General features: G+C 42.4%; 6 protein-coding genes across 6 annotated transcripts; 5 read left to right on the top strand and 1 right to left on the bottom strand.

Annotated features, from left to right (window-relative positions):
* The first annotated feature begins 17,262 nt into the window (after positions 1-17,262).
* On the top strand, positions 17,263-18,972 carry TTLL2 (tubulin tyrosine ligase like 2). Its single transcript, XM_075266597.1, has one exon. It carries the CDS (start codon positions 17,263-17,265, stop codon positions 18,970-18,972), a length of 1,710 nt encoding a protein of 569 aa, XP_075122698.1.
* A 20,951-nt stretch (positions 18,973-39,923) lies between these two features.
* Positions 39,924-66,952, top strand: DESI2 (desumoylating isopeptidase 2). The gene is made up of 5 exons (XM_075267725.1): positions 39,924-40,441; positions 55,635-55,707; positions 57,879-57,972; positions 64,651-64,792; positions 66,694-66,952. The coding sequence occupies exons 1-5, from the start codon at positions 40,403-40,405 to the stop codon at positions 66,928-66,930; spliced, it is 585 nt and encodes a 194-aa protein (XP_075123826.1). The 5' UTR covers positions 39,924-40,402; the 3' UTR covers positions 66,931-66,952.
* Positions 66,953-104,165: 37,213 nt separating this feature from the next.
* COX20 (cytochrome c oxidase assembly factor COX20) lies at positions 104,166-115,560 on the top strand. Its single transcript, XM_075267730.1, has 4 exons — positions 104,166-104,251; positions 111,597-111,711; positions 113,328-113,391; positions 115,061-115,560. The coding sequence occupies exons 1-4, from the start codon at positions 104,216-104,218 to the stop codon at positions 115,191-115,193; spliced, it is 348 nt and encodes a 115-aa protein (XP_075123831.1). The 5' UTR covers positions 104,166-104,215; the 3' UTR covers positions 115,194-115,560.
* Positions 115,561-125,005: 9,445 nt separating this feature from the next.
* Positions 125,006-140,134, bottom strand: HNRNPU (heterogeneous nuclear ribonucleoprotein U). The gene is made up of 14 exons (XM_075267689.1): positions 139,424-140,134; positions 133,422-133,521; positions 133,268-133,341; positions 132,129-132,268; positions 131,770-131,869; positions 130,239-130,351; positions 129,855-130,118; positions 129,642-129,761; positions 128,712-128,834; positions 128,336-128,504; positions 127,845-128,111; positions 127,506-127,702; positions 126,972-127,046; positions 125,006-126,687 (listed from the first exon to the last, which is right to left on the bottom strand). The coding sequence occupies exons 1-14, from the start codon at positions 139,974-139,976 to the stop codon at positions 126,634-126,636; spliced, it is 2,349 nt and encodes a 782-aa protein (XP_075123790.1). The 5' UTR covers positions 139,977-140,134; the 3' UTR covers positions 125,006-126,633.
* Positions 140,135-160,964: 20,830 nt separating this feature from the next.
* On the top strand, positions 160,965-181,602 carry DRC8 (dynein regulatory complex subunit 8). The gene is made up of 7 exons (XM_075267729.1): positions 160,965-161,034; positions 165,846-165,930; positions 167,695-167,767; positions 176,471-176,550; positions 178,950-178,992; positions 179,140-179,206; positions 181,267-181,602. The coding sequence occupies exons 1-7, from the start codon at positions 161,010-161,012 to the stop codon at positions 181,380-181,382; spliced, it is 489 nt and encodes a 162-aa protein (XP_075123830.1). The 5' UTR covers positions 160,965-161,009; the 3' UTR covers positions 181,383-181,602.
* Positions 181,603-225,176: 43,574 nt separating this feature from the next.
* On the top strand, positions 225,177-486,138 carry KIF26B (kinesin family member 26B). Its single transcript, XM_075267677.1, has 15 exons — positions 225,177-225,615; positions 236,054-236,455; positions 344,459-344,995; positions 373,138-373,304; positions 403,544-403,727; positions 438,873-439,079; positions 447,898-447,991; positions 448,920-449,182; positions 450,461-450,644; positions 454,559-454,718; positions 468,585-468,747; positions 469,416-472,788; positions 481,658-481,860; positions 483,164-483,314; positions 485,205-486,138. The coding sequence occupies exons 1-15, from the start codon at positions 225,553-225,555 to the stop codon at positions 485,351-485,353; spliced, it is 6,300 nt and encodes a 2,099-aa protein (XP_075123778.1). The 5' UTR covers positions 225,177-225,552; the 3' UTR covers positions 485,354-486,138.
* The last annotated feature ends 1,464 nt before the right edge of the window (positions 486,139-487,602 follow it).

Raw genomic sequence — 487,602 nt, 5'->3', positions numbered from 1 at the left:
CGGGAATCTTGTTAAAGTTGAGGGTCGCATGGATTCCACTCAGTATCAGCAGATTCTTGAGAATAATGTTCAAGAATCAGTGACGAAGTTGAAGTTACGTCGGGGATGGATATTTCAGCAAGACAATGATCCAAAACACTGCTCCAAATCAACTCAGGCATTCATGCAGAGGAACAATTACAATGTTCTGGAATGGCCATCCCAGTCCCCAGACCTGAATATCATTGAACATCTGTGGGATGATTTGAAGCGGGCTGTCCATGCTCGGCGACCATCTAACTTAACTGAACTTGAATTGTTTGTCCAAAATACCTTTATCCAGGATCCAGGAACTGATTAAAAGCTACAGGAAGCGACTAGAGGCTGTTATCTTTGCTAAAGGAGGATCTACTAAATATTAATGACACTTTTCTGTTGAGGTGCCCATACTTTTGCACCGGTCAAATTTTGGTTTAATGCATATTGCACATTTTCTGTTAGTACAATAAACCTCATTTCAATCCTGAAATACTACTGTGTCCATCAGTTATTAGATATATCAAACTGAAATGGCTGTTGCAAATACCAAAATATTTAGAACTAAAAATGATTAAGATTAATAGGGGTGCCCAAACTTTTTCATAGGACTGTATGTATGTGGCAAATTTTATGCAAATCCATTCAGCCTGATTGAGGAACAAACATCCAAACCCACAAACATCGAAACCCACAAACTTTCACATTTATAATATTAGTAGGATAGGATATGTTTTTTTCTCCTCCAGGACGGGTTCACATCTGCGCCCGATCTCCGCTTTGTAGGTTTCCGTCTACTGCTGACAGGAGACGGAAACCCAGCAGTCAGTGCCCGCCTATGAGCGCACGTAAGCATCTACTGGTCTCCGCGGTGAAACCGTTTTTTTTTTGTTTTGTTTTTTTTAACCGGATAAAAAGTCTTACATGTCCGACTGTGTGTCTGGTTAAAAAAAAACGGTTTCACCGCGGAGAGGCAGAAGACGCTCACAGGCGGATACTTTGCATACCCATTCAAATAAATGGGTTTGAAAACTGACCGCCGGTTTCCGTCTCCTGTCCAGTTTCTCGGGCAGTAGACGGAAACCTGTATGTGGAGATCGGGCGCAGGTGTGAACCCGCCCTCAATCTGTTTCTTTTCCTCTTGCCTAATTCCTCGTAATCTAAGATTACAGCGTAGAGTGCACAAGTCCATAGAAATATATGAAAAGGGGATGGAGGAGTGGGCAGAAGCTGAAGACACAGGAGAGACACAGATTAATGTTGCAGTTAAATAGCAAGTTTCTATCTCAACCCAAATTCTTCCCTGTATGATCCTTCTGATAGAGTGAGAAAAAGTTGGGGAGCAGATTCTCTTCTATTTATGAGGGGGAGGGGGGAGTTATCATTAGTCCTATGCTACTTTCCTGGCATAAGAAAGGCACATTTTTTGGAACATGTTGAGTGAAGTGAGGCCTTCATAACCTAACTCATTTAAAGGGGTTTTCCGGGCAGAAAATCTTTTTTTTTTTTTTTTTTTTTTTTTTTTTTTTAGAAAGGACTGTTAGTGCTAGTGATGGGTTAATAAATACACCCATATACCTTTAGCAGTTATTGGAGTGATTTCTCAGTTTCTCTGGTTGCTGCTGCGTCCTCTGTATTTGTTTACATGGAGTAGCTTCCTGCTGTGCAGCTTCCTCACTCCATTACAAAACCCTCCATGTCATTAATCTGACCTGTCCCACCTTCACTGACTAGCGATCCCACCCATTATCAGCCCCTCCCACCCTGCCCTGTCTCTCTTTAAAAACAAAAACAGACTCAAAGAGTCCAACAGATCACGACATTCAACATATAAGAAAATATATTTTTATTAAGGAAAAACTCTAAAAAGTACACATAACTATGGAAAATACACACATAGAGACCAATGGCATACTGTAAAAAACAGGGCAACCCAACAGACGCGACCTATAGCACAATCACCATATGAGACTGATGAGGAAATATAGTCAATATCCTTCATATATTGTAACCACACACGTATATATAAAGAAGGAATAGGGATCACAAGACCCCCACAATAAAGATAGCTAAATAAAAGTGTTGTAGGGAGGAAAATCCACCTAAATGTATATTCATCACAATAGAGCAGCTGTTGCTATACATAAGCACTATCCATGTGGAGGCAGCTCAGTGAAAATGAAAAAAGATCCATATAAACATATGTCCATAATCCCAAAACAACTTTAGCTATCCGTCAGTCTCTAACACATATACATAATGAATGTGTTATCAGCATAACTTACCCATGGCTAGGTGATAGAAAAGGTGCTAGTGTAGGGCCCCAATGAATGTATGTCGTGATCTGTTGGACTCTTTGAGTCTGTTTTTGTTTGCATTGGATATTTCTTGGTCAGGACATGTCTGACATTACGGGGTTATTGACTTAGAGTCATATGCACTTTGCTAGATATATTTTTTGCCTGACTCTCATGTGCTATGTTTTTTCTATATTTATGTTTTACCCTGTCTCTCTTTAGCCTAGCAATCCTGCCCATTACTAGCCCCTCCCACTCTCCCCATCTCCCTAGCTAAGCTATTCCACCCACTGCTAGAAGACAGGAAGAGGGGGAGGAAGGCCTCAGGAAGTATTGAATTGGATAGGGGAGGGGGAAGAGTGATGGTGACGTTCCACTTTGGAAGTGGTGAAACGGAACATCACCGGATTATCAAAAAGTGTCCCTGGAGCGGCCACATAACTGCTCCAGGGATATAGGTAATTATACATTTTTTAAACTGAAGTAAATTAGAAGTTAGGTGGGGGGAGGGAATTTAGTTTAGGGAATAATTATCAGTTTATCCTGGACAACCCCTTTAATATTACTTACACCAGATGACTGGCATAAGCAATGTTATAAATCTATGCCAGGTCATATCCTGCAAAAATTTCAGTTTACGGCTCACAGATTGCCAGAAATGCACCAAAATTATACACGGTCTTCACACCGATCACCTGTTCTTCGTACATTGTATGGATCCAGAAGCTAGCAGTTATGCAGACTGTGAAGTGTGGGTTGAGCTGCAAGGACTTAATCTCCTGAGGTCCTTAATTTGTGGCTTTGGATAACCCCTTAAATATCTTCGTCCTATTGTCTACAGTGTATGGAAGCTAGACTGCACTCTGTTACTGACTATTAACTACAAAATAGAGACTGCAGAGGGGAAAACAACTGGTCATATACACTGTCTATCAATTTGGACACCCATGCAAATAAAGATATCTACGGTCATGATGTACGTCACGCCTTCCGCCGTTAAATAGGAAACAGCATTGGCATTAGTCACATGCAAGATGCCACGAAGTGCAGAATTGTCCGATTTCGAAAGGGGTAATTGTGGGGTACCGTACCATAGAAATGGTCGATCCTTAAAGGGATTCTACCATTAAACTACCTTTTTTTCTAATGAACACGTCGGAATAGCCTTAAGAAGGGCTATTCGTCTCCTACCTTTAGACGTGGTCTCCGCCGCGCCATTCCGTAGAAATACCGGTTAAAACCGGTATGCAAATGAGTTCTCCGCAGCAATGAGGGTGGGCCCCAGCGCTGAAAGGCCGATGAGCGCATCCCCATTGCTGCCCGAGAGCTCTTTCCTGCGCCGCCTCCTTGTTCTGCAGCAACTCCGCCTCTTCTGGCTTCTCTTCCTCTTGTAGTTGTTTACAGGAGCATAGAGAGGCCACCCTAAAATGGCCGCCAGCCGGCTCCTGTATTGAACTGCAAGAGCGGCTACCCCAAAATGGCCGCAAGCCAGCTCCTGTATTGAACTGCAAGAGCGACTACCCCAAAATGGCCACCAGCCAGCTCCTGTATTGAACTGCAAGAGCGGCTACCCAAAAATGGCCGCCGGCTGGTTAAAACCGGTATTTCTACAGAACGGCGCGGCGGAGACCACGTCTAAAGGTAGGAGACGAATAGACTTTCTTAAAGGGGCTCTATCACTAGGAAAAGTCATTTTTAACTAATCACACCTTTGCATAGCCTTTAGATAGTCTATTTCACACCTACCTTTAGTATGTAGATTGCCTCAGTGGTTTCTGAATAAGTCCGTTTATATTCATATGCTAATTAGACTTGTGCACCATAGATGGTGCACACCTCTCCCTGCTGTTTTCTATGGGAGGCTGCTGCTGATGATGACTCGCTTCCTGTTTGCTTCACACACATAGGAGATAATAGAAGAGAGGAGGCTGCTGGGAACTTCCTGAGCTGGCTGGAAGCTCATTAGCATATGAATAAAAACGGACTTATTCAGAGACCACTGAAGCAATCTACATACTATAGGTAAGTGTGGAATAGACTTTCTAAAGCCTATGCAAGCATGTGTTTAGATAAAAATGACTTTTCCCAGTGATAGAGCCCCTTTAAGGCTATTCCGATGTGGTAATTAGAAAAAAAAAAGTAGTTTAATGGTAGAATCCCTTTAAAGAGGTTGGCCACTTTTAGACCAATATTGAGAAACAAATGTTATGGTTTGTATAATAAAAAATTGTACAATTTTCCAATATACTTTCTGAATCAATTCCTCACGGTTTTCTAGATCTCGGCTTGCTGTCATTCATTCTGTTACTTCTAGAACAGGGGTAGGGAACCTTCGGCTCTCCAGCTGCTGTGAAACTACAATTCCCAGCATGATCCATTCACTTCTATGGGAGTTCCAAGAACAGAAGAGCAAGTATGCATGCTGGGAGTTGTAGTTTTGCAACAGCTGGAGAGCCGTACGTTCCCTACCCCTGTTCTAGAGGATAAAACTCTGACCATGGTCATGTGATGTACGGGCCATGGTCATGTGATGAGCACATGGGAGCACACCTGTGTACACATCACATGACCATGGACCGTAAATCACATGACCATGGTCAGACTTTTATCTCCCAGAAGTAACAGAATGAATGACAGAAGGCAGAGATCTAGAGAACTGTGAGGAATTGATACAGAAAGTATATTGGAAAGTTGTACAACTTTTTATTATACAAACCATAACATTTGTCTCTCAATATTGGTCTGAAAGTGGACAACCCCTTTAAGGGACATAGCAAGTAAACTGAATTACCCAAAATTGACAGTGGCCTATGTGATTACAAAGTGGAAGGTGAAGAATGATTGTCGGAATGTGCCCCAAGTCGGCAGACCCCCAAAACTGGGAAATAGAGACCGACGAGTGCTGGCCAGAGAAACCGCACCCAACCTAAGGCTCACATACACCAGGAGTGCAACAGGCATCCAGGAGTATTGTGTCAATCAATACCATCTGTAAGGAAGCGTCTGCTGGGTTCTACCAACTATTGAATATGAATAAATGTTGTTTTTCTATTCTACCACAGGTGTCCATATACTTATTGGTAGACAGTGTAATGGCCATAAATATAGCTATTCCTCACGTACACAAACATGGCTGCACAAAGTCACTTGCAAATACAAGTACACTTTAATACCTAATAAGTAAAGCCTTATTTTAAAGTAGGGGCTCTGAATTTGCAGTACGTGCTCTTGAAGCACCCTTGCAGAGTACTGAGTTATTTTCTGAGTTATAGTGGGGTTAAAAAGCTGGGTTAGCTGGTTACTAAACCTGCTTAGTTTAGTAACCAGCAAAAAACCTGCTTGGTTCTGCTTGGCCCACATGTGCCTCCTATCTCTTACAATATTTGGTTGGGCAATTGTTGTCTTGGCTAGAGTCCTCCTCTATGAAATGGTTTCCACTGTGTAAACTTCCGCACAGCTGGCTGTGACGGGATGCCGATGCAGTGCATCGGCATTTTGTCGCGGCATCCCTCTCCTGATTAGGCCTGAATGAATGGGCCTAAACAGGATCGTGTCTCGAGCCACAGACGCCGTGGCTGACTCAGCAGCGGAATCCATGGCAAGATAAGTCATGTGGCTTTTTTTTTCTACAGAAAGGATCTCGTGATACCCTTTTTAGACAAAGATTGCCGAAGGTTTCTGTCCAATGCACATGGCTTCTCTCCTTGTGTTCGGATACAAGAAAATGTGTTTAAAATACTTACCGTATTTTTCGGACTATAAGACGCACCCAGGTTTTAGAGGAGAAAAATAGGGAAAAAAAATTTTCAGGCAAAAAATGGTAAAATATTTAATATATGGGAGTTGTAGTTTTGGAACAGCTGCAAGGCCACATTGACAGGTGACCCTGCAGCTGTACGGGGATGTATAGGGCGTTTTTTTTGTGGGGCCAGGTGTAGACCGGGCATTTTCAGACACAGGGATACCTAATGTATATGTTTCACAGTAATGTTATACTTTTATATGTATTCTAGGGAAAGGAGGTGAACTTTTATTTATTTTATTTTTTATTATATTTTTTTTAAGTGTTTTTTTTTTTTTTTTTTTTTTTTTTACTATTTTAATATCCCCCGCCTAGGGGGCTTGAACCTGCAATCATTTGATTGCAAGTCCCATAGACGGCAATACAAGTGTATTGCCGTCTATGGGAGATTCTATACATTACTATCGCGGAGGGTCATAGACCAGCCGCGATAGTAATATATATCTATGACAGGCCTCGGAGCCTTCATTAGGCTCCCGGCTGTCATCGGAACAGGCCGGCTCCTGCGGCCTCGCCGTGCAGGAGCCGGCCTGCATCACTAAAGGTATGAGGCCGGGGGGGGGGGGCTAACTAACTGTCGGGACCTGCGGAGGAGCAGTGGGTTTGCAGCATGGCTGTGCTACTGCCACCGCTGGTTTTCTTCAGCGGCAGTAGCGCGGCAATCCGCAGGCCCCGGCAGCTAAGACAGTCCCCGGCATCTGCTGTAATAGACCGGCGGATGCCGGGGAGTGTCTTAGCTGCCGGGGCCTGCAGTATTGTCACACTCCTGCCGCTGAAGAAAACCAGCGGTGGCAGTAGCGCGGCAATCTGCAGGCCCCGGCAGCTAAGACACTCCCCGGCATCCGCCGGTCTATTACAGCAGATGCCGGGGACTGTCTTAGCTGCCGGGGCCTGCGGATTGCCGCGCTACTGCCGCTGAAGAAAACCAGCGGTGGCAGTAGCGCGGCCATGCTGCAAACCCACATTCAGACTATAAGACGCACCCTCATTTTCCTCCGAAATTTGGGGGGAAAAAAGTGCGTCTTATAGTCCGAAAAATACGGTATACATTGGTACAAAATTCTGGAGTGGCTGTACACTATTAACCTCTCTATTCCAGACACTTGCTGGCGGTGCCAAAGAGAGGGTTAGCCTTCTACACATATGGTGGCACTGCCAATTGATTCTCCCATTTTTGGACAATGATGATAAATACTATCAACATGATCTGCCCCATACGTATCCCGATTGCACATGAACATATCTTATTATGGCTACCCCACAATAGAATTCAAAGTATGCAGTATAAAAGGAAGTACAGATATTCTGGTACGAATCTGCTGTGACTGAAATCTATTATCTATTATATGTATAAAAATGAGTTTCTGTCTTTCTGTCCTCTATGCATGACCAAACAACTAGACCAATCTTCACCAAAATTGGCACACAGATACATCAGGTGTCCTGGAAGGTTTTAGACCGGGCCTCAACTCTCTCAATGTACCGTTCCTGACATACAGTATTCCCGAAACAATGACCTGTATTAGCCAATACAAACCTACAAGTCTTTCACTCATATTCCAACTGCCATACACTTAGTCACTCCACATGTACACAGCATTACTCCAGGTGTATCCAACACTGATATTTAAACTGAGATACATGCATCAGAGGATTAGATACACAGCTCAGCACACAGTATGACAAATTAGAGGATTAGATGCACTGCTCAGCACACATCAGATGATTAGATACACAGCTCAGCACACAGAATCATACAGAGGATTACATACACAGCTCGGCACACACCATCACACATCAGAGGATTAGATACACAGCTCAGCACAGTATCACACATCAGAGAATTGGATACACAGCTCAGCAGAAACCTTCACACAGAGCTTTACTTCAGGTTTTCATAACAACCCAGCAATTTTTCTTCACTTCGGTAGGTCAGCTTTAAAGGTCCAGGGTGCTGTTGATGATACTGTTACACAAGGTCACATACACACAGCTTTACTCCAGGTATCCATAACAACCAATCACAGATTTTTCACTGATATCCAAACTGAGATACACATGATCACATGACGCTTATGGACACACACATAAACAACATACGAAATACACCAGTATAAAACTGGGCAATTCTTACACAAACAAAAAATGAAATATACCCGTGCAAAGCCGGGTCCTCCTGCTACTGATATATAAAAGAGGCTTAGAAATGAACACTCCATTATTTGAATTATTTGTAAATGTATTGTAGTCCTATAGCGGAGATCTCAGGGACTTTTACGTGTTGTACGTGCATGCAACATCCATACATCAGCCTCTATGGACACACTGCATAACAGACTTCAATGCTCACTATACTTCCATAGAAGCCACCATATAGACATGTATGTATCAACAAACACAGCACCTATATACTGTCATGGTTCCCAACTTCTAAGCAAGGGACAAATTTCTTTTAAGCCTTAGTTAAAAGAGTTGATAGAAGTTGTGGAACAAAAATTCTAAGGAAATGTCAGCAGAGCCCAGTAGTATGCATAAGCGACCAAGCAGGCATTTGTCATATAATCAGAATGACTTTGCTCCTAAGCATTTTCTTTCACTTGAAAAGACCTTTGTCACTTGTGGTGACGGAGCCAGTGTTTCATAGCAACCTTAGTGCAGGAGGCGGCACTCTACAGGCTGTCAGGGAGAATTTAAAGACCTATTACTTTCAAGAAGCTGATATCTTACAAGGAGGAACAAGCACCAAGACGGGACGCCAAATATTAAGAATAGTAATTAAGGTGATTTCCACTCTTCTTATCTAACACTTCAGTGATTATTGTATGCACTCATAGAGCTTGATAATTGAAATAATTGAATGTGCAAACTTGTATATTTTATAAGAATTTTTTTTTTACATTTTTATTTTATATTTTTGGTTTTTTGCTTATTATGATTTTTAATGTCCATCCTTTCTTAAGGTGGATATATTGATACAGACACATGATATATAAAACATGTCAGCGCGGAAAGCTTGATAGCATAGTATAGCGATACAAATATTTCACAGCAAGGCAGGTCTTAGCTTGGATGGCACCCTCTGCACAATTTACTGTATTTTTATGGATCAGTTTAGACTCCCAAAATTCAGATATAATAGTTTTTTTTGTTGGAATATCAGTTTAAGACTAAAGCCCCACATTGCGGAAATGCAGCTTTTTTGTTGCAGATTTTCTTGTGTTTTTTTTGAGCCAAAGCCAGGAGTGGATTGAGCAGAAGGGAGTTGTATAAAAACTTCCTATATAGTTCCCATTCCTTTTATAACTATTCTTGGCTTTGGTGCAAAAGAAAAAGCAACAAAATCTGCAACAAAAAAGGTGAGTTTCCGCAACATGAGGCCTTAGCCTAAAGGAGAACTCTAGTAAGGCTGCTGTTAGACTGCATTTTACAGCTCCATCTTTCATCCATTGGTTTTAACTGCAAAACAATGCAATATCTCATTATATATGTATTTTATTGGTTTCTTCTAGAACTGGTGCATGATTCTATACAGCTATAAAGGTATACCAAGGTATATTGGCCTGTGGGCGAAATGGGGGCCTATGAATGTGTTTTATGTATGGGAGTTTACCTGGCATATACACCAAACGTACAATGCAAATGCAATGTAGAAGTAGCCTAAGACCTTCATGGCATAGAATAATATCACTTCAATATACAGCACAAACATTTTAGGCAGGCGTGAAAAAATGCAGCAAAGTAAGAATTGTTATAAAAACAGAAGATATAATAGTTTATTTATTTGTTAGTTAACACAATGCAAAGTGAATGAACATCAGAAATGAAATCAATCACCAAATCAGTATTTGGTGGGACCATCTTTTGCCTTCAAAATGGCATCAATTTTTCTAAGTATGAAAACAAAATGAAAGTATATAAATTTGTGAATGAGACAAAGCATAATCTTTATTTACTTACTAGAATAAAGTATAAATACATCCATAGCACCGTATGTGCTATCATGGAAAGGTGGAATGTCCCCTTAATTTTTTTCCCACCTGCCCATAATAATATATATGGTATAGTGTGTAATGTCACTTGGGGATCATACACATATGAAACAGAATGTCTCTGCACTTAACCTTATACAGAGTGCCAGTGCCACTGGTCCAGTGCACACATGTGGCTTCAGTCCCGGCTGCCTCCATTGCTTTAATTCTCCTGGACCACCTACAGGCTGGTATCAGCTGGACCAGCCCTGACTTAAACACAGTTTTGTGCAATACCAAGGTGTATGTCATCCACAACCTGTCCCCTCCATATATCTCGGAACTAATCTCCCGCTACCTGCCCACACGTAACCTCAGATCCTCCATTGACCTCCTACTTCGCTCTGCTCTCATCCGCTCCTCACACAACCACCTCCAAGATTTCTCCCGTGCATCCTCCATACTCTGGAACTCCTTACCAAGACACATAAGACTGATCCCCACAATCACAGGCTTCAAGAAGGCCCTGAAGACTCACCTATTCAGGAAGGCCTACAACCTCCAATAACACTATCACCGCACCCCCATCTGTACAGTCTCCCGCCTCTCCTTCTGTCTCTATCCCCCTTCCCTCATAGATTGTAAGCCCTCGCGGGCAGGGCCCTCTACCCCACTGTGTCAGTTGGTCATTGTTAGTATTATATCTACCTATATATTCTGTGTACTGTATGTAACCCCCAAGTGTAAAGCACCATGGAATTAATGGTGCTATATAAATTAACAATAATAATAACATGTCAGACAGACCGAATAGACAGTGTGTTGTCATCAACTACTAAACCCATTGAGCTCTGAACCCACATGCGTCTGCTCCAAGCTACACAACCATGCACAGAAACATTGGAATTGGAGTGCACTAAAATAGCAGCCGATGTTCTGGCCAGAGGAGTCAGAATTTGGTGGCAGTTTGTTTGCCTAGGGCTGGAAAGCGGTACAATAATAGTTGTCTGCAGGCAACATTGAAGCATGCAAGTGTGGGGCTGTGTTTCGGCAAATGGAGTTAGAGATTTGGTCAGGATTAATGGTGACCTCAATGGTGACTAATACTGGTAGATAACTATCCATCATGCAATGCTATCAGGGAGATGTCTATTCTACAGCAGGACAATGACCCTAAACATACAGCCAATGTCATTAAGAGCTAAGTTCAGCACAAAGGCATTGCTGAGGGGTCAGCACAGGGAGGAAAGCTTTTCAGCAGACTTCCTAGCCAGGGATACCAATATTACCACCATACTGTGACCATATAGTGGTATATGCAAATCTGTCTCCCAAGATGTAATAGCCCACATTATGCAGTAAAGGCTTCTGGCAAAGTCGGGCATGATGTTCAGGGGCTTTCCTATAGAGGGCAGCATAACAGAGGCGCTGTTTCCCTATTTACATCTTGGGAGACAGATTTGCATATTCCTCCCATAATCCCTTGCAGTGGAGCAACTATGGCTGTATAAGTCTCCACACACCTAATAGGTGGTCTCTCCATAAGGATGGACATTATCCCCATCATATAGTGGTAGATACTGGTTCTGCAAACCATTTAAACGAGTACAAGAAAGGAAAAATGTAGTGACTTACGTCTCTGAATGTACTTATTCTCATTTTCTGTCTCTTCCATCTGGATCGGACCACCACTTCTTCTACCTGTGACCTGTCTCTGTACAGATTGCAAGACAGATATCTTTGGCTCTTCAATTTTCCAGTTACCTGACTCACATTTTCCTCACTTATATTATGTCTTCATCCTGTTGCTACCCCCAATTATGAACTATAGATTATAATAATAATAATATAATCATATCAATAAATACACCCTATTTGTATCTTTGAATTAATGATGTCCCTGTATACCCCCTTAAATGAATAGTGACTGCAATTAATAATACGCCCTGAATAATAATGCATCTAAGTGCCACATGAACTCAATACTGGCTAATTCCCCAATATATTAAAGGGGTTGTCTGCATTTTTTTTTTTAGGCTATGCATGAATATGCTATAAATATATGACTGGTGGGGGCCGACAGTGGACCCATGCATGGATCAGCCATTCCGGGGTGTATCCAGTCCCTCTCTAACAGTCTGCTCTCTGCTAATGTGTACTGCAATAGCTGGTCAGCTTGCGGTGCTGGAATGGCAGTATGGTCCTCCTTTCATAGGGGAAGAGAATACAACCTAAAGCTAGGTGTGTTTCCAAGACTTGAAGGATCTCAAATTCCAGTTCCCCGCTAATGCAGAGTCACATGTCACTATACATAAAGGTTCACATTCCAATTAGGAACATGGGTGTACCCATAATATTGCTCTTCATGCTCTTTGAATTAGATGGAGCACCTATAGCACTCTATGTGGCCTTACTCCACCTCTTTATAACATATGGAAGATTTTACATTTGGTATCGGATTGTCAGAAAGCAATTTGCCATATTTTCCATCACATTGTGTTTTAGGTAGTATTCTTTCCTAGAATCAACCGTAAGGTTTTGCAGCATACTGTGGCACATGGTGTGCTTATGATTCCTTGCTGTGCATTGGGCATTAATGTCAGTAAAATCACAGGTTAAAAATATTGAAAAATGAACAACACATTTACTTATCAAGGTCTTATTGTATTGACTTGATTTAGGATATTTTCTCTTATATGTTTCTTATATGTTTAATCTTTTGCTGGGGTTCCTTCAAAGTTTCTGTAACTTTTGAGGGCAAGAGTAGCCAAATATCCAGCAACAACTGCACATTTTTCCCATTATAATCCGACCTTGTAATTACCTTTAGCTCTCACTGATACAGCTCATTACACTGTCAGGGCACAGGCGTCTTTTGGAGGTGCTGGGTGAACCTTGTGAGATTCATCTCACGAATAATTGCAAGGTTTGCCCAGCAGTTTTGATCGGAACAAATATGTCCAGTCTGGAACTGCCATTATTATACTCTGGGATTTCAGACTATAAAAAAGGATAATATATCCCCATTGAAGCTAGTGACAGTAGATTATCTATACAGTCATAACCCTAAAGACCCAGGCTTACAAAAACTTGGTGACCTTTCCTATGTAGGAAACAACCAAGGTCAATCTTCTCTGACGTAGATACACATGACTAGGCAAGAAACTGCAGTGACAATTGTAAAGGTGATAGTCACCACACTTGAATATATCAAAGGAAGTTCCTTATTAAGGTTTATGCATATTCTAGCTATGTGTCCAAACTGTTGACACAACATAATTTATACTGGAAAGTCAACACACAGGCCCTATTATAGAGAAATGCACATTCATTGCTAGGAGTAGACTATTTGTTTATAGAAATCAAACACAAATTGTCATACGTAAACTGCCAGGTACATTGCCATGGCTTTAGGTTTGCTTTACTCAAAGACTATACATGTATGCAGATTCATCCCTAGTTCAAAGTGTCAGACTAGGATGTCTAGTGCCCACCAGTGGCATTTTCTTGTTTTATGGGCCCGCTGCCAGTACCCCTGCAGATCAGATATACTGCCACAGCACAGCTATAGGTAACAACAATGCTATGCTACTCACCCGCCATACGATGTGCAATACTGTGGCAAGCGAGAAGTGTGGCTCCTGGAATTGCTAACATTTACATGGCCCATACAATTATAGTACCTACAACTGCAGTTATCAAGAATATGGTGAGTGAGAAGCTCAGCGCCCAGCATGGAAACAATACTGGGAGCTGTGTGTTCTGGCAAACTGATCTGATCTGTGGGGGCCTAACTGTTTGAAGAGACCATGGTGCTTTTGCAAGCCCCTTACCCCTTTGGGAGATCTGTTTTATAGCCATGCAATATAATTATAGCCTGTGAAAATATCACATGTCTGCTATAAAATAGATGGGGTATGATGTGAATAATAAATGGGGCCGAAGTGTGTCATATTCTGCACAGTGGCACCCACACAGTATAATATGCTCCACAGTGGCCTTGCACATTATAATATGATGCACAGTGGCCCAACACAGTATAATATGCTCCACTATGGCCTCACACATTATAATATCCACCACAGTGGACCTACACAGTATAATATGCTCCACAGTTGCTCCCACACACTATAATATGCCACACAGTGGCCCCCACACAGTACAACATGCTCCACAGTGGCCCTCACACAGTATAATATGCTGCACAGTTGCTCCCACACAGTACAATATGCTGAACAGTGGTCTACACACAGTAAAATATACCACAAAGTGACCCCACACTGTATAATATGATCCACAGTGGCCCACACACAGTATAATGTTCTTGACAATGGCCCACACACAGTATAATATGTTCCACAATGTCCCACACACAGTATAATATGCTTCACGGTTGTCTACACACAGTAAAATATACTCCAAAGTGACCCCACATAGTATAATATGCCCCACAGTGGCCCCCATACAGTATAATATGCTCCACAGTGGCCCCACACAGTATAATGTTCTCTACAATGGCCTCCACACAGTATTATATGCTGCACAGTGGCCCCCACACTGTATAATATGCTTTGACGTGGCCCCCCACACAGTATAATATGCTCAACAGTTGCCCCCACACAACATAATGTGCTCCACAGTAGCCATCACACTGTATAATATGCTCCAGAGTGGCCCCATACAGTTTAATGTGCTCCATAGTGGCCCTCACACAGAATATAATTACCAGGCAGATGTCTGATTACTGTGCTGTGACTATAACGAGCAGCACCTGTGTGCTCATCACATGACCATGGACTGTAAATCACATGACCATGGTCAGAGTTTTATCCACTAGAAGTAACAGAATGAATGACAGCAAGCAGAGATCTAGAAAACTGTGAGGAATTGATATAGAAAGTATATTGAAAAATTGTATATGTTTTTATTGTACATTTGTTTGTCAATATTGGTCTGAAAGTGACCAACCCCTTTAAGCATTACACAGTGTCCATTGAAATCAATAACCATGGTTCTCTAGCGCAGGAATGTCCTTTGGCTGGATGGTACCCATTTATTGTAAGAAAAACTGGATAATTTTTTTATCTTTGTAAAACAGAGTTGTAGCTTTTGCCATTTTGAGGTACACAGTTTATTGATCATTTGTATTTTTGGGGGGAGGAAAATGTAAAAAAGGGGAACTCTGCTTTTGTGTTTCATGGGTTTTAAGGCATGGACCGTTCAATATAGCTAGTTCACACGTAAAAACCGCCTGGCTTATTTTGGTCCTGAAAAAAACTCTTCCTAATTAGGAAGCGTTTTTTTGACCTTGAGGCGTTTTTTTTTTGAGCGTTTTCTGGAGCAGTTTTTGGTAACAACTGCTTCAGAAAACTCCAGGCGGTTTTCCCCTCCCCTAAAGTCAATAGACTGTAAAAAAAACAAAACGCAAGGTGTTTTCAGTCGCAGTTTTTCGCCTTCCATTCACTTCTATTGCTTTCCTCAGGCGGAATCCGCCTGAAGAAAGATCATGTCGCTTCTTTTTTCTGTTAGCAGAAAAAAACTGCTAGCAGAAAAAAAAAATCTAGCAGTCTCCATAGACCACCATTGTATGGAGGCAGATTTTGAGGAGAAATCTGCTGTTAAAATCTGCCTCATTGCCCCCGTGTGAACTAGCCCTTAGGATACAGCACAGTCACCCAAACATACTGTACCCCTAAAAAGAACAATATTCCCCTAATGATGCTCCAGCACAAACATCCATCCACTTGTGGCGTCCCGTAGGGAACAGCACAACATAATGACATTATAGTGTTACTCGCAGCACAAAGAAGGTGCTGAATGGTGGTACAAGTAACCTAGTCATGTTCCATTGCACCTTGTAGCACAGACACTGCAGCTATTCTATGCAAGGCACAGATTCGTGGAAGAGGTGTGAGCTTGGAGGTTCCCTGCTTAATGTCTGACGTCCTGTGCAACTGCATTTCTTGCTTATAGCTAAGAGCGACCATGTTCCAGAGTAAGAGATGCTTCCCACTCTGGTCAAGAGATGACAACAAAGAGTGCATTTTTTTTTTCTAAACTAGGCAACCCCTTTAACATTGGTTATCAAATGAAGATAAATATCGGTAATGATGCAGAATGTATTTTACTTATATATAATAAATATTTTACTTAACTATAATATATTTACTTTGATTTTCCATTAAATGTTGGCTTTAGCATTTATAAATACCATTATTTTTTACAATTTCATTATTTTATTATTTTTTTTAAATGTAGATTGTGAGCCCCATATAGGGATCACAAGGTACATTCTGTTTTTTTCATTTAAGTATGTCTTGTATGTCTTCTCTGGGGAGAACATACAAACTCCTTGCAGATGTTGTTCCTGGCAGGATTCGAACCCAGGACTCTAGTACTGCAAGGCTGCAATGCTAACCACTGAGCCATCGTGTTGCCCCTACAATTTCATTATTGTACAAGGAGGAGGTACAAAAGTATTTACACTGTACATTGCCCATGCATTCCCATTCTAATGTGCAATCGAAACATGGAAGTAGGGAAATGATTGGTTAGGGGGCATTCACACTTGCGCCCGGTGTCTGCCCTGTGTCACTCTGCCGGGTTTTCACCCTCAGCCCTGAGAAACTGGACGGCTTCCAGGCGGTCAACTTGAATGGGTTTTTAAAGGTAACCGTCAGTGTCCGCCTGTGGCCTCTCCATGGGGAAACCATTTTTTTTGGCTGGACACAAAGTCGGACATGCAGGACATTGTATCCAACCAAAAAAAATGGTTTCCCCATGGAGAAGCCACAGGTGGACACTGACGGTTACCTTTAAAAACCCATTCAAATGAATGGGGTATAAAGCTGACCGCCGGGAAGCCATCCTCTGTCTAGTTTCTCAAGGCTGAGGACGGAACCTGGCAGAGTGATACAGAGCGGACACCAGGCACAAGTGTGAATGCCCTCTTACTCAGGGCAACCGATCCAGCATAGGTGTAGCTCATAGGCCTCTATACATAATCTCTAACAGTGATCTCCCACTTATTATGTGTATTGTGGCAAAGCAGCCTTTGGGTCCAGATGTGACTACCTCTGCACCCCTATAGCTACATCCCGTGTTCCAGGTTGATTTTCATGGTATTTTCTCTATGACTTTTTTGTAGATAAGAGTTAATGGTTTACGTTTACATATCACCATGGCAGAAGGGGATGATGACGACAACTCATCGCAAGCTTTAGTGTTTCGTCTTCATGTCAGTGCACCAAGAGTTGTACGGGAGGTCTTACTGGAACGTGGATGGGAGGAATTTGATGAAGAGAAACAAAGTGAAACAGAGTGGAACCTTTACTGGAGAACATCAGCATTCCGAACATCTGATCATGATAATATAAAGCCATGGCAACGGCTTAATCATCATCCAAGGACGGCGCAGATGACAAAGAAAGATTGTTTGGCCAGACATTTAAAACGAATGAAAGGAATATACGGATCGGCCTATTTTGAGTTCAGCCCTGTTGTATTTATTTTACCAAATGACTACACAAAATTCTTAGCTGAATATACCAAAGAAAAACATGAAAAAAAAACAAGTTATTGGATTTGCAAGCCGACCGACATGTCAAGAGGCAGGGGAATATTTATCTTCCAAGACATCAAGAACTTGGCTTATGACTCCACTGTCATTGTCCAGAAATATATCACAAACCCGTTACTAATATCTGGCTATAAATTTGACCTGCGTATTTATGTGTGCGTTACATGTTTCTGTCCACTGACTATATACATCTACCAAGAAGGACTAGTCAGATTTGCAACAGAAAAGTTCAGCCTTAGTTCACTTGATAATATATTTGCTCATCTAACTAACACCAGTATTAACAAATATAGCACTTCATATTCGGCAGACAAGGAGAGGGTTGGGAGTGGATGCAAGTGGACGCTTGGACAGTTTCGATCTTATCTCCACAGTTTAGAGGTTGATGATGTTTTACTGTGGCAGAGAATATATAATATAGTAACAATGACCATACTATCTATTGCTCCATCCATACCTCAGTCTCCCAATTGTTTTGAGCTTTTTGGTTTTGACATTCTCATTGATGATACATTGAAGCCATGGCTTCTAGAGGTGAACTATAGCCCTGCTTTGTCTGTAGACTGCCCTAATGATGTAACTGTAAAAAAAAGTCTAGTCAATGACATTATTGATCTTCTCAACTACAAATCTTCAGATCTGCAAGGAAACAATAGCAAAAAACTCGGAACCACATCAAATTTCTTGCAGCCTTCTATCAAAACAATACCACATGGCTGTAATGGCCAGAATTCTCTTAAATTAAAAAGAAGCGATTTGATGAAAAATAACAACTCGAAAGAAAACTTTGAGAATCCTAGAACTCCGTCTTACGAAAATTATGTATTGCACAATGATAGAGAAGAAACAGTCCAAAAAGACCTCAACGGGGTTTGTTGTAATTGCAGTTCAATGGAAAGCTCTTTGATAGGATCAAGTGAAGATCTTGTGAACAGAGAGGTTGTGTCAAGTGGGAAGACAACAATGGGCCCTCGAAATACATTGACTTCAAGACTACGAGAAAAAATGAATATGCCTAAAAGGTTAACTTCTTCAAAATTGCCATTAGTTCTGAGCACGCCGAGGACCAAGGCAGGTGGAAACAATATGGTGAAGACACGGCGGAGGCCCATTGACTGTCCTCTTTTTCCTTTATATTACATTTCAGATGCAACCCAAATGCCACCTGCTCATGTAGGGAATTTTCTCCTTATCTTCCCTTTTAACCAATCTTCATTTCTTGCATCCAAAAATGGAACAGATGTCAAAATCATAATTCAAGAAATGTATAAAATCATGCAAAAATTGTCAACAAATATTAAATTGGCCTAGTTTTTTAATACATCTTGTTTACCAACACGTTTTTGTAAGCAGAAGTATAGCGCAGGCCCGTAGGCCCAAATTTAAAATCTCCACTCTAACATTTTAAAATACAGATAAGCCCGGCTCTTTGTTATTGTGCAGTTTTTTAATACACTTTTGCCCTTTGTAACATCCAGTAGAGAAGTCACATATGAAGATCACCAGGGGGGATACTTTAAAGGGAACCTGTGACCAGGATTTTCACCATTAAATTCTCAGCACAGTCTTTAACCTTTTTAGATTTCCCTCTGTTATGTTACAAATCACCCATTTACCTATAAAAATCACCCAAGAAATATGTATGCAAATTTGCTGAAAAGAGTCAACTTGACAGGGTAAAGGGGGTGATGTCAGATGCCAATATGTCAAGCTCTGCTGCACCTAGGTCTGTGGTCCTTGTGTTGGGTTAAAGCAAAGAATCTCAGCTTCAAATCCTGGGAATATGGTTCTATGTGCTACAGAAGCAGAGCTAGCAGCAGGAAAAAAAAACACAACTGATGGGAGCTGCAGATACAACTCTCATTCCTAACGGTGTGTTTAAGGGGACCTGTCATGTCCTTGGGCACAAGCGGTTTATATACCACTAGAAAGGCAACAGTGCGCTGAATTCAGCGCACTGTCGGCTTTCCCGTTATGTGCCCCAGGGTAAGAGATAATGGTGCAGTTACCAGTTTCTCTTCACTGTCAGAGGTGTTCCTGACAGTCTAGTCGGGCTGTGAGGAACGCCCTTCTTGACAGTACTCGTCCATAATGCTGTACATTTAGAGGGGGCATTCCTTATCGCCCAGTCAACCCTTCTGACAGAACAGCACTATGGATGAATACTGTCAGGAGGGGAGTTCCTCACAATTTGGCTAGACTGTCAGGAATGCCCTTCTGACAGTGAAGAGATACTGGTAACTGCACCAATATCTCTTGCCCCGGGGCACATAACAAGAAAGCGCACTGTCGGCTTTAAAGCGGTATATAAAACCACATGTTTCCGAGAACATGAAAGGTCCTCTTTCATTTTTTGTATGTCCCCTTCTGTAGCACGTAGAAGTCCTGGACCCTGATGCTGAGATTTTCCACTTTAAATCTTACACCAGAGCCATGTTTCTAGGTGCCACAGAGTCCAACATGTTGGCATTTGAATCATTCCCATCCCCAGCCTCTCAGCCTTGACTCATCTCAGAAAACAGGCTAGTGTTACTCTTTTCAGTTACTTTGCAACTTTGACTTGTGAAGTGATTTCTATAAGTAAATTGGTGATTTTTAACATAACAGATGGAAAGCTATAAAGGATATTTTACAACCTACCTGGCAATACTGTGGGTTTAGTGGTGGAAATTCTCGTGACAGGTTCCCTCTAAAAATAATATGCTAATGAGTTGTCTAAAATGGTTTCGCCAGTCACAGCAGGACAAATTTCCTTGCCATGGCCATTAAAGAGAAGATGTAGTTTTACATGGCAGCCATTCATATGACAGGCTGCCTTTATTATATATTCATGGTTCAAGTCTGCCAGATTGGTAGCCAGTAGGGTTGAGCCGATATTGACTTTTCAGGATCGATTTTAAAATCCGATTTCCGATCATTTTTCATTCGAACCCGATCTCGATCCCAATTCCGATCCAAATGCAAGCCAATGGGATTTTTTTTTTTTTAATCGGAGATCAGATTTTAAAAGCAATCCTACCCCCTGGTTCTCACTTACCTCCAGAGATGGCTGGTCCTGTGCCTCGTGCCTTCATTCTTCGCCTCGCTGCTGCTCCACGCTGCTTTTCTTCCTTCGCTGCCCCCTCCCTGCCAGGTTAGGAGAGTGTGGGCGGGTTAGGAGAATGTGGGCGGGTACTGGGAGGGGAGATGTCACGTCTCCCCACCCTGTACCCGCCCACACTCTAAGCCACAAGCCCCGCCTACCTAGCGCTTTAAACACTAACCTGGGAGGCGGGGCAGCGAGGCAAGAAGAAGGAGGGCACTGGAGCAGCCATCTCTAGAAGTAAGTAGCTGCTAGAGATTTAGTTTAGCCTTCGAATGAATGGAGGCAACCTCCGCGCAGGGGGTTAAGGCTGTGTGTCGGCTGCTTCCATTCATTCCTATGGAACTGCAGCGGAGCCTTCGCACTGAATATACATCGTATACTCAGTGTGAAGGCTAAGCAATGCATTGTGGGAAAAATCACGATCTCGATCCCACATAAAAAGATTGTGTTCGGAATTCCGATGGCGATCATGAAATTTTCTCGATCGCCGATCGGAATCCGATCTTTTCCAAACACGATCGCTCAACCCTAGTAGCCAGTCTTACAGAACAGGTCACCTTTCTGGTTTTCAGAAGGAAGATCCTGAGGAGGGGACACTCTATGCCCATGATGTCCATATACACTAACAGGTCTTATGTATAGAGGTTGTCCTCTTTACAAAATCCTTTTTAATGTTTCTTACTTTATGTAATGCCTCAGTAAATTGAGCTTGAGTTGTGTTAAGATGAAGAATTTGCTGAATAAATCTTTCCATTAAGGTATGACTGTAGCATACCCCCTGCAAATCCATGACATCATAACCAGTGGAGCGAATTATTATTATGTCTCAGTGATCAAAAACCTGTCTAACCATCATTATCTCAGGATGGATACAAATTGTATTTTACAGAGGATTTAAATGTACTTTAGTTTTTCTATTGCTATTTTAATGAGTGAACACATTTCATTAAACAGATTATTTGGTTTGGCCTTAATTCTCCAATGATTTTATTTTTTTCCCTTTGTTAAATCAGTTCATTGCTGAAACATTCTGGAGAGCGGGTCCCTGTTTTAAACACAGTAAATAAATGGATAAACATACAAAAAAATCTAATCTTTATTTTACTTATACCAAAACTTCACTTTCTTTATACTGATAGTTTATAAATAGAAAGATACAGATGCAGTTTTTACGCCAAAGCTAAGATTCGATTGAGGAGAGGGGAGAAGTACAAATGTTTCCCAGATATTTTCCAAAATGTGGAGCCTTAACCATAAAGGAATTTGCCCATAAAGACAACTTATCACCTATCCACATTGTAATCACAAGGACTGGGCTCTGAATGGAACAGTGGTTGTGTAGGAATGTTGCCACTTCTGGTTGACTAGTTGCTACTTATAAGGGCATTGTCTAAGTGTCTTCCTAGTATTTACCCTTCACCTTCTGTAAGGGGATGTGAACATTGCTGAAGGAGGCAAGGACCACCATAACACTATATCACTGCTCCTTGAAGTGGTCTCTGTGTTGGTGAAAGCTGGATAGATAGGTTAAGGGCCATGGAGCAGCACGCCACAGAATCAGACAAATGTAGAGCAGACAGTAAACGTGCACAGAATAAAACCAAACATGAGTTCAGGACTGGTAATAGAGATACTGAATGAGGAACGGAACAGAGCAACCAGATAGCAGAATCTGGGTATAGAACAAAAATCTAAGGCAGGATATCAGGACAGTCAGCAGAGATACATACATGGTAAAAGATCTGGAGGCCACAGTTAGCATAGTTACATATGCAGCAAAAGACTGAAGAAAGACAGAAGGCCCAGAGGTTCAGACAGGTAACAGAGATGTATATGTGGTGAAAGCCCAAAAGTCAAATATTCATAGGAGAAGGCCGAAAGGCCCGGACAGGTTGCAGAAACACATAACTGATGGAAGAACATCCACACAGAAATACCGTACTTAGCTGAAAGAGCCACATATCCACAAAATAGCAAAGATGCATATATGAGAGAATGATATACAGTATGTGTACACATAGGAACACGTGGCAGAAGGACATACACAACCACATAGGAATACGTAGCATAAGCACATATACAGTACATCCACACTGGAATACATGGCAGAAGGACATACACAACCACATAGGAATACGTAGCATAAGCACATATATAGTACATCCACACTGGAATACATGGCAGAAGGACATATACATCCACAAACAAAGTAGAGACTGGAGAATTACATAAACATATAGATAACATAACTTCGGTCAACCAGGTAGAAGGACTCGAGTCCACAGATAAGGTCATGCATAGTGAGACAAACAGAAGGACAGCATGTATCCAAACAAACAGCTATACAGGCGGAAACTAGAGCATTGAACAAGAGGGCATGGCTAGAGAAGCAGACTTTGGTACACACAGGCAACAAGTGATTGGCAGAAGGAAGCTAGCAGGTGAGCACATTAATCCTTTAAGGCACAGGCGTATGCGCAGAGGTAACCAGGAAGTTAGGTAGTACTCTAACAAGTGCAGAGTTATATTCATTGATATGGAATTACTAGAGACACCTGAGAACAGAATATTTTGAGCAGTTAATTCACTCATGAATGAAGCAGCAGAGCCGAAGTACGACTACAAGGAACCCCTGTTCTATTGATCGGAGGAGTTTGCAGAATTTGGATCCCCACTGACTGAACACTTATCTACTATCTTGGAGATAGTTGATAGACTATCTTCATGAGTAAACCACCTGAAAGGGAACCAATTACAGCAGCATGGTACAAACCAGGGACAACTGAGCAGGATGATATAAAGTTTTAGGTGAAAGAATAAAATTCAGTAGAACTTGTAAATTAATGATTGAAATTCCTACTCCTTCTGTGCCAGGAGTAACTTCTTACGCTAGGTTCACACCTGCGTTTAGGGTCTCTGTTCTGTGGTTTCCGTCTTCTGCATGCCAGAAGACGGAAACCACAGACCACAGACCGGGTCCGGCCGTGAGCGGTGGTGAGCGTTTTGTGCTCTCCGCCGCAAAACCGTTTTTTTTAATCCGGACACAGAGTACTGCATGTCCGACTCTGTGTCCGGATTATAAAACCCGGTTTCGCGGCGGAGAGCATAAAACGCTCACCGCCGCTCACGGCCGGACAGCTTTCTCACCCATTCAAATGAATGGGTGAGAAAGACTCCTGCAGGTTTCCGTCTCCTGCTCTGTTTTATGCAGGAAACGGAAACCTGCAGTACGGAGAGGAGAACACAGATGTGAACGAGCCCTAAGTTACATGCTAAATCTTTAATCACAGTACTACATCCTACTCCATTTCTCCTGCTCTATAACATGATGGTGGTAAATTGGACTGCAATTTAATTGTGTTTCCTCTAAGAATTAAAGGGGTATTCCCAACTCGCCTGTTCAACCACTTGCAGGCTCTGATCACTTCCTGGTTTTCTCGGTACATTGGTGGGCGGGGTTTCACTTGCTCTGCTATCTCTCTTCATAGCAGTACATGTTTGCAGTCAGTAGTGAGGGATGGTTGTAAATAAAATAGCACAGTATCACTGGAATATGCAAAATATGAAGCTGATGTAGCAGAGTTGGATTTGATAGGTGATGAGAATTTACATGCTACAGGACCCTGAGTCAGCTTGCAAGTCAGCTTGCAATAAACTCAGTTTTAGGCCTGCGTTACATACAGAGGTAACGACTCCCTGTCTCAGGCCTTATCAGCAAAATTCAATTAGCCGATCTGACAACTGCAAGAGCGGAGGATAAACAGCTCAGAAATACAAGCTCACTTCAAGCACTCAGCTCCCCCTCCCTTCCTGAGAGCAGGGAGCTAAGTCACTTGTCCTGGGCAGAGAGATAAGATCATCCCCAGGTCCGTGATTATGGAAACGCAGTGTAAACAATGAAGTGAATAATCTCAGATAGTGGCCAAACAAAGCAGTTTTGATGAAGCAATGTATTTAGGAAAAGTCTTAAATCCACATAAGATAGCAGTATAGATAGGATCCTTGAGCTGGGAAAACCCCTTTAATTCACAAGTGATCCAAATTTATGTGAACGTGTGCAAGTAGCATAATACATTATCACAACTAGCCCTAATTCTCCCCTTTTCCACTTTACAAATGGCATACATGCATCTTTGGGCTCATTTGCTGGAACATTTTCTAAATCATAAAACATATAATCCATTACAGATTACATGGTCATTTTATCTACCGCATCCATAAATGTGCCATTAAAAGGCTAATTATACATACCCATCTATAAACATTTGCATATTATATGTAAGGAATTTTATCCACAATGCATGAGTAGACTTCTTTGTAATTGTCTTAAACTTTGCTTAGATTGTTTTCAATGCAGATAAATAAAAAAGTAATTTCTAATGGAAATGAGAGTTCTGGCTTTTTTTCTATGTATTTTGGCCTTTCAGTGTGTTCCCCAGCATTTGAACATCTTTTAATAAGAAAAAGATAAACATAATGAAATTTGACCCAATAAATTAACCTGTCAGGGCTCATTCACATCTGCGCCCGGTCTCCGTTCTGCAGGTTTCCGTTTCCTGCACAGAAACCTGCAGGACTCTTTCAAACCCATTCATTTGAATGGGCTTGAAAGCTGTCAGGCCGTGTGCGGCGGTGAGCGTTTTATGTTTCCTCCGCGAAACCGGTTTTTTTAAACCGAACACAGAGTCGGACATGCAGTACTCTGTGTCTGATTTAAAAAAACGCTCACCACCACTCATGGCCGGACCAATCTGACAGCTTTCCGTCTTCTGCATGAAGAAGACGGAAACCACAGAACGGAGACCCAAACACTAGTGTGAACCTAGCATCACAATAAAAATGTTGTCCAGTGTGCGCAGAAGATGCGCAATTTGATCTATAATTCTCCATGTTTTTGGGTTTGCATTTGCTGATGTGTGCAGATGAAAATATTGTTCCATCAGCTAAAGTTTAGCTAACTGTATTTAAATTAAATTGAATATTATTTGACATATTTTCACTTGGACAAAGAAACGGAGGAAAGGAGGTATACAGCTTCCAACCCCTATAAGTGCAACAAGGTAGTCAGCAGGAGGGTTTCAATTAAAATTCAATTCACTTCACAAATTTTCACTTGGACAAAGTAAGGCCTGGTTCACATCTGTGTTCGGTATTTGAGGAGTCTGCTTAGGGACCCCCCGAACAGAATACTGAACTAAAAAAAAAGCGGTTGGCAAAGAAAGCACATGGACCCTATAGACTATAATGAGAGACGTGTATTTTCCATGTGGTGTCTGCATGAATCATTTGGAGAGAAAAGTACTGCAAGACAGTCACTGGTGTTCTGTATTACTGCAGGGGTGATGTTACAGGATGATTGGGTGCCATCAGCAGAAAGATGTATTGGAAGCCAAATCTGGTGATGGTTTGTCCAATGGGGGCTGTGTAGAGGGAGAAGAGTAGGGGGGGCCTAAGACCGAACCCTGAGAAACACCAACAGCAAGGTAAGGTCTGCCTTTAGAAACCGAGAGACTAAAAAGTAAATAGAAATAGTGCCGGGGACAGATTTCTCGTCACAGCCTGTGACACTCCATGCCTCAGAGAGAAATGCAAAATGTGCTGTAGCCACAATGAGGCTATTAGCAGAAGGAAATTGATAGGACTGAAGGCTTATATAGCTGGAGAACCAATTCACCAGCAAGAACCTGAAGATATTTCACGTACCCTTTAACAGTGATGTAAAAATGTATTGTTTACAGGAAATATGATCATGGGGTAATGATGAAAGAGGGAGGCACCAACCCAGAGAGCAGGGGTGGCATTTTGGCACACAGAAACTAAGTAGTTTCAAATAAGCCCAAGAGGTATCTTAAGGCGTGGGGGCCCTCTTGGTGAGTTGTTTGCCATAGTTACACATGAGCCTGTGAGGTATCTCAGTTGGGGACACAGCACTGGGAAGTGGGGGTGTTAGCACAGGGAGTGGGGGTCCACCTTTCCAGGCAGAAGGACACGTATTGCTGTGTTTCCACATCAAGCAGTTCTGCAAGTGGAGTTAAGAAATAATGAATACATTGATGAAGAGGGAAGACAGTTTAATGGGAAAGTTAATACATTTGTGTTTTGAGGAAAATAACTGATATGTCTTTTGCGTTATAAGGCAATGTCAGTTGTAAAGGACTACATCGGCATTTTGACAATAAACATGGCCCTTTGGGGGGCCACACGGTGGCTCAGTGGTTAGCACTGCAGCCTTGCAGCACTGGAGTCCTGGTGATCAAATCCCGCCAAGGGCAAAAAACCACCTGCAAGGAGTTTGTATGTTCTCCCCGTGTTTGCATGGATTTCCATCCCATATTCCAAAAAAAGACATACTGATAGGGAAAAATGTACATTGTGAGCTCTATGTGGGGCTCACAATCTACATTTAAAAAAAAAAAAAAAAAAAAAACATGGCCCTTTGGACAACCATAATCCTGATGTGCTCCTCAGTGAAAATGAGTTTGACACCTCTCTTCTAGATTCTGTGTTTTTTCTGTTTCTCCATGTCTGAGATCTGATAAGCTGTTTTTGCAATCCCTGTCCCCACAAAATGGTAGCATTCATCGGTTGGAGTTTCTATAATGGCTATGACCACATTACAGTACAAACACAGACTGCTCTCATTGGATTTACCAAAACATGGAACACAATCTTGAGGAATATCTCCTTTAGCATTTGGAGTGCTGTCTCTTCTTAGACAAAATGTGCCTCAAAAGTGGTCATTGAAGACAGAGATGATGGAATACAAATGGAGTGTGGGGAAGGTAGATCAGTAGCAGCAATAGTGCAGACCCGACCAGTCAGAGACAGAGACACAAAACTGTAGCAAACAGGTTTATCTTTAAAAAAAAAAAAAAAAAAAAAAAAAAAACCCGCTAAAGAAATAAGCCTTCATGTTAGGCACAAAATTGACCAAAATAAAATACAACCTTTAGTTGAAAATGATAAACTTTAGGAAAAAACAGAGAAAACCCTGCTTGTCTGAGTGCCAACTAACAGTAGCTACTAACTGTATGTAGGGTTTGCTACCAGGCACAGGAATCAATCTAAATTAGCACAATACAGTCACAGTGTTAGGACAGACCCAGGCACTTCCTCTCGCTCCCAGGATCTGCCCTGAAGTGCAGGCTCTGCAACCTTTTATGGCCCTGTAACTGACACCTGGGGCTGAGGCCTATTCAAGACCCGAACTGGACCACACATAAGTTAGAAATCTGGGGGAGATATACCAGGACTCCAGCACTTTGTCTGTCACCTTCTCACAGGAGATAATCAAGTCTTAGGGGGGGGGGGGGGAGGCGATGGGGTGGCTGAGAAGGAGGAATGCACTGAATTTGCTGAACACTGGCCAAACTTTCTAATTTTAATGGGTTTGGCTGCCCATGGGGGCTTTCTGACTCAACTCCAACAGTAGATCTTAGAGAAGATATGGATCCAGTCATAACACCAGCAAGGCCCTTTAAATTGTTTTACTGTACTACTTTTGTCTTTTGTATGCAATAGCTCATATTGTGCATGTATATAAGAATCTGAACTTGAACATAACAACTGTAAGCTATTGATATACAAAATTAATTAGAACTAGTAGCATAACAAAAGCCAGACGATGAGGGCTTTAATTTCTCCCAGGCTATGCACTCTTTCCTTTGTACGTTCATCTCTTTATATTTAGACCCTCATGAATTATAGATAATGGTGCACTACAGTTCAGAAATTACTTGTAATACATAATTTAAATATGTGGCTTCGGTAGTGTTAAAACAATCATATATATGTTATTGTAAAAAGCATCACAGTTGTCAGTTATATATACATGAAATCCTATATATCTGTTGTAAGCTCAGTAAGGAGCTACCTTGTTTCCTCATGCCGAACAATGAAAGATTTGGTATATACAGTAAGAATAAAGAAATGAAGACAATGGAGTTCCCTCTTCGTTCCTGCTTTTTGAAGCTAGTAAAGGACCTGTGAAGTCTGAGAATATACAGTATATTCTTTAGAATTGGTCTTGAGTCAAGGGTGGAGGGTTAATTTATGAATAGCTAAGAGTACTGGCAGGAACATCAACTTAAAGAGGATCTTTCATGACTTTGAGTACAGGCAGTTTTATATGTGCCCCGCGTAAAGAGCTATCGGTGCTGGTAATTTAGCTCTTTACAGTCCTTCTCCACAGCAGCACCTATCACGCTGCACAGTGTGAGCGGGGAGGAACGCCTCCTCCTTCTGATCACAGTGCTCGTCCATAGACGAGTATTATCAGGAGGGGAAGGGGGCGTTCCTTCCCGCTCACACTGTACAGCTTAATAGGCGCTGCTGTGGAGAAGGACGTTCCTGACAGACTGTCAGGAACGCCCTTCTGACTGTAAAGAGCTACGGTACCGACACCGATAGCTCTTTACCCGGGGCACAGATCAGGAAAGCCGACAGTGCGCTGAATTCAGCACACTGTCGGCTTTCCTGCAATATATAAAACTGCCTGTGCTCAAAGTCATGAAAGGTCCTCTTTAAGGGTTGTAAGGAGTTGAAAAAAATTATACAATGACAGGGCACAGAAGGACAAGAGGACAAGGCTCTGCCGAGATGAGTCAGATATTAGACTTGAGCAGTATGCTGCAGTTTTATACTGGGTACTCTAAGTACAAAATATTGAATCTTATTGAATATGGGGCTAATGGTGAATTATGTCTTTAAATTTCTATATGTGGTCTCCAATGAGGGCAGTATGTGGAGATAGAGATGAGACATGGGCAAAGCCATTTTCGACAGGTGCCAATAACATACCTCCCAACCATCCCAGATTCTGCAGGACAGTCCTGGATTCGGGGTCCTGTCCTGCCCTCCTGGTCATCAGGATGTATGTCCCATATTTAACTCATCTGTATTCGGAGAGGACGTAGATGAGTTGAATACAATGGTGAAACAGGAACCATCTGAAGACAGCGCTTGCATCACTACTGTTCCTCTCACTATGCTACAGCTCGGGATCTGTAGGCACGCTGAAGGGGAACTTTAAACTGTTGGTAGATGAAGGGGGACATGAAACTGGTGGCAGATGTAGGGGGGGCAATTAAACTGGGGGCAGATAAAGGGGGATATTAAGCTGGTGGAAGATGAAGGAGGACATTAAACTGGTGTCAGATGTAGGGAGAAATTAAACTGGGGCAGGTGGAGGGGAATATTAGCAGATGAAGGGAGGCATTAAGCCGGTGAGAGATGAAGATGGGGCATTAAATTAGTGGCAGATGAAGGGGGAGACTCAATTGGTGACAGATGGAGGGGACATTAAGCTGGTGGCAGATAAAGGGAGACATTAAACTGGGGACAGAAGTTGGAGTATACATAAAACTGGGGGGGGGGCAGAAGGAGGGTGACATTAAACTGGGGGCAACTGGAGGAGGATATTAAACCATGGGGGTAACTGGAGGGGAACATGTCTCCCTCTATTTGCCCCCAGTTTTAACTGCGGCACAACTTTATACTGTGGTGCAATTGGAGGGGAACATTATAATGTAGGGTCATATAATGTTATGGTGACTGTAGGAGCATTATACTGTGTGGAGGCACAAAGAAAAATGGGTGAGTGGATGGAGTTAGTGTAGAAGGGCAGAGATAAATTTGCCATGGTGCGCATTGTACACCAAACATTTTGTCCCTCTTTCTGTTGGGACGTACAGTACAGACCAAAAGTTTGGACACACCTTCTCATTCAAAAAGTTTTCTGTATTTTCATGACTATGAAAATTGTAGATTCACACTGAAGGCATCAAAACTATGAATTAACACATGTAGAATTATATACTTAACAAAAAAAGTGTGAAACAACTGAAAATCTGTCTTATATTCTCGGTTCTTCAAAGTAGCCACCTTTTGCTTTGATTCCTGCTTTGCACACTCTTGGCATTCTCTTGATGAGCTTCAAGAGGTAGTCACCTGAAATGGTTTTCACTTCACAGGTGTGTCCTCTCATGTTTAATAAGTAGGATTTCTGCCTTATAAATGACAACCATCAGTTGTGTTGTGCAGAAGTCAGGTGGATACATAGCTGATAGTCCTACTGAATAGACTGTTAGAATTTGTATTATGGCAAGAAAAAAGCAGCTAAGTAACGAAAAACGAGTGGCCATCATTGCTTTAAGAAATGAAGGTCAGTAAGTCCGAACAATTGGGAAAACTTTGAAAGTGTCCCCAAGAGCAGTTGCAAAAACCATCAAGCGCTATAAAGAAACTGGCTCACATGAGGACTGCCCCAGGAAAGGAAGACCAAGAGTCACCTCTGCTGCGGAGGATAAGTTCATCTGAGTCACCAGCCTCAGAAATCGCAGGTTAACAGCAGCTCAGATTAGAGACCAGGTCAATACCACACAGAGTTCTAGCAGCAGACACATCTCTACAACAACTGTTAAGAGGAGACTTTGTGCAGCAGGCCTTCATGGTAAAATAGCTGCTAGAAAACCACTGCTAAGGACAAGCAACAAGCAGAAGAGACTTGTTTGGGCTAAAGAACACAAGGAATGGACATTAGACCAGTGGAAATCTGTGCTTTGGTCTGATGAGTCCAAATTTGAGAGCTTTGGTTCCAACCACCATGTTTTTGTGCGATGCAGAATAGGTGAACGGATGGACTCTACATGCCTGGTTCCCACCGTGAAGCATGGAGAAGGAGGTGTGATGGTGTGGGGGTGCTTTGCTGGTGACACTGTTGGGGATTTATTCAAAATTGAAGGCATACTGAACCAGCATGGCTACCAGAGCATCTTGTAGCGGCATGTGATTCCATACGGTTTGCGTTTAGTTGGACCATCATGTATTTTTCAATAGGACAATGACCCCAAACACACCTCCAGGCTGTGTAATGGCTATTTGACCAAGAAGTAGAGTGATGGGGTGCTACGCCAGATGACCTGGCCCCCACAGTCACCAGACCTGAGCCCAATCGAGATGGTTTGGGGTGAGCGGGACCGCAGAGTGAAGGCAAAAGGGCCAACAAGTGCTAAGCACGTTAATTCATAATTTTTTTTTTTTTTTTAATCAAAATTTTTATTTTCAAAATATAGGGGAACAAGGGGTATAGAAAGGAAAACTGGGAACAGCAAGTCAAACATAGCATACATCCAACATATCGACCCATAACAATGCAGAAACAGGGTCGGCTAATGCAAGAGATAACAGTCACAAAATATGTATGGTATCTAGGGTAGGACAGGAGACAAGAAGGAGGGACAGGTGGGTTAATTTATAATTTTGATGCCTTCAGTTTAAATCTACAATTTTCATAGTCATGGAATTACAGAAAACTCTTTGAATGAGAAGGTGTGTCCAAACTTTTGGTCTGTACTGTATGTAATAATCTGAATTTCTCATAACATCATTAGTTGTCAGCTCTCATCTCTCAGGCAGCTGAGCAGTATGCCAAATACCAAAAAGCCCGAGATCCTTTGGTCTGCAAAATATACATTCTTTATTTAATCACTGTTGGTTTTCTCACTCATATAAATTTGTGTCCTCACAGGAAGCCATAGGTGGCTTAATAGTCTTTCACCAGATAGTGGAATGCATTCATTCTGAGGATGGGGCTTCAGCCAAAACAACACATTCACAAAACTTTTAAAGTGACATGATTGTGCTGTGTGCGCGGCACTGGCGTGAGCCTTGGCGGGGTCACTGGGATTGTGGATTATATCTGAGACAATTTATTACCATTTTCATGAAACAGGCTACTTTGTTTCTACTCCTGTGGGTGTTTATGCTATGAATCCAACAAATGGATTCAGAAAGTAGTATGATTATTATTATGTTCCAAAACATGAAAGCGGTAGTGAAATTTGATCAAGTTTCAAGTCTATTAAAGAGTTATAGGTGAGAGAGAAGTTTTATTTTGTGTCTGGAGCAATACCACAGAAATTCTTAACCCTTTCCCACCACAGGCATTTTTCAATTTACGTTCTTGCCCTCCCTGCCTTTCAAATCCCATAACTTTGTGCAGCCCAAATTAGTACAGCCAATAAAAGTAACCTGTATTCTATTGGTCAGTACAATAAAAAAATATGAAACATTTTTGGAGTCGCCATATAGCGGACACCCTCAATGTGAGTTTCATAGGAATGTATGAAGAGATTGACTTTCTGTTCAAACATAAGAGTTTGCCTTAGTGGGAGAATCAGTGTGCGTGTCCCATAAACTCTATTTTAGAAAGGACCCCAAAGTATTTAAAATATCATAAAAAGACTTTGTTAACCTACTTTAAAACATTTTAAAAACGTGCATTTTATTTTATATTTTCCATTAACTGGTAAGGATGCAGGGTAGTATGTGCGTTTTTCATATTTTTCTTTCCTGCCTTCCAAAATTCATAACTTTTTTATTTTTCTTTTGACATAGCTATGTGAAGGCTTATTGTTTAGATGACAAGTTGTACTTTCATTTGGCACCACTTTGGAATACATATAATGTTTTGATCATATTTCATTAATGTTTTTTTTTACATTATGGTTTTATGGCATTTACTGTGTATTAAAAATGAAATGGCAAATTTGTCCAGCGGGTTATTACAATTACAATAACACCCTATTTATATTGCTTTTGTCATATTTTACCGCTTTTACAAATAAAATGTCACTTTTTGAAAATGATTTTCCCTGGGTCACCATATTCTGACACCTATAACTTTTTAAGTAAGGTCTCTTTATTTGTGGGGCCACCTGTACTTTTTATTGGTACCAATGTTTGATATGTATGACCTTTTAGAAAAGCGAGGTTACCAAATATGCTACTTTGCGCATGGCGGTATACATATACATTTTTTTATGGCACTGATCATATGGAATAAATAATGCTATTTTTGGGTACTGTGGACTTATGCGCACTATTTAAATTAAAATGTGTTTGTTTTTTTTTTACTTTTTATTATTTATTTATACTTTATTTTAAACTTTTTTTTTTTTTTTTTTACTTTTCACCTATCCTATAAGTGGACTAACCTGAGATCTCTGACCTTCAATGCAATGTACTGCAATACATTGTATTGTGGCACACCAAACATTGGCTCCCTATGTGTTATATGGAAAGGCAATTTCGAGGCCGCTGCGCGATATCCTGACTGCCATGGCAACCCCTTGGACATTGTGGGGGGGATCCAAATAGTTGTGATCTTGCCCCCAGACGCCTCGGATGCCATGATTGCTATTGACGGCATCCGAGGTGTTGATCCACCGGAGTCTGAGTATTTTCTGACTCCTATGGCTAATCTCATGCTGGATGTAAGTGCCATTAGGCTTTTGGGGTGCAGATTTAATTGGAATTATTATCAGGTGACACATTTGCAAAACCACTGAGGTGCCAGAATAGTGGCAACCACCAACAAAGGGCCCCAATGTGAGAACAACTCTTAAGCAAGTTATCCAGGGGTACAGTGAACAGTACAGTCTTGTTCCTTTCCTTTCTGGAAGTTTTGGAAACTTCTACTGGATAGTATTGTCCTGGTACTATTCATGTTGCCTAACTTCCAGAAGTACTAGCTCCCTATCTGCTTGGTCAGCAAATATGAAAGACTTACATGGTCAGTAACATTTCAGGTGTTAGGATAACAGATGCAGATCTGGGCTAATAGCGAGAAACAGTACTAGATACTAAGATTTAAATGGGAAATATGGAGACATGAGTCCAACACCCCCGGGCCGCACCAACTCCAACCCCACTGGAAGAAGAAAGAAGAGGAAGGCGATACCGAAGATGACGTCGGATCGTGCACGACCGCCCCCTGTGCATGCAAAGGTATGATTTACATATATGTTTTTATAGTTTTATTTTAAAATGGGAGCAGGGTTTAAAACAAGATTAGCGGTGCCTGAATAGCCTTTTTAAAGGCTATTCACGCATATGTGGGGCTCATACAGCAAAATTTTACTGATAGAGCCACTACTTTTCATGACAGCTCAGGTAACTTTTAATAATCACCTCCTGGCAATCCAGGAAAGTTATCTGTATGATCTGCACGGCCAGTTTCTTATACCACACCCGTGATTTCCACAAAACACTGCAGGAGTAGTAGGACTTGATCTGACATGTCAACCCCTCCCATCTATTATAGTCTGGGATAAAATCTGGTTTGGGTGTTGCTGTATCAGTACTTCATCGTAGTACAGAGATGCTGGTGTGACCATGTATTGTTCTGATAGAAGTGGTAACCCTGGTCTAGCAGTGAGTAAATCACATCCCATAAGGGGCCACATGGTGGCTCAGTGGTTAGCAGGAGTTTGTATGTTCTCCCCGTGTTTGCATGGATTTCCATCCCATATTCCAAAAAGACATACTGATAGGGGGGAAAAATGTACATTGTGAGCCCTATGTGACACTTGGCCCTCAAAAACGGACACATAATGCAAAATGGATGCACAACATCCATTAAAAATAGATTTCCTTGTCTTTTTAAACCTCTGTTCAGACGACTGATATTAATGGCCGTGTGAAGGGTTTTTAACTGCCATGACACAGCTGCATTAAAACCAGTTCATTTGAATTGAGCTATTCACGTGTGATTTTTCTGGCATGTCCTATTTTATCCCCTTTTTCACAAATCATTCAACAGACTCAAATCTATGAGGTGCCGTCAAAATATAGGTCATGCTCTAATTTTGTCAGTTATCTCAGATCACCCATAGGATTTTGAAAACCAGCAGAGGAAGAAGATGCGGAGAGAGGCGTTCCAGAAGAAGATGAGGCGGCGCTGCAGATTTTTTAAACAGCATTGGGGATGACCCCAGTGGTGTAACTACCGGAGTAGCGGCTGCCACAGGGCCTGGGACATTAGGGGCCCGGCGACAGCCGCTACCGCTGCGTTTTTTTTTTTTTTTTAATAGGCCGTTACCGGCTGGAGTAACAGCAGGGGCCGGGATCGGTAAGTGACGCCATGGGCTTCACAAACACTCTTATTATACCCCCGAGTATAATGATCGGAAGCCCAGGAGAGGTAAGGAAACATAAAAAACAGTGTTACTTACCTCTCCGCGGTCCAGACAGGCTTTGGCCTAGTTGTGTGACGAATCTGACATCACATGACCGGGAACTGCGTCCCCCCGACGTCATTGAAGATGGCTGACACCACCGAGGACTGCAGCGGAGCAGTGGATACGTAAGTGGCAGTGTTTTTTATGTCTCAGTCTCCGGTTATTATACTCTGGGAAAATTTCCAAAAACTAACCGCTACATCTGACTATGTATGTCCAACAATTGCAACGGACGACCCCAGACTGTGGGGGTAAACAGCAATAATTCAAAAAGGATTTCGTCCGGCAATCAGATTATTTAAAATGTAACTTTTACTTCATTAAATATAAAAAAAAGAAACATATACATGCTACATGCACAGCTTACACGTTTCAGGAAATGATGTTGAGTCCCTTAGTCATAGCATGTATGACTTAGTCCCATAGTCAATGCTATGACTAAGGGACTCAACATCATGTCCTGAAACGTGTAAGCTGTGCTTCCTTTTTTCTTGTTCCTGGAGCATGTATATGTTTCTTTTTTTATATTTAATGAAGTAAAAGTTACATTTTAAATAATCTGATTGCCGGACGAAATCCTTTTTGAATTATACTCTGGGGTCTGAAAAGAGTATGTCACGGGATGGTTAGAGTCTATACTATAGGCAATGTGTAATATATATTTCATGTGGAATGTATTCTCTAACCTGTTGTATACATCAATGTGTAGTTGGCTGATTGGGGTCTAGTGTGTTAGCACATTGTATACAAATACCTCTAACTAGTGAGGACAATGGGTGGAGATAATCTGATCGGTGTCTCCAAGAAGATGTTGGACGGTGCATTGTCCACAGGAGACAGGGAGTCTGCTCTCCTTGGTATAGGTGAGGGGGGAAGGATCTGTGACTCAGCCCTTCCCACCCACAGATATTGGTGTAACAGTCTTAGTATATAGTTGTAGCTAGCAGTTGGTATGTGTTAGCCGGCCTGTGCACAGCTCTGCAGAGAGCCAGGATTTAGTTACAAGACCAAGGAGCCAAAGCTATCATTGGATTGTGACTTCTGTGGACTTATTGTTATTACGGTTGATGTGACCGCCGCCGGCTACTAACTTTGTGGATTACAATAAATTGCTGTTGTCTCCCGACCTCTTGCGTCCGTGTTGATTCAAAAGACCATCCGGAGGAAGACGTATACCTTTGTACCGTGACAACTGGTTGGCAGCGGTGGGATCAACAGCGGACAGCGAGATGGACTACAACAGCCCAGCGATTAATGGAGCTACAACCTCAGAATACAGGAACTGGACTATGGCAAGTCTACAAGTAAGGGCCCGGGAACTAAACCTGAGTTACCAGGGAAGAACGAAAGATCAACTGCCCCCAGGAGACTGGAGAGATACGGGAGTGGCAGGTACAGACCCAAAAGAGCAGATGGGTTGTTTTGTATGAGGAGGAATTGGCAGTGCTGGGGCTAGAAGCAACTGCAGAGCAAAGGAGTAGAGCATTACAGAGGGCTCAGGAAACGGAGAAGGAGGAACAGAGAATGGCGCATGAAAAGGAAAGAATGGCGCATGAAATGCGAATGGCTGAGATAACTACACGGAATTATAATCAAACGTCGACCCCCAGCCCAACAGTAAGAGAACCACCATATGTCTCCCATAAACACTTCAAGACCTTTGATGAAGCGGCTGGGGATGTTGATGGATATTTTCAGGACTTCGAACAACAGTGCCACCTGATGGAAGTCCCAGAGAAGGATTAGGTCCGGTATCTGGTGGGGCACCTACGAGATGGGGCTGCGGAAGCTCTCAGAGCCATGGACCCTAGTGGTCAGCGGGACTATGAGGCCATTAAAAGAGCGGTGCAGAAGTATTATGCAGTCACTCCAGAGACCTACCGAGTTCAGTTCCGCTCTTTGTCTTACAATGGGGGAAGCTCCTTCCACATGTTCGCCCACAAGTTGAAGCAAGCATGCAAGCGCTGGCTAGAAGGAGAGGAGGCTGTCACAGTCGATAAGATCCTCCAAGTCATACTTAAGGAACAGTTCTTTTCCCAGTGCCCCGCTGAGATCCGTGAGTGGGTGCTGGAACGGAACCCAGCCACAGTTGAGCAAGCTGCTTCTCTTGCAGATGAGGGCCTGACCATCAAGCCGCAGTGGAAGAGGTTGTTTGCAGAGGAACGGAAAACTACCACAGTCCGCCAGACACCCTTCAGCCAGCCACCCACCTTTCGTGCCCGGCCTCAGGATTACAATTCCCCCTCTACCCTTGCCCCAGCCCATCGGCCTCCAGCTATGAACAACCCTGTCCCTAGACAACGACCTACTGGAAGAATGCTAGAGCGCAGATGTTTTGGGTGCGGGCGGCCTGGACATTTGCAAGCTAGTTGCCCTGTTAACATGGGGGCACGGGCCACCGTGGCATCCCGGCCTATTCACTACCTGGGAACCACCCCTAGGACAGAAAGTTTGGCCCCATTTCCAGATGACTCCATGAATGACCCATCTGTTCCACCTCCAGGGGTCTATGGGATTCAGCCCTCCGCCACACATCCCGCAAACCTTCAGCGGAAGCACTTGCAGGAGGTCCTACTGGATGGCCGAACAGTTGTTGGATTCCGGGACTCGGGAGCTTTCCTAACGGTAGCGGACCCCCGAGTTGTGCGACCCGAGGCCCTAGAGGAGGGCCCTGGCATTTCTATCAAGTTGGCAGGGGATACTCAGAGACGTATTCCTAAAGCTACCGTGGAACTCGACTATGGTTATGGACCAAAACGATGCACAATTGGTGTGATGAGCGGGCTGCCGGCTGATGTTCTGTTAGGCAACGATGTTGGAAATCTACAGTGCCACTTTGTGGGAGCAGTGACCCGAAGCCAAGCTCAGGGAGAAGCCAACATGGATCCACCGGATTTTCTGCCAGATGCCAGCCCTTCAACTTTACCATTCAGTACCGCCGAGGGAACCAACACTAGAACGCAGATGGGTTATCCCGGCAGGAAGACATATGAGCTATAGAGACTGATGTGCATTCCCCCAATTTACCTGTGTAGGCCAATTGTGTCATGCACATGTTTTGAGAGGGGGAGGGGTTGTCACGGGATGGTTAGAGTCTATACTATAGGCAATGTGTAATATATATTTCATGTGGAATGTATTCTCTAACCTGTTGTATACATCAATGTGTAGTTGGCTGATTGGGGTCTAGTGTGTTAGCACATTGTATGCAAATACCTCTAACTAGTGAGGACAATGGGTGGAGATAATCTGATCGGTGTCTCCAAGAAGATGTTGGACGGTGCATTGTCCACAGGAGACAGGGAGTCTGCTCTCCTTGGTATAGGTGAGGGGGGAAGGATCTGTGACTCAGCCCTTCCCACCCACAGATATTGGTGTAACAGTCTTAGTATATAGTTGTAGCTAGCAGTTGGTATGTGTTAGCCGGCCTGTGCACAGCTCTGCAGAGAGCCAGGATTTAGTTACAGGACCAAGGAGCCAAAGCTATCATTGGATTGTGACTTCTGTGGACTTATTGTTATTACGGTTGATGTGACCGCCGCCGGCTACTAACTTTGTGGATTACAATAAATTGCTGTTGTCTCCCGACCTCTTGCGTCCGTGTTGATTCAAAAGACCATCCGGAGGAAGACGTATACCTTTGCTCCGTGACAGAGTATAATAATTGTTCATGGGTGTCCACAGTGGGGCATAATGCTGTGTGTAGGGGCCACTATGGGGCATAACAGAGCGCGCAGAAATGCGCAGGTGGTGGTGGTGGTGGGTGCCATGTCAAATATTCACCACGGGGCCCTACCATTCCTAGTTACGCCACTGGACGACCCAGTATTGTTTGAGCGCTGGCGAACTCCCTTGGTGCTGCGAGAAAAATCATTTGCATACCGCAAAAAAATGGGAATATCACTGCAACGGCGGCGAAGACTTCTAAACGTAGGAGAAGAATAGCCTTTCTTAATGGCCTTTCTTAAGGCTTATGTATTAATAATAAAAATTTGATTCTAATGATAGAATCCCTTTAGGTAATGCCCTGGCGCTGTAATAACAAGGCCCCATATCCCCTCTATACTGATAGCTATAACACAACCGGCTTCTTTCTATACGGCTCTGCCTACTAGTGCGGCTGTGGCTAGCCTCGTGCTGTCTTGTAGACCCCTCCCCTTTATGACGTCCCTCTCCAGTCCCCGGGTCATCCTGTCAGTCGCATCTGCGCTCGCTTCCACAGAAATGTGCCTCCGCGGCTTCCGTAAGTGGTCACCCCTGGGGTAGCAGTGTTGTCACTACGGCCGGTGAAGCGGCGGAAGGAGAGGCAGCAGCTGCGCCGGAACTACTTTGACGTATCATTGTTTAATCCCAGTCATGTTTCTATAACGGGAGCAGGAGAGAGGGCTCGGGAGAGGATGCGGCTACTAGTGGGCGCTGCACGGCTGCCTCCTCCGCTCCCGCCTGCTGTGTCCGGGCTCCTGCCCTGCTCTGTGACTTGCGCCGTTTAACCCTCCGCTGTCCGGTCATGACCCGTGTAGCCTTCTCAGCCCCGCAGTAGAAGGAAGAGCCGGCTCCGGAGGAGAGAAACTTCGGCGGCCGTGGGTGTTGTGTCCTGCTGCAGGAAGAGGCTGAGCCGCGGGTTACATGAGGAGAGATGGCCAACCAGCCGGTGATCCTCAATGTGTATGATATGGTGAGTATAGGGGGCGCACATCCCCCACCCTGATATACACTGTATACTATATGCTGCTGCCTGTGTATACCGCAGTGCATATCCTTATATACTTGGTACTGTATAAACTGACACTATGGGCTGGATTATGGTCACTAGCAGCCTCCGCTGTCTCATTGCTCACTATGTGCCCGGCTTTTCACTACATGTCACTGTATTTACAAAGATGCCTGACCCCTAAAGAGTTAATGTCTTGTCGCCCTAGCAGTAGCGTTGTACACTCCTTCGCCATTGTAGATGGCATGTCTTGTGTGTGGTCCTATGGGATGGAGACATGTATGTGACTGTAGATGGCATGTCTTGTGTGTGGTCCTATGGGATGGAGACATGTATGTGACTGGAGGCTTCCCCTTTGTTTCTGGCTTTGTAGTGAGTCATGTTGGGTCAGGGTGTAGTCAGCAGGCAAAGTGCTGACTGGCTTCTATCAGTATGGCTGTGTCTTCCCAATTATTGGGGGGTTTACACACTCAAGTGGCTGCTTCTTTGTTTCCAAGAGCCACCGGTGCACAAGAAGAACAGAGAAGAGGATGTGAGAAATGTGCGGAGAAGGAACTAGCTGGCTCTGTTCACACTTTACATCAGGTTTATGATGTCACTGTAGTGATTCTAGACTGTGATCAGTCTGTTATAAGGGTATGTTCACATGGAGCAAATATCATGAAGATTTGTCATCCCAGACTTGTGAGCAGCAACTAGTAGTACTAGCAGTGGATGGGTTTTATCAAATCTCATCCACATACTCCAAGAAAATCCAAAAGAAAACAGGCGACACGTGCTAGGAATGTTCACCCTGCACCATTTCATGCATTGTTTTTGACGCTCCCTAATTTTCTACAGAAAATCTGCAACCTATTTGTCTCATGTGAACACACCCTTGCTTGATAGGTGTAATAATAATGGATCAGGATAAATAACAGACCTGTTGTATGCCCTGAAAATGGAAAGCTTGATGTCAGTGTAAACAGAGGCTTATGCTATTGTGCATGACTTTACAATGACGAGGTCACATCTGCGCTACAGCTTCTGATTCATTTGGGTGCACATTTATTACTAAAGCGATGATTGACAGGTTCCCGTTTACCATAGGGCCTGTCTGTCCTCATACATGTGTTACAATAACTGGAATTATAGCTAATAGAAATCATTGGTGCTGTGTTATTTGCATGCTACTAGTATGGGCAGACACTGTGTCCTGTGATCGGTTTCTCTTGTAGTATACAGAGATTCTTGTACATTCGCGCTTACCTTTACAGCGTTTCACTTTCTACCTCTCATTTAGAATTTCATGATCCATAATCCTGCGTGAGACCTATGAGCAGATGTCCAGTAATTTCAGAGTGTTGCCCACAGTCTGTGCATTGTCTAACACTATCAATACTCTCCGTTGCATTAGTCTAGGACCGGGATGTAAGCTGCCATTGACAGTTTATTTGGTCGGGTAAACACTAGGAAATTTCCATTCATATAATGTGTTGGGTCCTAATGCTTGTGCAGCGTTGTGCTCCTGACTAACTTGCCTTATACTACATTGCTCTCACTGGCTTCTTATGCAACGTTTAACTGGGAACAAATAAAAGCAAAAAATCCAGCTTTGTGTATTTTTATGGGAACTTCGATCAATAGGATGTGTGGGTTTTACAAGAATTGTTTGGATGTCTGCAACAAAGAACTGGCCATAGACCAAAATGTCATTTGTATAAAATCAGAGGTACACGGTGGAGCCCCATAGACAAAGCTTGTATGGAGCCATAATACAGCAGCTGGCATAAGCCTATATAAATGTGAACAACGGACAGGAGGGACCGTTCATTGGTGGATACATAAGGAGGTCCAACTGACCCCATTGACGATAATGAGATCCTTTGGGTGTCCATTGTTTTTAAAGTTATAGTGGCAGATAAAGAAGCCGTGCGTGCCGGTCTTTCCCATCCACCAATTTCAGGTGGACACTGAGACAGAATCTCTGATACAGGTGTGAACTTAGCCTGAAGTTAAAAGCTACGTTACTTCATTATACAGCACACTTAAAGGGATATTGCCATCATACACATTTGTAGCCTATCCACAGGATATATCCTAAATAAGTTATAGATATGAATCCCACTTCTGACACCAAAGTCGAGGCCCGCCTCAGGTCATACCTAGCCACTGCATCCATGTGGAGATAGAGCAGAGAGGTGGCCTTGTGTGCGTGTATGGCACAACCTGTGATATTCTTAAATATCTAAGTTGTCTATATTTTGTTCAGGGAAGGTATGATCTGTGGATCTCCCTATAAAATCTAAGTTCGGGAATACAGGATTTTATAATGGATGAACAGTGGTGTGGGTGATGGGGTATAATAAAATTACCATGAGCTGTGGGTGGATAGCAGGTAATAAAGGAACAGCGAGCCTTGAGGGGGTTGTGATGGAGGAACGGTGAGCCATGGGGGGTGCAATGGAGAACCTGTGATGTTAGTTTTACACTAGCCTTTGGGTCCGCATGGGGACTTGAAAGACGGAAACCCTATGTGCTTAAAAAGCTGTTACACGTGGTCACCCATGGACCCCATAGACTCTAATTGGGGCTTCCAGGTTTCCATTGACTTTTTTTTGCTGAAACCAACGGAGAGAAGTCCTGGTTGCAGTACTATTCCCTCTGACGATTTTAGGCGGATTCAGTAGTGGAGTCTCCTCTGGAGATTAAAGGGCTAGTGTGAATCCAGCCTGAGCTGTAGGAGTGGGGGACATAATGGAGTATGGCGAGTCTCATGATATGCCATTGTTAGGTTGTAATGGTGGAATGTGATTACTGGTGAACCTGAATCTGAGCAACAAGGGTGCACACTCACTCAACAGTAGCTGTATGTGTCCGCACATGGCTGTCAGTGGTTGTACAATTATACCGTATACTTGTGTATTCAATGGCAGCAGCTTGTGGACAGGGTTTTGGCCACATTTGGCTACCACTACCTGAGCCTTTTAGGGTACATGCATATGATCGGGATTATGGAGCATCTGCATCATAATCTATTAGTAAGAGAGAATGAGAAATTCTATTTCTCTCATGTTGTTTATTTTTGTCTGCATAAATATTGACCTGTCTCATATTTTAGATTTGGCCCCTAGAAGAAGCTAGTCAGAATACTGGTGAAACGTGCGTAGCGTCAGAATGCTGCAGGGGTGGATTTAGTAGTCCTTCATATCCTAGCATATCAGCCTTTCGTTATGTGTCTATCCTGTGTAATTGTATACTTATGCAGGGTTTCTTACTTGGTAGCCGGTGTGGTGCATATTAGTGGGAACATGGTGTTTGATAAAGCTCACATATCTGTTGTGTCCACAGCATGTGTAGTGCACGTAAGGGGCTTTCACACAATGTAACGTGGCGTTGATTCTGACACATAAACTCGTGTCAGAATCAGCGCTGCAAAACAGAATCCCATTGACTTCAATGGGTTCCGTCTTACGCACGCTACACATTGAAATCAATGGGAGTCTTTTTTACCCATTGATTTCAATGTGGTACACACGCTAAACGGAAGTCAATGGGATTCTGTTTTGCAGCGCTGATTCTGACACAAGTTTACGTGTCAGAATCAACGCCGCGTTACATCGTGTGAATGCCCCCTAATAGTAAATTAGGACTGTCTCATTGTTAGCATATAGTATAGCAGTAATTTGACATACTTGCCCTGACCACTGCTACACTGTCAATAGATACGCAGTCGTTGTCTATCCTTATAGGGGATTGCGTTTCAGCCAAACCAATAGTCCCTGTCTGACAGACAACCCTGACAGACTTTGGTGGTTCCCCACACACCACTACAGGTACACTTGATGACCCTCCAGGTTATAATGGCCTACTATAGCTCATAATGGTCTCTAATTTAGAATTACAGTTATGCCTGATATTGAAACATACTTACTCTTTATAAGGTTATCCATTTTGGGCACATACATTAGATCAAGGGTGCTCACACTTTTTCAGCATGCGAGCTACTTATAAAATGACAAAAGTCAGATATACTACTCACTTCTTGTGGACGGGGCCTGGGCCGCAGCATTGTCAGATTGACATCGGATCCCGGAGAGGTAAGTAACATTGTTTATTATGTTCTCTCACCTCCCCTAGGGCTCTGATTATTATACTCGGAGGTCTGAAAAGACCTCCGACTATAATAATAGCGGTAGTGGGATCGCAGCCTGGCCCGGGCCTATTCACTACTACTCGCCGCGGCCTATAGTACAAGGGGAAGCGGGGGCGGCAGTGAACAGGTCCGGGGAGGTTGGTAAATAGGCCGCTACCTGCTGGGAATACTCCAGCAGGTAGGGGCCAATTATAAAACAAACAAACATAAAATTCTGTATTGCAAAGAACAAAGTAGTCAGCGGCACTACTGCAACAACGCTCATATTCACAACCTTGTATCAATATTGGCAAATCTTCCGGCTGGCTAGCAGCCAAAAACCATGGAATAGATTAAATCCCAGGGTGGTGCTCACTGTGAAAAATCCTAGACAGGCAGTGACATATAAAAATGTAGAAAACAGGGCACTCACCCACCACGGGATACATAAAACATTCGTTTTTATTTCATCCTCTTTAAAAAGGTCAAACCTTGACCATCGGGGTACAGAAAACGGAATGATGTAAAGAACCAAACAGTGACGATCGTTTCGTGCTTAGGCAGCCTGACGAAGTGCGCTAAGCACGAAACGATCGTCGCTGTTTGGTTCTTTACATCATTCCGTTTTCTGTACCCCGATAGTCAAGGTTTGACCTTTTTAAAGAGGATGAAATAAAAACGAATGTTTTATGTATCCCGTGGTGGGTGAGTGCCCTGTTTTCTACATTTTTATATGCAAACATAAAATCCTCATACTTACCGACCTCGATGCTACTGCTGCCGCCGCATCCTTTTCTCCTGTCAGACATTTGCGTATCGGTGTAGGCAGCGTGATGACGCCGCCTACATTGAAACGTACAAGTCTGAACCAGCGTAAGGAGAGCTGCAGCTTTCCTGCGCTGATTCAAATGGCAAAAAGTAAAAAAAAATTAATAAAAAAATGTCACGCGATCGACCAGTAGATCACGATCGACGTTTTGGGCACCCCTGATTAGATATTCAATCCATCGATATGCATGATTAACCTTATTCAGAAACGGAAATATTATTACAGCTCAATGTTGTCACACTGTTGACTGCCAGTTGTAAGAAGAGATGAGGGCAACTGCACACGGTAAGGTTGTAGTCACTCACCCATGACATGGCCTGGCCATTCTCAGGCTCACTGCACCATAGTTGAGTATGAAGCAGTGAGTTTAGTTCACACAGCCATGTTCAGTCAAGGAAGTACAATCCATACACAAGCCATATTTCCTAGACTCAACACAGATGTTTGGATACAGTTTTTATTAATTAAAATTAATTACATTGTATTGAAATTTGGCTCCTAAATGTTTGTTGTCAGCCTTCCCCTAAGAAGCATACACAGTATAGCCCCCATGTAACAGAAGAGGCCCTGCTGACAAGCAGAATCCTTCTTATACATAGGCATGCTCCTGTCTGTCAGTAACACCAAGGAGTCCTGTTTCCACCCTGCAGTCGCAGCACTAATTTACTAAGAGCCCAATATTCAGGGCGACTGTGGGCAATGTCAGAAGAATACTTTTGCCAATAATAGGCCTGACTAATAGAGCTGCAGATCAGCATCAGGCTGTGTAACTAGACTTTGTGGATCAATGTGTGTGTTTGGCTCTTTGACCAGCTTACGGATGTGTGCACAGTGATCTTTATCTGTGGGTTTGTCATTGCTCCCCATCAGAGATAGCGCATAGGCTGTCAGAGTACTAATAATAATGCGGTTGTGTTACCTGCACACAGTCTGCTCGGCTGCTCCCTACTTGCTATTGCTTTTAATCTGAAACTACAATGGCAACTGGCTGTAAACCGTGTGCAGCTCAGCTGTATACGTGCACCAGCACCATTAGGTGCATGTGCTGTGTGGGCGGTGATGATCCATGTACTGTCACACATAGGCCTGTCTCCCAAATTAGTTTTGTAAAGCGTGAAATGTAAATTTGCATTGAAAGTTAGATTTTTGACAATGCTCCTGTCAAATGCTGTTGTTATGGCAACGATGGTATGAAGCGCTGCACGCAACAGGGCATATTGTATATAGACTATTGTGTTTCTCTGAGTTGTATGCCAGTATATAACTTTAGTATGTCCGAATGTGATGCAATCGCTAAGGTCCAGCAAGTGTGAAGTGGTCCGTAGCTAGAAATTCTCCAAATCTTTACCCCATTGGGTCCATTGTCAAGAAGCAGGTAGCAAAGAAAAACTTAACAAAAAAAAAACTGTGGTACACACCAAGAACTGGTTAGACAAGAATGGATTGCCATCAGTCAGGAATTGCCCCAGAAGCTGATATCCAGCATGCCAGGGCAAACTGCAGACATAATGAAAAATAAGGGTAAACACTGTAAATATTAAGAGGAATTTATTAAAGGGTTGCCCAGGTCCGTTCCTGCCGTCCCACTTTTTTCTTCCTGCGGAAGTCCCTGACGTGCACACATGATATCGCTTGTTCTGACGTCACATGTGACTATTGAGGCCAGTCAACGGCCTAAGGAAAGGGACAAGCAACATCACAGCCGACGAGGACTTCTACCAAGAGAAAAGAGCCGAGCAGCAGGACTGGACCGTGCTGAGAGGTACCAGGGACAGGTGAGCATGTGCAGATGGGGTCAGTCGGGGCCTTCATAAATAGCGAGCCTCCAGCCTCTTAATAACTCAAACGTACACATGTGCCCCAGAATGGAAATATAAGCTAAGCACTAACTGATGGAGATTTCCTATATAACTCGCATCAGTTTTTTAGCGTGAATTATATGATGTCCGGCTCTACTTTGACAACTTTTGCAGACCCTCTGGTACAAGAAAGGGGAATGTGGTTACATTTATCCCCCATCTACACCAGAATACATGAAGCGAAAATGGCTTTGTAAGTCTCCATATGCCTACAAAGCTGCTGTCTCCTTAAGGAGTGATATTATCCCCAGAATCTGATCTAGAAGTCTCTCATCTCTGCCAAACCAGTTTTCCCTACGCTGTGCTGATGAGATCCAACAGATCGAAACAGCGCTGTCCACAGCCGGGATTCTGTTCCTTGTGGAATAGATATACTAGTTTGTCGAAACCTCGAATCATAGCATTAGGCTTGTTAAAAAGTCATGCATGATGTTTACGGGGGCTGTCCCCAGAGGGCAGCAGGCAGAGGCACTGTTTTCCTAATCACATCCTGGAAAACAGATTTGCATATTTCCCAGAAAACTGGTGTCAATGCTTTGATAAATTCCCCCATATTGAGTATTTGCATACATTTGATGTATTTGTCAATAACCATTTAGAAACATGTAAAATGCTTATGGTATATTAGAAACTTCTGACTAAAACATCTAAAACCAATATTTGTGTCTGTCTCTAAACTTCTGGCCATTACTTATAAAAGCGGACAGGTCTGGGGGCAATCATAGGCAATTTTGGGGCTAAAAAACTGACCGTTCCTTAGTATAGGTCATCAGGCGTAGGTCAGTGGGGGTCTGGCACTCTCTGATCATCTGTTCACAGCAGACTCTGCAATGTATACAGAGAATGGAGCTGGAAGCAGACAACTCCTTTCCTTGTGTAGAGGCTGGGGCAAGTCTCAGTAGTTTAGCTCCCATTCAAGTGCGATAATCCTGCCTGGCCACTACACAAAGAACAAAGCTGTCTGCTTCCAGCTCTTCCAGACCCCCAATGAAATATTAATGACCTCTCCTAAAGCTGGCCATACATATAAAATCTATTTCTCTTCAGAGCTTTGGCAAGTTTAGCTAAATTTCTTGAAATCTTCCAAAAATCTTTGTGATGGACACATCTATACATCTAACAGCAGATACCGCTAAAGTGAGCTGAATCTGCAGATAAATACCTTACCTGAATTCAGCGTATTGTCGGCTTTCCAGCGCTATGTAGAACTGCCTTTGCCAAAACCCATGAAAAGTCCTCTTTAATCCTAGCAGGCTTCGGGCCTATATGGTAATATACTAGACCACATGATGTCTGGGCATTACCATATAGACCCGAAGCCTGCTAGGATTAACATCGGATCCCGGAGAGGTGAGTAACCCTGTTTTATTATGTTCCCTCACCTCCCCTGGGGCTCCGATTATTATACTCTGAGGTCTGAAAAGACCCCGAATATAATAATAGCGGTAGTGGGATTGCGGCCTGGCCCGGGCCTATTCACTGCCGGCCTCTGCGGCCTATAGTACAAGTGGAAGCGAGGGCGGCAGTGATCAGGTCCAGGGAGGTTGGTAAATAGGCTGCTACCTGCTGGAGACGTCTGAACCAGCGCATGGAGAGCGGCAGGTCTCCTGCGCTGGTTCAAAGAAAAAAAAAAAAAAAGCCCGGGCTGCCGCCCCCATTAGAGGGGCCCCGCTCCCGGGCCGTTTCCCGGCTCGCCTGGCCCTGGATCTGCCCCTGCTGGAAAAGCTGGGTGATTTGCACAACATAGATGAAAACTACACACATGTAATCCTCCCATCTTCACTGTGTAATTCATGTTCTTTATATGGAATACTAGCCTCTGCCCACAACTGCTTCTGCGGGTTGTTGGAGTGGATGATCCGCCTATATTCAGTAAATTGCTGCTGTTGATGGTTTTGCCTGCTCCGGCATTTTGGCAGCTCTTAAGCTGTCCTGCTGCTGAACTTGTTCTTCGCACCATGCCTGTGATTGTACCAGCATGTCAGCAGCTCGCTGGGACGCCATATAATGAGCGTGTTGTTGGCGTTGATGATCCGCCTGCTCCGGCGTTTTGGCAGCTCTGAAGTTGGCCTGGCACTGAAGTTGTTCTTCGCACAGTGTCTGTAATTGTTATGGCAGCTCACTGGGACGCCATATGAGTGTGTTGTTGGCGTCGATGATCCCCCTCAGCTCCACTTGAGGAGAACACTGTTGACTTCTGGCTACCTTCAAAGCTCTCATTGTTTGCGACAAATTAGATTTTCTTTTTCCAGGCATGTTTAAAATTGACAAACTGCCAATTTGGAGTAAAAGTGTTTGCCCATGTCAGTTTGTCTGCACTGTCTGGAGCAGATCAAATATACAAATACATATGTAAATATGTGTACACAATCCACTGAGGGTTAGCCTGTGTTTACACAGAGAGATAACAGCCCTGGGACCTGAGATAAGCTGCTGCATCAGCAGTATAATATAGTATGTGAACATAAATTCATAAGTCATGAAGCCATGTCATTTACCGGGATAAAAAGTAGCCTATGTGTTAATCAAGGTTACAATCTATCTGTGTGCCGAATTTCATTCAAATCCGTTCAGCCATTTTTTCGTGATTGACTAAGAAACAACCAAACACACCTAGGATTGATTTGGATGCAATGATTCTGAAGTACAATTTGTCCCACAAAAAAAGCATTCCTACAGCTCTTTGAACAGAAAAATAAATATTTAGGGACTTTTGGAGCATGGGAAGTCAAATATGAAAATTGAATATTTCCTTCAGTAGGAAGGGGTTAACGTCACTTTGTGGATGGACGTTCCTATAAATGCTTGGGTCTCTATTAGTTGGCCGTGTGTTGTGTGTCTGGGGTGTTATTTACAAGCTGTGGAGTCGATGGGCCAAACCACCGACTGACTCCTCTATTTTTCAACAGACTGACGTACTCTCTGACGTAAATTAATCATTTAAGGCATCGGTGTAGTGTTAAAGCCTGTTGCACACAAATGAATAGGGGCTCGTGGAAACATGGCTGCAAAACCAGACATGAATAGGACCTGTCCTGAGTAGAGATGAGCGAACACTATTTGAAACAGCCGTTTCGAATACCACGCTCCCATAGAAGTGAATGGAAGCGGCTGGCACGCAGACTTTGCCGGCGGCCAGTTGCTTAACCTCCTGCGTGCCGGCTACGTCCATTAATTTCTATGGGAGCGTGCTATTCGAAACGGCTGTTTTGAATAGTGTTCGCTCATCTCTAGTCCTGAGTTTTGCGGCCCGGATTCTCGGTCCACGCACTGATCCGTGTAATACACAGTCATGTGCACTGGCCCATAGGAATTAATAGGCAAGTGTGCTATCTGGGAAAAACCCTGATAGTATGCATGGGGCCTTAGACTGATAGATGAGCCTGGCTGCTGCATTCAGAGTAGATTGTAGAGGGGAGAGTTTAGTAATGGAGGACCGATTAGTAAGGAGTTACAGTAGTCAAGTCGAGAGGGAATCAGAGCGACAAGAAAAATCTTTAAATTTCCATGGTAAGGGATGGATTTATTTATTTTTTTTGAGGTACAGATGACATGAGTGATTGGAAATGTCTGAGTCAGACATAACCACAAGGTAGCTGAGATGCTGCCTCAGTGTTATGGTAAGACTGCAGACTGGAATGGAAATGGCAGGGTTAGGGTGCTTAGTAAATGGTGGAAATGGCAGTAATTCACACTTTGAAAGATTCCGTTTCAGATAAAGGGAAGACTTGATATTGCAGAGACAGTCACTGGTGTTCTGTGATGTCACGAGAGGAGGTATATAGTTGGCTCATCAGCATAAAGATGGTCCTGAAAGCCAAATCTTATATTACGGTTGTGGTTTAGCACTGGGTCATGGATGCATTAGTAAACTAGACTCGATTGGAGTCACTAAGTAGCACTTTGAGTCTCTTGGGGTTTCTGTAGGATTGGGACTGTATGATGTAATCCTTTACTGTAAGTGTTAATAAGAGATTCCAGGGAACATGATCATAACAGCAGAGATGAGTTGAATGCTGAGTCTCCTATATATAGAAGTCATAGCTCATGAGTGGTGGCGGCCTCCTACTCCTGTGGTCTTCATTCTTAATCTCCCTGCCGCTGTTTATGGCGCCTCCATTCTGTTAATGGTGAGAGTCGATGGTCTGTTATGATAGCAGGAACATACAGGAACCTTACATGGCTGAGAGGGGAGGCATTGAGAACTCGCTGTCTATTTTTGAATTTCTACTATCATTAAAATAATTTAAAGAGGTGTTATCAGGAACATAATAATCATATCTATATTTGTAGATCATTCATTGTTAAACATTTTTGTATATAGAATTTTGTAATTGATATACCTATCTAGTATCAAGGCTAGTAAGATAATGAATAATGTCCACAAAATATAAGCTGTACAGAAATATATTTATTCGCTACTTGAGCAGAAAAAGAATTTGTTTAAAATCAATTAAAAACATAGAAAATCCATAGATAAGTGGGAGTCCACAGTGAGAAGAGCACAGAGTAATCCAGATTCCCACATATGCCATAGAGGGGTCAGAGGAGCTGACGAGTGTACTGTTATAATTCACCAAATATATAGAAGTATGCACAATCATTTACAGATTGTAGGTCCAAAATGTAAGCTGCAAAAAATATAAATACATAGGTCAGAATACATTATCCACAAAGTGTAGCATTTTACTTGATGTATGTAGCTTCATAAATGAGTCAATAGATATAGTGCCAGATTAGCATGTGCAAATGGCAAATAAAACACTAGCCACAATTATATATGCCTGCATACATAAAAATATACTCAAACTCCCCAAATACAAGTACCATATATACTCGAGTATAAGCCGACCCGAATATAAGCCGAGCCCCCTAATTTTACCACAAAAAAATGGGAAAACTTATTGACTCGAGTATAAGTGACTCATGCGTGCACAGATATCTTACCCTCTACTGCAGATGAAAAACAAGAGTCGGACTTAGTAGGTGCTGTGACCTGAATATGGACTTTAGTCTACTGGTCATTTATGGCCCCTCCTATGTATATATCCATAAATGCCCTGATGGGAACATCTTTTAGCATCTGACTAGTTTCAGATTGGCCAAATGAATTACCAGCCTTGTGTAAGCCTGTATAGTATACGTTGTCTTGTCAGGATAGCCAGTGTAAGCCCAGGGTACGCTAATGTGAGCAGGCAGTAATGTGGCAGCTAATGTAAGGTTATGTAGTAGGGGCCGGATGCCGGACTTCTCAAAACTTATACATTGAACGGAGGCCGTGGTGAAAGCATTTCTCACTGACCTACCGATGGTCTTGATAGGTGATTCCTCAGGCAAGCCCGACAGGAGTGGAGGGGTAGGGAGTAAGCGCGCACACCAAAGTATGATCTTGAACAGTTTATTAAACACGACGCGTTTCGGTCACCTGCCCTTTCTCAAGTGTGATACAAACTGTGTAGTGGTGAATACCAGTATTCTGCTTCGCTTCTGCGTCTGCTGGTCTTGGAAGGTTTTATTGCTGAAATCGATCATCTGACACTGGAGGATCATTACTAAGATGCAGAGGCCATAAAACTAACTTGTTGTATCAGTTAGCAGACACTCGGCCTGTTCACCTGTATATACTATTACATCATATAATATACAGTCATGTAACTGTGCTTATGTCATACGTATGCATTTGTCACCAGTCTTTAAGGCTGCTTATTTAGGCATTGTTCACATTCGTGTACCTAGTAGACAGAAAGGGGAAATGTAAATTGATGCTTCTGCTATGTGGCGTAAGCCTGTAATAGCCGCTTTTGACACTTTCACTTTTGCTATGTTGGTTTCTCTGGTATTTAGAATTCTATTTTAAGCAGGGTGTCTGCAGCCAAGTGACTTGTAAGACTGCACTTCTAATGGCCATTAATGTTTTACTGTTCTTAATAGTCTTACTTCCATTTAGTGGTATCATAAACCTACACGGTACAGAGATTGGTGCAAACTGATAAAATAACGCACATATACCAAGCAGTACAGAAGTACAACATACAGCAAATCCTTAGCTCACCATAAAAACTAGCCGTCTATTATCAGAAATAGTGGTGAAGTGTATGTTTCTTGCATATGTGCGCTTGGCTTGCCAGGAAATGCCTGGTTAAGAATTGGTTGAGGATGCCCATTTAGGGCTACGTTCACATTTGCGCTATAGTCTCCAATGGCACAAGGCAGCTGACTTAAGCTGGACACAACATATCGGGCACTAAATCGCATATCTATGGGGAAAACTGCAATGTGCGCATTCATTTCTGGAAACTAAATTAATGCAACGCTATAATCTGCTTGATAAATCCCTTTAGGGGTGTAGTTTCCAAAATGGGCTCAAATATCTACAGATTCTACTTTACCGGAAACTCAGGGGCTCTGCAAAAGGGACATTATGTCCAAAAACCAAATGGCGCTTCCCAGTAGTTTATACCCACATATGACATTAAGTACACTATCCTGGGTACAGCTGTGCCATACTTGTGACTTAAGCTGCAGTTCGGGCACATGGAAGCGCAGCAAAGGAAGAAGCAACACTGGATGTCTGAAAAGCAGATTTTACTAGAATAGTCATGTATGAAAATTACACCCCTCAACAAATTTATCAAGGGGTATTGTGAGCATTTTCACCCCACATCTGTTTCACAGATTTTATTATTCATGTTGTGTTTTCTGTTCTCAGGAGAAATTGCATAACAAATCAAATGGAGAGATGCATTTTCTCCTTTTAACCCCTTGTGAATTTGAAAAGTTTAGAGCAAAATGAATGTATTATTAAAAACTCTAAGCATTTCACAGGAATTAACACATGAGGTGAAATTTAAGGGGTTAAACAAATGTTCTCATGATTCAAACTGTTATGAGTGATTTGTGAGGTGCCATTTAAAAAGAACCGGAGCGATGAGGGGGGGGGGTTTGATTATATAGGCTTTTAAAATTCCTTTCAGAACTGAAGTGGTCCCTAACAAATGGGTTGGAAATTTTTCGTATAAATTTGGACAGTTGCTGTTAGACTTGAATGCTTTCTAACATTCCCAAATAAATTCAAGGGCAATTTGAAAAAAAAGTTATGCCTATACAAATGAGAGATATGGTAGATAAAATCTTTACTAAGGGCTCGTTGACATCTGCGCCCAGTCTCCGTTCTGCAGGTTTCCATTTCCTGCACAAAACAGAGGCAGGAGATGGAAACCTGCAGGACTCTTTCTCACTCATTCATTTGAATGGGTTTGAAAGCTGTCCGGCCGTGAGCGGCGGTTAGCGTTTTATGCTCTCCGCCGCAAAACTTTTTTTTTTTTTTTTTTTTTTTTTTTTAATCCGGACACAGTCGGACATGCAGTACTGTGTCCGGATTAAAAAGAAACGGTCTCACGGCCGGACCCGGTCTGTGGTTTCCATCTTCTTGCATGCAGAAGACGGAAACCACAGAACGGAGTGCCGAACGCAGGTGTGAACCTAGCGTAAGGTATCTGGGTGGCATGACAATCGATCGGAAAAGCAGAGCATTTCACCTTTTGAAAATAGGAAATTTGGTAGAAATCTTTATTAAAAAAAAAAAAAAAAAAAAAAAAAAAATTGATCAAGGTTTGCGACTAACATGAAATAACATGTCACGAAGAAACTGATTTCGAAATCACTTGGTTGAATTAAAGCGTCTCAAAAGTTTTCCACATAGTGACACGTTGGTGTTGAAAAATGGAGCCGTGTCCTTAAGGCTAAAGCCCTATGTAGCGACATCACGGTTTTTCCTGCAGCCCTCTTCACACAAAGTCCGCAGGCTTCTGCTACTATTATACCTATGGGGAATTGGCGATTTCCAAAAATGCAATGGTTTCTAATTGCATTGTGGGGATGGAATTCAACCCAAAGCTGACTGATACAAATGGAAGGTGGCTCATTTGTATCAGGCTTTCACATATAATATTATTATAGTGTTTACCAGTGGAGGCAGATTTTAAAGCATTTTATTTAATTATTTTTAATCTCCACAAGAAAAGAGAAATAAATTGATATGCAAGCAGGACTTGACTTCACATTTTTCGGATGGAAACCCAGTGAACCCTATTATAGTGTATGAAGTCCTTTTGAAGTGTACAAACTGCTTTTTAAGAGTATTGGGTTTCCGTTTTTCAACCCCAATGCAGGTTTGAGCCTAGCCTTAGACATATCAGATTAGACAGAGAGGAAAGAAAGGAGGGTGGGTTGAGGTGAATGGGAGAGTTAATCGGTTAGTTCCAGCATATGGGGGGATGCCAGTGAATTTTTGAGACCTTTTGATATGGAATTGTTGTGTTTGGCAACATGAACCTCATTTGTTTTTCTTTTTAGTATTGGATCAATGAGTACACATCATCCCTGGGAATTGGTGTCTTCCACTCTGGCATTCAGGTGTATGGTAGAGGTAAGTCATTATTAAAGACTAGTTAGGATTTGGTCTAAGTGTCTTTGTTGCTCATGGCCACTGATCATGGAGCAGGCTACTACTTATATGAAATTAAAGCTGCGTCATAATTAGTTGCTATGGGAAACCAAAGCTTTTATGATTTTATTTTAAATAAATCTACTTCATATTTCTAAATTTGCAGTAACAAAAATTAGTTCCTGACACTCCTGCAGGGATGATATAAAGTAGATTGTTGACATGACTGCAGCCAACTCCTGGCATCAGCGATGACTCTGGCATGTACAGGAGAGAATAGTGTTTGGCTGCAGAGTTTACATGATGTACTTGCTGGAGTGCTCACATCATTACAAGACTGATAAAGGGGTCAAACCTCTTCAGTACAATAGCTTCTAATATAAAGATTTCGTCCACAGATTACGCTTATAATTTCACTGACATAAGAACGGGGAAACAATCGGTTCTTGAGATGCTTTGATGTCCATGTGTCGAGCTTTCTTCTGTTTGTTTACACTAAATTCACAATAGCATTCATTGATGTAGACAAAGAAAGGAGAGGGGAGCACTCGCCCAAGGTGTACTAAAACGTCTTAATTTACTTAATCTTCAAGTATTTCATCTTCTTACTTGAAGATGAAATAAATTAAGTTTTTAGTATTCCTTGGGTGAGTGCTCCTCTCTCCTTTCTTCATTTGTATCCACGAACTGTATTTCAGGGAATCGGAGCACCACCCGAAAATGGGCGCATGATTACATACCGACCATTATTTTCAAGTCTTTTCCTCTATACCACTACTATGCAAACTATAGAAGTGCCACCTCTCTTGGTTCTTTGTCGCTCTCTAGCGTTCAGCTTTCCGTTCTTAGTCTCCCGCCTGCAGGACTTTTCTCTCCATATTTTTTTAAGCTGTTTCGGGGATGGAAACCCTGAACATAGAGTAGGCACAGGTGTGAACCTAGCCCGAATTAGCTGGAAGATTCCTGAACAGGACTTGTTTATGTGTTTTATAATAGATGATAAAAATCCTTCTCGGGAATCTTCCAATTTAAAGGGATTCTACCATTAAAACCTCTTTTTTGTGTGGATAAGACATCTGAATATTCTTTAGAAAGGCTATTTGTCTCTTACCTTTTAGATGGAATCTCCGCTGTACCATTCCTTAGAAATACCGGTTTTTACCAGTATGCAAATTAGTTCTCTCACAACGATGGGGGCAGCCCCAGTGCTGAAAATGCGATGGGGGCGTTCCCACTGCAGCTCAAGAACACGATCCTGCGACGCCTCTCTTTGGCTGGATCCTCCCCTTCTCTGTCGTCTTCCTCCTGCGTCACCTCCGACACCTGCGTAGTTGGCTCTGCCAGTGAGACACCAGCAGAGCCGAGTGCGAATGCCGGCCGGTGGCCATTTTTGGGAGGCCGCTCCTGCATTAAACTACAAGAGCAAGAGCGGCCCCCCCAAAAATGGCCGCTGGCCGGCATGCACAGTCGGCTCTACTAGTGTCTCACTGGCAGAGCCAACTGCGCAGGCGTCAGAGGTGACGCAGGAGGAAGACGACAGCGAAGGGGAGGATCCAGCCGAAGATAGAGGCATCGCAGGATCGTGTTCTCGAGCAGCAGTGGGGATGCCCCCATCGCATTTTCAGCACTGGGGCCCGCCCCCATCGCTGCCAGAGAACTAATTTGCTTACCGGTAAAAAAAACGGTATTTCTAAGGAACGGCGCGGCAGAGATTACATCTAAAAGTATGAGACGAAGAGCCTTTCTAAAGGGTATTCCGGCGTCTTATCCACAAAAAAGAGGTTTAAAAAAAAAAAAAATTCTAGAAGTCTGTGAATTTACCCCCAGTCCACTATTTTAGTTATCCTTGTGTTAAAGTCAGTCTATAAAGTCCAGAAAACCTTTCAAACCATTCATTCTTGTGTGACCACAAACCGATCGGGCAATGCAGAGGTTCACTTGTTGCCTCCAGGACGGGACTAGTTTGCCTTTTGTAGTCAGATCATGCCCGCCTTCACTTGCATATCAATAAAAGATGATGATTTCTGTTGATTTGTGGCCAAAGCTATGGATTTGTTTCTGTGAAATACTGCCCCTACGTGACACTAAGTTTGGTTTGGTAGGCTTTTTTTTCCTGGCTGAATCTTTTAACATCTCTATTGTTCCCCATGCAGAGTTTGCTTACGGTGGTCACCCATATCCTTTCTCTGGGGTGTTTGAAATCTCACCTGGGGATTCTTCAGAACTTGGAGACACATTTAAGTTTAAGTAAGTAGTGTTTTTTTATTTATTTTTTTGTGTATGCAGAATAGATCCTAGAAAAATCCTATACTGCAGTAAAAATCCATAAATAAAATTTTCACGCACTGTGTCATCGTTTTGAGGCCCATAAAAATGGTTATGAAGGATTTACATATGCAAAATCACCAAATTCATTCTTAACTGTTAAATGTATGAAAAAAAGCAGTCGATTAGCTCACCATTACCGCTCGTGTATTCCGTGTTCCTTGAGTAATAGGAACATTCACGAAAAGTATAGAAAAAATGTTCCAGCATGCCACAATTAAATAAAACGTAACCTTTACTTCATATCAAAGAAGGTAAAAAGGGATATTACATCACCCATTCAGGATACACGATCATGATGGAGCTTACGCGTTTCAGGACACGTACACGTCCCTTAGTCATAGCCATGACATAGCTATGACTAAGGGACGTGTATGTGTCCTGAATTGCGTAAGCTCCATCATGATCGTGTATCCTGAATGGGTGATGTAATATCCCTTTTTACCTTCTTTGATATGAAGTAAAGGTTACGTTTTATTTAATTGTGGCATGCTGGAAGATTTTTTCTATACTTTTCGTGTTTGTTGGCTCCTTTGCAGTCTGGAGCAGTTCCCCTAGTAGCCACAGCCCGTCTCTGTCACTAACTGCCATACCAGGTGCAGCGGTTTTCTTTGTTTTTCTAATAGGAACAGTACTCAAAGAAAACAGAGGTGTGTTTTTTATAAAAAAAAAAAAAAAAAAAGTATAAATCTTCTGCCACATACAATATCCAGCACTCATCCAAAACGATTCCAAATAAAAGCACTTTTATTGAATCTTATTAAAATCACCTAGACAAATAGAAAAAAAATGCTTTGCAGACCATCAGACTGAATCGTAGGTGTAAACATGAATTGTGGGGTGTTTTGGGGTTTGTTTTTTGTTGTGCTATTGAAGAGGCCATAAATTAAAAATAAAAAGAAATCTTTACTCCTTTCTTCCCGAGGTTCTTGTTCCAAGGGTGGAAGGTGCCGCAAAGCTGCCAGGGCTGTTTGTTCTAGGTGAACACTGCAGCCACTCTAAGGCTAACCTTGTCACAAATGGAACTTTTACATGTCATTTGTGAAGAAGTCTCTGCTGAGGCGTGAGATTGTGCTGTTTGGAGGTCACTAGTGACTCGGCCACAAGATCTGTGTACAGAAGACTGGAGTGGCTTCTGCTGGAAGTGAAGGCCCAGGGAGAGATGAGGTGGTTTTGTTTTTGTTTTGTTTTTTACTTTTTTTTTCTTATTAATGGTTATGGCCTCTTTAGCAGCAAAGTTAAACAATTAAGAGTCAGAAAATCCTTTCTTCAGATGACACACCTTATATTCAGTATAAAATACAACCTGTAATTCAAGCCAGTTTGTGTCCTGGTGTCCAGGACCAATATATATCTCCATCTGATCACAGCGGTAGGGAACTGACCTGCCATGGAGAGGGGATAACTTGATTTTGTGCTCCTTTAAAGGGGCTCTATCAGCAAAATTATGCTGTATGACCCCACATATACTCTTCCCCGGCTTCATCTTCTTTTCTTCCAGAATGAAGACGTTCGCAAGCGTACTGTGCATGCGCAGTACGCTCGAGTAGTTGTAAGGGTTACTTAGAACTACAACAAAAATGGCGCCGGCGCGTGCGTAGTAGCGCTCCCGGAGCGCTACTGCGCACGCGTGGGATTTGAACACAACTCACCGGAAAAACAGAAGATCAAGGCAGGGAAGAGCGAGGACAGGAGGACGTCGCTGGAGGAAGAAAGAAGAGGAAGGCGTGACCGCAAGATGACGTCAGACAATGCACAACTGCCCAGCATGCACGGGTAAGTATCATTTGAACAATCGTTTGTAGGGTATTATTTTAAAACCGGGGGGGGGGGGGGGGGGTGTGATTGAATAGCCTTTGTAAAGGCTATTCACGCATACAGCATCTTTTTGCTGATAGAGCCCCTTTAACTATGGCTTCTGCCCACTCTTCCCCACTTCCCTCTTTATAGACTGATCTGTAATGTAATGTTACCTTTTGTAACCTGCAGTCCCTATTGTTCTAGCAAGACAAACGCAGACTACCCTGTAAAGTGAAAAAAGCCAGATATGTAGAGAAATAAGCATTTTTCTTTGCTATGTGTAGGTTACAGTCTCTTCTACTTGCCTGTATTGTTGACCATTTCATCTTTTACTGTCTTTGGCAGGGATATGTTCCAAATATGAAGTTCATTCATTTACCTAATAAGTATATAAAACTCTTGCAAAGTGCTCGTACAAGTGTGGTTTTTGATTTAGGAATCTATTGGTGCAATATGGTTGTGCAAAAAATTTTTTTCTTTGATTAGACTAAAGAAATAAGGAAAAGTACCAATTTTCATAAAACGCAATCTAATCATATACTGCCATGATTATTGAAAATTTTTCGTGATCTGGGCTGAAAGCTGGTGCTTTCATCACTACATGAGCCAATTTGGGATGTAATTATGTGTTGGCCACATGGTGGGAGGCCTTTTGTGTAGCTGCTTTTTACAGTGCTTTGTTCTGCTTGGTATAAAAGCCTGATATAGTCTGAGTATGTATGTGGGAGGAGAGCTGCTGCACACCTTACCAATTTCATCTTGCGCAGATCACCAGGCATCCGATTTTTCAAAGGAAATGTCTAGATTTAGTTGGACGGCTTCTAAACACTGCCGAGATGTCAAATAGAACAGTGATTCCTATTTGCTTAAAAGGCTAGGGGACATAGAGGACACCCTGGATACAATTAGGCGGCATTCAAGTGACTTGTGTCACCAGACCTGACTTTGCTCTCAGCTAGAGCTAATGTTTTATGCTTTGACTCGGTGAGAAGCAAGTATTAACCGATCTGTATGAGAACAACATGACAAAAATTTAGGAAGTCTTTTTCATTCTAATGTACTGTATTGTATAAGAGTATAATGCATTTGTGATGGTCTCCAGTAGAGAAGATCATGAAGAACATGTAGCTCTTGACACAACTGTGATACCCTGGTCTCATTGAAACCTCCTTGGAAAAGGACACTTTGTACAATAGGACAGGCCCCCCTTATTATTTTTCCTGGTCATATAGGTATTTGGATACAGATCTACTTATTAGATGCTACAGACACCAAATCTTTATTTCACATTGGATTAAAAGGGTTTTCCACTCAAAATGTAAAACTGGCCATATATTGGTGTATCCAAGTCGGAGCTTTCTCATGTATTAATTTTAAAGGGATTCTACCACTAAAGCAACATTTTTTTTCTAATTACCACGTCGGAATAGCCTTAAAGGCTATTCGTCTCTTACCTTTAGACGTGGTCTCCACGGCGCCGTTCCTTAGAAATACCGGTTTTAACCGGTATGCAAATGAGTTCTCCGCAGCAATGAGGGCGGGCCCCAGCGCTCAAATGGCGATGGGGGCGTCCCCACTGCTGCCCGAGAGCTCACTCCAGCGCCGCCTCCATCTTCAGCTGCTACTCTGCCTCTTCGGTCTTCCGTCCAACTTCCGACGCCTGCGCAGTACGCTCTTGTATTGAACTGCAAGAGCGGCCTCCCAAAAATGGCGGTCTAAAGGTAAGAGACGAGTAGCCTTTTTAAGGCTATTCTGATGTGGTAATTAGAAAAAATGTTGCTTTAATGATAGAATCCCTTTAATGGTACTGTTTTAGCTGGCTAAGAGTATATATGTGTTTGAGTAACAATGTATTGACGTTCTACACCATACCATGAGAGCTACAGGACTAACAGAGTACTAAGGTTTGCCATTGGACTAGTCTGGGGAAAGAGAAGGCTGGACTCAGTTGGTTTTGTAAATGTACACACAAAATTGCTGTGACGTCCATTCGTTGTAACACACAACCTTCCTGTTAAATATATGGTATGGTATAAGCAATGGTTTCAGTTTCCAGCATCTGCCCTACATGTGTGGCAGATGCCAGCTATCCATTTAAACTTGCTGAGAGCCATGGACTTGGCAGAAGTACCTGCGATGAAAGACCTCTCAGATGCAAATATGGTGTTTGAGGGATTGGGAACTCTCACTAACCATTTGGCTCCTGCGCATCAAGATGATGGTAGCTGTTCAGTTCCTGTGGCAGCCTGGAGCCTTTTGAAGGTGGGTCATTCCGTGTCAAGTGAACCAATGATTTTTCCCTCTATATTTTTAATTCTTTTGAGATTTTGTTATTTGGTAATAGTGTGTCAGAGAATGCAAAATGTGAAGAAAAAAAATTCTAGAAATTTTTTTGGATTTTTAATTGATTTTCAAAGTTCAGAGAGTGCGAATTTCTGTGTTGCCTGCCTTTACATTTCTCCTCATAACTTAGGCTAGAAAAAAGATAGAGAAACAAAATAAACGCCATTCTACTCAGAACTATACAGGCTTTCACCAAATATGTCACAAGAGTATCTTTGTTAATATTTTACCGATGTGAACGCAAACGCAAAAATTTTAAACGCATTTCCGAAAAAAAAAACGTTTTATTTAAAAATTTCAAAAAATGCACATGGGCCTGCTATGCCCTTAGCCACATCTGTACCAAAATTCAAGTTGGGATCGCGATGGGATAATATTTTAAAATATAACTATTACAGTGTCATTCCGAAAATCTTGAATTCAGATCTGTTCAGCCTGTGGTCTAAAATGACAGTGAAGTCCATGAAGTGGTAGAAGGCAGCACAAGATTGGCAATGGATGACATAACTGGTTATGTGACCTGTGAATATGATCGGCGCTGGTGGCTGGCTACTGTACTCTCCAAAGATTGTGAAAATGAAGACATAAAATTGACTTTTTTGCATCCTTCTGGTCCAGCACCATCCTTTGTGTATCCAAGAAAACCAGACATTTTACAAGTCAACAAAAATCAGATATTAACTCAGGTGGAGCCGAACACCATGATAGGCCATACATACTCTTTGACGCAAAAGGAAATGGCCATTGCTAGTAAGCGCTTATGGACAAGATTACATTTCACTCACTAGAAAGGACAAATTGATGATAAAAGGCCAGTAGTTTAAAAATGTCCTATTAATTGTTTGATTAGTTCATATTTTATAGAATGAGGATTTATCTACTGGACTATTTTTCTTAATAAATTACATGTTTAGTGATATAATAAAAAACAATTGTTACATGTAGAAATAGGTGTTATAAATATTGGTTCTTGTACTCTTGTTAACATATAATTAGGATGAGACTATTTAGAAAATCGCACTTGAGGATATGAGCAGCTTTTTTCTTTCGGTTTGTTCAATGCATTCAGGTTGAAAATGCTGAACAAGCTGCGTTCTGATGATAAGATGCATTTGTTCTGGCACTTACAGTATTTGTTTTTTATGTTTTTTTATTGTTGCATATAAATGTTGAATTCAGCAAGTTGTAATTTGAAAAGAAAAAAGGAAGAAGCTCACACAAACATAAAATCAGATGATTCAAGGCTTAAAAAAAAATCGATCCCAATTTGGTCCCAAGTTGAAAACCTGTACAAATACAACCAAGAACACAAGTAACACAAATGCATTTTTTCACAATTTTAAAACATGTTTTTTCACAATTGCTCATCAAAATTTTGAATTTGATTTCTCCAAAACAAGATATAAAGAAACATTGTCTTGTGACATATCAAATGAATGCCGGTACCGCTCTGAGAAAAATGATGCCTCTCCCACCTATTTATCTTAATTCTAGCCCAAGATATGTTAAAAAATGTAAAGCCATACCAGGCCAAAATTCACACTTTTTCAAAACTTTAGAATTCTATAAAAAATTAACTGATGAAGAAAAAAATTCAAAACTTTTTATTTGTAATTAACTTAAGTTGTACTTCCTAAAAAATAAAAAAAATCTAAAGACGTCAGGTAAAAAAATATTCCTATTTGGATCACTTGATATGGAATGACCCATGTTTCGTGGTCTGTCGTAGCAATATTACTATTGAGGCCTGTCAATGGCAGAACTCAATAGAATACAAGAATTTTCCTATGCTAGAGACTGAAATACTACTCTATTGCATTCTATAAACCCTAGGGAAACCAGAAGAGGGGAGCCAAAAAACTTTTAGAAAAAATGTAAATGTTTGTTGTTTTCATAATACAATTGCTAGCCTCTACCCAGGACACACCTAAAGATAAACTAACACATTTGGCATATCTGCGTCACTAAATAGCAATAAACATCCTATTCCCATACACTGACAAAAATGGAAGAATCCAAATTAATCGGATTTTTTTCCCCCTACGGTTTCACTTCTCCAAAAATGTTGAATAAAAGGTGATCTAAAAGCCATTTATTCCCCAAAATTGTATCAATGAAACCTACATATTTTACACTGATGACTTTTTCAGATTTGTAATAATGGTCTCCCTGCATAAATAACTTGTATGTATGTCTGCATTGCTGCAAATTCTCAACTCCTCATTGCCTAAAAATACTGCTAAAATATGAGTTTTTTTTGTTTGTTTTTAAATCTCTAACCAATTTTGTGTTTTGTACTTGATAACTTGTCCTCTTTAATACAATGCACAAAGTCAAGAGTAATAAGGAATTAAAGTTTTTAGATTTGACTCGCTTATTTGACTCGCAAATCTAAGAATGTTAAAGAAATCTGCGTAGAAGTAAATAATCTCTAACGTGTTGGGCTTTTTCCTACAGGGAAGCTATAGCTCTAGGAAGCACAGATTTTACCGAGAATGACATTGAAAAAATAGTTGAAGAACTTGGAAAGGAATTCAAAGGGAATGCCTATCACCTCATGCACAAAAACTGCAACCATTTTTCATCAGCTTTATCTGAGGTAAATGAGGGTTTCTTTCTTGTACAGCAATTGCAGGGGACAACTAATCCTTCAGAAATGGGTACTTCTGGGTATATCTTCAGGACCTCCTCTCACTGTCAGGACATTGGGAGTGGTGCAGGTCCTAATGGTTAAAGGGATTCTATCATTCAGAAAACTGACTTTGAGCTGAGCATATGCCTGAATAGCCTTTAAAAAGCCTCCAGTTCTTCCAACGACCCCCTCGTTTTTAGTAAAAATTGATAAATACTATATGCTAACGAGGCTGACCGAGCACCCTGGGCGTTTCCCAGGGACAGCGCGCACCCTCCCACATCATACCTCTCTAATGCCCCTCCGTTGCTTGTACTCCAAAAGACCTCCTCCTCCACACGTCCTGTACCGCCTATATCTTCTGTTGTCTCGCTCCTGGCAGTTGAAATCCTGTGCTTGCACAGTAATGCTACTGTGCATGTCCGAGCGCCATTTTGTTGTAGACCGTGCAGTTATCTACAACAAAATGGTGCTCAGAATGGAGCTTTACTGTGCATGCATGGGATTTCAACCGCCAGGAGCGAGACAACAGAAGATATAGGTGGTACAGCAAGTGTGGAGGAGGTGGTCTTTTGGAGCGTAAGCAATGGAGGGGCGCTACAAAGGTATGACCGGGGGGGAGGGGGTGCTCACTGGCCCTCGAGAACGCCCAGGGTGCTCGGTCAGCCTCATTAGCATATAGTATTTACCCATTTTTACTAAAAACAGTGGAGGTCTTTGGAAGAACTGGAGGCAGCATCTGAATAGCCTTTTTAAAGGCTATTCAGGCATGTGCTTAGCTCCAAATCACTTCTCTAAATGATAGAATCCCTTTAAACTTCCACTAGTCACTTCACAACTCTTCCTAGTGACATGTAATAAAACAAATCGCTATGTCCGGCCGAAGGCTTGTGCAATGGTAAATTCTATACATTTGAATTGGGTTCTTTTATAAAGAATGTGCATGTTATATTAGTGAATTCAATACAAAAAAGAATCTTCAGTCCAAAAAAAGGTTATACTATGTGCAGTCAGTCTACACCACCATCAGCTTCCTGATGAAGCTGCGGTTGGTGGCGAAATGCGCGTCAGGCAGTTGAGTTTTATCCCAGGGACGGTAGTTGGAGCGGTTCCCCTTATTGGAGCTATTATATTTCAAACATGTCTGTAGGTATGTACTATTGAATTTATTTTCTGACCTTTATTACATGCTATATACATTGAAGGGATACATTTGTGCACTTGTTGCTATTCCATGAGAGTGTGTATATATTTGGTCAGTTATTATTTATTTTGATTATTTTTTGCACTCCTACAACTTGTGATCTGCTTGATCTCCTTAGGGGCCCTTCTGGCTACTGTTTCTCTTGGGGGGGTTGTGGTATTTGTCCACTTAATTGTAGTGGACCTTCCCCTGTGTGTCTCCATGTGTCTGTCTTTTCATGTATACTAATTATAGTTGATTAATAAAATATTTATGTATTTTATTGGATTGGTTCTATTCTTTTGGCGTTACACCACCATCATTCCCTGATACTTGATGGATACGAGGTTTTTAAATGGAGCCTCAAATATTTTTGGGTTCAGATTAAGGCTGTTTCCTGACCAGACCAACCTGGTGTTATATTGGTTGCACAAAGCTGCGCACGCACTTTACTACCATGGACTCAATTGTATTGTATCCAACAGAGGCTGCTTCTCCGGGGCTTACATTTGTATATTATGTCGTTGTGCAAGTCCAAAGGGCTAGTAAAACCTGTCTGGAAAAATTGAAGATATATTTTTGGCATTGTGGCCAAACTTTAGAAACTTTGTTATACGTCAATAGCTCGTAATAGTCAGTGTCTTAGAAACCTAACTCTTGTTAACTAGATTTTATTTTTTTTCAGATTCTGTGTGGTAAAGAGATTCCTCGGTGGGTGAACCGGTTGGCATACTTTAGTTCCTGTGTACCTTTTCTTCAAAGCTGTCTACCTAAGGAATGGTTGACGCCTGCTGCCCTCCAATCCAGTGTCAGCCAGGAGCTGCAGGAAGAACTGGAAGAAGCAGAAGATGCAGCTGCCTCAGCCACGGCCTCCACCTCCGCGTCCCTCATGCCCAGGCCTGGACGACACACCAAGCTATAAGAGGATGTTCATGGACAACTGACAAGAATTTTTTATTTTTATTTTTTTCTTGTTTGCAAATAAAAGTGTTTAGATTGATCTCCAGCAACTGACACTTCTTTTCTTCAGTGGACATTTTTTTTTTTCCACATTGGGACAATAAGAGGCCACATTCTTCTGACATATTTTCTGCTCAGGATCATGTTTGTATTCAGAAGAGTCCACACGCCAGGACTTAGGACACAGTACCCATGTTCCTATAAATGTATCCAACCATACCAACTTTTTTCTTTTTTTATATAGTTCTGTTTTCTCCTGTTTTTTCAGTATTTATGGGATCTTTCCACTCACCCACTTTTTAATGTTTTTTTGCCTGCCAATGATGGTGAAGGACTATTACTCCCTACATGTAAGCGACAGAATGGAAAGCTGATTTACCTCGGCTGTGCAATCCAGTAGCATCTACATGCAGCACATACTCCTCAGGAGTGTCCTTGTATTTTTCATACCATGTTCTACCCGAATATTTTAAAGTGGAATTGGTCATGTGACTGGGTAAATCACGTTGCACTTTTAGTGATGGGCTGGGGTTGTTTTTTTTTTTATTTATTTTTTTTTTCAAAGTCCCTGTAGCCACTGACCATGTATGTCTTGATAAATACTGATCTTATGCCACCCGATCTTTTACCTGACCTATGGAAACTGTTTTTGTCGAAACCAAATATAATTGTGAGAGGTTGATAGAAGATTCACCAGCTCCATGCAATTCTAGGGACTTGTAGCCTATTTGTTTGATTCTGGTTGGAGCTGCTGTAGTGCTGGTTATCTTGAGGTTTGACGCCTGTATGAGGTTGTACGCCTCCTTGTTAGCTGCTGAGGTTCAAAAGTATTAACGTTTAAGAAGACGTCTTGTATGTTGTAAAGAGATGTCAAAAGCTTTCATAAGTGGGTGCCTGCACCCTGGGACTCTCTGTATGGCAGACAATTGCCAGGCTTTACCAGCTTTACTCGGAGAGCTGAACAAGGTCCGTCGACTTGAATACTGTACAAATCTACCTGTCAGCTTCAGCTCTCCCGAGCAAAGCCAACCGCAGCTGAAGTCTCAGACCTGGTCCCGGTTTCTGACATCTCTCAAATATCCAGTTTTTGGTAACTGGCAAAACCACTTTTAAAGGGCTCGTGCAGTGTGGAAGAATGTGAAAGGGCTTGGAATGGGTTTAAAGTTAAATAAATAAATATATATATATATATATATATATATATATATATATATATATATATAATTATTCACCTCACCTTGTACTGCCACTTCTGCTCCAGGCCCCCACTGATCCCTGTGTCCTGGTCTCTGGACATATAGTAAGTGGCTGTTCAACCTGAGGTAACCACCATGGCCAGTGACTGGCTCATGGGCTCTTCCTTAAGACATTGCTGGAACAGGGGAGCACTACAGTATCGGTAAGGTGCGTATTGCTGCCTTTGTTTGTAATCCATTCTTTGCCCTTTATAAAAATGTTCCCTGCTAGACAACCCGCTTTTATTTACTAGCAAGTGTTTGAGGAGGTTTTTTTTTTTATTTTTTATTGCTCATTTACTAAAATGAAGCTCCCGTACACTTCACTGTGGAGTGAAAACTAACAAGTACTGTGCTTTTTCTACTAGATCAGGGATTTTGCATGACATTTTACACCAAGGTCTTGTTAAGTGATTTTTGTTTTTTAATAATTTTTCCTAATAAGATGGAGTGCAGTCTCAAACATTACCAGTCTTTTAATCCAAATCCATGATTTACTAGTAAAATACGTACACTAAATAATGTCTGGGGAAAGCAGGGCAATCCAGATATTAATAAAATAGTTTTTTTATAGTTACAGTCCTGTACAAACACAAAATTTTAATCCTCTTTATTCTGTTTGTGCTATTGTGCAATGTGCAGGGATTACATTGTTCTGCTAGGAGCGTATACTTAAATATGGATGAGCATTTGCAAAAATGTAACGAGAACTTGTCAAATATAAAACTAGATTTCCTTTTCTTGAATATCTTTGAGTACTGTGCACACAGCAGGATTGTAACAGGCAAACAGGAGCGTGCCCTACCTGGCTGTAGTGCTGCGGTATGGTAAGGCCTTGCATGGGTGTTACAAGGTTCATGGCATTCTGGATGTGACCTACAATAACACGGCCCTAAGAAGTGTAGCCTACAGAAGAGGAACTCTATAGTGTAAAGCATTTTGCTGGTAGTGCTTTTATACCCCATTCACTTGCTCAGGAAAACATTCATATAATATAATACAATATGGATTTTATAAGACACAGCATGCTTATTATTGCCATGGATCAGCTCAATCGATTTACAATGTGGTTTATCCATGGCAGAAATCTGCGTTTCAGCCCTGAATTTGCCTATGACCATTCTCTGCTGTGTGAACATATATTTGAGTCTCTGTAAGCGTAAAAGCTCATTTTATATAGAGCCATGTAATTGATTGGTATCATGGACTTGTAACTGAAGGGGCTGCCACGACCTCTGGGAGTTTATACTGTTCATCCCATAGAAAGACAGGAGCTTGGACATATTCCCAGAACGCTGTAGTTCTCCTTAGTGATGTAAATGTATAAGGTTGGACAATGGCACAACCTATAACTCTATCAAGTGGAAAGCAAAAACTAAAAACTCCCATGAGGCAGAGGCTAATCGTCCCATTAGAGGGCAGAAAAAAAAAAAATCCCTTCCCAATTCCAAACCTGGCAATTGGATGAAATCCTTGGATCAATGTGAGCTTTTACTTACATGGAAGTTACCCATTCCACTCTTGTACTTGTATTTCGGCTATTGCCACAACCTGTTTGATGAGATATATATATATATATATATATATATATATATATATATATATATAAACCTCCAGGCATATTGGACTTCAGTGTGTCCAATCCTTTGCTATCCTGCACGCTCAGTGTCTGGCGGTGACTTGTTCGCCTCTCCCTAAGACTGTACAATGACTTCGGTCTCTGCAATGTACAGTAAAATGACATATACTAATGTGTTTTAGTATATTGCTACAAGTGTTGAAAAAAGGCTGTGTCTGAAATCATCCTCTGTATGATGTACATCTGTAGTGCGGCAAAAATGAGCATAAACTCCTTATAACTTCCCTGCAGCAAAGGCTGATGGGTTTCCTAACAGTCAAGCTGACCATACACATCAGATTTTAGGCTCCCATTGCTCATCTGAAATAACTGTGTTTGGATGGCTATATGGCTAGCTACATGAATAACCACAAGACACATGTAAAATGAACAAATGAGTCATTCAGTGCTAATGAAGTGATGAAAAGTGGAAACCATGGACACTTTGTGGGTGTTTTAGTAGTGCAAACACATGGCCACAATATAACAACTGCCCACAGGTCTTAGTGCAGCCCATACAGAACAGAATCCAGCACAAATGTAGTTGATGACTGTATAGGATAAAGTATCGTAGGCTTATGTATGACCAACCAGCAGCAGACATTATCTGCCACAGTCTACAATCTAATGTGTATGGCCAACCTTACACTATGGAAGCTTAGAGGACAGTGTTCTGAGAAGGTTTGGACACCTCTACGTGTCTATTTCACAATAATCAGATCAGTAAAGGTTCTTTAGCTGGGACCCTCAAGCAGGGGGATCAGGGGAACCCTGACAATAGGCGCTTAGGGGTTTTATCAGTGATTGAGCTACAGGGAAATCCAAGTGTATCACTGTCCCCTTACAAATAAGTGCTTGTCTGTGTAATATCTCTATACTGGTCTCCAACTATGACCGAAAAGATGGACACCCCCCTCCCACCCCACCCCATTAAGAGTGTATATAAAATGACAATTTAGATTAGTGGTTTTCCTACAAATGGCATGTCCATAGGCTGTATCTTAAATGTCGGCTAGATGTGTGACCTACCCCTATCTCTAAATTGAACCTCTTAACGTATAAAGATGAATGCTTCTGCAGTACGTAGGTTTTGCATAAGAGAGCCAAGATTGTTACAGGAGGCACCTTTTTGTGTCTTATATTTTTTTTTTATTTTTTTTTTCTATCCTTGTCACTGCATGTAAACCTACTAACTTGCAGAGACCAAGAAAGTGAACCAACACGTTGAGCTCTACCAAATCTGTAATGCTTTGTCCATACTATTGTCATGGCTTCTGTTTCTAACTGAACCAAGGCAGCTACAGCAGAGATCAAATAAATCCTAAAGGGTCCATGTGACTTATAAAGGGGTTCATGGTGGTCCCAATATTGGAGACAATACTATTCTTTCCATTGAATTGCTGTACAGCTCAGTCCATGTTGTGTCTGGTGTCTTGGTATAATGGAAAGGTACTCAAATTTAATTGTTCAAAATGATTACATCTTTGTCTTGGGATCATAACTAGAGGTGTTGGATCTCAATGTCCTGTTACCCGGTTACATACATGGAGAAAGGAAAGACGCTTAAATGTGAAAAAAAAAAAAAGCTAAATGTGCTCCAAATAGGTTAACAATTGTGTCTGGGGATCAGTAAACTAATTTTAAGTCCATCTGAATTTATTTTCCCATTTTAGACTAAGGCCCCATGGGAACTTCCCGCAGTGCTTTAAACAGAAAGTTCAGAGAGTTTTCCTCCATGGACTTATCTACAGGGAAGCCGCCAGCGTTTCTGTAGATATAATTGACATGCTGCGATTTCCGAAACCGTAGCGTGTCCGCACTGTGGTTTTTACCACAAAGTGGGCATAGGATTCGCATGAATCCCATCCACTTTGCAATTACTGTAAAACGTCACAATTTTCCCTGTGGCGTTTTCGCCCTGGGGGGCCCCGGTCTTTTGAAATGTTGTTGGTGAAGCTTGCTAGATTATGGCCGTTAGTGAAATATATTGCTTCATAGCATTTTAGTATTGGATGAAGATGGCCGTTATTGGAATATCATTATTACATCAGCCACCCTTAGGCTTTCTTCTGCAGGACCTTTTGGTTACGGCTATACTATCAAATTATAGGACAAAGCTGTGATCACTGCATTCTAGGTCTACAGGTAGAAAGCTGATCACAGAGACCATCAATAGCACGTTGGTTGGGGTCTGAGTTGCAGCTCAGTGCATTGAGTAGTGACTCCCTGATATTGGAGTTCAGTCCAATTTGCAGTCTCCGTTGCCTATAATACCAGGCACTACTAAGAGTGGCAGAGTCCCTGTTAAACAATGACCGTGCTTACCAAGGGTTGTATCCACACTGTTGTGATACAAATGGTCTATCCTGAATGCTGACAATCGGCTATTAGGGTTACAGCTGTGGCCACCTTTATGGGTAAGACCACACATGGCGGTCGTAAACCATATAGCTATGATTATCGGACAGTCCATACACAATCAGCTTCTAGTGATACATTAAAAGTCCATAGCAGCTTGTATTGTCAGGCAGATTTGTATTATAACTTTTTTTTTTTTTTTTTTTTCTTTTAATAAATCTTTTGACTTTACTACATTTTCACTTTACCCTGAAGGTTTTTTAGGCCCCATGTGGCTTATATCTTTTCTTAGTGATATCCAATGTGTAGCAGTGGTGCCAGGGTATTGCAGCTCTGTGCCTATGAGGGTGCATTCACACTGAGTAAACGCTAGCTTATTTTGTAGAGTAAAATTACACTTGTAAAAAAATATCATTGAAGTCAATGGGATAGCAAAATTTACAAGTGTAAAAATACGCCTGTAAAAAATACGCCTGTAAAAATACGCCTGTAAAATGTCATTGAAGTCAATGGGATAGCAAAATTTACAAGTGTAATTTTACTCTACAAAATAAGCTAGCGTTTACTCAGTGTGAATGCACCCTTACTTGTATAAGAGCAGAGCTGCTTCTGGCCCTTTGCGTACAGGACTGTGTAAGATATAGAGGAAATTGAGGGGGGGGGGGGGGGGGGGTCACTTCCCGGGTCTCTATAAAATGTACAAACTTGCTTTTGGTGTGAAAGATGAGACTAAGGCTGGTCTTACATGGCTATAATGTAAGTCCGCAATTGAGGGTTTTCAATTGCAGACTATTTGCGGACACATTATATTCAATGTGGCCTCTTACACCACCAGATATTTTATCCGTGGTTTGGCCGGGCCGCAAACGTGGTCCGCAATTTATACAACATGTCCGTAATGGTTGTGAATTGTGGCACTGCACGGACTCTCCCATAGAACTCTATGGGTGAGTGCGGCAGTTTACAGGCATCTGCGGAGTCTGTGTTGCTGATCAGCAACTTGCGGACCGTAAAATCATTACGGCCGTGTAAGACCAGCCTAAGGCCGCAGGGCTATCGGTAGTTCCTGAGATATTATTAGTTGAAAACACAATTGGGATTAAGATATCTATATGCAGCTGCTTAATATATATAATATATATACATCTTAATCCTGTCTGTATTCAACCAGTGACCTCTCTGGAAATAATATAGATTCAGATTGGATTTATGTTTTATACAGTCGTCCTCATTTTCTCTACATTTTACACAGCCCCTCACTCCTTACACTGCCCCCCACTCCTTACACTGCCCCCCACTCCTTACACAGCCCCCTCACTCCTTACACAGCCCCCTCACTCCTTACACTGCTCCCTCACTCCTTACACAGCCCCCTCACTCCTTACACAGCCCCCTCACTCCTTACACAGCCCCCTCACTCCTTACACAGCCCCCTCACTCCTTACACAGCCCCCTCACTCCTTACACAGCCCCCTCACTCCTTACACAGCCCCCTCACTCCTTACACAGCCCCCTCACTCCTTACACAGCCCCCTCACTCCTTACACAGCCCCCTCACTCCTTACACAGCCCCCTCACTCCTTACACAGCCCCCTCACTCCTTACACAGCCCCCTCACTCCTTACACAGCCCCCTCACTCCTTACACAGCCCCCTCACTCCTTACACAGCCCCCTCACTCCTTACACAGCCCCCTCACTCCTTACACAGCCCCCTCACTCCTTACACAGCCCCCTCACTCCTTACACAGCCCCCTCACTCCTTACACAGCCCCCTCACTCCTTACACAGCCCCCTCACTCCTTACACAGCCCCCTCACTCCTTACACAGCCCCCTCACTCCTTACACAGCCCCCTCACTCCTTACACAGCCCCCTCACTCCTTACACAGCCCCCTCACTCCTTACACAGCCCCCTCACTCCTTACACAGCCCCCTCACTCCTTACACAGCCCCCTCACTCCTTACACAGCCCCCTCACTCCTTACACAGCCCCCTCACTCCTTACACAGCCCCCTCACTCCTTACACAGCCCCCTCACTCCTTACACAGCTCCCTCACTCCTTACACTGCCCCCTCACTCCTTACACTGCCCCCTCACTCCTTACACTGCCCCCTCACTCCTTACACTGCCCCCTCACTCCTTACACTGCCCCCTCACTCCTTACACTGCCCCCTCACTCCTTACACTGCCCCCTCACTCCTTACACTGCCCCCTCACTCCTTACACTGCTCCCTCACTCCTTACACTGCTCCCTCACTCCTTACACTGCTCCCTCACTCCTTACACTGCTCCCTCACTCCTTACACTGCTCCCTCACTCCTTACACTGCTCCCTCACTCCTTACACTGCTCCCTCACTCCTTACACTGCTCCCTCACTCCTTACACTGCTCCCTCACTCCTTACACTGCTCCCTCACTCCTTACACTGCTCCCTCACTCCTTACACTGCTCCCTCACTCCTTACACTGCTCCCTCACTCCTTACACAGCCCCCTCACTCCTTACACAGCCCCCTCACTCCTTACACAGCCCCCTCACTCCTTACACAGCCCCCTCACTCCTTACACAGCCCCCTCACTCCTTACACAGCCCCCTCACTCCTTACACAGCCCCCTCACTCCTTACACAGCCCCCTCACTCCTTACACAGCCCCCTCACTCCTTACACAGCCCCCTCACTCCTTACACAGCCCCCTCACTCCTTACACAGCCCCCTCACTCCTTACACAGCTCCCTCACTCCTTACACTGCTCCCTCACTCCTTACACTGCTCCCTCACTCCTTACACTGCTCCCTCACTCCTTACACTGCTCCCTCACTCCTTACACTGCTCCCTCACTCCTTACACTGCTCCCTCACTCCTTACACAGCCCCCTCACTCCTTACACAGCCCCCTCACTCCTTACACAGCCCCCTCACTCCTTACACAGCCCCCTCACTCCTTACACAGCCCCCTCACTCCTTACACAGCCCCCTCACTCCTTACACAGCCCCCTCACTCCTTACACAGCCCCCTCACTCCTTACACAGCCCCCTCACTCCTTACACTGCTCCCTCACTCCTTACACAGCCCCCTCACTCCTTACACTGCTCCCTCACTCCTTACACTGCTCCCTCACTCCTTACACTGCTCCCTCACTCCTTACACTGCTCCCTCACTCCTTACACTGCTCCCTCACTCCTTACACTGCTCCCTCACTCCTTACACTGCTCCCTCACTCCTTACACTGCTCCCTCACTCCTTACACTGCTCCCTCACTCCTTACACTGCTCCCTCACTCCTTACACTGCTCCCTCACTCCTTACACTGCTCCCTCACTCCTTACACTGCTCCCTCACTCCTTACACTGCTCCCTCACTCCTTACACAGCCCCCTCACTCCTTACACAGCCCCCTCACTCCTTACACTGCTCCCTCACTCCTTACACTGCTCCCTCACTCCTTACACAGCCCCCTCACTCCTTACACAGCCCCCTCACTCCTTACACTGCTCCCTCACTCCTTACACAGCCCCCTCACTCCTTACACTGCTCCCTCACTCCTTACACTGCTCCCTCACTCCTTACACTGCTCCCTCACTCCTTACACAGCCCCCTCACTCCTTACACAGCCCCCTCACTCCTTACACTGCTCCCTCACTCCTTACACAGCCCCCTCACTCCTTACACTGCTCCCTCACTCCTTACACTGCTCCCTCACTCCTTACACAGCCCCCTCACTCCTTACACAGCCCCCTCACTCCTTACACTGCTCCCTCACTCCTTACACAGCCCCCCACTCCTTACACAGTTACTCTTATTACAGAAGCAAGGAGAGAATAAAGAGAGGTATAATATGAATTCTGACTTCAGTCTTTTCCTCCATGGCTCGGTGTCTGCCACCTGTCCAGCCTTTCACCATCCTTATAATAAGGGTGTGTGATATCTTCTTGGTTTCTTCAGATTTTCCTCTTCTTCCCTAACCCTGTGTCCATGTTGTTCATTAGTGAATGCCATGGACACTTTCTTAGGTTCTGTTTCATAGTGTAATGTGTTTCCGGCTGCCCCTGCTCATCCATGGCCTTTCTACCATCTTTCTGGGCAGATCATTTATTGCACTCCTTTTATCCCTGTCTATGGTTCTTATATCTATATCTCATTATTTATGTGAAACCTGTGTTATTCTTTTTCCACGTTACCTAGCACACTAATCTGTGTATATTAATGTAACACAGCTTTAGTTTTCATTTAAGTATTTTCTGTTTTTGGGTTTGATGTTTTTTCGGTTATTTGCACGCCCTATTTATTTATTGGATTAGCTATCTATGTTTTTCCCGGGCTCGAGACATTTCTTTAGTTTATTAGACTGTTATCTTTCAGTATAACTGTGCAGGGTATTCATCAGAAAAATAGCTTTCTTGACAAATGCATGAAATATCTACCTTATGTATCAACTGAATGCATATAAAACACGTTTACATTTTAGTCTGAGGGACATTTGACACATTTAGGTCTTTTTTTTTCTTTTTTTTTTTTTTTATCTATCTTTGGGGTGTTTTCTTCATTACTCGGTCCTATTATTATGCATGTTTGCTCTGGCTTTTGGAGGGTATCACGTTGTGACTGTGTATTGAGCGGGCCCAGTACAGGAATCTGTCGTTTGCCAGGACTGGTATTTTTAAGTACATTTTTTATTTTTTTACATTTAATAAAATCACAGAATATCGCACATTTAGTATTTAATCCTGCCACCTATTCATTTATTTGTGTGCCTATCTTTACATTATGAGGGTTAGCACCTTATCACATTGTATAGCATTCTTGCTTTGTGACAGTGTTTTATTTGTGTGGCCGTCCAATTGGCATTATATTATGATTTTGTGTTAGATTTTTGTTTTTCAATGTCCCATTACACTCAGGATACCAAGTTATATCATTTACTTAAATTTTGTGAAGACTACAAGGTTGGTAAAGTAAGCAAGAAATGAAGCGTAAGGTTTTCTGTAAATTTTTTGCAAGTAAAAAGTGTCTATTTTTGTTGTGTAGAGAGGGTTGTATTTCTAGTAGGTCCGTAATATGAATGTCTGGGAAGTGGCTATTAGATAAAGGTAAGTCTGGTGCAATAGGAGCTCGAAGGATATGGCTCGCAACATAGACAATCTGACGTATCCAGATTTTGTGTTTTATTTAACTATAAAGATGAATTGCAGTATTACGATGTGATAAGTCATGTCTCATTCCATCTAGATGCAAACAGACTGCGGAAATGTTGGTTTTTGGGGGGCAGAGCTGCCATTTTCCACATCTAGTCTAGAGGATAAATCACACTGCCATGGGTATCGTTTACAGAGGTGACATTTTTATAATGAGAACTCCTGGTTTTTACGAAATGTATTCAACAAATTTCATAATCGATGATTTCTTCTGTTTGTGTATATGTGAAGTTTTCTTTGGTTTTCCAGAGCTTTTTCCTAGATGCTAATCTGTTCTTGCATTTAGTGTCACACCTCGTGGATATCTGCATTACTACTATGGGTATCACGTCAAATTGTATTCACTATATAATAGAAAAGTACATTTTGTGTTTCAATTCTTTTTTTTAACATGCTTGCTTTCATTAAATGGAAATATTTCTTTCATTCCGGGACTGCAACGTTATCCTGAAGATGTCCAGTTTAGGGTGCGTCCAATCCATCATGGGGGCCAGAAGAACGATTTAGGCTGAGGCTCTACGTTGTGGAAATGCAGCTTTTTTTTTTTTTTTTTTTTTTTTTTTTTTTTTTTTTTTGCAGATTTTGCTGCATTTTTTGAGCCAATGCCAAGATTGGCTACAAAGGGAATGTAAACTATATAGGAAGTTCTTCTACTTCTACCTTCTCAGTCCACTGCTGGATTTGGCTGGAAAAAAAATGCAACAAAATCTGCAACAAAAAGAGCTGCGTTTCCATAACATGGCGCCTCACTAAGAATGGACAACAGATATCGAGGGACCCTATTAACTGTAAGGGCATCCATCAGGTAGCCATTGTTCTCTTCCTGATGAATTATCCTGTGTGCATCCACCATGCAGATGTCAATATAGCCATACAAAGCTGAACAGCCAGCCTCAGATGGACATTGAGGATAGAATTGTATCCTTTGAATGTTATATAATGTCTCCATTACTGACAGCAGACTTCTCGAAAAGAATTGATAACACAAAGTGCATGAAAAAAATCATTATACAATGATTGAGCTTGATTTCATTTAAAAAAAAAAAAAAAAAAAAGATCCCTTTAAACTTAAAGGGAATGTTTTGGCCGGACCAGCTCAGCTGACCATACAATGTGTATTAAATGTTTGGCTGATGTTTGTTGGGATATGTTGGGGTTGAATTTTAATATATATGGTCCCTTGTTGTCATCTGGTCTGGCTGGCAGAAGGTTACTCCCCCTCCCCTCACATGCACAATCAGGGAAACCAAGTTTGCATTTTAATGGAGGAAGGGGTCAGGAGGACTAGTGGTCTGCAACATGAGCGTTCACGCCCAAGTGTATGGCCACCTTTATACAGTACCAACACTGCATTATGGGAACTAGTCCTACAGGCAAGCGCTCTACTTCTACTGTCATGTGTTTCCAATGTCTTGCCTTCCTCCTTTATTTTGTTTCATTCGCATTGAGAGATCTTTCATGTTTTCAGTCATGGCTCTGTTACCTGTTAACCCCTTCTGTTTCCTTTCAATTTAACTAATACTTTTTGATAAAATGGTGCAGATATTGCCTTTTATGGGCTCTTTTTCCACCTTAAGAGAAAATAAAACTGTATTTTTTTAAACAATAAAGAATTGTGTTGGATAAATAAAGAAATTTAAATGCAGTTTAAGGCTTGTTCAGTGTGTTTATTGTGGGAAATATAATCCACCTCAACCCCTTCTCACTCAGCCCTATTACATCACACAAAGTCTATAGTCAAAGGGGTTGTCCGGGCAAAAATTAAATTTATAATTTTTTTTTTTAATAGGCCTGGGTAGGTGAAAAAATATTTTAAAAAAATAAACCCCATATTCACCTGTCCTTAGCGCTCTCACCATGGTCCAACCCTATTGGTCCCTTCTATCTGTGACATCTCGAGTCCCTTCCTGAGACTGCTTATTGACCCTAGACTTCACAGCCAGTGAGGAATGTCACTTCAAGAAAACAACTGGGCAGCAGGCCCGGGCCACACTGGGAGGATACCACAGCACCGTTCACAGGTAAGTATATAATTTTTTTCACCTTGCCTGGCCTAATTAAAACATTTTTGTCCAGACAACCTCTTTAAGCTAAAGGCAGTAATAGTACAGTGCTGCATTGTTCGAATAGCATTACAGCCAGGACTCCACAATCACTTTCAGAGTCTGGAAGTACTCCGATTCCAGCATATTAACCCTCCCCTAGGGTATGTTCACACATCAGTATGCCATCAGTCCGTTTGAATTCAATTTGAGACTTTAAAACGGACTGATACACATACTGACGCTGGGTTCACACCTGCGTTCAGGGTCTCCGTTCTATGGTTTCCGTCTTCTGCATGCCAGAAGACGGAAACCATAGACCGGGTCCGGCCGTGAGCGTTTTAGGCTTTCCGCCGCGAAACCGGATTTTTTTTATCCAGACACAGAGTACTGCATGTCCGACTCTGTGTCCGGATTATAAAACCCGGTTTCGTGACGGAGAGCCTAAAATGCTCACCGCCGCTCACGGCCGGACAGCTTTCTCATACATTCAGTATGTGCATCAGTCCGTTTTAATGTCTCAAACTGAATTCAAACAGACTGATGGCATACTGATGTGTGAACATACCTTACTTGTTGTATTCACAGCGTCTTATGCCTGTTTCGCATCTGCGTTTGGTAATCTGTTCAGGGAGTCCACATGGGACCCCCCCCCAAACGGACTACCAAACACACTGGCACCAAAACCCTGTATCGTTGTCATTTCACTTCACAATTATCTGCTACCTTGTCTTGGTCTATGTAGTTGTAAGGTGATAAAATGTGAAAAAGTTCAAGGGGTAGGAAGACTTTTGGAAGGCACTGTATATAAAGTACAAAGTCTTGGTTTAGATGCACTCTAAAATCTTGTAGAAATCCCTCCCAGAAAAGTGCAAGATGTATTAACAGCAGGGGGAAAAATATATTTTATATGGGGTGGAATTAGAGAAAAACTGCATTTGTACAACTTTCTTATGGGCTTTGTATGCAGCCAAAATGACAGTTTACCTGTATTCTGTGGGTTGGTATTATAACAATGATACCATATTATGTTTAGTTTTTGTTAGGTTTTAAGACCATAAAAAATTCTTTGAATTGCTATATTTTGACAACAGCAACTTTGTCACCATATGCAGGATCAACCATGCTTATTACATGGCAAATTGAAGAAATTGGGAGATTATAGGGACATTGACTCTTCAATATAGTTGCCCAGTTCAGTAAATGGGCTCTTTTATTAGCGAATCAAGCACAGCAGTCACCCGTACCCCAAATTTTTTGAAGTATGTTTTTTCATGTAGCAAGTATAATTTGGACAAAAAGCTCACAGGACTAGTATGATACATGCAAACAGCCATAGACTAAAGGCTCCAATTGCAAATATCTTTGAGAGAGACATGAAATAATAAAGAATGTTTAGAGATCTAACAGACTCCCAATGGGTCTTGGTATGTGTCTGAATCCTCCATACATAAGGTCATTCACACGGAGAAAAATGGTGAGAAATTTGGTGTGACATTTCAACGCTGAAAAAAAAAAGCCTCCCATTGCCTTCAATGGGTTCCTTTATCTGCCCCTAGATGAATGCCCCCCTCCATCTGTCCCTAGTTTAATGCTGCCCCTTCATTTGCCACCAGTTTAATGCCCCCCCCCCACTCCATTTGCCCCCAAAATTTAATATAACAAAAACACTGATACTCCCCTGCTGCTCTGTCTGCAGTCTCTTCTCCCAGAGTGTTCAGGGAGCTGCAGTCAGGATCTGAGTGATGTCATCACATCGCGCCTACAGCTCCCAGGGCTGCAGCATGCAGAGGCACAGTGGTGAGGCAGGAGCAGTCCGCAGACAGCTCTTGTTTCATCATTTTATTCAGCTCATCTGCCTTCTCTGGATGACACTTAAATACCATTAACCCCTTAAGGACCCGGCCATTTTTTGGTTTCGCATTTTCGTTTTTCCCTCCTCACATTTCAAGAGCCATAACTTTTTCATTTTTCAGTTCACAGAGTCACATGATGGCTTATTGTTTGCGGGACAAATTGTACTTTGTAATGGCATCATTCAATATGCTGTGCAATGTACTGGGAAGCTGGAAAAAAATTCAGAATGAGGTGCAATTGGAGAAAAAATGCATTTGCGCCATTTTCTTATGGGTTTAATTTTTACAGCGTTCACTGTTTGGTACAAATGACATGTTACCTGTGTTCTACGTGTCAGTACGAATGCGGTGATACCAAATTTATATAGTATTTGAAATGTTTTGATACTTTTAAAAAAATGATAAACTTTGCAAAATAGAAAAAAAAATTTGTATCATCATGTTCTAACACCTGTAACTTTTTCATATTTCCATGTATGGAGCTGGTTGTGGTGTCTTTTTATGCGGGACAAGATGACGTTTCTATTGATACCATTTGGGGAAAGATCTGATGGTTTGATCACTTTTTATTCAATTTTTTATAGGAGGCAAAGTGTTGAAAAAAACGCTTTTTGGCTGTTTTTATTTTTTTTGCCACTACACCGTTCGCAGTATGGGATAAATGTTTTAATATTCTAATAGTTCGGGCATTTTGGAGCGCAGGGATACCTAATATGTTTATGTTTAATGTTCTTTAATTACTTTTATAGCTAATCTAGGGAAAGGGGGGTGATTTGAACTTTTATATTTTTTTTATTTTTTTAATACTTTTAAAAACTTTTTTTTTTCTTCTGTTACATTTATGATCAGACCCCTTAGGTACCTTGAAACCTAGGGAGTCTGATCGCTCATACTATTCACTGCAATACTACAGTATTGCAGTGAATAGCAGAATCCCAGCACTTCTATTAGACGATGCCTCTGGCATCGTCTAATAGATCTCGTGCAGAGACAAGCCTGGAAGCCTTCAATAGGCTTCCGGCTGTCATAGCAACCGATCACCGCCCTCATGTGACGTTCAGGAGGGCGGCGATCGGCGAAACATGGCGGCGCCCATGCCGCCGGCGCCGTTTACACACTGCGGTCACGTTTGACCGCAGTGTGTAAAGGGTTAACAGCAGCGATCGGCTCGGGCACCGACCGCTGCTGTTATTGGCAGGTCCTGGCTGTATGATACAGCCGGCATTTACCCTGTATGGAGCAAGCTCAGCGTGTGAGCTCGCTCCATACATCCCCATGCGACCCATGACGTACAGTTACGTCAAGGGTCGCTAAGGGGTTAAGGTAAAAGATACATATTATAAAAATCCTTGACACCATAGAAACCATGTGACATCATAGAGCACATGACATCAGACACACCAAGTAACTTCACAATTGGTGTAGAATGTGTAAATTTTGTAACCTCAGCCAGCTTGTGACACTTGAGCAGGTAGGTAGCTCTTCACTCAGGGCTGAGGCCTTGTTCATGCACCTTGCAGTTGGGGGGAGGAGTAAAGTTCAGGATTACACCAGCAGTACTCTCAGAATCTCAGCAAGAACCCCTGTATAATTTATTTTTGCTGACATTGTCAGGAAGGTTCTTTATAGGAAAGATATTTCTACCTGACTCCATGACCATGTTCACACCTGGGGAATGGGTGTTTACCCCTTCAAAATGGAAAAAAAAAAATATCCACGTGGCCTAAGAGGGCATTTGGACAGGGAGGTGGCCAGTTAGGGTAATCCCTTCAGATTAGATTCTCTTTTTGATAGTGTTCCACATAACATGGAGAACAACACATTGTGTAACACAAACCTGTTCACATAATGCTATAGTTCTCTGTTATCAGCTCCTTTTGTTCATGCCAAGTCTGGGATCTTGTGAGCTTTCCTTAGTCATGACTCAGACATGTATCACGATATATCATGGCTCTTACATGTTGTGCTGTGATGCAGGTTTAGGTTCTGTTCACATCACGTTTTTTACATCTGTTTAATGGATGGCCATCAATTTAGAAAGATATCAATGGTAAAATGTTGGGGTTTCTTTGATACACCAAAGCCTGCAGTATAATACCACATGACATCACAGACATGATGTCACAATTGGTATAGAATGTGCACAGTTCATAACCTGAGTCATCTTATGTCACTTGAGCTTGAAGAGGACACATGTGCCGGTAGGTGGCTCTTCACCTTTGTTCACATGCTTAGGCAGGTTTATTAAGACTAACATATCACATGCCAGTCTTAATAAAGGCCCGATTGCCGCAGGGAATGAGAGAATTTATATAGAGGCTGCGGCACATCCTAGTGCCAGAATGGAGAACTACGCCTGTCAGGTTAAGATCTACAATATTTTATAATGAATATATTGGGCAAAAACATCCCTGCTCCAATCCTCCCCGCTCTGCCCATGTGGCAAGAAAGGCACAGAATGGGGGTTGTTGTACATATTTGGCGCACAGAAGGGCCTTGTGGCAGTGTGCACTACAATATTATCCCTCTATGCCAGAAAACTGGTGTAGACAAATTGATAAATCTCCCACATTGTGTTGATTGGTTAAGTATGCATGTGTATGAGAGATTTGGGAGGAATAGCTGGCAAATGTGTTTAGCAACAGCTATCCTCCCACGTCCAAAAGCAGCACAACACATGAGGTATTCCTACCCCTGTGTGCTATTTTAGGACAGGGGGAACGTTCAATAAAATTAAATCATGAATTAACCCTCCTATAAGAGACAAGAGAAACCTCCCCCTGTGTTTTTTTCTGTCCTGTGTGTAGGACAGGTGGAGGGAGGTTCCTCTTACTTCCTTTCTCCCTTTGTTTGGAGAGGGAGGAGGTTCTTTTTCAGTCCTACCTTTCTTTCTTCGTGCCCCCGCTGCTGCCGAAGTTTCCTATTTGCTTGGTGCTGCTGGCTGCAGTGCTTGTCCGAAGTGTAGGCAGGCGCGCACTCGCTTGTGGGGGCGTGCGCATGTTACTCCTCTGCCGCTCTATGTGGCAGCTCAGCATAACCTAGCGCCTTGTCATAATCAGGCGCGGGAACCCTGTACGGGGCGGTTTTCGTGCTCCCCTTTGCATTTTCGAGAGGAAAAGGGGCAAGGTCTTTAGCTTTAGAGTGTAAGCTCTTGCGAGCAGGGCCCTCAGTCCCATTGTGTGAAATGACTTTCTTTGTAATGTAGCTTTCTGTCTGTATTTGAACCCTACAAATTGTACAGCGCTGCGGAATATGTTGGCGCTATATAAATAAAATTTATTATTATTATTTAGCCCTTGGGGAATTTTAAAAAATTATGTTATTCAGTATTTTTGCAGCCTCCCCTTTTATTGAATTAGGGAGGCATGTATGCTCATATTTTTCTTATTCCTATGGATTTTTAGGTTGGGGGCGTGTGGGGTCAGCCCCGCCCCTTCCTATTGTGGCCTTATTTAAATCTGTTTGGGACAGAGCTCTGATGCTTGCTCTGTCTCCAGAACCAAGCTCCACTGCTGCTGTAGCATTTATTTCTTGGGTTTTTTCTTCACCTTTGTCTTCATTTTGTGACTTAACTACGATATCTCTTTATTTCCTAGTTGGCTATGGGAATTTTTTTCTCTGATACTTAGTATCTTTCTCTTTTTTCTCTAGATGTCTTCCTCTACTTCTAAAGGAGACGAGGTTCCCAGGAGAAAGAGCGCTTCTAAGCGCAGGCATCTTACCTGCAGAAAATGCAACATACCTCTTTTCCAGACGGGTATGAGTGTAACCGGTGCCACCAGTGTCGTGGTCCCCCTTCTGTAGAACATTCCTTGCGTGATGTCGTATCTTGGGTTAAAGAGTATGTGGAGGATTCCATGCGTGAAATTGAGGACTCTCTTTCTCACAGAGCCAAGAGACGTATTCGCCTGAAGAGGGGTCTCAAACTATAGAAAATACTTCCTCTGATGAGGATTCTATGGCGCCTAGATCTATCTTCCCACTACTTAAGTCCATCCGTCCAGGCGGGCGTGATGTTGACAATGGGGAAGCCTCAAGTTCCACCTATAGAATGTCAAGGGCCTTCCAATTGGACCCAGCCCTGGCCAAGGCCATGGAGGCCGATTGGAAGAGACCAGACAGAGCCTTTTTCAAGTCTAAAAGGTTCAAGACATTGTTTCCCTTAGTGGAAAACCAGCAAACCTGTTGGATTCCTCCTCCTAAGGCGGATTTAGCCGTGGCAAAACTTTCCCGGTGTACGGTAGTCCCTGCTGAGGATGGATCTAATCTGCATGAGCCCATGGACAGGCACGCTGAATTTGTTCTAAGGCGGATTTACTCAGCTGCGGCCTCTCAGGCCACTATTAGTATAGCCTCCAGTGAAGTAACAAATATGCTACAGTCAGACCTAGCAAAGCTACAAAGGGACATCGATTCTGGGGTCCCTCGTGATGACATTCTAACATCTATATCATATCTATCGCTTGCAGCAGATTTCCTCACGGAGGCCTCTATGTACCAGGTCAAGGCAGCCGCCAAGGGTATGGCCTTATCTACAGCCGCTAGGAGACCTTTGTGGCTTAAGCTTTGGAGGGCTGATAATGCCTCCAAATATAACATCTGTGCGCTCCCTTTTGAACCAGGCAGACTCTTTGGGAAGCAATTGGATGACATCATGGAGGAACTGGCGGATAAGAAAGGGAAGTCTCTCCCCCAGTCCTACAGAAATAGAACTGGACCATCCTCTCATGGCAGAGGGTTTCAGCGCCAGCCTCCATCTAGGCCTCAATTCCAAAGAAGATCTGGATTCCAAGCCAGAGGTTCTGGTCGCCGTTTCTCTAAGGAGGAGCCTAAGAAGCCCTCATTCTGATGGTGTCTGTACTCCCCTTCTGAAGGGCTCTCCAGCAGTTGGAGGTCGTCTCAATCTCTTCTTTCCCACCTGGCTTCAATCCATCCAGAACCCTTGGGTCCTCCAACTAATTCAACATGTATACTGAATCGATTTCGAGTCTCTTACCCTCGACAGATTTATCGCAACCCGCTCTTTCTCCACTCTAAAGCAGATTTGTTTGGAGAGGTCGGTCCGAGAGTATCTGGACAAGGCGGCCCTAGAACCAGTTCCTGTGGGCGAAAGAGGCACGGGTGTTTATTCTCAGGTCTTCCTGGTGCCAAAGGCATCAGGAGACTGGAGAATGATAATAGACCTCAGGTACCTAAACCGCTTCGACCGCAGGGTACGATTCCGTATGGAAACTATAAAGTTGGTGGTTGCCTTTCTTCAGCCCGGCGATGTTCTTGCCACCTTAGATTTGAAAGACACCTATCTTCACATCCCGATATTTCCTTCCCATGGGAAATACCTCAGAATAGCCTTGTTATTAACAGGCAGCTGTGTCATCTTCAGTTCACAGCTTTGCCGTTCAGGATCTCGTCAGCTCTTTATATCTTTACAAAGGTGATAGCACTTGTGGCTGTGGCCCTCAGGCTCCAGGGTCTATTTTATAGTCCTTCACCTGGACGATTGGTTGCTGAAGGCTCACTCAGAGGAGGTTCTGCGTTGCCATCTTCATGTGATACCTTCAGTATCTCGGATGGATAATCAATTGTTCCCTCTACAAAAAAAGGTGTTTCTAGGATGCATCCTAGACTCTGTCTAGATGACAGTCTCTCTTCCTCCTCAGAGAAAGGAGAAGATCAAGTTGGTGACCAAGTATCTATATCTAACTTGAAAGTCCTCGGCCTCATGTCAGCGTTTGAGGATGCAGTCCCTTGGGCCCTATGGCACATGTACCCTCTCCAGAGTGAGGTCCTCAAAATATGGAACCGCAACCCTCTGGGTCTGGATATGCCAATTCACTTATCCCTCAGTACCCGTCTATCACTCAGGTGGTGGTTCCATCTCAAAGACAGAAGGGCCACGGTCCAGCCAGTCTGAGCCCTGTTGACAACAGATGCATCTGTTATCGGTTAGAGAGCCCATCTAGACAAGATACATGTGAGGGGGACATGGAACTGGTTGGAGAGAACCAGGTCATCCAATTGGTGTGAGATCAGAGCCATTTACCTGGCACTTCTACATTTCGCCCCTCTACTACGAGGCAAGGCAGTAAAGATCTGCTCGGACAACCTGACTGCAGTCCTTTACCTGAACAAGCAGGGAGGCACCCAGTCTACTGCCCTTCTGAAAGAAACAAGTCTCATCTTCTCCTGGGCAGAAAAGAACTTAATACATCTCATGGAGTTCCATATCAAAGGGTTCTTGAATGTGCTGGCGGACCAGCTGAGTCGAGGTCTGACTGTGTCAGTCGAATGGTCCCTCAATAAGGAGATATTCCATCAAATTACTGAGATGTGGGGACTACCAGAGGTGGACCTGATGGCCACCAAGCACAACACCAAGGTGGAGAGATTTTGTTCCCCCTATCAGGAGGACAATCTCTTGGCAGCGGATGCCCTGTCGATTCAATGGAGGTTCCGGCTGGCATATATATTCCCTCCGCTTTCCATGATACGATAGTAATAGCAATAATACTGTTTTGGCCAAGGAGGGCATGTTTACCCAACTCATTCAGATGAGTCAAGGAACGTATTGGAGGCTTCCCCGGTGCACAACTTGGTAACTCAGGGTGCCAAACTCTGCTAAGATCTCAAGAGGTTCAACTTGACAGCTTGGAAGTTGACCAGTCCTTATCTGGACTAGAAAGTTTATCTTTGGCTGTCCGAAATACCATAGCCTGTTCCAGGGCTCCTTCTACAACCAGGGCCTATTAGGGCTAGTTCACTCGTAAATTTTGTGTGGCTTATTTTGGTCCTGAAAAAAAACGCTTCCTAATTAGACCTATCCACACTTTTTGTGGAGCGTTTTTTTGTAAAAAAAAAATAAAAAAAAAACGCTTCCAAAAAACGCCAGGCGGTTTTCCCCTCCTGTAAAGTGAATGGGCCACAAAAATCGCGATGCGTTTTTATGCAAAAAAAAACGGCGCGAAAAAAAATATGCGTTTTTCGCTTCCCATTCACTTCTATTGCTTCAGGCGGAAAACGCCTGAAGAAAGGTCATGCTGCTTCTTTTTTCGCCTAGCGGAAAAAAAACGCTAGAGTAAAGAAAAAACGCTAGCCCACCATTGTATGAAGGTGGATTGTGAGGCGAAATCCGCTGTCAAAATCCGCCTCCTTGTCCCCGTGTGAACTAGCCCTTACAGGATTTTCAAGATCTTTAAATCCTGGTGTGCAGACAATCAGGCGTCCTATGATAATCCCTCCATTCAATCGATACTGGAGTTTTTGCAAGGCGGCCTGGATAAGGGGCTTACCCCTGCCACTCTCAAGGTAGACATGGCCGCCCTATCTGCCTGCTTGGACAGGTGTCTATCTCAGGACATCCTCATCAGGACAAGACCTGCCGTATGCTTTCCGGTTCCGCAGTGGGACTTTTCCACAGTCTTAGTGGGTCTCTGCAGCCCCCCTTTTGAGCCACTGGATATGGTGGATCTAAAATATTTATCTCTAAAAATGACTTTTCTCTTGGCTATTACCTCAGCCAAACAAGTGGGAGAACTACAGGCTCTCTCTGCTGCTGAGCCTTATGTATCTTTTTTTCCAGATAGAGTTCAACTGAGATTTTTGCCTGGATTTCTACCTAAAGTTCCCTCCTATTCTAACATTAATCAAGTTCTTTCCTTGTCAGTTTTCTTCCCTTCTCCTTCTTCCCCAGAGAAGGAGAAATGGCATTCTCTAGATGTGGTTAGATGCTTGCGTATTTACTTTGAATGCACTAGAGATTTTAAAAAGGAGGAGAACTTATTAGTTTCTTTTTGGGTAGATCCAAGGGCTTTAGGGCCTTGAAGCCCACGCTGACCAGATGGATTAAGGAGGCAATAAAGCTCCCTTTTCTTTCTCAGGGTCTTTCCCCTCCAGAATTCGTGAAAGCCCATTCTACCAGGGCAATGTCCGCCTCCTGTGCGGAGTGACGCTCAGTATCTCTAGAGCAAATTTGTTCTGCTGCCATTTAGCAATCCCAATCTACCTTTGTTAAGCACTACAGGCTAGATTTACAAGGTTCAGAGGCAACAGCCTTTGGACGATCTATCTTGTCTACTGTATGTCGAGGGGGCCCTCCCTAGGGGTGTTCTCTCGCTACATCCCCATGTGTTGTGCTGCTCTTGGACTTGGCTGAATCGTTGATTATATACATAATTTGTTTTCCCTTATTCCAAACAACCACAAGTCTTCCCTCCCTATTACATATTGTACTTTATAATTAACACGCGGGGGGGGTTCCTCTTGTCTCTTATAGGAGGGTTAATTCATGATTTTATTTTATTAAAAGTTCCACCTGTCCTAGAATAGCACGTAGGGACTGGAATATCCCATGTGTTGTGCTGCTGTTTGGACTAATGTGTGTAGTGTAGTGTATGGGTAGCTGTAGTCTCACATGGAACTTTATTATTTTTTCATTTTTTTTACAGGTCATTTGGATTCAGTGGATGATGACGGCTCTGTCCTTATACATATTTTTTGTATGTTTATTTCTTTTCTTCGGCCTGGTTCATATCTGTGTTCGGTATTCTGTTCAGGGAGTCCGCTTGGGTACTCCCCAAACAGAATACTGAATGCATTAAAAAGTGGTTAGCTAAGAAACCACACGGATCCCCATGACTATAATGGGGTCCGTGTGTTTTCCTGGTGGTGTCCGCACATATCATGCGGAGAGAAAAGTGCTGCACATTCATGCGGAAAACACATGGACCCCATTGTAGTCCATGGGGTCCATGTGGTTTCTTAGCTAACTGCTTTTTAATGTGTTCGGTATTCCGTTCGCGGGGTCTCCAAGCGGACTCCCCAAACGGAATACCAAACGCAGATGAAAACCAGGCCTTACAGATTCAGCTCTCATGAGCTTAAAATACATACATATACAACTGTATACAACATACATACATACTCACCTGTATACAACACAGATACATACCTATTTAACCATGTATGTACAGTAGGCGAGATATGATCCAGGGAGATATCCGATCGCCATATCTGGGGTCAGGAAGGAATTTTTTTGCTCCCTTGAGGTATAACTCTCCGGGGGGTTGATTTTCACATTCCTCTGGACCATTGGTTTGGGGCTCTCATCTCAGGACAGCAGTAGACGGGTCACAACGAGGTCTGTGCTCTCCAACAGGCCTGACCTCTGAGTCACTGCGACCTGCGACAGTTGCCCCCAATTTAATGTCACCCTCCATCTGCCCCCCAGTTTAACGCATAGGCTGACATCCTGGCAGGCTCAACCAGGTAATGGGGGCTCCAGAAAGCCTTGGGTCACTGGCTAGAAAATAATTAACGGCACCTCCCGATCTCGATCTGTGGCTTGGATGTCACAGTCATGTTTGACCAGGGCCGCCGATAGGCCAGTACTACTGCTACTGGCGTCAGGGGCCCGGCCAAATTTAAAAATGGGAGGGGCCCGATTTTGGCCCGCCACCGTGTGCCGGCCCCCTGGCGCCGGCAGCAGTCATTGTATGTCCTGTTTCAACTCAGATCTGCGTCCAGAGGACGCAGATCTGAGTTGAACACATATGCGGCTGAAGCAAGGAGCTGACACAGGTCAGCTCCTCGCTTCGCCGCTGCACGCCTCTCTCACTGACACATATGCGGCTGAAGCGAGGAGCTCGGCAGCGGCGAAGCGAGGAGCTGACCCAGGTGTGTCAGCTCCTCGCTTCGCTGCTGCCGCCGGCTACCCGGTAGTGTAGACACGATGTGATGACGTCACATCGCGTCTACAACTGTGTTCCAGTAAGAGAGAGAGGCACGCAGAGAGCAGCGGGGGAACGAAGGAGAAGGTAAGTGTAATGTGGAACGTGAAACTGGGGGCAGATGAAGGAGAGGACGGCATGACACTGGGGGCAGAGATGGAGGGACATGAATCTGGGGGCAGAGATGGAAAGGAAGGCATGACACTGGGGGCAGAGATGGAGAGACATGAATCTGGGGGCAGAGATGGAGAGGAAGGCATGACACTGGGGGCAGAGATGGAGGGACATGAATCTAGGGGCAGAGATGGAGGGGACATGAATCTGTGGGCAGAGATGGGGGGCATGAATCTGGGGGCAGAGATGTGGAGACATGAATCTGGGGGCAGAGATGGAGGGACATGAATCTGGGGGCAGAGATGTGGGGACATGAATCTGTGGGCAGAAATGGAGAGGACATAGATCTGGGGGCAGAGATGGAGGGGACATGAATCTGGGGGCAGAGATGGAGGGGAAATTAATCTGGGGGCAGAGATGGGGGGACATGAATATGGGGGCAGAGATGGAGGGACATGAATCTGGGGGCAGAGATGTGGGGACATGAATCTGTGGGCAGAAATGGAGGGGAAATGAATCTGGGGGCAGATGAAGGGTGTATATGAAGCTGGGGGAGAGACGGAGGGGGGACATATAATTTACGGGTGACTGTAGGTGGATTATACAGTGTGTGCCGCACATTTTGTCATGGAGACAGACATGATGGAGGGGACATGAATCTGGGGGCAGAGATGGAGGGGATATGAATCTGGGGGCAGAGATGGAGGGGCATGAATCTGGGGGCAGAGATGGAGGGGACATGAATCTGGGGGCAGAGATGGAGGGCATGAATCTGGGGGCAGAGATGTGGAGACATGAATCTGGGGGCAGAGATGTGGGGGCATGAATCTGGGGGCAGAGATGTAGAGACATGAATCTGGGGGCAGAGATGGAGGGACATGAATCTGGGGGCAGAGATGGAGGGACATGAATCTGGGGGCAGAGATGTGGGGACATTAAACTGGGGGCAGAGATGTGGGGACATGAAACTGGGGGCAGAGATGGAGAGGACATGAATCTGTGGGCAGAAATGGAGGGGACATGGATCTGGGGCCAGAGATGGGGGGACATGAATCTGGGGGCAGAGATGGGGGGACATGAATCTGTGGGCAGAAATGGAGGGGACATAGATCTGGGGGCAGAGATGGAGGGGACATGAATCTGGGGGCAGAGATGGAGGGGACATTAATCTGGGGGCAGAGATGGGGGGACATGAATCTGGGGGCAGAGATGGAGGGGACATTAATCTGGGGGCAGAGATGGAGGGACATGAATCTGGGGGCAGAGATGGAGGGACATGAATCTGGGGGCAGAGATGTGGGGACATTAAACTGGGGGCAGAGATGTGGGGACATGAAACTGGGGGCAGAGATGGAGAGGACATGAATCTGTGGGCAGAAATGGAGGGGACATGGATCTGGGGGCAGAGATGGAGGGGACATGGATCTGGGGGCAGAGATGGAGGGGACATGAATCTGGGGGCAGAGATGGGGGGACATGAATCTGGGGGCAGAGATGGAGGGGACATTAATCTGGGGGCAGAGATGGGGGGACATGAATCTGGGGGCAGAGATGGAGGGACATGAATCTGGGGGCAGAGATGTGGGGACATGAATCTGTGGGCAGAAATGGAGGGGAAATAAATCTGGGGGCAGAGATGGAGGGGAAATGAATCTGGGGGCAGATGAAGGGTGTATATGAAGCTGGGGGAGAGACGGAGGGGGGACATATAATTTACGGGTGACTAGGTGGATTATACAGTGTGTGCCGCACATTTTGTCCCTCTTTTGGTTCTTCAAAAGTTGGGAGGGGTACAGGGGGCAATGGAAAGATGTTAGAGGGTGGACGGGGGGGGGGGGGGGGGATTGTTGGGACATCGGGTGTGCCGCACTGCCGAGAGGGAACTGGGGCAATAATATATAAGTTTTTAGCTGGAGAATAATAATGATGTAGGCTATGCTACTAGCATAGCAGCCTGTTTGGGGGTGGGACTTTCACTTTAACCCCTTCCCGCCGATGGCATTTTTTGATTTTCGTTTTTCGTTTTTGACTCCCCTCCTTCTAAACCCCATAACTTTTTTATTTCTCTGCTCCCAGAGCCATATGAGGTCTTAATTTTTGCGGGACAAATTTTTCTTCATGATGCTACCATTAATTATTCTATATAATGTACTGGGAAGCAGGAAAAAAATTCAGAATGGGGTGGATTTGAAGAAAAAATGCATTTCTGCAACTTTCTTACGGGCTTTGGTTTTACGGCGTTCACTGTGCAGCAAAAATGACATGTCCCCTGTATTCTGTGTTTCGGTACAGTTCCAGGGATACCAAATTTATATGGTTTTATTTACATTTTGACCCCTAAAAAAAATTCCAAATTTTTTTTCTAAAAGTCGCCATATTCCGACGGCCGTAACTTTTTTATACGTAAGTGTACGGGGATGCATAGGGTGCCTTTTTTGCGGGGTCGGGTGTACTTTTTAGTTCTACCATTTTCGGGAAATGTTATTGCTTTGATCACTTTTTATTCAAATTTTTATCAGAATCAAAACAGTGAAAAAACGGCGGTTTGGCACTTTCGACTATTTTTCCCGCTACGGCGTTTACCGAACAGGAAAAATATTTTTATAGATTTGTAGAGCGGGCGATTTCGGACGCGGGGATACCTAACATGTATATGTTTCACAGTTTTTAACTACTTTTATATGTGTTCTAGGGAAAGGGGGGTGATTTGAACTTTTAATTCTTTTTATATTTTTTAATATTTTTTTTAACTTTTTTTTTTTTTTTTTGCATTTATTAGACCCCCTAGGGGTGTTGAACCCCAGGGGGTCTGATCACTAATGCAATGCATTACAATGCTAATGCATTGCAATGCATTGCAAAATAGCATCCTTTCTTTTGCAGGCTGCATAGACCAGCCTGCAAAAGAAAGGATTTGCAGACAAGCCTGGGAGCCTTGTACAAGGCTCCTGGCTGTCATGGCAACAGGACGTCAGCCCTGGAGCATGCTCCAGGAGCTGGCGATCCCGGCCAAAATGGTGCCTCCGGAGGGGACCGATCGGAGGCATTAGAGCCGGTTGTCTATTGCTTAAAGCTCCCGGGCGGTCGCCATAGTTACAGACCTGACATGCGCCGTACTATTACGGCGCATGTCGGGAAGGGGTTAAAGGAGTGTTCACATTGCGTTTTTGGCCTCCCTTTCCGGGATACGTTGGTAACCAGTCACAATCAGCTCCCCACTTATCCCTGCACGGAGAACTGCAGGCCCCCCTTTTTTTTAATGGCCAATTCTTCGTGCAGGGATAAGTTGATAGCTGATTCTGACTGGTTACCAACATATCCCGGCAAGGCAGGCCAAAAACGCAATGTGAAAAAGCCCTGAGGATTTATTAGGGCTCTTATAGATGGTGTTGGCTCTCTATAGGCGCTTTCACACGTAGCAGATTTTACCTGCAAATAGAATCTGATTAAGCCTTGTAATGCTGCTAAATAAAGGGAAATGTAATACATAATTGGTATGACGCAAAATAAGGTAGTCTTAAAATGGCGGGGAGGGGGGGGGGGGACCCAGACACTCAGGCTGTATGGGGCCCCAAAATTCCTGATGGCGGCCCTGTGTTTGACTGCGGCATCCAAAGGGTTAAAACCCCCCATTGGAGCTGAGATCTGACTGGGGGTGATAAAGCAGGGTGTTAGCTGTTAGTAACAGCTAACACCCGCTCCCCATGCTGCTCAGATAGTAAGTGGACGGCATACATGGTGATCGCCTGGAATGGCCTCTCCCTACGTCTCCTTCCAGCGCTGGTTTCAAACTTCTAGGCATGCACAGTCGGCCCTGCTCTCAGGCCTCGAACAGAGCTGAGCCATTTTCTTGTGGCCGCTTACCCCAGCTTACTGTGTAAACGGCTACAGGAAAATTGCTGCGGGAATGCACAGTTGGCTCTGCCTGACGTCAGAGCCAACTGCACAAGCCTAGAAGTTTGAAGCCAGCGCCGGAAGAAGACGCAGGGAGAGGCCATCCCAGGCGAAGATAGAGGCAGCACTGGAGATTTCTCTCGCAGATTGGGGACTGCCCCCAGTGCTGAGAGAGAACTCATTTACATACAGAAGAAAACCGATATTTCTACTGAATGGCGGCGCAGAAAACACATTTAAAGGTAGAAGAAGAATAGCCTTTCTTAAGGTTATTTCTACGTGTTAGGGAGAAAAAAAAATTCATTTTAATGATTGAATCCTTTTAAGGGTTAATTAGGATAAGAGCAAACTGCATGTTCTCTCTGTGCACCACAGCAGCTTCCAGCACCTGGAGGCTGCCGAACTGCTGATCTGTGAAGGATCCAGGCGTCAGACTCCTCCAGATGACCTATCCTGTAGAAAAGTCTTTTTGGGTGCGTTGAACCCACATTAAATAGGTCCCATCCGAAGTCTACTTTCACATACCTCCCAACTTTTGAAGAACTGAAAGAGGGGCAAAATGTGCCCGTAAATTATATGTTCCCCTTCCCCAGTTTCATGTCCCCCCATCTCTGCCCCCATATTCATGTCCCCACATCTCTGCCCCCAGATTCATGTCCCCACATCTCTGCCCCCAGATTCATGTCCCCCCATCTCTGCCCCCAGATTCATGTCCCCCCATCTCTGCCCCCAGATTCATGTCCCCCATCTCTGCCCCCAGATTCATGTCCCCCATCTCTGCCCCCAGATTCATGTCCCCCATCTCTGCCCCCAGATTCATGTCCCCCCATCTCTGCCCCCAGATTCATGTCCCCCCATCTCTGCCCCCAGATTCATGTCCCCCATCTCTGCCCCCAGATTCATGTCCCTCCATCTCTGCCTCCAGATTCATGTCCCCCATCTCTGCCCCCAGATTCATGTCCCCCCATCTCTGTCCCCAGATTCATGTCCCCCCATCTCTGCCCCCAGATTCATGTCCCCCCATCTCTGCCCCCAGATTCATGTCCCTCCATCTCTGCCCCCAGATTCATGTCCCCCCATCTCTGCCCCCAGATTCATGTCCCCCCATCTCTGCCCCCAGATTCATGTCCCCCCATCTCTGCCCCCACATTCATGTCCCATCATCTCTGCCCCCAGATTCATGTCCCCACATCTCTGCCCCCAGATTCATGTCCTCCATCTCTGCCCCCAGATTCATGTTCCCCCATCTCTGCCCCCAGATTAATGTCCCCCCATCTCTGCCCCCAGATTCATGTCCCCACATCTCTGCCCACAGATTCATGTCCCTCCATCTCTGCCCCCAGATTCATGTTCCCCCATCTCTGCCCCCAGATTCATGTCCCCACATCTCTGCCCCCAGATTCATGTACCCCCATCTCTGCCCCAGATTCATGTTCCCCATCTCTGCCCCCAGATTCATGTCCCCCAACTCTGCCCCCAGATTCATGTCCCCCCATCTCTGCCCCCAGATTCATGTCCCCCCATCTCTGCCCCCAGATTCATGTTCCCCCATCTCTGCCCTCAGATTCATGTCCCCACATCTCTGCCCCCAGATTCATGTCCCCCCATCTCTGCCCCCAGATTCATGTCCCCCATCTCTGCCCCCAGATTCATGTTCCCCATCTCTGCCCCCAGATTCATGTTCCCCCATCTCTGCCCCCAGATTCATGTCCCCACATCTCTGCCCCCAGATTCATGTCCCCCCATCTCTGCCCCCAGATTCATGTCCCCACATCTCTGCCCCCAGATTCATGTCCCCCCATCTCTGCCCCCAGATTCATGTCCCCCCATCTCTGCCCCCAGATTCATGTCCCCCCATCTCTGCCCCCAGATTCATGTCCCTCCATCTCTGCCCCAGATTCATGTTCCCCCCATCTCTGCCCCCAGATTCATGTCCCCCCATCTCTGCCCCCAGATTCATGTCCCCGCATCTCTGCCCCCAGATTCATGTCCCCACATCTCTGCCCCCAGATTCATGTCCCCCCATCTCTGCCCCCAGATTCATGTCCCCCATCTCTTCCCCCAGATTCATGTTCCCCCATCTCTGCCCCCAGATTCATGTCCCTCCATCTCTGCCCCCAGATTCATGTCCCCCCATCTCTGCCCCCAGATTCATGTCCCCCCATCTCTGCCCCAGATTCATGTCCCCCCATCTCTGCCCCCAGATTCATGTCCCCCCATCTCTGCCCTCAGATTCATGTCCCCCCCAACTCTGCCCCCAGATTCATGTCCCTCCATCTCTGCCCCAGATTCATGTCCCCACATCTCTGCCCCCAGATTCATGTCCCCACATCTCTGCCCCCAGATTCATGTCCCCCCATCTCTGCCCCCAGATTCATGTCCCCCATCTCTTCCCCCAGATTCATGTTCCCCCATCTCTGCCCCCAGATTCATGTCCCTCCATCTCTGCCCCCAGATTCATGTCCCCCATCTCTGCCCCCAGATTCATGTCCCCCCATCTCTGCCCCCAGATTCATGTCCCCCCATCTCTGCCCCGATTCATGTCCCCCCATCTCTGCCCCCAGATTCATGTCCCCCCATCTCCGCCCTCAGATTCATGTCCCCCCCAACTCCGCCCCCAGATTCATGTCCCTCCAACTCTGCCCCCAGATTCATGTCCCCACATCTCTGCCCCCAGATTCATGTCCCCACATCTCTGCCCCCAGATTCATGTCCCCCCATCTCTGCCCCCAGATTCATGTCCCCCATCTCTTCCCCCAGATTCATGTTCCCCCATCTCTGCCCCCAGATTCATGTCCCCCCATCTCTGCCCCCAGATTCATGTCCCCCCATCTCTGCCCCCAGATTCATGTCCCTCCATCTCTGCCCCAGATTCATGTTCCCCCATCTCTGCCCCCAGATTCATGTCCCCCCATCTCTGCCCCCAGATTCATGTCCCCGCATCTCTGCCCCCAGATTCATGTCCCCACATCTCTGCCCCCAGATTCATGTCCCCCCATCTCTGCCCCCAGATTCATGTCCCCCATCTCTTCCCCCAGATTCATGTTCCCCCATCTCTGCCCCCAGATTCATGTCCCTCCATCTCTCCCCCCAGATTCATGTCCCCCATCTCTGCCCCCAGATTCATGTCCCCCCATCTCTGCCCCCAGATTCATGTCCCCCATCTCTGCCCCCAGATTCATGTCCCCCCATCTCTGCCCCCAGATTCATGTCCCCCCATCTCTGCCCTCAGATTCATGTCCCCCCCAACTCTGCCCCCAGATTCATGTCCCTCCATCTCTGCCCCCAGATTCATGTCCCCCATCTCTTCCCCCAGATTCATGTCCCCCCATCTCTGCCCCCAGATTCATGTCCCCCCATCTCTGCCCCGATTCATGTCCCCCCATCTCTGCCCCCAGATTCATGTCCCCCCATCTCTGCCCCCAGATTCATGTCCCCCCCAACTCTGCCCCCAGATTCATGTCCCTCCATCTCTGCCCCCAGATTCATGTCCCCCATCTCTGCCCCCAGATTCATGTCCCCCCATCTCTGCCCCCAGATTCATATCCCCCAATCTCTGCCCCCAGATTCATGTCCCTCCATCTCTGCCCCCAGATTCATGTCCCTCCATCTCTGCCCCCAGATTCATGTCCCCCCATCTCTGCCCCCAGATTCATGTCCCATCATCTCTGCCCCAGATTCATGTCCCCCCATCTCTGCCCCCAGATTCATGTCCTCCATCTCTGCCCCCAGATTCATGTTCCCCCATCTCTTCCCCCAGATTAATGTCCCCCCATCTCTGCCCCCAGATTCATGTCCCCACATCTCTGCCCCCAGATTCATGTCCCCCCATCTCTGCCCCCAGATTCATGTCCCCCATCTCTTCCCCCAGATTCATGTTCCCCCATCTCTGCCCCCAGATTCATGTCCCTCCATCTCTCCCCCCAGATTCATGTCCCCCATCTCTGCCCCCAGATTCATGTCCCCCATCTCTGCCCCCAGATTCATGTCCCCCCATCTCTGCCCCCAGATTCATGTCCCCCCATCTCTGCCCCCAGATTCATGTCCCCCCATCTCTGCCCTCAGATTCATGTCCCCCCCAACTCTGCCCCCAGATTCATGTCCCTCCATCTCTGCCCCCAGATTCATGTCCCCACATCTCTGCCCCCAGATTCATGTCCCCCCATCTCTGCCCCCAGATTCATGTCCCCCCATCTCTGCCCCCAGATTCATGTCCCCCCATCTCTGCCCCCAGATTCATGTCCCTCCATCTCTGCTCCCAGATTCATGTCCTCCCATCTCTGCCCCCAGATTCATGTCCCTCCATCTCTGCTCCCAGATTCATGTCCCCCCATTTCTGCCCCCAGATTCATGTCCCCCCCATCTCTGCCCCCAGATTCATGTCCCTCCATCTCTGCCCCCAGATTCATGTCCCCCCATCTCTGCCCCCAGATTCATGTCCCCCATCTCTGCCCCCAGATTCATGTCCCTCCATCTCTGCCCCCAGATTCATGTCCCCCCATCTCTGCCCCCAGATTCATGTCCCCCATCTCTGCCCCAGATTCATGTCCCATCTCTGCCCCCAGATTCATGTCCCCCCATCTCTGCCCCCAGATTCATGTCCCCCATCTCTTCCCCCAGATTCATGTTCCCCCATCTCTGCCCCCAGATTCATGTCCCTCCATCTCTGCCCCCAGATTCATGTCCCTCCATCTCTGCCCCCAGATTCATGTCCCCCATCTCTGCCCCCAGATTCATGTCCCCCCATCTCTGCCCCCAGATTCATGTCCCCCCATCTCTGCCCCCAGATTCATGTCCCCCCATCTCTGCCCCCAGATTCATGTCCCCCCATCTCTGCCCTCAGATTCATGTCCCCCCCAACTCTGCCCCCAGATTCATGTCCCTCCATCTCTGCCCCCAGATTCATGTCCCCACATCTCTGCCCCCAGATTCATGTCCCCACATCTCTGCCCCCAGATTCATGTCCCCCCATCTCTGCCCCCAGATTCATGTCCCCCATCTCTTCCCCCAGATTCATGTTCCCCCATCTCTGCCCCCAGATTCATGTCCCTCCATCTCTGCCCCCAGATTCATGTCCCCCATCTCTGCCCCCAGATTCATGTCCCCCCATCTCTGCCCCCAGATTCATGTCCCCCCATCTCTGCCCCGATTCATGTCCCCCCATCTCTGCCCCCAGATTCATGTCCCCCCATCTCTGCCCTCAGATTCATGTCCCCCCCAACTCTGCCCCCAGATTCATGTCCCTCCATCTCTGCCCCCAGATTCATGTCCCCACATCTCTGCCCCCAGATTCATGTCCCCACATCTCTGCCCCCAGATTCATGTCCCCCCATCTCTGCCCCCAGATTCATGTCCCCCATCTCTTCCCCCAGATTCATGTTCCCCCATCTCTGCCCCCAGATTCATGTCCCCCCATCTCTGCCCCCAGATTCATGTCCCCCCATCTCTGCCCCAGATTCATGTCCCTCCATCTCTGCCCCAGATTCATGTTCCCCCATCTCTGCCCCCAGATTCATGTCCCCCCATCTCTGCCCCCAGATTCATGTCCCCGCATCTCTGCCCCCAGATTCATGTCCCCACATCTCTGCCCCCAGATTCATGTCCCCCCATCTCTGCCCCCAGATTCATGTCCCCCATCTCTTCCCCCAGATTCATGTTCCCCCATCTCTGCCCCCAGATTCATGTCCCTCCATCTCTCCCCCCAGATTCATGTCCCCCATCTCTGCCCCCAGATTCATGTCCCCCCATCTCTGCCCCCAGATTCATGTCCCCCATCTCTGCCCCCAGATTCATGTCCCCCCATCTCTGCCCCCAGATTCATGTCCCCCCATCTCTGCCCTCAGATTCATGTCCCCCCCAACTCTGCCCCCAGATTCATGTCCCTCCATCTCTGCCCCCAGATTCATGTCCCCACATCTCTGCCCCCAGATTCATGTCCCCCCATCTCTGCCCCCAGATTCATGTCCCCCCATCTCTGCCCCCAGATTCATGTCCCCCATCTCTTCCCCCAGATTCATGTTCCCCCATCTCTGCCCCCAGATTCATGTCCCTCCATCTCTGCCCCCAGATTCATGTCCCCCATCTCTTCCCCCAGATTCATGTCCCCCCATCTCTGCCCCCAGATTCATGTCCCCCCATCTCTGCCCCGATTCATGTCCCCCCATCTCTGCCCCCAGATTCATGTCCCCCCATCTCTGCCCCCAGATTCATGTCCCCCCCAACTCTGCCCCCAGATTCATGTCCCTCCATCTCTGCCCCCAGATTCATGTCCCCCATCTCTGCCCCCAGATTCATGTCCCCCCATCTCTGCCCCCAGATTCATATCCCCCAATCTCTGCCCCCAGATTCATGTCCCTCCATCTCTGCCCCCAGATTCATGTCCCTCCATCTCTGCCCCCAGATTCATGTCCCCCCATCTCTGCCCCCAGATTCATGTCCCATCATCTCTGCCCCCAGATTCATGTCCCCCCATCTCTGCCCCCAGATTCATGTCCTCCATCTCTGCCCCCAGATTCATGTTCCCCCATCTCTGCCCCCAGATTAATGTCCCCCCATCTCTGCCCCCAGATTCATGTCCCCACATCTCTGCCCCCAGATTCATGTCCCCCCATCTCTTCCCCCAGATTCATGTTCCCCCATCTCTGCCCCCAGATTCCTGTCCCTCCATCTCTCCCCCCAGATTCATGTCCCCCATCTCTGCCCCCAGATTCATGTCCCCCATCTCTTCCCCCAGATTCATGTCCCCCCATCTCTGCCCCCAGATTCATGTCCCCCCATCTCTGCCCCCAGATTCATGTCCCCCCATCTCTGCCCTCAGATTCATGTCCCCCCCAACTCTGCCCCAGATTCATGTCCCTCCATCTCTGCCCCCAGATTCATGTCCCCACATCTCTGCCCCCAGATTCATGTCCCCCCATCTCTGCCCCCAGATTCATGTCCCCCCATCTCTGCCCCCAGATTCATGTCCCCCCATCTCTGCCCCCAGATTCATGTCCCTCCATCTCTGCTCCCAGATTCATGTCCTCCCATCTCTGCCCCCAGATTCATGTCCCTCCATCTCTGCTCCCAGATTCATGTCCCCCCATCTCTGCCCCCAGATTCATGTCCCCCCCATCTCTGCCCCCAGATTCATGTCCCTCCATCTCTGCCCCCAGATTCATGTCCCCCCATCTCTGCCCCCAGATTCATGTCCCCCATCTCTGCCCCCAGATTCATGTCCCTCCATCTCTGCCCCCAGATTCATGTCCCCCCATCTCTGCCCCCAGATTCATGTCCCCCATCTCTGCCCCAGATTCATGTCCCATCTCTGCCCCCAGATTCATGTCCCCCCATCTCTGCCCCCAGATTCATGTCCCCCCATCTCTGCCCCCAGATTCATGTTCCTCCATCTCTGCCCCAGATTCATGTCCCCCATCTCTGCCCCCAGATTCATGTCCCCCATCTCTGCCCCCAGATTCATGTCCCCCCATCTCTGCCCCCAGATTCATGTCCCCCCCATCTCTGCCCCCAGATTCATGTCCCCCCATCTCTTCCCCCAGATTCATGTCCCCCCATCTCTGCCCCCAGATTCATGTCCCTCCATCTCTGCCCCCAGATTCATGTCCCCCCATCTCTGCCCCCAGATTCATGTCCCCCCATCTCTGCCCCCAGATTCGTGTCCCCCCATCTCTGCCCCCAGATTCGTGTCCCCCCCATCTCTGCCCCCAGATTCGTGTCCCCACATCTCTGCCCCCAGATTCGTGTCCCCACATCTCTTCCCCCAGATTCGTGTCCCCCCATCACTGCCCCAAGATTCATGTCCCCTCCATCTCTGCCCCCGGATTCATGTCCCCACATCTCTGCTCCCGGATTCATGTCCCCCCATCTCTGCCCCCAGATTCATGTCCCCCCATCTCTGCCCCCAGATTCATGTCCCTCCATCTCTGCCCCCAGTGTCATGCCGTCCCCTCCTTCATCTGCCCCCAGTTTCATGTTCCACCTCAATGTCTACACAGAAAAACCACTTAAACTCACCTTTTCCTTGCTCCCCCGCTGCTCTCTCCGCAGTCTCGCTAACACAGTTGTAGGTGCGATGTGACGTCATCACATCGCGTCTACACAGCCACTAGCCGGAGTGCAGCGGCAAAGCAAGGAGCTGAGCTGTGACAGCTCATTTCTTTAGTCGCGTATGTATCCTCCAGACGCAGATCTGAGTTGAAATCGGTACATACCTCCCTCCAACCGGGACCGCGGGACACGTCACCGGAATCGTGAATGTCCCGCGAAAATCGGGACAGTTGGGAGGTATGTACTTTCAGCAGTGCCCCTCCTCATACAGTAATTGTAATTTCCTGTAAACCAAGACATAACTAGGGACCAGAGACAAGTGGGGTAGGGAAAGGTGTCAGAATGTAACTACAGAGGATCAGTGAGGCAAATGCATTTCTTTTATACGTGTTAGCCCATTCTGAGCCTGGTTTCCTACCCATCTTCCAACAGCTTTTTCCTATCACAGGGCCTGGCTTGTTTTTTGCAAGACAAATAGTCCTACTGACCCCATTTAACCCCTTTCTGCTACAGTCATTTTATGATTTTAGTTTTGACTGCACCTTCCAAAAGCCATACATTTTGGATTTTTCCGTTCACAGAGCCATATGTGCACCTAATTTTTGTGGCTCACATTGTACTTTGTAATGGTACCATTTAATATTCTATACAATATACTGGGAAGCTGGAACAAAACTTAGAATGGGGAGGTACTGGAGAAGTCTGTTTGTACAGCTTTATCATGGACTTCATTTACAGCATGCGCCCCTGCTGGACAACCCCTTTAATAGCATGACGTATTAGAATAGTATGACGTATTAGAATAATAGAATGACGTATCACAATGTCTACTGTTTGTCATTTTAATAGTATGACGTATTTAAACAATAGTATGACGTATCACAATGTCTGCTGGATGACATTCACCAGGCCTGGCATTATCATGTATGTGCCTAGACTGACGACACGTCCCGCTATGACCGGCTCCTCCTCACCGCACAGCCCGACCACGTTTCACTTTCTGCCATTTAGTAACCCGGCAAATCTCACACCTAATATGGCCGAACTCCGCCTCCATAACCACCGAGAGCTGGAGCGGAAGGCGCGCGAGACGCTCTATACTAAGCCGTGCTCTCCATGGTGACTGGCGGGCTGGGAAGTTGAAGGTCGGATTCCGCTTGCCAACCAACATGGCTGACGAGGAAGGTGAAGCAGCCAAAGAAAAGGTGAAATCAGTGACTTGCAGCGGTCTGTGCCGCAGTACTATGCCGTCTTCCATCCTGTGTTCTGGGAGAGCTGTGGATAGCTGATGGCGTCTGCTACATCTGATTGGCAGTCAGGTCACATGTACACTATCTACGCTAGAGATGCACTGGGCACGCATCTGCACGTGTGAATTGCTGCTAACTCTTCAGGTCTCCAGAACAAACTGCAAATATGTCAGTAGCCACACTGTATGCCCCTAAGTGTGCACTAGCCTCAGGGTGAGCCCACACTGGCCTGTGCCAGCTGAATGCTATGCCTAGAAGTGTGTATTATCTGCAGGCTATACCCATAATGGATGCCAGTGTGCCAGCTGCAGGCTATGCCCATAAGTCTGTATTATCTGTAGGCTATACCCATAATGTGTGCCAGCTGCAGGGTATGCCCATAAGTCTGTATTATCTTCAGGCTATGCCCATAATGGATGCCAGTGTGCCAGCTGCAGGCTATGTATAGAAGTCTGTATTATTTGCAGGCTATGCCCATAGTGGATGCCAGTGTGCCAGCTGCAGGCTATGCCCATAGTGGATGCCAGTGTGCCAGCTGCAGGCTATGCCCATAGTGGATGCCAGTGTGCCAGCTGCAGGCTATGCCCATAAGTCTGTATTATCTGTAGGCTATACCCATAATGCATGCCAGTGTGCCAGCTGCAGGCTATGCCCATAGTAGATGCCAGTGTGCCAGCTGCAGGCTATGCCCATAGTAGATGCCAGTGTGCCAGCTGCAGGCTATGCCCATAAGTCTGTATTATCTGCAGGCTATGCCCATAATGGATGCCAGTGTGCCAGCTGCAGGCTATGCCCATAAGTCTGTATTATCTGCAGGCAATACCCATAATGGATGCCAGTGTGCCAGCTGCAGGCTATGTCTAGAAGTCTGTATTATTTGCAGGCTATGCCCATAGTGGATGCCAGTGTGCCAGCTGCAGGCTATGCCCATAAGTCTGTATTATCTGCAGGCTATACCCATAATGGATGCCAGTGTGCCAGCTGCAGGCTATGCCCATAAGTCTGTATTATCTGTAGGCTATACCCATAATGCATGCCAGTGTGCCAACTGCAGGCTATGCCCATAGTAGATGCCAGTGTGCCAGCTGCAGGCTATGCCTATAAGTCTGTATTATCTGCAGGCTATGCCCATAATGGATGCCAGTGTGCCAGCTGCAGGCTATGCCCATAAGTCTGTATTATCTGTAGACTATACCCATAATGGATGCCAGTGTGCCAGCTGCAGGCTATGCCTAGCAGTCTGTATTATTTGCAGGCTATGCCCATAATGGATGCCTGTGTGCCAGCTGCAGGCTATGCCTAGAAGTCTGTATTATCTGCAGGCAATACCCATAATGGATGGCAGTGTGCCAGCCGCAGGCTCTGCCTATGATGGTGTTTGCCAGCTGAAGAACATGCCTCTGGTGTCTACCCTGTACATGAATTATCCACAGTGTGGTCCAGCTGCAGGCTGTGCCTATTATGTTGTACCTAGGCAGCAGGCTATTTCTGTAATGCTGTGTGCCATCCATATTGGCATGTGACAGATCCGTAAACTTCTAGGCCCCCGGTAACCAGAAGCAGAGACTTTTCAGAGTTCCGCTACATACGTTTTATATGTTTGGTGGGTCTCTGTGTTAGCGCTGTGTGTTGAGTGAAGCTTGGGTTGTATAAAGCAATGTCGGCCAATTTCTGTGTGATCGTAGCCTTAGGGGGCATTCACACTACGTGTAAAACACGTTCAGAATAAGCGGCGTATAATGCAGTTCCATTCATTTCTATGGGAGCCGGCATACGAGCGCTCCCCATAGAAATGAATGGGCTGCTTCTTTCACTGCGAGCAGTCCCATTGAAGTGAATGGGAAGTGCTGGCGTGTACGGCTCGGCATGAGCAGAGCTAGCCGTATACGCCGGCACTTCCCATTCACTTCAATGGGACTGCTAGTGGTGAAAGAAGCAGCCCATTCATTTCTATGGGGAGCGCTCGTATGCCGGCTCCCATAGAAATGAATGGGAAGTGTTCGGCAGCCCTGCTGTAACGCCGGCGTGTACGGCTGTGATACACGCTGGTGTTACGTAGTGTGAATGCACCCTTAGGCTGAGGCCCCACGTTGCGGAAACGCAGCTTTTTTTGTTGCATTTTTTTGAGTCAAAGCCTGGAGTGGATTGAACAGAAGGCAGAAGTGTAAGTACTTCCTATACAGTTCCCATTTATATTGTAGCCATTCTTGGCTTTGGCTCAAAAAACCGCAGCAAAATCTGCAACAAAAAAAGCTGCGTTTCTGCTGTGTGGGGCCTCAGCCTTAAACGGGTTTTACCATCTCTCTGTTTCGGCACCTTTGCCTGCTGTCTCTTCTTCTCAATTTCTGTATTCCTTAACCAAAGTCAAAGCCAGTTTGCTGAACAGTACATTATGAAGTATCACAATACATATTTTGATTACTAGAAATCTAATATAAATGCTGATCAATTAATATACACGTGTTTGTAGAGAACGGACTCGGTGTTATCTGTGTGGTTACATAGAGAGAACTGCAAGTAGCTGAAGAGAGCAGTAGATAACATTGAGAGCTGTGAGTGATGTCATCTGTCCTGTCTTATCACACAGGTCCGACTCTATGGAAATGATGTGTAAACAATATAATTTCACAGAGCAGGAAAATAAAGCAGCATTGCTATAGCAATATATTTAGGAAAACTCTTCAATTTACATAAGCTACCAGTATAGATAGGATCCTTGAGATGGGAATACCCCTTTAAGCGAAATTCATATCTAGGTGAAGATTTTGAATCATTGTGAGTGCAATAGCATAATGATGTGACCACTGATAAAATACTTCTTGGTAAAATCTACACACACCCTAACATAACTTAGAAGGTCAGTGATATAAGTAAATTAAGTGGGCAGTGATTTTGATGGGAGATTTTAAAGGGGTATTCCCACCTCACATACTCAGCAGTCTTCACTCTTGTAAAATCTTCTTTCTTCCTGGTTTCTTGCATCATTTGGTGGGCGGGGTTTCACAGGCAACCTGCCGTTTAGCTCCGCCCCCAAATTCACGTGTAGCTCCGCCCATCCACATTGAACTATGAAGTACAGGCAGCAGCAACTCCATTCTGTGTTACATACAGAGACTGCCTGTCTCTGCCATAATGAACACAACTGAATTAGCTAGCCTGATAACTGGGAGAACAGAAGAAATGAAAGCAGCTCCTCTATCTGAGTGCAGGACCTAGGTCACATGGTGTAGACACAGGATTAGCTAGATACACAGGCTGGCTCCCTGCACTTAGCCCCTCCTCCCTCCCCCCTGAGAGCAGCAGATACATCATTTGACTCAGGAGCAGCTAAGTCAGGGCTGTGGCCACAAAAAATTGAATAAAGTAAGATAGTGGACAGACAAAGCAGTTTTGCTGAAGCAGTGTATTTAGGAAAAGTCTTACATCCACATTAACAAGCAATATAGATAGGATCCTTGTGATGGGACAACCCCTTTAAGGCTGGGGCCCCACGGGACGAAAACGCTGCGATTTGCCCGCAGCGGAGACGCTGCGGGAAAAATCGCGGCGTTTTACAGTGCAAGCAAAGGGGATGGGATTCATGCAAATCCCATGCCCAATTTGCAGAAGAAATCGCAGCGCGGACACACTGCGATTTGCAAAGCCGCAACAGTATGTCAATTATATCTACGGAAACGCCAGCGGCTTTCCCGTAGATATAATGTTAAGAGAAAGTCCGCAGAGGAAAAGTCTGTGAACTTTCTCTTAAAAGCGCTGCAGAAAGAACCTGTGGGGCCTCAGCCTAAAGGGGTTTTTTGGGCAAAAAATAATAAAATAGTAAAAGGTCTGTTAGTGCGATTAATCCTTTCACTGCCAAGCGCGGATTGCATCAACATATCTTGATGCTTCAAAATGCATTTTAAAGAGGGGAATCTCATCTTTAAAATGATACCAATAACTTGATGATAGAAATTACAGTTTTGTAGTGATTCACTGTTGAAAACACTATTTGGCATTGAGATCCAACTGCAGATCTCAATTCCCGACAGCGTTTCAATAGTGAATCACTCCAAAACTATAAGTTGTATCATCAAGTTCTTGTATCATTTTAAAGATGAGATTCTCCTCTCCTCTCCTAGCAGATCTCAATTCCCGACAGCGTTTCAATAGTGAATCACTCCAAAACTATAAGTTGTATCATCAAGTTCTTGTATCATTTTAAAGATGAGATTCTCCTCTCCTCTCCGAGCAGAGAGAGAAACAATCTGACTCTCTGCATAATTTCTATGTGACACCAGGAGGGGGGTGGCAGGGACTCTTCTGTTCCTATTAACCCTTCTGACAATCAGAGAACATACTATACATTTGCTCTCTGATTGTCACATACAAGTATAATGTAATTTCCCTCTGAGCCTTACTAGAGGGGTATTCTTATGTTATACCCTCTAAACATAACCAGGAAGTTTATTGGCGCTGTGACCCAGACGTTTACCATTGTCCAGGTCGCAGCGCCAAAAAAAAATTTGCACCAAACACTTACACAACATATACACAAAGTCATAAATAAAGTTTACATTTCACCCAATCCCTGTCCTGTCTATACCTGGGCTTTCTACAGTAAAATACGTCTCTAGTGCAGGTGCAGTATAGATTTTTAACATATTTGTGAATAACAGCAAAATCCTGCTTGTCTTCTGTATTAGGGTTTTTGGGAGTCTGAGCTCTTGTTGATGTTTGCGGTACATATACAGTCATGGCCAAAAGTTTTGAGAATGATATATTAATTTTTACAAAGTCTACTGCTTCAGTTTTTCTAATGGCAATTTGCATACACTCCAGAATATTATAAAGAGTGATCAGCTTAACAGCAATTACTTGAAAACTCAATATTTGCCTAGAAAATGAACTTTATCCCCCAAAACACATTTCAACATCATTGCAGCCCTGCCTTAAAAGGACCATCTAACGTCGTTTCAGTGATTGCTCCATTAACACAGGTGTGGGTGTTGATGAGCACAGGGCTGGAGATCAATCTGTCATGATTAAGTAAGAATGACACCACTGGACACTTTAAAAGGAGGCTGGTGCTTGGCATCATTGTTTCTCTTTTGTTAACCATGGCTATCTCTAAAGAAACACGTGCAGTCATCATTGCACTGCACAAAAATGGCCTAACAGAGAAGAGTATCGCAGCTAGAAAGATTGCACCTCAGTCAACAATCTATCGCATCATCAAGAACTTCAAGGAGAGAGGTTCCATTGTTGGCAAAAAGGCTCCAGGGCGCCCAAGAAAGACCAGCAAGCGCCAGGACCGTCTCTTAAAAGTGTTTCAGCTGCGGGATCGGGCTACCAGCAGTGCAGAGCTTGCTCAGGAATGGCCGCAGGCAGGTGTGAGTGCATCTGCACGCACTGTGAGGAGGAGACTCTTGGAACAAGGCCTGGTCTCAAGGAGGGCAGCGAAGAAGCCACTTCTCTCCAGAAAAAAACATCAGGGACAGACTGATATTCTGCAAAAGGTACAGGGAGTGGACTGCTGAGGACTGGGGTAAAGTCATTTTCTCTGATGAATCCCCTTTTCGATTGTTTGGGACATCTGGAAAACAGCTTATTCGGAGAAGACGAGATGAGCGCTACCACCAGTCTTGTCTCATGCCAACTGTAAAGCATCCTGAAACCATTCATGTGTGGGGTTGCTTCTCAGCCAAGGGAATCGGCTCTCTCACAGTCTTGCCTAAAAACACAGCCATGAATAAAGAATGGTACCAGAATGTCCTCCAAGATCAACTTCTCCCAACTGTCCAAGAGCAGTTTGGTGATCAACAATGCCTTTTCCAGCATGATGGAGCACCTTGCCATAAAGCAAAGGTGATAACTAAATGGCTCAGGGAACAAAACATAGAGATTTTGGGTCCATGGCCTGGAAACTCCCCAGATCTTAATCCCATTGAGAACTTGTGGTCAATCACCAAGAGACGGGTGGACAAACAAAAACCTACTAATTGACAAAATGCAAGCATTGATTGTGCAAGAATGGACTGCTACCAGTCAGGATTTGGTCCAGAAGTTGATTGAGAGCATGCCAGGGAGAATTGCAGAGGTCCTGAAGAAGAAGGGTCAACACTGCAAATATTGACTTGCTGCATTAACTCATTCTAACTGTCAATATAAGCTTTTGTTACTCATAATATGATTGCAATTATATTTCTGTATGTGATAAAAACATCTGACAAACACACATAAAAACCAGAGGGCAGCAGATCATGTGACAATATAAGATTTGTGTCATTCTCAAAACTTTTGGCCATGACTGTAGTATACTGTATATACACATTGTTTACACCATAAGCTATTATTTTAAATGTATTTTGTATATGAATGTGAGATTGAACATGAGTTTTAGGTGCAAATATATGTTTTAGCGCATTTTTTCAAAAAATTATTTGTGTTTGTCACAAAGTTGCATGAAGGTGAATGTGGCTATTGATGACCCATTAAGACATTTGTAATCTTCAGGTTGTCTACTTTCAAAAAAATATATGGGGTTTTGGGGTTCACTTACTTTTCATGGTGTGTAATCCCTACATTTTATAGGATGATACTTTTTTAACATTTCTAGCTTCAAAGCAGATTTTTGTTCCTTCCAGTTCTGGTGATTTTCTGAAGACACGTGCATGCAGGTTCAGGCCATAGTGATATGAATTAACTCTGCACATGTTGAACTATTATTTTTAGGAGGTTTGGTGCATTTAAATTTTTTTGTTTCGTTTCTGCTTTTAGCAAGTAATATACATTTATTTGCATTTTTTCATAAAATATTCACTTTAAATCAAAATTGCATGAAGGTGCCTGTTCGTATACAGTACCAAGTGGCATTCTGACAATGCTGCAGGTGTCTACTTTAAGAAAATGTATAGGTATGGTGGGTTGGATGTTTTTTTAATGTTGCAATTTAGGTTTTATTTGTCCATCTCAAAACTGTGAAAATTGCTCTGGCTACTGGAGGTGCAAAATTTCCAGAGACCCTTGGCAGTGAAAGGGTTAATAGGTTAATAAGTGCAACTAAGTACCTTAAGCAGTATTTTGAGTAATTTTCTGGCTTTCTCTTGGAGCTCCTGGCATCTTCTGCATTTGTTTACTTGGTTAGCTTCTTGTTCTGTTTTCTACAACTACCATGATGCCTTGCGCTTCACTCAGAATTCACTCCCACCCCTCTCTGTTCCCCTGGCTAGCCTGCCCACTTCTAGCCCTTCATTCCTAAAGTCTACCATTGCTTTAACTGGAATACTCCTTTTAATCTTTGTGTTTTTTATTTTCCTGTTAGTCCTTCAAGTTGCTTTGGATCCTGGATGTGCAAAAGACGCCTTGTGCGCGTGAATCTGTGCTCTTTGGATCTGTTGGTTCCTTGGTGATTGGTGTTGGGAGTTTTCTTGCAACAAGTAAGTGACATTGAAGATCATTAATCCCTTCCTGCCCTGCGCCATACTATTATGTCGCGTTGAGTGTATACTTCAAGGGATTCTACCATTAAAATGCTTTTTTTTTTTCTCGATAATACGTAGGAATAGCCTTAAGAAAGCTAATCTTCTCCCACCTTTAGATGTCTTCTGCTCACCGCTGTTTGGTTGAAATCCCTGATTCTTTGGTATGCAAATGAGTTCTCTCGTAGCACTGTGGGTGTCCCCAGCGCACAAACAGAACTCTCCAGCGCCTCCATCTTCTTCAGGAACGGCCTCTCTGCGCATCTTGTTTTGGAGCTGGGTTCAATCTTCTAGGCCTTGGGCCTCGGGCAGAGCAGACTGCGCAAACAGCATTGGGGACGGCCCTAGTGCTGCGAGAGAACTAATTTGCATACCACCGAAAACTGGGATTTCTGCCGAACGGCGGCGCGGAGAAGACATCTAAAGGTAGGAGTAGTATAACCTTTCTTATCAAGGGGGAAAAAAGAATTTTAATGGTAAAATCCCTTTAACACTCAGCACCTTTATATTACAGCACTGTAATGTTACAGAAGTTCTGCCTATGATATTATTTCTGGGTCTTGGCAGCTTAAAGGGTATTCACAACTGGCTTGTTCAGCAACCTGCATGCTATGTGCTCTTTTCACTTCTTGGTTTTCTCGGTACATTGGTGGGCGGGGTTTCACTTGCTGTCTCACAGGCAAAGCTCTTCTATCTCTCTTCATAGTAGTACATGCTTGCAGTCAGTAATGAGGGTGATCCACAGAATCACTGGAAGATGCTCAATATGAAGTTGATGTAGCAGAGCTGGATTTGAGTCAGTTTGCAATAAACTCTAGGTGTGTGTTTTCATACAGAGGTACTGGACCCCCAATCTCAGCCCTTATCAACCAAATTCAATTAACCGACTGATAACTGGAAGAGGGAGATAAACGGCTCAGAAATACAAGCACGGAGCACTCACCTCCCTAATCTGAGAGCAGGGAGCTACATCACTTGTCTGGTGCAGAGAGATAAACCGTAGAGTTGATTTGAATACCTCGATCCATAGGAATGCATGTTAGCGGCCAGTGCTTAACCCCTTGTTGTTCGGCCGCTTACATGCATTCCTATGGGAGCGAGGTATATAAAACTATTCATTGAATACTATTCGCTCATCTCTAATAAACAGCTCAGACATACAAGCTCGTTCCTGTGCACTCAGCCAGGATCGCCGCTCCTCACAGCAGCGCCTATAGCGCTGTACTGTGAAAGTGGTGAGGAATGCCCCCCTCCCCTCCTGACAGTATTCGTCTATAGACTAGTACTGGGGTGGCGTTCCTCCCCGCTCTCACAGTACAGCGCTATAGATGCTGCTGTGAGGAAGGGCATTACTGACTGTCAGAAACACCCTTCTGACGGTGAAGAGCTACTGTACCAGCATCAATAGCTCTTCACCGGGGGCACAGAACGGGAAAGCAGCGCACTGTCGGCTTTCTAGTAGTATATAAAACCGAATGTGCCCCAAGTGATGAAAGGTCCTCTTTAAAGGAAAACTACACAGTCAAAAATAGCACATGCACATGTACCCAAACCTGTTCCCTTCCTCCTTGTAGGCAGGGTTAAACGGTCTTGTGACTTGGCTGCTGGTGGATTCGTCCTTAGTACCTTGGGCTCTTGGTAAGTTTTTCTCTTTTTATCACAATTTATATTTGCTAAAATATAACAGTGTTTATTATGTGCAAAGTACATGCAGGGACAGAACAAGATCAGGAAGTCTTTACTAGTTGCTTTAAAGGGAATTTATCATTGGAAAAAGTCATTTTTAAATGAAGGCACGTTGGAATAGCCTTTAACCCCTTAAGGGCCAGACTATTTTTTTGGTTTCGCATTTTCGTTTTTCCCTCCTCACATTTCAAGAGCCATAACTTTTTCATTTTTCAGTTCACAGAGACACATGATGGCTTATTGTTTGCAGCACAAATTGTACTTTGTAATGGCACCATTTGATATGCTGTGCAATGTACTGGGAAACTGGAAAAAAAATTCAGAATGAGGTGCAATTGGAGAAAAAATGCATTTGTGCCATTTTCATATGGGTTTAATTTTTACAGCGTTCACTGTTTGGTACAAATGACATTGTCCCTGTGTTCTACGTGTCAGTACGAACACGTTGATACCAAATTTATATAGTATTTGTAATGTTTTGATACTTTTAAAAAAAAACAAAAAAAAACTGCAAAATAGAAAAAAAAAAAGTTTGTGTCGTCATGTTCTGACACCTGTAACTTTTTCATATTTACATGTATGGAGCTGGGTGCGGTGTCTTTTTTATGCGGGACAAGATGACGTTTTTACTGATACCATTTGGGGAAAGATCTGCTGGTTTGATCACTTTTTATTCAATGTTTTATAGGAGGCAAAGTGTTGAAAAAAAACGCTATTTGGCTTTTTTTTTTTTTTTTGCCACTACGCCGTTCACCATATGGGATAAATGTTTTAATATTTTAATAGTTCGGGCATTTTAGAGTGCGGGGATACCTAATATGTTTAATGTTCTTTATTTACTTTTCTATCTGATCTAAGAAAAAGGGGGTGATTTGAACTTTTATGGGGGGGTTTTTAATACTTTTAAAAACTTTTTTTTTTCTTTTATATTTATGATCAGACCCCTTAGGTACCTTGAAACCTAGGGGGTCTGATCGCTCATACTATTCACTGCAATACTATAGTATTGCAGTGAATAGCAAAATGACAGCAGCTCTATTAGACGATACCTCTGGCATCGTGCAATAGAACCAATGCTATGACAAGCCTTGAAGCCTTCAATAGGCGAACATGACATCAAGGGAAAATAAAATACATATCACATACCAAATTCCCTCTGTACGGATCACATAATAACCATGTATTCCAAACCAGAAAAGACTAGAGAAAACGGAAAAAACTGGAGGAAATACTCAACATATATTAAAAAATAAACTTTATTGATAACATGTTAAAATGGGGAAGGAAAGTTACCAACAGAAAAATAGGGGAAACCCCAAATACTGGAAACCAATGACTGGGCAGGTGTCATAGGATGTAAGATACCATGTCGTAGGTAAACGTTTTAGCAATACACGCTTAACAAAATCAGTAGTCACTGAAGCCACATAGTGAATAAAGTCACATATGGTGATTATACTGTAAGGTAAAATGATAAGGCTACAGTGCCGTCAATAATAAATGCAGTAAACAACTAGTACAATGAGTGGCCAATCACATACAAACCTATCTCAAATACATAATAAAATAGTAGTTTTAAATTTTCTCTGCCCTGATTTGTTTTGTTTTTTTTCTTTTTTAGGTTATATTGTAGATACAACTATGCCAAACTGAGGATTCAACAAAGAATAGTACAAGAAGGTATTAAAAACAAGGTGATCTATGAAGGCAGCAATATTGGTCCAACAGTTAACAGCAGCAAAAGTGACTCCTAATCCAATAATGGAAACCATGAACTTCCAATTGTCAAGGCTTCAATCTACTTGTATGGAGGCCGCAATCCTGGGCTCAGAATGACCACAAGCAGCCTTGGGTTAGATACACATGCAGCAGATTTGTTGCAAATTTTCTGCAATTGAAATTCTGTTCCATTCATCTGAATGGGGTTGTGGTGGTGTATAGCAGGTGAATGGGACAGGCGTAGAAATTTCTTTAACAAACCTTTAACTTATTAATATATCCCAACAATGCCTTTTATTTCATCAAATTTATATCAATTTGTTTGATTTTTCATTGAGGTCGTTTCTATTCTAGTTAACACTTTCCTTTGAAATTCTTTTCTGGCATCTTATTAATTTGTCATCTGGAAATAAATGTTATTGTTGTCTTTGTATTATATTACCTTATACTATATTCTTTCTTTATAGTATATTTATTTCCTTGCATATTTTATGACACGGTTAGGTTCGGTAAGTTGTTTCTTGCTGTTTATTCTCAGAGCACGGTTATTTTTGTACAAAGTGTCTGGGAAACTGAAATAGGCTCTTTAGTTTCAGCAAACTCTGCATATCTGAATAATATCAGGGTTGGAAGAAACTAACATCAGGTAGAGATGAGCGAGTACTGTTCGGATCAGCCGAACCGAACAGCACGCTCCATAGAAATGAATAGATGCACCTGGTACTTGCGCTTTGACAGCGGCCGGCCGCTTAACCCCCCCGCGTGCCGGCTACGTCCATTCATTTCTATGCGAGCGTGCTGTTCTGATCGGCTGATCCGAACAGTACTCGCTCATCTCTAATAGAGATGCCTTGTTCTCCTCTTATCAGTCTATTTCCCAGCCCCCTCTTCCTCTGCTAGGTTAAGGCCCAATGTTGCAGAAATGCAGCTTTTTTTGTTGTTGCAGATTTTGCTGCAGTTTTTTGAGCAAAAACCAAGAATGGCTACAAAAAGAATGGGGAATATGTAGAAAGTTCTTATACTTCTTCCTTCTGCACAATCCACTTCTGGCTTTTAAAAAAAAATCTAACAAAAAAAGCTGCATTTCTGTAACGTGGGCTTTAGCCCTAAAGTGACTTATAGTTGGGATTTTAACAGAAAATTAGTCTCCACACTGACTACAGGCCACATGAGTTGGATAACTCATCCCTATACAAGTCTATGGAGGGGGAGGTGTGAGCAGGAAGAGACACAACACAAAGCTTTTAGTCCTAGATCGTTCTAGCACAGTCAGAAGTTTATTACCATTGATACAGGTCTGTAATATCTTTCTCTGTCTCATATCTATGTTCTGAGGATTTCATTGAGTGGGAGACAAGACAGGGTATGTTTAGTCTGAAGCGGAATTTGAGGCAGATTCCAAATTCCATCTGAAATCTACTTCTCGGAGAGGCAGATGAATTTTTCAGCTTGTGCAAATTCCGCTATGTAAACATCCCCTTATAGAACCAACTGCTCCTTTGATTAGTGTGCAGTATATAGCATATAGGCTCCACCCACCAGTTCAGGAAAGACTGCTGTTTGTAAATGCAACATGGGCAGGGGAAATGTGCTAAAAGTTGCAGAATATAAGTTACATTAAGACCTGAAATAGTGTTACTTATGTCCACACACAGCGCCTTATCCTGAAAAGCCAAATGATACAATAGTTATACTTAGGCCCGTTCACACGGGAAGCGGAAAGGTGGATTTTGGTACCGAGAGTGACGCGGGGAGTTGTCATGGGCCGACTCTGGAGATTGCTGCCGCAAGGCGGGATCTGCCTGAAGAAAGGGCAGCTTGCTTTTTTCCGCTAGCGGCGTCTCCATGGACCACCATTGTGAGGGGGCAGATTATGACGTAGATTCAATGCCATAATCCACCCCCTCTGTGCCATGTGAACTAGCCCTAAAGGGATTTTCTGACAAAGCAAGTTATTGTAAATGTTTTGTGAGAATAGCGTTATGCTTTCACAGGGAACTTAAAGTTCAGAATTAGTACCAAATGTATTAAAAGACGCTCCCTCCAGCTGGATCAAGAAAAAAAGGATACTCAACTAAGACAAGAAAGGCTTCTTCACTGTAAGGACTATTAATCTGTGGAATAGCCTACCCCAGGAGCTGGTTACAGCGGACGGCTTAAATGAGGCTTTTAATGCTTATATACATAAAAAAAAGAGCCTCATGTAAATGTATAAAACTCTTATTTCATTCACTCTTCAGTCATATTTTCTATTCAAAGTTGAACTTGATGGATGTCTGTCTTTATTGAACTATGTAGCTCTCAACTCTGTCAGTCATAGGCGTTAACCTTGTTAAACCTGAACAAGCTTTACTAAACGCATGGATCCTGAATTTGTACAAGAAAACTTATTGGATTCATGCTCTTGGCAGCTAAACTTGCGATAGATGGAAGAGGATATTGATCCCTTTACATTTGGCTAAACATAAATTACAGTGGTTCATGATCAAGGACAAGCTTAGAAGCCATAATAGTAATAGACTCCCAAAAGAAATTTAATATAAAAAAAAAACTTTGCAAGTCTTCAGTAGGTGATACCTTTTTTTAATGGCTAACTCATAATGATGACAGAATATGACGTTTCGAAGCTTCCTCTGAGCTCCTTCAGATATATCTAAAAACACCTTCTAGAGCAGGGGTAGGGAACGTACGGCTCTCCAGCTGTTGCAAAACTACAACTCCCAGCATGCATATTGGCTCTGCTGTTCTGGGAACTCCCATGGAAGTGAATGGAGCATGCTGGGAGTTGTAGTTTCACAGCAGCTGGAGAGCCAAAGGTTCCATACCCCTGTTCTAGAGGCTGCATTTTTATAACTGGACACAGGGGTAGGATTACAAGGGGGTGGGGGGGGGAGAGGCTTATTACTATATACTTATAAAAACAAACAATTGCCAGATCCCAGGTTATCTTAATGGCTGTCTTAATGATTTGTATAAAAAGACAAACTCACGTGAGACGTTTATTCCATTGTTTCAACGTCTGGAATAGGGTCATGGCCTTGTATTCATAAATCAGTCGCTGTTTCCTTGATTTAAAGTTCCCTTTTAAGATCAAGATTTTCATGTCATTGACGATGTGATGCTCTTCCTGGCAGAAATGATTTGGCACGGGAAGATCAGTTCTCTGTTGTCTGATTGTATGGCGATGTGAATTAATTCTCATTCTGAGTTTCTGTCCGGTCTCTCCAACATACAGACCTCAGGAATATGATTATTAGCAGCTCACTGTCAACTCCAACTAACATTTCCATGTGGACAGAAGAGGTGCAAGACCTGACCGCACATACTGACCACTGACAGGATAGAGATCCCAAACTCTAACAGGGAATATAAAATCCCAGGTGTGTTCACCTGTAACACACCTAATGTAGTGTATTTGATCATTTGCACCAAATGTTCCACTGAAAATCTGTATGTTGGAGAGATCAGACAGAAACTCAGAATGAGAATTAATTCACATCGCCATACAATCAAACAACAGAGAACTGATCTTCCCGTGCCAAATCATTTCTGCCAGGAAGAGCATCACATCGTCAATGACATGAAAATCTTGATCTTAAAAGGGAACTTTAAATCAAGGACACAGCGACTGATTTGAGTACAAGGCCATGACCCTATTCCAGACGTTGGACAATGGAATGAACGTCTCACATGGGTTTATGTCTTTTTATACAAATCATTAAGACAACCATTAAGATAAGAACCTGGGATCTGGCAATTGATTGTTATATAGTAATAAGCCTCTTCCCCCCCCTCCTGTAATCCTACCCCTGTGTCCAGTTATAAAAAAATGCAGCCTCTAGAAGGTGTTTTTAGATATATCTGAAGAAGGAGCTCAGAGGAAGCTTCGAACTGTCATATTATGTCATCATTATGAGTTAGCCATTAAAAAAGGTATCACCTACTTAAGACTTGCAAAGTTTTTTTGTTTTTTTATATTTCATAACCACTGGCTAACACGGTACCAAAACAAACATTTTCCTTTTACCAAAAGAAATTTAAGGCAGACTGGTTCTCCTACTTATGTACTCCTACATAAATTTGTCTAACGCATGGCTGCTATCCTGTGTAGGAAGCGATCGGACACCCTTTGATGTGTGCCACTTCTACACTTTGTATGGTAAAAGCAAGCAAAGTAGCCCCCACTTGCCTGACCTCCTGTCAGATCCATTATTTATGGCATCATTACTGGAAAATGCAAATAATCCCTTTAAGATGTTCTAGTCTTTTTATCGTGGCATGATTAATAATATATGCCAGTTTAAGGCATCGCAACTAGAATCCAGGCCTGCCCTGCCTATAGCTTCTCAAGGTTTTATGTCATAACAGCGTTTCCAAACACACTCCCAGATGAAGACCTTTGGCAGATCTCACTGGACTTGGTGAAATCTGCTGACAATCTGATGTCTGTGCTTGTCAAACATTAAGGCTGAGGCCCCACGTTGCGGAAACTCCGCTTTTTTTTGTTGCAGATTTTGCTGAGTTTTTTGGAGCCAAAATCAAGAACGGCTACACATAGAATCAGAAATAGATAGGAAGCTCATATACTTCTACCTTCTGCTCAATCCACTCCTGGCTTTGGCTTAAAAAAAAACTGCAGCAAAATCTGCAACAAAAAAAAGTTGTGTTTCCACAACATGGGGCTTTAGCCTAAAGCGGCTCTATCATTAGGAAAGTCATTTTTTTTTTTTTTAACTAAGCACATCCTTGCATAGCTTTTAGAAAGGCTATTCCACACCTACCTTTTGTATGTAAGTCACCTCAGTGGTTTTTGAATGAGCCCGTTTTTATTCATATGCTAGTCTCTTGGTGACACCAGAAGTCTCATCGTGCACCCTCTGCTCAGACAGATCGAGTAGGGTCCATGTTGATTTTGGGTTGAGTGATATTTAACAGTGTCACTCCTCTATAGTTCAGTCACTGTACTTGGAAATAGTCCTATTTCACTGTATACTATGAAGGATAACACTAGAACATTGAAAGCAGAGAATGTGTGACTGTTTCCAAAACTAATGTACTAGGAACTTAATCCATCCATCTTTTAAGACACTTTCAATCAATAAGACAACAAGCAGTTTTTGTGCAAAATATTTTATTCTTATTCAATACAACAGAAGAGGAGGGGGGGGGGGGGGGGGGTAAAACTAAAATAAATATAAGACATTCTGCCAGGTCTTTGGCTCTAGGAATTAGCTCTGATCTCTTCATGGATGGTCCTCGAGCTCTTGGCACTACAAGAATAATATAGTAGCACTTTCCAGGGTACATGCCATAAAGGGGAGGGGAGGTGGAAGATACTACCAAAGATGAAGAGGCATTAGAAAGAATATTGGGATAAGTTATTAAATCTACTATTTATTTTTTTTCTCAGTTTGCCCAAGCTTGAGTCCACCTTCATAAATCAGTTGTTCCAGCTAGGTTGCTTTATATCCACAGCAGTGGGCTTTCAATGCGCCTCAGTATTTTAAATGATGACTTTTTGTAAAACTGGGGCTCAGATGGCTTCCACGTACTGGACTGTATAGTTTGCATTTCTTCCAGTTTGAGACTGCACTATAATAAAAGCTTAGAGGCCATACGTTTGATACACTATCCACATATTGCAAAATCATTCTAAAATGTGTTCCCAATATTTACCTGCTTGTTGAGAATGTAACACCCAAACACCTCAACTTATGCATTGTTTAAAGCGTTAAAGCTATAAGAAAATATGTCCATGTGGAAATGGCAATTAGGCACAAGCCCCATAACCTGTAAGCAAGAAGTTCCAGGTCCTAACATGGGGGACACATATCCTGGTATCATTCAAGCATTAGAGTCCAGTGTAATATTTCAGAAGTGTATATAATAATACACCTGCATGTAGCCATAGGCTGGAGGTACTGAAGAAAAACAGAACTGGTCTGGCCCTGCTGCCCTGGGTCCCTTTCCTTAGGCCTCAGCCAGAATAGCACATTGGAGCAGTAGGACTGGACCATGCTCCCATGGCCAAATTTTTTCCCTTCATCCTTTAAGCCTGGCAAAGTATAGATTGTGTGTATCAGCTACCTATGTTTGTTCATATAGTGTTCTGATGTGCACCCATAGAGTATCAACACCAGCTTGCTGAACAGCGTTCTGACACATGTAAGATACAGCAGTGGTTTGAGTCAGACACCCACTTAAATCTCATTTCACTTTCCTATTTGTATAAATGCACACAAGCTAGTGCCGACACCTGAAAACTCATGCTGTAGCAAATGGAAACAGTCAGTTGATACCTATATCCATTTTAACATTTACTTTGAGCCCTGAAGTTCAGGCAATATGAGCACATTCTTTTGGGCAAAACCCCCTTGAGGAGATTGATGACCAAGAGGTGAACCCCCTTGTGGGAGGAGCTTACCTAGCTTCAGTACAGAGTGACCTAGAAAGATGGGTGAATGCAGCATTTGCAGTGACACCAGAGTTGAGGATCAGATAGCATGCTTATTAGTATGCAACCACCATTACTCTACCATATGTTCTGACCACACCCAGTTGTACAATGGAAGACATGCCAGCTGTGCTGTTCAGAGTAGACACAAGGTGACATGTTAAGTGCATTTCTATACATGACCAAGACTAACAGATTTTCATACAATGCCTGTGTTTCTATACACACTAAGAATAGCAGTCAGTTTCAGCTGTTCAGTAAAACCCCACACATACCTTTCCAGAAGTGAACCAGACTAAACAGATCAGATTGAGGAAAACATGGTAATAGTCATTCACAACTTATCAAGAATGAACCTCTGTTGGTGCATATTAATGACGTTTCTAAGTCTACAACAGATTTATCCAACATAAGCCAATGTGACATGTTCAGACTGCACAGGTTTATGTAGTTTAAAAAATTACAGCGATCAGTAAATGTGCCCCTTTAGGTTCGGCAGAGAAGCCAAGGCAGCACTCCAGCATATTTATACATATGCAATAGTCATATTTGTAAATTAAAAATAAAGTATTGCATAGACCCAAATATCCAGACCCTTTGCTATAAGTCTCACAGCTGACAATGCAGAAAGAACTGCCTATAGAGTTCAGACAAGACTGTGGGGTGGCAGTGAAGGGTCTGCTGCACTGAGTTACACAATGGCTATTCCAAACTAATCAAGGGAGATGGACCTGGATAAGAAGAGGTGACCAAAGGTCTAAAGATCCTGTATGCAGATGGAAGAAACTTCCAGAAGATCTAGCACCAGCACTGCAGAGTGACCACAAATAAGCCTTTCCTCAGATAGACATGAATGCTTACCTGGAAATTGCAAAAACAAAACACCTCTAACATTCTAATGAAACAAAAAAAAAAAAAAAAAAACAACACACACCTTTCTGGCTTTGAAGCTCATTATACATGGGGAGTGAAGAGAGGGAAATAAAGAAATAGGATACAAAACACACAGAACAATAAAAAAAGAAATAAATAGTGACCCAGTATGCACTGGACCCCAGAATTGGACAAAAAGGTTCACCTTCCAAAACAACCCCAAGTACACAACAAAGACAACACTTGGCAGTTCAGGGACTACTCGAGAGAAACCTGTAATTTGCAGAATGGCAGAAAATCCCAAAGTCCAGTTGTGCAAATACCTAATAAGAGTGCGAGCTCTAGTTCCTGTAGGTGGTGCGACTACTCGTCAGTGCAATATTTTAGTTTTATCCTAACATTTTTACTTTGTCAATATGGGATACTGAATGCAGAGGGATTGGAAGGAGCTTTTTATTTAATCACAAGACTGCAACATTACACAAGAAATTAAAGGGCCTGAAGCCTTTCTGAATGCACTATAATCTCTATATACATACTTATTAACCCATTCTGAAGGCTCATTTGAGAGGACCTTTCATGCTTCCACCAACTTCAACTCTGACATTCAATAAGTACCAATATAAAGGAAAAACTCAGATTGCAAGATGCAGATAGTTGTGAGGTAAAAGCCCTCTAAACAGAGGTATGCCATAGGTAACTAAATGGCGTTTATGTACCAAAGTGATCCCTCAGCTTCTATTTGTCTGCTTTGAAGGTTGAGCTTTGTCCTGCACCTTTAGGGCTAGTTCACACGGGCACAGGGACGGATTATGGCACAGAATCCACATCATAATCCGCCCCCTCACAATGGTGGTCTATGGAGACCGCTAGCGATCTTTTTTCCCCGTGAGCCCCACGTTGTCACTCACAGAAAAAAGATGCGAGCTGCCCTTTCTTCAGGCAGATTCTGCGGCTCATTGAACCACAGCACCTGCCTCGCAGCAGCACCCTCCAGACTAGGCCCATTCATTTTAGGCCTACTCCGGAGCAACGGCAAGCGTATTTTGGTCCCGATTTTGACGTGGGAATCAGGACAAAATCAGGACCAAAATCCGCTATTCCATCCCCGTGTGAACTAGGCCTTATACTACTGTCCATTGTTGCAGAACTTTAAAGTTCTCATAGCTTACATGTGTAACAAAAGGACATTAAACATATTACATTGTACCCTACAACATTCGGTAGTTTGTAGGGAAGAACAAAAGTATACTTACCAATATAACTAGTACTTACCAAATGTTGTTAAAAAGGTACAAGCCAAGCTACTGAAAGAAACAGAATGACAGTGTTACACAGGACAAGGATTGCATGATGCAATATAAAGAAAGAATGTACACCAGAGATTTACCATGCAGTACAGGAGACACTTTAGTGCTCAATATCTAATTTGCTCGGTCACAACGCTTTAAAAAGGTTGCACAAGTGATTAAACTTCAATGGTGGAAAGTGGAGTCGGTTCTAACCAGACATAATGGTCTCAAAAAGACCACACAGAACTGGCCAAAGACACAGCCCCTAAATATTAGAATGAAAAGCTACCCCATGTTGGGAACAAAGCAAGCAAGGCTCGTTCATGGACCTGAACATGGTGAATAAAGAGACATTTTTGTTGCTGATCACCACCTTCCCCGGTCAGTATCTGACTATGGGGGCATGGATCTTGAAATTCAGAATAAGTGATATGGTTAAAGAAAAAGCAGTGAGAAGTTACTCACATTTGACAGTGAACTGATGCAAAAGGAATTCTGAAAAAACAAAAACAAAATATTCACACATACATTAAAGAAATATGAAGCTGCAAGTGTAAAATCATGCAGATGTACTAGCTGCCCATGCTAAGTCTTCAGATGCTCCCACCACATCGGTTATGGCAAGGTATCGAGAACACTAGAGGTAGCCATATGTTCTAACATTTACAAAAAGGAGGGGGGGGGGGACCTGCACCTGTTCCACAAACAAAAAAAAAAAAAAAAAAAAAAGAAGTATATATATAGGTGTATACAAGTTTGAGCCTTCCTAAGTACAAGTCTAGTACTTCCAGTAGGGTTGTAAACAATACTTCAAACGAAAACCTTCTAATCCACCGGAGCTCAATATTAAAACAATGTAGCCCCTAAATAAATACAGCCCTCAATTTCCTTACGGCAAGAGTGTACCATCTGATACTTCAGTAGACCACCTTCTAAAGGCATGTTAAGCATCACTCCCATCACTTCTTCAGGCATAGCCCACCCTTACGGAAAAGGCTGCCACAGATTGCATTTTCTGTATTTTTACTACCTACTGTGGTCTTTCATGGTTTTTATTTTCCAGTTTTAATCCGGCCCAAGGCCAAGTTCACACCTAGTCATTTATGCCAACACTTCTAAGTCTTTCAACCAGTCCCTGGAATAGTTATACAAGTAGTTTACATATAAAAGCGCAATCTTGTATTTGTGCAAGTTGCCATAAGCGATCACACATTAATAAGGCACCAGAGAAATTATAGAGTACTTTATTTCAGACTAGAAGAGGGGAAAATCCCTTTGTATAAAAGGGATTAAACGGAGGTATACAACTTACCAGAAACGTGTTAGTTAAAATAGTAAATCAAGCATATACTTTATTTACAAAGTCAGTTCATTGGAGACGCTCCCATCCATAGTTAAAAGACGGGAGGCAGGCTTGACAAACTTTACCTTACAGGCATTAAGCCACAGAACGTCTGTTGCTCCTTAGTATTTTGTACCATTCAGCTGGGACATGGGTGAAAATCCCTCCATGTAACGGTTTACTTTATACCATGCTTCTCATCGCAGGGTTGGGACACCGCTGAACTGCTTTGCACAGGTCTTGGGTAGCAAAATAAAGCAGCTGGTGTATATTTGAGGCGACTGCCATGCCATGGCCTTTGAGATGTGCATAGGAACCAAGGCCAAACTGCTGTAAAATGGACGGCATCCCAATCCACTAGTTTATAGTGGAGAGAGTGTGGACATCAGCACATTCCTTTCATCTCTTTAATTGCAGTCAAGTCTAAGCATATCACAGACATGGCAGTTGTATGGGGCAAGGGATTAGGTCTCTTAAAAGTTGGTGACAATCCCAAACACAGAGTGTAATTCACTTTTATTTATTGCAAATGTTCTATGGATGTATTCCAGCTCGCCCTCGATAGAGGTTAGCAGGCAGAATGGAAAGAACTGACATTTTTCCAAAGAAATGCTATAGTAATGTAACTCACAATATCATTAGTTTACAATGATGGTGCAACTACAAGCATACTAGGCAAATGAAGAACTGCAAGGGAAGGGGGAGGTGGAGATACAAACACGGCTAACTTCATACAGATCCCAGACAACTAGATTTACAACAAGTTTAGTTTAATAAGAAAGGCAGGTTTTGCCTTTACTTTGCAGAATCAAAATTTAACAAATGGCAAACACAGTTTTAAACCTTCACAAGTTAAAGTCTCTGCGGTTTCCAAAGGTAAAGCAGAATATGTAAGAGCTATAGACATACACTCCAGCCTCACTAATTCGCCATTTTGTTTTTTTTCAGTTTGCTCTCCTCCTCTTATGTGGCAAACAGCCGTCATGCCCCTTACAGACCAGGATGTTCACTGCCAAAACTAAACAGGATGTATAGTAATTGCAAGGTCCATTAGAAAATGGACCGCTCTACAGGCCTTGGACCTTTATGCCACCATATTGACAGCAAATCCTGACTCCTTCCTAGGGCTTGGAGTCCTTTAACTTAATAAAAAAAACACCAGATACAAAGCAACATCTTTACTTTATGGTAAAAAAGAAAAATAAATTTACAGATAAAAAGGTAGAACCCTGAAATACTGACACATTCTCTTATCGTGCACAATGCTGAGGTTCTTATGAATCACTTTAAAACTGCAATAAAAATTTACAAAAGCAAAAAAGTCAACCCAGAAAGCAACTAAGAAAAAAGTAATTTTTTTTTTTTAAACAAAACCAATAAAGAACCCGCAGGCACTTCCTCTTGTGGAATGTTTTTTTTGTTTGTTTTGTTATAAAGTTAGCCTAAAGAAAACAGTCGACTTCTTGTGAAGGTTTTGAAGAGAAATATGTATCAGTTCATTTTTATTTGGGTATTCAATAATATCCTTGGTGGTACTGCTGGCTCCATGGCTTTTGACCCCAGTATTGCTGCAATTAGAAAAAGGGGTAAATATTAACATGTTAACAAGCTTGTAAGCTTAGATGCCAACAATTGCTTGGTTATGTGTAACATTTGATTTGTTTTAGCTCTTTAGTCATTAACTGGGAGCCTAGTGGTGACTAGATACCTTTAAGTGCTTTATGTATCCTACAGGATGTGGAATATATGAAACTGGCTAAAGCTAGAGTGAGATGCTTCCATGTTAGAGGCTGAGGTAAAAAGTAGGCCACTCCTAGGCAGCCATTCCTAGAATGGCACAGACAATACTTACGCCCTGCTGCTGCCACTGGTTGTAACCCTGAGAATGGTTTTTGAAGCCGCGGTTGTTTCCCCTTCCTCTAAAGTTCTGCAGATGTAATAAAGAAGTTAGGCTTTAAATATTAAAATATTCAGTAACTCATCAAGTATTACTAGTTCCATGTAAACAGAGTTATAGCAGACGTTTCATCTGGTCAGTCAGTATATAAACTTATCACATGGAGAATGCCACCAAATCTGCACATAGTATCTTACAGAGCAGGAGAAGCTGTGCACACTTATTTTGCTTATTCTGGACTTTTTTTTTTGAGTGTGCATACACCGAGGGAGACTACCAACATAACTAAGCAAAGAATAAGAACGCTGAATGTGATTTGCCAGTAATCACAATTTATGTACTTAGCTGTAAATAGGTACATGCAGGAAATCAGGGCAGACAATGAAGGCTCAGAGTGATCTGTACTAACAGTTTATCTTACGCTAAATTATATGTGGGGAAATAGGATTCAATGACAAAGTTACTTTAACTGAGTATATGTCATTTTACCTGATTGTAGTTTCCACGACTGGGCATTGAGGCACCTCCACCACCGCGACTAAAGTTTCCACGGTTATTGTAACCACCCCTGTTATGATAGACTGGCGTACGGGGATACGGATAACCAACGGATCCACCACCTGCACCACCACCTCCACGCTGTGGCATGTTACCCCTCCTATTAAATCCTCCACGATTTACTGGAGCTGAAATAGAAAAATTAATAGAAGATTGATACCTAACCATTATTAGTGCCTCCTCTGAGGTGGAGAAGCTTGTGATGCAATTCACCAAGTCCTGCATCTGTACACTGTTTCATCAGGCGATGTGCACCTTGTTTTTACATACCTCCACCACGGAAGTTTCCTCCACGCATATTAAAACCACTGCCTCCACGGCCTCTATGCCCACCATGTCCATGTCCTGCTCCACCTCTGGACTTGTTTTTGTTCTTGTTGGGTTTTTTGGCTCCCACATTTTGTTTCTTTTCAGGAGGAAGAGATTTTTTGCTCTCCTCTTTATACTGCTCTATAAGTTTCTCAGCTTCTTCCTTTTGCAATTCCACATAAACAATTTCATCAAAGCACTCACTGGCTTCTGGTAGTGTAAAGTTCCCTACAGACAAAAAACACAATTCTCGTAACCCTAACTCGCTATTAAACACTTACAAGTATGACAAAACTAAAAGCAATATGCCGACACCAAATACAGGCTCATTGAAAATACTGCTAACACAAGTTCACAACTAGAAAAGGGGAATTTTTCCATACTGCTGGCCTACCCACAGGATGTCAGTATAAAAGATAACCTGGGCCAGTAAACCCCTTTAAAAGACTTACCTTTCATTTTAAGTACAGCATGTTCGGGAAGGTCCTTGCCTTCAACCTCTGCTTTCTTCTGAGTTCTCTCTTTGTAAACCTCATCAGTTGGACACACAACAACAGCCTTACGCTGAAACCCAGCAAAGAGGCACATTTTTCTTCTCTGAGCAGCAGCAGAAACATTTGTCTGCAGGAACAATGAAATTTATAGGTCCTTCACAATTCTAGGTCTTAAAGACTCTGCTAACAACTACACACACCCAGATAGGGGTGGGTTGAGGGTACTTTAGTAACAGGATGTGAAAGGGAGGAGGGGGGGGGGGGGGGTTAAGGCAATCATGTACAAGAATGGGTTCATCAGAGCAAGAAAATACTAATTCTGAGAAGCTCTTACTTGATCTAAAATAAAGTGTCTCTTCTTCCGAGCAGCAATTTCGATGAACTTGCTAAGGCATTGTGGGGCTCTCTGCAGCAATGCATTCAGTTTTCCCGTGTCAGTAGTTTTTTTGTTACCAACCTGAAAAAAAAAAAAAAAAAAAGTTGTATTTCCATATATCTGCAAAACGTGAAAGTTGTGCTCCACTCTAGATCAGGCCCTCACAAAACTGATTCATTGATGGAAACCAATATACCGTATATACTCGAGTATAAGCCGACCCGAATATAAGCCGACCCCCCTAATTTTACCACAGAAAACTGGGAAATTTTATTGACTCGAGTATAAGCCTAGGGGGGAAATGCAGCAGCTGCTGGAAAATTTCAAAAATTAAAATGGTCGGAGTTTTTGGGTGCAGTAGATGCTGGGGAAGGGGAGGGGGTGTTTTGGTTGTCTGTCTGTTTGCCCCTTCCCTGAGCTTGAGGACTGTTTTTTCTTCCCCTACTTGGAATTCAGTCTGGCTGAGTATAGGGGATCTGCAGTGCTCCTATTAACCCCTTCCCGACGGAGCAGGAGCACTGCAGATCCCCTATATTCAGTAGACCGAGCACTTTCAGACACAGGGATACCTAATGTGCATGTGTTTCACAGTCATTTTCTACTTTTGTATGTATTCTAAGGAAAGTGAGAGTGATTTAGAACTCTTATTTTTTTTTAATCTTTTTTTTGCACTGTTTTATGGGAGATTCTATACATTGATATTGTGGCTGGTCATAGACCCCCCGTCCTAAAAAAAAAAAAAAAATTTTTTTTTTTTTTTTTTGCTGACTCGAGTATAAGCCGAGGGGGGCTTTTTCAGCACAAAAACTAGGCTGAAAAATTCGGCTTATACTCGAGTATATACGGTAAGCATGAATGAAACCTTTTACTTATGAGGTGTAAACTCACCATCATTCTTTCCATAATATTGTTTGTTCCAAGGACATTATATTTCCCAGGATTTTCAGCAGTCTGCGTATTGACCCAAGTAGTTTTTCCAGATCCTGGCAAGCCAATCATCATGATAACCTAGGAATGCAAGAAACAAATGTAAAGATTACATCAAACCACAGGTTTAGAGAAAAACCCCACTCAGAAAACACACACACGATATGCTCGAACCTCACAATCCTTCTTCTGTTCAGGTCCTTCAGGTCCTCTCACACGATCTTCAAGTGAGACATTCTGAATAAATGTATATCCTTCAGGAACTGGAAAGAATGGTTCCGCTTGCTGGCCGAAGTTAAACTCAACAGCACAGTTGTGACAAAGCACATGTGGGAAGAGTGGTTTCTCAGACAGCACATCTTTGTCAACTTTAAATGCTACACCAAGCTCCTGGCCATTCTTTGCAAATGCAAGCTCTACTTCATCACCTTCAAAATTCTGAAAAATAAGATATATAAATATACACTTCAGATTGCAGCTTGTGTGTGCATGCTTCTGTTTATTACTGTATACAAGAAAAACATAAACAAGTGTTCTTCAATGAACAAGGAGACCTACCGCCATACAGGTGATCACATCATTTTCATCATATTTCTCGCCATACTCTTCAGCCACCCCATTGCATGACTTTGATCCCTTTAGTGAATAGCCATAAGAATTTTCATCTTCACCTAATGAATGTTTATACAGATAAATAACAGCCATGAAGAGAAAACATACACCCACAACATAAGCAATAAGCAAAGTGTGTCCAGCCCACCAAAAAGCCCTTCTAGTCTTTGACATTAGTATTTTCCTGTCTAAGACAGAACGTGAATACAGAAAAGAAATAAAAGCAGTTCCCAGTTTTAGGCTTAAACTTGCAGCTTTAGGGCTAGTTCACACGTGAACTGCCCGCGCGGGTTTTGACACAGAGAGAGACGTGGCTTAGCTTCCAAGCAGCTTTTTACTTATCAGATCATAGAAGGGACCTCTCTGACATCTGCCTCATTATTTGAAGATGGTGGGTGGTCTGAACAGCACTAACCCCACCAGGAGCCTTAGGGCTAGTTCACACGTGAACTGCCCGCGCGGGTTTTGACACAGAGAGAGACGCGGCTCGCCGCGTCTCTCTCTTGTCAAAACCCACCCGCCGCGACCATCACTGTCGCGGCTTAACCCTCTGCCGTCGGCTCAAATGAATGAGCCGACATAGGAGGGAGCTGCCGGGGGCGGAAGCCGCGCGGCTGAGCCTGCGCGGCTTCCGCCTGAAGAAAGGACATGTCCTTTCTTTTCTCCGCTAGCAGCAGCTCGCCGCTAGCGGAGAACAGAAGCCCGGCGGTCTCCATAGACCACCATTATAAGGGGAGGTTTTGGACGCGAAATCCGCTGTCAAAAACCTCCCCTTATACTCACGTGTGAACTAGCCCTAAGTCTACAATTGTGACAACATCATGGCTCAGAAAGATCTCAAGGGTTTTCAACCTGAACAAGTATTAAAGGGGTTTTCCAAGCAGATTTTTTTTCTCTCTCTTTTTTAAAGAAAGGTCTGTTGGTGCTAGTAATGGGTTAATAAGTACATCCATTTGGAGTGATCTCTGGTTTCTTATGGTATTCTATCCCTTTGTTTACATGGTGTTTAGCTTCCTCTGTTGCTCAGCCCCCCAACACACACTGTTGCCAGTTGCCTCACTAATCCTAGCCCCTCCCACTGAGACTAGTGATCCCACCTATTACTAGCCTCTCCCACACCACCTAAGCAATTCCGCTCACTGTTAGAAGATGGGAAGAGGGGGCGGAGCCGTTCCCTGGACACAGGAGGGCTTAGTAATTATCGATGGGGAGAGAGAAAGGTGATGGTGACATTCATTTTCGGAAGCGGTGAAACAGAACGTCACTAGATTAACAAAGTGTCCCTGGGATATGGGTAATTATAGATTTTATTTTATTTTTTCAAATTGAAGTAAATTAGAAGTTAGGTGGAGGGAGGTAGTTTATTTTTGGGGTTAATTATCAGTTTATCCTGGTCAACCTATTTAACAGTGATAAGGGCAAAGATATACTAGAAAGTTGTATAAACCCAGATAACCTAATATGTTACTATACATACCTAGCATGAAGCCACAGGAGCTCAGAGACCAACCAACACGTACTTCATGCACATCAATGTCTTTAGAGTATAAATGTTTCACGGGTACCTTCTCTGTGACCTAAAAAATAAAGATCAGTATAGTAGCTAAACCAAAAAGAAGAACAAATTTAGAAAACTTTCACACAATGCAGTTAAACTGTAAATGGTTTTGCTCTGGTTTTTAGTGAGACTGCAGTTCAGTAAGCAACGCATTTATTTTACAGGATTCACTTGTAACAAACAGCAACCACCACCATGAAGAACCACAAAACAGCATGTGGCCTTACAAGACATGTTCGTAAAAAAAAAAAAAAAAAAAAAAAAAAAAAAAAACTTACCTTCATCTCAAAGCAAACTTTGCCATTCAAGACACCATATGAGGCTCTCCCACCAGCCCACAAGAAGGCAAAACTCTCCATGGTGAGAGAAGTGGCACTCAGACGATCCCGTGAAATTTTGAAGTGAAGATCACAGTTATCTGTAGATAAAAATACAGAAAAAAAATTACTAGTAAAATTCTTCTGTAATATCCTGAAGTTAATTGATAGAAACTAAAGAAGTGTGGGCAGCTGCAAGAATACACACTTAGAAAGTATCTTTCACCACCTCCACCAAGTTTTAGCATTGTTAATAGGTGCTACTTGCCAGATTCCAGCGCTATCAGAATTTTCCTTCTAGCCTCCACCGTTCATGAGCAAAAAAAGGTTTGGTTTGAAGGGGGGGGGGGGATCTGTGATGCAGAGCAACGAACAGAGTTCTGAATCACAAGCCCTGGTCTGATCCTTCCTGACAGTACAGAGCCTACATAGCGTATTAGGCGCTAAAAATAACAGCAGTGACTGCGCAGGAACCATGGGGAATAGAGAATTCCAGGGCCAGAATCAGTGGAGCAGCAGCTATTAGATGAGGTAAAGAACTGGACTAGTTGGAGGTGGTATAAATAAAACAATATAAACTCAGGATAATTGCCCATAGCCTTCATGTCAAGTCTTAAAGGCATTCATATGAAAAGCTGTTAAAATAAGTGATTTTATGAGTGTATATAATCAGTAGAGCCTCCACTGTGTGAGTGCGTGGTAGGAGGAAAATGTAACTTCTCTAAGCTCAGTGTCTTCCCATCTAATCGTTTGCTGCCCTTGGACAGCGTAGTATAGTAGACCTTTAAAAGGGGTTTCATCTCTGGATGTTAGCTGCCACAGACCTGACATGAGTCACAACTGTATCTGGCAAAAAGAGCACGAAAGATCAGAGTTGTGCAGTAGTGGGTAAAAAACTGCTGATAGTTAAGCTACAAGTCTGAGAAGGGAATATCCCTTTAAGCTGTACCAAAACCCAGAGTGGATTTCTAAACATTTTATTTACTTCTTGGAATCATGCTCAGTTTGGGCATAAAACAATGAGCAATTCCATGTGTGAAAAGAGCTAAAGCCCTATTCTACAACCCAACAATTCAATTAAGATTGACAGTGCTACTCACAAGTATCAAGAAGAACATTAGTTTCATCCAGTTTTTCATCTTCCTCTTCCACCGGTGGCTGAGGGGACTTAGACCTGCAGAGTATTGTATTCGTTAAAAGACAGAACGCAAGGAGACCGACCGTACATGTCAGATAAGAGATTTTAACACTGACCTGCTGTATTTGTTTTCTTCAATATACTCAAAGTAGCCACGGCCATGATCTTCACGTGGTCTTTTCACACCACGTTTCTTATCCTTTTGATCTTTGCCATCTACAAAGAGGAAATATATTAAGATGCATAATACTATAACCCACGTGGATCCAACTTCTAGGAAACCAAAAGTGTCAAAGATTTTGCTTCATTCAATATCTGCAAGTGTGCCAGTACACCACATATAAGGAAGGGACAATACGTTCACTTAAAGGGGCTCTATAATTGGAAAAAGTGCCTGTAGAAATGCTATTTCACACCTACCTTTTGTATGTAAATTGCCTCAGTGGTTTTTAAGTGAGTCAGTTTTTATTCATATGCTACTTAGACTCTTGGTGCACCACCGTGCACCCTCTTTGATATTGTTTCCTATGGGTGTATACAGCACATGGTGCTGCTGCTAACTTCCTGTTTGCACATACACATAGGAGATAATAGCAGAGACTAGTGCTGCTGGGAATTTCCTGTGCTGGCTGGAAGCTCATTAGCATATGAATACAAATAGGCTCATTGAAAAACCACTGAGGCAATTTACATACAAAAGGTAGGTGTGGAATAGCATTTCTAAAGGCTATGCAAGTATATGTTCAGTTAAAAATGACTTTTCCCAATGATACAGCCCCTTTAATGCAGAGTTTCTCCACCTTTCCAACTGAAAAAGGTCCCAAGCAAGCACCACCAATGGATGCTATTGTGTGTCACGTGACAGATCTTGCTCCTGATCTGAAGTGGGAAAAACTGGCTTGTGAAGAGTAGCAAACAAGTCCTTTTACTTATGAGGGCATCTGTGGCAACCGCACACACACAAGAAATTGTGTCGCTCTTAGCTTCCAAGCAGCTTTTTACTTATCAGATCATAGAAGGGACCTCTCTGACATCTGCCTCATTATTTGAAGATGGTGGGTGGTCTGAACAGCACTAACCCCACCAGGAGCCTTAGGGCTAGTTCACACGTGAACTGCCCGCGCGGGTTTTGACACAGAGAGAGACGCGGCTCGCCGCGTCTCTCTCTTGTCAAAACCCACCCGCCGCGACCATCGCTGTCGCGGCTTAACCCTCTGCCGTCGGCTCAAATGAATGAGCCGACATAGGAGGGAGCGGCCGGGGGCGGAAGTCGCGCGGCTGAGCCTGCGCGGCTTCCGCCTGAAGAAAGGACATGTCCTTTCTTTTCTCCGCTAGCAGCAGCTCGCCGCTAGCGGAGAACAGAAGCCCGGCGGTCTCCATAGACCACCATTATAAGGGGAGGTTTTGGACGCGAAATCCGCTGTCAAAAACCTCCCCTTATACTCACGTGTGAACTAGCCCTTAGACTCCCAAGCACTTGCTCAATCTTATTTCCACAGCACTGGTTTTCAGTTGCGGCGCATACCTCAAGATTACATGGTGTACTATCTGGGGTACACATACCACTGACATTAAGCATAACCTCAATTATAAGAATGTTTTCATAAAACAGTATACGTGAATACAAACTTTATATCTTAAATATACTTCTATCCATGTCTCTGGCGGCTTCCCAAAGAGCCCCAGTCAGCCATTCACAGATCAAATTACTTATAATTCCCACCTATGGAGAAGGGTAGGTGAAAGTAAAACTGGCACTGTCTGTTACTCTACTAGCACTGCCATGAAAGCCAAATGTCACTGCCACAGTGAGGCAATAAATCTCTTAGGACATGGCGGCAGTCCCCCCACCCACTTTCTATATACCGTATTTTTCGGACTATAAGACGCACTTTTTTCCCCCAAAATTTGGGGGGAAAAGAAGGGTGCATCTTATAGTCCGAATGTGGCGCCTGGCACCCGCTGTAATAGAGAGGCGGATGCCGGCAAGGGATAGATGCAGGTGCCGGGGCCTGAGACATCGCTGCGCTCCTCTGCCCAGCATGAAGCCAGCAGCGGCTATTCCGCTCCTCCTGTTCCTCTGTATATTAGTATTACGGCTGGTCTATGACGGGGACGCATAGAAAAAAAAGAAAAAGAAAAGGAAAAAAAAAAGCTTTAAAAATATATAATAAAAATATGAAATAAAAGTTCTAAATCACTCCTTTCCCTAGAATATATATAACAGTAGAAAAAAACACTATGCGTCCCCATACAGCTGCAGGGTCGCCTGTCAATGTGGCCTTGCAGCTGTTGCAAAACTACAACTCCCATATATTAAATATTTTACCATTTTTTTGCTTCAAATTTTTTTCCCCTATTTTCCTCCTCTAAAACCTAGGTTTTAGACACTTCAGTGTCGGAAACAGCTCTTAGACTAGGTGACGTAGTATCCACTCATGAAAGTTTTATAATTGGAGTATGCTTTATGTGATCAGCAGCCATTCCATGAGGGAATGCCCATACATAAGCAGTGGTCTCCACATACACAAGAGCCCTGTCCAGGAGTACGGCTACAGTACCACACTGTACATGGTTTGGACGCACCCCAACAGATCCAATGTTACATTTAAAAAGTCATTGGCAAGCCCATGGCAGGTTTTGGCACGCTCCAAACTCTTTCACTTCAATTTGTGAAAAAAAAAATCTCTGCAAACCTCAGTCTGACCTGATTGTAATTCTTGTTGTGATTTTCACAAAACTAACACCTTGACTAAAACTGCCATTTTGCTAACGGGAAAATGGGACCTTTGGAGCAATGACGGCACTCCCTTGCTCTATAGACTTAATCGGCAACAGTTGCTCCAAAGAACTAATTTGCTTTCTGACAAACCATGATAACACAACAATGGAGGGACAGAGTGACAAGGGGTAAACATTTCATTCAAGAGACCCCTGAGAGAGGCCCCAAGTGTCCGACTGCCAGGGATCTACAATAGATTATCCTAAGCAAAACCTACACCAGAAATGTTTATGCAACTTCATCTGTAGAAGAAAGTAGGGGGGGGGGGGGGGGGGAGAGAGACCAAAACGCACTAACTTTAGAGTTAAAGTATCTATGAAAAACCCCGTCTGGCAAATGATTAAGAGACTGTAGTGGTCAAACAGGCTCTTGTAGGTGTGCCCAGCTAAATGTACATAAGGAGAGGTATGCAGAGGTCTAATATGTATGGAGTGAGAATCTACTAGACCAGTCACATTGGCGTAAAGGCGCCAAGAGAGGGGCGATGTTTGCTTTTCAAAAAAATTAAGGTACGACATAAACAAAGATAAAATGTGGCTGGAAAGGAGATGCCTCAAGCCCAACACATTTACTATGAATTGCTAGGCTCGCATGACTTAGTTCAATTCTAAAGCACAAGATGAATGAGAATTAAAGGGGCTCTATCAGCAAAATCATGCTGATAGAGCCCCACATATGCGTGCATAGCCTTTAAAAAGGCTATTCAGGCACCGTAAATGTTATATTAAACTACCCCCCAGTTTTAAAATAAAACCCTAAAAAAGATTATTATCTACTTACGCATCGTGCACCCTGGGTGGGCATTCAGGGTGCGCCGTCTTCTTCATCTACGCCTCTTCTTCCTCCAACATCCTCCAGTCCCGTCGTCCTCCGGCGCTCGCGAACTGACAGTGATTAAAAAAAAAAAAAAAAAATGGCCTGGGCGCCTGTGCAGTAGCCATAGTAGAAGCCGCATGCTACTGCACGTGCGCCCAGGCTATTTTTTTTATATCAATGTCAGTTCGTGAGCGCTGGAGGACGGGACCAGAGGAAGAAGAGGCGTGGATGAAGATACACCCTGAATGCCCGCCCAGCGTGCACGATGCGTAAGTAGATCATATTCTTTTATAGGGTTTTATTTTAAAACTGGGGGGTTGTTTAATATAACATTTACGGTGCCTGAATAGCCTTTTTAAAGGCTATTCACGCATTTGTGGGGCTCTGATTTTGCTGATAGAGCCTCTTTAAGAAGCAACAACAGTCTTAAGAAACTCGCCCTTATCTCTCCGCTTGTTCAAAGTCTTCAGTTTGTATGAACAGAAGTAGTTCAATTCTGATCACAGTAAATTACCTATAACTCAGGTTTTCATATTAAAATGTCAAATATTTCCATGTTATTATTGATATTTAAGTAAATTCTAAAAATCTTGCAATTCCAATTCTTGCCACCAAGCCTAAAATAGTTTGTGCCTTCCTGTTTCCTGGAGATGGACCATGGGCCAGAGAAGACACTATTGACTTCTAGAAGGGAGTATTGTAGGCATGCTCTGTGACCTCTGTAGAGGGCATACATAAGCAGTGAGGTCACCTATTGTGACTGCTGGATTCTGTGTCTTATCTACGTAGTATGTATGATAAACGTGATCATCACATGCTGATAGTGGGGGGGGGGGGGGGCTGCTGCAAAGAAGTCTGCTGGAAAAAAATAAAAAAGAGGCATGACCATAGCCAGATCTGCGGGGGGCTTTAGGATTCTTTTTTTTCTCAAAATATAGATCACATTGAAAGTTTACACACTAGGTAATTTCTCCACATCGGCTTCCCTAAACTTTCAGGGTATGTCCACAGTGTTTTTTTTCCAAGTGGATTTTCAGAACCTGCATCAAATGGGAACGTATGGACAGATGCCAACGTGCACCTATGAGTGCATGAGGAATATACAGTTCGCAGACGTTGAAAAACACGGAAAGAACTTAATGCAAAGTCACAAAAAAAAAGGCTGATTTTTTTTTTTTTTTAAGCACATGGTTAATATTCTGGCTTTTGCGAAGCTGAAAGTTTCAGGGAGAGGGGGTTCAGATATATCTGCTGCAGGCTTCCTTATCCAACCACCTAACATGATCATAGCTTGTAGCAGTAACCCCTCATTCATATCTGCGTTTAGTAACCCATTCAGGGAGTCCGCATTGGGACCCCCCCCCCCCCCCCCCCCAATTGGCAAGCGGTGTGCAGTGAAAGCTCACTGACCCCATATACTATAATGTATATTAATGTGAAGAAAGGCCCAGCTGTAGATGTGCCCAATGACTTCAATGTCTATGGTGGTATACACAGGTCAATCCTAAGGGGTTGTACAAGTTTTAAACTCATCAGCTATCAATTGGTCTGATCAGATAAGGTCCAATGTCCAACTAATTCACATACGAAGTTCACCACTATGAAACTGATGAAAATAGACACCCCCCCCCCATTATCATGTTTGGTAGGGAGTCGATCTCTACCTTTCAGACTCTTTGTGGCATTGCCTCCTTAGTCTAAGGGGTTGGACTTCAGAAAGGTTCTGCTAGGTTCACATGTTTTAATGGAGACTTCTAGGTCCTTTGCTTCCATGATTTCGGAGGGGTTCCAGTGCTTGGACCACCAGCAATCAAACGTTCTCTGTTGGCAGGTGATAGAAGTCTCCAATAGCCATATAACCCAGTGACAAGTTACAGCCTATACTGGGAGGAGTATACAAGTGATAGCAATACCTCTACTTATTACATCCAGCATAAGGCTATATTCACATTGGTTTCATGAGTTCTGAAAACAGGACTTTGTACAACAGTGATTGATACAAACCTGAGGAAGGGAAGACTTGACTGTGAACAGTGTTACACCCACAATCTACACTATGCACATGGCATTACAACCAACACGCCCTGGAATCTGTGATGTTACACAATCCCTATATACATGTGCAGGTTACACAAGGAACACCGCCAGGGGCCACACATTCTGACCAGAGCCTCAATAGTTAACCATCAGACCCTGAACCATAACAGAACTCCAGCCCAACAAGCCAGTGGGCGACCTCCTGCACCCTACTCCATCTATTGTTCAGGCTCCGGGGTGAGGGGCAATCCTCCATGGAATTACCTCCCTGCACATGCACTGATCCTACATCTAGCATAGGCCTGTATTGTTAGCAGCCCAGACATACGAGGGTCCCCTCCCCCACCTCACAGGACAATACACAGATGGAATATAATGGGGAGGGGGAGCAGGTGCGAGGACAGTCACATCTCCTCACCCCCGGGGGGGCTCCGGAAGTGACGTCACACAATAACGGCCGTGATTGCGGGGCCGTGTACTCACCACCGCGGGCTGACGCTCCCGCCTCCTCGCACTTGATGGCCATGAGGGGCCGCGGACCGCTGGGCACCGCATCCTCTTCTTGCTTCTCCTGATCCTTGTCCCCGCCATTCTCATCCGCCTGCTCTTCCTCCTCCTCTTCCTCCAGGCCTACGGGAATTCCCTCATCCTCCTCCTCTTCTTCCTCACCCTCCTGGAAACCCTGGTCGTCGCCATTCTCATCATCCTGGCTGACTGCCGCCGCTTCGTCCTCTTCGGCTCCCTCTTCCTGGGCCGCCTCGCCTCCATTCTCCCCTCCTACCTCCATGCCTTCCTCGTCCTCTTCTTCTTCCTCCTCTCCTACTCCTGGCTCCTGCTCAGCGCCTTCGCCGACATCCATCCCTTCTCCCTGTGCTCCCCCGAGCACTCCGCCGCCAGCCTCGCTCTCCTCGTCCAGTGCGGCCTGCAGCCTCTCCATGAGCTCGGCCTTGAGCCCCTTATCACTCAGGCGGCGCTTCTTCAGCTCTTCCTTCAGTTCCGATACCTTCAGCTTCTTAACGTTGACCGGGGAACTCATGATTTCTGTGGTGATGGAGTCTCGGGCTAGGACTGTGCCGGCGGATTACCAGGAGCTCAGTAGAAATGCTCTCTCCCTGCGACGCGACTCCTTCAAAATGGCGGAGCAAACAAGGACGGAGCGCGCTGCCCTCTGGAGGGGGAAGAGACTGACTGTTAGCGTGAAGGGATCGCCGAGCATTTACTGGCCCCGCCCATGTATACGGGAGGGGTTACGCGCGGCCTCCGCTACTAGCTCCGCCCCCCCATTCAATTCACTCACTCACACCCGATGTCAGTTTGTGGCGCGCGAAAACCCAGCGAGAGCACGCGGCGACTAATACAGTCTGTATGTACATGCTACGCACGACACCGCCATAGCCGTAAAGTGATAGAACCCGCGACCTGCGCGTGAGAAAGAGAATCCTGTGGTCGTTCTTAGCACAGCCTGTGACGTAGAGGAATAAGGAGCGCGCCCCAAGGCTCTCCTAGCAGAAGGCTCTCATGTCTTCCCAGGAAATGTGTAATGTAGATATGGGGAACAACCAAGTGGTGCTGTATACTGAGGAAAATTATCCTATTAATATTATACAAGTGGTGCTGTATACTGAGGAAAAGATGAGATTCTCATGTCATCAGGATAGCGGGGGATAAACTGCAAAGAGAATGGGAAAACAACAATCTTCCAAAAACTGTATCTGACCCTTGGGAAGGGGCAGCGTGGACTTCTGTCCATGTTATCCCCTCTCTTATCAATCAGAGAACATACTGTACTTTTGCATTCAGAGTCTTACAGAGGGATAATGTAATACCCCTCTGAGCCTAATCTGACACCGTAACCCATAGGTTTAGCAGAATCCAGATCATGGCAGCACTGAGTTGCACCAAACACTTTTACCACATTTACAAAAACATAAATAAAAGTTTACATTTGTCACTGTCCTGTCCACACTTGATCTTCATAAATATGCTGCCCGCCTCTCTAGTGATATTATAGGCTATGTTTCTGACAGGCAGAATCAGTCAGACATTTTCACCCAGTGACTGTAACCGAAAAAGAAAAATAATAGTTTTTGGCAGCTTTCAGATGGGCGCAGTAGCAGGTGGGTTTGTTTTTCACCCATAGTATAGATGAAACACCTAGGGCTTGTTCACATGGGGCCAGTGGGGCAGTATTTGGACGCAGAAACCGCCGCCATACAATATTGGTCTATGTAGACCGCTAGCGGTTTTTTTGCCGCTAGCGGTAAAAAGAAGCGACATGACCTTTTTTTTTTTTTTTTTAAATGTATATGTAATTTTTGTAAATGCCCCACATAGAGCTCACAATGTACATTTTTTCCCTATCAGTATGTCTTTTGGAATATGGGATGGAAATCCATGCAAACACGGGGAGAACATACAAACTCCTTGCAGATGGTTTTATGCCCTTGGTGGGATTTGAACACCAGGACTCCAGCGCTGCAAGGCTGCAGTGCTAACCACTGAGACACCGTGTGGCCCCGGTGACATGACATATCTTGAGGTGGATTGCACCTCAGGAAATCAATAAAATTGACCAGACGTTTTATCAGGGTCCATTCACAGTGCTGGAGGGAAAAAACACCTGGCATTTTTTGAAGCGGTTCTTACCAAAAACCGCTCCAAAAAACGCCCCAGTGTCCAAAAACTGCTTCCTAATTCCTGAAGCGTTTTTTTTTTTTTCCAGTATCAAATTCCGCCACCCCTATTCACGTGTGAACTAAGCCTTATGCTTCTAGTGGATCATCAAATCCAGGGTTATTGCTCTAACTGCAACAAAGATGAACTGCAGGAACGTCAGAGGTTGTGTCCATAAGGGCTCGTTCACATCTGCGCCCGGCACTCCGTACTTCAGGTTTCCGTTTCCTGCATAAAACAGAGCAGGATACGGAAACCTGCAGGAGTCTCTCACCCATTCATTTGAATGGGTGAGAAAGCTGTCCGGTCGTGAGCGGCGGTGAGCGTTTTGCGCTCTCCGCCGCGAAACCGGGTTTTTTAATCTGGACACCGAGTCGGACATACAGTACTCTGTGTCCGGATTAAAAAATCCGGTTTCACGGCGGAGAGCATAAAACGCTCACGGCTGGACCTGGTCTGTGCTTTCCGTCTTCTGGCATGCAGAAGACGGAAAGCACAGAACGGAGTGTAGAACGCAGGTGTGAACCTAGCGTAATATGTAAGCAATAGAGTACCCAGATTACGCCATCTGAAAGTGGCCTTAGTTATCACATTGCTAATGACAGATCAGCTATAAAGCCTGGAAAACTCCTTTATTTATTGTTTTATTTCTATATTAAGTATTTATTGTTTCTTGGGTATTTATTGAGCTTTGCCACATATTTGATTGCTATTTTATACAATTTTTGTTTTTTAAACTCATTTTATTGAAAGTGTACAATAGATTACACAACAGGAGTATGCAATGCATAATAAATGACAAAAGGTACACAAACTAAAAATCAAAAAACAACAATGCTGCAAAGTCCATGGTAGCAATGAGCAATAAACAGAAGTCGTCCAGCAGAAAGTCCAGTAGAGAGTCCAGGCTCAAAAAGCCGAGAGAAGTATCAACCGCAATTCAAATACAGTACAAATTAGATAAATAAGAATCAAGGTCTCCCCTGAGCGTCTAGGCAATAAGCGAGCTTAGAGCAGTGTGAAGGAGGGGTCCGTATAGAGCAGAGCATGGGCAAAGCACGGCCCCCGGGCCATATCCAGCCCTCTGACTGATTCAGACCAGCCCGCACAGCTTGTCTAGGGAGGCGTGTCTAGGGGGCGTGTCTTAGTGCCAGCAGGACAGTGCAGGAAGATGGAGACATGTGGTGTGTGTCATAAGGTACTGGGGAATGTGAGATGCAGGGGGGAGTGTGTGTGTGTGTGTCTATATGTGTCTGTCTGTATGTGTGTCTGTATGTCTATATATGTCTGTGTGTGTGTCTATATGTGTCTGAGTGTGTGTGTGTGTCTATATGTGTCTGTATGTGTGTCTATATGTGTGTGCCTGTCTATATGTGTCTGTGTGTGTCTCAGTAACCTAGGGGCAGAGATGGAAGGGGAATGTTATACTAGGGCAGAGATGGCAGATGGAAGGGGGGACATGAAACTGGGGGAGAGATGGAGGGAGGACATGAAATGGGGCAAATGAAGGGGGATATGAAACTGAGGGAGAAATGGAGGGGGGGACATGAAACTGGGGGTAGATGAAGAGGGCACTTAAACTGGGGGGACATTAAAATGGGGACAACTGGAGGGGGCATTAAACCATGGAGGTAGGTGGAGGGGGACCTGTCTGCCTCTAGTTGCCTGGTTTAATGTCTGCTTCCAGCTTCCCGATTTTAATGACCCCCTCTAGTTGCCCCCAGTTTCATGTCCCGCTCCAGCTGTCAATTTATTGCCCCCCTCCAACTACCCCCACTGTTCAATTTCCCCGTCCAGCTGCCCCAGCTTCATGTCCCCTCTAGTTTCCACCAGTTTAAACTGGGGCACCAGGAGAGGGACATAATACTGTGGGGCAGTTGGAAGGGAACATTATAATGTGGGGGCATATAATGTATGGGTGACTGTAGGATGATTATACTTTGTGGGGGCACATGGAAAGATGATTGGGAATGGGCGGAGTCAACGTGGGTGGAGCTAAATTTGTTGTGGTGCGGCCCTCTAGCATAGTTTCAATTTCGTATGCGGCCCCATGGGAAAATTAATTGCCCACCCCTGGTATAGAGGGTCAAGGGAGAATCGCACCAAGAGCCCCAAACTCTATGAAACTTTTGAGGGCAGCCCCTGCCTTTATATATCATTTTATTTATTATATGGGACATTGGAATTCACCAGCTTCCTCCACATTGACAGGGAGGGGGGCCAGGGAGCCATCCAGGGCAATAGTTTTTCTAGCTAAGAAAAGAGATTCCCGTAAAAAGATACGGGAATGATGCGGCCACCTCTCCTTATCTAGAACACCAAAAAGACATATTTCAGGCAAGAGTGGACTGAAGGTCAGAAAATGGCTCGTCTGTTAGATCAGGAATAAGAGTGCGCCATCTTAGTAAGGCAGGAGCCTCCAGACTGGTCGTCTTAACCCATATGAGATGATCATACAATGCCAAGATGAGACCATAAAGACCCTGAGATCGAAGCACCCCTATAAGAGGATATGCAGAAATAGTTACAGTAGGCAGGGGAAACTGTGTGGACATGGCATGCCTGATTTGGAGGAATCTATAAAATTGGGCACGAGGGATACCAAATTCAGTGCTTAAAGGGGTTGTCCCATCACAAGGATCCTATCTATACTGCTTGTTAATGTGGATTTAAGACTTTTCCTAAATACACTGCTTCAGCAAAACTGCTTTGTTTGTCCACTATCTTACTTTATTCAATTCATGCTCAAAAGTCAAGTGATGTATCTGCTGCTCTCAGGAGGGAGGGAGGAGGGGCTAAGTGCACGGAAGCGAGCCTGTGTTTCTAGCTATTCCTGTGTCTGCACCACGTGACCTAGCTTCCTGCTATCAGATAGGCGAGAGGAGCTGCTTTAATTTCTGAATTCGTATTCTGTTCTCCCAGTTATCAGGCTAGCTAATTCAATTGTGTTCATTATGGTAGAGACAGGCAGTCTCTGTATGTAACACAGAATGGAGTTGCTCCTGCCTGTACTTCATAGTCTAATATTGTGCATATAGTGTTGTTTGAGGACCTTTGATGACATCACAGGCCCTTCAGCCACCCCATAGGATCACACTATGCGGTGGGTGGAGCTACACGCTAATTTGGGGGTGGAGCTAAACGACAAGTTGCATGTGAAACCCCGCCCACCAAATGACGCAAGAAACCAGGAAGAAAGAAGATTTTACAGCAGTGAAGACTGGTGAGTATGCGACGTGGGAATACCCCATTAAGAAAGGCTCTTCTTCCCCTACCTTTAGAAGTCTTCTCGTGCTGCCATTCCTTAGATATCCTGGTTTTCATCCATATGCTATTTAGTTTTCTCGCAGCACTGGGGGCGTCCCAGCGCTCAAACAGCCTTGGCTGACTCAGCCATTGAATCTGCAGAAAGATAGGGCATGTCTCTTCAGAAAAAAAAATTGCTAGTGGGAAAAAAAAGCGAGGGACTTCCAATGAAATGAATTGGAGGCCTTTTTGCAGGCAGATTTTGAGGCTGCTGGAAAAAGCAGTAGTTCAGTCTTTGAGAGATTCAGTTTCAGATAGAGTGAAGACATGATATTTGGGACAGCAGAGTGATAGTCACTGGTGTTCTATATTAGTGCAGGGGTGATGTCACAGGAAGATGTGTATAATTGGGTGTCATCAGCATAAACATGGTACCGTAAGCCAAATCTGGTGATGGTTTGTCTAATGGAGGCTGTGTAGAGAGAGAAGAGCGGAGGGCCTCGGACTGAGCCCTGAGGGACCCTAGTGGCAAGGAGAAAAACTAGAGTCCGCAAATGATACACTGAAAGTACGCTCTGAGAGATAGGAGGAGAGCGCAGTGTCCTTGAGGCAGACTGAGCAGAGCATTGTGAGGAGTTTATGGTCAAATGCTTCTGAGAGATCCCGAAAAATAAGAGGAGAGAAGTCACCATTGGATTTAGCCGTCAGGAGATCATTGGAGACTTTTTTGAGGTTCGTTTCAGTAGAGTGCAAACTTTACCTAAAGAGTGCAAACTTTACCCAAAACCACAAATGGTGTTTCTGAACAAGTAAAGACCCGTTGGTGGCACATTTTTAATGTCTATCTCTTTTTCTACCTTTGCACCTAAGAAAACATTTTTTTTTCTCTAAAGGACCTGTAATATTGGAATCTGATAAAATCTGCTAGAACAGGATTAATTTGATGTTTCTTCTTTCTGTCTCATAGATGAGGATTCCCTGTCTGAGACAACCCCTTTAATGAAATATTGGTAACAGCAGCTCAGTGATAGTATATGGTCTGATGGGATCTTGGACTATGCAAATTCATATCACAATGATAATTGTGCTGTTCATTAGTTTAGTAGGTATACTGTACATTATCAGACCAATGAAATGTCTTATTTGACAGCAGATTCTGCCACACAAAGGGTTCTACCCACAGCAAAATCAACATATATACATATTCATTCTGATCTATGGACTGCAATATAGGTCCACAATAGGAATCTGAATTGCAGTTCTTATGACCCAGTACTCACAGAATTTTGTGAAAAGTAGGGCTTTTTGACATGACAGCGATAATCAGACATTGAATTAAATTTGCCTATTCATATGTACTTTTTTGACTCTGATTTTCAGACAGACAAAAAAATGACAACCTCTATCTTTGTTTGTTTTCAAGGAAATCAATGGATCCATTTTAATGAATGTAAAATGAAATTTATCATCTGTACTAACAGGGTGGAGTGCTCATGGGAGCGCTGTGACCCCTACTTTGTTTACATTGCACACAGTCTGATTCATAGGGGATTTTGGTGGACAGTAAGTTTACCTTTTGTGACCAGTGACAGGCAGCTGCTGCCAAGGCAAATAAAATTATGGTATGCATTAAAAGAGGTCTAGATTCTCATGACAAGAACATAGTTATGCTTCTATACAAATCACTGGTACGGCCACACTTAGAATATTGTGCGCAATTTTGGGCCCCAATATACAAAAAAGACATAAGTGAACTTGAAAAAGAGCAAAGACGGGCAACCAAAATGATTAGGGGAATGACCGGATTGGAGTACAACGATAGATTCGCAAACATGGGGTTATTCGGTGTAGAGAAAAGACGTCTACGGGGAGATCTAATAACAATGTACAAATACATGAAGGGACAACACAGAACTTTCTAAGGATATTTTTACTCCTAGGCCAGTGACAGTGACAAGAGGACATCCTCTACGTCTGGAGGAGAGAAAGTTTCACCAGAAACATAGAAGGGGATTCTTCACAGTAAGAACAGCGAGGCTCTGGACTGCTCTGCCCCGGGAAGTGGTGATGGTGGATTCATTATACAAGTTCTAAGAGGGCCTGGATGCCTTTCTCCAAGGGAACAATATAACAGGTTATGGACTCTAGATTTTAAGGACACATTGATACAGGGTTTTTATACTGACTGCCAGATTGGATTCGGAAAGGAATTTTTTTTCCCTGAAATGGGGCAATTGGCATGAGCCTCATGGGGTTTTTTGCCTTCCCCTGGATCAACACTGTAGGGTTATAGGTTTTACAGTACTTGATGGACTGATGTCTTCATCCAACCTCATCTACTATGTAACTATAGTGGTATGACAGTGTGCCATGTAAAGAGTCAGGGGGGTCACAGTGCTCATATAAGGTCTGTGGGGGGATCCAATGTTTTGAACGTCTACTGATTCTCTTACCAGGATTGGTTACCAGTAAAAAGGCACTGGAATGACCCTTTAAAACTTATTGAAATCTGCAAGTATCATACAGTATGTTCTGGTCTGAGGTCTGAAAGGGATTTATGGCAAATTTGGACCATATGCGAATTGGCTCCAAATCCTTCACTCTACAAGACTTACTAAGGACTTATGACAAGTGAGGGGCATCACAAGAGGATTTGTCCCCACCGACTTAAGGCCCTAAACCCTGTACATGGCAATGACTAGGGAGACAGTGACCTCATATGGAAAGACTATGTGGCCAACAGAAATTTTAATATAACGGGAGTACAATTTATTTCTGACTCACCTCTTATGTACATATAATACCAATATATCATTATTAGTTGCATTAATATGTGTAAACATTGGTCTATGTAGCTGAATTTTCTTGTATACATTTAGATGAGATTTAGATTTTTCTGATGTTATTTCCGTGATTAATGGCTTCTGGTTATGAAGTATATGCAAATATTCTTTATCACTACTATGACAGTTGCTAAGCAACCAAGCCTTGAATTTTCTGGTACAAAAATAATACATATTAAACTCAAAATAGAAAGATATGTGAATTGAGAGCTGCGTGCGGAATGGAAGTGCCAAACACCCTTTCATTAGTTCATACATACAACTGCGTTCTGAAAGTTACAGCCCCTCTCCGCATTCCCCTCTGTCGGCAGGGAAGTTGTTACCACTAGAAGGGATCGCACATCTGGTCAGTTTACTTTTGTATGTCTAAATAATGAGATTTTTTATTTTAATTATTTAAAGAGAACCTGTTACTGCGAAAATGGAGACAGCATGTTATAGAGCAGGATGAGCTGAGTGGATTGTTATATAGTTCTAGACTAATAATATAATATAGACTAATAAATATATATATATATATATATATATATATATATATATATATATACAGTCCTATGAAAAAGTTTGGGCACCCCTATTAATCTTAATCATTTTTAGTTCTAAATATTTTGGTGTTTGCAGCAGCCATTTCAGTTTGATATATCTAATAACTGATGGACACAGTAATATTTCAGGATTGAAATGAGGTTTATTGTACTAACAGAAAATGCGCAATATGCATTAAACCAAAATTTGACCGGTTCAAAAGTATGGGCACCTCAACAGAAAAGTGACATTAATATTTAGTAGATCCTCCTTTTGCAAAGATAACAGCCTCTAGTCACTTCCTGTAGCTTTTAATCAGTTCCTGGATCCTGGATAAAGGTATTTTGGACAAACAATTCAAGTTCAGTTAAGTTAGATGGTCGCCGAGCATGGACAGCCCGCTTCAAATCATCCCACAGATGTTCAATGATATTCAGGTCTGGGGACTGGGATGGCCATTCCAGAACATTGTAATTGTTCCTCTGCATGAATGCGTGAGGATTTGGAGCGGTGTTTTGGATCATTGTCTTGCTGAAATATCCATCCCCGGAGTAACTTCAACTTCGTCACTGATTCTTGAACATTATTCTCAAGAATCTGCTGATACTGAGTGGAATCCATGCGACCCTCAACTTTAACAAGATTCCCAGTGCCGGCATTGGCCACACAGCCCCAAAGCATGATGGAACCTCCACCAAATTTTACAGTGGGTAGCAAGTGTTTTTCTTGGAATGCTGTTTCTTTTTGGACGCCATGCATAACGCCTTTTTTTTACAACCAAACAACTCAATCTTTGTTTCCAAAATGAAGTTGGCTTCTCCAAATGTGCTTTTGCATACCTCAGGCAACTCTATTTGTGGCGTACGTGCAGAAACGGCTTCTTTCTCATCACTCTCCCTGACAGCTTCTCCTTGTGCAAAGTGCGCTGTATTGTTACCGATGCACAGTGACACCATCTGCAGCAAGATGATGCTGCAGCTCTTTGGAGGTGGTCTGTGGATTGTCCTTGACTGTTCTCAACATTCTTCTTCTCTGCCTTTATGATATTTTTCTTGGCCTGCCACTTCTGGGCTTAACAAGAACTGTCCCTGTGGTCTTCCATTTCCTTACTATGTTCCTCACAGTGGAAACTGACAGGTTAAATCTCTGAGACAACTTTTTGTATCCTTCCCCTGAACAACTATGTTGAACAATCTTTGTTTTCAGATCATTTGAGAGCGGGCTGTCCATGTTCGGCGACCATCAAACTTACCTGAACTTGAATTGTTTTGTAGAAAGAAATGGTCCAAAATATCTTCATCCAGGATCCAGGAACTGATTAAAAGCTACAGGAAGCAACTAGAGGCTGTTATCTCTGCAAAAGGAGGATCTACTAAATATTAATGTCACTTTTCTGTTGAGGTGCCCATACTTTTGCACCGGTCAAATTTTGGTTTAATGCATATTGCGCATTTTCTGTTAGTACAATAAACCTCATTTCAATCCTGAAATATTACTGTGTCCATCAGTTATTAGATATATCAAACTGAAATGGCTGCTGCAAACACCAAAATATTTAGAACTAAAAATGATTAAGATTAATAGGGGTGCCCAAACTTTTTCATAGGACTGTATATATATATATATATATATATATATATATATATATATATATATATATATTTTTTTTTAATTTATATATTTAAGACAAAAATATATACCGTATTTTTCGGACTATAAGACACACTTTTTTCCCCAAAATTTTGGGGGAAAAGAAGGGCTCGTCTTATCGTTCGAATGTGGCGCCTGGCATCCGCTTTAATAGAGAGGCGGATGCAGGCGAGGGATAGACACCGGCACAGGTGCCGGGGCCTGAGACATCGCTACACTCCTCTGCCCTGCATGAAGCCAGCAGCGGCAGGGGCGATGCTATTCCACTCCTCCGTCCCCCCGCCGCTGGCTTCATGCAGGGCAGAGGAGCGTAGCGATGTCTCAGGCCCCGGCACCTGTGCCGGCATCTATCCCTCGCCGGCATCCGCCTCTCTAGTACAGCGGATGCCGGGTCTGTATTGGCGGCCCCTTCTCCCCCAGGGCCGGTCCCCACCAGCCCCATACCTGTGAAGTTGCAGGTCGGCTCCTGCGTGGCGATATCGCAGGAGCCGACCTGTTCGGGTGACAGCCGGGAGCCTAATGAAGGCTCCCGGGCCTGTCACTGCTATATTAGTATTGCGGCTGGGTCTATGACCAGCCGTAATACTAATATACAGAATGTCCCATAGACAGCAATACAGTTGTATTGCCGTCTGTGGGACTTGCAATCAAGTGACTGCAGGTTCAAGCCCCAGGGGGGGAATAAAATAGTAAAAAAACAAAAAAAAAAAACAACCTTTAAAAATATATAATAAAAAAATGAAATAAATAAAAGTTCTAAATCACTTCCTTTCCCTAGAATATATATAAAAGTAGAAAATCATATATCATAAACTGACAGGTTTTTTTTTTTCAATAAAAGGTGATCTAAGCAATAGATATTCCCCAAAATGGTATAACTAAAAAGTACATCTGGCCCCGCAAAAAAAAACCACTCTATGCGTCCCCGTACAGCTGCAGGGTCGCCTGTCAATGTGGCCTTGCAGCTGTTGCAAAACTACAACTCCCATATATTAAATATTTTACCATTTTTTGCTTCAAAATTTTTTTCCCTATTTTCCTCCTCTAAAACCTAGGTGCGTCTTATAGTCCAGTGCGTCTTATAGTCTGAAAAATATGGTGTGTGTGTATATATATATCTGACTGCATCAGTATAGGTATAGGGTGCTCACCAGTGGGAAAAGGATTTGTCCCATTCAATATAACTCCAAAAAAGCAGGCGGCACACGAGGAATAGTGAAAAAAAGTGAAAGAGGTTTATTGCCCCATACTGTGACGTTTTGGCTCAGTATGTGGCAATAAACCTTTTCACTATCCTTGGTGTGCCGCCTATATAATTATATGCCGCCTATATATTATAACCTATTGATTGAAATTCCTACTCATTCTGGACCTAGAAGTCTAGTGGGTGATCTCACTAAAGGAGTCAAATCATTGTCTGTGTAAGCATACATGCAAAAATAGCTGTCTATTATTGGATACCTAAGCCCAGAATAAACAGAGATTGCAATGAATAAAATAAAAATTATACTGGAACTTTTCCTCAGCAAATCCTGCTCTATACATAATATACATAATGTCAGATTAAATTGCTTCTTCAATGTGACAAGTTCCCTTTAGGTTAAGGCCCCACGCAAAGAGCTTGCAGCATTTTTTTCCACAGCCGTTTTCACAGAAAATCTACAGAGTTTTCGTCTGCGAACTTTCTGTCTCTATTATTCCTATTCAGAAACCGCCAGCATTTTTGTAGGTATAATTGTCCTGCTGTGATTTACAAAAACACAATGGTTTTTGAATTTGCATTTCCGCTACAGATGTTTTTCTGCAATGTGTGGATGGGATTAGCCAGAATCATATCCACTTTGCAGCTACTGTAAAAAGTTGTGTTTTTGCCACAGCGTTTCCACTGTGGCCAATTTCTGGCATTTACAACACGTGGGGAGCGGGTCTTAAAGGGGCTCTATCAGCAAAATCATGCTAATAGAGCCCCACATATGCGTGAATAGCCTTTAAAAAGGCTATTCAGGCACCGTAAATCTTACATTAACCCCCGGTCCTGTTTTTAAATAAAAGGATAAAAACATATATGCAAAACTTACCTGAACGTGCGCCCTGGGCGGGGGTGCACGGTGTGACGTCAGCTTCGGGCACGCCTGCCTCTTCTGTCTTCTTGGAGTAACGTCCTCTTGCTCCGTGTCTTCTTCCGGCTTCTTCTCGTGAAATCCCGCGCCTGCGTAGTAGCGCTTCCCTCCGAATCGCTACTACGCAGGTTCACTTGCCATTTTACTTAATGGCAGTTCGCGATTGTACTGCGCATGCGCAGTACTGTCGTGTACATCTAAGGGGACTGAGCCTGCGCAGTAGCGATTCGGAGGGAAGCGTTACTACGCAGGCGCGGGATTTTACGAGAAGAAGCCGGAAGAAGACACGGAGCAAGAGGGCGTTACTCCAAGAAGACAGAAGAGGCAGGCGTGCCCGAAGCTGACGTCGCATCGTTTATCCCCGCCCAGGGTGCACGTTCAGGTAAGTTTTGCATATATGTTTTTATCCTTTTATTTAAAAACGGGATCGGAGGTTAATATAAGATTTATGGTGCCTGAATAGCCTTTTTAAAGGCTATTCACACATATTAGCATGCTAATTAGACTCTGTGCAGCATCGTGCATCCTCTTTGCTATTGTTTCCTATGGGTGTATACAGCACAGGCTGCTGCTGCTGACTCAGCTTCCTGTTTGCACACACACATAGGAGATAATAGCAGATGACTGCTACCGTGAACTTCCTGTGCTGGCTGGAAGCTCATTAGCATACGAATAAAAACGGACTTATTCAAAAACCACTGAGACAATTTACATACTAAAGGTATGTGTGGAATAGCCTTTCTAAAGCCTATACAAGGATGTGCTTAGTTAAAAATGACTTTTCCCAATGATAGAGCCCCTGTAAGTAGATTTGAGTAAGATATTTGCACTTTGCCCAGCACATAGAGATTATTTAGTCTTGCGCTATGGACAGTTTTTGTTAATCTCATAGAAGTGAATTGAGAGGGATGTGCACATCTGTAGGTACTTCACAATTCATTTTCCACCTGGATACAGTGGGCAGGCCTCATCAGCAAGGGAGATGAGGTACTTGCATCTGTCAAGCATTTAGGCCACATGCATACACGCAAATGTACCATCCAAAGGGGCATCCTATGCTCCGTTCTGTTTCATTTGTTATGAAGCAGGTTATATCTTGCTCTCTGACATCGGAACGGAACCCCCATTAACATCAATGGGGTATGGAAGGCCCTGGAGTGTCATCCAAGGGCATTCTGTTATTAACCCCTCCCCTTCCCCGTCCTACATGTTTGGCTCTGTGCATGAGGCCTTAGCATAGTCATGTGTCATGTCAGTAATATCAAAGTGAAAAAACAATACATAAAAATGATGTGACATAAGTTATATAAAGATAAGTGACAGATCTCCAAAGTGTACAAATCAATAGTATAATTTATAATAAAGTATAGCTGCCTGAAAAAAATGCAAGCTGGCCACTCATAGGTGTGAACAAACACCTAGAGTTTGCTGCCATAGTGAATCTAAATGGTATGAATGTGAGAACAAAATCTCATCATATGACCCTAGGGCTCAATAGAGGGTAATACAATTCAAGAATAAAATAAAACTAGTAGTGGACCCTCAACACTGATTTAGGGCCAAAACCACCACCAGAAAGGGGGGGGGGGGCATTAGCACATTGGGTGTACAATGTAAACACAAGTGCTTTATCTATGCTTACCCTCCTTTTTAGGCTGAGACAATTACCCCAGAGAGACCAAATTTGGGTCAAAGATCAAAGTTATCAGTTAACACTTACAGTGCCGAAGCGATTCACTGTTGAAAATGCTATTCGGCATTGAGATCCCATTGAAGATCTCAATTCCTGACAGCATTTTTAACAGCGATTCGTTCCATATCCGTAAGGGCTATTATGAAGAACTTGGTATCAATTTAAAGATGAGAGCCTCATCTTACAGTAAGTAAGCGGCCATTTTCTTTTGGCCTGTGGGCATGAGCAGTCGGCTCTGTCCGAGGCCTACAAGCTTGACCGCCTGCGCCGGAAGAAGATGCGTGAAGAGGACATTCCTGAAGAAGATGGAGGCGTCTCTGGAGAGTTCTTTCGCAGCATTGGGGACGCCCCCAGTGCTGCGAGAGAACTCATTTGCATACTGATGAAAACTGGGATTTATACCGAACGGCGGTGCGGATAAGACATCTAAAGGTAGGAGAAGAATAGCCTTTCTTAAGGGCTATTCCTATGTGTTAGTGAGAAAAAAATGTGTTTTACTGATAGGATCCCTTTAAAAAAATAATATAGGTATGGGGGGTTGGATGATTTTTTTAATGTTACAATATAGGTTTGATTTGTCCATCTCAAAATTGTGAAAAAGCTCTGGTTACCAGAGGTGCAAAATTTCCAGAGACCCTTGGCACTGAAAGGGTTAAATCATGTTTAGGTTATAAAAACATATCACAAGGTTTGAGCATCTCAAGATCCCTCATCCAAAAATGGAAAAGTATTTTACAACTGCAAACCTAAGACATAGCCGTCTACCTAAACTAACAGATCGAGTAAGGAGAGCACTGGTCAGAGAAGCAGCCAATTGGCTCGTGGTCATTCTCAAGGAACTGCAGAAATCCACAGCTCAGATGGGAGAATCTGTCCACAGGACAACGATAAGTCGTGCACTCCACAAATCTGACCTTTATGGAAGAGCAGCAAGGGAAAACTATTGCTGAAAGAAAGACTCAAGGAGTGCTGTTTGTAATGTACTACAAGTCATATAGGGCAAACAGCAAACATGTGGAAGGAGGTGCTGTGGTCAGATGAGACTAAAGTTGAGCTTTTTGGCCTAAATGCAAAGCTCTATGTGTGGCGGAAAAGTAACCCTGCTCATCACCCTGAACACACCATCCCCACTGTGACACATGGTGGTGGCAGCATCATGATGTGGGGAGGCTTTTCTTCAGTAGGTACAGGGAAGCTGGTAAGAGTTGATGGAAAGCTGAATGTAACTATGTACAGAACAATCCTGTAAGAAAACCTGCTGTAGGCTGCAAAAGACTCGAGACTGGGAAGGAGATTCACCTTCCAGCAAGACAAAGACACTACACATACAGCCAGAGACACAGTGGAATGGTTTAGATCAAAGAATATTCATGTGCTAGAATGGCCAAAGTAAAGTCCAGACCTAAATCTTATTGAGCATGTGTGGGAAGACTTGAGAACTGCTGTTCACAGACGCTGTCCATCCAAACTGGCTGCGCTTGAGACATTTTGCAAAGATGAATGGGCAAAAATCTCAGGCTTGGTTCAGATCTACATTCGGTATTCCGTTCGGGGAGTACACTTGGGGACCCCCCAAACGGAATACTGAATGCATTAAAAAGCAGTTAGCTGGAGAAACCACATGGATCCCATAGCCTATACTAGGGTCCGTGTGTTTTCCGTGTGGTGTCCACATGAATCATGTGGAGGGAAAAGTACTGCAAGCAGCATATTTGATAATCTGTAGGGTAACTAGCCAGCTGGTCTGTGATCAGTTTTGCCTCTATCCCACCGCTGAATGTTATGAGTGGGGAAGCATTCCTAGCTGTCAGTCAGCCACTTTAAGTCCAAGTGAGCCAATCTGGGCATGACAAGTAAGGGGGCGTTCACACTACCGTCTGTGTCCGACAGGTAGTGTCTGCTCCTATTGTCCGTTTAAAATCTTGCATGGACATTAGGAGCGGACACTAGCTGTGTCCGTGACACTTGTCATTTGTTTAAATGGCGATCGGGGGCGTTCTATTGCACTCCGTGCCTTTCCTTCACTGTCCGCATGTAAAGATGTCCGACTTTTCAAGCAGACAGAAAAACCCGACATGTAGGTTTTTTCTGTCCGCTTGAAAAGTCAGACATCTTTACATGCGGACAGTGAAAGAAGGGCACAGAGTGCAAAAGAACGCACCCGATTGCCATTTAAATGAATGACAGGTGTCACGGACACAGCTAGTGTCCGCTCCTAATGTCCGTGCGAGATTTTGAAAGGACACTAGGAGCGGACACTACCTGTCGGACACAGACGGTAGTGTGAACGCCCCCTAACATTGGTTAGACTACTAGATATAGTGGGGAGTTTCTACTTGATTGTTCATGGGGGTTCTATAGAAGTAACCTGAAACAGAGGTGTAGCTATGTTGCCAGCTGTCAGCTCACTTAGGAAGCGCTCACAGTACCGTCGGTGTCCGACATGTAGTGTCCGCTCCTAGTGTCCGCTCAAAATCTGTCACGGACACTAGGAGCGGACACTAGCTGTGTCCGTGACACCTGTCATTCACTTGAATGGGCATCGGGTGCTTTCTTTTGCACTCCGTGCCCGTCCTTTCCTGTCCGCAAGTGAAGATGTCCGACTTCTCAAGCGGACAGAGGAACCCTGCATGCAGACTCTGTGTTCGGTTGAAAAAAAAAAAACGGTTTTGCCACAGAGAGCATAAAACGCTCACGACCGGAGACTTTTCAAACCCATTCAAATGAATGGGTTTAAAAAATGCCTGCAGGTTTCTGTCTCCTGACCAGTTTCGGGCAGGAAATGGAAACCTGAAAGCGGAGACCCCGGGCGCAGATGTGAACGAGCCCTTACTTTGCGACTTTAGGTTTCAAGTTCAAAAATAAAAACTGAGCTGTCATTTGTTGCTATGGCCAACCATGACCAGATTCTTGTGTGCACAATGTTGGTAAGAGACCCAGTGGAGATAAATGTGGCGCAATTTGTGCACAATGAAATAACTTCTTCTCTTTTGTGTATTGTTGCGGTCAGGACACTACTGATACACATATCCCATAGGCGCTCAATTTCTGTAAAGTCCACTTTGCACTAGCCTCAAGGTTTTCATTTATAACAGCCATGAAACTATTACAGATCTGTTTATAAAAAATCCCATTGACTTTAGTTGGGTTTGTCAGATTTCCCTCAGATTGTGTTATTTTTTTTACTGTTAAAACTACTCAAATCTTGGATGGAAAGCTACAAAATAAAATAGAATATATCTTGTAGGACTGTTTATTAGAGCACGCTTCATTGTAGTAAGCCCTGCAGAGAAATACAAGTGTATTGTGTGGGACAGCCGAGTGTCAGAAGGTCACGTTACAATGACAGATGGTACAGCAATGAGGTGGAGGAGACAGATGGGCATAATGGAATAAGTGGCTACAATTTCACATACTGTCCCTAGGACAGAAAAGCAGCCAACCAGCACAGTTGTAGAAAACACAAGTTAGTACACGGCACAAAATGTGTATATGTTGCCAATAGCTGATGAGCTTCTGTAATAACATATTGCCTCATTGTTATGGGGTATTATCATGTGCTGCTATATCATTTATTATCAGCTCAATTAATTAGATTTAGACTGGTAATTATTCTTACTTGGAGAGAGTGTATCATGTTACAGATTTCTGGTAGTGTTATGTAGTCATTTGTTTGAACAATATACAATTACACTTTTATATGTACATAGCACAAACATTAAAAGGGAGTTTACGGTTTTGTTCACACAGGGCACAGGATGGCGTATTTTGGGCCTGATTTTGACGCGGGAAGCCACATCAGAATAGGACAAAAATGCACCTACCACGACTGTTGGGGCTTCCCGCTCCAGAGTAGGCCCAAATGCTGCCAACAGGTGAACGCCGCGGCTGAAGAAAGGGCTGCTCTCTTTTTTTCACTAGCAGGAATAAACCGCTAGCGGAAAAACAAACGCTAACGATCTGCATAGACCTCTATTGTGAGGTGGCGGATTTTGAGGAGGATTCAGCGCCAAAATCCGCACCTTCTTGCCCCGTGTGAACAAACCCTACCTCAACACAAATTACTTACAAACCACTTATAGCTGTTGCTTAGCAAACATACTTTTTTGTGTCAAAGTACGAACTTGCTTACAAGAATTTTTTTAAAATCCATATGCAAATGAGTTATTTGATTAATTTGGGGCATGCCTGCCAGAGAACCCCCCCCCCCCCCCTTTTTTTTTACCTGTGGTTGCCACCAAACACCTTATTCTAAGTTAAAGATGGACATGTTTTTGATGTGCTGTAACAGATGTGATTGTTCTCCTACTGCACCCAACAATTGCTTTGCATAAGAACACTGTGAAACATGGAGGAGGCTCTGTTATGTTCTGGGGCTGCTTTGCTGCATCTGGTACACGGTGTCTTGAATCTGTGCAGGGTACAATTAAATCTCAAGACTATCGAGGGATTCTAGAGAGAAATGTGCTGCCCAGTGTCAGAAAGCTGGGTCTCAGTTGCAGGTCATGGGTCTTGCAACAGGACAATGACTTAAAACACACAGCTAAAAACACCCAAGAATGGCTAAGAGGAAAATATCGAACTATTTTGAAGTGGCCTACTATGAACTCTGACCTAAACCCTATTGAGAATCTTTGGAAGGAGCTGAAACATGCTGTTTGGAAAAGGCACCTTTCAAACCCGAGACAACTGGAGCAGTTTGCTCATAAGGAGTGGCCAAAATACCTGCTGAGAGGTGCAGAAGTCTCATTGACAGTTACAGGAATCGTGTGATTGCAGTGATTGCCTCAAAAGGTTGTGCAACAAAATATTAAGTTAAGGGAACCATCATTTCTGTCCAGGCCTGCTTCATGAGTTTTATTTATTTATTTATTTTTATTTTTTTTTTAAGTTCTGTTGAAGCAAAAAGCAATTTCTGACTTTCATTTGTTCATTTTCATAGATTTTTTTTATTTATTTATTATTACCGTATTTTTCGGACTATAAGACGCATCCAGGTTTTAGAGGAGAAAAATAGGGAAAAAAAATTTTCAGGCAAAAAATGGTAAAATATTTAATATATGGGAGTTGTAGTTTTGGAACAGCTGCAAGGCCTCATTGACAGGTGACCCTGCAGCTGTACGGGGATGTATAGGGCGTTTTTTTTGTGGGGCCAGGTGTAGACCGGGCATTTTCAGACACAGGGATACCTAATGTATATGTTTCACAGTAATGTTATACTTTTATATGTATTCTAGGGAAAGGAGGTGAACTTTTATTTATTTTATTTTTTATTATATTTTTTTTAAGTGTTTTTTTTTTTTTTACTATTTTAATATCCCCCGCCTAGGGGGCTTGAACCTGCAATCATTTGATTGCAAGTCCCATAGACGGCAATACAAGTGTATTGCCGTCTATGGGAGATTCTATACATTACTATCGCGGAGGGTCATAGACCAGCCGCGATAGTAATATATATCTATGACAGGCCTGGGAGCCTTCATTAGGCTCCCAGCTGTCATCGGAACAGGCCGGCTCCTGCGGCCTCGCCGTGCAGGAGCCGGCCTGCATCACTAAAGGTATGGGGCCGGTGGGGACCGGCCCCGGGGCTAACTAACTGCCGGGACCTGCGGAGGAGCAGTGGGTTTGCAGCATGGCCGTGCTACTGCCACCGCTGGTTTTCTTCAGCGGCAGTAGCGCGGCAATCCGCAGGCCCCGGCAGCTAAGACAGTCCCCGGCATCTGCTGTAATAGACCGGTGGATGCCGGGGAGTGTCTTAGCTGCCGGGGCCTGCAGTATTGTCACACTCCTGCCGCTGCAGAAAACCAGCGGTGGCAGTAGCGCGGCAATCTGCAGGCCCCGGCAGCTAAGACACTCCCCGGCATCCGCCGGTCTATTACAGCAGATGCCGGGGACTGTCTTAGCTGCCGGGGCCTGCGGATTGCCGCACTACTGCCGCTGAAGAAAACCAGCGGTGGCAGTAGCACGGCCATGCTGCAAACCCACATTCAGACTATAAGACGCACCCTCATTTTCCTCCGAAATTTGGGGGAAAAAAAGTGCGTCTTATAGTCCGAAAAATACGGTACTTTTGTCAGATTCAAAATTGTGACCATTGTAGGTATTTCTTTTATTAAATGAGGGGTACCAACAATTTTGTCCATGTGTGTATAAGCTATTTTAGTTTTTCTCGATTTGGTATTCATTTCTGCTGGATTGTACTGTCGTCTCTGTAGTTCTGCTCAAGTTTTTTTTGGGTTGGAGCCACGATGCTCTGAATGTTGTATATCACAAGACAAGTGTGGTGAGGTGGGGGATTATGAGTCTATTATGAAAGGATAATAGAAGTTGTAGTATTCATTGTTTGCCATGTTGAGAATGATCCAAACTGGGAGGAGGTAACATAACCTGAGACCATATACCTCAGATGGCCCCAGGGAACATGTGTTCGCCCCAGTACATGAAGGATAGACTCCCTCAGGAACAGGGACAGTGGCCGGGCAGTCTAAAGCCTGATATTAAACTGCATGGGCACATGTTGAACCTTGTCATATCAGGCTTAACTAAGTCATGGAGGTTATATTCTTGCTGTAACTGATGCTAATATATCAGCCCCAGTTACTGGAAAAAAAAAAAAAAAAAAAAGGGAAAGTTAAAATGCTCCCCAAAAGTCTATTATTAATAAAAATAAAGAAACCACAAATACCATCACCACGTCACAGGTTGCAGTCCCACCCTTGCAATACAACACTATGAGTCACCTACATAAATATTACCATAAGGGAGCTACAAAACTACTTACGGCTAAGACCCCATGTTGCAGAAACATTTTTGTTGCAGATTTTATTGCATTTTTAGAGCCAAATCCAGGCTATAAATCTGCAACAAAAAGACGGCGTTGCAGAAATGCAGCTTTTTGTTGCAGATTTTGCTGTGGTTTTCTGAGCCAAAACCAGGAATAGATTAAGCAGAAGGTAGAAGAACATATATTTCCCATTCCTTTTGCAGCCATTTTTGGCTTTGGCTAAAAAATAAACAAATAAACAAAAAAAAAAAAACTAGCAAAATTTGCAACAAAAAGCTGCATTTCTGCAAAGTGTGGCCTCAGCCTAATTTTTTTTTTTTTAGTAGCACAGAGTGCTAAGCCCTAAGATTAGCACTGTTATATGATCATGAGGGGTTAAGCGTCTTTGCCGCCTGTGCTGCTGTCTGCCCGGTCTTCATGTTGTGCCTGCAATGTCTCCGTGTACGATCCAGGGCTCCTGTTTCAAAAATGGCGGCGGCGGCGGCGGCAGGATCAGCGTCTGAACGCGTCGCCATGGAAAGTAAGCACAACAGACATGGCGGAAGACAAGGATGCAGCAGGTAAGCGGGCGCGGATATACGATCGCGGGGCGACGGCCGTGAGCCGGGGGATACATCACATTACAGCCAGCTAATGTATTTATTACATTCATGGTGATATGCTCCATAAGCGCTCACCTGGCCTGGGTATACTGAAGCTTGTTTGCATGGAAGTGTATTGTAGGCAGTGTATAAACACAGCAGGCGGCCTCCATAGCTATTGCAGCAGATACTCAGTGCTCGTGGCTGCTGCTGAAATAAGCAACTGACAGGCAAAGTGAAGAGAAGTGGGATTGTGGTCAATGTCATCCACACATTGCAGGAATAAGCTGCATGGTCAGAGATGTCACTTCTGTCAGTGTAATGGCGAGAACTTTCCATATAGAATTCATAGAGGAAGAAAAAATGTGATGAACAATGCTGCAGAAAACGTGTAATGGCGCAGATACATGACGCTGCGTTCACAATAGTAACGCCAATCCGATATTCGGGGCCATCAGAGGCGGGCCGCTAAAATATCGGAACACACGATTCAATATAATATGGTCTGTGGTTTGAAAACTGAAACTTGTGGAGGAGAATCTGCTCTGCGCAGGACTTTGTTTCAGACAGACACTGCGACAGAGGCCATCGCAAAACTGTCTCAGTTGTTATAGCAATGGGCAACTAAGGCAGTATGGGTTTTAGATGATTTTAATAAATCTGTCCCAATTTTCTTTACCTATTTTTCCGCCTCATTTTTTTTTTTTTAGGTTTGTTTTGTTCTTCACCCATCACTGGGGGAGGGTTTGGGGAAATGAAGTATTACGTGTGTAGTCAGTGACGCCCTTCAGCAGAAATACCGTACAGAGCCATAATACAGCGCTCACATATCATGTCACTGGTGGATAGTCATCTAGAAGCCAGTAGAGTGACATCATATAGGACATTGCATCTCTGGGTCCAAAACGTTCAGGTTGGATTCACATAGTTACAATTTGCCATATTGTACAGACAATATTAAAGCAGTAAATCGCATCCCAATTGCAGGTCTGATGACCAAATCTACAGCATCATAGACATGTGATAGTGCTAGTTCAGGTAGTGAGACCTGAGACAGGATTTAGGGCATAATATGGTTTGTTATAAGGCTCATTCACATGACAGGATTTCATGGCCACGTGCTGGCCATTGTATTAATGGGTGGTTTTATATACCGCTAGAAAGCCAACAGTGCTCTGAATTCAGTGAACTGTTGCTTTCCTCGTATGTGCCCCACGGGTGGAGACATTGGTGCCGTTAGTTTCGGCACCACCATCTCCCCACTGTCAGAAGGGTGTTCCTCATAGCCTATAGACATCGCTTGGCTGTAAGGAACACCCCCCAACAGTAACCTAACATAGCCTTTGTTGGAGACATCAAGCGGTCCCCGTAATAAGAGTATGTTGCAGAGTTCCAAATTAAATAACAGGCCTGGATGATCTCACCCATCCTTTAGCCTGGAGAAGCCACACACACAACTGATAGTGTATCAAGTGAGTTCTGATTTATTGTTACAGCGAGGTAGTTTAAATACAATACAGACAAAAGTAGGTTGGACTATTCTAATGACATAACATTGTAGAACCTGGCACATGACTATTGGCTAAAGGCCCAATGTATTTTGCATCTCATTATAGCTTTCCAAACTAGGATGGACTTTGTCCTTAAACACAGAAAGTTTCAAAATACTTATGTGTGAACTAACATCTCATATCATGGCAAGATAGAGAAGATTACATGCTGGTGCCAATCAATTCCAACCTTGAAGATAACGAATAGGCTACATAAACTCTAAGTATATACACTCTACACACTCTAAGTGTATACATCGAGTAAAAGAGATAAGAGATATACAAATGGTCAGCTGCATCTTCAAAAGATGAGACCCTTGAGATAGACAAAGATAAGGATTCATCCACACAGCATCCCTTAACCACCCAAAAGGGCCTTTTGAACTTTAAACAGACATTCTCATACACTTTATATGAAAAAGGTATCAAGATGGCTCACAAAATACAAAGATGGAGGACTTAACTCTAACACCTTGTATTGTCAGAGGGAACGCTCCTTACTGCCCAGTGATGATGCTAGGCTGAGGAACGCCCTTCTGATAGTGGGGAGATGTTGGTGCCGAAACTAACTGCACCGATATCTCCAGCAGCGGGGTACATACAGGGAAAGCTGACAGTGCGCTGAATTCAGCACACTGTCGACTCTCTAGCAGTATATAAAACACTACTTTCATGAGGACGTAAAAGGTCCTTTTTAATGGTCTGTGTGAATGGTCCAAGAAAAAATAGAACATGTTACTGCTTGACCATATAGACTCATGTTTATAAGGGATCAACGAAAACAGATTACACTTGGGTGTACACTCGTCCATGAAAAAGAATCATAGCAGTGTGAATCCAGCCTTAGGCCATTGTCATTATTTGATCAGTATTTTACGTCAGTATTTGTAATCCAAGAGTGGAAGTGGGACCTACAGAGAAAAACTATAATGAAAAGATTTCTATGTCTTTGTTTTGTACCTCCTCCTGGTTTTGGCTTACAAATACTGATGCAAAATACTGACCAAATTCTAAGGGCTGACTTCAGACAGGGTTTTTTGGTCAGGATTTTGAGGCGGATTCCACCTCAAAATCCTGACCAAAAAACCATCTCTCATTGAAATCAATGGGTTCCTTTTTCTGCAAGCGGATTGTTGCCGCTCCCAGAAAAAAAGAAGTGACATGCCCTTTCTTCAGGCAGATGCCGCGGCTGGATGTCTGTCTGAAGACACTCCCTCCCGACTAGGCCCATTCATTTGGGCCTAATCCAGAATGGAGTCCTACCCGTCTTTTGGTCCAGAATCTGAGGCAGCCTCTGCGTCAAATTCCGGACCAAAAAACCCCCATCTCAACTCAGCCTAAGGCTACATGCACACAAATGTGTCTTTGTGCTGCCTGCAGGGGAAATCCAGCATAAACGCTGATAAATCTGTCAGGGCTGATGGCCCAATTCATATGTGCCCTCACCGAACCCTCTTTGCACAAAACTGCAATTTCTGCAAAACAGTTGTGAGATTTTATGTCATATACACCAGAAAATTGGTGTGCAAGGCATATTGAATGTGATGAAACAGTAAAGAGATTATAAATACAGTGATGCAACAGTACAGGCATGATCTATACAGTGATGTCTTAGTTCAGGCATAATAAGCACAATGGGGCAGATTTGTGACGACTGGCCTTTTCAACACCAGTCTCCATATTCGGTAGAGTGTGCGTTCAATTTTGAGGAAGGACATACCTCCTCATAAGTTAGACGTACCCACCACTGGGTCCTGCACTGAGATCAGTAGATTTCAGGGATCATTTATGCCCCCTCTCATGACAGTGATGAGGGTAGCGCAAAGTGAAAGGAACTTTCACAAATATACCAAATTTGAACAAAAAAATGCGTTTCTTTCATTCCGAAAACTGGCAAGACACGATCAATCTCACCAATGATGTTCAGTCCTGTTTTTCAAAACTTCCTTGTCACAAGCATCTTGTTCCTCTCTTGATATATCCCATGATTTTATTTGCCCTGGCAGCTTATGCCTGGCACTGGATGCTGAAATTCAGTTTACTTTCAAGCAATAACTCCCAAGTCTTCTTCGGTGATAGTTTTACCCAGTGTTTTATTATTTAATCTATAATTCTAACACTTGTTTTCATGGCCTGGGTGCTTAACTTTACATTTATCCACATTCTAATTCATTTGACATTTCCTTGCCCAAGCTTCCAAGTTCCCAAAATCCCACAGCACATTACACTATTCTCCCCTATGTTGACGGCTTTACAGAGCTTAATATCCTGCACTAGTTGTGATAAGTAATTGTTAGGGTTGAGCCGATCTTGAGATTTCAAGATCAATTTTAAAATCTGATTTCCGATAATTTTCCAGCCAATCTCGATCGTGAAATTTGCTCAATCGACGATCGGAATCCGATCTTTTCCGTTCCCGATCCTCAACCCTAGTCAATGCTTCTCTATGGGAAAAGTCACTTTTAGGGTTGAGCCGATCTTGAGATAACTTCCGATCTCGATCCTGCTGGAAAAGATCCAGTCGGAATTCCGATCATGAAATTTACTTGATTACCGATTAGAATCCGATCTTTTCCGATCCCGATTGCTCAACCCTAGTAATTGTCATTTATAACCTGTTACCTTTGTTGAACCTGCAGGTTTCTGCCTCTGAGATTATACCGTATCTAGATAGTTGATGCCCTCCTTAATAATGACTTTATGTTTTGTGGCCTCATCTATTTTAGATTAGATAAATAGATTTCCTGCTCGTTCCATTATATCTGGGGACTTGTAACAAACCTCTGACAGTATTTTATTATTCTTTATCCCTCCCTTTGCTTCTCCCCATAAGGATTTCACATATTCGTTTTCTTCCCAGATATCATCCTGCATGGGCTTAAGGCTTATCTCACTTACCCCTACTATATCATATTCCTCTTCCAACATTATCAGTTCTACTTCCTCCATCTTGTAAGTGAGGCGTCTGTACGTATCTGTATGTTTTTCCTTGTCCCTACTACTCCTATCCCTACAAACTAGTCTCTGCCCACCATCCATTCCTTCCCCAGTTACATTACTAGTTCCCAGCTGCACCTTCCCCATTGCATTGTGATTGAATATATAATATGTTGCCTTTTATTGTTGTATCCATTGCATTTATTTTTGCGGTATAACATTTTATCTTGCCAATGTCTATGCCGAACCCCTACCGCAGGGCAGTTTAGGATATTCTGATGTCATTGTGATTATCATTTATAGAGGCTCTCGTGTCTGATCTCCAAAAACGAATCACAGAAGCCTTTGAAGTTTTCGATCATGAAAGCAACAAAACTGTGGATGTCAGGTATGGGGATTTTAATAAATTTCAGATATATGACATGTCTACACCATGTAAAATTCAAGTCACCAGTTTCGGTCAGGATTGAATAAAGGGCCAGTAAACCAAGAATGCAAACAAATAGAAAACAATAAATAATTCCCTATAAGATGCCTCACATCAAATCCTGATCTTTTTTGCTCTTCTTTTCTTACAGTGTATGTATTCTTCTCTATGGCAGGAGAAATTTTCCCCCTCCCCCGCACTAATGCTAATGCATGTAAAGCAGGAAGTTTAGGAGAATTGTTTAGACTGGAGTGTAGGCTGCACACTTTTTGTCTATACAATGAGTGTGTCCATTTTGTTGGAAGGAATCCCTGAAGTATTGAATAGTATTAAATAGCTCTGAACAGCTATACCACTAGTAATTGCAGTAACCGTGCCAGCAGTAGCGTACACACATAGTGACAACAATACAATCCAGTACCACTCCACTGGGAAAGTCACCCAACTTTCTCACACTGGTGAATGGCAAATATATGTAGTTATGATTTGATAATTCCCCTCTTACCTATATCCGGAGCACAGCGGGGTGCCATATGTTTCCTCCATTTGCCTCTTATGCCAGTCCACTCTCTGTGACATTACTGACTTCGCTTTACTCCCATTGTTTTTACAAAGTAGAGTGGGGTCAGTCATGTGACCAAGAGTTGGAGCTTCAGCAGAAGTAGCAGAATAAGACTTTTAGCCCCTCGGCTAATTTAGTAACCAGAGCGCCAGTCATCCTCTGTATAAGGATGTTTATCTAGTTTTTCTCTCCACACAGAGCCCCTTTAATAAGTCAGACAAGGGTGGGGGAGGTGGTTGGGGGTGTCTATCAACATCTGGAGGCCAAGGTGAAGATACAATCAGTATAATGATAGATTTGAGGGGGAATAAATAAACCAAAACATGTAAAGGTATGTTCACACGGCAGAAACCTTTTCTGCCGTGTGAACTCTCCGCGCTGCTAGCCGCGATGGGATTGCGGCTAATAATTCCCAGAACACTGTTCTGATATCATTTCAGCCCCACTTCTCTGTTTCAGGGTTTACATAATGCACAGTGCCACAATGATGTGTGCATACAGGCTCTGATCATTGGTTGGCTGTGCAAAGGGCCTCTTGAAGTAGCAAAAAAACCCTTCCAGATGAAGTCAGGAGTAAGCTGGATGAGACCACAGACTCAGGCAATGCTGGTCCTTCTGTGGTTGCTCAGTGTGCATGCTCCAGGCAGTCCATGCTTCTGGTGCTTCTTCAAGGCTGAGGCAGAGAGAAAGGAGTTACAGCACATGACCAGCGTGAGTTATTCATGTGTGCTAGTTTATGTTACTGGAATATCCCATGTAGGAGGTAACCAGGGGCAGGCAGTAATCTATCAATGTCTCAGGCTGGTCAGTGAAAACCCATGGCTCAGCATGCAACTCGATCGCTGGTTGTGACATCACACTCAAGGACCTTTTGCATGGAAAGTTAATCGGCAATTATCTCACTCATTCCCAGTAATTACCCTAATTGTGCTGCTAATCGTCCGATTATCAAACAAATACCCGTTGATCAGCTGACTGCATGTTTTATGCAGAATAAAAGATTCAGATTATTGGCAGTACATCGCTTGTCTAATCTGTAATAACTGGACAAAAAATGTGCAGTCGACCCTAAAAATAAATGGAATAATGTAAAAGTACAAAAATGTAATTACTGGTATGTGAAAAATATCAATTATAACAGTTCCAACTATTTTATTTTACAGAGAGATTGGGACAATCATCAGATCCTTAGGATGCTGTCCAACTGAAGGGGAACTCCACGACATGCTTGCAGAGGTAGGGTATTTTTAGGGATGGATTGGGATGTGAAAGTGGCCCCATTTTACACTGTCTACCAATAAGTATTTGGACACCCATGCAAATGAAGATATCTGCGGTGTCACGCCTTCCGCCATTAAATATCGTGAGGGAAACAGCATTGGCATTAGTCGCATGCAAGATGCCATGAAGTGCAGAGTTGCCCGATTTCGAGACAAGGGTAATTGTTGGGTACCACAAAAATGGTCGATCCTTAAGGGACATACAGTTGCAAGGGAACTGAATTACCCAAAATCGACAGTGGCCTATTTGATTACGAAGTGGAAGGTGAACGGTGGTTGTTGGAATGTGTCCCAAATGACTCCCGAAACTGGGAGATAGAGACCAACGGGTGCTGGTTAGAGAAACCGCACCCAACCGATGGCTCACATACACCAGGAGTACAACAGGCATCTAGGAGTATTATGTCGATCAATAAGGAAGCATGTGCTGGGTTCTACCAACTATTGAATATGAATGAATGTTGTTTTTCTATTCTACCACTGGTGTCCCAATACTTATTGGTAGACAGTGTATAGGTGGCTCAGTGCAAGTAGGCGGAGTCAATACAAGTAGGCAGGGCCAGCACAAGCATCTCCTCCATGTAAGGCAATCCTGTGTAAAATAATTTTGCACAGAACTGCTTTACATGGAGGGAGAGACAGCAGTCCTATGTAAGTTACCATGTCAAACTCTAACTGTAAGTAATGTTAAAGGCAGTGGGGTCAGGGTTGCAATGAAACTGTAGGTGCAGCAGCAGTCGCCATCACAGTCATAGTGCACTGACTCCTCAATCAAGAGTCCCTCAGGATTTAGAAAAAAAAGAAAAAGAAATTCCCTGGAACTCTAGTGTCCACTGCTGCAGCTCCTGTACCATAGTGGCTCCTCCACACACTGTAATGCCCTATTGTGGCCCCTCCACATAGTAAAATGTCCCATAATGGCCTCTCTATCCATTATAATGCTCTATAGTGGCCCCTTTGACCCAAAATTGTTGGACGTTTTCCACCCATGTACCAGACCCCAGAGTATAATGATCGGAGGCCCCAGTGAGGTGATGAAACATAATAAATAATGTTACTCACCTCTGCTTGCTCCCGCACCTGTCTTCCAGCAGACGTCAGAACAGGTGTAAGAACATGACCGCTGAGACCCAATCAAAGGTCTCAGACGTCATTTATGATGTGTCTGAGACCAGAAGAAGCTGGAAGACATGCGTCGGAGCCCAGGAAAGTTGAGTAACACTGTTTATTATGTTTGCCACTTCCTCTAGGCCTCAGCATATTATACTCTAGGGTCTGAAGAGACCACAGAATATAATGGTAGTTTCAGTTAGGAGCTGTTCTGATCAAACAAACTGTTGGGCAAATCTTGCGTAATGAATCTTGCGAGATTAACACATACTCTCAGTGCCACCTGACAGCCTCCACTCTGAAGATATAGGTGCATCAATAGTCAGGGTAAGGGCCAGTGGCCCATATCCCAGTTGGCTCACTGGGAATTTTCCCAGTGACATAGATGGCCAATCCACCCTTGAAACAAATAGAACCACCCATGCAGTAATTGTCATTATGAGCTGTCAGTTAGCTTGGCTCTCCACTAATCAGAAAAGGAAACCACCAAGAGAAATAGAACCACCCATGAGGCAGCAGTCATTATGAGGTGTCAGCTTTCTTGGCTCTCTACCAATCAGAAAAAGGCACTGGGTATAAATAGCTTCCCATTCCCCTCATTCTTGGTTATTGTCTTGTGTGGTAGCCATTGTATTCCTTGTTAACATGTCTCATAGAGAATGCAGTAGAATGAGCAGGAAGAACAAAACATCCAGAGCTGGCTTGAAGTGTCCAGTTGGCCATCTTCATCGAATAATGCCAAACATGATGCCAAACATTTCAGTGCTAATGCTCCAGTCTAATGCTAATTCCTGGTTCATGTCATGGAGTATTTGACTAAGGAGATCTTGTTCTTGGCAGAGTACAAAGCCTGGGCCTGGAGCTATCACCATGTCATACCCCATCACTTACAACTGGCAATGCTTGTGGATGTAAAACTGGATGAACTGTTTAAAAATGGCCTTATACCCCAGGGGGGCGCTGTCACCTATGCACCAATCTGAGATGTATACCACTATGTCATCCAGGTACTGCCACCTGCAGACTTATGAATTCCTCTCTATTCTCTAACAGAACCAGTGGCCCTTTTAAGAGACACCCAATTTTCTAAAAGGTGGTAGGGCAGGGTGTGGGCAGAGCCACTTTTGTGACATAAATGTTGACAGAAATCTACGTCGGGTAAGAGCCTGTTTCTGCAGAGGTGCATGGATGGCGGAGGATTCGCTTGTGCCTCATCGTGAATCTGACAAATCCTCTGCCAAGTGTTTTTTTTCCATTGCAGAAATAAAACATGACATTTTCATTCTTGTCAAAGGTCTCAGTGCTAAAAATATGTCTTGAGAAGGTGGCAAAACTATCAGTCAATAGGAGAGATCAGGTACAGGTACAATGAGGAGTCCTAGCACTAAGAACTAAGAAATTAGGATTCACAGGAATATCCAAAATATCGCACAAAAACCAACATCATGTAGCCAGATTCTGATGCATGTGTCAGGAACATCCACTAAGCTGCACAACACAAGAAATATTGAATTTGTTTGCTTGGCTGTTCCTCATTGGCAGATAGAAGTTGCTGTAGATTTCACCCATATAGTGAAGAAATCGAATCTGCAACTAAGATGAACATGCTGCAGTTCTGAAATCTGCTGAATGCTTGTTTTTCTTCCGTGCAAAATTTCCACTGCATGAAGGTGGCATTTTCTGAATCCCATTTACATGCACTGTACTGTAATAAACCCCATTCTGCAGAATATGTAACACAAGTAGGGATTGGCATATTTACTTGAAGTTGCTCCTAATCCTGACTATATATTTATAAGAGGTGATAACTCTGGAAATAATTAACATAAATACGATCTTTGAGTCCTATGAAAGCTTTGACGTATGAAATCATCAGATTGTAATGCCTGATTTGAAGGGAGATTCCCTCGGTCGTCTTCCACGCACTGCTCTTTTGAGGTCTAGCCACAGATTTTCAAAGGTGTTCAGATCAGGGGATTGTGAGGGCCATGGTAAAACCCTCAGCTTGCCCCTTTTTAGGTAGTCTATGTTGGATTTTGACCTGTGTTTAGGATCCATTTATAGAAACCATGTTGTTATGTTTGTTTCAAGAATTTGCTGGAGTTTCGTTGATTCCATTCTCTCCTTGGTTCTCCGTGCCCTTGACTGCAACACAACCCCAAAGCATGATTGATCCAGCCCCATGCTTAATGGTTGCAGAGATGTTCTTTTCGTGAAATTCTGTGCCCTTTTTTCTCCAAACATACCTTTGATCATTGTGGCCAGAGAGTTTTAGTTTAACCTCATCGGTCCACGGGACTTGTTTCCAAAATGCATCAGGCTTGTTTAGATGTTCTTTTGCAAACTTCTGACGTTGAATTATATGGTGAGGACACAGGAGAGGTTTTCTTCTGATGACTGTTCCATAAACGTCATGTTTGTGCAAGTATCATTGAACAGTAGATCAATGTAATACAACTCCACAGTCTGCTAAATCTTCCTGAAGGTCTTTTGCAGTCAAGCAGGGTTTCTGACTCGCCACTCTGGCAATCCTATGAGCAGCTGTCTCTGAAATTTTTCTTAGTCTTTCAGATCTTATCTTGACCTCCAATGTTCTTGGTGACTGTCATTTCTTAATTATATTTGGAACTGAGGAAAGGGCAACCTGAAAACACTTGGCTATCTTCTTATAGCCTTCTCCTGATTTCTGGGCTTCCACCATTTTCATTTTCAGAGTGCTAGGCTTAGGAGACCCCATGGCTGCTGTATTTTGGTACAAAATTAGGGGAGGCTGGGGATTTATAAACCTAACAAAATGCAGGTTGGGTCGGTCGGCAGGGCAATTGCCGAGGGCCCCAGCACTGCAGCAGCGGCTAACAGAGAGCAGCCAGCGCAGGGAGCTGCAGCTATTGATCCAGGAAGCTCCACTCAGCGCTGTCAGGACGCTCCTCTTCACCCCCCCCCCCCCTTCTCTGGCTGCCCTCTGTCAACCAATGAGAGGGTGAGGAGAGCCCAGGAGGCGGAGCTTATCGCTCTACAGAAGTTCCCTGCCGTCCTGCACACGTGAGAGGGAGAAGAGGAAGCTTCAGCAAACTGAAAGTAAAGGAGGAACACACAGGTACAGGCTGGAGGGGGGAGGGGGTTACACTTACTATACCTAGTAATGTCAGGCATTTGGAGTTATTCATTTAGTTTAGGTAACTCCATGTGCCTCATATTAATAGCAACTAACCCCATCATGTCCTTCACATTAACCCCCTGTGTACTTCACCATAAGGGTTACTGATATGTGAGACATATGGGGGTAATAGTAATGAAGATACTTCATTATTACCTCCATGTCTCTCACATATCAGTAACTCTTATGTGAGGCACACAGGGGGTTAATGTGAAGGACATGATGGGGTTAATTGCTATTAATATGAGGCCTATGGAGTATCTAAGCTGTAATGCACATGACTGTACTTTTTAGGGCTCGTTCACATCTGTGCCCGGTCTCCATTCTGCAGGTTTCCGTTTCCTGCATAAAACAGAGGCAGGAGACGGAAACCTGCAAGACTCTTTCATTTGAATGGGTGAGAAAGCTGTCCGGCCGTGAGCGGCGGTGAGCGTTTTATGCTCTCCGCCGCAAAACCGTTTTTTTTAATCCGGACACAGAGTCGGATATGCAGTACTCTGTGTCCGGATTAAAAAAACGGTTTCGCGGCGGAGAGTATAAAACGCTCACGGCCGGACCCGGTCTGTGGTTTCCGTCTTCTTGCTTGCAGAAGACGGAAACCACAGAACGGAGACCCGAACGCAGGTGTGAACCTAGCGTCATCCTCAATTGTGGATAAAAGTTTGTACTATTATATTTCAATGGGCCCAGTACACATGGCCATTGTTTTTGCGGCTTTGTGTTAGGGCCACATTGAAGAGCTGCAAATTATGGAGCAGGTCCTATATGTGTCCTATACCTAGACCAGTCATGTCCTCATAAATGGGTGATATTACACAGGGGCGGATCCAGAACCGGGCAACCACCTGGGGCCCCCGCCCAGCGGGGCCTCGCGGCGCGGCCCGGACCTAACAAAATGGTCCTGGTTGGCGGGAGGTATGTCCCGATTTTAACTCATCGGCGATGAGCTGAATACATAGGCGTTTAAAGCAGGAGCTGTCAAAGTTCAGCTCCTGCTTTAATGCTGCGCTCCGGCATTTGTAGCCGCGATGTGATGACGTCACATCGCGCCTACAATATGTGTATGAGTGAGACTGCGGAGAGAGCAGCGGGGGAGCGAGGGAAGGAGAGTGTGGTTTTTTTTGTGTTAAACATTAAAATGGAACATAATATAGGGGGCCCATGAAACTGGGGGCAGATGAAGGGGGAGGGGGGAGAACGGCATGACACTGGGGCAGATGAAGGGGGAGAGAACAGCATGACACTGGGGCAGATGAAGGGAGAGAGAACAGCATGACACTGGCGCAGATGAAGGGAGAGAGAACAGCATGACACTGGGGCAGATGAAGGGAGAGAGAACAGCATGACACTGGGGCAGATGAAGGGAGAGAGAACAGGATGACACTGGGGCAGATGAAGGGAGAGAGAACAGGATGACACTGGGGCAAATGAGGGGGAGGGAGAATGGCATGACACTGGGGCAGATGAAGGGGGGGAGAACAGCATGACACTGGGGCAGATGAAGGGGAGTGAATGGCATGAAACTGGGCAGAAACGGGGGGGACATGAAACTGGGGACAGAGATGGAGGGGGGAACATGAAACTGGGGACAGAGATGGAGGGGGGAACATGAAACTAGGGGCAGATGAAGGGTGTATATGAAACTGGGGGAGAGATGGAGGGGGGACATATAATTTACGGGTGACTGTAGGAGGATTATACTGTGTGGAATCACATGAAAAATGAATGAGAATGGGCGGAGCCAACATAAAAGTGGGCGGAGCCAAGTTTGCTGCGGCGCGCTCTTATCTTCAAAAGGGAGGTATGGGTTACAAGCACGAGGCTTGGTGGTGCTTCTATGCCACTGGCCTTGCGTGCACGCTCCCAATGCAGCTAATAGTACACAAATAAGGTCAGTTTTATAAGGTGTGCAAGCACAGCTAACTAGTTAAAAAAACGCCTCAAAAATGCATTTTTTTGGCTAATGTTTTTAAAAAATCCTGGGGGGGGGGACCCCCCGATAAGTAGGGCCCCGCCAAAGTCAATTGCCCAGGGACCCGCAAAGCCTGGATCCGCCACTGCATAACCCTAACTGGCTAAGTAAGGTCTGAGACCTTTGTCAAAATTACCTGAGCACACAAATCTACAATGGTTCCCAAATTTTTGTAACATACTCCTTTCCCTTTTGCACTGTAAAATTGTACTCAAACATAATAATAATACACTGATATTGCCTAAAATGATAGACAAGTGTGTTTAATCTTTAACTTTATGCCTTTTAAAGATCATTTCATCTTCAACTTGTTTAACTGTACCCAATAAGTCATTTTGACCAGGGGTGTCCAAACCTTTTGCATGCCACTGTATATATAACAAGTGTGTGTTTGTATAGACACACACACACACACACACACACACACACACATATATTTATAAGCACATACACACACACGACACAGCACATACCTGGAGAGCCCACGTCATAGTCAATGAAATCTGCCACTGCATTGTGGGGGGAATTTGAAAGGAGAGTCATGATGGGATCTAAGAATAAAAGGAGAGGAACTATGCTGAATATTTAAAGGGATTTTATGCCAGGGACTAGGAAAGAGAGGGGAACTTTGCTGAGAACCACTATTTAAAGGGATCCCATGCTTGGGACCAAGAGTAAGAGGTGAGCCATGCCATACTTGTAGCTAGGAATGAAGGGTAACCATGCTGAGGACCAAGAATGATGGGGCTAACTTAAACTAGGAATGTGTGTGGGTTGTAGTAACTAGTGTACCGTACCATGGCTAAATTTTTAGTTCCAGTCTAAGGCAAGGTGCACATCTGTGTTGCAGTCTCCATAGGAGACTCCGCCACATATTGTTATGTCAGTCCAGGTAGCTGCAACGGGGCTAAGGAGTAGCAGTAGGGAATCTCGCCCTGCACTACTCCCACTAGCTATCCCGGTCCCTGCCTCACGGGTGTGGGTCGGCTGTACTCAGGCTAAGCCTGACCCCGACAGTTCCTCTCTCACTGATACCGTAGGCCTAGAGGGAAGTGGGAGAAGGAATGCCCTATAAGATCTCTAGGGACTGGAGACTAAAGGGGGTCACCCCTAACGAACAAGTGAAGCTGCTACTGACAGGGACTGACAAGGGTGTGCACTGACTAACAACACAAGCAGCACACAGAAAAAATGTGGGAAAGGATTCCCCCAAACCAATATGGGAAGGTACCTTACACTAGGAAACAAACACAGGGAAACTGAGTAGAAATCAAAGGATAAGGCAATTCACTCACACAGTCAATTATACACAGAGGGAGGATTGGTGAACACAGAAGGGAAAACACACAAACCAACTCGTTCACCCAAACCTCCCAAAAACCAACCACGGAACTTCCTCTATCCAAGATAACCACCTACTCCTCCTGCTAAGGCCTAGCTCTGTAAAAGCGACACTCAGCACAGAACCATGGGAGGCATGGGTTTAAATACAGAGTAGAGACCACTCCTCCCAGGTGCAAATGGGAGGACAGACTAATCAACCAGGAGATAAATCAGTGCGCACGTGTAAGTCAGAAGGTGTGCACCAATACCCACGACAGGACAACCCCGCAGCGCCAGGATGCCACCCCAGACACTGCGCAGCCAAAAACTCCCCAGGTAAGAAAAATAGAAAGTAATGAACCAAATACTCCTAACACATATTCCACCTAAAATTGATGGAGAGAAAAGTCCTTCAAAAGTCTGTGGTGTCCGCTGGTAATCACTTTACGTGGACAGGCTCTGCGTCTTTTGGGTCCTCATGTGAACCGACCGACGGAGACCTGATCGCTACTGTGAACCTAATGTAAGCCTGACTTGACTTTGGGCTCTTTCATCATTTTGGGGCGAGTTGGGGGACTGTACATGCTTGCTGACTCCATTTAACTCTTTAATTTCTGTATACTTTTTTCTTTGAGAGGACCACTTTTATGAAAGACAATTTTTCTGTGCAAATTTGGGTGGTCGACTCAAGGAGGTATTGTAGCTGCCTGGAATGAACTTGATGGATAATATACTGGTCCTTTAGCACCACCTGCTGGTTGTATAATGCGACAATGAGGAAATAATTTTTGAATAGCACAAAAAATAATACATTTCTGATATATTAATCTTACTGATATTTGATACCAGTTTCCTTAGTCTGCTATCTGGAGATTGGTGGAAGTCTCAGTAATAACCCCCCACCCCCACCAATCTGACATTTATTACCTTTCCTATCAATAGTTGAGCAATATTAGTGGTTAAACTACCCTACTAAATTTCATTTCTAGTTGGTTATAGAATTTTGATATGGAATATTTTCCCATGTACTGAAGTTCATTGTCATAATATTCAGTCATTATCTTTTTTTTAATCTTTCTTTCTTATTTTTCTGTAAGGTAGAGGAAGAAGAGCCTACAGGATACATTCGCTTTGAGAAGTTCTTACCGATGATGACCAAAGTGTTACTGGAAAGAAGGTCTGATAAATCTTATGTAAATCTACATTCACATTCGCATCAGACTCCTAATGTCCACCTGAATCAGTGGGCGATAAAGTCCTGTATGAACGGCTTTATGGTCCGCTGTTTTCAGTTTAAAAACAATGGACATCCGATGGACCCCATTATAGTCAATCCAGTCCGACAGACCAGAAAAACGGAGCTCTGTTCTGTTATTTCTTTTTTGCTTCTACTATACAGATCACTAGGTCTCCTCCATAGTCAGAGCTAGGCTGAAGCTACAAGTTGGAGAAAAGTTGCATTTTTTTAATTCCAGATTTTGCTGTATTTTGTTTGAGCCAAAGCCTGGACTGGATTTAGCAGAAGAGCGAACTATAAGTGTTTCCTTCGTGTCTTCCATTCCTTTGAAGCTACTTTTGGATTTGGCTAAAAAACTGCAGCAAAATTTTCATGAAAAAGAGGGGTTTTCTGCCATATGTGACTCAGTCTTAAAGGAGTTTTCTGTGCAGATAATGCATACAAATCAGTCATAGTGGTTAAAAAAAATGAAGGGGTCTGAAAGTGGGTGGGAGAAGAGGGAATCGGTGAAAGGTGAATATCTCTTAAGTTCCTTCTTTTTTTATTTTCTTTTTTCTTTTTTTAAACAATTTTCTCTGAAAAACACTTTTAGACTAAGGCCCCAAAAAACTGAAAAAGCGATGCGGGAAAAAACGCTGCGGAAAACCACCGGCATTTCTATAGGTATAACTGACATGCTGTGATTTCCAAAACCACAAAGGTTTTGGAAATCACAGCATGTCCGCTGCCGCTGCGTGTAGTTTTCTGCAATGTGTGGATGGTTTCGTTTTCCAAAACACAACAATTACGTCAAATAGAGCCCCGGCCTAAGGCCTATAGGTATAATGAAGCAGAGGTTTCCTCTGTGGACTTTTTGTTGAAAGCGCTGCGAGAAAAAACGCAATGCGTTGCTGCAGTGTTTTTTCCCGCAGCACCTTTCTGCTGTGGTCTGCTACGGGGGGCCTTAGCCTTAAAGGGGCTCTATCACTAGATTTTTGTGTTTTTAGCTAAAGATATGCCTGAATAGCCTTTAAAAAGGCTATTTAGGTGCTGCTAATCATTTGTAGAAATATCCCCCCCCCCCCCCGTTTTTGTTAATTACCATGGAAGTCGATATGCAAATCAGCTCCATTGTGCACGGTGGGCGTTCTGTGCACCCCCTTGCGTCATACCTTCTGGACGCCCACTACTGCCTCCAAGCCCTCCTCCTCCTGCTTATTCACCACCTCCATCCTCGGCGGTTTCTATTGACGCACCAGCATCATTTTCCCATAGAGAACATTGCGAGCTGGCACTGGAGCATGCGCAGTAGCACGCTGGAGGGAGCGCTACTGCGCACACACGTGACTTCAATAGAAACTGCCAACAATGGAGGCCATAGAAAGTTCCTACAGTCATGGTTGTATGCTTTTGACAACCGTTCAAGACAAAAGACTAACCACTAAGGCCTCGTTCACATCTGCGTCGGTAATCCTTTCGGGGGAGTCCGCATGGGGACCCCCCAAACGGACTACGGAACGCATTTTCAAGCCGTGTGCAGTAAAATCACATGGACCCCATAGACTATAATGGGGTCAGTGTGCTTTCCGCACGAATCATGCAGACAGGAAAGTAGATCATGAAGTACTTTTCTGTCCGTATGCTCCATTCGGAGGCCGTGAGGAAAGCACACGGAACCCATTATAGTCTATGGGGTCCATGTGCTTTCACTGCACACCGCTTGACAATGCTTTCGGTAGTCCGTTCGGGGGGTCCCCATGCGGACTCCCACAAACAGATTACCAACACAGATGTGAATGAGGCCTAAGATGGTTAGATACTGCTCCATTTTTTAGTCAATCCATTTAAAAAATGTGTTTTACATCATTTAAAGGGATAATTTCACAGAATTCATCCCTTTAAGACTGGTGAATCTGCAGTATGATTTTGCTATGGAATCATCATGGATTGGGGTGAGGAGTATTATGGTAAATGTAGGGTAAATGTATGAGAAATATTCCCAAATAATTCTGCAGAACTTACCCTAAGGGTGCGTTCACACGATGTAACGTGGAGCTCAATCTGGCACGTCTACGAGTGTCAGCAGATTGCGCGCTCAAAAAGATCCCATTCATTTCAATGGGAGTTACGAGCGTATACGCCGCATTATTTTGCGCCCGTGATTTTGCGGCTTCTGAAACACGTAGACGTGCCAGATTGGGCTCCACGTTACATCGTGTGAACGCACCCTAACAGAAAAATATGTATCCATGAAACAATAGTTAAAAAAGTCTTTATACAACTCAAAATAGAGAGAAGATAGTCTGCATACACGTGTTACACAGATAGTTATTTTACTTTGCTGTCTTAATTTATTGTAGGTACCGGCCAATACCTGAAGACGTCCTCCTGCGAGCATTTGAGGTCTGTTTATACTGGTAATCTCAAATGTGTAGCTTTCCAGGTGTTGTAAAACTACAACTCCCAGCATGCTATGAGAACTGCAGACTTTTATAGAACAATAGGAAGTTTTTGCAATGGCTGGATATCACTTTTTGATTTGTTCTCTAGGTTTTAGATGAAAAGAAAAAGGGATTCTTAACTAAAGATGAACTCCTCAAATACATGACAGAAGAAGGTAATGCATGCTTCTATATTAACTAATGAACATATTAGGGGAGATTTACTAAGCAAATTGCACCACTTCTGGATTTCTGGTGTAATTTGCACACAAAAACTGTCTAACATACATCACATTTATCAAGTGGTTCACAGAGACTTATATAAATAGGAAAAGGGGGCATGGCTTATCTGAAAAGAGAAAGGGTTTTAAGGGCGTCTACCCCCTCCCCAAGTATGTTCAACTGTTGTCACCACATTCGAAGGCACGTTACAGTGATAGCATACTCTTGTATGAATACTTATGCAAATGAAGCACTTGGTGTAATGGAGGCGGGATGTTCAGGTCCAGTAGTATAAGTGATGTCATAACAGTGGTAGGGTCAACTCCCACTACTCAATGTGGTGGAGACATAAGGTGGTAGGGGTCTGAGTTGCAAAAGTAATGCGAAAGGTCCACCTCTTTGTACCAACTGAGACTTCAAGTTCTCCAAATCTACAATCTACTGACATACATAGTAAAGGTCTGATGTTTAGCACTGTTATGTGCTCTGTAACAAGGTGGCAGCAGTTGAATATATAATTGGGCGAGGTGATAGATTCCCTTTAAAGGGGCACTATCATTGGGAAAAGTCATTTTTAACTAATCACATCCTTGCATAGCTTTTAGAAAGGTTATTCCGCACCTACCTTTTGTATGTAAATTGCCTCAGTGGCTTTTGAATAAGCCCGTTTTTTTCATATGCTAATTAGCCTCTTGGTGCACCCTGGTAGTCTCATTGTGCACCCTCTGCCTATTCTTTCCTATGTATGTATTCAGCACTGGCTGCTGCTGATGATGACTTCCTGTTTGCACACACAGATAGGAAAGAATAGAAGAGACGAGTGCTGCTGGGAACTTCCTGTGCTGGCTGGAAGCTAATTAGCATATGAATAAAAATGGGCTCATTCAAAAACCACTGAGGCAATTTACATACAAAAGGTAGGTGTGGAATAGTCTTTCTAAAGGCTATACATGTATGTCTTTTCCCAATGATAGAAAAAAAGGCAATGGTGCCGCACACTCACAAATTTAGAAAGTGTGGTGCAGACGTCAAAGGGTCCTTCGACCCCACAATCAGATTAATCAAAAAATGTTGTCGCACACACAGGTTTTGTTGCCAAAAAGGGAAATAAATTTATTTACAACACCGTGTACATCATTTGTTGTGCCTTTGGACATAGGGGTCGCAGTAATATGAAAAAGACTAATAGATCACAATAGTTGACGTTTCGGTCGTGTAGACCTTCATCTGAACTGATCTATAGTGTGAATACAAGGCATGCCTGGGACGCATCCTACATGCCTCGTATTCACACTATAGATCAGTTCAGATGAAGGTCTACACGACCGAAACGTCAACTATTGTGATCTATTAGTCTTTTTCATATTACTGCGACCCCTATGTCCAAAGGCACAACAAATGATGTACACGGTGTTGTAAATAAATTTATTTCCCTTTTTGGCAACAAAACCTGTGTGTGCGACAACATTTTTTGATTAATCTTTTCCCAATGATAGAGCCCCTTTAAGGTATGGCACAGTGCACCAAACATTGGTTCATTGTTTGATTGAAAATAAACCATCTGATAAGTTTTGTAATGTTAAACTAGATAGTCTAACAATATGCCAAATTTATCAAAAAGCATTAGACACTTTGATAAATCTGACGCAGGTTAATGCTGTCTAAGGTGTGATGCACACAACCATAGTGAATTTATGGCTCACAAATACTATCCTGCAATCCATGCATATACATGTTTGCATTCCATTAGTAAAGTCCTTCACACTCTTGGATCCTGTATGATTCCCCACACTAGTTAGAGATGCAAATGCGGACAAATATAGAACATGCTTCATAATTTGTGGACCCCTTATACACCTAGACACACTTCTGCAAAAATTGCAGATGTGGATATGGGCCCATAGCTATGTATGAGTCCGGACTTATATCCACAATTGCAGATAAAATTACAGTTGCGTGCATGGGGCCTAAAACTTAGACACTACTAGTAAATCTGCAACATTGACTTTCACAGGAGAACCATTCACACAAGAGGAAATGGAAGAGATGATCTCTGCTTCTGTGGACCCAGACAAGAATATTGTTCCTTACAAGGAATATGCTGCACTGATGGTAGTAGAAGATTACTGAGTCACTATAAAATCGTGAAATTACTTGCGTCAGGCCACAGTGTTTTTCTATAGGAAAATAAAGCTATAAACCATCTGGCGACTGTGGCAAAAAATGGATCATGTGGACTTCTTAGAAATGGTTGCTGGTACATTTTTTTCCCATAGTGAAACACTGAAGTATTGGTGTAAGCAGCAATAATTCCATGATTTTACAGTAAATTATGGGCAATATCATCATGTGTAAAAAAAACAAAAATTTGTTGGACTTTTTTTTTTGTTTGTTTTTCTTTTTACCTTTTCTTTTATATTTTTGATCAAGTGTTTTGATGAGTATGTATATGTGCAATAAAAATGTACATGTTGGTAAAAAATGGCAGTGAACCCATAAGCAGAAAAGCCAGGTGTTGCCTAAATGTGGTGACCTGCTGCAGGCTGTTCTGTTATTGAATATATTAGCATTAGAAAGAACAATAAAATGTAACTTTTATTGTAATTTAAACATGTAAAATAAAGGCGGCCCCTACATATATGGTTACCATTATTCAAAACTGTGGCACCAAGGACCACAAATTATCCATACCAAAAACCAACTCCATATGGACAAATAATAAAAAGTCTCACAAACAAAATGTGCAAAGTCTCAGAATTAAATGTGTAAGGTTGCTCTCCCATATTAGATACAGAGCGTCAGAACAGTCTTACCATTTGGAGGGTACATATGTTTGTCTACACGTTCATTACACATGTCCTACAGTCAAGCACTGGGGAGAGGTGAGTATTTTTTTTTTTCACCTACCCAGGCTAAAAAAAAATTTTTTAGCATAGACAACGCTGCAGTTTGCCCGTGGTAAAAACACTGTGGCAAAAAGATACCCGCAGCGAAAATGCCGCAATTTCCGAAACCGTTGCGTTTTTGAAAATCATGGCATGTCAATTATACCTACATAAATACCAGCACTTTGCCTATAGATATAATTGAAGCAGAAAGTCTGCAGCGGAAATCTCTGCAGACTTTCTGTGAAAAGAGTTGTGGGAAAAATCAAGAGCCATTGGTTCCACAGTTTTTCCTGCAGGTCTTTTTGGCTGCGGCCCGCTATGTGGGGCCTTAGCCTCAAGGACATTTTAGTTTACTGTTTTCCTGCTGAAGCAAGCCGTTTTAGGCTAAGGCTCCATGTATCAAGTCGTAGGCAAAAAAAAACTGTAGAAAAGACAGCAACAAAAACTCATTGCGTTTTTTTTACCCACAGTGTTTTTCACAGAAAGTCTGCAGAGGTTTCCTCAGCTGACTTTCTGCCTCTGTTATAACTATATGGAAAACGCCAGTGTTTCCGTATATATAAATCACATGCTACGATTTACAAAAACACAAGCTTTTTTGAAATCGCAGCATTTCTGCGTCAACATGGGGCCCCGGCCTTAAAGGGGCTTTCCCATCTCAGTATTTCAGCAGCTTTGCCTGCAGTCTGTTCTTCTCATCCTGTATTCTTTCCCCCTCCTTCTCTTGCTGAACGAGACACACAATACATATGCAGATCAGATAATATGCAGATGCTTGTAAAGAATGAACTCAGTGTTATCTGTGTGTTTACATAGAGAGATAAAAGACTTGGCTTTATCAGCAAACTGCAGTTAGCTTGAACAATTGTTCTGCCAGCAAGAAGCAGTGAGTGATGTCACTTGTCTGTGGCTATAGCAGCGCTGTGTAAACAATGGGAAGAATAAGATCACAAAGCAGGAGAACAAAGCAGAATTTCTAAAGCAATATATTTAGGAAAAGTGTTTAATTTACATAAGTTACCAGTATAGATAAAATCCTTGAGATGGGACAACCCCTTTAAGAAGCTGTTTATAACTGCACAATATACCTGTACTGTTGACCTGTCACATCTGACACTTTAAAATTCCTTCATATGATTAGTATAATGTTTTAACAAAAATAAATAATTATTTTACTCTGACATTCTCTAAAAAACAGAAAATGTGTAAATTATACCAAGTACTGTAATGGAAAAAATAAGACCCAGAAATTCCTTTGATAGCATAAAAAACAAACTTAACTAGTGTGAACAGAAAATTGTTCAAAATGACATGGACATTAAAGGGCTTGTCCAGGACTATGATACTGAGCTCCACTTCCTTCTCAGAAGGTGACATCACATCTGTTTGTCACGTGTGATTATACTTTGACCATTAGGTCCTGGATAGAGATGAGCGAACAGTAAAATATTCGATGTTCGTTATTCGTTTCGAATAGCCTCTCAATATTCGACTAATATAAGAAAATGCTTCGTTTCAGGGGATCCCACCATTTGACTCAGGAGGGTCACCAAGTCCACTTTGACACCTCAGCAAATGATGCCAACACCTCTAAAATGCAACTGGGACAGCAGGGGAAGCATGTCTGGGGGCATCTAACACACCAAAGTCCCTGTATTACCCCTGTATTACCCCACTATCACAGTCTAACAACTAGACACTTTCCACATTCAAAAAAAACTCTATCAAACTGGGAAAATACCTGGAAACCTTCTTTACTCCCCAAATGGATGGACACAAACCCAAATTTAAGCTCAACAAACATTAACAAGCACCCCTTTAAATCACGTTGCCCATAACAACCACAGATGGAATAGACAATGGGAAATCCAAAAGCCCTCACCCTTAACTGTCATTTTGAGTGTGTGTGTGATGTGGCAAGACCTTCCAAAATTCACTTTTCTAGCCCTAAACATGAGCCCTTCCAAATTAAGTTACAGGCCCTTAAGCTGAGCTACCAGCAGAAATTGAGGCCCTTTAGGTGACTTCAGCCTTCTACCTGCAGAGTTTTAGGCCCTTTAACTTAGTTCAGCCTTGCACCAGCAAAGATTTGTTGGTTCTTTGGGTGAGTTGAGCCTTTAAACAGCAGAGATTTAGTTTTTGGCCCTTGGCGTGAGTAGAGCCTTTAAAATACAGTGCTTTTGGCCCTTAGCGTGAGCACAGCCTTTAAAATACAGTGCTTCTGGCCCTTGGCGTGAGTGGAGCCTTTAAAATACAGTGCTTTGGGCTCTTGGAGTGAGTAGAGCCTTTAAAATACAGTGCTTTTGGCCCTTGAAGTGAGTAGAGCCTTTAAAATACAGTGCTTTTGGCCCTTGGCATGAGCAGAGCCTTTAAAATACAGTGCTTTTGGCCCTTGGTGTGAGTGGAGCCTTTAAAATACAGTGCTTTGGGCTCTTGGAGTGAGTAGAGCCTTTAAAATACAGTGCTTTTGGCCCTTGAAGTGAGTAGAGCCTTTAAAATACAGTGCTTTTGGCCTTTGGCGTGAGTACAGCCTTGCACCAGCAGTGTTTTTGGCCCTTGGCGTGAGTAGAGCCTTTAAAATACAGTGTTTTCGGCCCTTGGGGGTGAGCCCTAAAAAATTATTTTGCAGGCCCTTGGGCTGGAGCCCTAAAAAATCGAGTTACAAACCCCTGGGGGGGGATAATGTAAAATAAATTTCACATTCAGAAGTAGGGGCTGGGATTGGAGGAGGAGGAGGATGAAGAGTAAATTGGGTGCTGGCAGCTTCTCTCCAGTACCTGGACTCTGGAGTGTATACCCAGCTGAATATCCACGTCCTCACCCATGTCCCCTGCTGCTGCTGGCAGCCCCTCTCCAGTACCTGGACTGTGGAGTGGATATACAACTGGGTATCCACATCCTAGCCCACGTCCCCTACTCATAGTGACGGAGGACACTGCTGGCAGCCCCTCTCCAGTACTTGGACTGTGGACTAAATACCCAGCTGGATATCCACGTCCTCGCCCACGTCCCGTGCTGCTACTGATGAGGGGCACTGCTGGCAACCCCTCTCCAGTACCTGGACTGTGGACTGGATATCCAGCTGGGTATCCACGTCCTCGCCCACGTACCCTGCTGCTACGCTCATTGATTTGCAGATTTATTAAGCTCTGAAAAGAGCTGTTATTTCCTGCCTAACCAAAGCTAGAATGCACTGTATCGCCCTGAGAACAAGCTCTCCCTATCACTCCAAAACTGAAATGAGACGAAGATGGCCAACACTATTCTTATGAATGGGAGGTCACATGTTTTCTGCAGCCAATGGGTTTTTTCAATTTTTTTCACTGCCTCCGTTGTCGTAGTTCCTGTCCCACCTCCCCTGCACAGTTATTGGTGCAAAAAAAGCGCCAGAAAAGGTGGGAGGGGATACAAATTTTTACTGCGTTTGCGGCCTTGTATTCGATTGGAATCGAATATCCCGAACGGCCTGATATTTGATTGAATACCTATTCGATCGACCGGCGTTCGCTCATCTCTAGTTCCTGGATTTTGTTGTCTGTTTATTGATATTGTGAGGCTTGTTATATCACTGCTGTGAAAATCCTATAAAAATAGAGTTTAAAATTTTTTTTTTAGAGGCAAAAAAAAGAAAAATGTATGCGGTCCACAAAAAATAGACTTAAAACTTTAAAGCTCCATGACATACTGTATCTGTACAGGACACAATAGTAATACCTATGTGATCACCATGGAGCCCATGTGCATGTAGCCTGACAGCGTACTGCAACTTCCAGCACAAGAAACTACTCCAGCCCGGGCAATTTAACCTCTTAGATGCAGTAGTCAGTAAGTGACCGTTACATCCAAAGGGCTTTTACATAGTAAAAGATACCCCTGTCCATACTTCCCAACTTTCAAAGATCAGAAAGAGGGACAAAATGTGTGGCACACATGGCATTAGCTCCACCAAAATCTAAATTGACTCCGCCCATTCCCATTCATTTCTTTTTTTTTTCCTCCCTAAACAGTAAAATGTTCCTACAGCCACCCTAACATTATATTTCCCCACATTATAATGTTCTTCTCAAATTGACCCCACAGTATTGCTTGCCATTGATTTCAATGGGCTTTTCAAGGCGGATTCTGACTGGAGATCGATCATGTCACACTTTTTGTCAGAAAAAAATCAGCTAGAGGAAAAAAAATGCTAGTGCCTGCCATTGAAATAATTTGCCTCAAAATCAGCATGCAAAAAACTCTGTGTGAACATACCCCTAGAGGTCTGGTGGCTGTGGCCAGCCTTAAGGTATTTCAGGTGTGTTGTTTGATTTTAGCCTCACTAAGATTAAAGGGGTATTCCCATCACAAGGATCCTATCTATACTGCTAGGCTGTGTAAGTTTAAGACTTTCCCAAAATACATTGCTTCACTGCTTCATTTGCTGCCTGCAATATCAGATCATTCCTCCCATTGTTTGCTCATTGTTTCCTTGGTGCCTGGCCTGCATCTGATAACATAGGTTGGGAAGGATGAGTCGCTGCTCTCTGGGGGGAGGAAGGGTTAATGTCTCCCTCTAATTGCCCCTAGGTTAATGTCCCCCTCCAGCTGCCCCAGTTTAATGTCCCCCTCTAGTTGTCCCCTTATTAATGTCACCTCTGGTTGCCCCCAGTTTAAACTGGGGCAGCTAGAGGGGGAAATTACAGCATGGAGCAGCTGGAGGGGACATTTTTGCCTGGACAATCCCTTTAACATGAAAACTCAAGAGCAGAATTGTTATCTCACATTCCTCTCCTCCTTACTAGAGATGAGCGAACAGTGTTCTATCGGACACATGTTCGATCGGATATCAGGGTGTTCGCCATGTTCGAATCGAATCGAACACCACGTGGTAAAGTGCGCCAAAATTCGATTCCCCTCCCACCTTCCCTGGCGCCTTTTTTGCACCAATAACAGCGCAGGGGAGGTGGGACAGGAACTACGACACCGGGGGCATTGAAAAAAATTGGAAAAAGTCATTGGCTGCCGAAATCAGGTGACCTCCATTTTAGACGAATAGTGGATTTCAAATCCGGGTCATATGAGAATGTGAACTTTGTGACTATGAGACAGGGATAGCTGTACAGGCAGGGATAGCTAGGGATAACCTTTATTTAGGGGGGAATGTTATTAAAAATAACTTTTTGGGGCTCTATCGGGTGTGTAATTGTGATTTTTGTGAGATAAACTTTTTCCCATAGGGATGCATTGGCCAGCGCTGATTGGCCGAATTCCGTACTCTGGCCAATCAGTGCTGGCCAATGCATTCTATTAGCTTGATGGAGCAGAGTGTGCACAAGGGTTCAAGCGCACCCTCGGCTCTGATGTAGCAGAGCCGAGGCTGCACAAGGGTTCAAGCGCACCCTCGGCTCTGATGTAGGAGAGCCGAGGGTGCACTTGAACCCTTGTGCACCCTCAGCTCTGCTACATCAGAGCCGAGGGTGCGCTTGAACCCTTGTGCACACTCTGCTTCATCAAGCTAATAGAATGCATTGGCCAGCGCTGATTGGCCAATGTATTCTATTAGCCCGATGAAGTAGAGCTGAATGTGTGTGCTAAGCACACACATTCAGCTCTACTTCATCGGGCTAATAGAATGCATTGGCCAGCGCTGATTGGCCAGAGTACGGAACTCGACCAATCAGCGCTGGCTCTGCTGGAGGAGGCGGAGTCTAAGATCGCTCCACACCAGTCTCCATTCAGGTCCGACCTTAGACTCCGCCTCCTCCGGCAGAGCCAGCGCTGATTGGCCGAAGGCTGGCCAATGCATTCCTATGCGAATGCAGACTTAGCAGTGCTGAGTCAGTTTTGCTCAACTACACATCTGATGCACACTCGGCACTGCTACATCAGATGTAGCAATCTGATGTAGCAGAGCCGAGGGTGCACTAGAACCCCTGTGCAAACTCAGTTCACGCTAATAGAATGCATTGGCCAGCGCTGATTGGCCAATGCATTCTATTAGCCCGATGAAGTAGAGCTGAATGTGTGTGCTAAGCACACACATTCAGCATTGCTTCATCACGCCAATACAATGCATTAGCCAGTGCTGATTGGCCAGAGTACGGAATTCGGCCAATCAGCGCTGGCTCTGCTGGAGGAGGCGGAGTCTAAGGTCGGACCTGAATGGAGACTGGTGTGGAGCGATCTTAGACTCCGCCTCCTCCAGCAGAGCCAGCGCTGATTGGTCGAGTTCCGTACATCAGAGCCGAGGGTGCGCTTGAACCCTTGTGCAGCCTCAGCTCTGCTACATCAGAGCCGAGGGTGCGCTTGAACCCTTGTGCACACTCTGCTTCATCAAGCTAATAGAATGCATTGGCCAGCGCTGATTGGCCAGAGTACGGAATTCGGCCAATCAGCGCTGGCTCTGCTGGAGGAGGCGGAGTCTAAGATCGCTCCACACCAGTCTCCATTCAGGTCCGACCTTAGACTCCGCCTCCTCCAGCAGAGCCAGCGCTGATTGGCCGAATTCCGTACTCTGGCCAATCAGCACTGGCTAATGCATTGTATTGGCGTGATGAAGCAGTGCTGAATGTGTGTGCTTAGCACACACATTCAGCTCTACTTCATCGGGCTAATAGAATGCATTGGCCAATCAGCGCTGGCCAATGCATTCTATTAGCGTGAACTGAGTTTGCACAGGGGTTCTAGTGCACCCTCGGCTCTGCTACATCAGATTGCTACATCTGATGTAGCAGTGCCGAGTGTGCATCAGATGTGTAGTTGAGCAAAACTGACTCAGCACTGCTAAGTCTGCATTCGCATAGGAATGCATTGGCCAGCCTTCGGCCAATCAGCGCTGGCTCTGCCGGAGGAGGCGGAGTCTAAGGTCGGACCTGAATGGAGACTGGTGTGGAGCGATCTTAGACTCCGCCTCCTCCAGCAGAGCCAGCGCTGATTGGCCGAATTCCGTACTCTGGCCAATCAGCGCTGGCCAATGCATTCTATTAGCTTGATGAAGCAGAGTGTGCACAAGGGTTCAAGCGCACCCTCGGCTCTGATGTAGCAGAGCTGAGGCTGCACAAGGGTTCAAGCGCACCCTCGGCTCTGATGTAGGAGAGCCGAGGGTGCACTTGAACCCTTGTGCACCCTCAGCTCTGCTACATCAGAGCCGAGGGTGCGCTTGAACCCTTGTGCACACTCTGCTTCATCAAGCTAATAGAATGCATTGGCCAGCGCTGATTGGCCAATGTATTCTATTAGCCTGATGAAGTAGAGCTGAATGTGTGTGCTAAGCACACACATTCAGCTCTACTTCATCGGGCTAATAGAATGCATTGGCCAATCAGCGCTGGCCAATGCATTCTATTAGCGTGAACTGAGTTTGCACAGGGGTTCTAGTGCACCCTCGGCTCTGCTACATCAGATTGCTACATCTGATGTAGCAGTGCCGAGTGTGCATCAGATGTGTAGTTGAGCAAAACTGACTCAGCACTGCTAAGTCTGCATTCGCATAGGAATGCATTGGCCAGCCTTCGGCCAATCAGCGCTGGCTCTGCCGGAGGAGGCGGAGTCTAAGGTCGGACCTGAATGGAGACTGGTGTGGAGCGATCTTAGACTCCGCCTCCTCCAGCAGAGCCAGCGCTGATTGGTCGAGTTCCGTACTCTGGCCAATCAGCACTGGCCAATGCATTTCTATGGGGAAAAGTTAGCTTGCGAAAATCGCAAGCTGACAGGGATTTCCATGAAATAAAGTGACTTTTATGCCCCCAGACATGCTTCCCCTGCTGTCCCAGTGTCATTCCAGGGTGTTGGTATCATTTCCTGGGGTGTCATAGTGGACTTGGTGACCCTCCAGACACGAATTTGGGTTTCCCCCTTAACGAGTTTATGTTCCCCATAGACTATAATGGGGTTCGAAACCCATTCGAACACTCGAACAGTGAGCGGCTGTTCGAATCGAATTTCGAACCTCGAACATTTTAGTGTTCGCTCATCTCTACTCCTTACAAAGAGTTAATAAAAACTGATGAGATAGTAATATGTATTTTATCCTAAAATGAAGAAATCCTCCTACAGCAATATCTATAGAGAAATACATAAGGCCTTCATGCTGGAAAATGTTTTGGCACCTAAGGGGTTAAACAGGCAGCTGCATCTGTCACCGTGGTAACTAGAACCAGCAGCAACCAATGGGATTGCTGCATATAGATTTGAAAAATCAGTTGGTTGGCGTCAGTTACTGGTCAGTGAGGAGAGAAGATGGCCGCCGTGTGCTCAGCTCTGCTGCGGGGATGACCTTCTGGTAACCTGCTTGGTAAGTGACTGAGATCGGCGGTCAGCTTTATAACCCATTTATTTGAATGGGTTTTTAAAGGTAACCACTTGTGTCTGCCTTCAGACTCTCCCTGGGGAAACCTTTTTTTTTTTGGCCAGACACAAAGTATTGCATGTCCAACTTTGTGTCCGGCCAAAAAAAAAACGGTTTTCCCGCAGAGAGGCCGCAGTTGGACACTGATTGTTACCTTTAAAAACCCATTCAAATAAATGGCTTCCCTGTCCAGTTTCGTCAGAGCTGAGGATGGAAACCCAGCAGAATGACACAGGGCGGACACGGGTGCTAGTGTGAACACCCCCTAAAGTGTTTGCTGTATATATAGATGTAAATCTGTAAAGTCAAGTCTTACATGTTGCTGGCACAGTATCTCACTGTAACAGAGGAGGCAGTGCTGCCCAGTAGTTCATATGAATTGCGCAGGGTTGGAAGGGTAACACAGAAAAGCAAGTGGCACAAATGGGTAGAGGAAAGAGGCATGGAGGGGTAGATGAGAGGCAAAATTGTGTGGCAACAAAGACAGTAAAGAGGGGCATGGAAGAGAGGACAGAAATGAGGAGGGGTAGCAGAAAGAGGAGGTGTGGTAGAGTAGAGAAAATGAGTCAAGGGGTGGGCTCATGGAGGGAGATTGCTAATAGGTTCATTAGTCTGGAGGAAAGAATAGAATCAAGTGGCAATATTGTAATAACTATTAGTGTAATAACTATCTAAACTAGGGGTAGAGGAGGGAGGGATGGCTGCATTAGACAACTCCAGTGAGAAAGGTGGAGGAGTAGATGAGAAAGGAGACTAGTGATAGACACAGGGAGAGAGGCGAGAGGGGTAGAAGAGAAAGAGAACAGTAGCAAATAGTGATACAGGAGAGAGGCATGAGACATGGGGGGTAAAGGAAAGTGGGGAGTGGTGGGTAGAGTAGAAAGGGAAGAGATGGTGGAGAAGAGAAGACAGAAGCAAGTAGGGTATACAAGAGAGGCATGAGTCATGGAGGGGTAGAGCAGAGTTGAGAAATGCTTGGAGGGGTAGAGGAGAGAGGACAGAATTGAGTATGGGTAAGGATGTGAGGTGTGTAGAGATACAGGAGAAAGTTAAGATCAAGGAGGGGAAGAGAAGAAGTGTGAGGCATGGTGAGGTAGAGGAGAGAGGACAGAAACGAGATGGGATAGAGAAAAGAGGTGTGAGGGGTAGAGGAGAGATGCTAGAAGCACAGGGGTGGAGGGGCAGAAGAGAGAAGTAAGAGGCACAGATGAGTAGAGGAAAGAGGCATGAAGGGAATATAAGAGCAGTGTGAGGTGTGGAAAGGTAGATGAAAAAGGAAAGTGAAGTGGGAAAGGAGGATACAAGAGAGGTAGATGAAAGAGGTGAATTGAGTGGGAAAAAAGAGAGGTGCAAGAGGGGTTGAGGAGAGGTGTGGGGCGCACTGGGACAGAAGACAGTATAGAAAGTTGCAGAAAAGTAAAAGAGGAAAGATGTGTGAGGCTTGGAGAGAGGCAAGAGGTATAGAGGGGTGCAGGAGAGAGTCACAAGGCGTGGAGGGATAAAGGAGACAGGTGCAAGATGTAAAAGGATAAAGTAGAACAGCACAAGGCATGGGGTAGAGTAAAGGGGTGTTAGGTATAATGGGGAAAAGGATAGAGGCACTAGGGACTGACGGGTAGAGGAGAGAGCCACAAGGTGTGGAGGGGTAGAGGAGAGAGAAACGAGGCACGGAGGTTTACATGTGCTAAGGAGTAGAATAGAGAGGACAAAAGTGTGTGGCCTCCAAGAGAGTAAAGAGACGCATGCAGGAAATAGGACAGAAATCTAGAGGGATATCAGAAAGAGGATCGAGGTGAGGTGGAGTAGAGAATGGGTTCAGAAGACTAGATGAAAGAAGAGAGTCAAAGGGCAATGAGGGGAGAAGAAAAAGGAGAGAGGGATAGAATAGAGAGCTGAGAGGGATAGAAAGAGTGAAGTTAGAGGTGTCCAAGAGTAGAGGAGAAGCAAGGGAGGGTAAAGAAGAGAGGTGTGGGGTGCACTGGGACAGAGGACAGTGTAGAGAGTTGCAGAGGGGTAAAAGACAGAGAAAAGAGGTGGGAGGCTCGGAGAGAGGTATAGAGGAGTGCAGGAGAGAGTCACAAGGCGTGGAGGGATAAAGGAGAGACGTGCCAGGTGTAGAGGGCTAGAGTAGAGAGGCACAAGGCATGGAGGGGTAGAATAGAGGGGTGAGTGTCATGGTGGGGCAGTGGATAGAGGCACTAGGCACTGAAGGCTGGAGGAGAGAGTCACAAGATGTGGAGCGGTAGAGGAGAATTGAGAGGCACAGAGGTGTAGAAGAGGTTTCAGAAGCAAGTAGGGATAGAGGCGAGAGATATTTATATAAAATGTGTATGTACATGTATTTGTACTATATGTACAATATGTGTCAGGTGTCTACACCGTATGTATGTGTGTATATATCTGTGTATTTATAAATATATATTGTATGCATATATAAAAGTGTAATAACTAAATTAGGAGCAGAGATGAGAGGATTGAGCTGTGGGGGAACACTCCAGTGAGAGAGGTATGGAGGAGTAGACGAGAAAGGAGACTAGCCAATAGGCACAATGGGGGAGATGCAATAGGTGCAGGGGGGTGGAAGAGACAGAGGACAGTAGCGAATAGTCATAGAAGAGAGACACATGAGCCACAGTGGAATAAAGGAGAGTGGAGTGAGGCGCAGAGGAGTAGAGTAGAAAGGTAGGAGATGAGCGGTAGAGGAGAAAGGCATTGAACAGTACAGGAGAAAGGAGAGAAGTGAGAGGCACAAAGGAGAGAAGACAGAAGCAAGTAGAGTAGACAAGAGAGGCATGAGCCATGGCAAGATAAACGAGAGTTAAGAATGGTGCGGAGGGCTAGAGGAGAGAGGACAGACGTGAGTAGGGATAGAGGAAAGAAGTGAGGAGAGGTAGAAGTGAGGAGGGGTAGAAGCACAGGGGTGAAGGAGTGAGAGAACCATGACAGGTAGAGGAAAGAGGCATTAAGAGGTAGATGACAGCAGCACGAAGTGTAGAAAGGTGGATTAAAGAGGTGAGTGAAGTAGGAAAGGAGGCAAGTAAAGTAGACAAGAGAAGCATGAGCCATGGCAAGATAAAAGAGAGTTAAGAAAGGTGCAAAGGGATAAAGGAGAGAGGTGCAAGATGTAGAGGGCTAAAGTAGAGAGGCACAAGGCATGGATAGGTAGAGTAGAGGGATGTGGGGTATGGTGGAGTAGAGGATAGAGGCACTAACCAGTGAAGGCTGGAGGAGAGAGCCACAAGATGTGGAAGGGTAGAGTAGAGAGGCAAGAGGCACAGAAGTGTACATGAGAGAGGCGTAGACAGTAGAGCTAAGAGGCGCAAAGGAGTAGAAAAGAGAGGACAAAAGTGTGTGAAACACTAGACAGTAAAGAGAGGCATGGAGGAGAGAGGACAAAAATGAGGAGGGGTATCAGAAAGAGGAGAGCAGTGTGATGGAGTAGAGAAGATGAGTTGAGGAGTGTGATAGGAAAGGGGCATGGTGGGAGATTACCAATAGTTTGGAAGTCTAGAGGAAAGAAGAGTCAAGGAGGGGAGAAGATAAAGGATAGAGGATCCAGGCACTGAGAGCAGCACAGAGTGAGTGAGTTGAGAGGTGTGGAGGAGAAAGAGAGAGTACAGAAATGAGGAGGGATAGAGGAGAGAAGCAAGAGACATGGAGAATTAGAGGAGAGATGCGAGAGGCACAGAGGGAAGGAGAAGATGATGGTAGAGGGGAAAGCTATAACCCCCCTTATTCCCTAATAATATAATATCTCTAGTTATTTGTATAAAGATTGTATGTATGGTAGAAGAGAGAAGCGCAGAAAAGATTAGGTTAGAAGTGTTAAATTGTAGAGGAGAGAGCACAGAAGCAAGGGGGGGGGGAGGGATACACAGGACAATGTAAAGAATGGCAGAAGGGTAAAAGACAGAGGAAAGAGGTGGAAGGCTTGGAGAAAGGCAAGAGGTATAGACAGTGCAGGAGAGATTCACAAGGCGTAGAAGAGAGAGGCAAGATGCATGTAGGAGAGAAGCATGGAGGGTTGAATTGAGAGGTATAGAGGGGGTGTCAGAAGCGAGTAGGGGTAGAAGCAAGAGCATTCTATGTAAAAAGTGTAGGTACATGTGTTTGTACTGTATGTACAATATGTGTCAGGTGTCTGTATTGTACAGTATATATGTGTATATAAATATGTATATTTATACGTATTGTCTATTTATATAATTGTGTAATAACTATCTAAATTCGGGATAGAGGAGGGAGGAATGAACTGCAGTAGAGGACTCCAGTGAGAGAGAAGTGGACGAGTAGATGAGAAAGGAGAATGATAGGCACAATGGGGGAGATGCAATAGGTGCAGAGGGCTAGAAGAGAAAGAGGACAATAGCGAATTGAGATAGAGGACAGAGGCATGAGCCACAGTGGAGTATGAAAGGAGAGAAGTGAGAGGAACAGAGGAGTAGAGGAGAGAGGACAGAATCAAGTAGGGTAGACAAGAGAGACATGAGCCATGGTGGGGTAGAGGAGAGTTGAGAGAGGTGAAGAGTTTTAGACGAGAGAGGACAGAAGTGAGTAGGAGTAAAGGTTAGAGGCACGTAGTAAGGCAGGGAAGACGAGAGGTGTGAGGCATGGAGAGGTAAAGTAGAAAGGACAGACGTGAGGTAGAGTGGTGTATGTGAGAGGTACAGACAGGAGAGGTGTATAGAAGTAGAACAGAGAGGAAAAATGTGTGTGAGTCAAGAGGCAAGGAGGGGAAAAGATACAGACAGAGGATCCAGGCACTGAGGGGTAGAATAGAGAAGAGAGAGGCACAGAGTGAGTGAGTTGAGAGGTGTGGAGGAGAGAGAGTACAGAAGTGAGGAGAGGTAGAGGAGAGAAGCAAGAGACATGGAGAACTAGAGGAGAGATGCGAGAGGTACAGAAGGATGGAGAAGATGGTGATAGAATGGAAAGCCATAACCTAGTTATTTCTTAATAATATAATATCTATAGTTATTTGTATAAAGATTGTATGTATGGTAGAAGAGAGAAGCACAGAAAAGATGAGGTTAGAGGTGTGAAGGTGTAGAGGAGAGAGCACAGAAGCAAGGACGGGGGGATAAAGAAGAGAGATGTGGGGCCACTGGGACAGAGGACAATGTAGAGAGTGGCAGAAGGGTAAAAGAGAGGAAAGAGGTGGGAGGCAGACGGTGCAGGAGAGAGTCACAAGGTGCAGAAGAGAGAGGCAACATGCATGTAGGAGAGAGGAGTGGAGAGGCACAGAGAGGTATAGAGGGGGTGTCAGAAGCGAGTAGGGGTAGAATCAAGAGGATTCTATGTAAAGTGTGTATGTACATGTGTTTGTACTATATGCACAATATGTTTCAGGTGTCTGTATTGTATATATATGTATATAAATATGTATATTTATAAGTATTGTCTGTTTATATAATAGTGTAATAACTATCTAAACTAGGGGGTAGAGGAGGGAGGAATGAATTGCAGTGGAGGACTCCAGTGAGAGAGATGTGGAGGAGTAGATGAGAAAGGAGAATGATAGGCACAATGGGGGAGATGTAATAGGTGCAGAGGGGTAAAAGAGAAAGAGGACAATAGCAAATTGTGATAGAGGACAGAGGCATGAGCCACAGTGGAGTAAGAAAGGAGAGAAGTGAGAGGAACAGAGGAGTAGAGGAGAGAGAACAGAAGCAAGTAGGGTAGGCAAGAGAGGCATGAGCCATGGTGGGGTACATGAGAGAGGCGTAGACAGTAGAGCTTAGAGGCACAAAGGAGTAGAATAGAGAGGACAGAAGTGGGTGGCACACAAGACAGTAAAGAGAGGCAGAGAGAAGAGAGGACAGAAATGAGGAGGGGTAACAGAAAGAGGAGAGCGGTGTGGCGGAGTAGCGAAGATGAGTCAAGGAATGGAAGAGAAAAGGGGCATGGAGGGAGATTGCCAATAGGTTTGGAAATCTAGAGGAAAGAAGAGTCAAGAGGCAAGGAGGGGAGAAGATAAAGGACAGAGGATCCAGGCACTGAGGGGTAGAATAGAGAAGAGAGAGGCACAGAGAGAGTGAGTTGAGAGGTGTGGAGGAGAGAGAGTACAGAATTGAGGAGAGGTAGAGGAGAGAAGCAAGCGGCACAGAGGGATGGAGAAGATGGTGGTAGAGGGGAAAGCTATAACCCCCTTATTCCTTAATATAATATTTATAGGCATTTATATAAAGATTGTATGTATGGTTGTGTGTGTTTGTGTGGGTATGTGTGTATAAATATATATATATATATATATATATATATATATATATATATATAAAAACTTACTAAGGATTTCTCTTTTCAATTTATTTCTGTTTACTGTATATAAAAGGTGGGTATTGTATGTACTGTACATATTTCTACAATTACATACTGTGTATGTGTGTATATTTAGATCTGTTTTTGAGCAAATTAGCTAATGAGTATTTCTATATACAAGAAGTGTAAGGTTTACTGTGTGTATTTAATATATATATATATATATATATATATATATATATATATATATATATTTGTAATACAGATACATAGATAGATAGATAGATAGATAGATAGATAGATAGATAGATAGAAAATATGCTGTAATACATTACTATTACCTATATACTATAGTATATTACGATGTTTTAGCAATAGCAAATTTTTCATGACATGTTTTATCCCATCGACCACTTAGTGGCCTTATTAGGATGGGTCCCTACACTAACACTTTACATATAGGTCAGGAGATATCCTTACTATAGACTCTCTGCTACATTACAGTTAGTACAAGTAAAGTCTTAGGGTAGGGACCCATCTGAATGAGGTCGCCGTGACGTGGCAGATGGGCTCGCACAATTTACCAAATTGTGTGCCAAGAACCTCACATATTTAACCCTAGTGAATGATACATGAAAGTGTAGTCCAAGAATTTTATCAGTTAAAGCTTCCTGCCAGATGTTTCAGCTCACCTGGATCTAGTTTGTATGTCTACAACTATCTAGGCTCTAGTCCCTGGTTCCTCTGCAGCTTATTCTGGGTGCATCAGTTCTCATCTAATCTACCCGATCATTTACATTTACAAAGTACACTGTTATACTTTTAGCTGTGTTTTGAGTGATTTCTGGGTGTTTCTATGAGCTCCTGGTATCTTCTGCATTTGTTTACCTGGTGTTAGCTTCCTGCTATGTAACTTCCTTTGCACCATCCATACTACCTCCTTGTCACTGCTCCCCCCATCCTCTCTCACTCCATTTCTCCCCCTCTCTGTCTCTCTATCTATCTTAACTAGCTTCCGATCTGTGAGACGGCTCCACCTTTCTTCGTCACTGTGCACATTGCTGGGGACATTGTAGAGATGGAGTGCCATCAATACTGTGCATGTCTTGCAGTCACCTCCAGACTGTGCAAGTGCTTCAAGAAAGGAGAAGCCGTTCCCAGACACAGGAAGACAGGTTATTATTGATGGGGTTGGGGGAAGGGGAATACTGGTGACGTTCCGTTTTGGAAGTGGTGAAACGGAATGTCACCAAATTATCAGAAGGTGTCCCTGGATCGGTCACATGACTGCCACAGTGATATGGGTAATTATACAGACGGCCCCTTTAATGATGATGTACTTTGATTTCCCATAGCCATATATAATTACTGCAGTGATGACATGCAATATTAACATGAATGCTGTAGTGGTCACATAATATATCACGACTACATCTTACGATTGGCTGTGTTGGTCACATGTTATTATAGCTTTTCAATGCTGATGTATATAGGGATCAGTAAGGGGCGATGGGACACTGCAGGATTAATAGTCTTTTTTCAGTTGTCCATAAACAGCAGTTAGATTATTTTTTGTTTTTAGTAAATGGATTATCTGTAATGGTTGTAGTACTTTTGATGATGTGTTAGCTACAGCACTGTACAGAAACGAGCATTCCTCCCAACTTCCAAAGGACAGAAAGAGAAACAAAATATGCAGCGTGTGTAGCATAATGCGGCTAATTTTGTTCCATCCCATTAATTTCTCTCTGCTCCCCACACAGTATAATACTCCTCCAATCACCCTAATATTATATGCCCACTTTACAATGTTCTTCTAAAATTGAACCCACAGTATAAAGTCTCTCTCCTGGTGCGCCCACAGTTTAATGTCCCCCTCCAGCTGTTCCATAGTTTAATTTTCTCCTCCAGCTGCCCCAGTTTAAACTAGGGGCAACTAGAGGGGCACATTAAACTGGGCCACTGGAGGCTAACATTAAACAACGGGGAAGCTAGAGGCAGACATTAATGTTCTCCTCCGGTTGCCCCCAGTTTAATATCCCCTTCCAGTTGCTCCTAGTTTAAAGGGGTATTCCCATGTCCCTTGCTCACCAGTCTTCGCTGCTGTTAAGACTTCTTTCTTCCTGTTTTTCGGCGTCAATTGGTGGACGGGGTTTCATATGCAAAGCCAGCGGCGAGATGACGTCGCTTCTATGCCGCTGGCCTTGCCTGCGCGCTCCCAATGCAGCTAGGCATCGGACATACTGTTCTTTAATAAGATGGTGAGACAAGTCTTCCAGCCTTCATATATCTCCCAAGCTTTTTTACCTATTGCTTTCAATGTGATATGCGCGTATCACATTGAAAGCAATAGGTAAAAAGCCTCCCATTCATTTCAATGGCTAGCGCCCGAATGCCAGCACCCATAGAAATGAATGGGAGCTGCTTTTTATGCGCTCATTCTGAACGAGTTTACGTTCAGAATGAGCGGAGCTGAACTCCGTGTGAAGCCTCCCTAAGACAAACAGTTCAGAAATGCAAGCAGCTCGGAGCACTCACTTCCCCCCTCCTCTATCTGAGAGCAGGAAGCTAGGGCTCATGTGTGGTGCAGACACAGGAACAGCTACAGACACAGGCTCGCTCCCGTGCACTTAGCCCCCCCTCCATCCCCCCTGAGAGCAGGCAGCTACGTCACTTGGGAAATGAGCAGATAATCCCAAGGACCATAGAAACGAAGTGTCAACAATGAAGTGAATAAATTAAGATAGTAGACAAACAAAGCAGTTTTGCTGAAGCAGTGTATTTAGGAAAAGTCTTAAATCCACATTAACAAGCAGTATATATAGGATCCTTGTTATGGGACAACCCCTTTAATGCCCCCTCCCCATCTGCCCACAGTTTAATGCCCCTTACATCTCCCCCCAAAGTTTAATGTCCTCCTCTATCTGCTGCATACAGTTTAATGTCCCTCTTCATATGCCCCATCCAGATTAATGTCCCCTTCATATGCCCTCCAAGTATACTACCCCACTCCATCTGCCCCCATAGTTTAATGTCAGTCTTGAGCTGTGCAGTCTGCAGTCTCTTGTCGTAGGAGCGTTCTCTCCGAACATTTAATTCAGGATTTACCTCCCGCCAACCGGGACCGCGGGACAGGACCTAGTATCTGGGACTGTCCTGCTGAATCCGGGATTGTTGGCATGAATGAATGTGTTGTATAAGAAGTCCCATCTCACCACAATGTTTTAAGATTCTTTTACTCACATGTCTCCCATGGGAGTTTTTCATTGAATAAGTTCCACAAACCAATCAATATCCTGAAACCATGCTCTCAGATACACACCTTGTATTACTAGTGGAAACCTGACCTGTATACAGTGTCGGCCTGGGATGTGTAGGAGTGTGGCACAGAGACCCGAACAGGCAGACGTTACATTATTATACACTGGAGTCGCCTCAGACCCCAAACTATAATAATTAGAGGCCATGGGGAGGTGAATGAAAATAACAAAGACATATACTCATCTTACCACACCTCTCCTGGACAACCTTGCTCTATCCCACTATGAAGGCTTATGCTTTTTGTAAGAAGATGACAGGTAGAGTACTGGAATCACGCTATACCTCCCCAAGGTTTTTAACTTATTTGTAGTTCAGTGCGGGTCTTGAGTAGGCCTCAGCTCCAGGTGTAGATTCTTGGCTCATTACTGGCTCAGAAAAGGCTGCAGCTCCTGCATTCCAGTGCAGATCCATGGAGTGAAAGGAGGTGTATGGTTCTGTCCTGTAACCCTGAGTCCGGTGAGACAATATTGTGCTTGTTTTGTTCATGTGGAAAGAAGTAAGCCACATGTGTAGTTAGGTTAACCTTACTGTTTAATTAATCGCTCGGACAAGCAGGATTTTATTTCGTTTTTGCCTGAAGGTAAGGCTGTATTTTGTTTTGCTCATTTTGTGCCTGAAGTCAAGGTTTATTTATTTTCCTGTTTTTTTTTTTCTAAATAAACCACTTTGCTGCATATTTTGTGTCCCTGTCTTGACTATTTGGGTCTGCACCACTACTCCGCACCTAGTTTTTGTCGGTATGCAAATGAGTTCTCTCGCAGCACTGGGGGAGGCCCCCAGCGCTCAAACAGCCCCCGATGCTCAATGCTGTGAAAGAACTCTATCCAGTGCTGCCTCCATCTTCGTCAGCAACAGCCTCTTCATGCTTCTTCTTCCGGCACTCAGGGGGTTAAAATTCAACGCATGCGCAAGTTGGCTCTGCCAGCGGGCCTCGGGCAGAGCCGACTTCACATGCTGGTGTCTAGATGACGTTCCTGGATGATTGACGCCATCAGGAAGTGCAGTATGGCACCAAATTCAGATAGCCGCCGCTCAACGGTTTACAGGTACTAAGTGGTGGGGGTGGGGCATCTTATACCTGCATAAAATCCCTCAGTAGTAGGGATACGGTGCTGCCATAGTCACTACGTGAGGTCAACATTAGGCAATAGCCCCTGTCATCTGGATGTTGTCCTACCACTGTGGGCATATCTATGTGGGATGACTAGGGGCAGTGGGTCTATTTTTTAGCTAGTCGAGAAAAAAGTCCCCTGATGAGTGGTGCGACACTGTGCCAGGAAACGCATAGGGACATTTAGGGTCTTGCATGTGAGGGTCAGCTTGGGACTGCCCTTGTCAGGGCGGGAGTCTTGTGGGTGTTAGGAGATATCGGCAGGTAGACATCAGGGATTTAATCCTCCTGTGGTACGTCCTACATCTCGCACCAGTTGTGGTCTCCCACCCACCATTCATGGTAAGACCGTTTCTTTTTACCTTTATGTACTCCAAGAGGCAGACTGCATTACACCGGGCAGACTGTGAGAAATATCTAGCTTGATTGTATTAGGCAGACTATATGTGTTGACAGTGCCCCTGCACACAGTATTATGTCCCATTGTGGACACCCATAAACAATTGCTAAGTCCCTGTCTCTGGTGTCTCCTAAGGTCAACCTGGTGGCCTTCCAGATCATTGCTTCGAGTTTCTCATGTGCAATAAAGCTGCGGCCCCACAGGCCGGAAACGCCGCGATTTGGCTGTGGCAGAAACGTCACGGGAAAAATTGCGGCATTGTACAGTACTTGCAAAGTGGATGGGATTCATGCGAATCCCATGCCCATTTTGCGGAAAAAAACGTTGTGGTTTTGAAAATCGCAGCATGTCAATTATATCTACGGAAACACCGGCAGCTTTCCCGTAGATCTAATTGTAACAGAAAGTCCGTGGAGGAAAACTCTGTGGACTTTCTGTTCAAAGCGCTGCGGGAAGAACCGCAATGCGTTCATGCCGCGGTTGTTCCCGTAGCGCTTTAGCGCGGTGGTTCTGGCCTGTGGGGCCTTAGCCTCAACCAAGCAAAACAGTGAGTTTTTGTCTGCGGATTTTGATGCTTTTCCGCGGCGTTTCTGTGGAGTTTCCGCAACACATTTATCATGCTGCGTTTTCGCTGCGGCTTTCACATTCTCCATAGAAATCTATGGAGGGAAAAACTCAGCATTTCCGCAACTATAATTGACATGCTGCGTTTTTCAAAAACACGAACGTTTTTGAAAAACGCAGCTTTTCCGCAGCGTTTTTTTCCGCAGTGTGGGGCTAGGATTAGATAAAATTGCATTCGCTATGCTGGTACTGTAAAACGCAGTGTTTTTTTCCGCTGTGTTTCCACCCAGTGGAGCCTTAGCCTAGTAGTGCTGGGTACTAGAAGTACATTGCCATTTAAACTTTTTAAACAGCCGAGAAGACTCATCTGCAGACATTGCCATAAAATGGGACATCTGTAAAAGGGACATTTTACATCTTCTGGTATCAGTGGTATTATATACTCATACCTCCCAACTTTTGAGGGACAAAATGTGCGGCGCGGCAAATTTAGCTCCACCCACTTTTATGTTGACTCCGCCCATTCTCATTCATTTTTCATGTGCCCCCACACAGTATAATCCTCCTACAGTCACCCATAAATTATATGTCCCCCTCTATCAAACCCATTCTAAATGAATGGGTTTGAAAGAGTCTTGCAGGTTTCCGTCTCCTGCTCAGTTTTGTGCAGGAAACGGAAACCTGCATGAACGGAGACCGGGCGCAGATGTGAACGAGCCCTTAGTTATGTTCAGAGGGATATTACATAAGAATACCCCTGTTATTAGGTTCAGCGGGGTATTACATTATCTAATATGTATAACAATCAGAGTGCGAAAGTACAGTATTCAGGGAGCTGTAGGCGATGTAAGTGACGTCATCACATTGTGCCTGCAGCTCTAGAGAAGGAGAGGATAAATGATGAAGCAGGGAGCACATGGCTACCTAGCAAGCAGGGAATGGCAGACTGATAGCCTTCCTGCATCCTCCCTGTGAATGAGGCACCAGTGCATTTGTATGACCGGCACTCTACCTCACTTCTATGGGGATGTCGCTTACTCAAGCACACTGGCACAGGGAGGATGCTGGGAAGGGGGGGGGGGGGATTCCAGTACCCCATTCCCCTGATTGCTGGTGGTCCCAGGGTTGGGTACCCAGCAACGTTACCTTTATCTATAATCTCATGCATAGGGAATCAACAAGTATTTGTAATGGGGTAACCATTTAAAGCTCAAGTAGACCTGATCGTTAAGGGGGTTAATAATGTGAAAGATATATAAGATTATCTCTCTATCTATCTATATATTTTTTTAGGATTTACCTATATTTGTCCTTGTAAATCTGTATATGTTTACACACCTTAACCCCTTTCAGATATCCCACCATGCGCAATGACACGCTGCTGTCTTAGGTGAAGGCACAGCCTACAGATGAATGTTGTTGTGTTAACATAGGGACACTAGAGGGCGCTGAGCCTCCATGAACCTATATAGTGGCGGCAGCCTGACTGTTTAGGAATGCAACCCGTTGCTGCAGGAAGGACACATATGTTCACTCCCCAGAGACTGTTTGATGCTCAGATAATGGTTTATTTCCATGCGTAAACTGGTGCTGCAGGAGAAATGCTGAATGCGCTCTTATTCGGGCTCTACCTCCCATTTTCATCTGTGCAAATAAAAAGGAATTGTTGAATTGCAGGTAATTTGATGCTTGGCTGAGGCACTAAATTGCTGAACAAAGAAAGGCAAATCTACTTACATATGAAGAATACGATGGCCTGTGCAGAAAGGAAAGGCCTAAATATAGGCTTATACTGTGGAGAGGGCCCTCGCTCTTCATTTCCCTCCAGGTACAAAGCTGTGCCAGCCAGTATCATGGCAACAAAATAGAGCTCTGAATCCGGAAATGCCACTTTAAAGGGTGACATTACTGCTTTCTATTCCAGTCACCGACAGATACTCCGACTGGTACAGCTGTAAGTGCTGAAATACTGAAGTAAGGGTAGACGCGATCATTCCAAAATCTGATGTTATAGGACTGACAAAAACCATGTCTAAAATAAGGATATCTAGAAGGGATGAAGCAAAAACCAGACCAGCAGCACAAGCAGAGATATGGAAGGTGGAAGAGTCACATAGTTACTCCTGGCAGCCAATCAGGTTACAGCTTTCATTTGAAACTAAAATGAAAGCCAGAACCTGATTGGTTACTATGAACAACTGCTCCATATTTGCATTTTCTATTTAACAACTATTACTTAGGCTGAGGCTCCACGTTGCATAAATGCAGTGTTGCAGATTTTGCCGCAGTTGTTTTTGAGCCACTACTAACTTTGGCTCAAAAAAAACGCCACAGAATCTGCAAAAAAAAACTCCTGTGTTTTTGCTGTGTTTCTGAAAAGTCTGTATGTGCTATTAATGGGTTAATAAGTTCACCCAAATACCTTTAGCAGTGTTCTGAGTGATTTCTGGCTTTCTCTGGGAGCTCCTGGCATCCTCTGCATTTGTTTACTTGGGGAGCGTCCTGATGTCTTAGCCTACAACTACCATGATGCATTGCAGTTCACTCAGATCCCCCTTCTCACTTCCACCCTTACAACCCCACCTCCCACTTGTTTACCTAGCTAACCCACAGACTACTAGCTCTAGCTAACTAATTCAGTCCCCCAACCACCTCCCCACCCCATCATATTTGTCTATCTTCTCGTCCTGGAGATGACTTTCATCAGTCCCGCTGTCCCCTCTTATACCGCACCTGGGAGTCGGCACCTATGTAGTAAAACGCTAGCAGAAATTAAGAGAAGCAGCGGCCTACCACACATGCTTAATAGAATGTGGCTTCTCTTTGCTTCTGCCGGTGTTCTATTGCACAGGCGCGAGCTCCGTCTCCCTTGCAAAGGAAGCGGCACCCAGCAGAAGAAGATGAAGTGAGCATTGGTGAATATGAAGGGGACGGGAAAAGGGGGGAGAGGAGTACTGGTGGCCTCCTGTCTCCGGAAACAGCGAAACAGAACGTCACCAGGAAATTGGAGAATGTGACTGGGGTGGTCACATGACTGCCACAGGCATATGGGTAAATATAATTTTTTTTTTTTTTTTTTAAAAAAGAGGACTTTTCATGGTTTGGGGCACAGACAGTTCTATATACTGCTGGAAAACTGACAGTGCACTGAATGCAGCCTCCTACCCATGATTGCTGAGCTGATCTGGGTCCTCTAAGATCACTACTGGGTCGGAAGGGTGCTATATTATGGCGGCTCACAAAACTATGTACACAGCGATCGGGAAGGCAGGGACGGTAATAAACTGTCCCTGCCTTCTCTAGAGGAGCACTGGCTGTAGTAACAGCTGGCTTCCTGCTTTGGCAGCTACACAATTTCATGCAGCTGCTTAAAACTGCAAGGACACATGGGTATGTCAGGGAGGCTGATGACTCATCAGCAGCAGCAGCAGCCTCCCTGCTCTCACCTCCCCCTGTGTACACACATCACACAGTGCTCAGTGAACTTCCGATGCTCCGTGCTGGCTAATCAGCATATCGATAAAAGCGGGATAATTCAAAAACGGCTGGGAGGATTATCAAACAAAAGTTATGTCTGGAATAGCCTTTCTAAAGGCTATGCAAATATATGCTTAGTTAAAAATGAGTTTTCACAATGATAGAATCCCTTTAAAAGTCTAACAGCAATTTTCTATAATTACAAGAAAATTCCCCAAATCCATTTCTAGGAACCACTTTAGTTCTGGAGGAGATGTAAAGGCCTGTCTATTAGAAACCCTCCATAAATCACCCCACACCATTGGACTTTTGAATTGCAGATTTTGCTGGAATAATTTTCAGGTGCCATGATGCATTTACAGCGCCCCTGAGATACCAGAACAGTGGAATGCTCCATTAATAGTCCACAATTTTAGAAATTATACCCCAATTTACAAAACAATATCCACAGGTGTTTCATAACATTTTATAACATTAGGCAGTGAATTACATTTTTTTCCAATAAAATGTAACATACCGCCAATTTTATTATTTTTTTTCCAGTGGGTAATAGGAGAAAAGGCACCTCCAAAATGTATAATGCAGTATCTCTCAAAATATAGCGGTGAAAGTTTTTGAACCATACAGTATTTTCTATAATTTTGCATAAATTTAATCTGAAACTACTTCAGGTTTTTGACACAAGTCCTAAAAGTAGGAATTTTTATGTAGGCGGGTTTCCTTCCATTAACACTTCTTTTTTCAGGTCCTTCCAAAACGTTCCTGTTCGATTAAGATCAGGACTTTGATTTGGCCATTCAAAAAATGTAACTTTATTCTTCTGTAACCATTCTTTGGTAGACCAACTTGCATGACCCACATTCCCATAAGATCCAGCTCATGGACAGATGTCCTGACATTTTTCTTTGGTATTTTCCTGTATACTTCAGAATGTATTGTTCTATGAATAAGAGCAAGCTGTCCAAATTCAACAAAACAAGCCCAATCCATAATACTACCACTATGTTTGACTGACGGTATCAAGTTTTTATGCTGGAATGCGAACAAAACACTTTTCATTAGAACCAAAAATCTCTGTTTCAGTCTCATCCAATAGCCTTATGTGATCTTTAGCAAACTGCAGATGGGCAGTGGCTTTCTCCTTGCAATCCTGCCCATGTTCACCATGGTCGTTCAGTGTCCTCTTGATTAACATTAGCTAATGTGAGAATGGCCTGTAGATGTTTAGAGGTTGCCTTGGGTTACTTTATGACCTTGTGGACTATTGTGGACCTTGTGGACCTTTGTTTGACTACTGCTAAGGATGGCAACAATGGACTTGAACTTCCTTCATTTGTACACAATCAGTTTGACAATGGATTGATGGAGTCAAAACTCTTTGTAGATGGTTTGTAACATTTTCTAGTCTGAGAAACATCAAAAGCTCTCCCTCTTCTGAGGTCCTTAGAAATCCCATTTGTTCCTGCCATGATACATTTCCACAAACATCTTATTAAGGTCAGACTATTGAAGATCTTTGTTCTTTAAATAAACGGATTGCCGTCTCACACCTGACTGCCTTCCTATTGCTTAAAGGTTCACGTGCTTTTGCCACTCACAGCTATGTGATATTGGATCTTTCTCTTCTATAAATAAATTACCAAGTTAATTTTTTTAATTCAATTGTTTGATTTGATTCTGTTTATCTACTTTTAAAATGTGTGTGAAAATATGAAATCGTTTTAAGTCATATTTATTCAAAAATCTAGTAAATTCTGATGAGGTCACAGACTTTCAAGCACCACTATCCAGTGCTGCACCTCCCATGAGGCGACCTGAAGCGACCGCTTCAGGCGGCGCTATGCCAGGGCCTCGGGAGGGCGGCATTTTTGCTGACCTAAGCCAGTCCAGGACAAGCTGTCCTGGCTTAGTGTCACCGTGTCTGCAGCCCAACACAGGAAGCGAGTGGTGTATTGGGGCGGCCCTGCTGGACGCAGCGCTGCTCCTGCGGCCGCCCCTCATACGCAGGCAGAGAGCAGGTCCTCTCCCTGGCTGCAAACGCCGCTCGCTCCGCTCGGCCCTGCCCCCTTTCCGCTCGGCCCTGCCCCTTTCTGATCGGTCCCGTCCCATTTCTTGAGACCCCGCCCCCTCCTCGGGGGGGGGGGGGGGCTTTCTGACATCTGCCTCAGGCAGCAGAAAGCCCAGGTTCACCCCTGCCACTATCTATACAGGTATGGAAAACCTGCTGCAAAGAATGTTTTTTTAAAAAAAAAATGGAAGTGTTAATAGTTTAGAAGTGAATGAGCAATAAGGAAATCTAAATCGCATGCATATTCTGTGTGACCACCATATAGAGGAGGAATCCTGAAAGTGATGATATGGCCCCACAGAACCCGGATCTCAACATCATCAAGGCTGCCTGAGATTTCATAAAGTGACAGAAGGATTTGAGCAAGCCTACATCCACAGAAGCTTTGTGCTTGGTTCTCCAAGATGGCGCAAACAACCTCCCTGCCGAGTTCCTTCAAAAACCTGCAAGTGTTCCTGGAACAATTGACGCTGTTTTGAAGGTTTCCCACTTGCAGACTTACTCCCACTGGATAAAAATCAGTCCATGGTCATGTGATGGACACACAGGTGCACTGCTCGTCACCAGTTACATGTCTGATTATTGTGCCGTGACTATAACGAGCTGTGCACCTGTGTTCATCACATGACCATGGACCGTATATCACATGGCCATGGACTGATAATGACAACAAGCAGAGATCTAGAACACTGTGAGGAACTCATACTGAAAGTATATTGGAAAATTGTACAACATTTTATTGTACAATAAAGTTTGTCTGAAAGTGACCAAACCCTTTAAAGGCCAAAACAGTTTGATCACTAAAGGGTTAAAGAGAACCTTTCATGGGTTTGGGCACAGACAGTTCTATATACTGCTGGAAAGCCGACAGTATGCTGAATTCAGAGCACTGTCGGCGTTCCCGATCTGTGCCCCGGGTAAAGAGCTATCGGAGCTGGTACCATAGCTCTTTACAGTCAGAAGGGCGTTCCTGACAGTCTGTCAGGAACGTCCTTCTCCACAACAGAGCCTATCGCGCTGTGCGGGGAGGAACGCCCCCCTCCCCTCCTGATAATATTTGTCTATGGACGAGCACTGGGAGCAGAGGGAGGGGGCGTTCCTCCCCACTCACACTGTACAGTGCGATAGGTGCTGTTGTGGAGAAGGACGTTCCTGACAGACTGTCAGAAACGCCCTTCTGACTGTAAAGAGCTATGGTACCAGCTCCGATAGCTCTTTACCCGGGGCACAGATCGGGAAAGCCGACAGTGCTCTGAATTCAGTGCACTGTCGGCTTTTCAGCAGTATATAGAACTGCCTGTGTCCAAACCATGAAGGGTCCTCTTTAAATCTCATTCACAGTGCTGCTACTGTAGACTGTAGCAAGTCTGCATCCACAAACTTGCTGCAAATCCCACATATGTGACCCACTCTTAAGGACTCAATCACACACCTTTATTTTTTTTTTCAATGTTTGTAAAAGAAAGCTCTGAATTTTGTTGTTACACTTGTAAGATACAAGTTTTTCTAATGTTTTTCAAGTCCTTTAGAAATGCCTATGGGAAAAAAAAATGCATTTGTCCCAAAAAAAAATTACACCAAAAGGGAAAACCAAACTTTAGTGTAAGATCTGGTTGCACAAACACAAAATGCCAATGAAGTTGTCTTAAGAAATCTGGGAAGGATACATTAAATGTACAAAAGAAAAATTGACTTTATTGGCCAGAGCAGCCAACCACAGCAGATTAATTTCTAATATTGCTCTCAAAGAATATGAACGGTTGAAATGGCTGCCAAAGATTGACACTTTCGGGCTCCAATGTGTGTGCGGCAGCCTAAGGACAGAAAATGCCTAAGTAATCATCTTCCATTTTACTGACACATGTGTAACATACATATGTATGTAAACTCAAGCTCCATTGGCTGTTTGAGCATTGTATCTACTTGTCCTCCAGGATAGCTGACACAGAATAGTAACACTAGATAAAGATCAATAGGCGTCCCTAAGTATACCCGTGTTGCTTTGTAATGGTTGACTGTCATATTAGATCTGCTTGTTTACATTCCATCATTGGCATAATAGTATGTCGTATAGGTGCCTGTGATTTACTGCTGTTGTTGTCCACCGTATCCTGCAATAACTTGTAGCTCTTCATAGGGCAGGTGGCAAGTGAGCACATGACACAGAGAAAACGCTCAGCTTGTTAAACCATAAAGCATAACACAGGATTTGGGGTAAGGAATCCATTTAACTGGTTTAGTTAAGGCAGATTTATTAATCAGCCTGGGGCACTGACCAAAATAAATCTGTTCCTACTTCACATATACGTTGTATGGAATATTACGTTTACCTACCTAAGACTCCTTTCTACACTATGTAAAGCTAAACATCCATACACACAATGAGGCTTGGCTATAGATTAATGCAGCCCCTAGAAACATACTTCCTACAGTCCAAATACAAACTGGAGCTCACTAAAGAAAAAATACATATAGGTATATATACTGTAGATATATCATTGAGATATTCCGGTTGCAAATACTTATGTGACTGAATAAACTGTATAAAGGTGAGAAGTCTGGCTTGTTTATTTATTGTCCAACTTTGTGGATGGCGCATCCAATTTGCATCCATGTGCATTTTATATGTTTAAGATTCGGCTTCGTCTGGTATGTCTTTGGCTTTTCTTGTCGGCTTTGGAATGCACTTCTTTGTTTTAATTTTTTCCAGGGTCGCTTAGCAATGAATCCATGAAAAATGGAAGGTACATGGATATGGTCCACACGGTGTTAAGCCGTGTGCTGCACGATAAGAAAGTAGAAAGCACATGAAGAGTAAACTCATTTGTGTGAATACGTCCTAAGGGTCAGTTCACACGTGAAAACCGCCTAGCTTATTTGTGCGAGGTAAAAAACCTCGAGGAGTTTTTTTGACGCTGTTTTTTGCATTCCACGCGGTTTTTGACGAGGTTTTTGACGCGGTTTTCGCTAGCGGTTTTCGCTAGTTTTTTTTTTCCTATATGTGCTATAGAAACTGCAGGCGAAAACCGCGCGGTTTTTTGCAAAAAACCGCGCGGTTTTGTGTGCAAAAAAACGCGCGGTTTTTTACCGCGCGGTTTTCGCCTCCCATTCACTTCTATGCAATTCTTCAGGCGTTTTCCGCCTGAAGAAAGGTCATGTCGCTTCTTCAGGCGGAAAACGCTAGGAGGAAAAAAAAAGCTAGTGGTCTACATAGACCACCATGTTAAAGGAGAGGTTTTTGAAGCGAATTCCGCTGTCAAAAACCTCCCCTTTGCCCACGTGTGAACTAGCCCTAACATTTCTGATGTCCAACTGGTCCTTTCATGGAGTTTCAGGGCAGAATGTCTACTGCATATGGGTAAATATCCACTATCACAAATTACCATCTTTTATTAAAGGGTTTGTGAATCCATCTTAAATAGAACCCACTGCAGGGAAATGTAGTGTTATATGGTGGCGATATACAAGAATGGTCCTTCATATAATATACTTAAGCCTTCGATCTGCTGCAAAGGGTTTGTATTTATGAGGCAACTCCAGAAATCCTTTTTATGTTCTTGTAGTTTTTGCTTAATTTTCTATTACATATGTATTTTATATATACTGTACCAGTGGTGTAACTAGGAACGCCGGGGCCCTGTGGCGAACTTTTGACATGGGCCCCCTTCCCGACTGATGCCCGCCGAAGACCCCGACCGAATCCCCCCCACATTCCTGCGCTCTCTATTATGCCCCATAGTGTCCCAGCAAACACAGTACTATGCCCCATAGTGACCCCTGCACACAGTATTATGCTCCATAGTGGCCCCTACACACAGTATTATGCCCCACTGTGGACACCCACGAACAATTATTATACTCTTATATAGTATAATAATCAGAGACTGAAGGGGGGGGGGTACCAACATAAAAACACTTTTACTCACCTCTCTCCAGTTCTCGGTGGTGTCGGGCCATCTTCCTGTAATGTCACATGACCTGGGACGTCAAATGACCCGGGACACAGGCCCCGGTCATGTGACGTCAGGGAGAGTCACAGAAGTAGGCCTGAACCTGCCTAGAGAGGTAAGTAACAGTGTTTGTTATGTTACCTTTCCTCCCCTGGACCTCCAATCATTATACTCAGGGGTCTGAAAAGACCCCTTGGTATAATAATGATGTTTGTGGGGCCCGTGGCGCTGCTGTGGAGAAGGACGTACCTGACTGACTGTCAGAAACGCCCTTCTGACTGTAAAGCGCTACGGTACCAGGACCAATAGCGGTTTACCCGGGGCACAGATCGGGAAAGCCAATAGTGCGCTGAATTCAGCGCACTGTCGGTTTTCCAGCAGTATATGGAACTGCCTGTGCCCAATCTGATGAAAGGTCCTCTTTAACAGTATGAGAAAATTTAGCCTTTAAATATCTAATTTATATAAATTATATTTGACCTTTAAAAGTTTGTTCTTGTAAAGTGAATGTTATTGGCTAGGATATTCCACTATGATCAGTAGAAGTCTGACCTCAGCAGTTACCACCTCCCCTAAAAATAAGAGGCGTTTGTAGTGATTCATTGGGCCAGCCTTCATTCCCTGCATAGTTGAGTGACCAGGGTAAAGCTAGCCAAGGATGCAGCACTACAGCAGCAATGTCGCCCTTTAATAGGAGGAGAGATGGGGTACATAGCTGATCTCCTAAGAAAAGGTAGCTTTATGGTTTTAATCTCCATTTAGGACAATAATAAAGGGGTTATTTGCTTTGGACAGCCTCCACTTGTTAGAAGACTCCCTTAACATTAACCAGAAGACCAAGTGCTCCCCTGTGGGGATCCATAGCAATCTGTTATCTGTAGGGAAATTTTGCTGGAGAAGGATTTTGCTGGAGAAGGATTTAAGCATCAGACGGCGCTCATTTAGGACAGGGCAAATCCTCCAGATTGGGAAACAATCTCTGTAACAACTTTCATCTGTGGCCAAAAGATCAGAATCCTGCACAAGAGGCTCTGCTATTAACTCAGAATATACCAACAGGGTATATGAAAGTGTGATTTCTAAACTAGACCAACCTTTTAATGGAGGAAAAGCTGGTATTATGTGAATATTTTATGTTTACTAGTCATGTAATGGTTTGTGCCAACAACGTATAGGATAGGTCATATTATTATGTAGTATTATTGTATTATGCTGATGTAACACACTGAATTTCCCCATGATGGGACTATTAAAAGATTATATTATAACGTGCAGATTGGTGGAGGTTTGACTGATGAGATCTTCACCAATCCTGAGGACTGTGACCCCTGTGTGCACATGGCTATTTCATTCATCCATGTCCATGGGACTGTTGGATGTTGCCAAGTATAGAGCCGGACCCAAAAATAATGAACAGGGAAAATGGTATCCTGTTCTTGGGGTTGGTATTTTTTTGTAGTAGGACACCCCCCCAGAGGTCTGTGCACAGAACCTGTATGGTAATGTATGGGGTCTACAAAGAACCCACCATAAATGCAGATTAGTGAGCAATCAACTAGATAAAACTTCTGCCTGACCCTTCGTTCACATCTGCGTTTGGTATTCCGTTCGGGGAGTCTGCATGGGAACCCCCCGAACGGAGTAGCGAACACAACTGCAAGCGGTGTGCAGTGAAAGCACACAGACCCCATAGACTATAATTATTTATCTGGGGGGTTCTCATGCGGACTCTCCCGGACAGAATTCCAACGCAGATGTGAACGAGGCCTGACTTTGTATGGAATAGAAGGCATATAGAGATACAATAGTGACCTCAGCAACTCTATAGTAACCTTATTATGGATCCATACAAAAAGTAGCTGTAATAGACTAATGTGCAAAAACCCTCCGAATCTCGTATTTTTGTTTGACACTGATCACCATGTTGTTCCTCTTGGATGACTTGAGTCTTTTATCTGTAACTACCTTCACATTGCCTTTCAGAGGGTTATAATTATATAGGTTTTCATCTGAGCATACATGATTATGGGAAAATATTTCACATTAAATCTTTAGACAGTCAGAACATCTGAAAAAAAGATTTAATCTGTAGGCTAGTACATAAATATCTGGCAGATCAACATCTCTGTTTCTTGCCTTTGAGATATACAGGTTAATTATAGTGCAATGATCTCTTGTCAACTCTCGGCATGCTGGTTACATTTAAAGAGAACTATTTAGACTGATAGTGGTTTTTTTTCTCCCCATATTGCTTTCTGAGCAGACTTGAAGCACCATAAAATTACATAAAAACATCATAGTTTACTATAAAAATAGCACCACACTTGACCACAGGCTGTGTAAGGTATTGCAGCTCAGCCAACCCCCATTTATTTTAGTTATTGGGAAAGATTTTCTAATGAAAATGCTCTAGAATTACGAAAAAAACTGGAGTACATGCAGTGCTCTGCAATAGTTGCTTTATATACACTTTATATGCCTCAATCTACACAACAAGGATATAATGTGCTATTGCGTGGCAAAAATGTTTTTTGTAAAAAACTAAGCCAACAAATAGGTGGTGTGGGGATGGTAGCTCGGTAGAAGCAGTCGTGTAGACCCAACCAGTTAAAGGGACACAAATCTCGCAGCAAAGCGGTTTATTTAAGGAAAAACAGTAAAATAAATAAACGTTTACATCAGGCACAAAGATGAGCAAACTGCCTTAACTTCCTTAACTGCCTTAGCTTCACGCAAAATAATGTCGAACCAAAATCCTGCTCATCTGAGCGCTATCTAAACAGAAAATACTAACTGTATGTGTGGCTTACTACCAGCCACATGAATCAACCAAAAAAAAAACACTACACTGTATACAAGGCTCTCAGTGTCAGGACAGGCTCAGGAACTTCCTCTCCTCTCAGGATCTGCCCTGACGTGCAGGATCTGCAGCCTTTTATGGGCCAGTAACAAGCCTATGACCCACACCTGGAGCTGAAACCTATTCCAAGACATGCACTGGACCTCACATAAGTCAGGAATCTGGGTCTGGTATAGCGGGACTCCAGCACTTTACCTGTCACCTTCTCAAAAATACACCAGATATATAATCCGGCCACGGTGATAAATTTAAATTTTGTTCTACATTTGACATTGTAAGCCAATCGCTGGTCAGGTAATGGAGGGGTGTACATCTCACCCAGACTACTAAGGTGGGTGAGATGAGAAAACTCCAGAAAGAACATTCCTCAGCAGATAACTATTGTCTGCTGAGGGTTATTTCAGAGTTCCGGTTACTGGGCTGGATTTTTAGGAATGGCAGGTAGGTTGGTAGTGGGACCTGTCATTTCACCCCCTTCCAGTCCACATTTTGGGGATGTTCTGGAAGCGACTCAGCTGCGGAGAGTCTGCTCATCAAGGGAGCTTAAGAAGTCAGCTCCAGCAGCAGACTGTGGGCAGAGCTTGGCTGGAGAGCCAAAGAAAGAGGTCATATTTTTGGAGCTGTGTCCTGAGTGATTCAACTGACTTTTTGATTTCTGTTATTCTAGGTGAGGTAACCTATTCTATGTTTAGTTAGAGCCTAGACGGGCAGGTATTTATTTTTGTATTGTTTCCTTTTGTTGCTGCACTACCTTTTTGAGTGAAAATAAACTCTACCTTTGTTTTGGACTAAAAAAACTGGACTTGAGTGTCTATGCCACCCCACCTAGCAACCCTAGACCCTGACAATATACATGTCTATAATTTCAGGAAATATAAGGAGAAGGCTAAGGAGCTGGCCCTCTCCATATACGGTAGCTGCCAGCTGTATTACACCGTAGGCACCCACCAGTAACAGCCACAAATGGTGCCAGCACTAATCGCTGCTCTTAACTATTTAGATGCCATGGTCTTTTGGAACAGATTGTCACCCCTGGATCGTTGTGACAGCTGCCAGAAGTAGGTTGTAATAGAAGTGCAGTAAATACCCTATAGGTATTAAATATAAAAATTCTAAAATGAAAAAAAAAAATTAAAAAACACATTTTAATCACCATGTTTCCCCATTTTACATATAAAATTTTGCAAGTACATTAAACAAAAAAATAAACCTATCAGGTATCTCCACATCCGAAAATGCCCACACAATTAAAATATAAAAAAAATTATCCTGTAATAGAAGAAACATCAAAATGCACAAATTGACATTTTTCAGACACTTCTCTCTGAGAAAGAGTTAATATGCCCCACAATGCAACCAATAAACAATACAACTTGTCACAAAAACCGAAACCTTAGGGGGCGTTCACACTACCGTCTGTGTCCGACAGGTAGTGTCCGCTCCTAGTGTCCGCTCAAAATCTGGCACGGACATTAGGAGCGGACACTAGCTGTGTCCGTGACACTTGTCATTTATTTAAATGGGCATCGGGTGCGTTCTTTTGCACTCCGTGCCCGTCCTTCCCTGTCCGCAAGTAAAGATGTCCGACTTCTCAAGCGGACAGAAGAACCCTGGATGTCCGTTTTTTCTGTCCGCTTGAAAAGTTGGACATCTTTACATGCGGACAGGGAAGGAAGGGCACGAAGTACAAAAGAACGCACCCGATGCCCATTTAAATAAATGACAAGTGTCACGGACACAGCTAGTGTCCGCTCCTAATGTCCGTGCCAGATTTTGAGCGGACACTAGGAGCGGACACTACCTGTCGGACACTGACGGTAGTGTGAACGCTCCCTTACACAGCTCAGATCAAGGAAATATAGAAAAAGTTATGTGATCATGAAAAGAAAATTCTGTTTTGAAAGAAATTTTACATCTTTTTAAACATAACACAACTGATATAAATTTGGTATCTCCTTGATCTCCTGCAGAGTAACAGTAATGTGTCATTTTAACCGTACCATAAAAACAATACAATTCTTAACTTTTTATTTTTCTGTCGACATAGCTGTATGAGGGCTCATTCCTTGCATGACAAGTTATACTGTCTTTTGACACTACTTTGGGGTACATATAATGGTTTGATCAGCATTTAATGTTTTTGGTGGGTCCATGTGGAAATTTTTTTTTACAATTCTATCATTATTTTCTGCAATTTGTTCTTGTTCACTCTGCATTACAAATGGCATGTCAACTTTGTGCATTCCTCCTCATAAATGTCTGACACGTGCCCTCCGCTGGTCTGTTTATTATCAGCTGGCGTACATTTCCCACATCATTTACACCAGATTTCTATACCTTCTTTTCCCAAAAGTGAAACAGATGCAAAAAAGTTGCATTTTTACCTTGTATGTCAAAAAACTTCTTCACTTTTTTGGACTCTACTTTTTTTTTTTGTGCATTTGCTTTATAAATGTCCCATTCTCCCTTATGTACATGCTCTATTAGGAAACACCAAAAAAATCAAAACACACACAGTGGAGTGAAATCCATAATTTTAAAAGTTTTTTTTTCTTTTTTTTCTATTATAAACAAAACCAGACACAATAAATCCACATAGATTATATTCTAAATTCTCCTATGATCTCATCCAGGGGGCTCTGTCCTGGGTAGCCATTTGGACCCAGTGCAGGTGGTTGGTGACAGAAGGATACTGTCCATGGTGAGCTCCATGCTGGAAAACAACTCCCATCCCATGTATGAGGCCGTGACGGCACTGGGCAGTACAGTCAGTGACCGACTGCTTCATCCTAAGCGTGAGGAGCGATATCGGAGATCCTTCCTCCCAACCGCGGTCAGGCTGTATAATCAACATCAGGCTAAGCGGAGATCACTCCACACAGAGAACTAAATGATCCTGAGTCTTTCTTTTCTTCTTAGTTGCTATGACTCCTAGTATCTTTTCTATCTGCTATGAGCTTGTATGTGTTCTTACTTGTAATATCCATGCTGCTGTAACACACTGAATTTTCCCATGGTGGGACTATTAAAGGATTATCTTATCTTATCTACAGGGGAAACACAGAGGAAACACGTGATAGGGAGACCATAACAAAAACTGGACCAATAAAGAGATGCAGGCAATACCAGTTATAGCATGTCTACATCATATAATAAATAGCAAATAATGAAATGAGTAGCCCATGGCTTTAGTAAATAACTCACTCAATATAATAACCTATATATGAATAAATAATATAATTAAAGAAATCATACCACAAATAATACATAATTCACTAAATATAATAACACATATATATAAAATGTAGAAATAAATCTTACTTCAAATATGCGGCCTATTACATCATGTCGTATTAAGCGGATTACCCAGTGTCCACTAACAATGAATACTAAAACTACAATAAATTAATATCCAATACCAATAAATACAATATTCATCAATCAGTTATAACAATTCACATGCACAATTAAAAGCAAAAAAGAAGACAATGTTATAAATTATACAAAATATAGATTGTGAATAGGGTTGGGCGATCTTTTTAGGTGGGACCGAGATCGGTACTATTTCCCACAATGCTTTGCTTAGCCTTCACACTGAGTATATAGTGTATATTCAGTGTGAAGGCTCCGCTGCGGATCCATAGGAATTAGAGATGAGCGAACACTAAAATGTTCGAGGTTCGAAATTCGATTCGAACAGCCGCTCACTGTTCGAGTGTTCGAATGGGTTTCAAACCCCATTATAGTCTATGGGGAACATAAACTCGTTAAGGGGGAAACCCAAATTCGTGTCTGGAGGGTCACCAAGTCCACTATGACACCCCAGGAAATGATACCAACACCCTGGAATGACACTGGGACAGCAGGGGAAGCATGTCTGGGGGCATAAAAGTCACTTTATTTCATGGAAATCCCTGTCAGTTTGCGATTTTCGCAAGCTAACTTTTCCCCATAGAAATGCATTGGCCAGTGCTGATTGGCCAGAGTACGGAACTCGACCAATCAGCGCTGGCTCTGCTGGAGGAGGCGGAGTCTAAGATCGCTCCACACCAGTCTCCATTCAGGTCCGACCTTAGACTCCGCCTCCTCCGGCAGAGCCAGCGCTGATTGGCCGAAGGCTGGCCAATGCATTCCTATGCGAATGCAGAGACTTAGCAGTGCTGAGTCAGTTTTGCTCAACTACACATCTGATGCACACTCGGCACTGCTACATCAGATGTAGCAATCTGATGTAGCAGAGCCGAGGGTGCACTAGAACCCCTGTGCAAACTCAGTTCACGCTAATAGAATGCATTGGCCAGCGCTGATTGGCCAATGCATTCTATTAGCCCGATGAAGTAGAGCTGAATGTGTGTGCTAAGCACACACATTCAGCACTGCTTCATCACGCCAATACAATGCATTAGCCAGTGCTGATTGGCCAGAGTACGGAATTCGGCCAATCAGCGCTGGCTGTGCTGGAGGAGGCGGAGTCTAAGGTCGGACCTGAATGGAGACTGGTGTGGAGCGATCTTAGACTCCACCTCCTCCAGCAGAGCCAGCGCTGATTGGCCGAATTCCGTACTCTGGCCAATCAGCGCTGGCCAATGCATTCTATTAGCTTGATGAAGCAGAGTGTGCACAAGGGTTCAAGCGCACCCTCGGCTCTGATGTAGCAGAGCCGAGGGTGCACAAGGGTTCAAGTGCACCCTCGGCTCTCCTACATCAGAGCCGAGGGTGCGCTTGAACCCTTGTGCAGCCTCGGCTCTGCTACATCAGAGCCGAGGGTGCGCTTGAACCCTTGTGCACACTCTGCTTCATCAAGCTATTAGAATGCATTGGCCAGCACTGATTGGCCAGAGTACGGAATTCGGCCAATCAGCGCTGGCCAATGCATCCCTATGGGAAAAAGTTTATCTCACTACAATCACAATTATACACCCGATAGAGCCCCAAAAAGTTATTTTTAATAACATTCCCCCCTAAATAAAGGTTATCCCTAGCTATCCCTGCCTGTACAGCTATCCCTGTCTCATAGTCACAAAGTTCACATTCTCATATGACCCGGATTTGAAATCCACTATTCGTCTAAAATGGAGGTCACCTGATTTCGGCAGCCAATGACTTTTTCCAATTTTTTTCAATGCCCCCGGTGTCGTAGTTCCTGTCCCACCTCCCCTGCGCTGTTATTGGTGCAAAAAAGGCGCCAGGGAAGGTGGGAGGGGAATTGAATTTTGGCGCACTTTACCACGCGGTGTTCGATTCGATTCGAACATGGCGAACACCCTGATATCCGATCGAACATGTGTTCGATAGAACACTGTTCGCTCATCTCTAATAGGAATGAATGGATGCAGCCGACACACAGCCTTAACCCCCTTCGCACCGGCTGCCTCCATTCATTCTAATGGGAGACAAAACTAACATCTGTAGTAGCTACTTACCTCCAGAGATGGCTGCACCGGTGTTCTTCGCCTCACTGGCCCTCCATGCTGCTCTTCTCGCCTCGCTGCCCCGCCTCCCAGGTTAGTGTTTAAAGAGCTAGGAGGGCGGGGCTTATGGCTTAGGAGAGTGTGGGCAGGTACAGGGCGGGGAGACGTGACGTCTCCCCTCCCAGTACCCGCCCACACTCTCCTAACCTGGGAGGCAGGGGGCAGTGAGGCGAGAAGAGCAGTGTGGAGCGGCAGCGAGGCGAAGAAGAACACCGGAGCAGCCATCTCTGGAGGTAAGTGGACACCAGGGGGGACTAAGTAGCCAGAGGATTAAAAAAAAATCCTCTGGATACTTAGTAATTCACTACACAGCGTGGATTCTAACAATTAAAGCGTTCAATTGTTAGATTCCATGCTGTATAGTGAATAGGATTGCTTTTAAAATCCGATCTCCGATTAGTAAAAAAATCCCATTGACTTGCATTGGGATTGGAATTGGGATCGAGATCGGGTTCGAATGAAAAATGATCAGAAATTGGATTTTAAAGGGGCCCTATCAGCAAAATCATGCTGATAGAGCCCCGCATATAAAAAAAATGGCCTGGGCGCATGCGCAGTAGCATGCTGCTTCTACTACGGCTACTGCGCATGTGCCCAGGCCATTTTTTTTAATCAATGTTGGTTCGCGAGCGCCGGAGGAGGATGGGACCTCAGGACATCGGAGGAAGAAGAGGTGTGGATGAAGAAGAAGACACACCCTGAATGCCCGCCCAGCGTGCACGATGCGTAAGTAGATCATATTCTTTTTTAGGGTTTCATTTTAAAATGGGGGGGGGGGGGCGGTAGTTTAATATAACATTTACGGTGCCTCAATAGCCATCTTTAAAGGCTATTCACACATATGTGGGGCTCTATCAGCATGATTTTGCTGATAGAGCCCCTTTAAAATCGATCCTGAAAAGTCAAGATCGGCTCACCCCTAATTGTGAACACAGAACCCCACACCGATTACAGGATAAATCAAAGCCGGTTCATATTCAGGAAAACATCAGCAGTGTTTCTCTCAGCGTCTATATAAATGTTTATAAAGGAAGTAATATGGAGTCAGTAGTAAGCAGTAATAAGCCTCTAGCTCCCTGTCACAGGGTTACTCTGTGCATTACAAGCACTGGCCAGCCTCTCGTAAACCAGCATCAAACAGGCTGCCATAGCACAATGCAGGAATATAGAGGAAGGCGACTTTTAAGGCGGCATCCCTGCCTCACACAGGGACATTACGAGCGTTGTATTAGCTGCACATACCTTGTGCTTTACTACACAGTGACTCTGGGAGGCTGCACTTTGTACAATACTGAAGTTGGTCAGCCTGAATATAAAATCGAGGAGTCACCGAAGGGATGTGGGATTAACAGTCTAACTTTTATTAGATACAAAAAATAAAGTTTATAGAACAGACCTTGAGTAGAATCTCATCGGGGCCAACGGCTAATGATTGGAATAGAGGGGTATACTGGTATATATTCTCAAACAAAAGCCCCTTTACTTTTACTTTACTGACATTGCACACACCACTAAGGCAACACCTAGATAAGCCTTAATCTGGTTAATATCATACCAAAGATGGAGCCATTAAAATGGCTTTGTTCTATCCCTTACAACTACAAGAAGCATGGTTAATAATAAAGATGAAGTAGATGATATGTATCTCCTCAATGTGATTCCCTTCCCCCATTAAACATATGTGGGTCTCCACAGGAGAAAAGGCCAGCAGGCTGATGTACTGAAATCCTAATATCTTAATATGTTGCAGTTAAAAATGCATTTCCCAAGGCCCTGATGGTGGTTGCCAATATTTGTGTATAGCTGCATCCCGTATATACGTCCAAAGCAGTAACTAGGAACGCGGCAAACTTTTTACATGCCCCCCCCCCCGACTGATACCCGCCAAATACCCCGACCAACCCCCCCCCCACATTCCTGTGCTCTCTATTATTCCCCTTAGTGGCCCCTGTACACAGTATTATATCCCATAGCGGCCCCTGCACGCCGTATTATAACCCATAGTGGCCCCTGCACACACTATTATAACCCATAGTGGCCCCTGCACACAGTATTATGCCCCATAGTGGCCACTGCAAACAGTATTATGCCCCATAGTGGCCCCTGCACACCGTATTATAACCCATAGTGGCCCCTGCACACACTATTATAACCCATAGTGGCCCCTTCCACGAGTAGCATGAGGAAAGTGTTTAGGAGGAGCGCTGTGCAGTTAAAGTGCACGGACCCCATTTTAGTCTATGGGGTCCATGTGCTTTAACTGCACAGCGCTTGCAGTTGTGCTGATAAAAAGTAAGCTCGTAAGCACTCGTAACAGCAAGCTGCCATCTCCCCCGACTAGCAAAGACGAGCCTGCTGCAAAACCAGCATTGATTGGCTGAATGCTATACACTGTATAGCATTCGGCCAATCAATGCTGGTTCTGAATCGAATATTTACTGCGAATAGCAAGTAGTATTCGATCGAGTACGAATATTTTGAATACCGTAGTATTTGATCGAATACCTACGGGGTTGAGGTCTGGTGACTGTGGGGGCCAGGTCATCTGGAGTAGCACCCCACCACTCTCCTTCTTGGTCAAATAGCCCTTACACAGCCTAGAGGTGTGTTTGGGGTCATTGTCCTGTTGAAAAGTAAATGATGGTCCAACTAAAACCTGTCACCTATGACATGAAGACATATAGCCACAGAATAATGAGAATGTAATGTCAAAGTCTTGGCATAGGCTGTGTGATGACATCACTGTGTAACGCAGCCTGTGCCGGACCTCTTCTAGAGCAGGATAGCCTTCAGCAGCTTCAATCGTTGCAGGATCAGGTAAGGGGAGTATAATTTTTGTAAAATTATTTTCTGGAGCACAGAGTGGCATAAAAGCTGAAAAGGGGCACTGTTACTAATAAGAGGCAATATAATAAGGGAGCTCCATAGTTAGGGGAACTAGAACTAATAAATGGGCACTATACTAAGGGAGGACTAGAACTTGTAAAGGGACACTATAATAAGAGATAATTCAAACTAATCAGGGTGCACTTATAATAGGGGGTGGCTTGAACTCATAAGGGCACCATAACAAAAAGGTATTATAGCTGATATGGGGCACTATACTTCAAATGTTGCCACTACACTTTAAGGGCCCCTTCACACGGCGTAAGCGCTCGGCTCATTTTGAGCCGTACACGTGAGTGCTTCTAAACACTTCCCATTCACTTCAATGGGAGCACGCGTAAAGCTTATGCCGTGTGAAGGGGCCCTAAGATGTCACATATTATAGAATGTGTATTGTGGAACCCCAATCGCTATGTGGAATAATCTCTTCGTAGTCTGAGCTGCTATATGCAGCATCTTTGTTGATATCACACATCTGGCAGCTATATGCAGCACTGTGTATGGATGAGCATTTGGAATTTGATTGTCATCCTTAAAGGGATTTTCCCATCTTCCTGTTTCAGAAGTCTGCTTGCAGTCTATTCTCACTTCCTGTATTTCTCCCCCACCCCCTTGCTGAACGGGACACTGCAGTATCACAATACTTATGCAGGTCAGATAATATGCAGATGCTTGTACAGAACAGACTCAGTGTTATCTGTGTGTTTATATAGAGAGATAACAGAGTTATCAGCAAATTGCAATTAGCTGAACGGATTGTCCTGCTGTCACTGAGTAAGTGACGTCACTTGTCCTATGTCACAGGTCTGTGGTTATAGCAACGCTATGTAAACAATTGGAGGAATAAGTTCATGTGGCAGGCAAACAAAGTAGCATTTCTAAAGCAATATATTTAGGAAAAGTTTTCATTTCACATAAGCTACCAGTATAGATAGTATAGGCACCCATTGACTTCAATGGGAGCCACTCATTTTTTTTTTTCCGCTAGCTAGTAGTGGAAAAAAGATGCGAGATGCTCTACCTTGCCACTGATTCTGCAACTGATTCAGCCGCACCGTCCGCAGCTTGAGACACGCTCTTGTTTAGGCCGGAATGCTACTGCTGTGTTGGAATCTTGTCGTGGCTAGCCACACAGAATGTTCGCAAGGCGAAAAAGGTTTCTGCGACCTTTTCCTCCGTGTGAACATACCTTTAGCCTTCCGTGCATCCTTAGTCTTAGTCTTCTGTGCATCCTTTTTCCTGAGTTTTCATAGCATCCTTAGTCTTACTCTTCTGTGCATCCTTAGTCTTAGTCTTCTGTGCTTCCTTAGTCTCTTGAGCATCCTTAATCTTAGTCTTCAATGCATCTCTAGTCTTAGTCTTCCGTGCATCCTTATTCCTAGGTCTTCAGCACATCCTTACTCCTTAGCCTTCAATGCATCCTTAGTCTTAGCCTTCAGGGCATCCTTATTCCTAAGTCTTCAGGGCATCCTTCTTCCTAGGTCCTCAGCACATCCTTACTCCTTAGTCTTTAGCGCATCCTTAGTCTTAGTCTTCAGGGCATCCTTAGTCTTAGTCTTTAGGGCATCCTTATTCCCAGGTCCTCAGCACATCCTTACTCCTTAGTCTTCAGCGCATCCTTAGTCTTAGCCTTCAGGGCATCCTTATTCCTAAGTCTTCAGGGCATCCTTCTTCCTAGGTCCTCAGCACATCCTTACTCCTTAGTCTTTAGCGCATCCTTAGTCTTAGTCTTCAGGGCATCCTTAGTCTTAGTCTTTAGGGCATCCTTATTCCCAGGTCCTCAGCACATCCTTACTCCTTAGTCTTTAGCGCATCCTTAGTCTTAGTCTTCAGGGCATCCTTAGTCTTAGTCTTTAGGGCATCCTTATTCCCAGGTCCTCAGCACATCCTTACTCCTTAGTCTTTAGCGCATCCTTAGTCTTAGTCTTCAGGGCATCCTTAGTCTTAGTCTTTTGGGCATCCTTATTCCCAGGTCCTCAGCACATCCTTACTCCTTAGTCTTTAGCGCATCCTTAGTCTTAGTCTTCAGGGCATCCTTAGTCTTAGTCTTTAGGGCATCCTTATTCCCAGGTCCTCAGCACATCCTTACTCCTTAGTCTTCAGCGCATCCTTAGTCTTCTGTGGAATTGTCCCTCAGTGATTTTGAATCCAACCCGGACGAATAGAAAGCCACTTGAGCAGAGTGCGTTCCTGTTGCAGCCAGTGAGTGTCAGCCAAGGTGTGTGCTGTAACCCTGCAAGCTAAGGCACATCCCCGCCTGTACCAGGAGGAGGAGGAGGGGGAGCCGCTCTCCCTTCCCCAGTCATTTAGCACCAGCCACACTGCTGCAGCACGGAGCGGCTCCTCTCAGAGCAGGCAGCCAGGCACAGGCTGAGGGAGGCGGCAGCCTCATAGACACCGGAGCCGGAGAGCACTGCCTGCTGCTCTATCACTGGAGACCATTACTGGAGCCTACGGGGAGGGCATGGAGTGTGTGTAAGTCCAGGGACTTGTAGCTCAGTCACATTGCCAGGTGTGTGGATGCCAGCCTGCTGCCAGTGTCTGCTGCTATGGGCATTAGTGGATGTGCTGCACATGAAGGGCAATGATCTGATGTGAGACTGACTGCTTGTCTCATTGCACGTCGCATCCTGCTGACTACTGGAGCTACAGCACTTACCTGTACCTGACATCTGGATGTAAATTGTACCCGATCAGATTGTGCCCGATCACGTCTCAACATGAGCTCGGTGACAGGAAATAAAGAGAGGATCCCAGTTACCTCCAGGAGCAGGAAATATGGGGTAAGTAAATAGGTATACACTAGGTGTTACCATACCTATACATCACCATGCAGTCAGTGGGTACATAACATTGCACAGCATAGGTATCTGTAACCATACAAAACATACAGACAGTGACTCCTATGTGACTAGCAATTGCTGAATATATATATATATATATATATATATATATATATACATAGGGATGCACTCCTATGTGACTGATCATACGTGAATATGTAGCCATACTGCTAGTGTACACGTAATATACATAGATGTGCACTCATGGGATTGATCATAGCTATATAGTGTATATACTGACAGTGTAAACATACATAGATGTGCACTCATGGGATTGATCATAGGTATATATAACCAAATGATACATAGCAGCCAGTGTACACATAATATACATAGAGATACACTCCTATGTGACAGATCATAGCTGTATATAACTTTACAGTACATACTGACAGTGTACTCATAACATTACATTTAATATGCACACATATGTGACCGATCGTAGGTATATATAACTATACAGTGCATAGCATAGCAGCCTGTGTACACATATCATTCAGAGAAATTCACTCATATGTGACTACCCATAGGTATATATAACCATACAGAACATACTGACAGTGTACTCATAACATTACATTTAATATGCACACGTATGTGACTGATCGTAGGTATATATAACTATATACAGTACATACCAGCCTGTGTATACATAACATACATAGAAATTCACTCATATGTGACCATAGGTATATATAACCATACAGAACATGCTGACTGTGTACATATAACATACAGAGATGCCCTCATATGTGACTAGTCAGATGTATATGTTATCATACAGTATATACTGAATATGCACACATAACATATAGAGATGCCCTCATATGTGACTGATCCAGTGTGCATATACCATTACATAGAGGCGTACTGTTGTGTGAATGCATATGCTAGCCAGTGGGCAAATATCATCACAGAGGATCTCAAAGAGATGCTTTAATGTGTGATTGATCATAGGTGTATATAACCATGTATACCATCTAGTAGGTATATATAGCATCTTATAGAAGTGTGCACTGTATATCCCAGCTAAGGAGCACATTTCATCACACAGCATTTCCTAAAGGTACATTAATATGTGACCGATCCCAGACATATACATCACTATATATACCAGCCAGTGGCCACATAAGGTGACCCTGCATGTTACAGAGGTGAATTAATACGTGACTCCTCATATGTATACAGCACTGGATTTACTTATCAGCGAGCACACAATATCACAAAGCCTCTCATGGTGCATTCGTCTATATGACCAGATATACCAGCCAGTGGGTACATAATAATATCTCACAGTGTTCCTTAGTGCTGCAATAATGTGTAACAGATGATAAACCTTACCAACCAGGGGCACATAAAATATATACTCCCTGGTATTATATTACCCTTTAGCAGACAGCAGATCCATGCCGTGGCACTGCTTGTGAGGTGGATTTAGCTTTATGTATATATATAATATATACAGTGCCTGTGTGTGATGTTATTCTTACCACACTCATTGCCAAGCTGGAAATAGTCATATATGAGAAGATATAATTACCATCTTGTATAATGGGGGCTAATACAATACATGTGCCTATAGATTGCCAGGGCTCTTGGCATTGAGGACCGTATCAGTAATGTGCTGCTGAATGTATTGATGGTTGGAGTTGTATACCAGCTAGTGTCCATCCTCTAGATCCGTCCTGATGGGCATGTACCAGTCTTCTATTGAGATATTGTGTGTATATAAAGCTGTCATAGCATCAGGCATTTGTGACATGTGATGGATAACAGAAGACATGTCTGTCCCTGACCAGGACTGTGGCAGATAAACATGAGTGGCTGTGTAGTCACAGAGATATCTGTCTATAGGATTGCTGCGTTCCTGTGTACAGGAGAATGTGAATGATACATAAAGGACATAGATGGGAACATTTCCCCTCCATGTGCTGTATATTAGGAGGTATTCATCTTAATGTCCGTGAACTTTTATTAAATGAAGAACTTGTGTATTCCTTCCAGGATCGGTGTGTTTTCTCGCCAGTAGCCTCATGGGTATACTTCAGTCTGATTACTGCCTTCGATAAAAACATAACCAGATCTATGTTTGTTACCTATAGAAAAGCCACCGGTGATTTGTGAGGTTTAATGATCTTTAGACAGAGATGTCTCTACCTGTCCCCAAAGACCGAGTGACACAGGGCTGAGCTTATCCTTCTGCAATCTTGTAAAATACATAGTAGATAGTGTTGGCGATCATTAGGGCTAGTTTATGAAGGGTGTCAGATATGTGTCATAGTGGTCACAAAGCCATTGTCATCCAGCCTAGAATGCCATAAACGTACCAGGAAAGGGGGGGGGGGGGGGTGGATCAGCAGAACAAAGATTGGCTGCCTTATTTCCACCACCAGTCTATTCCAGACATCCCGATATAACAGGGAATTCATCTCCAGTTCATGTAACTACATTACACAGTTTGGATATCTGAGGAATATGATCTGCATTGAGGAGGAGCTCTGTTTTTCCTGCAGGATCTCGCTTCTTGATGAATCGATGCTTGGGTTGAAAGCTAAATTAGGAGGATTAGAGGGAGTTCTTAAAGTGATCATATTAAAATTGAAGCGTGTAGTCCCATGAAAACATAGCACATAGCTATGTGACCTAAAGAATGCGGTGCCATGGTCTCAAAACAGCGAAGGACTAAGTGTATGATTGTTGCATCAGCACTGCACGTAGATGGCATAGCAGTGGATGTGATACAGAGAAAGGAACATAAAATACACATGTTGGTATCTCGCGCTTGCTATGACATTCATGCTGTTTGTAAAGCAGAAATGTCTCCTATAATTTTACCCAAGTCCAAGCTATTCTGTCTATGTTGGCACAAAGTTTTAAGTATTAGGCTTGTACTTTTGCAGAATTTTAATCCATGTCAATGCTGCACGAAAAATTATGCAGAGCACTGCTCCATTTCCTTTGTCTTTCTGCTGTGTCTTAACTATATTACAAGTAAGGTGTTGTCTAAACATTTGTAGCCATACGATAGAAGAGACACATCAGTAGCCATAACAAGAATAAAAATGATATATGGCACTCACGTCTTGTGAAACAGCAGAACAGCACAGATTTGACTATGATAATGTTTTGATTTTATACTTTTGTACTATATGACATCCCTTTCTTCCAATGTTCTTGCCACCATTATACCACCCCTTTATTCTATATTGTTGAACATCATACTGGCAGATTGGTTTTTATAAAGAGGACCTGTCACTACCTCCTCACCCCAGCTCTAAATTTATTTTGGCCTGGTTCACATGTTACTGCACAGGGAGTCTGCTTGGCATAAAAAAGTGGTTACCTAAGGAAACCTGTGGACCACCATAGACAATAATGAAGTGTATATGGTTTCCACATGAAAAAGATACAGAGAAAAGTGCTGCTTGGAGGACTTTTCTCTCCACATATTTCATGCGGATAGAAAAACGGAATGGCCCGAGTGCAGATCTTAACCAGGCCTTTGACATTGAATCTGTCACAATTGGAATTTTCTCTCTAGCCCTCACCATTCCTGAGCAATCTGTGCTGTTAGTTTCAGCACCTAATATGCTCTCTATTGTCAGGTAGGTGGTCCTGGACAGACAGGGACCGCCCATCTGACATAAGCATATCTCCCAAACGTCCTGCATTCCATGGGACATTCCCGATTTTAAACTCCTGCCCCACGGTCCCGCACGGCTTACCGCATGTCCCACTCTGCCCCTGAAATGTTTTGCTTATTAACAAACTTTCCCCCGATCACTGCCCGCTCTTATAACATATAAAAGGTTGTAACTGCAATGAGTGGCTAGTGATCAGGGGAAAGTTTAACTACTGTACTCAGAAGGACCTGTGTGACATCAGACGATCACATGACTAGGTCGGCGTGTCTTAGTATCCCATGCAGGGAGGAAGAGATGGAGAGATGTGTGGTCTAAGGTACTGGGGGGATGTGAGATGTAGGGTGGATTGTGTGTGTGATGGGGAGAGATGTGGGATGCAGGGCGTACTGTGTGTGTGAGGGGGAGAGATGTGGGTGCAGGGTGTACTGTGGGGTACAGAGTGTACTGTGGGGGATGTGGGGTGCAAGGTTGACTGTGGGGGTGAGATGTGGGGTGCAGGGTATACTGTGGGGGGGAGGTGTTGGGTGCATGGGTGTACTGTGGGGGGTTAAATGTGGGGTGCAGGGTGTACTGTGGGGGGAGAGATATGGGCTGCAGTGTGTACTGAGTGTGAGATGTGGGGTGCATGGGTGTACTGTGAGGGGAGAGATGTGGTGTGCAGGGTGTACCCAACGAGAAATGGGTGGTAATGGGCGGGGTCAATTTAGGAGTGGGTGGAGCTTAATTTGCCGCTACCCACCCACATTTTGTCCCTCTTTCTGTCCTTTAAAAGTTGGGAGGTATGCATAAGATAGCCTTATTAGCATACTTGGTGCTGAAACTAGCAGCAGAAAACGGTATCAGGATTGCTCAGGAATAGTGGGGGCTAGAGGAAATATGCCAACTACACTGGATGCAGCAGAACAGCACCTATTGAAGGATGCAAAGAGTTGGAGATGATAGAGAAGATGGAAGGGCCTCTTTAAAGTGAAGTTCCAGTATGGTTGGGTTCACCCACAATAAGTGGTGGTGGGCATCTATGTTCTTGAAGTAGTGTACACTATTGGTCGCTGAACAGTATCCTACACAAACTGATTCTTCCTTGTTCGCTAGTGAAGGATCAAGGCAATTTACAGCATTACTGAGAAAACAACTTCCATTGACTTCAAGTACCATTTTTCCCAGTGCCCTTGACTCCACGGTACAAATATTATCTATCTGAAGGGGAAGCTTACTGTGCTATATGTATGGCTGTCAGAGGGGAAGGAGAGTGATTGAGGAACTTATAGGGAACTATGTTTGCAGCTACCAGAGGGGAAGGAGACTGATTGAGGAACTTATAGGAAACTATATATGCAGCTACCAAAGGGGAAGAAGACAGACTGGTGATAATATTGGACGGGCTAGTTAAAGACATACAGAGTGCATGTAAGAGGTTTCATGAGTCGTGGCTATAAATCAGAGGAAATAGTCATGTGACACTGCCCAGCAGCCCACCTACAATAGCACAGATTATTAGTGCTGAGGGATACAGAGAAATAAAAACAAATTAAAAATGTATATTTTGGGGTGGCAAGTAGTTTAGAATAGTGGTTAATAGCCTTTTGGGCTCTTTTTTACATTACCTTGGTTTGTGGGAAACTCTTTTAATAGCGTACCTTGTAGTTTAATATTATTGCTAGTAGGTCGTGAATGACCCCGAAAGAATAAAAGAAGTACGGTAGTTAATTCCCTATATGACGCCTCACATCAACTCCTGATCTTTCTTGCTGCTCTTTTCTCTTATATCATAATTACAAAGCATGAAAAATAAATTAGAAAAGCCATGTACTTTTCTCTATGGCATCAGCCATGTGTTTCCCTTCTCCCTCTCTAATGTTACTGAACGTGAGCCAAGAAATTTTGGAGGAAAAGGCTGCACACTATTTGTCTATAAAGTGAGGGTGGCCATTTTGTTGGAAGGAATCCTCCTAGTAACTGACAGTATGAAATAGACATGAACAGTAGTACCACTAGTACCAGCAGTAATGGTGCCAGCAGTAGCGTACACTCAGTGACAGCAGCCGGCTATATAGCACTACCTCTTAGTGAAAACCATACAACCTAATAGAGCCCCATAGGAAAAAGTCACCCAAATTGTTTCCCAAATTGCTGAATGGAAAATATGTGTAGTTATGCTTTGATAACGCCCCTCCGTGTAATATTATGCATGTTTAGCTTTCAGAAGCTTCGCAATGTATAGCATTCTGAATATCAGCCCTCACTATTGCCCTGATACGATATATGTTAAATAGTATGGCATACCTTGCCAGATTTACTTTTCAGGAGCTTGGGAAAGCTGTGTAGTTTACTAGATAATCTCGTAATACAGACTGCTGAATATTATATATACCAAATACCTGATAACGATATAAAATAAATATTAATAAACCAACAGGGAAACATTTCCTTTTCTCTTTGACAATAACCCTACCAAGCACAAGCACTGCTTATGGCATCCTTAGTCCGCCATTGCAATGTTATCACGGTAAACCACAATACCATTCTGAAGATCACTTTAGTTTTTGAGCAGTGCGTTATCAGAGTACAGGCTCCTATATACAGCCTTACTGACTTCTGCAGGATAACATTGTGCCCTGCAGGTTAGTATTACATGACGCAATGCCGTCAAAATAAACTACTGTCTATACAACAGGCTGTATAAACAATATAAAGAAAACAGTGAGGAAAGTAGATGAGTAAAATTATACTAGAGAAAATTGTGTGACTGATGGCAAAGCTGAAAAGAGAGTATTGTTTCCATGAAAACATTGTAGTTCTGACCCTTTTCTTAATCTGAATTTACACTGGATAATGACAATGAATAATGATTATTACAAGGATTTTCCCATCACCCTCTCTCACTAGTTTGCCAGCTGTCCCTTCTTCTTACTTCCTGTATTCTCCAGCAAGCTGGTGGATGGGCTTTTAATGTTTGATGGACAGGACTCTATTATGTACCTCCAGTAAATATAGATATTGGCTTTACTATGAAAAATCATTTGTTATGATTACTAGAAATCTAATATAGATGCAAATCAAATAATATTCATAAATGTATATTACATTACAGTAGGTTAACACTAGCACCAAGCTCTCTGTCGTTTGGGTCTGCTGGGGGACCTGAACAATGGAGACCTGGACAGTGGTTACACATGGACACTAGCGGACCTTAATGACTATAATGGGGGTCCACTGGGTGTCCGCCATTTTCATACTGAAAGAAGAAAAGAGAAAAGTCATCTGTGCAGATGGAGACTCTGGCCCAGAACTTGCCAGATTTACTATTCAAGGTCCTGAGAAGGCTGGGTAACTGCTTAATACAGTATACCTAAATAAATTCACTTGTTTGCTCCCAAATAACGTCAAAGCTTGCAGGAAATTTGGGTAATGTATTATGGTTAACTGGTATACAGACCATTCAAGTAAAAGTTACCTAAATTAAACTCCCCCTTAATTGTGCCATGCCAAGTTAGATTTTCCTTTCAGGGATCTGGGAAAGCTGATTAATATACAAGGTAATATAGTAACAAGGAGTATTAAATATATCTCAGTAACCCGCCTTCTTGTTTGTAGTTGTTCCTTAACCTCACAGATGTGTCCCAAGAAATCTGGGTAACGAGTCAGGCCCGGTTCACATCAGGGTATGGATTAAAAAGCGGTTACCTGAAAACCCGCAGACCCCATAGACTATAATAGGGTCCGTGTGGTTTCCACTCGGTGTCTGCACGAAATATGCAGAGAGAAAAGTACTGCAAGCACCACTTTTCCCGCATGTTTCGTGTGGACACCGCACAGAAAACACACAAACCCCATTATAGTCTATGGGGTCTGCGTCTTTCCTGAAGGTAACCGCTTTTTAATGCATGTAGGTTTCCGTTCAAGGTAGACTCCCTGAATGGAAACCCAAAGGCTGATGTGGACTGGGCCTCAATGCTGTAATACAGACTGCTGCTGAAGCATATATAAACCTCTTTTTAAGTTCACTAGTTTTACCTTTCAGGAATCTGGGAAAGCTGGCTGATTTGCAAAAGGTAGATAAAATCCACATAAATGTTTACAGTGTCGCCATTACATTCAATCGACCTCCATTACACCATTACAGTCAATGGTATCTAGGCTCCCTCCCTTCCGAACTGTCTGTGATGTCACGCTTGTGCATGTAGCCGGAGTCCAGCTGGTAATGGCACTATACAGAGGCAGGAAGCAGAGTCTGCCCAGTCTATTTGTGGAGGATTTCAGATAAACTTCTCAGAGCCGCAGTGTAACAGTAAATTCTGCAGACATAACTAGAGCTGGACTATATGATGCAGATTTTAGGTTTTACTCATGGTTTTCAGGGTTTAGTGTCCCTTTAAATATTTAATGTTAATCTGTGAATTGTAATATTCTGTTGAGTTGCAGTCACAGAAACCTATAGGACTTTACTACAGGTTATTACTGGATCCAGTCCCACTTTTATAGGGAGTGACTCCAATAATAAAGTTATATTAGTTTCCTAATAAGTGAATGCTTTGATGTTTTAGCCACCTTTGTTTTCTATGCAGTAAAAGCTCCTTGCTGCCAATCTTCTATGTACCTCCAAGCCAGTCTTATCTCTGTGATGTTTGTCAGAGAAGATTCCATACAACTATTACACATTCCCGATTCTTTACAGGAGTTTATGATTCCTTCACACAGTAGAATGATTCTGCACGCTATAATTATAGTGAGTGGATTAGCTCCCAGCCCTGACACTTGACTGCTCAGATCATGATAGCATATTCAAGGCATATCTCATTTTGGAAAATAAAGGTCAAGAGGTTGTTTGGCTGGCGAAAAGCTCAGAATCTGTGGAACCCCATCCCGTTGGCAATGTACCCTTAGAGTGCTGCCTACATGAAACATTTTGAGTTTCCTTTAAAGATCCTGCTTTCTCTAGTGCACATACATCAGGTTAACAGAGCATGTTTTGGTGCCCAAGTTTACCTTAGGCTAAGGCCCCACATTAGGAAACGCAATGTCTCTACCTGCTGTGAAAAAGCAGCGTTTTTTAATCCGAAAAAGAAATGCCATGCTCCATAGATTCCTTTTGTATGGAGATATTCTCACCATTCAGATCATCTAGCAGCTCTTGAGTCTGTACTGCACCCCATACACAGACGGTGCAGCTCTGTAAGAAAGGACGTCTTGTAGGTGTAGGTCGTGTTCACTTGGGCAGGACCCATTGTAAGCATGGTAAGTAGTATAAGACTTCCAGAAGCTTTCATCTTGAGACGTGTTGCTATATCTGTGAGCACGCCAGCAGTACGTAATTCTGAATTGCAGCCTTCAGATCTCATTAGAAGCGGAGGTCTTTTGAAGACCACTAAAAACCATATGTAGTTGTTCACAGCAAGCACATGACATGAAAGAGCGTGGTACACTCTGCTTGTGTGAAGAGCCAGTGTTGTTACAGCATGACGTCAGCGGGGGGTGCTTGTAAGATTTGCCAGGACACTAAAAAGCAATCAGAGCAAGTTTTTCTTTCCTGATCTTTAAGGAACTATATTTCTTTCCTGCTCAAGGTTCATTTCATGTCTCCTAGCAAATATATGAAAACAATGTGTCCTTTACTTGCTAGTTATTGGCTTTCCTTGGTTGTAATAGTTGTTTTAACAGCATCTCCCTATGCAGAACTATAGTGAATTTGTTATTTACATAGTAACATTACACAGATAAAGTAACTGGATAAGTCATTGAAGACAATAGCACATTTACATTTCCGTATTAGTGATGTTACCAAAGAACATCTTCCAAGACCGTGTTTCCACAACAGCATGTGGTCAATCTCATGACAGTATAATGGCAGTATTACAGCAATTCATACAGAAAGTTAACAACAATCTGTAATAACTGTGACATGAGGACAAGGTATCTACTTTCTAGGCAGCAGAAGCTGGAGCAGAGGACAGCAAGCGCAATCTGACTGCTCCTATTCCAGTGATAGTCCACTGTATGATGGTGGTTTTGGATAATTGCAGCACCGCCTGGTTAACTCGAATAGAAACAGCCTGTACGCTCCCCCAATCCACTGCACCAGCTTCTGGCACTTGGACACTGCTACAACAGGTTAACTATGTGGGGTCTGGGCGTCATGGGTTATGGCATTCATGTAGACAGTACTTAGACACATACCGATCACCTAAATAATGATGCAGACCGAGTTTACTGTATTTCCTAATGACAGAGGACATGTTGCTGGCTTAGGGCCCCAAACCTGGTGACAGATTGTCTATAAGGAAGCACTGCTAAAGGGCCAGATGTCAAAGGACACCTTCAGTAATCTTACTGAGTCCATTCTGGTAGTCAGCGTGTTTTTAACTTCACAGTGGCGGTTTTACGTTTTTGGATGACGTTTTGCAGACTGTGCTCATTGACCCCAATGAATGGGGCCACGGAAGAACAGTTGGCTTACAGATGACATCCAGTGCCACCCATGCTGTTCAATCACGGCCCAGCGACACGCACACAGTTGTATGCATGTTGTTCTAGGCAATTTCAGTAAAGTGTTAATAATACTTTTCATGTAACAGTAGTATTTCAATGAGGATAACTAGATAAAACTAATTGGGGACATCCTAATGTTTAAACCTTGCTAAATTTGGTAGAATTACGATATAAAATCCATTTTTATTCTGAAAGTTTGAAGCATTGCATGTTTTTTATACATAGAACTATCTGCTGTTCTCTTGTAGGTCAATGAGGTCTGTTCCCCTACAAAAACGTCAGCACCCTTCTCTCCAGAGAGCTGGTATAGGAAAGCCTATGAGGAATCCCGTGCTGGTAGCAGGCCTGCCCCTGAAGGAGCAGGATCCATACCAGGCTCTTCTGGCACCCCTTCTCCTGGCTCTGGCACATCTTCTCCTGGCTCCTTCTCTGGTTCTCCTGGACCTGCATCTCCTGGGATTGGTAACAGTTCCCCAGGGTCCTTAGGAGGATCTCCAGGATTTGGCACAGGATCTCCAGGTTCTGGAAGTGGCGGTGGATCATCTCCCGGGTCGGACAGGGGTGTGTGGTGTGAGAACTGCAATGCCCGTTTGGTAGAACTGAAGAGGCAAGCCCTAAAACTTATGCTGCCTGGGCCACACTCCAGTAAGGTAAGAGCTAATGCATCTTAAAATAATCACAGATGAAATATTTTCATTTTATGACTTGAAATTGTATAGCAGCTGGGTAGAAACTTCATGTGAAACATTGTATGAGGCAAAAATAACACGTCAGTTCCTATATATGTGCACAGGACTGGACGCAAACTGATACAGAAGGGCATCGGAGGCCGTCAGTTATCATTGGCTAAGGCTGGGAACAGAAAAATCGGGACTGTACAGTGTAGCCAGTAACTCTGTTTCATACAGTAGTTATTAAAAATCACTGTTACTGCAGCCGGTAGCCCGCTCACTGTAATTCACATGTGTTGTAGTCCTTAGTTTTTATGAGCTGCCAGCAACCCTATACTTTCTTCCCCCTTCAGCTTTTTCTTTACTTATAGTATAGGTAGAACGATGTCAGACATCCGTGGGGGGGTGGGGTGGGGGGTTGCACCTGATGCTCAAAAATATTAGAACTTAGTGCTTTATTCCTGCTTCAGCTTAAAGACAATGTTTTTAAGAAAACAAGCAAAAAAAAGTAAACGGCTCTGCGTGGTACTCAACACCATCAATAAGGCCATAAACCTGATCAGAGATACCCATTGATGAGGTCTATAGAGGTTCCTTCATGGTATCCATAGTTATCGAGAAAGACAGTATGGAACCTCCATCATATATATGGACAGACTAGTGATTATTCTTGCAGGATCTGTTATGATGTTTTGCTTTTGGTGCTAAGCTTTTAAAGCAATTTATATTATTTGCAGAACAAAATTACGTATTGCAGAACATAATGCATGTGGGCACCTAGCCAAACATATGTGAATAAAATAGTTTACGTAATAAGACAAGCTCAAAACTATTGAAAATGATAAATATATTATACTATGGAGTGATGCGTTTTCTATGGCTGAGGCTGGGGCTCCATGTTGCAAAAACACTGCATTTTACATTACCTGCAAATTCAATGGGATTTTGGCTAATCCTATCCACACATTGTGAAAAAAATTCTGCAGCGGAAAAGCTACAATTTCAAAGCTTGCCAATTATATTTACTGAAATGCTGGCGTTTTCCGTGTCGGTATAATAGGGGCAGAAAGTCCGCAGAGGAAAACGCAATGTGTTTCCACCGTAGTCTTATCTGCAGGATTTGTTCGCTGCAGCTCGCTAACCACGGGACGGGATAAGTACCACATCACTGTGGGCCTGACTGTTAGGCCCCATTCACACGGGGCTAGGGACCGTGTATTTTGGTCCTGATTTTGATGCGGGAAGCCCTGTCTGAATAGGAGCAAAATGTGCCTTTCGTGACTGTCGTGGTTTCCGACAGTTGTGGCCTCCCGCTCCGGAGTAGGCCCAAACGAATGGGCCTAGTCCGGAGGGTGCATCCGCGAGGCGGACGCCACCTGAAGAAAGGGCAGCTAGCTTCTTTTAGATCTCTATTGTGAAGGGGTGGATTTTGAGGAGGATTCAGCTCGAAAATCCGCCCCCTCTTGCCCCGTGTGAACGAGCCCTTAGGTCTCTCAGCGATTAGAAGAACAAAAAGTCTGCCTGCATCCTCCATGTGAATGTAGCCCTAGTGCGCTTGCCATACTGGCTCTCCATTCTACGGAGCCCCACAGTAGTAAACAGAGCACCAGTAAGGCAAGTGCACGGGCACTTTGCTCCCATGGAGGACGCAGGGTACTTTTGGACATACTCTTGATTGCTCAGTTCTCAGCAGTCAGATTCCTGGCGACAATATCCCTCTAATAGGATCCCCATTTGCAGTGATAACACAGTGTATTTAGTGGGACATGTATTATTTAAGAACCCTTTCACTTTTTCAAAGTCAGGCTACAGTAAGTATATGAAAATCTAATATTTTGTAGGATTATTGATAAAAATAACCTGGATATTTTCCAAGACATTGTGGGGAGTCCTAAGTTTCAAATGATTTAAAGTTATACATCTGTCTTAGGTTAAGGCTCCATGTAACGAAACACAGTTAAAAAATGCTACAGAACAAAAAGCGAAAAAATGTTGAATTTTTTTCCACATTGTGTTTCTATTGAGTTTTTGTGGAATTTTTCTTCTATTAATTATATAGAGAAAACATGCAGCGTTTTTCAATGATGCATATATTCTTGAAAATGCAGCTTTTTCACATATTTTTTTTCCCACAGTGCTGCTACTGAAAAACAGATTTTTTTTGCTGCTTCCCCAACATTGGCCTTAGACTAGATTCACAAGACCGTTGTTAATTTTTCATGATCTATATAATGAATATGATATTTAATAATGGAACAACCCATTTACAATATATATATATATATATATATATATATATATATATATATTGGGGAATTGCATTATGGAAGTGAACCATAAGCAAGGGAAGAACCTATGCAAGTAAGTTTACGCCTGCAACTGCCAAAAAAAAATATATAGTGACAATTCGGGATACTTTAGTACCAAAGGTAGCGGTTTCCTGGACTTAACAGAGGTGTTGGTGGATCTGGGTGCCTAATAAACAGCATAGCAGGTAATGGCAATCTAAAAGAAATGACTTTATTCAGCCTGTAACTTATAACAGGAACAAAAATAGCAAAACAGCCTAGTCCACACGCAGGGCAATACCTCACTTCTTGTACTCTGACTAGTTTCATTACGGTGGAGCGACTATGGCTGTATAAGTCTCCACACAACTAATAGTTGGTCTCTCCTTAAGGAGTGACATTATCCCCATAATCTGGTCTCTAAGCCTCTCACTTGGACCAAGTCAGTTCTCTCTACGCTGCGCTGACGAGGTCCAACCAGACCGAAACAGCCGTCCGTAGCTGAGAAACTGACTTGGTAAAAATCCCACATTATGCAGTAAAGGCTTCTGGGAAAGTCAGGCATGATGTTCAGGGTGCTTCCTATAGAGGGCAGCATAACAGAGGCACTGTCTCCGTATTTACATCTTGGGAGACAGATTTGCATGTTCCTCCCATAGTCTTCTGAGGGCAAGATGCTTTACTGAGGTTTCTTCTCAGCAGTCTGGCTCACACTGAGCTTAACCAAGTCCCTTCTGGATTCCAGTCCTCTGGTCCACAGTCTACCTGCTCCTGCGGCTCACCAGCAGCACTCTCTCTCTGGAGTTGGGCTCCTTCTGGAATCCTCTAGGGACAGACCTCCTGTCTGTCTCCAACTGGTCCACAGTCTACCTTCTCCTTGTAGGTCACCAGCAGCACTCTCCTGCTATAAACACTCTCTCTGGAGTTGGGCTCCCCTTGGTTTGGGTGTGGTCAAGGTCCTTTTCAACCCCGTTTTTGGTCACTCTCCAACGCCCTCTAGGTTCACACCCTCACAATATATATTTATAAAGGGTGAAATGTAGGTTGATTTGCTTGTTACCTGTTGGTTTTGAAGCCCACATTTTATGGGACATAGTCACACAGCCACCAATATTTTTAAAGAACATTTTATTGGTACATGCACATCTTTAATGTCCTTGTGGTGTGTAAAAACTGTAACATTGTTCTGCGCTCCACCCTGATATGTATTCGATATTTCCTGACTTTTTGGTCATACTAGGGTCTAGTTTGTGGCCCTTCTTGTATGGTTAACGGACTGGTCCAGAGATTAATTTGGTAAAATATCAGAGCTTGGTTTTGTTTATGAGATGAGCGGGATGAGAGCTAACGTGTTCTGCCATTCATTATGTGTGTAAGAGAAAGAAAAATGTCATTCAATAAGTGACCTATTTCATTAAACCAAGAATATCAACCTGTAATCCTAAGTGACTGCAGTCATGGTTGTTAAGGAAACCTTACATTGAGCAGGTGGCGTTTTCACATTACCCAGTCATTACATTAATGGCACAAAAATGAAATACTGTAATAACCGGAATGATTTGGCCGTCAGGTTCACATGGGAGCAAATGCAAGCAGCAACTCCCCCCACAGTGCACACACAAACACCGTACACACCACATAATTGGTATTATACAGCATGACAATTTATTACAGGTTAACTGAAACAAATAACGGATTACTTATATTCATTCTTAACAATAAACATTAAAAATCGGTCTAAGACGTACGAGCTAATTAAAACCCCCTTAATAAATGAACAAAAGACTGGCATTTGCGTGCCTTGCCTGACAATAACGTGAATTTTCCATAGAAAGAATATAAGCTGACAGACTTAAAGAGGCTCTCTAGCAATAGAACCAGCGCCACTCATGTCCATGGGCTGCATCTTGTGGTGTAGCTTTCCTCCATTCGAGAGAGAGGGTATACTAGACACAGCGTACGGGCAAGACTGGTTCTATTTGTGATTAAAGAGCAGATTTTTTTTCCCCTAATCCTGAACAACATTTAATATGGAAGATAGAATAGCAGTCTAAGGCACCTTGCAGACAACTGTGGCCATGGTCACTGTGTTGTCTGTATTTCATGGATAGCTCACGGACCTATTCTTTGCTATGGCTCCTCTTCATTTAATGAAAGGAGCCATGGAAGCAGAGCCTGTGCATGGGCGGCACATGGGGAAAATCCCCATGTCCCCCGTGTGCTGCCCGTGCTTTTAATTCACGGTAGGCCAGTTGCGGTACTGTTGACCCCAGTTGGGTCCTTGTCTCTTGGCAGCTCAACTGTCCTTACTATGTACAATATGCCACCATGGGCAGGCAGGGACTACTAGCATCATACAACACCATGAGACAAGGAGGCCTGGTCTTCTGGCAGGTGTCAGGCTTGGAAATCTGGCCAATGTGCGGATCAGATTTTTCGGCCTAGATTTCCCCATGTGCATGAGTTCTAAAGGTGGCACATCAGCCTTCAGATTTCTGTTTGTGGGAGTCCGCTTGGTTATGTATTAGAATTGTGTAACCACAATGGTAAATTAGCACCAAAAATAGAGAAATGTATAACCCAGGAACATGTCCGCTCAGTTATGAATTAACAAGCTCCATCCATCTCTACATTTGTATGATACTTATGATACATCCTAGTTCTCATGGGTCTTCTATAAGGCTCTTTGGTAGGATCAGTCCCATTGGCTTCTGTCTCTCTGGCCCGGATACAAATGTCATTATTCAGTACAAGTCAAATGACTATCAGAAAACAAGAGCTCAGCGTGAGGATAGCTCTGTAGTTAATGGGTTAATCAGTGGTGTGTGCAGTTACTATGGTTACAATCTTTATGCCGAAATCTATTTAAAGGGAACCTGCCATGAAATATAATGTATGTGGAATGTTCTTCGGATAAGACTGCGGCCGCCTGTGATAGCAGAGAATAAATACGCCGAGTGTTACATTATTAATATAGTCGCAGAAATGGCATCAATGATTAGAAATGGCATTTTCTGACGGCTATACACGATGGACGTATTTAGGGTATTTGTCAGTCCCTTTATGGATTATTTTTTATATCTTATATTGAATATCCGTTAGATGATACATACATTTCATTATGTTATCTAAAAAGGGTAATAAATATTTTCCTCTACACCATATTGTCGATGCTCGTGTTCCTGTAAGTTATGTTTGGCTATACTTTCTATATAAGGAGGGGGGGGTATACTATTTCACTGATGTTATGCTGCATTAGATCACATAGACATAGAGGTCATAGAAGTCCCACATTTCCAAAAGCATCTGGGCCAACGTCTAACACTAAATTACATAAGTATCCTGGGGAAAAAAGGAACTTCTTCAATCTGAATTAGCTTCTATGTGACAGCAGATTTATTTATTTTTAATTAAAATAGATTTTCTCATAACTGTAACTTATGTATTTGTTAAATTGTATTCAATTGAGATATACATACAGGTAATTTTTCTCCTTTGTTCTGATGAAACACTTCCAAAAATATATTTAGCAAAAGTATCAACAAATAGTTATTATGTTATTAAATATTAATATTTATTTTGTTTCCAACAATAATTTTCAGTAATATTGTTTTTTTCTTTTTAGTATTTGTATTGTGTATAGTTATTCCTTGGGATTAGGTTGCTATTTGACAATTGTCCTCACTAATTACATAAATAAGACAATGATATTGTAATGTGCGTGTCAGTGGAAAAATAGAATTAATGTAAAACTCCAATCAAAAATGAAATTTGGGTGTAACGCAGTAATCCTCTATACCTCTGCTACTATATTGAGGACATCTAGGCTGGATTCACATCTACGTTCGGTATTCTGTTTGGGGAGTCCACACAGGGACCCCCTCGAACACAAATACGGAATGCATTGACAAGCAGTGAGCTTATGAAAGGACACGGACCCCATAGACTATAATGGGGTCTGTGTGTTTTCCACACTCAAAAACTGGGGTGATGTATGCAATCTAGTAAGCAATAAAGGTGTTGCACATGGATTCACTTAGCTTGCTTTTTATCATAATCTTCACTATTAATATGGCAGTTCATTAGTGTCAGACTGAAGGCTCATTAGACCCAACAAAGTGTATTACGAGAGCTTATTCTACACTTATACTTTTTTTGATAATTTCAATATATTTTATCTGGTTTGAGATTGGTCTATGATAGTATAGTATTGCCACATTCGGGTTTGAAATGTGTAGCTTGTGTCTGTAAGCTTGCCTTGGTAGCTGACAAGTCTTACATGGATTATGATATGGCTCACGTCTTCTGAGGAATGCAATATACAAGCAATTAAGGGCTAAGTAAACACTTAAGTATGTTAAACATCACAATATCTTCTGAAGCCTGCTCATTCGTACCATGTAATGAACATTCCAGAATCGGGTATGGTATGAAGTAATAGACTGTGGACCATTCGCAGATTCACTTAATTTACACCCAGTCGTGTCCCCTTTTTTCAGCAATGTGTAGATGAAATGAACTAGAATCTCATTGTCTTTGCTGTTACTATAAAATGCTCCATTATTTACATCCCCATCAGGCAAAAATGCTGCATTTCTGCAATGTGGGGCCACGATATGTCTATTTAGCTGGTGCACACCCACATACCTGTTTTGGGAGCTGGCCTTGTAAAATGTCTCTGATCCTACTTTTGCAGATTTGTTGTAAAGCTTTATACACTATGGTGATGAAAGACTGTAAAGGCCTTCTTATGGCACCTTCTCTCCATCTAGCTTATTTTTGTGCACATTATGAATTCAGGTAATCTTATTACTAGGCTGCCCTGTTAGGATAGCTTCACATCTGCATTACAGTCCCCATAGGAGACTCCACCGCCGATTTCGTCTAAAATCAGCGGAGAGAAAAGTCCTGCATGGAGGACATTTTTTTTCTTCACTGGTTTCAGTATAAAACTAGTGGAAACCCAGAGACTATTATTGTCTATGGGGACTACGGGTAACTCCTTTTTTTAGTGGATGGGCTGTACATCTTTTGGGTACCCATGCAGATACCCATATCCATTTGCATACATTGAAAAGTCTGACATGATATATAATTTTGTATATGAATCACTTATATCTATCCTGCTGTAATGAAGTGCGGTGGTCTAGTTGTCCAGATAATGTAACACCATTTCGACCAGGTTCCCATAGTGCATTTTTTTTGTTTTTTTTAAATACAATACATACCGTATATTTTTTTGCTTCTTAAGCAAAACAAAAAGATGTGTTGGAAATGCAATAAAAACACATAATGCAAACCTACTTGTCACATAAATCATGGGATCACAGCCACAGAGCGAGCCATTCTCTTTACAATACTTCCAAATACAAGAAGTCTATATGGCTGGAGCCATACAAATCATACAACCTATGCCTAAGCTGCCGCAGAGTCTCTAGTGGTTAATACGTTGCAGTGTACAATACCAGCATTTCACCAGATCTCAAACGTATGCAGCAGACACCTGGAATACAGCAGAGTTTACCCCATGATCCATAGGCTTTAGCCCCACTTTGTGGAAACGCAGCTTTTTTTGTTGCTGATTTTGCTGCGGTTTTTTTGAGCCAAAGCCAGGAGTAGATTGAGCAGAGGGTAGCAGTATAAGAACTTCCTACATGTTTCCCGTTCCTTTTGTGGCCGTTCTTGGCTTTGGCTCAAAAAAACACATCAAAATCTGCAACAAATAAAGCTGCATTTCTGCAATGTGGGGCTTTAGCCTACAGGAGTTTTGATGGAGCAGACTGTTTTTAGGATTAATATTCTCTGTGTAAATTGTAAAGTCAAAGTCAGGCTGGCACATCTATATGAGCAGGCTCTTCCCTTATATTGCAAAACTAAAAGATACAATAAAATTGAGCAATTTTACTAAATAGCCTACACTAGTGAGTGGACAGATGCACATCAGCATTTACTGATATGTTACTGCCGATCCAATAAACCCTTTTTTAGAAAGGGATTGTGTATGTCCGGTAGTAATACTTGTCCTATTTGTGTCCCCTTCCTATATGTATGCTACACGAGTGAGCCACATCAATAATAGACTGTGCAATATCAGCATTCCTGCTGTGCGGCTGGAGCGCTGGGGGAGAGAAGTGACTGGCAATTACATTGCATCTTACCTCCTGGGATTTACAACAGGCAATATCCTGAAACCCAGGATAAGGCAACCACATATCAAGTACTGCAGACTACCGCATGGAAGGAAAGTGCTGCACATTCATGTGATTACATTGAACTAGATTGAGGTTTCCATTTTCCTTTCCTATATATGCACATGTACAATGAAATAGCCGGCTGTGAAGATTATTCTGAAAGTGGCTTCACGTATGGTCTCACCTATCTTGTTGATATTGACTTAGGTTCCTCCGGTGCTGTGGTAGTTGACCATTTACACTCACGGTAAGATTGTGCATACTGAGCGAGCCCACACATGGTAACCATAGGGCCCTATGAATCCCATAGCACTCATAGGGGATTCGGTATTCATTGGGTCATTATTCCCAGAAAGATGAGCATGCTGACTCACAGCGTTATTACTCACAAGCGGATGATATTATTTGCATTATTATATTTGAGCTATTACTGAACAGTTTCCTAGAAATGACTTTGACCAGACCTAGGCCTGTTTGTAGAGGCAGATACTCTGCAGGTACATAACAACTGTGTTTATGGACTAAGGAATGGTTGTTTGAGCAAATGTTTTGCTGCAGAGATACAAGTGTTATCAAACGGTAGTGTTTACCATCCCACTTCAAAGACCTTCCCCTTAGATCAAGTTCAGCGCTGGTGTTGTACAGGCGTGACAATCGCACTTGGTTGTATTAACTCTTTACATCACGGTCATTCTTTATATTGCTGCTTCTGTGCATTAGTTGTGTGATACTTTCAGTGGGATTCATTTTCTGAGAAGGTCCATCCCTATGCCTATGTAATTGATGGCTTTCTTGGTATCTTCTTCCACTGATGTGTTGACCTAAAGAAGGCGTGCAGGTTTAAGTGTTGGGTGTGCCCTAGCAGATAAATTAAAGATGCCCATGCTCCTTCAGTAGCTGACAACATACACTTTTAGTAGTTTACAACTATTCTTCCCAGCTGGTTCATGTACACTCAGTTCAGCCAAGTATGCATACGTTTCCAATGGGGAGTAAGCTGCTACCACCTACCTCTGATGGTGTAAGTCCCAGGTAACCAGAGGATCCGCAGCCAGCAAATTGTAATGTAGAAGGAGCTCGAAGGAGTGAAATTATTAATTAAAAATAATAGCTCCTTCAGAATATAGTATTAATCCTACCATTACTATCTTCAACTGGCCCAGGCTGTTTTATGGCTGTTCAATGGAGTCCATTAATGGTTTGTAGTTCTGCTGGTGGACATGCAAGGAAATGACAGAAAATTGAAAATTCGCTATATCTGAATAGTTAGGGAGTAATTATATTGTCATCATTGTATTGAAGGGGTTATCCAGCCTGTCCATAGGATAGGACACCAAATTTAGCCTGGTGGGAGCCTGACAATTAGGACCCCTGCAGATTAGCTGTTTCCCCATGACAGCACATGCCATAATTAAAGGGGCTCTAACATTGGGAAAACTCATTTTTAACTAAACATATACGTGCACAGCCTTTAGAAAGGCTATTCCACACGTGCCTTTTGTATGTAAATAGCTTCAGTAGTTTTTGAACGAACCTGTTTTTATTTATATGCTAATTAGGCTCCAGCGAGCACCAGAAGTCTCAGCGAGCACTCCTCTCTGCTATGTGTGAGAGCAGGGAGATGAGCCATCAGCAGAAGCCTGTACTGTACATACAGCATAGAGTGTGCTCGCTGAGAACTTCCTGTGCTCGCTGGAGGCGAATTAGCATATGAATAAAAACAGGCTCATTCAAAAACCACTGAGGTGATTTACATACAAAAGGTAGGTGTAGAATAGCCTTTCTAAAGGCTATGCAAGTATGTGCTTAGTTAAAAATGACTTTTCCCAATGATAGAGCCCCTTTAAAATAATGGCTGTACTGCCGCTCATGTTATCATGGGGAAAACAGTTGATCTGCGGGGGTCCTTGCAATCAATCCCACCAATCTGAAATTGATGTCCTTCCCTAGCCTGTCTCTACACAGTCTGGTACTGTTAGTACTCATTGGGCAGTGTCAGATTTTGTGGGGACAAATGTATAGTCAATGTATTTATGTTTCTAGGAGGAATTACAGAGGACTGGAGCAACACAGAACTTTACATGATCAGACAACTTAGTCTCATTTAATAGAACTTGTGATTCTGGACCAAAATGTAATGTACTTTAATTAGAAATGTTGCTGCTTTCTCCCTTCTAAATAAATTAATTTGCTGTTCACTCCCTGTTACTAGGGAACTTCCATACATTGATGCAAGACGGCTTCACGGTTAGTGAAGGGGAAAGTTCTGTGTTCACAAAGTGAATAGAGAGGGGAAAATCTATTTCTCCTACCAGCCTGCATACACCTCTGCACACTGGGCATTTTGCACATCTCACAGCTTACAATGCAAGAAAAGTCTACTTACTTACTTGTCTTTACTTCTGGCTGCTTGAGAGATTACTGATGGCATGTTTTTCACAGACTGCAAGGAGCTTTCCTAACTGTTCTCATAGATTTCTCTTTTTCCTGTGTCAGGGATATTTTTAGCTGCATCATGCCTGCATGGATTTGCCTCTTATTTGCAGTCCGGTGTCCCTGGATCTCCTATATTATCCTCACTTGGGCTTTTTTTTTTTAGCTATTTGTTTGCTATTGTGCAAATATTCCTGGCAAAACAACATGTAGAACCAGTAGTAGCAGTAGTGATGTATTATGGAGTGTGGCAGACTGGTCCTTATTGTACAGGGAGCAATATAAAATGTGCTGCAGCCATAATGTCATTATTAGCTGATAAACTGATAGGAATTCATGCATGCAGGCTTATACAGTAATAGAACAGACTATCCCGAAAGACCCTGTATATGTTTCAATTTTTCATAAAACCTCAGGCACCCTTTAAGTAAAAATGGATCACAATTATTATATTATTAAGAATACTCTTATTTTCTAATACAGACATGGCAATGGTTTCTGACCAGCCAAAACTCTGCCCAACTGTGGTTGTCAGTGGCCACAAGAATATTTGGATAAATTGAAATTCAGCTGTTCAAAAGATATTCTTAGGATGCGTCAACAACTGAAGATCAGCGGGGGTCCAACACCAGGGATCCCATCCGATCTTGTTTTTTTAAGTGGTAGTTGCACTTCCTGAGCACCATGTGACGTCTTGTTCATCGGTCACATGTCCTGTTTGTGAACGTGCGATGCCAAGCTCAGTTGTTGGAAATTATACAGCATTTTACTTTGTTTTTGTGCGAATAGACCGCAGCACTCTTCTGAACACTGCAGTTTCTGACAGTGTAGGACACATGCCAATTTTCAGTTGATAGGTCATAGCCTGGAAAACCCCTTTAAATAGCAGAGAGATGTGTCAGTGGATGGGAATGCGAGATACACATTAAATTCTAATAGATGAGATGGTGTCTGATGCATTTACTATGTAACAAAGTATGTTTAATTTTACTTCTATAAATGCATTTTTATCACTTTCCTGCTTATTTCTTAATGGATTAGAACAATATTTTACTATTGGACTGTGCACTAAGCACAAAATCATATCACCTAAACAAATGTGACCAAGGGACGGTTGGAAGCTTTGCCGGTGGATTCATTTCCTCCCAGACCTTTCATTTGTGAATAATATTGGCCAGAGAGCTTTGAGTCGAGTTGTTGTGCAAACTTTCCAGTGCCTGATCATTTCACCCTAACTCATTGTAATGCAGATAGGATTATTGTATTAGAAATGTGATTTTCGATGGCCCAGGGCAGTAATTTGTCAGCATTTGGGAGGATTAACTGCCTCATAGCAGCCCTATAGAAGTTGTTAAAAACATGAGCACGGGTCAACATATCAAATATTCTGAATAACTTCTCTACGGTCCTACATTCAGTAATACGGTTTTGGGAGGTCATGCATTATTATTCATAGGAGATCTCTATGGCACAATACATTATACAATAACCAATATGCAGTATTTACTAATGTAGATTTAACACTGTTTTAGCATTTTATTTATATTGTATATTATAGTGAATATCCAGCATTAACAATGTACTGTAATGTCATAAATGTTGTGGAATAATCTGTCATCTCAGCATATGACCATCCACTTTAGTCTGTGTTCACATCTTTGATGAAGCCTTCATTGTAATCTCCATTGACTTGACATGATATTTTTTCTGTCAAAACAGTGAACATCTCAGCAAAATACTGCAGACCTTGTTGTCACTGGGGCTCATCCAGATCCAGTAGTGTTTTACAATTTCCATTATAAATGGTATCTGCAACACAAGTGTGAACAGAGCTTTCTGATTTTTATTTTTTATTTTATGTCTTAGTATGGGTTAGTGTAGTGTACTACTGTGTATAGTCGGCTGTTCCATACCCCAAGAAAAAGGTATACTGATATATACTGGTCTGACACTCTATATATCCTTTTGGACTCAGTTGAGTGAATGGAGGCCTACGGATTTAAGTGGCAAAGATGAGGCCTCGTTCACATCTGCGTTGGTACTCCGTCCAGGGGAGTCCGCATGAGGACCCACCCCTAAACGGAATATCGAACGCAACTGCAAGCGGTGTGCCAGTGAAAGCACACGGACCAGATAGACTATAATGGGGTCCGTGTGCTTGCCGCCAGATCTCTGCACAGAACATGCGGACAGGAAAGTACTTCACTACTACTTTCCTGCCTGCATGACACCATTATAGTCTATGGGGTCCGTGTGCGGACTCCCTGAACAGAATACCGAAAGCAGATGGGAACGAGGGGTGAGTTTATAGCAGTTTTGCCAATTTGATGTGAGTATATCCTAACTGCAGTTGTGACGAGGAGCAATGTAAACATTTTGTTTGAGATGTGTGTTAAACTAGAAGATGGTCTATTTTTTCACGGCTCGGACAATCGGGCTTCAACTGACCACCACGCCCATTTTTCTTGCACGTTAGGTCCGTGAAAAATGGCATTGTCATGTGAATGAGACCTCACTGTCCATTGCTTGGCAAAATCACCTGTCTAAACAGCCATTGTTTGCCAAATAGATCAATAGAAGGATGGGTGCGGATTGTATTGTTGGCGTGGGCACTTTCTGATACAATCCTCTTTTAGTCAAGAAGAAAATGTTTGGATGATGCTTGACTGTGCGGGATTGACTGTCCGATCACTCATGTGCGCGATTCCATCTGATCACCGATGTGTGCAGTTTAGGCAACTATCCACACGTGAAAATAACTGTTGCTCGCTGTTGTAGAATCGGCTATGTAGTCGCTTATTGTTAGATAATATGATACACATATAAAGGGGCCTTTAGATTGCAGGATGACAGCAATATCTCTACGCGCAAACAGAGAACTGACCAAATCCCAGTAGACTTGTTGTATATTCAGAGCATTTGTTGCTTTGTGTAAACGCAGCATAAGGGTGCATGCACACTGAGTAACGCCGGGCGTGTATGAGAGCCGTACACGCCGGCATTACAGCAGACTGCCGAACACTTCCCATTCACTTCAATGGGAGCGCTCGTAACAGCGGCGTTTACGAGCACTCCCATTGAAGTGAATGGGAAGTGTTCGGCAGCCCTGCTGTAACGCCGGCGTGTACGGCTCTCATACACGCCCGGCGTTACTCAGTGTGCATGCACCCTTAGGTAAGAAAATGTTTTCAGATCATATTTTCATATTTAGTCAACATTGTTTACTCTAGTGTATATAGTAGTTGGCAGATCACTTTCTGTGTAGGCAGCGCAAGTACCACTTTCATTGGAAAAAGATTCCCTTATTCATTATTCCATGAATCTCTCATACGTCTTTGTACGTATGCAATACTCGTGGAGTGAAAAGCATGAATAATTGCTGGGAATGGGAAACATAAAATGACTGCTCTTTGCACTGTGCTGCATACATATACTGCAGGTGATTGTAAATGACCTAGAATACTAGTAATAATAATAATGATAATGATGATGTGCAATACTTGTAGATAACACGCCACCCACATCTCCAATATCATCATTATAATGGCTCCAGGGCTGGGGTGACACTAGGTGCACTAGAATATATCAGAGAACAAGACGCATCTGCCGTTACATTTCTTAATGTATTATGAAAATAACTGTAAATGAACATTGGCAATAATTTAATATTCATAATTTATCTTTCAAATTAAAAATACTATAAGAACCTGCGCTGTGTTCACTTCTGCCTTGGAGGCTTTGCTAGGCTCCTCTGTTGCAGATTCTGTCAAAAATGCCAGACAAAATAGTGCGCTATGACATCTGGCGCCCATCATTCATTTTCATTGTTTTCTACGTATGATGGAGCAGAACAATGGAAATTAACAATTCAGGTGTGAACAGTCTCCATTCACTTCTCTCAGTGAGCCCTGGCCACTAAAAGGACATGGATAGCTGTGTTTTGCGCTGGGCTCATGGCTGTATACATTGGCCCACGATAATACACAGGCATGTGTATGCGGCTATAGAAATGAAAGGGTCAGCGTGCTAGGTGGTAAAAACATGGCTAGCACACAGGATATATGCACATGGCTATGTGCTTTGTCAATGGCCATATTCACACGATAGTGCTGTTTTTCACGTACCATACATGCATGAAAAATGGCCACGTCAGCCCATTCAAGTCCATGAAAGAGGCTTATTCTCTTGGCAGTGGATAATGGCCTGACGACAAACATTTTGAAGTGGCTGTCACATGGCCATTATAGAACCCATGTATGTCAATGAGTCTATTCACACTGCTCTATTTATGTTCATTTTGATGGCTAAAGATAGAACATGTCACTTCTATTAATGGCGGGTAAAAATAGCCACTTTTCACAGACTATGTGAAATCAACATGTTCTCATAACAACTGCGTTATGAATGTTGTCAAAATGGCTGTCGTGACCATTTTTCACTATTGGGGAAATAGAATGAATTTAGGTAAACAACCCGTTTTTCTTATATCTTTGCAAAGATTAGAAAGACTGTCCCTAACTTGTATACATTCTGTGAAGGCCCAAGTGAAAAACCATTTTGCTTTACATTAGACATATTGACATGTGTAGCAATTTCTTCCAGCCTCATTTCTAGTTATCAGAATTTTATTAATCTAATATTTCATAAAACTGCCATAAGGAAACGGCTTCCAAGTACAAAGCAGTGATAAGGTTTGTATGACAAATATATACACATGCATATATGGATATACATGTACATACACATACTACGCAGAGGTGTGAATGCACGAACACTTACTAACACAGACACATTCACATTTACACGCTTTGCATGCTTTATATATACAAATGAACAGAAATGCTTACACATAAATGCAGATATATTCTATAGTTAATTTTAATATATATATATATATATATATATATATATATATATATATATGCTCGTATATATGAAGCAAAAAGGAGCTGCACCCCAATCAGGATAAAAGATAAGAAGGCGTACTATATCCATCCTCTGTGTACCCATCTTACACACAACACATATATATTCTATACTAGATATGTGTATATATGTGTGTGTATATATACATATACATTCTTGTCCATATTTGTGTGTCATGCTATAATGACAACATTTTGCATGTAGAAGTAAGTTTTATGACCTCATAAACTCTGGTCACACATGCTGACCTCGGCGGAGTCGCAGACAGAAGATATATTACCCTAGTCAGTGCTGTAATTGAAATTTGGCGTTTCATTTGGTTGGTTGGTAAGGGGAATAGTAAATCTTTGCTATCTGTGCCTGCCGAGTTCTGTAATTCAGGAATTCATTTTTTTCCATCTTTTGAGTTATTACCTTGCAGGAATGATACTTATTATTGGGAATAGCTTTGTATAGTTTGGGATTTCACTTTGAGCTATGATTTTACATTTGTGTTGCTCAGTCGCCACTGCGTGGTGTGGTCATTGTTTCAATGCGAAGCCACTTTCACATCTAAGCGCCAATGCTTGGGTTACCGTTTTTCCATGTGAATAAGGCCTTAGAACTTCTGCATCTGGTGTAAAATCTTAGAGTAATGCATGGAAATCAGTTCCTAATATAATTATTAGAGATGGTTCAGTAAGCCGTGGGAACATTGGGAATTTTATGTTCCCTGTGGTTGGTATGCAGGACCATTACCAGACACTGGCTGTTTTATAATGGTCTGTCATGAGTAATCCTTTGTAGACTAAAGACTATATGGTACCTTGTTTATCTACTTAGAACCCTCCTATTCCATAATTCCAACCATTGACATGAATTTGCCCTCAGTATATGGTGGAGTCTCATTGCTGTTAGTACATACATTTCCAGTCTTAGTTTGGCTTTGTGTAAATAAGCACATTGTCCACATAAGCATTTGTTGGCAGAATGTCACAGGGTGTAGAGTCATTCTGCCCAGGGACAGCGTCCAGTGTAAATTCTTAGCATTCTGGAATATTTGCTAGTTTAACCTTGCACTCCACTTTCCATCACATGATGGCTTGGCTCACAGGGGTGTCATAAAACACTGGAGGAGGACTTCAAGGACCCTTCCCCTAACACTTCTCCTGGACACACAGACATACTGTCCTAGCATTTCCAGGTGTAGCGCTAAGGGGCTCTGAGTGTTGAAAGATGTATGGAAGGTGATATTGTTTTTATTTGCATTTGTCTTGCTTTTAAAAAAGCCTTTGAACATAGTGATCAGCTTTCCAAAAAATTCCCTATTCATCTTGGTAAATTCCTTGCCTTTTCCCTATAAACACCTAGCAGCGCAATGTTATCTTCGTTCCCATGCGGGAAGGATTTTGTAACAGTTGCCCATATCTAGCTCACTATGGGTCATTTATAACCGGGTATACATATACAGGCACAGTATGTAGACATTGGAAAATACATGCTTCACATTTTCTCAAGTATTTCTGAACCTCTATAGTAAACACCTTGATTTTGTCCGCAATAAACAAGTATTTTTTGGAACTTCTATTAGGGAGCCTTCACATGGAGTAAACGCTCATAAAAAGTAAACTTAGTTCTGCTACTTGAGCTTTATTGCCTCTTGCTCTGTAAATGGAGTCGTCCAAGGGTTGATATTGATGACCTATACGTACAATATCAGATCATGGGGGTCTTACTCTTGGCACCCCTACCAATCAGCTTCTGCAGTTGACAAATCTGCATAGTGTATAGAGCCGGAAGCTGCGTTATTGCAGCTCAGCTCCCATTCACTTGAATGTGATCTGATTTGCGGTACTCCAGCACACCCAATACACAGTGTACAGAGCTGTCTGTTTTGCAGCCATAGTAGCTATTGTAAGGACACACATCAGTATCCTCTTTTGGACAGCCCCTTTAACTATAAAAGAGGGCAGCAAGGTTTGCATTGTAGTTGGGGATACATCCATAGACTTACTATGTTTTTCTTGCACTGGTCATGGGGCCAGTATATACTTTAACAGCTTCATTCCCCATGATGTAATAATGCATCACGGATGGGCTCCTTTTAATGTAAAATTCTGAACTATTATGAGCTGATACCATCGGTAGAGGATGTTATCTGTGGTACAGCTGCTCTAATGGCTGCGAGCAATTAAAAAATATTTTAAAAAGTTTGTAGCCTTTTAACCCCATAAAAGCCATCATTAATGATGGTATTTAAGGGGTCTCTTGGTGCTCCTCCCCCCTCAATGGCACCCCCATGCAACCTTCATAAGTAAACCCATAAGACTCTGCCTCTATGTACATATTCTGATACATGGAAAGATGTCCTTCACTTTGTGTGGGCAAAGTATACAGGACTTTCCTTCACTTAAGTATTAAGGCTAAGGCCCCACGGGCCGTAATCGGAGCGCTAAAGTGCTGCGGAAAGAACCGCTGCGTGATCACATTGCGGTTATTTCCGCAGCGATTTGAGTTTTCCTCTGCGGACTTTCTCTTAACATTATATCTATGGGAAGGCCGCCGGCGTTTCTGTACATATAATTGACATGCTGCGATTTGCAAAGTGTTTTTTCTCCCGCAAAGTGGGCATGGGATTCACATGAATCCCATCCCCTTTGCTTGCACTGTAAAACACCGCGATTTTTCCTGCAGCGTCTCTGCTGCGGGCAAATCGCGGTGTTTACGTCCCGTGGGGCCCCGGCCTTACTCTGCTTTTCACGCAGAAATGCTCCAAATCACACAACTCTACACCTACATCAGCTTCATCTGCTATCAAAACCTGCTTTCAGGTAGGGCAGCAAAAATTGCCTGAAAGTTCGCTTAATGCTACATAGAGAATACCATTAAAAAAAAAAAAAAACTACAAAATTGATGTTTTTTAGTCACATTTGTTTACAAAAAAAGTTTAAATTTACATACAAAAGAAATGGTGTCAAGAAAAACTATACACGGGGCAACATGGTGGCCAGTGGTTAGCACTGCAGCCTTGCAGTGCTGTAGTCCTGGAGTTTGAATCCCACCAGGAGCAACATCTGCAAGGAGTTTGTATGTTCTCCCCGTGTTTGTGTGGATTTCCTCCCATTCTACAAAGACGTACTGATTGAAAAAAATAAAAAATGTACATTGTGGTTCCTAAGTGGGGCTCACAATCTGCATGAAAAGAAAAAAAAAAAAAAAGAGAAACTATATATGATTCAGTGGTGTATTTGCCATTAAAAAAGATCATTGTATTGCTTTCACACACCCAAGGAGAGTGGGGGAGGGTTGTCCGGTGCTGAAACACTATATACATTATGTATTTATATAGTTAGTGGATAAAACTTTTAGTGAATACAAGGTACTACAGTAATGGATTGATTTCTTCAGGGGTCCAATAAATGCTGTTAGGATTGATATATGTAAAGCCTACTGTATAATGCTTGCCATAGGCCGGGCCATATAGCAGCTGTGATGTTTTATAGGAATACGATTAGCACTGTAACATTGCGCCGTTTTCTGTCTAGTTGCATATGTGCACCGCAGCCTACAGCATAATCCATTTCTTGTCTATTACAGCATGTTAGCACTTCAGTATTGCAGGGAGTCTTATTAATGTCCTGACAATGGAATAATGCTGACACAGGGATTATTCCGCATCATTTTGTATATAAATTCTAGTTTCCCATTCATCGGCTGTGTATGAAGTCTCAGCAGACCTGTAAAGAACTACAAGTAAAAACAATTATGTGTGACTGACGTGAAGAGGTGCGTAATGATTTTTATCATATATACCGGTATATGTATTTACAGCACCATAATGGGGAAAGAATGCAATGATTATCTCATAATAGCCCCATTTTATGCCTCAGCATCCATCTCCCTGCAGTCACTGCTAGTTAGAACAGACTTAATGAAATATATATGCCTGTTTGTATAGGTGAGATTTATGGCCACGTGTATACTTGGTCATTACCTTATTGTATGCAAAGCCCCAAAGGAAAACATAAACAGCGGTTCAGCGCTGAACGCTGTTAGCCATTTTCTGTCTCCAATTTCAGGCATTATGCTTTACCGTAGAAAGCTTTTATTGTAGGTCAGGACAGCTCATAAAGAGGGACATGCAATTAAATAGGCATTCACAGGAAAAGGGACAGCTCGCTGTCTGGGCAGGCCGAGGGTAGCTGAATGGTTGTCAGCTGGAAAGCCATAATGGAAGCCTTTATGGGCACTTTCTGCAGGCAGGGCAGTAAATGAACTAACAAAGGTACTTAGTTAATATGGGTCATATAAGTTCTTCCTGTGTGAGCCATTTTTCTGATTAAAAAAGAACCCTGGAGGGGTGTGCGGGTTTGAGGGTCTCTGTCGAAATGTAATATGAGCATGGTTTCCAGGCCTGGCTCTATACCTGAGCTCTCTCAGCAACCAGCAGATTGCAGATGTGAGCTTGTACGTTTACTATGTGATTTGTATTACAGCTGGGGGCAGGGATGGCAGCCGAGCGTAGCCCGAAAGCTTGGTGGTATATTGATTCACTTTATGTTTCTAGCTCTCATTATAGATACTGTAGTAAAATAATAAACCTCAGGTAATACTAATGTAGTGAATGTGATGACATCTGGAAAACTGACATAACTATATAATGATGATAGAAAATAGTGCTCTACATACCTGTTAGCAATATAATATCGACAAGATACAACCTCCAAAGTCGATTATGACAGCAATGGTAAGAGCTTAGTCCTGGGAGGCGAAGAGTCATAAATATCGCTAAAACGGCTTCATATATTCAGGAAACAAAATACACTGCATAACATACATATATATAGTGTAAATAGCCATACAGTAGATAGGAATGGGCATGTACGTGTTACGGTAATGTGAGATGGATGTGTCTGTATACACTACTGCAGTAGCCTGCCCCCTACGTATTACTGTGTGTATAAACATCCCATACACATCCTGCAGAAACAATCCACTTGCTGTATGTGTATATGTCATTTTTTATATACTGAGATTCAGTGGCAGATTAAATGTATGGGTATGGATCTCCATATTTATAGATGTGGTTGGATTTGTCCATAGCAATAAAAGGCAAAAAAAAATACTTTCCTTCCTAGGAGATGGGTTAGGGCTACACATAACTGTATTATAATGCTGTATATTTAGTGCCGAGGAGATCAGGAAAACCTTAGTAAGACCCAGTCAGGTTCTCTCCATTGCTCTGAATATTTGCCTCGGAGCCGTAAAGCCATAATGTGATATGGCCAGTTGTAATCCACCGGTGTTATAACTGAGCCATACCTAGGTCTCTTACATTACGGAATAGGTGCACAACCAATTCAATGGTAGCGACTGGTAGACAAGAGCCACATTCAGTTAAAAAAATGTTAATTTGGAAAAAATAAATTATGAAATTATACCAATTATATTTATAATAATTATAAATTATTGGAATTATCATAATTATTTAATTATATTAGTGGCATTATATTATATAATCTAAACTGGCACTGCCTGGCACTGCCTAGAGTTTCAGATAGATATTCAATATTGCCAGCAGTGGCGTCACACGAACCCGGTGAACCCGGCCTGCTTCCTGGGTCATGTGACGTCCGACGTCATAGAAGAAGGACAGCAGCGGAGAAGACAGCATAGGAGCCGGGGGACAGGTAAGAAACAGTAATTTTTTATGTTTTTATTCCCCTGGGTCTCCGATTGTTATACTCTGGGGTCTGAAAAGACCCCAGAGTATAATAATTGTTTATGGGTGTCCACTATGGGCTATAATACTGTGTGCAGGAGCCACTATGGGGGATAATACTGTGTGCAGGGGCCACTATGGGGTATAATGCTGTGTGCAGGGGACACTAAGGGACATAATACTGTGTGCAGGGGCCACTAAGGGACATAAAACTGTGTGCAGGGGCCACTAAGGGACATAATACTGTGTGCAGGGGCCACTAAGGGACATAATACTGTGTGCAGGGGCCACTATGGGGATAATACTGTGTGCAGGGCCACTAAGGGACACCATACTGTGTGCAGGGCTTACTAAGGGACATAATAGAGTGCGGAGGAGGGGGTCGGTCGAGGCCATGTCAAAAGTTCGCCACGGGGCCCCGCCATTCCTAGTTACGCCACTAATTGCCAGTATTTGTCATATTGTAACTAGTGCTTATGGCCATAACTAAGAGCTCCCATGGCGAGCCACACAAACTGGAGGGCGAGCCACATATGGCTTCTGAGCTACTGGTTGGAGGCCACATTACAGTATCTACTACTCTGTATACTCATACTTCTGTGTGTGAACAGCATGTTAGACCACAACTGACCCGCTTTTTGGGTGTGTTCCTGTGCATGAAAAGTCTTTTTTTAGGGAAGGTTTACTAACTATGGGTTATATATTTGTTGTGAGCACTACACAAAATTGTATGGGGCATATTCCATACTCTGCTCGCAATACAGCCAAGAGTGCACCTGTTTTCGGTATTATCTGGCTTCTTTTATAATGCATCTTAATAAAGATTATGTTTTATGCTATGGAGCCATTTAAGTTTTGCTAGACTCTGACCATACGGGTCCTTCCACCATCGGTGACTGTACTCTTCATACTCAGTGACAGCTGTGTTTGGGGTCAATAAGGATTGCTGTGTGTAGTGTTACTCTTAATATGCAGATGTATAAACATGAGAGCATGGCTTCCATAAGGAAATGCATGATAGAAATGAGCTCTCAGCTCTATACCAGTCCTAGAAGAAGTTTATTATTAGATATTTCCACACAGACAAGCTAGAAGCGAGGAAGTAGGACAATGATAAATGAGACATGCGGAAAGCTGTTCACAATACTCCTCAGCATCTGAAATGGTTTCCCAGAATTCCTCGCCACACTCAGAAAGTCACTTTCAATCCCGCTAGTCTAGATATAGTGTCAGTATTATCTGATGTAACTCGGTCTGACTGAATACCATCTGACTGTGTGAGAGGAAGCTTCTGTATGAAATGTGGAGGCTCATGGAGGTGCGGCGGGGGCTTTACTGCCTCTCGCCTGTTTTGGTTACAGTTATTTTTTGTCTGTTTTGTCAATCATTGAAAGGCCGTCCATTAAAAGTGATTCTACGCATGGTGGTGGGCCATAAACCTTTGATGTAGGTGACCAGCCACCCCATGAGTGGTAACCCTGGTAGGCCAAACCTCCAACTCCTCTATTATTCCACAGACAGACTCCATGGTCAGACAGAAGCAGTAAGGCCAATGATTCAATTCCTATGAAAGTAAATATGTTTAAGTAACTTTGGTTTTATTGTGTGTTCACTGTCCATGTTTGCCTTGCACAAGAAGTGTGCAAGTGTGTGGGATTGTGGTTGTTTAGTTTCCATTTATCCCCCGCCCAAATCTAGACTGCAAACTCGGGAAATCTGGGGCATCAGCCTAGACAAACACCTTCTTGCTTTTTGTTCTTTGCTCTTGTACAGTAGTGTTGCTATTGAGTATTGCTGTAATATGAACAAAAGATTGAATCTGCTTACAATGGTAGGAAAGGCTTCAAGTAGTTAAAGAGGACCTTTCATGTCCTCGTGAATGTGCAGTTTTATATACCGATAGAAAGCCGACAGTGCACTGAATTCATTGCATTGTCAGCTTTCCTGGTATGTGCCCTGGTGGTGAAGATATTGGTGCCGGTAATTTCGGCAGTGATATCTCCCCACTGTCAGAAGGGCGTTCCTCACAGCCTGGAGTCATCGTGGGGCTGTGAGGAACAGCCCACCTAACAGTACTTGTCCATAGACTTATACTGGGGGGCGTTCCTCACAGCTTAGCGTCATCGCTGGGCAGTAAGGATCGCCCCCTCTTACAGTGCAAGGCTATGTTAGAGTACAGTCATTGGTGGGCGATGATGCTAGGCTGTGAGATACACCCTCCTGACAGTGGGTAGATATCAGTGCTGAAATTCTTTCATTTCTCTATTCTTTCTTTTCTTAGAAGCGGTAATTGAGTCTACAGATTAAGCAGCATTTGGTGACAGGTTCCCTTTAAAGTGGAGCAAGCGAAATCACACACAATATTGTCACTAGTGCTATTTAGTGCATCATCATAATATAGATATATAGTAGTATTTTGTTCATATTTTTTTTATTTTCCATTGTTATATCCCTGAAAGATTACTGATGCAGTAGAGATCCTACACCTGACATCCCCCTATTCCTATTTTTAGGGTTAGGATCAATGGGTTAAGACAGGTGATCCTCCATCTTGTAGCTTTATTGATTGCAAACAATATTTTGTTGGACTTGTGTAATTTGATTTCTAGAGAAGTCTCGGAGGTATGGTACCTTCCAATCTGACAATAGCTCTGTGCTTTGCTAGAGAAGGAAATCATAAAGTAAAATAAATGGGTTGAGTCAGAGCCAATACATATAGGCCAAGTACTCAATTGGCTTTCTATTGGCAGCATCTGTCATAAAGGTGAACTCTCTGGGGGAGATTAAGTCCAGGAGCCTCACAGCTCATCAAGGAAGCGGCGTGACCCCCTGGATCTGGAGCACTGACAAAACAAATATGTTCTTAGAGTCAGGCACAGACGTCACCATTAAATCACTGACATGTAGAGACTTTCTCTTGTACAAGACTAATGTGTACATGCAGGATTTCCACAATGATGCTGTACAGAGAGTGATGCTGCAGACGCAAAAGAAATCGGATAAAACATACTGAAGATTTATTACACAAAGTGACATAGAGGGCCTTACCAATTAATGTGGGCTTTACTGTATTTTACTTTCCAATGGTCACTGCGCTGGTAGTTTTTAATAGAAATTCCTTTTATAGTATCCTCTTCTGTCTTAGTATACATTCACATTAACATATATTTGTCATATGTTTACTGGGTCTATTAAAAATGGAAAAGGGCTTCTGTTTGTATAGGGCTCACTATAAAAGAAAAAGCAGATCCATGCCAGATGCAAACGTATGGCAGTATGGTAGTCTACACTTGTGTGTACAATGGAAGAACAGACAACTACATGTCCATGTTTTTTTTTTTTTTTTGTTTGTTTTTTTAATTTGTTTTAACATCAAGGTCTATGCCAGTATTTGTTGGCATCCTTATACACTCACCGGCCACTTTATTAGGTACACCTGTCCAACTGCTCGTTAACACTTAATTTCTAATCAGCCAATCACATGGCGGCAACTCAGTGCATTTAGGCATGTAGACATGGTCAAGACAATCTCCTGCAGTTCAAACCGAGCATCAGTATGGGGAAGAAAGGTGATTTCAGTGCCTTTGAACGTGGCATGGTTGTTGGTGCCAGAAGGGCTGGTCTGAGTATTTCAGAAACTGCTGATCTACTGGGATTTTCACGCACAACCATCTCTAGGGTTTACAGAGAATGGTCCGAAAAAGAAAAAACATCCAGTGAGCGGCAGTTCTGTGGGCGGAAATGCGTTGTTGATGCCAGAGGTCAGAAGAGAATGGCCAGACTGGTTCGAGCTGATAGAAAGGCAACAGTGACTCAAATAGCCACCCGTTACAACCAAGGTAGCCAGAAGAGCATCTCTGAACGCACAGTACGTCGAACTTTGAGGCAGATGGGCTACAGCAGCAGAAGACCACACCGGGTGCCACTCCTTTCAGCTAAGAACAGGAAACTGAGGCTACAATTTGCACAAGCTCATCAAAATTGGACAATTGAAGATTGGAAAAACGTTGCCTGGTCTGATGAGTCTCGATTTCTGCTGCGACATTCGGATGGTAGGGTCAGAATTTGGCGTCAACAACATGAAAGCATGGATCCATCCTGCCTTGTATCAACGGTTCAGGCTGGTGGTGGTGGTGTCATGGTGTGGGGAATATCTTCTTGGCACTCTTTGGGCCCCTTGGTACCAATTGAGCATCGTTGCAACGCCAAAGCCTACCTGAGTATTGTTGCTGACCATGTCCATCCCTTTATGACCACAATGTACCCAACATCTGATGGCTACTTTCAGCAGGATAATGCGCCATGTCATAAAGCTGGAATCATCTCAGACTGGTTTCTTGAACATGACAATGCGTTCACTGTACTCCAATGGCCTCCACAGTCACCAGATCTCAATCCAATAGAGCATCTTTGGGATGTGGTGGAACGGGAGATTCGCATCATGGATGTGCAGCCGACAAATCTGCGGCAACTGTGTGATGATATCATGTCAATATGGACCAAAATCTCTGAGGAATGCTTCCAGCACCTTGTTGTATCTATGCCACGAAGAATTGAGGCAGTTCTGAAGGCAAAAGGGGGTCCAACCCGTTACTAGCATGGTGTACCTAATAAAGTGGCTGGTGAGTGTATGTCTTCTTTTATATGACCCACACTGAACAGATACAAAAAAACATCATGTGAATGTGCTCTAAATGGAGTTGCCTAGCAGGTCATTATTTATTTATTTATTTATTTATTTTGCAAAAGTTCCAGAATGGGTAAATTTCTAAAAAGCACAGTACAAGTGTAAGTCCCAAGCCTGCCTCTTTCGGGTCCCTCTCAAAACACAGAATATACCACTCAGCCATTCGCTGTACCCCTGACCATTGGGTGTCCCAGGAGTCATGTAAACTGGACCAATGAGGAATTTATGGAGTGAGAACTGCTCTCTATATATCTATATACATACATACAGTATGTAAATATATACATATATAAAATGTTCTTTTAAATTCTGAGTATTTTATAAAAACTATTTTATAAATTGACCACTTTAACTTGGCATTTTAGCTGACACTTTACCTATATGCCTGTTTGTTAATACTGATTATATCAGTCTGCAAGTACAATACAGTTGACGTATTCGGGTCTAGAAAACCCAATTTATCATCAATGGCACAAACCCACTTGCAGCTTTATTCTACTGCAGAATTAGCCACTTTTTTGGGGACAATTACATGTTAATTCATTCAGTTTACTAGAAATTTGCTGCAATATTTCACATAATTTGTACAATTTGGGTGTATTTTTCTTATCAGTTTTCATTTAATGAACTCAAAATTCAGCACTGCCATCTTACTTTTAGAGGACAGGTTAGACTATATTTAGGCTCCCTTGTACACCTCCTTCAGTATTCCAGTTTGTTGCATTTGCAGACATAGGATATTCTGCCTACAAACATTGATATAACCGTACAAAAGTATTCAGATACCTAAATGTATTACGTACAGGAGCTTAATCCATAGGTATTAATATGGAGATAGTCCTCCTTTGTAGCTAGTATAGCTTCCACTCTACTGGAAAGGCTTTCTTTAGGATTTTGCGGTGGGTCTGTGGGGATTTTTGTCCATCCAACTTGAAGAACATTTTGGTGCTTGGACACTAGTGTTGGATGAGAGGGCCTTGCTCGCTGTATCTGTACTTCATCCCAAAGGCGAATGACAGGTTTGAGATCAGGACTCTGTACGGGTCAGTCATGTTCTTCCACATCATTCTCACCCAGTTATTATGGCCCTTGTTTTGTGCAGTTTACAGTTGGCACAGTGCAGTCAGGCAAGCAACATTCTGCCTGCATTCATCATACCCAGAGTCATCCAGATAGCAAAGCATGATTTGTTCTCCAGAGTCCACGGACCGCGTGCCTTAAACCATGCCATCTGACACTTGGCATTACCTTTCGTCATGGGAGGCTTGCATGCACCTGCTTGGCCTTGATAACTCATATGATGAAACTCCCAGATTTTTGTGCTGATGTCAATACCAGAGGTGGTTTGGAGCACTACAGTTATTGGTGACTTTTATGGCCAATGCACCTCAGCACTCAGCGGTCCCACTCTGTAACTTTATGTGGTCTGCCACTTCGTGACTGGCTCACTGCGGTTCTGTGATTCTGGAATATCTAGAAACAAAGAAATTTCATGACCTGACTTGTTGCAATGTTGACATCCTATTACAGTGCCACACTAATATTCAGTGAAATTTTTCCAATGACCTGTTCTTTCACAGACAGACAGACTACATACCTAGGTGCTGGATATTATATACCTGTGGCACTGGGACCTGAATTCAGTGATTAAGAGCTATGTTGCGGTACTATTATCCAAATAGTGTTCCTTCTATAAGTTATAGCCAATTCTGGCAAGCGATGTGTCACTCTGGATAATCTTTACTGGCAAAATACTTATGTGATGTTGGAACAGCAAAATGCTGGCCCAGAGCCAGACGCGGACCTGTTAATTATACTGATTTTAACACTTACTTTTGGCTGTCTACCACTACGTAGGATGCCAAAATCAACTTCTACATAAAGAAAACCGAGTGAGAAAAAAATGGAGGTACAGTAAACACACAGCGAAGAAAATGTTATTGGGGACAATAAGACATAACAAAAATAATAATAACTAGAGATGAGCGAACACTAAAATGTTCGAGGTTCGAAATTCGATTCGAACAGCCGCTCAATGTTCGTGTGTTCGAACGGGTTTCGAACCCCATTATAGTCTATGGGGAACAGATACTCGTTAAGGGGGAAACCCAAATCCGTGTCTGGAGGGTCACCAAGTCCACTATGACACCCCAGGAAATGATGCCAACACCTCTGGAATGACACTGGGACAGCAGGGGAAGCATGTCTGGGGGCATCTAACACACCAAAGACCCTCTATTACCCCAACATCACAGCCTAACAACTACACACTTTACACACTCAATACCACCTCTCTGACAGTAGGAAAACACCTTGAAACATGTGTATTTGGCACTTGCAGTGAGGAGAGCTTGTCACCAGCAGTGAATTTGGCCCTTGTAGTAAGTTGAGGTTGGCACCAACATTTGTTTTGAAAATCAGGGTGGATTGAGCCTCTAACCAGCAGAGTTTGGGCAAATTCATGGTGGAGGGAGCCTCTAAACACCCCAGTTTGGGCAAATTCATGGTGGAGGGAGCCTCTAAAAACCCCAGTTTGGACCAATTCATGGTGGAGGGAGCCTCTAACCAGCCCAGTTTGGGCAAATTCATGGTGGAGGGAGCCTCTAAAAAACCCAGTTTGGACCAATTCATGGTGGAGGGAGCCTCTAACCAGCCCAGTTTGGGCAAATTCATGGTGGAGGGAGCCTCTAACCAGCCCAGTTTGGACCAATTAATGGTGGAGGGAGCCTCTAACCAGCCCAGTTTGGACCAATTAATGGTGGAGGGAGCCTCTAACCAGCCCAGTTTGAACCAATTCATGGTGGAGGGAGCCTCTAAACAGCCCAGTTTGGGCAAATTCATGGTGGAGGGAGCCTCTAAAAAACCCAGTTTGGACCAATTCATGGTGGAGGGAGCCTCTAACCAGCCCAGTTTGGACCAATTAATGGTGGAGGGAGCCTCTAACCAGCCCAGTTTGGACCAATTCATGGTGGAGGGAGCCTCTAAACAGCCAAGTTTTGGGAAATTCATGGTGGAGGGAGCCTCTAACCAGCCCAGTTTGGACCAATTCATGGTGGAGGGAGCCTCTAAACAGCCAAGTTTTGGGAAATTCATGGTGGAGGGAGCCTCTAACCAGCCCAGTTTGGACCAATTCATGGTGGAGGGAGCCTCTAAAAAACCCAGTTTGGACCAATTCATGGTGGAGGGAGCCTCTAAACAGCCCAGTTTGGGCAAATTCATGGTGGAGGGAGCCTCTAACCAGCCCAGTTTGGACCAATTAATGGTGGAGGGAGCCTCTAAACAGCCCAGTTTGGGCAAATTCATGGTGGAGGGAGCCTCTAACCAGCCCAGTTTGGACCAATTCATGGTGGAGGGAGCCTCTAACCAGCCCAGTTTGGGCAAATTCATGGTGGAGGGAGCCTCTAAAAAACCCAGTTTGGACCAATTCATGGTGGAGGGAGCCTCTAACCAGCCCAGTTTGGGCAAATTCATGGTGGAGGGAGCCTCTAACCAGCCCAGTTTGGACCAATTAATGGTGGAGGGAGCCTCTAACCAGCCCAGTTTGGACCAATTCATGGTGGAGGGAGCCTCTAACCAGCCCAGTTTGGACCAATTAATGGTGGAGGGAGCCTCTAAACAGCCAAGTTTTGGGAAATTCATGGTGGAGGGAGCCTCTAACCAGCCCAGTTTGGACCAATTCATGGTGGAGGGAGCCTCTAAACAGCCCAGTTTGGGCAAATTCATGGTGGAGGGAGCCTCTAAAAAACCCAGTTTGGACCAATTCATGGTGGAGGGAGCCTCTAATTAGCCCAGTTTGGACCAATTAATTGTGGAGGGAGCCTCTAACCAGCCCAGTTTGGACCAATTAATGGTGGAGGGAGCCTCTAAACAGCCCAGTTTGGGCAAATTCATGGTGGAGGGAGCCTCTAACCAGCCCAGTTTGGACCAATTAATGGTGGAGGGAGCCTCTAACCAGCCCAGTTTGGACCAATTAATGGTGGAGGGAGCCTCTAACCACCCCAGTTTGGACCAATTCATGGTGGAGGGAGCCTCTAACCAGCCCAGTTTGGACCAATTCATGGTGGAGGGAGCCTCTAAAAAACCCAGTTTGGACCAATTCATGGTGGAGGGAGCCTCTAAACAGCCCAGTTTGGGCAAATTCATGGTGGAGGGAGCCTCTAAAAAACCCAGTTTGGACCAATTCATGGTGGAGGGAGCCTCTAACCAGCCCAGTTTGGACCAATTAATGGTGGAGGGAGCCTCTAAACAGCCAAGTTTGGACCAATTCATGGTGGAGGGAGCCTCTAAAAACCCCAGTTTGGACCAATTCATGGTGGAGGGAGCCTCTAACCAGCCCAGTTTGGACCAATTAATGGTGGAGGGAGCCTCTAACCAGCCCAGTTTGGACCAATTAATGGTGGAGGGAGCCTCTAACCACCCCAGTTTGGACCAATTCATGGTGGAGGGAGCCTCTAAACAGCCAAGTTTGGACCAATTCATGGTGAAGGGAGCCTCTAAAAACCCGTTTGGACCAATTCATGGTGGAGGGAGCCTCTAACCAGCCCAGTTTGGGCAAATTCATGGTGGAGGGAGCCTCTAAACAGCCCAGTTTGGGCAAATTCATGGTGGAGGGAGCCTCTAACCAGCCCAGTTTGGACCAATTAATGGTGGAGGGAGCCTCTAACCAGCCCAGTTTGGACCAATTAATGGTGGAGGGAGCCTCTAACCACCCCAGTTTGGACCAATTCATGGTGGAGGGAGCCTCTAAACAGCCAAGTTTGGACCAATTCATGGTGGAGGGAGCCTCTAAAAACCCCAGTTTGGACCAATTCATGGTGGAGGGAGCCTCTAACCAGCCCAGTTTGGACCAATTAATGGTGGAGGGAGCCTCTAAACAGCCAAGTTTTGGGAAATTCATGGTGGAGGGAGCCTCTAACCAGCCCAGTTTGGACCAATTCATGGTGGAGGGAGCCTCTAAAAAACCCAGTTTGGACCAATTCATGGTGGAGGGAGCCTCTAACCAGCCCAGTTTGGACCAATTCATGGTGGAGGGAGCCTCTAAACAGCCCAGTTTGGGCAAATTCATGGTGGAGGGAGCCTCTAAAAAACCCAGTTTGGACCAATTCATGGTGGAGGGAGCCTCTAATTAGCCCAGTTTGGACCAATTAATTGTGGAGGGAGCCTCTAACCAGCCCAGTTTGGACCAATTAATGGTGGAGGGAGCCTCTAAACAGCCCAGTTTGGGCAAATTCATGGTGGAGGGAGCCTCTAACCAGCCCAGTTTGGACCAATTAATGGTGGAGGGAGCCTCTAACCAGCCCAGTTTGGACCAATTAATGGTGGAGGGAGCCTCTAACCACCCCAGTTTGGACCAATTCATGGTGGAGGGAGCCTCTAACCAGCCCAGTTTGGACCAATTCATGGTGGAGGGAGCCTCTAAAAAACCCAGTTTGGACCAATTCATGGTGGAGGGAGCCTCTAAACAGCCCAGTTTGGGCAAATTCATGGTGGAGGGAGCCTCTAAAAAACCCAGTTTGGACCAATTCATGGTGGAGGGAGCCTCTAACCAGCCCAGTTTGGACCAATTAATGGTGGAGGGAGCCTCTAAACAGCCAAGTTTGGACCAATTCATGGTGGAGGGAGCCTCTAAAAACCCCAGTTTGGACCAATTCATGGTGGAGGGAGCCTCTAACCAGCCCAGTTTGGACCAATTAATGGTGGAGGGAGCCTCTAACCAGCCCAGTTTGGACCAATTAATGGTGGAGGGAGCCTCTAACCACCCCAGTTTGGACCAATTCATGGTGGAGGGAGCCTCTAAACAGCCAAGTTTGGACCAATTCATGGTGAAGGGAGCCTCTAAAAACCCGTTTGGACCAATTCATGGTGGAGGGAGCCTCTAACCAGCCCAGTTTGGGCAAATTCATGGTGGAGGGAGCCTCTAAACAGCCCAGTTTGGGCAAATTCATGGTGGAGGGAGCCTCTAACCAGCCCAGTTTGGACCAATTAATGGTGGAGGGAGCCTCTAACCAGCCCAGTTTGGACCAATTAATGGTGGAGGGAGCCTCTAACCACCCCAGTTTGGACCAATTCATGGTGGAGGGAGCCTCTAAACAGCCAAGTTTGGACCAATTCATGGTGGAGGGAGCCTCTAAAAACCCCAGTTTGGACCAATTCATGGTGGAGGGAGCCTCTAACCAGCCCAGTTTGGACCAATTAATGGTGGAGGGAGCCTCTAAACAGCCAAGTTTTGGGAAATTCATGGTGGAGGGAGCCTCTAACCAGCCCAGTTTGGACCAATTCATGGTGGAGGGAGCCTCTAAAAAACCCAGTTTGGACCAATTCATGGTGGAGGGAGCCTCTAACCAGCCCAGTTTGGACCAATTCATGGTGGAGGGAGCCTCTAAACAGCCCAGTTTGGGCAAATTCATGGTGGAGGGAGCCTCTAAAAAACCCAGTTTGGACCAATTCATGGTGGAGGGAGCCTCTAATTAGCCCAGTTTGGACCAATTAATTGTGGAGGGAGCCTCTAACCAGCCCAGTTTGGACCAATTAATGGTGGAGGGAGCCTCTAAACAGCCCAGTTTGGGCAAATTCATGGTGGAGGGAGCCTCTAACCAGCCCAGTTTGGACCAATTAATGGTGGAGGGAGCCTCTAACCAGCCCAGTTTGGACCAATTAATGGTGGAGGGAGCCTCTAACCACCCCAGTTTGGACCAATTCATGGTGGAGGGAGCCTCTAACCAGCCCAGTTTGGACCAATTCATGGTGGAGGGAGCCTCTAAAAAACCCAGTTTGGACCAATTCATGGTGGAGGGAGCCTCTAAACAGCCCAGTTTGGGCAAATTCATGGTGGAGGGAGCCTCTAAAAAACCCAGTTTGGACCAATTCATGGTGGAGGGAGCCTCTAACCAGCCCAGTTTGGACCAATTAATGGTGGAGGGAGCCTCTAAACAGCCAAGTTTGGACCAATTCATGGTGGAGGGAGCCTCTAAAAACCCCAGTTTGGACCAATTCATGGTGGAGGGAGCCTCTAACCAGCCCAGTTTGGACCAATTAATGGTGGAGGGAGCCTCTAACCAGCCCAGTTTGGACCAATTAATGGTGGAGGGAGCCTCTAACCACCCCAGTTTGGACCAATTCATGGTGGAGGGAGCCTCTAAACAGCCAAGTTTGGACCAATTCATGGTGAAGGGAGCCTCTAAAAACCCGTTTGGACCAATTCATGGTGGAGGGAGCCTCTAACCAGCCCAGTTTGGGCAAATTCATGGTGGAGGGAGCCTCTAAACAGCCCAGTTTGGGCAAATTCATGGTGGAGGGAGCCTCTAACCAGCCCAGTTTGGACCAATTAATGGTGGAGGGAGCCTCTAACCAGCCCAGTTTGGACCAATTAATGGTGGAGGGAGCCTCTAACCACCCCAGTTTGGACCAATTCATGGTGGAGGGAGCCTCTAAACAGCCAAGTTTGGACCAATTCATGGTGGAGGGAGCCTCTAAAAACCCCAGTTTGGACCAATTCATGGTGGAGGGAGCCTCTAACCAGCCCAGTTTGGACCAATTAATGGTGGAGGGAGCCTCTAAACAGCCAAGTTTTGGGAAATTCATGGTGGAGGGAGCCTCTAACCAGCCCAGTTTGGACCAATTCATGGTGGAGGGAGCCTCTAAAAAACCCAGTTTGGACCAATTCATGGTGGAGGGAGCCTCTAAACAGCCCAGTTTGGGCAAATTCATGGTGGAGGGAGCCTCTAACCAGCCCAGTTTGGACCAATTAATGGTGGAGGGAGCCTCTAAACAGCCCAGTTTGGGCAAATTCATGGTGGAGGGAGCCTCTAACCAGCCCAGTTTGGACCAATTCATGGTGGAGGGAGCCTCTAACCAGCCCAGTTTGGGCAAATTCATGGTGGAGGGAGCCTCTAAAAAACCCAGTTTGGACCAATTCATGGTGGAGGGAGCCTCTAACCAGCCCAGTTTGGGCAAATTCATGGTGGAGGGAGCCTCTAACCAGCCCAGTTTGGACCAATTAATGGTGGAGGGAGCCTCTAACCAGCCCAGTTTGGACCAATTCATGGTGGAGGGAGCCTCTAACCAGCCCAGTTTGGACCAATTAATGGTGGAGGGAGCCTCTAAACAGCCAAGTTTTGGGAAATTCATGGTGGAGGGAGCCTCTAACCAGCCCAGTTTGGACCAATTCATGGTGGAGGGAGCCTCTAAACAGCCCAGTTTGGGCAAATTCATGGTGGAGGGAGCCTCTAAAAAACCCAGTTTGGACCAATTCATGGTGGAGGGAGCCTCTAATTAGCCCAGTTTGGACCAATTAATTGTGGAGGGAGCCTCTAACCAGCCCAGTTTGGACCAATTAATGGTGGAGGGAGCCTCTAAACAGCCCAGTTTGGGCAAATTCATGGTGGAGGGAGCCTCTAACCAGCCCAGTTTGGACCAATTAATGGTGGAGGGAGCCTCTAACCAGCCCAGTTTGGACCAATTAATGGTGGAGGGAGCCTCTAACCACCCCAGTTTGGACCAATTCATGGTGGAGGGAGCCTCTAACCAGCCCAGTTTGGACCAATTCATGGTGGAGGGAGCCTCTAAAAAACCCAGTTTGGACCAATTCATGGTGGAGGGAGCCTCTAAACAGCCCAGTTTGGGCAAATTCATGGTGGAGGGAGCCTCTAAAAAACCCAGTTTGGACCAATTCATGGTGGAGGGAGCCTCTAACCAGCCCAGTTTGGACCAATTAATGGTGGAGGGAGCCTCTAAACAGCCAAGTTTGGACCAATTCATGGTGGAGGGAGCCTCTAAAAACCCCAGTTTGGACCAATTCATGGTGGAGGGAGCCTCTAACCAGCCCAGTTTGGACCAATTAATGGTGGAGGGAGCCTCTAACCAGCCCAGTTTGGACCAATTAATGGTGGAGGGAGCCTCTAACCACCCCAGTTTGGACCAATTCATGGTGGAGGGAGCCTCTAAACAGCCAAGTTTGGACCAATTCATGGTGAAGGGAGCCTCTAAAAACCCGTTTGGACCAATTCATGGTGGAGGGAGCCTCTAACCAGCCCAGTTTGGGCAAATTCATGGTGGAGGGAGCCTCTAAACAGCCCAGTTTGGGCAAATTCATGGTGGAGGGAGCCTCTAACCAGCCCAGTTTGGACCAATTAATGGTGGAGGGAGCCTCTAACCAGCCCAGTTTGGACCAATTCATGGTGGAGGGAGCCTCTAAACAGCCCAGTTTGGGCAAATTCATGGTGGAGGGAGCCTCTAAAAAACCCAGTTTGGACCAATTCATGGTGGAGGGAGCCTCTAATTAGCCCAGTTTGGACCAATTAATTGTGGAGGGAGCCTCTAACCAGCCCAGTTTGGACCAATTAATGGTGGAGGGAGCCTCTAAACAGCCCAGTTTGGGCAAATTCATGGTGGAGGGAGCCTCTAACCAGCCCAGTTTGGACCAATTAATGGTGGAGGGAGCCTCTAACCAGCCCAGTTTGGACCAATTAATGGTGGAGGGAGCCTCTAACCACCCCAGTTTGGACCAATTCATGGTGGAGGGAGCCTCTAACCAGCCCAGTTTGGACCAATTCATGGTGGAGGGAGCCTCTAACCAGCCCAGTTTGGACCAATTAATGGTGGAGGGAGCCTCTAACCACCCCAGTTTGGACCAATTCATGGTGGAGGGAGCCTCTAAAAAACCCAGTTTGGACCAATTCATGGTGGAGGGAGCCTCTAAACAGCCCAGTTTGGGCAAATTCATGGTGGAGGGAGCCTCTAAACAGCCCAGTTTGGGCAAATTCATGGTGGAGGGAGCCTCTAACCAGCCCAGTTTGGACCAATTAATGGTGGAGGGAGCCTCTAACCAGCCCAGTTTGGACCAATTCATGGTGGAGGGAGCCTCTAAACAGCCCAGTTTGGGCAAATTCATGGTGGAAGGAGCCTCTAACCAGCAGAGTTGTGGGAAAGCAGGGTGGAGGGAGCCTCTAACCAGCAGAGTTGGTGGAAATCAGGGTGGAGGGAGCCTCTAACCAGCAGAGTTGGGGGAAATCATGTTGGAGGGAGCCTAGTATTAGCAGAATTGTGCAACGCTTATGGTGGATGAGTATGAGGATGCGGAGGAATTGGAGAGGTTGAGTACAGACATGGAGTTTCATGTTGGGGTGCTTTACACAGGTGGGCACAAAAATGAAGGCTCTATCCAGTGGTGGTTCATTTTTATCAAAGTGAGCCGGTCGGCACTCTCAGCTGACAGACGGGTGCGCTTGTCAGTGATGATGCCACCGGCTGCACTGAACACCCTCTCAGATAGGACGCTGGCGGCAGGACAGGACAGCACCTCCAAGGCATATAGGGCAAGTTCAAGCCACAGGTCCAACTTCGACACCCAATACGTGTAGGGCGCAGAGGGGTCGGAGAGGACAGGGCTGTGGTCGGAAAGGTATTCCCGCAACATGCGCCTATACTTCTCACGCCTGGTGACACTAGGACCCTCCGTGGCGGCACTTTGGCGAGGGGGTGCCATCAAGGTGTCCCAGACCTTAGACAGTGTGCCCCTCGTTTGTGTGGACCGGTGAGAACTTGGTTGCCTACTGGAGGAACTGCCCTCCCTGCCGCCACTGTCACATGCTGGAAACATCTCCATCATATTCTGCACCAATTGCCTGTGGCAAGCATTGATGCGATTGGCCCTCCCCTCTACCGGAATAAAAGACGAGATGTTGTTTTTATACCGGGGGTCAAGGATAGCAAAGATCCAGTACTGGTTGTCCTCCATGATTTTGACAATACGCTTGTCGGTTGTAAAGCACCCCAACATGAACTCAGCCATGTCTGCCACAGTGTTAGTTGGCATGACTCCTCTGGCCCCACCGGAAAGTTCAATCTCCATTTCCTCCTCATCCTCCATGTCTACCCATCCGCGCTGCAACAATGGGACGATTCGAAGTTGCCCGGAAGCCTCCTGTATCACCATCACATCATCGGACAACTCTTCTTCCTCCTCCTCCTCCTCCTCCTCCTCCTCCATTAAACGCAGTGAAGCGGACAGATGTGTGGACCTACTCTCCAGCTGTGACGGATCGGATGCTATCCCTAACTCCTCTGTGTGATCTGAGTTATCCCTGATGTCAATCAGGGATTCTCTCAGAACACACAAGAGCGGGATTGTAAGGCTCACCATCGCATCCTCAGAGCTCACCCTCCTTGTGGACTCCTCAAAGACCCGTAGGATGTCACAAAGGTCTCTCATCCATGGCCACTCATGGATGTGAAACTGAGGCAGCTGACTTTGTGGCACCCTAGGGTTTTGTAGCTGGTATTCCATCAAAGGTCTCTGCTGCTCAACCACTCTATTCAACATCTGAAACGTTGAGTTCCAGCGTGTGGGGACGTCGCACAAAAGCCGGTGTTGTGGCACATGCAGGCGTTGCTGGAGAGATTTTAAGCTAGCAGCGGCTACTGTCGACTTGCGAAAGTGGGCGCACATGCGCCGCACTTTCACCAGTAGCTCTGGAACATTGGGGTAGCTCTTTAGGAAACGTTGCACCACTAGGTTGAAGACGTGGGCCAGGCATGGAACATGTTGGAGTCCGGCAAGCTCCAGAGCTGCTACCAGGTTCCGGCCGTTATCACAAACGACCATGCCTGGGCCCAGGTGCAGCGGCTCAAACCATATTGCCGTCTCATCGAGGAGGGCATCCCTCACCTCGGAGGCAGTGTGCTGTCTGTCCCCCAAGCTGATCAGCTTCAGCACAGCCTGCTGACGTCTACCAACGCCAGTGCTGCAACGTTTCCAACTCGTAGCTGGGGTCAATCTAACAGCGGAGGAGGAGGCGGTGGCGGAGGAGGAGGCGGAGGAGGAGGCGGTAGAGGAGGAGGAGGAGGGGGGTGTTCTTCTCGTGTCCCTGCCAGGAATGTTAGGCGGGGAGACGAGGTACACCGGGCCAGTTTGGGAAGCAGTCCCAGCCTCAACTACATTTACCCAGTGTGCCGTCAGTGAAATGTAGCGTCCCTGTCCGCATGCACTTGTCCACGCGTCGGTGGTCAAGTGGACCTTTGTGCAAAGCGCGGAACTAAGGGCCCGCCTGATGTTGAGTGACACGTGCTGGTGCAAGGCGGGGACGGCACACCGGGAGAAGTAGTGACGGCTAGGGACGGCATAGCGAGGTGCCGCAGTTGCCATCAGGTCCAGGAAGGCGGGAGTTTCAACAAGCCGGAACGCCAACATCTCCTGGGCCAGCAGTTTAGCGATGTTGGCGTTCAAGGCTTGCGCGTGTGGGTGGTTAGCAGTGTATTTCTGCCGCCGCTCCAATGTCTGAGAGATGGTGGGTTGTTGTAAAGAAACGCCTGATGGTGCCTTTGATGGTGCAGGAGAAGGAGATAAGACAGGACCAGGGGAGGATGAGGTAGAAGTCAACAAAGTGGCGGAGGCAGATGAAGTGGTGTCCTGGCTCGTCCTCTGGAGTGCATCGCCAGCACAGTCAGCAGTGGCAGTGGCAGAGGCAGAGGCAGAGGCAGTGGCAGTGGCGTGAACGGCAGGCGGCCTTTGTCCTGCCGTTGCTGCCTGCCACTGATTCCAGTGCTTGGATTCCAAATGACGGCGCATTGAAGTGGTGGACAGGTTGCTCTTCTCAGAGCCCCTAATCAATTTCGAGAGGCAAATTGTGCAGACAACACTATATCTGTCCTCGGCGCATTCCTTGAAAAAACTCCACACCTTCGAGAAACGTGCCCTCGAGGTGGGAGTTTTTCGGGGCTGGGTACGAACTGGAACATCTTGGGAGATTCCGGGTGTGGCCTGGCTTCGCCTAAGCTGCTGACCTCTGCCTCTGCCTCTAGCTACCCTTTTTGGTGCTGCACCTGCCTCAACATCCACACTACTTTCCCCGCTTGACATCCCCCCTGTCCAGGTCGGGTCAGTGTCCTCATCATCCACCACTTCCTCTTCCAACTCCTGTCTCATCTCCTCCTCCCGCACAATGCGCCAGTCAACTGGATGCCCTGACGGCAACTACGTCACATCATCGTCGATGAGGGTGGGTTGCTGGTCATCCACCACCAAATCGAACGGAGATGGAGGAGACTCTAGTGTTTGAGCATCTGGACACAGATGCTCCTCTGTTAGGTTCGTGGAATCGTGACGTGGAGAGGCAGGTTGAGGGACAATGAAAGGAGCGGAGAACAGCTCTGGGGAGCAGGGACAGTTTGGGTTATTGTTCTGTAAAGCTTCGGAATTTTGGGAGGAAGGAAGACAAGACTGTTGGGTAATAGGAGGAGAGGAGGCAGAGTCTGACTGGCTGCTGGACAATGTGCTGTAAGCGTTCTCTGACAGCCATTGCAAGACCTGTTCCTGGTTCTCGGGCCTACTAAGGTTTGTACCCTGCAGTTTAGTTAATGTGGCAAGCAACCCTGGCACTGTGGAGTGGCGCAATGCTTGCTGCCCCACAGGAGTAGGCACGGGACGCCCTGTGGCTTCACTGCTACCTTGCTCCCCAGAACCATTCCCCCGACCTCGCCCACGGCCTCGTCCACGTCCCTTTCCGGGAGCCTTGCGCATTTTGAATTCCTAGTTAGAAATTGGCACTGTATACCAGTAGTAAAAATTGTGGGTGCACGTAACCCCAATATATTCTTTGAATTCCCAGTCAGACACTGGCACTATATGGCAGTAGCAAGAAATGAGGGTATTTGTATTCCCAATATACTCTTTGAATTCCCAGTCAGACAATGGCACTGTATACCAGTAGTAAAAATTGTGGGTGCACGTAACCCCAATATATTCTTTGAATTCCCAGTCAGACACTGGCACTATATGGCAGTAGCAAGAAATGAGGGTATTTGTATTCCCAATATACTCTTTGAATTCCCAGTCAGACAATGGCACTGTATACCAGTAGTAAAAATTGTGGGTGCACGTAACCCCAATATATTCTTTGAATTACCAGTCAGAAACTGGCACTATATGGCAGTAGCAAGAAATGAGGGTATTTATAACCCCAATATATTCTTTGAATTCCCAGTCAGACAATGGCACTGTATACCAGTAGTAAAAATTGTGGGTGCACGTAACCCCAATATATTCTTTGAATTCCCAGTCAGAAACTGGCACTATATGGCAGTAGCAAGAAATGAGGGTATTTGTATTCCCAATATACTCTTTGAATTCCCAGTCAGACAATGGCACTGTATACCAGTAGTAAAAATTGTGGGTGCACGTAACCCCAATATATTCTTTGAATTACCAGTCAGAAACTGGCACTATATGGCAGTAGCAAGAAATGAGGGTATTTATAACCCCAATATATTCTTTGAATTCCCAGTCAGACAATGGCACTGTATACCAGTAGTAAAAATTGTGGGTGCACGTAACCCCAATATATTCTTTGAATTCCCAGTCAGAAACTGGCACTATATGGCAGTAGCAAGAAATGAGGGTATTTGTATTCCCAATATACTCTTTGAATTCCCAGTCAGACAATGGCACTGTATACCAGTAGTAAAAATTGTGGGTGCACGTAACCCCAATATATTCTTTGAATTACCAGTCAGAAACTGGCACTATATGGCAGTAGCAAGAAATGAGGGTATTTATAACCCCAATATATTCTTTGAATTCCCAGTCAGACAATGGCACTGTATACCAGTAGTAAAAATTGTGGGTGCACGTAACCCCAATATATTCTTTGAATTCCCAGTCAGAAACTGGCACTATATGGCAGTAGCAAGAAATGAGGGTATTTGTATTCCCAATATACTCTTTGAATTCCCAGTCAGACAATGGCACTGTATACCAGTAGTAAAAATTGTGGGTGCACGTAACCCCAATATATTCTTTGAATTACCAGTCAGAAACTGGCACTATATGGCAGTAGCAAGAAATGAGGGTATTTATAACCCCAATATATTCTTTGAATTCCCAGTCAGACAATGGCACTGTATACCAGTAGTAAAAATTGTGGGTGCACGTAACCCCAATATATTCTTTGAATTCCCAGTCAGACACTGGCACTATATGGCAGTAGCAAGAAATGAGGGTATTTGTATTCCCAATATACTCTTTGAATTCCCAGTCAGACAATGGCACTGTATACCAGTAGTAAAAATTGTGGGTGCACGTAACCCCAATATATTCTTTGAATTACCAGTCAGAAACTGGCACTATATGGCAGTAGCAAGAAATGAGGGTATTTATAACCCCAATATATTCTTTGAATTCCCAGTCAGACAATGGCACTGTATACCAGTAGTAAAAATTGTGGGTGCACGTAACCCCAATATATTCTTTGAATTACCAGTCAGAAACTGGCACTATATGGCAGTAGCAAGAAATGAGGGTATTTGTATTCCCAATATACTCTTTGAATTCCCAGTCAGACAATGGCACTGTATACCAGTAGTAAAAATTGTGGGTGCACGTAACCCCAATATATTCTTTGAATTACCAGTCAGAAACTGGCACTATATGGCAGTAGCAAGAAATGAGGGTATTTATAACCCCAATATATTCTTTGAATTCCCAGTCAGACAATGGCACTGTATACCAGTAGTAAAAATTGTGGGTGCACGTAACCCCAATATATTCTTTGAATTCCCAGTCAGAAACTGGCACTATATGGCAGTAGCAAGAAATGAGGGTATTTGTATTCCCAATATACTCTTTGAATTCCCAGTCAGACAATGGCACTGTATACCAGTAGTAAAAATTGTGGGTGCACGTAACCCCAATATATTCTTTGAATTACCAGTCAGAAACTGGCACTATATGGCAGTAGCAAGAAATGAGGGTATTTATAACCCCAATATATTCTTTGAATTCCCAGTCAGACAATGGCACTGTATACCAGTAGTAAAAATTGTGGGTGCACGTAACCCCAATATATTCTTTGAATTCCCAGTCAGAAACTGGCACTATATGGCAGTAGCAAGAAATGAGGGTATTTGTATTCCCAATATATTCTTTGAATTCCCAGTCAGACAATGGCACTGTATACCAGTAGTAAAAATTGTGGGTGCACGTAACCCCAATATATTCTTTGAATTACCAGTCAGAAACTGGCACTATATGGCAGTAGCAAGAAATGAGGGTATTTATAACCCCAATATATTCTTTGAATTCCCAGTCAGACAATGGCACTGTATACCAGTAGTAAAAATTGTGGGTGCACGTAACCCCAATATATTCTTTGAATTCCCAGTCAGAAACTGGCACTATATGGCAGTAGCAAGAAATGAGGGTATTTGTATTCCCAATATACTCTTTGAATTCCCAGTCAGACAATGGCACTGTATACCAGTAGTAAAAATTGTGGGTGCACGTAACCCCAATATATTCTTTGAATTACCAGTCAGAAACTGGCACTATATGGCAGTAGCAAGAAATGAGGGTATTTGTATTCCCAATATATTCTTTGAATTCCCAGTCAGACAATGGCACTGTATACCAGTAGTAAAAATTGTGGGTGTATATAGCCCCAATTCTATTGCTAGGGGACTTGCAGGGTATTTCTGGGGTGAAGGTGGGGGGGCACACCGTTGGAACGGGTATCGGGGTATATATCGGGTATACGGGAATACACTGACAGTGTATTCCATTCAGGATCCTGGGAAAGCTGGGTTGCGGCGATTGAGCCCGTCAGTGCCACGTTACACTGACAAGCTTCTCCCTGGAATTTAGCTCTTACAAGAGCTGTTGGTTGTCTTCTCCTTCCTATCCTAGCCTGTCCCTGCCTACCCAGAATCTAAGCCCTAGCTAGCTGGACGGAAACCTCCGTCCTCGGTGAATTGCAAGCTCAGAATGACGCGAAGCTGGGCGGCGCTGTTCTTTTAAATTAGAGGTCACATGTTTTCGGCAGCCAATGGGTTTTGCCTACTTTTTTCAACGTCACCGGTGTCGTAGTTCCTGTCCCACCTACCCTGCGCTGTTATTGGAGCAAAAAAGGCGCCAGGGAAGGTGGGAGGGGAATCGAGTAATGGCGCACTTTACCACGCGGTGTTCGATTCGATTCGAACATGCCGAACAGCCTAATATCCGATCGAACATGAGTTCGATAGAACACTGTTCGCTCATCTCTAATAATAACACAAGGACATTTTAAAAGCAATCCTATTCACTATACAGCATGGAATCTAACAATTGAACACTTTAATTGTTAGAATCCATGCTGTGTAGTGAATCACTAAGTAGCCAGAGGATTTTTTTTTAATCCTCTGGCTACTTAGTCCCCCCTGGTGTCCACTTACCTCCAGAGATGGCTGCTCCGCTGCTCCGGTGTTCTTCTCGCTGCCACTCCACGCTGCAGTCTTCTTTGCCTCGCTGCTCCCTGCCTCCCAGGTTAGGAGAGTGTGGGCAGGTTAGGAGAGTGTGGGCGGGTACTGGGAGGGGAGACGTCACATCTCCCCGCCCTGTACCCGCCCACACTCTCCTAAGCCACAAGCCCCGCCTTCCTAGCGCTTTAAACACTAACCTGGGAGGCAGGGCAGTGAGGCAAAGAAGACTGCAGCGTGGAGTGGCAGCGAGAAGAACACCGGAGCAGCGGAGCAGCCATCTCTGGAGGTAAGTAGCTACAAGACATGTTAGTTTAGACTCCCTTTAGAATGAATGGAGGCAGCCGGCGCGCAGGGGGTTAAGGCTGTGTGCCGGCTGCTTCCATTCATTCCTATGGAACCGCAGCGGAGCCTTCACACTGAGTATACACTATATACTCAGTGTGAAGGCTAAGGGGAAATAGTGGGGAAATAATCCTCGATCTCGATCCCACCTAAATAGATCGTGTTCGGAATTCCAATCGCGATCGTGAAATTTTCTCGATCGCCGATCGGAATCCGATCTTTTCCGAACACGATCGCTCAACCCTAAAGGACATTAATTTTACAAAAAGGGGGTATCCAGTTTCTAATATTGATGATGAATCCTTAGGTTTAGGCGCCGGAGCAGTGGTTTAAGTACTGGTTTGGCTCTCGGCATGTAAACAATACCTCACAGATTTCATATTGATGATCTATATTAGGATAGGCCATCAATATTAAAAACTGTATAACCACTTTAGTGTAGGTGCGACCAGCACTCAACTGAGTATTATTGTATTTTAGTACAGTTTAGTTTTAGTGCACAACAAAAGAATATGCAAGATAAGTTAAAGCTTATAGTTGAAGAAATGCAACTGACATCAATGGGTTATTCAGCTTTAATGCAGATACAAGGCTGTAAACATTATGATAACCCACCTTAATATCGAATCCACAAATAGATCATACAGAACACTTATTTCTTCATACAATTGGAGGCAGAATCAGGGTGGAATCTGCTGCTCATTTTGGGGTGGAATCTGTCTGAAAAGTAGTGTCAGATTATGCCATGTGGTAGGGTCTGTAAGGATCCATTCACACGGAGGAAAATGGTGAGGAATTTGGTGTGGAATTTCAGTGCTGAAAAAAACCCTCCCATTGACTTCAATGGGTTCTGCTAGCTTTTTTCTCTGCTAGTGGAATAAAAAGCTAGCAGAACCCATTGAAGTCAATGGGAGGCTTTTTTTCAGCGCTGAAATCTCACAACAAATTCCTCACCATTTTCCTCCGTGTGAATGGACCCTTAAAGACCCTAACCTTTATGTTATGGGTGGTGTTGGGTCGTAACCACAGTCAAAAATGGGTATTCTGGCAAGCATAGAAACGCCATGATTGTTCATTATAATAATGGCCCCTATGTAGAGAAATGGTATGGAAGCTATTTTGATGGACAATAAAAAAAGAAATTACATAGAAATTGTACAAATTACCATATACTAAAAAAAAAAATCTCAAAGAGGATTAGGCACATTTTGGTTATTATTTCTATTATAGATATTGATATTGCAGATATGCAGAGATTTTTGCCCTGTTTTTCCATGTTGGGAACCAGTAACTGTAGACATATTGGTTGTCACCTCTGAATGGTAAAGTACTTTTCCTCATCATGATGGCAAAATGTCATTTTCAGTTTCAGTTCAGGAAACACAGCTTTTTTGTTGCAGATTTTGCTGCAGTTTTTTGAGCCAAAGCCAAGAATGGCTACAAATGGAATGGGAAATATATAGGAAGTTCTTATACTTCAATCTTCTGCTCAATCCACTCCTGACTTTGGCTCAAAAAAACGCAACAAAATCTGCAACAAAAAAAGCTGCATTTCCGCAACTTGGGGCTTCAGCCTTAAGAAGTCATTGCAAAGGTGACAAATATTATGGCTGCACTTCCTGCTGTCATATTCAGATCACCTCAACAAAATATGAAATTTGCAACATCATTTTACGTCAAAGAAACGTTTACTGCGTTTACTTAAAAATGGTACGTTTACGCAATGTGAAGCCTGAGCAGTACATAGAAACTGTCTCTAAAGTCTTATTTTTCTCTACTTTTTCATTCCACAAATAGTATCCCAGAACTCACTGTGGTTTGTTTGCTTGTTATAGTTTCTGCTTCTTAACTCCTGTAGATCTTGAGGAACACAGACAATATCTTGTGTCCATGTCACACATGTCACTCGAGGGCCGGCCTCAATACATAAACATGTTAGTCATTTTATCTAAGCATCCAATATGTCAATCACTTTGGCATATTGGCCAAGTAAACCTGGCTCAGTACTGCAGATGTGTATATTATATATTAAACAATTCAACCTTAACCATATAAACGACAAAACTTTTTCTTCCTTGGAGCCAGGAATTAAATGCTTGTCTGGACATTGTCTGTCAACGCATGGGTAGGTTGAAGTTGAATGTCATCTGTCACCTGACCACATTAAACTTAAAAGAGCATAGCACATATCCAGGTAACAGAGTTCAGTGAGACTAAGATTCTTTGAAGAGAGGAAGTGTCGGAGTACTTTCTGCTCACGCAGGGTCTTTTAAGCACTCTGATCATGCCGGACCCCGCGGTGTACATCTCTCCACTTACATCATACACTGCTTTAAATTCTAACTTGTCACAGGTTTGGATTAACACTCTAGGTTATTGCATTTATGTTAAAATCTGTGTCTGCCTCCCATATTTTGCATGCTGTCCTCGTGGTTCTCAATTTTTGATTTTTAAGCAATGACTTCATTTCTCAAAAGAAGGGGAACAAAAAACCGCTGGACAGCCAACTTCGCACTAGATCAGGAATAAAAGGTCAATTTTTTCTTTATATCCAAGTCATTGTAGACTAACATTTTAATCAGCAGGGGGAACATTATAATGTATAAAATGTATATGTAATGTATTTAATGCATTTGCTGGTTATAAAACCAAATATGATTCCATACATCAATTCTTTTACCTCTTTATAAAGTAATTTAGTAAAATAGCTCTTTTTATTTACTTTTTTTTTGTATCACATGATTCTGTGCCAAAGGGAGTCTGTCAACAGGAAACTAAATAGCCAGTCACTGTGCATTGTAGGAGACATTATGAACACCATCGTACCTTTACATAGTCCAATAAATGCATTGTTCCCTTGAAATTGGAAAATAAGTCTCAAGTGCAGTCGGACATCCCAGAGCCTCAGGTTTTCAAATCTAAATAGAAACCCTTGGAGGACCAAAATTTTAGAGAAAAATGTATGAAAACTGGTGATCCATCCGCTGTCTTAATCTATTCCACACCACAGAATATTAAATAGAAGGACCAAAAGAAGGATCTGCACTCCACTCGTCCAGTAGATTTCAATCGTTTATTAGTTCGGACACACAACGCGTTTCGGGCATACGTTTCTCAAGTGCAATGAACTGAGGTTGCTGCTGTGGATGACTGAAGGTATAGCCCGAAACGCGTTGTGTGTCCAAACTAATAAACGATTGAAATCTATTAGACGAGTGGAGCGCAGATCCTTCTTTTGGTCCTTCTATTTATTGTTCTCACCATCGGTGATGGAAATATCTGCTGCTACTATCCACCCTTCATTCTGTTGGTTTTTCAGTCTGTTGTACTGATCCTAAGATGGATTAGAACAACAGACTTATCAAAGCAGTGTGAAAGGTCAGAACCTCTTAATAATCACTTCCTTTGGAGGAATTGATTAAGACCTAGGATATAGTAATAGGACATACCAGTCTAAAATTCTCCCCATTGTGTATGTAACATGTGTTTATTGCAAGGCCTTCTTCATATAGAAAAGGTGTACTATATCCTAAAATAACCTTTACTAAAGCGTTACCTGCTGTTTATTTATTCTCCATTCCATAGAAATATACTTATACATAGAAGATACATAACTTAGCGTGACTCGGAGGCAGACAGTAATAGAGTGCTGCTTAAGCATGTGATCCATATAGGAAGTTGGTAATTACATGAATGGCTGTGAGGTGCCTACAAAGGAAGTCCCTTTGAGCGTGTTAATGAGAAGGCTTTTGGGATCCCGGTCGCCTTGAACTCCTAAAAGGAATAGATAAGAGGAAGTGTGTGTCTAGAGCACAGAATGAAAGGGTTTTCTTTCTCGCTGCCTTTTCATGTTACTGCAAGCTTCTTACAAAAGGTCACCATTGTGTCCGTCCTACAACCCTTTGTAGTTCCAATAGGGGATATCCGAGTGCATTGTTCTATGTATGTTTATATATTTGCAATATATATTTGCACCACAAATTTATGTCTGGTCCAGAATAGATTGTGCCTGGCCCGTATACACAGGTGAGTTATAGAAATAAATATAATCTTTATTGCCCTTCCTTTGATAAAGAGATTGCAGGAGCCCCAGATTGAAGCCTATTACATGTAAATTTACTAAAAACATATCCTACCCTCTGTTACCTAGCAACAATGTCAGTTCACAGGGCTAGCACTTGTATACTGTGGTGTATACTATGACTGGTGCTGCATAGACTCTAGTACTGGTGCAGATTGTGTACATTGCGCTCACTGCTACAGAGCTCTTATATACTGTATAGCTATGGAAAAGTCCAACAATGCATACCTAAAGAATTGTGCTGTGAATGGGAATACAGATTATCCGATTATTGATCATTTAAGAAACATTCTATTACTGACAAATTAATGGGATTTTTTTTTTTTTACACATTTTTATTTCATTACACTTGCACATACAGCATATGCTTTAGTAAATACATGTGTTCTCTATTAAATAACTATTGAAGAACAGATTTGAGGATCTCTGTGTTGTGTTGTGATGTTCCTCTGTTATTCCAACTAATAATATCTGAATACGTTAAAGGGGTTGTCCAGAAACAAACATTTTTTTTTATTCCTGGAGGCTGCGGAAGGTGAAAAAAAAAACAAAAAAAAAAAACCACATACGCACCTGTTTTCGGCACTCTGGTGTCCCAGGCCGGTGTCTGGCCCCATGGCACCCTGGGACCTGATCTGTCAGAATTTCTTGCTACACATGACCGCTGAGGCCAATCAGCGACTTAAGGAATGGAACCGGGACGTCACGTGCATACCTCACTTATGAAGTTCCGAGTCTTTTCCTTTCCTTAGGCATGGTCATGTGTGGTGAGGACTTCAGTCGGAAAAAGGCCTCAGGCGCTGCAGGACCAAACAGTGGCGGTGGGCACCGGAGAGTAGGGGAGAGGAGCTGTCATTGACCTGGTTGGCATTAGCATACCTCCTAAAATGTATGAATAAAATGCTAACTAGGACCCATGACAAAATCAGAGTGTGTACTGACACACATTGATCCTTGTTGGCATTTTATTCATACATTTTAGGAGGAATGACAGAGGATCAGCTCAACACAGTGTTCTAGGAAAATATTATCCAGGATTGTTATATTAGAGGTAGACACGCTTATACATTGCTCCAGTCCTTTCTTTACATGTTGCAATCCTATGCATCTAAAATACAAATCCATCACACAAATATCATCTCTAGGAAACTGTTACTCAAAAGGTTTAAGTGCAATTGGAGAATCATAAGTAAAATCGATAGTATGGCTGAAATTGTGAAATTTTGGTGATTTATCCCCCCCTGTCTAATAGCAGAATATGGTAGAATGATAGAAGCTGGGCTCTGTGGTATATAGGTTTGTATTGTTTGGAGCACAGTTTCTGTGTGACTGTACGTGTCCTCACATAACCACTGCTGCTAACACCTACTAATGTCTACGGCAGAAGGGCCTTGATTGAAGGTAGTTTGTTGAAACGACTATCTTACTTCCCTCAGTCTAACGTGTGCCCTTTCTAACATTCAGTGATCTCTCAGCAAAATGCACTACCCAAAAGTAGCCTCTGATAGCATTTTCATAGGACAGTGGGGACTTTCACGCCCTCTGCGGCAAGGCCCAGTATCTAATCATTTACCTGCCTAAGATATATCTTCATGCCGAGTTTCACTTCAATCCAACATTATGTCTGAGTGTATTATTTTTTGTCAGTAAGTGTATATTTAATACCCCTCTGGTTAGGGATACAGAAACGTAAGAAATGTAATGACTATGACATGAATATTACAGTCACCTTTATCAGTTACACCATATGGAAGTTTGTGATAAATAAGATGCGACTTGCTAGAATTCTCCTGTAAAGATGGTTCCATAGTTGTGATACAGATAGAGCTCAGCAGAATATAGGATTTACTGCAGCTCTAAGGATTCCTGCTTTACGATGCTACAGTCGGCATATTCTGTGCATTTCTGTAGCATCTTTGTAATCTTGCTGTTTTGTACCTAGGGTATGTAAATTGTCTGTAACAATAGTTCTGGTTGTCTAATACAAGAGACTGAATAACTATGTAACTTTATCAGACTATTCCACAAACATTCGGATATTTGCAGATTATGAAACCAATATATTTCTATAATGTGCTGTACAATGCATAGAATGTAAAATAGAGTACAGATTGTATATAGTTCTATATACAATATACAGTCATTGGCCTGTTTGAGAGCTCTCTATACCATAATTGACTATGATGCAGTGGCTATCCTACTAATATTATAAAGGTGAAAGTATGTGTGTTTGGATGTTTGTTCCTCAATCACACCTACACAGGCGAACGGATTTGTCTGAAAATGAACAAATACATACCTTGGGTCCCGGATTGAACGATAGGCTACATGGAATTCCTGTACCCCACCGCAATTCACTCCCATGCCCGGTGCTTCTCACGGTTTAATTCGCGGCAGGACCTGGCACGCTGTAGGACCTGGGATGACGTCATCCCAGCCCCTTCAGCAGCTCACCTGATTGGGTGCCGCTTCTCTATGTGGGCGGAGTTATCGTCCGGCCGCCATCCACACCAACATGGCGACTCTGAAAGGTCCGGAGCGTCCTGCACAAGGGCCTCTACTCTGGGGCAGCGACAAGTCCATACGCTGCCCCACCTGTGTGGCCTCACCACGGGACTGCAGTACTCTGCCGCGGCCGGACAGGGGGTCGCCTGCGCCACGCTCTGGAACGCCGGTTCGGCCAGCTGTCCCGTAGTGTCTGCCATCTCTGGACACTACAAGTCAGAACATCGGTGCACAGGAAGCCCAGGGTGTGGTGAGGCCGGGGCCACAGGTTGGTAGGGGGAAAGGGGACACACAGTCGGCAGGGTCTGGTGGGGGAAAAAGGGGGCACGGACTAGGTAAGACGGGGGAAGGGGGCATGGGGTAGGAGGAAGGAGTGACCACATGAGGAAGCGGGTAGGGACAAAGGGGGGTGGCGGGCGCCAGGAAGGAGAGGAGGTAAAGAGTTACAGTGGGCCGCAGGGTGGGGGGGCATGGGGTAGGTAACACGGGGGAAGGCAGCATGAGGTAGGGGGAACAAGGGGGCACGGAGTAGGTAACATGGGAGAAGGGGCCATGGGGTTAGGGGGGGAGGGAGGAGGTAAACAGTTCCAGCGGGCTGCAGGGTGGGCCCCGAGGGTCCATGGACCCACAGGTGTAGGAAGGGCCCACTGTGGACACAAGGCAAAGGAACAAGCCTGTTCACCGCTCCTGGTGGGTCCCACAGGGGGTCATGGTTGCACGGACGAAATCCCGGGTAAAAGCTAGTTATACATATGGCTGAGTTCAGTCCGGGTCCTTGCACCCAAACATAGAACATTTCCCTAGGACAGGACTCAGCCATGTGCTAGGGCCTTTAGACTTCCAGGGTAGTTTGATCTGTTTCATGACAGGATTCTGAGGTTTTGCAGTATAGTTTCTCCAGTGCTACCCCCTACCCAATATTTAGATCAGGTATGTAGAGATACAACTACACGATGGGCCGGACAATTGTTCGATGGCCAGTGAGTGCCATGCATCATCCTGGATCCTACCTGCTAGGAGTCATACGGTTGTTTGGTAACTGAACTACTAAGCGTGCATATATGTCTGCACACCTGATTGGTCAGATAAGTAGCATTTCACAGACACCATTGTCCTCCTAGCAACCATTTTCCCATCTTGAGTCTCATGTATTACACTACCTTTTCTGACTTTCCATCAGTCTGTTGTCTATGAGGCAGATTTATCAAAACTACTTAAACAAATACATGGAGAAGTTGCCAGTAGCAGCCAATCGGCTTGTTGCTTTCATTTTATAAATGGAGCTGGGATCTTTTTGGTTGTTATGGCAATGCAATTCCTTGGCGATTTTTTATTATACTATTAGCGATAAGTCTGTCCTTCCCATTGGACTCGTGGTGGGAAATTAGCCCAATTCTATTACAGATCTTCTTTTATTTGCTCTTTTTAATTTTCCCAGTTATTGTAAAATGATTGTTTTCTTGTCCTTAAAGTGAATAGCAAATGGGTATAAAATAGTTACAAGACTACTGTGAGCTTTCTGCGAGCCGTCTAACTATTCCACTGTGATCACTTTGTCATTTTACTAGCTGCGCTCCAGTTTCCTAAGTTACATTCACACCTCTAAAGAAAGCAGCACAAGCCACTTGCTCCTTGGCTAAATTACCCCGGAGCCGTTCAGACTAGGCCTCTGCAGCTAATAAAAGTACATTACATGAAAAGCCAGACAGCAATACAGGCAGAATGGACATTGTGCATATTAGTGCTTTCCCTGTATTATCCTTGTGAAATGATTCAGGTAACTCTATTAAGAAGACAACCTCCCATTTTGAGTTCATTGAACACCAATTCCCAACACATATCATTCTCTCTAACAGAGACCAGCCGTCTACTCAAGCAACCGGATTAGTTAGTGGGAAGAGGCTTAATGTTTTTTTGTCAGATAACAATAAATTCAAGCACATGTATCATAATATATCATTTTGCATAACTATGTTTTGTCCCATCCTTATTTACGGAGTTTTATCTACGTCCACACTGGACATTTTTTTGGCCAAATTCCTGCTATAGCACCCTGCATTTTTAGCAATTTCATATTCAGACACTGCAGTATTTGGGGGGGTTAATAACAACCACTATTAAAAATAAGGCCTGGTGAAAGAGGACACAACCCGTCCATATTCTCAGCATTAAGAAATTTGGAAATGCAGTAATACTTTACATTTGAAGGGTGTTCATGTGGACATTGACAATACGTACCCTTGAAAACCCACTCTTCACAGCTCTCTACTTTGGCTCATAGTACAGGGTGAAGAGTTGTTGATTTTCCTCTGTCATCCATATGACCACACTGTATGTAAAACAGGATTGGGACACCTACTGTACACGTTACACCTATAGGACATCCCCTACTAAATTCATAGGTATTAATATGAAGATGCCTAGCCACCCCCACACAGATAAAACAGCATCCACTCCTCTGGGAAGGCTTTCTATAAGATTTTTTTGTGTCTATTAGAATTTTTGCACATTCTTATACAAGAGCGTTTGTGAGGTCAGACACTGATGCACGATGAAAGGGCCTGTCTTGCAGTTTCCTTTGTAACTCATTCCAAAGGTGTGTGGAGTTGAGGTCAGGGCTCTGTACAGATCAGGGAAGCTTTTGCACACCAACTCACCCAACCATGCCTTTATGGGCCTTGCTTTGTGCACTGGGGCACAGTCATGCTGTAATGAAAAAGGTGGAAACATACATTTATCCAAAAGATCTTTGTATGTTGAAGCATGAAAATTTCACTTCACTGGAACTAGGGGAAAAGGCCCACCCCTAAAAACAGCCCCATAGCATTATCCCTCCTCCATCAAACTATATAGGTGGCACAGTGCAATCCCATGGGTAATGTGCCAAAGGCATGTGCTCATTCATCAGGCTGCTAGATAGAGAAGTATGACTCCATAGCACATGGTTCCACTGCTCCAGAGTCCAGTGGCAATGTTCTTTACACCACTCTGTCTGATGCTTGGTGTAGTAGGGCATGCATGTAGCTGCTCCACCATGGAAACTCATGTCATGAATCTCCCAGCATACAGTTCTCTGTTGATGTTAATAACAAAGGTGGTTTGGAACATCATTTATTGAGTCAGCAGTATTGAACGCCCCTGTGCTCTCTGAGCTTCATTTTCAAAAGCAATTTATTTAAAAAATGGCGACGTTTAGGACTGAACCAAAGGTAGGAGTAGAATAGACTTTCTAAAGGCTATTCCAACGTGTCTTTAGTTTAAAATGCATATCCCCAAAGATAGAGTCCCTTTGAAGGCTTGCAACATTTAAAGCCTTTTTGCAAAAAAACATTGAGATATTTTATTTCTTTTTCTTTTTTTTATAGCGCCATCGTAATCCGCAGTACTTTACAAATTATCAACACTGTCCCATGTAGGGCTCACAATCTACATCCCTTATAAGTATGTCTTTGGCATGTGGCATATTTTATACCAGTTTAGTGGGAAAGTGCTAGTCAAATGTCACAAAAAATGTTTCAAAAATTCTCAAAATCTCTCTGTACTAAAGTGGCATTTACACTACCACTGCTGTCCGCCCCGGGATTTCTTTCGTAAAGCCCAGGGAAACTGAACAGAGGACGGCTTGCCAGCGGTCCGCTTTAAAAGTCATTCATTTGAATGGGTTTTTAAAGGTGACTGCCAGTGTCTGTATTCAACCTAGCTGCCTGGAAACCATTTTTTTAGGACTTTGTGTCCGTGCAAAAAAAAAAAAGGCTGCATATGGACACCGGCAGTCACCTTTAAAAACCCATTCAAATGAATGGGTTATATAGCTCTCTGCCGTCCCCTGTCCAGTTTTCCTGGGGTTTAGGACAGAAACCCTGGGGGGGGGGGGGGGACAGCGGCAGTAGAGTGAACCCAGCCCAAGGGAGTTAAACAGTCATATGTTTGACAAATTTATCAAGCAGATTTACTGTTGTGGTTATGACTATAGTCTGTTGCAAAATTGGCTCATCTTACAATAACTAGTCTGAGCTAAAATTTTCCTTAACAGTGTTATTTCTCAGAAAAAGGGGTATGGCTTAAATGGTCCCTACCTTTTCTAATAGAGCATGTGATATTAGACCAAAATGTAATGCACTTTTAATTAAAAATATTGCAGCTTTCTGCCTGAAAAACCTCTCTAAAGTTCCTTCCACTAGGTGTCTCCCTTCTACCTAATTTGCAGTTCACTCCCTGTTACTTGGGAAGTCCTGTCCATAGATTTGATAAAAAAGCAAGACAGGTTTGCAGTGAATGGAAGGAGTAGGGACAGGTGAAAATAGATGAGAGGGGGATTGGTTTCCCTCACATCAGGTCTGCAAATTGCTTACTCTGTGCACTGGACTGAACATCTTCACATCTCAGAGCTTATAATATAAGAAAAGGCTTTTGTGCACTGTATCATAGAACAGAGATACTCTTTAATTGTGCCAAGATGTGGTGTAAAAGAGGCTCAAAGTAAGTTAACTAAAAGGAGGTATAAAATTAGTCTAGACAGTCTATAGATTTGCCAGATATAGCATCCAGCATCGGCCACTGTGATAAATCTGGCACATTGTCAGACTGCCTAAGTTTACACTGTCTAACTATTAGTAAATCGGGGCCACTGTTTGACATTTGATAAATTCTGTGCAAATTATGCCAATGCAGACTGAAAAAATTCTCATCATCATAAATTCTCTTCATTGACTCATGGGAAGAGATTTATGAAACTGTCAAAAAGGAAAACTCTCTTTGTTACAACCAGTCTCAGCAAAGGTTTCATTTCTTATTTTTTTTTCTTGAAAGATGAAAGTGGATTTCTCTCTGTGCACAACAAAGACAGTTTTCCCTTTGGGTAGTTTTATGAATCTGCCCCATTGACTATAGAGGGGTCACCACTTCATCCCCTTAGTTTTTGCACAGTAGTGCTCCTAGTGAGATCTCAGTCTGTGGTTCTTTCATGGGCTCTATTCACTTGGTAAACTCATTCCAGGGTTGTAAAATTGGGACCAATTTTAGGTGAAGTCAGAGTTGAAAAAAAAATTACCAACATCAAATTTTGTATCAAAATAAAATGATTAATAAGTTTTAATTATACTATAGAATTATATATATTGTATAATTAATTAGATACATTGTTGTATATTTACTGTCATAGGAATTCAATCACTGGTTTTTTAATGAATTTGAGGCGCTCATTGGTTTGGCCTACCGACTCCACAGGCCTAGGTCTTATGGCTTTATATGGTACAAAAGCAGAAAAAGTTATGACTGTAGCGTTTGCTATTTGCTATACTTTTTGTAGCTTTATGTATAAAGTTTTTGTTCTTGTATTCTCCTTGTTGCAGATAACCGTGGGCCTCTTATCAGCTTACAAATGTGATTGGTTGTTATGGACAAACCAGACCAGATTTTATTATGTAGTTTTGCTGAATAAAGCTTAATTTGTGTACACACATTGGAGACCCATGACTGTAGTTCAGTAGTTCTCTGGCTATTCGCTAATTTTTTTGTTCGTACAACCTAAACTTGCCATAAAAATTTGAACTTTTGGTTTAATTCCATAAAAATTATGTCATTTAGATACATCCACTTAATACCTCAAATAATAGATGTCTTGGAATTGTCTATTAGTCACCAAAACAAAGTTAGGGAGCCTTCACACTTGTACCCCTGTCCGTGTGCCGTGTTTCCATCCTAATCCCCAGATAAACTAGGGGACGTCTTGCCGGCAGTCAGTTTTTAAATCCATTCATTTGAATGGATTTTTAAAGCAAACGGCCAGTGTCCGTATGCAGCCTCTCCACGGTGAAACCGTTTTTGGTTTGTTTGTTTTTTTCACGGATACACAGAGCTTTGTATCCATCCAAAAAACGGTTTCAACGCGGAGAGGCTGCATATGGACATCGGGGATTAGGATGGAAACACGGCGGACAGACAGGGGCGCAAGTGTAAACTCCTCCTTATTGTTATCCAATACTGGGTATACACTTTAGATAAATGTTAGAGGAATCATTTGATTCCAAATGGATGGGCTGCTAGTCTATTGTGTTTTAAGGAAACTCGACAGTTTCAGACTTCTAGAGAAAGAGTAGTCCTGCATGTTGTACAGATTAGAAAAATAATCTTACAAACCAGTCCTTTTTGGTGCAGATTGCACCTTGTTATAGTATCGTAAGGCTCCGTTCCCACGGAGTAACGCACCGCTCATTCTGACACGTAAACACGTGTCAGAGTAAAGTGCTTCAAAACAGATGCCATTGACTTCAATGGGTGCCGGCTTATGCGTGCTACCCATTGAACTCAATGGGAGGCTTTTTTACCTATTGCTTTCAATGTGATACACACGTATGAGCATATTGTTAGTTTGGGATGAAGGATTCAGTATTTTTGTTATACCTAAAGCTGGACCCATTAGATCACTGTTGGGTAAACCTGCTGTATATGAGGGCCTCACAACAGCTTTCGGATTTTAACATTCTCTATAGTTTTGATCTTGGGGAGAAGGCGCGTCTTCATTCTCATTCCCTATTGAGAATACATGTACGGTTGATTGTTTGGCCAACATATATTTAACATGTATAGTCAGCCTAAGTGACCGCTCTTTTTATCTTTATGAGTTCAAGTAATGAAGCGGACGGTATCCCTGTTATCTCTACATTCCCTAATATACAACATGGAATTAAGTCGTCTATAGAATTTTTACCCTTTAATTGTTAATATTGATGTGTGTTATAAACTAAGTATACTAAACATAACTATTAGATAAAAGGCAGAAATAGTAAAAATGGCAGTGTAGAAATGTTATATGTGCATGATGTGTATATACAGTATGCTGTTCGTTTCAGAGAACTAGATTTATGTCTTTCATTTTATTTGTACACTGTACCAATAAACTTTGCCACGTATAGAGCAGATTTCCTTTCTAGATATATAGTATATGAATAAATCAGTGTTTCTATTTATAAGCATGTGGTCCTAGATAACATACTTATGTTATCACTTGGCCTTGCTCTGGCAGGATATTAAACTGATAAGAATAGATATGGCACTTGATCTCATCCGAGCAGAATTAAGTGTCATACTTATGGCAGAATATATTTAGTTTTGTGAAGTCAGGGCCAAGCAATGTACAATGTATATTTTTGTCCTTACCCAGACTACATTGTAATGTGCATGATGTCAAAGATATTTCCCGATTCAATTAATATGATTGATTAAAAAACATACCATAGTTCACATTTGTTATTTAGTAGTACATTTTATTTTCCGTTTTGTGTGATCCTGTTCTCTTTAGCTACAGTAAACCACAACTGTTCCACTGAATATCTAAGTGGATAGCCTGACCTATCCTCTGTATTTGCCGTTGAGAAAATAAGGATCATACAGGTTGTACTATATTTTGGCCCATTTGAATCAATTATTTTCAACACCATAGACTCCAGCAAAACCGACTATAACAAATTCCTGCCAAAAATACCCTTCATTTTCTTCTTTTGATATTATTAGACATTGTCATGTTTCCCCATAGATTTCAAGTATACTCCAGTTATAGACAACTTTTCATAACTAAATAGTTCGGATGATTATCAGGCACAGTTTTTTCTATATTAGTCTATGAGGAGTGGAGGGGCGGTGAAGAGGCTGCTAGAAAACACACAAAAATAATTGCTGCAGCTTCTCTGTGCTCTTGTAACACTGCTTGTACATATCAGGCTCCCAGTACTTTGAATGAGACGATAAATCAATTAACTAGCCATCAGCAGCCGCCTACTCCACCCCTCTCTTCTCTATAGAATTGTATGTGTGAGGCTGGATATGGAGAGAGAATCTTAGGTAAAGAACAGTCAGATGTAAGATAGGGAGCAGGAGAACAGCTTAATAAGCGGAGAAGGAAACATATATTCTTAATAAGGTGCATTAGAAAGTTTCTTATATCCACATGTACTGTTCATTTAACAACTCTTTAACTAATATCTTGGTGTGATACTTTAGCAGGATAGAACATGTCATGACACTGTTTTGACTCGACCATAAGAGCGGTAGCTACTTCAGTGTAGGGTGTTCCTATCTGTGCTTACAAGTCTTACATGATCTGTGTTGAGCGACTCCCGGTTAATTACCGTTTTATATACATTATGTTTCTGAGCACATTGTGATTTTTTTTTGTAGGATGCTTTTGTCTATGCCTCTATTATACTAGACAATGGAAATTGTAATTATATCAAAGAAACACATGATCAGTCATGTGACAAAACAGATATAATTGTCAGCCTACTTCTGTAGACATGAGTAACGGATAGGAATTTCACATCCTGCTTTTATATAACAATGCCCGATATGATTGTAAAAATAAAAGAAATCCTATTAAAATCAATCAGGTTATGACACATCAACTACCCATCCGTATTTGTGTTATTTGGTGACCACATGAGAAGTTTATCATGAGCCATGTGTGACATAGTGTGGTTATTTGGTTGGATATAGGTGGTTCGGTGGGTGTCCCCAGAGCATGACCTTTCAATTTACTAAATTATTACCAACATAAAACCATACATTTTCTGGCTCTGGTCTATTAAAGCGTGTAATCCCATCAACAATATAAATCTACCCCTACATTTGTGTTTAAGAAGAAGAGGGAATTTCATGTAATGCTTTAGGCTGAATGGTTCTCTATTCTTTTCAGTAATGAGATTGTAATGTTTACATGAAGTAAGTTCCTGCACTGATCACTATTGGGATGCTGACTTACTGTATACTGAAATACTGATATATGTACTTTCCTATTCATTTTTGTAACCTATCACGAAGTTTATTAAACCTTTTTGTTAAACAGGACATGCATGGAAAAATGAAGAGCATTCTGGACAAATAATCACGATCCGGTCACGTAACTTAGACATAGCAAAAAAGGAACTTCATTTTGCAGGATGATCAGCAATGAACTTTTTGACATGATTTATAAAGGTTCCACATTGTATAAAGGTTCCTCAGAGTTTAAAGATTATAAATTTATAGATTTTTTAAAATATATTTTATGGCATGTGTTGAGCGTTCTAGCAGATGGACAGTACAGAATCTGCAGAATTTAACACTATAAATTTATCCAATACTGTTTGTGACCTGAAAGAATATTTCTAAAGTTGCATTAGGCAATCCATTAGCACCACATACCTTATGGAAAGGATTTTAAAAAACTGTAATGTTGTATGAAAATGAATTCTCAAGAAGCGAATCGGAGTGTCTAAGTGGCCTGGTTAAGCTTTGCTGATCCAACCCCAATCCATGGATTGACAAGGATGACACCTTTGAGAACATCTTTAGCCTATATAAAATCTACCTCTTGTGTGGTACAACTGAAAAGTGATGCATGCATAAAGAGGTTGTCCACATCAGTTTGGTCTGCACATTTGACTCTCGCCAATATCCCAGAAGTGAGTTTGTGACCAATGATCAAACAGACCAAAATTCATTACTCCGGTCACAGAAATGCAAACACTTTTCATCTGCACCAGTTTTCAGTTTCACATCAATCAATGGAGAAGGGACATCCCTAGCACACATTGTCCAGGACACTTACATGCTACTTATACACCCTTCTATGCTTTTATTTACACATGAAGCTAAATTTTTTGGAAGCACACTTTGTACTGTGTGTGGCACTACAATTGTCTAATGGATATTTAAAAAGTTATTTTCAGGTCACAAATGGTGGTGGGAACAGTTCATAGGGTTAAAACATTTCTCAAAGATGCTGTAGTGATCTTTGAAGATGCCTTCTCAGCATATTTGCCAACTCTCCTTGGAGGTCATAAAAGGGGTGTGATCCTTCGTTTTGTGCGCCATTTTACTAAGACATAATACTGGCAAGTTTTAGCTATATTAGCTATAGGGGGTGCAGCAGTAGTAGTCACTACAGTGCCTTGTACCCTGAGGGGACCTCAAAAGTCCCTATGACACATAAATTATAGCATTATTCTAAATCACACAAGGTAGGTAAGGGCCCTATTATAGATCTTACACTTGGGTCCAGGAGCTTTAAGTTATGTTAGGAATCTACAAACTGACCACCTCTTGTGCGTGCAGATGGGATGACGGAAACAGCAGCATCAGAGCCTCCTCTTTACTGTAATGACCTGTCAACCTCCAAGGTATATTCTGGAAATAGCGGATGCAGGAATGGCAATGAAGGGGTTAAATCCCTGGAAGTAAAACTTAAACAATTTCCTTTCATTTAGAAGCTTTCCTGGGAGAAGAGCTGTCATCTCTCCTCCGAGTTGTGAGCCTTCCTATTGATCGTGTGATTGAAGTCAGCTTATGCTGCCTGATGGCACAGTACAAACCTTCTCCGAGTGATTGACTACTCTCATTTCTTTTTTCACTTTTTCAAGTATTGATCCTGCAGCTATGGTGGAACCCACCAGTGTTTCCTTCCCCTCATCGTCTCTAAATGGGCTTAACCTCATTTTTTAAGCAAATGACAAGGCTCGCTGTACCAAAGGAGTACAAAACGAAAGAAACAAACAGGCAGTAATTATTTGCAGATGTTTCCATTGCCACAGGGTCAAAACAGTGGAATGTCTACCCCGACAATAATTAAATCCATCATTTATTCTAGTATGGGCTAATGCTTTGATATTCTCGCCTTTTTCTCTCGTGCTCTCCTTCCCTCCCTTTTTTTTTTGTTTAATAAACATATATACTGGTATCGGTATTTGTGTTAAAGGGATATTCCCATCTCAAGCATCGTGATCAGATTTGTAGCTTAAGCTAACTGCTAAGGGCTCGTTCACATCTGCGCCCAGTCTCCGTTCTGCAGGTTTCCGTTTCCTGCACAAAACTGAGCATGAGATGGAAACCTGCAGGAGGCTTTCTCACCCATTCATTTGAATGGGTTTGAAAGATGTCCGGCCGTGAGCGCCAGTGAGCGTTTTATGCTCCCCGCCGCGAAACCGTTCTTTTTTAATCAGACACAGAGTCGGACATGCAGTACTCTGTGTCCGGTTTAAAAAAAACGGTTTCGTGGTGGAGAGCATAAAATGCTCACCGGCGCACATGGCCGGACCCAGTTTGACAGCTGTGACAGCTCAAAATGGACTCCAGGGGCTAGTGTATACCTAGCATAAGTGTTTTACCCAATACATATGCTCCATCTACCAGATACAACTAAATCTCCTAGTGTTTACAGCTGGTTGCCTAGGTCACAGACCTGCTACAGGTCAGGCTGATGACTTAGTCCCCAGCTCCTGGGTATACACATTCTATTCTCTCCCTCTTTCTGATTTTTAGCCCTGATAAGGGCTAGATAGGTTTCTTAAACCCATTCACACTAGCGCTGTCTCGCCATTGTTTGGGTCCGCTGGGGATCCCAAACAATAGAGAAGCGGACTGCTAAACAGCGGTAACAGCGGAGTCCGTCGTTATAAAACAAACCAATAGAGGAAAAAATCCATCCATGCAGCACTTCTTCCTTCGCCAATTTTCAGGTACACCACAACAGAGTCACCAATGGAGGTGACTCTGATACTGTGTGAACCTAAGTCTTTATTTGTGTCTTCTAACAATCTATTTCCATGTTTCTGTATTATCTTGGTCAACAGCTATCATCTGAAGACACGCCGATGTCTCCTTGTGTCCCATAAGAACAAAAATTGAATGAAATTTTAGCTTTACCCAATCTTTCTCTTCCTCAACAAAATGTATTGTCAGATTCTGTCAATTTTCTTTTTACTGTATGTATACGGACATCTTAAAGGGAATGTGTTCTCAGAAAAGTACCCTTTAAAATTAAGTTTTGTATGTTAAATATATTCGTTGGTGATGTTAACTTAAAATGATCCAAGTCAATATCTAAACTGAAAAAAAAATAAATTCCTGTTTTCACTCTGCCCAATAAGCCTAAAAATATTCTGACAATTTCTATTTGGTAGGAAATTTTTGTTTTTCAGCATTCACCTCATTATAAGGTCAGGCAGATTACACTGTGTCAAGAAAACTCTTCCACAAATCTGATTGAACACTTCCAATTCCACTTCCAAAACACCAACTCCGACAAGAAGAAAGCCCCCATAAACGTATGTAAATCAGAATAAGTCATTTAAAAAAAATTACGAAAAATGTGAAAAACCCAAAGTAAAATAAAAGCATTAATAAAACAGCCAATTGGTCTGTACCCTTTCCACTTCTACTTGGCTGGTGTTGCCTTCTTTGCACAAAGCCATTCCAACATAGTATTATAAAGTAGTCTAGAAGATCACATAAACAGCAGGATGGGCTCCGCACCCTCTAATGGTTAGGCTCAGGCGACATGACAGCACTGTCTACTCTCTAGTATTTGCGGGTGGTCCTTCCAATGTCATTATTCATTTTAATTTGACTGTTAGATAAGATGTCCTACATGATTCCTGGGGGCATCCAAGTCTACCATCACTGATGTCTTAAATAACCCACTTCTATTATTCGCGAGACACTTTTTTTTTCTCAGCTGTTGATGGAACTTTCTAGTTACGTTGTTTAAGATGAACATTTATAGTTTTAGTCTTATGAGGTCTTTTGTTGCTGTATTCTAAGATATAAAATACATGATGTATCATTTTACTTGAAAAATGCCAGCAGGGTGGCACATCATAGAGACAGAGGTTGACATCAATCCCACAAAACCGCAGCGCAGATAAACAAGATAATTCAAGCGCCAGACTAGAATAGGACCTGTGAGTTCTAACATAGCCCTGTATCATCTGAGATCTGGGTGTTCTCATGTTTCTCTGCTTTTTATTAGCTTTAACCTCTTCATGTCTTCAAGGGTTTTGCTGCTTGTGCTCTTTTACAGTCTATATTTGCAGTCTGCTTCACTGATCTAATACCACATTGCACGCAGTTCTATCTTTGATTAAAAGTATTGTAAACCTCAGTCTCTGTGGACGTCTCTTTGCTTTCTTAGGTCTGGACAGTAGATAAAGACTTGCCGTCCTCAATCCCCCATGAATAATCAATGTTACTGAACCATCTTTAAGTAAGACAGAAACTAAAGTAATTGGGTAGTGCTAGAGTAAATGAGAAAACAGTCAATACATTGGTGCTATAGTTCTTCTGATGGAGACGTACAGTAGACTTAACATTTGTAGCTGGTATACTACTATATTACTATATTTGTAATCGGTATACTACTATATTACTTTATGTCCTGAACCAATATCTATTCATTAAATGGTCTCTAGACCTGCATGTGTACAATGCCATAAACAGATGTTTTATCTTGACTTCAACTCTCTATTCAGCTGTGAGTTGAAGATTCAGCGTAAATGGGACCTACTATGGATACACTGTCTAATAACTATATTGGGATCGTAAGGCTACATTCACATGGCGGAAAATGAAGAGAAAATCCTCTTCCTTTTATGCCGCTGCATTTTGCTGCGGTCTTGGTATCTGCATTCTATCGCTGGTTAAGCCCTGATGAATGAGTCCAAGCAGGAGGGAGTTCCGATCCCCAGAATCCACTGTAGTAGTAGAAGCCGTAGTAGCCGTAGTAGAAGCCTCATGCTACTGCGCATGCGCCCAGGCCATTTTTTTTAATCAATGTCCGTTCGCGAGCGCCGGAGGATGACAGGACCCGAGGACATCGGAGGAAGAGGAGGCGTGGATGAAGAAGAAGACGGTGCACCCTGAATGCCCGCCCAGCGTGCATGATGCGTAAGTAGATCACATTCTTTTTTAGGGTATTATTTTAAAACGGGGGGGGGGGGGGTAGTTTAATATAACATTTACGGTGCCTGAATAGCCTTTTTAAAGGCTATTCATGCATATGTGGGGCTCATCAGCATGATTTTGCTGGTAGAACCCCTTTAAGGTTCTTCTACTCATTCTGTGCTTTCGCTCTACTACATCAATGTTCCTTTTTGCAGCATGTTTTGTGTGTTTTTGTGGAGCATATAGAAATCTCCTTTCAAAAGCAAGGACAACACCTAAGAATTTTCTGTTCGGCACTACAGAATATTACTAAGTCAAGGTTGGTCTTACTTAAAGTACATTCAATGTTGAGTGTAATCTATTGTTCCCTTGCATCAGCCGTTCCTCAAGACTGTAATCTAGAAAATACTATCTGGCCCATAATTATTACTATTTTCAGCGAGTCCAGAAATATTTGTGTAAATAAGTGCGAATGAGATTACAGGCGATTTTATAGAGCTGTATGTGTTAGGTTTAGTGCTCCTTTCAACAAAATGTCTCGGCAGAAAGGTGACTGTTAGCATATTCATGCAGTAGCAGAAAGGTAAGGGGAATATCTATTGTACTATATACGACACAAAAGACTGTTCGCTGTGCCTTCGGAGAACATCCACTTGCCACATCACGCGCTGGCCACTGCTGTAATAAGCAGCCTCTTTACTGCAGGGGAAATGCATGGAATATGCAATTGTATTTGTGCTTTCAAAGCAAATTGACTGTGCTCAGAAGCAAGGCAGCTTGTCATTTATCCATCTGCAGTCCATAAAATACGATATTATTGTGGTCGGTGTGAGTACATGACTGTTGTGTTTGATTCTGCCTGAGAAAGAGAGAGAAATAATAATTAAATAACTGTATAGGAGTTGCTGTTACATTGTTATTAATCTCCCTTAGTGATACGGTATATGTGGTAATGTACTATAAGGACATCAACATGGTCATACACACTACATAGTTTCCAGCTAAACACGCCAATTTTAGCTGGCCATCTAGTATGTGTAGGGATGTCCTGACTTACTTCTGACAGCATTCCCTATTAAAGGGGTTCTATAGTTAGAATTCCCTTTTTTTAACTAAGAACATGTTGGAATAGCCTTAAGAAAGGCTATTCTTCTCTTACCTTTCTTTTTCTGATCCATGCCGCCGTTCCTGAGAATTTTCTTCTTTCTTCCTTATGTAAATACGTTTTTAGACAGCACTGGGGTCGTCCCTTGTACTGTCTGAAAACTCTCCAGTGATGCCTGTCTTGTTCTCCGCACCACCTCTTCTCTAGTGTCATCGTCGTGTCTTCATCCCAAAGCGCCGACTGTGCATGTCCATCAGCCATTTTCCTGTGTTCAAACTGGAGAGGCCACAGGAAAATGGCCGATAGACATGTGCAGTCTGTGCTTTTGGATGAAGACACAATGATGACATGGGAGAAGAGGCGGTCCAGAGAAGAAGACAGGCGTCGCCGGGCAGTTTTCGAACAGCATAAGGGAAGGGACATCCCCAGTACCGTTTAAGCGCAGGGGAATGTCCCCAGTGCTGTCTGAAAACTCATTTTCAGAAGATAGTTCTCAGGAACGCGGATCAGAATAATAAAGGTTAGAGAAGAATAGCCTTTCTTAAGGCTAATCTAACATGTACTTAGTTAAAGGGATCCTATCATTGGATACCCTTTTTTTCTCCCTAACACGTAGGAATAACCTTAATAAAGGCTATTTGTCTCCTACTTTTAGATGTCTTCTCCGCGCTGCCGTGCAGTAGAAAACCGGGTTTTTCTTCGGTATGCAAATGAGTTGTCAAACAGCACTGGGGACATTCCCAATGCTGCGAGAGAACTCTCCAGCGACGCCTCCATTTTCTTCAGGAACCCGCCTCTCTATGAGTCTTCTGGGTTTTCAATTATCTAGGCCTCGGGCAGAGCCGACTGCGCATGCTCAGGCCACAATAAAATGGCTGCTAGAGTGTAAGTGGCCATTTTCTTGTGGCCCGGGCACGCACAGTCGGCTCTGCCCCGAGGCCTGAGGCCTAGAAAATTGAAAACCCAGGACGGAAGAAGAAGCGCAGAGAGGCAAGTTCCTGAATAAGATGGAGGCGTCGCTGGAGAACTAATTTGCATACCGAAGAAAATCCGGTTTTCTACTGAACGGCAGCATGGAGAAGACATCTAAAGGTAGGAGATGTATAGCCTTTAATCGTGTTATTGAGAGAAAAAAAGGATATCCAATTATAGAATCCCTTTAAAAAAGGGAATTCTAATGATATAATCCCTTTAAGAATACTAGTATTCTCAGCCGATAAGTTGAAAGGATATGATACAGCAGGCATGTATGGCCAACCTTATGAAGTAACAAGTAATTCCTTGACAATATACGCACAAGACCGTTGGTTCACTATATTTATGCAGGTAAAAGAACTCCTAGGCAATTCCTAATATTTTTAATCATTTGTATTGGTCGTAAGGAAAAGGAAATCTAAAGATAAATTGCAGATCACAGCACAAACAGATCTATCTTAACTGTTCCTGAGCCATTGATGCCAATAGTTACAGATCCTTACATGGACTGCTCTGGGTTTTTACTAAAATGTAATGGAGTTATAAATAGAATTCTGTGTTGGTGCATTACCACTGGCATTTTTTATTTTCTGTGTAAATGATGTAAGTTTAGCCTTTGGAAAGAGAATTTCGCAGTGTGTAATACAGGCAATTAGCCATGACTGATGAAAGTCCGTCTCTGGTTAATGTTCATTCATTTGTTATAAATAGTCCAGTCGTCTCAGAATAAAGTTATAACTTACAATGTGTGTATTATAAAGAGCGTCTGGGCTGCAAGGAACAAAGGACAGGAAAAACAATCACACAATAGGGAATGACTATCCGTACTCTCTGCTGCAATGCTCCAAACTAGTGCAAAGGATAATAACAGTGCCCATAGTGACCAGTTACATTTTATCTGCCTTTTTACAAGGTCATGACTTCTAGTATTGCAACCGGGGTGTTCAGGTCAGTACTAAGTTCTGTGTGTTACTCAGTAGGCTAAGCTTCGGATTGGAATGTATTTTGGCTTCTCAGTAGGGTCATTCCTGTCTTAGAATAAAGGAGTTGTATACTGTAGAAAATACATTTAGAAATAGACTTTTAGGAAATTTCTGAATAACTACATGCGGTCCCCTTTTATACTGCAGTACATCTTAAAAAAGCACCCCCTCATTCTGAAGAACCCAGTAGATTGGCATAATATGTAGACAATGCTAAATAGGCAATGCTTCATGTTCCCCCCAAAAAAATGATATTCCATCGTAAGGGGCTCCATCAACAGGACACCCTGATATTAGCATATTGGTAAGGGTATTTACAACAAAAACTGATTGTACAAAGTGGACATTTCCTTTACAACTCTGTAAGGGAGCATGGTGGCTTTGCAGCGCTGGAGTCCTGGGTTCAAATCCAGCCAAGAACAACATCTGCATGTGGTATGTATCTGGACTTCCCTTGGTTATTCCAGCTTCCTCCAGATGGTGTTAGCCCTACTTGGGACCTATAAACTGCCACAGAAAAAAAAAGGTTTCTCAGTAGTGTCGTAAAATGCATTATTTCAACGATTTCCTCTTCCATAGGTTGTTTTATGGATAGAGTACTTTATATGTGTAGAGTGGCATCCGTACTGTATACGTCACATCCCCGACCACACACATGTATTGTATAGACAATTCTAAATCTTTTCCTCCAACCACAAGCATTCTTAAATAATATTTTCCTTGCCGTGTACATTACAAGTTTGCTAATTAAAGGGAAGTCATTACAATTTTGGATGATCCTGTTTATGTTTAAACACAGCCTCGGGTAATATCATGTAGTTTTCTGTTTCATTTAGTTGGCAATTTACATACAATTATGTAATTTTTGCTTGTTGATCTTTCATCTGATGCAGCTTTCCAGTTTTCATCTCTGAGGAGGAGCGTTAGATGGGATGGGATGCAGGACAAATAAAATGGATAGAACTCAGAATTTTTAAAACTGCTATAGTAAAATAAACAACCAAGAAAACAAATGGTAATAATTCTGCCTTATTTTCTGGTATTTGTACATATTTCAGGGTATATGGGCAACTACTGAATTTGCAATTCCTGATAACTGAGCTTTTGGTCATTTATGCCAGATCATTTGGCATACTCTATGGGTGTAGCTTTTAATACCAGCTCTGTCCTGGGGAGCCCCCTGGACCCAATACAGGTGGTGGGTGACAGAAGGATACTGTCCATGGTGACCTCCATGCGGGAGAACAAATCCCACCCCATGTATGGGACCTTGATGGCACTTGGCAGCACTGTAAGTGACCGTCTGCTTCACCCCAAGTGTGAGAAGGAGCGCTATCGCATGTCCTTCCTTCCAACCGCAGTCTTGGGTATTCCCACAAACATAGTAACACCGTTACAAGACATTTGTCCATCGAGTTCAACCAGGGGATAGGAAAGGACATCGCCATATTTAAATTAGTAGACACTAAAAAGTTAAAAAATTTTGCAAACATAAACAATAAAGTTTGTGGTGTTTTAAAGATTTTTTTCTAATTGACAGTGGTGTCAGTGGTTCCAATCTTTTTTCTTGAGCGGTTGTCAATGGATACGACCATGAATGTAGGACCAAGGTCTGAAACCCAGCTATGGTTTCCTTATTGTGGCCAGATCATCTTCTGTCTTGACCCTGCCTGATAACAATAAGGAAGTTATGACTGAGTTTCCAATAAATGGCAAACCATAGAAAGTTTATGCATTCATAGTCATATCGATTGGCATCCGATAACGACAAAAGACTGTCACGAATGAGCTGATCAGAGAAAAATCTTAAAAACTTTGCAATATGTATTATTTAGATTTACAAAATGGTTTAACTTTTACTTTTATTAATCCTGACAGGACTCCTTAGGGCTAGTTCACAGATGGATTCCACGTGTGCACTTTCCGTCACAGCTGCCACGACAGGATGCCGGTGCAGTGCACGGCATCCCGTCGCGGCTTTCCACCCCGGATTAGGCCCAAATGAATAGGCGTAGTCCAGAGGGTGCTGTCACGAGGCGGACGCCACAGCTGAATCAGCCGCGGAATCCGCCTAAAGAAAGGGCAGCTCGTTTCTTTTTTCCACTAGCGGGAATAAACCACTAGTGGAAAACAGAAAGCTAGCACCAAAATCTGCCCCCTCTTGCCTTGTGTAAACTAGTCCTTACCCCTTGTTCACATCTGTGTTTGGTAATCCGTTTGGGTAGTCTGTATGGGGGGACCCCCCCCGAAGTGACTACTGAATGTATTTGCAAGCTCTGTGCAGTGAAAGCACATGGACCCCATAGACTATAATTGTGGCCGTATGCTTGCCGTGAGATCTCCGCACGGAGAGGAAAGCAGATTGTGAAGATTATAGTCTATGGGGATCAGTACGCTTTTACTGCACAGCGCTTGCAAATGCATTTGGTATTCCATTCGGTGGGGTCCCCATGCGGACTCCCCTGAACGAAATACCAATGCAGATGTGAACGAGGGGTTAAACAGAGTTTGAGAGTCCTGCTTATCCCACCTACACAAGCTGACGGACAGCTTTCCTTGGATCGGTGCATGTACACAGGAGGCTGACAATATGGACCCTATGTCTTTATTTCCTAGTCGTCTTGTCAGGATTTACTCTACATTTACTCAGGAATGTGGCTATACATACATGAACTATATCACAAGGCATAGCTTTTCTACCTATGTTATACGCTACACTCAGATAGGACAGCAGAAATCAGCATAAATAGATTATCTTTAGTGAAATAAGTGGAGTAGAAAAGTGGAAATATATTCCATTGATGTTGAACCTGCAGAAGAATTATCAGCCCGGGCTTCTTGGTTTGTTGCTGACATCCCAAGGAATGGATCTGTCTGTTTATGAAAGTAATTAGGCTTCTGTGCCTATGGTATTAATTAGGTATGTTTAATATACCCATGCACAGGAATGTATATGACACGGCTGCTGCCTTATTGCTATAAACTTGCCAATAAAAGTCAAATTATTGCACATGCTTATATTTTATTCATCTTCCTTCAGGGCTCGTAGGAAATCTCGGCAATTGTGGTTGCCCCAGGTAACAGGATCTGCCAGCTCCTCGGTGATGTGTTTTAACCTTGTTGATTTATACCCTGCATTTTACAGCATTCATTAAAGGGAAAGGATGTAAAAATCTCTCTTCAGGGATGTGACCTCCCAATGACGAGACACGGTCCCCTGAGCACGGCAGCTCTGATGGTAAAGCTTAGTGATGTCTGTAATAGTATTGGAGAAGAGAACGTATAGCATATGTTGTGATTACACTGTGTAATGGCGCTGACAGCTATACAGTGCTGGAGACTGGAGGACGCACTTATAGATTTATTTCATAGCTCCAAACCTTGAGGAATTTTTGAGCCAATTGTTTTACAATAGAAACTGACTGATATTTAGTAACGCTGGTTATGAGACTGAATATAACTAAAGGAAGCATCAACTAACAAGGCCTATCATTTCTTTATATAGTTGTTTTATTTGGTTTTGTGCAGTCTAAATAAATTGCTAATGATACCTTGTGTTAGTGCTTGTTTCTCTGTTAGGCTAGGCTCACATCTGTATTGGAGTTTGTAGGAGACTCAACAAAACGGGCACCAATCATATCAGACACTAACTGATGTAATGTGTCCGTTTTTTTAACTGATCCATTTAATGGATCAATTAAAAAAGTGGACACATTAGTATCAGTTAGTGTCCGTTACTGTCAGTTAGTGTCTGCTTTTTACTGTCTTCTGTTTTATTTTTTTGTTTCTGCTTTCTGAGCATGCGCAGAAAAAATGGACAGTAAAAAAATGGACACCTGTCCGTTACCCATAGAGTTTGTTAAAAACGGATGCTTGACATCCGTCTTGAAACTGTTTTTAACTGACACAAAAGTCCTGCATATGTAAGATTTTTTTGTCCACAAAAAAATGGACATGTGACAGATTGGGTATAAATGAACATTAACAGACTCTAATGGACAAAAGATAAAATCCCATTGAAATGAATGGAAATTTTAACGGATTTCTGACAGTTCAGCTAGTGTCCGTTGATAAAATCTTAGAGCAGACAATCGCAATGGACCCTACTAACGGTCACCAAAGGTAGTGTGAATGCCCACCTTAGTGTGAACCTAGTATCACACAGTTCCAAAATCTTTTCCATTCTTACAGCCCTAGATGTAAGGAGGGTATAATGGGAGCAACCAATGTCCATATTTTCTTCCATAGTGTCAATAGTGGTGCCATAAAAAGGGGTGTACTGCTTGAATCCACTCTTTACTACCTAAAGCAGTGATCCATTAAGAATGAGTAGGTCCTGCCACCTATATAATTGATGACATACGCTGCTGCTGCATTTTGTAGTTACCTGTAACGTCCCCTGCTGCTGCCACTGAGGTTGGCCACATACATCAGGTAACTATATAGCCGACCGCTTTCACTCCTGAAACCATTGGCAGGGGCTTATCGACCCAAGAACAAAAGAATCAAGTATTTTGAAATCAAAAAGCCTGCTTCTTGTCGTCCCCCCCACCTCCTCCAACATCTGCATTCGGGGTAGAGCTGCAGTGCCCCCACATACATTACATGGTTGGCCAGCCCCATTCAAGTGCATCTTATCTGCCTACTTGTGTCAGTAGGGGACATTAGATAGGGGGGGATTTATTTTGGAGTTATTGATTTTGTTGGGAGATGAGTGGCAATATGCCTTTATAATCAAGGTTATTGAAGGTTGTAGAATTTCCTGAAGAGGTGAGTCTTCAGGCTCCTCTTGAAGGTTGTTAGGGACAGTCTTAAGGATTGACACTTGTACAGATGGACATTTTCCATTTTTACAGTGACTTTCTGTGTATATAATGGGATCCGTGTGTTTTCCACGTGGTGTCCGTACGGAACATGCGGAGAGAAAAGTACTTCATGAACTACTTTCCTCTCTACATGTGGACACCGCGCAGAACATGCAGACCCCATTATAGTCTATGGGGTCCATGTGCTTTCATTGTCAATGCTTTCAGTATTCCGTTTGGGGGTTCCCAAGCGGACTCCCCAAACAGAATGCCGAATACAGATGTGAACCAGGCCTAAGCGACAACCCCACGTTCAGACATCGTAGATGTGTTGTAAATTTGTTGCCACATATTTGCAAAAATCAGCCTTGTTTTGCCATGCAAGTAAATGATGCTGCCATGCACCATAGTGAAGTCGTATTTTAGGTACACAAGCCTGCAGTGCCAGGATTACATACCCAGTCCTACAATGATTAGATAATTTTTGTATTTCATAGGTTTGAGGTGACATGGCGTAGGGTTTATTAGCAGATATTTTAGTTCCACGGAATTCTTTTCCATATTTATATAAGGCCAATATTCCAAGTGGTTTAACTGACCCCTTAAATATTAATAAGATTTTCCTAGGTGCATCCACAAGTCAGCAACACTTTATTGTAAAAAGTTCTTACAGGATATTTGCTAACATAAATTTGCTGAGATTATTATGCTTTGCCTGAAAGCGACCAGTTTTACTCATCTAGTAATTTCTCTGCAAGAATTTCTCATTGATGTATTCTTTGATCCCTGTAGTTTAAAAGCTTGAGTGCACAAGGAAAGGACAATACGCTCCCTTGTGTATAATATGACCTGTCACAAGATGGAGCACAAGACACCTGCTTCACTACATTCATTGTGTGAGTGCGAAGCTCCGCAGACACATTCAGTATTTTCATGAATACATAATGTGTTAACACTACTGACATCATATTCATTTATTCTTAGCTACACTGTGCTGGACTATTTTTACATTTGTAAAATGAATACAGGCCGAGTAAAATTAGAATCCTACCCTGCTGTTCACACAGCTAAAAGAAAGTGAATGTGAATTGTACCATATAAGGAACCTCCCCATCTCAGATTTCTGATTCCCTCCTATCACTTGATTATAACATATCTGTTAGCCCCCACATTCTACTTAAAGGGGTGATGATCTGGCTTTTTTGTCTGAATGTTGCTGTTACTTAAATGTTACGTTCTCCTTTGGAGTTTTTTAAATTAATTCTTAGAATGTCCCTCTATTGTGTTCGGTGCTGGCGAGAAAAAGCCTCTTCTAGTATGCTTATTCTTACTGGTGGGCTTACCCAATAGTATGTATCACTCCACTGCCCATGTAGAAAGACGTGACAGATCTGACTAAACTGTTGAGCACTTTTGACCATCGACATTGGTAGACCTTCTTGTGAATCTAAAGAAAATTAGGAGGAAACATTAAATGTATGCAACAGCAATATCGAGATTCGAGTACATGTTCTTTAAAGAGGACCTTTCACCACCTGGGGCACATGCGGTTTTATATACCACTAGAAAGCCGACAGTGCGCTGAATTCAGCGCACTGTTGGCTTTCACGATCTGTGCCCGGAGTGCCCCTCCCCTCCTGATAGTGCTCGTTCATAGACAAGTACTGGGGAGGCGTTCATCACCGCTCTCACAGTACAGCGCTATAGGCGCTGCTGTGAGGAAGGGCGTTCCTGACTGACTGTCAGAAACGCCCTTTTGACGGTTAAGAGCTACGGGACCGCCACCGATAGCTCTTCATCTGGGGAACAGTTGTGAAAGCCGACAGTGCACTGAATTCAGGGCACTGTCAGCTTTCTAGCGGTATATAAAACCGCATGTGCCCCAGGTGGTGAAAGATCCTCTTTAAATAATTCCTGTTGAAAAATGATTTCTTGTGTGAACAGAGTTAGGCTAAGGCCACACAATGTAACCAAAGACCACTTAAAATTGTGTTTTGTTTTTTTTTGTTCAGCTCACCTGTAGGTTTCTCTGTGGGCCCCCAATGGCTTGCAACCTTTGCATTGGAAAGGCTGAAATCCATGGGTGAAACCAACTATAGTTGATTTACTGCGGATTTAAATGTCATCCATAGTGCTGCTACTGGAGGTCACTGAGGGTTAATCACTGCTGCGGACACTTATTGTTGAGCCCCGCGTAAAACTTTTTTATTTAGCAAATCTGTATCCTTGCATCAATGGACTTCAGACTGGTGTAGGGCAGACTATAGATAGTAATAATTTCAGATTTTAGACTCCCATTGGTATTCTGGAAAGAACTGTAAGTATTGTCCATATGGCGAATTGATCCAAACACATGAACAACCCCATACTTCAGATGAATATCTGAGTATTTCAGGCACATGGAAAATTAAAGAGGTATTTTGTTTTAAGGATCCTATCTAAACTGCTAGCTTATATAACTTCAAGCATTTTCTTAAATACATTGCTTTAGAAATGCTTCTTCATTTGCATACTAAATGAAATAATTCTGCCCACTCTTTACTCAATGTTGTCATCAAACTTGGCCTGTTATCGATCAGTCATTATGATGACTTGTTGCTCTTTGGAGAGGAGGGGGGCTGACTTTTCAGATCACGCTTGCTCTCAGAGCTGTTACCTGTTCTGAGGTCTCAGTAATCAGGTCATCTAATTGCAGTTTTCTAATATAGGCTCGGACAGTGTGTTATTATTATTGATGACTAGGTTTCCTCTCTGGATTTTCTGCTTCTATTATACCTATGGAGAAACTACCAGATACAATTGACACTCCAACAGTTTTGGAAATTGCAGCATTTCCATTGTGCATATTTTTCTGCAATGTGTGTATGGTATTCACTAGAATCCCATCCACTTTAAAGGGATTGTAAAATGTAGCAGTTTTAGCCTTGGCATTTCCACCACATGGGGCCCGGCTTTAAGGTTGGGACTCCATGTTATGGAAACGCAGCTTTTTTGTTACAGATTTTACTGTGTGTTTTTGAGACAAAGCCAAGAGTGGCTACAATTGGAATGGGAAATAAATAGGAAGCTCTTATATTTCTATGTTCTGCCCAATCCACTCATGGCTTTGGCTCAAAAAACCATAGCAAAATCTGCAAAAAAGACCGTTTTGGTATAGAGTTCTCACAGCTTGTAGTTGCAGTTGCTCTTTAGTTTGCCTCTAATCTCCCTATACACACATATATATGTGTATATATATATATATATATATATATATATATAGTATATATATATATATATATATATATATATATAGTATATATATATATATATATATATATGTATATATATAGAGCCTAGATATATATATATATAAAGAGCCTCTGCATGTAATAGCAAACTGTAGTCCATATGTATCGTAAATGCTGTACACAGTGTAAAAATTTATCAAGACTAAGGTTTTGTATTGATATTGATAATGATATCAATATTGATATTGGTATTGATCTAGGTCTTGATAATACCTGTGACAGTGGGGATTTTTCTGATTTATGATGAGATGTATACCTCTTCATAAATCAGATTGGCAGTCTCTCCACTTTTACTGAAATCTTTGCTCACTCATAGCTGCCGTACATATCAGGTATCATGGACACCAGAAAGCTGCCCCATCCACAGCATTCCCTTATCATGCCTCCTTATTATAAAGGTGCAAGAACATCGTAAAAGCAGCGCTTGTGAAATTTTTTGTCATAAATGGCATTTATAAAATCACAGTCCCGTGGTTTGTATTTTTTTTATGTTGCATATGTGGCTCAGAATCTAAATAAATCTAACCCAGTGAGAATTGACGCTGCTTATCAATGCAGTAACTAAAACGTAAGCAGAGTCACTTAAATTATATTACATGAATGTCTCCAAAACTCCCACCATGTAATAGAAAAAATTCACTTTATAAACTGTAGGTGTTGAAATCATACAAAGGTCGCCCTTTACATCTAAGGGGCTTCCATCCTCTATAACATGTACACGTAGATATATTTTTTGTGTTTGGTCGTAGCATAGGTGACATTGATAAGGTAGTGCTTGGAAACCCTGAAGGTGAACATGACCAGTACGTCATATTAGGTCTTGGAAGAACAATGATGTATGTTTTTTGCAATCCTTCATTTTTCCTTAGTGAAATACAACTGCACAATTGTTCTATGGCTTTGATAAGTACAATTTATCATATGATAGGGGATTTTTTTTGTTGTTGTGCTCAGTTAATGACTCCAGGCCCAGGGGATAAAAGACAACCAATCAAAGTGACTCTTTAACCTTTGTGAAACAATGAAGTCGCTGAGAGCGGTATAACACTTGTGACAGTGACTGACATGTTATTGTTGGCTTGTCCCTCAACAGAGAAGGTGGGACATAATGAGTCTTTCTTTAATGTTGGTTGGAGAAAGCCAAGGTCAAGCACATATCCTGAAGAACTGTTTCCTCCTTTTCTTTGAATCTTATGAGTCTGAAGAGCAGCCACTTGCTTGCCACTTTCTTCCTGGTTCCCTTCAAAGAAGGTGAGAAATAATAAGATATTGTACTTGGCTGTCGATTCCAAGCCAAGGTCATGGGGACTCACTGGACAAACTGGTTCCTCTGTGTATCAGTGTGATATATTAACCACTTCAGAGGCAAAGTGACCCAAAATCTAATGAAAATGGAAACCCAGATGTAGTTGCCTCCTGAAAGGGCCTTTGATTCTTGCTGCCAATTATTCCCTTTAACAATGCAGCGACTCACACACAGATGCTAAAATCCTGGTGTATTAATCTTTCCCACCTCATAAACACATAATTGAGGCCTAAGCCTCAGTATATATTTGAGAGAATGTATCATTTTATGTTTTTCAGCAATACGGTACTTGTATCTTTACAAAAGATGAAATCTTCCCACTCAGGTTGGTGCCAAATTTGGAAATGTTTTTCTGTTCTTCTTCATACTGACCCATTTATTTAACCTTGAGTATTACATATGTGGAATACAAAAACAGATTGATGTATTAGTATCTCTTCTTATACTTGTGACACCAAACATAAGCGCCCACATAAATCCCTGAACCACCTTCTGTCTCTGTCCATTCTGCTCCTCCTAGCTGCTAGGGACATCTCTCCTAACCCCGGCCCTCCTTCCTTCACTAACTCTTCTTCCTGCACACATAGAAGGCCTACAAACCTCATCAATATTTACCGTGTTCCTTCCCCTCATCTCTCCCCTGTCTCTTTTAACTGCTCTCTCTGGAACGCCCGCTCAGTGTGTAACAAACTAGAATACATTAATGACTTATTCCTTAGTAAATCCCTCGGCCTGCTCGCCTTTACTGAAACTTGGATCCAGCAGGCAGACACGGCCTCCCCTGCTGCTCTGTGTCATGGTGGCCTACAATTCGCACACACCTCTAGGCCTGATAATAGGCAGGGTGGTGGGGTAGGATTACTGCTGTCACCGCAGTGCATTTTTCAGTCCATTCCCCCGGTCCCCTCACTCACATTCTCCTCATTTGAAGTCCATGCTATCAGACTTTTCCGGCCACTCTCCTTACGTGTAGCTGTGATCTACCGCCCACCTGGCTCACCCTACCAATTTTTGGACCACTTTGCTTCTTGGCTTCCCCACTTTTTATCCAGTGACATTCCTACCCTCATCATGGGTGACTTTAACATCCCTATTGCCCCCCCTCACTCCCTGGCTGCCTCACAGTTTCTCTCATTAACCACTTCTCTTGGTCTCTCACAATGTTCTTCTTCCGCCACACATATAGACGGTAACACGATTGATCTAGTCTTCCATCGACTCCTCACAGTCTCTAAATTTTCTAACTCTTCTCTGCCGCTTTCTGACCACAATCTTCTATCTCTCACCATCAGTGCTCTCTCCCCTTCACAAGATGCCCCTACCCATCACACATATAGGAACTTGCGTGCTATTGACACCCAGCACCTCTCAGATACTCTACAGTCCTCCCTGTCCCCCATCTCTTCAATCTCCTGTCCCAATCTGGCCACCAGTCACTATAATGAAACCCTCAAAAATGCATTGGATAAGGTTGCTCCCCCCTCCACTCGTAAAGTCCCACATAGGAGGCAGCAGCCCTGGCACACGCCACAGACACGATTTCTTCAGCGCTGCTCTAGGTGTGCCGAACGTCTCTGGAGAAAATCACGCTCACCTGCAGATTTCCTCCACTTCAAGTTTATGCTTAAAACATATAGCTCTGCCCTTTACCTCGCCAAACAAGACTATTTCACCGCCCTCATCTCTTCTCTCTCCAGCAACCCTAAAAGGCTTTTTGAAACCTTTCACTCCTTACTCACACCCAAGGTGCAGACGCCATTCACAGACCTTAGTGCTGATGACCTGGCCATGTATTTCCATGATAAAATTGATAAGATCCGTCAGGAAATTACTGCCCAAGCCCCAGGTGGCATTGACTCCCACACCTACGATAGTACTGATCCCCTCACCAGCCGCACTTTAGACTGTCCATTCTCATCTTTTGAACCTGTCACAGAAGAGGAAGTCTCCCAGCTACTTTCTTCATCTCGCCCCACAACCTGCAGTAGTGACCCCTTCCCCTCACACCTTCTCCAATCTCTGTCCCCTGCTGTCACTACTTACCTTACTAAAATATTTAACCTCTCTCTCTCTTCTGGAATCTTCCCATCCTCCTTCAAGCATGCTGTTATAATCCCGCTACTGAAAAAACCCTCCCTGGACCCATCCTGTGCTGCTAACTATCGACCCGTCTCTAACCTCCCCTTCATCTCTAAACTTTTGGAACGCCTGGTTTATTCTCGGTTAATCCGTTATCTCTCTGCTAACTCTCTGCTTGACCCCTTACAATCTGGTTTCCGCGCTCTGCACTCTACTGAAACAGCTCTCACAAAAGTCTCTAATGATCTACTAAAGGCTAAATCCAATGGTGACTTCTCTCTTCTTATTCTTCTGGACCTCTCTGCAGCTTTTGACACTGTTGACCATCAACTTCTCCTCACTATGCTCCGCTCAGTCGGCCTCAATGACACTGCGCTCTCCTGGTTCTCCTCTTATCTCTCAGACCGCACTTTCAGTGTATCATTTGCGGGCTCTGTTTCCTCCCCTCTTTCCCTTGCTGTTGGGGTTCCTCAGGGCTCGGTCCTCGGCCCCCTGCTCTTTTCTCTCTACACAGCCCCCATTGGACAAACCATCGCCAGATTTGGCTTCAGGTACCATCTTTATGCTGATGACACCCAATTATACACATCTTCCCGTGACATCACCCCTGCACTCATACAGAACACCAGTGACTGTCTCTCTGCTGTCTCTAATATCATGTCCTCGCTCTATCTGAAACTAAATCTCTCTAAGACTGAACTACTACTGTTTCCACCATCTAACAGATCTGTCCCTGATATATCCATTACAGTCTCAGGCCTTACTATAACTCCTAGGCAGCATGCCCGCTGCCTTGGGGTCATATTTGACGCAGACCTTTCCTTCACCCCTCATATTGAATCACTCGCACGTTCATGTCACCTCCACCTCAAAAACATCTCCAGAATACGCCCTTTCCTTACCAGAGATACACTAAAGACACTTATTGTCTCTCTGATTCATTCTCGCCTTGACTACTGTAATTCTTTACTAATCGGTCTTCCCCTCACTAAACTCTCTCCTCTACAATCTATTCTGAATGCAGCAGCCAGGCTCATCTATCAGGCTAGACGCTACAGCGATGCCTCCGGTCTGTGCCAGTCACTACATTGGCTGCCTATTCATTATAGAATAAAATATAAAGTTATTACTCTCATCCACAAGGCTCTCCATAATGCCGCACCTCCCTACATTTCTTCCCTCATCTCTGTCTACCGCCCAACCCGTGCTCTCCGCTCACTCAATGACCTAACACTTACATCCTCTATTATCAGAACCTCCCACGCTCGTATACAAGACTTCTCCCGAGCTGCACCACTTCTCTGGAATGCTCTACCCCGGACAATAAGATTAACTCCCAACTTCTACAGTTTCAAACGCAAACTAAAGATGCATCTTTTCAGACAAGCCTATCACAATTCCTAATGCACAAAATTGTCTGAACACTGTATAAGCAATGCCGCCCCTGCTACCTCTTGTGTCACCCCCTCTACCTCATAGATTGTAAGCTCTTTTGAGCAGGGCCCTCAGTCCCATTGTGTGAAATGACGTTCTTTGTTATGTATGTCTGTATCTGAACCCTATAAATTGTACAGCGCTGCGGAATATGTTGGCGCTATATAAATAAAATGTATTATTATTATTATTACTTGTAAATCAATCAATACTTGCTCTGTAATATACTAGAGACTTCCAGAAGGGAGCACCACGCAGAGGAGTTGGTATGTTGGTAAGTCCTCCAGTAGCTCCCAAACATCCATCACTTCTGGCTGAATGTATCCAGTGCTTGACATTAGGATGTTGTATCATAAGACTCATCTCCAGTATCCAGAAGCACATTTAGGGGGCATCACCTTTTTTTTTATTTTAAAAAAAGGTATTTTAGTGCTATTAATGGGTTAATAATTACACTAAAATATCTTTAGCAGTGTTTTGAGTGATTTCTGTCTCTCTTTGGGACCTCCTGACATCCTCTACTTTTGTTTACATGCTTCCCTAGCTTCCTTCTGCCCTAGCCTACAACTCCCATGATACCCCTCTCTCACACCCCCTCCCTGTTTCCCTAGCTAGTCCGTGGACTACTTGGCCTATCTATCTACCTACTTACCTACCTCGCTAAGCTCTAATCCCTCTCAGCAATCATACTTACCTGTCTTCTGTGTCCTGGAGATCAGAATCTTTGCTCTCGTCGGCATCCTCTTCTGTGGACTTCTTGCGCATGCGTGGTATGTACTCTTTGCTTCTGCCAACGTCTGTACAATAAAGCTCTATTGCGCAGGCACTGGCAGAAGCGGAGGAAGTTTTGGTGATGCTTTGTTTTCGGAAATGCGGAAATGGAACATCACTGGATCATCAAAGAATGTGCCTGGGGCGGTGACCGCCCCAGGTATATAGGCAAATATAGATCTTTTTTTAAATAGAGTCAATTAAAAGTTGGGGGGAGGGGGTTTAGTTTAGGGATTGAGTTTCTAATTATCCCGGACAACACCTTTAATTCCTCTATCTAGTGCCATTGTTCCAAGTGCTCTCTGCTTCAGATATCCCCCATTTAGTGCACTTACTCCAACACCTTTATGCTGTAAGAAGGGGCAAGGTCTGTAACAAGTGGATATGCCCAAAAAAATTACACTTTTGTAAAGCTATCAAGTATGAAGTAACCTATATTGAGCCAATTCTACACAAGTGTAATATCACATGGCTGAACCTAGTCTTTGCCTTTAATGCTACATGTTCACCAGATGTGGACATTGCTTTTCAAAGCAGACAGTCAGACATTCATTTTATTTTTAATTACTCAAAAAGAAAGAATAATCTGCTAAACGCAGTAAACTGTCTGATTTGTCTTGTAGGAGTACACCCATTTCTCTGTACCGTCGAGGGCTAAACATGGGTTCGAATACAAGGTCTCCTGTTTTGCATCCTCACTTTGTAACTCTAAATATTCCAGTAACTTAATTCCAGCCTCATTTAAGCGCCTATGCATGAACTAGACAAAGGTTACAGTGTTACAGTGTTCATGAGAATATGCAACAGTGATTGCTGTTTTCCTTTAGCTTAGAGATGTTTCATTTTAAAGCAAAAAAGATTGGGTTGGAATCATTTCCCTCGGAAATGCAACACCATCTCTTAGGATATCGAGGAACAGCTGAAAGTTCTAGATGAAAAATGTGGTCTTGCGCTGATTTTTCTATGGCGCGCCAACAGCCAAACATCTTCATCAGTGTGATTCCTGAATGGAGAACTTGTTCATTAAATGAAAGCGAACAGTGGCTAAGTCTACATTTTACCTGAGGCCAGAAAAATAATTTGTTGCAGATGCTGTTTTGGATTCCGGTGATGCCGAGTGAGCAGGAATGAGACCCTTTTTTTTTGAACAGGAACTCTGTATTTTGGAGAATGTATGAAACCTCTTCATGAGAGTGCACAAGAGGCACAGAAGACTTTTTTTTAGGGAATAGACCCAAGAGAGCATTAACAAGGAAACATGACCCTTAGCCAGCATAATTCATTAAGAGTGATTGCTAAATTAAACTTTTCTGACATAGAATTTATTTTAATTACCTACTTTAGGCTAAAAGCCCACTCTTAGAAATGGCAGTATATTCTTTTTCCAATGTTTTTTTTTTTTTTTTTTGCTAGTTGTGTTTTATGTACATACCATACAAGAGGGAGAAACCTTTGGCCGTACCCTATTAGGGTATGTAGACTCTATAGGCGGGAGTCTCTCACTCCGTCATACTTAGACTGTCCATGTATTTCATTTAAGACTGGGCAGTTAATCGAAGTAAATGGATTAATTCATCGTGTGAAATAAAAGAACTGTAAACCCTGAAATGTGTTATCCAATGAAGTCTGAAATATTTTATCCATTGGCATTCCAGTTGTTTGGTCTTGAGGAGTGCAATTGCTGGTTTTGTTTTTTTGGAGCTATAAGTTCTACTTTCTTTTTTTTTTAATGTAGATTGTGAGCCCCATATAGAGCTCACAATCTACATTTTTCCCTATCCGTATGTCTTTGGAGTATGGGAGGAAACCCACGCAAACATGGGGAGAACATACAAACTCCTTACAGATGCTGTCCTTGGCGGGATTCGAACCCAGGATTCCGGTGCTGCAAGGCTGCAGTGCTAACCACTGAGCCACCGTGTTGCCCCTAAGGTCTACTTCCTAATATCCCTAAAAATAACTTAGATTTTCACCAAAATTGTGAAATCGAAGTTAGTCCTGTCCCAAAGTTTTACATATTTCATGCAGGCTTTCTCTTCCTACTTCAAGCTATGAGTAAACAGTGAATAGTTGGGAAGAATTTTCTCCCTATGCCATCCTACTGAACTTTTTTAGTTTTTAAAAAAAAAAAATAAAATAAGAAAACTGAGATTAAAATGGATAACTGCCCATAAAATTAAGATTTTATTGTAAGGTAAAGCCCTAAATCAGGCTAGGTTCACAACTGCACTTGCATTCCATTCGGGGTTTCCGTCCCCAAACCTGCTTAAAAAATTCGGAGAGAAAAGTCCTGCAAGCACTTGTAAGATACCAGAAGTATATCCTACAAACTATCCTTTCATCTATCCATACATATTAGGTGTGTATCTACAGTTTGGCTTACCTAGCATGTATGGAGGACTTCTGGCTCTCCTTGTGATGTCAGAGGTGGTAGATAAGGATTGGGCTGTTGAATTTCCACCGCCCAGTTCCTTTGCTCTCCGGGAGATAATCTGCTGCCAGAGGATTTCATCATTTACTTCAGTACTTCTCATCTGAGCCGAGCATGCTTGTGTATGGTGGAATTGGATGAGCTGCCGGCTGAACGAGCCGTTGACCGGCAACTTTCTGTAGATAGACAGGCTTACAGATTTAGTACATATGTTTTATAGATACATTTATCTGGGTTGCTAATATTGCACAATATTGGTTGCGGAATATTTTAATTACCTCTAAATAGCATCCTGGTACCTTTTGAGCCCTACTTTGCTGTATTTACTGTAAGTATCCAGTTGAGTAGTTTGGACTAGTATTTTTTTCCTGAATGAAGATCACTTCTAACCTAATTGTATATTTTCTGAACAATTTCCTGTGCTACAGACATAGCTCACATTATTTACATAAGAACAACTCGGTGGGTGATAATCTGGTAACGTTCCCTCTTACCCATTACTGTCTAAGTGCAGTTTGTATCTAACACAATGAACTGTTCAAGACTAGGTTTTGGTTGATCCCTTGGACAAAAGATAAAATGTCCCAAATTTTGTAAAATTTGTTGACAAAATGGTTGTTTGGAACAATTAGTGTGTACTTTTTTGTAAAGTGTGTGTCCCACAAAGGACATCTATCACCTATACACAGGATATGTGATGAGTTTCTGATGGCTGTGGGACCTTACTGCTAGGACACCCATCAATCAATAGGATGAAAGTCTGCAGAGATGAGGAATGTGCATGGAGCTGTAGATGTGCCTGGACCTGATGAAAACAGACAGGTAGAGAGTCTACGGCACCTCATATTGCAGGCCAGTACCCTGGTGTGTACAGACAAGGGTAAGAACCCAAAAATGGATCCTTTTTTCTTCTGAGTTTCTGGTTTACCTGTTATGAGAGTGCTTCCTTTCTTATGAAGGAAAGCTAGTTTGCCTCCTTTTTTTTTCAATTCAGAATAGTACAAAAAGGGATGCAAACATACAAACAAAACAAAGCAGGCCGGAGCCACCAGTGGACACTCCCAGGAAGACCCAGACAACAAGACTGCACAGATATTAAGAAGAAGGAAAAGAAAAAAGGATAAAAAAGTGAAAGGGATGAGAACTAAAGAAAGGGAAGAAAGGAAGAGGAGAGAAAGCGAAAGGGGAGAAGAAGGGGGAAAAAGGGGGCGAGGATAGCTAAAGGGAGTGAGTAGGGGGCAAGCAGAAAAAAAACGTACAAAGGCCCCAATGAGGGCCGGGCAACCAGTCATATCAGGTCCACATCAAAAGCACCAACAATCCACAACATAAGGATAGAGATTAGTAGAACGTTGGCAATAGCACCATGGCCGACACAGGGTATAACGCTCAGGCCTAAGAGGAAGGCCTGGAGCCCAGAAAAGTCTGATATTCACCAGAGCATTGGTGAATATTCCAACCAATAAAACCAGGTTTTATTGAAGACTTCATCCGTGTCTAGTTTGCATACATTTTTTTTTTCCATAGTGCATTGTCTGAAAATAAGTATTTATACACCAGCAGTATCTGTTCAGTGAGTATCTGTGCCAACCCTGAGCAAGGTAATGAATGTAAGTTCTAGTTCCTCTGTAGGATATATGATACCTGAAATTAACCTTATATGTATACTAGATGTTTGTTTGCTAAGTCCCATCTTGTCACCCCTACCTTCAGCAACAGTTGGGTTTGGGTTGTACAAAACACGTTTTGTTTTTCCATAAGAACCCTTTATAGGGTTAAATTTCTAAACTGATATTTCTACATAAAAGGAAAGACAAGGTCATATAGCATTGTATAACACAACGTACTTTGTATACCAGCATAGAGCCACATAGAAGTAGGTAACTTGCCAGCAAATTATTTCATGGGAAATGCCTGAATTACAATGGTTTCCTGACTTAAACACTTAAAATTGCGTCAAACATTTAAGTATCTCAATAAACCTTCCTATAGGAAGTTGGAGAGCCTCGAGCAGATGTTGAGCGTGATTGTGATGATGAATATTATTATTGTTATATTTAGTCACTTTCCTTGTAGATTGTCCGCACCTTAAGAGGTTGACCTCAGCTTGGATTGAAATAATAAAAGTTGTTTCGCCTTCCTTTATTTCCGTCACGTCCATTTGCTAAACTGGTTGGCTCAGTAAAGATAAGACTTATCACTTGAGGGTGCTTTCAGTGTTTGGATGCAGTTTGTGAAGTGGAGGCGGCAGGTTAGTATTGCCTATAGGTATTGGCGCACGTATTGTTTGTAGCTCATGACTGGATGGTTACTTTAAGGTAATATTTCACAATCCGATGATCTCAATATTCTCTGTATCCAGTGAAAATCCCATAAAAATTGAAAAATAGGTGAAATCAGTTCTAGGATGTGTGGCAGCTTCTAATAATAGTATTTCTTGCCTCAATTTTATCTCAAGACCATCTCCTTAGCATATGTCAGCTTATGGCGAGATGCATTTCTATTGTTGAGTTTTTATATTGTAGACTTGGCCAAGGGAATTGCTTCGAGTGGTGGTTCCGACTAATATAAATCTTAACGTTTTTCCATTTTTTTCTCAGAAATTAATATGATATTATGCAGCAGTTAAACATATGAAGCCTTAATGAAGCATATGGACAGTGTGTCACGGTGAAGTTGAAGTTTGCTATAGCCGCTGCATTTTTTTACTGCTGAGTTTCTGGGCTTGGGGAGATGGCTGTGACCTCTAAGCAGACTCAGCTGTCAAGAAGACAAATTTGCAGCCTGTGAACAAGTCATTTATCATCCATCACCAGTGGTTTCTGCTGGGAGTGTGAGCATCCCTTGCAATTATATACCAGCATAGCTCTGTGTGCTGCTGGAACTCTGCATTGTTGCACACTGCACAACCCATTTAGAAATGTCTTCGGGGGCATCTAGTATTTCTCTAGAATTACACTTTCCTCTGCCTTTAAACATTACAACATTTTTTCCCGCTTTGAGTTATCTGAATTACTGCAGTCTTTATTTTGTGTGTTTATTATTGTGTAACACTGCTTGCAAAGAAAAGACAATGTCTTTGGCTTATGGTTGTGAAAAATAACAAGGCTACCTTACAGCATCCATATTACATCAATATCAATGCCAAATATTAAGGGTTACAATATTTTTCTAATAAGTTCTATGCACGACAACAAACATTTGTAATGCGCTTTTCTCACAAAAAACTCAAAGCGCAGATGGCGAAAGCAATATTGTGAGTAAGTTTGTGCCATACTGTTGCAGTTTGTTCCCCGATAGTCATCACAGTATCAACTGGCCGAACATATGGTCAGATTATTACTGTGGTGATTGTTAAATACTGTACAAGGCGCATTTCTTCCAAGGTCAAAAGTGGCTCGATCATGCTGGAAAGATTTTATCTAAGGTAAGCATCCTGTGTCTCATGAGACCGTGCAGACCATCCGTCAACAAAAAGGAAGAATTTTAAGAATAAGTTATGAAAAAAAAAATCTTTGTATTATATGCCCCAGCGTGTAATAGAAAACTGTATAGGCCAAAGCATATCTGTGTGTTATATTTGCTGTAAAAATGAAAAAATTCTAGTAAAACAGTTTGAATTAAAAAAGAAAACTGTATAGGGATCTTTAGTAAGAAGTTTGGCCAGTAAATAACAGCTATTATAAAATAACCATGGATAAAAAAACCCCCAGAACCTCTCCAATCCCCTGCCAATCCAATATGGACTGCCAATCCAGTCTTTTATCACAGTCTGCTGGCACATGACCCCTGCAGCCAGTGAATGGACTTAGTGGTCATTTGTCATACTTCACCACTCAGAAATGGAAACCACGAGGCCAGTGGTATAGCACATGGCGACCACTTATAAAGACTGGCATTAACACTGGAGCTGGAGAAGAACATTTTTTAATGCCATTTGATGATGTTTTTAGAAGAAGAGAAAAGATCTTTAACAGAGCAGACTAGATACATATCAGGGGAATAGTATCCTTTTCTGTTCATCCTGGTCAATGAGCTCTTACGTTTTTTTTTGGTATCCAATATGTGATGAATTTGGAAAGGAGGTTTCAGCACAGAGTCACACCACCCATAGCTAAAGGGGATGACGATAAACAGACTTTGTCCTCTAATGTTAACATTATGACTGCTGCTACAGAAAGAGCCGAAAATCAGCACAGAGGACTTTTCTCCCTGCCTGTTTCATTCTAAAAACAGTGGAAACCGGGCGAACCCCATTAAAGTCTATGGGGTCCGTGGTTGTTCAAGGGTAGCCGGATTATAAGGAATGGCAGGTAGGTTGGTAGTGGGACCTGTCATTCCACACACCCCCAGTCCACACTTTGGGGATGTTCCGGCAGCGACTCAGCTGTTGAGAGTTTCATCGTCAAGGAGGCTTAAGAAGTCAACTCCAGCGGCGGACCTTTGGCAGAGCTTGGCTGAAGAGCAAACAGAGAGGTCATATTTTTGGAGCTGTGTCCTCAATGACTCTACTGGCTTTTTGATTGCTGTTACTCTAGGTGAGGTAACCTATTGTATGTTTAGTTAGAGCCTAGCCGGGCAAGTATTTATTTTTGTATTGTTTCCTTTTGTTGCTGCACTACCTTTTTGAGTGAAAATAAAACTACCTTTGTTTTGGACTAAAGAAACTGGACTTGTGTGTCTATACCACCCCACCTAGCAACCCCAGACCCTGACTATATATATATATATATATATATAGAGAGAGAGAGAGAGAGAGAGAGAGAGAGAGAGACAGAGAGAGAATATCTCTATTGAAGATGTAGTTTTCTGACTCTAAGCACCATATAGCTTGTGGAACCATAGACTTCAGTGTTAACGTTGTTGGTGTGTACATTCATCACTAGAGGGGCTGCATTTATTAATGCATATATTAGGAAGTGTGCAAGACCATCAATCATGATTGACATTTCCTGTAGACTTTAATTCTGGAATTAGATAAATGCAGCATATCGTCCACCATTCAATGGGAAATCCAAAAATTGTGGCCCATAGGCACACCTAGTCATCTAGCTTCTGTAGAGAGGAGAAGAAGAAACCTATCTGATAATCATACGTTGTGACTTGTGTTGGGCAAGAAGAACCAGAAACACATTTTTCTGTTTGTTAGACTGTGTGATTGATAACTTGATTAATTTTTATCTGGAATGTCTCTGGATGAATATCTGAGGAGTCTTAACAAACAATACAAAATAGAGACATGTTTGGGAATACTTGCAGGTCCCTCAGCATCTGTACTAGTGATTCAGCGGAGCCCACATTGCTTTTGATCTCTACTAATTAGAGACAGAGTAAACTGCCATAGTTATTAAACTTTTAGAAAGTCTCATGGATAATTAGGCGCTGAGCCGAGGAAGCCTTGATATACCGGTTCCTGCTGACTTGTGCTCCTGCTTATGGGCTAATAACATATTGCACTGGTAATATTGTTGCAGTATTAACTTTAATTACTAGTTTTTATACTTCAGGCAACTCATAACGTGAAATAACATAGCATTCATTAAGATAAAAGAACATATTGTAGCCATTGGTAAAGTTTAGTTAGCGTCCGTCCAATCACTTTTTTCCAGAGGCAAGGGTTAAACAGCAATTTGTGCTGAACAACTGGGCAAAAAGCCATCTCCTTGTGACATGGCTTTCCTTCCTTGGCCTTAACCAAACCTTTGCATCATCATGCTCCTAATTTTCTTTAAAGGGAGTCTCCTGGGTCCAAAATGCCTTCCAAACCAATGATATTGCTGTGGTAGGGGTCTTTAGTAAGATTAGAAGCATATTTTTGGGGCCACAAACCAATGAAGCACTACAGAGTTATTCATCTCTTTATGCATATGCAAATCAGCCTTCAAGTGCACTAGGGGCGGGTCTGATTTGTTTATAGACAGCGATACACAGGCAAAATTCACAGATTAGTTTAATGGATCAGATTATAGTTGATTTCCATGGAAAGAAGAGGGGGAGAGGGAGCTACTGCAAAAAGTAGCAGTCACAGGCACACATAGAGATCCTGGATTCACAGTAATATCTCTCATTACTGCTATATATCAACCTTGATGCTGCTGCTTCATTTGTAATATAATGGTCCTTAACACTGCTATTCCTATACACATATATACACATTCATGTGTCAGTGTACCATCAGCTATGCACAAATATCCCAGCCAATACTACAACATATTACATATTACACCAGCTGTATGTTTTTCCAGGCAAGCTGCTTGATGCACATTACTCAGATATGCTTAATAATCCTTATACTTTGTCTCGCATATATTAAAATCATTAATTATAATCATCAAACCATGAACAGAATAAGTTTCTCCGGCAACCTAAGCCGAGTATGGTTTGATGGGATAAATTGTATAATGAAAATCAGCATTACAAGGCTCGCAGGACTGTACAGAGCCTATCATACAGCTGCAGCTTTTGCTGGATTCCACTTGCCATATATTTGTTTTGCTTCATTATTCTTAATAAAAAGCTTGGTTTATTTAATCCCTTTATTCAATCTAGTTCAATAATCTGATTACTTAATTGACTCCACTAAAAATGCACCGATATGAAAATAGGATTGAAATGGAAAATCATCATCTGTCAGTCCGTATACTGGGAGACTATTAAAATACTACCCGAACCAACAATAGTGCTATTCTGGTCTTTTATAGGAATAGAAATATACCTTTGTGTCATCAAACCCATAAAGAAATGCAGAGATGATGATTTTTTGTGGATACACAGTTCATTCTAAAAGCCTACTCATAGCTTTCAATGTCCTCGGGCACATACAGTTTTATATACCGCTCGAAGGCTCGTTATGTGCCCCGGGGCTGGAGATATCAGCGCTGATACGGATCTCTGCCCAATGTCAGAAGGGTGTTCCTGACAGTCTAGCTGTGCTGTGAGGAACGCCCCACCTGACAGTACTGTCCATAGCCCTTTACTGTCAGAAGGGCGTTCCTTACCGCCCAGTGATGACACTGTGAAGAAAGTCCCCCCAGTACTAATCAATGAACAGTCAAGGGGGGAGGTATATCTCACAGATTATCGTCATCGCTGGCCGGTAAGGAACGCTCCTTCTGACAGTACAGGACTATGAACAAATACTATCAGGGGGTCGCTCCTCACAGCCCAGCTAGACTTTCAGGAACACCCTTCTGACAGTGGGCAGACATCAGTGCTGTTATATCTCTAGCCCTGGGACACATAACTGGAAAGTCGACGGTGTGCTAAATTAAACACACTGTTGGCTTTCTAGTAGTTTATAAAACCGCATTAGACTGAGGATGTGAAAGGTCCTCTTTAGTGTATGTTCAGACGGAGTATTTTGCAGGTGAATTTTGAATCCGCTTCAAAATCCACCTGCAAAAACATCTCCCATTCATTTCCATGGGAGTCACTCACTTTGAAATGAAGCGGCATGCCCTGTCTTCCCATGGATTCCGAGACACAACTCACGGCTGATTAGGACCATTCATCCGGGTCTAATCAGAAGCGGGATGCCGCGAAGGGATGCCCATACAATGCATCGGCATCCATTTGCGGCTAGCCGCGTGGAAAAGTCACAGTGGAAAAGGTTTCTGCCGTGAGAACTTACCCTTAAACAACCCAATCCTCTAGAGGAGTCATCTTCCAACGTTGCTCCTTTATGTGACATTGTTTTCAGTCTATGCTTGCTTCTGCAGTCTGTCTGCAGGCAAACTGGTCGGCCCTTAAAGGCTACTTTACATAAATATGTCTGCATTGTTTCATTGTGTTTTGGCCACTAAGGATCCATTCACACGATGTAACGCGGCGTTGATTCTGAGACGTAAACTCGTGTCAGAATCAGCGCTGCAAAACAGAACAGAATCCCTTTGACTTCAATGAGTTCCGTTTAGCGCGCGTAACACATTGAAATCAATGGGTTAAAAAGCCTCCCATTGATTTCAATGTGTTATGCGCGCTAAATGGAACCCATTGAAGTCAATGTGATTCTGTTTTGCAGCGCTGATTCTGACACGAGTTTACATGTCAGAATCAACGCCGCGTTCCATGTGAATGGACCCTGAGATTTGTTTCTACTCTTACTAGAGAAGTATTCTACAATATTAGTGGTTTGTGAGACATTACACCCTGTAAGGTGTAACCCTATGGCAAGAAACTCTGATTTTCTCTTTCAGAGGAGGACTTTTTATTCAGAGTTTATTTTCACGGCTGTGGAGTCAGGAAGCTGAACTATTGACTCCTGTTAATGTATAATAGATAGAACATAACATGTTAATGTGATTAAATCCTCAGAAGTTTCCAAAAGGCCTCTGAAGGTAAATATTTGTAGCAAGTTATGTGTTTAAGGCAAAGACCCTATGTTGCGAAAATGCTTTTTTTGTTTCAGATTTTACTCTTGTTTTTCCTGCTACAACCAGAAGCGGAATGAACAAAAGTGAGACGTCTAAGTACTTTTATTTTTGCATTCTTTTTGTAACTAAAACTACCTTCCATAAACAAGATAATACAAATATAGTTATAGTATAGACAAGAGAAACCTTATCCATCCAGAATGACCTAATGACTAGAATGCACGTTACACCTAGCAGACAGAGCTATGGGGTCATTGTATATTTCCAAGACATAAGACGTAAAGAAGATGCACAATGGTAAAAATGCAGCATTGACTTCTAGCAGCAGTAAAATGAATGAACCCTTGCTGTCTGGGCATTTTGTGTTGCCTGTTTGTATTTGTTTCGATAGTTGAGCTTCTCTGTCGCTTCCTCCTCATTCACATATCAGCTCACAACACATTGTCAGATAATACCGTTTCACAGTTTGCCCCTGCCAGTGTATGTTGCCAGAGCTTTTCACTCTGCTATGTCTGCATATCTTCTGTATGAATCGTACAACAAGGATAAAGCAATTCTTAGTACACAATGAAATTCAGATCACTGCATCGCTCTTTATGTAAGGTTATGGGGATTTTACTGGAGAGGCAGGAAAATCCTCTTGGATCGTACCCCAGTGTGTCAGTAATACTGTAACTTCATCTATCAAGCACAGACATCACATTGACACAAGGGATCTGTTTCCTCCATCTTTATGCCAACATTGGCCTCTTCTATTCTCTGGAGGTCGGATCACCACAAGGATCTTCACGATTGGCGTACATATGTTACACAACAGGGCCTTCACTGTACAGGGCCTTCACACTGCACACAGTGCTGGTTCTTTGAACTATAAATATACACATATGGAATCCAGATCTATTTTGTTATATAAATCTGTATGATTCAAAGTTAACAGCTTAAAATAGTTATGTCTATGTATCAGTAACCAGAAAAATCTAATTTTTGTGCAGTCTTTTACATGTATCGGTCTTAAAGGGAGCTTACTACTACCAAACCATCTGTTGTAGGGGCAATGTCAAAGTGCGTTCCTGCTTCCAAGAAAATCAGCAAATGAGCTGTTTGGTGTTGACAAGATTTTCATCACTACACAATAAAAAAATGTAGTAAAATATAAGTGAAAACAGCAAAAATGTTGATGGAGATCTATTGTAACGTCTCTGCGTGTTCGGGTCTCTGCGCCACCCACGGCACATACGCTGCGGCACAGAAGGTGGGCTCATTTTGATTCTTGGCTTACAGTTTTTCATTGCACTGTGTGAATACTGCTTTATTACCTCTTCTCTGCAATTGAATTCCACCACACCCATCTCACCCATCTCCTGGACCTTGTTTCTCTCTGATCATCAAATGGTTAATTCTAGTCTGACCTGTGTGATTGACAGCCTGTCTACCAATCAAGTCTAGGGCAGGTCTTTGGCTTCCTATATAGAAGCCATTATCCCACACAGCCAGGCTGGCAATTGAGACTCTGTCCTTGAACCTTGTCCCTGCTAGCTCCTCTGTCTTCCGCTATTGTATTACTGACCTCTGGATTACCCTATTGACTATTCTGTTGGATTTTGATTCTGTACTGCATTCCTCAACTGTTACTGGACTCTTGGCTTTGACCTCCCTTTATTGTTGTTTGTCTTGTCTTCTTTCTGTGTTGTCGCTTATATAGGAAGGGCCTGTCGACCAGTAGCCTCCATATACTTAGGATAGGACCGGAAAATAGGGAGGGGCAGTGGTGGGTTCAGCTTAGGGCTCAATGTCTATTGTGCCCCTCCCTCCAAGGTTCTCCAGCAGCTTCTGGGGAATTACTCCTATTGCAATTCCCTCACATCTATTTTGAGTTTATTTAACTAAACCCATGGGATTGTGCTCTCCATTTGTCCTGATCTGTTTTTTCGATCACTTCCTGGCCTCCTGTGGGTTAATAATATTCATCAGATCTACAGAAAGGTTTAGCATTTGTAGAAAGTTTACTGTGCATGTTTGTGACTTTGTCTTGAAGAATCCCATAAGTCATAAAGTACTGTGCAAGTCAGTGCCGCCCAGATCAGAGAAAGGATACGTGGTTTTATAATCCCAAATTTGGCTGAAACAGTCTTTTACCAAAATGCCCAGCTAAAAATAGAGTGACCGGGCCTCTTGCCAAAGGCAGCATGCTGTTTATGAAATATATCTTTGATTTACAAGTGATTGATTGCTTTACAAGGGCATTCAATGAAAGTAATTGAGGGAACTCTAAACATTTGTCATTGGGATCATTTATTTTACATCATTGTTTAGCCAAAAGACGTCTGTGTGAGCACTAAGCCGCCTTTCTAAATATGCTGGATATATATCTCTAGCTGCTAAGAAGTTTCACTGCCTGGATGGGCCATAAAACATAAATCTGCTTATTTCCCATAATACATTGTTTACTTTAGTTTCATTTCAGTTCTGTCTGTCACTCAGGATTTTCTTTCTATTATGACCAATAATGATAATATTATAGTAAGATATTGTCTTAAGTAGATTCATGTGGGAATGGTCATGAGGCCCTGACATCCTTAAAGGAATTGTATAATACTTCTTTCCTTGAACACTTGTAACCTACACTTGTAGGCTCCATTGCATATTTCTTTTCTCTGCATACTGTGGGGAAGGTAGCTCAGTAGAAGCAGTGGTGTGGACCCAACCAGTCAGAAACAGAGGGACACAAAATATGCAGGAAACAGGTTTATTTAGAAAAAAACAGGATAATAAATAAACCTTGACTTCAGGCACAAAATGAGCAAAATAAAATACAGCCTTATCTTCAGGCAAAACAATAAGATAACAAAATCCTGCTCGTCTGAGCAATTAACTAAACATTAAATATAAACTAACTATACATGTGGCTTGCTAACAGCCACACGAACAAACCAATTAGCATGATACAGTCTCACCAGACTCTAGAGCAGAGATTCCCAAACTTTCTTTTGTCGTTAGACCACTTTTAAAATTTTACTGGTTTCGGTTTTTCACAATACATATTGAGGAATATAATATATCACCCCATTCTTTTACTATATCACGTTGTCATCAGAATGTTGGTGAGACGTATAACAATTTAGAAATGTAGGCTCATATACGTTAAGCAGGCCATGCTAAGTTTTGGTGTAAACTATTCCAGTAGAAGACGTAATTTTTGTCAAATTTAACAGGACGAAAAATGGCACACAGATCACTCGATACACTAAATGAACAATGAATCTGTGAAAACGGGCATCTCTCAGGTGCAAAACCGTCATCAAAAATTTACTTTTTTTACTACTTTTTTCAGCATTGGCTGTGTGAATGTAGATAGATAGATAAAACATGGTTTTCATGGTGATTTCTACATGAAAACTGAACAATAAACAAATGCACAACATTTGGCCAGTTATCATAAAGAGATGTACTTTAACATATTGTTAGGATTGGGTCCCGCAGGTTGCTCTCCCAGCGCACAGCGCCACCTGCGGGTCAGGCTAAGTCCAGCTTTCGCCCTACTGAGCATGCTCAGAGTTTTGGAGCCGCTCACAAGCTAAGTGCCTTTTCTCCTCTATTGAGCATGAGCGGTGAGGTCCTGACCACTGCCCCTATTGGGCGGGGACTTCCCTTTAAATAGTGTGAGCCGACGCTCACACTTTGACTTTGATTGAATTTTCCTAAAGTCCACGGAAGCTTGTTTAATGACAGTAGTCTCAGGAATAGGCTCCAGCATTGCAGGCAGGTTGTCAGGCTAGGCCTCTGTGTGGGGTTCCTCTGCTTCGTTCTGGGTGCTGTTAGGACCTGTAAACCCTGAACTGTCAGCTCTACACCAGGGCTGGGAGCAGTAGAGACTGTTCCAGCCTGAGCAGCTGCAGCAGGTTTGGTCTCTGAGATAGCCTTATTTAGACTGTCAAACTTCATTGGTAACTTCTAGCTATTTGCAGGAGCATGTTCAGACGTCCGTGGTGGCTTCTAGCTATTGCAGGGGCATGTGTGTTTGACTCCTAGCAGTGTGCAGGAGTATGCAAACTCCCTTGGTAACTACTAGCTGTGTGCAGGAGCACCCCTAGCTGTGCAGGGGTAAGTGTGTTTGCTGACCTGGGGTGAGTGTTTAACCCTAGGCAGCCTTGTTGTTTCAGCAGTATTGGTGTACCTGGCCAGTGAGCTTAACTGGCAGGGTTTAGTTGCACCCTGTTCACATTGAGTATCGCACCACACCACTGTCACTGCAGTTTTTCACATTGAGTACTGCGCCGCACCTCGGCCAGTGTGTGTTGCACCCTGTTCACATCTAGTTCAGACATACAGCCGCCCATATGGGCCTGTGGACCTCGCTGCAGTGTCTTGCAGCCAAGAGGTCCTGTTGTTCAAAAAGAAATAAAAGAATTATTTTTTTATATATATATACATACACACAACCGTAACACATATCCATGGGCTTCTATAAGGCGGAACTCTGCTAAAGAGTGTCTCTGTAGTATATATTTGGCCCAGAAAAGTATATTGTTTCTTTATGATAAAAATCATGCCCAGACATTTTCTTCTCATTTGATAGTACTTGAATATTTATTTGCATACTTAGCACTTTACAGACATTATCAGTCACTGTCCCATATAGGGCTCACAATCTAAATTACCTATCCATATGCCTTTGCAGTGTGGGAAAAAGCCAGAGTACCCGGAGGAAACCCACACAAAGACAGCGAGAATATACAGACTCCTGCACTGCAAGTCAACAGTGCTCACCACTGAGCCACCATGCTGCCCCTAGAATACTCAGTCACAAAGCACAAATGTTGTCATATAAAACTGACGCAGCATTTTTTACAACAAATTATTTTATGCTAGGTTCACACCTGCGTTCAGCACTCTGTTCTGTGCTTTCCGTGTTCTACATGCAAGAAGATGGAAAGCACAGACCGGGTACGGCCGTCAGCGGTGGTGAGCGTTTTATTCTCTCCGCCGCGAAACCGTTTTTTTAAAATCCGGACACAGAGTACTGCATGGCCGACTCTGTGTCCGGATTAAAAAACCCGGTTTTGCGGCGGAGAGTGTAAAACGCTCACCGACGCTCACGGCCGGACAGCTTTCTCACCCATTCAAATGAATGGGTATGAACGAGTCCTGCAGGTTTCCGTATCCTGCTCTGTTTTATGCCGGAAACGGAAACCTGCATAACGGAGTGCTGGGCGCTGATGTGAACGAGCCCTTAGCTGCATTTCGCTATGTGGGGTGTTAGACTTCAGCTGATTTTTACATGATCATATTAGATGACAAATGGACCATTTATAGGGTGAATGATGTTTTTGTCGACACTCAATCCCAATCATTGGTTAATGTAATGGGGCTCTTGAATAATCTATAACTGGAAAGATAAAGCTTTTCTCTGGAAATGTTATTCTTTCCCTTCTCTGGGGTCGACTGACACAAAAACCTATACAAGTCATACATACCAAATACTGCATTTTATCTGCAAACCACATAGGGGAACTGAAATACAACAATAACATGTAGTCTTTTACCTGAACCTGGTTACATTTTTCAATGACATTCCTGACATCTCTCCATGTGATCATATTTAGGTCCATTCACCAGGATGACTAACAAAAACAGTGATAGTTGTAAGAGACATAGTGAGTTCACTGTTCAGATTGAGATTATCATGTGGTATGCCAATTTGAACACCCGGCCCAAATTACTTTGCAATGAATGTGAGAAGTGGTCTGTCCTTCAGGAATTCAAAGGTCAGACAACTATTATTTCTTGTCACTTACATAGCCCTGTCAATTTTACCACCATTCCAACACAAGGCCTCTGTCTGCAAAGGAAAACACAGCGGGGATGTGGGCGCCCACCCTGCAGCTTTTAGAAAGGACACTTTCTGGGGTGTGGAGCTCTGGATGGAATTTTGCCTTGACACCTAGGACTAAATAAGCTCTTCTAATTTTTTGTTATTCTGTATGGATTGATGCCAATATGGTTCTGCTCCTTTAAAGCGGCACATTATCTCATACTTTTTTATTAGGTTTTATTTTACAGATAACTGCAAGAAAGTATGTATTAGATATCTTAGTTAAAGAACAGATGTTACCCATAAGGAAGACATAAGGTATAGCAAGTTTGTGCAATGGAGAAAGGAAAATAACTTTCCCTTTTTAAATCTTTTTCTTTCCAACAAATTTTCTCTATTTTGGTGAAGAACAATAGATATGAAGTTTATTGTAGTCTTGGATGCAGGTGTGAAAGAAGCCTTTGTAAAATACACATATTTTAATCTGCTTACTTTTTGGAACAATCTTAGCATTATGAATGACCAAAAAGGGACAAACGAGTCGAGGATGTTTTACATTTTCTTATTATTCAAAAATTTTAATTCCCCTCCCTTAGACCGGAGTCTAAGAGAGCCTTCAAACGGAGTTTACGCTCCACTCATTCTGAACGTAAACTCGTTCAGAGTGAGCGGCGTAAAACAGAACCCATTGACTTCTATGGGTGCCGGCATACGCACGCTACCCATTGAAATCAATGGGAGGTTATTTTACCTATTGCTTTCAATGTGATATGCACATATCACATTGAAAGCAATAGGTAAAAAAGCCTCCCATTGATTTCAATGGGGAGTGCACGTATGCCGCACCCAATGAAGTCAATGGGATCTGTTTTTTACGCCGCTCACTCTGAACGAGTTTACGTTCAGAATGAGCAGAGCATAAACTCCGTGTGAAGGCTCCCTAACTTTGTAATAAAGCAGTGTTTTGGCCATGCTGGAAACACTGTGGAAAAAACACTGCGTTTTAGATTACTTGCAAAGTGGATGGGGATTTTGGCTATTCCAATCCACACAGTGCAGAAAAAAAATCCACAACATGTCAATTATACCTACGGAAACGTTAGCATTTTCCGTATAGGTATAATAGGGTCAGAAAGTCCACAGAGAAAACTAGGGACTTTCTGAGAATAACGCATCACAGCCTCAAAGGGTTGCCTAATATGTTGACCTGTCCTTTTTATTTATATATTTTTACATTTGTATCAAAAACCTGCAGTAAAAACTTCATTAGGTCAGTGCCCCACCTAATGTAAATGCTGCGAATTTGCTAAAGTGGAAACACCGCGACAAAAACTGAAGCATTTTATATTAACTGCAAAGTGAATGGCCAATCCAATCCACATATTGCAGAAAATAATGTGCACTAGAAATGCTGAAATTTGAAAAACGCTTGAATTTTTGCAAATCGCAGCATATCTATTATACCTATAGAAGTGCTGTCAGTTTCCGTATAAGTATAATGGAAGTAGAAAGTTCGCAGGGGAAAACTGCAGACTTTCTGTGAAAAGAGATGCAGTAAAAACCGCAATGCATTTCCACCGGGTTTTCCCTTAGGCCTTCTACGTGGGGTTGTAGCCTTGAAGGGCACTACATAATCAGGTAGACAACTGTTGTTTATGGTGTAGATTTTGTTAAACTGAGAAGCTGAATGGTTTCCATCCGATCATTGGGGTATGTTCTCACAGCTCGAGACACTCTGATGATTAGGCCCATTCATCTGATCCTAATCAGCAAATGGAAGCCATGGTGGGAAGCCAGGGGGCCAGAAAGTAGAGAGTCTGCCTCAGATTCTACTGTGTGAATATATCCTTAGGGTAAGTTCACATGATTTTCTAGTAAAATTTGCTGCAAATAGTTTTTTTCTGCAACAAATGTGGATGGTGGGTGTACCTTTAAGCCCAAGAAATAAGACAACCCCTTTAACAGCCTATTGTATAAAACACCTGGTAACCACACACAAGAGGCACAACAAGCTTTAGTTAATCGTGTACTTGCATTTCTCCCTAAAGCTGCGTTCACATGGGTGTTTTTTGGATCGGATTTTGAGCCGGAGGCCGCCTCAGAATCCAGTCCAAAAAATGGCTAACAAACGACTGGATGCCGGTGCAGTGCATACAGTGCACTGGCATCAAGTCACAGCATTATGCTCCAGATTAGGCCCAAATGAATGTGCCTAGTTGGGAGGGAGTGTCGCGCCGCGCACGTCTGAGGCTGATTTAGCTGCGGATTCTGCCTCAAGAGAGGGCATGTCGCTTCTTCTTTTGTTTGTTTTGTTTGTTGCCGCTAGCGGAAAAAGGAACCCATTGAATTCAATGGGAGGCGGTTTTTTGAGCCGGATTTTGATGCAAATTCCGCATCAAAATCCTGACCAAAAAACCCTGTGCGAACCCGGCTTAAGCATAAGGCTCCACATTGCAGAACAGCTGCTTTTTTTGTTGCAGATTTTGCTGCATTTTTTTAGGCAAAGTCAGGTGTTACTTCCAAAGAGATGTGGAATATAAACAAAACCCTAACAAAAAAAGGCAGAGGCCCCACATGGTGTAAACCGCAGCATTTTACAGCTCTGCTAGTTCTAGTGAATCCTATTCACACACTGTGGGAAAATAAGTGCAGCGGACACGCTTTGATTTCCAAAACCGTTGCCGTTTTGGAAATAACAGCATGTCAATTATACCTACGGAAATGCTGGCGGTCTCCCTATAGGTATAATTGAATCAGAAAGTCCGCAGAGGAAAACTCTGCAGACCTGTGAAAAATACTACGGGAAATCCTGTGATGCGTTGCAGCTACGGTTTTTCCCACAATACGTTTTTGCAGTGGCCCGCTACGTGGGGCCTTAACCTGAAATAGCATTTTTATCCTAGTACCAAGTTTTACTCTCTTATATTTTCTTACAATAACATAGTTATGACACTTGTAGTGAATGTACCTTATAAGTGTTCCTTACATGATAACCATTTGTGGTGGTGTATGAATGCCACTGGAAATGTGTAGATAGACGTCCATTAAAATGTGTACAGTCTATATTTTAATAGCAAAGATTAACGTAGGAAATGAGCTGTGGTTATCTATTCTTAATAAAGCAGCATACGCAATGTTCAATACAACAAAGGACTTGTCAGGAAGTTGTTACAGACTGCTCGCCATCAGGGGCTCATTCCAGACAAAGTCAGATAAGAGAAGTGTAATGTGATGGCTTTAGTCCATTCTTCCCAAACACCACCTGCTGATAAGCAGAAGGGGGTTCGCTCTGCGGGGGATCTGGCGCTCATGTTAAGTATCCTCTCATTCACACTGCTACTGCTCTCAAAGTCATTGCTAAAGATCTTAGTCTTGTACTTGTTCAACTGTAATGAGAAAGTTCAGAGTAAGGAGGCGATTGGCCGGTATTGTATCTCCTTGGAGGTCTATCTCTCTATTTAGTATACCTCCTTATAAGAATTAATTACTTTCTGTAAATGCCTCAATTTATTATATTATTTACATGTATACCTCTTGTTGTAAGAATTAATTACTTTCTATAAAGGCCACATTTTATTACGTTTACTTGTACACAACAAATAGCTACTGCGATTCTTCTTCCCCATACAGTTCCATTATGTCAGCTGCATATCCCTGTTCACACAGGGTGTTTCTGATTGCATTAAAAATACAATCATCCAACAAACTTTCGCTTGTATGTGAAGAGATCAAAGTATGTCCTTTGGCCTCTGTTCACACTATGGGGTAGTTTATTTATTTATTCATTTGTGCCAGTTTAATTGCAAAGAGAAGTTACATTTGTTGCTGGCCAGGATAGCGCTGCATTAATCTCATCCATTAAGTATTTGGTTTGTTTTACATTTGTGGTTTTGCTATTTAGTCTGGGATTAGGATCCTCAAGGTTTCTGGTTCAGAGAAAGAATCTTAAATTATTTGAAATGATTGCATTCTTCTTCAGCGGAGACAAATAACACATTCTTAATCCTCAGCAGGTATCATTAAGTACCCTTGTGTCATGGACTTTCCCTTTGTAAGACATAAAGGAGTCAGTAAGGTGAGGTGAGAATCTTACATTATTAGTTTACAAGCCCCCTCATACTGCTGAGATGCCTGCTAGATTTGGTGTCTCTTGATCATCGAGGGTATACCGGCAGTAAACAGGTCTGCACATGGACCTTTGACAATAGCACTGTCTTGAAATATCTCTATGACAGACAGTTGATGAGCACTACTGTAGTGTCACAAGTCTAACAAGTGTCAAGTCAATGACAGTAATTGGGGCCATCTTGTGATCTTAAGATACATCGTACAAGAACCTTTTGATGATTCCAATTAAAGTTGGTAAGGCAGATGGCAGAGATGGCATTTACAATTCTGATGCACTGCCACTTTTCTATATCTGCAGACAATTATATCACTCAATCTGCATTTACATAAATATGTTCATCAACTATGTGATGTTTTGATGGTGATGCTAAAAACTGCTTTCTTTATTGTTCTATGGAGTATCATTCTGATATATTCTTACATAGTAGAACCTTTAACTTGCTAGACGTATTAAAGAACCATTGGATACCAAAATCTGCTGTGAGAACTCCTTGAAATATGTTAAGGAACTACCGTATATACTCGAGTATAAGCCGAATTTTTCAGCCCAGTTTTTGTGCTGAAAAAGCCCCCCTCAGCTTATACTCGAGTCAGCAAAATAACAAAAAAAAAAAATATATATTTTTTTTTAAGGAGAGTGTGTGTGTGTGTGTGTGTGGGGGGGGGGGAGTCTATGACCAGCCACAATATCAATGTATAGAATCTCCCATAAAATAGTGCAAATTTTTTTTTTTTTCAAAAAAAATGGAAAAAAAAAAAGTTCTAAATCCCTCCTTTCCCTAGAATACATACAAAAGTGGAAAATGACTGTGAAACACATACACATTAGGTATCCCTGTGTCTGAAAGTGCCTGGTCTACTGAATATAGGGTATCTGCAGTGCTCCTGTACCGTCGGGAAGGGGTTAATAGGAGCACTGCAGATCCCCTATATTCAGCCAGGCTGAATTCCAAGTGGGGGAAGAAAAAACAGTCCTCAAGCTCAGGGAAGGGGCAGACAGACAACCAAGACACCTCCTCCCCTTCCCCAGCACCCAGCAACTACTGCACCCAAAAACTCCGACCATTTAAATTTTTTAAATTTTCCAGCAGCTGCTGCATTTCCCCCCCTCGGTTTATACTCGAGTCAATAAGTTTTCCCATTTTTTTTGTGGTAAAATTAGGGGCCTCTGCTTTTATTCGGGTTGGCCTATACTCAAGTATATACGGGTAAATACTTCCTAGAAATCATTATTGCATCTTTACTGGTTTATTTTATATTACTAGTCTCATTGATATTTTTTATTGTGCTTTTTACAGTGGTGCCCATACACATTACATAAATCTTGGCCAAACCCACCAACATTGGCAGGCCGACCATCTAATTTTTATGGGTTGTCCTAAGTCTCTCTGGCATATGCCAGCTGACATAAGAGTCAGGTTATTCATTTTGTTTTTGAGATAGAAAAAAACACAGCAAATGTCTGGCGACAGCTGCTTCACCTCTTGGCCAAGTTGAGCTTGAAGTTAGAAGGCGTGGTGGCCAAAGATATCTGAGATGTTTGACCATCTTAAGGTTAACTAGTTTCCAGAAATGGCATGTGCTGAGGCCAGTGATCGTGTGCAATGGTGACCTGAACACAAATAAGACATCATTCTTGGTAGTCCAGCAAGGACCAAAAACAGTATGGCCTGGGCCATCAGCCCAGGAATGGAAGGCTGGTGAAAGTAGATGAACCCTTCAGTGATCTACGTTAGTTACAGTTTTCTATTATTCAGAAATCCAGTTAGCATTGAAAAAATATCTAAAAATATTATAAATATAAATACATTGAATTTCTTTGACTATGTAATACAATAGTTATCACCTGTAAGATGTGATAACAGGTAAAGTACTGTACATTGTAGGCATTGAGGTAAAGCACATCACTTCTTTATTCTTGTTCTTAGTATCCTTGAAATGAAATGCAAAATCCACTCCATTTTATTACTAGAATATGCCCAGAGACTGTGCGCTCAATTGTATGCTATGATAGCAAGCTGTAAGGAAGCTAGCTATCCAGTCCTGTGCCTTTGTATCCTTATTCTGTATTGTGCAGCCTTTGAGTCTGCAGATGCTTATCTGATGTGAAGTACAACGGACTAAAAGGACCTTTTGCCTTCTTGCTACATAGGTCTTTCAGCTCACCTGTAACTGTAGCAGCCATATCAATGATGTGAATACATTGCTAGGGTTACTGTAGTGTAAACTGCACAGCAATCTCAGTGCCGTTGCAGTCATTTGGGAAATATTTATGGAGGTATGTAATATTAGACCTCCTCAGACCACACAAGTCAAGGGGCTGAGGCCTTCTTTGGCCTGTCAGCACTTAACCTATTCAGCTGACATCCCAGTAGGGAGGTAAGGTTAGCCTAAGCTTGCCGATTAGCACTGGGGGGCCACTTATGTCCTACTGTTTTCAGCCCAGTCATTAAGTGGCTTTCATGTAGCTATGGAGGTGATGCCGACATAAGGGGGCAGAGGTTGACGTTGGTTAACTCCTGACACTGAATGGACTCATTGACAATCCACGCTTTATATATTGCCTTTTATTTACTCTCGGATGTCTAGGGACTTACTGCTACATAAACTGAGGACATAAAACATAAAGCTGCATTGAGTTACTTTTGTAAGCTTTATTCTTTTGCTAAGCCCTGTGTTGTATATCCGAAGTAAACATTACATGCATTTTGTATGCGGCGACATACGTTGACCTTCCTACTGTTTATTCCACAGTCTTTGCCTCAGTTCGCATTGTATGTAGAGGCACTTTTTATTTCTTGTGTTGTTCTTGTATTTTTCCCTTGTACATGTCTAGTTTGGCCCGTGACTACGCTGTAAATAAAGGGGCTTTACATATATTTTGACTCAAGCATAAAAAAATCAACTTTCTCAGATATATTGCTGTATGAGAAATGATTGCTTTACAAAACTCTAAGGCCAAGATTTTAAGAAAGTCAAATTCCTGCTGTGTCTGTGTGTGAACACGGGGACTAATAAGGACAGCTTGGCACCTTGCTATACAATTAAAAAGGCAGCATGAAGTGTGAACACTGCTTCAAAGCAGAAATCCTCCTTCCTCCCCAATACTCATGTGGTTCTCATCTGCTGTAGAAAGCAGCGGCCAGCAGACACGTCTTAATTAAATGAGATCAATGCCGTCTTCTAGACAACCAGAGTTCGGACTTACCTGTTTTCCTCTACTTTTCCTCTTCTCATGAGAAATGACACCCGCCAATATTATCCAGAATTCAGTATTATATAGACTTTAATAAGTATTATAGCTCTGTGCAGGAACGGTATATTTAGTGCCAAGGATGAGATCAGTAACACTTTATGTCTCATGTAACCATAATGCAGTCACATGCCTGGCACATTGTATATTCGGTAAAGCATCAGACAGGCCATACCCTAGTTATTTTGCATTGTTTGATGTGCGACTCCTGTTGGTTAGTGTAGTATTTCTGTGCACCATTAAAATGACAAATCACCAGTTGATCTCTGCCTTGATCTCTGACCTGGTCTCGGCTTCCACTGACGGGGTGCATGTCTGTTGTTAGACATGAAAGACTATCTACATATTGACAATGATAACTATAGCATGTTCGACAAGAAAATTGTCTAACTTTACTGACAATATTGGCGCCAAAGGTGTCTTTCTCTAGTATGCTGTAACTGTTATATATGTTATGTATACACATTTTGGGTTGCAATTCCTTTACTGATTTGTGGGGATTAAAGGTGGATCGAGGGTTACAATATTGATGGCCAGAAATATCCCAACCATAGGTGTCTAACACTCAGCACCCTCACCGATCAGCTATGCATGCTGCAGCCCTTTGTTTACATTGATCCATATAACAAAACATATAGTATTGTCTCTTCTGGATATTGCAGTTCCATTTGCATTCACCGGTTCCTGCATCCGATCATCAGACTTCTGAGAGACCCCGCCAATCTGATATTGACCTTATGGATAGGCCATATATTATTGTAATCTCATGACCCCTGTATCAATGCTTGTACCGGTCATAGTGAGTACAAAATTGCCCCCTTCTATTTCAAGACGTACGGTAGAAGCAGAATGGCTTAATATTAATTATTTATGAAAAACCAAAGATTAGTTTATGTTTTATTTTTCGTTGTATATGTTTAATTTTATTAAGCAAATTAATGGGCAAAATAAACATCCTAAAGGCAGAATTATGCTTCAAAGCCAACAACCATGTATTGAAAATATATAAGATATTGCATTTATCCTATTGTCATGGTAATCAGACCTCTATAATCACATGCACTATGTTAGCATTTTCCTTATATAATAATATAGTGTCGTGCGTGAATGGTTTAGAACCAGATACAATGCATTAGTCCGTGGAAGCCAAATAAACTATGTTTTTGCTTTTAAGCGATTATTGTGTTACTAACAATTTATATGAATCCTTGAGACCTTCTGGTTTTTCATAATAATAAATTATGGCGGTTTGCTAAGATAGAGTAGTTTACAGCAGACCTCTGCACATCCCATGTGATGTCTTAAAATATGGCTTTGACATCATCGCCTCCTTGACTTGACTTGTTGGGGATTAGCAATGATTGACACCTTTCGCTTGCACACGTGTGCTTATGACACAGACTCAGGTTGCTTTTGTGTTATTTTCGACAAGGCAAAATCCTTTTCCATCCTATCTTGTTCTATGTCAGGGCTTTATTTTCTGGCTTTCCATCAGTCAGGAAAAGTCCCAATGATTTATAAGTCAGCTGAACACCACCTGCAGTGTTAGACCCAGCTATTGGATTCCATTATAACCTTCAACGTCCTTGATGAAAATGCTTGCAGGAACGTGTATGTTATTAACAAGTGTGAAAATCACATTGCATGAAGTGAACTGCAACGTAGGATGAAAGCGATTTCCAAAACTTAAGTGTGGATAAAGGAAAAGTTTTTGTGCTTGGTTACAGGAACACTAGAAGGTCCTTTAAGAATGGATGACATGGAATAATATTGTCACAGAATGCAAGTTGATAGATAATAATAGAATATAATAGAAAAAATATGTATTACACCAAAATTCTCAAAATGGAACGTGTTATGATAAATTTAGCGCAGCTTGCCAAGAAAGTTAGATGTACTTCTATGACTCAGACAGCGCCAGACCTCCCATGAGGCGACCTGAAGCGAGCGCTTCAGGCGGCGCTATGCCAGGGCCCCAGGGAGGGCGGCATTTTTTCTTACCTAAGCCAGTCCAGGAAAAGCTGTCCTGGACTGGCTTAGCACCGAGCGGCAGGCAGAGAGCAGGTCCTCTCCCTGCCTGCTCTCTGCCTGCGAACGCCACTAAGCCACACCCACTCCGCTCCGCCACGCCCCCTCCGCTCTCCTCGCCTCGGGCGGCGAAAAAGAAAGGTTCACCCCTGGACTCAGACTCCTTTTTTTTGGTCCAAAATGGGGTATTTGCTTGACCATTATACATCAGCATCCCAAAGCTGTATTTGTGTTAAAAATCACAAACAAAAAACCTGATAGTCTTCAGTTGTTGATACCTTTTTAATGGCTAACTAATAATGATGACAGAATACAACGTTTCAGAAAAATCACAGTCCATAGTAGTAGTGTAGGAATACTGTTGCATATATTACAGAGTATCATACATGGTGTGAGTTTAGTTGAGTTTCAACATTAGATAGATGTTCTCCTAACTCCTCCACATACACATGCCCTCTTAGGTTGGCCAAGTATATTCCCAACACTGGCTGATCGCATCTTTTGTGAAGGGTGCGGATAATAGGCAGAACATCGCCCTTTGTAATCTAGCAGTAGAGCCGATATTCCATGACATTGTTCCTTCCGCATTCAGTTTGCATTGGTTTGTATTATCAGTCAGATGCAAACAACTGCCGATCAGCCTTGCAGGGGCCGCGATATGGTTGTGTAATACAGAAGATAGCAGTGTATTTAACCAGGGTTATTTTGCAGGATTTTTATACGGACCTATGGCAAAAAGTCATCGACAATGCTACGCAAAAGGACAAGTCAGTATTCCAGAGGGCATGAATTGTTTTAATATTTAATAGAGCATTGTAGACTTGCTGAAACAGAATATACATGTGCTTTGATATCAGCTTCATAAGAACCCTGCAGAGCAATGAAAATGCATATAGAAGTCCTTAAGATGGAATAAGGGCAGAGCACAGTATATAGGAATACCACAATGTACAGTTTTTCATGTTTTCAGCATTTCGTTAAATATATCAGATATTGTGCCAGAATGAGGAGAAAGCTTTTTCATGTATCAATGGATATACAATAAATGATATTTTATATCTTCTTTTTTTTTGCTTTTCCATATTGAAGCTGCTTTGTTTTCTTTTTCTAACATAAACTGTATTAATTTCTTTTACAGGACCCATCTATCACTACTGGAATACATGACAAGCTCCAAGTACCAAACACCATCCGGAAGTCTTGGAATGAGAGAGACAACCGTTGCGACATATGTGCCACTCATCTGAATCAGCTTAAACAGGAAGCTATCCAAATGGTCACATCTCTAGAGCAGTCTGCCAATGCCGAACATTATGATGCTGCTTCTCCAGGATCTCCTCCAGGACATTCTAATATTCCAGCTTTAGTAGGTCCAAGACACATGGGAAGCCTTCAGCCAAAAGACTGGGTATATATGCCAAATCCCTACACCACGCCCAACTATCCTGGCTTTGTGGCCAACAAACATGGTGGTAAACCTAACAGTCTTGGGCTTGCCAATGGTCAAGAAAAGAAAAATGGGTCTCCTTCACATCAAGCCAAAGCCAGCCTTCCAATGGCAACAAGCCCAAACAATGGCAACATCATGAATTCAGTAGCCATTCAAGCTCACCAGTACCTTGATGGTACATGGTCACTATCAAGAGCTAATGGTGTGACGCTGTATCCATATCAAGTAAGTCTTAGTTTTGATTATGGAAATGTTTTATTGTTTTTTGTTTTTTTTCTAAAGTAATCTTTATAAGATTGAAGCCACAAGTTGCAGAAAAGCTTAGTTCAGCTTAAAACCTAGTGGACAGAAGGGAGAAGTACAAGTGACTACTTTTACATTCACTATTGAAGCTGCTCATGACTTTGGCTCAAAAAACCAAAGCAAATTCTCCAACTAAAAATACAGCTAATCTTCAAAGTGTGGCCTCTGTCTAAACCGGATATTCTAAGGTTCTAGATAACTGTATATTGCAATTCTTCTGAAACTGCTGTCCACATAGTTTTACTACCATAAGCCTTATCTGTGGAATGGAAAGTCTGTTAGTCCTCTGTCTCAGGGCTTGCATTTCTGGATTAGATTTTCTTGTCTATATACTGTATTAGCATTAGCATCATGTCATATAGAACCTGTCCACCCATCAAGCATGGAGAGAATACACATTTTTTGTAAACTACTTAAAGCTTACTAAGTAACCCCTAAATATGAGCCTAATAAACATGACTTACATGATAAAACACATAAGACAGAAGGTTGGTAGAGGTTGGAAATGTCTTATTATTAATTAGAAAAAGCTCATCAAAGAGTTTATTTCAGGATCCAAGCAGTTATGTAAGCAATTGTGATGTATTTCTTTGTGCATTTGTAATGAATCTATGTCGGGTATTGCGGCCTCTTCTAACATGCCATTGTCAGGCTGATTCTTAATCACCAGTGATGCTGGCTAGACTGCATGGCTCCTGGTGTGGGCATCCTCCACTTCTGAAATGTGTGAGTTCCCATCTTCCCAGACTTCTCAGAAATGGTTGAGTGGCCTGAAAACTAACCCCTTCTGTCTTCTGAACAAGTATCTGCGTCTGTGTGTAATGCTATACAGTACATAGGTGAATAAGGCATCAAATTCAGGTGATATTATCTTCTTATAAAAATAGTACATTTCCGTACATTTCTGATTTATTAAAAAGCCAATATCATTTTATAATAATTTACTATCCCTAACTAGTCATTGTACCTACCACCTCATTGTCACTATCCATAACTAGTCATTGTACCTACCACCTTAGTGTCACTATCTCTAACTAGTCATTGTACCTACCCCCTCAGTGTCACTATCTCTAACTAGTCATTGTACCTACCACCTCAGTGTCACTATCTGTAACTAGTCATTGTACCTACCTCCTCAGTATCACTATCTGTAACTAGTCATTGTACCTACCACCTCAGTGTCACTATCTGTAACTAGCCATTGCACCTACCTCCTCAGTGTCACTATCTGTAACTAGTCGTTGTACCTACCTCCTCAGTATCACTAACCCTAACTAGCCATTGCACCTACCTCCTCAGTGTCACTATCTGTAACTAGTCGTTGTACCTACCACCTCAGTGTCACTATCCGTAACTAGTCATTGTACCTACCACCTCAGTGTCACTATTCCTAACTAGTCATTGTACCTACCACCTCAGTGTCACTAATCATAACTAGTCATTGTACCTACCACCTCAGTGTCACTAATCATAACTAGTCATTGTACCTACCACCTCAGTGTCACTATCCATAACTAGTTATTGTACCTACCACCTCAGTGTCACTATCTGTAACTAGTCATTGTACCTACCTCCTCAGTGTCACTAATCATAACTAGTCATTGTACCTACCACCTCAGTGTCACTATCCATAACTAGTTATTGTACCTACCTCCTCAGTATCACTAACCCTAACTAGCCATTGCACCTACCTTCTCAGTGTCACTATCTGTAACTAGTCGTTGTACCTACCTCCTCAGTATCACTAACCCTAACTAGCCATTGTACCTACCACCTCAGTATCACTATTCCTAACTAGTCATTGTACCTACCTCCTCAGTGTCACTATCTGTAACTAGTCATTGTATCTACCACCTCAGTGTCACTATCTGTAACTAGCCATTGCACCTACCACCTCAGTGTCACTATTCCTAACTAGTCATTGTACCTACCACCTCAGTGTCACTAATCATAACTAGTCATTGTACCTACCACCTCAGTGTCACTATCCATAACTAGTTATTGTATCTACCTCCTCAGTGTCACTATCTGTAACTAGTCATTGTACCTACCACCTCAGTGTCACTATCTGTAACTAGTCATTGTACCTACCACCTCAGTATCACTATCTGTAACTAGTCATTGTACCTACCACCTCAGTGTCACTATTCCTAACTAGCCATTGCACCTACCACCTCAGTATCACTATTCCTAACTAGTCATTGTACCTGCCTCCTCAGTATCACTATTCCTAACTAGCCATTGTACCTACCTCCTCAGTATCACTATCCATAATTAGTCATTGTACCTACCACCTCAGTGTCACTACCACTAACTAATCATTGTACCTACCACCTCAGTGTCACTATTCCTAACTAGTCATTGTACCTACCACCTCAGTGTCACTATCCATAACTAGTCATTGTACCTATCATCTCAGTGTCACTAATCATAACTAGTCATTGTACCTATCACCTCCGTGTCACTAATCATAACTAGTTATTGTATTTACCTCCTCAGTATCACTATTCCTAACTAGTCATTGTACCTACCACCTCAGTGTCACTGTCCATAATTAGTCCTATTCCTAGCCTCAAAATCAGCTGCCAAAAATGGCTCCCATTGACTTCAATGGGTGCCGCTCGCTTCTTTTTTTCCACTAGCTAGTAGCGGAAAACGAAGTGAGCTGCCCTATCTTGCCGCAGATTCTGCGGCTGAGTCAGCCGTGGCGTCCGTGGCACGAGGCCCCGGCTCATTCATTTGGGTTTAATCCATCGCGGAATGCCGTGACAGGACACGCGGAGTTAATTTAACTCCATGTGAACTAGTCCTTAGCGAGTTTTAGCTTATTGGCAGTAGATGGCTACCTAATAACTAAATGAATGAAAAGTAAGCAAGTGTACTGAACTGCCACCAGGTCACGTTAAATCAATATGTAAATTAGGTGCATCAGTATGCAAATGAAGTTCTTGCAGTTTAAAACTCCTTTGTTCATCTCTTGCCCCATGTAGTGGTAGTTGATCCTCCTCCTGCTTTAATGTAAGTAGTAAGACAACCCCCAAAAACCAGTCTTACCTTAGCAAGTACAGCTATATGCTGAGAACATTTGGCGAGTTTTTGACAGATCTCTTTTACAACCAATGATAAAATTCTGTGTACAAATTGATAATGTAATTTTATTCAGAGAAGTCACATGTTTATTGAGGATTCCTGCCCCCCCCCCCCCCCCCCCCCTGTTGAGGACAATTGGAAAGTCATCCCATAGATCAACAGCAAACTATGCAGGGTCATATTTTTTAAGTGTGTGATTTGCCAGCGTCCAACACCCAGACCCCACACAGATCATCTGTCCTAGCAGGCAGAGGCGTGTGGATAGGTCATCGAAATGAAAATTAGATTCAGGGCCAGACAACCCCTTTAAGTGTGCAATCGAAATGACAATTAAAATGGCACCTTAAGTCACACAATTTCCCTGCAGATACTTGTGGAATTTTCCATAGCAATTCTTTTACATGTTGATATAGCCTTGGTTTTAGTTTTGATGCTAAAGCTAAAGACTGAAATGATGAGAGATCTGTTTCATAATGAAATACATTATTACATGCAAGTCCTTGGTCCTTGGGACATTGACTTTCTTGGACAGGGCAGCTGGTAATTTGATATCTAGTTTCTATGGAGTCATAAGGTGTCAGCTGACCTCATCCTCGGCAAGGAATCAGTCAGGTTTTTGTATCACAGTAAATTAGCTAATTACGTCTCAAATGTGTTATCCCTGTTTTATCCAAGCTCCAAAAGGGATCAAGAGGGAAAAGTGGAACTCATTGTAAATTCAAGGCTTTTTCGCTGTATTTTTTGGTTTTAATTAGTTTAGCCTGATTTGATCCCGTGTGACATTTTGTTCATGCTTCATGAAAAGAATAATTACATTAATATTTTCCCTTGGGATACAGGCGAGTTGGGTCCAGAGGTTTGCAGAGTTGGTTTTGTTAGGTTTAAGGAATAGTCTTATAACTAGAGATGAGCGAACAGTGTTCTATCGAACACATGTTCGATCGGATATCAGGGTGTTCGCCATGTTCGAATCGAATCGAACACCACGTGGTAAAGTGCGCCAAAATTCGATTCCCCTCCCACCTTCCCTGGCGCCTTTTTTGCACCAATAACAGCGCAGGGGAGGTGGGACAGGAACTACGACACTGGGGGCATTGAAAAAAATTGGAAAAAGTCATTGGCTGCCGAAATCAGGTGACCTCCATTTTAGACGAATAGTGGATTTCAAATCCGGGTCATATGAGAATGTGAACTTTGTGACTATGAGACAGGGATAGCTGTACAGGCAGGGATAGCTAGGGATAACCTTTATTTAGGGGGGAATGTTATTAAAAATAACTTTTTGGGGCTCTATCGGGTGTGTAATTGTGATTTTTGTGAGATAAACTTTTTCCCATAGGGATGCATTGGCCAGCGCTGATTGGCCGAATTCCGTACTCTGGCCAATCAGTGCTGGCCAATGCATTCTATTAGCTTGATGAAGCAGAGTGTGCACAAGGGTTCAAGCGCACCCTCGGCTCTGATGTAGCAGAGCCGAGGCTGCACAAGGGTTCAAGCGCACCCTCGGCTCTGATGTAGGAGAGCCGAGGGTGCACTTGAACCCTTGTGCACCCTCAGCTCTGCTACATCAGAGCCGAGGGTGCGCTTGAACCCTTGTGCACACTCTGCTTCATCAAGCTAATAGAATGCATTGGCCAGCGCTGATTGGCCAATGTATTCTATTAGCCTGATGAAGTAGAGCTGAATGTGTGTGCTAAGCACACACATTCAGCTCTACTTCATCGGGCTAATAGAATGCATTGGCCAGCGCTGATTGGCCAGAGTACGGAACTCGACCAATCAGCGCTGGCTCTGCTGGAGGAGGCGGAGTCTAAGATCGCTCCACACCAGTCTCCATTCAGGTCCGACCTTAGACTCCGCCTCCTCCGGCAGAGCCAGCGCTGATTGGCCGAATTCCGTACTCTGGCCAATCAGCACTGGCTAATGCATTGTATTGGCTTGATGAAGCAGTGCTGAATGTGTGTGCTTAGCACACACATTCAGCTCTACTTCATCGGGCTAATAGAATGCATTGGCCAGCGCTGATTGGCCGAATTCCGTACTCTAGCCAATCAGCACTGGCTAATGCATTGTATTGGCTTGATGAAGCAGTGCTGAATGTGTGTGCTTAGCACACACATTCAGCTCTACTTCATCGGGCTAATAGAATGCATTGGCCAGCGCTGATTGGCCGAATTCCGTACTCTGGCCAATCAGCACTGGCTAATGCATTGTATTGGCTTGATGAAGCAGTGCTGAATGTGTGTGCTTAGCACACACATTCAGCTCTACTTCATCGGGCTAATAGAATGCATTGGCCAATCAGCGCTGGCCAATGCATTCTATTAGCGTGAACTGAGTTTGCACAGGGGTTCTAGTGCACCCTCGGCTCTGCTACATCAGATTGCTACATCTGATGTAGCAGTGCCGAGTGTGCATCAGATGTGTAGTTGAGCAAAACTGACTCAGCACTGCTAAGTCTGCATTCGCATAGGAATGCATTGGCCAGCCTTCGGCCAATCAGCGCTGGCTCTGCCGGAGGAGGCGGAGTCTAAGGTCGGACCTGAATGGAGACTGGTGTGGAGCGATCTTAGACTCCGCCTCCTCCAGCAGAGCCAGCGCTGATTGGCCGAATTCCGTACTCTGGCCAATCAGCACTGGCTAATGCATTGTATTGGCTTGATGAAGCAGTGCTGAATGTGTGTGCTTAGCACACACATTCAGCTCTACTTCATCGGGCTAATAGAATGCATTGGCCAATCAGCGCTGGCCAATGCATTCTATTAGCGTGAACTGAGTTTGCACAGGGGTTCTAGTGCACCCTCGGCTCTGCTACATCAGATTGCTACATCTGATGTAGCAGTGCCGAGTGTGCATCAGATGTGTAGTTGAGCAAAACTGACTCAGCACTGCTAAGTCTGCATTCGCATAGGAATGCATTGGCCAGCCTTCGGCCAATCAGCGCTGGCTCTGCCGGAGGAGGCGGAGTCTAAGGTCGGACCTGAATGGAGACTGGTGTGGAGCGATCTTAGACTCCGCCTCCTCCAGCAGAGCCAGCGCTGATTGGTCGAGTTCCGTACTCTGGCCAATCAGCACTGGCCAATGCATTTCTATGGGGAAAAGTTAGCTTGCGAAAATCGCAAACTGACAGGGATTTCCATGAAATAAAGTGACTTTTATGCCCCCAGACATGCTTCCGCTGCTGTCCCAGTGTCATTCCAGGGTGTTGGTATCATTTCCTGGGGTGTCATAGTGGACTTGGTGACCCTCCAGACACGAATTTGGGTTTCCCCCTTAACGAGTTTATGTTCCCCATAGACTATAATGGGGTTCGAAACCCATTCGAACACTCGAACAGTGAGCGGCTGTTCGAATCGAATTTCGAACCTCGAACATTTTAGTGTTCGCTCATCTCTACTTATAACTAAATCACATGTCCCAGTGAAAAGAAAGTTTATGTCAGGGAACTTTTTGGGAAGTTAGAGTTTCAATCAAATTGTCACCTTTCTGAGGACCTTTCTACTGTAGTTGTCACTATGGTGGTTCTTATTCATACTTCTTTACTGCCAACACATACCACGTTTTTTAATTTAGTGCACCATATAAGAAATAATGTAATGAAGCGCCCATTAAACCGGTGCAGAAAAAAGTAAATACAGTGTGCCCCATTACATAGTAATAATTACAACTAAACCCATTTTATACCCTGTTGAATCAGTGCCTCTGTTGTCAAGATATTATTACCTTGTTGCTCCCTAGAGCTCATTTACATAATAGCAAACGGCGATTCACACGGGAAAAAACCCTGTTTGATTCAAGTGACCCTGACCAATATATCTGCAGGGTTAGGTTGATATGTTTTGTGGCTCCCCAATTCCATGGCAGCTTGATCAAGGTCCCAAAAACCCCAAAATTTAATAAATAATAAAAGCGATTCAGTCATTTGTAACTTGGAATGTTACCAATATAAAGTACATCTCATGCTGCAAAAAACAAGCCCCCAGTTAGCTCAGTTGGTAGAAAATGTAAAAAGACATGAAAAAATGATGATGAAAAAAAAAACAAATACATTTTTTAAAAATAAATAGAATAAATAAAAGTGATCAAAAAAGCCAGATGTATTCCAGAATATGCCAATGCAAATGGATTATCTATAAACATATTACTATTACACAATGGAACGTTATGCATTTTAAATATCACAATAGAAAGGCAAGTTATTTTTTTCCAGAAAATGGTTTTGGCGTACAGAAGTTTGAAAATCATTATTTAGTTGCATAATACCTGATTTCCAATACAGCATTTAACCATGTTACACAATATGGATTACATATATGCCAATGACGCTAGGTAATTCCTGCCTAATACCTCATATAGTGTATGTATGTAAAATACTGTATACTTGGGTGAATTCTTACTCGCAGAGGTAATATCAAAGAACTTGCTTCTTATAAATACATGGAAATGTATTGAAGTCTTCATGGAAATAGATACAGGAAAACTTTACAGATTAATAGATAAATCAGTCAAGTCCATTAGGCTTACATCATTAAAGAAGTTCATAGTTAGCTTTCCTTAATGTAATGAGCCTGGAACATAATTTGGCCTTGGATCTTTGTGTGGTCATCATCTGTCGGATGTCATCTTCACATGACATGTCTCAAAACAAAACAGAGAGACTGACCCAGACGCATGTATCTGTCAGTCAGTTATATTTATTGGAGGTGGTGTGCGCCAACATCCACAAACTCTTTGCCTACGTATATGGATATCGCCAAAATAACATAGAAGTCTCTTGTCAACAGAATAGAATTAACCCTTGCATGCGAAGCATATTGTAATCCAATAATATTTAACAATGTACCCTAATGGCTAGGCTGGTCAGTCACCAAAAAGAGTCTGACTGATTGACAGCCACTTCTGCTCTAACAGCCAAGATTGGTGAAAATAATTGTGTACGCACTGCCATCACTACTCTCTTTGTCCTTTACCTGTTCCATACAGTATCACAGTTGATGGAGGTGACAGATGTAGTCCCCTAATGCCTAAGTTCGGAACCTGTGGTATGTGGGGTTGGTTAGGAAGGGCTTGTCACACCTTGTCTCTTTGGGATATCACTGTGTGTACTGTGCATTTAGTAAGTGCAGCGCACTCTGTTATCAGAGACTTGGGGACACAATGATTTATTTGGCTGAGCAGTACTGAGGAACAACCTAGTTCTCAACCTATGTAATTTGGGGGTCTGGCTTCTGGAAAATGTCGTCACTGTAGACAGTAAAGCATTATGGACATATTAATAAACAAAGACCTTATCCAAAGACTTCCAGTCATGTGCTGTCCTTGTTCTCAATTTGTGAATGCCGCTATGGCTTGCATACAGCACACAGAGCCTCCTAGCCTCCGGCTCTGAAACTGAAGTGTTCAGGAAATCAAACTGATGGAAGACTTGACAGCTCAATTACGTGATAGATCTGAATCTTTTCTAAGGACTTGGTTTTGCTGGGTTCTGTACCAGGACATTGCCAAATGTAAGGCGATAATGTCATAGTGTTCATTATTCTGGTGTAGATGTTGTGAAGTCTGGGCCTGGCCCTCTACCTGGTTCCACCCAACCTATTCATTCATCCCCCACTTTTTCCCTCTCTTCTTCTCTTCTTTCTTTTATCTACTATTATCTCTCTTTCCACTATTTGCTCTTCTCTCTCTGCCTTCCTATATTTTTCCTTTCTACCTTTTTACACAGCTATGTTAGAGACCCCTTGTAATCCTTATAGTGGACTAGCAATACCCGCGACTTCGTCCGCGGCCCCCTTCCCCCCTAGGCAAGATACCTGCCATGCGGGCCAGGCCCCCCCCCTCCTCGTACCCTGCCCTACCCAGTCCCCCCATTTTGCCCCACGGGCGACCTGGAACCCGGTTTCCCCGCAGCCTCGCACACCTCACTCGCCACCCCGACATGCCTTGACCTCCTGAAAGGCGCCCCCAGCCTCCCAACTTCCCTCTCTCCCAAATGGGACTCTGCAATCCCATGCTCCACCCCAACTGTGAGACCGGCTTTCCACGCCAACCCCTCGCGAGACCGGTCCCCACTTCCTCCCTCCGTGAGGCCGGCCTCCCCCCCCCTTTCACCCCCCCCCCCCCGAACCCCTGTCCTCTACCCCCCCCCTGTCCTCCTCCCCCGTGACCTCGGCCCCCCCCCCCCATTTTCCACCCTGGCAGCCGTGATCCCGGACCCCCCTCCCACGGCCTAGGGTCCTGGGGGGTATAGGGTGTGGAGACTGTGTAGGCTGACTCACCATGTACATGCTGGGGAGGCATGCGTGCCATGTCAAGCACAGCAGCCGGCATGAGTTTGTCCCTCTGCAGACGGCTGTTCGGCAGGCTATTGAGTGCTCTCTGCGGCACGGGTGGAAGTGCGGCCGCATACTACGTCGGCTTCGGGCCCCGTTCACCCGGCTGGCATAGCAGCGGCGGGCTGAAGCTGCGGGCAGCTGCCATGATGTTCGTCGCGCACTGGATGATTTGCCCCACCCACTCTTCCCCGGCAACATATGGGGCCGCTGTGCTGTCCCTACAGCCCGCCCACACACACTGGCGTACACCAATAGGAGGCCCGTCGGCTTGCTGATGCCATATCAGGTCCTGCAGCGGAGCCGGACACAACTTTAGCCGGTCGCGGTGGCGAGTTCGGGGGACTGTGCAAAATGGCAAGTAGCCTATGTCTCCTTCCTGCACAATCTGTAGGCATGTGTGAAATTTCAGACCATTCCATTCAGCCATTTGGCTGTGATTGAGGAACAAACATCCAAACTCACAAACATGCAAACATCCAAACCCACAAACTGGGTTTGCACTACCATTATTCAATGTCCATTGCTTTCATCTGTCACAGGATGAGAACAATGGGCATTAGATGAAAGATGTTGACTGAGCCCCTTCCATTGGGTTTCTGTGTGCAAAAACCCAATGTAAAAAACATCTGTCATGTTTTCCACTTTCTGACAGAAGAACAAGTCCTGCATGCAGAACTTTTTCTTCCATGACTGAAGTAAACATGATAGAAGATAGTATCTGTCATGTTATTTACAATAGAGTCAATGGGAACAGTGAAAGATGGAGGGGGCTCCAGGTATGTCTGTTACTCTCCTATTTAAGAATAAGATCGAAATTTGTATTTGTAAATATCATACTCATACCATTGTACCACAGGTAAAAAGGAGAAAAAGCCTTCCTTCTCTACTGAATTACTGTGAATCTGTACATGATGCAAGCATATGCAGAAGCCGTATACACAAGTATATAACACTTTTGACTAGAGCAGTTTCATGAGGAACCTCCGAGACTTGCATCCTACTTCCTAGAAAGTGGCACTTGGTACAATTATAATTAATTTGGTTTAAGGTCAGGGCATGAACAAGAAACAGGAGTAAGACTATGTGAGAACTTGGTGGAATTGCTATAATAAGTTCTAGTTGATCTGCAGTATCACTAGGATATACCATAAAGCCTGATGAAGGGATAGCTTTAGTATCCCGAAAGCTCGCAATATGTTATCATTTTTTAAGTTAGCCATTAATAAAGGTATCAACTACTGAGGACTTCTCTCAAAATTCTTTTTTTATTTCATATCCACTGGCTAACACATTACAAAGATATTTTCGCTATAGGATATACCATTGCTTTATAATTGGTGAGAATCCAACCTTCACTTCTCCTTAGAGTTATGGGCCATTAGCACTGATTTATTACAGCATACCCTTCTAAAATGCCCCCACACAATGCAACCCAGGTAAATGGGGCATCATTGTGCAAGGAAAAGCACTGAAGGGGATGCAGCAAAGGGCCAGCACTGTCAATATTTTATTCTCAGAACTAATGTGGATTCTGCTGGCCGTAGCCATATAACGTCTCTTTACAAGATAACAACATCACTTTACAGGAACATTTGGGGTAACGCTGATGCACTTATACCTATTAGGTACCCTTACTTCTCACATGTATTGAGACACCTGATGTTTGTGGGGTGCACAGAGTGATTTTGCGGACCGTAGGTTGTGCAGCTCCGGTCTACATGCTGAGCACTATTGGGTGCATTGTGTAGTCCCTCAACTTTATATAAAAAGTGAGGAATTTTTCTGATGGCAAACAATTTGATAAATGGTTATAAATTTGGAGCTGATCAATCTTCAGTCTACGTTTGCCGATAAATAATAACTTGTGACTATCTTTATCTTTAGGTATACTGGGAGGCCTGGTCATAAAGCATGTTCTTTAAATATGAAGGCTAAAAAAAATCTGCTCAGAGTGCTCTGTGCCTGCCCCGACTTTCCTTGTCTCTCCTCGTATAGCCTGAGCCGACCTTGATGAATTGAACTTGACACTTCAGAAATTCATCCCAGCCATACTGACAGAGGAGCTGCTGACTCTGTATACCTCAGGAATTCTTCTTGTCTGCCTTCATCTTCTTGCTTTGTATTCAGTGTAACTCTATCGCGAAAACAAAGAAGATTTCAAATGCATTTTGTCAAACGTTTCTTAACTTTCCAATGTCTTGGCCTTGTTCTGTAAATTATAGTTACTGACAAGGAGAAGGAAAAAACTTTTAAGTGGCAAGTGTACTTGTAAGGGCCTTTTATGAGAACGCTATACTTATACTTGGTTGCTCATGTGTAGCTTCTAGTTTGTCTGCTCTGTAATTTGTATATTAGAAAATAGTCGTCCCCTTCTCCTAATTCAGTCAGTTAATAGTTACATGTTGGTATGTAAGGAAGGAGGCTGTGATATCTCTACTTACATCAATTACAGAGACAGACGTGGAGGTAGAAGTGTCTTTGTCTACATTACTTTCCAGACTGTGACACCGGATTAGTCTGAATTGTACAGGGATGGTGGTCATCAAAATGTTTATAAATTAATTTTATTTAGGTAAAAAAAATTCTTAAAAATGAATAAAACTGCTAAGAATAGCAGAATCCCAAACTGTTCCCTCGGTCCCTATGTCCTGATCTTGTGGACACAGCCAGTTACTGTTAGGGGATAAGTGACAACTGGGACCCCTAATGTTCTCCTATCTGCATGGAGCAGCAGGACGTGCAGGCATTGCCGCACTATTCACGGTCTATGGGACTGTTGTATTATTAGTTCTTAGCTAATATTAGTACAGGTCTTGAAGTTTCCATATATGACATTGGATAGCATATGGTAGCCCCGCAGACAGACCCCCACTAAAAGTTATCCCTATCTTGTGGATAGGGGTAACTTTTAAGCTTGGGCCAACTCCTTTATGCTACAAGATGTTCTCTCTGGAATATTCTGTCTTTTGACATCTTATAATAACTGACATTCAGTCTGTTTGGAATCTTTCCTTAGAAATGCATTATTGTGGTTTGTTTGTACCTTAATACATCTAAAGGTTGAAGCTTTGGTGACCGCTTTGATCAATCACATTTGAGGTCGCACGGCATTGTACATCAGATGACAACATGACCTTAGTCGGAATGTAGAGGAAGACCCAAGTGGACATTTCATATCAATCAATTTTGATAACAATACACAGGTTAAATACAGAAAGATTTCAGTGTAAGTGATTTTAATAGTGCAAACTATATTGATTATATCAATCCAAATAGAATGATCTAAAAACATAGAAAAGAGCACATTGAAGACAGATATGGCGGTATTGGTAAGACCTGTACATGGTGTCTCTCTGGGGAGTTAATTTACAAGCTCCAGTAGGGCTGGATGACTATGGCCTAAATCAAAATCACGATTAATTGAAAGTTTTACCTCGATTACAGATAATGAATAATGCCCCTCCCTCTATTTATAAGCCACACCATGCCACTGAATGTTGGTTTTAGTTATTCACATATCAGGAATCCTGATAGCGTACAGTTAGTGACATATCCTGTAGCCCAGGTGTCTCAAACTCGCGGCCTTCGGGACAATAGTTTGCGGCCCCCGGTAGACACTGGGTGTTTAACTATGGTGGCCACCCGACTCCCAGTAGATACCGCACCGATCGGAGGCATTAACCCCTCCTGCGCCTCAGTTAAAGCTGACTGGCGCCATTTTCCCAGCGAAGCATGGGCGCCACCATTTTTCCGGTGATCGCATAGCATGCTCCAGGGCCAACGTCACGTTGGGATGTTAGCTGGGCTCCCTGGCTGGTCTGCAGTGATTTTCTTTTGAAGGCTGCTCTATGCAGCCTGCATAAGAAATGGCGATTTTTTGCAATGTATTGCAATGCATTAGCATTGTAATGCATTGCATTAGTGATCAGACCCCCTGGGGTTCAAGATCCCTAGGGGGGCTAATAAATGCAAAAAAAAAAAAAGTAAAAAAAATATTTAAAAAATTAAAAGGTATCAAATTCAAATCACCCCCCCTTTCCCTAGAACACATAGAAAAGTAGTTAAATACAGTACTGTAAAACACATGCATGTTAGGTATCCCTGTGTCCGAAATGGCCCGCTCTACAAATCTATAAAAATATTTTTCCTGTATGGTAAACGCTGTAGTGGGAAAAAAAAAGTCAAAACTGCCAAACCGCCATTTTTTCACTGTTTTGCCTCTGATAAAAATGTGAATAAAAAATGATCAAAGCAATACCAATTCCCCAAAAAGGTAGAACTAAAAACTACACCTGGCCCCGCAAAAAAAGACGCAATGTACATCCCCATACATGGAAGTATAAAAAAAAGTTATGTGTCAGAAAATGGCGACTTTTAGAAAGAAAAAATTGGGCAAAACCTGATGCGGCCCAGCCTCACCCAGACTGTACCTCCAGCGGCCCCTGGGTAAATTGAGTTTGAGACCCCTGCTATAGCCAATGGCACTGAGAGAGGACAGCGTGGATGCAAAAGAATCGATTCTTTGATCTGACATTCGCTTTTGCGATTAATCGCCCAGTCCTAGGCTCCAGAGTAGAGTTGGGCCACGCATGCAGGCTACAGAGATCAGAAACATGTATTTGTATGTCGGCCAAAATAGAAAATAGGCCTCTTGGAGGGTAGTTGTCATTTTCTTTGGATTGAAATTATATGTTTAGGTAATAAATAAAATGTCTTAATAACAAAGAACAGAAACAAAATACTGTCATTGAGGGAAACCAAACCTGATACAATGTGTGGTATTCCACAAGAGAGCATTTACTGGTACAGCTAAACATGTGTTCTACATCTGTATAAATGCCTCTTATTCTACATTTGGCTTCGTTTACCTCAGCATAATTTATGTTGACGCATTTCGTTGCCTTGTGAATTATTTAATGTGCTACATTTATATCCTTCCTGAAATAAAGGTGATGATTAGAATATGAAAGGTAGATAAAATGTGGCGAGGTGATGTGGTGCCTCTTGTCAGCACTCCGTGATGCTGAATAATCGAGATAAACACTTTAGATTCCTCCAAAATGTCGACTTCAGATGATGTGCAGAAGTCTAATGTCAGGGGTGGTGAATGACACACAATTCAACATGCTATGACTTTTTTCCTCTTTGCCTGAGGAAAAGAACTAATTTCTGATTCTTGACAGGAAGGAAAACGTCTTAACTTTTTACAGATTACCTGTTCTTTTTAGATTTTTATTTTTTTACTGCCTATCCTTCATTGAATTGCCCTGCATCCTCTTTATAGAGAACCTATCATCCGCTAAACTGCTTATACAACTGCGTTATAGTGGGGGGATTATGATGGTAAACTTGTTATAACAATTTTGGGCTTGTGCATTATCTTAGATTTTAGATTTGCATGCAGGTTACCCTGAAAGGTCTTGGAGGTGGTGCAACCTGTAAGAACAGACAGGCCGCTAACCTCTTCCGTGTCACCATTGACTATGTGTCCCTTAATCCAACTTTGGCACATGCCCAGTGAAGCTAAGTGTACTGGCCCATTTTCATTTGCTGTACTTATCTGCGCCTCTTTACCATATGTGACTACAATTTTGACTTCACCATGTCACCTATCACCATGTGTCATTTGCTTCCTTGACAGTCAAAAGCTATAATAGAGCCAGGGGTAGAATTGCTGAATCATATGTATTATTGAAGCACAGTGGCCACAGCCATCACTCTAGTTGCCGTTTCCATATTTTATTAGGCATGCTTCTTAGAGGAAATATACCGAAAAGCAGGCAAAACCAAAGCTGATCTTAGAATAGACATTAAGGCTAGGTTCATACTAGCCTTGTTCTCACCTGGGTTCAGGTACGCATGGGGACCCAAATGACAGGAGCCCGACCACTAGAAAAAGTGTTACCCGTGGATCCCTTAGATTATAATGGGTGTCGGGCGTCTCATGGTTTTATACTGGAACGGGCGGGGAACAAAGTCTACACAGATGTGAACCTAGCCTAAGGCTGATTTAGACCAGAGGTGCCCAATACGTCGATCGCGATCTACCGGTCGATCGTGGGATGCAGCCAGGGATCCCCGGTGTCTGCTTGTTCACAGCGCAGGCTGAAAGTCATCTCCGGACACTTGCAGGCGGGGCTGCCGCAGCCCTGACTGCGAATGAGTGCAAGGCCCTTGCACTTGTTCGCAGTCAGGGCTGCGGCGGCCCTGGACTGCCAGTGTCCAGAGATGACTCTCAGCTTGCACTATGAACAAGCAGCACCCCGGCTGCTCCCTCCATCCCTAAGAGCGGGGAGCCCATCATCCCCCGGTGCTGCTGCTGCCCGGCCTGCAAGTGTCCGGAGTGCATGTTCACAGCGCAGGCTGAGAGTCATCGCCAGATGACTCTCAGCCTGCGCTTTGAACAAGCAGACACCGGGGATCCCTGGGAAGCCGCCTTGCTTCTGTGTTGTGGGCATTCTGTGGCTTCCCATTATGCTGAGCGAGGGCCGTTACTAGGCAACCACAGAATGCCGCTGCCTCCTGCTCTCACGCTCCGCTCCACCCTGGCCTCGCCCACCGGCCTGCCCGGCCACACCCACAGGCCACGCCCGGGCACACCCACAGGCCATGCCCACAGGCCCCACCCACAAGAAGTGGATAGTAGATCTTTGGACTTGGTCATGTTATAGCTCACATGCTGAAAAAAGTGTGAGCACCCCTGATTTAGACCATATTTTGCTGGCTGATGGCAAAAAGGATAGATTGTCCCTACCAAAAGTGGTCAGAGGTGTTGGATTTATTTGGATTGTTGGTAAAAAAAATTAGAGTTGTTTGTTCTAAATGAAAGATGTTGCCCCAATCGATAGGCCAACCCAGATCATCCCAAATCATACCACAAGACATTGATCAATTGGCAATTTATTATTGCTTAGAACAACAATCCCCACAGGCCAAACATGAATGAGATCTGAAATCTATCTACCTGTGTGTATTGACCCATTTAACTGTTGCGGTGCATATTTATAAAGCTGATATTTCTCTCCCACATCTCGCCCTGTTTCTGTTACTATTATAGGCAGGTTATCTAAAGCTAGGTAATTTAATGACAACCGGCTTTTCAGAAAATTGTTAATTCAATGTCTAAAAATATATAAAGAGCTAGACAACATGCACGAGAGGGTTGGAGATATCTGAAGTAAGTACTAGCTTGAATAAATAGTCAGTCTGCCCTAGAATTATTCTATTAGCAAAGTGCTATGGGAAACATTGTGTTGGCAAGTTGTAAAAGCCTCTCAGCTCTTACATAAAGATATTCATCATCAATTTTCAGCAGATGAAGTGATTGAATACAGGATTATAATTTGCCCTCCGAGCCTGTGACAGTGCTCGCTCCTATTCACACACAGTGACCTCATTACCTGTCTATGAGCAGGTACTTGCTAAATATCAAAACACGTAGATTGTGATTGGATAATGTCAAGATGTGACTGTCTAACCGCAGGATCATTGGCAGGTTGTGCAAATGATGTCTTTGCCATGTCTCTCAATAAGTAACGCAATTTGTTGGTCTCTGATTGAAATGTGAGGGAAAGTAAATGAGATCTGATTACCGACACAAAAAGGAAATGGCGTATTCCTGGAAGTGTCTGTCATAGAGTTTCAGAAGAGTAAGCGTTGGGCCTTGGGCAACTCTCAACTTTGTAGCTAAATTTACGGTGAAATAGAATTATTTTACTATTTATCTTTACTATATAACTATATCAAAATAGTTTAATTATATTTTCGGTAATGACTGTATCATTATATTATTTTGGCTAGAGTGGCATCAAGATGATTCTTGTAGTAGTTAAAACTGGATGTAAACCTAATGTATAGTCTTGGGTGCAATTGGGTCCAATTTGGTTCACAATTTTGTTGATGTATGATGGCCATTCTATATTGTGTACACAGCCTCAGTATATTGCCCATAAGTACCACGCTACTTCGACTATTTGCCAACATCAGATACATTGTCTTCTTTGACTGGAGTTAGATATGTTGGCTGAGATTTGACTGACCATATATGTTCACAGACAAAAAAAGAAGTGCACTAAATGACACAGGTAAAGAGGAGATGCCCCTGCCCCTTGTAGACAAAGTATACAGGGGTTATTCTGCTGCTGATCTGTTCCATCATGGACTATAGACAAACTGAGGAGTTTACCTTTAACTTTTTGTAGTACTGTAGGCATGTTGAGAATCTTCTGTTCTATCCATTTTTATAATTGAACCGCTTTCCACAATTGGACAACCCCTACCATTATGTCCTATTTGCAATGTCCTTTTTTGCAGTACAGGTAGAATGTACAGTTATAACAGTTTTTACCCAGAAATAAGACAGTGTCTTATATAAATTTTTGCTTCTAAAGACACACTAGGTCTTATTGTCAGGGGATGTCTTGTTTTTCATGAACAAGAATATACATTTTGTTGTTGAATAAAAAAATACCTGCTGCTACCACTGCGCTGTCTCCATTTTCTTTGCCGCTCTGGGATAAGCTAGGACATGCCCACTGCTGTCACCATTATCGGTACTGATACAGTAGGGACAGCAGTGGCGGCAGCGGGCCTCTCCCAGCTCATCCTAGAGCAGCAGGGACAACGGATGCAGCGCAGTGGTGGCAGGAGGCTCTCCTGTGCATTCAACGAACATCGTATGTGGCAGGGAAGGGCCTCTTCCAGCTCACCTGTGCAACAACAGTCCCTGGAGGCAACAGCGGCTGCAATGCATGTAAGAACGTTTATATTTGATCAGATGTTTATTGGCAGGGGGGAGGGTGTGACAACTGTAGCAATGACTGCTACTAGGTCTTATTTTCAGGGGAGGCCTTATATTTCTAAGCTTGTAAAAAATTACACTGTCTTATATTTGGGGGATGTCTTACTTTCGGGGAATAGGGTATCGGAATGGATGGAATGAACACAAAAAAGTTGCACCTGTGCCTTTAGCAGTGGGCGCCTTATGTAACCTCCTCTCCCAGCTTTTTAATTGCCATCCAAGACAACAACCAGGGTTTTTATAGTGGTCAAAAATTGTCTTTAGTTGAAAAACAGAAGACCGTAAAATAGAGTTGAAACTTGGTGCTGTACCTGAATACCAGTCTACAATATTTAGCATTGATAAGTGTCTTTAGGAATTACCTTACTTTTCAATTGCAAAGACTTCCCTTGTAATTGTATAGGGCAGCTACACTTAGATTATTGCAGGAAGTCTCTACCACTGTCAAAGAGTCATGTTGTTAATCGTCACTCAGACATAGATGTAGATATAGACAGACTCCTATTTTGGGGGATTTTTAATGGTTCGGTCATATATTTGTGGTGTTCACTGTAAATGGCTGGTTGTTCTTTTTCTTGCCACACTTTAGTCTTCCTTACATTGACTACTGTTCCAGCTTTATAAATTAAAAGAGCACATTTTTGTGAGATGTTAAGAGATAACATAAATTAGGTACATTTTTTGCATTTATCTTCTACATATCCATTGAGGTGGAAGCAATCTTGAAGAATGAGTAATGATTCACATCTTGCAGTCAGTCATTGGAAGTGAATCATGTTGTTGTCTCCTGGAATCCTGATGTGATCATTGGGGTTATGAGAAAGGCCAGTGAGGATATCGGAGAACAGATAGAACGGGTGATGGAGAGTTTAAGCACAAACCTTGTCAAAGTTAACCAACCATATATACGGTATAGACTATATTCTGAACTTTCTTTTATATATTATGGCCCTGTTAAAAGTGAAAACTTCGTCAAGTTAATGTTTGCTTCTGCATTTGCCCCCTTTCACCTCATCCCCATCACTTTAAAGTAAAACTATCAGGTCTAAAATATCTCCAAAACTATTCATAGCGCCTTGTAGGGGCCTTTAATAGAATAAGGACTGGATCTGATTTGCTAAATTTACCCAGAGAAAGCTATAATGCAAGCAGAGGCTGGAAATACCATAAAATACCATGGGCAACACGGGGCAGTTATTCAGCCATGCGCAGTTGTCTATAGGCAAATCTGGCAAAATCAGTTCCACATTTGGTGCACACGCAGCTATATTTGCAAATCCATTAAAAAAACCTGATTTTCTTTGTGTCGCTTCATCAGTTAGCAGTGATAGGTATCTGCCTTTTCTTTTTAACAGCCCCTATATTGCACTATTATTGGTTTGGAAGACATTTTGGACATGTTGGACTCCATTAAAGGATTTTTTCCAGCAAAGCAAAGTAATGTCTTGTCACAGCCTGTGTCCACTGGTTATTGGCAATGGTAGGCTGGCAGAGCATGGCGGGTATTGATTACTTTAATGCTGCTCTGCTTTATTAGGAGAGTAAAATAAGCCAATGGATGTGCAGTTGTCCTCCTCCAGTCCCTCACATGTGGCTCTTGGCAGCTTCACATTCTGTTTTTGCATAAGAATACGATGGATGGTAATGACAGAGGTAAGGCAAGAACATTATAGCACTGGTATATGACTCCTGGGTGAGGATCAATAAGCACCTGCCAATTCAGTCAGCACTGTTCAACAAGGCTTTATACCAGCATAATGCCATTTCTAATATGCATCTAAAATATTCAGGTTTGCTCATATATTTAGAATTATTCGTAGTTGGTTATAAATCTCCAGAAATGTAAATCAGATTTGATCCAGGTAGTATTATTAATAGACTTCTTTATTCCTATTAATCAGTGTCCTATCCTAGCATGATGTGCCTGTCAAGCTATAACATTGTTTAGAACCTCTAAACTAGGGGTAGGCAACCTTCGGCACTCCAGCTGTTGCAAAACTACAACTCCCAGCATGCATACTTGCTCTGCTGTTCTTGGAACTCCCATGGAAGTGAATGGAGCATGTTGGGAGTTGTAGTTTCACAGCAGCTGGAGAGCCAAAGGTTCCCTACCCCTACTCTAGACCATAGATAAAATTATCCAAACTGATGTACAAATGATGGTATTATACTTAAATAAAATGAGAGCACAGACACTAAACCCATGAATGAACCCTTGTATGTAAAATAATTCCTGAAACTTTCTGAAAAGCAGGACTGTGGAGTTGGAGTCTGCAAGGGGCCTTCAGGCTGCATTAAAATAGAGAAATTGGAGTGGGTGGTATGGCCTACCAAGTCCAGGGTCTTTCTAAAAATATCACCCTCTTAATATATTGCTGAACAAATATCAGATAAGCATTTTATACACATTAGATGGTCAGCAACTACTGCCAAAATCTGCATATATGACCTACCTAAGACTTATAGGTATGATCATCTTAATGGGGTTGACCAGGATTTTATTTTTTTCTTAGAGGCCAGGTGAAATAAAAAAAAATTATAAAACATGCTCACCTGTCCCTTCTGCTATGGTGTCCCAAGCCGCTGTTCGGTCATATGGTACCCTGGGGATGTCCTGGTGGAAGTTCCGCTGAGGTGAATCAGCAGCCTAAGGAAAGGGCGTGTGATGTGACATGCGTGACCGGGTCCATTCCTCAGGCTGCTAATTGGCCTCAACGGTCATCGGAACTAGCACCTTGGCACTGCAGGAACGGACAGCAACCTGGAACACTGGAGGACCAGGGACAGGTGAGTTTATTATTATTGATGTTTTCATTAATTAACTTATTTATTTATTTGTATTTATTTTCACCTTCCCAGACCTGACGAGTTCCTGGACAACCCCTTTAAAGGGGTTGTCCCGTCACAAGGATCCTATCTATACTGCTTGTTAATGTGAATGTAAGACTTTTCCTAAATACACTGCTTCAGCAAAACTGCTTTGTCTGTCCACTATCTTACTTTATTCAATTTTTTGTGGCCACAGCCCTGACTTAGCTGCTCCTGAGTCAAATGATGTATCTGCTGCTCTCAGGGGGGAGGGAGGAGGGGCTAAGTGCAGGGAGCGAGCCTGTGTATCTAGCTATCCCTGTGTCTACACCACATGACCTAGCTCCCTGCTATCAGATAGGGGAGAGGAGCTGCTTTCATTTCTTCTGTTCTCCCAGTTATCAGGCTAGCTAATTCAATTGTGTTCATTATGGCAGAGACAGGCAGTCTCTGTATGTAACACAGAATGGAGTTGCTGCTGCCTGTACTTCATAGTCCAATGTGGGTGGGCGGAGCTACACACGAATTTGGGGGCGGAGCTAAACGACAGGTTGCCTGTGAAACCCCGCCCACCAAATGATGCAAGAAACCAGGAAGAAAGAAGATTTTACAGCAGTAAAGACTGATGGGTATGTGAGGTGGGAATACCCCTTTAACTTATTTGAAAATAAAATGGTTGAAACGCTTCCTGCAAGCTATATACTTTTTAATAAATTTGCATTTAATAAAGCCTGAAGACTGTTATGGAATATTGCTAGCATATACCATAACATATGGCCTCCGTTGACCCCCAATTCTGAAAAATTATGGAAACCAAATCCCTTCAGCACCCAGAAACCTGCAGCACAGCTCCACTGAAGTGACTGGGACTACGTTGCAGTTCCTTGCACAGTGAATAACAGTGAACATCATTGTGCAGGAAAAATTAGAGGAACATTGTTGAGCACTGCAGCCCTTCCATTCTGAGGATTGGTGTCGGTCCTTGGCAGTCAGCCCACCCCTGAAGAAGAAGTGATGGCATATCTTAGTGGTATATATAATATCACAGTATATCTTACCCTAGTGATTAATTAACTTAATGTATTTTTGACTTTGTTCTATTTTTAATATTCTTACACCAGTTAGTAAATCTTCGCCGACAGCATCACTTGGTAGTTGCAGAATGGATCTTATAACTGAAAATGGAAGGAAACAAGCTGAATATAAATCAATTACTCTAGTAATACAATGGGCCATGTATAATTTAGCAACCATTTCCAGCCAGTTACTTCTCCAGTGAAATGCATTGTAAAGGTCATTGAGAGAAATATTTGCTATATAAATAGTTCTAACAAGTATGAATGTCCCTGTACCAATAACTAGTGCTAATTATTAATAAATGATGGCGCCCGCCACCTCTTGTAATTGAATCTTTTGCGTCCTGCTTAGCTATTTTTAATATGAAATTGAAGTGGTACATGAGTTATCAGACAAAAGTTTAGAATAATATGGAAAGCAGAGGTAGACTTATAATTAGTTAGAAGTGTAGTCGGGCAATTTCCTTTATTACATTCCTTTTCCTTTATATGAATATTTATGTTGTACTTGAAAACATCATTTATCTGGGAGCTCCTCCAGGGGATCTACTGTATTGAAACTCCGAATGAATCCCTGCAGCTCTGCACCGTGCAAGCGGCTGCTTGGAAATGAATGTGATTTCAGCCCAAGAAGAAACCAAGGACTACATAGCTCATTCTGCAGAGCATTAGCATTGATTCGCTTCCCTTTGCTGTTGCTCAGAATGACAGATATTGCATGGTTAACACATATATTAACCAGCCACTATAAGACTGTTCAGGAGCCTTTGGTGTTGGGGGTGGTGGGGCATTATGAGAGTGAGGAAAGGCCACGAATTTGAGAATAAAAAATGCATTTATTCGTTCAGTATGTTTTGGTACATGCTAGCACTAGAAAGATTTACATTCATGTGACATACAGAATATATTTTACTTAAACAAACTATTGGAATACATAGTGTGAGAAGGTGACAGGCAGAGTGCTGGAGCCCAGATATATCAGCCCCAGCTATCTGACATATGTTTGGTGCAGGGCGGGTCTGGAGTAGGTCTCAGCCCAGGTTTAGAGCCTTGACTCATTACTGGGCCAGAAAAGGCTGCTGATCCTACATTATGGGCAGTTCCATGAGGTGAAAGGAGGTGTATGGTTCTGTCTTGTAACCCTGAGTCCGGTGAGACAATATTGCGCTTGTTTTGTTCATATAGTTGGAAGTAAGCCACACCTATAGTTAGGTTATCCATTCTGTTTAGCTAGTGGCTCAGACGAGCAGGTTTTTATTTTGTTTTTGCCGGTTAAGGCTGTATTTTGTTTGGCTCATTTTGTGAAATCAAGGTTTATTTTACTGTGTTTTTTCTAAATAAACCAGTTTACTGCACGTTTTGTGTCTCTGTCTTGACGGTCCGCACCACTGCTTCTACCGAGCTAATTTCCTCACAATAGTTACATAAGTGTTTTGAAAAACAGATTTGTATGCAGATTTTAAGCAGATGTGTAAAAAAGCTGAAAAGTAACAATACCGTCAATAACAGAAGTGTTAATAGTTCTAGTTTATTTTTAATGAACAAAATGCAAAGTGAATGAATGAAAGAGTAGTTCTGGAAGTGGTGATATATCCCCACACGAGCCCTGATCTCAACATCATCTAGTCTGTCCTGGAGTAGATGAAAAAATAGAGGAATTAGATCAGTGGTTCTTAACCGGTGTTCGATCGAACCCTAGGCCCTATGCACGGTTCATTTTGTGTACCAGTAAAAATCCATATACCTATGTGTTGAATTTGGAAAAAAAATCCGATTTGATTTATTACTGAAGAAGGGTTCGGTGAATGTGCATATGAAACTGGTGGGTTCGGTACCTCAAACAACGTTAAGAACCACTGAATTAGAGGAAGCCTAAATCCACAGATCAGTGGTTAGATCTCCAAGAGCTTTGGAACAACTTTCCTTCAAAGTTCCTTCAAAAAAGTCTCATGTAAGATAGTGTGTCGGGTTGCATTAGAGTCTTAGAGTTTTTGTTCCATTGGAGAAACATCAGATACTTGGCAAAATTGGGTAGCGTAGGTTAAGGACGGAGCTTTTGCACTTTTTTGTTTTAACTTTTTGTACAGCAATAAATAGATTTAACTCAAAACTGAAATTGTTTCTGGTAGTAATCTCTCGTTTTGTGAACAATGCCGCTCTCTGATGTTTAGAATAATCCTAGGACCAAAAGGTACTCAAGAATGTACTTTTTGACTCCAAGACATGTTTTCTCCACACTCCTTGCATGATACCCAACTGTATATCTTTAATTTTATACGCCTTAGCCAAAATAAATGTAATCCTTAGCCTGTAGTGTAAGACTAGTATCTTTTGCCAGGCCTTTCTTATAATGTGTACTGTATACGTGAGAGATTATATAGGCAAGTTCTACTATGTTTAAGTTATTGCATATACATTTTTATTCATTTCTCTGACACTTGTCTATGCTTCATGGTGTGGAAATATAACTGTGATGTCATTGTATCTTTCTTATGTGCTGTGGGGGATAATTTCCCAGGTGCAGCAGATACTGATATGCTCATTGTATGCATGGTTTACCTCCTTCATGCCTAAATGCATTGTGATTAGGATCAGTGTGAATGTGATGAAACAAACACACATTCCTTATCTGTCTGGAAATGATAGTAGTGTTATATGTTCATTGTTAATATATTACAATTCATGTTACTAACACATTGCACGTGTGTTTTTCTGTCCATAATGGTCACGTATTGTATGCCAGAACTGTACAAAATTAATTTCTCTATTTCAGAATTGCTATCAAGTACCAAAATCTGTGCATTCACATTTTTTATTCTATGTAAATTAGACACATATTAGAAGAGATTTTTAATATCTAATTACCTATATTTCATATATTTTACATATTAAGATGTTAATATACTTAGACGCAAATTACAAATTTACAACAATTTCATAAGGACCCTATAAAAATACATCTATGACTATAGACCAGGGGTCCTCAAACTGCGGCCCGCCAAGCACTTCTGTCTGGCCCTGCCGACAACGCTGGCAGGCGTGCATTTATAATGAAGCTCCTGGGGAGCTCGGGCCAGGCCATGGAGCGCACTTCACTTTACCTATTGGAGGGAACCGCTCCCGATGTCTGTGCGACATGCTCTGTCTCTGGCCCACTGTTTAAAAAGTTTGAGGACCCCTGCTATAGACTATAGAGACGCACTAGGAATCTTCCAGTAATTTCATTGGTTAGGCCAACCTGATTTAGGTAAGGCCACACAGGACAGATCTGCTGTGGATGTCTGCAGTGGACCTGCCACAATAAAGAAGAATAAATTGGCTGGTTTTCGCCCACTGGGGGCACACCATGTGTGTTCCTGGCCTAAAAGAGTGTTCTTCTTTGGGTAATTCCTACTTGTTAGAAGAGTCTCTTGACCAAATGTTCATCATAAATTGTCTTCGAGCTTGGAGCCCAATGATTGTTATGTATACATAGTTACATAGTAGATGAGGTTGGATGAAGACATCAGTCCATCACGTCCAACTTAAAACCCAACAGTTCTCTACAGTGTTGATCCAGGGGAAGGCAAACCCCCCCATCATGCCATTTGTATGGTGGAACCTAGCAGTAAATGTTTACATGGACAGGTCCTCTATAGAGAAGGAGATACTCTACAGTGGATGAGAAATAAGGATCCCCAGAACTAGAGTCCCTTCTGTATTAACTCAGAATCTCTTAATGAGGTATATGACAATGGGTTTACTCAAAAAGAACAATGCCTCATATATAGGAATCCACTGAGGGTGCATGCACACTACGTAACGCCGGGCGTGTATGAGAGCCGTACACGCCGGCGTTACAGCAGGGCTGCCGAACACTTCCCATTCACTTCAATGGGAGCGCTCGTAAACGCCGCTGTTACGAGCACTCCCATTGAAGTGAATGGGAAATGTTCGGCAGCCCTGCTGTAACGCCGGCGTGTACGGCTCTCATACACGCCCGGCGTTACTCAGTGTGCATGCACCCTGAGTGTGTAAAAAATGGACTGTAAATATACATTTAGCATATTACTATATTTATTTCAGCTTATGATATTGGTATGGATTAACATGCCGTGCTATTTACAATCTACTTTTGTGTGTTTAAAAAGGGTTAAATGTGACACATACTCTGTGGGCATCTGCTGGAGAGATTCATGTCTCCCTATGCCTTGAAGGCAGATTGTTTTCTGGATCATTAATGCCCTTTACATGGCCCACATGCTGACACAGCCCAGTAGTTTCCCTCCCCACAACACAAGACAACACTAGAAGAAGGTCACTGACCTGTAAGATCAATGCTTGTGATATTAAAGCAACCAAGACTTGTTCAGTTCACACTATTGCCTCCTGGGAAGGAAGTGAAGATGGGAAGATAGGAATAAGTGATAGTGGAAGAAGTCTGAATGGGATATAGAAAAGCCTATGAACAAATTAATCCAGAAAATAGGAGGCAGTATGAGAAAAAGGGATCAGAATGGATCATGGCTCAACATAACAAACCATAAAACCATTGCAAATGTCATCCATACTATGAAAACTGCAGCAATGATACCAATGTGCACAGAGACTTAAGATGCTGAAAGTCACTGCTGTAATAACACAGCACTGGGCTGAGGAGTGTTTGAGTATTTGACTGGCATTGTGTATGGCCAGCATGAATCCTCTTGTCTTGCCTAAGGCTAAGCCTGCACATTTGATAGCTGCCTACAAGATACTTATAGGCTGACAGTTATCTCTCTCCATGTGCTTGTTTGGCTTGACCACCTGTGCAGGTGTACTGAATGGGGAGAAGGACTAAGCTGTTGTCAGACACCTCTGGTAGCGGATAATATCCCTAAAAGCTAAAGGGTTGGGTGTGTTGAAATCCAAGAGCCCCAAACCTTATTTTGCTTGACATTTGCCAATGGGAGAAGATTAGCCCTAAGGCCCGGTTCACATCTATCCATCCATCTATCCATCCATCCATTCTCGAGTCTAACTTTTACTGATTAGTAAATATAAGTACATTTGCAGACATTTTATTTCCCAACATCATGTTCTATTTCTTCCCAATGCCGCAGTTCCCAGATCCGTACCAGCGGCAGGTAGGCCCATCATCCAGCCGCAGAGGTTCTGTCTTACATATCTAGCCAATACTGAATTGCTAGCAGGATCAAGCAGCTGGAGCTATAGTCTCAAGAGAAAGAGAAGAGTACAATGACTCTAATAATGAAGTCATTATTGTTTCAAGACTCATCTCCTACCAGACTGATGCATTACACTTTTTCATCTAAAAAGGTTTAAAAGGTTTAGTCTCTAACTATATCTCTAAAGGAAAGAAACACATTGTACGAATGCCAATAAAGCTGAAAGCAGATAACCGTATTTAAGCGAGCAGGTCTTACTGTACACAGGACCACACCAGTCATTGTGCTGGTTGGGAGGATAATTACATTTTAATCGCTAGGTGGTCAGGTTGTCAATAGAGGTAATTTGATATGGAGCATCTGGTAGAACTCATTAATCTTCAATATTGGATTTTCTGTTTGGAAAGGTATTCTTTCCAGTGACATCACTGCATTGACTGTCGTCTTAGCTCCAGTTAATCTGATCAGAGCGAAACAAAAACAAAAGACATTTAGGATATTTCCATAAACTTCTCAGGACTGAATTTACAAATATGCAGATAAGACACAATGTATTTATTCACTGTGCACTGTAACAAAGAGATAAGTGTGGACCTATAGGATCGCACATGCAATTACATTGCTTGGTTTGAAGAATAAGGGTACGTGCACACTATAGTTATTATAGTTCGTTGTATTTATATCTCAAAAAGTATGAATCTGTAAAAATGTCTACATTTGAATCTCCTATCCATGCAGGGTTAAGAAAGAATATGACTGACATTTTGGTTTTGATTTTACATCCCTATTTGTTCTCTTTTTCTGTTTGCAGATCTCTCAGCTGATGACAGAGACTGGCAGGGAAGGTCTCACTGAGGCCGCACTGAACCGCTACAATGCTGATAAGCCTTCCATATACAGCTTCCCTACATCACATACTACATATGTTGCGAGTGAAACATCTACAGGAACCTCAGTGGCTGCATCTTTCTTTGCCAGGTACATTTATAAAATGTTACCACCTTTCTATACATTTCAGTGCAGAGATATCCTTGGTCCAACCAAAGGAAATAATTATAAGGCACCTAAAGCCAGTCACATTAGGAGATTATGGGCCGAACCCTCTGTTTTTGTCGGGACCAGTCGACCATGTACTGTTTGTGGGGCTTCCTGGCTCTCCCACAACAGCAGATCTTTTTGGAAATTAGGATATAATCTGCTTTTTGAGCTGGGCGTACTTATATATGTGGGAAACAGACATATAGCTGTTAGACGATCAGTTATTCAGCTCACAGCTATGTAATATGTATGTCCAGCTTAAAACACACTTAAAATACATTGTTATCTGCATTCAGCATGTTATAGAGCAGGAAAACTATAGTCATGTGGGCAGGCCCACTCAGTGTGTGACAACTATTGCTTTATGCACTGACAGCCAGTGGCCCCACCTGTTCTTGCTAGATGCTTCATACATTTATGGTGTTACGGGTTTAAAGGACCAAACACTTCCTGTATTCTTCAACAAGATGGTGGATGGGCTTTGACTTTTTAATGGATAGGACACTAACATTGTATCAAGTTAAAGGAATAAAATGTAAGTTGTCCTGGAACCTTTCCTGTAAAACTTTTTTTTTTATCAATCTGCTCAGCTCCTTCTGCTCTAGTACAAAACTGAAGGACTGGATGTGTAATGTGATAGATTACCTGTAGGTATACAGTATGGCAGTGTTTTTTATTGTATTATACTCTCTGCAGATTTGGGGGTTTTTTTTTGTAACTATTAATCATATCATCAGTAATCACATATATTTTTTGAAATACCCAACAAAAACCCCCTTAACATAAATACTACTCACAGTTGGGACTGTCAACATTGTTACTACTTGTGTAGACAGCTGACTCTCTTGTGTATACAGCTATGACTGTCATTTAAAGGGTTTTTCCCCTTTCCCTCGCTCAATAGCTTACCTGCTATTTCTTCTCACTTCCTGTATTCTTCAACAAGCTGGTGGATGGGCTTTGACTTTTTAATGAATAGGACACTACAAAGTAGATATAGAAATTGTAGATATAAGTAGATAAAAGTAGATATAGAAATTGTCTTTCCTATGATAGATTATTTATTATGACTACTAAAAATCTATAATAAAGCAGATTAAATAATATGCACAGTAAATATTTATTACATTACATAAGTTTGGAGAGAAAAAAAAAACCTTACATGCTGCCAGGATGATGAGTGGGCTTGCACTAATCTAAACTCTGTTTTCACTGTGTTGATGTACAGAAATAAAAAGCACTGGGAAAACCACTGTTCGAACCCTTATTAGCAAACTGCAATTAGCCGACCTGATAAGACCAGGAGATAATAGCTCTGAGAGCAAGCAAGAACTCAGCCCCCCTCCCCTCCAGAAAATAATAACTCACATCACCTTTTAAAATACTATGCCAGGGACCTAGCTCTATAAGTAAGCATAATAATAATAATAATAATAATAATAATAATAATAAATAGTTATGTGTACCTCTGATGGAAGGGTGCAACATATGCCACCACACAGGCATGCAGCGGTAAACATTTCCACTTGGCTCTCATTGTAAAAAAACATATTCTGCTTAGTATATTTTCAGCTGTATCCATCTGTGTAGAAATATCCAGCAGACTATACGCTCCAAAGTGTGTTGAATATACATTGTCACCTGTGGATGATGGACCTTTGTTCTACATGTCAGGAACTTTCTCTTTGCCTATGTCCAGTATGCTTACAAAAGGGTATGTGAACAAAGCCTCAGTACAATAACACCTGATGTAGAGAATGGGGTCTGGTATTGCAGATTTTTTTTGCAATTTCTATTTTGTTGGACTCGCCTGCCAGTCAGTCTCAGAATTTTAGAAGAGGTTAAAGCCCATTTAGCAGGATCTGTAGAGCGGGAGTTGAGGAACATAATATTTATTTGCTTAAACATCCCTTTATATTACCCTGCAGACTGTTATCTGTGAACATGGTTGTTATTGTAATAGTCATTCACAGCCAGCCTTTGGTTATCCTACCATAACCGTTCTATTAAGTATATATCATGCTGTTCCGCTTTTTTTCCTTTTTTGAAAGTCTAGTATTTAGCCTAAATGTTACAATTGCAGTAATCTTGCCCAAGTTGTTGCCAAGGAAATGGACAGTGATGAGCATGTTTAAGATGCAGAAATTGTTCTTGCTGAAATGTAAATCTCCCATGGGATTTAGCTTAGTAACATGTGATAGACTGCAGAAACAAATAGAAAGTATTCAGTTCTTATATGAAAAATCATTTTTGTGTCAGGTGGGACACGAGTAAGTGAATCCAAAGACATTTTAGTATGTGTCCCTTACAAATCTGCAGCATTCTTGTATAATTATTGCACAGATACATTGTAATTTATTAGGTCTGCGTAGAACAAGGTTAAGCACTGAGACAGGGGATCCAAAGCAGAGTAAAGAAGTCATGGAAGGACAAGCCATTCTTCACTGCCGGCTCTAATGCCAGTGAATTAAACAGCTCCAGAGTCAGGATACTGTAATTCCTTACTGACAAGAGTCTCGCAGATCCAGGCCTCTCGGGATCCAAGGTTTGCAAGAACGTAATTTTATAGAAAGCTCGTTCTTATTTCTTATGGAGAAGCTTGTGGGCCCTTATGGTGGGTCATACTTTGACCTTGAAATTCCAGAGGAGATTGAACATTTCAGCTGCTTTGAGTTAGGAGACCCCGAATATTTTTCTGATGATTGATTTAAATCTGCCATCAATCCATAGAGGAAATATGCAAGAGCCCATTTATAGCGATATTATTACTTCTTTCCCTTTTACTTTCTGGCACGTAATGTATAGATAAAATAAAGCAATTTATATTTACTTTAAAAAAAAAACTGAGAATTGCATCCTGCAAGGTCTGGAATTGACTTCATTCGTGATCCAGGTAGGACATTCTCTTTCCTCAGTCAATGAAAGTGAATAGGAAAAGTCATACAAAAGCCCTGGTCGCTGTCCTTTTTCTTTGGGATATTTAGTAAGTCAGTCAAATAAAAATGCAGCATATATGTGTGTTGGTGCAGGTATTTGGAGGGATTTTCTTACATGGACAGTGAACTGATTTTGTCATGGAAGGCTTTGGCGCGCTAGATATTTCACCCATGGCCAGTCCCGTAATACAATGCAGCTAATAGAGACAGTGGCGTAACTAGGAATGGTAGGGCCCTGTGGTGAACTTTTGACATGGGGGGCCCCCAACCTGACCAACTGACCCCAACCCCCCCCATTTCTGTGCACACTATCATGCCACATAGTGGCCCCTGCACACAGTATTATTCCCTATAGTGGCCCCTGCAGACAGTATTATGCCCCATAGTGGCCTCTGCACACAGTATTATGCCCCTGCACACAGTATTATGCCCCATAGTGACCTCTACACACAGTATTATGCCCCATAGTGGCCCCTGCACACAGTATTATTCCCCATAGTGGCCCCTGCACACAGTATTATGCCCCATAGTGACCCTGCACACAGTATTATTCCCCATAGTGGCCCCTGCACACAGTATTATACCCCATAGTGGCCCTTCACACAGTATTATGCCCCATAGTGACCCCTGCACACAGTATTATGCCCCATAGTGACCCCTGCACACAGTATTATGCCCCATAGTGACCCCTGCACACAGTATTATGCCCCATAGTGGCCCCTGCACACAGTATTATGCCCCATAGTGGCCCCTGCACACAGTATTATGCTCCATAGTGGCCCCACTTCACACAGTATTATACCTCATAGTGGCCCCTGCACACAGTATTATTCCCCATAGTGGCCCTTACACACATTATTATGCTCCATTGTGGTCACCCATGAACAATTATTATACTCTGGGGTCTTTTAAAACCCCATAGTATAAAAATTGGAGACCCAGGGGGAATAAAAACATACTTACTGGTACTTACCTATCTCCTGGTTCCGTTGCATTGTCTGCCGCCATCTTCAATGACATCTGGGACATCATGTGACCGGGGGGCCTGCGTCGCGATGCATATGGACGCAGGTCCCGGTCATGTCACGTCACGCAAGTAGGCCCAAAGCATGCCTGGATAGGTAAGTAACACTGTTTTTTATGTTCCATTACCTCTCCTGGGCCTCCAATTATTATACTCTGGGGTCCGAAAAGACCCCCGAGTATAATAGTGCTTGTGGGGCCCGCAGCGTCACTTACCGATCCCGGCCCCTGCCCTGACTATAATGGGGTCTGTCATTAGTTTTTCCTGCCATTGCTGAATGAAACTTCATCTTGTAGGACTTTAAACGGACCTGGTGCAGATGTGAACGTAGTCTAATATAGCTAGAAAGGCAACATCTGGCATTTACAATCAGATTTTTAGCTTTACATTTGCTTACTATCACATTTAAAGGCACATAGATGTACAGTATTGGTTTATACAGTTATATTGTCACAGTAATACAGATCTACACCATACATAAAGCTGTACGCTTGAGGCCTTAAAGGGGTTATCCAAAAATTATCTGCAAATACAACTACTACAGTACTAAATACTCACTGTTTCCTTGTGCATATTTTGGCGTTATATTACTTGCTGCTCCTTGTATCACTGTTATTTACATGCTGTGAATCTGTACAAAAACTACATTTCCCATGATGCATCTGCCTGCTCTCACTCCCTGTGTTTTGCTGATCACAGGGAGGAGGGGGAGGTGAGTTTACAAATGAAACGTCACAGCATCATGTGACCTGAGATATGGGGGTGATTTATTACCTGTGATTTCTTTGGAGGGGAGATGCATCATGGGAAATGTAGTTTCTTTGCAGATTCACTACATGTAAATAACAGTGATGCAAGTAGACTCAAGTAAAATAAAGCCAAGGAAAAGCTGCACAAGGGAACAGTGAGTATTCAGCATTGCTATGGATGGAATTGTAGATCAATCTTGGATGCTGGATAACCCCTTTAACACTGCTTCAAAGTCTTATACTAGATATCTTCCTGCCCAAAGCCACTAAGAGATGTGGTTTTACTGACTTTGGTTGTAGATAAGCATATTTTGTTGGCCACAATGAGTATGGTTTGTAAAATAAATCCACTTATGCAAAATGACTGTGTAAAAGTATTTTATTATTAAGAAATGAGAGAAAAGCTGTTCAGGATGTGGAGTGGAAATACAGATGGATAACAGACCTGCTGATCCAGTACACGGAGTCCATATTAATTACGGGGGGGGGGGGGACATGTGTTTGGAACACAGCTGGGACATATATACAAACAGCCCAGCCACATGCCTGAACACTAAATATGAAGTCGTCACATGCGTACGCCCCAGGAAGGGGTCTGTTTTCATTTAAGACATTGTCCAAGGCAGCTTATATCATATGTAATGTGATTGATGTCATTTTCCCATTAACCTCTTTCTTTAAGAGGGTGGATTTTAGCATATAATAAGAGATGAAAGGCTGCAGACAAAGCCATGAGGTTTGGGGCTGCAGGAGTTTTACTAGCACTGTGCCTGAACATATGGAGCTCTGTACAAGTCATTTCCTAGACCCAATTTCTTTATAGAAAAGAGTTTACAGAATGACATTTGTTTCCAGTTGAAATATCTCCCCATACTAGAAACCTCAATATTATAGCACTGCATGACTACATAGAATACACTTCACGATATGTTATATTTGCCAGTTGTTGGCATGCTCCTTTATCTATGTGTCAAATTGTATTTAGTGTAATAATTAACCATAGTAATCATGCTTTTTATTATTATTATTATAAATATTATTATATATAAATGCATTTACTATTATATTACATTTTAGGTCTGGTTCACATCAGTGTTCGGTATCCCTTTTGGGGAGTCCACTTGGGGCCCACCGAATGGAATACAGAACACATTAAAAAGCAGTTAGCTAATAAACTACACGGACCCCATAGACTATAATGGGGCCTGTGTCTTTTCCGTGCGGTGTCGGCGCAAATCTTGCGGTGAGAAAAGTGGTGCTAATGGTACTTTTCTCTCCGCATGATTCGTGCTGAAACCGTGCGGAAAACACACGGACCTCATTATAGTCTATGGGGCCCATGTGGCTTCTCAGCTAACCACAATTTTATATGTTCGGTATACCGTTTGGGGGGTCCCCAAGCGGACTCCCCGAATGCAGATGTGAACCAGGCCTTAGAGGGATACTGCAGATCTGGTTATTTTGGGACCTAGCAGCTACCTTAAAAAGTAGTTGGGATTAATAATAAGTCTGAAGATTTCAGTGTGAGGCCCAGTTCACATCTGCGTTTGGGTTTCCGTTGGAGGAATCTGGAAACTTTACACGCATTAAAAAGCCGTTATCTTCAGGAAACCTCCGGACCCCATAAACTATAATAGGGTTCATGTGGTTTCCGCAGCACTTTTCTCTCCATTAGTGCGGACACCGCAAGGAAATCACATGGACCCCACTATAGTCTATGGAGTCCGTGGGTTTCCCAGGTAACCGCTTTTTAATGCGTATAGATTTCCATTTTGGGGGTTCCCCACCCGAACTGAGATGTGAATAGAGCCTAAAAGTTAACTGTCTGCTCAAGACTCCCTCCTGCCATTGGTGGGAATTTACAGCATCAGCTAATGTCGTGTTCACTTGTATTCTGTTTCTTATGTACTGAAATATCAATGTAATACTTTGAACAGAAACTTTATATCCTTACTGAAAAACAATAAAAAACAAGTATAAAAGCCATGAGTTTTTTCTTTGACAAGGCAATGAATGGAAATGATGGGAGTTGACTGCTTTGTATGATATCCTGACTGTAGGGAGGGCACAACTAAGGAAATCCTATTGTAGATGACCTGGTAACTCAGGCTTGTAAATTATATGTGTCATTACGCTTTAGGGAAAATAAATCCTCAAGCCTACCTTGTTCTTGTTCTAGACTGATAGCTTTGGCAAATAAGCAGATATTGGCGGCCAGTGAGATGAATATGACCTGTAGAATAAATTCACTTTGGCAATGTACGGTAACTTATAGTTGTATTATTATTTAGAACTGACAGACAAGCTGTTATGTCTCAGACCAACCTGGTTCATGTCCCACAGATGGTGGTGATATGGGAGGCCTGGATTTAGGATTCAGCCAAAATAGCCAAATATTGGTCAACCCATGGAACAACTGGAGGGGAATGTAAAAGAAAAAAGAAAACCTGTCCCTGGATCTCTGTTGTCCTCCACAGTTCCTCTTCCCTTTATATGTTGAGCCTATAGTGCTAGAAGTCTTGGGGCTCACATGACCTCTGAGATCAATCATTGGCCTCAGCAGTCACTGGAAGGAACTGGCAATGTCATCCACGTACGTCATCAGTTCCTGATTTGTTTCAGCAGTCACACAAGGCTCGGGACTTGTAGCATTATGGCCCCAGCACGTGGCATAAAGTTAACCAGTGGATAGAGAAGTATGCTTTTTACCCCCCTTACCCCCAGATGCACCGCAGGTTGTGCCAAATCCTGGTCTTCCCTTTTAGTTTTTCGCACTGATTGCCATAGGGGCCAAAGGTTGGACCGCATCCGATCTGATCGTAATGGTCAATTCCAAATATAGGCCTTCAATAGTGTATAACAGAAACACACCTATAAGGATCAATCCTAAATTTGCTTTCCTCTGCTATAAACATCCTCCAGCTGTTTGGTAAACTACAACTCCCAGCTCCTGCATAGAGCAGTCTATAGCCGTCTATGCCTCCTGCTGCAGATCTTATTCTTCCCGGGATTAGTTTAGTGACATTACAAATTAAAATAGTGTGATTTATTCATGGTGATAAGGAAACACATGCTCTATCAGTGATCATCGCATCAGCTCACTGCAGATACCATCTATTTTGCTACTCGATAATGTAATTCATGTAAAACAGGGAAACTATATGGCAGAACTCCTCTGAGGTTTTGTTGACTTGCACTCAGACAGGTCTGGTCCTTTTTGCTTCATTATCTGCAGCTCTTCACTGCCTTTACAGCTTCACCATCCTGTAGTCAGTGAGAGCAGGAACCCCTGAGGGGCTGACAATACCGCTTCCACTAATGATTCTTCTGCATCCCCCCCCTCTCCCCACCTAGAGGTTCTGCCGTTATTAGTCACCGCCAACTGAGCCGGCTCAGGTGAATTATTTAATCGAGGTGCCTTGAGTTTATTTCCCAGGAACATTACATCCTATTTAATATGTTCATTTTACTGATATGGGGAATCTAATGGAACTTCACAAATTAGGGAAGATACTGTTGCTTAGGTAACCAAATATTAAGATTTCTTTTATATGTCTTATTCAGCATGCCTTCTGTGATGACATCATTTAAAAAAAAAAAAACTTTTTTTTTTTTTTTACTAAAATGTCTGTTTATTTTAATAAGAACACTGTTATTGTGTATGTGACAAGTTAGAATGTGTTATAGCCTGGCTGTACTAGGCTGATGTACTTAGACTCAGACATATCAATAGTATGTGTGCCGTGGATTGCACATGTACAGCACCAGAATACATAGTAGTACATGTGCAATTCACATACATAGTCCGTGTGGAAAAAAAATTGCAGCATGTACTGCTTCAGCCCCTGTTGTAGAGGATTTAGACATTTTTGGAGACAGTTGTCTTGACAGTGGTCACCACCTGGTCCATCTACTTCACAGGCATACTAAACACATCTAAGTAAGAATTGATGATTTGTCTTGGATTCCACTTGGATAACTTTACATACACACATCTATTTATGTTTAAAGATGGACACAATTTATGGTGGCTTCTGGTTCTCTACAGTCAATTTGAACAAATCATGGCAACTTATAGACTTATAAGTGAGCCTCAGTAATGATTTGAGGGTAATAGTGTAAGGCTATGTTCACATTGCATCGGAAACTCCATTAGAGACTTCATTACAGTGAATACTTCTGCTGAAGGACCCTTAAACATATAAAAACAATACTCACCATGTCCAGGGGCCACCAGCAGCGGCAGCTCCAATTCACCTATATACATGTTTGAGTCAGATAACTGCTGGAGCCAAACACAGGCATCAGTGATCACCTTCACAAATGCCCCATCACAGCAAGTTCCATTTGTGAAGTAGTCACCGTTGAGGCCAGTTATTGGCTGCAGCGGCCCCTTGGCACGAACGTGACCTGTATATAGACAAAGCAGCCTATGCCGAAAGCCGTGGCGGGGAGGTGTGTACTGGTTTTTGTTTAAGGACCCATCAGCTGCAGTATTAAATGATAAAATATGAGTTGGAAGACCCCTTTAAGTAAGTTGGTTCCACTAACATGAAGAATTTAGAGGGAGCCCATCACATGGAACATGCTGGCAATCTGCAGGCAGCAGGAGATGCGGAATAGATTGTTATATTGTTTTGTGGGAAAAGATTCATTATAACCTGTCTTGTATTCATGTATGTCTTTGCTCGTTCTATGCTTGGAAATGGTCTTCTAGATAAGGAGGTGGTCCCATGAGTGACTGATAGTCAGTTATACAGGCACAGTCATAGAGGACATGTTGTCCGTTCCTATGACTTGCAACGAATGAACAAAGAAATGAAACGACAAGCTCAATCTTTTTGCTACAAACTATATATCAGTCTGTCTGGCTTCTCCTGCTCAATAATGTTCTGCCTTTAGAAAACAGCATTTTCTGTTCCCTTTAATTGTTTACATACGGCTTCTGTTTACCAATTAATCTAGCTGGTAGGGGGCCTGGTGTGAGGATTTAGTGTACCCCAAAGCTTCTCATCTCTGTAACAACAGGCAATTGACACTAATAACAGTAGGTTGTGATAGTCCCTTAGTCTGTTTTTATAAAAATATTGACAGATTGACTGATTATTAATAAACTAGCCTCTGCCCGCAACTTCGTCTGTGGGTTGTTGTAGTGGCTGATCCGCCTAAATTCAGCAAATTGCTGCCATCGATAGTTTGCCTGCTCCGGCGTTTTGGCAGCTCTTAAGCTGTCCTGCTGCTGAACTTGTTCCTCGCACCGTGATTGTTCTGGCATCTCAGCAGCTGGCTGGGATGCCATATAATAAGTGTGTTGTTCGTATTGATGATCCGCCTGCTCCGACGTTTCGACAGCTGTCAAGCTGGTCTGTTGCTGTACGTGTTCCTTGTGCTGTGCCCGGGATTCTTCCGGCATCTCAGCAGCTCGCTGGGAAGCCATATAATGAGCGTGTTGTTGGCGTTGATGATCCGCATGCTCCGGCATTTCAGCAACTGTCAATCTGGCATGCTGCTGAACTGGTTCCTCGCGTTGTGCCCGTGATTGTCCCAGCATCTCAGCAGCTCGCTGGGACGCCATATAATGAGCATGTTGTTTGCATTGATGATCCGCCTACTATGGGGTTTCAGCAGTTCTCAAGTTGGCCTGGCTCTGAAGTTGCTCTTCGCACCGTGCCTGTAATTGTTCCAGCATCTCAGCAGCTCGCTGGGACGCCATATAATGAGCGTGTTGTTGGCATCTATGATCTCCCTCAGCTCCGATTGAGGAGAAGTCTGTGACTTCTGGCTACCTTCATAGCTCTCGTTGTTTGCGACAAATTAGATTCTCTTTTTACAGGCATGTTTAAAATTGACTGCCAATTTGCCAAAGGTGTTTGCCTATGTCAGTGTGTCAGCAGTGCCTGGAGCTGATCAGATAATTTGCAAATGCATGTACACTGAGGGTTAGAGTGTGTTTACACATAGAGATAGCAGCCCTGAGACCTGAGATAAGGCTGCTGCAAGAGCAATGTAATATAGTATGTGAACATAATTCATAACAGTCGCAAAGCCATGTCATTTACCGGGATAAAAAGTAGCCTATATTTTAATCAAGGTTACAATCTATCTATGTGCCGAATTTCATTCAAATCCATTCAGACGTTTTTGCGTGATTGAGGAACAAACATACAAACATACAAACTTTCACATTTATAATATTAGTAGGATTATACAGGGTCAGTGTATGGGTATATCAAGAGTTGTATCTAAAATATATTTACATAGCAAAATCAGGTAGCCCAAAAATGTTCATAGAATTCCTTCTGTGAAAAGTCATATAGTGGTATATTATATGAAAGGCAACAGAAATCGATAAAGAAAAGTAAGGAGGAATAAAGCAAGCTAAAATTTGAAGAAAAAATTTTTTTTTCTTACTGTTCTATTGAATAGTGATAGGTTTTGTCACCTTTAAGTGATATTGTTTGGGCACACAGTGTATATCCCTGTTGTTGGTCTTTGTACAAGCTCCATACAGTACATTTGTACCAAGCTGCATTGAATTTCCACCATAAGCTGTGTTCCTGGAGCCGTCCTGCTGCTATAGGTCAGCATTGTGCTTAGACTCTTCTTACCTCTTAGGAGATAAATAACTTTGAAGTGTGAATCGTTTTCCTATTGCGAGTAATAAATCAGCTTACCACCTGGATGAAGTGGTGGCGTGAGTTATTGGCCCTGTTTATTGTATGGTGGCCTGAGAGTCTAGCGAAAAATATCAGCTATGCCACAGTCTCTGAGCTAAGCCGGGCTCAAGCCACTACAATGTAATAAAGAACAGAAATGTACTTAGCTGCTAAGTAAACTATAAGAAGATTCAGCCTATAGAAGCCTTCAAGACCTTCAAGACGTTTCATTGTTCTGTATAAACAGCTGTACGTTGTATTTGTCATTATGTCATTAATAGAATTCTATCATTAATATTATCAGACGTACCACTAACATTTATAACATATCATTCATGGGGAAAACAGCTCAAAAGGGGACATTTCTGGATGCACGGGAAGCTGGACAGACAAATCACAAATGTATTTTTGTATGATCTTCTAATAGGATGACATTCATAGTCAGAATTATTCTAGTACATCTAGGTTATTAGGTACAGGTATATACGGGGTCAGTTTATGGGTATATCGAGTTTGTACCTAATAATATATTTACATTGTAAAATCAGGTAGCCCAAAAATGTTCATAGACACAAAGTATATTAAATATTAATTGTAAACATAAAATATTCAATTTTATTAATAATCATGATTTCTTAATTCAGAATATAGATTACTCTGGGCTCTGGCTGGCCCCCAGGAGAGCAGGTGAATCCCCATGGACCCCTGAGCTACAGTGGGAACCGAGTCTTGGGTGGAGAGTAGGCCCCTCGCCCTTCACAAGCTATGTACAAGCCAGTATATTCACATACAGAGAGGCAATGAACATCATCTCAGCCAGCCTATGCGACTATATAATAAACTGGGCACATTGTTTTGGTTTTTTTTTTTTTATTATTATTGTTTATTTATATAGCACCATTAATTCCATGGTGCTTTACATTTGGGGGTTTACATACAGTACACAAAATATACAGTAAATATACAATATATATACAGTAAATATACATTGTTTGAGAAACTACTTAGTGATTAGAGATGAGCAAACAGTAAAATGTTCGATATTCGTTTTGAGTAGCCGCTTAATATTCGACTACTCGAATCGAATATCGAACCCTATTATAGTCTATGGGGGGAAAATGCTCATTTCAGGGGTAGGCAACATTTGATCAAATTACACTTACCAAGTCCACGAGTAAGGGTCGGGCAGGATCCTCTGAGAAGTCTTCTCTGTGCGGCGTCTTCAGGCTCTAAATTCACTCTGCCAGGCATTGGGCCTAGGCAGAGCCGACTGCGCTTGCCCCCACTACAAGAAAATGGCCGCTTACAGTCAAAGCGGCCATTTTCTTGTAGCGCGGGCATGCGCAGTCAGCTCTGACCAGGCCCGATGCCTGGCAGAGTGAATTCAGAGCCGGAAGACGCCGCGGGGAAGCTGCACGGAGAAGACTTCTAAAGGTAGGAGAAGAACCAGCGTTGATTGGCCGACTGTATAGCATTCGGCCAATCAATGCTGGTTCTGCATCAAACTTTTCCATTCGAATAGCGAGTGGTACTCGATCGAGTACGAGTATTTCGAATACCGTAGTATTCGATCGAATACCTACTCGATCGAATACTACTCGCTCATCTCTATTAGTGATGTATCATGTCTAACAATTATCACAGAGGCAGGCGGCCCAGTCTCCTGCCTCCATGTGCCCAGCACTGAGAGGACACGATCACCAATTATTTTGCATAGTCTTACTGCAGCCTGTGTGAGGAGTTACTGTAAGCTAATACGATATATCATAGTGGGACCCCAGAATAAATTTTATTAAACAACCCAAGTCAGACACTGAAAGACGCATACATTTACTATTGAACTAATATTTATATTAGTTAGTTCAAGTTCATATTGCCGTTCTGCATGCAGGACTATTATTTCTGTCTGATAAACCAACAAGACAGAAGAAGTAAGCTTCCATCATGTTTTTTTTTTTACATTAGAGTGAATGCAGATGGCAGATGCTCTGCCCAGCACCATGTAAGTCCATTGCTCTCACACTATGTCAGATGAGAGCAGCAAACTATAAGAACAGAAATGTGAACTTAGCATTATATTAGACAAGACTAAAATTAGAATTCACTTCCTTGGTATATATGAATGGATATGACCTTTTGTCACCTATCTATCTATCTATCTATCTATCTATCTATCATAATAGTTTTGATTAAAACTTATTAATGACATGATGTCATAATAGTTGTGGCCATATCATTCCTGGTAGCAGCTTTTTCCGGCATGTGATCCGCTGTCTCCGTTGGTACATGAAGTCATGTACTGTGCAGCCTGACTTAATCAGCACTTAAAGAATTCAGACGCCGTGCCTATCCCATTGCTCTGCCCTTCTGCATTATCATTGTGACAGTGTTTATCGGTACCGGCCTTATCTCTCAATCCTTCTTCACATACAGATGTGGATTAGAACATTGTACAGACTTGCTGACTAGGAAGTTTCATGTCGTTGTTCCTTCCATAACTGGCCTAGAAAAACAAATTTGATGTATGTACAAGATATTCAGGGGCAGTCGACCGGGCAGTGGTATGTCACTGTCTGCTCTTGACTCTGTTCTCTGAATATAAGTGACCAATAAAGCAGAATTGTGGTATCACGCTTCTTGTGTATCCATAATAATATCACCTAACCAACGCCTGTGACTCTTATCTATAGAATTTACCAGTGAGAAATCTGTTTCTTTGTTTCCTTTTTAGAAAGATTATTAATTATTTTAAGTGCACTATTTATTGCATGGTGCCTTATATTCGAAGAGGGGTTTACATACAAAACACACAATAGACATTGTGTGCAACAATAGTAGGACACAGAATCCTCTCCGCAAGGGCTTACAATCTATAGGGAGGGGACAACCTATAAAGATGTAAAGCACAGTCTGCCAGTCCCATTGGACACCATATTGTCTGCAGAAATCTAAAATGAATAGCAGTCCTTCCTAAGTTCTATGCATTGAATGTCTGAATTTCATATGATGGAGGATGAAGCAGGATGGTCAATATCTTGTCACCACTTGCCAACATGGGACACAATTATAACAATGGCAGCAACTCTGAGGGCTAATTCTGTTTCATATTTGGTATCAAACAAATTATATTTTGGGGATACTCGAATCGGAAATGAAGGGGGTTTTCTGGGACTTAGATTAGTTACCTATCCTTAGGTTAGGTCATCGATATGTGATCAGCGGGAGTCTGACATCTAGGACCCTTACAGATCAACTGTTTGAGGTCACAGTGCTCTTGAGCGCTGCAGCCTCTTCCCTGTCCCGATGACCTCACATTCATCAATAAAAAGGTACAGCAGCAGCTCAGTCCCTCTCAAGCAAATGGGCTAGGCTGCAATAACAAGCACTGCTCCTATGCAATGTACAGCACTGTGTTTGGTATTCAGTAGTCACTAGCTTTTAACACAGCTTATGCTCATTTCACAGAAACCCCATCCAAAACATAGCTGTAAAGAAAGTCTTATGTGTTACACCCTAAAAACCATTTTGAAAGTCTTGTCACTGCTGTGCACTACCTGTTACTAAGTAAATTCTGTCTTTAATAGAATGCAGAAAGTAGGTGGGTCTAGTAGCTTTCTTCAAAGTCTGCAGCTCTCTCCTCTCAGTTCCTTGGTGAATCAGGAGGGTTAACTTATTTTCATATTTTCCTCTTCTCCATTGACATTTTTATGCAAGTAATCATAGGTACAGTGTCTATAAACTGAACAAATGGGCTAACTGTATCAGTGCGTAAAGCTGTGCCTATGATAGGAGGGTGACAGCTCTTCATGGAGTACACGATATACAAGTTATTTAACTCTTGCTAGATTATGCCACAAAGTTTCAGGAAAACCAGGCATTGATCTATTGGGATCTACCTTTCAAAAGCAGAACTAGAGCAAGTGCCCCCTTTCTAGCAAAGACAACTTGTTTTCATATTCTTTTCCTATAATTTATAGCAGTGCATACATGGTTTTATAAATCCCAGTACACCATAATGTTATGTCTTCATAATGAAACATGGTATCCTGACCCTTGGCTGTGACCTTTTACGTCTAACCTAGCCAGTCATTGCTATGTCTGCCTGACGAAGTACTATGTTTTGCACTGATTAGAGGCAATAACCTCAAAACAGATGTATGAGAAAGGTCCCTCTTCCATTCTGGTTTGACTTTATTCCCAGATTATTCCTCCAGATTTTATGAAAACCAGGCATTGATCTATAAGGAGCTATCTTCCAAAAGGTGGCACTAGGTCAAGTTCCCTCTTTCTACCAAGGTGGTCTTATTTGCATATTCTCTTCCAAGATAACTCTTCTGATGCATCATGTGGCTAAGAATAGAGAAATGCTTATGAAAAACTACAGGTATTCTTATGCAGTGAACTGCCTGGATAGTGTCATAGTTACCCTGAAAGTATAACCCAAAGTCTGCAAAAAACAAGCAATGTCTCCAGGAAGACTCATCATGATTTGTAAGATTTCTTCCATCGGCAACATAAAAAAATGACCAAGGGAGTGACTATACACAATATATACAGTATATGTGAAGGATGATATACTCATGCAGCCAATGTTTTGCCAATTTATCATATTGATTTGACATTCGTCATACTAGTAGAACACAATAAAACGCAATCTGTCTCTTCGCTGTCAATGGCTGAGATCAGCATTCATGAGAAAAAATGAACAAGTTCTTGAAATTGATCTATGAAGTGTTTGTGCATCTGGCTGATTTATTCTTACCAATGTCACGTGCGCTTTACATAGGTTACAGTAATGCAATATGTAATGTATAATATAATCAACTAAAGGGATTTTTTTAATCAGTGGGTTGCAGAATATGCTATAGTGCAGTATGCCTTAGCCAAAACCTTCAGTTCATGGTGCTTTCAGAAGACAATGTTAGCATGAGCTATCCTCTTTACAGTTGGGATGGCCAAATTTCAGAATGCCAATCTTCTTCAGAAAGTAAAATTCCAAAATGCTATACCTGACCTTACAGTAAGCTTTTTATGTGGTGTGACAGGCAGAGTATTGGAGTCCCTATATATCTCCCCCAGATTTGTGACATATGTGTGGTTCAGTGCGGGTCTTGAGAAGGCCTCAGCTCATAGGGTCCTGGGCTCATTACTGATCCATAAAAGGCTGCAGAGCATGCACTTTAGGGCAGATCCTGGGAGCGAGAGGAGTCAACTGGGTCCATTCTGAAATACTGAGAGTATGGTGAGACCGTACTGTGCTATTTTGTTTGTTTGTGTGGTTGGTAGTAAGCCACATGTATAGTTAGCGTTATACTGTTTAGTTAGCACTCGGACAAGCAGGGTTTTGTTTGACATTTTTGCCTGAAGTTATGGCTGTATTTTATTTTGCCAATTCTGTACCTGAAGTGAAGGTTTATTTGTTTTGCTATTTTTTTTTTCAAATAAACCTGATATTGCGTCCCTGTCTCTGACTGGTTGGGTCTGCACCGTTGCTGCTATTGTGCTACTATCCCCACAGTGAGAATGGGAATAGCGTTCCCTAGAAGGTGTTGTAAATTACTTCTGTGGAGTGTTGCTAGGATGGTGGGCTTTGCTGTATTCCATTTGCCTTAATGCTGCGATTAGATTAATGTTGGCTGCACCCACCGATGTTGCTGGCAATGACTGATCTTCTAATGTACATAGGGTGTCCCTACTTTTCTGTGGCAGATGATGTCAGGAGATGAAAGGACGAGCATTTGGGATTTTAGGGGATATAAGCTGTTACGAGAGGCGTCTTCTCTTTGCACATTGAGAACACATGCACGCTTGGCTGAGTACAGGGGAATAAGGGGTTATATCTGTCAAAAAGCTACTAAATGTATGACCTGCTGTAGAATAGGAGAAGTGTTACTGGATGGACTAGATGGTGTTGTTGGATGGACTAAAAACTATTTTGGTTTTAGTTTGTTTTTAAGATTATCTGACAAAGACTCTATTGTACAAGCCAATGTCTTGTATCCTGAATTCTATATCTTATCCCTCTTGTTGGTTGTAGCATCCAGCTATGGTTACATGTGCCAACATATATGGCCTGAGTATGTGTAAATCATTATTATAAGAAAGAAGAATGAGTGTACATATGTCATAGCTAGCAGGACAGTAATGTGGCAGCTTCTTCTTTATACCAAAAAAATTATGCTAAGCCAAATTGTATCCAGTAATTGTCTTGTCTCTTATATGATATATTATAAGAATGCATCAAATGTTTAACACACTAGGAAGTTAATTCAGCATTTATATTGTATTTAACAATTGATAAAACAAATTTTCAAGTCAAGTGCAACATCAGAGTGTGGCGATATATCCTTTGTGACAAACAGAAAAGTCCACAGGGTCTTAGTGGTAATATAAACACAGTTCCCGTTTGTTCAGGACTGGTGTACAACATAACATAATCTGTTTCAGTGTTTAAAAAGCCTCATTGGAAAGCACTGACCTGAATTTGAGATGAGGAGACACAAGAATAAATATGACTTTTATCACCTACTCTCAGCATGTACTTTGCTTTTAAAAGAAAATTTGCCCAGTGAGGGATCTTTGGATGTCTACTTTGTTCTGACATCTGGCAAATAAATGCATTACTAGTTTTTAATGAAGTTATGTGAAATAAAATATTAGCAGTGTACGGAAATGAGTAATTCTATGCAGTATACAAAAGTGTGCACCCCATAGCAGATATAAAGCACTCCTCATACGAAACAACAGCTCAGACATCTTACTATTAGATCGGTTTAAGGAAGTTTGTAATAAACATATCACATATCACAATGTGTTATAAAACTAGATCAACAATGGGATGTTGAATCTAGACAAGATGTGGAAAACTGAGGCTAAGGCTCGCCATACAATTTAGATATATATTGGCCAATATATATATATATATATATATATATATATATATATATATATATATATATATATATATATATATATATATGTTGTGGAGAATGTAGCTCAGTAGCAGAAGTGGTGCAGACCCAAACAGTCAAAACAGGGACACAAAATATGCAAAAAAACTGGTTTATTTAGAAAAAAAAATGGAAAATAAATAAACCTACACTTCAGGCAGAAAATGAGCAAAACAAAATACAGCCTTAACTTCAGGCAAAAACAAAGTAAAAACGTGCTCGTCTGAGCAACTAACTAAACAGAACTGATAACCTAACTATATGTGTGGCTTATTTCCAGCCATATGAACAAAAAAGGCACAATATTGTCTCACCAGACTCTGGGTTACAGGACAGATCCATACACCTCCTTTTACCTCATGGATCTGCACTGGAATATAAGAGCTGCAGCCTTTTGTGGCCCAGTAATGAGCCAAGGATCTACACCTGGGCTGAGGCCTACTCCAGATCCGCCCTGGACCACACATATATTAGATACCTGGGGCTGATATATCTGGACTCCAGCACTCTGCCTGTCACCTTCTCACAATGTGTTGATTTTAGTGGGACCAGCCAGTCATCTTATGTTGGCTATACATGTACATATAAGTGTGTGATAGTTTATATAGCACTACATATCCTTGTTGTTTTGTAATATTGTATCCTATATGTTTCTTTATGTGGCTACACACAGGTTTTACTGAAATGTCACAATATTGTATTAAATTAGTTTTATGAGAAATTGGAGCCAAATTTGAGCTAGATTAGATTTGAGTTTATATTTCACTGATAGTAGTTGTACTATATTATAGGATTTATCTTCATGTGGCAGTGGTTGTAGAAGAATAATAATATAGCAGTTTTATGCTTTTAAGAACGTATTTTGGCATCTGCAATTTATAATTTTTAGTTAAGCTAGCATGGCGTCTTTCATATACGGTGCAATGTTCTACACTGAGAAGCTTCATCAACTTGACAAATTATCTCGATAGCAATGTCAATTATTAATAAACATGAAATGGGAAGGAGGCCCTGTAGACTGTGCTCTAGCCCATTCCCCGATGACCACGCTTGGCTGTTTGTGTTCAAGATGTTTGAATAATGCAGTGATAAATAACTTTCCTAGCAAATATACTGTATATCAATAAGTCTCCCTATATGATTAGGTGTCATAGCTAAGAAGACAACTTCTGATATATATATATATATATATATATATACACACAGTGTGTGTGTGTGTATATATATATATATATATATATATATATATATATATATATATATATATATGTGTTGTTCTGACTCCCTTACGCTTTTCTTGAAAGATAATTTAAAGTGGATTACTTGGGGATTGCTGTATACATGTGGTGCTATGTTTAGGCATATAAAACAGTACACTATTTGTATATGCATAATTTATTATTCCATTTTATATCCTGACATTATCTGTGGATATATCAAACTAATTCCAGAATATTGAAATACTGGTTTCTATATCTGTATAGAGCTTGCTCTAGGATCCTTCGGAGGCATGATTTCCTTGCCATTCAGCTAATACATAGCTTACTTTGGTGCTTCGGTACTAGTTTGTGGCTTGGTCCAAGGTACCTAATAATTCTCTGACTTTACTTAAGTCTTCACTTGTAATATCTTAGACATCAGTTTCCTATACTCTTCATACAATAGTGTTACGAACCAAACACCGCACATGTAAATCCATGAATCCTTCTGAATATTGGCCACCTCTGCTTTGGGTGATGGTTACCCCTTGGGTATTACAAGCCATTGAGCGTCTGGGAATAAATCAGATGAAACGCCATCTAATTCCGAAAACGAGAAATTAATAAGAATTTTTATTACTATTTTATAAAGTTTGTTTTCAAGAAGATACATAAATACAAATGTGGAACAAGGATAACATTTAATGTGTATAGCAAGAATTGTCATATATATATACTGTATCAAATCAAATCAAATCAAAAAATGCTTTATTGGCACGTCCGAATAGGTATTTGGCATTGCCAAAGCTAGTAAAGTGGGTGGGTGGGGGGGGGGGAGTTGGGTTGGGTGGGTGGTGGGTATGGGGGGGGGGTTCGGTTATAACAGTCCATGGAGTCTCATCTTCCTCTTCGTTGGTGGCTGCTATATGGGGAGGTGGGGGTGGGGGTGGGTGGGGCGGGTGTTTTGGGATAAATATAACAGTCCGTGGAGTCTCATCTTCCTCTTATTTGGTGACAGCTGGACACGTATTGGGCAGCGATCTCCACAGTGGCCTCTTCTTCTCCCAGTAGGATGTAGAGTTTCCTCTTCTCGTCTGCAGATATGAAGTCTGGCATGTGGGCAGAGAGTCTTTGGTAGTAGGCGGCCCTCATAGCTGAGTATTTGGTGCAGTGTAGCAGGAAGTGGGTCTCGTCTTCTAGGGCTCCCTGGTCACAGTGCTGGCACAGTCTCTTCTCCCGTGGCTTGTACGTCTGTCTGTATCGCCCCGTCTCTATCTCTAGGTTGTGGGCGCTCAGTCTGTATCGGCTCAGGGTCTGTCTGTGCTTGGGGTGGCGTATTCTCTCCAGGTAGGTGGCCATGGTGTAGTCCCTTTGTAAGGATTGGTACACGGTGAGTTTCTTGGAGTTATTTATTTCGTTTCTCCATTCTTCAATGTACCGCTCTCTGTTTGCCTCTGTGGTCGCCTTTATTTCGGCCTTGGTTATCATCTGTTGGTGTTTACACTGTATATACTGGTGCAGAGATATCCAAGAGAACAGGGAAATAAGTGACCAATGTCAGTCTCAGGTTATTCCAAATGAAAAGATATTGTTGCAAGGAGAAAAACTTCCAGAGATGACTATTGATATCTACTGCCACTTATTATGCTGTCAAGTCTGCTAAGCCTTTTTTAATGTTCTTTTTTTAATTGTAAGATCCATATTGGTAGTTCCATCACAGTTCAGGGCACCGTAGGAGTGGTCATTGCTAAAGGAGAACTCTAAAAGTGATCATACACCATAACAATGGCTATTCTCTTGACCCCCATTCAGATATACACTCAACTCTGTGCTTCTGAATGGGTTTCAGGAGGATATCTACCTCGAGAACAAAGTATAGGGCATGAAATCCAGCATGGCAGATGCTTCTTTCCCCAAAAAACTACTGCTGGGGAGAGCTGAGTCGCTCCTATACACATTAGATGGTGCTGTCAAAACTAGCTTTGGCCAACATTTATGGGCATCTTTATAATCTTTGAGGGTACAGTGGTAAAGTAGTAGCATGCCATGACTTCTATGTAGTGTGTGTATGTCATGTTCCCTCCATTGGATACAGAAGCTCCAATTTCCCAGTGATAGAATGGTGACATGTCATCACCTGGAGATATTTGCACCTGGAAGCATTTCTTATGGTGCAGAAATCCTATGGTATTACATGCAGTGCCTATGGGCCTATATTACAGACTTGTTGGAGCTTTATGTGCCACCTTACAAAGTCTATGCATGTGCCTTTGTCATGTTCATGAGTTCTTATCTCCTTTATAGTTCATTTGTTTCTAAAAATTTACCTGAATGCCCATACCCAAGATAAACATAAGGCGTAATATATCTATACTGTTTATGTAGCATGTGCTTGTGCTATCTATAGATATGTACAGGGCACCGCTGAGAAAATTACAGCTCCAGCTCAAGCAACTGGTTTTGATTTGTGGTTTATTAGCGGGCTGCTTAATGCAAAGAACAAGTTGGCTTAGAAAATGAGGTGTTAATAATATCTACTCTATATATCACAATCTCTTATACTTTCAGAGAACATGAGAGTCTAACATTGCGTATGCAGTGAAAATAGTTCTTTTTTTCTAATAAATCGTTTCATGGGGTGTGCAGGTTTATAACCCCTGGTGTTTTCAGACTTGTATCCCTCTGATATATTTAGCATTAAAAATAGGTAAAAATATATTTTAACATGGAAAACAATCGGCCGTATGCTTCATGCTTCACTCTATTTCCTATAACACTAGGCCTACCACATATAATATAGCAGGTGTCAGTAGGTAAAGACATCCACAATAGTCTTAGTATGGTTACCCCTTATACTGAATACTGACCCATCCATACCGCATCAGGCTCAAAGATTATTTGGGCAGTTGTACATAATATACAGAGGAAAGTGGTTTAAGATGGATTATGCAATTGCTATGTAGATTGTCTGTTGTGTAGGAGTTGGCGACTACTTACCCATCGTCTACTCTCATATTGAACCTTATTATTTCTATGACACTAAATATACAAAGTGTCTTTTTTACATTAACTCCCTAAATATTTGAGCTGACATAAAACAGATACAGCATTTTACATGTACATGCATACTCCCTCCAAAACTTCAGGATATATATTATATCTCTCCAGCAATGTAGTATGTCCTAAGTCAATGTTTCCAAATCAAAAATAGACATCAGTCTTAAAAAAAACAAAAAACCCTAGATGATACAGATTATCCATTCTCTCATGTAAACTAATTGACCACCTCTGCCCCCCCCCCAGCCATGAATTGCATGAAGTAATATCTATAGAAAATTTTGACTTTGAAACACAGCAGAATAACAGCTTTCCATAGATAGGGGCACGGTAGTGGCGTAAAGTATAGCTCTAAAGCTAAAGGTTTGCCGATGGCGTCGAGTGGGCATACAGAAGTGTAAGTTATTAAAAGGAATTTCTGACATCTGCAGTCATGGACATCACTCCCTTTAAGAGTTCTATTAAATTCCTCAACCTAAAAGTAGGCCCCAACTTAACCTACAGTTCTAGGTTTCCTTGTTAGCTTCCATTCCTCTGTCGATATTGACATTGGTGTGTTCTTCCACAACTGAAACAGCGAATATAGGAGAAGAGTAGAGTAGGCTAGGGTACGAACGCCTTGCCCTACATATTTATTATAGTGCACACCACTTCTTGGCTGGCATAGATTTCCATTCTGGTGCACAGGTCCATGATTTATTAAAAGGCTGGAGCCTCTTGACAAGTTAGGGATGCTTTTTATCTCTCGGGACCTGGTTCCTGACTGGTGTAGATTTCCATTATGGTGCACGGGCGTGTGCTTGACTTATTAAGAGGCCAGCGGCTCTTCATAATACATACATACCTTCTACTCTGCCAGTTGGACTCCATATTAAAGAGGACCTTTCAGGTCCTTGGGGGCCTGTGGTTTTATATACCGCTAAAAAGCTGACAATTCAGCGCACTATCAACTTTTCCGTTATGTGCCCCTGGTGAAGAGCTATCGGTGCAGTTACCGTAGCTCTTCACCAGGGGCACATAATGGAAAAACCGATAGTGTCGGCTTTCTAGCGGTATATAAAATCGCAGGTGCCAAGTACATGAAAGGTCCTCTTTAAGAGTGGCATAGGAAATGCCAGTGTCATCCAAATAACATGGTCTATGTATACATTTGTACTACATAAAAATCTAGGACCACAATGCCTGTGGTGCTTTATATCAAGAACACATGCCCCATGTTTAACCAGGAGGCTTCCTGACAGCCACCATGACTTGCATTTGTGTGTCCAGGCCTTTTGTGGCATAAATAGGTTTTCCAATACCCAAAATGAATTTGCTATCCTTAAAGGGGTTATCCCATCACAAGGATCCTATCTATACTGCTTGTTAATGTGGATTTAAGACTTTTCCTAAATACACTGCTTCAGTAAAACTGCTTTGTTTGTCCACTATCTTACTTTATTCAATTCTTTGTGGCCACAGCCCTGACTTAGCTGCTCATGAGTCAAGTGATGTATCTTCCTGCTCTCAGGGAGGAGGGGCTAAGTGCAGGGAGCAAGCCTGTGTATCTAGCTAATCTTGTGTCTACACCACGTGACCTACCTCCCTGCTATCAGATAGGGGAGAGGAGCTGCTTTCATTTCTTCTGTTCTCCCAGTTATCAGGCTAGCTAATTCAGTTGTGTTCATTATGGCAGAGACAGGCAGTCTCTGTATGTAACACAGAATGGAGTTGCTGCTGCCTGTACTTCATAGTCCAATATGGGTGGGCGGAGCAACACACAAATTTGGGGGTGGAGCTAAACGGCAGGTTGCATGTGAAACCCCGCCCACCAAATGATGCAAGAAACCAGGAAGAAAGAAGATTTTACAGCAGTGAATACTGGTGAGTATGTGAGCTGGGAATACCCCTTTAAGACATCTAGATGTTGCACCTGTCAGCTATACTGAACGTATTACAGTCTTTTAATTGGGCTACTGGAATATCCAAAATTGTCTGTCATGTAGTAATTGACAATCTAGCATTGTCTATGTAGGCAAAGATCTCCATCAATATTGTTTTTCCTGAAATCTGATGAATACGGAAATAAAAGCTAGATATTAGTCACATTCACTAACCTTCATGAATCATCTGCTCCCCATACAGTAGATTTGCTGTAAGAGTTATTGGTAATGCCGGAAAATGACTCGGCCTTCTCCATTAAAGGCCAGGGATATAAAGCTTTGTTTCTTTCCACTTATATACGTCAGATGATGTGACAGTTTATGTATTTGATCTTGATGCAAATAGAAATTGTAGACATTCTTCAAAATAATCTGCTTGACCACATTTATGGAAGATTTATTACATCTGTGTACGTAGATGCATCATCTTCACTCATCTACACGTCTGCACCAACTCCTCAATGTCTTTCTTCTTTGCCTCCTCAGTTGCTTGCAATTTTTTGTGATTTGATGAAATTGAAGTGAAAATCTTAAGAAAAATGGTGGTGGAATAAAAATATAGTATAGAACCGTTAGGTAGATGGATAGACAGACAGATACAGTACAATATGGTGCACAGATATATAGGTACACAGACAAATAGTACATAGATAGTATTGTGCCACCTGGCTGGGCATTCGGGAGTCAACCCTTTCCCCACCGCAATATTCTTCCAGGTTGTGGGTGTTGTATTTCTGTCCTTAACTGTAAAGTGCACTGGCCCTTTAAGAAATGCCTTGTTATTAGTTCCCGCTAATCTCCTGCACTTGTGAGCTATTTAAGGTTATCCCACAGAAAGGTGCCTGAACAAAGAGCCTGCCAGCTTAAGATGTCTGTAGTCTGCCTGTTTACCTGTTACCTGACCTCGCATCTGATTCTGTGACCCCTTAACTGTATACAGCCTGTGTTGAGCAATAAGGGAGCCCTTCTATTAGTTGCTATTCACATGAGATCTGTTGACATGGTGCAGTGTTGCATGGTGGTGGCCATTGCTGTGGTGCTGTTACTGGGATGCCTACTCCGGCAGGCAGGGTGTTGTTGGGCTGCCTGGTCGCTCCCCCTCTTTGTTGCGGAGATGGTGGTTGCTGTGCAGTACTGCACCCAGTAATGTACAGGTTCCCTATATAGAGGTCGCCATGAAGTAGCTAGTGGGCTTTTACCCCTTGATCAATACCTATACTAAGACCCTATTGGCATAAGAACAATGTATGATATTGTAATGTGCCATCCATGTTTCTCTTTATTTTTTTTCTCTCTGACCACTTTTGATTACCATGACAAATGTATTCTGCCAGCCCTGACCTTGGACCATACCTTGACTACTCTTTTCCTTGATCCCTCGGTTCTAAGTGTTGGTGGTCCACGACCTGTCTGTCAGCTGTCACCTGCATCGGGACTATTCACAGAAGTAGAGATATAGATAGATATACATAGTACAGTTTGGTGGATGGATAGAATGACGATAAAAAAAAAAAAATAGAAAAATATAAGAAAACAAAACAAAAAAACTGGAAGAGAAAAATAATACTAAAAAAAAACCCCATCGATTTGAAATGGCAGAATAAATCTATAGTGATGGTAAGAGATCCAGTAATTGCTGGTGTCTGTACTTTCCACTCAGACTCAGTCTCATGATCTCAGAAGGAAGTGAAGTGAGCGCCTGCTGGTTTCTAGACTGGAGCTGCCCTGGCTGCTCACATTAATTCAATCTGATAGCGTATGGTGTTCAGCTCTGTCACCATTCCTGACCTGGAGATAATAGCTTCAGGACAATCTATGTGGAAGTTACATCATGACTCCTAAGAAATCTATCATCCTTACACATCCAGGGGAGTGTACCGTGCCGCACACAACCGTGCACTTTTACTTTTTGCAGTCAAGGAACAAAACTGCAGTAAATATACCTTAAAAAAATGAAGAGAAGACATGACCTAAGATGTCAGCAGAGATGGACTAGTCGACATGTGAGTACAATAATAGTATTGTCTTCCAGACCGGACCTGTCTTTGCTTTCTGAAGGAAAACCTTCTGTAATTTTAACTGCAGCTTTATATGTTTAGTATCTGTATTATACTTGTTCGCAGACATCGCTCAGTCTTGGCGAGTATACTCCTTTATTACAGATAAAGTTAATGTGACACTAGCACCTTAAGGCTTGGTCATTGTGACCGTAAGCAGAGGCTTGTGTTCACATAGACCTTGGTTCCCCAGTGAATAGAGAAGTTTTATAGACTTTATTCTCCAGTTTGCATTACCAACCATAATATGGATGTGATGCTGAGATCTCTTCACTGGTTCAGCGTATTGCTATATAACCAGGCTTGTGCTAAGAATATCCAAGACTGCAGGTATTACAATGTCAAACTGTATTATGTTTAGTGGAGGAAATATTTGAGAAAATGAGGCCACTTGTTAATGGTGCATGTGTGTGTCTATCTATCTATCTATCTATCTATCTATCTATCTATCTATCTATCTATCTACCTATCTGTGTGTATATATATATATATATATATATATATATATATATATATATATACTGGACTTCAACATTTAGTTGTGATAATATTAAATATATAACAAACCATCAAATCCCCAATTCAAGATATTTTTCTAGGGTAGGGCAGGAGAGATTTGCTTTGTAATGGTCACTATTTGTATGGCAACTATAGGGATTTGGAGACTTTTCAGATAATGATCGATGGTTCCTAGCCTTATGGGTCATAGAATTTGATGGTCTTCAATAGTGGGTTACAAATGTTATACATTTCCCCTCATACAATACCAGTGTAATGGATTGATTGAATTAAGATGACACTATTTCTGTGGAGTGCAATGTAAATATCCCTCTCCCCGCTTCCAGCAGCGTGTTTTATCTCATTGTACTTTCAGCATCTGTAATTATTTGTTCCCATTAGTGCTGATGTAGAAATTTTATTTCATAACTTCATGAAATATGCATGGCGGCACTTCAGAGTCAAACCCTTCACGCAAGTGCCAGTTCAGTCTCCAGCAAGACATTTATCAAGGTGTCAAAAGTTGCCAGAGACTTTCTAGTAAGTCACTGCATGCTGAGATTAAAAAAGAATGACAAGCCAGGTACGGCATGGGACCCTTGAGTTTATATGTCTCTTGGCTGTATGCAGTAAATGAAGCAGTTTGCTTACTGTTGCTGAGTCTATAACTAAGCAACCTGCCCGGTAATTGGCCAATGCTTGGCTCCAATGTGATTAAAGTTACTTACAAACATATGGAGCGGCTTGTAATGGAGCCCTACACGTACATTAATGTTAACCACATGAATTCATTGCACCATAGTTTTATTACGAAATATTCCATAACATGGAGGCCATTTATCATTAAGTGAATTATATTTATATTTACTGCAGGTTCTTTTTATTACATGGCATAGAGGTTTATTTTCAAAGATATGGATTTTCCATATTGTAATGTATGCTCATGTAGAGAGCATAGATCCTGAAATGTATATACAGTGCTCTCAAAAATAACATGGAGCTGCTCTCTCTAGGTGTCCACAGGAGCAGCTCATCCTGGCACAGGTAGAGACATACAGAACATGTAGTACTATGCCATACTGTAGGGAGGCGCTACTAGTCATCCAGTCAGTCACTGCATGCACATCACTAATACAGGGTTTTACCAGTGAAATGACCATGCTGATGTGTTGGGTGTTGGAACCTCCAACCAAACATTCTATGTTGAGTCTATTTTACAGTGACAATGGAGTAAGAAAAGAACATTGCGTGCTGAAAATATCCTTACGCCATTATAACTAGAGGGACCACTGTACGTTAAGGTGTTGTCTAATTTCATTACATGATTATTACCATATATTAACACACTTTCAATATACTTCATTTGCCTGTACTTTATAGTTATTGTACCCTTGCTTTCTGGCAAGCAAAAAAATCACTGCTTGTAGAAAAAATTTGGCTTGATAGAGAATCTTAAGGCGTGTTCACACGACAAAAACTGCTGTTGATTCTGAGGTGGATACTGTGTCCCATTGTATTTAACAGGAGGCAGAGATTGGGGTAAGAGGCTGAAACAATAAGCACCCTGATCGGTCTTGCCACTGATTCAGCCATGGAGCCCACAGCTCGAGCCTACCTATTGATTAGATCTAGAGATGAGCGAGTAATTTCGATCTAATACCTCCCCTGCATAGTCATTGGTGTAAAAAAAAGCGCCATGGAAGGTGGGAGGGAATTGAATTTTTACCGCGTGGTATTCGACCGAGTACACCAATAACTATGCAAAGGGAGGTATTCAATCGAATATTATTCGCTCATCTCAAATTAGGTCCATTCATCTGATGTCCACCTCAAATTCCTCTTCATGTTCTGAAGTATGGATGTAGCGTAAGGCTACATTCACATGACCGAGTGTGTTTGGCGGATTTACTGGCTTGAACAGTATGCATGACAGTTATCTATGAATGATTTTCGGTTAGGTCCATGTGAACAAAGATAGTCCATGTCAGGTTTTTTTTTTTTTGACGAGGTGAAAAATGGACCATCACAAAAAATGTACATGGGAATAGACACATTGAAAGTGGAGGAAAATCTTACAACAGAAATGTTAGAATTCAACAATTTTGAGAAACATGAAGATATGAAGAGCTAAACAAAGACTCCAGAGCAAAAATAATTTCCCTTCATGATTCTCCTCCCCCTTGTCTATAGAAAATTTAATATCTTTTTCTTTTATTTCCCGGTGGCCTACTGTTATTTATAGTCCGTAAGTGTCAGTAAAATAGAAAGTAAATCTTTACATGTCACATTTAATGCTGTTAGCTGAAATAAACAATTACTAATCTACTTTACCTGGGAGGTTGTTTGTGATTGTGGCTCAATACAAGAATGGATGTAACATGTATCCGGCACACAATGGTAGACACTTGCTATGGCACAGTCAGAGATATCATGTTTTAAATGTCATACCAAAGGTTAACGCTGTTGAGAAATTACAAAATGCCTATGGGTTATAAAATAAAACCACTCTGACTTATTCAGTTTCTTCATTGTCTCAGCTTTTGCAAGTAAATGTCAAACCTGAACATCTGAGTGCAAAAAACATTTTGGCACAAATCAAGCTACCTGCTACAGGGTAACTTATGTGCGCTCAATCTAAACGCATTATAGTTGGCTGAATAAATCTCATCGAGATGCCTCTTTATGAGTAGGGGTCTCCTGTGCTTTCATCAGCCCCATCAGTTACAGAATTTCTTACTTTTGCTAATATTGGCATCTTTTTACTTTGACAGAATATGACTATAGTAGTTAGGTCACCATTATTCCCTTACATGCCAATGATAAGTTATAGAATTTCGTTGATTTAGTCTACAGTGACCCATATGGATGGCTATAGACATTGGAAATTAGCAAGTGATACCTCCTTTAGTGGAATCTGCCGATAATCTAATATCTAGTTTATAGTGATCATACAAAGTAATGGTAGAGTTGGAGTTGATAGCTTTGACAGTGATCTTACACCTATGGTTGTCTGTTAAAAGAGTAGATAATGTGTATTTCATCAGCAACTCATCCGTGATATATTTTAGACTTTGGAGTGTTATGTGAGCATTGATAGGATAACTTTTGATGTTTTGCTTTGACTGTTACAGGGCTGCCCAGAAGTTAAATCTGTCATCCAAAAAGAAGAAGCAGAGGACAACGCCTTCATTAGTGTCAGAGCCTCCGCTTTTCTCAACCAGCTTCTGTGGAATTCTACAGACTTCTCCCCCACCCGCACCACCATGTTTACTGAGGGCAGTCAACAAAGTGAAAGACACCCCTGGACTGGGGAAGGTAAGGCAGAACTTGGACTATAAGCTGTAATAAGTAATTGCTATGGAAAAGCTAAACCAAAATGGGTCTAACTTTGACTCCGTGAACATTAAGAGATATTCCATACCTGTGCAGAATATCTTTTGGTATATATGACTTTCTATTAAACTTCAAATTATCTGTTCACTAAGCACCAAAGATATCTCACTGTAAGCTGTCCCAAATAAACAGTCTACAACTGGCCATACATAGTAGAATGATAACCAGACTTACGTCTGAGCGATTGTCATCTAAATCAAAATCACAATTAAATGAACATTTTACTTTGATTAAGATCAATGTATTAATGTATGATTATTTTAGGACACTCCCCTTTTCACTTGACATGAATGCAAAATAATTGAAATCATGGATGTGAACAAGTTCAGATTCATTAATTGAGCTGACTTTTGACAATTTTGGTTATTTTGTGATTAATTGCCCAGCCCTTGATGAACCCAACAATTTCAGCGCAGCTGGCCAACCGTCTACTGTACGTTGGGGCCTCCTGACTCTCCTCCAGCAGTTTTTGTCATTGTTGTTGTTGGAGAGTTGGGTTCAGGGTGGTGGATGTCAACATGACTTTAGACTGCAGGGTAGATGAGCCACGACCAGAAGTGTATGTCGGCAGCATTCTACCCTTTCCCTATACAGAATACATGCATGCTCAGCTCAACTTGCAGAATATGGGGAGAAGGGGGTCAGCCATCTATTGCATGTGGCCAAATTGCTGCCCAAATCACCCACCATCTTCAAATACCGAGGCACAATAACTGCCAAGCAGAGGCAGACGTCAAAAGACATTAGTATTAAGTGGGGGGTCTCCTCTATAGCAGTCTTGGCTGAATTGACAGATAGCTGCTGACCTTTGATCTGATATGTGAAAAGCTGGTGAGAAACTAAAAAACCCTCAGAACTTTGTGTGTCTTCCACAAGTACCCCCCTATGCAAAAGCATTTCCTTGGCACACAATGCGCTCCAGTTTTCCTCCCCCATTTGAGATCAGGACTAGGATCAGTTTTACATGAGGAACACCATAGTATCTGTTGAGAGTCCTTGGTTGGATCTTTTCCCACAAGGGATACTTGGCTTGAAAAGGTTGAGAACAACAACACCTCCTGCTAAAGTATGATTACAAAAAAAAAAGCAAAATTAACGTTTACTTTGATGGTGCAAAAATATTTTTCTATCTGTTTATTGTGTCATCTGAAATACTGGCTTTCCAGGAATCATAGCCAGAAGTCGTAAAGTTTTTTTTTAAAGGGCTTGTCTCTGTTGGGTAACTTAGATTTGGACGTTCTGGCAGACAGATATTAACAGGAGAAACTGCAAACAGCCACTGCAGTGGTAACCTGGAATTAGAAACAAAATGGTGACTATATGATAATACATGGTGACTTCAAGACCACCAGAGCAGCTGTGAGACCTTACATAGCTGACATGTACTAATGAGTTACAAGCGCCATAACAAATCTGTCCTGCAAATGGAAATCTGATCTCTTGCTCTAAGACATCTCTAAATGGCCATGTAAAATTCACCATAATGGAGCCATTTTTTCCTTCTAAGAGAACTATTTGCTGTCACTGTTCTGTAAGTTTTTCTTTAGACGAACAAAAACAGAATCCTATAAAATTGATCCTTGCTGATGTAGAACAAGTGATTTTACTCTTCTCTTGTCTGTACCTATAAATATATACAGCCTGTTTTGACAGGAGAGGGTTAAAATTGTGTTCTGCTTGATTTCATATAATCACTAAAACATGGTCCGGGGTTCGTGATTTGACATTTTTTGCAAACACCTGGAATAATAATCAGCCTTATTCAGCTCGGTTATTTACGTTGTCTCGCTGTCAGACGACAAGTGTTAACACCCAGGTAAGTTATTGTTAACTTTGGCACATAGTTATCATGGCTTTGATTGAAGTAAAGTTAACAAATAAAAGATTTAACACATGAGTAAGTATAAAAAAATTACAGTCAGATAATTTATCCAAGTAAATGGCCGTTAATGATTATCCAAGACTCTTGGCTACGATCACCTGCCACTTTTTTACATCCTAATATTTCAATATAAAGACATGTGTACACAGTAAGATGGCATTGTATGACGGTTATCATTGGACAAACATAGGCAGATTTATGTGACCTGGCGTGCTGTACCGACTGAGACCATTAAAACTGATCGAGTCTCCTACATCTGTCTACAGGTGTAATTCAGACAAATATAGTACCGTATATACTCGAGTATAAGCCAAATTTTTCAGCCCAGTTTTTGTGCTGAAAAAGCCCCCCTCGGCTTATACTCGAGTCAGCAAAAAAAAAAAAAATTATTTATTTTTTTAGGGGGGGGGGGGGGGGGTCTATTAGCAGCCACAATAATAATGTATATAATCTCCCATAAAATAGTGCAAAAAAATAAAATAAAAGTTCAAAATCTCTCCTTTCAGTAGAATACATACAAAAGTAGAGAATTACTGTAAAACACATACACATTAGGTATCCTGTGTCTGAAAGTGCCCGGTCTACTGAATATAGGGGATCTGCAGTGCTCCTGCTCCGTCGGGAAGGGGTTAATAGGAGCACTGCAGATACCCTATATTCAGCTAGGCTGAATTCCAAGTGGGGGAAAAAAAACACAGTCCTGAAGCTCAGGGAAGGGGCAGACAGACAACCAAAACACACCCTCCCCTTCCCCAGCAACTACTGCACCCAAAAACTCCGACCATTTTAATTTTTGAAATTTTCCAGTAGCTGCTGCATTTCCCCCCAGGCTTATACTCGAGCCAATAAGTTTTCCCAGTTTTTTGTGGTAAAATTAGGGGCCTCTGCTTATATTCGGGTCGGCTTATACTCGAGTTTATACGGTAAGTAGGCTCTAAGTTGTGAAGTCACAATATTAAGAAACCAGCTATATTATACCATAATGACCTGTTAGTAAAGTGAATGCAATCTGACTGGTGGATGTATTTGAGAGTTATCCATTTACTTCTGGTCCTTAGCTGTGTCATGTGACCAGTAATAAGACTATCCAATTGGTACATCGTCTTGTGGACAGGAAGTCAGTTTCTCTTTTCATTTCTATGAGACTTACATCATGGCTCTCATAGAGATCAATGGAGAAACTGACTCCTTGTCCACACATCAGAACTGTGTACGCTGGAGCATTGGTCATGTGACACAACTAAGAACCAGAAGATAATGGCAATCAAATGGCAATAATACAGCCACGGGTAAAATTACCTCTGTTAGAATTTACATCATGAAACTTTTCATACAAGCCAGACAGTCTAATAAATTTGTTGGAGTTCTTTTTTAATCTAAATAAACCTCACAAAGGTAATACAGTATAATATATGTTGACAGGTGGGGGCGCACTGACTATCATTTTTTTTTAAGCTAAATTAGTAATGTGCCCATATCCAAGAACTGAGTGAATGGAGAGCTGGCAAACACGAAATCCTAACTCACCCCTTTGAAATGTATGGAAGTTATTGAAGAGCCAATAGAATAAATAATAAGTAGTAATGGGGGACATATACATGTTATGAATAATGCACATCTCTAGCTCTCAGTGTGTCAGATATTCAATTATATGGCAGATAAAAAATGGGGTGAGTTAGAACCATTATATACACCAGTTTTTGGCGTTAACTATATTGAATTTATCACACCCCTGAAGCCGCATCTCCTAAACCCCATCTATGTTTTGGGAAAGTAGCAAAGTAAAAACCAAAAGAATATTCTATATATGAGCCATATATCATAGTCAGTGCTTAATAATTCTTATATTTAGGTGATTATGGTGAGATTTCCATACACTGTGAGCCTGAAACCTCATGGAAAACCATATAAAGTGACAGTATGGCAGTTAGAGATGAGCGAGTAGTATTCGATCGAGTAGGTATTCGATCGAATACTACAGTAGTCGAAATACTCGTACTCGATCGAATACTACTCGCTATTCGAATGGAAAAATTTGATGCAGAACCAGCGTTGATTGGCCAAATGCTATACAGTCGGCCAATCAACGCTGGTTCTTCTCCTACCTTTAGAAGTCTTCTCCGCGCAGCGTCCCCGCAGCGTCTTCTGGCTCTGAATTCACTCTGCCAGGCATCAGGCCTAGGCAGAGCCGACTGCGCATGCTCGCGCTACAAGAAAATGGCCGCTTTGACTGTAATGGCCATTTTCTTGTAATGCGGGCATGCTCAGTCGGCTCTGCCCAGGCCCGATGCCTGGCAGAGTGAATTCAGAGCCGGAAGACGCCACGGGGACGCTGCACAGAGAAGACTTCTCGGAGAATCCAGCCTGACGCTCAATTGTGGACTTTGTAAGTTCAATTTGATCGAATGTTGCCTACCCCTGAAACGAGCATTTTTCCTCCATAGAGTATAATAGGATTCGATATTCGATTCGAGTAGTCGAATATTGCGGGGCTACTCGAAATGAATATTGAATATCGAGTATTTAACTACTCGCTCATCTCTAATGGTAATGTCTGCTTAACTAAATTGACATACTAGACTGGATTTGCCATTGCTTCATGATTTCAGTTGTTTAGTAGATCAATAAAAAAATATATAATGGATATATCCCCGCTGTCCGATATTTGTACTTTGTCACCTTCCATGGAGATTGTCCCATGTAGGGATTTTGAGGCCATGCTTAATGCATTACCTTGTAAAATATTCCCACTCTGACTAATGACCCAATATGAAGTATTGATTAAACCACAGGTCATATTCTCCCACTCCCCTATTTCGTTTTATTGCCTTATCCTTTCTTTTCTTCTATTATCACTGCATGTTTTTATGGCATGAAATCATCAAGCTATTGAGAATGACTTTCATTGCCGCAGTCAATTGATTTCTAGTCAACCTTGTTGAGGCACACTGGCTCAGGTGCTGCCAATTCCCACCAGACAATGCTAGCCAATTACCTTGTGCTATAATATGGCCGGCCCTGTGTAGTCATGCATAACATTGTGTTAGAAGATGCCTCAACACTAGCGGAGTGATGGAATGAGACTGCCATAGGGAATAGGATTACAGGTTATTCTGTGTTCCCAGGTTTTCTCCAGCTACAGCATAAATCTCATTATTTAAGATGGTCAGAAATGGTCACTTAGTGAGGGATGAACATAGACTTCTACATGCAGACCAAGGAATGACCTGGAAATACTTTCCACGCTGTGTTTAGATTGATAAATGTATAATCATTAATGGGAAAGTGGTTTTTCAGAGAATAATACATGTATGTCCTCTCCTAGGAATAGGTCATCGTTTTTTGAGTAGCTGGAATCCTATAGCCTCCCCTACACTCTTCAAAATGTAGGGAGTCGGTTTGCGCAACAAAAACCATCACCCGCATGTATATGGACAAACTACTGTACCTGAATAAACAATGAAGAAGCTGCTTTACTCTGCTGATGGTGTCAGACACCATCAAACAGATGACATCCAAACACTGACATCCTAGATTGCAAGCCTTTGCGGGGAGGGTCCTCTATCCCACTATGCTAGTCAGTCATTGTTAGTAATGATAAGTTATAATAATTAGAGATGAGCGAACAGTGTTCGACTGAGTACATGTTCCTTCGGATATCAGGCTGTTGGTGACCCTCCTGAGTCAAATAGTGGTTTCCCCCTTAACGAGTATTTTTTCCCCATAGACTATAATGGGGTTCGATATTCGATCGAACAGTCGAGTATTGAGCGGCTACTCAAATTGAATTTCAAACTTCGAACATTTCACTGTTCGCTCATCTCTAATAATAATGTACAGCACCATGGAATTAATATAATAATGTACAGCACCATGGAATTAATATAATATTATATGGCATCATAGAATGAATATAATAATGTACAGCACCATGGAATGAATATAATAATGTATAGTACCATGGAATTAATATAATGTACAGCAACATGGAATTAATATAATAATGTACAGCACCATGGAATAAATATAATATTATACGGTACCATGGAATGAATATAATAATGTACAGCAACATGGAATGAATATAATAATGTACAGCACCATAAAATGAATATAATAATGTACAGCAACATGTAATTGACCCTTTCCCGACATCGCGCGTTTCACATTGGGCTGCTTTTTTTCTCTATTGCATTCATTCATTTCTATGGGGAGCGCATGTATTCCAGCTCCCATAGAAAGCAATGGGATCTGTTTTAACGACGCTGATACGGAACGTGTTACACGCTCAAAATCAGCGAGCGCATACTCCGTGTGAAGGGGCCCTTAGGTTGTATTGACACAAAAAGTGAAAAAAAGCTGTGAAAAAAGGGCATACTCTTCTTTTTTTCTTTTTTTTTTTAACGGGCGTTTAGCATCCTTGAGACATCACTTTTCACAGATTCCTCATAAAATTGAGTCTCTTGAGGGATCGGTTCTAATTGACAAAAATAGGACATGTTAGGGTAGACTGTCAAAAATAGCACCTTGTGAATAGACATGTTGAAATTAATGTGTTCTAAAAATGGCTATCGCTTAGCTTTTTCTTTTCTTTTTTTTTTTTTTTTTTTATACGTCTGTGTGAATAAGGCCTTAGGCTGGGGACTCATGCTTTTTTTTTTCTGCTACAGAAATGCTTGGAGCATAAATGCAGCATTTTTCAGTTCTAGCATTGTGAGCATGCCTGCAGAGAAACTGCTTTTGGTCAAGGCTCCACACCTCAAACTGCAGCTAAAAATTGAATGTGTTCCCTCCGTGCCTTTTTTCATTGCATTTTTGTTGTGCTTGTTTTGCAATTTTTCTTCCCTCATTAAATCTCAATGTGTTTCGGCAGCAAAAACTGACATGCTGCGTTGTATTTTTGAAAATGCAGCTTTTCCACTGCAATTTTTCGGCAACGTGTAGATGAGACTAATCAGAATCTCACTCTCTTTGCTTGTACTATAAAATGCAGTGTTTTTTTTTATGCTGTGTTTTCGCAGCAGGCAAAAACATTGCATTGCCTCACCTTGGAGCCTTAGCCTGCTCTTATAGGGTGGCTTTACATGTATAGGAATGTTATGCTACAGACAGATCCACCGCAGAACAGATGTAAAATTTCTGGAAATTTCATCCTTTGCAATGCAGTTCAGAGAGTGAAATCAGCATCAGTTCTGCTACAAATCGGGATCAAAATCCCCTTGTAAGAAATGCCAGTTTTGAAGAGAATTGTTCATAACATAAAATTTTGGTACATGACAAACCACATTAGGACGTTTTCACATGACAATGAAAAAACGGACGTGTGACGACTGTATTTGCAACAACCATCACATGTTCCTTGTGAGAACGCATTGAATCCAATGTTTCTATTAACGTGTCTTTTTTTTTGACGGGCTGTCAAAAAAAAATGACATTCATTTTCTTTATCCATTTTCACAGACACACTGACCCAATAGTTCAAACCAATCAATGGTTTTGTTTTATGTCCATTAAAAAGGAATTAGAGGATTTAGTCGAATAAGGAAAGACCATTTTTTCCCTGACAGTTAAATACTGATGCAAAACAAGTGACACTCGACCATTAGAAATGTAAAAATGGAATGAAACAGATGCAAAATGGATATAAAACGTCAGTCAAAAACTGGCATTGATGTCCGTTTTCTTGACAAAGAGGTCACGTCCATTTTTTTTAACTTCACACAGCAGCATTTTAAACAGGACCTTTCATGTCTTCATGCATGTGCAGTTTTAAGCACTGTCTGCTTTTCTGTTATGTGCCCTGGTACTGTTAATGTTGGCACCGATATCTCCCCACTGTCAGAAGGGCGCTCCTGGCTGGGCGTCATTGCTGGGCTGTGAAGAACATCCCCTCCCCGACCCCGACAGCACTCATCCATAACCCTGTACTGTTAGAGGGGTCATTCCTTACCGTCCAGCAATGATGCTGAGCTAAGAGGAACAGTGGGGAGATATAGGTGTCGAAATTAACAGTGCTGATCCCTCCAGCATCGGGGAACATAATGAAAAGCCGACCGAGCGCTATATTCAGCACACAGTCGGCTTTTTAGTGGTATATAAAACCACATATGCATGAGGACATGAAAGTTCAACGTCTGGAGTGGGGACTATTCACATGATCATTACCATGGATCATGAGTCTGTAGATCATGTTCTATTTTTGTCTATTTTTGCGGATCCCTCCACTGAAATGTATGTGGTATCCATGAAAATGGGTTCCCCTTGGGTCCTTTTTCAGTACTGTTTTGCACTTTGGACTCCATCCATGACGTGTCTTCTGGTGATTTAACATTGTAGGAAATCAGGAGTGGATTTGCCCTAATCCCGCTGTGGAATGGAGTGGATTTTTTTGCAGCAGTATTCATTGAGTATTCTCTATGGGTATACCACTGTTTTCACCCATTACATCCTAAATAGTGAAAGTCACAGTAAAAACTATAAACCATAAATTGATATGTGGAGGAGATAATACTTGCACCACATGTCAATTTTTGCTGTGCTTTTCTTTGCAGCCTGTGGATGAGGAATATTATCCAAGTTGCTGCCACTGTACAATGTGAAGAATTGGCAAATGATCGCCTGCTTGTATCTACCCTTGTGTTTTTTTGGGTGCAGTCAAAGCATTGCAAACCAGTATAATACAATGCAACACTTTATACTACTATACAATACAATAAACCAAAATAAGGTACAGTGGGGTATCTGTCTCGTAACCAGTTTATTCTAGTGAACTACCAGTAGTGGCGCTGTATTCAGTATACAATCTGTAGGTCACATTTTTGAGACATTCTGCATTTTCCTGTTAACTTGGTTGTGTTTCCTTTTTTAAGCTTTAGATTTACATTGCTCACATCTTCAGGGGACTGTGGAAATGCTGAACAGTCTGCACTTTGCATATGAATGGTTTATTAGCCATCTGTAAAAGCAGATTGATATAGTCAGTAAAACTTTATGGGCTGCAACTGACCAGAGGAAAAGCAGTCATCTTGATAATTTGTGGAGATGATTTTGTAAAGCAGATGTGCGGCGTGTATTTGTAAGGAGGTTGGATGATAACACTGTACAGTACTTTGTCTTTACTTCCCACAAGGACTGGAGGAATACAATGTCTACTAGGCCGCACATTCCTTCCCAGTCCAATAATGTCAGACATAGACCACTGAAGGTAATCGACATCAGTTCTTGCTTTTGGCCATTTTTTGGCAGTTTAATGAGGGTCCTTTGGATGTGTCTTGAGCTGTATGTCTGTGTCATCTTCACTAATAACTTTCACAGTCAATTACATCACATTAATAATCAATAGCAAACAATACAATGGCAATGTTCTGGTACACTGAGAGGCATAATCCTAAAGTGTAACTCTATTTACAAGCAAAAATGCCTCATGTACGAGCGGAGGGATAGAACAAGCTGCAATTAATGTAGATTGCATAAAAATGGACATTCTGAACTGTAGATTATTCTGCTGTCGGGGGTAGATGGGAAACACGGGCATTCTGAAATTCTATGAAGGACTATGACTTGTATAAAGCCTTGTGCACACACGACTATCAGCCTACAAAATGCTGCCCATTATTCATTTTTTGCCGTCCATTTCTTATCAGTGTGTCTTCAGCATCAGTGCGTCATCAATATTTGCGGATCCGTAAAAAAACAGAACACATTACATTATGACCCTACCATTTGGAAAAGGTTACATGATCGCACTGATGCCATTTTCTTTGATGAATGGCCTGGAGGTGCTTGGAGGAATTCTGATGAATGGCCTGGAGACACTTGGAGAAATTCTAATGAATGGCCTGGAGACAGTTTGATTGCTCTAGGACAATATTCGGCTCATAGACCTGTGTGCAAGGTGCTCTTTTTGCTTTCTTGTGCTGCAAAAAAGTTTTTAGCAACCCCTCTGCTGCGGATAACATCTGTGTGACGTCCATTCATAGCCTTCTATGGGTTTGTCCATACCTCAGACATGGAGCAGTATAGTACACACACAGACCTAGGGAAAATGCGGTAGTTAGTATGGAACCATTGAAATGAATAGCGCAATGTTTTATCCAGAAAAAACTAGGATAGCACACTGAACTAGCTCACGGTCATGTGCATGAGGACTACCCAGCCTGGCAGAAAGCTTTGGTTGATCTGAGAGTTGAATGTATTAGTGTTGTAAAATTGTGTTGTAAAACCGAAACTAAAAGAGTTTTCTGAGAACAAAAATGTGGCCGAGGATAAAATAATAAGACTCATTATTTACTCGTATGGGATTCACCATTCACCTTTTTGTTTATCATGGTAGGTGACGTACCCCTCTAGCCACGTGACTGCTGCAGCCAATGGGTGGCCTCAGCTTTATATGGCAAGAGACTGCGGAGGCCGAGGGTTTGGTTTCAGCAGTCACCTGGGTAGACAAACACATCATTGTTGCAGCCAAGTAAACAAAGGCTGGCAGGGACAGTGCTGGAACATGGAGGAATTTATTGTGTGAATAACGGGACTTGGGCTAGTTCACACGTGAGTATAAGGGGAGGTTTTTGACAGCGGATTTCGCGTCCAAAACCTCCCCTTATAATGGTGGTCTATGAAGACCGCCGGGCTTCTGTTCTCCGCTAGCGGCGAGCTGCTGCTAGCGGACAAAAAGAAAGGACATGTCCTTTCTTCAGGCGGAAGCCGCGCTGTCTCAGTCGCGCGGCTTCCGCCCCCCGCAGCTCCCTCCTATGTCGGCTCATTCATTTGAGCCGACAGCAGAGGGTTAAGCCGCGACAGCGATGGTCGCGGCGGGCGGGTTTTGACAAGAGAGAGACGCGGCTCGCCGCGTCTCTCTCTGTGTCAAAACCCGCGCGGGCAGTTCACGTGTGAACTAGCCCTTAATAAGGAATTTACATAGCGAGAACTACTAGGGACAGCAAGTTATAGCATATGTGCAACACTGTGGAATATGTCAGCACTATATAACCAAGAGAAGTAAATAAATAACAGACGATAGCCCATGTTTTTGCTGTAAAATTTCCTTGTTATTGTAATTTACTGAGAAGATAAGCTTAAAGATATGGACGGCAGTGTGTCTGTCAGTAGACAATTAGATCAATCTATCAACAATGAGAAAGACATTATATACGGTAGTAATACGAGCATAGAAAATAATTGGAAATAAGATATATTAGCAGTAAAAGGGACTGTTCTCAAACTTAGAACAAAAACATTGAGCATGATACGCATTATTCACCAGTGGCCAGTAGTCATTTGTAAGAACTGTCTAATGAATAGGGTGAATATTACCAGAATAGTGTAAATGCAGGGGGATGAATATCTAACATGTGATTTCTGCATTAGGGGGTATATTTTGGCACCAACTGTCCACACAGGTGTTTTGCAGAGATTAAAAAGGACCCATCACTAGGTCTCTGAAGCCCAATGACGTATCTCATCGTTCGCCAGGAGCATTTTGGAGTATTGTTCATTTAAATCCCTTTTATAAGCCCTTACATCGGTAAGGGGGTAATACTGTGGTTTCTCTGGGGAAAGGGGGTATCTGTGTGCTATATGGCATGCAGTGTTACCACGCACTAGACCCTAATTTCTATAAAACCTAACAGAGCTTAGATATTTCGAGCAGATTTGGATAAACAAAACACCAAAAAACTCAGGGTGGCCTCACCTCTCAAATGCGGCATGTCAATCTGGTGCTTCATGTTTCAGTCACTGACTGTATTTTTTCTCAGGGTGCTAAATGAGCCATTCATTTTTGTGGACCCATGCACACGATCCTGATTTTCACAAGTCTGTGTGGCGGCTGCGAGTCCAGGCAACAAAACTGAAGGCAGGTTCTATTAATGATTGTTTTGTGGTCTGGTCTTGCTCATTTAAGTATATAAGTCTGTGGAACCGTTCATGCACATATAAACAAAAACTTGGGTGAAAAGATGATGAAAAATGCTGCAGAGAAAAAATGTAAAGTGTTTCCTCAACGGTTTTTGTTGTGTTTGCTACATGAGCCTTAGCGTTAAAATCGGACAGGGCAGAGTTAGACTAGACAGTGTTATAATGTACCAGATTTATCATCAGTTACTTGGCTTAGTTAATACCAGAATTTTGCTGCATTTTTGAAACCGTGTCGAAAATTAGGCCACGCCTACTTTCCACTAAGTACTTCCCCTTTCCTGAGAAGACACACCCTTAAAACATTTCATAAATGTGGCACATGGCATCGTTTTTTTTTGGTGCGCAATGCTTAGTAAATCTCCCAGTGTATCAGGATCTGTCACTAGATATATTTCAGACCCATGTCACTGGGAATTGAATTGGCGTATATATATATATATATATATATATATATATATATATATATATATATGTATATATATTTGAAGCATAAAGGTAGCCTTCATCCTAACAATACCTAGGTAGCACAGCCCACGCCAGGCATCTTTAGAGGAATCTTTTCCAAACAGTTTGTTCTGATTTTCTCATAAGCCAGTAACTATGTGCAGTCGCTCAGTCGTATCATTCACATGACGTGCAGCCCCCGCCTCATGATTATAATCCTTTGATCCATGAACAATCTAATTTACGTTAATAATGTAATCACCTTCTAAAGAAAGTCAAGGTAAATGAGATCTAATGCTCAGCACATGATACTGTTAGTTAATAAATAAGCAATCTATGTCCCGCAAAGTGTTTTAGGATCTTATATATATAATATATATATATATATACTGTTTCTAAAACAATTTAGTTACATTATCATAATATTGTAAGTCATGATATATCAATGAGTTGTGCATATTAAAGACCAAGACTGATCTGACATCTGCCTGCACATGTAACTAATGCCTTATGTATTCCAATACTCAGCAGACTATGGACGCTGTGGTTAGGGCATAGTACACGGGGTCAACCAATAATGACATCTGCTGGTGATCTTTGAGGCTTACATCTACAGCAGCCAAAGGATACTGTATGGTAGATGGAAACCAACATTGTACTACATAATATCAGGCAAATCAGGGAGAAAAATGATTAAAGAATATTAATAACAGTATACTACACAGTAAATTCTCTCATTACAGTGGAATTATATGTCTAGGTAGTCTATACTCTGATCACAAAGATTCATTTTAATGACCTGTATGTTTTTGAGGGTCGTAAGCCAGTCTTCAACAGAAAACATGTTTTAATGGCATTTCCAGGTAATCCTCCAAGTAATCCATATGACAGACATTAAACTAACCCCGCCATCTACTTTATAAATCACTGTTATTATCAAAAGTGAATATTTACCATGACCGCCCCAGGCACATCGTCAAAGTATCAAAACAGACCTTTTTTGCAAAATGATTTTTTGCCCAGAAAACCCCTTCGGGGGGCATTCACACAGAGCAATGCGGCGCTGATTCTGGCACAATAACTCGCGTAAGAATCAGCGCTGCAAAAAAATCCCATTGACTTCAATGGGTTCCTTTTAACACGCGTAACACATTGAAATCAATGGGAGGCTTTTTAATCCATTGATTTCAATGTGTTACGCACGTTAAACGGAACCCATTGAAGTCAATGGGATTCTGTTTTGCAGCGCTGATTCTTACGCGAGTTATCGTGCCACAACCAGCGCTATGTTACTCCGTGTGAATGCACCCTTAACCTCTTGAAGAACAAATAAGATAAGGCCACACGTAGCGGACCACAGCAAAAAAGCACTGCATGAAAAACTGCGGTGGCAATTCATTGTAGTTTTTACCACAGTGCTTTTCACGGAACGTGTGCACAGGTTTCTTCTGTGGACTCTGTGCTTCCATTATACCTATAGGGAAACTGCCGGCGTTTCTGTAGGTATAATTGACATTCTGCGATTTCCAAAACTGCAGCGTTTTTGGAAATCACAACATTATCCGCTGCACAGATTTTTCTGCAATGTGTAGCGAATCCCTTCCACTTCTCAGGGACTGTAAAACGCATAAAAGAGGTTTTAACCAGGGCCATCCTTAGCCTATGCAGTACCATATATTGAAGCACACGCTTTCGGTGCACCATATATTGTCAATAATCACATCTTCCACTTAGTGTAAAACATTGGAGCACAACATACTCCAGTAATACTTTAGACACCATAATGTTTATACATTACCACGGTTTAGGATTTGTCGATTACTGCAGCAAAAATGTTAAAAACATCTCACCACCACTGCTGCTGCAGCACCTCCATTCCTGTAACCTTGCAGGTTTGGGTTGACTGTTTCTCTAGCTATGACATGATGCACATCCAGTTCTGGTTTCAGTGGTGTTGATGTAGTTATAAATCTGGTCTGTAAATATTCTTGGTAATACACAAAGAGTTTAATGTCGGAGATCTTTGTTTCTATTATTTGCCTCATGGTACGGTTGAACAGACTCCACTGTGCAATGACCTGTATTGTTCAAGTAGAACCAAATAGCACATGTTTAGATGGTCCAAAAAGATGGATGGAACTGCCCCAGTCCAGCACCAAGGGTAATAATCCTGAGCCCATGATTAATCGGATGTCCTCGATCTGACGGCACGGGCAGCATCTATTGTCTCCCAGGGACAAGCAGAGAAGATTTGTTCAGAAAAATAGGCCGAACCCTGCACTGTGCCCAGGTAGACAGACAATTAATAATCCTTCACAATCGTATCACACACAACATTTAGGATTATTGGGACAATAGACTGAGCAAGTGGCCTGTTAACCAGGGTCATTTTTCTTTGTAAGTTGTTCTGCCCTAATAAAACATTACAGCTCCTTCTTTCTTTGTTAAGGAAAAAAACGGCTCCCAAGAAAACCTTCTTCACTTTTCATTGACAGTGATATTAGTTCAATCCATCAAGTGTATAGTGCCACAATGTGTTATTTAGACCAGTTGTGGCACATCCTGCAGGGATGAATCACGGTGGCAGCTTGTACAAGATGTGATTATTAAGGAAAAATGAAGAAAAAAAGAACAAACATTTAGAAAAAGGCAATATTTCTAGAACAACAGGTTTATTTTTGGTTTATAGTGCTTCATATATTCTGAATTATATGTGCTTATTTAGAAGTCTACACTAGACTTAAAAGATAACAAAAGAAAAACAAGAACTGGTAGAAAATAAAGAGAATATTAGTTCAGAGACGGAATTCTGAGTATTTTAAGGAACAATCTCTCATCAGATAACCAGACCACATGAGAACGCAGAAAAACATTCACATCATTGACAGCTGTTGCATCCATTGTAACCATAATTACTATCTCCATCATCTTCCATTGGGAGAATTTTGGGAGGCTCTCATGTGATAGTCAATATTGACATATACTGTATAGATAGATAGATAGATAGATAGATAGATAGATAGATAGATAGATAGAGTATTGTCAGTTTAAGGTTGTTATACTTCTTATACGTCAGTATATTATAGGAATTGATGGGGATATTAACTCTGTATAAGTATATAGAAAAAACTGAAGAAAGAAGAAGCTGTATGTTCATTCATTGGGTTACTTTTTTGTTCCCTTGAATCTAAGACCTCAGTCAACTTTTGGTTATGACATACCCATTCTAAATTTTCCTTTGGAACCACAACTGTACTTGGCCAGAGACATAACTTTGAAGCCCTTGGGCCCCAGTGCAAAATATGTAATCCCTATCTACGATAAAATAAAAAATAGTGATATATTTTATGTGTTAGAGGGACCTATAGGACCCCCAAGGTTCAGGGCCTGGTAGTGACAATTATAGCTAGGCCCCTGAGTTGGTTATATGTATTATAGCCAGCGCCGCACCTCCCATGAGGCGACCTGAAGCGACCGCTACAGGCGGCGCTATGCCAGGGCCCCAGGGAGGACGGCATTTTTGCTTACCTAAGCCAGTCCAGGACAAGCTGTCCTGGACTGGCTTAGCGTCACCAACACCGAGCGGTGGATTGGGGAGGCCCTGTGTCTCCCCTCACGCTCAGGCAGAGAGCAGGTCCTCTCCGTGCCTGCTCTCTGCCTGCTAACGCCACTCCGCCACACCCCCTTTGCTCCGCCCCACCAACCTTCACCCCGCCCCCTTCGCTCCGCCCCACCAACCTTCACCCCGCCCGCTCCGCCTCCTCCTCCAGGGGTGGGGCGGCTTTCTGTCGTCCGCCTCGGGGGCGAAAAAGGCAGGTTCACCCCTGATTATAGCCTTTAGCTTCTGGCTGATTTATAAAAACAAGACAGGAAAAAATCTTTTGGCAAATATGCTGACATTCAGATATTTGGTCACATGGCTGGTTTTCAGGTAAAACGACTGAAATCGGCTTCTATGGTCAAACCATCAGTTTTCACTTTTATGAGTATGAATTTTGCATTTGGGTAGAGGAATACTTTGTTATGGTCACAGATTCCATCATATGTAATAGGAATAATAGCGATGCATACTCAACTAGTTTTCCCTTTAAAATTGTTCCTTGGCAGAACCAGATCGAGTCAATGGTGAGTTTATGAAGTTTGTGAGATGCATTAACGGTGTACATCATTTAGCAAATCCATCACTACATTATGGTTTCCATCATAAACGGAAACTATGATGCAGATGTAAATTTCCAATTGTTTATGTTTATACAAGTATACAGTATATATATATATATATATATATATATATATATATATATATACGCACACACATATATATATATATATATATATAATGCAACTTAATTGGTAAATTTTAAATATAAAAATTAGTTTGAATAAACCCATTTACTAAGGCGACGCATCAAATGATATAACATTGTGGGAACAAGATCCAGAAACTGCCAAGGACAAAGCCCTAAAATATGCAACAAACCTGCAAATCATATTCTTATATCTCCTAAGTTTTTGTATCTTAGTAGTAGCTACTGTATGAAGATCGCTATAGAAGCCTGGAATTATCTTTGGTGTTATGCCTCAAACAACATTCATCCTCATATGTCCTTGACAGCTGCATGAAAACCCTTTCTAAATGAAAAAGTAGATTCTCTGGCAAACTGGCAATTCGAGCCAGCGTCTGCATTGAAAAAGGCTAATCGTCCAACAGAAAGACATGCATGGCTTGGCTTTCCTCTTTATGCCTCCTTGATTGAGACAAGATGAGCTTGCTGGCTCGGACAGCGGCTAATTTTGCTAGAACAATTTCCTCAGGGAATGGCTTTTATCCACAAAGGATGACAAGTGTGGCAAATTGCTTACAAAGCCACAGACCTAAAGGCCTCTTTGAGAGTTCTCAGCTTTTTCCGATGGTTGTGGTGCAGCAGTGTTCCTGCTAAATCTGTGAACAATGCTTCTTCTTGTTCTTTAGCCATTAATCTCATACTCCATCATTAAAGCAGTGGGGAAAGGTTAACTGGATACCATTAACATTACAAGCTTTTACACTATGTACAGTGTGTATGTTATAACATCTCTATTCACTAGTACATACCCATTGCTGATATTCCACCTCTATCCTACTACGTCTTCAACTTTTTTCCCTTAGAGGTTGCCTTTGAAGATGGACCTAGGGACCTGGTAAACACTTAACACACTGAGGAATAAAAGAAATAACTCAAAGAGTTAACAATAGTAAGTCGCACACAAATGATATAAAGTGACTTTTTACTAAAGATGCAGTGCTGGATTGAGTCATGAATGTCTTCAGATCTTCTGGTTCTCTTCAATATGGAGTAGACTGCCCTTTGTCTATAACTTTCTCCTTATTTCTTGTTTATTGTACTGTTCTATTTCTCTATATGTCTCTATATGTCTTATATGTATTTGCCAATGTTCAGACCTGTAGCTTCTTGCTGCTCTTACTACAGGTATTGTGGAGTAAATACTGGGAAAAGGTGATAGAAGTAAGACGTTATCCATAATGGTGAAATATTCTCCAACAGGTTTCACATGACCATGCACACGCCTCCATATGTAATATTCCCCTTTAATAAAATATTGCAGTAAAATATTCTCAGTAGTTGTCTCTTTTAGTGTGAATGATCCAAGCCTACAAAGGGCATGTGCTCACTAATGGGCCAGTTTCTAATGAAGAGATTTTTTTTATATTCGTTGCAAATAAATTCTAACTTTATTGAGAAATTTGGTGAATCAAGCCACCATCACTGCCAGTACAGACTAAAATATATTACTATAGACTATGGAGTCTATTGAAGCAGCACAACACCCTGCCAATGGGATCACAAACCTAAAACTAGGGCTTCTATCGCACTGTCCTTTACCGTGTCTGTCAGATTTCTACATTGCAAGGATTGCAGACATATTCGTCCAGTGAATACAACTGTATACAGGGGTATCTGTTACCAATAGGCGTCCAGTTTTTGGTGCCATTATTTTCCCTTTTGCAGTATTAAATAAACTATAGGCTCCTATAATGGCGTTAACACTAATCCCCCTGTTACCAGAATGGCATCATCTTAGCCTGGCACTAGTGTCATCCATCTATGCAAATAATTGCTGTCTGCATCTGAAATATGATCGCATTTATTAACTATTAACCTATATAAATGCCATGTAAAACACAATGATATACTTCATGATTTCATCTCCACCTCTTCTTCTTGCCATTCTCGGGAGAGCGAGGAGCTAAAGAATGACATATTATGTATCAGATTTATTGTTGTAGCTGTTACTGTAGGATAATGAGTATATCCTATTGTGTCTGGTCTTATACTTAGAGTAATAAGTGAACGCTCGCGGTCTGGGAATGCAGACATTTTTAGGAAGCAGTTTGTGACTTCTCCCCCATGTCACTGTGCTTGTTTTATGTTGCTTTACATGGTAATTATGGGTTTCATAGAATAGTAAATCAGTACCAGGAGCGTGTCTGAGACCTCTGCGGTGCTAAAAAGGATTGTAGCCAGTTGCCCCTGGTAACCAGTATTAGCCCAGGCGCATCGCTGGCCAGAGAAGCGTCTTCTTCTATGTGCACTCCTACATCCTCAGGTTGATAATGTAACGTAATACATCTTCAGGGGTCTTCGACTAATCTTGCAGCCCACACAGGCTTTGTTGTGATTTCAGTTCAATTTGTCATTGGCTTTATACACATAAAGTCAGGTTTAATTTGTGTCTGCGGCTCCGAGCAAGATTACAAGTAATTGTGTCAGATCTGCAATCTCCCAAACATCCAAGGCAATGCATATTAGAGAGGTAGGAAGGGGAACATGACTAAATAAAGAAATAATTCTAAGCCGAAAGCTACAAACAAAGATTGTATTCTCCCCGGTAGATCCGGCAGCAGGTGCGGCTACTGAAAAACTCGCACAAAGTCCTTTTCAAGAGGGGACTTTCTATAACATCCTATTGCATGATACACGCTCAAAGGTATCTTATTGATGTCAGTATTTAAAGAGGTCGTCCACTTATGACAATCCTTTTTTCTTAGAATGGCTCCCCAGTGACCAGCTGTGATCTATGGAGGAAGGTGGCAGCGAGTGCTCAAAAGGGAAAAGCAAAGCGTTACAATGCCCAGGGAACAAAATTGGACCGAGAATGTAATGCACAGATATGAGCAGTGCTTTTCAATATTCTTGGAGGAAATTTGTTACCAGAAGATGACCTATTTTTATTTATAATGAAGTTTTATGTTAAATACATTTTTAAATAATTTTAGTGATTTTTTCTTCCCGTGTTATTATCTATATTTAAAAAAAATCCTAAAAGCTTGTAATTGTAACTTTGCCCACTAGGCCGGTTAATACACTGAGACATCCTGTTTTCCGTAGTAGCAGCCACTTGTCAGCACATTGATATATATGTAGATAAGACACAGAATCTACCAGTCATAATGACAGGTTATTTCACTTGTCTACTCCCTCTTTTGCGTAATGACCTCTACAGAGGTCACAGAGCATGCCTACAAAACTGTTCCAGGAAAGTCAATAGGGTCTGCTCCAAAACATTGTGACTATGGCCCATGGTTCATCTACAAGACAAGAAGTCACAAACTATTTTTCATTTTTTTTTCTTTTAAATGCAGATAATGACATGAAAAATTAAAAAGAACATACAAAATAGTTTAAAAAAATATGTTTACTATAAAACCATGATTTGAACAATAGGTAATTTCCTGATGACCCATTCCCTTTAAGCCGAATCCCCCCCCCCCTTATTGAACAAATTACATCAGTGAACTCACAAGACAGTGATCATACACTGAAACGCCTATTAAAGGTGCATGAGTACAGGTTAAGGACCCTTATTGTTTCCCTCTTCATGTTTCTGGGCTACTTGGACAAGGGGTCTTTGTTACTGTAGAGAAATTGATTGTAAGGTGCTCAAAGACAGTTGGCAAGCATATTGCTGGGTAAATTTTTTAGGATACCGGTGTGCTAAGCTTCTTCCGGTTAGAAAGAGAGTTAGGGGTGAGGGGTCCCTGAAAGTATAACCATTTTTAGGAGTCTCTCCATAACAAAATATTGGGAAGGACTTTCTTTGTCGCATCTTTAACTGGATTTCATTGCATTTCGTTGAGGACCTCTTTGTAACTTTGGCCAACAATCCGCTGTTGTAGTTGTATTTCCTCCTGTAATGATGTTGAAAATTTAAGATGGTTTTATCAATTCATCATACAGCAGAGGAAACCTTCACCCCGACTACTACAAGGAATAACAATGTGCAGGCTCTAAACAAAAAGTAGACAACGACATCGGAACAAAATGGCCAACCACAGTGCACTAAATCAATAGTCATTTTAGGCAACACAAATGTGAATATGAGCTGTGACCTAGATGATAAAACCATGCACTTTGGAAACCAAAAATAGAAAAAATTGGGCAAAGAAATGACTGAAGTTAAAAAACTCAGCACAAAAGCGGCCTCTAAATGCCTGGCATTACTTACTCAAAGATGGTGTAACTATACTGTGTGCTGGAGGGTAAATGAACAATGATGGGAGATTTTCTCAGTTGGAATCGTCCGGTCCCTGGGCAGGACAGAATGAAGTTTTATATTTTCAGCAAAAGATAGCTGCGGGATATTCATCTGGGCCCGTGATAAATGGTTTTGACATTTTCCACAGACATAACTTGTAAGACAGGCCTTTTTATTCTCCAATGGTGAAGTCTGCATTATTGATCAGGCGCCGTTTGTTAAAGGTTGCTGGCAAGAATTACACTCGTCTGTGTAAAACAAGAAAACATTTATTGCAGTCTCTTTCTATGGTTCCATGTCTTCCTTTTGTGCTTTAGGGAGTTGTCTCTAATGTATACATTAAATAATACTGATCTGTCTTGTACATAGTTGGAATTAACAGGGAAGAACTACATAGATACATATTAGGTACGTGATAACAGTTCTGATAAGAAAAAAAAAAAAACACGGTTGTTTTTTGGGGGATTTTTTTTACTTTGATACACTAAAGTAGTCTTGTGCAATCATTTATTATTCAGTAGGTTGATATAACAGTGTCAGTCAAATCTGCTGAAGGATGTAAATGATGATATCTGCATACTGAACAATACCCACTCTAAACTTGAAAACAAAGGCTTTTTTCTTTGCCATTAAATTTGCATTTTGCTCGGCATTTAATGTTTTCATTTTTCCTGTCAGAAGACATAAATAATTGTAAATACGAATTTATTACAAGCCATCGCAGAGAACAAAGAAGCCTATTTCTGGCAGTAAATCTGTTATGCCTTATCTGGAACTGCACCTTTAATATCCCTTTTCTACCTCCCTCAAAGGAAATTTGTAAAATAAATTCTACAAAATAAAAATTTAGTTTTCTGGATTGTAAAAAATAAAACGGCAACAAATGTCAATCATATTTGAGTCTTTGCAGATAGAATTATTATTCATGTCTTGTAAAAACAAAGGATTTCGCAAGAAGTATTGTCCGTAGCAACCAGTCAGACTCCAATAGCATACTTTAGACAGTGTTTGACTTGGTTGTTATGGAAGCGTCTCCAGATTTTGGGTGGTACTTATTTTTACCTATGTTCACACGGTGGAATTTGCATTCTGCGTGTGAACACTTCCGTGCAGCTAGCCGCAACGGGATGCCGGTGCAGTGCTACAAAACATCCCCCAAACACTGGTGTCAGTATAACTACCATAGCGTCAGTGCTCAGTGTTGGGCACTGGTGTACAAGACATAGTAGAACTTGAGAGTTTTCAAAGGTGGGCAACTAATGTTATGAGTGAAATATGTTTATTATGTGAGAAAAATTATCAAAATTGGGGTTATTTAGTTTAGAAAAAAGATGCCTTATGGTGGCTTAATAACTATGATATCACTGTTAGTACAGAGCTGTGAAATGATCTGTTCATACCTATAAGGTTGGAGTCATACTAGCACTGTGAGACCATTCTGGGATCCCCCCCCCCCCATTCTGCTTGAAAAATGCTGAGAAAAGACCTGTTTGATCAGACGGAAACACGCTGAATCCCATTATAGCCTATGGGTGCATGGGTTTCCACAGATAACCACTTTCTAAGCAGATTTCATTTCCGTTTTTCAGGACCCTAAGCAGACCTGAAGAACAGAAACCCCAACTCTAGTACGAACCTAGTGTCACTGTGACTATCACAATGCAACATCTACTTCTAGATCTACAAGCAAGAATGTTTCTACATCTACCTAGGGCAGGATTAATGTAAGAGCAGAGAGAATATCAGAATCTCTGAAAAATTGGCTGAAGCCCCATGTTGCAAAAATAAAGTGTTTTTGCCACTGGGGAAACGGCGCGGCCAGAAATGCTGCATTTTACAGTGCCTGCAATGTGGAGGAGGTTCTGGCTAATTCCGTCCACACATTGTAGAAAAAATCAGCTCCAGAAAAGCTACGTTTTCCTAAACACCATTGTTTTTACAAATCACAGCATGTCAGTCATACCTGTGGAAACACTGGCGTTTTCCATATAGGTTTAACTAGGGAAGAAAATCTGCTGAAAAAACTTCGCAAAAACACAATGAAAAAGAGCTGTAGAAAAAAAATGGGATGCATTTCCCCTGCATTTCGCTACGTGGGGCCTTAACTTAAAGTGATTACAAGAGACCTAGAGGGCTTTCTTCAGGATAATTGTAATATACTCCTGCCTGCATCTTCTTATTGGCAGCCATTTAGTCATTCTTTGGTGACACAATAAATCTTGGATGACATATTCTGAAAGCAGATGGACAGGCTAACCACGATGTTATGGGAATCAGGCAATAGTTGAAAGTTCAAGCGCTGTTTACTGATCCTAGATATTTCTTTGAGATTTTAACATGCTTTTGAATATTTTCTGACAGGGAATGTAGAGGTATTTAATCTAGCCCCAGATCACCAGGAGCAGCGCTCCTTAAGAAAGTATTTCCCTAATTCCGATCTCTGCTCAGCAGCCAGAAGGGAACTGCAGCTCACTACTAGTCATTATATATGTCAAATTAAATGGCCGCAGCCGTATAACTACTTCTTTCATAAGAATGTTGGCTCAAACTGAAAGGTTGTTTGTATGAACTTTGCTTATTAGATAGACAGACAGTCTGGGAAAGTGATAGCTCCCTTTTTGTGGTCTATATGGGCTCACATTTTATCAAGTATGGTTTGCAGAAAGAAAGTTTATTGGACCTATACTTTGCAAGCGCCCGGCAGTATTGATGGAGGGCTGTTGGCTGGTAAAGGATACATGTATGGAGGGCTTTTAAGCAGAAGCCCTGAAATTTCCTGAGTTACCTATACTTGAATGGGATCTTTGTCAGTATAGCCAGCTTGAGTCACATGTTCTTCAAGTCAAAAAACATAGATAAAAATCATAATTTTTTCTCTGTCCTGTTTTGGTTTCCAGTACTGTCAAACTGCTCTCTCGTGGGTAACATGTATCCAGTACTGCAAGCAAAGATTATGGTCACAGGGTTAAAAAAAAAATCAGATTTTAGAAGAAATATTTCAGAAGGAAGTTCTTCCTGTAATATAGGAATAAAAAGCTTATTCATACCTCGGAGCTCAAATTTTATACATTTATTCAGTGCTGAGGATATAACAGCAGGACTATGAGAGTTGACGGATCAATAGACATGTTGTGGGTAAGCACAGGAGGCTCCTGTTTGGTCGAATTACTTGGGTTGTTTCAGGTAGTTTTTACGAAAAAATGAAAATTTATAGTATAAATATTTTATCATTTAAGATTTCAAAATGATGTGGGAAATGGAGAATTTCTCCAATATTTCAGATTCATGTATTAGGTCTGATACAGACAGACCAAACCCATCGGGCAAAGATTGCCGCTTTACTGTAACCCCACACTCCCTGAAGCATGAGTTCTTCATCCTTTACTTTATGTTCATTTTCACTTATATCCTGACCTTACAATAGGTTTACAATACGAATCAACGACAGCCAAGATGTTCCCTCTTCCTTCTCTCAATGTCCTGTTTTTTCCTTACTTTGTACTTGTAAGTGTCTAATACAAGGGCACATACAGAATGGGGTTTTTTTTACAGCATAGTATCTTTTTTATGGTTTATCATGCCTTTTCTCCAAAACTGAACAAATATAGTATTCACAAGTCTTTCTACATATCTGTTTTGAGAAAGTTCGTAGATTTATCTTGTAACTTATCCTGATATTATTATTATTATTATTATTTACTTGGCTGAAACATCAAGTTTTGCTAGTCACAGTTTCACAATTTTTACATATAAGTAAAGTGTCCAACAAAGGTATTAGAGTTAGTTACTTATGTTAACTTCATAAAGACATTGTAAGAATAATTCTGGGTATGGGTTCTATAAATTAGACATACTGAAGTAATCTTTTTAAAGGGATCCTGGGTCTATAATCCCTCTCATACCAATGATAGTAACCTAGTGATATAGTAGACGAGATTGAATGTAGACAGGTCTATCCAGTTCAACCTATACCATACAGTGGTGGTCCAGTGGAAGGTAAAATAAAAATAAAAAACAACCCTTGAGGCTGATGTCAATGACTCCATGTTGGGGGAAAAAATTCCTTCCTTGCCTACAAATCTGGCAGTCACTGTAAAATCCTGGATCAACTTGACCTCACCAAAAACCTAAAGCCGCAACCTATCATATTTTTCCTTTCAAGAAAGTCATCCAGGACCTTCTTGAATTTGCATGAAGAATCCACAACACAGTGCTATGTAGTGGCTATTGGTTTGGGATTCATTCTGTTCCAGACAGGATCCGTTTAAGTGTAGAAAGAACATTTCAACAATGCAATATTTGCATTGGCGTATACTGAAGGTGTCTACTATAGATTACGCATAGGTATGTGTGTGTGTGTGTATATATATATATATATATATATATATATATATATATATATGACATAAATACCAATGGGATATTAGAGACTCGAAAGCCTTTGTTCATTCATTTAGTTCATTTACTACAAATGGAAGAGTTCAGTACGGACACCCCATGTCTTGTTTGAAAGCAGGGTCTTAAGCAGTCATGTTTGCTGTAGACTATACAATGCAGCGCTACTAAAGAGGGGATGCGTAGTAAGATGCAACCCTATTCAGAAAATACTAAATAAACATTGTATAAAATGGATGTGCGGCTAACTGTTCTTCAGATATTCCAGGAGTTTCCAAGTTCAGCTTTATTTCTTGTTTATGCTTTAGTCAAATACTTAATACTTTCTCCATTAGGTTTCAGCGGTAAGATGTGACTTCATGTTTATCCTCTGAATTTTCCTAATGTATGTGCACCCACTTCTCAGACTGCATGGAGAGGTGAACTGTTGAAATCGATAACAGCAGGTGATCAGGAATCCTAAGAAAGATGATCAAATCTTTATATTTCTACTTCAGTAAATCGCTGTCGTCTAGAAAACTTTTATCGCTTCCATTCTGAGAAATCTCATTCTCTCCTCACAGTAGGCTTTTTTACATTTCTCTCTCAATAAATAAGCCTGGCCTGTGTATTATAAGAAACTGTAGGATTCTTAAAAGCAATGAGACACTTGCTAGAATTTTATGCAAAAAAATATGTCCTGGAATGGGCTATACAATGTGGTATCTTGTACTATGGCTAAAGCTGCAGGTCAGACATTGATTTTGGCAGTTCCAAGTGTGACACTAAAGAAGATAAAGTATAAAGAATCACTTCTTATAAAGAAATGTATTTCTGCTTACTGCCTGTTACCAACCCAGACCAATCTGACCTTCATTGCCTGGTCTTTCTTATAATACATTGCTATACAATGGCCCCAAAGGTACAATGGCCATGTGATACATTTTTTTCTGCATGCAGTGCTCTATTCTGGAACATTGTAACTAGACTCAACATACATTGCTTGGCTGTAGAATCCAACAGATCAGCCTGGTGATTTCTCTGGTAAACCCGTGTACATTGAAGGAATTCATTGACTGGCTGACTAGTATAGTGTGACTTGCAGCATAGTATGGTACTATATGTTAAGGACCTGCCGTGTAATACTCACCACTATCTCCTTGAAATGGTTCACAACCATAAGGAATTTTATAACAATATATTATTTTTTTCCCCTATCAGTATGTCTTTGGAGTGTGGGAAGAAACCTACACAAACACGGGAAGAACATACAAACTCCTTTCAGATGTTGTCCTTGGCAGGATTTGAACCCAGGGTTCCAATGCTGCAGTGCTAACCACTGAGCTACCATGCTGCCGTAACAATATATTATATTATCTGCTTCAGTGATAATAATGATCAATACTGTCCCTGAGTTGTTACTTTTAGGGATATATATAAAAGACAATATATCGAGAATACATATCTTCATAAAGTCTTCCACCAAGACAAAATGTGCACTTGATGGCGCACAATTTTGCAAGTCCTGTTGAGATTTCACTGCACATTTATGAATTCACCAATAGATAAACTGAAGGTACAGTCCTTAGACATAATACATAAAAAGGAACATATTACAGAAGTCCTAAAAAATGTCCTCTGGTGACACATATATCTGCTAGCCAGGCGTGACAACCTTGTGGCTTTTAATTCATTTGTTACAGTTTTTCTTGGGCAGAGCAGATGCAGTTTATGTAGTTTACATGTCATAGACAGGTGTGATAATAGCAGGATGTGACATAATGGGTTATTACAGCTAAAGCCCAAGGATTAGAGCATAAGTACAATTTTTCACATTTCTGAGACTGTAGGAAAATGGATACTTTGTATGGCGTCGGTGTTTTCTTTCTAGTGAACTTTAACTTGACATGTACTGAAAATCTTATATGTCTCTTTAAGTGGGCTTCTCAGGTGGAAATATGCCTGCTAGTCCTTGCGATGGCAGTGAGTGGTCCCAGAAACCTGATATTTATTTTTCTTGCCTAAATTGATTCTGGGTAAAGCCGAGGCAGAAGCCGTGTGAGTGCTCTGGCTAATCGGGACTGGTATCATCCTAAAGCCCATTAATTACATAGGATTAGTCAAATATGTTGCCTTAATCCTAAGGGAATAATGACACGCTGGAAGCCAAACACAAAAGACCGACAGAGGGAAAAATGTTTACTTAAATCTGTGCGAATAGTTTCATAATTAAAGAAAAAATGATGTGGTCGTGGGTTTTCTCTCATTTCGCTCATCATTGTTCATGCTAATAATATTATTTGTAATAAATTGAAAACTACCCATGAAGGACTCACTAGTCCTTGAAACAAAGGTGTAGTGTCGATCGAGGCGTCTTCCTGTAAGAGTGTTGTGATCTCTTTAGCTAAAGAAGGGATCTAAAAACAAAGCACAAGGGATTGATATAGAAAATATATTGGAAAATGTTATATGTTATCATTATACAAACAATAACATTTGTCTCTTAAAGGGGTTGTCCCATTTCAAGGATCTTAGCTATACTGGTAGCTTATGTAAATTGAAGACATTTCCTAATTATATTGCTTTAGAAATGCTGCTTTGTTTGCCTGCTATATGAACTTATTCCCCCCATTGTTTACACAGTGTTACCATAACCACGGACCTGTGTGATAGGACAAGTGACATCACTCACCAGACAATCTGTTCAACTATTTGAAATTTGCTGATAAAGCTGAGTCTCTTATCTCTCTATGTAAGCACCCAGAGTTTGTTCTCTACAAGGATGTGAACTTTATCTGATCTGCATAAGTAGTGTGATACTTCAGTGTCCTGATCAGAAAGAGGGAGGTGGGGGTAGAGAAATACAGGAAGTGAGAAGAAGAGACAACAGGCAAACTGCTGATACACTGAAATGGGAAAACCCCTTTAATATTGGTCTGAAACTGGACAACCCCTTTAAGGCATGCTATCATATGCCAGTACATTAGCTTAGATAATCTTTCCTGACCGCATGTATCAAAAGTAAGCAGAAGCAGCATTATGCCAGTCACAATTAGAGTTCACCTACTAAAGTTTACAATAGAAGTTAAAGGCTTTGGTTGGCTGCAGTGATCAACATAGCTTATAGATTGTTTTCATACATGACACTCAGCATCTCACAAACTTGTCAACTACGCTATATGCATCATTGCTAAATAAGTAGAAACTTCATGTAAAATCATGTTATATTTCTCCCCAGGTATGTATTAAAACTAAAACAAAGTATCTTTTATTGTTACGTTTTTCGTTTTCTGTCCCAGGTGGCATGTTCTGTACGCCACATGTTTTCTCATATTCAACAATTGGTCTTCATGATATCTTGGAATACCCTAAGGTTCCTCCTAAAGCCCCAATGTGTTTGTAGAATAAAAGTGTGATGAATCATATGGTTAAGGTTTGTAAAAAGCATTTGTGTGAGGTTTGTAAATGGAAGTGTGCCTTTAAGGAAGAATAAAATATTCTTGACATGGCTAATTAGAAGATTGTTGAGTAGCTGCTGTCATGTCTCATAAAGCAATGGAACTGTGTTAAATCCGAAAATTGTGTTTGATCTTTATAATGTTCTCTTTAAAAAGCATCTGAAGCGGATGCTCCGAGGCTGTAAATTCCTGGCATTGGTTAAGTCACGCATGGATATATGCTGTACAACCAGATATTATAATGTACAATCATTTCCAGGCAGCGAAATAGCCACTAGGATATGTGACATTGGCACACTTTGCTGTAGTTCGCAATCCGATTTTTTTAGGTAGCAAAGTTCCTCAGTAATAAGTTAATTCTTTCCATATGAATCTTTTTTTGCTATAACTGTATAGCTGAACAAGACTTCATTGATGCACCCCATGTACATAAATCATACGGTGACTGTATCTGTCTATTAAAGTACTACAACTTTCTGATCTGGTCGATGTTAGTGAAAGTCCAAATGGCACAGGTGGCCCTGAATTCACTTTTCAATCGCTAGATGTACATGTATAGAAGAAATGATCTTAAAGGGGTTGTCAAATACAGTTTTTCAATATACTTTGTGTAATTTCCTCATAGTATTCTAGATCTCTTCCTGCTGTCATCCATTGTTTACTTGCAGAGTAGTCCATGGTCATGTGATATCCAGTCCATGGTCATGTGATGCATACACAGGTGCACAGCTTGTTACCAGGCAGATGTCTGATTACTGGGCTGTGCACCTGTCTATACATCACATGACCATGGACTGTAAATCACATGACCATGGACTGATTTTCTTCACTGGAAATAAACAATGGATGACGGCAAGCAGAGATCTACTAAACCTTATGAAATTGATAAATAAAAGGATATTGGAAAATCATATCATACAAAATTGATTCACAAGTAGAAAGCTGTAAAAATTTTCCATACTAAATAATTAAAGGGATATTTCCATCTCATAAAATGATGACATATTGTTAAGATTTGACATAACTTTACAGTTTGGTGGAGGTCAGACCTCTGTGACCCTCACTGATTCTGAGAATGACTCTATTGCCCCTTTTGCAGCTCTTTTGGCCCCACTCATGTGATTGGAGCAGTGCTGCAGTTCTCCTGCAGTTCTCCAGTCATAAAGTGATAGCATATCTTGACAATGAAGATCTGTGATGGGTCTATATTTTCATTTATCAGTGCATCTTCCTCAATGACTTCTTTTGGGCTCTTGATTCTCCTTGTGAAACTCGCCCCAGTCTACAGTCTCCTCCAATAATAGGAGAAACAAAGCTTCCCAATACACTGTGGATATTATTTGTTACAAGCTATCTGCAGTCTATACATTGTTCTGGAATAACATCACTTTAACTCTCAATTTACAGACTAAGATTTTCTTTTTCTCTGGAGACCAAAATTGATGTATAATGTATAGTACACGCTACCAGAAGATGAAAGCTGGCCATATATTTGATTCGGGTTAGCTAAACCCAATGATTTTGGTGACACCGACCAAACATCTGTATATAGTCGTGTCCCAACTTCTCCCACAACAGCGGATGTTGTAAAGAAGGATCCGGCTGTTGGATTTCAACATGTCAGATACTTTTGTTCTGGAATCGGAATATGGCAACAGCTTGCTCCCCTTTCCCAATCCAGCACACATACACACTTAGCTGAGCTATGTTGTCAGGTGTATGGCAAGCTTAATTATTATTAATAGGGGAAGTTCACACTACCATTGCTAATGTCCGTTACTGTCATCGGATGATGGCAATGACCATTAAACTGTCACAGAGAAGGTCACAGACTGATTCTGTGTCCATTCCCATTGACACTAATGTAAGCCACATGATCAAGCCATGCACAAATTTATCTTCCATTACAAAGGAAAACAAACATGACGAAAGATAGAAACGGTAGTGTGAACACCCCCTTATTCATTTATATAGCACCAGTCATTCCATGTTGCTGTACGTTTGTGAAGGGGTTTACATACGTATTAAATGACCAACATGATACAAGTATACTGGAGAGAGAACCCTACCGGCAGGCTTCATGGGGGAATTCACTGATTATTTTGGAGCTTGCCCCTTTTATCTCAATGAGACTTGCAGAAATAACCCCCATTTATATATATGGAAGATATTTTGCAGTCATAGAAATAATTTCTGATAGGTCTTTGAAAATAAAGAAAAAAATGTACACTGTAATAAATTGAAAAAAACATATGGTATATTGGTCTATTTACATAGAAAAAATTCTTATAAAATAGGTTTTAATGAGCCCATAAGGTGATGTTTTTGCCATGCATGACTCCTATTTATCCAGCTAATCCACCACCATAGGGATCTCACCGATACATAAACAGTTATACAATCAAGATGGTCCAGTCTTTGTATAACTCTAAGGCTTATTGGTAGCAATAACAGCAAATTTGCATCTATTGCTGTAAGGAGTATTCTGGTGTTAAGGTGTATATTGGTTAGAAAAGAGACAGAATGTTATGTAGTCCTGTATATAAAGTGAATTCATATATCAAGAGAAAAAACACACACCTTTCTTAATATAGGTGTAAAGGAGACTGATATCTATAAATTTGGTCCAGGCACACCATACCTTCTAATCTAATCCAATTTAATGCTGTGGGAAAGAACTACTAGCGCTTTACCTGCAGTGCTGGCTTATCGCAGGCACTGAACCATGGCAGAAGTCATGATCTGTGCGCACGTGATGCTTAGATTTAGAGCGATGCCATCTAAGTCGTTCCTAATAGCTATAGGAGATTGCATCTTCCAGCTCGCCTTCTCACACAATGTATTTCTTCACTTTCTCCACTCCTGTAATAACCTGTTTGTTTCTCTCCACAACTCTCTGATAATGACTTGGTCTCTGCAAACCAATTTCTTTGCTTTTCATCATGCTTGCACTGAATGATTACTGCGCGATAAATTCATTTAGCTACTTCCAAGAATATATCATCACTGGGAGCAAATGATTATCTGTTCTCCTGCACGCCTCGGGGGTTGCCAGTCAGCACTTGTATAATCTGCAGACCTCATTCACAAGGCATACAGGGCTGGGTGTTACTATAGGTGTTGTGGAATGCCTGGTCATCCAGACTCCAGGCCAAGAAATATACCGACAGAGGTGATAGAACAATAGAGTCAAGGCGGCGTTAACTTTTCATGACCAAAAGGGATTATATATTATATTGTGTGTATGTGTGTCTATATATAAATATATATATATATATATATATATATATATATATATATATATATATATATATATAAATTTTCTGTAAGAGCCTTTTTCATTATTAATACAATTTATCATAAAACACCACACATACTGGCATTAGAGAAATCTCAGAGTATTATGTAAAAGTCACTGCTTTAGTACTCTCAGTAGAATATCCATTTATTTGCTGTAGCCGTGGTTTCTTAAGGTATTGCAGATGTGTCACATAAAATATCAGACCTATTAAATCACCAGTTCCCAGTAGGACGCAGAAGGAAGGTAAGTCGCATAGTTGTAAAATATGGATGAAGAGCTAGTCATACACCTATACTTCATGGGGGTGGATGCCAATTTCTCATAGATAAGGTTATCAACCTTTTGGGCATGTCTGTGGTATATCATTTTTTTTTTTTTTTTTAAGTGTAAATTGCGAGCCCCATATAAGGCTCACAATGTACGTTTTTCCTATCAGTATGTCTTTGGAGTGTGGGCGGAAATACACGCAAACATGAGGAGAACATACAAACTCCTTGCAGATGTTGTCCTTGGCGGGATTTGAACCCAGGACTCCAGCGTTGCAAGGCTCCAGTGTTAACTACTGAGTCACCATGTTGCCCCCTAACTTTACCCATACAGTCTTGACACCCCATTGTCCCTCAACATCACAAAGACAGGTTGCAACCTTCCAAAAAGTTTAAGCATGGCTGTCCTCTTTACCGTACTGCCATCTTTACCAGAATGGTTCCATTGGTTTTTAGCAATTGTAAGTATTTTATTTGTAAATAAATAGTGTCTAAGTTTTGGTACTTTGTTTCAGTGAAGGGGATAACAAGAAGATCATAAAAAGAGGTTTGTTACAAGAAAATGTTCACCAAGGCAGATTTATTTATCACCAAATCAGTCCCTATTGTGACAATAAGAACAATCAGATAGCTGAGGTTCACATGAAGAATAAAACTATTATTTTCCCAATCAGTGCCCCCATTTCTGATATGCTAATGAGGTGTTTAGTACAATGAGGACATCAACATCATCAACATTGTTCTCCCTGCACTAGTGCCCTATCACTCCCTCCCTGTTGTGATTGACATGCATGCACACTGCCTGACCCTGTTTAAGGTGACATCCAAGCAACGGAGTCTGCAGATTGTTAGCATTTCAGGAAAAAAAAATATTTCCCAGCTTTGGAAGCACTGTAGAAAAAAAGTTTTAAGCCCTGCGAACTGACTATGCTTATAGTTCAATAGAGAATGTTCTGGTAAAAAAAACTCCCTTTAAATTTCATACAACACACCAAATACAGCAAACCCTTCATACAACGCATCAAATTTATCACAGGGCTCATGAATGGTAACTTTCTCCATCTTTAAACAACTTTGTCTGACTCCATGTCATTTCTTGGTTGAGTTTATGTAGATCGATTGTTTGTGCCACAATTTTGGCAAAATGTGGGGCATGTTAAGAAACACCTTTTTTCTCTTAAAGGCTACCTGAGTGTTCATGAAAAGTTCAAATATGTGCAGGGTCTTCCTGGGCTATCTGTTCTTTGACTATATGAAGCAGTCTGCCTCCTCCTCTATCCATTACTACTACCTCTAGTTTCTCAACATGTCATTTTGCCAGGAGTAACTGTAAAATAACAAATAGCTGAGAACAGCCCAAGAGCATAACTTAGGGGATCAAGGGACACTGGACTGCAAATACAGGGCAAACAGATCCCTGACACTAGAAAAAATAAATCTGAGCACAATAAGGAACACTTATTACTGTCTATGATAACACAACCAGTAATATAGAAGTAGTAAGCTCTCCTTATATTGTAGAAGTTCCAGAATCTTTTCAGTGTATGCAGTGTACATGAAGGGAAAGCAGTTTGCAGCAAGGTATAGGTCAGAACAGGCCCTCCACCTCCACTCCCTGTACTGATGGTGTCTATGGAGTTAAAAGCAAATTAGCCTATCACCTATTAATTTTACAGATTTTTAAGGCAGAAAACAGCAATATTTTTAACTTGGTTTAAAATCACATGATCTCTTGAATGAGACTAAGGGTGCATGCACACTACGTAACGCCGGGCGTGTATCACAGCCGTACACGCCGGCGTTACAGCAGGGCTGCCGAACACTTCCCATTCACTTCAATGGGAGCGCTCGTAAACGCCGCTGTTACGAGCGCTCCCATTGAAGTGAATGGGAAGTGTTCGGCAGTCTGCTGTAATGCCGGCGTGTACGGCTCTCATACACGCCCGGCGTTACGTAGTGTGCATGCACCCTAAGTCGTCTGAAAAGTTAGTGACAATAGCCATATTCTCTTTACTAGCGCAGTCGTAACATTACAGGACATATCACTGATCACTCTGTTTGGTGACCTTGGTTCCCCTGCATAAGATACCCGGTTGTGCCAGTAATGGAACATACAACTTAATGAATGGATTGTTAAGAACTAAAGAAATAAATTACAACATAGAATAAAGTCGTGTGTTTTCCTCTTATTGGGTCTATTTCTTGTGTCTCGGAGTGTCAAGTATTCCAGTGTCAAGTAGTCTAAAACATCTCTTTGTACTTTAAGAAATGTGTTATTGGTTTTATCCGTGTTCTTGAGTGTTTTAAAATCTCCTCCAATACTTGCCTAAGGGTCATAGGTACTACTGAAATCACTAGAAGGAATTTCTAAGTGCTAATCACATGACTGGAATGTCGAGTTGCTTAATCCATGAGCGCAGCTGGAATAGCAGAGCGCGGGGCCGGTGACCACTGTTACATATCTCCATGGGAGCCGTTCATTACAGGCTGATAATGCTGTTATAGCACAAAGACTGCTAATTCACATCAGTGGGAGATTGTACATTGCAGTAGGAGAATCAATATATACTTCGTCTTCATCTTCCCTCCACTGCTACTAGATATAACCTGTATCTTCTCTTGGGGAGGAATGTTTATAGACGTGTTCACACTCACTAGCTGTCAGGAAGTATACATTGTGCTGCTCATTTTGTTGATCATGGCCATTTTTGTGTTTCTTATGTCTTATGTACATTGTGCTATTAGATAATGTGAAGTATTGCTATATACTGCATTGGTATATAGACTAGAAGTATATGTATGACGTTCTTATTCCTATAGCATATATGTCCATTTTTCCAATATGACCCAAAACAATTAACAAGCAATTGCCTCTGTCTTAATTCATAGGTGAAGGTCATGGTGCGTATTTGTTCAACGCTAGTGGGAGAGTCGACTGATTCCAGCTCTTTCCTAAAAGCCGATCCAAGGAAGAAACAGATTACATTGTATGACCCGTTATCTTGTGGAGGGCAGACTGCCTTTCAGAAAAGAGGAACTCAGATACCGCCTAAAATGTTCGCTTTTGATGCTGTGTTTCCCCAAGATGCTTCCCAGGTAGGGGGTATATCTCTGCTTTTATATGGTTGGTTGCATTTGTCCAGCATGAACTATTTGCTATATCTGCTTAAGTCACACCTGCCATATCTGCGTATCTACTTTTCTTACATTCAGTAAAATTAACATTTTATCAGCCTAAAAGGCAAAATATGATCAGTCCTAGAAATGTGACAGATGTATGGTTGTGGCCAAACATACTTCAAGAAAATTGTCATTGGTTCAGCACATTCGAGGTTATGTGAGTTGTCAGACATCTTTGGTTCTACTTGCTACATTAGGGAGTATGATTGATCATTTACCAACAAGAATCCAATGTGTTTAGGAGGCTTCTTTTCTAATGTTACAAGTAATGAGGACAAAAGGTTATAAGATGTAACAAAAATGCATAGCAATGTTATTTACTAAGCATTGGTAACACAGACCAGGACTATCTGATGTGTATCAAAGTATCCTGACTCTCCCTCTAAGGGCTAGTTCACACGGAGTTAAATCAACTCCGCGTGTACACATTCCGTTGCGGCTAGCTGCAACGGGATGCCGGTACAATGCACTGGCATCCCATCACGGCATTTTGCGATGGATTAGGCCCAAATGAATGGGCCGGAGCCTCACGCTGCGGACGCCGCGGCTGATTCAGATAGGGCAGCTCGCTTCTTTTTCCCACTAGTAGATAGCTGAAAAAAGAAGCGAGCGGCTCCCATTGAAATCAATGGGAGCCATTTTTCGCAGCGGATTTTGAGTTGGATTCCGCCTCAAAATCCACTGCCAACTTCCCCCGTGTGAACTAGCCCTACGATGTTGGGCTAAGTATTGGGCATGTTGAATGCACTTTTGCTAGACATGTCTATTTCTCTCTACTTTGAGGACATTTAGGACATTTGCATATTCAGCTGAGCATACATGTGAATGGGGGAGTATAGAAGTACGGTAGGAATATCTGTTGGACACAACCTAAGGTCAGAGATGCATCTTGAAGCTCTTGGATCTCAATACAACAGGGCCCCCGCTTACCGTGTACTATTTTTAATACCATTGTCTTCATAAGATAAGATATGATAATTCTTTAATAGTCCCACCATGGGAAAATTCTGTGTGATAAGATAAGATAATCCTTTAATAGTCCCACATTGGGTAAATTTCAGTATGTTACAGCAGTATAGTAATACAGGTACAGGATAATACACAGTAATATAATACAGATGTAGACACACATAAGCTGAGAAGAGAAGATATACTAGGAGTCCATAGCAGCTAAGGAAACGGAAGAGAAAGAGGAAGACTTCATGGTCATCGTCATAATCATTAGTTCTCTGTGCGGAGTGATCTTCGCTTGGTTTGATGTAGATTATACAGCCTGGTCGCTGTTGGAAGGAAGGACCTGCGATCGCGCTCCTTCTCACACTTGGGGTGAAGCAGACGGTCACTTACAGTGCTGCCAAGTCCCATCAAGGTCCCATACATGAGGTGGGATTTGTTCTCCCGCATGGAGGTCACCACGGACAGTATCCTTCTATCACCCACCACCTGTACCGGGTCCATGGGCTCCCCAGGACAGAGCTGGCCCTCCTGATCAGCCTGTCAAGTCTATTTCTGTCCCTGGTTGATATACTGCTCCCCCAGCAGGCCACACCGAAAAAGATGGCTGAAGCAAGCACAGAGTTGAAGAAGGTCCTAAGAAGTGGCCCCTGGACTCCGAAGGTTACAGCAGCATGATAATACAGTAATATATTTCAAGAAAGAACACATACAAGCTCATAGCAGATAGAAAAAGATAGTAGAAGTCATAGCAACTAAAAAGAAAAATAAAGACTCCGGTCTAAGGGGGCCTTTGAGCCCCCTTGGACTCCAGGGCCTGGTAGCGATTGTTGCCTTTGCCTAAGCTCTATGTTCACATTTAGACCACAGCATGTATTCCTCCCAATGGCAAATACTGAATTCACAATCCAGTTTATTTTAAGTGCATACTTAGTACAGTAGCCCTCCCACCATAGACAAGTAAACTTAATTTACGAAACTACAAGAACCTCTAATAGTGTAAACTTGTAGATTTTTTATTTTTTTTTCAAAATGCACATTTTCAGTTCTTGATATAGAAGACCACCCTACAAATTGTAAAATATACTATATCTAAAGATTTTCATATACTGATACACAATCCGTGCGGTATTGCACTATATTTGCATTCTAGACATAGACATCTCCTCCGGTGCACACTACAGCTTGTTTCCTTTGCAGATATAGATCTCCCCTCACATGGAACGCACTGCAGTATATTTCACACTTTTTTTCCATTGTACTGTACAGAGTATTACGCAGACATTGCCACATACTGGAAATCCAAGATTGCTGTATTGGTTATTCCATCTCCCACTATGTTGTTACTAATTCAGCATTGTTCTATGCTCAGTGGAAAATGGAAACTCAGTCTCTGAAGCTTTACACTATAGCTCATTCATGTGCAGTTCAAGTGTTTATGCCTTTAAACACTAAGAAAACCTTCCCTAAATTTTCTACGACCTATACATTTGTGCCAGTAATACCCATGCCACGTCAGTACCAGATAGCATTTCAGCCCTAAGTGTCAAGTAATGGAGCAGATTATATCTGGGCAGAAATTCATGAATTGTAATAAAGCCACCTCAGCATTCCATGTGCTAAATGTATCATTCATGTGCTTTTGTGTTGATTTTATCATGAACATACAACGCAAGAGGAAAAAGCAGACACTGCACAATTTTCCTTTCACCTCAGCATGTGTGAAGAAGAGCATTGAACCGATCGCTACAGCTGCTGTTTGGCCTCCCATTCCTGCTTAGGTGGTGTTTTTCTATTCCAAATCCCCTTTTATGGGCACCGAGTGCATTGCAAGCATCGTATATGAGGAAACCCAAATACAACGTCCTGGTGACACAGCATCTCTAGCGGCAACATTCCACCATTTATCACTGATATAGATCAAATAAATAACAAAAAAAAGAAGTTTTCATAATGAAATGTAACATTATAATATAATGATGATATCTAAATATATAACTGGACATGGAGGCATACAGGTTTTGTATGGTATCCAGCATTACATCTGCCCACAGATGTTCATCTAGGTTTGTAGATCCTGCACACTAGTGGGTTGCCAACGTTGCCATCTCAGCATATCCCATTTATCCTCAATTGGCGATAAACCTGGCAACCAGCAATTCATTGGAACAACCCTCAATCTTCGCTCACTCCAAAGTCGGTTAACTGCATTGTAGAGTCACGTCTAACAGTTAATCTCTCACCAAGAGGTACACTACCCAAAAGTAGCCTTTTATATACTCTCTTTAGCAACGCCCATTATTTACAGATTTGCCTTTTGATGTGTTATTTTTTTTGTCACTGAGTGTATGTGTGTATAAAACATATATATAGAGAAAGAGAATTGTGCAAAAGTTATAGGCAAGTGTGTAAGTATACTATAAAGTAGGAATGCTTTAAAAATAAGTGCTAGTTTATTTTTATCTATTAACAAAATTGTTAATGAACAAAAGAAAAATCTAAATCACATCAATGTTTACTGTCAGAGTCCTGGAAGTGATAGCCCCCTTATCACACTGTCATGATCTCAACATTATGGAGTCTGTCTGGGATTACATGGAGAGATAGAAGGATTTGAGCAGGCCAACATCCATAGAAGGTCTGTGGTTAGTTTTCTAAGATGTTAGAAACACTCTCTGCTGAGTTCCTTCAAGAACTATATACAAGTACTTCTAGAAGAATTGATGCAAAGGCTGGCCACCCCAAACATTAATGTGATTTAGTACAGATTAATCCAGCATTTGATTGAGTTGTATAAAGTTCATCTCTACAGCTTTATATAAATCCACATCATAAGATCAGTTCCAGCCCAGTGGACACGTTTTGGACAAGGATCCTTAGTCATCACTTACATTTTTGTAAATTCATTTGATTTAGGTTTCCTTTTGCTCATTCGCTTAATTTTGTTAATTGACAAAAATAATTAGCACTTCAAATTGTTTTAAAACATTATTAATTCACATTTATTTATTTGACTTCTAAAACTTTTGCACATAACAGATAAACATCTTGTAGATCATAAATTACTCTGAATAATATATTATTACTTTATGACTGTTCCCTAGTGTAATGTCTTAGCTGGTCTTACACGACTGTAGTGGTTTTTGCGATCCACAATTTGCAGATCCGCAACACAAATTTCACTTAAAAAATTAATTCCGCAGACATCCAAAGTGCATCCGCAATGTTTCGTGTATATCAGTATTATGCGGATCTGCAAAAAACAAAACACACCACAAAACACACATGTTGACATCCACAATTATGGATATACACTGATGTATGTTCAGTGTATATCCGCAAAAATGCATGCGCCCATAGCCTTCTATTCCGTGCCGTGCCGTAAAAGCATGGCCATTACGGACATGCGGTATACTGTCCGGACCACTGTTGCGGCGCACCACACCACCGACAAAATCTACGGTCGTGTAAGAGGCCTCATAGAAAACTATGGGACTGTAAATGGTCCGCAATTTTGAACCCGCAATTGCGGACCATTTGCGGTGCAAAACTACAGTCGTGTAAGAGCAGCCTTAGATTGCACACAGTTGGAAGCCTTCTAGACTGCTCAGTAGAATATACCTGTAGAGTGACATGTACATGGGCCCAGATACTAGCTGACCAGAAAGCCTGTCAGCAGCCAGGAGAGGCAGTATTCTGCTGATGGATTCGACTCATATCCCGGATAGTTGTTATAACATTCCCAAACAAAAGGGAAGCCTTGTCCATTATAAGTCATATAAGTAGTGGTGCAGAAATTCTTAATATACAGTATAAGGGCCTATTCAAACGGAGTAAACGCGGCACGCAATGTGCCGCGTTTACGGGACGTTTGCGCCGCGATTTTGCCGGTGCATGTTTGCGGTCGCGTTAACGCGCGTTTATGCGGCACTAACGCGACCGCAAACATGCACCGTCAAAATCGCGGCGCAAACATCCCATACACGCGGCGCATTGCGCGCCTGTTTACTCCGTGTGAATAGGCCCTAAGTGATTCAATTCTCTGCCAAAGCTACATAGTCATCTGCATAGGTATGTCCATTAAAACCTATAGGTCATCTGGATGTCAAAGCGTAAAAGTAGTGTTCTTTTATATATTATAGGCCATGTTGATCCAGAAAAAGGCAAAAGAAACGCACATATAAGTAGCCATTGTGATGTCGTGCAATAAGTGGAAGATACTATAAGTTAATTTACAGAATGTGGTATAGAATTTACATCCATTTATGATCATTTTTATAAAATTTTTAAAAGAGGCACGAAACGTCTCCTGCACCAATATCATCACATATTTCCAGACAATACTATTTATATGCTAAACAAATATGGCTTGGATCAAAACAACACATTAAATTCCAACTGGTATCAGCAAATATCTAAATAAGAGGTGAATCATATGTATGTATTTCCCATAGAGAGGCGCTTCGCATCCCTGTGAGTAAAATCCATCTGTGGCGAAATCTGTGTTTACGCTCTTCTGTGTGATCTATTTTCTCTACCAAGGCAAATCACGCGTAATTTAATTTCAGATGTACTCTCTGTGTTATTGTCTTTTTCTTCTGGAGAGTTTATGAATTCATCGATTGAGCTGCTATGACATGACGCTCCACAAATTTACAATTGATCAGGTTTGTTATATTTCGTTAAATAGTTTAGCGATCAGAGAGATGGCTCATTGTACGGTTATATGAAGAGATTGCAGAAAAGTCATTATTATGAGCCAAATAACAACCAGATCTGATAGGGAGGGTAGGAGAAGAGCACGAAGCCGAAAATGCTTGGAAAACTAACTGCTAATATAGTGCTCATCTCACTTAATATGGAACGTGGACACCTCCTTCAGGCCTTTCATCATCCTTATGGCTGTTGTTCTTTGACATTTTGACCTAAAAACTAAAATTTTGCAGTCAAATTGAAAAAAAAAAACCCCATAAAGACAGTGCCTTTGTCAAAGAGGTATTTCCATCTCAATGTTTCGTGGCTGAGATGAGAAGATTCCTGCTGTCATCTCCCTGAGGTGGTCAGGAGTTACAGGAATAGAAAAATGTGGCTGCTCTACACTGTTTCCATAATTCCCATAGAGGTAAATAGGGGTTACAGAAACAGGGTGACACAGTTTTTGTAACAGAAACAGTGTGGTACAGCCATGTTCAGCAGTTATGTTGGGGTCCATTCACATTGAGGAAAATGGTGAGGAATTTGGTGTGGAATTTTCCACGCTGAAAAAAAAAGCCTCCCATTGATTTCAATGGGTTCTGTTAGCTAGCACTGCTAGATAGTGGAAAAAAAGTTAGCAGAATCCATTGAAATCAATGGGAGTCTTTTTTTCAGCATAGAAAATTCCACACCAAATTCCTCACCATTTTCCTCCGTGTGAATGGACCCTTAATCATCTGGTTGGTATAAGAAACCATCTATTCCCTGGATGAGATGGGAATAACCCTTTAATGGACACTAGCCCAGGTTTGGCTTTTCTAATCTCTTGAAGAAATGTAGGAATATATGCACTTTACTCTCTTTGATATCTATATATACTATTTTTATGGATGGATGGCAACTCTGATCCCTTATAGTTAAAAATGCAACCACTACACAGCCCAGCATTCCCATACCAAGTACACTTGCTGCTCGTGTCTCAAAATAACAGAAGATGTTGGAGTCGGACATTAGATACATCAGGATATCACAGTTCCCAGGGACTAAATATTGTGGAGGTATAATGAGTAGTGTCTGGTAAATTGAGAAAGATACATATGTATTGGGTCAAAGACTTCAGTTAGCTTAAGCTACAAGTTCAAATCTGATTCCAGAGATACCATTTTAATACATTTGTGCATGTTTGGCTGTTCATGTCCCGGAATATCAACAAGGTGTAGATATTTGCCATAATTTATGCCAGTTTCTATGAGAAGACTCAGTCTTGCAAAGGTGCTAGCTTGCTACTATGTAACTTCCTGTGTACCTTTCACACTCCATTACACCCCTGTCCCTGTCTCCCTAGCTAAGTTACACTAAGCTATCCCACCCACTACTAGGCTCCCCTCCCCTGTCTCCCTAGCTAAGCTATGCTAAGCTATCCTGCTCACTGCTAGTCCTTCTCAAGTAACTAACCCACCTCCCCGGCCCCATCGTATCATGCTTACCTAGCTTCCCATATGGGAGACGGCTCCTTTTTTCCTCTTCACTGTGTGCAGCCTGGAGACACTGTGCACAGACCAGAAGTATCTGTGAGGCCTGTGCAGTAGAGATGGAGTGCCATTTGTACTGCTCATGTCTTGCAATCACCTCCAGACTTCAAATAGCTATAGCCTATATTATATTAAAGGGATTCTATCATTATATTACCGTACCCTTTTTAAACTAATTAAATGTAGGAATAGTCTTAGGAAAGGCTATTCTTCTCTTACCTTTATTATTCTGATCTGCGCCACCAATCCTTAGAAATATCTTCTTTCTTCCTTATGCAAATGAGTTTTCTTCCAGCACTGGGGGCATTCCCCTGCTCTCAAACAACACAGGTGGCGTCCCCAGTGCTGCTTGAAAACTCTCCAGCGACGGCCTCTGTCTTCTTATCCACCTCTCTTGCGGGCTCCTGTTCTTTTCTTCAAAAAGAGCCGAATGCGTATGTCTGTTGGCAATTATCTTGTGGCCTCTCCCGTTCGGCCACAGGAAAATGGCCGGCGCACATGCATAGTCGGCCATTTTCTTGTGGCATCTCTCATTCGGCCGCAGGAAAAATGGCCGATGGTCGTGCGCAGTCGGCGCTTTTTGAAGAAGAGGAGTGCGAGAGAAGAGGCGGGAGGTGGAGAAGAAGACAGAGGCCGTCTCTGGAGAGTTTTCAAGCAGCACTGGGGACGCCTCCAGTACTGTTTGAGTGCACGGGAACACCCCCAGTGCTGGAAGAAAACTCATTTACATCAGGAAGAAAGAAGATATTTCTAAGGAACGGCGGCATGGATCAGAATAATAAAGGTAAGACAAGAATAGCCTTTCTTAAGGCTATTCCTATGTGTATTCAGTTTAAAAAGGGTTTCTATTGATAGAATCTCTTTAATATATATTATAATGCCATTATTGGAAACATTGTAATTGACTGAGGCAGGACAGTTTTACATTTTCAGTGTGAATCCACTTTAAGTATCTGAAAACCATCTATTAAGATTAATATTCATGGAGCGAGAGATATTGTAGAAGATATTTAACTTTTCTGTAGCCTTACCTATCTTTGAAGGCACAATGATCCTTAAAGTGATTTTAGCTCTACCTGTACATTAATATGTATGTCCATGCATTGTGAGGGAAATGATCCTTTATTAGTACATGGAGGTGATGTGTCTGCATAAACGTTAAAGGAGTTGCTGCTAATGAAGTCAAGGGTCAGCTTGCTATGCATTAGGAAAATCAGATCTGTAGCGATTCTAAAAATCAACCATTTCCTATGTGTAAAGTCTACGCCTTTCTAAGCGAAAGATTTCTTTATTAGGTTTTGTGTCAAGATAAAGGAGTTACTTGTGAATGTCTCAAAGCAACGCAGTGCGGATAGAAAATAATGAGCCTCCGTATCCGCACTCCAGATTCTTTACATGATAGGAAGAGAAAAAATTGTCTGGAAAATTTGAAGTGCCATATATAGTACATGTGAATCTAACCATCAGAAGTATAGAAAACCTATGAATGGAAGCAGAATTCATTATGTTCCTAGACGGGAGTGACATCACTATTTTTTACTTTTCCCATATAGGCAGAGGTGTGTGCTGGAACGGTGGCTGAAGTCATACAGTCTGTCGTGAATGGAGCAGATGGATGTGTTTTCTGCTTTGGTCATTCCAAGCTTGGTTAGTACTGAATAATCTGCTTCATTGTGAATAAGTGTACAGTCGTCTAATATCATAAGTGTTACAGTTATATCTGACGTGTCACATCTGTTACAAGATATTCTTGTTTGGGAAACATGTTTTCAAATATTAGAATTTCTTGGTACCCATATACGGCCCTGTTCTCTTTGCCAGCACTTTTTGCTCTGGAGGATCCATTTTCTTACATTACACAGCCCATTGATTTTAATAGATTTCTAGAGAGGTAGTTCAACTTATTGCAACAAGAGATGGTCTAAGATGGACATCCCCTTTAAACTGACTATTCTAACAATTTTCTCTGCTGAAGTGGAAAAGGTTTTCAGAGAATTGGGATGATATCAGGCTAATACTGTAATGGTTGATATACTTAAGTTGAAGGCCTAGTATTACCTTACCCGAAAAGTGAGACATTATTCAAGAACCAGAGAAAAAATGTGCTCAATTCCTGTCCTATAACAGTAGCACAGAGAGATAGACAATTGAAACTAGAAGGGTTACCCCCAGAAAGAGGAAAAACCCCAGCTCTACTTGCAATGGGTGCCATGGGATCAGCTAAACCTTTAATTTAACCAATGGGCCATGTAATGTGTATGGGGGCCTCCTAACCCTTCCCTAATGGCAGATGTAGGGGTAGATAATATTTCAACTCCCCGATCCTCTTGTTCTCAAGGAGACAAGCTGCTGCCAGACATCTCTGACAGCGACATTTCCCAGTTTAGTACCCACGCAACGCTTCACCGAGTCAGAGGAGGGAGTGAGCCCCTGATTTCTATTGCTATTTTAAGTTACTTTTGGCCACATGTAGGAAAATGCAACATATACATAATTCATTACTACCATAAATATAATGGTATTTATTTAACTAGTGTTATATTGATGTATGTATACCTCTTAATGTGTCTGACAGGAAAGTCATACACTATGATCGGCAAGGATGACTCCATGCAGAATCTTGGCATTATCCCTTGTGCTATTTCATGGCTCTTTAAGTTGATTAATGAACGGAAGGAAAAGACAGGAGCTCGGTTCTCGGTTAGAGTGTCAGCAGTGGAAGTGTGGGGGAAGGAGGAGAACCTGAGAGACCTCTTATCCGAAGTGGCTACCGGCAGTCTACAGGATGGCCAGTCTCCGGGAGTCTACCTGTGTGAGGATCCAATATGTGGCATGCAGGTAACACAATGCAAAATGTGTTTAGTAATGGTGTATAAACAGAGGTTTACCAGCTGATGAAATAATAACGGCAATATGTCAATGGATATTATTCGGATACATCCATATCTTTATATCATAGCTTTAATTTCAGGGTTAGTTTCAGTTATCAGAATATATGTAGGGCCTCCTACCGTTGTCTGTCGCCCACATGCAAGGATCAAGAGCAATGGTGATGATACCTGTATTTCTCTTGGTGTAGGTATATGTAATACTTCAGCTTCACAGGCTAACAGACTCAATGTCCAATATCTGCATATATTACATATATTTATTGGATAAGTCACAAGTATACGTTTGTGGTGTATCCATTCCATATATCTCCTTGGGCCAACTGTATGTTGTATATGTTGCATCGGTCTGACAGGTTAACATCTATCATTGCAGAGTATACAAAAATATAGTCCTCAACTTTACATGCAGTCTAGCTATTGTAATATGGACTGTTGTGTAAATCTACACTGCATTGTTCTATAACCATACTCCCAATACATCAGCCCAAAGACAGGTTGTAAATTACCATTGAGTATAAACCCCTATAAGAATATAGTGCGTAGCGGACTGTATGACATCAAATAAACACAAAGTGTTGTATCCTGCTGTGTGATGAACCGTGATAATAAAACTTATGACTTCTAGTAATAAATTAGAAGAGTATCAGGCACTGAAATCCATCATCCTGGTAGATGGGAAAGGTGGCAGCTCCAGTATATCTTCCAGAGGGGGACGTCAAGTGCCGAGCATTGAAAAATATAAAACAATTAATTTGAGTTTTCAGTTCTTCTATTACATTATAAATCAATCTACTATCCATGGGAGTTTGCCTTGTTTCTGTATCTGATCCGAGGTAGCCCCAGGTTGCAGAAATTGAGTGATAGAAGAGAATTCTGTATCACTTATCTAAATAAATTGTTTTCGGAGTCTGCTGCAGCTTGTTTAGGTGATGGTAGGAAACAATACGGGAAAATGTGCTAAAAACCACAAGCGGTTTGGGTGTTTAATTCATGCAGTTTTATCTGGGATTACTGTATAGCTGTATAAATAGGTCAGGGTGATCCGATTCTGCCTGGGTATATTTAGGAAGCTTTCTCTCATGTTAGTAATGATATAGCCAGGAGACCACAACCGATCAGTGTCACTTGTTTCTGCCACACATTGGCTTTCTCCACAGTTCTCAAACAATTTGATATCGTAGAAATAACTTCAGTATTGCTTAGACAATGTCTCTTCTGTTTCCAGTTGCAGAATCAGAGTGAACTGCGGGCACCCACAGCCGAGAAAGCTGCCTTTTTCCTGGATGCCGCTATCGCGTCACGCAAATGCAGCCAAAGGGATTGTGATGAAGATGACCATAGGAACTCGCACATGCTCTTTACTCTGCACATTTATCAATATCGCATGGAAAAAAGTGGGAAAGGAGGCAGTAAGTATGAAAACTGTTCTGTATTAGAAAAACCTATATGCATGCATTTAAAGGGGTGTTCTAGACATGTAGGTGTTTTACAAAACTGTTTAGAATGATATAAAGTACATAGGCTGACATAAAAATTAATAGTCATCGGGCTAGTTCACACAGAGATTTTTGTAGGCAGATTTTGATGAGGAATCCACCTCAAAGTCTGCCTGCAAAAAAGTCTCCCATTCATTTCAATGGGAGTCACTCGCTATTTTTCCCCGCTAGCGATTTTTTTTCAGCTAGTGAGAAAAAGAAACAACATGCCCTTTCTTCCAGCGGATACCACAGCTGACACAACCGCAGCATCCACGGCTCCAGACTCACATCTAATTAGACCCATTCATTCGGGCCTATCAGGAGCGGGATGCCGCTAGCCGCGTGGAGAGTTTCCGCCGTGTGAACATGCCCTTACTGATCCTTCACAGCTTCTAATCCACCAATTGTGTATCTCCTGGTAGTCTTTGTATCCTGACCGATAGCAATGATGTAATACAGACAAGTGCCCTCTGCAGACGTGACGTTCCAAGACCACTAAATTATAATATAAGAGCCCGTGATTATCTACAGTGGTCAAATATCTTTGTAGGGACACCATCCAGGATAAGGAGAACATAAGAAGACAGAAAAGTGGTGGGGAAAAATGTACAGGGCTGGACAATCCCTTTAATGCAAGATAGCATAGATGGTAGTATAGAACTTGCAGACATGGCAGTGAAAAGTGGAATAAATAAAACAATAAGGAATAAACAAAAATTTCAGTCATTTAGTATCTTAGGTTATGTTCATTGCAATCTACTGTGCAAGAGAAAAATAGATCAAGATAAAAATATGCAGTTTCAGATTAGTCCAAGTATGCCAAGGAGGCTGTTTCAAGGTTGTATAGTGTGGGACCTGGGGGCGTTCTACAGTGTGGGACCTGAGGGAGTTCTACAGTGTGGGACCTGAGGACACTCTACAATGTGGGACCTGGGGATATTCTGAAGTGTGGGACCTGGCAATGTTCTACAGTGTGGGACCTGGGAAGTTTCTACAGTGTTTGACCTGGAGGTGTTCTACAGTGTGGGACCTGGGGTCGTTCTGAAGTGTGGGACCTGGGGACGTTATACATTGTGGGACCTGGGGACGTTATACAGTGTGGGACCTGGGGACGTTCTACAGTGTGGGACCTGGGAACTTTATATTGTGGGGGCACTTAGGGGACAATTCACTATGTATGGATACTAAGGGTACCATTACACTGTGGGGGGATTATCCTGGTAGGGTTCAAAGTTGTTGTCCCCTCACTTGCACCCCAAGGCCTCCACTGTGTGCACCATATTACTTCCTCCAGGAACACCCCCTTGGCATGCCCCTGGCAAGAGTAGATGTCAGTTAGACCTCTCACTGGATATAGCCATCTAGAAAATGCTGTTGACCGTGATTTCTATTTCTCTAAACATATTGGCCTACATAAATGTAAGGTTATATATTGTGTACCTTATTGGTTCACCTTTATTGAAATAGACAAAAACTATAACAGATATTCTATCACTGGTCAGTGAAATTCAGGATATAATATCAGCATATATTAGGAGCCCTGCATATGAGCCAAGCTTGATGAAAAGTGACAAGACGTAACCAAAGACTAGAAGATTTGAACAAAAGCAATTTTAACTGAAGGGAGCAATAAGAGTTCAGGCTCAGCTCTATGTTGGATGGATTTATTTTCCAGTTGATTGATGACAACCATGTACATGAAGAAAATAGAAGAATTGTTCGTTTCCATCTAACTCTCGACTGACAAAGTCATGTACTGTAGACCCTATTTGATAGAGGAAAGCCAATGAATGATGGATGTTCTAGTCTAGGACAAATAAAGCATTTTATGGAAAGTGGAAGAGTGGAGCGAGAATTTTACATAATAACTGCATGAATAACAATATGACTTACATAGCCCGCTCTCTGTGTTAGGCAGATGGCACAAGACTTGGGTTTTCCGTTTTCATATCCTTCATGTATCCATGTTAATTAAAACATATTCTCTTCATTTGCATATCACATTGTCACACGCCAATTCAAAACTTACAAGGAGTAAAATTAGATTTGGTTCACTTTTTAATGCCCAAAATAAGCTGAATGAACTTGGCTTAATGTGAATGGGTCGCTGTGCAGCTGTGAATATTGTATCGAGATTTGCCCTTATCATGTCGGGAACAGTGGAACAATACACTCCAGCTAGATAATGTTATTAGACAGATGGCAACATAGCCAGGGAAACCAATGTACAATCATTTATTTAGCTGAACAGTCTACTCAAGTGTCGAAAAGATGCAATTTAGCAAATTATGTAGACAAGTAGCCTATGTGATGCTGCGTGCCTCTGTAGTTCAGACCATTTAACACATTACAGTGTACAAATGACTGAGCCGAACTGCCTTCTTTATGATATAAGCTCTTGACACCAAATCAATGGGTCCATATTTTCCACATAAATCACTGCCATGTGAATGAGGCCTTAAAGGGATTCTTCCACCTCCCCAGGTTTATTCATCTGTCACCACCGTGTTACAGAGCACATTACAGTGATAACATTTCTTATGTATGATACTTTTATAGATTAGGAGAAAGAAAACTTTGAAGTCTTAGGGCTAGTTCACACAGGGCATGAGGGGGCGGATTATGGCGCTGATTCCACATCATAATCCGCCCCCTCACAATGGAGGTCTATGTAGACCGCCAGGCTACTGTATTTTTTGCAACATGCCACTCACGGAAAAAAGAAACCAGCTGTCCTTTCTTGAGGCGGACTCAGCGACTGAGTCCAGATTCAGTCCCAGCATCCTTCTCACAACAGCGCCCTCCAAAGTAGGTCCATTCATTTGAGCCTACTCCAGAGGGGGAATTCGCGACTGTTGGAAGCCGTAACACTCGTGGCAGGCGCATTTTGGCCCGAGAGTGACGCGGCTTCCCGTGTAACTCTCGGGGTCAAAATCCACCTATCCGCTCCCCATGTGAACGGGGCCTTATGCAAATGAGGCAGTTAGTGCACTGGGGGTGGACCTTCATCCCTGGGGCTCTGTTCTTGCTGTTCTAATAGGATAGATGATATGATAGCAATGGGAGGGCACACAGTAGATGGTTGGTGTCTACCTGTCAAAATCGGTGCTCCAGGGAGCTCAGGGCCCACCCTCAGTGCACCTATTGCCTCATTTGATAAGACTTCAAAGTTCGTTTCTTCCAAATCTAAAAAAATAACATACATAAGGTCACTTTCTTATCATTGTAATTTGATCTATAACATGGTGGGGATAATTGTCCACCGAAAAAAGCAAGTGTGCACTACTGTTACAAAATATGCTAATTTATATCAGTAGGTCAAGGAAATTGACTACTGCATGGTGCCATCCGTGTACAGTTTATTCTTCATGGACTGTTCATTTTAGCTGGTAGGGCAAAACAAAAAGGAACTTTTTCATTGTTTTTTAATTGGATGTGAAAAACAGATGACATATGGATGGAACAACATGGACAGAAACGGGCGAAATGCAGACATTCTCACGGATAAGAAATGAATCTTGTTTTCATGGACGAAAAACAGACACAGGCATATAAATAAGCCCAAAAGGTGTAATGTAAGACTACAAATGATATATGTTATTCATAGAGTTGGGGTTTGAGACAGACAAAGCTCCATACAGGTAGTCGGGGGTGCTTAGAATAAGACTGCCAATGATCTAGTAGTGTTAAGGATAGGCCTTCAGTCTTGAGTCCCAACTACCCTTTAATACTTTATTGTATAGTGTTTATGCTGTAAGTGTGGAATTTGTAGTAACACTTTATCATACTATATGGCAGCGTGCTCCATTTCTTGAAGGTTAACTTGCTTTCCTTTTTCTTGGCAGTGTCGGGAGGTCGCAGTCGATTGCATCTTATTGATTTGGGAAGCTGCGTAAAGGTGCAGGGTAAAAATAGAGATAGCAGCACGGGCTTGTGTCTCTCATTGTCAGCACTTGGCAATGTCATCCTTGCTCTGGTGAATGGCAGCAAGCACATCCCATACAAGTAAGTCAATATTTAATACATTTCTATTATGTAATCAGCACCAGCCATGCATATGGTGGGCAGGTGACCCAGTAAAATGTTAGTTATTCATAAGTAGCATTGAAACTGTGTTAGTCCCTTGGCTTAAGTTACTGAACATGGGGCCCGATTCCTAGGACCTCTACCAATCACTCTAACGCAGCCATAAAGTGGATACCGTATATACTCGAGTATAAGCCGAATTTTTCAGCCCAGTTTTTGAGCTGAAAAAGCCCCCCTCGGCTTATTCTCGAGTCAATAATTTTTCTCATTTTTTTGTGGTAAAATTAGGGGCCTCGGCTTATATTCGGGTCGGCTTATACTCGAGTATATACGGTAATTGTAATCTATACTTCCAGTTATGGGTCAGAGAAGTAGCAACTCCATGCTATAAATGTTAATTCTTCTGTAATTCTTGTCTTTTCTGAACTATTGCCGCACAGATCAACATGTGGTCCATGTTGAATGCAGAGACTTCCAAAATGTCTAGAACTCTGCACTCCATCCAGGCTATTGTATTTAGTACAGTGTAATGAATAGACTTCCATACTGAATATGGGAGCCTAGGAAACAGACTACAGTTTGATCTCCACATCATATGGCAACGACTGCGGGCGGTCCGAGCTACAATATCTCAGGAAAGAAAAAACAGGTTATTACTGATATGAAAGGATTAATATTAATAATTGGTCTTGTCTTTCTAATAGCGACTTCCAGCGATATTCACTGCATTTGACTTACAGAGCTATAAAAAAAACCTTACATCTATCAAATTGTAAGTGGCTAAAAAAAAAAAGAAGCAATTCTGTCTGAAGCAACAAAGCAGCCGCACACTTAAGCCACTGTGTGAAGTGACGTGTATTCTCCTGACAATGCGCTTTTGCTGCTTAATAAATCTATACACAATAAAATCGCCTGATTTAGCAATTTATGTGATCAACACTCTGTACGTTTTGACATTTCTGTTCCTGCTCTCTGGATATATTTTGCGCGCACTCATGCATAATCTATACCAGTGTGGTTTTTATGTTGTCTCAGCTAATATCATGATCTGTACAAAATCCAATTTTGTTTAGTTTTTTTTTTTCCTAAACACACATTGCCTTTTATCTTGTTAGAAAAGAAATAAAAACAAACAGCTTCATTTGTCGCCTATGACAGCTCTGTGAACATAGCTGGAGTGCCTTCTGAAAAATTAGAAAAAATTCACACAGGGAGAATATGAAAAGTCCTCATTTTTCTTCATCAGTGTCACGCTGGGAGAGGCTGCAGGAAAGTTGGAATTCATTAGTAGGCACTCACAGGCCTCTGATTAGTCTGCGCTATGCATCCTTAGCGGGCTGGAGATCAGACTTTATTCTCTCGCGAAGAGTTCGGCCGCGACATTCTCTGGAATCCCTTTACATGGAGCAAAAACAACAAAATATGTCCATTTATCACCATGAGAATATATACATGTACATGTACCATGACAAAAATAGTGGTACAGTAAAAGGGGCAGTATGTAAGACACCAATTCCATATAACACTGACGTACCTAGAAATATACTGTATATAGGAAGTGTTGTCATAGGGACCTGAAAGCTCTTCCCACATCACCGTAGACGGATCCTGCGGTAATTCAACTAAGAAATGAATGTCACAATTACAAAGTTGCCTAAAAGGGTTTTCTCGTTTGTAAAAACTATTTTTCAATATTCTCTTGGAAAATTTGGAGCGTAAAGATAGAAATTTCCCCAGTATGGGATCATCATTGATTTGCCGAAGGGGGATTGGGTTAATAAGCGCAAAAAATGCACAGATGTCTGTAGTAGGAAAACAGGTTGTTTAAGGGGATTTCCCATGAACGTAAACGTATTTACATTTGTAGATATTTAAAAATTTTGTTAAAAAATGTTTGAGCGTTTGTTTAAAAAATAAATTAAAAACATTTCAGAATTTTAAAGATTTTCTCTAATCTTCTTAGTCTGTTGTCTTGGTAGGTTGCCAAAGGATCATGAATGCAGAAACTTTCTTTGAACTGATACATATCAGAACCAGCCATGATTTCCTTTCCTGATAGCCTGTCCACAATAAGGGAGCCTTCACATGATGTAACGCTGCGCTCATTCTGATCGTAAAAACACGTTCAGAATGAGCGCATAAAAAGCAGCTCCCATTGACTTGAATGGGAGCTGGCATACGTGCGCTCCCCATTGAAATCAACGGGAGGCTTTTTTCCCTATGATTTCAATGTATAGGGAAAAAAGCCTTCCATCGATTTCAATTAGGAGTGCACGTACGCCGGCTCCCATTCAAGTCAATGGGAGCTGCTTTTTACGCTCTCACTCTGAACGTGTTTTTACGATCAGAATGAGCGCAGCGTTACATCTTGTGAAGGCTCCCTAAGAAAATCATGGCTTCGTCCCAGACCATAGAGGTTCCTGCAATTCACAGTCACACCTATCAAGACTGTCACGACTTTAATAGGTAGAGAAATCTTTGCAAAAATAAAATAAAAATTGGCAACTCTGTAAAAGGTTAAACGCTGTACATTTTTGCAAATATAAAAAATTTAAACCGTCTACATACTTTACAATACAATACAATACAATACAATTGCAGTTATTAATTGTAGTAATGAGTAGCACATGTTACTCTGCATGTCACTTGTATGCTAATGGACATTCAATTGAAAACCTCGGTTTCTGGCAATGTAACATGTGCTAGTTTGTTCTTCAGTTAAAAAGTGCTCTGTAAGGCCTGGTTCACATCTGCGTTCGGTATTCCGTTCGAGGAATCCGCACGGGAACCCCCCAAAGGGAATACTGGACGCATTGACAAGCGGTGAGCTCATGAAAGCACACAGACCCTATAGACTATGATGGGGTTCGTGTGTTTTCTGGGCGGTGTCTGCATGGAGCATGTGGACTGAAAAGTACTTCATGTTCTACTTTCCTCTCTGCATGACTCATGCGGACACTGTGCGGAAAATACACGGACCCTATTATAGTCTATGTGCTCTTTGTGTTCATAAGCTCACCGCTTGTCAATGCATTCAGTATTCCTTTCTGGGGGTCCCATGCGGACTCCCCGAATTGAATACCGAACGCAGATGTGAACCAGGCCTAAACCAATCCTCAGACTCATTTTCTACTAAGTTGCAGGAGAAAACCTACTACCAGGATCCCATAGAACATTATAGATATTTAGAGATGAGCGAACACTGTTCGGATCAGCCGATCCGAACAGCACGCTCCCATAGAAATGAATGGAAGTACCTGGCACGTATGCTTTGCCGGCGGCCGGTCGCTTAACCCCCCGCGTGCCGGCCGCTTCCATTCATTTCTATGGGAACGGCTATTCCGAACAGTGTTCGCTCATCTCTATAGATATTCCTTTGGGGCACCAGCAGCTCCAACTTAATGTTGTGGGATTCCAGCAACAAAAGGAGTGGACAATCCCTTAGAGGAGCTTCAGTGTAATTTTTTTCCTCCTTAATGGAAATGTATTTTATTTTATGCAACCACACTGCAAATGCTGCACCAGAACGGCATAATTTCCTTTAAAGAGGATAAAAGGATCAGTGCCGACCATTTTAATATGCAAGGCTCTGTAAGGGCTTATCTGACAATTAAATAGTTAGGGGGGTTCCTAATGTCAATATATAAACATGAATTATCTGCAAATTATTTAGTCCATCTCCCCTCTTATTTCTCAAATATGACTTGATTAGTACTAAATGAGGCTTTAGAAGGGATTTTGCATACAAATGAGTCTGACTGAAGGTCTGTTGCACTCTGTACAGAGTCTTCAGCTATAAATATTCTCACCTGTTTCCCCCATGGCTCCGGCTCAATTACATGAAGGCACACATCCCAACCAACCAGCGCCGATTAGCCGCTATGTAATTGTAGTAATCACACAATGGCGTCTTATCAGTATTCATGGCACGGTTGGTCATCTTCTCGCCAAACAATACCAGTCAACCGATATAATTGAATTAAAAATCCAATAAGTTTCATTAGGAAAAAAAAAGTTTACCTTTTATAATACTGTTTGAGCTTTCATTACCCGCATCGTGGCCTGAAACCTATCATCCTTAATATGCTTAACCACAGCGTGGGTTTTAGGTTTTTCCACATTTAGCAGCTTTTGTACAAAATCTATTTATCAGAATTAATTTATTTTTAATAATTCATTGAATGATGGGTGGTCTCGAGGACCCTTCCTTTCAGGACTCCGAAATTATATGAATTGTTGAATTTGAGAGTGAAGAAACATGTACAGTGGCTGTTAAAAGAACATTAAAAGTTTGGTCATCTTTTATAAAAATGCAGACAAATATATATTGATATGTATGTATAAATACTATGTAATAAATAGTGTTTGCACAAAAGTAAATATAGTATAATACTAATTGTAATGTATGCTTGTATATGGTTGATGGCTAATTCAATGAAACTTCTATGAACAATGAAATGAGGATTAGACATATAAATTCAACATCAGAACAGTAAACCTAGAAACAAATGATAGAAGTACCGTATTTTACGGACTATAAGGCGCACTGGACTATAAGCCACATTGCCCATGAGCGCCTTATAGTCCGTCTCGGTTCATATATAAGGCGCACCGGACTATAAGCCGCAGTCCGGTGCGCATTATATCTTATTGAAAGCGGCGGCAGGCAGACTTTGCCAGCGGCCGCTTAACCCCCCGCGTGCCAGCCGCTTCTATTGGAAGCGCTCGGCAGGCGAGGAGGGGCTCTATCAGCAAAATCATGCTGATAGAGCCCAACCGTAAACGTTAGGTTAAACTACTACACCCCCCCCCCCCGTTACAGCAGGGCTGCCGGACACTTCCTATTCATTTCTATGGGAGCCGGCATGCGAGCGCTCCCTATAGAAATGAATGGAAAAAAGCAGTCCATTCATTTCTATGGGGAGCGCTCGCATGCCTGCTCCCATAGAAATGAATAGGAAGTGTCCGGCAGCCCTGCTGTGACACCGCCGTCCTGAAAGAGAACGTGAAACTTACCGAGCGGTGCAGGGTGGGCGGGCATTCAGGCCTCCTCTTCCTCCGATGTTCCGTCCTCCTCCGGCGCTCGCAAGCTGATAATGGCCAGGGCACATGCGCAGTAGAAGCATTATGCGCATGCGCCCCGGCCATTATCAGCGAGCGCCGGAGGAGAAGGACGGAACATCGGAGGCAGAGGAGGCCAGAATGCCCGCCCGCCCGCCCTGCACCGTTGGGTAAGTTTCATGTTCTCTTTCAGGACGGCGGTGTCACAGCAGGGCTGCCGGACACTTCCTATTCATTTCTATGGGAGCAGGCATGCGAGCGCTCCCCATAGAAATGAATGGACTGCTTTTTTCCATTCATTTCTATAGGGAGCGCTCGCATGCCGGCTCCCATAGAAATGAATAGGAAGTGTCCGGCAGCCCTGCTGTAACGCCGGCGTGTACGGCTGTGATACACGCCGGCGTTCGGTAGTGTGAATGCACCCTTACGGTGCCTTTTATGTATGTATGGAAGCGGCACGCAGTCTTTGCCGCCGCTTCCATCCATATATAAGCCGCACCGGACTATAAGCCGCACTTACGATTTCTGAGGAAATCGTAGGTTTTTATGTGCGGCTTATAGTCCGGAAAATACGGTAAATAAGATGTAATCTTGGCCACACTATTTTTTAGTACGGAGGATGTTCTTCATGTTGCTGAAACAAACTATCTTGATGAAATAATGCAGGAACCAAATGGGTTAATCTGTTGTTGATATGCTCCATCTTTGGCTAAAGGCTGGCTGTATGGATGAAGTTTAGCTTAGACGGCTAGACAATGTATTGCTTACTGTACACCGGACAAATCGGGAAAAGGTTCCTGCTCCAGCCAGTAGTCTCACAGCCAGAGCCAGGACAGTGAGAAGTAGAAGGGGGGCCTGGCTAAGACACAGAGAGAAATTTTTTATTAGAATATGCGATTAAAGAGTTTCAGGATTAAATAGGTTCATTTCCTAAGTAGATTAGGGAATGAAGAGTTTTTTTGGCATTCTCTATATTGAGTGTTTCATTAAAGGGTTTTTCCCATCTCACTGTTTTAGCATTTTGCCTGTTGTCTCTTCTCACCTCCTTTCCCCCCCCCCCCAGCTTGTTGAACAGAACACTATGAGGTATCACAATAATTATGCAGATCAGATAATATGCACATTCTTGTAGAGAATGGACTCAGTCTTATCTGTGTGTATACATAGAGAGATAACAGACTCTGCTTTATCAGCAAAGTGCAATTAGCTGAACTGATTGTCCTGCCGGCAGAGCAATGAGTGATATCACTTGTCATAGGTACGTGGTTATGGTAACGCTGTGTAAGCAATGGGAGGAATAAGTTCACGTAGCAGGAAAACAAAGCAGCATTTATAAAGCAATATATTTAGGAAAAGTCTTCAATTTACATAAGCTACCAGTATAGATAGGATCCTTGAGATAGGACAACCCCTTTAAATATACTTTCATACAGTTGCCTATATATGGCAGAGCCCTGTGAGCCCTGTACAGAGGTACACTGAGTCATCCAGCATTCTTTTGTATAGATATTGTATATTTAGTAGAAGGGTTGCTTCTAGGGACTAATACCTTTTTTTAAGGCTTACTAGAGCTTGTTTGCAAAAGGGGAAAACACTAGACATCAGAGTGAAGGGTGTACTTATTGCTATAGAGGAAAATGGTATCATTTGTAAATGTTTTGCTTTGTATATTATGAGAAAGTCTGGTTCATTTTGTTATTGTTCAGTTAGTACACAGCACATATCCATTATAAGCGGTTTAAATTACCCTAAAATATTCATAAGACATCCTCAATTTATAATAAATATCTTATTAGATGAGATATTGGAATTTTTTGAGCGCTAGTGACTATTATAGAAAAAGTGACAACATCAAGTACAGACCTGTTAGTTCAGCTTCAAATTAGCTTCTAGATATTTTCAGTCAATAATAAGTGGCCATCTGCCATTACTTGCTGCTAAAAGAATATATAACTGCGCTCCATGATGTCACTTGTGAAAGAATTAAAACCGAGAAATGCTAAAGCCTTTGTAAGTTCATAAAACATATTGGTCAAACTTCAGCTAACTTTCACCAAAGCAATCTTCCCTTGATGCACTAATCCAAGTGGGCACAGATGAACAGTATACTGTGTATAAAGTAGCAGTAATGGGGGGGAGCTTATAGAGAAGAGAAGATGACGTTCTTGTTTACTTGTCTGCACTTTGAATAAAGTAAAGACATAATTTGGTGCCCATTAAAGTGGCTGACTCATGTTAGTTAGAGATCAGCAAATGTTTCAAAAATTCGATATCGGCAGCTCCACCAGGTTTTCCGATACGATCCGATCCAAATTAATTTGTGGCGAATCGCGGTAAAAAAACAGCTATTTCCTAGCTGCAGAGAGTCTGTATGGTGGTGTACAACACTGAGCCTTGCAGTGGTTTTTAGTGATGTGTCACTAGGTGACCTGAACCAGCGATGCACTGATCACTGGTTCAGCACTTTAGACTGCAATACACGTGTATTGCAGTCTATAGAGGAAGTCAGCCTATGCAGACGCATGGCTGACTTTCTTACATCTGGGCAGAATCAGCCAGATGCTGGGGGCTACTAGCAGCCCAGAGTTACTGGACAGACCCTAGGCTGCCGAAGATGCATATCAGCAACCTCCAATCTCACCAGGGAAGTTTGGTTCCAAAGGGGACATGTAGTAATAAGGAACCCCTTGAATGCCGCAGTCATGTTTGACTGTGGCATCCAAGGGGTTACAACTAGAGATGAGCGAGTAGTGAAATATTCGAGATTCAATATTCGTTTCGAGTAGAGCCTCAATATTCGACTACTCGATTGAATATCGAATCCCATTACAGTCTATGGGAAAAAATGCTCGTTTCGGGGGATACCACTATTCGACTAAAGGAGAGTCACCAAGCCAATGAGTAGCAGGAGGAGTGTGTTTAGGAGGAGCGCTGTGCAGTTAAAGTGCACGGACCCCATAGACTATAATGGGTCCGTGCGCTTTAACTGCACAGCGCTTGCAGTTGCGCTGATATTCCGTGAACTTACTCGTCCTGCAAAACCAGCATTGATTGGCCAGTGTATAGCATTTGGCCAATCAACGCTGGTTCTCCAGCAAGCTCTTCTTTGCTAGTCGGTTATGCGGGAGCTGACTTTTTCTCATAGGAATGCATTGACCAGCGTTGATTGGCCGAATGTTATACAGCGTACAGCATTCGGCCAATGACGAGGCGGAGTCTAAGATCGGACCACAGCAGTCTCCATTGTGGTCCGATCTTAGACTCCACCTCGTCACAGATGAGCCTCCGGCAGAACCAGCGTTAATTGGCCAAATTCTTCACACTGTATAGCATTCGACCAATCAAGGCTGGTCAATGCATTCCTATGAGAAAAAGTCAGCTCCCACATAACCGAAAGCTGCCAGCTCTCCCGACTAGCAAAGAAGAGCCTGCTGCAGAACCAGCGTTGATTTGCTGAATGCTATACACTGTATAGTATTCAGCCAATCAATGCTGGTTCTGAATCGAATCTTTACTGCGAATAGGAGTAGTATTCAAACAAGTACGAGTATTTCGAATACCGTCGTATTCTTTCGAATACCTACTCGATTGAATACTACTCGCTTATCTCTAGTTACAACCTGTGATCGGGGCTGTGCTCCAGCCGGGAGTTATGGAGCAGGTTGTTAGCTGTCAGTTACAGTTAACACCCGCTCCCGATGCTTTGGGCAGTTGTGAAGGGGTTAAAGGGCTGTAACTGTGTTAGATGGCTGGTTGCTGATTGGCTGCATGCATGGTATTGTGGGTGATCCCACATTCTGAGAGTTCCTTGCAATGCGAATTGAATATTTCCTGAAATTTGGATCGAATTCCACAGCTTCAATTCACTCATTTCTAGTTGCAGTGTAGCTCTGGAGTCTACTACAAGTCTACTGTAACAAGTCAAACATTGCATACTTCACAAAACTATAAGACCAAGTTGTCATTGTTTGAACCCCCCCCCCCCCCCGCAAAAAAAAAAGACAGAAGAAAGGCTCCATCTTGTTTTTAGCCCTAGAGTCAAAGATGATGGATGCAGACAGAATGTGCACATCTGCATTTGTTGATACTTTATAATTTTTTGCCCATTGTTCTGATCTTATGGCGTATCAGAACAGAGGACTAAATAGTAGAAACCTAACCTAAAGGAAAAGGTAAGTCTTCCATTCACGGGTAGGTAGGCACTTTAAGCACCTTTTTCTATAGAAGGATACTGCTGTGCAGAAATAATCTGATAGTTTCATATCTGGCGAGAATAAAAGCAGAAATACAAATACTAATAGTTAGTTTTATAAAGGCGAGTAGTAACATTTTACTGGGAGTCTTAATAGGTTTTTTTAGCATTCTGCCAAGCTGAATATTTTGAGCAAGCTGTAAAGGGTTTTGTAAGGATGCTATTGATGACCGTGGACATGCTCCTAATCTATAAAACTAGACAAGAATGTGCGCTATAAATGATGACTTTTCATTTTAAATACTTCTTATCTTCTGCTACACAATGATAACTTTTCGTTTTGTATCCTTTTATGCACTAGCAGTGTTATTGTCTATGAGGATTTTTTCATCCTCAGGCTGAAATTATTATTCCTGAAATATACAACGCTTCATAGCTTTTCGAAGGAAGAGATTCAGACTAGTGTTGAGTGTATAGTATTCGTCGAATACCTAGCTCCTATAGGAATGCGTGTTAGCGGCCGCCAAATATTCTCTGCGCTTAACTCCTTGGTGTTCAGCCGCTTCCACGCATTCCTATGGGAGCGAGGTATTAGACGAATAGTTTCAAATACCATTCGCTCAACACTAGTGTTGAGCCGATCTTGACTTTTCAGGATCGATTTTAAAATCCGATTTCAGATAATTTTTCATTTGAACCTGATCTCGATCCCAATTCCGATCCCAATGCAAGTCAATGGGATTTTTTTATTAATCGGAAATCGGATTTTAAAAGCAATCCTATTCACTATACAGCATGGAATCTAACAATTGACCGCTTTGTTAGAATCCACGCTGTGTAGTGAATCACTAAGTAGCCAGAGGATTTTTTTTTAATCCTCTGGCTACTTAGTAACCCCTGGTGTCCACTTACCTGCAGAGATGGCTTCTCCGGTGTTCTTCTTTGCCTCGCTGCCGCTCCACACTGCTCTTCTCCCTTCGCTGCCCCCTGCCTCCCAGGTTAGGAGAGTGTGGGCGGGTTAGGAGAGTGTGGGCAGGTACTGGGAGGGGAGACGTCACGTCTCTCAGCCCTGTACCCGCCCACACTCTCCTAAGCCACAAGCCCCGTCTTCCTAGCTCTTTAAACACTAAACTGGGAGGCGGGGCAGCGAGGCGAGAAGAGCAGCGTGGAGCCGCAGCGAGGCGAAGAAGAACACCGGAACCGGAGCAGCCATCTCTGGAGGTAAGTAGCTACCAGAGATGTTAGTTTAGTCTCCCATTAAAATGAATGGAGGCAGCCGGCGCGCAGGGGGTTAAGGCTGTGTGCCCGCTGCTTCCATTCATTCCTATGGAGCCACAGCGGAGCCTTCACACTTAGTATACACTATATACTCAGTGTGAAGGCTAAGCAAAGCATTGTGGGAAATAGTACCGATCTCGATCCCACCTAAAAAGATTGTGTTCGGAATTGCGATCGCTCAACCCTACTCAACACTAATTTCAGACTTTTTATTTTTTTCGATGTACGTCCGTACATGTGTCTCTGCTTCACTTATAGTTTTATCTGCAATCCATTTTCTATGACCATTGTTCTTTTAAGTACTGTCGAGTTATGAACACAGTTTGTCAGTTATTTCTAGACTGAAATAAGATCTTCTAGATTTAAGACTTTCTTAAAGAACCTACTAGATAAAGTTATACAAAAATTAAAAAAAAATCTAGGAAAAACAATTATTAAAATTTCATATTTGGCTATAAATAGTAAACTGACATGCTAATAGAGATTTTTTTTTATCCATTCATATTTGTATCTGCCTAAGAATCTGTATTAGAAATTCTTGGGAAAATCAGTGTTTTTATTATTATTATGTACAACTTTTAAATTACAAAATATAATCCATATTCCAATATGTATTGTTAATATAGATATGTATTTGCTACACTTGTGGTTAGTAGGATTCTGTAGACGGTAGACTGTTCTTGAATACGGGACCTCAGCTGTCTGTGTCCGTCCTGTGTGTGTTGGGGGTTGTCATGACCTATTAGGTTGTAGCAGATGCTGTACTGTACTCCTCATTACCGTCATTGTAACCATTTTTATATTCAGCTTTTTCCAATTCCATCATAGTATACATATATATACAGTCAGTAAGAAGTTATTATCAATATTAGCAGTTATATCAGCAGACGTTTTAGTGTGAAAGGGAGGCATAATTATATCCGAAGAACTGATTTGCCGGAGTCCATTACTGTACTTGTCTAATTAACATTGTCATAGAAAAATGAATTTAGAATTCATTTTTGTTGGAAACAAAAAGATAACAGAGAAGTAATAAGTGCAGCATTACGTATCTAAATAGCGGGAGAGATGTTGATAAATGTAATTAATGGCTGTATAATAAGACATCCCCAGTGAATGTAAAGGAAAATGTATATTCATTATGAATCATCCATTATCACCAACACAAGACGTTGTGTCAAGTCGCCGTTGTGTATACTTTATTTAACTCAGGAGGCGGCCATTGTATCTGATAACCTACAGAAGGCGCTCTACATTTTGTTGTTAAAGAAAATTGTGCGTTTCGAATGTGTGAAATGCCTTCAGAATGATAACTAGGCATGGCTCTCTAATGTATGTGTATATATATATATATATATATATATATATATATTTATACACACCTAACTGAATGATTAAATGTAACGTTTAATAAATCATTGATATAAAAGTGTAATGCTAAAATAGACTCAGCATGTGTCTAACTCCAAAGAAACAGGCAGCTTGGAGAGGTAATAAAAAAGAATCCCAGAGTAATGGACTAGAGCATAGGTAGCCAATCTCCAAAAAGACCGTATCTCTGTTTGCTAGGTCAGTATTGGAGGTAGCTAGTCCACTCCACATTTACTACAGTACACCCATCATTTCCCTTCACTGAGGTCTAGTGGACATTTTCCAAGCAATGGCTGTCAATCGATGTGACTTTTAGGGGTACCTTCAATATATTTATTTAAGAGTGCCTCATAGGGGTCTTTGCATATGTTGATCCCAGTCACAGATTGAATGAGATGCATAAGAGTGTTTTGGGCACCTTTGCATGCTGCTTCCAAAATCTGTCACCATCATTTATCAGGCATAAATCCCATTTGGTAGCATAGGAGAGTAGGATGAATGAACATGGTTGGAATATATTTGTTAAAACAGTCCTCTGGGTTGAGGGTATCTTGAGCAAAATTATCCAAACCTAGTAAATCTAATGGGGGAACAGGTATTTCTAAGGAGTCCTGTAATACAATGCTGTAATTGTAGGTAGTGTTATTGTTCTAGCAAGGGAAGATTATAGTGACTTTGCAAAGAAGAGAAGGAGGATACACCCAAAAATGAGAGTAGAGGATGTATCTTGGTCTCATTGGTGAAAGCCAGAGGGGACTTGTTTCCAGGGGCAAACATATGGTTTCTCGTGATGAGTAATAAGCTCTGTTATAGTACTTCAAGGTTGGATTATACTAGGTCACCTACAAGATACTTGCCTTCACCATTTACACATGTGATGCTATATGTAAGGTTTGAAAAAAATGTAATGGAATCTGTCATCTGTCTTGTGTCATCTATTTCTCACTTACACTGGCTCCTCCTATTGGTAACTTTGTGAGGAAAGACCTCACGCATTGCAGAATGTTTTATGAGGGTCAATGGTTTGACTAGAAGCCTTTAGTCTTGTGCGGTGTGTGGCAGCATGTCACTATTGATATAAGTGGCAGACCTCTGCCATATGTGGGTTGTGTAATCTGGCATCCATTGAAAATATTAATTCAGGCAATAAGCTAGTTTTGTGGCAGTCAGAGGTGTCTCCTGTTTGGAGGTTATAGCTGTCCCTGTTTGTCAGAGGAACTAGTAAAACAGAGTGCAGTGGGAATGAAGTATTACAATATTAATGAACTTCCAGCTGGGGAAGGTCATTAATATTGTAATGTCCTTCCAATTGGGCAACGCTCCCCCAGGATGCCAATATACTTTAACATGATATGTGTGAGCAGTGTAATAGCACAAGCCATAAAAACTGACCAGTAAAGGTCTATCGCTTGGAACCACCACTGACCACCAGAGGTGAGCCCCATCCATTGGCAAAGAGTAGGCTGTGAGTGGATGGTACTACAATGCTCATAGCTACTTATATAGTAACGTGTGGTTAATTTATAGTTGTATTTTCTCTATTGTATATTATCTATAGTGTTTAAAAGATCCAAGAAAAAACATTAATAAACTAAAAATAAAATATGTAACCCAGAAAAGTAATTTCCATTCCAGTAGCCAAGCTGCCAATATTAATTAGATGTCTTAAAAGCCAAGGTATTAACATATTCTTCCTAGACACAGTTTCAGCATAAAATCAAATGGTCAGTGGATTGATATAATTCCATAAAAGAAATCCCGGTGACCTGTTCCCTGCATTTCTCATCTGTCCGTGAGATGCTGTGTGACTCTGCAGCATGATCCTTATTAGCATGCCATTAAGGAGAGGAGAGAAAAAAACTTCAGGGCTCTGAAGTCACATCATGACAGTACAAGTGAAACATGTTTCACTAATGCAGCCTTAATTCATTTTGTTTCTGCAGAGAGAGCAAGCTCACAATGCTACTACGAGAGTCTCTGGGGAACATGAACTGCCGCACTACAATGATAGCTCACATTTCGGCTGCTGCAGGAAACTATGCTGAGACACTGTCCACTATCCAGATCGCTTCCCGAGTGCTAAGGATGAAGAAAAAGAAAACCAAGGTAAGAGATGCTCGATTTAAAGTTAGCATTGTTATCTTATTGTAGGTAGACTTCAGCTCAATTACAGTAAAGCAACAGATTGTGGGATGAGTCCGAGCTTTGTCTTAGAATAGATGAGTGAGATGGACATGAGATCAGTATGAAATATGATGGATGCAGGGCTACAAGAGACCGAGATAATATTGTACTCTCGTAATAAAAATGAGTCACGTATACAAGCATATAGTATATTAACAAAATAGTCAATGCTTATCTATGATGTATGTTCTTTATATTTCTACTACGTGCATATCTATTAGAAATCTGTATAAGGATTATAAATCACTATTATGTCTTGGCTTCCCAAAATGCTTATTAATTCAGAGAAAGATTTTATCTGCAATTAAAATGTTATTGTACCTTTTTCCTGTAGGTTCTAGATCAATAAACTATTTTTATTATTCCCATATTTCAGTGATTTTATAGTCCTTATACACTGAACACTGATGTTGTCATGCATAATAGGTTTAATATAAAAAATATAGGAACTGGAAAGATAAGTGCTTTCACCTTAGTTTATTGTGTCTTTCATCTGTTAAATAGCAGCATCATTATAAGTAAAGATAATTCTTCAGTTTGTCTTCATTTATAGTTTCTTATATGGGTTTTGACTTTTCTTTAATTAACAGTATACATCAAGTTCATCTGGAGGAGAGAGCTCCTGTGAAGAAGGTCGTATGCGCAGGCCAACTCAATTGAGACCATTCCATTCGAGAAATGTGGTTGATCCTGACTTCCCTCTTCTTAGTTTATCCAGTGATCCAGATTATTCTTCAAGCAGTGAACAGTCATGTGACACAGTTATTTATGTTGGTCCCAATGGAACGGCCCTTTCCGACAAGGAACTTACAGATAATGAAGGGCCACCTGACTTTGTCCCGATTGTCCCAGTTTTGCAAAAGTCGAAAAATGAAGTGAAACTGGAGGACGTAAATGAAGTGGCTCACAACAAACCAGAGAGGGATTGTCTAAAGTGTAATACTTTTGCAGAACTGCAGGAAAGGTTGGATTGTATTGATGGCAGTGAGGAAACAAATCGATTCCCCTTTGAAGAGCTGCCTGCTCAGTATAGTGGAGAACAATCAACCAAATCTTTATGCCCAACCACAGAGCCCAAAAGCCTAACAGAATCAAATAAAGAAGAAAGTGTTTCAGAAAATGTACAATGTGACAAAGATGCCAGAGAGACCATTGTTGGGCCATCATATAAAATACCAAGAAATCACTCTCCAGTTCCACCTGGAAATGTAGCTAACACATCTACTCCATCGTCTCCCAGAAGTGTTACTGGTAGCTGTGGAGTACAAAGTGGAGCTTCCCAGCTAGTACAAAATGCCAGCTTACAGGGAAGCCGAGAAAGCTTGAACAGTTGTGGGTTTGTTGAGGGAAAGCCAAGAGCAATGGGATCCCCAAGACTAGGCATTGCTAGCCTTTCTAAAACCTCAGAGTACAAACCACCAAATTCTCCTTCACAGAGGTGTAAAGTATATACACAGAAAGGAGTTCTACCTAGTTCTACCCCTCCACATTCTACAAGTAAGGAACCAGGATCGCTATTGGAATGTCTTCCACAACCAGACATTCGGACTCCTCCTGTGGGTATGAGCCCACAAATCATGAAAAGATCAGTATCTAATTCAAGTAATTTGTCTTCTGAATCTGTACTTGTAGAGCAGCAAAGTCCTGATGAGTCCAAAAAGGAAGTTCTTAGTACAACAATGGTAACTGTCCAGCAACCTTTAGAACTAAATGGTGAAGACGAGTTGGTTTTCACGTTAGTCGAAGAACTAACGATAAGTGGAGTCCTTGACAATGGTCGGCCAACTAGTATCATAAGTTTTAATAGTGACTGTTCTGTGCAGGCTTTAGCTTCTGGTTCCAGACCTGTCAGTATTATTAGTAGCATAAGTGAGGACCTTGAGTGCTTTTCTAACTCAGCACCAGTATCTGAAGTCAGCATCACACAATTCTTACCCCTTCCAAAGCCTGGACTAGAAGAAAAATGTCAAGAAGGTGGAAGCAGGAGGTCTTCCATCAGTTCCTGGTTGAGTGAGATGAGCACAGGTAGTGATGGTGAACAGTCATGCCACAGTTTCATTGCTCAGACACGTTACGGCCATGGTGAAGCATTGGCTGAGGCTCCTATTTCGGAATTCACAACTGCATTGCAGAATATTAGTGTGATGTGTACAAACAACAGGCAGAAGCCAGAAGTGGATAAAGTGCTCATTCAGTCAGAAATGGTCGAGGCAGTTCAGAATAATGCGTCCCCTATAAAGAACTGCAAGGTTTCAGCAGTAGGCAAAACCACAGTCACTATATCAAATACCTCAAGTTTGAGCGGCTGTGAAAACTACATTCCAATGAAAACAAACATTACAGTTTATCCCTGCATTGCAGTGAGTCCTTTCAAAGCTCAGGAGACTAATGAATGCCTGCCAGAACTAAATCTGCCTGAAAAATTGTCACAGACAGTAGAAAACAATTCTGGAGACTGTAAATTGGAGCCTATATTTGATGATCCTTGGTTAAAACGTGAAGATGATACCAAAAGGGAGAAAAATGATTCAATTGATGGACAACTGCCTGAAGCTGCTAACTGCGTAACTGACCGTGACTTGTACAGAAAGCAAAGTATGACAGACAGGTTAAGCAGTAGCAGCGGAGAAGGCAGCATCTCACCACTCTCCGAGAACCTTAAGAGAATTGTAGATGGGTGTGAAATGGCACTAACCATGCAGAGTCCCACTCACTTAATTGATTACTCACAAAGAGGCAGCCTTCCTAGAGTTCTTGAAAGATCCTATAAGCAGGATGAGCAGGATATCATGAGTTATGACTTAGAGAATAACACTGTTGGATCCATTAACCCACTTCAAATATCTAGATCTACTTTAGACAGAAGAGTTGCATCTCCGAAACATTGTATTCTTACTCGTCCTAAAGGCACTCCACCTCTTCCTCCCATAAGGAAATCAAGCCTAGATCATAGAAATAGAGCCAGTCCTCAGCACACTGCCAACAGTCCATCAAAACACTCTCTCTCTTCTCTGCCTAGTCTTCCAGATGAACTTAATGGCAAGTTGACAGGATTTAGTATGGACACCAGAAGCAACAGTAGTAGTAAGTTATTTAGTGCCAAACTAGAACAGTTAGCTAGCAGAACAAATTCTTTGGGAAGATCCCATGGAAGCCATTATGAATGCTTGTCTTTAGAAAGAGCAGGGAGTCTTTCATCAGTGAGTTCAAGAATAATGCTCAGTAAAGATAGCACTTTGCCAAGGTCTGGGAGAAGTCTTAATCGAAATGTCATGTCATCTCCAACTAACACCTCTCAGTCAGCAGGAGCGTCTCCAAAAGGAAGCCCTTCAAAGATATCAGCAGTAAGCAAGCTACTCCTTGCCAGTCCTAAGGCTCGCAGCCTCTCTGCCTCTGCAACCAAAACCCTGAGCTTTTCAACAAAGTCACTTCCACAATCTGTAGGGCGAAGCTCAAGCCTTCCTCCAAATGGGAAAAATATGTCTTGGTCAACACAGTCTCTAAGCAGAAATAGAGGCTCCGGTCTTGGTTCCAAGTTGCCCTTGAGAGCAGTTAATGGACGGATCTCAGAGCTACTTCAAGGAAGCACAGGAAGTCGGGGGGTGCATTCACATGGAAATTCAGACTCAGATGAACGTGGAGCTGTCCATGCAGAGGAGAAGCCCACTGTACACACTTTACCTTCTCCATATAGCAAAATCACTCCACCACGAAAGCCACACCGCTGCAGTAGTGGACACGGGAGTGACAACAGCAGTGTTCTCAGTGGTGAACTACCACCTGCAATGGGCAAAACTGCACTATTCTATCACAGTGGTGGCAGCAGTGGATACGAGAGTATGATGAGAGACAGTGAAGCCACAGGAAGTGGTTCTTCTGCCCAAGACTCTATGAGTGAGAACAGCAGCTCCGTCAGTGGGAGGTGCCGAAGTCTTAAATCATCAAAAAAGCGATCCAATTCAGGTATGGGTCAATGACATTTTTTAGTTTTGAGCCAGTTGTATATTATATACATATAGTCGTATGTTGCTGTCTTAACATCTCTATAATAGGCCTGGTATGCAAGTGTACACTAAGAATAGTAAACTATATTCTTTACAACTGGTGTTTTGTTAGGCTTCATGGTTACAATGGTGATGACCACATATGGTTTACACACTTTTCTATTTATACACATACAAGGCTGGTAATGTTGCCTAGTGGCTCTGGCTGCTTTATTTTGTTAGAGGCACATCTGTCAGCAGTTGTGTTCCCTTCTTGTGTCACTCCAAAATCATACTTAAGACTTCATTGGATTTTGGTGGAATTTGTCTCTATTCACAACTCATCTGAGACCTGGTTCACAACTACGTTCGGTATTCCGTTCAGGCAGTCCGCTTTGGCATCCCCCTTGAATGGAATACCGAACGCAGATGTGAACTACCAACAGTCAAGTGCATGAGGAGTTTTCAATAACATATACATCTGACGCATGTTTAATGCATACAATGATATACAATTTCCAAAGGCATAATATTAAAAAAAACAGTCTATTATGTTTTTCTATTCACCTAAAATAGGGTATATTGATGCAACACAGGCCAAATGGCTACTCCTTTCAGGCAGTGTGCGTATCTGCAGAGATATTATTATAGACATACTAATTGAAGGATTATGTTACACAGGACAGAACTGGTACTGTAATATAGTCATCAGCCCTTTACCCTTTACATGAATCAGCTGCTAGAACATTATTGGTGTTGACATCACTGGGAGAGAAATTGATTGGAGGAGCAGCTGGAACCATAAAATTGTAGCTGTATTAGTAATCAATAGCACACAAAAGGCTATGAGAAAATGGCCTTGGATATAATTAAGCAATAAAATTGATTGTACGGGTTGTAAGATACTGTACTGCGCTTGCATTATGCTATAGAGCTTATCTGTTACAGTCCTGCATAACTTATTACTTACAGCCATCGTATTTTACTCGCTGCCATAGCAAAGAATTCATGGTATATTGTAAGGCAGTTTGTTCTGTAAAATATGTTGCTGTGGTTGTATAAGCATTTGTAGTACAAGTAAGTAAAATGAAATAAATAAAGAGCTGGAGCTCATAGTGCTGTGATTAAGGAACAAACATTAAGGAACAAACACAAGCATATACAAACACACAAACTTTCACATTTATAATATTATGGAGATGGGGATAATGTCACTCCTTAAGGAGAGACCACCTTCTCAGGTGTGTGGAGACAGACAGAAACGGTGCCGTCCGTAGCTGAGAAATTGATTTGGTTATAACCTTGCATCATGCAGTGAAGACTTCTGGGAAGTCGGGCATGTTGTTCAGGGTGCTTCCCATAGAGGGCGGCATAACAGAGGCACTGTCTCCCTATTTACATCTTGGGAGACAGATTTGCATATTCTTCCCATTTATAATATTAGTAAGGATATGTCATTGACTATTTTTGCTATTTTGTTCACCTTCTGAATACCCATAGCTACTTGAGATGTGCACCCCAGCCATGTATTGTAGGGCAGTGTGAGCCCTCTGTTCTTACCTTACCTTTGGTTTCAGAGTAATATAGCAGTGAGATAGCCGGAGATCTCAGGGGTTGGAATTAGTTCGGTTATGAGATGATGCCCTGTGGCAATATGACAGGAAAGCATCAAAGACAACAACTCCCACAGCCCATCCTTTTTCCAAATGGGATTTTTTTCATTATGGCAAATCATAAAAAAGGGCAAGTAGTTTAGGAGAGGAGATCACAATCTGCTTATTGGTGTTCAGCACTCCTGAGCCCTGTCTCTACAATTCATAGTGCTCCAAAGATTATGTCAGTGAAGATATGCTCATCTCAGGTCACGCAACCTTGTCCGGCTTATTTATGACTGTTGTGGCCAGAAACATTTCTGACATAAATGATCGCCATACATCAGTAGCCGGAGACTTGCGCTGACACTGAAGGGTCATTGTGAAGCTTTAAATCAATGTTTAACCCTTCCGAAGCCATTTACCACCACTCTGTGTTGAATAGTCACACCTCTATCCCATTTATGTGACGGATTTTAGACCTCAGCCAAAACGGACTAAAAAGATCACAAATCATTTTTACGCTGCAGCAAAAAACGCTGTGTCTTACATCTTGGCTAATCCCATCCACACATTGCAGAAAAAAAATCTGCAGCAGAAATACTGGGAATTACAAAAACGCAAACGCCGGCATTTTCCGTACAGGTATACCAGGAACAGAAAGTCTGCAGGTGAAAACTCTGCAGGCATTCTGTGAAAAACCCTGCAGAAAAAAATGTTTATTTCTCCAGTCTTTTCCGCAGTGTTTTTTTTACAGCTATTCACTGCACAGGGCCTTAGACATTTATGAAGTTGAAATCCACAATTAATAACACTGACTAGACCAATTTAAAGTTTTGGGGAGGGATAGAAGACAGAATTTTGGTCCATGTGAAAAGAATTTCGACATATATGGACTAATGTTTTTGACTAAACTAAGTCAACAAATGGCAATTGTAAGAAAAGTTACCATTTATGTGGCTTATCGGAAAATTACTCATATTCATCTTCTACTATTGCTTCTTTTTATTTTTGCCTTTTTTCTAGTTTGTTTGCAAACTGGAGCTAAAAACGCTGTGGAAAAACCACATTGGAAAAGCATTGTATTTTTATGCAGCATTTTCCTAATCCCAGTACTTTGCAGAGGTGCAATTTCCAAATATGCCTCTGTTATTCAGCTCTGGAGCCCCATTTTTATGTGATTTGAAGTTTTGTTCATATGCAAATGAGAGGAAAATGTATATGGGTTGTGTCTTAGCTTACCTGGTCTTACATTGGTCTCAGATCTAGATTCCCAGGTATACCGTAGCACTTTTCCCCTCACTTACATGTGAATAAAACTACAATTTACATAAAAAATGGGCTGAATAAGGCTGGTCTTACACGACCGTAGTTTAAGACCGCAAATGGTCCGCAATTGAGGGTTTTCAATTGCGGATGCATTATATTCAATGCTGTCTCTTACACCACCAGATATTTTATCCGTGGTGTGCCGGGCCGCAACCGAGGTCTGCAATTTATAGGACATGTCCGTAATGGCCGTAATACACAGCACTGCGCGGACTCGCTCCATAGAACTCTATGGGCGAGTGCGGCAGTTTACGGGCATCTGCGGAGTCTATGTTGCTGATCAACAACTTGCGGACCGTAAAAGCATTATGGTCGTGTAAGACCAGCCTTACAGAGACATATTTGGAAACTGTAGAGTCATATATTTATGATACTAGGATTAGGTTTACAAACAATGTGCTGCTGACAGATTCTCTTTTATACCAGATTTGGAACCTTTTTTTGGTTTGTAGATCAGAAAAGAGTCTCAAATTTTGTAGGAAAAAAATGGCATTTCCCAAAATATGTGATTTTTTTGTTGTTGTTGTTTGTCTTGCATTTTGTTTGCTAATTTCTGGTATACAATGGATATCAAATTTCCCCAAAAACGTTATACTATCTATTATTTGATTTACTCAGTCCCAGAATTTTGGCAAAATTCTAACATACATTTGAGGCTAAGGCCCCATGGAAACGCATAGTGTTTTTTCCTGCAGCGTTTTTTACAAAAAGGAAAACGCTGCAGACATTCTGCCACCAGAACTGTTAACTCCTTTAAGCCATGCCTCTTCCATACTAGACCACACTAACCTAGCTCAACAAGAGCTAGCTTAAAACTAGATTAATTTTTTATGTTAAAAAGAGTCAACATATGCCTAATCTGGTCCTAAATATGACCTTGACCAATGTGTCTAAAACAAGGTGTGCCAAAATTTTGGCACAAACAATGCCACAAAGGTTTGCTCGATTTGTATAGATTTACTGGGGGGAGGGGGGTTAAGATTACATTTTTTTTAAGATGTTGTATTTATAATGAACACTCATTGACAAAAAATAAATAAATAATGCACCAAGAAATATTTGTGAACATTCTTATGGCACATTTGTCTATAGATGTTGCAGTTGGGTCTATAGATCCAGCATCATAAATGCTGGAATGGCAATTAATTTGGCAATGGGGCAGGCCAAGGAAGTGTTGCAATCTGGACATTCCTGTGTCTGGACATTCCTGGGAAACCCTTGCTGTGTGTGGGCGAGCATTATCCTACTGAAAAATGCCAGTTGAAAGCCCTGTTATGAGAGACAATACATGTGGCCACAAGATGCCCTGCACATATCATTGAACCTTGTACTACTAGTAGAAATAACCAACTGTCATATGCAATGGCTGCCTAGATCACCTTCTCTACTGGCCCTTCCAGAGCGTATTTGCAGTGTGTAAGTGCCGTCACATAACTACTCTCAACAACTAGGTCAGAATGCCCTAAATGGTAGGAGATGTGTTGAAACGGCCGTCCTGCTTCTCTCAGTCCAATATGCACCTAATCTCAAAGTCTGTTAACTGGGCAATATGTCTTCAGGCGTGTCCAGCTGTCAACAATCTCTCACCAAGAGGTACCCTACCCAAAAGCAACAGCTGAAAGCCTTTTTATTGGGCAGCAGGGAAAGCAGTTTTATATTGTCTCATGCCAAGACCCATTGTCTATATGTGGCCACACCAGTATCCTTTACATATCTGCGTGAGACATTTCTACATGTGCGTTATTTTTTATTTATTTTTTGTCAATGACTGTATATAATACATTTCCAAACCATGGAATAAAAGAGCAAGATGAGAAGTGTAAGAAGCTGAGAGACATCTCAAATAAATATCTAAGTAACACAATACAACTGGTAATACAAGATAGTACCTTATACCACATGCTAGTAGGCAGTAGGGCTTCTGTTTAGGGAATCTCAAGAGCTATATGTTCTTTAGTGCTGTTCATAAATAGTTTTCCGTCATCACTTCTTCTGTAAGGGTGACCTCACTCTGGAATATATTAGTTTGCAGAAACCTTACAAAAATCGCAACTGTTTATGCAGGTTTCCTCTTAAGGTCAGCAATAAGTGCAGTGGTGGTGTGAATACTATTATCAGCTTGTATAATTGAATTGGAGCAGTACATGGAGGCCGGTGCAGTACAGTTATTGATAGCGCCATGTTAATAAATTGTTGAGGTCAGTGTGAGTGCAGAGGTGTGCAGTGTGCATGCTTGACCTGCCACAGCAGGGTCCGTAGGGGATTTTATTTTATTGCTGATGAGAATCATAAATCTTTGGTTTGGGGAAGATCATCTCAGCAAGTTGCAGTAGGGAGCAAGACATTTTCATTATCCTGTAAATGCACAACCTCATATAAACCGGTTGCGTGTCTCCTAGCAGCGGAATAACACAGCTATTGTAAAGATCAGATTGTTTGTGTCTGAGCTTGTGCCGGGAATTCTCTCACACTTCCTGAACCCTTCTTCTGTTCTTCCAAGTGTTCCACACAGAAGAGTTAATAGTCTACCTGAGATTAATGGAGGTGCTGACAGCTCATCCTGTTCATAGACAAGTTGTTACTGAATGCATACAGACATTGGAAGATGTTGGATTATGAATGTCAATGTCCCATCTAGACTTAAGGGAGCTTTCTGAGTTTATGTAAACTTACGTGAATTTTCCCAATTTTCTCTTTTATAAACTTGAACAACCATGCAGATAAACTATCTGGACTGTACCTGAGACTTCATCCAGCTCCTGCGTGCCCTCTCTTTTAATATCTGCACCCCAATAGTATTATTACAATTTCATTTAATATAATTCCCAGGTATACCTTGCTGTCTGGGCTTCCTATCTATCCTCCTTGAAGAAATCTTTTCGAGCACCACACATACTGAACTTGTCAGGATGACACATCCTTGGTTAATTAACCCTAATTTCATAAGTAGATATAGGGAGAGACAAACTAAACATATTCATCCTGAATGAAGATAGACTATGGGTTGTATCCATTAAACCACAGTGCTCATAGTGGTAGAGAAAGGGATTACCAAAATTGGATCAGTTGCCCCTCTAAGCTGCATTTCCCATATATGCTGGCATCATAAGTTTATGCATAGGGCTACAGCTAGTATCCTTTTGGCACCCATTTTAGGAGTAGATCCAGCATACTTAGAAAAAAAAAATAAGAGGTTTATATTTCTTTTGAAGCCATTCTGCACCAAAATTGCAACATTTTCCAAAAATTTTTGTGTGCTACACAGGAGAGAGCTAGTGGTAGACAGTGAACCAGTACGGATAGATTACCTGCAATGGGACTTCCAATGAATGTGGACTTTGCTCCCCACAACAACCAATCTCAGTGCAGCTATCATGGCAGTTTAAAGGGAATCTGTCTTCAGGAAAACCAGTATAAAACACAGTGTACAGAGCTGTCCACTTCTGGCTCTATACAGTTGATTTGTGCGGGGACCTGCTGACAGATCTCTTGTTTATGAGTTAATCAAAGGATAGATAATTAGAATTCTAATTAAAGGTAACAAGGCCAGTTTTGATAAATGAGGCCTATAGTATGAATTTATTTTTCCATCCACTGAAGCAACTAAACATACACCATGTCTAAACCTGGCCTTATACTTTTGTAATTTGCAAACTAACTCTTGTCAGGCCTTCAGTGTAATGCCAATTGTCAGATTAATCTGAATAAAACGATCACAGGCTTCTTACCCAGCTGGTAATTTACGTTGGGCCCGCTATGTGTAACAGTCAGCAAAATCTCACGTTACTATTCTCCATGGAGAGACAAGCTCCATCCTGTTGTATGGCAGTACAACAAACACTATTGCTTTGTTACCTGTGTCTTTCCAGCTCAGCTTATCAATTGTTTGTCATATAAACCACAAACACCAGGGAGTGATGAATGGAATCTAAGTGGAATTTGGAAATGGGAGAACGCTTCGATCTTTCAGCTGAGTAATGCTGATCGTGTCAGTCATGGTGTCATAAAAAAATACCCAAGGCGCCTTCCCACTTAGTGAAACCACAAGAAAGTTGCTCTTATTTAGCTGTGTCTTGCCAACTCATGCAGTATATTGTTCTACAATTTAGACATAAAGGTTACTTTTGCCAAATCTGAAAAAATAAAGTGCAAAAACTGATTTATTTCTTGTGATATTATAAATTAAATAATAATAAATTTTATTTATATAGCGCCAACATATTCCGCAGCGCTGTACAATTTGTATATCATGGTAATTGTTTAGTAGTCAATCAATTTCTTAATATGTACAATCAACAATAAACATAAATAGTCACCAACACAGTACAAGTAAATATAATAAACTTTATCTCATCAGAGAAAAATGCTTTTTTCTACACCTGGTGGTTTTAATTACTCCTTCTTCCCAAACTCTTCACTTATTCTGAGATCTCTGCTGACTATGTATTGGTCTCCATACATAGACTGTTAGCTTACAGAGGTATCCGAGTACCCATGTGCCCAATTACCCATAAAAGTCTATAGGGAAGGGAAAGGAGATACAGAGAGAAAGAGGAACGAAGACAAAGGCACAGACATGCTACAGCATCTAATAAGAGTTTTACTGTCCCATGGCTACTGAATTCACATCAATACTATTTAGTACGTCCCTGTAATCTTTTATATAGTGCTGCTTCTGTAAGTGAGTGAGTTAGGGAACAGAACCCTGTTTTCTCCATGCATACATCATAAACATCATATACTTTGTTTGTATATGATGTATTTTCATTATACTTAGGTATTATAGTGTTGTACATGGATCACAAAGGCATATATACTGTATGCACATTACAGAGACATATACTCATTACACATAAGTATTATAGTATTGTATATGGATGTTGACAAAGGCATATATACCGTATAGACATTAGCGACATAAACATTATATATGCATTTTTAGCCATGTATGAAAACATACACACATTAATATATTATATACACTCACGACAGATATATACTGATATATGTACTATATATATCCAGAATAGGGACATTATTTGGGGCCACAAGGGCGAATGAGACTGAGTAGTAGCACAAGTGACCATATTATAGGCTCTGGGTGAGGTTAGAGGCATGGCTTACATACATTTGGCTTGGTCTGCTGTGCAGTCCGTATCTTTTGTCCCTCTTTCAGTCCTCTTACAGTTGAGAGGTAAGACATAAATAAAACATTTATTTTTAATTAATGCAAATTGTAAAGCTAGAAGTTTGCTACTAAAACTATGAACAATTGATCCAATTCACATGCAATACATTTCTAAATAAATTAATGTGATATGGTTAAAAGCAAAGCTGGTAGAGTTCAATGGCCTACCTTACCAATGGCCTACCTCATCAATGGCCTACCTCACTAATGACCTACCTCACCAATGGCCTACTTCACCAATGGCCTACCTCACCAATGGCCTACTTCATCAATAGCCTACCTCACCAATGGTCTACCTCAGCAATGGCCTACTTCACCAATGCTCTACCTCACCAATGCTCTACCTCACCAATGGCCTACCTCAGCAATGGTCTACCTCACCAATGGCCTACTTCACCAATGGTCTACTTCCCCAATGGTCTACCTCACCAATGGTCTACCTCAAATGGAGAACATATAAACAGTACTAAACATAAAATATCATTTAATGAGCATTAAAGTGTAGGCATTTGGACGGATATAAGATATGTGACTTGAGTTTCTAGTTGTCATTATCATTTGTAGATTTTGTATCCGCATCTGTGAAATGAGAATTTTGTTTAGTAATTTAAATTCCATATACATTTCTGAAAATTTAGACTAAGGCTGCTCTTACAATAAGATTTCTACTAGTAAGTCTAATAGTAAGAATGCTATTAAGTTCCTGAACTTTCTCATCGCCTTATTTTTCTCTCCACTAGGATCACAAAGGCGCAGGCTTATTCCAGCTTTATCACTCGATGCAACCTCTCCGGTAAGGAAACCGGCCAACAGCCCAGGAGTCCGCTGGGTGGATGGGCCATTACGTAATGGACAGCGAGGTCTAGGAGAGCCATTTGAAATAAAAGTCTATGAAATTGATGATGTGGAGAGGCTCCAACGTCGCCGAAGTGAAGACTGCAAGGTATATATGTCCAATAGTTAGCTGACCATAAGCAGTACCAGATAAATGTCACAGGAGACCATAGAAGCAGAATATCTGCCACTATAATCTCTGGCCACAAATTAGGCCACATCTTAAAAGTAATGTAGTTACATCCTCTGTCAGTATGATCTATTGGAGTACCCAGTCCATCCATACATTACATGGATACATTACATTTCAATGACCTCTCTGTGATTTCTTTTTTTAATCAGATCATGCTTATTGAAACTATTCATCATACACGTTCCAATTGTCAGACAAAAAATACAATCAAAACAAAGAAGAAAACATCAGAGTAACTTACAGTGAGGATAGGGCATACGTAATGTAAGAACAAGGTAAAACAAACTAAAGTAACCCAAACCCACACACCAGCAGCAATAGCCAAATGGTGTGGAAAAGTATAAACTAAAAGAGAGTTAGGCAGCCTTTACCCTTTGTACATAAACCATAACGTCCATAGACCAAATAGCTGATTGAGGAGGGGTATGGCAGTGGTGTGGAGATTCAGCGAAGAAAAACATACACACCACAAATGGGAGCAAAGTCCTTAAATTTGGAACAGAGTTGTAAGGCCTGCAAGAAATACTCAATCTAATGAGAGGGTTGCAGAAGGGAGTCTTGGAGTATCAAGCCAACCTCCCACCAACCCCCCCATATGGCCTCATATTTATGTGGGAACATTATTTTAATATAAATACCACATTCTAGCCGGATAATATTTCTTTTAGTCTTTAAAGGGGTTGTATACTATATTTTAATGGCCTAAGGAAAGCACACAACACTCATGGACGGTGACGTCCTGATTTCTTTCATGCTGCTGATTGGAACCTCAATGGTTACATGTGGCGGGACTTCTACCGGTTCACCAACAGCTTCCTAGCTTGGAACAGTAATCTTAGAATTCCTAAGGCCAAGGGGGTTTCCAAATCTACCACCTCCCACTAACAAGCCCAGTAGACAAACTCTGGGATCCACCCATGATTGTACAGCATAGTCTCTAGTAATGCAGGCTAACATATTATGGGCCAACAGAAATACATTCTCAGAGCATATGGAGAAAGTGGACAAATAATTTGGGGAGACTGAAACATTCCTTTTTAATGGACAAAACAAGAGAGCGTTTACAAGGTATTGAGTATAACCAATATTTGTAGTGTAAAGTATTTGTGACATTTACAATACTCAGTATCCATAGAAGAATATATATTATATATGACTTACGTTATTTAGATCCAACCTTCTTGACTCACTAAATGTATACATTATTTTTTTTTATCAGACGGTGTCACGTTTTAGTTCAAAACTGAAGATCCTTGAACATCGTCAGCAGAGAATTGCGGAGGTCAAAGCTAAATATGAATGGCTTATGAAGGAATTAGAGATCACCAAACAGTACCTGATGCTGGATCCAAATAAATGGCTTAGTGAATGTAAGTCAATTTTGAATAGTATTTTTTTTTGTGTGTGTAAAGGACTTCTTAAAAGCAGTGGTCAGTTTGTTAGAAACCTTCTTTTACCTGCAAGTTAATGCAAATATCTTTTCGGCCAATGATATGGCAGCATCTCAACAAGTCAGAAAAATAGGGCGTTGTTAGGCACACTGGAAAGATCATGTCTGCCTCAAGACAACTTGACATTGCCTGCACAATGTAAAGTACGGGTTAAGTACAGTAAGGGTCAAAATTTAACATAAACCAAATGTCAGATGTTCAGCAATAGTGTTAGTGTAGGGATTGTTGTCCTTGCACGCATTAGCCCCCTTAACCGCTTCCCACCGCGGGTATTTTTCAATTTTAATTTTTGACTCCCCTCCCCGTTCCAAACCCCATAACTTTTTTATTTCTCCACTCTGAGCCATATGAGGTCTTAATGTTTGCGGGACAAATTTTTCTTCAGGATGCTACCATTAATTATTCTGTATAATGTACTGGGAAGCTGGAAAAAATTCAGAATGGGGGGGGATTTGAAGAAAAAATGCCTATGTGCGACTTTCTTACAGGATTCATTTTTACGGCGTTCACTATGCAGCCAAAATGAAATGTCCCCTGTATTCTATGATTCGGTACGATTCCAAGGATACCACATTTATATGGTCTTATTTGCATTTTAACCCCTTAACAAAAATCCAAAACTGTGCCAAAATTTTTCCTTCTAAAAGGCGCCATATATTTTTTATACTTCCATGTACGGGGATGTATAGGGTGTCTTTTTGCGGACAGGATGTACTTTTTAGTTCTACCATTTTGGGGACTGTTTATTGCTTTGATCACTTTTTATTCTAATTTTTATCAGAGGCAAAACAGTGAAAAAAACGTGGTTTGGCATTTTTTTTTCTGTATTGGAAAAATGTGTTTACCGTATTGGAAAAATATTTTTTATAGATTTGTAGAGCGGGCGTTTTCGGACACAGGGATACCTAATGTGTATGTTTTTCACAATATTTAAGTACTTTTATATGTGTTCTAGGGAAAGAAGGGTGATTTGAATTTTTAATACTTTTTTTTTGCATTTATTAGATCCGCTAGGCATTACATTGCATTAGTGATCAACATTACATAGAGTAGCCTGCAAAAGAAAATCATTGCAGACAGGCTGGAGAGCCTTCATGAGGCTCCCGGCTGTCATGCCAATGTGACGTTGGCCCTGGAGCTTGCCTGTGATCACTGGCAAAATGGCAGCCCCCACGCACTGCAACGAAAATGGCACCTCGGACACCTTTGAGTGAGGTGCCAAAAGGGTTAATGCGGGCACCAACTGCTAGCTTTAGCGCATGACGTCTGCTATATAAAACAGAAGACACAAGGCGGCTGCCCGGCTACCGAGTGGCCGCCCTAGTTAAACACCCGGCATCTGCCGTAATGTGCCAACTGGGAATTGTTTTGTCCCAACTTAATAGAATATTGTACTTGAATATTCATTGAAATATTCCAGTGTTTTTTCCCAACCATATATATTTATAAAATTGCCTGTTATCCCATACTGGTTCCATCAACAATGGGTTCAGTCTAGTAAAACAGTTTTGAAATAGGATGAAGTGTATGATTCTGTAAAGATCTTCTGCTGAATTCATGACATGTCGTGTGTGGAAAGATAGATAGACACTAGACAGAGATAAATAAGTAGAGAGAGAGACAAGCAGACAGAGATGGAAGGATGGATAGATAGATAGATAGATAGATAGATAGATAGATAGATAGATAGATAGATAGAATTTGGATATTCAGTCCTTAAGGCTGAAATTCAACTTCATGCAAGTGCCATAGTTTTTTTTATATCTACATGGATACCGCAACATTTTAATCTCTCTCTACTTTTTTCAGTTGACTTGGAGCAGACCTACGAGGTGGACTCTCTGGAATATTTGGAAGCACTGGAGTGCGTTACAGAACGTTTAGAAAACCGAGTCAACTTCTGTAAGGCTCACCTTATGATGATCACCTGCTTTGATATTACCTCAAGGCGTCGGTAAACATGGAGGGTTGAGATGAAGTGACCACGAAACAGACTTATTCTCCCTGAATAGTTCATTTCACCCTCCCAACCACATCCAAAGACTATGGAATGAAGACAACCAGTGGACAATGTGATGTCGGAACGTGACCGAGAATGTGATAAGAAGGGCAGGGAAGACGTTGTCGATTAGAATGGACACACTTGCAAATATGTTTTGAAATTTTAAAATATAAAAAGACAAAGGTCAGCAGCAAACTGAAGAGAGCACTTTGAGAAACTTTAATGGTTAATTTTTGTATATAGAGACTGGTAGCAGAATTGAACTTGTTCCTCCTTTATGAGCATTGGAGGACTAAGAAAGAGGGACTAAATGCTTCAGAAGTACTGTACGACAGAGAAGAGTCCACAGTGAGACTGAATAAGTGCCTTTAAACCTTTAATACCCAAACCTTTATGTTCATACTTTCTTGTGTACAGATGGTGCTAGTCACAGAAAAGAAAAAAGTCTGAAAAAAAACTCTTTTTTTAATGTACTTGCAGCTTGTTTTCCCATTGTGTATTATCTTAACTTTGACTTGCCGTTTTAAGTACTTGTGTTTGTTGCAATGTTTTATGATCAGTACAGCTTATGACTATGCGTGATCTGTCTGTTATCGGTGTGTGGACACGTTAAGGATTCACATGATCAGTAAGAGGTTTTTGTGACAGTTACTGAAGATAAACAGCTTGTGTATGCATGTTTAGGTATACAGTATTAAATGTACAATGGGCACAGCTCCATACAGTATTAAAAGAAATGTTTTCTAGTCTCATTTGTCTTGACTTGTCCCAAAGATCAATTATTGTAGGTGGAGGTTCACAAATAATAGTATTCAATACATGACATTAGTTTTAGGTGGTTGATCAGGAGAAAACACCCTCTTCAATTGTTGGTATATATAAGGGTGATGCTGGCTCAGAATTTGGTATACATTCCCTGCTGGGCTCAGGTCTGTAATCAACGTGATTCTGCCATTATATGAGGAATTATTCTTATGGTCGTCCATAAGTTGGTCTTAAAGGGGTTCTCCCAACTCAGTGTCTCAGCATGCTGCCTGCAGTGTCTGCTTCTCACTTCCTGTATTTCTTTCCCCCCCTCCTGCTGAATGGGACACAGACCACTTATGCAGATCAGATAATATGCGGATGCTTGTACAAAAATGGACTCAGTGTTAACTGTGTGTTTACATAGAGAGATAACAGACCAGGCTTTATCAGCAAACTGCAATTAGCTGAACGATTCTCCTGCGTGCAAGAGCAGTGAGTGAGTGATGTCACTTGTCCTATAGGTCCGTGGTGATAGCAATGCTGTGTAAACAATGGGAGGAATAAAGTCACATAGCAGGTGAGCAAAGAAGAATTTCTAAGGCAATATATTTAGGAAAAGTCTTCAGTTTACATAAGCTACCAGTATAGATAGGATCCTTGAGAAGGGACAACCCCTTTAATTCTGTTTAGTTAAAGTGACCTGTCCATTTGGGAGTTTATAAACCACACGTGACCTCCCTACTCACCTTTATGACACTATTTAGCCTTTGTAGGCTTCTGGTGGTTTACATACCCTAACTTTTTTTATTTGCAGCTTTTGCAGTGTGTTTTTTGTGACACATATGGCTTTTTGTATTAATGCCTTTTTAGAGATTTTGTTTTCTTTTTTGGTGAATTTGGGATAAATTTCAAGCTATAGTTCTTTGTTCTTTAAAGGAATTTCTAGGACTTACAGCATTCCAGTTTTATTTGTCTTTTCAGGTTAAACTGTGGTGTGTACATGAAGATTTACACTATTTCTTGAGGTTATATGAATAAGGATCCATGTACATGAACGTGTGCATTTTCAGTGTACTAGCCATTAGAGATGAGCGAACACTGTTCGGATCAGCCGTTCCGAACAGCACGCTCCCATAGAAATGAATGGAAGCACCTGGCACGGCGACCAGATGCCGGCAAAGTGTACGTGCTTCCATTCATTTCTATGGGAGCGTGCTGTTCGGAACGGCTGATCCGAACAGTGTTCGCTCATCTCTACTAGCCATGTTTTTCAGGACTAGCACACATCCTATTATATTGTAATGGCCCCATACACGTACTTATGTGTGATCACAGGACTCTGTACGGAGCCGTGAGGCTGAGGCTAACTCAGGACATATACCTATGGACATCATGCATGTACCATCCTTGCTATTCAACCATGAAACCAGCACATGAACACAGCGCATGTAGCACTAT

The sequence above is a fragment of the Leptodactylus fuscus genome, chromosome 3 (assembly GCF_031893055.1).
Source record: "Leptodactylus fuscus isolate aLepFus1 chromosome 3, aLepFus1.hap2, whole genome shotgun sequence".
Taxonomy (NCBI): domain Eukaryota; kingdom Metazoa; phylum Chordata; class Amphibia; order Anura; family Leptodactylidae; genus Leptodactylus; species Leptodactylus fuscus.
This window is presented reverse-complemented; position numbering and strand designations above follow the sequence as displayed.

Bases quoted from the DNA above. Each gene is read 5' to 3' on its own strand.
- TTLL2 (XM_075266597.1), top strand. From the start codon at position 17,263: ATGGCAGAAGGGGATGATGACGACAACTCATCGCAAGCTTTAGTGTTT.
- DESI2 (XM_075267725.1), top strand. From the start codon at position 40,403: ATGGCCAACCAGCCGGTGATCCTCAATGTGTATGATATG. The intron at 40,442-55,634 runs GTGAGTATAGGG...TTTTCTTTTTAG, and splicing joins TCCTCAATGTGTATGATATG to TATTGGATCAATGAGTACAC. The intron at 64,793-66,693 runs GTAAATGAGGGT...ATTTTTTTTCAG, and splicing joins TTTCATCAGCTTTATCTGAG to ATTCTGTGTGGTAAAGAGAT.
- DRC8 (XM_075267729.1), top strand. From the start codon at position 161,010: ATGGCGGAAGACAAGGATGCAGCAG. The intron at 165,931-167,694 runs GTATGGGGATTT...TTTATTTTACAG, and splicing joins AACAAAACTGTGGATGTCAG to AGAGATTGGGACAATCATCA. The intron at 167,768-176,470 runs GTAGGGTATTTT...TTTTTCTGTAAG, and splicing joins TCCACGACATGCTTGCAGAG to GTAGAGGAAGAAGAGCCTAC.
- HNRNPU (XM_075267689.1), bottom strand. From the start codon at position 139,976: ATGAGTTCCCCGGTCAACGTTAAGAAGCTGAAGGTATCGGAACTGAAG. The intron at 133,342-133,421 runs GTCAGTGTTAAA...AATACTCTGCAG, and splicing joins GAAGAAAACAAATACAGCAG to GTCTAAGTCCCCTCAGCCAC. The intron at 127,703-127,844 runs GTATGTAAAAAC...TTTCTATTTCAG, and splicing joins AGGAAACTTCCGTGGTGGAG to CTCCAGTAAATCGTGGAGGA.
- COX20 (XM_075267730.1), top strand. From the start codon at position 104,216: ATGGCTGACGAGGAAGGTGAAGCAGCCAAAGAAAAG. The intron at 104,252-111,596 runs GTGAAATCAGTG...TTTTCCTGTTAG, and splicing joins GTGAAGCAGCCAAAGAAAAG to TCCTTCAAGTTGCTTTGGAT. The intron at 111,712-113,327 runs GTAAGTGACATT...TCCTCCTTGTAG, and splicing joins TGGGAGTTTTCTTGCAACAA to GCAGGGTTAAACGGTCTTGT.
- KIF26B (XM_075267677.1), top strand. From the start codon at position 225,553: ATGAGCTCGGTGACAGGAAATAAAGAGAGGATCCCAGTTACCTCCAGG. The intron at 344,996-373,137 runs GTAAGTCTTAGT...TTCTGTTTGCAG, and splicing joins TGACGCTGTATCCATATCAA to ATCTCTCAGCTGATGACAGA. The intron at 373,305-403,543 runs GTACATTTATAA...TGACTGTTACAG, and splicing joins GCTGCATCTTTCTTTGCCAG to GGCTGCCCAGAAGTTAAATC.